General features: G+C 38.1%; 1 protein-coding gene and 2 long non-coding RNA genes across 9 annotated transcripts; 1 reads left to right on the top strand and 2 right to left on the bottom strand.

The window, feature by feature from the left end:
* Positions 1–50,556: 50,556 nt before the first annotated feature.
* SOX6 (SRY-box transcription factor 6) lies at positions 50,557–439,666 on the top strand. Of its 6 annotated transcripts, none has more exons than XM_063289410.1 (15): positions 50,557–50,640; positions 144,068–144,305; positions 180,808–181,018; positions 240,075–240,164; positions 269,549–269,721; positions 273,098–273,166; positions 331,740–331,863; positions 342,423–342,502; positions 370,585–370,734; positions 382,021–382,201; positions 384,892–385,082; positions 415,596–415,704; positions 431,525–431,758; positions 435,149–435,365; positions 438,144–439,665. In XM_063289410.1, the coding sequence occupies exons 2-15, from the start codon at positions 144,072–144,074 to the stop codon at positions 438,445–438,447; spliced, it is 2,367 nt and encodes a 788-aa protein (XP_063145480.1). In that variant the 5' UTR covers positions 50,557–50,640; positions 144,068–144,071; the 3' UTR covers positions 438,448–439,665. The 6 variants fall into 6 exon arrangements, with proteins under 6 accessions (XP_063145480.1, XP_063145478.1, XP_063145482.1 ...); XM_063289408.1 differs by lacking the exon at positions 50,557–50,640 and adding an exon at positions 99,441–99,591; XM_063289412.1 differs by lacking the exon at positions 50,557–50,640 and adding an exon at positions 99,441–99,591 and having other exon boundaries at positions 331,743–331,863.
* LOC134490131 (uncharacterized) lies at positions 343,454–348,240 on the bottom strand. The gene is made up of 3 exons (XR_010067183.1): positions 347,998–348,240; positions 345,823–345,902; positions 343,454–343,606 (listed from the first exon to the last, which is right to left on the bottom strand). It is a non-coding gene; the product is annotated as an uncharacterized LOC134490131 (long non-coding RNA).
* On the bottom strand, positions 361,008–370,615 carry LOC134487553 (uncharacterized). Of its 2 annotated transcripts, XR_010066867.1 has the most exons (3): positions 370,527–370,615; positions 363,928–364,013; positions 361,008–361,921 (listed from the first exon to the last, which is right to left on the bottom strand). It is a non-coding gene; the product is annotated as an uncharacterized LOC134487553 (long non-coding RNA). The 2 variants fall into 2 exon arrangements; XR_010066868.1 differs by lacking the exon at positions 370,527–370,615 and having other exon boundaries at positions 363,928–364,230.
* Positions 439,667–576,716: the final 137,050 nt, after the last annotated feature.

Below are 576,716 nucleotides of genomic sequence, written 5' to 3' on the forward strand. Positions count from 1 at the left end.
TGAAGGTGGCAGACATACCTAATACTCCTTCCTCCTATTTTCCCCACAACAGCAACCCTGTGAGGTGGGTTGGGCTGTGAGAGAGTGACTGGCCCAAGGTCACCCAGCCAGCTTTCAGGCCTAAGGCGGGACTAGAACTCACAGTCTCCTGGTTTCTAGCCTGGAGCCTTAACCACTAGACCAGACTGTTGTGTCATGTAGTCATTTATTCTGCAAAATAGTATTGCCTAATCATATTCAATTACAATTAAGAAGTATCTGAGTATCTGCGGTTTCCCATGCAGAAGTTGATTTTAGGCCACACCCATCTGCTCTACCCAGTGTCCAGGAATGATGGGAATTGTAATCCAATGATATTTACTGTATAAAACACAGTTTATCCCCATGCGCTAGAGAATCTGGAGAGGGAGCCAAACCTTGAAGAATTAGAATTTTAATGAGATATTCTGGAAAGGGACAGAAATTTATGAGAGATGAGGGCCAGTAAATAGGAAGGAGACAGACCTATGAATGCAACACTGGACATATTACTTTTAAAAGAACAATATCAAGGAGTCAAGTAGACTATCAGCTTTGTCTTCTTTCCAAAATAATTTTTCTCTCTCCATAAAACTGCAGCTGCATGACTGTATGGATGCCTTTTTAAATCAGGATAACTCAGCATTACCAAACATTGTAGGGTACCTTATGGTGACCCCAGTAGACCTCTTTTGCCTTTTTTTTTTTTTTTCAGATTGCACTTTTCAAACTTTTCAGTCTTCTCCAAAGACTGTTTTCGATCCTTGGGTGTTTCTGCAAAATACTTCTGCACAGAAGTCTTAGGTCTCTTTCTAAATTCATTTACATTCGCTATGGCATGAATATATCTTGCAATATTATTTACATGCTCACAAATTCATGACAATGCTAAATAAGGAATATGTTACAATTACTATTTGAGTTAATAGGAACAACATCCACATCTGTTCAGAAAATCCTCTTTGCAGCATACTATATATGAAGTTGCTTTTGAAGATGGTTGAAAACTACAGTGTATATTTTATTGACAGGATTCTGAATGGGTCAGTTTTATCATGAACTGCCTCTTTGCTTCATAGTCCAAAGTGAAATGCAGGTGCTCATGTATAAAGCTCTAAGAGTTCGGTATCTGATAAAGCACCAATTCCTGTATTAAGCCAGTAATATACTAAGATGCTGCGCTGGTTTTCTTTTCAGCCTACTTTCTGCATCTAAGTTGAGATTGATACCAGGCCTCTCTGCTTACATATCACCAGTTAGGAAATATCCTCCTGCAACTAACTTTTTAATGTTGGTCAAGAATCTTGATTGTCTGACATCGTTTACCTGTTACTTGTTAATGCTTCTGCAGGTTATATTTTTAATGATGGTATACAATCTTGGAATTACACAGGAATACAGTTTTAATTTTTTGAGGAAGCTGCCAAGGTTTAAGTGAAATGCTCTCTGAGTGACATCCTGCAAGACCAGCCCTTGCAGTAATCAAAGGTGGACTGTTTTTATATATGCAAGGGTGGATGCTAGGTAGCACTGTAAAGCTCAGTATTTCTGTATTTGGAATAGTAACAGTGGCCTTTAATTGTCTCAGTACCCCTCATAAATTATGTGTTGTTATGTTGTTGTAAATGTTTTCACATCATAAACTTTTAATGCTGATTGCAAAAATAGCCCATGTGCTTGTCACTGTTGTCCATGGATGTTATTCCATTAGGCGAGATGGGTTATGCCTGCTGCCAGCATAGACAGCATGATACCCAATTGTGGCAAGAATGTCACAGGGTAGTTGGCCAGAGTAAAATGTATGATAGCAGTGTGATGCTCAGCCTTCTCTTCATATTCTTCAGATTCATGCTGCTACTTATGAGTGATGTGACATTTGTGGGAAGAAATTGAAAGAGTAATATAACACTTTTTTTTGGCAAATCAATTCATTCATTCATTCATTCATTCATTCATTCATTAAAAGAAATTTATATGGCCACCCAACTCACATACAGTGACTCCAGGTAGCTTACAAAATTAAAAATAATTCCTGTGTAGCTCTTGCAAAATAATTAGGGGAAGATACATGGAATTGTAAAACAACTTCATACCTTCTTTTTGAACCATGTTATTACCTTCCAGTCTGTTCTTGAAGAATAACCAGCAATCAGAAGCTACCCATCAATAGGATTATATTGGCCCTTTGTCTGGAAGAACATCATGGTCTTCTAGATTAAATAAGTAAGAGTTGTTCACATGGTATGCAAAAGGAAATTAGTGTTTCCATGCTAGGATACCACCTAAATATGTCACTTCCCCAAAAATGAACATTTGAAAACTAACATGTTCAGGCATTACCATGTGGCATAAAGGCGTATTCTGAAGGAGGAAAAGCATATAGGAAGAAAACCATTTACATCAACTGTAGTAGTGCATGGCAAAGAAGTGATTAGCACTTGCAACACTTTCTCCTTGACAGGATAAGGAAATATTTTATGTAAAAGGACAAGTTTTCAACATCTCCAGTATACTTGAAATCAAATCTAGTATATTCTTGACTAGCATTTGTCCTGTCCAGTTGATCTCATTTGGGAGCTCAATAAGCCTAGAGGGTGTTGCTCCCTGTCTAGAATCCCCAAATATGTGATGGGGGTGGGTGGGTAGGTGGGTATATTTTATGTATTGGCTCTCAATAGGCTGTCTTGCTGAATCCAAATTTTTGATTTAAAAAATGTAGTGTCCACATTTAGGTGTAGAAAAGTTGCTCCTAGCAAGTGGACATGGTAATTGGCTCCACTGATATTAACTGTGTGGTTCTTCTTTTTTTGAAGAATATGAATGACTGCTGTGGAGTATTAGTTTATTTATCAGGAAAAAAACCTTTATATAGCTGTTGATCAGCCTTTTCCTCAGTCACGTCTGGCAGCAGACGCAGTGACTGCTTCATCAACGTACCCTTGTTTTCCCTCTCCAGTTCTCTTCAAGCCTTTTCAAGGAGTAGTTGGATTTCTGTTCTTTTTTTTCTTCCTAGCGTTTTTCCCACAAGTGCAGGATGCTAGGCTGTCTCCCCCCCGCCCCGTGTGTTAATGAGTGAAAGCTGGATTCCTTCTTGCGATACAGCTGCATTGTAGCTTGCATGTCTCTGTGCCCTGATTCATTCTTATTAGGTGTTCCCTCAGTATGTCATCTGGATTTTGAATAAGAACAATCCTTCAGTCGATAACATAGGGCAGTAGGTAGCCCACATTTTTTTTCTGTGGTGTTCAACAGCTTACCCAAATGGGGAATCCAGGTTTTTAAAATTGTGTTTGTCCTTTATTTCTAATGTGATACGACTGGGGGTATTCCATATTAAAAAACAACAACAAATCCCAAAACCTCACAGTGTCCTTCTCCAAAGAAATGCAGTGGCCACAGTTTGAAAACATAATTCCACAAGAAATATTGTTATTTTAAGCAATTATTTTTAAGATGCTGAATTCTTAACTCAGTAACATATTTATGCAGGTTGGCTGTGTCTTTACCACTCTTGCTGTATTTTCTTTTAAACCCATCAGTTTTCCTTGCTTTTAATCATGTATTTGTCAGCCTTTTCCATTGCCATTAGATCTTAGTGAAGTCTTTGCTTTGCACGTGCCACCATTTATAATGAACTGGGTGTTAATACAAGGGAGGGTTTTTGTCCTGGAGTGTGTCCTTCCACACAGGCATGTAGTGGGTTGACCCATTTGGTTCCCTCAAGCAGTGATCCCTAAACCCACCCACAGAATCCATCATATTGGACCTCCCCACCACTCTTTGGGAGTCTGTTTCGTCACTGCCACCATTTTCTTCTTTTAGAGATGAAATTCCTCTCTGGTGCTTGATTCAAGAGGAGGAGTGCGCTGCAGCCGGATGTGGCAAGCTAAACTTCCACTTCTGCTGACTTCAGAGATTATAAATTGTTTAGGATATAGAGTAAGATTAAGAAGCTAATTGAATGTTGAAGACAGTGGAATCCTGCAGGGTAACTCACAGCTTATTTTCCACATAGGAATACATATCCACACACCTGCACAATCCAGGTAAAACAAAATAGGACTAAGGATACATTTTAAAAAATATTTTAATTCACATGTAGTCCACATTTCTTTAGATGGCCATTTTCTTCTGATTCTCCAACTGGGCAGGGGCACTTTTCTTATTTAGCAGGGGCCAGCCTGAGGAGGTGCTGACAAAGAACAAAGGCCAAGTGGAGCTGGCCCTATTCCCTTTTTAAAAGCTTATGAGTCTGGAGAGGAAGGAAGATGACCTTGATGGAGATTTGCAGAAACTATTACCTAGGTAAAAGGGGCTGAAGCATTTTTAAAGTCCAGAATAGTGCAATAATGTTCGGAAGCAGCTCAGGCAGATGCCTCCCTAATGGTACGAAGTAAGAAAGATGACCTTGATGGAAATATGCAGGTGGAAATACAGCATAATCAGACTTGCAATTCTGTTATTATAGGCAGTCCTCATTTAGTGACCACTGGGACCAGCAAGTTGGTCGTTAAGCAAAACAGTTGCTAAGCAAAACTGCGACTGTGCTTATGATCTTACTTCAGCTTTTCTTTGCTTTACAGACCTGTGGAGGTTGTAAATGCGAGGATTGGTTGTAAAGTTACTTTTTCATCACCATCGTAACTGCAGGGCAGTCATTAAACAAGGACTACCTGTATAGGCAATCTCAATAAAAGTAATTTTGGCCTTCCTGTGGAGTTGAATTCCTGATTTGGTCTACCTGGTAGGTCTGACAATGGGGGAGAGAGGTAAAACTTTCTGCTCAGGACTGTTTGATCAGAGTTTGAGCTTCCCAGGCTTTGCTGGTCTCTGTCCATTATCTCGACTGACAGCTTTGCTTGATTCACTCTTTCAGATCTGAACCTCTTGGGATGAGTCATCCTGCTCCACCACAGCTTTCTTATTGGATGACACTCAGATTATGAAATCACTTTCAGGGAGGTTCACCTTGTTTCTCTTTTGTCTGGAAATATCCTTTACCTTCCCAGGCCTTTTGATAGTTTTTAAACTTACCCATGTACTTTTGGGGTAGTATTTGCCACTGCTGTCTTCTGGGATGTTTCAACTTCCTGCAACCTTATTATCTTCTCTCCAAATTCCAGCTTTTCAATTTCAGCCTAGGTCAGCTAGGTGCTATCTATCTTAGTTTAACTTTTACAGAGCTAGATTTGTATTGATTTTTCATGATTGTATTGATTTTGTTTTTTAAAAGTCACACATTAAAAGTAATTTCCTTGGATTGTATTTTGAACATGTTTATATTATATATTCATATGTATATTTGTTATATACATTAATTCATATCATTTACAACAAATAAGGTGTTATTTGTGCAATGGACTGGTTTAAGATTGGGAAAGGAGTACGGCAGGGCTATATACTCTCACCCTACCTATTCAACTTGTACGCAGAACACATCATGCGACATGCTGGGCTTGAGGAATCCAAGGCTGGAGTTAAAATCGCTGGAAGAAACATTAACCATCTCAGATATGCAGATGATACCACTTTGATGGCTGAAAGCAAAGAGGAACTGAGGAGCCTTATGATGAAGGTGAAAGAAGAAAGTGCAAAAGCTGGCTTGCAGCTAAACCTCAAAAAAACCAAGATTATGGCAACCAGCTTGATTGATAACTGGCAAATAGAGGGAGAAAATGTAGAAGCAGTGAAAGACTTTGTATTCCTAGGTGTGAAGATTACTGCAGATGCTGACTGCAGTCAGGAAATCAGAAGACACTTAATCCTTGGGAGAAGAGCAATGACAAATCTCGATAAAATAGTTAAGAGCAGAGACATCACACTGACAACAAAGGTCCGCATAGTTAAAGCAATGGTGTTCCCCGTAGTAACATATGGCTGTGGGAGCTGGACCATAAGGAAGGCTGAGAGAAGGAAGATCGATGCTTTTGAACTGTGGTGTTGGAGGAAAAATCTGAGAGCGCCTTGGACTGCAAGAAGATCAAACCAGTCCATACTCCAGGAAATAAAGCCAGACTGCTCACTTGAGGGAATGATATTAAAGGCAAAACTGAAATACTTTGGCCACATAATGAGAAGACAGGACACCCTGGAGAAGATGGTGATGCTAGGGAGAGTGGAAGGCAAAAGGAAGAGGGGCCGACCAAGGGCAAGGTGGATGGATGATATTCTAGAGGTGACAGACTCGTCCCTGGGGGAGCTGGGGATGTTGACGACTGACAGGAAGCTCTGGTGTGGGCTGGTCCATGAAGTCATGAAGAGTCGGAAGCGACTAAATGAATAAACAACAACAACAAAAATTATTATAAATAATATAAGCCTTTGTGATTCTTTTCTTATCACATGGTTACTTTATTCCCTGATGTGACATTAGATGCACATTTGTTTTTGAAACTTCAGAATTACAATATCTGTAGAAGTTGAAATCTAGCATATGGGGCTTGGGGTTTTTTTAAAATATATTTTTATTTCTTCTGCAAATAAAGATAATAAACAGAAATAAATCATTTTCAGTATTAAATAGTAATGAAACTATTATATTTGTATGGTTTGTGGAATGAAAAATGTATTTTAATTACATTTTATACGCTAATAGGTTTACCAATAGAAGGCTACCTGTTATAATGCTTTTGTAAATGGCATCTTTTAATAATGCCATTTTGTTACCTTTATTAGTCTTCTTCAGCTTGGTGCCTTGTTGTAATTATGTAGTTTTGGAATAAATTTATATGAGTATTAAGAAATCTTCCACCCTGACTACAAGTTTGAGGAACACTGGCATACACCTTTTCTACTTTCCTTCTGTTTGATCACATTATGTTCATTCCCCCTGTTCCAACAATGTGGTTGTACATCAGTGACATGGGCTCTAACCCATGAAAAGTAATGCTATATTAAATTTGTTACCTTTTAAAATGTTACATGATTCTTTTTTTTTTTGCTGCAATAGATTAATATGACTCTTTTGAAATGTTTTCTTTAAAATAAAACGATACCAGTTGCTTTCAGGCAGTCTTTTTAGACATTTTTTCATTAGTATGAAAAATTAGGCACCTGGAAATACCTAGCAAAAGAGATGCTAATTGGGGCAGCACTGGCTATACAGTACTTATACTCAGAGTAGACATTTAGGTATTCTGACATATTAGCTTCTGAACTCGGGCTTTATTCATGTTGTCATTAAAGTGCTGCTAAGTATTTGTATTTGATATCTTCTCAAGATATCCCACCATCTGTAGTCTTTGACCTCCTTGCTTATGATAGTTGCATGTTGGTAACTTGTGAAATCAGATTAATTGCCAATTTTTTCTTCCTTTCCTTCCACTTCTGGGTAGTAGGAATGCTGAGGTTTGTAACTTAAAGGATATAGCTGTTGTTCTTTGAAATGGTAATTAAATAGACTTGCGGTGTGAAACACTTTTCAAAAATACTGCTAGCTTCCTCTTTATTTTTCAGCATTTCTGGTGTCTCCAACTGTACTTGGTATTTGAAACTGAAAAAAACCATAATCGTATAGTCTCTGATGACGCAACCGATTCTTATCTGTGCATTTCGCAACTTATTTATTTATTTATTTATTTATTATTCCTATTGCTTTTGTTCTCTTTTGCTTGACTGGGTGCACTTGAAGGCATAAACCTCACACGGTTTCAGCACTGAGCAGCTCATTTTAGTTCTTGTCGCTGACTGAGTCACCAGCCTTTGAATTACTGACTGAAAGAGATTATGAAAAACAAGTAGTAAGCAGAGATGTGGAGAGTATTTGACTTGCAAACAACGTATTTGCTAAGTACTCAAGAGCATGCAATTATTCTAGTGTATCTAGTAGGTTTCTTGGTGAGTTGAAATCTGAGTATTAGAAGCATCGGCAAGAGGCTTTTATGTTTAATTATAGCAAAAAACCTCAGTGCTGTATTAAGAACGAAGAAAAGTGTCAGGAGACCTTAATGAACAATGCTGCATTCTGACCATACCACACCTCTCCCTTTCATTATTATAGAGGGGGAAAATACAGTATGGAGGAATTAAAGTTTCTGAATACCAACTGGTAAATTAACACATGCTTAAAATGATTTTGAGTAGGGAATCGGTAGGAAGGAATGCAAAAAAGGCAATGAAATATGTCTCCACTTCTGACAAAAGAGCATCTGTGGGATTGTTCTGTTCTTGCAGGTCATAAATAAAGCCAAATCCTTCCTTCTTCTGGGGCTTAACTTCTTGAGCTATGTTTGTTTCATCTTACCTAAATGACATGATTATTTGGGAGAGCCCTCTTTAGACAATAAATTAAGTTAAAAGAAAATTGCCTTGTTTAAGGTTTCAGATTTCCTTTATCAAATGAATTATGCTTTGACAAATCCAAATCTTTTTCATTTTTATTCTTGAGGTAGAATACATCCAGAAGGATCGTTCTTGTGTTCTCCGTCAGTTGTTACCTATTTTTTGAAGAGCACTGCCCAGCATCATAGCACTTGAGATGTAAACACCCCACTAATTGCTATCTTAGTCTTTTCTATAATACACCAATATGGAGTAAAAACCCGCTTGCTTTTGTTTACTAATGAAATTTACCAATTTCAGATAGCTCTTCACCAATGTGGTATACGCTTTGATCACCTCTTTTAGCTTTGGACCATTAAAAGTAGTGGCATTACTCAAGAGAAATTGGATTGTGGCTATCAATACCTTTTTCGAAGATGAAAGTTTAATGCAATTGGAAACTTTTCTTACAGCTGTGATTGTTTTGATTTTTTTCAACAGTACATTGTATCTGCCCATGCCTGTGACTGAAGTGATCATCTGATGAAATATAAATGGTTAATAGAGTTCAAAATGTTACACATAACTAAAACATACAGTAATTCTGGGCATGTAAGTAATCAAGGAAGATTATTAATATAAATGATCATAAATATATTTATTCAGGAGAAGATTGTATGTTAATTTTTCTGGATCAAAATGCATTATTTTTAGATGTATAATTGGACTGCTCATCCTTCCCACCACTCCCACCCTAAGCTCTAAAAGCATGATCCAATTTAATACCTTGTATCACTGCTTCAAGAGCCAGTTTGGTGTAATGGTCAAGGCCCCAGGCTAGAAACCGGGAGACTGAATTCTAGTCCCGCCTTAGGCGCAAAGCCAGCTGGGTGACCTTGGGCGAGTCACACTGTCCACTTCTAAAAAACCTTGTCAAAAAAACTGCAGGGACTTGTTCAGGCAGTCTCCGAGAATTGGACACAACTGAATGGATTGAAAAAAAATCACTGCTTCATAAACATTATTTTTTTTTAAAAAAAGACTTAATATATAAGTTACCTCTTTTTTTCCACAGAACTAGTAACACTCCAAATGTTTTGGATCCCCTGAGGCTACCTGAATACTTGTGCATTTGAAAATATTTATTAGTTAATTGGGATATGGAAGAAAATGGGATACAAGTAGTCCTTGCTTAACATCCATTTGTTCAGCGTCCATTCCTTCATTTGTTCTGTGACTGTTCAAAGTTACGATGGCACTGAATGAAGGGACTTAAGATCGGCCCTTGAAGTTCTGGCTGTTGTAGCTCCCCTGCAGTCAAATAAACAAAATTTGGGCCCAATTGGGCCCACCTGCACTTACGGCCGCCTTTTGGCCACCCACCTACCCACTGCCCTCAGCTGGTCCCAGCTGGCCCCACCACCTGGCCCTTCCCCCCATTGGCGCACCTGCTGCACTATGTGCCACTACTGTACCAGCCGGGGCCTTCTTTTGTGCCACCTTCTTTGCCACTGCCACACCATGTGCCTCTGTTTGTGCCCTGCACAGGGCCTTCTTTTCTGAAAGAAGCCTGGCATGTGAAAGAAGGCCCCAACTGTGCTGGCATGAAAGAAGGATCCTTCTAGCCAGGGCCTTCTTTCACATGCTGGGTGTGTTTCGCGAAAGAAGGCCCTGGCTGGCGCATGAACAGAGGCCCTGGCAGGGCCCAAGAGAAGCCCTGCTTGCGCTGGTGTGAAAGGAGGTGGCACCAAAGAAGGCCCCCGATGGTACAGTAGTGGCATGCAGTATAGCAGGTGCAGCAGCAGACAGGGCTGGGTGGCAGGGGCAGCTGGCGGCAGTGGGTAGGCAGGCAGCCAAAAGGGCAGAGATGGGGGGAGATAGGCAGGTGGGGGGAGTTCAAGACGAGGCAGTCCGTTACGTTACTGAGGCTTGGGTCTGAGAGGGACCAAACCGAGAATGGCTTGGATCAGGTTGGGTCCTCGCCTAATGATCGATGGGATTCGGTTAACGAATAAAACAGGGATTGCCAGGATTGCCATTGCTAATGGCCCAATTAGTTCCTATGAAAGAAATACCTGTTTATCTGAAAATACAAAGATAAACATAGAGGTTGTTTGTCTCAAGTTGGCATGGCATGGGAAATAATTGCAAAGCAATCCAGTGTTTCCTTCAGTGTGGCTGAAGGGATGTAGGAGACTTTGAATCAACTTGCTGTGAGCAAAGAGGGAAATTTATGCAAGGTCTGTGGTGGAGGAAGGCTCTGAGTGGTGCTGACCTGCATATAGTTACCTGTAAGCAGTGGGGGGTGGGGGGGCAGAAAAAGGAAGGCAGCGAGTTAGAGAAAGTTGTGAATTCCCCCAAGTTTCATTGAAACAGTGGCTTCCCATGGAACTGGTAGAGTCAATGTCTTCCCATTGTATTGCTGGTAAAGAAGCCAGTCAAAGTTCTTTCCTCACTTCCTGGCTACTTACCTGCTAAAGAGGATAAGGTAAAGGTAAAGGTTTCCCTTGACATTAAGTCCAGTCGTGTCTGACTCTAGGGGGCGGTGCTCATCTCCGTTTCAAAGCTGAAGAGCTGGCGTTAGTCCGTAGACACTTCCATAGTCATGTGGCCGGCATGACTAAACGGAACACCGTTACCTGCCCGCCGAAGCGGTACCTATTAATCTACTCACATTGGCATGTTTTCAAACTGCTAGGTTGGCAGGAGCTGGGACTAGCAAAGGAACTCACCACGTCACGTGGATTCGAACCACTGACCTTCCGATTGGCAGGCTCAGCAGCTCAGCGGTTTAACCCGCAGTGCTACCGTGTCCCTGCTAAAGGGGATAGAATCACTTAAAATATTGTATTTTGCTTTACAGAGTGAGACATGTATAGTTAAAAAAAAAGAATTGTACACAATTTTTGTAAACAATTTTTGAAAATTTTTGCGAAATTTTCTCTTCAAAATAATGTATATTCCAATAATTTTGTCAGACATATTTATTACAGTGTAATCTGCTGATTGGTATTGATTTTTTAAAAAAGAAATGTAAAATATTCTGAAATCTCATCTGTACATCAAAGCAATAAGTATGTAGAAACTAAGGATGCTCTTGATTCTTTTATTATACAGTGTTACTTAGAATGAGGAGTGTCATGTCCTTTTAGACATTTGGTTCTCCAGATGGTCCTAGTGAAAAGTGAAACCAGATTTTCTTTGGATTCAGATTTGTTCTCCTTCAGTGTGACAAAAGGAAAAAAATAAAGTAATCATATTAACATGTAATTGAGCATTAACATGTAATTTAATTGAGCATTAAACTGCATAAATTTAAATTAAATCCAGTTTGGTCTTTGTTCTTGTTATGACCACTATTTTTTCCTGATTCTGCCTGTTTTGTGGATTGTGGCCCCTGGCATACTACTCAGTAGGGAGAGTCAAAACGAAATAAGGTTAAACGTATCTAAATAATCAACATTGCAATCCTAAGCATTTTTATTGTAAACTGCCCAGAGTCCCCCATTGGGGTAGATGGGCGGTGACATAAATTTAATAAATAAATAAATAAATAAAATAAATAAGCATGCACACAAAAGAGTAAGTTCCACTGAACTAGTGGATTTAATGCTGAGTATCCTTCATGGGAGTATGTGTAAATAGCCAAAGGCCAAAGCAAATGATGCAGAGTAGATCATTCTGCTTTGGGTCCTGTGATTTTAGATCCTTTTTAACAGCCAAGACATTGCACAACAAAGCAAAAGAGTAGCTAAACAGAAGGGGGAACATAGGCCATTTCTCAGCAAGAGATGTGTAGTTACAACCAATCTTGATTTCCCAATGGCTTATATTGTCCATCTGGAATATTTCATTCATAGCTTTCATGGACTAGCTAAATTGCTAAATTGAGAAGATTTATGTGCAGTTGTTATGCTCATGCAGGTCAACATTCCTTACAGAAACTTTTCCAACATCAATTGACTGGAAGTTGTTTTTAACAGTAATCTCATCTGCTTGCCAACTGCTATTCTCTACCACCATTCCAATGACTGGAGTATTGGACATTACTCAGTGAAATGCTTCGTGTGTTTGTGTGTGTGAGAGAGCGAGACTGAAATAACATTCAGAAATAAAGAAAAATACAGAGTCAGCAAGGGAGAAGCCCATGCCAAATTCTGTTTTCACCCTCCCTTATTTACATCTCGTAATAGTCTTGAAATTCACACAATGCTTAGAATTTGAGGGTTCAACTCAAAGTTAAGTTTTGTTCTAGTGCATGCGTTTGTGGCTGTATCTATGTATGTATATGGGGATGGATAGAGAGAGAGAGAATGAGGAAGAGAAACAAAATCTTGATTTCAATATTGGGCTCTAGAGACCCTGAAGTTGATCAGTTTCCTCTGTTTTCTCGGAGGGAAAAACACGGGTATGCTAGACAATGCGCTTTGTACAAAACATTTCCAGTGCTGAATTATACTCTCCTACTTATGAGAATAAAAATATGAAATGCACCATTTTAAAAGCTCTTTGCTACTGTAGCATCTGTTAATCACGGTGCTTACTGAAGCTGCAAACCTAGACACACATACTGAAGATTCTGTCCAATTGAATTTAATGGGACTTTCATATAAACTAGCATACACAGGATTACACTCACCTAACATTTGATACACTGCATTTATAGTCAATTCTCTGCAGTTGATTGGCTGTCTTTCAAAGTAAAACAGAATACAGATCCCTTTAATAGGATAGTTAATGTTGATTTGAAGTAGTCTGAAGTCAATCAATATGATTATAATGTATTATGTAATAGTTTTAATTTACTTCAATACAGAGTTCATTATGGTGTAGTAATAAATTGAGATGCTAAAAATTAACAGGAAATTAGAATTCCATCTATTTGTACATGGAAATCTTTTTCCACCGAAGAGTTGGTTGGGATGTATGCAGTTCAGTGAGTACCCTGTTGATGCTTATTTTGTTCCCTCTGACAGCAGCCTGTATGGGATCTAATTTTTAAAAAATGCAACTTTGCATGTAAACCTATTTCTGCATACTATTAGTCCTTTCTGGAGTCATTTTTACAGATCTTCAGTAAATTTGCACAGCTGTTCTCAGCCTCATTTGTGCCTTGTGACCAGACTGGGCCCTTTTGAAACCAAGCATTTATTTTAAACATTCCTGTGAATATGGCAAATTCCAATGGATTACTACTCCAGTTGTAGTTTTGGTGGTTGTTCATAAGGACAGTATGTAAACCAGTAAGGTCAGATGCAGGCATCAGGCATCAGGTTCCAACAAGGTAATTACGATGCTTCATTGGTGAGTAACTGGTAAATCTGAGACTGGCAAGCAATGTCAGATGTTGGTAATTCTCTGGGAAATACTCTTCAGTTTAACCAAGAGAGACAACATATAACCCTCTCTTAGTCAGCCCTGGAAGCACAGCCTTTTTTCATTTATTTGCATTTTCCATAGCAAAAGGAAGAAAAAATACCTTCGTAATATCTAAAGAAATTTGAAGGTGCACAATACATGTGAATAGAGGGCCAGCATGTCTTAGATTCCATGTAAGTGTCCTAATTCTATTTTTAGAATAATATTAATAGTAACTTTTTAAAGAATATTTTTTAGGATAAAGGTTTCATTACCAGGACAGGGGCAAATGGAGATGCAAAGATACTCTGTACATGCCCATAAGCATCTTTTTCCTTATTCCAGCACTGAGTCCATGCGCTGAAAACTAACTGGGTATGAGCCACATCTGCAGTGAAACCTTGGCAGGCAGGCAAGCAGGCAGAGGTGGGATTTGCTTAATCGGGTGTGTACATTATACATGCTTTGAAAATGGATTGTGAATTTAAACTGAGACCACAAGCAGCTGCTGTAGCTTTACAGCAACCAGGCAATACAAATCACAGGCAACTAGCAAGCCAGTAATGGTCTATATTACATTCTCTGGTGATCAACATAATGAAATATTTAGACAATTAAATTGCTAGTAAAAATTGGCAGACAATGTTGTCTGGTTGTCTGGGGTATAGGAAAAAGTGCTTTGTGTTACCCCTTATCAGCATCTATATTTTTGGGAACCACTTATTACAAAAATGTCCTCATAATAACTCTGAGGGTTGGCCACTTGGCAGACTGTTCAGACATAAAAATCAGATGTGTATTGTTAGTGAGGCTGCCATGATAGCGTTCTATGGTTTCATATCGTTTTGCTACTAATGTGCTTTCATCTCAGAACTGTGGACTTTCTTTTTCTTCTTGATGAAAACCAAATTTGTTTAAATGTACACCTTGAAAGCCTTGTTGAGAGAAATGGGCTGAAATAAAAAAAGGGAGTGATTTGGAGAGGAACTCTTTAGTTATGATGGCAGAATATGGGAAAATGAGCATTGCAAGGATACAATTTGTCATATTTAAGAAAGGGAAAATTGGGGAGAGGCATGAGAGGCCCCATTTTGAAAGCAAAGAGCAGGGAGAAATAACTTGGAAATATGTCAGGATTTCTCTGGTTAATTGTTTTGTGTCTGCTTTATGAGATGCAAGCTGTGGTATGAGAAAGTCAGGAAGTGGAGGCCTTGTCAGATTTCTATATTAGTCATTGTTTGGATTCCTGAGATATATTAATTGCTGCCACACTGCTCACTGTGTTGCACAACTTTAGCTATTTCTTTCCTTGCTGGAGGAATTAAGGTAAAAATAATTGAGAGTTATCCTCATGTGCTAGATGCTATAAGGAACACTGAAATGCTTTGGAATATGCTCTGTCCCGGAGACACTTGAAAACCTGAAGTGTGGCAACTTCTGCTTTCCATAGGTGTATCACCAAGCATACATTAAGCTTGCTTTCTGTCATCCCCTAAGCTTGATTTTTTCAGCCTTCTCAGGTAGACCAGACAGGAAACACAACCAGATGAGCTAATTCTACTTTACTGTAAAGCTACATTAACAGAATCTTGCAAGTCTGAAAGTACAAATCTCTTGCCCTCTGTTTTTACAGCCTGATAAGTTAGGGACGGTCCTTTCTGAATTTCTTACGCAGCTACAGGCTCCCCCATACCCCACCGCTTATCTGATCAGTCCCTAGGCAGCATCTCTTCTCCCCATGTCCCAAGGTCATTCCCACATATCATTACAATTTTGCTGTACAATTCAGAAATGTGTTTGACTGTGTAAAGATCCGAGTATTGAGTCATACTTCCATAATTTCTCTATGTAACACAATGGAGCCTTTGACTGTGTGGATCATAACAAATTGTGGCAAGTTCTTAGTGGTATGGGGATACCAAGTCATCTTGTCTGCCTCCTGAAGAATCTGTATAACGACCAAGTAGCAACAGTAAGAACAGACCACGGAACAACAGACTGGTTTAAGATTGGGAAAGGAGTACGGCAGGGCTGTATACTCTCACCCTACCTATTCAACTTGTACGCAGAACACATCATGCGACATGCTGGGCTTGAGGAATCCAAGGCTGGAGTTAAAATCGCTGGAAGAAACATTAACCATCTCAGATATGCAGATGATACCACTTTAATGGCTGAAAGCGAAGAGGAACTGAGGAGCCTTATGATGAAGGTGAAAGAAGAAAGTGCAAAAGCTGGCTTGCAGCTAAACCTCAAAAAAACCAAGATTATGGCAACCAGCTTGATTGATAACTGGCAAATAGAGGGAGAAAACGTAGAGGCAGTGAAAGACTTTGTATTCCTAGGTGCAAAGATTACTGCAGATGCTGACTGCAGTCAGGAAATCAGAAGACGCTTAATCCTTGGGAGAAGAGCAATGACAAATCTCGATAAAATAGTTAAGAGCAGAGACATCACACTGACAACAAAGGTCCGCATAGTTAAAGCAATGGTGTTCCCCGTAGTAACATATGGCTGCGAGAGCTGGACCATAAGGAAGGCTGAGAGAAGGAAGATCGATGCTTTTGAACTGTGGTGTTGGAGGAAAATTCTGAGAGCGCCTTGGACTGCAAGAAGATCAAACCAGTCCATCCTCCAGGAAATAAAGCCAGACTGCTCACTTGAGGGAATGATATTAAAGGCAAAACTGAAATACTTTGGCCACATAATGAGAAGACAGGACACCTGTCATGAGAAGATGCTGATGCTAGGGAGAGTGGAGGGCAAAAGGAAGAGGGGCCAACCAAGGGCAAGGTGGATGGATGATATTCTAGAGGTGACGGACTTGTCCCTGGGGGAGCTGGGGGTGTTGACGACTGACAGGAAGCTCTGGCGTGGGCTGGTCCATGAAGTCACGAAGAGTCGGAAGCGACTAAATGAATAAACAACAACACAATGGAATGAGACAAGTATGAACAAAGTTGGGTACTTGAATTTAGTTCATACGCCACATAATTTCTCTTGAAAAAAGTTGCAGAAATTGTGTAAAGAAGTTGCAAAATAGGCATTAGCAAGAAACACCTGAATTTTTCCTCATCTTTTTTCTTCTCTGCAGTCATGGGGTCACAGTCCGTGGGGAAACGTTGAGAGCGTAACTGAGGACAGCCCTCGGAATCGGTCCCTTTTGCTAGAATCCGCATAGAACACGTAACTTGTGCAGTTTACACAGCTCAGACCAAGGATGTATTTTAAAGCAAGTGTGGCTCCCTGTCTCCTGCCTTTCCCTGGAAATTCATCATGAGGTCCAATCGGAACCCTGAAAAGGTCAAATGGGGTAGACTTTCTTTGCTGTGTTGAACAGATGTGCGCCAAATGCTCTTTGCTTTTTCATGAACAGTGTGCTTGATTTTAATCACCCTGTTTATCTTATGGACTGTGAGGTTATAGCTGTAGTGCTGCTTGCTCTTTTGCTGTAGGATGCACTTCATGGCCAGGGTGGGGTGGGGGAGTTTACAACCCACATTATAAGTGCAAGATGGGGGCATTTGCAGGAGAGAGGAGAAATGTTCAGCAGTCTAGGATACAGTGACCACAGTCAATGTAAGATTGTTTGTATGTTGTGGGAGACAGAACCCAGTGTAGGAAACATTTGCTGAAATATAGGTATCTTAGGATGTTGCTTGGATGAAAGTATGTTGAACACACTAAGCCTTATATATTTAGTTCCTCAGCTTCTTTGCCTGACTGCTTCCGTAATGATGCCGCCTCCAGCAGAGTCCCCGTTCTGAGGTGTTATCCGAACAACAGGGAGGCTTTAATTTGCTCAGGATCACTGGACGTGGTTCGCTCTTTTTTGTCTGCTCGCTTACTTGCATTTTGCCCTAAGCATCAAAGCTTTCAGATGCAAATCTTCCCAATGTTGTTCTTTTGATGGCCTATCCTTCCCCATTTACTTTTCAAAAATTATATGCAATAAAAATATATTTGAACATAGAGGCTGAGTTAAGTGTCTATGTGTATTTAACCTTCATGCTTAATTGTGTAGCCCATTATGAGGTGTTGATGCTTTGTTCCCAAATTCTCTACATGAAGTGGCGTATATTAAAGTGTATTTATACTTTTTTGGATTAATTAGCTGTGACCTTACGAACTGCTGTCCTTGTTTAATTGGTGTCTCCAAAGCACAGTAATGGTGTAAATCATCTGATAATGAGATTCAGAACTGGTTGCAGACTTATATAATAGCATAATTTTGATAATGGCAAAAGAGATTTGTTGATTCTATATTGAGTTATAGATGGTGTAGCTATCTCTTTTTTCTCAGACCTTCAACAGTAGCTCAGAAAGTCTTTATATGCTGCAGTTTCCTAAAATATTTCAGATTTTGTAGCAAACCAGAATTTGCTGTTGTATATAAATGTATCAATCTTTGTTTTGTTCAAGTCATATATTTACTTGAATCAGTATATTTACCTGAATATGCCAACCTGAATCAGCATATTTACCACATTTTCATGTGAGAGAAGAATATAATGCCTCTTCATGGTTCATTCACATAACATAAAACCATGGTTTGGCTATATATTAGAATGCAGGCAATATTTCAAAGTAAGGAAAGGGAAGACTAGATTTTTTCATTATAGTATGAAGCAGGGTTTCTCAGCCAGGGTTCTGTGGAACCCTTGGGTTTCAAGAGAGGTCACTAGGGGGTTCCCTGGCAGATCACGATTTATTTAAAAAATCATTTCAAGTTTGGGTAATTTCACATTAAAGATGTAAGTTTCATTCTTTATTTTTGGTTTAAGAACACTGTTAGTGGATATCTACAGGCCTACCCATGAAACAAATATAATGATTCTGTAACTTCTGGCTTATATCTGAGCCTGAATGCGCAGGGGTTCCCCGAGGCCTGAAAAATATTTCAAGGGTTCCTCCAGGGTCAAAAAGTTGAGAAAGGCTGGTATGTATTTTCATGCTGAAAGTTAGTATACAGATATATTGGAGGAAGTGATTCGTCTAAAGAACTTGATTCCTTAAAAATTAATTTATGCTTTCTCATAAATTAATGATTAAAAAATTTAGAATTTAGGCAAAAAACCCAAGCAGCTCAGTACTGGGTCACATTATTGGAACACAATAATGTTCCACAGTATTGAACTGCTTAGGTTTTTTTTTTCTTTTGCCTAAATTTAACAAATCAAAAGTACAGTGCAGCTTTTGTGTTTTTTTTTTTGTGATACAGTAGTAGAAAAGGATGTGACATAGAAGATAATAACAAATGTTAACTGTTTCTATCTGCCATTTTTTTTTGCCAAAGTTGAAAACTAAAAGTGGCTAATAATATGCCAGTGAAACCATTTTTCCCCAAATAGAGTTAGAATACAACTAAATATTTGCACAACGTTGAATTTTTTTGTCACAGACGATCCCCAACCTCATATTGTGTACTAAAATGAGTTGCGATGATACTGCTTTGTTTACAATCCTCAAAAGAATCTTTCTGAAATAATGATTTTGAATTTCAGAAAACCTTGAGGCAAGAACCTGTCACACTTGCAGTTTTATGATACGCCCCTAAACTCTAAAAATGAATACATATTTGGTTGCAATTCCATCTTTAAAATAATCACTTGTGAACAATTCAGTGGTGTAGTAAATGTTTTCCATCCAAACTATGCCTCATATTCATTTCTATTTTCAGAATAATATTACGGGTATCCATGCTCATGTCTTGGAAAGAAGCAAGGACCTTTGAACAAAGTGCTTTTTGTTGTCTCAGAAACTAAAACAGCTGCATGTAGACCAAACAATAAAAATAAACTCCTGTGAAACTACCTTCTCACACACATGGGTTCTGTAGAGAGGAAACTAGGATATTTAGAAGCATAAAGTGACTCATTGTGCAAGCAAAACAAAAAAAAAATTGATATAAGGGAAACCTGTGGCTTGGAGTTGCATCTGTTACCTTTCTAGACAGAAATAAGAGACATTTTACAAGAAAAAAATTTTTGAATGAGGTTTAATACTGACCACATTGTATTAACCTAACTTTCCACATTTAGGCCAAGACCACAATTAAACCAAAGGACTTCAAACTTGCACCTCTGACAGAATTTGTCCTATGAAAAATTACAACATTGTTTTTTATACTATTGTTATGATTTCCATTAGATTATTAATAATTATATTTAATAATTATTAATAGTAATATGAATGTGGAAGCATCTGTTTCAATTATTCGTTTGCTTGTTCAGTTTATTTGCCCACCCATCTCAAACATGTGAGTCTAACAGGAAATAAAAACAAGATAAAAACATCATAATAAGAAATATAGGAGTTGAGCTACAACCAAACCACACACTCAACCAACCACACACTCAACAACACAAGATACGGTCTCAACCACATACTCCGGGCCTGAGCAACAAACCAGGCCTTTAGGGCCTTATGAAAGCCAGTAGGGTGGCGGCAAGTCTAATTTCTGGGAGAATGATGATCCAGAAGGCAACCACCGTACAGAAAAGGCTTTCCTCCAGGGACCCGTCAGGTGACACTGCCTAATGGATGGGACCCAGAGCATTTCTCTCCTACCAGATCTCACAGGATGAGGAGATACAGCTGGGGAAAAATGGTCCTGCAAGTAATCTGGTCCCATGCCATGAAGGGCTTACAGGTCGCTACCAGCATCTTGAATTGAACCTGGAAGCATACTGGCAACTGATGCTGCTTGCGGAGCAGAGGTGTCACATGAGCTGAATGAAAGGTGTCCATAACTGCCCATGCTGCTGCCTTTTGCACCAGCTGAAGCTTCCAGATGCTCTTCAAGAGCCACCCATGTAGAGCATCTTGCAGTAGTCCAATTGGGAGGTGATCAGAGCATGAGTGACTGTGGTCAGGGCCTCCCAGTCCAAGAATAGGCCCAATTGGTGCACAACACGTAGCTGCGCAAAGGCTCTCTTAGCCATGGCTGCCACCTCCTCTTTGAACAGGAGCTGTGAGTTCAGGAGGGCCCCCAAATTGCACGCAGTTTCTGTTTGGGGTAGTACAACCCCATCCAGAATAAGAGATGGAAGGCCCCTAAAACCTGGAGGCCCTAAAACCCAGAGCCACTTGGTCTTGTTAGGGTTTAGCTGAAGTCTTTTCTTCCCCATCCAGACTCCCACAGCCTCGAGACACTGAGACAGGACTCCGTGGCATCACTTGGGCAGCCTGGGGTGGAGAAACTGGCATACTGATGATGCTTCACTCTGAACCATCGGATGATCTCACCTAGTAGCTGGGTGCAAAACCAAAATAAATGTTTAAAAATGCTTAACAGCTTTGGCATGCTTGTGTTTTTGGCATTATTCTACCAATATTTTTCAGATGGCATCTGCCCACCTAATACATGTTATACCATCTCCCATTCCTAAGAGGTCATGATCATTGAGACCAGAGAAAGGCCTTTTGCGAGCAGCTCCCTCATCCTGGAGCAGCTTGCCCCCTGAGGTGGGGTTCACCACAGCCCTGTTATAATTGAGGAAGACAGTAAAAACTGTGGTCTTCCACAGGAGAACCTGAATTAGGCAGACAGTGGTAGGAAGGCATTGTGAGGTATAAATTGTTTTTCATTTGTTCATTCAGTATTTATGATTGCAAGCTGCCTAGAATCTAGAGTCTAGGCAACATACATAGTTATAAATAAATCCCGGGCAAGGTTGCTGTATAAAAGGATAATAGTGAAATATCTGTCTTTCCTAGAACTATCTGAAAAGTACGCTGCAAATTAGTACTAGTACTTAGTACTATTATTAGAGAAATAAAGTGATTTTTAATGGGTTATGGTTTGAAAACCTATGTTACATATTAGAGAGCAACAGTGAGTGGTTTGAGTGACCTTGCATTTAAGCCTTAGCTTAACCTGGAATTGGAGCAAATAGGCTGGCAGAGGAGTGATTCTGCCCTTTCTCTGTAGAAACCAAGCAGCCTGTTAGGAAAGGGGAAACCGTTTTTCTGCCCTCGTTATTGAAATGTAGCTCTCTAGTCCACTTCTCCAAACTCCAGTGGACTAATACATCTTTTTCACAGGCTAGTAACTTTTGCAGATTTATTTAGAAAACTGATTTTTCTAACTCTTTGCTTTAACCATTCTTCCTTTTGTTTTTTCCCCCCTACTCTGCAGATAAGTTTCATGAATTCAAAAGAAATTTACAAGAAATTTACCAGTGAATTCTGGGTACCTGGATTTGTTTTCTAGTGTATTTGTAAGTACTGTTTTTTTTAAAAACTTTTTCCGTACTGGATAAAAACACATTTTTTAAAGTTATGAAAAACCCTTTATGTTTTTGGTTCTAGTGCTCAAACTGACATACATAGAATCAACCATGGTTAAAATAAGCATTATGAAACTATCATAAATGTTCTATGCATGGAGCAGGTCTCCTCAAAGCCTCTTTTTCCCTGTGATTACTCGCATTGTAGAGTATTCACTTGAAGATGGGTCCTTACTGGCTAAATTCGGACATTTTCCACTACATACAGTACTTCTCTAGGTTTTGCATGCAGTTGGACTCTGCAGCACTTTGGATTTTAAGGGAATAAAGTACTTTGGAGCGCCTAGGGACATGCATGTAATCCCCTGATGACAACTCCTTAAACCAAACACCTCTTTTCCTTGAGCTGTGCTGCTATTGCAGAGGGAAGTTGCGCAATCCCAGAAAAAGATGCAGCTGCTTTAAATGCCTCCACATGCTGTGAAGCACTTTCTCCCTTTAAAACTGAAACGCTGCATAGCTCTAGAATGCAGTACACTTTTCTGGGTGTGGAAAAAAACAGAAGAACTATCAGAACTCTTTTCTCCCAAAGAAAATCTGACAAGGATGAAATATTAGCAGTGAAACATCAATGCTATCCTTCTCCATGAAAAAGTTTCTCATAGGTTTTGGCTAGAAGAGAGAAGCAGTTGAGCAAACTCTATTCAAGTAATGGGACAAAGCCATGTTTTTTATACAGCAGTGAATAGGGAAGCATTATATGGGATGAGAATAAACTTGGTTTTGTTTAAATTCAGTTGCAAAGTCTCATTGGCTTTTACCTTTCAGTCACTTGAAATGATATCCACATAATTTACATTTAGGAGAGCAATTAGCAGTCTTCCCATAAATAATTACACTACCAATTTCACCTCCTCACTAGTAAGTGTGTCTGCTTCCTAATATAGCAATGTTCCCTGGTGCCTGCTGGAGCTGATTGGTTAAAGTCAAGAGAAAGGTACATCTCATGTCCTACACGTCCTCCTCTCCTGTGAAACTCTTAAGGGTCTAGGGATACTTAAGCAAAGCCCTAGAAGTATGTAGTACCTCATCTGGCATGGAGTGAATTTGGAGATACCAGCGTAAAGGAAAAAGATGGGGCATGAAGTGAGGTTCTGACCCATTGCCCATTTCACTAATAAGCCTTTCTTAAGGCAACTGAAATATATATGTTTTAAAATGAGAGAAAAGAGGGGGCAAATGAAAATAGAATATATTTGGAGAAGGCATATTTTAATTGAGATCTCTACCCAGATAAGCCTCATGTAAAGATACTGTACCTTGGGATTCTGGATTCTAATGATATGGGCAATATGTTTTCTTGGCAGTGTGAGATGCCATTGTCTTTGCACAGGATTGTTTTGATGACTGAATCCAGCCCAAAGCCTTAGAATTCCCAGGTAGTTTGTTAAGAAACAAAGAGGGAAGCAGATGTAAAGTACTGCCAGTTTTGAAAAGAAGGAGCACCAGTAATTGTTTGGAAACTGTGCAAATATTTTACTGTTTTACTATGTGAAAAATGATATTGACAGTTTTGGAAGGGTTTTGATAATGAAAGTGGCCTTATGCTAACATGCAGTGTCCTATACTGTATGTTAGCTTAAGCACACACACACACTCACAACTATATGTTATTGCAGTCAATGATCAGTCAGTGTGACAAACAAAAATACAGAGACACTGAACAAAACAACAGAACAAATAAAATATAAAACAAAGTATACAAGAAGGAAGGAACTCAGTGTGATTTATGGGTTGGAGGATTAGCAAGGGTAGACTATGGAAAGAAGGAAATTATGTTGTAACCTTAAATAGAGAGGATAAAATATAAATGTACTTGTAACTGCTGTTAAGACTGGATGCTGCTGCTTTATAACTTTTTCTTTTCTTTTTTTCTATTAAGTTTTGTGCACTTTTTCCCACTTACTTATTGCTTTTCTTTACTTTCCTTACTTTTTTCTTTCAAAATTCGTATTGTTTTTATTCTTTTAAAATTTTCTTTATTAAAAATTATATATAGAAGAAAGAAGGAACTCAGTGAAATATATCACCTCACTGAGGCCTGAAGTCAAATTGTTAATATTATATTAAAACAAATACAACTTTTTTGCATCTGATTTATAAAGGAATTACACAACCCCAAATATTCATTAACTATGAAACATTAACTCTGACATTGCCTTATCTTATCTATCCCTTTATTTTATTTTATTTTTTTCATAGTCAGCTCACTATTTCCCTCTTGTTTCATTTTAGTGGCAGAATCTTAAGACAAGTGTGATTCCTGCATTCAGTCCATTAAACATTCTGTAATAACTTCTGCTTAGCTATTCTTCTTTCACGTATACATATATGTGATACATATGAAGAGGGAAAGAAAGACAAAGGTATCAAATCTGCCTCCCTCACTGTTTTTGTTGACTTTGATCCTTGGAGACTGACTTTCTAAAGAGGAGACTTTCCAGATCTTCAGGGAGGGTCTAAGATTTAAAATCCAGATGTCCCAAAGTTCTAAATTCTTGAAGAGACCCTCCATAACCAGAGCAAGAGCTTTTCTCCAAATGGTTGCCTTCCATGCAGAAATGACAATGTGGATGATGAAGGGAGAAAACAGAACTTGAGAAAGCTTCTTCTCATGTAGAGCTCATGTAAAGAATGACTTAATGGGACTATAACAATACAATTACATAGAGATACTTCAAGTACTAAACAGGTCATTCACATATCAGTCGTCTTTCTCAGGTTTCAGAACTGAAGTTCAACTACAGAGTGATTGTTTATGCCAAGGAACCTACCATGGCCAAGTGTAAGAATGTTGACTTTTAAGTGAGGATGTAACTAATCGAAGGGCAGACCATAATATTCATGTTGCAGCTTTGATAGGTGCTGATCTTCTGGTTCTCTTACAGGAAGATCTTCTATGTATAATTCCAAGGCCCCATGTGGCATCATGATTCTAGCAGATAGGCTAGTGAATAGGTTTTTGAGATTTACTGTTATTGTAAAGTCCCTATGAACAGAATAGCTACATATTATTGTAGATTTCTTCATTTTGCTCCTTTTATTAGCTGTTACTAAGACAGTTCTGTGGCAGATCTGGGTTTAGGTAGAGGCACTAGATTATTTTGTGAATTGTCATCTACTACTCTATATGCCCTTCCCTCCAGATGGCCACAAGAATACTAGAATTTCTTGCCAGAATAGTTTCTCAACTATTACACTATTTTGGGCAACAGTTGTAAAGTAATGTTGGACTTTACCTATCTGCATTGATAAGATAATTTTTTGATCTTCAGAAATGCAGTTTTTTTTAAAAAACTGAGCTTGTTATATTATAAATGCCAGTCTTTACTCATATCTTTTCTTTTTAGGTAGATACACTCTTACCTAGTCACAGTGACACCAAGATTGTGATTCCTAAATTGTTTTTTATGGGGCAGCAGTCCAAGCAGCATGTATGCCAATTATTGCTACGCCTGGTCATTCATCAGCCCAAAACACAAAAAAGTAGGAATAGGCCTTAAGAAATGGAGCTGAATATTTTGCCTCATATCTCAGCTCCTAGAATGGTTAAAGACTTGGTCTTTTTTAAAACAAAAGCTGAGAGTTTGGGATTATAGCTCATTGGGCAGAAGGGGAACTCTTGCGGACACTTGTGACTGATATGCAGTATTTCTGTATTGTTTTAGAAGATATGTTGTTTGTACAAGGTAAAGGTAAGTAAAGCACTACATATCTGCCTTCTTAATCTTTGGGATGCAAATCAAAATTGTAGGGACGGACAAGTGAAGACTTTTCACTTTGTGAAAATAATTGTAGACTTGTTTTTATAGAATGATCCTGACCTTGAAGGAATTCTTAATGAATTGAATTTATTAACTAGATTTGAATCATAGATGGTTTTGTCCTTTTCTTTTTCAGTAGTGTGTGTGTGTGTGTGTGTACATATTTTAGTGCTGCACACCACCTCCAAATATCTCAAGGGGCAATTGATTCATCTGCTGGTATAAAAACAAAATCACTTAGCTCTAGCCATTCATTCATCATAGTAGATGGTGCGGTAAAAGGTTAACGGCTCAGTGGATGGATGAGATCTATAATAAATAACTGTGCTGTTTAGAAGCCTGGTGATAGAAGTTTATGGTAAGTAAAAGAGCTTTTACTCACTTAGCCCCTTGTTTGATCAAGATGATACTAGATGGACTATTTAGAAATCTGATCTGAATATATGTTGATGAAGTCTATATGTCTAATTTTCTGTATGTTGTTTCTTTTTTTAAAGTTTGGTTAAACTGACTTAAATGTAAAGGAATTAATTGCACATAATATATGAACATATGTGTAAGACTGATTGAATAGTCTATAGAAATTCATGTAGATGGTTTTTCCCTTTTTTTCCTTTTCATATCCTCCTTGCATACCTAATGTTAAAAAAATGAAAAATGAATACAAGCTAGAGTTGCAAAGCATTCAAAGGGGTGCTTCAGTGAAATGCATCGGCACAAGCACTGCAAATCTCCTCAAAGCCTTGAAATAGCCACATCTTTTGGAAGGCTTGCATTGCTGTTTGGAAGACTGTTCCTAGTTGCCTGCATAGATGTGTGCACGTATGAATGCTTCCTCTGACATGGCCAGTGAAGTGAAGCAGCTGTGCATATGTACATGTATTTGTTAAGACACCAGATCAAGTGAAGCAGCTGTGCATGCATGTATCTGTTCAGATGCTAGATCAGTGTTTCTCAACCTTGGCAACTTTAAGATGTGTGGACTTCAACTCCCAGAATTCCCCAGTCCACACATTTTAAAGTTGCCAAGGTTGAGAAACACTGCACTAGATTGAAGCAGCCACACGGACCTTTCTAGAGAAGGTGGCTGCTTTAAAGCTTCAAGGAGGGCTGTTTTGTTTGCACCATAATCCTCTGAATGCTTTGCACAGCCCTAAAAAGAAAATGCATATCTCAGTGAAACATGATGCGGCCAAAACCTGGCTCACCTAAAGCAACCAAATCACTCTGAAGATACAACGTAATTTTATTAACATGCGTATAGTATATACTGGGCTCCCAGCCAAGCTGAGCAGCCCTGAGCAAAAGCAGAACCAGAGCTTATATACTTTTGGCCCACTACATGTTTTCTCGCAAGGGCACTTTAAAGGGCAGTTTATATGTATTGGGGGGGGGGCATCTCAGAGGTGTGGTAGTGAATGCAGCTCACATGTGTATTGGGGGTGTCCCTTTTACTACCACAAACACGTACATTAGTAAGAAGTAGAAATAAATCCACAGGATTTTCTTAAAGAATTCGTAAACATTCAGGACAGATTCCAGAATTACTGCTTGTGCGTTGCTGAAGACTTAAACCTGCCTTCCCCCCAGGATAATGCAAGCCGCTTGTCGAAAGCTCCGTGCTGCTTCGTTCCTGATGTGCAGTTTCGGTGTCTCGCATTCTGCAAGATCAGAGGGTTTTCAGTTCAAGATGTGTCCGGCCCTTGTTGTTTAGGGCCCGTTATGCCAGTTTTTGCTCTGCGCCTTCTGAAGATGAAGCTCAGCTTAAGGGGAGATGCATCAGATGCAGAGGCAGTAGTAGTAAGCCACATGAGAAATCACTGCAGCCCTCCATGGCTGCATTGGGAGGATTTTCCAGGCGCCACTTCAAAAGCAAACTAGTTCTTTTAGTACCAACTTCAGTAGGTAACAGCCTACTTGATGCGACACAACATAGTGGGTTTTTTTTTATAGCTTATGTTTATTTTTTTTTCATGCATCTTACAGCTTTTTCTTCCAGCACTGGATTTCATCAGTCATCAAACTGCTCAATCAGCAGTATTAAGAACAGCTTGTGTGGTTTCCCTGTTTAATGTCTATTAAATTATGAACCTGTCCTGTACATTTGACGAGAGCATTGTTCTTTCATCGTTTTATTTGGTTGTGTCCGGATCTGTTTGCTGAGCTCCAGAAATGTTTTTCCCCCCCCTTACATCTATGGCATCATGTCTTGCTCCATGAATAAGTAAAACTAGGCAAGAAGAACTGGGAGAAGAACTTTCACAGTGGTGCTCAGCCAGAGTGATGAGTCTCCAGGAATACTTGTTTGGTACATCAATTGTTATTTTTTTGGTCTCAGGGAAAGTAGCCCTTGTAAGTTTTCTTACTTTGGACTTCCTGGGTTAAAGTTTTACTTCTTATATAGTGTGTCTCTTGCAACTGCAAAGCATATTTTAAAAGTGAATTTCATTGTGCCAGAAGCCACCATAGCAAATTTTATTTGGTTGGGGTGGGTAGGTGGGTGGATGGATGGGTGGGAACGTCTTAAATTAAATTATGCAGACTTTCCTAGTAGTACATTATGCTCAAAGCCAGATGGACACTTCGCTTTGCTATTGAAGCATGGAAAATAGTGATTAGAGCTTTTTCTTTCTTTCTGTATATTAAGGAAAAGCTCTATGTCCATTATATCAAATATATTGAATACTTACCATAACAAGAAAAATAATACCTTGAAGCAATTAGCTTGCATAGATATAAGCAGTTGCATTTTGGACAACTTATTAATGGAAATGTAGCATTTTCTTTTATAGTTAATTTATCTTTGTAAGTGAGCTATGGTGAATGTTTTATCTATTCATTACACTAGTTTCCCCCCTTTCTTCTCTTTCTCTTTAATACTAGAGGATAAATCTGATGTTAACACTTAGAGATTGGTATATCAGATTACAAGATACGACAATGACAAATTTAAACAATTTGTCTTGAACTAACCTAAACTGTATTAATTCCAGGTTAGAGAAAGATTGGAAATCACCAAAACAGTTCCAAAGTGGTAAACAGATTACAATGACTGGCAGTAGTTATTTTCATAAAGAAGGGAATTCCTTAGTTTAAACAAATTGGAACAGAAAATTAGAAATGAAATGATAGTTAAAAATAACATTCTTCTATATAACTGTCTATATAAATTAATGTATTTGGGGTGTTTGTATTTATTTTGCGTATCTTTATAATTATTCTTTGAATAATGAAATTTTGAATTTATACCTATTGTTTCAGTTTAAATAGATTTTTTAAAAAATTAATATGACAGAGAGCAGAATGTTGATACAGAAATACTATTTTTTTCTAACTGAAAAGGTTATAAAATGCCACAGAGATAAACCAAGGAATCAAAATAGTATTACTATTTATGAAGCCCATTAATATAGAGAAGATTGGATCCAGATTTCAGCTTATTTAGAATAGTCACATAGGAAATCTTGGGATAATTATTATGGGTAGCTTAAGTCACAGTGTCACATTCATTTCAATGATTCTATTCTAGACATAATTGACTTTGAATCCAACCTTCTATATGCTAAAAGGCCATTTGTTTGGTTATATTATACTATTTTTTGGGTTTCTTGGTGGATCAATGTAGCATTTTGTAATATTTTGATTTGACTAGTAAAACCATATTTGTATCAATGGCCATATTCTAAAACATAAAGCATAACTCAGTCTGAATTCAACTCAGAGATTCTCCCCTTCTCTGCCTCAACAACTTTTTTCTCTTACCAATCATTGTGATTCGGTTTATCATTCCAAACTTGCTTGAATCATTTCCAGTCTTGTTCAGATTTTGAATGAATACACATTCCACATTCTGGCTAGCTTGAATAGCCAAAGATAATATATTCAGAATTGCCAGATCCCCTAATTTACATGTATTTTTTGTTCCTAGATACCTGATTTCTTTTCAATACTTTGCATAAATAATTCTTTGCATGAAAAAGAATCACTTTATTCTTTGTCTCCCATCTCTGATATATATCAGCCATTCATGTAAGGTGCAGAGACATGCTTTTGCTAATAATTTCATTCACTGATGCTAAAACTTGTTTCTAGGATCGGATGGAACCAAAATTCTCCCTATTCTGTTAAACTTCCAAAAATATGCCAGAATAATTCTGCTACGTCTTTCATGTTTTTACAGGACTTGCATAGATAATCAATGGCAATCATCTAATTTTCCTAAATTTTTATAAACCTCCTGTAAACTGAGTAATTATTTTAAATATGTACTGTAGTCTGTGTACCTCCCTTTACCTCCTGTTTGTGGCTAATAAGTCTGGGTATTTTAGGGGGGGGTTATATGCCTCACTGTATGACTGTTCTTGCTAAATTCAATGTAGTGCCCCCCCCTCCCCTTCTGTATTCTTAGAGGAAGATGTTCCAAAAAGAAGCCATTTATAGAATCACTCGGCTGCTTCTCCAAACCATGTACAGATGTGTCATTCAGCCAGTTAATATCGGGGTTGTTGAAATCATCCATTATTATTTTTTTCTCTGGCAGATTTTGCCACTTCATTAATATCTTTCAACATACTGAGTTGCTTGGCTGCTGCTTCTTTTACATTGCTTATATCATATCATGCCATCACAGCACATTCTGCAGTTTCAAGTTAATTGCTCAATTAACAGCGGTATTCATAAAGTGCTAGGAAAATTCCACAACTAATGATTTGGACAATTTCAAAATAGGTTGGTATTTCATAGTTTTAAATGTCAGGCATGCCAGTATCTGCAGGCACAAGATTGTCTAAGCTTTGAACTCTGTAGAGCTTAAAAGGGCTAGATATTGTAAGTGGTGTATTTTAGCACCACCCCTTCCCTCTTCTAGGGAGTTGTGTTCTCATTAAAAAAAAATCTTTCTAGGAAAATAAGTTAAAAGCATGAAGTGGCTTCTCAGCTGCTAATATTTGTGTCTTGTGAGAATGCAGGAAGAAACTTCATAAAGTGGTGGTGGTTGTCAGCAGGCCTGGCCTTTCTCTGTGGTCTTAAGATCGGATGTCCTTGGATGGATGTTCTCCAGGTTGTTTGTATTTAGATTATAATTTTTGATTGTGCACAAAACAGCCAATAAGGAATATTCAGCCATGATTTCATATGTACCTGAAGAGAAAAAGTAGTGATGTAGGGTACCTAGTTTTTCCCCAGAGGCTGCTATGCTGTAGTAGCAGCAAGCTGTTGTTTTAGTGAAGTGTTTTTAGGTTTGCTTCCAGAAATCTTGTGAATTATGTGTGCTTACATGATCTTGTATATATAATATACACCCTGGCATTAGTCAGTGCTTAACTATGGTTCTGCCAGCTCATAGTGATATACCAGCTATAATCTTTCCTGGGCTGCAACTGTCTGGCATCAGTGATCAAAGCTTTGCTAACGTGTGATTGGATTACTGTAATGCTTTGTACCTGGGTCTGCCTTTGAAAGGTTACTTCATCCAAAGCAGAGCTGATCAGAACAGAGTTGATCAATATAATCATATAATGTCAGGGCTTGGTCGACCAAATCACCTCCCAGCTCTCTCCTGCCCCAATTTAAAATGGTGCTGTTGACTTTAAAAAACCTAAATGATTTAAGGCCAGACTATCTAGAGCAGCTACGCAAAGAGAGGACTCGCTGGGAAAGACTGAAGGCAAAAGGAGAAGGGGACGGCAGAGGATGAGATGGTTAGGTAGCATCACCGATGCAGTGAACATGAATCTGAGTAAACTCCTGGAGAGAGTGGAGGACAGGAAGGCCTGGCGTGCTACGGTCCATGGGGTCACAAAGAGTTGGACATGACTTAATGACTGAACAACAACATCTAGAGCAGTGTTTCTCAACCTCAGCAACTTTAAGCTGTGTGGATTTCAACTCCCAGAATTCCCTCAACAGCCATTCTAGAGAAAAGCTCCCTTTTGCATGTACTCTGCCCTGCTTATGAAATGCTCCCTGCAAGAAAGCTCAGCTTTTTGTTGTGAGGTGAAGACACCACTATTCTCCCAATGATTTTAGAACCTATTAGAGTCGCTGCTTTTATAATAGTTGTATGCTGATTATTGTATGTCTGATAATTAGATTTTATGACTTTAGAATCAAAGAACCCCTGCAAATATTCACAAAAGTTGTTATTAGTGGCATAGTCCAGGTAAATTAAACCCCAGTTTAAGTAGAGGCTAAATTCTCTGTCACTGAAATTAATAAATTGACAGCACAATCTTATATTTGTTCATTCAGAAATAAGTGCTGTTGTACTCTGCGAGATTCTTTTTCCAGCTGAATGTACATAAAAATGTAGGCTAAAATGTAACTAAAATTTATTTTATTTATGAATTTATTTTATTTGTCAAATCTGTCACCGCCCATCTCCTCCGAGCAGAGGAACTCTGGGTGGTTTACAATATAAAACAATAAATACACAATAAAATTTCAATATAAAACACATTATAAAATTACTCCCTGTTACATACTGCATGGTTAGGATTGTAAGATGCAGTGAATAGTTCAAGATTATGTTGTGTCTTTCGATCGATTGCATCCATTGCTTGTATCAGTGCTTAAAGGTGAAATATCTGTAAACAATGCTTTACTAGGAATACTGTTTACTATTTATATTCAGCAAACAGTAGTATGAAAAATACTATATTGTTTATGAAAAATAGGGTAGATTTAGAATCATCCAAAACACATTTCAGTGTGGACAGTAATTTGGGATTTTTAGATGCTGCTAATGTGTCTGAGAGCCTCGTGTGGCACAGAGTGGTAGGCGGCAGCATTGCAACCGAAACTCTCCCCATGACCTGAGTCCGATCCCAGCGGAAGCTGGATTCTCAGGTAGCCGGCTCAGGTGGACTCAGCCTTCCATCCTTCTGAGGTCGGTGAAATGAGTACCCAGCTTGCTGGGGAAGGTGATGATTGGGGAAGGCAATGGCAAACCACCCCACTATAGTCTGCCAAGAAAACGTCGCAAAAGTGGTGTCCCCTAAAAGTGTCAGACAAGACTCAGTGCTTGCACAGGGGACCTTTCACATCACATGGATTTACTGAGCACAGGGTATAGCAAAAGAAAAAGTTACTCTTTTACAATGGAAAGACTGTGCTATGCTGAACTTACTGACTTGGACTGACAATATGTGGTTGCTTGCAGAGTGGCTCTCTATTAATGTAATGGAGAGACTGATCAATAATACTCCATGTGGCCAAGGTTAATTGTGTCTAAAAACAGAGCTGTTTTCTATGTGTGATGTTTTTGCCTTTTCCACTTTTTATATTTCCCCTTTCCCCTTTTTTATTTCTATATATTATACCACACACACACACACACACACACACACACACGGAAAATCACAAGTTTATTGCAGTGATACAGAAGGTATATACTCAGCTTGCTTTGTAATCTCAGGAATACCTCAAGGACAACACAATTTTCATGTTCCAAGGAAAAAAGAATAAGAATTATACTATCCCTTTTGGCCATATAGCAGACTACTATTAACATTTTTTTCATCACTATATCTTTTAGAGATATCTAAACGGAACACTACAATGCTAACAGCTTTTTTTAAAAAGGAGATTATTACAGTATTCTCACATCTTTATAGTGCTGTAGTAAAGTTGAATTTACTACGATGCTGAAGGTAGAGGGTGGCTGATGCTAGATAGAATCAATGTTAAAATGATTCAACGGTCTTTGAAAGAGGGGACTTTCTTGATTTGAAACCTGTTACTATATGTAGCTGGAGGGTAGTTTTTTTAAGAGTTGCCAATAAAATGCATATACCAATAAGAACATCTGCTTCTGTAATGGTTTGGCATCGAATCCTGAAATGGAAGGGATGCTTTCTCTTCTCTTTAATACTCAAATAACATTAACCGCTTAATAAGAGTTTGATGGAAAATGGAAAAGTGAAAGAAGATTGGGAAAAAAACTTGATATTTGATTTTATACACTTGACCCTACAAACTGGTCTCTTAAATATTCTGGTATAAAATTATTCAAGTGCTCCTTTAATTTCAGCATACAAAATAGGAAATCTAGATTTATTTATGTATATATAATTAAATGACAAATGATGGAGAAAACAGTTCAGAGGTGCAATGGGTCCTGCTAAAAGCTTGATCCTCCTAGATACTAAGGAATTACAGCTCATTTGGTAGAAAAATGTTGTTTTTGAGAGAAGGGAGAAATCAGAGAAACTGGTGCTGAGATCAGTTGTCTGTCATCTATCTGTACAAAGCTCAGGTGGATAGGTTAAAGAGGCCGATAGTTGGAATATTTGGGAATGGCAACGCTTGTATTCACCTTACAAGAGTGAGCTTGCAACAAAATGTTGCTGTATACAGTATTTCCATTCTCTTACAGGAGCAAGCCTCAAGAAAAAGTCCCTGTTCCATATTAACTCTATTCTGAGGAATGTGAATCAGGAACTTCGTATGTTGGTTGGAGTGAAGGGAAGGTTTCAAGAGAGTATAACAAAAGGGAGACATTTTTCCTTTTTTCTAAATCCTTCCCCGGCTCCTGCTATAAAGCCTTAAAAGGATAAGCTTAAGAATGACTATCAATGTCAAACCTGAGTGCTTTATTGGTATGTAAAAAGAGGCAGGAGGCAGAGCTTTGAGTAGATAAGACAAAGATGACCTTTTATTTCTTCTGAATTCTGTCCATGTAACATGGGAAGCAAATAGTTAAAACTGTTGGTGTTTATCTGCTAATTCCTCCTTCCAGCATATGATAAACTGCTCAAGCAGGCCAAGTCTGTATTCTCCCTCCACATTTTTATTAAACTGATATCCTAAATATCTTGTCCTGGAACTCCTCAGTCTTCCTCAGTCTTTTTGGGTGATTTTGAAAAATATTTACAAATAAACTCTAGAGTTTTGCTTATTAGGATATGCAAACTCCAAAACAGAAACTATTTGTTCTACTGCGTGTTTAACAAGCAATTGTACAAACAGTTTTCCAAAGGTGTTCAAATAAAAAAAGGTTCAGATTTAAAATAGATTCATGTACAGTATCTGTAACAAACTCAGTTTCTCAAGGAGGTAGGCCTATTTTCTTTCTTGCTTTTATTTTACTACAAAACCAGTTTTGATGACTCTAACATGTATCTGCCTATGATATCACTATTCTGCCATCTAGTGGTTGTCTGGATTTTTGCGGCCCAGATGCGGCAGGGTTAGCAAGGGTGACATTTCAGATTTCTGCTATTAAACTGGCTGTTCATTTGAGTCTTAATCTGAGGAAATGGCATTTTTTAAAAATAATACAAAAACACACATATTCATGATTATTGTATTTTGCTTCCTTTAAGAGAGATAGCAGTGACTTTTCTACAGAACATCCATCTTCATAACAATATCAATATTTCTTTAGTAAGTACTGAGAAGCTAAGCAGGTATTCATTCAGTTTTTACTAGTAGCAAACTTTTCCCTGCACCGTTGCAAAGTGCCTCTACATTTCTGGTGAAAGCTGGAGAAGGTGAAGTGTCCTCTTGGAATATAAAGTGTCTTGAGAGACAGGCAAATACACTTCCTTGGGAAACTCCAGTCTTCCATTATACTAACAAGGAACTATGTAAAGGGATTTTAGAAGTGTATTTAGATGAAAAAGACAATTAGCTGTGTTTTATTTTTATGCAGTCTGTAGTGAAAAAGGTGTGGAATAATAAATAGGAGTGGTTGTGATATATTTCTAGAAAAGGAATGTTCAATTTACTTTCTCACCCCGCCTAAAAGTCTCCTATAACTTTTCAGGTCCAGTAGACAAGCTCAACTGGTTTCCTCTTCCTTGAAATGATTTAGCTCAGGAACTGACCTCCTGCCACTTTTAATCTCTCTCATTATTTGGAGTCAAGAACTTTACCCAAAGGATGAGAAGTTAATACATCAGGTCTAGTATAGATAGTAGTGTGCAAAGAATCAGGTAGACACAGACATTCAAGATATACGCACAGTCATGCTGGCCAGATTCTAGTGAAGCCATTGGTTGCTTATTCTCTCTTCCCTATTCTTGTGTCTCACACAGCCATCCGTGTTTGAAACTGATGAGTGTCAAAAGTGAATTTTGGTGTGTGATCTGATAAGAGTATTTGTGAACAATAAATGAAACTCCACTGGGTTAGCACAATCCCTCATGTGAGCTCTGATGAAAGTCACCAGGGAATTTAATTAGTGGTTGTGCCATTTGTAGTTTTATGTTCTAATGTGGGGGTTAAGTTGGTTGTTAAGATTTGTAATATGGAATCACACAACAGAAGAGAGTCCGAGCAGAAGCAAGCACTAGGTAAGGCATGCCAATAGAAGAGAATCAGAAGCATAGTCTACTGACAGTCCAGGGATCATATACCAGGGTTCCAGGCATTAGGGCTAAACCATCGGATCTGGCATGGCTAATTCATAGGCATCATTCCAGCAATGGTGTTTTGTAAATGGCAGACTTTTACAGCAGAGCTCCACCCTGATCAATGGACCAGCCAAAAGGGCTATTTGAGAACAAAATCTCCTTCTCAAGTAATCCAGTCATACTTGAATATTCTGCCCTTGTAGCCTAGCATTTCTAGATGTGGCCTTTCTCTGGTTTTCCACTCACAGGCGGCTCACCCTCTGTGTCCAAGATTGATACCACCCTCAATGACTTTCATACCTTCTTCAGAAAAACTGATTATTAGGTTATTGAGGTTCTGCCTCTTTCTTAAAAAAAAAAAGACTTCTCCAAGGGTTTCCCTTGACGTAAAGTCCAGTTGTGTCCGACTCTAGGGGGCGGTGCTCATCTCCGTTTCTAAGCCTTGGAGCCGGCGTTGTCCCTAAGGACCCGTCCGTGGTCATGTGGCCAGCATGACTCACGGAACGCCGTTACCTTCCCGCCGAAGCGGTACCAATTAATCTACTCACATTTGCATGTTTTCGAACTGCTTGGTGTGCAGGAGCTGGGACGAGCAACGGGAGCTCACCCCGCTGCGCGGTTTCGAACCGCCGACCTTCCGATCGGCAGCTCAGCGGTTTAACCCGCAGCGCCACCGCGTCTCCAAAGGAACCATAATATTTTATAGTGTCTTGTTCAGTGGGGTAGGGTCATAACACCTGCATAGCCCACTAGGTTTGTCTTTTATCAGATCAATATTTATATGTTCCTTAGTTGGATGTCTGTCCCACTATTTGTCCAGGAGCACCAGTTTGGTGTAGTGGTTAAGATACCAGACTAGAAACTAGAACCATGAGTTCTAGTTCTGGCTTATGCACAAAGCCAGCTGGGTGACCTTGGGCCAGTCACTCATTCTCAGCCCTAGGCAGAAGGCAGGGGCAAACTACTTCTGAAAATGGTGCCAAGAAAACTGCAGGGATTAGTCCAGGCAGTCCCTAGGAGTCAAGACTGACTCAAAGGCACCCCCCACCCCAAATTGTCCAGGATCACAAGGCAGGGCATAGAACATTCTCATTAATATTACTTAGGGACAGTGCAAAATGTTTAGCCAGCATTCTCTTATCTGAGTTGTTAAGGTGGCTGAAACTCAGGAGCTAGAAGGAAGGCTGAGGCAAGAATTTGTCCAATAGAAAAAGCTGCCCCCCCCCAAGATCCAGTGGTTCCAGCTAAACATGGCTTCTTCTTGCACTGCACTGAGCCAGAACTAAATTGGCTCAGCTGTTGAAGAGAGATGATTATATGGGATCATAGGGGAGCAGCAGCATAATTACGTTATGTTGAGGTGCCCACTGAGTGGCTTAGTTCAGTCACTCAATAAACTTCCATTGCTAAGGGTGGACTTGAATCTTGAATCTGGGTTTCCTTCAATCAAGTCCAACGCTTTAACTACTAAGCCACAGTGGCTGTTTTGCTCTAGCTTATTCTAGCTCTTAAGCCATTATCCAGTCTCTGTAATCTCAAATTATTCTCCTCCACATTTCAAAAATATCCCTCCCAATCCTGTTTGACCCAATCTACTTTTTAAAAAACTATTCTTTCCTATTCATGGGGTTATCCTGGGAATGAATAATATGACTAGATGATTAAGCAAGAGGGAATAGCGGAGGAGAAAGAGTCAATTCTATTTTTAAAAAGAGGGGACATTAGATTATTCTAAAACGCTACCAGCTCTGAAATTCTTAATGAACCGGTTATCAAAATATCACTTGTCAGTTTGTTAAGATAGGATTCTAGATGTACATGACCCCTCTGCTTATTCATTTTGTATATATTATCAGCTGTTGAGAATAGCTAGGTGCCATAGAGTGGTATCTGACCCCTGCATGGACAAATGCTTGCCATTTCGACTGATCTGAAGTAATAACTTGAAGCTCATTCTGGTAATCTCTTTCATCACGTTCATAGATCATCTCCCTGTTCTTTCTACTTTCTTCATCCTTGCTAAGTGGGATATATATTTTTGTCTTCTGTCTGTTTGCATCACATGCCCAAAGTACATGAGTGTCTGCTTGCTGGTGATTGGTCTTGGACTGATTGATTGGTTCTTCTTGCAGTCTGTTGTACTCTTAGTAATTGTTTCCAAATCCATTAGTTTGAAGGTACCTGTTTTGTTTTTCTCATTCCTTCTCTCTACCAGCATTCACAGCTGTACTTTACTGCTAGAAAGACTTTTGCTTTATCCATTCTGAAGGTTGTTGTCATTAAAATGTTTTTATATTTCATGATATTTTCTAAATTCTAAATTACTTTCCTCCCTAGAATTAATCTCCTCTAGGCATTTCCCATAGATGACAATGTGATTCTGCATGCAGAATGTAGAATCCAATTAATTTCTTTTCACTGGCAGTGTCCTACTACTGATTGTTCAAATCTACTCTGGAGAATTAGAAATCCTGCACATACAGAAATGATTTGGGTTTGTCTACAGGGTGGAGAAAATTGTTTAAATTGCAGGTCTTTTTCTCCTAGTTGGAATCTTCCATTGATAGAGTGAAATTAGTTTTACGTTGCCTGTAACCCACCATTCATATATTTCATATCAACATGTTAAATACAAGCATGAAAGTTGTGCATTATGATAATCACACTTTTGTGTGTCACATGAAGTATTTTACATTTATTCCGCTGCATGCTAGAAGGACAGTAGATAACAGCTGGTTCAACTGTATTTCTGAGACCAATAAGATGGTGCTTATAACTTAACTCAGAATAAAGTATTCATTCTATCCACTGCTGCCAAATTGGCACTAAAATACATTGAAGTGTGGTCACATTCTCTCTGATATCTGAACAGCATTGAGTGCTCCAGGCTCATGCACATATCAGACTCTGGCTGATACGAACATCTGGTGCTTGTTCATAGTTGGGAAAAAAACGAGTTAGCCCTTGAGGTAAGTAATACCTGTTTCTATTGTGTATTCTTGAAAAAAGTCATATATTGTGGCTGATTTTCTTGGTTAAAATGATAGCACATTTATCCTGGGTAGGCTTCCTTCATCATAATAGTCTATTCTGTAAATGGGATTTCTGTGTAATCATCATCACAGAGAAATATAGCTATACCAGTAAAATGTCTGTCATTATGGGACTGTGAAGCAATGACCTTCCTGCTCGTCTTTATTCTACTGCAGTAATGTCCCTAAATACATCACTCAGGTCTTTCCTACTGAAATGAATAGCAGCCGTATCAGATTAATGTGATGTAAATGATACAACTTATGAAGCAGGGAGTATTAACCTCTCTTAGTTAGGATCTTCAGGTTCCTGTTGCAACATCAGTCCATCCCAATGTGATGATTGGGAAGGTAGATTGCTGGTGTAAGGATAACTCAGCTGACCAATACATTTCTTGTGCAGCTGTCAGAAGATGTCTCAGTATTTTGGTGGATATAAAGTCTATGACAAGGTCCTCTTGTATTCTGAGGCAAACACGTATAGTTTGACTTCCTGGTTTTGCAATGTTAGGAAACAAAACGAAACAACAGGAATCATAGAACACACATGGAGGGAAAGTAGGTGAATAGGACCAATTACAGGTCGGAGCACATTTTTAGGTAAGCTGTATCACAAGGATGGAAACAAAGTTGATTTTTTTTCTCATTACATAATTGCATTCCAAGGTAGATATCTGGATAGCTAGGAGTCGTTTTTGATTTGTATTTCGAGAACAATTAATTGGTTCCTTAATAGTGCATTGTGAGTTATTTGAGCTAGTGACCTCAGCTTCAAAATACTTATTATCTGAAAAGTCCTACCTCTTCATTTATGTAGCCTCATTCTGAGTTCTTTCGTTTAAACCCTGCATTTTAAGACAATAATTACAACTTTTTAATTCCTTGAGCGGCACTGAGTATTTGCAGATATACATTCCCACTCTGGTTGAGGAAGCTAGCTAAATTTCAGAGGGATAACTCTTTTTTTGTATTGGATGTGTGGTATTACTGTTTTTTGTGTGCATGTGGATGCACACACACAGTATTAGAGAAATGCTTGCAGCAAATGAGTAATGGGTCTATTTTTTTTTCAGATAGGGAAAGACAGCAGGGAAGATAAGACCAGTGCTGTTCTCTCTAACCATCCTTTCAGCTTTGATCCCCAAGTTGTTAGCTGAAGCTTGCAGCCTTCTGTGATAAGCTGGGACAAACCAGACATCAGCTTTAGCAGGAAGATGAGAGCTGCTTTTCTGCAGAGAAAGTACTGGAGAAACTGGATTGAATTTGCATGGGCATATCTGACTGGAGAATAAGTATTGGTCCGCTCAATGAATAGGCTGCAACAGGAGAGCAGATATCAGTTGCTGGTGGCTCTGAAGCCGTTTTTGGAAAGACTGTACTGTAGGGAAATCACAGAAAGTTTCTGTTATGTTTGTATCTCTCCCCAATATATTGTAACTCAGTATTAAAGGGGAGCTTTGGTGAAACAATATTCTGGCTGGAAGCCAAACTGATCGGTGGTACCATACAGCTGTTATCTCTTTCCACCCCATCTGGTGGCATTATTTTATGGAGAACCTCAGTTCTGCTTACTAGAACAACTATCCTCTGAGCCAGGTTCAAAGTGTTGGAGGCAGGTGCTTCAGTCTGGAGAATAACCCCTTAAAGCAGGTCTCCGGTTCTATTTATGGCTGTGTCTAAAGTGGGTGCAGGTTCCAAACTTGAGTTCTTTGAATAGTGAAGCTGTACAAGATGACTTTAGTTTCTCATGAAACGGGCATCAGTAAAAGGTAGATTACATAAAAAAAAAGAATATGTGAATAAGTAACCATAATAATAGCCATACTGTACACATGTCCCATAAAAGTATTAAAATTCATGTTATGTTTTTCCACCTTAGATTTTTAAAAAACATAAGATTTAAAATATAACAGCCTCTTTAAAAAAAGTACAGAAATAGTGTTGTTTCCTGATAAAAGTCAACGGTGATTTCTAGGAACTTTATTACCTGCACTATCCCCACTGATTTCAGTGCAAATCTTGAGAGCGCATGATTGGAATATTGGAGATATTTAACAATAAGATACTAAATAAATGTTAATCAGAGAAATATTCCCAAACAAAGATGACATATAAATGTTGGACTTCGAAGTCCCATGTCTTCTTACTGTGCAGTCTTGAGCATTCTGGTTTTGACATCTCTCAAGACTCTGGCCAGCTTTATGATTCATGTTAAACCATGTTTTGTAGATGGCTGGGTTCATGTATTGTGTTCAGCCAAAAACAAAGAGACCATCTTATGGCTTAGAGTGATATGTGAAATCAGCCTTTATTTAGATGGCTTGTAACTTGCAGCTTCACATTCCTTCATTAATAATTGGTGTGTGTGTGTGTATGTGTATGTGTGCGTGCACAAATGTATAAATGTTCTGTATAAAAGGTTTAAGCTGATACTGATTTCTTGGTAATCACTTGATCATTAGAAATTGTCCTCATCTCTATTTGTGAAAATATGTCCTCTTTCAGGAGAGAAATTCCTATAAAGCTTTCTGAAAGAAACACTCCAATTAACAATATTTTCCATTGGCCTGTCTCCAGAATACAACTGTTGTTACAGTTCTTGATGCAGTTTTCCTTTTTTATGTTAATGGTGTCTTTCTTTCTTAACTAAATTGCTATGTAGCTGGCAAATAAATGAAAATAGTCCACTCTTAAAATAATAATTTTACTAACTGGAAAAATTTGTAGCTTTCTGTTGTTCTACTTTATTGCATGTGTTTGTTCCCAGGCAGATCTCTGGACAGTAATTTTCATGCCATCTTGTTATTAAAATAACTTGTAACTCCTGCAGGGCCTTTTTAGGTATTCAACATTGGTCTTTTTTGAAAGGGCAGTGCAGTTGAGAGATGTCATAATTGTGCTGATTAATTGAACTATTATTTTGGCTATGTTTTTTGTCTGCATTGAACACCCTCTTGCTCTCATACTATTTTTACTAATGTTTTCAGACTGAAGACCAAGAATGTTAGAGAACTATGGAGGGAAGTGTGATTAAATTGGGCTGCAGTCATAAGTTCAGTTAATAGGCAAATGCTTCCTTTTTTTTGTACATAAATGTTTTTTTCAAGTGAAACTGTGGCAATAAAACTTCATTTCATCTAATAATACTTGCTATACAAAATGGGATGACATTAGAGTGATTCATGATTTTTCTAATGCCCAGTATGCACACTTCTGTCAGATTATGACAAGTGCTAAGTTTTCACCAAAAAAAAAAAGGATTTACTTTGAGTTAGGATTCAGGAGGGCAAGGATTACACGTTTTCTCAGTATGTGCACAGATTCTTTTTATGTTCGCTCCTTCTAGCCATCAAGTACCTTACTTCGTATGAAAACAGAACTCTAGCTGGTTGTCTATTCTGGGATATGAGGTGGGATGTATGTGGAGGAGGCTAAATAGCAATATCTCCATGAAAGACCTACAGAAAATAACATGAAACTGAGTTACAAGGAAAACTGTTGCACTTTTACAACGCTATATATTTGATAAAATCCAGTACAGTCCATAAAAAAATAATAATGTAAAATGATTTGTAATAATAAAAATAGAAGTTGCTAAATTATATATCTCTAAGTTGTTAAACAATGCCTAAAACTAAACAGAAGTTCAGTATACCTTCACTCTGGCTGTCTCTGCCATTTCTGCATACAGCTTGCGGTCCATTTGCTTTCTGTTTTTTTATAAAGAGGATTCTGTTGAGAGAACCCTAACCAATAAGGACACAGGAGAACTTCATGAAATAAAATTGAAGCATGAGCAACTATGCTCATTTTGAATGGCATAATGTTTTCATCCCATTTTACAGCTCTGACCTATCAGTGAAACAGGGCTGTGAGAAATGTATTCATGTGGGATGGTATTTTTAAATGTAAGTGAATATTACTGAGAGGTTTTAGGATTGGAATATAGTAATCTGCAACAGCACCGGGCCAGTTTTTAAACTTAATGCATGGGCTGCTGCATTCTGGATTAGTTGTAATTTATGAGTAGTCTTTAAAGGAAGACCAATGTAAAGTGCATTTCAGTAGTCTTTCTGGGTGGTAACAAGGGTGTGAGTTACCATAGCCAAGTCCTCCTACATCAGGTAGGGTTGTAATTGGTGCAACAGCTGAAGCTGGGCAAAGGCTCCTTTAGTCATAGCCTTCACCTGCTGTTTAAGCAGGACTGGTGAATCCAAAACCACCCACACATCATGAAGCTCCTCCTATACAGGTAGCAGGGCCACAATTGGGGGGGGCAACTGGGGTATGTGCCCTGGGCGCCACACTGGGGGGGGGGGCGCCAAAATGAGCGCTGGGGGGGCGCCAAAATGAGTGCTGGGGGGCGCCAAAATGGGTGCGGAATCCATGTTTGCCCCGGTTGACACAGACCCTAGTTGCGGCCCTGACAGGCAGTGCCTGTCTGTACAGAGAAAATACACTGGTGTTGATGAAAAACCTTGATGTGCAAGGAGCATCTTTCTCTTGTTTGGGTTTAGCTTTAGCCTGTTTTTTTTCCCATCCAGGCCCTTCAAGAACACCAACACATTTCCCCCACAGCCTAGGGTGGTGATACATAAATATCATCAGTATAATGATGATACCACACCTCAAAGAGTTGGATGATCTCACCTGCAGTTTCATATAGATGTTAAAAACCAGAGTGGAGGGGACTGACCTCTCTGTGGCACCCTGTAAATCAGGGGCCACTGGGGTGATCTCTCTTCCTCCACTACAACAGACTAGAGTTGTCCCCTGAGGAAGGAGTGGGACCACTGTAAAACAGTGCTTCCTATCTGCATTCCCCATAGTAAGTCCAATAAGATACCATGGTTGATAGTATTAAAAGCCCCCCAGAAAGAAAGTTTGTAGACTGGCTGGTAGTTATTCAGGACTGCAGGATTCAGAGATGACCTCTTTAAAAGGGGGGACTCTTGAGCCCTCAGGGCTGCTGGCAGCTCCCTTCACACTAGGAGGCATCAACAATCTCATGGATCTGCATGGTCACTCTTCCATCCACTACTTACAACAGCCAAGATGGGTAAGTGTGCAAATAACATGTGGCAGAGGTCAGTCTAAACAGCCGCTATTCACTTCCTTGGAGGTCACAGGCCTGTAAGAGTCCCAGATAGTATGGCAAGATGGTGTCTAGTCACTACCAAAGACTCTGCTGGTGAGGAATCAAGACTTCGATGAATCTGAGGGATTTGGAGATTTGTGTGGCTCCCACCCTTATGACTTTCAGGAAATGTTTAAAGACTTGGTGGTTCTCCCAGGCCTTGGGGATAGGGTGATTGTGAAGCCCCTTTAGTTATATTTGGTTTCTAGTTGGTGTTCTGTTCTTACAATCAGTTGTGATACGTATTGTCTTCTTTTTATTTGTAAGATTATTTCTCAAAATCTGAGAAATAAATAAAAATTAACCAACTGGTGGGAGGTGGGAGAACCCTAGAGGGACTCCTAAGCAAGGCCACTGGATGACAGTGTGTCAACAATAATGAGGGAGGATAAGTGAGCCCATTTTGTTTCACTTATCACCTTGCCATAGGCTTGAACATGAGGACAGCCTCATTTGCTTTTATCTTTGGTCCACTGATACTTCACATGTCATTTCTGGCACTACCCAGAAAGAGCCTGTTCAAGGATGATTGACTCTAATGCCTGGCTTGCATCTCATTGTCAGTGGTTTACCAGCACTGAACCAGACCACTTGCCAGAGAGCTGGGATCCCTTGTTGGGTCATACCTACATGTGTATTCATTCTATTAACAAAGAAACACTAAAACAGTAAAAAGAGAGAAAAAAAAGAGAAAAAGAACAACACAAAAATTATATTGGAGCCATTTACGCACAAAAATCTTAATATGGAGAGTTATACTAAACCGTTTACTAAGATAATCCACAAGTTTTACCAAAGCAATTGTTTGAAAAGGCTATTTTGCCAGCTTTATGAAAGTGACCTGTTAAGATGAGAAAATTATAAACATAATGCCTATGTATCTATTTAACATCACAATTTAAGATTTCAGAGGTAAAGGATGTATTAGGATGTATACAATATTTTGCTTGTATAAAAACAAGGCCAAAGGAGCATTGCCAAAGTAGCTCAATATTATCTATATAATGAACGATTGTTATACATGTGAAAAGAACTTCTGTTTATTATATTAAAAACACAAAATAGTTCTCTTTTTCACTGGCATTCAAATAGGATATAATGGAACATGTAAACCGGCCAGAGAGTTTTATTGTAAACTGCCTAGAAAGCTTTGACTATTGGGCCGTTTAAAATTTTGAATGGATAAATAAATAAAGATATAAATAACGCCTTAGGCATGAAAGCTGGCTGGGGGACCTTGGGCCAGTCGCTCATTCTCAGCCCAACTCACCTCACAGGGTGGTGGTTGTGGGTAAAATAGGAGGAGGAAGGTGTATTAGGTATGTTCTCCGCCTTGAGTTATTTATTGTTAGCTACCCAGAGTCACTGGTTTGAGATGGGTGACAATATAAATTGAATGAATGAATGAATAAAAAAATAAAAAAATAAAAAAATAAAAATAAAAATAATAAAGGGATAAAAAAATCTAAAAAAATAAAAAGGAAAAATAAAAGTGAACAACCCATACATTCTAATATAGAAATTCACAAGACAGATTTATTTGAAAATGTTGTGATTCTTCAGATTTGTGATTTAGCATTTCTTACTGTAGGCCTTTGGTCTGGATAAACTCAAGGCACAGTAAGCAATGGCATTTTCTAGATATTTGAAACTTTATTTTTTTACCATTTTGTTGGGCTTTTCAGCTTCTTGGGCCTGAATTGCTATATGAAATATACTGGAGTGCTTTGTCTCCATGAACTAACAGATCGGTCCTTGCTCTGCAAAACCATAAAACCCAACTTGATTTTCTATACCGATTTGGATTATGGAAAGCTGGTCTTGAGTAAAAGAGAAAAATGGTGTCTTCAGCAAACCCAGCAAATACTTTGGGATCTTCTTGGAGCTGATAAGAGTCATTGTAAATGTGAATGTGATCTTGGCTTGCACACTAGAAAATGGCTTTGAATTTTTTATGAATGACTGAGTATCAAGCTTTCCTAATAAGCCCAAGCTGTGGTGCTTTCTGTGTTTCTTTTCTTTTTCTTTTTGACTAAAGGATGCAGCAGAGAAAGTATTGATGAGGTGTCATATAATTTTACAAGTTGCATAACTGCTTTTAACTACTAAACTCTCTCTGATTAAAATAACAATTGAGCCTATAATTTGTCTGAACAGCTGCTGCTACAGGGGGTCATTACCTTGGAGAGCTTGGAAATAATTGTACCCCTAATACATGAGTTATGGAGTCTCATGTTTTACAGCAATGCACAAAGTTTAAAGCCTATAGTAGAATGTTATTTGAAAGCTGTCAAACCATGTTAAAAAAGACTGCATCGTCAAAGGCCCCTGTGGCCAGGATTCAACATGTAGCCTTGTCTTACTCATTATAAAATACATGTTTATAAAGTTCCACAGAGCATCCAATTCCCAATTCACTTATATCAGCAAGACTTAACTTGCTCATTAATCTAAATTCTTTTGCAACTTTAATCTACATGTTTAATTAATCATAAAATGAGGCGGTAAGTAATTTCAGCAATGTGTGGCTTGTTATCAGATGCATTTAATCACTCTTCTGTGAGCTCATTTGGAAACACCTGAAGATGTCGAGAGCAGTTTGAATAAGCATAAATTATTCTTTGTCAGTGTACTTCACCCAACTAATAAGACATTAATTTTAAAAAGGCACTGTTCATCATTTTTAGATCTTCACCAATATTTTTAGCTCAGCAGGATAACTGTAATTGTACATATGGCACAATTTACAACGTAGTGCCCAACAGTAGAACAGGAAATATTATTCAATCATTTTTCCTGTTTACATATAATTACTTTGTGTAATCTTGGGCTGAATGAAGATTAGCCATAGTTATCAAATCCTAAACATTTATCTGTTCTTGGAACAAGTTACTCGTTAATTGAAATCATAAAAGCCAGATAATATAACAGTTGTATGATTAAATCTTCTGTGTTTGCTTAGTGAAAAGTTCTTTAGGTTATTTCTTTTTGTGTAGGGGTTAAAATATGTGGCTGAAACAGTGGGTTGAACATCTCAAATCATCAAAAGAAAATCTTTCTCTCTACTTTTTGAAATCTGGAAGGTTGTCTGAAGTTGATTTTGAGCAAATGGGATGATGATGGTGGATGGAGTCGGAGAACAAATGGAAGTCCTGTGAAGAATGAGCCAGAGCTTGTTCCCATAACATGGGATGGAGCCTATTGTGTGCAATCAAATTCTACTAACATAAAAAGCCAAGTTTAAAATTGCTCCTAAATTTGAGATACGAATTTATGCTGCTTTTGGGGAGGGAGCTGTACTAATTCCCTGTCTCCTACCTGGTGAATGTTTGAATTAAATAGCTGCTCAGTTCTGTGGCATTTTATAGTTCCAAACTGGACTGTGGCTATTTCAGATACTAGCAAACCAAAAACCAAAACCAAAAGCTTGGTTTTTATCATTTCTGATGTTTTAATTGTCAATAATTATAATGATGTTTAGGTATTTATTAACTGTTTTAACTTATTGTAAGCTGCCCAAAGTCACTTGTTTGTGAGATGGGCAGCTATATAAATTAAAAAACAAAAAAAATAAAAAAACAGCCCTGTAAGTTCTTCTTTATACCAGCAACAACAATAATTGGGTCAGCCTTGAGAAGCTATTGCAAAATGCACAAGAAGCTATTGTAAGACTGGAAATTGTTTCCCCATCCTGTTTTAGCTATTTGTTTGTTACACATGATCAGTGGCAATATTCTGAAAACAAGTATGACCTGTAGGACCTCAGAGTGATATTTCATAATGGTGAACTATACTTCCCAAAGTATTAAAAGTGAATGAATTAAAAATTCAGTTAAATTTTTGGAGAATGTCAGTAACTGTTCTGTTTCTCCTTTCCAAGTAAAGACATTCTATAAGAATAATTATTCATTTAGAAAGAGATATGCTGTTCTGTCATGGATCTTCTCAACACATATAGACAACGTTTATTATAGATAACTTTGATTTTCAGTTTAATTTTGATACATGCATCTTAACTCCATATTTTTAAGGTTCCATATTATTTAACTCTTTTGTTCTTCGTAAGGTTGTTATCAAAGATACTGTCTCCAAAATCTATTAAAGATGTTACGTTGATCAAACTATTAGAATAATCCCTGGAAGATGAGCTATCTCCTTTTTCCTGCTGACAGTATGACTCACTCCCTCTAAACAATTTGTAGCTTTCTTTTACCTTATACAGTAATTGCACAGGTGGTTTTTGGAAAAGAGTTTTTGCAATCTCATTCAGTATTGACTAGCAGAAGAATTCAACTGTGATCTGTGAAATGATCAGAATAAAACTATCCAAATTTCATATTAGATCAATCTGACCCTACCCCACCCACAGCAATTCAGCAAATACATGTGATTTAATTTATTTATTGCAATAAAGTCCATAGTTGATATATGGACTATTTTAGATTAAGTGCCATCTTTTTAACAAAATGTTTCTCTCTGGGAAGGGGGAGTATCTGAAATCCGACAACCAACAAGTTATAATTTCTACCATAACTTTAATTTTTTGCTGTTCTTCTCCAGCTACTTACTTTGATAACCTTGGGGATAGTATTTGTGATTTTCTGGAGTTCTTGAATGTACTAATTAGCACTATTTTATATTAGCATTTCTACATTCTGACTGTATTCTTATTCACTGATCTTGTGAAAGGTTTGGAGGGGTGGGCAGGCTATCATTTCCTGGAATTTGTTTTGCACATGAAGAAGGTAGAAAAAATCTAATATGCTGTGAACCCCAAAAATAGGATGCAAGAGAGAATGAGGGTTGTAACAATACTAATGAGGGTGGTGAGGAAGGTGATAAGAATAAGAAAATATGATGGAAACCAGTTTTAATAAATGCTTTCAACTCTGATCTTTATTTGAAATCAGCAAAAATAACTGTAATTTTTATTTATTTAAAATATATATCCACCCACTCCCATCTTATGGCTCTAGTGACCTTACAAACATGCATGTAATAAAGAAATAGCAACCAGCAGCAGGATAAAAATCTCTGGGGAAAAAACCCCTAAAAGATCTGGCTAAAAAGAAACAATTTAAGCCCCCTCCTGAATTGCAACAGGGACTCAACTCTGAAGACAAAGGATTTGCTGAACATCAACACCAAATTCTTTCTTTGGCATGGAAAAGCCTAGATGATGAAGAAAGTACTGTTAACTGTTGACATTGAGCATATTCTTGATGGGTTGTGCAAAATATGCTCCATAGAAAATCTAGGACTATGGAATAGTCTATATGGGAATAGGCAGTCCTGCAAGTAGCTTGGACCAAAACCACGCAAGGCTTTATATACCAGAGTGAGCATCTCAAATTGGGCCCCCAAACAACTTGTAACCAGAACAAGCAATAACTGATAACCATTTTTAAGATAAAGGTGATGTGACACATCTTGCAAGCACCACTCAACACACCCATTGCTGGACTGTGGGCTTGTTACAGTTTCTGAATGATCTGCAAGAACTACCCTATGAAGAACATATTGGAATAATCTAATAAATACTCCCATCCAATTCAAAGTGTGATGTCAACCTATAAAACCATGGTAGCATGGTTCCCGTTACCTTCAGATGGTCTTGTCCTGTTAGAAACAGCCCATCCTGAGAAAGGATACTTAAGGGCAGACCTTGGTGGTAGCCCCAACGTGTGCAGCAGCTCACCCTATGAGATACTTTTGGCCCCCACCCTACTGGCTTTTCAGAAAGAGTCAAATGGAACATTAGTGGTGCTGTTGGGCTGCCTTCTTTGTTTGGGGTACTATTTATATTAGTTGTGGATTTATTTTTGATATGATGGCTTTATTTGAGGACAGGCTTTTTAAATGTTACAATGTTATTTCTCTTCAAAGGTCAGATTCATACACAGTACAAATGGCCGTACAGTTATTCATATGGATTAGAAACATTTGAGTAGAATATAAGTAAAATGTGAACATTACTGCTTTTAATTACATAATCTGCATGGAGCTGACCTTTCTTAGATTAGCGTGTATACCTGTAAATGATTTCAGACTGGAATTAATAAAGTCGTTCTCAGATTTTTTTTTTAGGGGTAGGCAAAATTCCGTATTATTTTCGTGTAATCTCTAGCTGTGAAGGAGTTCATAAACATATTGCAGCTTTCCACAATGCGGTATTTTCCAGCTGTGCTGCACTTCAACTCTCATCACCCTCAAAACTATTTAGGCAAAATGGTATAGTGCAGCTTTTAAAAATAAGAAAAACACTTCAATAGTTTGTTGGGAACTGTGAAGAAGCGGTGTGCCCTTAACATACTTCTCCCCTTTCTTTTCAATAGGCCTATTAGCTGCTGTCTTGCTATTTTCGTTTCTGATGACAACTATCACGGGACACTGCTAGAGCACAGAGACAGCCTGTGACGGGGCCAGGTAACTTTTACATACTTCCCTAAAATGCTTTTCTTGCCTGCCATTCTCCATTTACTGTCTTTGCATCCCAAGCTTTTTATCTGGATGGGTGATGTTCAGGCAATACAAAATAAGTGCAAATCTATAAGCTTCATTCGTTCTTCAACTACATACATTTATGACGCTGAAAGCATCATTCTTTGACTCTGTGAAACGAATAGCCTAATTTTATTACAACAGGTTTGTCAGTAGATGGTTCCATTACATTCTGATTCCCGGTGTTTTGAAAAGATTACTGTATGTCACTGCAGAAATTAAAAATGACATTACACTACACATTAATCATTTTATCACTTTAGTAATCTCTGAAGCACTAATCAACCATAGATACAATGTTTCTGTATTTCAACAACATGATCTTAGTGATAGCCCACAAGTTTCTTATTTTATCTAGCATCATTTTTTTTTCATTTTTTAATGATAGTGGAAATCAAGATTGAAGCAATCTGGTAATAATAGGTATAAAAGTAATAGGTATAAAGTAATGTTTAAAATGTTTTTTGGTAATTGTCTGGAATGATCAATATTTTTTTAAGTGCTCAAAGAAATAATCCCATTTGTAATAACTTTTGGGGAGTGAGTGAGAGGATTGCACCAGATTTTTAAAGATTTTCAAAAATGTATTATAATATTGGAAATTTATAGATGTTATTAATACATGTTGTATGTTCTATATATGGCATACAAAAATTCTAATAAATAACAATGGCTGATTGATTCAAACACCACTTTATAATCCAATTAATAAACATATTTGTCTAAAGCACATTCAATAAATTTAAAGTCCACTTGTCAAAAGTCCATTTTTCTGCAACCAGTGAAAAACTAATTGCCAAATTCAGTTTATCAAACTGAGTATCTAATATACTGTATGTCACAGGGTTGTTTTGGAAAAAATTGGAGGAGGAAAAGTGGATATAAACCTACAAAATAGACACTTGTAGCAATTAATAATCAGATATTATCTGATGCTTGATACACTTTTATAAAACCAGATTGCACAGGATGAATTATTGAAGGCAATATATTTTCATGCCAGAGTCATAATTAAAGTTTTAGCATCTATATTTAACAATGAGATCAAATGATAACTTGCATGGTCAGCAGGATCTATAATAGCCTTCATCATAACAAAAGCACAATTAAAAGAAAAAGGAGACAATTACTAAAAATATATTATATACCTCCAACAGCATAGGAGCAAAGGATGAATGCCTTATACCAATCTGATGAAACTGGATTAAGAGCCGTATTAGTTGTTAATGACATAATGCTATCAATGAATTCTTACAGAGATAATGTGCAGCTGAATAAGTAGCTTGGCCATTAATTTGTCCAAAAACTATAATTTGTTCATATAAGACCTTTAAATCTTGGTTGTAAAGTCCAGTGTAAAATTTTAAAAATTGCTGGTTTATCAGATTCAAGTAATACACTTTACCTTGAGAATTCCTTGTAGCATTATTGATACCATTTCAGCCTAGAAGCTAATAAGTTGCCTTATTTTTCCCATGCTGCCAGTAGTCCTACTTAATTCTATAAGTATTTTTAGCAAATAGTAAAAACTGCTGGTTGTATTAGGAAACCTTCTTTCTGTGTAATGCTTTTAATTATACTTTTAAAATCCTTTTCAGTGGCCATGGACCACAGTGGGTAGAGCAATGATGTAATAATTCCATTGGGGGAGGATAGGCCTCCAATTGTTGGTCTGATCTTCTCTGTCCCATTTTTAAAAAGATGATTTGAACCTCTAGAAGCCTTTTCATGTACTTTATTTTAACTGAAATTTTATGGGAAATCATATAATCATATTCAGCAATCCTAGGGGGAGATCCTAGTGGCAATATAGTGAACCTCAGCGCTGTAGCCAGTCTTGCTGTAGATCTTGTCCATATGATTTAGAACAGGAGTGGGCAACGATTTTCAATGTCAGGGTAATAATTTAAAATTATTTTTGCTTCCAGGGACCACATAGCGTTATTCAGTGATGTAGTGATACTACTGGGTGAATAGAATTGAGGGGATTTCTTAATACATAGATGTTGACTATTATTTTAATTAAAAACAAAGTGATCTGCAGATGTTTTGGGACCTGCATGTGGTTGCTGGTTGTCTATTCTTGGTTTGTTTTGAATCTCGATTTCCCAGAATTACAAGTTTCAGGAAACATTTCATGGACAGAGGAGGCTTCCTGCCATAGAAGGTTGTGTTCTACATTTGGAGAACAAATTCTTTCTTCTCAAAAAAACTTACCACAAGGTTCTTGGTTCAGTTTTGTTAGATTTCTGAATAAGGATCTCTTCTTAGGGGATGCAGATATACTACTTAATAATGCATTATAGATCTCACTTATATTTCTGATTTCTCCAGTCAGTTCAAATGGGACAAGGAAAAGATGTATTTGTATTAAGACAATACAGATTAGAACATGTAAATGAATATACTTGTATATAGACATAAAGGAACATGGAAACTATTCATTAGGAATCGAATCAGGGCTTTAATTTCTGGTATTAAAGCAATTCATCCTAAAACTATAGTGCTTGGAAGGTATTAGCTCTGATTAAAGTGGGCTTGAAGAAGTTTATAAAATATTGTGAGAAAAGAAGACCCTCTCTAATGAAAATACTAGTTGGTTTGCTCGTATTTTATTTTCAGTTTTTTCAAATAATAATCCTTCTTATAAAATCTTTTTTATAAAGAAAGGTTTTTAATGTTATTGAGTATTATAATGATATACTTTCTGCTTGGACTATTTAAGAAAAAATGTTTATTAAAACAATATTTTAGACCTCAATTTTGAAAAAAAGCAGTGTTTATTTGTTAGATCTATATCTTATGTTTCATCTAGGAGTTTGCCTTTTCTTTTGGATGATGTTGTTCATTTCTGAATTGAATCATATTAATCTTTCAAATAAAATTTTGGTAATACTATAACTTCAGATTATTGAATAGCAGAAAAAAAATCTGCTTTGTAACTTTAATTTTACGAAGTCATTTCTTACTTTCTTTGATCAGCAGAACATAAACTATATTTTTTGTAACCCTAATTTAAAATAAAAGCCTCATTTCATTGTAGTGGCTTCAAAATATGGAATGAATTTCATAGGAAATTGGCAAAAGTTGGCTAGTGTTGGGTTGGATTCTGGTTCAGAAAGTATAGAGAGGGATTGGAGAAAGGAAATGAATGAAGTAAGAGATAGTTAGATGAGCAAAGGAGGGACAGAGGTAAACTTTTATTAAATAACTGGGCTTATTGAAAAACGATCAAAAGCACTGAGATCTGTTCACACACACACACACACACACACACACACACACACACGTCACATATACATAGGACTTTTCTATTCAACCAGTATTTATATTGATATATGTATAAAAAATACCTGTAGGAAGACTACACTCAAACAGTGGTTTGAGATGACTGTAGTTTGTAGCATTGGTTGATGAGCTAGTACTATGCCAGTAGTGGGAAAATGGGTGGTATAAAGTGCTGATATATGTGCATTGTGTAGACTTAAGCCTACAGGTCACTGTCTCCTCAAGTGATTAAAATTCTCTTTGTGGTGACTCTTAAGCAATGATCACAGAGTAAATGATCACAGCTTTAGGATCCCTGTTCTCCCTTGTCCTTTGGGATGTATGATGCCATGCTCTGTTGCATTTCCCCAGAGACAATGGAAGAATACACGTGCAGGCAAATAATAAGAAGGCGGAAGATAGCAATGCATAACATTTGCTTTGAGGATGTATGGGCCAATAGGGTCCTCCCTCAAAACTCACTGTGAGTTTGCTAGCCTGAGGGCCAGACAGAAAGCTGAAGCTGAGTATGTCTGGCAGGCTGACATACGATTGTGGTAGAGATGATGTGAGTCTTGTCACCTTGGCAGCAGGCCAAGCCCACTTTTACTCAGAAGAGTCTATGAAGACTAAGTGTTTTCACAGAACCCAAGCTTTGCCTATTGTGTCCTGTTGATTAACATTTGGCATTCATTCTATAACCCCCTACTGGGGTGTTTTGTGCATAGGATGAATTTCAATACGGTATGATACCCATCAGCTTCTGCCACCATTGTGGTAGAATGTTGACCTAAACAGTTGGAACCTGAAGCTCATCAGGAGCAAAGTATACGCCTGCCTAATAATTCTCTATTGCCACTGTCTTGTTGAAAGGGTCTGGCTATCCCATGCACATGCAATGTTAGCATGCCAAAAGTCTCTGCTAGGGTTGATGTGCTAACTCTTAACATGCATAAAACAGAGTATGTGTTAAGAGCAAGGCAAGAGAGGTTTTATATAAGCAAAATGCTTAGGAAGATAAAGACTTGGCGTATGACCAACATCCAATTTAAATCAGACTAAGCCCACAACAGGGACACTTTCCTTCTTCCTCCTTCCATCACAATTCATAGCATCCTCCAGGAAGTTTATGCTGACTTGAGTATTTGCCAAGATACCACTGGAAAAGTTTTCCTTCAAGTAAAGAGAACTGTCAAAGAAACAACTAATTAATCCCTGCCCCTTTATAGCTGCGTAATGCGATGCATAACTAAAAGTCCTCTTTAATTAATTAATGATTTCAATTATGAACTTTTCCCCAAAATGTTATGATTCATATCAGGCTGATGATGCAGTGACCTGGGAGTGTGAAATTTGAGCTGTGTGCTGAATTACCAGTTAATTGATTCACAAATTATTTAAAGTTTGTTGCACCCAAGGGAGTGTTCATATCCATGGCAGCAAAAGGTACAACTCTTGCTCCATTTCAAGACTGACAAGCTAACAAGCAAGAAACCAGAGCAGCTAACAATGAGATTGACAGTTGCAAATCTCTTGCTGTTGTGATAGTTGAAAAATTACTTCAGAAGATCATGCCTTAGCAGTGTGTATCTTTGTATATTTTTATATTATACATGACAAAGTTTAGAGGTATCAGTGAGAGGAGGTTAATGTCAACAAAAATACAGATAGTCCTTGACTTACAACCACATTTGGGACTGGAACTTCCATCGCTAAGCGATGCAATCATTATGTGAGTCACGCCTGATTTTATAACCTTTTTGCGGTGGTTGTTAAGTGAATCACATGGTTGTTAAGTGAATCCAGATTCCCCCATTGACTTTGCTTGTCAGAAGCCATCTGGGAAGGTTGCAAATGGCAGTCATGTGACCCCAGGACACTGCAATTGTCGTAAATATGTGCTGGTTGCCAAGCACCTGAATTTTGATCATGTGACTGTGGGGACACTGTGATGGTCATAAGTGTGAGGACTAGTCATAAGTCAATTTTTTCAGCACTGTTGTAACTTCGAACAGTTGTTAAACGAATGGTCGTAAGTCAAGGACTACCTGTATCACACACTTCTTTTCACAGTTCTGACTGGTTTTTTTAGACTTTCCTCCCTTCTCAATGTACTCAGTTCTAATATCTGTTTGCTTTGCAGTAAGTCATATTCATTGCTAAATAGAATGAAGGTCACTTTTATTGCAATTGCCGTAATTGAAGAATATTTCATAAAATACTGCTCTTCAGCTTTTCAATAATTATGGTAGCTTGTTTACTGAAATATAGAATGGCCAAATATTTTTTTGTCTTTATGTTTACGTGAGCATAGGATTTAAAGACTCTCTTCTTGCTACCTTCTACAACAGAGCGAGTACAAGTAGTATTGTTCCATGTCATTGCATCCAATTTTAATATTTTAATCTATAACGTGGGTAACAAAAGCTTGAAGCATACACAGCATAAAAGAGATGCAGGTATTAAAGTGTATTGGAGCACTGTTAATATTTTATGATGCTTTATTAAATTTTTATTAACACTATTAAAATGCACGTGAGTTGACTTTAATGTTGTATAATCTGACCATTAGTTGAAATCTCTGTGACTTTCATTGAAGTGGAAGGAAAACATTGTACAAACAAGTGCATGAGGCTACAGTTGTGCAATTTTTGTATATTGGGAAGAAAATAATAGAATTATAAATGCTGGAAAGCATGTCCATTGTTAGATCTGAAGTTCTGTGCCATGGTTTTAAGGTTTTAATCTATGTGTTGGGATCTTCAGAATCATGATCTAGATGTAAGAAGCAAACTATTTACCACAGAAGGACTTATTCCCATCTTTTTATTCTTGTTTTGAATGTTGCGTCATTCTCTTTCCCTGGATATTTTATTTGTCTTAGCATCTTTATGGCAAGCAGGTCCTTTTCTGTGATATCCAGGATGCATGGATCGTTCTCACCTTGATTTTTTTTAAATGGTCCAGTCTGCTTTTAAATAAACAGGTGACTGTTTTTAGTTTAGAGTACTTAGTGTTAGTATTTTGTTCCATTGTTTTAATTCTTTACACTTCATATTTATAGTTCTAAAATGTTATGATGTAAATCTCCCTTGGAGTCTTTGTCTTGAAATGCAATAAAGCTATTTTTAAAAATATCGTGAGGCAGTGCAGTTAAGAGGAGTGCCTACAAATTCTGCACTAGAGATCAGCTTTAAGAATAGGCTTCAAATTTATTTTTAAAGTAATACAAATATTTCCAGGCTTTGTCCTCTCCCTGACAGGTGCCACCCCTCAATTCTTTGGTTTGGTCTCCTGAGTTTGTCTTAAGCTCTTGACACCTGGTGACAGCATTGACCTTTAATGAGTAAAAAGCCACTGTCTTTTGCTCTGCATCTACTTAGAATAAGGAAGTCTGTACTACTGAAATGAAAACGTCTTTTCATTGCCAAAACATCTTTTTAAAAATGATACTTCTGAGATTGCTAATTGGCTCATAAGGATAATGTTACCTGAGTGTTTGTGGGACATCAGTTTTTCAGTCTTCTGCTGGTACAGCTCATCCTAAATGCTTTTTTGGTGGTTCAGCAAATCAAAGGATTGGGCTGTTGCTATTGAGGGAGAAAAAAAAGTGTGTGTCTTATGCAGAAGTTGGAGCATGACCATACAGCTATGCAAGAAAATAACATTTAAATGAGGGTCTGCTTCTAGAAAGCATACATTTTGAATACCAACTGTCTGCTACTGTTTTTCTAAAATTAAGGAGCCTATAATCTCAGCACCATTAACAAGTGCTGTCATTCAGATACACAGTGTCTGGCTGATTTAAATAAAATGAAATGAAGATAGTTGTTTCTGGTCCCTTGGCTTCACTCATTGCCATAAACATATGCTCTGCGTCCCGCTTCTTTCCATCTTATTTATGACTTTAATTTGTTGTGTGGGCTGCGCTAGAAATTAAATTTAATACAATTCTCCAAGGGACCCTGTCATATAATAACATGGTAATTTCTGTGTATCCTTTTGAAAAATGAGGAAATTAATTCTTCCTGACATGTTCTAATTATTCCAGTGTGAACGGAAAATCCGTTTTTCCCAACCCCTGAAGTGTAGGCAAATGGCTGCTGTTCAAAGCTGAGGTGCTAATGCTGACCAGCAGTGCGTTTAATTTGAAACATGAGCAGACACCTTTCAACACACCTTTGTAATGTTAGAGTACTTTACAGAAATTAATTCACTACTTATTTGGCAGCTTAGCCTGGGGGGGGGTTACGGTTTTTATTCATCAGTTCTATAGTCCTCTTAGCACAATGTTTCTCACTTCCTGTACTTATATTGGCAACATATAGATAAATAAGGGGAAAATGAAGCATCTCTGAAATGGAACAAGTAGGTATTTCAGCATTCTTGGATTCTGTTTACATATTAGGAAGAGGCAAACTGCAAGGTCTTGAATGTATAGCTAACTAAATAGCAAACAATATCTAACCATTGTAGAGAAGATTACTAGAAAATCATGCTCCTACTGCTTTTAATGAGCTTTAATAACCAGTGCAGCAGATAATTTTTGGGAAATTAAAAGCAGCTACAGTAACAAAGCACAATCAGTTCCAGTCTAATTTTTTTAAACCTTACATCAGTATTAAACTCTGAGTATGGTGATTATACTTGAGACATTTTTAAAATATATATAATAGCCCATTCAGGTACAAAATATATCTACAAGGATAAAAGTTAGCGCTTACATGAGTGCAACTATCTTGACCACAGTTTTTAAATCTTACCATCATGTAGTAGTTGAAGCTTTCCCTGAGCTTTAGTTTCTACATTCACCTGTTCCAGGTGTTTGTTAATTAATTCTTAGTTCATGACGATTTTCTTTATCTTTACATCATGTTCTTTCAATAAAAGGTAACAAATTTCTGTACCGATTCTACAGTGGAGGATGTTGGGCAAGTTTTAGTTGATGTCGTGGTATATTTCAGCTCTTCAGCAGTCTACCATGACTGCAGTCTCCAAAGCTGCTGTCAGTTTTAACAGTCTTTGAAGCTGGTCTGAAGTATTTGCCTTTCTTTACCCATTTCTAAAATGTCTTTCTTGTCATCCAAGATCGAGCTTTCCAAAGTATTTCTTTTTTTGGTTTAGAAGATTCTATTCTGCATATCTCCAAATGAAGAAACATTACGATAATTCTTCTCCTAAGAAACAGTGTAATAAATTGTCCTATGATAATTTTTCAAGTTGCTGGTAAAACCATCATTCATTTGGGCCTTTAATGAAAGAGACCATGGTCTTGGCTGTCTCTGTGAATACAGATTCATTCATATAATAGATCATATTGCAGATGCACTTGCAGGACATCTTCATGTCGTCTTAAGAGGCATTTACATATTTTATTGTGATTGACATTGTTGCATCCTTGCAGTAAAAACAAACCACTTGAATATTATTAAGCTTGCCCTTAATCAGCATGAAGTATTTTGGGTGGACTACAACTGGATGCTATGGGGTAGAGAGATGGCTTGCTCTCCTTTGATAGATCACTGTTATCTTTCTCATAAAATGTATGTCATGAATTAGCTAAGATATACAGTATTTCAAACTGAACTTGAATGGCAAAAGCCAATTTAACTTACTAATTCAGGATACATTTTGCATTTTAGGAGTGGCTGTAGATAATGGCAGCTTATTTTTACCAGTTTACCCAAGTTTGTTGAAGACTGCAGCTTTGCTGGATCAATATGAGTTAGATTTCCTTTCAGATATATTAGGGCTGTAAGCATTAAGGTTAGCATTGGTAAATAGAGGAAATGTGTTGTTGGTTGAAAATATCAAAACCATCTACATATCATTAAAAAAGATAATCAAACTGTGATGATGTCAAAACGTATGATACCATAATGCAAATGCTGCGACTTGTGTCAGATATCTTGCTGCAAATAACATGTCATCATTTGCCTGCTTCTCATGGATACCCATGGTCATTTTGGTCAAAGCTGTGCAGTAGGTACTTTTTGGTTTAATGGCATCTGCAGGAATTTTTCAGGGATGGGGCCAGAGAGCCATAAATAGGAAGTGATTATAATCTGCATGCTTTGCTACAATCACATGGTTGTGGCTTATTGCTTACTGTATCATATTCCATGACAAAAACACAGCCATTTTAAATATGGATTAGAATTTTTAGTAAAAACCAGATAACATGGTTTGTCAGAAAATCAGCTGATTTGTTAGTATCACCTGATTGTTTAGGAAAATAGCTCTGTATTTTAAAATATGAATGTGGGAAACTGCATTATTCCAAGTTGTATCAGTAGACGATTTAGCCCAGTGTTTTATACATTGCATTACTTATTTAATCTTAAGTCTTTTCCAGCCCTACATGGATATTTCAAAACTTTAATGCAGAGATCTTATATTTGAAAATGCAGAAGTTTAATTCCTGGTTCACACCCTTCCCTTCATCTTAACAAACACTGATGAACATTTGTCATGGATTCTCAGGTGACATCTTAGTAGATGAGTAGGGACAAATGAAGCATTAGGCAATGCTGGCCTGTTAGAACTGCAGGCTCATGTAGTATATAATCTAATAAAGGCCTGGCTTCCTTCAGTATATGTACTACTGCTTGGTCTAGCTTGCAGCTCAGACCGAAGTTTTGTTCTTTAGAAATTTGGGCATATTTATAATAGAGTTCTTGACAGTACCTGAGAAAATACTCAGCATCAAGGCCTATGCTGAAGAAGAGGAAGGCTTCAGACTGGGGAAACAGAAAAGGAACACGTGAAGTTCTGTGCGTACAGATAACGCAGATCCCCAGTTCTCAAAATTTCAGTCTCACCCTCCATTACAACAGCAGCAGCAACCAACCACAAAAACACCAAGAAATTGGACAACCCTTTGAATGGTCTAGTGTTTGTTTTCCAATGTCAGGTCTCCCATGTGGGCATTACAGGTCCTCTTTTTGTAACATGTATATAATAATGATGAACTTCCACCAAGAACAGTTTTTTTTATTGCTGTGGGATATCAGTGTAATTGGTAGACAAACAATGTAACAGACAGACAAACTTCATTTGCCTGGACTGGCAAACTATTTTAATAGTCAGAAGCTTTAAGAAAAGAAACACCTTTTTAAAAGATAAGAATTTGAAAATTACAGATTAATTTGTTTACTTCTTATTTTTGCTTCTGGGTAGATGCATTCCTGCTGATCACAGAGATACCTAAAACTGACTTCTGACATGTTTCTCTGGTTTCTGACATGGAGAAGCAGGCATAGGTCGCTGTTAAAATTATGGATTTTAACAGGGAGAATATGGATTGCACGTTTTATTCTGTATCTCGACTTCTGGAAGAGGTGGATCCTAGCTTGTTGTTTTTTAAAAATAATCTTCAAAACTGTGATTAACCATTACAGTAGTAATCAAAAGTGGTAGGGTTGTGGGGAAAATGCTTTAGCTACAAAAATGATGGTATAAAAGCTTGCTGCATTTAAAGACTCTTTTTAGTAGTTTTGGCCTATGTCCCGATATAGGGATTCCATTAAAATCCATGTTTTCTGTTGTTCTGGATAAAATGCTTGCATAAAATAAAAACATGAAGCTTAGCATGTACATTCTCTCTCAAATCTTCCTAGTCCATTTCTAATAACAATTGTGGAAGTGTTAAATAGTAAGACTCTTGATGGAAATCGAGTAATAGTCCCATCAGAAGTACCTCACCATTCATGGAGCTAGAGAGATATATTTATGGATCATTTACACTGCCTTTGATGAGTTTTATCTGTATTTATCTGCAAACTCCCTGGCAACATTCCTTGCACTGGTCGGGATTTTATTTATTTATTTATTTATTTAATGTATATGGGCACTCAACTCACACACAGTGACTCCGGGTGGCTTGCAAAATTAAAATCCACAATATAAAAAAAACCCATCGCCCCCCCCCCCCAACCCCCCACAGCAGCGGCAAACACAATCAAATCAGCCACTTGATCGGCTCTGTCTCAATCTGGGATCCCTAGGCCCGCTGATAGAACCACATCTTCAGGGCCTTTCGGAAAAGTACTGAGGTGGGGGCCAATCTAATCTCCAGGGGAATGATGTTCCACAGGGAGGGAGCCATTACGGAGAGGGTTGTTTTTCATGGTTGCACTACATAAACTTCCCTCAAAGAAGGGACCTGTAACACACCCTGCCTTTCTGCTCTGCAGGCTGGGTAGATGTAACTGGGGAAAGGCGGTCCTTCAAATAACCACACGATGAGTAGAAAAACAGTTGTATGAGAGACCTGAGTTACTTCTATACAATTTGTGAAGAACATTCCCTTAGAGAAAGAAAAAGAGAATAGTCAGTTGGCATTTATGTCAGAAGAAACTTTTCCAGAACTAAGTAATATGGGCAGGTTGAGATGGATTCCCCTCCCCTAGAGTTGAAACAGGGTAATGTCTTTAGTAGATAAAAGAGGAATCCTTTGACATTTCTGACTTAATTATTTTAGGTTCATTATGGTTTATTCTGTGGCAAACATTCACAGACTGAACAATCAATAAAATCCATTTTTCTTGTTCTCTTCTAGCATAGAAGTGAGATTATTGAGTGGGAGAGAGGGTCACCTTGTCCATGACCATTTTTCTGTGGTGTGTACTAAAGAATAAAAGATACCCAACAACTGCCCAATCGCCCCAAACTGCCTTGAATGATTCTTCTTTTAAAATGATCTCTGTGCATTTTTAGTTTCTTGCTTTCTATTTTGGTTAGTTTTCTATTTGCTATATTAATCTTAAAGATACTGAGCTTTTGATACTGAGATTTTACTATGAGCCAGTTATCACAAGGATGCAGCAATCTGGTTGTCATGCAGTGCTAAATATGAAAAAGCCAATGTGTAATGATTGCCTTATCCCAACAAAGTCAGTCTCACCAGAGTTTAGTGAATAAAACTGATTTATTGAAAGGATAGTATGCAAATACGAAGAAAGCTGAGAATAAGCAAAAGCGCGCCAAATACAAACTAAAAACCCTCGCCTCCAAACCGATCCCGCCCCCACCCCAACATCGCAACCACCCCCTCCCAGCATCAGCAAGCGTCACACATCTGCCTGGGAAAGTAACCTTGAAAACATGTCATAACCCAAACACACATTCCTTCAGGGTAACGCAAAGATAACAGCCTGGCAGGGCTGGAATTCCCCACCCCGCAGGTGATAGACACGGATCAGAAACATGACATGCGAAACGTTACGATGTATGCAAATCATTGGAACGATGAACATGACATACCGCCCCCCTTAAAGCAAAGAAATGACCTCATGGAGCAGGCTTAGCGGGATAAGCAGCGTGGAAATGGGTAACTAGAATAGGGAAGTGAACATCATGGGCAGCAACCCACTCAGGATGAGGGAAATGTTTCCAGCGAACCAGGTATTGTAAGACAGAACGACATCGTCGGGAATCCAGGATTTCTCGGACTTCAAAGTGTTGTTGACCATCAATCATGATAGGTGCAGGGGGTGGAGGCTGTGGATGCCAGCGGGCTGATTCGTGGAAAGGCTTAAGCAGGCTGCAATGAAAGACAGGGTGTAAACGTTTAAGATTGGCAGGCAAATCTAGTTTAAAAGTAACAGGATTAATTTGAGCAATAATAGGAAAAGGACCAAGAAACCTAGGTGCCAACTTTTTTGACGGTTGCGTAGACTTGATAAATTTGGTGGAAAGATACACCTTATCCCCCACTTGGAAAAGTGGCGAGGTGGATCGCTTGGAATCTGCATGTCGTTTGTAAGTGCCTTGAGCATCAGCAAGCGCCCGTTGTATTGTTGGCCAGGCAGCTGCCAGACGTGTAGCCCAATCAGCAGGTGAAGATGGGGGGGAGGCTGGCTGAGGCAGTTCTGGGATCGGGACAAAGTCATGGCCAAAAACGGTATGGAATGGCACCTGGCCAGTGCTTTGATGAACAGCATTGTTGTAGGCAACTTCTGCAAATGGTAGGAGGTCGACCCAATCATCTTGCTGATAATTGACAAAAGCACGCAGATATTGTTCAAGGGTAGAATTGACCGCCTCCGTATTTCCGTCAGTCTCCGGATGCGACGCAGTGGACAATGCTTGGTTAGTACCCAGCAATTTCATAAATTCCCACCAAAACTTGGACGTGAATTGTGTACCTCTGTCCGTCACCAAGCGGGCGGGGAATCCGTGAATTTTGTACACGTGTACAATGAAGAGGCGGGCCAACTGTTGTGCAGATGGGATGGAGGTACATGGGATGAAATGGGCTTGTTTAGAGAAAAAATCTTTCACCACCCAAATGACAGTTTTCCTCTGGCTAGGAGGTAAATCAACAATGAAGTCCATAGAGATCTCTTCCCACGGGCGGGAAGGATTAGCCACTGGTTGTAACAAGCCCTGGGGCTTTCCCACTTTTCGTTTAGAAGCAGCACATACTGGGCAGGAATTGACGTATTCTTTGATGTCGCGCCGGAGCGTTGGCCACCAGAATTGGCGTCTAACCAGATGAAGGGTCTTTCCAAACCCAAAATGTCCAGCCATTCTGTCATCATGGGATCGGGACAGAATGGTTTTGCGCAACGTCTCAGGTACATAGAGACAATCATGCTTCCATGCAAAAGCTTGTTTAAAAGTAACTTCGTTGAGGTTTGCTTGCAACCAAGTGTCAGTTTTCAGCTCGGAAAGAAACTTGTTGCAAGTCTGAGGGAACAGGCAACCAAGGTGAAACTGAAGCGTCTGAACGTTGCACTCGGGTTTGGCTGCGAGTCACAGCTGCCAGACTCATTTGGGGCTCTGTCCAGAGAGTTCCTACTAGATCTGGCACCGTACTGGCATCCTGAGGCTGGCGCGAAAGTGCATCAGCCAGGAAGTTGGTTTTTCCAGGTATAAATTTCAGTTTAAAGTCAAAACGACTAAAGAATTGAGCCCACCTAATTTGTTTTGGGCTCAGTTAACGAGAGGCTGTCAGTGCCTCCAGGTTTTTATGATCAGTCCAAACTTTGAATGGGTGGGTAGCCCCCTCCAATAAGTGACGCCAGCTTTCCAAAGCAGCTTTGACAGCAAAAGCCTCTTTCTCCCAAACGTGCCATCTCCTTTCCGTCTCTGAAAATTTACGGGAGAGGTAAGCACATGGCTTTAACTGTTCGAGGTTGTCCCTTTGCATTAACAGAGCTCCAATTGAGAAATCAGAAGCGTCCACCTGTACCACAAATGGTTTGTCAGGATCAGGATGCTGCAGAATGGGTTCGGACGTAAATAGCTGTTTAAGGGTCTGAAAAGCCCTCTGGCATGCGGGTGTCCATTTCAGCAGTGCTCCTGGATTTCTCACCCTCCGTGTGTCCCCCAAACCTTTAGTTTTGAGTAACTCAGTGAGGGGTAGCGCAATTTCCGCGAACCCCTGGATGAAGGGACGATAAAAATTCGCGAATCCAAGGAGACTTTGGAGCTGCTTACGCGTGCGTGGCGGCTCCCATGCCAAAATGGCTTCAATTTTAGCGGGATCCATTTCAATTCCCTTATCGGAAATCCTATAGCCCAGGTAATCAATTTGCGACTTATAAAATGCACATTTTGATAGTTTAGCATACAATTCTGCCTTTCTCAGTTTGCTCAGAACTTGTCTGACTAGATATACATGTTCCTCCATTGTTTCAGTATATATTAAAACATCATCTAAATATACCAATACCCCTTTAAATAGGTGGTCATGCAAGACCTCATTGATAAGTTGCATAAAAACCCCTGGCGCCCCCGCCAGCCCAAATGGTAGTACTTTATATTGAAAAGCACCCAAAGGACAATTAAACGCAGTTTTCCATTCATCCCCGTCCCGTATGCGAATATGGAAATATGCCTCCCTCAAGTCCAGTTTAGAGAATATTTTCCCCTTTGCCAGATGTGTTAGCATGTCCTTTATCAGGGGCAAAGGATATTTATTTAATATCGATACTGCATTGAGCCCACGGAAATCTGTACACAGTCTCAAAGTGCCATCCTTCTTTGGTCGAAACAGTACAGGTGCGCCCACTGGAGAGCTGGCCGGTTCAATGAAACCCCTAGCTAGATTTTTGTCAATGAACTCTCATAGTGTTGCCAGCTCCTTCTGGGTCATAGAATAAATTTTTGGACTAGGCAATTTTACATTAGGAACAAATTCTATGGCACAGTCAGTTTTGCGATGAGGCGGCACCCGGTCCGCCTCTTTTTCGCCAAACACATCTGCAAAATCCTGGTAATGCTCCGGCAGCCCTTCCAGCGGCTCGAGGACTTGCAGAGAAGTGGTTGCTGCCTGTCCCACCTCGTTGTCGTCTAGTTGGTCTTTCGCAGGGACTTTATAAAATCCATCTGCGAACGTCACCGTTTGATGGACCCAGTTAATGGAGGGATTTTGCTGTACAAACCAGGGCATCCCCAAGATGACCAAAGGTCCCCCTACCGGTGCCACAATAAACGGTAATTTTTCCCAATGGCTGCCCATTTGCAAAGCAACCATCCCGGTAGAGTGGGTAACTGGTTTCCCCCCTGCCATTGTCCCGTCCAACTGGGTAAAGATCATCGGCCTCTTTAAAGGGAACGTGGGTAACCCCAACGCAGTAACCACATCGGGGTGCATCAAGGACCGTGAACACCCTGAATCAATCATGGCCCACAGTTCTATGGTTCGGGTGCTGGACCCCAACTTCACTCTAACGGTCAGGGTCGGGAAATCCCCACTCACCGAAACATGGTCACGCTCATCTTCTTCTTCTTCCACCTGCCCCACGGCGCCCTTCAAAGCAGGTGGCTGGCGTTTCCCGCCGGCTCATCGGTCTCCTGTCCCCTCTCCTCTCCAAAGAAGGGGCTGCCGTCAGGTTCCGCCTCAGCCAGGGCGGCTTTCATCTTCCTTGGTAGGGATGGTGATTTCCCAGCCGGTTTAGCTGGGCGATCCTCGGCTCGTCTTTTTGGGCACGCCGCCGCCCGGTGGCCTTCCTTCCCGCAGCGCAGACATTGCCCTTTAGCAAAGCGATGCTCCCTCTCCTCTTCCCACGCACGCTGGCTGGGTCGACCCGAAGAGATCGGAGCGCGGGCGCTTTTGATGGTTTTGCCTTGCTTCACCGCCTTACGATGTGCGAAGGTTTCCAGGGTGTTTTCAGCGCTGCCCGCTAGTTGAATCCACCCATACAAAGTCTTTGGGTCATCACGCCCCAGAGCCCACCGAAGGACCCCAGTTTCCAGCCCATCTTTAAACATCTCTACTAGGGTGGACTGGGACCAATCCTCAACTTTTCCGGCCAGTGCTTTGAATTCTAACGCGTAGTCTGCCACTGAAAGCGACCCTTGGGCCAGATTCTTCAGAGCCTGTTTCGCCCTTTCTTGTGCCAGAGGGTCCTCAAAGTGTTGTTTTAGCGCCCACAGGAACTCCTCGAAGTCCTCTAGCTCTGGGGCTTCTGCTTGACACAGCTGGACGTACCAATCCGCCGCCCTCCCCTTCAGCCTATTTGCAATGGCATTGATTTTCCCCTTCTCGGAGCAGAAGCTCTGCTCCCAATCCTCCATGTAGCTATTAGCATTGGTAATGAAGAAAGACAGCTTCGTAGGATCGCCGTCAAACTTCACAGGAAAGGGGGGGGGTCTCGCTGCTCCAGCCGTTCGGCTGTTCCAGTCACGTCTAGGGTCCTCCTCCCTGTCGCTGACTGTTGGAACCAAGTCCGACCTCTTCTCCGCAGAGATGGGGGTGGTGACTCCAGGTTAGCGCTCTGATCCCTAGTGCCCTTTCGTCTTCCCTCAGCCGACCCCGACTTCCCACGGTTTTCCCTTGGCATTACCGCCAAAGACTCCAACTTCTCCTCCAAAGCCTTCATTCGCGCGGGGGTGACCGATTCTTCAGCTGCACCGGTTACCACTACCACTGTAGGTGACAACAGAGGTCCTGGTTTCCGGACCTCTTGGGCGTCCCCTACAGCAGAGTCCTCGTCCTCGGCCCCCGTTCTATATTCGGCCCCTGACGTGCCCGTTGTTTCCGACATTACCACCTGCTCGCCGGGTTGTAGCCCCAGCTGTTCTCAGTGGGCCACCCTCTCCGCGCGGGAACTCCGGGCCACCCGCACCGTCGTGGTGTCCAGTTCCTCTTCAATCCACTCGGCTTCTCATAGTAGAGACATCGCTAGCGCTCCCCGTCACAGGTAACCTGGCTAGGGGCTAGCGGGGTAGATTTCTTTGATGATTCTCAGCTTTATGTAATGATTGCCTTATCCCAACGAAGTCAATCTCACCAGAGTTTAGTGAATAAAACTGATTTATTGAAAGGATAGTATGCAAATACGAAGAAAGCTGAGAATAAGCAAAAGCGTGCCAAATATAAACTAAAAACCCTCGCCTCCAAACCGATCCCGCCCCCACCCCAACATCGCAACCACCCCCTCCCAGCATCGGCAAGCGTCACACATCTGCCTGGGAAAGTAACCTTGAAAACATGTCATAACCCAAACACACATTCCTTCAGGGTAACGCAAAGATAACAGCCTGGCAGGGCTGGAATTCCCCACCCCGCAGGTGATAGACACGGATCAGAAACATGACATGCGAAACGTTACGATGTATGCAAATCATTGGAACGATGAACATGACACAATGTGTAGAAGACACTAAAGACACTTTGTAATATGGAATGTAGCACTTGTAGACTTTTTAGGGATAACAGACTTTTCATTTTATTGATCTGTAAACTGCAAACAAAATTGTTTATGAAAATAATTTTCAGTCCTTAATCGTGAACTGGTTTAATTTTATTTATTTATTTTGGTAACATAGACAATAGAACTTGAAAACTCTGAAGGATAGATGGTGTGTCTTCAGTTTTGATTTAAGTTCCTTCAACAGGCATTTTCTTTAAACAAAGGATTCTAGACACAGTAATTCTGTAAGTATTGTGGATTGCTAATCCTCAACATCCTTTTCTTCCTAGGATTCTAGAGGGTTACCCATGGCAAAATGCTTTTTTAAAAAAATGTTATTGCATTTCTCAGACTTAGATCTTCCAGTTCATCTGCAAGAAAGTATTAATGATATGCCAATGAGCTATAGCCCAAGCACATATTTCTGATTGTGTCAGACTAAGAAACTGGTTTGTTTCTCCAGAAGCAATGGTGTGTGTGGGAGTGGGTGGGTGTATTTTGGATCAGACCTATAGTTCAGAAGGAGCAGGCTCCAGTAATGCCTTCACCAACCTATATTCAGTTCACATAATACAGTTGGTACTGTATGAATTGGTTGTATAAACATATCTTGAAAGTCCCAGCTATCTGGATATGTTTTTGTTCTATCTGTGGGGCCTCCAACAGGATAATCTTGTGCAAATGTCATTGCCCTTCTATTACCGTTATATACAATCAGCTTTTGTGAGTACATTGCAATTCATGCCCTTGCTCTAGGATCTCTTTTTCTTCTTAATGTATACTCAGAAGTTCTCCTATTCATTATTCAGATGATAAAGTTGGTTGAGAACATGGCATTGTTCTCTCAGATCAGTACAGGCATGGAGCTGTCCTATCTGTAAAAATAATAATGAAATCCTTGGGTAAAGTTTGTGTTTTACACCAGAGTTTCCAAATATGTAAGTATACAAACAGATTTCCTCACATATGCAAACAGTTCAATATCTGCTTCATTATGGAAATAGCTTTACAAAAAAAACTGTATGACTAATTATTCAGGAAAGACTGTAGAAGTATAGAAAGACTATGCATATCTAAATATGTTAAAGTAGTTCACTGCCTCCAGAAATGCCGGTGATGTCCACAACAAATCTTGTACATTATGGAATGAAAAATATTTTCAACTGTCAAAATAAATGACTATTAGGGATTGAGCTCCACTTTTTAATTTGGCAATAGATGCTTGAATTTTAGAAAACGAACACTTGTAAAACTACTGGATGGGCTACATGATTAAGAACAATAATCTGAAAACATTTCTCTTTTTGCTTAATGCAGCTTTTGTGGCATTGAATAAAGTTTTGAGGAGGTATGGCTTTTAATACACGTTCTGCCAATGGGATTGTTTTCAAAACACCTTTGAACACTGCAAGTTAACAGCATGTTAGCAACTAACTCAAACATTATTTCAGTATCATTCATAAATTACTTTAGAATCCTTTGATTTAAAAAGAGAAAATCCCTCAAATCCTACTTTTGGTTGAAGCATAAGACCATAATTAATTTGGCGTGTGCTTTTGAATTAAGAACACAATGTTCTGAGCTTTTCTTAAAAAGCCTTTTTTTTTGTTCAAAACAGTGGAGGAATACTTTTTAAGAGCATTATTAACTGGGTGGAGCTTGTAAGATTTGTTACAAATGAAGGATGTTAATTAAATATTGTTGTTCCTTGCTGTCAATCAAGAGAGGTTAAGCTTTATTTATATTCTGAAGGGAAAAACAGTAAGTGAAACAGGTAAAATATATATACAAGAGCTGCCAGGAAGAAGAGAGTTTGGCATAGTATGAATTTAGTCATTTAATTTGCAGGGAGGAAAGTACAGGTAGGAATAAATTGCTTGCAATGAGACTGCTATTTTCTGATACTTGGAGATGCTGTACTTTTAATGTCCACATGATTGACAGCATCTTCTTCAGCCCAAATTGCCGATATGTGAGGCCAATTCCCACAATTAGTTGAGGTGCTAAGTATCAAGCTCATCACTTGGTAAACTTTGCCTGGCATCATTTCCTAGGATGAGGCAATTACCGTGATTAAGTCGGCATATGCTCGGGGTCAGCAGCTGCGGATGTAGCCCATAGCAGAGAGCAAAAGGAAGGATGACAGCCAAATAAATAAGGAAACAACAGTGTTTTCAAATGGATACATGCTTCTAAATGGAGTGGTATATTCAAAGGACAGGATTTTATTGATTGTCATTCCTGTTAATTGCCATTATAGTGCATCAGCACTAGACTGATGGGGTATACATTAAACAATCAAATCAGATCTTTATTATGGTCATAGACCAGACTATACATTAAATAGATTAAATAAAAAAATCAGGTTATTGCAAGACAATTTAATTCACCGTATAAAAATATAAACAAAGATATGCCCACTTGAAAATGAAGCCAGTCAAGGTGATGTTTTTTCTACTATATCTCCCCAGCTGTATTAATCCAGGTTTGGGTTTCTTGCAGTGAGAAGTGTTATAGGAACGCTTCTAATAAGTAAAATTTAAAATATGATAGGGTCTCGTTCTGTTTTGACAAGATACCATAACCACAAGGAATTACTTGTTTGAAAGCACTCCCACTTGAAAATCCTCCTTTCAAAAATTATCAGGTTGAGGAAAATGATTAGTTTTCTTATTGATTTTTATTGCTTTAGTATACAGGAGGAAAAGAAAAGATTCAAAAAAGGAAATTTTAAAAAGGAAAAATGAGAAAAATATAATATGTATAGAACACAGTTTAAGCTTTTAAACAGAATGTTAAACTTTGACTACATAGAATAATATTGATCAGTCTTTTCATTACATCTATCAAGAGCAGTGCATAAGCAGAGAGTGAACACATGTAAGCAATCCAAGACTGTAAATCTCGGGTGATGCTGTCCCTTCGTTCATTCTTTGCTTGGTAAATCCACAGTTTTGACTTTGACTGACTTTGAAATGCAGAGACCTTCATGAGTTCACCCTCTTTTCTTTCAGCTGACCAATTGGAAAGTGGAAAAAGAATAATTCAGTCATTGTTCTGATACCTAAACTATACCATTCATAGAGTAAAAGAATACCCTCATTTCACTCCATATAAAAAGTAAACAATATAGTTAGCTTCCATCATATCCATTATTTAAAATAAATATAATCATCTTATGTGCATGTCCATTCTAATTTAAAACATTTGAATATGCTTGTTAATCCATTTATTTGATTTATACCCTGCTTTTCTACTGCAGTGAGCACTTAAGGAAGCTAACAAAATTTAAAACCAAAAACAGAATTGTAAGGCTTTAAAAATATAAAGCAAAATTAACGATATATTAAAATGATCTCACAGTAAAAAGCCTGGTGAAGGAGATAACATCTTTTCTGGTTTCCTAAACACCAAGGAAGTTGGGGCCAGGTGAAAATCTTGTGGGAGTGCATTCCATAGATTGAAAGCAATCCAGTAAAAGGCTCTTTCCAAGGATGATGTATGTATTTATGTCAAAAAAGTCATGTGACTGAAGCCCCACACCTTTTTACATGTATCACATATGTGACCCACATAAAAAGAAGTGGGTCTTTGATCTTTGGGGCGCAGCTGTCATCTTAAAGTTTTGACCCTCCCTACTGCAGATGCCCGGGCCCTGTCCCATGTACTAGAAGCCTCTGATACAAGGAGCATCTTCAAAGGGACTTCTCCTGCAGATCTTAATAACCAGACATATTTATAGCAGAAGAGGTAGCCCTCTTAGCAGAGGATTTCTCCCCCTTGGTTATCAGCCTAGCTGCTGCTTTCTGCACCAACTGCAATGTATGGATGCTCTTCAAGAGTAGCCCTATATAGACTTCATTGCAATAGTCAAGACAGGAGGTAACTTAAGGTATGGACACCATTGCCAACTACCTCAGGAAGGGATGCAGCTGATGCACTAGACATCATTAGACGTAACTGTTAAAAAACCCTTCCTGCCATACCTGCCATAGCAGAGGATCAACAGCCCCAGTCTGTAAATCTGCTCTTTCCAGGCAGGCTAAATCTCAGTCTCTGAATCCAGTTCCATACTGGATTCCATCCAGTTCCATCCAGTTCCAACAGCACTCCATGTAGATATGGAACAGTATGGGGGACAAGGACCAGTTCCAGCAGGTTTTCCAAAAGTATGGCTAGTACTACCAAAAATTGCCAAGAGTTTCAGTAGGTATAATAGACCTGCTCTAGAGCCAAGCCAGCTTCTTCTATGTGAATGTAATGGAGGCAGAGAAATCCACTGCTTATTGGACCCCAGAAGGAAGAGAGTGGTGTGGAGAAATATTTTACAAATCAGCTATGGCATTGAAAGGATCCTGGCAAATAGTATGGGTGATTTGCCAAATTCATTCAGGAAATTATCTGGATCCATCAGGCATCTGGGCTGGACCATTTTAATTGGCTATCAACCCTCGCAGAGGTTTATGCTGAGCAGAAAATGATCTGTCCATGACAGTGGAATCACACAGAACCTCTCCCTTCATCTCATTAGTGCCACTCAAATGGAAGACCAAATCCAATGTGTGCCATGCTGCATGTATGGGGTCAGATATCATCTGGGTCAAGTGGTATGAAGAACTGAGCCATTACTGTTCGGGCAACCCCAGAGTGGGCATTGATATCCCCAGCAAAAGAAATTTAGGGCAATTGAACGACATGCCTGAGATCACATCAGCTACCTCGGGAAGAGAGATTGAGGTTGGATGGTACACTAATAGTATGTCCACACTGTTCTGGCTACCCAAACACAACTGCATGCACTCAAGATTGGCAAACTGCCAAGTGGAACATCTGTCAGCAAGATGGGATTATTATACATTCATCTGTTGGCCTCCAATCTCAACCTGCTACCACAGAGTAGCAGATAAAGCAGGTAGAGGTGAATTCCCCCCTCTTCTATCAGTTCTCTGTGGTATGCACCAGATCAGTGATTCCATCAAAGATGAAATTCATAGTAAATAGATGTTTTACCCGCAACTAATTAAAATAAAATAAAATAAAGCTAATCTGGCATTAAAGAATAACACTTTCAGATTGTTGCCTTCTCGACTTCCTTGATGAGGCTGGTACCTGAACGGAAAGGAGGCCAGTCATCTGCTTGTTCTCCTTTATCACCCCTTCCAGTTACTGTTTCAAAAGTTGCTCTCAGGCCATTTGCCATTTGCCATTCTTCTTCCTTTTCCTGGTGTATGTCTTAATACCAGGCTAAAACAGACCAGCCGTCCAGATTTCTTCTGTCCCCCTTGGTGGGGGGGACAAGAGCCTGTTCCTACAGAAGATATGAAAGGGGGTGCCTCAGCCTGAAGGCATTCAGAAGAGACCAACAAAGACTACCTTAGCCACCTCAACTGCACTCCAGTTTTAAGGGTGCAGTTTGGGCTGACAGCCTCAAACTTGAAGCATAGAATCAATGATCTGATGCTACAAGGAAGCCACCAGTCAGATGGTACAGTACCCTTTTCCTTTTTTTCCACAGTCTGCCTGGGCCAAGTAGAGATCTCCTCAGCCTCTCTGGGCAGGGAAGCGTGCTTAAGCTGAACATGAAAAGAAAGCATAGGAAGAGCGTAGGAAGAACAGAGCTATGTAGGAAACACAACCAATCTTTTGTATGTGAGTGTGTTTCTCTGTGTGTGAGTGTGTGACTGAAACAGGCCTAGTATATTAATGCCCACTTAGTCTTTGTGTTGGTTTTAATTTTTATTTAATAACTGTGTGTGTGTGTGTGTGCATGCCTGCCTTCAGGTCAGTGCTGACTCCTGGCAACTGCCTGGACTAGTCCCTGCAGTTTTCTTGGCAAGGTTTTTCGGAAGTGGTTTGACATTGCCTCCTTCTTAGGGCTGAGAGAGAATGACTGGCCCAAGGTCACCAGCTGGCTTTGCGCCTAAGGCAGGCCTAGAATTCTCAGTCTCCCGGTTTCTAGCCTGGTGCTTTAACCGCTACACCAAACTGGCCCTCGATAACCATATGGTGACTTTTTAAAAACTATACTATCTGGTTGAGCTCTGGCAAACACATGCATTTTCCTTCACAATTGCTGCAAGAAGTTTAGACACAGTGCATACCACAGTGAAACTTACAGAGACTGTTCTTGGGGTGTAAAAAGAGTCAGCATGGTTGAGTGGGTTTTAAAACCATTTTTACTGTTCCTTTCTCACATTGTCACTAAAATATTCTCTTTGTTATCTGAATGGGACATCTGCTGACTGGCTGAGCTTTCTTTACCTGATTGTGTGAAAAGTCTTGGTTAAATCTGTTAGGCCTTGGAGGCCCACTAACCTGCTAAGTGCTATAGAGCCTGAAAGACACAATGTCCTTGGACTAACATCACATTTTTCTTATTTTCTTATTTGTTTATTTATTTTTTACACAAACCATTCTGGTATGTGATATTACGATAAAATGTAAGTAACGAGCTGAAGATTCTGTTTAAAAATAAAATTGGAGCTAGCGCTTAATTATGCAGTAAATTCTACTTGATCTGTAGTATGTGGCTGGTAGAGAAGAGATATTTGAAGAAGGTTATGGGTGGGAAGAAGAAAGGTGTTACAGGTTTATTATAAACTTACTTTGCTTTAAAATTTTGTAAAAATCGAAAGAATTTCAGAATAATCTTGGGCATTCTGAAAGTATTCAAATTAGATTATTCTGGGGCTGCCTTCTTCAACCTGGCACCCTCCAGAGATGATTGGATTACAACTCCTAGAATTCTCAACCAGCATGTTTTAGAATATGTACTTAAACATCCACATTCACAGCTTTTTGTATTAGTAGTACCAAGCTTTCCTGTGGCTACCTTTGGTGATAAAATAACCAGTACTGTAAAACAATAATTATTTGGAGATCCTTAATTATACACAATGAAAGGCATTGCTTATATGAAAAATCATGGCTGAGAAAATATTAAATGAATAATTGAAGCTATTCTCACTGCTCTGAGAGTTGAAGTGATTGTATTGCAGGTGAAAACTATAATGAAACCATAGCAATCTATATCACATCTCGTAATGTAAGAGCCACTGATTATTTTAATGACAGTTCAACAAGTTGCCCTTCAAAAGTTATTTTATTTTATGGAACTACAGTTACTAACTCATTATGCACTATTTTATTTTTATTTATTTATTGTTCACATTTATATGGCTGCCCATCTCACACAGGGTGACTCTGGGCGGCATACAACAATGAGATAAAAACAATGAATAAATAAGAACAATCGTTATAAAAAATAAAAATGATTATTAAAAAATTATCACCAAATTATAAAATCACTATAAAAAGTATACCAGCCCCACAGAGAGAGAAAGAATGTCAATCATAGTGGAGCCATCTAAGAATGTCTCTGTTGAAGGACATAATTACAATCATAGAATCATAGGGTTGGAGGTCTTCTAGTCCAACCCTCTGTCTAGAGCAGGAATCCTCATACCATCCCAGAAAAATGGTTTTCCAATTTCTTCTTGAAAACCTCCAGTGACTGAGCAACCGCTTCAGGAGGCAGGCTGCTTAACAGCTGTCAAAGTCAGGAAATTCCTCCTTATTTCCAATTTTGATCTCTCTCTGGATCTCTACCCACTCTATTTAGCCTAAAGAAGGTCTTGCTCAGAAGAAGCCCTGAGTTGTGAAAAAAAATGGCAGCTTTCTTTTGTGAATGATCACATTGGCTTGTTGTCATCTCACAGTTTGTACACTGATGTCATATGTGGTTTTCCCCCCTATTGCACCAGGTTCTCTGTTCAAATTGGCTTTATATGTTTTTCTTTTAGATTGGTGTAGCAGTGCAGGTAAGAGTGTGCACCTCAAATTGCAAATGAGTTGAAAGAAGGAATCTTGCTAATGCAAGAGAGCATTACTTGACAGCAGAAGCAAAGTGCATGATCAGGAAATATGCTTGGAGACCAACTTGGAGTTCCAGATATAGGCCAGTGTCATACAGAGTTATTGGCTATTAATGCTGCTGGTGCATCTTAATGCAAAATAGGGACATTTGAAAATCTGAAGTTAGCTAGAAAGGCAATTAGCTAGGCATTGTATTGAGAGCACATGAATTTTAAAGCTACATTTAAGAGGTGTCTTCTGAGTCTTCCTCCTGCTCTTTGCTTCTAGAAAGATATCTTTCTAGTCTAATCTCAGAAGATGGCAGTACCTGGCCAGTCTTGTGTTGGTTCAGACACTAAGAAGAGTTGGGCCTGTTTATACTTGGATAGGAGATTACCTAGGGAATATTAGGATTGTAGGCCAGACTGAGAAATTGAAAAATATCCCAGAAGAAGGCAATGGCAAACCCATTTCTCCCACAGAAACCGCCTGGATGTATCCATGAAGTCATAATCTTGACTTAAAGGATACTTTACTACTTTGATTTTTTTGGACAAGAGAATGGATACAAAACCTTTCATTTAAGTCCAAGAGTAGTAGTATGTATTTGCTATTCCATAATGAATTTTCCCCCAAAATTTCAGCTAAGAGTTCATTTACAGTAAGTTGTAGCAAGCGGGAACAATAGCAGACCATATGGTCTCCTTAAGTAGCCTGCAGCCTCCCCTTCTGCCACACAAAATTGCTCATGAAATGTTTAGAAGTTCGTTTTGTACAAAGGGGCATATTGGATTCAACTTTGAAAGCTCATGTAGCAGTCATAGCCTTAAGGAGAGATGCCAATGACTTGATCAGGCCATAGTGTCATAATTGGATTATTGATTAATGGATTAATCTAGATTGGATTATTTAGGACACTGTACTTGGGACTGTCTGTGAAGAGCCTCTAAAATATAGTAGTGAGAATTTTGGGAGAAGCTTACAGGCAAACTGTATTAGTAGTTCTGTTAATGATAACCAGTTAAATTCTGAATACAATTCAAAGTGTTAGTGAGGCCCTATCAAATTCTAAAGGACTTAGGTCCAGGATAATTTGGGTACAGCCTCCCATACCAGCCTGGCTGCAGCCTAGAATAGGATGAAGAGATCCCTTTCTGTGTCTCCCTTGTGGTGGGGGCACAATTTGCAGGGACAACAGAAAGGGCCTTTCTAGCATATTTCTATACCACTCCTGGCCCACTCTGCAACTTTCCTTAAAAGGAAGTGGAGGTTGGCCCACAGTCATCTTTACTGCTGCTGAATCTCAGAATACTGAGAACTGCAGAAGTCAGCTGTCCAACAGAAAGGTGCAAACAATGGTATTTGGAGGATCAAAGAAGAGGTGGAAGTAACCAGTTAGACCATTTGAGTCACTCTTGCTCAGTACAGAAACTCACATTGAAACATTTCTGATAGATTCCTGTCTAGCCTCTGCCTGAACATCACCAGTGAACAAAATCCCAATGCCTTTCTGGTAATTGGTTCCACAATTGATTGCTTTTGTGGCGGGGAAGTTTTTCCCTCAACCTTCAATTGGAATTTACCTTCCTATAACTTAAAACCATTATTTCATGCTCTTTAGGAGGAAGTTGTGAACTTCTGTGGGACCTTCTTCAGCTATTTGAACAATGCTGTCATACAGTCTTTTCTTCTCTTCCAAGTCTAAATATGGCCAGCTTCTCCAATCCCTTTACATAGGACTTAGTTCCCAGTTCCCTTATTTTCCTTCCCTGACTTTGATTCAGTTTCCCTGAAAAGTTCATAAAATGCGGTGCCCAAAACTGGACACAATGGTTGAGGTGGAGTCTGACAGAGCAGAATAAAGTAGAACAATCACTTTCTGAAAGATGGGACTATAATGTTGATGCAGCGTAAAACTTCCTTTACCTTATTTGACAACCACATCATACTGCTTACTTGTATTCAGTTTGCAATAAACTATTATTCCAGTATATACTTCCAATATATACTGGATATTCCATGTGTGTGTGTGTGTGTATGCCAGATATAACTCCTTCTATACTTGTGCATTTAATTTTTGTTTCCTAAGTAAAGAACTTTGTATTTGTCTCCATTAAACTTAATTAATTCTGTTACTTTCAGCCCATTTTACTACCCTGTCAAGATCATTCTGAATTTTCTGACTTCTAGAGTATCAGCTATTCTACGCAATTTTGTGCCACCTGTAAAAGTATTTATGCTTTAATACAGGTCATTAATAAAAACAATGGGTCATTGTTTAATACTGAATAATTGAATTCTATGATTTCATTCAATATTGAATCAAAATATTGAATCAATCAATGTAAAGATCCTTTTCAGTGGTGATTAACACACCAAAGATGAACTGTAATAGGCTCAGGCACCAAGTACAGATGAGAACATGAGATTACTCAGTTGCGGAGCTACTTCTGAAGATCATAGGTGGAAGTGTCAGCTTGTAACTCCCTGCCTCTGGATAACAGTTGTTGGTTGAGATTTTCATGGTTTCCATAACTAATGCCAATTTTACTTAATATATTATGTTTCTACTAGATAATACTTTATTGGGTAACATTTTCATTCTAACCTTTTAAAATATAAATAAATATTGGGGGGCAATGAGGGATTCACTGCTAGGAAAAAAAGGGCTAACCCAGTCTGCAGTATCCCATATGATCCTATTGTAAAACAAGCATTCTTCTGATTCTGTTAGACTTGGGAAAAGCCTGCATGGAATCCAGTGAAAGGCTTTATACAAACTGCGTTGATTCAAGGTCAGGGGAGGAGGGACTTCCTTTTGTGCAGGGGATAGCAACTGAACCTATCCTTGTACTTGTGTGTCAGTGTGTGTGACTGCAGGCAAACATACAGAGATGTATGTTTTGGTATGATAATATCAGGCATTAATGGAATAGTATCACTTATCATACTGTTATGAATACTGGTTGATTTGGCTTCAGAGCATATTTATGTGAATGAATCATTAGAAATTATTCTGTGGATCCAGCCTTCACATGCATTTAATACACTAATAGTTGCATGCATTTAATTTGCTTCTAAGTCTAAATTAGTGCTTTTCTGAAATCATGGCTTTGACATGAAGTAGTAAATCCATGATCTGCAATAAAAAAAGGTATAATTTATAAAGTTGCTGCACATTCTTCCAGTAACACAACTGTGTTAGAACAACTGTTAAAGATCTTCCCCATCAATGTTGAGTCAGGTTGCTATCTTTCATTATTTTACGGTCTGTTCCCCCCGCCCCCCAGAATTGTATTTGTATCTGTGTGTGTTTCTTTTCTGAACTTCTCACATAGTATAGGTGGCTCTTTCTTGCCTTTTATATAAGGAAGATGACACTAACGCTCAAAAGGGAAGGGAATGCAAGTGTGTTCCCTCTACAATGCCCCCTTTTTCTAAATTAATAAAAGGATCTCCTGTTTTGCTTCCAGGGGACCTGCATGTTCTAATTCACAGCTGTGGGGGTATGGATCTGCCGGGATGGCCACTAGTGAATGGTGGAGGAGAGTTAAATTCCCTTTTTAAAAAAAATTAAAATGTCAAGACTAAAGGCAAATGCTCCATTTCTCAGGCCTTCGTTTTTTTCTCCCTATCCAAAGGCTTGTCTAAAATGTCTACAGATGGAAGAATTGCACTAGAGGAAATGTTCACATTTTAAAGATCAAAAAAGCGCGTTTGATTCTGAGATAGCCTCATGAAAATAAGCATCTTATATCTTTTCAGTTAAAAGTCCAACATCTGTGTCCTTTATTTATTTATTTTGTCACAATTCTTTTCAAAGAAGTAGTAGTGCTAAGCCTTTAATTTAATTGTCATAAAATGTTGCCCTAAAGAAGAATAAAAATGGATTTTTTTTACTATTTCATACAGAAAAGCCTATAACTGTTTAATAGTGTTTTAACTATAGTTTGTATAGACCACATACATTTAAACCTTATGTAAATTTTTTCTCCTGCAGGGCAAACAACTATGCAACATAACATGCCATGCAGTGAACATTTGCCATAAATGTGATAATGGGGCTTTATGAGTTTCATATTTTATACAAAGTCTCTAAAGGGAGAAGAGGCAGAGAAGAGGCATGAACAGGGAACAAGCTGCTATCATGGCTTCGTGATTAACTGGCTGTACAATCTAAAAGGCTCTCAGGTTTCCAGGAATTTTTATAAGGTTGTTACCCGGTCAGTCATATTCTGTCCAGAAGGGGAAACAAAATAAAAATACCATGACACAAAATTCTATTCAACCACTTCTGTTGTTGTTGCTGTTGTTTATTTGGCTAAATAAATTAGGTGTAAAGTAGACAGTATATTAATGTGTGGATGCATTTAACAGATACGATGCTTTGATTTTAACTAACAGCTGCCCAAATAACAGTGTGCATAACAGAGAGAAGGAGAATTGAGACCGTGGTACATAGCCAACTTAAAAAAACAAAAACAGAACACTTTTCTTGCTATGAATCCAAGTAGAACTGAAGCTGTTGTTCAGGAAAGTATTGCTGTTTATAGCAATTCCCCCATCCCAATAAATGTCTTTATTGGAGATAAAATGCTAGTTTTGTTAGGATTAGTCTCATACAGATCATCCAGCTATTTGTTTTAATGTATTAGGTTCATTTGCATGAGACAGTAAACCAGAATTCACTCTTTAATAATTGGGAATCATAGTTTATTGTATTCTTTGCAAGTTAGAATTCATAAGCCAAGAGGAAAAAAACTTGATTTGTAGCCTTGGTTTGTCAAAAGTATTGGATGTAATGATCATAAGCTAGCTAAATTATTGCTGGTTCATTTACTGCCAACAGGAGCCAAGTTGGAGCAGAAGCTTTGTGCATAAGCACACTCTTCATTCACAGGAAGCCAGATTTTTTTGGAGCAGCTCCACTCTCTGGTTTGGCCCTTAGATAGTAAAATCACTACACCCCCATTGTAAGAGATTGTCCAAAGACTCTAAGGAGTGTTTCCAACTGGATGGAGGGTTGTGTGTTACTTGTTAGAGAAACATGGGTAGGTGGCTGGTTTAGAATGAAAAAAGCATTTGTTCAAGCTGCTTGGTAACAAAAATATTTCACTGAGTGAGGACTGACAATGAATATTGCTGTGTCAATAAGGGCCAGCCTGAAATAAACATTATGTTCAGCTTGCCTTGTTATACTGAAGATGCTCAAATGTTTATTTGCATCTAATGATGCATTGCTGCAATTAAATCTGATCAGCATGACAAAGTACATCTGTTAATCTATACTTAATTTGACAAAAGATGCAGGCTGTTTAGGTGGCCGTCATTTGAAGCTTATGTATTATGACCACCTTTGCCACAAAAATGGCTTTTCTGCCTCTCCTGTAGTGTTGTTTCTAGTTCCTGCCCAGCTGAAGGTGGAGTGCTCCAAATGGCTTGTCTGAAGATAAGACAAAAATGAAAAACACTGGCCTGAAGCTTAAGCGGTCTGGATTTGCCCAGTGCCTGAATAGTAGACAACCTACAATCACGGCCTTGAGTTCCATCACGGAAGAAAGATGGGATAAAATGTAGGAAACAAATACTAAGGATGTGAAAGAGGAAAAGAAGGTATTTTATTCTTTATTCCAGAAGGAAATTCTGAGGAAAGTATTTGCAATAAAACCATTATTGGATTCAGAGAGTATTGGCTGATCATGCTAGCTTATATTGATCAAGGTTTTTTTCTCCCCTGTTTTGGTTAGCCTCCCTTTTGCTGTCTAAAAGGAGTTGCTGAGATATCAGAACTACCATTGTTTAATACCTGACTGGAATGCTTGCTTAATAAATAAATCACTTCCAAAACTGTACTTTTGGTTTTGGAAGGCTGTTAGTATGTGGAAAAAAACATCAGTTGCCATCTGTCAGAATAGCTTTACAGAAATATAAAAGTGAGTATTATTAATCTGATTGTTTTGCTGTGTTACATTCTCATATATGGTATGGACATTGTTCTAAAATAGAAGTACTGTGTAAATATCTAGGATATGTATTCTGGCCAATTGGCTCAGTGTATTGCTAATGGGACTGATAACAATATCTGCCTGCAATTTCTTAAAATAGGTGAGTCTTTTCCTGAGACATAGAGTTTGATTCTAAGAAAAGACAAGTTTGGTTTAAGGAGCTGCAGACAGGTGATACTTGCATATCCCTGAACCTCTGAAGAACCCTTTTGCCTTTGAATCCAAGGGCAGCCTGCGTCATTAGTGCCTCTTTGGAATAGGGTATTGATTACATCATACTTAAAAGAGATTGTTTGTTTAAAGAACACACATCCTGAATTCCACGTAATTTGTAGTCAGTCCCTGGTATTCCATTTATTGGACAAGACAAATAAGCATGTATAGTATCTCGGCTGAATGTGGTTTAAGATAAGGAGGTTCATTTAGGTCCATTTCAAATTTGCTGTAGACCTAGTTATGGGAAACAGATTGTGTGGATGGCTGCTTTGTGCCAGGAACTGGACATTTGGCATATGGTTTACTGCATTTTTCTATACACTGATTGTGGTATCAGACTGAATCACTTTCTTGAGAAAGGATTTGGAGGCAGTGTTTCCAGTTCCTGATGGGAGATTTGATAATGTAGTTATATGTAACAGCCATTTAAACTCAGATTTCCATCTTACCCTCTCTGCTATTATATCTATCTATCTATCTATCTATCTATCTATCTATCTATCTATCTATCTATCTATCTATCTATCTATCTATCTGGATAAGGTTGTTTAAAGTTCAGAGTTATCAGAATATTGATCATCCCAACACTATTCTTTTATATAAAAACAAGAGTTAAGTTCTAAATCCCAGTCTACCCGATGCAGGTGATGGAGTATAATAAGGGGATTAGTCAAAAAAGAATTCAAAGAAAGATAGTCCTAATCAGTTAAGTTAATAAAAAGCAGATAATCAGAAAAGAATTTTTCTTGTGTTGAAAGGACCAACACTGTTCAAACCTCAGGCTCACAGTTTCTGGATTCTAGTGTAATTCTAAATTCAGCCTTGAATCTGGAAAGTGTAGTTTTGGTAATGGCCAGAAGTATATGTGCATAGCTAAAGCTGCTGAGCCAGTATTGTCTGTATCTGGAAATGTAAAATCTAACTATAATGTGAAACATGGTTTATTTACATTCAATTTAGACAGGTATAAAATGCTCCAAATGGGGTGCCTAGCTGGGAAAAAATCGGCTGGTTATAGAATGTTGCAGCCGGACTATTAGTTCTACTGACTCAGTTGTTACAACAGCTTCACTGGCTGAAGTGCAGTTATGACCTAGAAGGCTCTACATGAGTTTGGACCAGGCTGCTTGAAAGGCCATGTTCTCTCATGTGAATCTGCTCCACTTTAGTAACCTCCCTGTTTGTCCTTTTGCTAGAAAAACAAGAAAGGGCCTTCCTAGGTACTTTTATCATCTGGAATCCCCTGCCCAGAGACATTACATTGTCATTCTTATTATTCTGCTAGCAAGCAATGTCATCTTACTTAGAAAAGCTCTAAGTGGAAGTTGCTGCTACATGTTTTGTATTGAGGACCTATTATGTGAGTTTCACTGGATACATTTTAATGCATTCAATACACTTTTTTTTAATTTGTTAGCAATCTGGCATATTATTTTTCATGGAAAAACAATATATAAATTTAATAAATTTGAAAAGAAATGTGACAAAATAATTAATTCCACTGAATGTGTTTTAATTAAAATATTTTTATATTTTGATTATACATTTGTATCTTATTGTTGGTCAGCAACTTGGGTCAGCATTTAAAGCAGCATAAGATACACATTTAACACAAATGAAGCAAATTCCTTTTGTGTAGGGGTTGTCCAGCATTGTTCTTTCCTCTCTAGACAGAAAAGACTGTGTACATCTTTTAGCTGTATAGTAACTAATCCTGAAAGTTACACCAATTCATGTTCAAACTTGCTTTTTCTAATATGAATAACAGTAATCACAATTTATCTCATATTAATGAATTATAAGAATGGAAAAATGCATCCTTTTGACAATCTCATTATGAGTAAGTATCACATAATAACATTTAGTTAGTTAGTTTGGTTTATTTGAGATAAATTATCCTCCCAACTGTTAAAGGGAAATTTAGATTTAAAGGTGATGTTACTTTTTTGCTTCCCAGTCATCTGGGGGGCCTAAAGGAGCATAAGGATGAGCGAATGATTTGTTTTTTTAAAAAAAACTCTTATATCTCCATCTTTCCACTCAGTGTCTGATAAGTCCATATGTTAAGGCTATCTAAATTGAAATTTATTCAATCTAATTAATTGGGCGTGCAAACTTTGAAGAGTATTTTCTGACCAGGGCAGACCATCAAGTCATCCTCTATTTCAAAGGCTAAGATGTCAAAGCCTTCTCATAACTCAGAGAAATTCTACAGCAGTAGATGAAATAGTGATGGGAAAGATAGATTTCTTTACTAGCCTCCTTACCAGAATCTTGATAAGCAATCTGTTCCTGGACCAGGCTAAACATATTTCTGGAGACAGGGACACATAAGAGTGCCTTCAAAGAGCCTCTCAACTCAGTGTTCGTCTCTTACAGAGGAACTTGCTGGTCCTAAACCATGAAGTATCATAAGATGAATTCTAAATTTCATGTAACCTAGCTGACTGATAGCTGAGATATTTAACCACAGATAATGGTTTTGTCAGAAATCACCATAATTTGAGGGGAGAAATAAAGTAGTGATATACTGTAGGATAGGTGTTTAGTTAGGCATGTCATTGTCTAGCAATGATTGCAAAACCTAACTCCCCAAACAAAAACCTACCATGAATGCTGCTCTTCCACAAGAAACAAAATCAAACAAAATAAAAGGAAACAAGGCTTTTCTTCTGAAAAAATTCAAATTTCTCACTGAGGGTCAGTTGCCCAGAAGAAATAAAAAGGGAAAAGGTTGGCTGCAACCCTGCTGCCTTCTGGAAGGCCCTCAAAACTTGGATGTGCCATCAGGCTTGGGGACCCCGAGGAAGTGTGGAGCCCGTTACTTGGTTACACTGTGTATAAGTCAGACCGCACTCTCCTCAGTCTTTTTGTTATCATACTTTTTAACTATAGTTTTTAATCGTAGCTTTTCACTTTTTAAAATTGGTTTGAATAGTGGAAGGCTGTGATTGTTAGTTGTCTTTTATTTATTTATCAAATTTCTATCACTGCCCATCTCCCTCAAAAGGGTGACTCTGGACGGTTTACAATAAAATTGACAATTAAAACCATAGAACACATAAATTACAATAAAAATGACCAATATAAATAGAAAATAAATAGATATAAAATCCAAGTAGTGATAAGATCCTGTTTAGTAGGGAGGGCACCACGGCGCCAGCCACCCACAGGAAGAACTATTGCCCTTCCCATCCCAGGTGAGGTGGCAGAACCAGGTCTTCAAATTCTTCTGGAAGGCCGGGAATGAAGGGGCCTGCCTCACCTCCAGGGGCAGAATGTTCCAGAGGGCGGGCGCCACTGCAGAGAAGGCCCACCTCCTGGACCCTGCCAATGGGATCCGTAGCATGCCCTCTCTGCATGACCAGGTGGGACAGGTTGATGTTATGCGGATAAGACAGTCCCTCAGGTAGCTTGACCCCATGCCATGTAGGGCTTTAAAGATCATAACCAAAACCTTGAATTGGACCCAGAAGCAAACCGGCACCCAGTGCAGCTCGCGCAGCAGTAGTGTCACATGTGCCCATCTTGGGGCACTAATAATTGTCCGCGTGGCCACATTCTGGATCAGCTGAAGCTTCCGGATACTCTTCAAGGGTAGCCCCATGTAGAGTGCATTGCAGTAGTCTATATGGGAGATAACCAGGGCACGAGTGACCGTTCGAAGGGCCTCTCGCTCCATGAAGGGGTGTAACTGGTGCACAACACAAAGTTGCGGAAAGGCCCTTCTGGCCATGACTGCCACCTGCTCTTCGAGCAGGAGTCGTGAGTCCAGGACCCCCAGGTTCTGCACTGGGTCTGAATGAGGCAGTGCAACCCCATCCAGAACTAAAGATGACAACTTTCCGGATACAGAGGAGCTGTCAACCCACAGCCACTCCGTCTTACCAGGGTTCAGCTGAAGCCTGTTGTTCCGCATCCAGGCCCCCACAGCCCCCAGGCACTGAGAGAGGGCAGCTACTGCATAACTTACCTCACTTGGGATGGAGATATATAATTGAGTATCATTAGCATATTGATACATTTTAACTGTGTACACCGCCCAGAGTCATATGCAAGTGAGATGACGGCCGTATACATCAAATAAACAAACAAACAAACAAACATGCAAGCAAGCAAGCAAGCATGCATGCATGCATCTTGGGGGTTTTCTGGCAGGGGAGACACTAACATGGAACGGGTACTCTGATGTCAAAGCTTCTGGCACTTGGGATGCTTATCTTTCATGAGGCACAATCTTGCCTGCCACTGTATTCCTTTTCATAAGTGCTGATAATAATATTCTGCAACTTACATTTCACTCTGTCAAGCAGATGGGGGTAACTTATAATCAGCTCTTTGCAAGACATGGGGTTCAGAGGATTGGAATTCCAAATGGAGGTTCAGTTCAGGCACTGAATCAGACAGAGGGAAAGCTCTCTCTTTCAGACTACTGCAGGGTTTCTCAGCCAGGGTTCCGTGGAATCCTAGGGTTCTGCGAGAGGTCACTAGGGGTCCCTGGGCGATCACAATTTATTTTAAAAATTATTTCAAATTGGGGTAACTTCACATTAAAGAGGTAAATTTCTTTATTTTTAGTTTAAGAACACTGTTAGTGTGTACAGTATATACAGGCCTACCCATAAAACAAATGTAATAAAATATGCAGGGGCTCCAGAGGCCGGAAAAATATTTCAAGGGTTCCTCCAGGGTCAAAGGGTTGGGAAAGGCTGGAGTACTGACTAGATTTCAGAATGACTGAAGACTGAATGACTTTTAGTTTGCATACACCCCCAATTATTGCTTGATCCAGGCAGGTGATGGCAGTTAGCTGTTTATATAGTTTCCAAGTATATATGTGAATGGTGCTTATCTACATTATGCTTTACTTGTGATCAGTGCCCATTCAACAGAAACTTCAATCACTCCAGGTTTATCTGGCAGTCCAGTCCAGTCCTCCTCAATTATAATAATATCCTCATAAAGAAGATACCCAAAGAATGTAGTTCCTGTTTGTCCAGTCTGTATATGACAACACTATACTGAAGCATGCAAATCATTTGTAGCACATTGTACCAATTAGATTGCAAGTTATGGGTATAATTTGATTCTAAACATATGACAAAGTCACTCCTCTTTCAGAAACCTCAGTTTTCAAAGTTCAGCACTATGGTTCATCTGCTTTTTAAACTGTCCTAGTTCTGATGTTTTTTGGCCTGTGGTGCTGCTGATTTTAGTTGTCACTTTAAAAAGCATACTGTACTCTTTCCTCAAGCCTTTCACCTTGTCTGCTTGAATTATGTCTCCCAAGAGGAGTCTTTGAAAAGCTGCTTGCTACCCTCTCAGGTATCCTTTGTAATGATTTTTATTATTACACTCCATTGTCCCTATTTGACTAGTTACTTTTAAACAACAGACCAAATTCTTATCTGTGTTCTATAGACTATTATTTAAAGGGGGAAGGTTTTGAGTGTTCCAACAAGATTTTGCATTTCAGTTTGTTTTCTTTAAAAAAACACATGCATTTTAACTTCAGAGTGGTTTAAAAGCAACAGGTTAAAGAGCAGATTAGAACAAAAAATTAAACAGTAATGGATTAAAAGAGTGGGTGAGCAGAGGGAGAAATAAAGTACTAAGGGTGAGTAATCAGGGATTTAGCAACCTCTGAAATGACATAGCCTTTGCTTGGCACTGGATAGTTAGCAGAAGTGTGGAATGAACTACCAGGTAGGTCCAGAATCTAGTCATAGGAAAAAGAAAAAAAAATACAGTGGCAGATAATCTTTCAAGATACTTTATAAGATCTTAACCCTTAAAGCTATAAATGGCTTCATGCTAGCGCATCTGGGACTGCTTATTCTACATCAATTTGCCTGATGTTGAAGACTTCTTTTGAGAACTTTTTTAGAATTTCTCTGCTGATTATATGAAAGGTGACAGGCGCATTTTAAGACAGCCCCCATATCAAGAATGTTTATTGCATGTATCAACTCGTGCCTTTTTGGTGCCAAATAGATGTTATCTGCCTATTTTAGATCTTTACATCTTTTTCTGATGGAGGAACCTGGAGCAAGATATCTAAGAATGACTTAATCAAAGGTCCTTATTTGGTTAGTTATGGAGGTTTAGGTACATAGACATGTAGCACTGAACATATTCTTGAACTCTACCTGTGGCATTCTGGAGTATGTTAACTTCTATAACAGCAGTGTGTTGGACCTTCAATTAATAAGGTCTATAGGGTGTAGGCTTGGCACCCTGTAGACTACTGAACTTCTCTGTGTGCTATTAGCTGATCCCATAGTCTGAAGGTATGCATCTGACCACCAGCTCTCATAGAGACAGTAAATATGATCAAAACCATTTTTGAGGCTAGTCTGGCAATCAGCATGTCAAACTAACTGTGCTTGCATGAAATGTTTATCTATGGTTTAGTTAACCTTGGTTTATTCTGTTCATTTTTTTTTACATTGCCCAACACAATGAGCCATAAACTAATCATAAGGGATGGATTTATATATCATGCTGGATGCAAAGTAGTTAATGGTTTGTGGTCAGTGTGTCATGGGAAACACACTGAAATCACTGAGAAACAACATAGATTTTGTAACCGTGACTTCCCAAATTTGTGCCTCCTTTTGATTCACCTTTAGTGTCACCATAACATCACTAAGGCAATATAAAGACTTTTCTGATTACTGTTGTATTAGCAACAATGGTTGGATGATTCTATAAGGTTCTGTGAAGGTTGATCATAGTTTAGATACTTATTGTTTACGTTTCTGACCTAGGCTACTTGCATACATTAAAACTTGAACCAATAGACTCTTAAAAGAGACAACATGCTATATAATAAAGTTTATGGATGGATGGATCATAGCCGCAAGGTGAAAAAAACAGAAATAGCCCAAGATATTTCAGTCCTAGATTTGAAAGCTAAGACTAACAATTTACTACCCTTTAAGTACTTAAAACGTACTACTTGTCACATACTACCTGACATCACTGGTTCATACTTGATAAAAAAAGTCATGAGTTGCTACTCTGTGGAGAACTGAGAATCTTGTAGTTAGAAGAATTTATGATTTGTAATATGAGAAGAAGGCTTTGAAACAAGAACTGAATTTTGGCTAAATTAATCTCTTTGATTAGAGAAAAAACAATATCTACCTTTATGGCTGGACACCTCTTATAGACTTTTTGCATGAGATGGAACAAAATGCACTTATGATTTTTGATTTTGATGATTAGAAAAAAACTGGAGAATAGAAAAAAGAGAGAGCTTTCTTCGTATCATAAAGTAAGAGTTAATTTTGTAATTGTACTTACATTTGCTGCAGAAGAAATTGGAACCTTATTCTTTCTATTTCTTTTTCTCTCTTTTTGCACTTTTTCTTTCTTTTTCCTTTCTTTCTTTGTTCCTTTTATTCGTCATCAGTTTGTGTTAGTTTTTATGTTCTTTGTAAAACTTTTAGTAAAATTTATAAAAAAGAAACAAGAACTGAGTTTTCACAACACATTATGCCATCATTTGTTAATCAAGCCACAGTTATAGCAGGAAGCTATTCTCCCTGGTTCACAAATAAAATATCTAAGCTTACACATTGCACTAAACCACAAACAACCAAGCCACATTATGACTTTGTGATGTGGGAACTCACATACAGGTGTCTGGGGTGGGTGAGCAGGGGCAAAAAATAAAAGGTGTGCGATGTCACAAACCCTATGACTTTATATAAAGATGTGCCACATGTTAAAGTATTGCAACACAAGCATGAAAGGATGGGGTTTGGCTGGTGATATCACAATGCATGTTGCCTCGTTTTTTTTTTATTGTGGTCTGTACTGAATGAATATGACCCCATCATTAACCTGAATTTGATTTAAGGTTTTAGCGTTGTTCTGAAGTCACTAATAACAGCTCCCCAATTTGTGCAGATCATAATTAATTCAGCACTGCATTCATACACGCTACAAACAGAGGACTGTGTATGTTTGTGGCACAGATATTTTTTTGGGTAGTTTTTAAATTTTATCTGGGAAATACGAAAAATAGCCTTGCCACCACAGATATATTAGTTGTGTGCATGCTAGCCTATAGGAAGAAGTGTGTGCAGCTCCAGACACACATGCTGGGTTTACTATTACTTTTGCAGTTGAATTGGTCTTAGGCAGCTAGTTGCAGTGGTAATTGCATTTTTTGTATCTTATTTGTTCGGTGTGATATTGCAACCTCTTGTTAGACTAGAAAATAAACTCAGATTTCCCTCCACTAATGCCTAAATAAACCAATCAATCAAGTGATCACTTAGCTAGTGATTTCAGATCATCTTGCTGGAATAGTGAGAGCAAGCTGCTTGGTGCAACAGAGTTACTCCTGTTTAAGCGTATCATAGCAGTTCAAGTTAAACATAACCCTTTCACAAAAAGATTATTATCAAGGTATGCAGCTTGGCTTTCCCTTTTCTGTGGGTGGCACAGATAAAACACTTGCTCCTATCTTGCCTGATTTAGCAGAGACTGAGCATCCACACTGGGGCAGTAACAGGATTTTGGGGGGTAAAGTTAATCATGAAAGAATTCTGCTGTCAGTTCTACTAAAAGTAACTTATATGAAGGACAGCTGCTTTCTGAGAGTTGTAGTTGAACAACCTTGTATGAAATCCATTTCAGTTCTTGTTTCTTTTTCCACGATGAGTCCTGAATTTCTGTAACTGTTTTGCTGCTGTTTGTGCTTTGCCACGCTACTAGCTGCTGTTATGCCAGCCTGATCCTACCAGGCTGCTATGCTGAACTCTTAAATTACTGCTACTGTGCTATGTACACTAATGTAATATATGGATGTTCGATAAAAACCACAGGACACTAAGTACTATGCTTAGGCAGGAGCTCGTTGTTCTAATGCTGAATGGATACAGATATTGGCTGGAAGGCTTTTTAACCAGTGAAGGTTAAGCAACACAGTTAATTTACTATCTAAACAATGTTTAAAGCCAACGTTCATGTTGCATGTGGGAGACTGGCCCCACATTTTTCTACTTATTTGCTAAAATGACTGTGGTGTGTGTTTCAACATTTGACTTTTATTAAATCAAAATGTGCTTTTCAGATTCTAGCTTAGACTAGTGGCTATTGAATTGCACACAGAAGGCGTTCGTTCATATTACACAGTGTCCTTAAAATATTCTCTCTTATGACCCATGCTTGTCATTCTTTTAGTGCTGACCTGCCGCTAAATTCATTGAAAGGTTTATGAGTAGATGCTTTGATGATTTGGACACTATAGATTTTGTTTCTCATGAAACACTGGAAGTGTGGAATCTCAGCTTTTTTTCCACACCATAATGCAACTACCAACTAAGTAAACATACACTTTTGATTCAGAATAGATCAAAGATGGATGTTGATTTATTTGATAGTTACCCCAATGAGAGATGATCTGCATGTCTGAATGAATAAGTCCAGGTAATGTCATAGATGGAATTTGGCTGCTGCAAAACTATACTTTTAGATCTACTCTAGTTTTGGTAGACATTCAGCCACAAGTCATCACTGACTGAGCATCAAAATAAGCATACCGTATGTGAAAATTAACTTCTTACAGTGCCACATAGATCTGTTGATCCTTGAACATCCTTCATTCTGTGGAAGGTTTCTAGCCTCTGTCGTATAGTATAATTTACATCTACGTGTATCATCTTCCCAAATTGAATGCGGCACTTTCAGTGGACTTTTACTCATTCTGTTTTGTATGATACCATTAAAAATGCCTGCTATGGATAGTTGGTCTGATACATACCTCTTTTTTTTTTTTAACCATGCTTCTACTCTGTTCAGTAGCTGTTAATCAGTTCTTCTCCAGTCTAGTAGCTTTACTTCAGAAAGGGACTGTGTAATTCTCTGGATGTTGTTGAACTACAGGTCTTAGTATTCCTACCCACTGGCCTGTCAACATTTGGGCCATGTATGTCAAAGAATATTGGTATAAATTAGATGGGTCTCTAACTTTGCAAGTTTACAGGCAGCAGTGTAAGAATATAGACAAAGATACCATATCGATATCTGGCATTTTTTAAAGACTGAAGAGGGGAATTAAAGCAAGTTCTTTCTCAGTTCCATTCTGATCCTTTACATCAGAGAGAGAAAAAAATTAAGCCAGCAGGTAACTTATATTCTGCTTTATAATGGACAGCCCAACCTACCATACAGGAGAAATGGGAGGAGGGAATGCTATCTTTGTCATCTTGAGCTCCTGAACAAAAGTGGGATACAAATTAAACAGATAAACAAAAGATAAATAATCTTTTGTTTATCTGTTTAATTTATTGATGTCATTTCTTTTAAGATCTAAACTAAAAATAATGAAAGCTGGGGGAGCACATCTGAGTCAGCTTTTCTTTCTATTTCATGGTACAGCAGGTGCTTCTTTTTAAATAATCCTTTTAAAATTTTGAGAGAATCTTTCTTTTTTAAAAGAGAAAATGTCTTTAAAAATATGATTTGAGTGACTTTGCTTTATCATACTGGTCAAAAGTTATCATTTGCTTATTTTATTGGGAGGAATATGTGACACCCAGTCATGCTGAGCCAGCTTCAACACTATTTCTCAAGGAAAATAGATGCTGTATGTGCACCAGAAGTAGGCATACAGATTTCCTATGGGGTGAAGAGATACTGTTGATCAATGAATTCTACAAAAGGTCTATAAAGCCAGTGCCAAACTAAGCTTTAAATCAGTGGATTTTAGATAAGATGTTGGAGAACTGATATTCTCCAGTGTTCTCCATATTCAGATTATTGAGTCATTTTTTAAACTAGAGAAAAGTAAATAAATAGTGGTTTCAGTGCTACATTAAGGATTCCCTTTGCTTTCTTCATTGTGAAGGTGCTTTCTAAGTTCTAAAACCCATGTGTAGCATGGGAAGCATAATTTACATTGGGAAAGGATGACTTCCGGGGGGTGGTGTGTCTATCCTGGCCCTCCTGGATCACTCAACAGCTTTCAGTAGCATTGACCATGGTATCCTGCTGGACCGGCTCTGGGGGTTGAGAATGGGGAACACTATTTTGCTTCTCCTTCCTCTATCACTGGTACCAGTCAGTGTTTGTAGGGAAGAAGAGGTCCATTTCTTAATTATAATTTTAGAAGCTGTGTAACTTTAAAGATGGATTTTAATTAAAAAGTATTTTCTTTTTTGTTAGCTGTCGAGTATTCTGGGGAAGGAAAGGTGGATTACAAAGAATATATACAACCTTTTAATTTATTTGCATAGGCATGAGCCCTATTCAACTCAGCAGGTTTGACTTGAAATTTACAGAATTGTACTGCTGATTCCTTGAATGTTTTTTGGTTTCTTGTCTTATTATACAATATTAATTCTGTCATTCAGATTTGGGTTTGTTTTTTGTTACGTATTAAATCCCACTGTAATAACCCCTGAATTCACATACATATGAATATTTCTTTTTGTATAAAATGATGCAGGGGAGACCCTGGCTTGGATAATTCATTGTGTGACTTGAAAAAGCGGTTTATTACTTTGTGCAGCAGTGCGGTCACCTGGCAGTGGTCATTAGTGTTTTAGTCGTCTTTCCTTCACAACAATGCACAACATGCTAATTAGAGGGTTCTGAAAGCTAAGCAACCTGTTTTAAAATCAGACATTTTAATTTGCAGCTTTAATGGCTATATTATAATAATGGGCTTTGGAAAACTAAAAAGGGCACTTCTCATGTTCCAGTAGCGAGGCCCAATATAACAGAGGATGACAAAATTAAAAACCTCATAATATGACCTTTGCTTAGGATAAAAGGCTGTTTCATAACAATTCCCTTTTGTTCTTTGTTTAAGCCATTACTCCAAAAGGAGACTCCGATTAATCTAAGTAAATGCATCATTACAGTTCTAATCCATGTCCTTCTGTCAGTGTCTGTTTTAATTAAATAAGAAACACTATCAGAAAGATATCAAGCACAAAGCTGTGTTGGAGAGAGGTTCAGGGTAAGATTAAAGAAGGGTTTGCTATTTTGGCTATGTGTATAGTCCCAGGAGCTATACTACTGCAAATAAAGAGAGGAAAATATGGAGAACAATTCAACATGGTGCTCCTTGTTACCACTACATTTTCGGTGAAATAATTCCAGTCATCAAGTTAATTATTTAGAGAAATTAACCAGAGAAACTCTGCAACAACTTGGGTTTTATTCTTCCAGTTTTGGCCTCCCTAAATAGTGTAAAACCTTTGTTTTCTCCTGCAGAGTCAGTTTATTTTTATCTGTTTTTCTATTACTAAAACTGACATTGTTTTAAGCATTTACTTAAGTATATATCTGATAAATTATGAGTTTGAAATGTTTTTGGAAATCTTGAAACATAATTTTAAAAAAATCAATGAAGGATAATATTAATAAATCTTGTATAAAATTAATATATTAGCCTAGTTAATATTGCTCTTCCTCAAGGTAGAGTTCTAAAATCCCTCTTTGAGTTTCTTGCCACATTCAGACCAAAATATTTGATCTAATGAAAAGAGAAAGTATACAATGCTGAATTTAATTAACATGATGAAGATATGAAACCAAGCAAGGATTGCATAAATCAAAATAATCTTGTTTACAGTTTAATACTTCTTGATATTATATAATTTATTTTTCAGATTACAAAACGGTACTTGACTTTGAAGGAAATATGTAGTATGAGTCTATGACCAAGAGCCTGTGTACTATGCAAACATGTATTTCTTCTATTAAAACACCAATCTTTTAATGCTTCCCTGAAAAGGAGAAAACAGTCTAGCAGTCAAAAGTAAACTTTATTTCAAGGTAGTTCCACAATGCTGCTGACATCTGATTATTCCTATTTGTTTTCACTTGGACTTCCAACCCTTTCAAATATTTGTCTATATACATCTGTATATGTGTGTGTGTGTATCACCAATTTCTAACTATCAAAATTTGTATATGTATGGCCATAGGTTAATAAAATTATGCTTATTACTATATTGTTAGTATATATATTGCCGTGCATGATAACTATCTACTTTAAATTTTTTCAAGCTCTCAAAGAAATCTTGGTTTTGAACAACAACTGGCAATTGTTGTGGGATAGGCAATTGTTGTGGGATAGTGCTAATGAATTCCCCTGGCTTGCAAAATCCCTTGCATATAACCATTTGTTACTTTTCAGATAATCTTTCCATTTCCTTCCATTGTTACTTGTGAGCACCTTATCCCTCCCCTTTTGGGAGGTGACAGAAGCTTGGTTGGAGTTCAGTCAAGTGCTATGTAACTAGTTAGTAACTGGAGTGCAAAGAGCAAAGAGCTATAAATAAAGGTGGAAAGACCATGAAGGACTTTTTCTAATAAGTGGTGGGGCAACTTCCACTCATAAACATTTATCCACTTAGAGATCACCAACTTCCAAGGAATTGCTTAATTACAGATTATCTCAAAGCTCTCAGGCTGACTTCAAATGTTCTGAATTCAGAATCTAGAGCTATTTGCCTCCTGTGCTGTTTTTTTAAAATGTATACTTACTTATTTATACTGAATACACACCCACACATAGATACATGCGCACGCACACACAAATGCACACACACTATCTATGTGTCTGTCTGTCTGTCCATCCATCCATCCAACCATCCATTGGACAAGATCAAGAGGTTAAGAATAAAAATTTCACTTGTATATTCTGGCTGAAGCACTGCATACTGTTAAAATGCTTTTCATGAGGATTTGGCACTGCTGGCCTGTTGGAAGATAAGGCATATGAGACCTCAGCTTAGCAGAAATATTGTCTGAGCAGTGGTACATTCTCCTAATGCAATTGTCTCTCTGAGTTCCTCTTATTCCTTGTTTATAGTTAGTTCTCTGTTTTTTGTTTCTGTTATGTTTGGAGGAATACTTGCCTTTTTTGAAACAAGTTGTCATATTTTGAAACTGAAAAAAAAAGTTGATTTGTATTTTGCATTTCTTTTGATGATTAAATATTGTACCAAAAATGGTTGAATGTATGTATTGTTTATTAAAAAGAATGTTGAATTTCAAGTAATTATATGAATATTCAAGGTCGTATCTTGAATAAATCATGTTCTGTAATTCCCCAATTTCCTAATTAACTGAATGTGTCCAATAGAAATATACATTTCACTAAGGGACTAGAAAGGCTAATGAAGTGTCCTCTTTCATTACAGTAGCCAGACAAGCAATGATATCTAGTGTAATGTAGGCAGTAGTAACAGACTTCTTCAAAAAGTAGTATTCCTGTGTCTGTGGTTTTTAAAAAAGAATCTCAGGGGGTCATGAACAATCCTTGCAACCGCTTCTAAGGATTTCAATAAATAGGACTTTTTATCCAAAACAATTGCCTTTTATATTACTTTTAAACAAAACTACTAGTCCATCAAGAGTTTCAAAAGGAAAAACAATTCTGCAGAGTGCTGGTATGGCAGAGCAGACCAATCATTATGGCACCCATTCTCTAGTCCTTTATTTTTCAAGTTCGCAACAATAGGTTGTTGATTCAATGGACAAGACCAGAACAATTAAGTTCTCTGTTTAGCAGCAGTGCAGCATTTTAATGCCCTCCTCTAATAATGGTCTCATTATTGTTATTCTAAGACTGGGCCTCAGGAGGAGGAATATTTGCTGGAGGTACGTCATTATTTTGCAAATTTCGATTAGCTCATCATGTTGTCTGTACTGTGAAAATCGTAGCTAATTAGAGCAGCCAGTTAGACTACCAGCTTCTGAGCTTATGAGTTAAAAGGTAGCATACTTGATAGGCCAGTGATGTGAAAAAGGTGGTTAAAAGGAGGATTAGAGCTGTTGCCTTAGTAACTCTAACTTCCATCTGTGAGGGAACAATGGACTTGTGTTTCTCCCCACCTTGGTGTAAAAATTGGTTTGTTTTGAAAGGACAGGGCTCTTTATTTGACAATCTGGAATTCAGCCTGAGTGTAGTTTTAGTTCTTAGGAAAGACCATTGGGGATAGGCAGGGTGAAAGGTCAAGGACATGAAAGGCTGTTGTCTCATGTAACAATTGCAGATTGTTTTGTCTTATTATTTCTAGCCAACTACTAAGTCAGGTGATGGAACAAATACCTCCAGATTAGGCAGGTGAAACAGGAAAGAAAGATAATGTACCTTTTGGAGCACAAAAGATAGCTATAGTTCACTCCTATTAAACAAAGTTGCATTTATTTGTGTCCATAGTCTGGAAAAAAAAAAGATGACGCTTGTTTACCAAGCTACAGTTCCTGGGTGATTTTGTACCATACCGCCTCTGTAGGCCATCACATATATGGAAAGCACTCCAAAGTGCTAGAAAATGTTATTTAAGCTTTCTTCCCATGAAGAAAAATCCCCAGGAGTATCAGTGATGCGATACTTAACAATAAATTTAGCAGCTGTGCTTTCTCACATTATTGGCTTTTTAAAAAGCTTTGCCTTCAAACCCATCAAGAATAATATTCACTATAAATATGAAGGAGATTTGCTTCCAGAGTTTACAACATTTTGTCTGCAGCACCTCTGATGAAAACTATACAGTAAATAGGTTTAAAAGCTGCTAATACAAAGCCCCTTACTCCCAGGTAAAAGTATACATTTGCTACTTGTTTTGTGTGAAGAAGAGGTCAAGCCTCTTTGTGTGAGGTTTGATCTTGAAGAGATTTTTCTCTTTGTCTGTGGGGAACATAAAGGCACTTCAGGGCTGTTTAATAAAACAGCTCCAGCATGCTTTTTGCAGGGAAATAATTTTTGTTGAAGTGAAAAGGCTGCAATCTTCTGGATTTTGCCCAGGGCTCCCTAAAACGAACTCACTGCTTTTAAAAAAAGGGAAAAGCAAGGTTGAACTTTCCATTACTCCCTTTTCTCTAACATGACACCTTAGTTATCCAGAGCATCCTAGTTCATTTCCTTCCTCTTCAGCTGAGCCAAAGCAAGTTCATCTGGTAATTCCCAAACAAGTCCAGTTTTTAGCCTCTGAAATTCCCAGCCTGCTGGAAATCTGAAAAGAGCCAAAATATATAGGATTTCTGCTGGGTTTTCAAAGAGGTTGATCAGCCTGCCTCCTCCCTCTGTGCCAATTGGTTTGTTCCCTCTTCTGCCTGTGCCCAGCCATCTTGCTCCTTCTCAGCCCTGTCTTCTTTGCTACTTGTCCACTTGTCCACCTCTTTCCCCACTGCCAAACCCAACCCAAGATTTTGCCTTCATCTTTCTGTCCTGACCTCCCCACCCCAGTTTCCAGCTTGTTCTCCCTTCTTGCTCCATAGTCTAGGATCCAACCTTCCTCCACTGTTAATTATGATAACAGTGAGGAAGACTATGACAAGAATCATTACTTCAGAGGATGGGGCAGTGAAGGGATTGAAGGATCATAAAGAATAGAGGGAGGGTATGGATGTGTGCATACTGTGTATTTAAGTGGTGTGTATGTGAACACATTGTATTTGTGCATCAAGTTACTTTTTTGAGAATTGGCTATCAATTACGATGCTTGACAGCATAGGCAGTGGAGAAACCTTATAAGAGCTAGGTTTTCCCATTTCAATCAACTTGGCCTCATTTGAACTGTAAAAAAGTGATTCTGGATGTTTCTTATCTTTTCCTTGCTCCTGGCTGCTTTAACATTTTCTCTCTCTCTCTCTGCCAAGACAGATGGACAGCCTTGCATAAACTGATAACTGAAAATTTTGCAGCTAACTAGTCATAAGGTATAGTCAGTCACATTTACTCTATATTTGAGTCAGTAGTGGCAATTGTTGCTGTATTGGCTCCTGGGGCAAGAATCGATGAATTTGTGAGGAACTGGACAGAATCTGTTGAATAGTGTTGGTACTCATATAACTAGATTCCAAGAACAGGAAAACCTTAATTGCCTGAACTTGAAATGTTGGTTTAATGTGTAAGTATTTTCTGCACTATTTATAGCTTGGTTTGGGATCTCAAGTTTTAAGATTTTAAAACAAATCTGAGTAGTCTACTTCATTTCTGGTTTTGTTATTTTGTTATTCCTAAAGTCGTGAATGAAAATTTCTGGATTATAAAGAAAGGTAATGCAAAGGGTTAACAAAAGAGAATTGCAAATGAACTGATCTAGAAAGTTGATTATTAATCCAGCAAGAGAAAAATATCCATCCAGTAAGCAAGAATTAGTACCCACAGAGCTGACAATTTTGCTCAGCCTGTTGGTGTGGAATGGCAGAATCAGGTAAGCAAAGGTATCTTATTAGGGTGATTAAACATTTTCCTGAGTAGCTAATTTTAAACCCGATAGTACATTCTGAATCACTTTCTCTCATAAGTAAATAGAATACATTTAAAAGCTACTTTGGAAATAACTTTGCTTTATGTACTAGATTGTAAAATATCTTTTAAAGCCTAGAATTGCTTTGTGGTTAAGTACAAGGAGATTAGGGAAAAAACATCTTTAATAAGGTGTTAAACACAATAATCCTTTATAGTACAACTTCAGAAATTATGTTATTTCTGTTATATTGCAAAAGCTAGTAGAAGTGAAAAGTAAGTAAACAAAAATGATTCTGAATGTAAGGGTTTCTGCTTGATTGTAAAAACAATAGAAAATGTAGCTGTAAGAGAATGTAGTAATGTCTTTTAAAGCGCTTAATTTTCAGTAAAATGAGCTTCATAGCTTAAGCAGTAGGAGAAAAAAGGCAAAAGAAAGTGAAGTGGAGACAGGCTATGGCATGTTTATTGGAAAATGCTCAGCAGTCCGAAGCTTTTTGTTGTTGGAAAGGAATAATTATTAGCCAGATTTTCTAAAGAAGGACTTCTTCACAGAATGATTGTCAGATGCCTTGTCTTCCCAGTTATCAGTTCTGCATTTTCTGTCCTCTTCCAGTCAGTCATTAGACACAAACAAATTAATTTATCTTTTAAGCAAACAGTCTGATCCTCAGAGAACAGCATGAGTACAAGGCCTATTTCAGTCAATCCTGTTCATTCCACTGGAGCACCATTTCAGCATGAGAATCTTTGTATGCAAATGTATTATCTCTGGGCTATATGAGGGCCATGTTTAATATTAAGCATTTATTTTTATGCAGCAAAAAGATAAATTTAGGAAGGAGATGGAAAATAACTATACATGCTTATCTTTTGCATAGTACTATAGTCTGACCTGTGGAGAATATGCTTAAATTGTGATAGAGACCCAGATGTTTCATAGGAAATAAACCCTTTACTTGTTTCTGACCATTCTAACATTTTTCACTCTTCCCAAAGTATGTTTTCAAATAAAATATATGGAAATGTGTTGCTGCAGCTCTGATGCATCTGGAATACCACATATTAGGCTGTCATCTGATGAAAAGAAATCTACCTTTAATCATATACTGAGCTTTAATTGGTAATGAGTTGATATATGGTCACAGATATAACCATAGAAGAAAATACACCATTTCCTGGGATGTAGATTAGTTAGCTAGTTGTGGTGTGAGGCACAAGCCCAGAAGTGGAGCTCACTTCATGATGATAGAGATGGAAGGATGCCTTTTCTAAGATGGCATCTAAGATCTACAGTTTTCAACCATAGTTGCTTTAAAATTTTTTGTAAAGCTAAAAATGTTTTGTTGAACTATTACAGGCACCACTTTTATCTATCATTAAAAAAAATTCTATAGTGTTATCAGATGTAGCAGGCACATAATTTTCTGAATATGAATAATGATAGAAGTGCAGGCATCACAAAATAGCTCTTGCTGACCCTTCTGTATTTCATGTTGGTATTTCTCCTTGGTCTTTCAGAGCACATACATACCTGCACTGTATCTTCTCTGGGAAAAAATGCTAGTAGACTGTATAATATATGACCTATTTGTTTGTTTTTAAGAGTGATATCTCCACCTTTACTCCAGGAATGCAGGTGGCTTCCATGGGCATTTCCCTCTATTTTTATCCCTACTATAGTAAACTGGAGAGCCAGTTTGGTCTAGTGGTTAAGGCAGTGGGCTAGAAACCAGGAGTCTGTGAGTTCTAGTCCCACCTTAGGCAGGAAAGCCGGCTGGGTGACCTTGGGCCAGTTGCTCTCTCTCAGCCCAACTCACTTCACAGGGTTGCTGTTGTGGGGAAAATAGGAGGAGGAAGGAGTATTAGGTATGTTTGCCGCCTTGAGTGTCATGTTCGCCGTTCCAATGTCTTTGATGCATCGTAACGTTTCGCATGTCATTAATTGGATGCGTGTCTTTAGTTCTCTAATAAATCAGATTTCATTTAGCAGCCTCTTGTGAGTCTGAGTATTTGGGCTAGGGCAATCATTACATTGAGTTATTTATAAAAATAATAAAGATGGGATAGAAAATCAATCAATCAATCCTGTGAGGAAGGTTGGGCTGAGGGACAGTGACTTGCTAGTCACCCAGAGAGTTTCCATGGTGAATACATTTCACTTTGGATCTGGTGCTACTCTAAAACCACACTGAACTATTGTAAACTACTCCAATTTCCCACTCCTATCCCTTCCTCACAGTTAAATAGGTATAACTGTAGCCTACTTCACAAAGCTGGAGTAATACACAATCAATCAGCATAATCTTGCCCCTGTGATAAGATTAAAAAAAATCATGCCTTTGTTCATAATGCTTCATTTTAGTTTGAACAGATACAGTGCTACCCAGCCACAACCACATTTATATTCCTGGATTCCTGAATTTTTTTCTATAGTGCATTAGGCAGTACTAGAAAAAAATGTGAGGTCTTTGAAATGAATCAGGAAGATTCATTTTCCTACAACACTAGATTTGTTGATTATTATTTTGGCTTCATTCACTTGCTAAAAGCACTGAAGAGCAAGCATAGGATTGTTTATCACAAAACAAATGTGTCACACTGATCCTACACATTTCTCTTCATATTTTGAGTTCTATAAGGTTTGGAGATTTGTCTTTCAAAACAACAATAACAGTTTAAATGTTAAGCTTTTGGTTTCATTTGGAAGAGGGAACTGTCCTTTCACCTCTCCACCCCATACATGTATACTCACTTCTTTACTAACTCTCTTTGTTCTAAACCACAAACCATCCTAGGCTTCCAAGGAGAAATTTTGTTCTTTATTCATTCAGTCGCTTCCGACTCTTTGTGACTTCATGGACCAGCCCACACCAGAGCTTCCTGTCAGTCGTCGCCACCCCCAGCTCCTCCAAGGTCAAGTCCGTCACCTCTAGAATATCATCCATCCATCTTGCCCTTGGTCGGCCCCTCTTCCTTTTGCCTTCCACTCTCCCTAGCATCAGCATCTTCTCCAGAGTATCCTGTCTTCTCATTATGTGGCCAAAGTACTTCAGTTTTGCCTTTAATATCATTCCCTCAAGTGAGCAGTCTGGCTTTATTTCCTGGAGGATGGACTGGTTTGATCTTCTTGCAGTCCAAGGCACTCTCAGAATTTTCCTCCAACACCACAGTTCAAAAGCATCTATCTTCCTTTGCTTAGCCTTCCCTATAGTCCAGCTTTTGCAGCCATATGTTACTACAGGGAACACCGTTGCTTTAACTATGCGGACCTTTGTTGTCAGTGTGATGTCTCTGCTCTTAACTATTTTATTGAGATTTGTCATTGCTCTCCTCCCAAGGATTAAACGTCTTCTGATTTCCTGACTGCAGTCAGCATCTGCAGTAATCTTTGCACCTAGAAATATGAAGTCTGTCACTGCCTCTACGTTTTCTTCCTCTGTTTGCCAGTCATCAATCAAGCCGGTTGCCATAATCTTGGTTTTTTTGAGGTTTAGCTGCGAGCCAGCTTTTGCACTTTCTTCTTTCTCCTTTGTCATAAGGCTCCTCAGTTCCTCCTCACTTTCAGCCATCAAAGTGGTATCTTCTGCATATCTGAGATTGTTAATGTTTCTTCCAGCAATTTTAACTCCAGCCTTGGATTCATCAAGTCCAGCATGTTGCATGATGTGTTCTGCATACAAGTTGAATAGGTAGGGTGAGAGTATAGAACCCTGCTGTACTCCTTTCCCAATCTTAAACCAGTCCGTTGTTCCGTGGTCTGTTCTTATCATTGCTACTTGGTGCAATGAAATAAGGGCTTGATGCAGTGGACGAAGCTACAAAAAGAACTGTGGATTTCATTGATGAGTAGAGAGACACTGGGCTGATTTGTACCCAATAGTCTAGGTCATTCTGTGGTTGGCTTAGAATATTTTATGAACTCCAATCACAGTGAATACTGTGGTTAAGGAAGGGACTTCACAGTCAGAAATGAGGGTTTGGAGTTTGCTTTCCTTGACTTTCCCTAGCTCCCAGTGTTTTCTGAATGCAAAGTCTGGTTGGGTAGCTGTCTGATTGAACATGTGGGGAGCCTGGAAACTGGAGCTACTGTTTCTCATCCTCCCACTGATGACACTATCACAGTCATTTATTGTAAGATAATCGTGTGGAGAGCATAAAAGTGATGGTATTGTCTTTGCAAACTGGCACGTTGGAGAAAGGAATCTTGTCCAAAATACTGGAAGAATAGGAGTTAGCTATAGAAGGAAGGGTCAGAAAAGTTTAACGTTCTGACAGGATATCTGGAGAACTCAGAGCTTTGACACAAGATAACTTACACAGAAGGGAGCGTATATTAGTGTATATGAGAAGAGCAGTTCACCAAATCTGAATGAGAATAAAGAGAAGAAACTTCATAAATCAGGAGAAAGTATTCCTTGGATGTAAAACAGAGACTAGTTCAATGACTTTCAGCCTCAGCTCTTTCAGAATGTTGTAGCATAGATTAGCATTTAATATCAATTTTATTTGAGCCCTAGGATTTAACATTTTGCTTCTGTACTAAACTCAAAGTATTGCAGCCATAGGGCGCAACAAGTCTTATATAGGTGCTTATTAGAACATGGCCACGGTCTACTGAAATGCTTTCAATTTACATAGCAAGTGGTATGTTCCAGATCTATTAACAGTTAAGGCTTAACTAATCCACATCAAATCAAATTTTATGTAAAAAAGTGTGTTGCAAGATCAAATCAAAATTCACTTATTCTTTGCAAAACTCCTAGCAGGCAATAGTGGGTACAGTGGAAATCCATGGTCTTCTTCCTGCATTAACATTGCATTGCCATGTAACTGCTGCCTGCTGCCATGTGGAATCAGCCAAAGATGCTTTGCAATAGATGCCTCCTCAGATTAGATGACAGGATAGCTAGAAATAGCATGATACTACCGGTGACATTCATGTCTTCAAAGGAAATCGGTTAGGCCCAGGGGATTTTTTTTGAATTTAGTATTTGAGAGTTGAAAGTATCTCTCAGATTAATAATTTTTAATACTGGATTATACTATATTCATTAGTGTTCTTTATGCTGAACTGTTCTTTATGCTGTATGTTGAAAACCATACAGTAAAAAAGTATAAATAATAAATAATAACAAAAAGAATACATGTAAATTTGCATTTCTGTGACTGTGATTGTTTTCCCTTTAACTTTTTAAACAAATGATCATCATCTCTGAATAAATCTCTTGTTCCAGTGTTAATGATTTATTTGTACACTGATGAATTTGCATGTATGTATGAATGGAGGGCACCTAGCAACCCAGTGGGGTCAGAGTACAAGAAAGGGATTCAGATAAATATGAGGAAGAATTCCTGGTAGTATGAACAGACTGCTTTAGAAGGTGGCGGGTTACCATTAGTAGTTGTTTAAACTAAAATACTACCAATTTTGAATGCTATAAAGATGAATTTTGATTTCACTTGCAACTTACTGATTGGTATTATATGTTTAATTTAAATCACTAAGAAAAGTAAGTAATTTAAATTGTTGATTTGAATCATTCTCAGATCTTCTGATTCATATTTTTTGAACAAACACTGCTATGACAATTAAAACTTACCTATTTGAAACAAATAGAACAATGGAACTTTTAAATTGTGATCCGATTATTATCTTGTCCACATGCTAGAGACTGAGTAAAACAGAATGTGTGTGGAGGTAGATGGAAAAATCTATTCTGTTTGTGATTTTTCTTCAAAACTCTTGCCAGGGGATTTGTGTGTATGATCATAATGGATCCAGACTTAGTCATGCAAGGGTAGTCAGATTTGGGTTTATTTCTGAATAAATTAGGACTAAATAATCTTTTTTGCCAATGGCTCCACACTAAAATGACTAACACTGACTCTATACCTCAGAAGCAGTCTGGTAGTGCCTTTTCCAGCTAGCAAATTTTATTAAAAGGCATAAGCTTTCATGAGCTGCAGCTCAAGAAAACTTATGCCTTTAAATAAAATTCGTTATTTGGAAAAGATGCTACCAGATGACTCCTGATTTTTTGCCACCATAGACTAATGTGGCTCTCATCCTACAATGGCTCCAAACCTACGACTGAGATCACACTTCATATTAAGCCATAACACAATTATTTAGTTTTAGCTCAGCGTATTGCACTGCAGATTATTCAGTAACACATGATGAAGCACATCATGTCTTCCCCACAAAATGTCTGGATCTACTCTGTGAGTTCTACCACATGAGAATTATATGCAGCATCTGCTGCATGGCTAATGTAATCTGCAACCACAAACAAAATGAGATCTAGTCACTGGCCATCTCTGAAGAAACACCTTTTTCTTTCTTCAGCCCAGGTCTGGATGAAATGCACCTTTCATGGACAATTTGGTTTTCCAGCTTGCATTTCACAGCAAAGTCTGGGAAGAAGGTCCAAATGTGTAGAAGATGACTTGGAAGTCAAACAGTGGGTGGCATGAGACAGCTCACTGAATGTAGATTTTAATATATTTGCATTATACCAAACATTTCAAATTAAATTATTTTAGGGAATGTTTAATGCAAATATTAAAAGAATGCTTTATCCTTTCCATTTACAAGGGGTTTGAACAGGGTTGTTGATTCAGTCTACCCTTCCCCAGCTTGGTGTCTCATCTTCCAGAATTCTAAACTTTTAATTATTTTTTCTCTTGCATATGATATAATAAAATACTATTAAATCTAGACTGCTTTGCTAGTCAGAACCAGGAATCTGTTTAACATCCATGATAAATTTCAGTTTATAAGTAGATGGTCACTGCCTTTATCTTTTAGGAAAAGGAAAGTAAAAAAAAAAGTCATCTTTTGAAAATAAACTCAACCCCAAACCATAAATGTTCTAAATACCTGAGTGGTAGCAGAAAATTCAAGTTAGTGGAGATTTAAAATATTTCTGTCATATGAAAACATTGGCAGGTTTCCTCCTAGGTAGGACAGTGAAGATAATGATCTTTCATTATAGTGTTATTTTACCCATTTTAACAATTTCTAGAAATAAAATACATGGACACAACCTTAATCAAGAGTTGATTTTTTTTTTATCCATTCAACTGTCTCCGATTCTTGGAGAGTGCCTGGACAAGTCCCTGCATTCTTGGCAAGGTTTTTCAGAAGTGGTTTGCCATTGCCTGCTTCCTAGGGCTGAGAGGGAGTGACTGGCCCAAGGTCACCCAGCTGGCTTTGTGCCTAAGGCAGGACTAGAACTCACAGTCTCCCGGTTTCTAGCCTGGTGCCTTAACCACTACACCAGACTGGCTCAAGAGTTGATAAAAAGGAATAAATAAACAATGTGGTTCAGACTGAGGCCTAACCCCTGTTGGGGATGTGCAACCTTTTGGAGTGTGCCGAAGTCCATACTTTGCATCTGTCAGCAACTCTGTAAAGCAGAGGATTTTGACTGGTAGCTGCAGAAATTAAGTCAATTTTTCAATTCAGATGTTAATAGAATTGATTATGAAGTGTATACTTTTTATTACAACTATATTTTAATTAGTTTTATTCATTAAAATAGCAGTAATGGGCTACATATAAATTGCCTACAAGGATATACAGTAATAGCAAGTCAGGAATTACACATTTTCTCCTCCCGCACTCCCTCTTTGTTCTTTAGGACAGGAGATTAACAGTACCTCCTTTGACTTTTTTCATTAGTCTGCTTCTCCTTACATCTCAGCTTGGGAAACAATAGTTAAAATGGATGGTTTTCTAATTCTGTATAGTTAGGATGACTCAAATACTGAAAAAAATGGATCTGTTCTCCTAAATTGATTCAGATTTTGGTTTGAGTGTTGCAGTTGGAGGAACATTGTATAGGGAAAAGATAATACATCTTGATAAATCCTTGGTTTTTTCGAAACAACACTGATGGAGGCTAAATGGTTTGCCTACACTGCTTTTCTTTGGGCTAGCCTGCAAACAGCTATAACGAAGGCCTCTTATGAAAGCTAAAATAAGATTCCAGCAGAACATAAACCACTGGAATGTCTATCCTGTTGCTTGGGATGACCAATCCTGCCTAACCTCCCTCTGAATAATGCACAAGGAGGCATGTATGTGTAGAATGAATGTGTTGCTTTTCTGTAGGGGTTTTCTACGTGGAATGAATTAGGTGGTCATTTGGAACAGCTGTTTATTTTTAGTACTGTAGTAACTACAACGTTTTTGTTGAAGAACCTCATGATAGCATGTGAATAGTGAACTAATTTATTTACATATTAGCAGCTCCCTGGAACAGTGAGCAAACTATGTTCTTGAAACATCATCTCTCTTTCAAGCAGTAACCCATTTAAGAATACTGCCAGTGTTCAGGTACCACTACACAGGGATGGTACAGTTTGTGAAGTTTTTCTTTGAAGTAATCTCAACTTAAAGACCATTTCCTGAGACTTAATTGAAGATCAAATGTAGTAAATTAAAGGAAACAAACCTTTTCTTCATATATCTATCAGGGAGCTAGAATGCATGTGAGCGTAGGTTGAGTGTTAAACTTTCTGTCCTGTGATCTCTAAAGTGGGGCTAAGACGAGAACTCTGCAAAAGTGTGATCAGCAGGGCATATATTGTTCTAAAGTGTCCAACAACAGGAACCAACTTACTCTGGCAGAAACAGAGATTTTCTCTACACTGTTTTCTATCAGTACACAAAAACTATGGATTCAGGCCACTGCCAATATGCAAATGCCTGGCTCAGCTAAGATGTATTCAAAAGCAGGGAGGACCTTGTGCTTTCCACAGTAGCAGCTGTTCTGGAAACGGTGAGAAGCTTCCTTATCAAATGTCTTTTAGCAACGGTGAAATGTATTTGCGAGCATCTTTTCCCATCTGATGGCACGATCCATATTATTATATAGGTCTGCATCCTGTATAGAGCTACCATTGGCTACTGTGCAGTATTTGGCAATTGTTTTCACATTCTACATCGGGTGTATTGATAAAGTTGAACAACTTTGACTTTCACAGGTCTCTGCCAAGTGTTATGTTGAAAACTGTGGAAATTACTTCCTGATGTGGTCTGGAGAGCCCCTGAAAATGATAGAAGCCAAAAGAAAGACATGAGTAGTACTTTAGATGTATCTCTGTAGAATCCTAGCCAGTTCTCAGTGCCAAGCAAATTAGTTCTATTGTGATAAAACTATTACTTCAGCTGGGAAAATTTCCTCATGAAGGCACTCACTTTGAAGAACAAATTATTCTTGCTCAGACACATTGCTTTCTGTTTTTCAACTTACATAACGCTCTTGCTCTTATGTTAAATAACACTCCTCAGATTCCACATGTCAGAATTGTATGTAAGACTGTGCACAATTCTAACTCTGGGAATTGAGATTTTAGAGTAGGTGCGATTAAATGGCACATCGCTGTAATGAAAATCTGTAATGTTTCCATGTTGTTATTTGTAGAGTGGTTTTATACTGTATTGCCAACTTTCTTCTCTTCCTTTTAAGGCTATCATCACGTTACAGTTGCTGCAGGCTGAGGTAACTATTAATGGCCCTGTGACAACTGCCTGTTAAGCCTGATTAGTACTTCTGAGTACTGTAAAGGACTCGTGTCTAAATACTCAGTAAAAAGTACAGTAGTTTCATTTTTGGTTTTGTTCCCAGTGTTCAAATTAGGAAATAATCACTGGAAGACCAAAGGCAGATACCTGGTAGCTTCTCTAGCGAATCTATCTGAATATTTGTAAGACCACCATTTTAAGGACAATGAGAAGAAAATAATATTCTACTTTGATTTGGCTAGTAAGCCAAAGTATTTACTTCTTATGGTCTATAGCTTGTAGCTTGTACTAGGTTAAAGCTCCTTAGTCTGTTTGAACCATTATGAGAATATGGATTGTAATATGATACCATTTGGAATAAATAATCTGATTAGTTGACAGTAGCAATTAATGGAAAAAGTTGTATAGCAAGATCCTTTCAAGCTAATGCCTGAGCCCTTTGTAGGGGTACAAAATTTACCTGTATGCAGTCAAAACGTCTCCATTTCTTACCTCCTCTTTTTCCACTGGAGTCCTTTAGCTTCTGTACTGACAAGCAGGGCAAGGGAGCCTCATCAGCTTGTTTCTGTGAATTGAGAATCCTCTACATGGCCCTTCTGAAACCTGTTTTTTTCTCTGAATTTTATGGGGCACATCCAAACACAGGGATGCACATAAACTAATTGAAATCTGGGGACCTAGTCATGCCTCTGTGCTGAACTATGTCAGATATCTTTAGGATCCTATGAGATGTGTGAGATTTTCTGTATTTTTTTTCCTTTTCAATTCATGTAATGATAATCTTATTTTAGCCATCTATAAAGTTATTTTCTGAGATAAAGAAGCAAGGTGAGTGATTTGAAAGAACATTGGCATTAATTCTAGAACCTAACTCTAGATTTGAATGTTGTTGGCATGTTTAAAATGATGGTATCTTCAAAGTGTATCAAAGTTGCTGGTATGACGAAGTGCTTGAAGTGTTGAACTGAGTCTCCTGAAGGAGAGTTAGGTTCAAGTCCACCCACAGCCATGGATGCTCACTGAATAACTTTGGGCCAGTCACATCTTCTCAGCCCAACCTGTCTCACAGAGTTGTGGAGAAAAATTGGACGAAGAATGGTTATGTGTGAGCTTGTGAACAAAAGGTGGGAGAGAATCTAACAAATAAAATAAGATGCATACTTTGAAATTATTACACTCATTTGAAGTATCTTCATTAATAGTCTTCTCAGAACCACACAGCTTTACACATTCTGGATAGTTGTTGAGATAGACAAGGTGTTGTTTTTCTATATACATTATAGTTGCAGATTAGATACCATATTCCCTTATATATCATCCATATATTTTTTCTAGATGAAGATCTTTTCTAATTGTTCCAGAAAGTAAATCAACCCACTATGAAACATTAATTCTTTGCATTTAATTACTCATAGGATGGTCCTTTAGAAGTAAAGTATATTGAGTTTAAATGCATTTTTTTGTGGTGATCCTTCATGGTTGTCAAACATTTGAACAAAGGATAACCCCCCAAAGTATTCTGCTGTTCAGCAAGAATTGTACATGATATTCTTTATACTTTCACAGTCCTGAAACATTAAAAATAGATAATTATCCTGACAGATATTGAGCCTTCTGGAAAAATAGTAGTATCAATATGAATTATATAACAAATTTGTAATGTAATGATTAGGAGTGAAAAATAAAAACTGGGATTTTCCCTGTTCAAACTTAATAGTCACCTATAAATATCTTTAACCATAAACATTCTCTTTGGCCTAGTGCTGACATAACTGGAAAACCATGGCAACTTTCTATATGAATGAGTCTTGGGTTTGCCTTATGCCATTTTCCTGACTCTTTTTTAAATAGAAGAACAGAATATTTTACTTCCACTTGTAAATACTTGGAATATAGTTTAAATAATACAGTATAAATAATTTAAACTTACATAATTGAAAATTGTGATGGAGAAAATCTATTTATGTAGTCGCTAAGTCTACACTGACTTGATGGCCCATAATCAATCAATAATTAAAAAAATAAATAATTGAATATAATTTCAAACTCAATACAGTTTAAATAATTTAAAGACAGCTGCTCATAAACTTAGGAAGCTGTGGGGTTACATTTTGGATTTCCTTTTGTCCATTGGACAGCAGAGAATAGATCAATTTTTTTCCTGCCACTAATAGTAACAGTGAGAGTGAGGAGGGTATCCGGTAAAGATGGAAGTGAGGATTCACCTCTCACGTACTAAGAGGCCCTGCTCAAGATTGCTCAGTGGGAGTGGGATAACTGTCTTGTATGTGTGTGTGTGTTTCTGTACATCTGTGTGGGTGGGCTATCACTGATATAAAAAGAAAATATGCAGGTACTTTCTCTGATTGAGAAAGAACCAAGAAAAACATATTCTTTGAAGAGCTGACAAAATTTTATTCATCCACTCTATGGCCAGACATGAGCTCTGAAGCACGGAAGCACAGTTTATACTGTTATTTCCTGGACTTCATGTACATTCTGTAAAATTCCCTAATTTCTTCCTGAAAAAAATGTTCCCATTCCCATGTATGCCTTCTCCAGACAAGTTGTACTTTCCGCTGTGGTTCTGTCAAGAAACATACAATGTCATGGGTGAGTAGGGGGATATTTCAGCAGGGTCTTGGTTCCAGCACTTCTTTCTCTATGATATATCCTAAAAAAAAAAGTCCTTAGTTAAACCCACTCTGGAGCTAGTGTAATTGATACCCTTTCATTAGAATAAATGGGAGAGGAAAGATATGTTAAAAAGAAACAAAAATAATTGGTCAGAGTAGAATAATTTCCTATTCTTCCCAGAATAAGCTTTCAGGTTTGGCAAGTAATGGTTTCTCTATAACAGTGTTTCTCAACCTTGGCCACTTTCAGATGTGTGGATTTCAACTCCCAGAATTCCCCAGCCAGGGCTGGGGAATTCTGGGAGTTGAAGTCCACACATCTGAAAGTGGCCAAGTTGAGAAACACTGCTCTATAAGCTAAATTCCCCTGCCTCCTGTTACAGTTAGGATTGTTTTAACAAATATCAGTTGTACTATGAGAAAGAACTTTTTTTTTGGATTATCTCTTGTTTGGATCCCCAGTGTGGTGTCTAGGGAACTACTGTATTGCAGGTACATCTCTTCACCACCTTTTTACATTAAAAAGAAATCTTTTAATTGTAGAAATAGGAAGCTGTTATGCTACAAAGCCAAGTGTGGATTTTAGCCTTGTTTTTATTTTCAAGAATTATTCTCGATTCCATATGAATTGTGAAGAGTCTGGTAACATCTTTTCAAACTAACAATTTTTATTAAGAAGCATAAGGTTTCATGAAACGTAGTTCCCTTTATCAGCCATTGCGTTTATCAAGACCTTCTGAGATAGTGTGAAAACTTCTGATGCTTTTGAGTTCAACAGTCTCTCACTCTATAATGCTGGCACAGTTCCTTTGTTCCAAAACACCAACCTTGAGGTGAAAATGCTGATAGTATTTTGTCCTTGTTTTGAATCCTAATACCAAACTTGTGTCCATTAATTCCTTTGCACAATTCAGCTCTGTTTGTCTGATGCAGAATCCAGAGGGCACTGCTGGCAGATTATGCCATATATTACATTAGAGGAAGAATGCTGTATGTGAAGATACCAATAATCTTGTGTGTGAAGTTGTTGGGGCCTGAGATGGTGCTGTTGGTATAAAAGTGGGGCAAAATAGACATCTGGGTTCCTTGCAGTTTTGTAAGGAAGACCTATTAAAAGACAGACCATACAGCCCAACCAAGACCTATTAAAAGACAGACCATACAGCCCAACCAAGACCTATTAAAAGACAGACCATACAGCCCAACCAACAGAATACCACTGGTTGTCGCTTACAACTAACATCTCAAGTCACCCGAATGCATTATTAATAAGCCAAAGCCCACACTGGACTATGACACTACACTTTCTCAGGCACTGGGTGACAGGCCCATAGCTGCATACAGAGAAACACCCAACTTGAACAGATTCACCAACATTTGAATTATGTAACCTTTTTTGGAGAATAAAAATAGTGGTAGCAACCCACTGCTTTGTTTGGGAGTGTGTCAACCTATTTAGAATAAAGACAATGATATTAGAAGTGGCAGGGGTTACCCTAAAGAAAGGCTAAAAGCTATCAGGGAATGTTCTGTGTGTCAGTGGTTTGTGTCTGGTTACATCCCTATGGCAGCATTTGGTGATTTAACAACAGCTGCATCTATAACAAACTGTGACAACATCAAAATGATGATATGCGTCCTGCCGTCGTCATGCAAATGGCACAAGGATGCCATGAAGTCTGAAACAAGTATATAAATGATGCCATTTGTGTGATGTCGTGATGTCTGTGTCATCATTTTCTCTCCTTGACTCATTGCAGATACCCATGAGCAATGACAGTCTTTTTGAGAGTGCCTGCAGCTTGCTTTCAAAATTCCAAACATGCATACTAGGCTCAAAAGATTGTGGGCTCCTGATTTGGCACTTTCCTTATTGCCTTTTTTTTAAGAGTTAAAGGTTGTTTTTATTATTCAGGCATTCTTAAATCAATGCACTTTTAATCACTGACTTTCTCATTCGTGTGTTTTTTATGAGAGCGTATGTGTTATTATTAAAACAGAAACCTGTTGCTGCTGAAACATTTATGCTGCTTTTACAGTGCTATATGCGAATTTATTTGTTAATTTTAATAGTTTAAGTAGTAATCCTATAAATTGGACATAAACAAATTGAGGCCCTAAGGCTGTACGTAGGACCTGAAAATCTTACAAAACAGTTGGCATGCTCTGTGTGTCTCACTGATTAGACAATGCCACTGGATGAGACCCAGGAAGTGGGCCTTCTCTGTTGTAGCTCCTACCCTCTGGAATAACATCCTCCAGAAATTTGTACAGTCCCTGTCCTGACCTTATTTTGACAAACACTTAAGACCTTGCTCTTTTTCCCAGCCTTGGGCTAGAGAGGGTAGCAGACCCCTTGTGGGTTGTCTGCTTTGTAAGATAGTGAATGTTTCTCTGGATGTTCTTTTGTATTTGTGTAGATTGTTTTATTATAAATTTTGTATATTGTATGCTGCCTAGAGTTGTAATGGGGTTCGGTGGTTTATCAATTTAATAAAATTACTAAATAATAAATAAAATAAAAATGTAACTGTAGTATCATAGGAAGGGGAAATAACTAAATAAATTAGTGGAGAATAATCATATCTAATTTTAATTTAGTAAAATTGAAATGAACTTGCATTTAGTTTTCATCAAGGCCCAACTTGCTCTTTTTTGAAATAGGGCCTTAGACAAAGTCCGACTGATCCCAGTATGGCTTATTTCTGAGTAGATAGGGTTATTGTACTGTTGTAAGTTAAACTTATATGTAAATCCTATAAGCAAGTAAAATAATCAGTATGGCTAGAAAGGAAGCTATTTTAATTTGCTGGCAGTGTATCGTCGGGTGTGGAGCACCAATGACAAGATAGCTCTTGTAGTGTCTTATGAGCTTGTTAATGTATTTATTGAAAATCATGATTAAAAATTCAAGATTGTAATAGTCCTGAAATCAGAGCAATAGGCGTTGATTTGGTATAGTATGTATCTACTTTATTTCTAGGGGCAGAAGGTTCAAGAAAACAGATTGATATTTTGTAAGTTGAATAGTTGGAAATTAAGAATCCTATTTTTAGTTTTTTGCAATGATGTTTTTTTTAATACTTTTCCCTTTTATTCATCAAGAGGCAACAAAATAGGAGACTTTATAAAAGCACTGATCAAGTAGCAGCTTTTATTTTTATTTGAGTTTGTCATGGCTATAAGCAGGCTATTGAGCTTTAGTTGCAAAGGATTATTTTTCTCCCCATAATACCAGTACTGAACATAAATGCTCTTCAAAAGAAGTTAGGGTTAAGGTTCCACTATGTTAGCAGAATGGATTGCAAGAATCTGATTATGGGAGTGGCTGGTAAAAGTCTATGCCTGGGTTCATACAGCAACTGAGCCATGGCTTGTGCAATCGTGGTTTATTGAATAAAACACAAATGGTTGTATTTGAACAACATGCTGAGCAATCAAACACTGAATAAAAGACATATGGTTCACACAACATTTGGAAATACAAACAAGCCATTTTGGAAAAATTGGATGAACCCAGCTAGTTACTGCAAAACAAAAGATTGATTATTTATTCATCTGTCGTTCTTTTGTTAAGTAACGTTAATATAAAATGTTGCTAAGCCAATATATTTAATTGTTGTAGGGATACAATTCATGAACTAATTAACTTGGAATAACCCTCTTGATTTCAGTAAGATGACTGCTTTGTAGTAAATGTTCAGATATTAGCAGGTATTGGTAATTAAATAACCAGCAAGTGTTATCATTTCTAGTATTGATATGGGAATGTTTAACCTAATGAATAGGTGATTTCAAATGTCTTTCTTGATGTATGCTTTTATTCCTACATTTGTTCACTGGTCTTTGTTACATCTGTGGAAATCTTATATAATGCTTTATTTCAGGTGTTCTGTTATTTTGTGACTTTCTTGGGAAGACTCATAGAGCCAGGAGGAAGAGTTCCTTATACTTTCAAAACCTTTACATTGTTTTGTCCTGACTAAGCAGGGTGATCCGTTTCTTGTTTCCAACCTATTTCTCAGGCATAAACGAACTGCTGCCCACTACACTTTGAGGCCTAGGCAGACTGACAAAAAGGATCAGATCCGCCAATCGCTAGGAAAATGAATGAGACTGTCAGTAAGGAAAGTACTGAATTCTCCTCCTTTCTCTTGTGAGAATGGCCATTCTGCCTAGAGGGAGAAATGCTTTTTGCTCCTGCAAGTACTTGTCCTTAGCACAGAAAGCTCTACAGGAAAATCTTCCCAGGGTAATTTTAGAGTCATTTTGGAGACATAATGGATCTCAATATAAGAATACCAGGTAAACATTTGACTCATCACTTTAAGAGGAAGTATTTCTTATGATCGGTATGGTTTATACATTTCAGCAAAAAGAAAGTAGCACTTTTACACTGTATTTCAGGCTCATGAATGTTTACTTTATAGCTTTCTGCCTATATTATATATGTGCCAAGTTGATTCTTCATCTTCATTGTAGCCATTTACTGTATACCCAGGCTCTGATACCTTGAAAATATACCAAGAATCTAGGGCCTGTGCAAACAGATCAACTTACATGCTTTTGGTCATAGTTCTAATGTTTGTATATGATTTCTAAAGATATCTTTGTATTGGGTTATCAGGGAATAGCCTTTTTTTTTTTATAGAACTTCCTCTGCATAATCAAAGGATCAAGTATAAATGTTTGACCTTTGTTAGTCAGTTGCTATTGTTTATAGCTTCATGCACTTTGTGTAGACTATGAAATATGCCACTGTAGGTGTGGCAATCTGCTGTAAAAAAGTGCACAAAAGGAAGAATCCTGCCTAATAAATAAATAAATAAATATGGCAGAAGATCTATAAATAAAAGTAACATGTCTCTATTTTTGTGCTTTTTAAATATTTGTCAGCTTTCCCAAAGATATTCACCTTTACTGTTTGCATTAGATTTAATATGTAGGCTTAAATACAAAGGAGAAAATGATACAGTAGGAACGAGAGCAGTAGATGAGAGAAAGAAAGAGCAGCACTCCTGAATTTCACCATGAAAAGGAAATGTTGAAAAAAAAAATTGTTACAATAACTGCAGAATATTGTAAATTATAACTCATAAATGGCAATACTGTGAATGGTTATAATATGTTTATTACCAGGACTTTAAAGGTGACCAAGATCAAACAGAGTGGATGTGCTGTCTTCCCTTTTCATCTGCTAGGGGGAGGTGATTGCTTCTGAATTCTTGCCACATTGTCTCTTGTCAAGATGTATCTTTCAGAACACAACTGTGGTATCACAATTTGTATATTCCCATGATTCATCTAAATGGAGAGTGTGCATATGTTGGCGAGAATTGTCTTGTTCCTCTTAATGAAAGAAAAGATCTTCACATGCAGGAGAACTATATGCATGCATACGAACTTCCGTGTTTGCAGGAGGAAGAAAATGCAGTGTCACTATGTCCTTTCCTAAAATAAGTGAGCCATCATGGCAGTCCAGTGTTAAAAGGATAGTTACCATCAGGAGTATTCACAAACTACAAGATTCAATTTGGAGCCATATTAGGAAATCAAAAATCAACTCAGTCTCAGATTGATTTTGAAGCTGCCCAATTTGATTTAGACCCATAGTGGCATAGCATGAAAGATTGGAGATGTCAGCCTTCCTTTCCCATAAGCACCCTGGCCCACTTTTCTGCTTTGCTATAGCTACTTTGTAGTTAGCATCAAATCCACAAGTATTGGCCCCACATGGTCTTCCTTATTGTGAGCCACATGCTCATACACCACCTGTGCAAAATTCCACTTCATTTCTACCTTGTGAATCATGCAGTAGTGTGATTCTGGTCTTGATGTGTGGTAGAAATAGTTTGCCTTTTTCTGGCACATCTCAGCATACTATGTGAAAATACAGTGGGATAAAATTTGCCTCTACAGATCTAGGCCTGACTTCATAATGAGGTCAAATCATGAAGGTAATACATAGTTGCTACTATCTAGTATTGTTTATTGCTTTCAGCATATTCCATACATTGGTGACAACATACTCATATGTGAACTAGTGCTTAGCTAGCGAACTGTTCACTATTTAGATGCTTATCTTCATGTTTTACTCAATATGTATGGGCTCAGCCTGAGGGGCATCCTTTCCCTCAGACTGATGCTTCCTGTTCCTGTCCAATGTATTCTGAGGGAAAGATAGATGTACACAGTTGTGCAAGCAATATGTCCCTTCTGCCTCAAGTCAGATATCAGCTTTACCCCTAATACTCACCATTCTCTCCCAGTGAGAGGGCTCCAATAAAAACAATCCTAAAATTAGAAAGTTGATCTTTCAATAAGCTTCTTATTTCAACTTCTTTCCTCCTCTGACTCTGCCTAATCTGAAATTTTCTATATATTAAAAAAGAAAGACAAGTCATGACTTGTTGATCTGTTTACTTGTTTTTGCAGTCCATTTCTAATCCTACTGAAGTGATCCCCAAATTCTGGAAAGGCCCAGATTTTGTTCTAGTTGCTGGGGGGTGGAGGGAGAGGGAGATGATGGAAAAACTCCACTTAGCTTTGAAAAGCTAACAGACCTAGAATAGGTCAGTTATATTGAGGAGTTTTCTAAATAATAATACTACAAATAATAATTCTTCTTCTTCTTCTTCTTCTTCTTCTTCTTCTTCTTCTTCTTCTTCTTCTTCTTCTTCTTCTTCTTCTTCTTCTTCTTCTTCTTCTTCTCCTTCTCCTTCTCCTTCTCCTTCTCCTTCTCCTTCTCCTTCTCCTGCTCCTGCTCCTCCTCCTCCTCCTCCTTCTCCTTCTCCTTCTTCTTCTTCTTCTTCTTCTGTTCAAATAGTCAGGTTCCTATTATAGAGGCAGACATTGTACCAAAATTGAAGCTCAGTCTGAAATTGAGAGGTAGACATAGGTTTGTGATTTTCCAGTAGAGCTGTTGATTGGTTGTACTGCATATTGAAGCAGTGATGAGCTGTCAGGCTGAATGGCCATGGTCTATTTTATTTTTGTTCTGAGGTACTGCCAGCAGCTGTGGCTGGCATCTTCAGATGCAGAGTGAATTGGTTTGTGGTATACCTCTCAATAGCTCACAAGCAACTGAATTGGGCTGACTGGGCTCTTATATTTGAACTTGATCTCTGATTGATCCATGTCACAGAAGTCCAAGAAAGCTGGTTCCTGATTGGACTGTTTTTGAGCCAGGATACTGGCTCAAAGGTGTTCTTCTGGTGAAGCTGTTGAAGATTCTTTTAATCTTCATATGGCATAAAGCTAGGATCCATGCTTTATTGATTTTCAAACTCTCCTCCTTTCTGTTGAAGTTATTGGAATGTTTATGGATCTTGATGGCCTCTCTATGTAGTTGCACATGGTAGTTTGACATGGCTGCCTGTACCTGTGTATCTTTGAAGTGGACCTTGTGTCCAATACAAAGCAGAGCATGTTCCACTACTGACTTTTCAGGTTGTCCTAGACGGCAATGCCTCTCGTGTTCTTTTAACTGAGTATTAATACTGCATTTTGTGGTTCCAATATACACCTGTCAGAACTGCAGTGGATGAAGTAGACTCCTGATCTAATCAAAATCAGGGACCAGTTATCATTTCAGATGCTGGGTATGTTAGTGCAATCTTGCAGGTGCTGAAACATAGAAATAACAATGCAATTAATGTAATTCTGCAAGACTTTGAATTATCGTACAAAATTCCAGAAATCTCATCCTCAAGAACTTGCAATATTTTACCCATTAAAAAATTTTTTTTTTGAATTTCAAAACATGTTTATTTAATTTGGAGGTTCTGGGGATGGCATCTGGGGTGCTTTCTATTTCTTGGCACTTGTAAATGTTGTGTTGCTGAACCCTGATTTAAACTGTAAAGCACCTGTACAGTTTAAAAAGTTCTTTAGAAATTAGGATCATTATAGGCAAAATATTAGTAAGATAGTGGCTAGGAAAGTAGAACAGAAACAATTTTACTTAGTTTCCATTCTCAATCCATGTATCTTATATGTCACAGCTTGATTCCATGGTAACTCTTCATCCCCATTGTGTGTTTTGCAAGACACATCCATCATGGGCTACAGTGTTGGTAATGAATGTACATGTGAGATTTAGCTGGTCCTGCAACAGCCCTACACTGGTTACTTTCTAAATTAATCACCGTGTTAAGCAATGGAAATAAATAAATATTAGGTATACTTCTGTTTTATCTTCCCCCATTTAAAGAAACTTCACTGTAAAAGTGAAAACGTGAATGAGTTTTTTTTTTAAATTTAAATCTGGTTAGTGCGTCTCTTAATGGGCAACTTGTAAAAGTCTATAGAAAAAATTAACATATGTCTGCAGTTAGTTACAAAAAACAAACATTGACTCTTTACTGGTCTATTTGTGTAAATTGCAAAATACCTCACAAAGCCTCTTTGTGTAAGTCCATTAAAAACAGGGAAAATCCATTATGCCTCTAAAATAATAATCTGAGAGTTCCATTCAGTATTCTACTTGAGGGTACTATGCTTCTGATGGAAGGTGATTGGGAGTATGAAGAGAAAAGAAGATAGATCAGAGAAATCCAAAACAGAGCAGACTTTTCAGAGTGTGTCCATTTTCAAAGATAAACTAAGAACCACCTAACTGAACCTTCTTTTCTGTAGCTGGATGCACTTTATGCTTGTTATATAGATTATGAGAGTCAGTGTGGCTAGACTGGGAAGTCGAAAAACTTCCACCAACCTGCACTGGATCATTTCTCTCCCACAAGATCTAACTTTATTTTTCTTCCTAACAATTGAAAAAAAATGAAAAATGGTTGACTGATGAATAAAATGTTTAAGATGAAGGTTTTGCATTGAAATCCATTACTTCTCCCAAAGGACCTGTAAAGCTACAATAGGGAGGCTTTTCTACCCAGGTTCACATGCAATTCCCATGGTGAGTACACCATATTAAACTTTGAATTAGTAGACTTTCATAACCTATCTAAGTCATAATTAAATCCTTACTAATGTGATCTTTAAAAGTATTTCGATTTTTCTACACTTTCATTTTTTTCTGAGAAAAAAAAGGAGAAATTGTCTCTAATTGTTCTTTCCTTTCTCTCTATTATACTGAAGTGCTAAATTTTACCCTCCTCAAGATTTAATAAAGGTTACATTCACAAGTATCCCTTAGATAGTTACAAAAATCTCAGATAAACAAAAATCTCACAGAATATTAGTATGTCAAGAAATCAAGGAGTGGAAGGCAAGGAATAGGAGTACAAAATAAGAAAAGTTGAACTCCACATATACAGTCTCAGAACTATATTTTTAAATTGTCTGGTACAAAAGCATAATGGTATTTAAGCAAAAATCCTTGTATCCTCTGCATGTCATCCCCAATAATGATCTATATTATTATTATTAGGCCAAATATCTTCACTGCAGGACATGAAGTACTCTTCATTGAAGATTATGGACCATAGCATATTGACATGTGGTTACAGAAGTTCAATAAAGTTATAAGTTTTCATGCTGTTATCAAATCCCATTTTCCATAATCAAAACTGATATCAGATGTACTTTATGATTTTATGATTGAATCCCATATACTGTCCTGTCCCTCTTCTATTCTAGTGTGGGAGGGTCCTGATCATGGTTGCAGTGTATTTATGGCCAACACAACACTCTTACAGGCCATCTTTAGACTTTCCTGCTCAATGCAGAAAAATCTGAGAGGCTTGGGTGGCCTTGAAAACAATTCACAGATGCTTTTCAAGAATGGCTACCTCAAGCTTAGATTAGTGGTGGAAGAGAGAGAGAACATGATACTTCTAGTTCAGACAATCCAAATAAGATGTGTGTGTACAGGAAACAGCCTTAGGATCCAGGGCAGATCTGTAATCTAAATAAGATTGATTCTTAAAATTGAAGACTGAAAGTGTTAACTTGTAGATGGGCATTAAAAAAACAACAACAGAATGAATATGTTGATCACATTTATTTCAGTCAGTCAGTGGGAATGCTGTGAACTACATGTATTCCAGGAACATTTGTTTAACCTTGTACATAAAGTAATACATTACTGAAACCAAAACTTGCCGTGACTCAAATATTTCGATATACTTTTTAAAAGAAATCCTCTCAAGCAGTCCATCAAATAAACTCATTTTCACACATTCCTGTTTAAAGTGGGGCAACTTTACAATCTAGATTTGATTCTACTGAACCCTGAGCTGTGATGATTGGACCCACATGCCATTACCTGATAGTGGACATGTTACAGATTAAATGCAGTAATGGTTAAGGCACCAGGCTAGAATCCAGGAGACTGAGTTCTAGGTCTCTCTTAGGGATGAAAGTGGGCTGGGTGACTTTGGACCAGTCACTCTCTCTCAGCCCAACTCACCTCACAGGATTGTTGTTATGGGGAAAATAGGAGGAGGAAGGAGTACTAGATATGTTCACCGCCTTGTGTTATTTATAAAAATGAATAAAGGCGGGATAAAAAAAATCTAAAAAAAATACATCGGTGTGTACATCTTTGTGGCATGTCAGCCTGTTTAGACGTACAGTGCTATTGTGTTCATAAATCTCCTCCCACTTGCAGTCCCATTATTCTTGAGACAACCAATGGCAAACATATGATGTTTACATTTAACCTTGTGATAGAACAGGTTATCTTGGAGCAAGATGCTAGGTTGATAAGAATAGAATTTAATCCCATAACAGGATTTCTGCAAACTTTATGCTTCATATAGAAAGTCTCTGCAATCCAAGTGAGAAACTCACCTATCTATGATAGGTCATGAGCCAAATGCTGAGAATGTTCTTTATTAATTAACTTGAATGGAAGTTTGGGGACATTATTCACTGTTGTGTCATGTCATTTAGAAAGTTGGCAATATCATTAATAAATTGTAGTAATATGTCACAGTTACCTTTTGACAGCATAATTAGTATCATTTGAAGGTTTCCATAGTTTTTAGAATGATATCCATAAGGTACATGGTAAGGAAAAACTAAAATTCACTGTGGATTTAATAACCTTTTTAAACCCATGTTTATAAAATAAATTCTTTTCAGCATGTTCCAGAAGTGTATACATTACACACAGGATTTTGTAATAAGAGGGAACTTGTTGCAAATACTGTGACCTTCAGTAAACTGCAGAAAGATGATTCTTCTAATCAAAGGCAAAAGCCATGATCTTCTCTGTTGTAACTGGCTGTTGACTTAAGAAAGGCCAAAGAGATTGACATCAATCTCTATAGAAACCATTAACTGAAGCTGAATAAATCTACCACACTGAATCCATATGCATGCTTGCTTTTATTATTCTTGACCTATTGGCACACTTCTGTATTATGAGGGCTTTGTTTTAAAGAGCTGTTTTAAGCACAGATGTCATTTTGTGATTTCATCACTGAAATAAAGTTTTGGTTGCCTAAATAAAGAAATTGGTGGCCACTGTTGTTGTCGTCTCCTCCTCCTCGTCCTCCTCCTCTTTACCAAACATTAGTTGCTTAGGAGTGGCTTGGTTTGGCTCCAGATTAGTGCACAATGAAGTCTGTTACTTTAGCTGGGTGTAATAGAACCAAGGAGTTTTCTTCATGTTTTCCAAATGATGTACAAGTAATGTGTCATTTGAGTCTGAACTGGGCTCTGGCTGGTCTGTGTGCCCCCCCCTCCTCCTACTACTAAGAACATTAGTAATTACTGAGATAGTTGTGTTTCCCTCCTGTCTGTGTGTCTTTTAAAGCCCCACTGATTGCTGAATCTTGCACTAGTCATAACTGGAAAACAATGGCCAGCTGTGTAGAAAGAATAGGCACTCTTAATCCATAGCTACAGCGTGTCAAATACCATTTCCTTAATTTGCCCCTACAGAAATCTTATTACTCCATTCTGAAGTACAAGGAAACAAAAATGCTTTTCATTTCATTCTGAGCAGTACATTTTCCAGTTGTGGGTGACTAAAACTGGTGAGGATGTCTGTTTTTGGATTGCGGAATAAAGATACTTTGGAGAAAGTACTGTACTGTGTGCTGACATCCCAGATGTCCAAACTATAGTAGTAGCAGACTAAGTTTTGATGGGGGGTGGGGAGGGGAAGCCTTTCATGCCAATGATGATCTCATGAGGTCCAGCCTGGAGAAATAAAGACATTGTTGAAGAATTGTGTTTGAGAATAGGCTCTTTCCTTTCATATTTCTATTGAGTGATCCCCAGTGTTCTCCTCTTTTCCTGTCTCAGACCAAATTAGCTCTTTTATAATTAACAATTGTTTAGCTTTTTGGCTTGTCTTTTAGACTTTATTCTTAGAGCTCCTTTTCACCCATCTCCTTATTGTATCCTCTTAAACAGAAAAACTTGTGATATTTTCTCGTTGGCATTCCTGTCCTTCCCTTGCTGGCTGTTTTAATGTGGACTGTGGGAGATTTTACACTTGATTTGTTGAATCTGAACTGCTGTAAACTCTCACCACACAGAAGAAACTATCTTTATAAATGACAGAATGGACCTGGCTTGAATGGTGCTTTGTTTACTGTTTTCCTAAAAGGGGCCCCTCTATATTTCATCTGTCAAAGTTGCTTTTCTTTCTTTCAACAATGCTTGATTGTTTTCACAAAAATCCAGGTTCCATAGACAGGAGAATTCTGTATTATATTTTCCTGCCAAATTCCGATCTCTGTTTTCCTTCCCCTGTGCTCACAAAGGGCTCATAACTTACTGTCAACTGTGAGGCAAATCACAAAGCTCCACTGTTGCTCAGCAAATAGGCTCTATTGGATGATGGCTTGACTGGCTGTAAAGTTTGCTTAACTGTAGCAGCCGTGGCAGGAGGCATGTGGGCTACTCTGAGTCTCCCAACAGGCCCCCCAATTCCTTTCTGTCTTCCACTTGCTTTTATGTTTTTATCAACTTTAATCGCTGAGCAGAGCTGTCAGTCCTTCCTGGCCCATTCTGCACGCTGCTGATTTGCTCCTTATGGGTATCTCTGGCACCTTGAGAGTTGGAAGGAGTTGATTCTGAGTGAGCTCCTGACATTTGACAGTGGTTCCTTGGAATCTGAGAAGGTGTCAAAGGGGTGATGCCATCCACTTCTGAAGGGCTGGCCGAGCTGGTAGGAGACAGCAAGAAAGAGACGCGGAAGAACAACCCTATGGTGTGAGTGCTGTGTATGTCTGTTAGCAGTGGCTTTTATTATTTTCCCCATCACTTGTGGACTGCTTCTTACACCAGCTCAGTGACCATTCAACTGGCATGTTTTAAATTATTTGACAATTAACCTTTTTTCCCCTTCTGGGAAGGTAATTAGAATGTTGTGGGCTATGGCAGTTCTCCCTAGAGCATGCATTTTTAGCTTTGGAAAACCACTTCAGGTTTTAACTGGGATATCCTGTGAAAAGGATTGTATTAATTTAATGTGAAGAAAATATGAAGAGGAAAATAATGTCTTTTCAAATGATTTGCCCAGCATTAAGGACATAAGCAGCTTTTAGTGACTGTTTTCTGGGTAGGAGATATAGAATGTGATGCTTTACCTTTTAATGGTATCTGTCCGGTTTCTTGGTGAGTAACTGTGCCAGCAGAAATTATTCCGGCTAGGATTTTTTGGATATTCACCAAAATGCATTTAATATTATTTACAGAAAGAAGCAGAGATGAATGGTAGGGACTATTACACTGCTTTGAATTTTATACTGAAAAGATGAAACTTAATGGAATACAAAGTGTTATTTTTGTCTTGGAACTTGAAGTAGTTATTTCAAAATTGAAATCTGGTATTTTTTGTATAACTGAACCATTATATAAAGCAAAGAACCTTGCAATTCTCAGCTTATACATTGCTTTCCTAATTTTTTAAAAAAATATCTAGTTAACACAGTTTCTTTTTTTATAGAAAATTTGCATCCATAGCATTTGATTACTGAACATATATGTTTCATGTTGTATTTAACTTAATGATGGAGGTTTGTTTCAACTGATGGTGATTATTATCTGCATGTGTATCCATACTTTGCAGGAAAAATGCTGTTAAAATGCTAACAGATATTCTTGAGCATCAGCTTCTGGCTTTGGTGGTTGGTTGAAAATGGGAAAACAGCAGTCTTGAAAGGCATCTAAGAAATGCATTAAATACCTAAGTAAATAAATACGTTGTAATAGAATGAAATAATTTCATGATAACTAAGATGCAAATCCATATAGAAACTTTAATTCCTTCCTTAAAAATACTTTACAGAACTGCATGGGATAGGTTTTTTTTAAATAAAATAGATGAAATAGAAAAACGTACATTTTTAATAGATGAAAAAGGGGAAATTGGTTATTTTATCGGTTAATGTTTTAAAAAATCCTGCTTTAAAGATAGTCCATTTAATGAGGAAATGCGATTTCCTAGCCCAAAACTAGTCCAAGAATTTTTTTAAAAAAATAATTAAATAATCCGCTAATGTTTCCTCCTCACCACAACATAAGGGGCCTGTATAAGCCTATTGCTTACTCTATGATTCTTCCAAAATATAAAATCGTGAATCATAGAATAAAACCTAAAGAATATAATAAGTGATTACTTTGTAAGAGTTTGACAAAAAGTAGCCTTATAAACAGTAAGTGGAGTGAACTACCACACTTATACTAGAGGTGAAAAGCTCAGAATCTGGCCCTTCCTGGAAAGTATTTATGGTGCACAAGAGAAATACACACAACTCTTAGGCATCCATGTTCCCTGGTGACAAAGTCTTTCTGCAGATCATTTATCATTTTCTCAATCTGATCAGAAGCCTTAGTATTTTCCACTGTTCATTCTGTGTATCTTGAAATGAGCAAAAGGTGTTATGCCCTCTTTCCAAAAATTGCAGAATTTGGAAAATTTGAAAAGCATATACAATATACAGATTGGGGAGTTCATGCTGGAATATGAATATGTTTATATGTATATATATACATACACACACAGAAATTGAGCTTGTGGCTTACGTTTGTTCAAACTGATTTCCAATTTGGTCCATTAAAATAGCCTGTGTACCTAATTAGTAATATATTTAATATACCTTATGATGTAATATGGCTCCTGTCTCTCCTGTTCAGAGAATGTCCCTTAAGGACTTCTCTCTGTATGCCTTCTTTATTCAAATTAGATCTACTAGATTTATTCTAAAGGACTGCAGATATATTTAGGTATCAGTGATATAATACATATTGTTTGAAGCTATTTATCTTTTTGAAAATTTATTTCCCAAAGTAGTTTCAATTCCAGAGCAGGTTACAAAAATGTATGAAATTAAAGTCCCAATATTACAAAGTAAACAAAACATAAAACATTTTATTTAAAGCCTGTATAAAACAACAACTCTGTATTATAGACATAAGAATATAGCCTGTTTTCTGATTTTAAAAGTAATGTGGATCTGACCAAGATTATCACTTGATTTTATTTTCCTTGCTAAGAGAGAAGGAAATTTTGATATTGAATATGCCAAATGAGAACATAATCACTATCCAGATTACTTGTATTTAATAACTATATAATGGGGTCCATGTCCATGCTTCTGTTATGGCTTTGGTATACAGAGAGGCAAAGGTGGAGACTCCTCAGTTCTGGAGATCAGCAAAGTTCCATAATTTTCTCTATAGTCATCTTCAGTGGCATTTAGTCAGAGTTCTCTTACTTTATCTTAATTCAGTTTTTTTCACACTGCCCTCCTTCACACACTGCCTTGTCCACAATGGAACTCCTGTGTACATGTCTTAGATCTTTTCAAAGATTCTAGAAAATGTTCACATGGAGTCCATTGGAGTTGGGCTGCTAATAAATTCAAATAAATAAATGGATGGATGGATGGATGGATGAATGGATGGACGGACGGACGGACGGACGGACGGACGGACAGACAGACAGACAGACATCTAATGTGCTTTTACAGTATTGCTAAGTAAACATTGCAAGGGAAGGATTAGTAATGGTTTACAAATTGACTTTCAGGGCAATTACTTTGCTATTATTATTTGACTTAACAACATGTTTCAAGGTATCAGATTAAGGTATGTTGCTCTATTAACTGCTCCACTGAGACATGCAGCAATAAAAATATAGGTGCAAGAAGATGCTTCCAGACTGAACTTTATTCAATTGATTCTGCTCAATTGAATTTTATAGGAGTTTTCTTCTATTTCTTCTCTCTTTTTTTTTCTAATACAAACATCCAGTAAAGAGAGACAGACAGAATAGGTGCACAACATCTTAAATGGAGATGATAAAAGTCCTTTATCTGCAAGCATCCGATGTTTCAACAGAAGGCAGTAAAGTCCCATTCTTCTTCATTGCAGACGTCTCTTTCAAATGGACAGATGGCTTATAAATCATAAGAATCTGACCACCAAAATAATCGACAATGAACATTCTATGCTGTTTTATTTTCCTGTAATAAATTATTACCAATAAACACAAGTGGAAAAAGAGAGCAACAGAGAGCACGAAGTGAAAAACTGACAGCACTGAGGAAACTAAAGTTCTTTCAAATACAGATCATATGTTGTATCCTTAAGACATAGGAAAAATCAGGTCAGAGATGAAAACCACAACATAGAGCAATTTTATTCTCAGCTCTTATATACCACATCAGGCATTATGAAGAAATATTTCAGTTGTATTTTTTCTAATAAGAAAGAACTAAGATTAAATACTACCATGCAGAGCCTGTTAATTTGAATTAATGGAAAATTAAATGAATAAGCATTACTTTTGTATATTGAAAAATTATGTAGGCATACGTTTCATTGATTAAAACTGTACTTTAAAGCTAATTTTTGTTCTCTTGGCTTCTCTTGCTTTTTATATAGTCAAGAGAGAGAGAGATTCACAAATGTGCATTAAAATGGAAGAATGCAAGGGTGAGCATTTTTTCAAAGCACTTTCACTTTTTCTTTGACTTTTTGTTTTATAATGTATGATTTGATTTCTACAGATTTCCTAGATATCCTAATAGTTCACGTATTTTCTTAAGTGTAGTTTAGTAAACATGGTTGGTTAGTGGTGCAATTAGTCAGCCAAATATGAAGGGACTTACTGTAATGTAAAGATATGAAGGACCAGGTTGGAGGCAGGTCCCCCTGGAGAAAATCTATCTGGGTGGTCACTAAGAGTTGACACCACCTTAATGGCAGATAATTGATCATTCCAAGGTAATTCTTGAAGCCTTAATCTTTCTAATATATTAAGTACCTATATATATATATATATATATATATATATATATATATTAATGCACTTTTGAATATACATATTGTAAGTATTAAACTAGATTTTCATATGGTAGGTGCTAAAGGCAAAATTACTTTTAAAAATGGATATTTTGTTCTGTAATGACAACAGCTATAAATTGGAGGTGAAGAACCTGTTAGAGACCACTGAATTACATATTCCACCAGTATCAACTCCCAGCAACATATATTAGGAGCTGGTAGTTCAGCAGCATCTTTAAGATCATGGTTTTGTATCACTGCAATATTGTATCAATATTATATTGATTAGAATCCAATTAAATTTTCTATGGCTAATTGTCAGACTTAACACTAGGCTCAGCAATAAATCCTGACTCTCCAGACACTAAACCCAATACACAAGGACTTGCTTAAGTTCATCAAGATGACATGGCTAGATAAGTTGCTTTATTAGAGAGAAAAGTTGTATGTATGTCGTTCTGCATGAAGCAAAACACAAATCTCTCCCTCTCTCTCTCCCTCGCCCTCGCCCTCTCCCTCCATCTATCCACCCACCCAATCCATTGGTTTAAATTTTAGGTCTCTTCATCTGGCCTTTTAAAGTCAACATAACTTTGGCTGTTCTTTTTCTGGCCTTGTGACTGGAGGGCCATCTGCTTAGTGTTTACCTAACAGTTCTGTCTGGTCAGAGAACCATAGGTTCTTGCCTTGTCAGTCTTTACCTAATCTCATTTGTTTTAGTGGATTTAGGCATCCACAATTCAGTCTTTTAATAAGATATGCAAAGGACACACCAACAAATATTCTGAATGGTACACTTTTCAAATAGTATTATATTTTTTAAAATGTAATATTTGTGATGATCTTACACCTTACTGGACCTTCATTGCTTTGTGACCCAAGCTTAAATGTGAAGCATTCAAAATCAAAATGTGGAAAGACTTGCTATTCATGCCTAATAATATGTTTGATTCAGAAATACCTGTGATAGAATATGAGCCTGTACATTCATGTAAAGCTATACTTTTGGTGAATACCGGTCTATGTTTCCTTTCTTTATTATAATTTTATAGTGGCCTCCTAAAATATTTCTGAGAACCAGTTCTGGAAACAGCCATAGCTCTTTGTAGCTTCTAGCAAGTAATGCTCAGGTTGTGTTTAAGGAAAGCATCTGGGTGTAATATACTTCTCAGAAAAAGTGGTCTGCACTCTGCAACATAGCAAACATATTAAATTCATCTGCTTGAAAACAGGAGGGAAATTCTATTATCTACACATGCATAAAAAGAGGATCTTGTTGAATATTGATTTGCAATCTGTATCTAACAGAAATAAAAATATTAGATGGATCACTCTATTTTTGGTCTATATGTATTCATATGCATTTTGTGTTGGTTTTATCCGATGTCCAGATTAACCTGAAGGCTTTTTTTCACATTCAAATTTATAAATAAATATGCATTTTAGAACATATATTCTCATAAAATGTACTTTTCTTAATGTATCTTATCTCAGAACATTTATTGTATAAGCACATTTTGATATGCATTTTGGGCCAAACATTTCTCCAGAACATACAAGAGCAGGTGGATTATTATGCCTTGATTCAAGACTGCTTATAAAGTCAATTATTAATTGGAAAGATTTAATTCCTCAAAATTTTTTAGAAAACAGGACCAGTTTTTGTATTCTAACAATGAATGACTGATGAAGGAGACTGCATTTCAGATTATTTATGTTAGCTTAATTTTTTTATTATTTTATTCATTTATCATATATTTTAACTAAAGTAGAGTTTAAGGTAGCAGGAGTAATATAATAAACCTTACAATTAACCAGATAAAAGTGCATCATCTGGTTAGATTATGTCTGCTCAATATACGTGAATTAATAAAAAGATCCATTCTTTTGTCCTTGAGATGAAGGTCTGAAACTTCCCTGGTAGATTGGAGAGGAGCAAAAGGCAGCAGGTTTAACCATACTTCTTATTACCTGCTTGACTTACATTGTCCTGTTATTTGTCTGTGCTTAATTGTACACACTTACTCATATTTTGACTGTAACTGAAGAATTTCAAAAGAAAGTCAAATGCTTTTGATAGAATTCACCAAGTATTCCTTGATTAGTCTCAGATGATTCTAGAAAATTCTCCTTTGCAGCCTATTGCAAGACTTAAAACAGGGTCACAGTGAAAAACTTCCGTGCTAGCCTCCTAGACTCACTCCTTGGATTTTTTCCCCTTCTTCTCCTATTAATAGGTGGAGGAGAAAAGAATCAGAGCAGAGGAAGGTAAGGGGGCAGAATAATCCTAGCCCTTGATCTGGAAATCAGGGTTTAAACCATCATCCAAATCAGAAAGATGATTGGCTGTCTTACAGATTACTATAGTTTGGGAAGCTATAGTAATCCGTAAGACAACTGTGGTAGCTTGAGATTCCTTTATCTGTAAAGCGCATATTCAGCTGGTCCAAAGATTTAGAAAGATGGAGGTGTGATAGTTTGAAGTTGAGATATATTGGAATTATTGACTAATGATCTAAGATAGGCTTTATATTAATGGGATTTGCTGTATTACAATCCTAATTTCAGACATGATTCTAACTTTACTGTTGTTTGTTCTAAAGTTTTATTTATTATTGTTACTTGATATTTTCTGTATGGAATTTTTACTGGCTTGGTTATTTTGACTGAAATATGAGTTGTTTCAACTGGCTGATTGCAACCTTATGCATAGAAAGCTGGCATATTGATATAAAATAAAAATTCAAATGCCAAAAAAACAAAGAATGATACTACTTAAGACAATTGCTTATTTAATTCTTAACTGTAATTGCAAATAACTAGTGCTAGTGGTCCAGGGTCTCTGAAAGTTTGCTTTTCTCTTGAGAAGAATGGTCTGCAATGTCTGAAAGATACAGTGTTGTATGTTTCCCTGTGTGTGAGACATGGAGATATTTATATATTCTTTGAAGGTTGAATCCATCTGTAAATTGGAAAAAGTGCTACTAGGCTCCTTCTGATACCTTGCTGTGGGAAAACCGTGCATGTGTCTGTACTTTCTAATGTTTTTTAAAATAAATTAGGCACAGCTGACATAGGTAAAATTACTTGGCCATAGTTAATTTTTCTGATTTATACAACAGCTAGCTGTTTCAAATGTCACCTTATGACTCACGTGGTATAGGCCTTAAAAGTTGGTATCTAGCGGTCTTCCTCAAGTCTGCTCTAGCAGAGGAGAACATTACTAATTGCTGAGCACTTTATATATGTCTGTTTAATGCATTTAGCACTGCAAAGGGAAGGTGGTCAAACTGCTAACAGGAAGGGATCAGATCACCAAAGAGAATGGTTACCATATCATTCAGTTTAATCCAAATTTGGAACACAACAATATTGAATGTTGCTGAGAGGTGTTGGAACAAGATATGGAGATAAGTTCTGAAGTATGAGATCGTGTTGCCTTAGCTTTTTGCAGGCTTGCATGGTTGTGGAGGTTGTACTGAGCCAAAGAGCAGGCAAGGATCAGCCTGATTCTATGTCATAGTCTGTCAACAGCCATAGACTGGCCATTTCAAAAGACACAGGGTTTTACTGGAAGCTGCTCATAGGAGAAAGCAGCTTTTCTAATTTTTCTTTCCCCTGGGCTCCCCTCCATGCTGTCCAGAAAGCCCCCATGCAGTCCTCCAGAGAAGCATTTCAGGACACGCAGCAACTGGAGGGGAAGAACGAATAAATAAAGGGAGCCTTTCTACCCTTTTCTTCCAGCATGAGTGAAACTACTGCAAAAGCAATTATTTTCTATGGCATTAACTATGGGATGTAACTTGTAGATGATGTTATAGAAAATAACAGTAATTATTCAATAATAATAATAATAATAATAATAATAATAATAATCCTCTATGGCAGGGGTTAAGCTTTATTGTCTGTAAATTACAAGTGCAGCCTTATTTCCACAACTAGTACTGCTTCAACTATGACAATTCAACTCCAACACCCCCAGTACAAGGCACCCCTTTCTTTGCTTTCTTAGGATGAGTATTTCTTCTTATCATTGGATGTGAAAATGAGGATTGCTTGGGACAGCCAGACTGATTTGTTTATTCTTGAGATTTTTTTTCCTCTTTGTTGCTTTGTGGTAATTATGTTTGCACTTTGTTGATCACCAGTTCTGTATTATTACAATGGAAGGTGACAATTTGATTGTCATCAGTTGCAGAAACAAGTAATTTTATATTCAGCAAGGTGTCAGGTAACACTACCTTGCAGTACTGAGAGCTTCTGGCAGTGTGGTTTGGCACCTATACTTAACTGCTTTGATGCTTGTGTAACCTTTGCTGAATCAGAAGTACTGTGCCCGCTAGAAATGTTTTAGACTTGCACGATGGGGTTTAAATTAAACCAATAATCTACAACTACATTGCAGCAACTATTGTTTCATTTTAAAGCAAGGTACTAATTTGGTGGTTTACTATGAAATGATTATAGGTGAGCTTGAAATTGATACTTTATTCACTTGTCTTGAAGAAAATGTTTTGCTGAAATGTAAAGTTCAGGTTTGGAAATCAGTATCAAGTTACTGCATAAGAAAATTGTTTTGTTAGGAAAACAGTGCTGCTGCTGCTGCTACTGCCCATTATTTTGATCACTTACAAGGAATCTTCCTATGATGCAAAATGTCTTCTACTGGTCCTAGAATCAGAGACAACTCATGAAAGAATGTCATGTTTACCAGTTTAGAACAAAGATGAAGTTCAAATGCCCTTCACAGCTTCACATCATTATAGGATCGTTGTACCTTCCATTAAAAAAATAATTCTGTTTTGAAGAGTTACATTATTAAAATGTAATTAACCAAAGATCATGGGATTCCCAAAATCATTTCTGTAGAACAACTAAGACGACTAATGATTTATAATGAACCTAATTGCTAGAAAATGTTTAACTGTGACCTCTCTTTTTATTGATAATGGGTTACATTTATTTTTTACTTTATGTTCTATTAATTGGGCCAAAGCAACACGTAGAAGCAGAGCAAAACCCATGGATGAATCTGTTGCCAGTGCCAATACTATTGTTCCTGTTTATGAAAATTCTCATCCAAGGCCGCAATTTTCTTTTTTTTTTCTTTTTATGACAGTGAGAAATCAGATACGCAGAGAACATATGACAGAATCATACGACTTTCATGGCAGGCATCGCAGAGGAGCTAATGTTAAACAGAGGTAGTTTACATGATGTAACATTATCAGGAGAAACAATTCATGAGTCAAAGCATTCCAAAGCATATGAGCTGCAGTCCGAAGAACAAGCTTAAGCTATATAAATAAAGCAACAGTGATATTATCAGCCAGATATAAACTGTAGAAATTAATCTTCAGGAGTTCTAAGTTGTCTGCTCATGGATTTTTTGGTCTTCAACACATTGTGTTTTGCATCCCAGCCCCTGAATTTTCCTGTTTTCTTCATTTGTGCATACATACACATACACATACACATTCGCATATGCATACACGTAAGTTTTAGCCTGTTTCTTTTGTCAGTTCCTACTAACCAAGAAATTTCCTCCTTATTTGCTGGTCAGGAGTGGCTCTGCCTTGTAACTCAGTAAAACAGCCTTCTTTAGCCAGCATTGTGGCAGTGGAGGAGAGATATATGAAGGCCTCTGAAGTGGTGTCTGAATGGTACAGAAATACTTTCTGAAGCATCAACATTAGCAAAGTTTGTGAGCACCATTTGGTCTCCATTTGAGACAATGCCTTGCTCCAGCGCTGACATTTTTTATGAGTGCTACTGGTTAGCAATAAGAGGAACACATCATCTCTTAATAAAAATAACTAAGTAGCTTAGTTCTGAAAGCAATCCTCAAGTTGATCCCATCCTATTTTTTTGAGCTTGGATCAGTAATATAGTAGATGACCAAGATTTGCACTAGGAAGTTAGCAAACATTGACTCCATTACCTTTTTCCATTCACTATGGTCTGATTGTCCTAGATCTTCAGTTTTCAGCCTCGCTGCCTACATAGGCCTTCTGATGGCACAAACTCCCTGTCCACCCAGACTCACTGTCTTCTTACCAGGACATATGATCAATCTGTAGGTTCACTGGATATTTTCCATTGCCAAAATGCCATCTTATTTTCCTCCCAATAGCCTTGTTAATGTTATGTCCCTTATGTCCCTTCCTCTTCCTCCTCAGTTCTTAGAAAGATTGGGAATTTGTGACATCACACCAATTCAGTAGTGGTTGGGAGGAGGTTACTTACACAATTAAACAATACATCTCTAGAATCCTCTAGATCAAATGATTTTGCCATGGATAGACAACCTAGTACCTTTCAGATGTTTTGTAATATGGGTTTTATAAACCCTGCCAGCAGTCGTTATGATCACTCCCACGATTATGGGAGTTTTCATGCAAACCGTCATGGGGCTTCTATGCCTCATACCCATGTTTAGTCCCAGTTATGTCTTCCTAGCCTCTAGCTGAGCATGTGTGATTTCACTGAAACATAAATTTATATGTGAATGATTGCACATGTTATTTTGATATAGATTCAAGAAGTTATTTAACAGTCGATGTTGAGTAGTATTTTTTATGTAATTCCTGCCAGGTTCTAATATGGGATAGTTGGCCCTATATTTTCAGCATTTATTTTAATTATATAGTTTTATTTATTTAAATACATAGTATGTATGTATTGAATTAGTTTGTCTGAGGTTTATAATCCTTTTTGCCTGCTTCTACTGTGTTTTGCTGCCATTAGAGACATTACACTTTTAATTTTTTGATGTTAAATTGGTAAGATAGCCTGTATGATGGAAAGGAGAGGTAAAACCTCAAATAAATTACTAAAATATATAATTAGGAGTTAGGAACTGAATGCTGGAATGTATATAATGCTGCTTTATTATTTTCTCATGTTTTTATGTATCTTTTGTCCAGAAAGATTAAAATGAAAGTTCTAATTAATGGTTATTGGTAGTTCTTTTTATGACGCCTAATTCTTATAGGCTTCAGTGAATATATATGAGCATTTTATCATGAAGTTTTGTTTTGTTTTTAAGAAACACAGCTCAATATGGAGATGCCAGTGGGCATTGTACAAACAGCTGCACAGCACATTCTTAACTGTAGTTTTTCATTCAGGAATTCTATCACAATGCAAATCTCACTGTTGATTACTCCTGTACTGTCTCGTTCCTGTCATGTATGTCCCTTGTAATTGGATATTATGCATTATAATTTTAGGAAGTAACTGTTTGTTCTTAAATGTCAGATGGATTACAGCATTACTTCAACAATTAATTATGTGTCTGCATTATGGCTACAGAACATGTTTGGCAGGGGCATGATTCCAAATAATCTGGCACTGAGATTAAGATTCTATTTCCCCCATTCTAATTAAGTCATGTTTTCTGGAAATTGGTATTCTTCTTTAGTGCAGGTGTAGTAAATCATTTCTATGACTGATTTGTGGAGCAGTTTTTGGAGAAAAATGAGTGCTGATTCATTGAAAGAAATGAAGCTACACCCGTTGGTAATAACTGTGGCCTAAATCTATACATGGAGCAGAAGTGTAGACTACTGTATCATTCAGTCTGCAGGTGCTCAAAATACAGTTTTGAATGATGGATATCATAATCTTCCTTTTGTCGTGCAAGTAGCAAAATAACACAGTGAAGAATAGAGCTGGGTTTTAAAAAATCTCTCTCCATGGTGGTTTTGTTTTGTTTTTGCGCTGATTTTTTGTTACAGGAGAAAGGGAAGCATTAGAAAAGCGATAATCTATCTGTACCTTGAACTGTAGCATGATGGAGACTGAAGTCAGATCCAGATTCAAGATAGGTACTTTAAAGTATACATATGCCACGAGTTGTATTTATCTACATATTAGATAGATTTAAGCTGTGGTACTATTCACAATACATGCACAGGCCCCATTAACTTGGATAGGCTTTGCACTGTAAACATATAAGACTGCACTCTCAAGATATTGTAAGGTATCTTAGAAGAAAAATGTTCATAGTAGTATTGATACTCACATTCTGAGTAACTTCCATTATAAATCCCTGTTTTCAGGGGTTCAAGTGGCAGAGATTGGTTAGAATGTAAATGAGGAGCAGTAATCAAAAGATTAAGACCTGAGATCTGGACTGGAACAAGATAACCAGAGGGGAAAGCAGACTTTATCACTACTGAAGAAATATAAAATGTTCAGCAAGTCATCCAAGATATATTGTAGGGCAAAGAAATAGATAGGTTATCATTGTGTATTAGCATGCTTCCTTGGATTTGTAGAAATGGGTTGAATTAATGTATCTTCTAGCCTTTTGGGGGTGAGAACATTAGACTGCACCTTTAAAAACCCGGTTTTGAGGCCAGAAGTTGTTGCATCTGTATACTGCAGAGTGGTCCAGTTTAAAAAGAAATGAGATGTTTATAGCAAAGTACTGTTATTATCAGAACACAGTGCATCATCTATTACTTGCATTGTGAATTTTGTTTTATGTTTGGTTTCTGTTTAGCTGTAACAGGATAACTGGATCCCTGAGTGGTACATAGTTGAGTCTCTTTCTCAATAATATCAAATATCTTGGAATCCTACCCCTTGGAATCACAGGATTTCAATAAAAACTTTCTATCACCATATGCTTCTCACAAAAGGGTCAATATGCAGGCTACTTTTGGGAAGTTTGTGATTTTTGCTTGGATCAGCAGCTTTTAGCAGAAATAGTCTACGTGTAAACAGCTTGTACTGATTAATTTTGGGAACACCTAAACAGTAAATATTTACATGGAGTTTTTGTTTAGTGGCGATAGATTCACAAAATTAAAATTACCTTTTGATGTGATGATGGTGGGAACCCTTAAAGTACCATGGCATGTGTTTATATACTGTAATATTGTAACATTTTTATATATTTCAGTCCCTCTTTTAATTTTATTGAATGTGTCCCCTTCAAAAGCCACTTAATGCAGTCGTTGTGATTTCCTTATATGCCTCTGCTAAGTAATAGGATGAAATGGTTTTTTTTAAAGGAGTATCAAACAAATTGGATGCTTCTCCTTTTATGACTGTACCACTATAGACACTTGTTCTAGGGAAGTGGAATTGGATCCATTTGATTGCATTTAAATTTTTCATGCTTCAGCAGTTTGACTGGGAGCACACTAAGAAAAACCCCACAAGTGAGAAGAGTTTAGAATAATAGAACTTGATTTTGTGCATTATAGCAGCACCATTTAGGCCGCTTTAGTTAGGTTGTGTCAGCACTTCCATTATAAATCCCTGTTTTCAGGGGTTATAAGTGGCAGAGATTCTTTTATAATTTTTTTTAAAAAAACAACCCAGAAACTTCTGGAAAGTAGTGATTTGACTGTCATTATAAATGTGTTACACACAAAAATTAGGTAAATGAAGTGGTAGCATAAAGTCAAAGCAGTGTCAGAAAATGAGTGATTGGCTAAATAAATAAATAAAACTGAATTACTTCTCAGAATGTCATGAAATGCCATGGGAAGATGTAGATTGTTGTAAACTGTATTCACACTTTTTAGCAATTTCTAATCCTTTTCAAATCGTACTTAAAAATGGAATTTCTGAAACCTTTGCTGTAGTGTTTTATTATATTATAAACTGCAGCCACCAAAGTGGCAATATAAAGGATGGATATATATATATATATATATATTATATGGAATAAACAGACTAGGGTGTGATTTTCAATGTGGTACGAGACATAAGGGTTACATAATCCTACTCCTCTGATGCCAGCCCTCCTTCCTAATTGCAGTGTCAGGCTGCCCTCCAATATACACACTTCCTGGGTATAAGCCCCATTGTGCTCAGTAGGACTTAATTCCAAGTGAATGTGTTTAGGATTGTGCTTTTGTGGCTGTGCTTTGCTAAACAAGTAGCATGAATCACCTCCATAGAGTATTGGGTAACTCTTCCCAGTCTCTAATTTCTGTTTCTGTGTTTTATTAAACTTGGAGTGGGAGAAAAGTTTCTGCTGAGAGTGTGGCAAGAGGAGTAGTTATCAATTTGAGGTTGTTGTTTTTTTACACCAAATCGTAAGCAAATGCATTCTTCAAGTTAGGCATGGACACCATCATTAGAGGTCAATAATTGAGGCCATGTGAGCTTAAGAAAATCCATAGCCCCAAAGAACTGGGTTTGTTGTGCTCATTGTATTTTAAATTACAGAAGGGGCTGTTGTATCTTAAGTACAGCAGCATAACATTTTTATTGGAATTATCCCTTAAAATAAATATAGCAGCAACAGCAATATTAGATTATTATTTACCACAGTAGCAATAACTACTATTATTTTGTATCCCACCTTTCATCATTAATGTTATGTGCTTTAAAAATGAAAAAGGTAAAACAGAACACATCAAAAATAGACTTGTGCTTTTAGTAAAAAGCTAAGGTAATTATTTTTCAGATAACTTTTGTAAATATGCATGGGAATGGAGTAAAAACACAACCGCTTGTCTATCCATCACTGAATTTAGAGTCTGAATCCATCACTGAACTGGATGGAATGGGGCAGTTTTTGCTGTTTTATTTATTACATTGAAGGTTATGAGTAAAGAAACTGAAATAGTTCTATAGTGTTCAGGATCTAGTGCTTGTTTTCCTGTAAGTAAGTTTTTAAAGAGAGTGGGTATGGAAATATATTCTATAAGTATACCTGGGTAATAGCAAGCTCAGTTGCAATAAAAAAAAATTTTCTTGTTAAAGTTAAAGGAATGTCATGTTCTATAAGACATATTTATCTTGCCTTTAACACTTCTCCAGTGATATGAACATTGGGGATTCTGTATATGAACAAATTAAAAAAAGGCAGAAGGAAGGAAGGAAAGACGAATGGACAATGGCTACATCCACTGTATTGGTTTTTTGACAGAATAGCTTTTTATTCCTGGAATGGTCACTTGAGGAATTACCCGAAGCCTGTCTATGAAACTGAGGTGAAGTCTTTCCAGGGTAATTATATTCGGTATGTAATTTCTAAACTTCACTCTGAATTTTGATTTTCAATTAACATTCCCAATTTGAAGATAATTTTCTATTTAATATAATTGCAGGAAATAATTTATTGGCTGATTAGGACTGAGGGTCCGGCCTTTCTTAAGAAAACACTGCCTAACAAACCAGCCTTTAAACATCATCTCAGAGCTTTAGACAGATTTAACCTATTTTTGCAGCTGCACAGTTGCATATAATTAGGTTTGTGCGCTGTTATTCATTGGTGCAGTTTGTAGTTGGAATTATTCTTATGAGACATTTTCATTTCTGGGTTTGTGTCATGATTAATTTAGACTGAAAAAAGCAGCCAAAATGTATTCCTTCTGGAAGAAGTCAGTCCTGTTTGTAATTGGAAGATGCCTGCAAAGGCTCAAGTGAATAGACTCGTCTTCCAAAGAACTGTTTTAAAGGCACCTTTGTGTTAAACCTCTGACAATATATTCACAATTTCAGTATGCAGAATAATGCGTGGGTATAGTCTGTTCATCCATTGTCTTTGAAATAAAGTGTTATGTCTTGCACCCTGATTCTAAATATTTATTCTCACTTTCTCTGTGCAATACCTGTATTAAAATCAGACCGTGCTCTTATCTGACAACAGTTAGTGTTGTTCAGGAATCAGCTTCTTAGTTGTTTATACTGTAAGTCACTTTTAATGTAGCATCTTAGATGATACTTATACAGTATCTAATTCTCATGGTGGAGATGTCACTCTAAACATCGTTATAATTATTCATAAGGGGTTTTTTTTGTTTGCTATACATTGACACTTTTATATATTGTAGACTTATTCAGGAAATCTATAATGCCTTTATTTAGAGACAAGTAATAATATTAGCTGAATCATTATTATTATTTTTTTCACTGTAGGACACTAAATCCGAGTCTTCTCATTAATAGTGAGAAATTTAATATTAGCTGTTAATTCCTATGTGAAACTTGGTCTGCTACATTAAAGCCTACTGTTTAAATTGGAATTAACTTAATTATTATTATTTTTTTACACTTGATATTTCCTTCACTGTAATATTCATGAAAGCATGTGTCAGATTTGTAAATTTAACTGTTACTCTCAGATTTCCAGGCTCCTTAATCAGTAATTATTTGTCTATAGAAACAGTACTACTGAGTTAATGATTTGCTAATTTGGAAAATGCTCATGTGGTTTCCCTTGTTAACTGATTTGTGCATTTTAAAGGAAATTGTATGAAATCAATTATTATTAAAGAGTAATTAAGGTGGAGACCTCATTCTAGAGTTGTTGAAACAGTTTTAGCAAAAATGATATATCTTGAGATTTTAGAAAATCTAGAATCTCCATAACATTTCAATTTTTATTGAAATAATTTATATTTGATTAGTATTATACTGATTCTATTCTGGTGGAAAAGGCTTTAAAGGTTAACACCAAAAATTATATGTATAATGGCGATATTAGCAGAGCTTTTTAATATTTCTTTTCATTTAATTGTATTCCACATTTTCTGTGCTTTGTTTGAAATGTAACATAGAAAAAAAATTCTAACACCCTGTTTAATTGTGAAAAACTATTCAAGTTACAAATCAGTCAGTCCGATACACCTAGCATTATATCACTTTTCTGCATTATTCTTCCAGGGCTTTGTCAACAGGAGTACCTTACTAGAAGCTGCCATTTTTTTTTGACTCCTGAAACTATGCCCAGGATTTGGACAGACTTAACATAATTTCCAATTTTGGAGAAAGATCCAGGCCCAGAACAGGAAATTGAATACTATATCTGTTTCCAGACTCTATTTCAAAATAGATAATACAAAGGCCTCGAAGTTATCATGCCGTGAGCATGCCCTTAGTCTTGTTTAAAGCTGGTTTAAACCAACACATCTTAATGGAGTGGGTACTCTGCCAGCTATGAGAGCAGAATGGTGGTGATTAACATTATGTTCAGTGGCTTCTATGGCAAACATTAGAAATAAAACTTTTTGATATAGCAGAGAGCTGAACATAGATATTGTTAGTTCGTGGACTATTTTCCAATTTATTAGCATTTTAAATAAAATAATATACAGGGAAAACTATTTCAGGCACTTAAAGTCAATCTCATATGTGTTTTATTTTTAATGTTTTATTCCTTTTACACATTTATATATTGCTTTTTTGATCTGCTGTACACTACCATAGCAATGGTTTTGAAAGGAGGCACAGAATTACTTTTAATAAAAATAAATAAATGAACCACATTGAATTCAGTATGTCAAAATGAGTGTGGATTGTTTGGAATGATAAGTAATTATAAACAACTTTCCTTTGGCCCTATCCTTCTATTACCCATCCTTGAGTCAGGCGGAAAGTGGGTTGGTATTAAGTGTGCTTCCTGCATGACCTACCTTTACTGCATCTTGGCAATGAGGATGATTATTTTTGCTGCTTGCACACACTAATGAGGAAATGTTTTAGAACAGCTACTGGTGGAATCCCTGCTATCCTTTTCATTCCTACCTAGCAGCATTTACCAACATTTAGCAACAGGAAACCAAACTGCCAGCTCAGGGATGGCCACAGAATATGGTAAAAAACATCAAGATGACAGCCATGATGGTGCTACTGAAATTCTACTTTTTAAATGTGCAATACACATAAAAAACAGGTGAAGCTTCAATCACACTCTCATGGCCACCATCTTGACTTTTTATTTTTACCATACCCTCTGGATTGGGGACAGGCTGGGAAATACTGTATTTAGAAAAAAGAGTTTCCATGAACGGAGGTTACTGTGATGATTCTGTCATCATTTGAGGCGCAAAACCCTCTGTTTTATTTTTTCAAAATCAACGTAAGACCAATGGCAAGAATTTTTATAGCTGTCTTAATCAAATTTGGAAACCTGCTGGAATTGCTGTCTCTCTCCTTCTAGGAGCTGGAAAACACTATTGATATTCTAATGGATAAAACTTTTTTTAAAAAAAGTGATTTCCAGACCCTTGAAGAAAAGTACCACAATGAAAGTAAGCATTAAAAAAAATAGCCAGAATAGCCTGCTACAGATGCAGCAAAAGTCTGTCTGTCTATGTTCATTAGCTGACTCATATATTACAATTAATTTCCTTTTAGGTAAGAAATACTGTAGTTATTCTTACCAATAAATAGCAATATGAATGATAGGATCTTGTGTGTCCAATTTTATGCTGATTGATAGAGGCCTCTAGAGTCTTTAATCTGTGTATGGATGGGAATACTGACCACTTGGAAATCCTGAATTTGATCTTACATGAGGTCAATATTCCCATCTCTGAATTCTCCTCTCTCCCTCCCCTGAAAAAGGAAGTGGCTATGTAAGTGTGGTATCAGCACAAATGGCCATGGAGGCACAGAGCCCAGTGACCAGATGGGAGGGGGAGGTCCTGTAGTGGGCCAGTTGGAGCCCCAAATATTGCCAACTTTGAAGGCTTCTCCATGAACTGTGAATTGTCAGTTCCAGATGGGACGTCTGGTGCTACATAAGATGGAAAAATGCTATTTCCATGCCAGAGTACCTTAACCTAACTTCAGCCTCCCTCAGCAACACGTTTGCTGTAAAGTAAAGGTTTTATTGTGATGATATTCCCTCAGAAAGCTGTAACTCAGTCATCTTTGCACTGTGATAAGCAGGCTGTGATTTGCATATTTCTTTGCCTCAGTATATATTTGTTAAATTTGCAACCTTAACTTTCCATTTAATAAAAAGCATCTGTGTATTTCCTTTGCTTATTTTGTAGAAGAATGTCTTCCAAGCAGGCCACCTCTCCATTTGCATCTGATGGAGAGGGAACAACAGCCCAGGACTTAGCATCACAGGAGCAGGAAGAAGGCAACAATGAAGAGCTTGTCACTTCCCATCTGCCTCTGCACACCATATTGCACAACAAACCTCACTCTGAAGAGCTACCAGCTCTAGTCACTACAATCCAACAAGACTCAGACTGGAACAGTGTTATCTCAACTCAGCATAGGATGGTATGTCCTGAATGGATGGCACATTTTGAGGCATCGTTTAGGGCAGCTTTGCTTAACTTTTTGCTTAACTCACTACTTTTTGAGATTGTGATGTGGCTTGGCTTGGCTATTATACTAAATTATAGTAGCTTCTGTTTCTGATCCCAGTCTCTGCCAGATTCACATGGTCCTCATTTTTTTCTTGAGATGCTTTGTGGTTAACCTTGGGCAAAGTTAATGAAAGTAAGCCAGCTTCATGAACTGTTGTTTTGAATTTGGACAATGTATCAATTTACAGCTTATCTAAAATGAAAGCAAGACCTTCTGATTTCCTCCTTTCAGCAGTATCAGAATGCAATAATTCCTTAAATACTAAACCATGGCTCAGTTGTATGTTTGAATGTAATGAATAAGAAAGCAGCAAGTTCAACAGTTCTTTTCCTTGGATATAAATATATAGGTTTTCCAAATAAGGCCATGATTAGTTTCCCCTCAAAAAGGAAACATCTTTGTTAAGCATAGATGTTGCTGTTTTCTGATTTAATTTTTAACATAGTCACTGTTGATTAATTGATACAATTAACTGCTGTTTGTACAGCTAGGTATTGTACTCTGCTAACATGAAGAAAAGTAGTGCCTGTTCTTCATGTTAGCAGAGTTATCTTGCCTCCAAATTCGGGATAATGTTTGGTATGATCCTTATGATCTACTTCTTGAAGGCCTTCAGGGGTGGTCATACATTAGCATGCTATATTAACAGTGGAAAAATGTAGTACCCCTCTCTAGGTTGCTACTGTTTGAGAGCTTCTGATTTTAAGTTTGAAATTACTATGATTCCATTCCACAGCTTGTAGATAACAGTGCCAAAGCTCCTTGTCGTAGATGTAACCATTTGGTAAATGGAAAAGGAGAAATAAGAAAAGCTTTGCAAGTGGAAAAGTTCATAAAATCATAGGATAGGAAGGAATTGATTGCCATCTCCAATAGTCTCTACTTTAAATCCTGAAATGAGAACACGCCATCCCTCCCAAGATAGACTATAGAACAGTTTGTACCAGCAGAAAATGCTTCCTAACATTAGCCTAATTTTTTTTTATAATTTGAACCCATTTAAGTGATATAAAATGCAGAACACTTTAAAATATAGTCACAGCTAATCTAGATTCAACAGCAAAATATGTATTTTTGGTGAAGATGATTTTGACTTCTGAGTTAAATGTTATACTATTTAACTATTTATATGGATAACAAAATCAGTTCTAGAAGCACCACTTTGAACTATGAGACTTATGAAAATGTCCAGTGTACATAGACATTATATTGTCTGTTTTAAAGACATGTGGAAATTTACAAACTTGGTTTTGACTTCAGATTTTACTTTCCATATCCAGGCACTTATTTTATCTATTAGTATAATAACTTGCAAGTGGGAAGAACCCTCTTTTATTCTCTAAATATTTAAGGTTTTCATTTTATAAGTGTGTGGTCACAGTATTTCTATGGAGTCAATATAGACATAAAGTAAAAGACAACTCTGTGTAATCGTAGTGTGGTGGGCAGACTGAAATTTTGCTGGAAAACTTGCCAAAAATTACAATGTTAAATAACTGGATTTATTGTGCTTTTCCAGTGAAAAAATAATGTGTATATTTAAAAAAAAATTGGTAGCCACAAAGTGTATTGCTGACAGCGACCACATGTTGGATATGTTTTTTCTCTCCTCCCCTTGTTTAAAATTTAGACTCCTTTCTTTTCCCTCTCTCTGTTCTCCCTTCTAGCCATTTCTTTTTGGAGGAATTAACTTCATTACAGGGCTGCTCACTTCAAAGGCTCTCAAATGTATGAGATTGAGTGAAATCATATACCCATTTACCAGAAGTCCAGTTGAATTTAATGGGACTTAAGAGATTTAAAGGTTTTTACTGTGAATCTCACTTTTTGGTTCCTGCTTATTTTTTCTTGCTCTTCTTGAGGATAGAGTAATTATGGGGTTAGTTTTGTTGGTTTAGCACCTCATATCTATCTCTCAAGGACAGTTTAGATGTTAGCTGAGCATCTTCAGGTAGTGACCTCCAGTTGCCTGCCCGCCTGTCAAGCATTTGTAATTAGGCGTGCCTCTTCTTGCCATAGTTCTGTCTGCTGCCTGCCTGCCTGCTTTTCCATGCAGTATCTGAACACCGAAGTGACTTTCTTTCAGCTCAGTGCCTCTGAATTGATTTCTAGACTGAGGCAGCTAAATGTCTTGCTCCTTACTTGGTCCCTCGAAGCAATCTCCAGAAAGGTCTCATCTATGTCTCTGATCAGGTAACATCAGGTGATGTCAGCAAGGCAGCAGTTATTTTCTGATGTCTTGTCCTTTTCTAAGCCTCGTGTAGCACAGGGTGGTAGGTGGCATTATTGCAGCTGAAAACTCTCCCCACGACCCGAGTTCGATCCCAGCAGAAGCTGGATTCTCTCTCGGGTAGCCGGCTCAGGTCGACTCAGCCTTCCATCCTTCCAAGGTTGGTAAAATGAGTACCCAGCTTGCTGGGGAAGGTGACGACTGGGGAAGGCAGTGGCAAACCACCCCAATACAGTCTGCCAAGAAAAGTTGCGAAAGCGGCGTCCCCTCAAAGGGCCAGGCATGACCTGGTGCTTGCACAGGGGACCTTTCACCTTTCACTTTGTCCTTTTCTGCCCAGTGTCTGACTTTCTCTTATGCTAGGACTGGCATGGATACTGAAGGGTGCAAGGGTGACACATCATCTCTTTAATAAAAGATTTCTGGCTTTTGGTTAATGTGCAGACTTCCAAGAAGATGCAGATGCGATGATATTTCAGTAAAGTGTATCCCCTCTCCATAGTTGTGGAACAATTCGCGAGAGGATTCCCAATTTTGCTATGCTCCCCTAAGGCACAAACTAGTTGCTCATACTATGTAATGAGAGAAAAATGTGCCCCTGAATCCAGGTGTTAGAGGCTTATAGAGTTAATGAGATCAATCACTTATAAAGTAACTGCATTTTTATGTTCATGTAAAAGATAGAGCAAAAATCAGCTAAAGAAAACAAGCAAACTCAAAAGGAGATTGTATAAGACATGTTGATGCTTTGTTCTATGCTGCTCAAATCTTTCTTCAAATATACTATGTTTCTATGGAAAAATTAAGGTTTCTATCAACTCTCGCACCGTCAACAAGCTGAAATAAATGCAAGTCATCCCATTATCAGATTTTTGAAACTAGTGCATCAACTTTGAGAGACTAAGTTGAAAGTCATTGCTGGCCTCTGAGGGGAGATCCAGTAGGCTATACATGAATACTGAAGTAATTTCATCTAAGCCAGGACTGGCTATGACTATGTTTGATCCAATGCAGATCTGATCTTTAAAAGAAAATCATGTCATATAAAGCTGTAAATTGCAGTCAACACTCAGTACCTCATGGAAAAACATTATAGCTTAGGTATTGTTTGTTTGTTTGATTTCCATAGCTGCCCATCTCAGCGAGTGACTCTGGGCAGCTCACAACAATAAAACTGTAAAACAATTAAAACAATTACAATTAAAACAGTTAAAATATAAAATAAATACAGAATAAATATACATGGCTTCCAAGTGAGCAATGCATGGATGTTAATACAGCCAAGAGATGGGACCATCCACACGCTCGAGGCCCCAGGCCCGGGCACAAAGCCAGGTCTTTACGGCCTTACGAAAGGCCAACAGGGTCGGGGACATCCTAATTTCTGCAGGGAGGATGTTCCAGAGGGCAGGTGCTATGGAAGAGAAGGCACGCCTTCTAGTTCCCGCCAACCGACACTCCCTGGCAGACAGGACCCGCAGCATACCCAACCTACTAGATTGAATTGGATGGGCAGAAACAACTGGGAGAAGGCGGTCCCTTAGGTAACCCGGCCCCAAGCCATGAAGGGCTTTAAAGGTGACAACCAGCACCTTGAATTGCACCCGGAAGCACACCGGCAACCAATGCAGCTCACGTAGTAGTGGTGTTACATGTGTCATGTGACACCATTTACTACCCGTGCAGTTGCATTCTGCACCAGTTGAAGCTTCCGAATGCTCTTCAAGGGCAGCCCCATGTAGAGCACATTATACTAGTCCAGCTGGGAGGTCACGAGGGCATGAGTGACTGTGAGCAAAGCCTCTCGGTCTAGGAATGGGCGTAGCTGGCACACAACCTGAAGGTGTGCAAAGGCCCTCCTAGCCACGGCTGCCACCTGCTCTTTGAGCAGGAGCTGTGAGTCTATGAGGACCCCCAGATTGCGCACCAGGTCTGTCTGGGGCAGTGCAACCCCATCCAAGACCAAAGGTGGAAAAACCTTAGCACCAGGAGGCCCACAAACCCAAAGCCACTCAGTCTTGCTTGGGTTGAGTCGAAGCCCATTACACCCCATCCAGGCCCTTACAGCCTCCAGGCACTGGGTCACGACATCCACGACATCACTCAAGTGGTCTGGGGTAGAGATATAAAGCTGAGTATCATCAGCATATTGATGGTATCTTACCCCAAACTGTCGGATCACCTCCCCCAACGGTCTCATGTAGATGTTAAATAGGAGAGGGGAGAGAACTGAGCCTTGAGGCACCCCACAGAGTAGGGGATGTGGGCTGGACCTTTCCCCCCTATCAACACTGACTGGAACTGACCCCGGAGGAAGGAGGAGAACCAGCACAACACTGTGCCACCCACCCCCAACTCCCGAAGCTGGTCCAGAAGGATGCCATGATCGATGGTATCGAAGGTATCGTCATTAACTATATGAGCCAGTTTGGTCTAGTGGCTAAGGCAACGGGCTAGAAACCAGGAGACTGTGAGTTCTAGTCCTGCCTGAGACCTGAAAGCCAGCTGGGTGACCTTGGGCCACTCGCTCTCTCTCAGCCCAACTCACCTCACAGGGTTGTTGTTGTGGGGCAAATAGGAGGAAGGAATATTAGGTATGTTCACCGCCTTGAGTTATTTATAAAAATAATAAAGGCAGGATAATAAATAAATAAATAAATAAATAAATATCCCATCATGGTGCATCTGGAGCTTGTTTGAATCCAAGTTAAGTTCATGGCATTACTCTTTGCCATGAGAAGACTGAGAAGCTGAGAAAAACCCTTCAATCTTTCTTGAATTTGTGTGTGTGCGTGCCTTGATTAGGGCAAGAAGCTTTGTGTTCACTCAGATCACCCCTTGGCAGACAGGCAGTGGTGTGTACAGTGTTCTCACCTTTCTTACCAGTTCATACTCGATGGGTGGTGTTTTGGAAAAAAAACAGTTATGCTTCTGTGTTCTTATGCATTAATTCTTTGATGTTGCATGTGAGATTTTGACATGGCAGTTGGCAGAATATAACCATGAGGTATATTTCAGCCACTGCCGATAGTGACAGTGACTGATGTGGGATCAGTGTAAGCTGTGAAGCCCATACAGCTGTTTTCTCAGGCTGAATATGAATGTGTCTATAGGAGAAAAGGTTCTCAGTCATCTCTTGAGAAGGAAGTACTCTTTCTGAAATTATAGACAGTGAAAACACTATAGAATTCCATTTGAAGGTCAGTTGGCCCTTAAAGTATGTAATCTTCTTTTTGATTGGTGGTTGAAGACGTTAAATAAATAATCGGCTTTTTCCTTATGTATTTAATAATTTCCTCCATGTCTCATATTAAGATAAAGTATTGTGGCAATGGAATGGCTGTGGGAACCACACCAAAAGCTTGTGGGGAGGTGGTAATGGAGAGGTATAGAGGAGGTATACTTCAGGAGTAACTATTCCTAAAAGATCAATAAATATGCAATAACAATAACAATAAATATTGTTAGCTGCCCAGAGTCATTGGTCTGAGATGGGCGGCTATATAAATTGAATAAGTGAGTAAGTAAGTAAATAAATAAATAAAATGTCTATTTACAGCTGCAGCATAGGGTGATTTTCTCACCAAATATTCATGATACCTATCCTTTATATTATCATCTTGATAAAAATTTGCTTTCTTTCATGTGATATGATGATATGCAGGAAGGACTGCCAGTGTGAATCTGTGCTGCTAGGGATGGAAAAATATGTCACTTTCTTCATTCCTTCCGTATATTTTGCATCATTTTTTAGAAGTATTTGCACCTATTTCATACTAGTTCTCTTTATATATGTTTAACATACATTTTTGGTGTGTGTATCTATATGTATGCAATTGAATACATCATTAATTTTTTTATGGTGCTTTTTTGTATTTTTTTTTAAATCTGTAATGCTGCAGATGCATTCTTGTATATATCCTTCCCTGGTATATGGATTTTGGTATATATTTTTGGAGAATTGCATTGCATAATTTATATACCGATTTGTAAAGTGAAAATATGGTGGATTTGTATTAAAGGGCAAAGTTTCTTTTTCTTTCTAATCCCTAGTTGCTAAACTTAAGTGAGAATTGAAGTACTGAATAGTTTTTTAGGGCAATTGGATCAGAGTGTCAGGTGAGTTAATACTCTGAAAAGAAGCAAAGCTTACATTTTGTTTCTACAAAGTGGGAATGGCCTCAGTAATATGTCTGTACTTGCAGTTAACATCAATTTTATTTGGACTAAACCAAAATGCATCTTAAAAAGCCAGAAAGCATAGTCTTCTGTGAATTAGTAAAGTTCATCCTGATTTGCAAAAATTAGTGCTCAGGTGAATAATCTGGTAATATTAAGTATAATACTTGAGACACTTCAATTAATTAATTAATTAACATATTTTATCTTCCTCTCCCATGAAATTAAGAACTCATATAATATCTAAAGCATTATGCATCAATTTTAATGGGTTTAAACCATATGTAGCATCATTTAAAGGTAAGAAATCATTATCTAGTGCCAGTTCCTGAACAGATGAGGTCATTAATATTAAGAACAAGATGAGTTCTGTTGCTCAAGATTTCTCTTGATCTTGTAAAGGTTCTGTAGCTTCTGGAAATGGAGCTGTTGGACAGTTTGTGATTTGTCCTTGCTGAAGTTGTTGCTGAGTGTTAGAGATGCTACACTACTAACATGAGTAAATCATTCATGTGAATAGTTACATATTGGGGCCAATTAATGACTTATCAGTTGAAGCAACCTAATGCAGCTATGAAGGATTTAACAACAACAAGGAAAATGAAAAAAAAAGTTAATTTCCAGCATTCTGAATAGGCAGCACTACCTGACTTACAAGACAGTAGTAACATAATATATTAAATGCCCTGTATATTTTACTTATAAGTATCACTAAATCCAATGCATAGATGAAAATCGTTTTCAAACTTTCAGGAATTGTTTTTCACTGAGTACTTTGTGTGTTTTGAATGCCTGAAAGCCAAATATTCATTTTAATTCTCCCTCTATAGTATTTCCCAGCTGTGTACTTCTATGATGTAATAAAATGATTTAATAAATGGGAGGTGCATTGGGAAATTCCTTTTGCACTCACTCTTCATGCAATAGATTCATCAACATGGAACAATTGCTAAATTAGGCCTGGAATGGCTTCCCCTTGAGTATCTTATCAGCATTCTCATAGTTTTACAGTGGAAAAAGTCTTAATTGGATAAGGGGATTCCTCACTGCACTTTCAAACTGATAAGTTTTGATACTCCTGTCACTGAAAAATTTGGAGCAAAATCATTTTTTTAAAAAAAAGGTACACTTTAAGGTGTCATTAGATTTAGTTTATTTAAAAATTATGTCCCTTGTCTTCATGTAGTTGAGAACACTGTAAGGAATTAAGACAGGAAATGCTAAGTGCTTAGAAGTAGAATTAAAGAGTATGGAGCATTTATTGCAGGAAGATTAGTGGCAAAAGCAAGAACAACAGTAGAATATAATAGCAGCATGTATACATGATTCTGTTTGGATCTAGACTTAGTGATCTGGAGAAGAGTATCTTTATCTCAGATTCAGAGTCCCCTTTTTCAGTTCAGAGCCTGTGTTCAAATCTGTCTTCCTTTGACTGTCAATGAAAATCAGCAAATGACTATTTTTTTCTATGTACACAAATAGACGAAATTTTGAATAATCATACACTATAAGTACATAGTGGTAGAATTTCCTGAGGATAGGTAAAAGACCTAGGGAGTAAAAAGAGAAAGGGTTATAAGTGCTATGAGTAGGGATGGAGAGCAGGAAGGGGCCCCTGTCCAGGGGGGAAAACGCATGCGTAGTTTAGAGGCTTTGAACTATCCTTCAAAGAAACTCAGAGCAGACCTGCCTTGAGTTTTGGGGTATATCTGTCTGGGTTTCCCACGCTCCTTCAGTTTGGTAGGATTTTCTGTCTACTATAGCAGTTAATAAACACTAGAGACAATCTCTTTGTCTCAGCGTGGTCTTTTGCTTAAGTCAGGACAATAAGCTTCCTTATTTTTTGCTCAGATAGTACTAAAGTTAGAATGTAGTAGGACATTGGTAAATGATGGGAAGCAAATACTGGCAGAAGAAATAATACTTGAGTGTCCAACTTTTTCCAGCATGCATCCATTCTCTTCCTATATCCTTTTAAATATTTCTTGTTCAAGGGTTAGCATTGAACACTGACTTAATCCTGTAAAATATTACTTCAGCATCACTCTCTTAAAACAAAATGACCTAACCACCTGATGAAATCATTTATGTTTAGAACTTGCCATTCACAATATGATGGCTCCTCCTTTCCCCCTTTTCTTTCTAACCCTGAAGCTTTACTTACAGGGAAGCTTGAAGAGAAATTTATTCTTTTAAAGAACATATTGTCTAAGTCTTTGGGTCTACATGGATTCTGAATAACTAATGAAGCTGGGGAGGCTTGAAAGTCACTTTTAGACCATTTAAGTAGAGTCAGACTTCATTTGGATTCTTCCTTAATCTGTTGGGGTCAGCTCAGTTAAACTGGAGGTTAGAATTTGATCAATCTACTCTCCCAGTTCCTGTTCTTGCTGGATTATTCATCAACCTTGATGAGACTCCTACTGTTTGTCTAATAAATTATCATGGTATCATGATAAAAAACAAAACAAAACTTTAGCGTAGAAATATTGTTTAAGACAGTCTTGCACAATTTGTGTACCACCGAGCAAAATTAGTTTCCTGGGGGTGAAACAGGACACAGTCCTCCCATTTTGTGCTTTCTAACAGCCACACAAACAAGAAAATTGATAAGCATTTGAGAAGCTACAGGGCATTTGACTTGGTTGGCTTAGAAGTGGCTGTCATAGTTTTTCTCGTAAATTGTTAGCATGATAGATCATGTTCCACCTGTAGTCATTATTGTATTCTCATTCAGGAATCCATCTGGATCTTCTTCTGTTTGGCTGTGACTGAGTTTGGTTTTGGCGTAATGTGTTGTATAATTACAGCCACTGTGATATATAAACTATGTTTTATAGTTTACCTTACCTGAATCATATGAATCCAATGAATGATGGTTGAGATAACCATGGCTTAGTGGAACAAGTGAACCAGGTCAATGTTTGTCTTTTTCAAAGGGAATCATAACATTTGAAATCAGCAACACAAATGTAAATTCAATAACTCATATGTACACAAGCTGGTTCAGAAGTTGAAGTGTACTTCTAAATTTGTGCTTAAAGGTGTCAAGTCTGTTGTCAGTAATTGCTAAATACATTGCCTTTTGGTTATGCATGTTAACCAACATATAAAAACTTAAACTATAATTCAATGAGAGAGTTAATCATTGTTCTTCTATGTATGTATGTATAAGTATGTCTGTACATATACACTTGGCTACTATGAGGTTTAGGTTTAAAGGTTTAAAGTTTGTTTTTTTATAAGAATGAAAATATATACCCTACTACTACAAGTTATATTGATTAAGTGATAATTTCTAATACAGCAGAATAACATACAGTATGAAGGTGTAAGCTGATAAGATACAAGGAGTACTTCCATCTGCACAATAGGATTGCATAATGGAGACTTTTTCTGTTCTTTCTGTGTGTTAACAGATGCAGCTACCTGTGCTCAGTATAGTAAACAAAATTTCCAAATTCATGTTGTTGACAGTAGGGCAACAGTGGACCACTTCATGAATGTGACAGGTATGTGGCTTCTATATATTATTTAGTAGAACACTAAATAATATATAGAAGCCACATACCTGTTTTATTTTATTTATGTATTAGATTCATATTCCTCCTTTCACAGGAGCTCAAGGTGGCATACATACTGCTCCCTCTTCTTGTTTGTCCCCACCACAGCAATTTCATGAGGGAGGTTGGGCTGAGAGAAAGCAACTGGCTTTCCCAAAGCTCCCAGTGAGCTCCCGTGGCAGAGGGTGAACTAGAACCTGGGTCTCAGCACTCCAAGCCCAACACCTAAACCATTGCACCACCCTGAAAAAGCAGTCATCTGAAAAAGCAGTCCACCACGTATTGCTCACGTACAGAGTCTACAGAAAACAGTCTGTCTTATTTGCGAACAAATACATGTACTGACTTCAACTGCTTTTGGTTCAGAGGTTACATGGATAGGATTCTTCCGTAATGCTGCAGTCCTGTGCCAGCTTGCCTGGAATTGTTCCTTGTAGGACCCAACAGGGCTATAAGTTCTGCGGTGCAGCACTGAGCTCAGCCATACTCCAATCCATTCAATTCAAGAAGCACGTCCCTAGCACTGCAAAACCAATATACTTTTATTCCAAGTTGTCCTAATCCCTAAAGCCTTCCAAATGTTGTTATTAATTAAATTTATATGCTGCCAACTCCTACTTTAATATGCTAACTTGGCACTGGTATCCCTCTTTGAATCAGAATGCCAAGAAAAAGATGGCATATGGGAAGGGAAGGGGGGATCAATGGCTAGCCAATACAGCGTGGGGAAATGGAAAAAAAATGGTTCTCTGAGGTGCTGAAGAAGCAGTCTTTTGAAGTTGAAATACACCAGTGGTGGTTTGCTGTCACTGTCAGGTGAACATGGGGCATGTCAAGGAGTGGATGCATGATATAATTGCCATGTGGTAGGATTGTTTGACAACAGGTAATGGCTTTGAATCTCCTTTCCAAAGACATGGTTTGCCAAGTCTTAAATTGTGTTATCTTATATCATGAGCCTATGACATGTGAAGTGGGAGCACCTTGAACAGATTCAGAACGTTTTCCCCAGAATTTTCACTGGAAATCAGGTCTTGGGGAAAAAAAATACTTGCAATATGAGGCTGTTGCTTCGAGGAAGGCTGGGACACTGAGATTTGTTTCTCTTTAAAACTTAATAATTGATTATGGGCCTTCAGCTTTATCTAGGTTACAGCATACTTTTTGGCTGTTTAAGCTTCTGTGGATATCAGGCTTTCATTCCCCTTGCAGTATATTTTCAGTGTGTTTTGAAAGTAGCAGCATTTATATGCTATAAATGGTTTGGTTTCTTTCCTACTTGGGTTGAGAAGGAATCAGGTATGCATGCTGATTAACACACTCCAGTCATTAACATATGATTATGTGGGCTGCATATTGAGCACCTGCCAAAGGATGTAATCCAGTACTTTGCTACATCTGTGCAAGACTTTATACATTTTCTTTTGTACTTTGACAGCTCAGGAAGGAAAAGTGGGCTTTCTGTCTGTTTCAAAGAATAAAGCTGTGTATGTAGAGTGCTTTTGTTGAGTTAGGAAAATAAGCCATGGACATCAGTTACTGAGGTTATTAAAAAGAAAAATGCTTCATAGCCTTGAAACATGACTCTTTCAGCAAATTGTATCACGAACATAAACATACAGGTTACAACATTTTTCCATGTTTACAAAGATTATCTTTACTCAGATTTGGCAAAGGGATTCCTTATTTGTAACATTTGTATGAGATACCCTTATGTCCATAACTGTATTTTTTTTATATAATGCTTACAAATGGTTTACTAGTGTTTAGCACACAAGACACAAGGGTTATATTGCTTTCCCCTGCAAAACAGGCAGAGAAGCTATGTAAATATAAACCCTATAGAATTTCTAATATTGGGTGATAGTGATTGAACTTTTTGCTATTTACAATCAAACACTAATGGCATTTACATTGTAGTATAGTGGTATGTGAGCAAGGTTCTCTTGTCGCTCTTGCTGCACATTTATAGTGTCCTATTATCCATCCATCCATCCATCCATCCATCCATCCATCCATCCATCCATCCATCCATCCATCCATCCATCCATCTATCTATCTATCTATCTATCTATCTATCTATCTATCTATCTATCTATCTATCTATCTATCATCTCTATTTTTCTATATGTCTGTCTGTCTGTCATCTGATTTCCTTTCCTTCTCTTTGGAATGTTAGTTTCTGTCTGAAGGACAGCTTTAGAAGCTTACAGCCATTGATAACATTGGAATTTATTTCCCAGTATACAAGTTAAATATGTAGAAACACAGTCTGAGCACTCCAGAAAGACACCAAAATCCATTACCCTACATCAGAACTCCAAAGAGGGAACCTTCTCTCCAACCATTTTTAAAGAAGAATTTTATTAAGTTTAGAAAAAAGATTAAAAACTACAAAGAAACAAAAAACTACAAAAATAAAAAAACTAAAAAAGTGTGAAACACAAGAAAAAGAATTTTCGGAGATTACATAAAGAAGTGACTTCCAACTTTCAACAACAAGAATATACAACAATTTCCATAATTAATCCCTTACTCTGTATCAAACGAAGATCACATTATTTCTATAAATCTTACAATTGCTCCTACTCCTTATATTTAAAAAAAAAGAAATATATAAACCTCTAAATCAACTTCCCTCCTGCAAAAAACAATATTTATTTATTTCCTTCCCTACTCTATATATTTCTGTCCACTATAGTAAAAATCAAATTATAAAAACATGTAAGTTCTCTACTTTTATAATTAATAATACTACAATAATCTTAACCCTATTAAGCCTAAAACTAAGCAATTATTATTAGACCTTATAAATTTTAAAAATGAAACAAACCTTAAAAATAATCCAATAAATCTGAATCTGAATCATTAAGCAAAATGAAATCATACAAGCCTCAATATCAATAAACATTCTTAACTCTTTGTGAAGTGTAAGGTGAAAAGTCCCCTGTGCAAGCACTGAGTCATGTCTGACCCTTCAGGAGGGATGCTGCTTTCGCAATGTTTTCTTGGCAGACTATAGCAGGGTGGTTTGCCATTGCCTTCTCCAGTCACCTTCCCCAGCAAGCTGGGTACTCATTTCATCGACCTTGGAAAGAGGGAAGGCTGAATCGACCTGAGCCAGCTACCTGAGAATCCAGCTTCCACTGGTATCGAACTCGGATTGTGGGAAGAGTTTTGGTTGCAATACTGCCGCCTACCACTCTGTGCCACACAAGGCTCCTTAACTCTTTACCCTGCTTTAAAATATACTAGAACATTTACATATCTCCATATTACACACAAGGCTTGTTTCATAGAAAAATCAAACAGCTCAACGCCCCCCCCCAGAACCTCAGATCTCTCAACAAAGAGCCTCCCACAAAACAGAACCTCTTCTCTCCCATAACTTTCCCTCAGAAAAACAACTCCCTTTGTAATTTGCAGCTCAGACTGTCGCTTTAACCCCTTCAGCACCAGAATGTAATCTTTGCCTGGCATTGCTTCAATCTCGCTGTCAATAGAAACATCTTCATCCTTGCCAAGATCTTCATCTTCTTCCACAACATCCTCAGCTGGATGACACACTTTAGAAATAATATCTTCCCCAATATCCTGAATGTTCTGCAAAAATCTGAAAAGATTTCTTTAAAGGTCTGCTTAAACTCACTATGGAACTCTGAAAAAGTCTCCTTGAAATCCTCCATGTTTCAGGCAGTAGATTATGGCACCCCCTAGATACTTGACCCATGAAGATAGGAGTTAATAGGTTAATAAAAATTTCTGAATGAAATCGACACAAGAGAAAGTGTGCTAACAAGCTAATAAGTAACTCCCCCAAAAAAGTGAAAACAGAAAGCTGAAGATTCAAAACAGCAGGTTCAGCATGTAGGAAAATAGTATATCTTTCAAATTCAATACAAAAATAATAATAGGGAGGCAATTATTTATTCTCGGTTCTCCTTAGTATTTAAATGGGAAAAGAAGCCAAAACTTAAAAAGATTTTTTAAAAATTTAATCTGGAAATAATGATAAACACCAAGAGAGTCTGCTTCTTCTTGCTGTAGAAAGCCTCTCTTGGGGTATGTAAACTTAAAAAAAAATAAAATTGGGTGATTTAGAAATTGGGTGGCTTGACCTTGTGTCCCCTCATTGCTACAGCACGGGTTGGAAATGGTGACATCCCAGCCTCCCGGTGGCTCTTACTGGATTGTCGCAAATTCTCTGGCTACAAGATGCTGTCCCTGAGGACAAATGTGATGATTCTGAGCTTTTTGTTTATTCATGAAAAAGCTCTGGGCTTCAGGTAAAAGCCTTCCTGATCCGAAAAAAGCGCCACATTGTTAGTTCTATCCATGGAGCTTGTGGACATAGCTGTTCAGTCAGCCATGGTCCCCACCGGAAGCCCCTCCTCTCTAGCCATTAACAACTTCCGAGAGACTCCAAAGTTCAGTTGCTTGCTTTTTTTGTCAGGATATTACTCAAACATTGCAGTTTTATCCTTTGTTCCTTTTCACAAGTGTCACATTGAAAACTGGCTTTTTATGGCCTTAAGGCAGTTCCAAAATGAGAGTTCTATTCACAGAATCCTGATAGGAGACATTTACAATAATGATAGATACACATTAATTTAAAGTAAATGTAGTTTCCAACATTATATAGAAATGTCACAAAAAGCATAGTTATGTGACTAAGGACTTCTGTATTAAAGGGCACATGATATAATGGCTAGTTGTCAAAATATGTGATAGTCAAGTTGATGCAAATTTAATTTTTAGACTATCACTTGGAAGTTAAATACATTTTCTCCATTAGATAGTATTACTTTTTTATGTAACCAAATTGGAAACAATAAATGTATGTCGTTTTTCTTGTCATTCTTTGTACATGAAACAGGATAAACAGCTACAGAAAAACTGTATAGTGAAATCAACTGAACTGTTTGTCATGTTATTTTATATTGCAATTCTCTGCAGAGACCCAGTCATATTATAATGTCATTCTATTTAAGGGATTATTTTAAGTTGTTATTGAAAAAGTAGCTCAACTATTTTTATCCTTTGCAAATGTTAGGAAGAAATCCCCTTTGGCTCCCCTCTGCATTTTTTTGATTGTACTGTAGTTCACTCTGTGGTCTGGAATCACAACAGTTAGTTTAGGTGCCATCAAGACAGCCCTGACCATTGGTGACAAAGGGCCATCATCTTGACCTGTCAGGACATTCCATGTCAGGACATGATCTCCTTGACCCTGCCTATTCACTACATCTGGTGTCTTTCCATTCTTCTTTCAACCTTACCAAGCATAATATTTTTTTCTAGCCTGTCATCTGCTTGCATCACATGCCTAAAGTATGTATATTTCTGCTGGCTAATTATTGCCTGAAGGAAGAAGTCAGTCTTTACTTGGTCCAAGCTGGATTGATTGGTTCTTCTTGCAGTCTGTGGTACTCTGGATAATTATGTCCAAATCCATAATTCAGAGAGGTCTTGCTCTTGCTCCTTTCCCCTGTCCAGCTTTAGCTATTGAATGAACTATTCTGATTTCTGTTGTCATAGAAGTATCCATATCCTTCTTGATTATGTCTATGTTTATCATCGTCTGCTTCCCTAGAATTAATATCTTCTTTTACATCTCCAGCAACCACCTGTCTTTATTTTTACTCGGTCCCAAGAAAGCAAAACTACCATCTTTAACACCAATGATGAGTTCACTAAACAAGCTAAGTCATGCTACCTTTGTCATCTTAATATTTATCACTAATCTATGCTGCAAGAACAGTTGTTCAGCTCATTGGCAGAATGCACCCTGACTCCCTAACTTTGCTACTTATGAAAAATATGGACTGACTTTTCAAGAACCACAGATGTGTTTCCAACGTGGCACTGAGATTAGATATTGGCCTCTCCAGAATAGAAGTCAAAACCTGGCAAGTAGCATTATTTGGCTAAGGCTCAGTCTGGTAACCATAGAGCTGCTCCTGCTAATAGAATCAACAGGTTTAGATTCAGATGATTGGGAGGCATTATAAATAAACTACATATTTATGGGCTGCCCTCTAAGTACCTGTTAATATCTAATTTCAGCAAAGCTAAGAAGGCGACTCAGCAGTGGATTGAGGACATAGAGTTACAATGGGAAGTCAGCAAAGTTGAGTCGGTCTGTTAGGAGAAAGCCTAAAATACTACTTTTAGCCTCTTTCCACTGTTTTGTACTAGAGGAAAGCAAGCCTGAATGCTCACTGGAAGCACTGATCACAAAACAAAACTTATAATACTTTGGAGACATTATGTGGGGTGATAGAATAGATGATAATGTTGCCCAAGGTGGACAGGAGGAGGGGAGGCCAACAGTATAAGAGGTGGACCAACAAAGTGCTGGAAATGACAAGAATGCATCTGCAAGAATTGCGTAAGGGAGCTTTTGTCCATACAATTGCCAGGAGGTGGCTACAATTCAGTGGAACATAACAAAGATACTGCTGTGCAACTTATCTGAAGTTGCTTAGCTACTCTAAATACCACAGGTCTTCTCCATAGCTCAGTTTAGTGCCCTCCCTCTGGCAGTTTTAGAGGGCAGATTTCACAGTCTCTGAGCTTTTGCCCATGTGAATCTAGGGAAGTCAAAAGATTCAAACCTGAGTTCTTCAGGTGCAGTTTTATACTGATATTTGGCTAAGGCTATTAAGCCTGTAGTAGTGAAACTTTATGATCACCCAGATGAATTTTATGTCCAACATTTTTTGGCTGACAGAAACCCAAAGGTGATAAACGAAGTAGCAAATCACTGCTCCCTGGCATCTAGGATCAGTTGCAGGATGGCATTTCCAGTGGGGTTGGGCTAATGTATGCACTTATCAGAATACTATCACACATATCTTTTATGGTTGTATTTTACGTATATATCAATTCAGATCCAAAACCATAATTAAACATTGACTTGAAAAAAGAAATCCTTTTTTTACTTTCCATTTTTACCTTCATGAGAAATTACTCTAATCTTTCAGCTAACAAAGTGGTGCTCTCTGCATATGTAAAATATTAGCATTTTGACCTCCAATTTTGATTCTAGCTGTCATCTCTTCCAAGCCTGCCAATCTTATAATATATTTCCTGTGTAATTGAACAAATATGGGGATAATATGCATTTTTATCTTACAGCCTTCTCAGTTCTCCAAATTCAGCTTGGTTTCTCCAAATTCAGTTTTTCAGGAGCTTCTTGTTCATTGTAAAGGTGCCCTTAAAGAATAATCAAATGTTCTGGCATGCCCGTTAGCCTTAATATTCCTCACTCTGGCATGAGTCTACACAATCAAAGGCCTTGCCACAGCCAATAAAGGAAAGGTAAACCATCTTGAATTATTTTGCTCTCTCCATTATCCATCTTTTGTTAACATTCTAATCTCACGTCCCTCTGTTTTTTCTAAAACCTGCCTGCTCATTTGGCCTGTCTTCTCTATGTATGGCTTTATTCTTTGTAAAGATCTTAAGCAAAACTTTGCTCTCATGAGGAATTAGTGCCATGGCTCTCTCATTTCTCCCTTCTTTGGTATAGTTGTACAAGCCACATTATTATTCATTCTATTTCAAACTTGTTTAATCACAGGCCCATTAATTTCAATAGGTCTACTTTAAGCAGGAGTATAAACGTATTTATATAGTGCTTCTCTCTTCAGCAATATTTCTCTTATAGCATTTATCTTTGGAAACTGGGGAAGGGGCTGGAATTATTTGAGTGAGATAGGTAGGGGCAACTTCAAAAGAAGAGTTAGTAAGGAGGAAAGGGTTAAAACTTTCTCTGCTTTTAACAGCAAAAGGGTCATTGGACTCCTAAGTGCCAGAAACACTTGAGTTCTAGTTTTTTGTTCTTTGCCCTCTAGGGCACGCATAGGTAACCACTTTTGTACTGAGGGCCATCCTTCATCCGTCAGTTATGTAGGAGGGCTACATTAAAAAAACTACCAAAGTTAGTAAAGTGTGTGATGCAATAATAATAATAATAATGAAGAGGAGGAAGAGGAGGAGGCAGCCAAGTGAACGTTATATTTGTATAGTGTAATATACTATTTATAGTATAGAATATTATATTATTTTAATATACCATTTTAAAATCTTGTTTGAAAAGCAAGGATCATTACCTTGTCGTGGTGCTGGAGCTTGAGCACCTCAATGATGCCATGAGCTAAACTGTGAAGGGCCACCCAAGACGGGAAGGTCATGACAGAGAGGTCAGACTAAATGCGATCCCTGGGGAAGGTAATGGCAACCCACCCCAGTATTCTTGCCGTGAAATTAAAAATGGATCAGTACAACCAGAGATATGTCGGTATACCATCAGAAGATGAGACCCCCAGGTCGGAAGATGGTCAAAATGCTACTGGGGAGGAACAGAGGATGAGTTCAACTAGCCCCAGACGTGATGACACAGCTAGCTCAAAGCCGAAAGGACGGCTAGCGGCCGACGGTGCTGGTGGTGAACGGCAAATCCGATGTTCTAAGGATCAACACACCATTGGAACCTGGAATGTAAGATCTATGAGCCAGGGCAAATTGGATGTGGTTATTGGTGAGATGTCAAGATTAAAGATAGACATTTTGGGCGTCAGTGAACTGAAATGGACTGGAATGGGCCACTTCACATCAAATGACCACCAGATCTACTACTGTGGACAAGAGGACCACAGAAGAAATGGAGTAGCCTTCATAATTAATAGTAAAGTGGCTAAAGCAGTGCTTGGATACAATCCAAAAAACGATAGAATGATCTCAATTCGAATTCAGGGCAAGCCATCTAACATCACAGTGATCCAAATATACGCCCCAACCACAGATGCTGAAGAAGCTGAAGTAGAGCAGTTCTATGAGGATCTGCAGCACCTACTGGACAACACGCCTAAAAGAGATGTTATTTTCTTCACAGGAGACTGGAATGCTAAGGTGGGCAGTCAAATGACACCTGGAATTACAGGTAAGCATGGCCTGGGAGAACAAAACGAAGCAGGACATAGGCTGATAGAATTTTGCCAAGACAACTCACTCTGCATAACAAACACTCTCTTCCAACAACCTAAGAGACGGCTTTATACATGGACTTCACTAGATGGACAACACCGAAATCAGATTGACTACATCCTTTGCAGCCAAAGATGGCGGACATCTATACAGTCAGTAAAAACAAGACCTGGAGCTGACTGTAGTTCAGATCACGAACTTCTTCTTGCACAATTTAGGATCAGACTAAAGAGATTAGGGAAGACCCACAGATCAGCTAGATATGAGCTCACTAATATTCCTAAGGAATATGCAGTGGAGGTGAAGAATAGATTTAAGGGACTGGACTTAGTAGATAGGGTCCCGGAAGAACTATGGAGAGAAGTTTGCAACATTGTTCAGGAGGCGGCAACAAAATACATCCCAAAGAAAGAGAAAACCAAGAAGGCAAAATGGCTGTGTGCTGAGACACTAGAAGTAGCCCAAGAAAGAAGGAAAGCAAAAGGCAACAGTGATAGGGGGAGATATGCCCAATTAAATGCAGAATTCCAGAGGTTAGCCAGAAGAGATAAGGAATTATTTTTAAGCAAGCAATGCGCGGAAGTGGAAGAAGACAATAGAATAGGAAGGACAAGAGACCTCTTCCAGAAAATTAGAAACATCGGGGGTAAATTCCAGACAAAAATGGGTATGATCAAAAACAAAGATGGCAAGGACCTAATATCAGGGATAGCTTCAACGGTGTGGTCAGTGAGCTAGAGCCAGACATCCTGAAGAGTGAGGTTGAATGGGCCTTAAGAAGCATTGCTAATAACAAGGCAGCAGGAGATGACGGCATCCCAGCTGAACTGTTCAAAATCTTGCAAGATGATGCTGTCAAGGTAATGCATGCTATATGCCAGCAAATTTGGAAAACACAAGAATGGTCATCAGACTGGAAAAAATCAACTTATATCCCTATACCAAAAAAGGGAAACACTAAAGAATGTTCAAACTATTGAACAGTGGCACTCATCTCACATGCCAGTAAGGTAATGCTCAAGATCCTGCAAGGTAGACTTCAGCAATTCATGGAGCGAGAATTGCCAGAGGTACAAGCTGAGTTTAGAAAAGGCAGAGGAACTAGGGACCAAATTGCCAATACCCCCTGGATAATGGAAAAAGCCAGGGAGTTTCAGAAAAACATCTATTTCTGTTTTATTGACTATTCTAAAGCCTTTGACTGTGTGGACCATAACAAATTATGGCAAGTTCTTAGCGGTATGGGGATACCAAGTCATCTTGTATACCTCCTGAAGAATCTGTATAACGACCAAGTAGCAACAGTAAGAACAGACCACGGAACAACAGACTGGTTTAAGATGGGGAAAGGAGTACAGCAGGGCTGTATACTCTCACCCTACCTATTCAACTTGTACGCAGAACACACCATGCGACAAGCTGGGCTTGAGGAATCCAAGGCTGGAGTTAAAATCGCTGGAAGAAACATTAATAATCTCAGATATGCAGATGATACCACTTTGATGGCTGAAAGCGAAGAGGAACTGAGGAGCCTTATGACAAAGGAGAAAGAAGAAAGTGCAAACGCTGGCTTGCAGCTAAACCTCAAAAAAACCAAGATTATGGCAACCAGCTTGATTGATAACTGGCAAACAGAGGAAGAAAACGTAGAGGCAGTGACAGACTTTGTATTCCTAGGTGCAAAGATTACTGCAGATGCTGACTGCAGTCAGGAAATCAGAAGATGTTTAATCCTTGGGAGGAGAGCAATGACAAATCTCGATAAAATAGTTAAGAGCAGAGACATCACACTGACAACAAAGGTCCGCATAGTTAAAGCAATGGTGTTCCGTGTACTAACATATTGCTGCGAGAGCTGGACCATAAGGAAGGCTGAGAGAAGGAAGATAGATGCTTGTGAACTATGGTGTTGGAGGAAAATTCTGAGAGTGCCTTGGACTGCAAGAAGATCAAACCAGTCCATCCTCCAGGAAATAAAGCCAGACTGCTCACTTGAGGGAATGATATTAAAGGGAAAACTGAAATACTTTGGCCACATAATGAGAAGACAGGACACCCTGGAGAAGATGGTGATGCTAGGGAGAGTGGAAGGCAAAAGGAAGAGGGGCCGACCAAGGGCAAGATGGATGGATGATATTCTAGAGGTGATGGATTCGTCCCTGGGGGAGCTGGGGGTGTTGATGACTGACAGGAAGCTCTGGCGTGGGCTGGTCCATGAAGTCACGAAGAGTCGGAAGCGACTAAACAAATAACAACAACAAAACGTTCCAATATGGAATTTCTCTGCTGAATTTTGTTGGAAAATGCAGAGGGGCTTCAAGGGTTATGCAGTGCTTGTGGGGGCTTTGTCCAGTTGCAAATTATTCACTGCTTATCTAGAGATTCCATTTTTATAGAAAACCATTATTTGTACATACATTTTGTTGGAACCCCAACACACACAAAAATTAATATGATATAATGAGAACATTTTTTTCCATAAATGTTTGCTTTGTACATCAACACTATTTGAGTCAAAATGCCAACTTGCTGCCAGATCTTAGAATCAAAACCATTCTAGATATCCAACTTTCCTGTGGTGTAAGTATTTGCATGTGTCCTATTAAATGTGATGACTGATAAATACCTTTCATACCAAGGAAGACTCAACTTCATTGAAATAACAAGCAACCCATTCATGTTACTGTTTTTTTCCTGCTTTCCTGGCCATTCATCCAAATGTTTTCCTTGAACTCCTATAGAAGTAGTATTGGCCTGTGTTTGTAAGTAATTTTTTTGCGTATTTGACAGGAAGTCATTACAGGCTTTCAGTATGTGATCAAATCTTAAAGTATGTTAACATTTTAACATACTTTGTTCACTTATGTCACTTTTCTTATTTTACGGATTAATTTCCCCTGTCCTGTGATTCTCATGAAGTGTTGAAACAGAAACTGGTCTTTGAAGGATACTTTTCTGGATTTTGGCTGAACAAAATTAGTATTCTAGTGGCATACTTATCGGGCATAATATGTACAGGCCTATAATTTTAGAGATTATTTTCTTGTGGAAGAGTAGATTTTGATTTGGGAATGAACTATACTCCTTTTTGATCGTGCTCTTAAGACAGTAAAGACAATCAGCTCATTTGACCATCATTTAACAGTGCCCATGTTTATGATAGGCCTGTCCTATATGTCCCTGTGCACAGGTTGGGCACATGAACTACAGTAAATAGAAGATATAATGCTATCACCTGAATTATATAAGAGTTTGGTTCTGCACCCTGGCCTCAATGCTTGTTTTACGTATAGATTCCCCTTGGCTCCAGTATGTTTCAGCATTTCTGTCTGATAATTGTAGCTAAGTTTTGAATGAAAGCAGAAGTGTCACTGAGTTTATGTAATATGCTTGGGCAGGTTTATTTTAATGATGATTTATTTTAATGAAGAAACTACAACTGATTTATTTGGTACAGGACATGCTAAGATTTAGACTGTGGCTTATCACAGTGGCTAGATTCACACCTTATGGTTTAGCATATTACATGAATTGTAGCTAGTGAGTTTAACTGGGGTTTAAACAATAGTTTATCCTAACAGGTTTAATTTAAACTAATATTAGGGCCAGTCTTGTGTAAGAGCAAACTAGCTAGAGGATATTGAAAGAGGGGAGCTGCATACTGAAGTGGAAGATGCACAATCAATCCTATAAGCTATTCTTAGTTTTTAAACCCGGGTGTCATGTGCATAGTTCATATGCCAAGAAAGAGCAATCAGCAAAATATCCTTTATAGACAGAGTTTTTGTGTAATGAGAAAGAACACCTTTACCAAAAATAACACCTTAACTCAAGTATACTTTATTTTAGGAAAGTTTTGTGAAAAATTTTCTATCTCCGGAGACAGAACCTTCTGAGAAACTCCAAAGCATGTTGTTCTTCTTCAGGACAGAGCTAAGCCAGCCATGCAGTGGGTGGTCCGGCAATTTTCTGAAAGTAAATCCTGTGGAAGTGACAACCATATCCAGGAGACCATAAACTGTTACCTGTTCTGGAAGGTTTACATCAGAAAATTGCCAGGCCACCCCTAGAACAGCCATATTGGCATGGTCCTAAGGAAAAAGGGAACATTGAATTCCTTTTGCACATACCTAAAATGTACGAGGACAATGATAGCAGAGTGAAAAATAACCCAGGCTTTTGCAGCCAACATAAGACAATCCTTCAGGTATTGTCTAATAACAAGTTATTACTGTTTTCAGCTACCTTTCAAGCAATTAATACTGTAGATGGGTCAAATTCTCAAGGAAAATACCATGGAAAGTCCTTTCTTTTACCCCTGTTTCTGTCTTTCCAGCTTGCATCCATAGCTTTAAGTCAGATCAAATCTAGACCTTTTGATACACAGAGAATATGTTCTGTTGCTTCACTCTAATCTGTTCTGTCAGCTGTTTCCTAGTCAATCAGGTTTTAAAATACATTTAAAGTTTAACATTTAATTATTATCATTTATCATTTTACCATTTGCCTTTCTTAGATGTCTTAGATAATTTCCCTTCAAATACATGGGAACTAGTCAGTATTCCTACAACAAACAAATCTACTTGCTTCAACTTTCAATATTAATAGTATTCTCCAACTATTTGGTTGCCGTTTGCTTGCTTAATCCCTTGAATACTTTGATGATTGTGCCTGTATTACAGGCAGTCCTTGCTTAATGACCCAAAATACTTGCTTAATGTTGGCAACAGAGACGGCATTGCTTAGTGATGGAAATTCCGTTCCCAATCAGTTTGTTTATTTATTTATTTATTTATTATTCACATTTCTATCACCGCCCATCTCCCCCTAAAAGGGGGACTCTAGTTAAATGAGGACTACCTGTATGTTGAGAAATAAGTTCCACTCGCTAATATTTATTTTATTTTATTTATTTATCCAACCCCCCTTTATTATTTTTATAAATAACTTAAGGTGGGGAACATACAGTACCTAATACTCCTTCCTCCTCCTATTTTCCCCACAACAACAACCCTGTGAGGTGGGTTGGGCTGAGAGAGAGTGACTGGCCCAGGGTCACCCAGCCGGCTTTCATGCCTCAAGCGGGACTAGAACTCTCAGTCTCCTGGTCTCTAGCCTGTCGCCTTGACCGCTAGACCAAACTGGCTCTCTTTTTAACTAGACACCACTTCCTTGAAATTAAGGCTGCCGTAGATCACAAATTGTTTTTTCCAATATCAAAAGGACAGTTTCCCAATTTTCTTGTGAACTGATCTGTACTGTTTTGTTTTGACAAAGCTCCAACACAATTTGAGTTATGGCAATGTGTGTTTTAACACCCACACATACCTTCAGTATTTGAAGAACAAAGCATCAGTGTTGTTTTCCTCAAATGAAAGGAATAACTAAGATGATAAATTCCTTTTCAAAAAGCTCTACATGCATAGAGAGAATTCCTTTCCCATACTTAGGTGATCTTTGGCTCCAGAGATCACAGATATTTCAGTTGCATGCTTCTCTAAAAACATATGAATTTGGCATTGGGTAAAGAAATCTGATATATTGCACAATTTGCTTAGAGTATACTATGACAGAATTGGTGTATTTCTTGGGGAGTCTGCATCAGGATATGTATATTTGTCCTGGGTTCAAATTATATGAACATGGATAACTTCTTTATTTAATAGAAGCCTTTTAGTTCTTCTGCTGTGCTGTACTAAGATACCCACACATTTTCAGGTTTCCCCCATAACTATAATGGGCTAAATATTTGCTTTTGTTAAAACAACAGCTGAGATCCCTATGATTCTAAAGCTGTCATCAGATACTGATTTATTAGTAATCCTACCTGACATTTATTGTCCATATGTAGATCAGTGTTGGAACAAGGAGTGGAGATCTATCACTTGTATGGTACGAGTGCTGCAGGTAGGCAATCTTTGTAGGTAAAGTTGTCCCAATGAAGACTTCCAAATGATCTGGAACTCTGAATGAACTTTTGTTCCACAGAATATATATGGTATACTAAATACTATAGTTATAGGCATGAAAGTTCTCTCCTAGCAGATATTTATGGTACATACATAGTTGGTATATCAACATTTTTAGTCATTTCTACATGGGAATCAAAACTGATTCTTGTGTGAACAAGGCAACTCAAAGCACCTTTTGAGCTGTTCATTGAAGTGCTGCTGTGTTCCACTTCTAACTGGTGGAGCAGTTGCTGAGCGTCACTTCACCACTGTCAAAAGGGGTTTCTGTGCATGCACAGAAGCCACATCAGATGAAGTGAGACAAGCAGTTAGTGCACAGCAAGTGTCTTGATGCTTTTAATCAAAGCACTGAAGCACAGCATATTGCTTTCACAGACAAAATCATTCTCCACTCAATAAAGCTGTGTTTTTATAAATTGTTTAACATTTTTAAAGGATGTAAATAGAAGAGTGGATCTGATCCAAAAGGCTACTTGTGTATAAGGGGATCACGTTCATCAATTTCTTGCAGTTATCCTTATGATTACCCAAGCATGAAAATTGGCTTGGGAAAAGGAATAACCCAGGATGCAAGCCAATAAAAAGGAGGTGGGAAATTCAATTATATGTGTAGAATCCTGCTTTCAGTTCTCAGGATTTAAGCCTATGATGGCATATCTCTCAGTCTCTCTCTCTCTCTCTCTGTGCGTGTGTGTGTATGATTGGGGGGAAGAATAATTAAAAAAATGTATATGAAGAAAGGAAAGAATGAGCAATACATTATTGTAAAAAATCAAATTGACCTGAAACAGACATCCAGGAGGAATTTAAAAACAGAAATAAATATTTGATAGCCTTTATACCAAAGCTGAATTCCTTCGATTAGACATCTTACAAGAGACTGCCTGCTGAGGCTTGAAGATGCGTGGTAACTTCTCTAGTAGCATGAAGATCCGGGTATATCAATTTATTTTAATGTAACTCTAAGGTTGGATTTGCACGACACATTTAACCAGGACAGTTAAAGATCTAGCAGTTGCATTTGCACAGCATACAAAACTTGGTTAGTTTTAACCTTGCAAAGCTCTTGTTGTAGTGTGGTTTTTCAAATGTGCAAACTCAGTCCAGTTAGTTTACAGTTCAATCTATTGTGCAAAGCCAGAAAATAGCTAATAGTGTATTGCCAAACTACAGTTCGGATCTTTAGGGTTAAAACACATACAGTTAAGAATGTCCAAGTGATGCTGTTGGACTGTTTGATTTTTTTTAAGAAAAAAGCTGCGTGCACATTGTGGGGATATGTAAATGCTGTGGTTTATTTTGAAGTGGGATAAGGGTTTAAGAATATTTATCTGGATTGCTTTTAGCATTTGGCTGTTTTCATTTATCTTTAATGATTTGGATTAAGATTATTAAGATATAATAAATAATAAATGTCTGGTTTTGGGTTTAATATGATTAATATTATTGAAATTGTTGTATTATCAAGTACAATGGCAGACAATCTTTATGTTTTTTAGTTTGATCTTTATTATAGTAGACAGGAAGGTATAGAATAGTAGTAGGAAAGAAATAATAAAATAAATGTTATCTTTGGGGGGAAGTTGATTAGGAGGTGATTATATTTCACCTCCTAATCAATAGTTGTTTATATTTCTTTTAATATAAGGGGAGGGAACAACTGTATTTAGTGATTTTTATAATGTGCCAATGGAATGATTTATAGAAATAATGTGATTTTGGTTTAATATAGAGTAAGGGATTGATTGAGGAAAATTGTTGTATATCCTTGCTGTTAAAAGTTGGAAGTCACTTCCTTTTGTAATTTTGAAAAATTTTCTCTTGTGTTTCTATACTTCTTTAGTTTTTTCTTTTTTTCTTTGTAGTTTTTTTTTTTTCTGTAGCTTTTACCTTTGCTTGAAATGTAATAAAATTCTTATTAAAAAAAGAATCTCCAAGTCATTACAGTACTTTAATTTACAAACTAATCAGGAAAAATTGCAGGAGAAGTCATAGAAGGTCGTAACATGTTGAGTCCATATAAATACTCAAGATAGAAATCCAAAGGAAAAATAATAACTTTCATATAGTTGTCCAGGATCAGCTTAAACACACTGTTGAAGGTATTTGGTTCCACAGTTGAACTGCTGTAACTAATAGGAAGATTTTCTTAATATTTCTTAATATTATCCAGAATCTGTTTTTGTTGTTGTTGTTGTTGGTTGCACAGTCATAGGCACTTTGGGTGCAATTCATAGTCATAGGCACTTTGGGTGCAATTCCAAAATATCTGGAGCACCACTTGAACACCATCAGCATTGACAAAAACACCATCAGTCATTTGCAAAGGCAGCTTTACTTGGAACAGCTTACATCCTGCGGCGATACCTTTAACGCCACCAAACAACAACATCTGCCTATCCCAGGTCCTTGGGAAGGCCTTGATAGGTGGATAAAATAAATAAAATGCCAAATCCAGTCTAAAAAACATCTGGTTGACTGTGTGACCAATCATAGTAACAACAACAACAACAACAACAGATTGTGGATAATATTAAGAAAATCTGCTTCTGCTGCTGCTGCTGCCGCTGCTGCTCTGGGATGATGGAGAACAGGGCTTTGCCTTTTCAAGTACCTTCTTTTCAGGTACTTGAAAAGTGTCATTACATCCCTCTCAGTAATCTTTTATCGAGTCTAAAAATGCCCTGTTTCTTTAGTCTCTCGTTGTAAGATTTTTTTGGTCCCCTGACAAGTTTCTAATCCCCCAATCACCATGATTGTCACTTTTAGCACCTGCTCCAGTTTCTTTGAATTTTTCCTAAAATATGATGTCATGTGTATAATGAAAGGCAATATTAAAACCTTTCCCCCCCCACAAAAGCAGGACTATGATTAATGTAAAAAAGCTTCCCTATCTCCATATTTTTCCAGTATAAAACTGAAGATGGTCTGTTTATATATATTTGAGTTCCATAGATATAAAACGTCTGGGAACACAAGATGGGATGGTCAGCTTTGCAAAATATGTCCAGGCATTGAGCCTTACCATACTGGAATCCATTGGAAAAATGAACAGCCCCCAACAGACTGCAGATGTGGCCTGCTGCTGCTAACATCCCTCCATTTTCCAAACTGTTGTCTGAAGGCTAGAGAGCATGATAGGGAGTCAGGTACATTGCCAAGGATTGGGATGTGACACGCACTTGTTTTTCTGCTGGAGTATTCAGTAGGAGTCTGCAAGTCCATTGAGAGAGGTGCTTTGGAAAGTGTGAGGCTTCTTTTCAAATGGTTAAAGGAGCTGCCTAGGTTTTTGCCGAGAGCTTTAGAACCCAGGAAGATTCTGGTCTATTGCATGCAAATTTTATATTAGTAAATATTCAAACCAAGCCAGTTTGGTGTAGTGGTTAATGCATCAAGGCTAGAAAGTGGGAGACCATGAGTTCTAGTGCTACCTTAGACAGAAAGCCAGCTGGATGACCTTGGGCCAGTCACCCTCTCTCAGCCCTGGGATGGAGGCAATTTCAGAAACTGCTTCTGAAATCTTGCCAAGAAAACTGCAGGGACTGGTCCAGGCAGTTACTGGTAGTCAACACTGACTCAAGGGCACAAAAAAAAAAAAAAAATCAATCCACAGATTGAGGGAACCAAAAAAAAAAAAAAAAAATTCAAACCACAGATTGTGTTGTCTATTGGTATATATCAGGCTTAGGTAGAAATCCTCTAAAGGGAATTGTATCGATATAGTTCCTCCATTCTCTTTCCTTTAAGAATGAATAAGTTTGCAGCTTTGAGTCTGGATTGCAAGGGCACTGATTAAGGAAAAGGATTTTTTTAAAGAATCATTGCAACATTTTTAAAAATTTAATTTAGAATATTTAGAATTTAATTTAAAATAGGTTTAGGCCCTGTTATGATTCCTACTGTTCTTGCAAAAATGGCATGATTGCTTCATCACTGTCTATGAAATATAGTTTCACTTTCACTTTCTATATTTCATTTGCTGTGAAATATATTTCATTCATATCACCATCATTTTATTATCATGTCTAACTCATTACAGCTTCCAAGTTTCTTTTCTTTCTTGTTTCATTGGCAAAAATAAGTTTCTACCTATTTGGGTTACAGTCTAAATAGAATTAGAACCCCATTTCAAACTGAAGTTTGAAAGACAGTAGAAATCATAGCTTACTCTTTCAAAGGTATTGGCAAGTTATGGTTGAAGAAGAAAGATTGGGATATTAGAATATAGGGGAAAATGGGGTGGGGTGTAATTGCAAATCTGAATTCAGGTAAACAGTATTATGGTGAAACAGACACTGTGTGACATGGGTCAGATTGCATACTAAAGTATGATCCTTTTGTTAATTTTTTAGAAAGGACAAAGGGCTTTTCTAGGGCAAACTCTAGTAACTTTTTACTTCCTATCCTTTGTAGCACTCCACAAAACCATTGAGCAAAGCACAAAATATTGTGTCTAAAGGAAATGAAACACTCTTTAAGTTTCATGCAGTTAATTGCACATGTCCCATTCATTTTAATAGATCCTGAATGTATTTCTCTGGTTACTCCTTAAATGATTAAAAAACATGATCTTTCAGGAAGTGAATTATTATTATTAAGGAAATGTTGAAGGATTTGCATTGAATCATATGTATAGTTAGTGCTTTCTCTGTGATGTAAGAATGTTTTTAATGTCTCTCTTGATAAATGGAAGGCATTTTCTGCATGTTTAAAAGTATTGCCTCCTTTGTAGGTGGCAGCAACAATGCCATGTTAAGCCTATATCATACCAGTTTGTCATCAACATCATCTCTGAGGTTAGTGGCCCTTAGTAACCACAGTTGCCCATTGTTTGTTGTGCTGTGTGACACAATCACACCTTAATCTCTATGTGTTTATAGTGAGATTGCATGCCTCACAATGTTGTCAACAGGCTAACCTTATCCAACACACTTGACTGAGAGGGTTTTTTTTTAACCTGTAGGTTAAATTCATGGGGCATTCACCTGATGGTACTCATATCCAAATATGGTAATGCTGATATTTTTAACCAAACATGGTGCAGAGTAACATGCATTTGCAGTGAAACTGGGATAGTGGTATTGGAGAATCATTAGATCATTACTCCACAAGTTACAAGGATTCATTGTGCATGCTAAAATTGCAACAGCAGAAAAATTATATGTGTCTTTATAGGGAAGTGCTATAGTTGAATAGTGGGCACATCCTTTATAGAGTGAAAAATTCCATTCAATCATTGGCATCTCCTATTAGAGCTGTAAAAGACTCCTGTTTGAAACGCTGCTGCCACTCAGGGTAGACAATACTGACCTAGTGGATTCGTGTTACTCAGCTTTTTTCTTTTTGTATACATGTTTTCCTATATAAAAAAAGTAAGTAAAATTATTAGTAGCAATGTATTATCATTAATTGATAATGGGTATCATTTTAGGTGGAGAATCTTATAAACAATAACACTGTAATTTAAAAACAAAAGTCGAAAGAAAAATGCCAATGGCTTTCCCCAGAACAATTGATGACCAATGAATTACAGTTCAATTAATGTTTCCTGAAGGATAACGTCATGACTGGAAAAATACCCAAAACTTTTCTGTCTACTATATTATAAAGACTTATCTTTCCATTTGTTCCTAATGCCCTACAGCAGAAGTAGTTCAGTCTTTCAAGCTGCCTTCCACATGAAGGCCATATTACTATAAAACACAGTAGACTGCTATAATATACTGTATACTTAGGGACATATGCAGGAAAACCCAAGAATGAATGCATGTGTATAAAGGAAATCTATACTTACCCATGATTTCTTGTGACATTTTATGTATATGAAATGGAATAAATCTAAGAGTCAATTTGTCTGGTATACATTACATATATATATATATATTAAGAATATACCATGTCTAGGGTGGTTGGAGATTGAGTCTATTGGACCAGAGTAATAACTTGGAGAATTATTCAGTTGGTTTGTTTATAACCAAATGTTGTTGGCAAAATTAAGAAAAAGTTACTAAACAAAAAACATCAAACCACATTAGAATCTTAAAATTCACAAAATGTAAACTGCAGCCAAGATTATACTTGGAAGGATATTTGAAGATATTTAGCACTATAAAGTTATACAAATACGGATCATGTGCTCAATAACAATAATGTATCATATCAGATGGTCTCCATCAGTGTTTCTTTCTTTTTCAATAGTAATTTTATTAAAAATTGTAACTACAATGATAAAAAACGAATACAAACTAAAAAAAAATAAAAAATAGAAGGTGCAGAAAAGAAAAAGAAAATAGAAAAGAAAGAAAAAATAAGAATATAGTAAAGAAAAAGAAAAGAAATATATAAAGAAATGACTTCCCCTTTCATCACAATAAGTATAAACAATTTTAGTAACTTATCACCTTCTCTTAAAATACAACAAATGATCTCTTTTTCCCATATCCCATCTCTTATCTATAAACAAACCCCTAAAAACTTCATTATTCAGTCCTGGTCAGCAAGAGTCCATTAAGGCTTACCAGAGATAACAACAGATCTATTTTAACCTTCATCAAATAGACCAACTTTATATTCCTTCCTTTAATTTTTAACGATCTTGATCTTTGGTCCCTTCAAATAATGTCCCAAAACTTTATTTCTTTTCATTTTTTTTCTTTGTCCCTTCTCACAAAATTCTTCAAAGCTTTAACAACCCTCTTTTGTAAATCCAAAATAGGAAATTATCCAGGTCACTGTCTTGGTTTGTTATTTGTATATCCCTTTTAATTATTAAGACATCAGCCAGTTTCTTTTGTATGTCCAGTATAGCATCTTTTCCCATATCATTCTTGTAGTCTGTCATTTTTAAATAAACATTCAAATCAGACTCAGTCTTGTCTGGTAAAACTTGTTCCTCTTCCAGAACATCTTTGAAACCCAGTCTATCTATAGAGGCAGACACTCTTAAAATTAACTTCTGGGTCAAAAATATCCTTCAGTATGTTGAATGTTAAAGTATTTTGCTCCATTCTGTATTAGTAAGTCAAATTTAAATGTTTTTCTTCTTTAATTGCAATCTTTTGTTCCTTCTAGTTTCTTCATTAGTGTTTTGCAACCTTGACAGCCTTAAGATGTGTGGACTTCAACTGCAAGAACTTCCCAGCCAGTGTGTTGGCTGGGGAATCCTGGGAGTTGACATCTACACATCTTAAATTGCCAAAGTTGGGAAACACTGGTCTACGTGAAGGGTAGATGCTATCAGTTAGGCAAATTTATTTTTAATCAAGTTACTTTCTCAGGTTTGGATCCTCAATTTCTGCTGCAGCTACTGCAGCTTAGTGCTTATCATGTCTGTCTTACTAGGAGTTTGAAATGGGGCAGAAACAATTTTTTTAAGTCATCATTTTTCTTTCAATGAGCTACCCACTTTACTGCTTTTTTTTTTTTAACCAGTTTGCCAGTGGGCTGTTTCACCATTCTTGCTGTCAGTTGAGGTAGGAGGGTTTCACCCCAGTTCCTGAACCAAATGGATTTACCTAGGGCTGGACAACTAAGTAAGTAAGTAAATAAGATCCAGCATTTCAGTGGTCCACTGGTGGACAAGTTTTTTTTTAAGCACAGTGGAAAGGCTCCGTGGAAAAGAAAAATAACAATTATAAAAAGGTTGTTTCTACTTGGTTCTGAACACTCCTTTGCTTGTGAGGCAAATGTGATGACTGGAATCCTACTATTATAGGAATACCTGTAGTAGAGATTAGCAAGAAAAGAAGTTTATTTTAGATCTAGTTCCTCTGTGTGCATTTTGATGCTTTAATTCTGTAAGCAGCGTTCACAAATAGTAAACAAAAGCCAAGGGCTATTTTGATACCTTATAATCAACAGCATGAATAAGGGACTCTAGTCACATCACACACGTAACCAAGGTCTACCTGGTTATGTGCACTAGTTCCCTTTGGGGAAGTTAATGAAGCAGCAATTCAGAGTATTAAACCCTAGGAAGTTTCCTTCTGAGTGAGTTATTCAGTTCAGCAGCCCGAGGTAAAATGACAGCGGAGGCAGGGACAGGAAGGCAGGGAGCAGTTGGAGTAGAGGCATTTACCTATAGTTATCATCCCTCTCTCTGTCAGAAAGTGTTAGAGGCTATGTGGCTATATGGAAAAAACAGGTGGAGGTTGCCTTTGCTGAAGGCTAGTGGATTAGGGATGACATCATGCCTCCTTGCCCTCCAGAAATTTTGGGTGACTTGTCCTTGCACTTGGGCTTGTAGGAAGCATGGATCTGCTATATATATTACCAGAACAAAATGAAGAAATGATTTTGTCCAGATATAATTGGCCAGTTATTCAAGAAAGCTTTTATTTTTCAGCTGTTGACTGTCATAAAACTTCAGTATCCTGAATATTTAATTGAGATTATATCTCCACCCATGGTTGGGAAATAACTCTATAATGAAACCATCTTTATGATTCTGTTATCTGCTTTGGTGAATCAGAGAACACAAATAACAGAACCATATTGTACTGAGTTTTGCTAAAATAATCAGTTAAGTTTTGGCACATATAGATATACAGATATTTTAAATTAGGCTTTTCCTTGGTCCGATATTGGTTCAAGTGATAGAGTGGTTTGAACTGTCATAGTCAAAAGCTAAGAAATAATTTAAATTGCAATATAAAAATGTATATCTGTGCATTAGAGAGATATTACCTATCTTGAAATTTTTAAAATCTACCCTAAAGTATTAATGAAGATACATCTTTAGTAATATTAAAGGAGCTAGAACTTTAATATATATTTATACTTATGAATTAGTTTTCTGAATGAAAAAAGTGAATCTGGTTAGATAACTAATTGGATAGAATTCCATGAGCCATGGGTGAAATAAACCCCTATTAGCCTGGGATTATTCTGTCTTTCAGTATTAGATAATCTATGATCACTAGTTTGATTTTATTGCACTAGAAAGAATTCCATAAATCACCAACTGAATGAGGTTTATGTAGAATTATAAAGAACCCATCCATTGAAATATGAGTCTCATAATTTAGCATATATAAAACTAGATCTTGATGAAGAAAAAAGGTAAATATTTAGCAAAAAATTATGTCAGGGCCCCTTCACTGATTTCTATAAATCCTGCCTCGGTTTCTAAATGTGGCTGTATATTGTACATAAATATTCCCTGAAAGCAGTATCAGAAAGATGTCTAAACCTCTTTCATAAAAGACTTAGTAATTGTCAGCCCCACTGCATAGACCAGACCAGGAAATCAACTCCACAGGAAGGCTAAAATTACTTTTATTGAGATTGGCTATAACAACAGAATCTTGCAGAACTGATTGTGTTAGTCCTCCCCTCCTTCTTATAGTACCGTGAATAAGGAAAGCATCTGCCTGAGCTGCTTCTGAATGTTATCTCATTGTTCTGGACTTAAAAAATGTTTCAGGCCCTTTTGCCTAGGTGATGTTCCTTCATATCTCCATCAAGAGCATCTTCCTTACTCTCTACAGTAATCTTAACCCATTTCAGTAGATGTTCACAGTTTTTGACTGTGAGTCAAAAATCAAGGGAGTGTCACAAGCAGCAAGGGGAGAGTTGCAAGATTTGTTTTAATCCTGATCTGTCTTCTAGGCAAAGTGTGAATGCTGTTAAAAAGGATATTTTACAGACAACGTTGGGGGTGAATTTTAACAGAGTTTTGCTTTGTCTGTGCAAGACATGTAACATCAAAACTAGCTCCAAGCTTTGTTTTCCTCTTTGCCTGTGCCAGCCCTCAGTAGGCAGTTGTGGTACTGTAAAGTTTGAAAATCCCTGTGACATGCAGATTAAAATGAAATTGTTAAACCTAAGCAGTATAATTATTTCTTGCCCAACCCTAACCCCAGTGAAACCATTAGCTGCACAAATTCATTTATCATTTTAGCTGGGGGATAACATAGGGATAACATCGAATCAGGTTTAAATTTTAAATACTTTGAGACTTGGGGAGTACTATGATCATCTAGGCTGAAGTGGAAATAACTAACTCCAGTTTCAGGTGCTTATTTATCTTTCAAGGTCCATATAAGTTTGATGAAAAGTGTTATATTCTTATATTCTTTATTCTTTATTTGTTCTTAATGTCCAAGAAACTGTGATATGTTTTGAAATAAAAGCTTATTATTAGTTTTTACTAAATTTATAGAGAATTTTCATCACGGTGTTTTGAATATGTAAGAAAAATGGTGTCTGCTCTACATCAGACTCTGAAGGATGTCCTACCTACCATCTGCAGTGATGAAACCTTATTACTGAAAAATCAGTTCAATAAAAATGAGGCAGAAATGTATCTTGCTTTTATAACCTGTTTGCCATTATTTTATTTACTAGTGTTGACCACAATGTGTTGAAGTGTTACTTGGATAAACAGGTTTCAGAACAAACTTCTGTTCTATCTTCTGTCCAAAAGTTGTTTTTCCTAATTTATGCCAAAGCTATTCTTTGAAATAGAATTTAAAAAGATGCTTTGTAATTAAGGAAAAGAATTGGCAGATATTCATTTTATGTTATGAAAAACTGCGTGAAAAGATAAAAATGATTTAGCATTGTGAAAACAATCAATTGGAAAACTTTTAATATCTAACTCTGACAGAAATTCATGTACACATTGAGTTCTAGAACATACAGTGACTTAACATGCTGCTGGAATGACCTTACTGAAATATGTCATAGACCTGAGCTGAATTTTCTTAAGTATCAATTCACTTTGCACATTCGGTGCTGGATGGCCTTTCATGGGATCAGCTAAGCAAATTGCACAAAAGTGTTTTTTATCCCTTATGGTGTAACACCATCACAGCTGGAATTATGCAAAAGCTTCCAGATACTGATTTTTAAGGCTCTAGAGAATGAAACCATAGCTGAGGTAGCTGATAGACAAAGCTTGATAAATTCTGAATATTCTGAGCTTCTGACTGAGACAAGGCTTAAGCAGAATTATTATTATTGCTTTCTTCATCCGATGCCTCTGACCCATGTGAATATAAACTATATTGAAGATGGGGTCTCTGTGTATTTAGTGGGGTGTGTGTGTCACCAGTCAAGCAGGCTGTGGAAGAGTTGATAGACAGGACATAGTAGAATTCTACCTAAGTTTTAAGCTCAGGTAATCAGCTGGTCATTCAAGGTAGGTAACATCTTTGTTCTGAGCCAAGGAGACTCTCTAGTTCGAGGACTTCCCAGTTTCCCTGAATCTTAATAAATAGCTTTTGGAGCCTTTGCACTCTTCCTTTTACTGGCTAATACTCAGATAAAAAATAGATGAATTCTTGAGGGGCCAGTCAAAAGCGTACTGTGGAATTAAAGTTCTTTTTATCAACAGCAAAAATAAAACTGAAACTAAAAATTGGTTATGCTCAGCATAATATTTCAAAATATTTAGTTGCTTTTGTGTTATAACAAAAGTTCTCGGTAACAAGAAAATGTATTTAATCTTACATTATTGTCTTGTTTCTTTACAGGAGTCAGAAAGTAATAAGTTATGTTCCTTATATTCCTTCCGAAATACTTCTACCTCACCACATAAGCCTGAAGAAGGTGGTCGTGATCGCAGCGAGCTAATGGCCAGTGTTAATTTTGGAACTCCAGAACGCCGCAAAGGAAGTCTTGCCGATGTGGTGGACACCTTGAAACAGAAGAAACTAGAGGAGATGACAAGAACTGAACAGGAGGGTAAGTACTGATTAAACATATATGTTTAATTTCTGTCCTTCAATCAAATGATGAATTAAAAGTTAAGGTGAATCTATATTTGATGCCCATTTATAGTACTACTGAAATTTTGTGTATTATGTTTGTCTGAATATATTCATACTCAATGGACTTATGAAAGATTATACTGAGATATACACATATTTATACTGGGAAATTCATTAGACAAGTTTCTGATTGAGATTTGCACACAAGGGAATAAATGGTATGTTGATAGTCAGAATCTTCTTTAATGGTACAGGAATTCATCTAGTATGTTTGCTTCATTCTACAATCTGTGTTTAATACTTTGGAGAGATCTGATATATGGCCAAGGCTGACTGGATTTGGAAAGGAATGTAAGTGAAGAACAGATATTGCCTATGGGAATTTCTCATTCTCCAGTTTGGGGGATAGGTTTCTCATACACCAATGAGAACTGTTTTTAAATGGCACCATGAGCCACTGATAAGCTTCCAAAAATTCAAAATGCCCTTAAGTGAGGTCAAGGTTGTAAAGCTTTTGATATGTATGGATAAACAACCACCAGAGCATATTTTTGTACTTTAGGTAAGTAGATTGTATTAATAATCTAAGTTGCAGTTTCTGTGCTATATTTTCAGTAACTTTAGCAATTATGTGTTAAATTAATTCTTTGGTTGTTTTCCTTCATGTAACTCTATGTTGTTTTATTGGGTAGTTTGTGGTTCACTTGTGAGACTCTGGATGAAGAGAAATTTTTTTAAAACCCTATATTTTTCTGTTGTATTGGCTGAATACTGCATGGGACACATGTTTATGGTATCTTAAAAACATTGTTTGTTACAAATGGCCATGGGTAGAACATCAGCCTTGGCATCCTTCAGAAGTGTTGGATTACAGATCCAAATAAACCACAGCCAACAGAGATGACTATGATGGAGTTGGAGTCCAACACAACTAGAAATCATTAGGAATAGTCTTTTCTGATGTCTTTGGATCCAATTCTGATCACAAGCTCAGGCCCATAGATTTTAATGGCAAGGTAGAAGTGATTGAGAACTTTTACATTTTGCAGTTGAAGAAATAATGCAGCAACTTTATAAGTAAGGGTAGAATAAACTATACATGGGAGTAGATCTCAGACAGATTCTACATCTCTTTCTTGGCTTAGTTTATATGACAAACACACAGTTAAATATGTTCTATATAGGTGTCTTCACAACAGTGATAACGTCTCAGATTTTACACAGATTTTACCATCTGTCTTTAAATTTAGTTTTGAAGTTCATGTTTGCCTTTTTTCCAACTAAGTTGCTGGCTTCGTTTTTATGGCTAGACCGTAGAAAATGTTTTAAATTTATTTTTGTATTTGGACTCATCTTTTACCAAGGAACTTTTTAAATTGTTATAAATCATACTCCTAAGATTTGTTTCATTTTTGGAGTTAATACACAGATTTGCAAGATTCATGTTTCAGCTGTAAACATCATTTCATCTACCTCTTCCCCCAATATGTATTAATATCTTCCATGTTATTTCTCGTATGTGATTCTGCCGTTTGTCTTTATTAGCTTATTTGGACTTCAGATAGTTTAAGCTGCAGTGCTATACTGACCCATCTAACAGTAAGTCCCATTGACACACTGGAACTTATTTCCTAATAGACATTTCAAAAAGGCATTTATGAGAAAGTGTTTGAAACTGGAATGTATTCCTAGCAGATGATGAAAACTGATTCAGTAATCAATAAAAAAAAAACTTGCATATTTATACATATTATTCCCTATGTATTTAATGGTGTTTACTTCTTTCATTTTTGTATTCTTGAGTGAATTCTTTAAATGAGAAAATTCAAATATCTATTTTTGGAAAGAGACACTGAATTTAGAGCAAATTACAGTAGGTAATAGCAGGATTCTCATATATTATGCTCCAGATATTCAGATATTGTTAGCCTTTTTTCACTGAACAGGAAAATATTTTAATTTGGTGGGCATATTTAGTTGCTCATTAGTTTAAGACAACACAACTTTAATGCACCCAAAATAACTGACAAAATTTAAAGTGTAATTAAAGTAGAATAAACATCTTCCATTAGTTGAGTTTATAAATAACTATCCATGTCTTGCAGAGAATGGAGAATCTATATACAAACCTGCCATTTTGTATGCAACCCTTGCTTTCAGTTGATCTGTATGGGCTTAAAAGTTAATTGTTCAGCAACTAATTTCAAGATCAGCTCAAAATAGTTAAAACTATTAGTTTCAGCAAGATACCATGTTTCTGTAGAGCTGAAATGACCACGTTCTTAAGGTGTTTGGCATTTCCCATATTATATGTATGAATTCTAGCCTCAGTGATTAATGCAACAGGTAGAAGAACATACCTGATTACAACTAAATAATTTTGATTATGATATTAAGTCAGAGATGTGATAAAATGGACATTAGTTAGCCAGACAAACTTAATGGACTCACATGACTTGAGAATTAATTAAGTCTGGTCACTCAGTCAATTATTGTCAGCCCTTCAGGATAGGCCAGGTCAAGAAACAGACACAGGTGGGATTCCAGGAATAGAGTAGAATAACAGAATCTTGAAAGCCTGATAGAGTTTCTCTCTGCTCCTTCTTATATTAAGAGAATCAAGCTAGGGTTATTCTGAGTTACTTTCTCATGCTTATCTCTTTCTCAGATCTGAATAATATTTTCTGAAAATTATTCCTTAAAAATTCATTCATTCCTTCCCAATCCCAGGGCCAAGTCTATACTCCTTCACAAATAAGCATTAATTGCACATTTTAGTTTGTGAAATGGGGGAGATTACAAATATTGTCAGGACATAGTTGATTTGACTGTGCGCTTAGCAAATTATTTATATTTTTCAACTTCAGAATTACAGTATGTTCAAGAGCAAGTTTTGCATATACAAAATGGAGTTTGTATCTTCCAGATTCATGAAATGATGAAGCCAGCAACTTGTTTATTTAGGGCTGATGATCAGCTAGTTGTCCACTGCTGCAATAAACCAATGCAGCCTTCCAGTTACATTTACTTTTAATAAACTTATGATCCACCTTCTGTGGGAAAAAATGTTCATGTGCCACACTGATTGAGGAAAATTCATTTTATATATATATATGGAGAGAGAGAGAGAGAGAGAGAGAGAGAGAGAGAGAGAGAGAGAGATTTATTTATTTATATTATTTATATTTATTGAAAAAATGGTCAATGACCAATGAATTATGACATTAGTTATCTCATATTGTGGGATATGTCAACACACCCTGCCTAAGAGAATATAGTCCAGTTTGTTAAATCTATCTGTTGTAATAATTTAAATGGTCAAGTACCGCTTGTAATCTGGGTCACTCTGTCTGTGAAAGGAATAGTACTTCAGTGCATTAAAACAGTACAGCTGTTTTAATCTCCCCTTAATAATATTGCTCCTGGCAATATCATCTCATACGTATCATACCAAAAAGCAAGCTGAGTATAGCATTCCTTGCATTATGTTGGACAAAACAAAAATCAATAGAGCTTTGAAATTTCTTGCACAATGCTGCATTTATATATCCCATGTGCTAAGTGCTAAATTGTATGAGTCTCAAAATTAGAAGAGGAAAGAAGGGAGTTACACAACACATTGGGCTGAAAACCAGCCATAGTGCACTGCTTACAGCTTGCAAGAATGTGGCTTGCTGTAGTCAAGATATTGTGACACAGTTGTTAGCCCAAATGCTGACAGTAGAATCTGACCCAGCTTGTCTGCAAGACAGGCAAAAAGCTTGTTTCACTTTCTGTCATAGGCTCCATTTCCTATTAGCAAATGGGTCTAAAATTGCTTACAGCATAATTTGCAGGTGTTCTTTATGGCGACCAACTTAGGGTACAACTAATAGCCTGTACCCAAAATTATTGGCCCTTGCAACCAAATTCTTAAGTAAAGATAAAAATGAAGATAATGATTAACTCCATCAAGAAACCATAAATAAACCATTTATTTATTTAATCAATTTTTGAGATCTCTTGAATCCACAACAACTCTGGGCAACTCACAGATTAAAAAAAAATACATGGAAAAGTCACACAACCAACCAGGAGAGCAGAACACCAACCATAAACCACCCACAACAGAAGGATGCACCTACAAAATTATATATTGCCTCTTCTTGTTGTTTTGTGTTATATGACTAAACTACAGACTTTCTAGATTCTTTCAAAGGACTTGATTGGGTGCCATATTCTATCTGTTCTGACATACATTACCATCTACACATAAATAAAGCTCAGTGTCCAGTTTTGTCTGTTTCTTTCAACTATATCATTCTCCAGTTCTTTGCTATGTTTCTTGATCTCTTTCTTTTGCTCAGCTTTATCCCCAAACTGAGCAAAATATCCATATATTTCCCTTTAAGGAACTTTCTTGTCTTTTGTGGCAAAATAGAAAATGTGATAATATTCCTGCTGTACCACATGAATTTTGGGGAGTGTGGCAGTATAAAAATAACTGAATAAATAAAGCATTTTCCCCCTCAAAGGACCCCATTTTGATCCTTGCACTACTGGAATTTTGTCATTAATGAACAGTATCCAACTTGTGTACCATCAGACATGCCTGACAATGGAAAAAAGAGGGAAGAAATTTGTAGCTATTTTTGTCTTTCCACTGTGATATATTTTTTGATCGTCCTCTGTGGGCCCTTATACACCTCCAAATGTCTGGTGTCTCCTGGCAAGTGGAACTGGAAATGGATAAACAGGTCCTTGAGGGTATAATAGATTTACTATAGAAATTTATTAAATGTATATAGCTGCCCATCTCACACTCCTGAGCTAGAAGCCACTCCCTTTTGGGCAGGAGTGAAAGCTTCTGTCTCTTGTTTGGATAATGGATTGATCTGGTGTCAGGCTGCTTGCTTATGACCATGTGAGAACTTGTTCTCACACCAAATCTGTTTCAGCAGATTAGGAGGGTCCCTTTGGAAGCCTATTGGAGCCCAAGTGGTGACCATAAGGGGAAGGGACATTTCTGAAACTGGCCTTCCCTTGCTTTGATGATGGGAATCTTTTGCCAGTGAAGTGACTCCAGTTATATACAACACAGTAACCTAGGACTTCCTCATTTTAAAGTGTTCTTTGCTGCTAGTCTTTTCTTATTTTAAAAGTTGGATCTGAAAAGATCACCTGTAATGGGTACCACATCTGGAATCCTGTGTAATAGAAAATACACTGATTAGCAGCAGGATCTGGTCATTCTATAGAGAAGCAACTGCTGTTTTCATGATTTGAGATTTTTCAACCAGTCAATCCTTTGCAAAATCTTTAAACATTTGCCAATTCTGTGACCAAGGTTTTTTTTCATAAAATGGTCCTGCCGACTTCTATTTCTGATGTACTGGCCTTAGTCTGAGGAGAAAGCAAAATGTATACTGGCTTTATTTTGGATTAGGCCCCTTTTGAATGATCATCTGAAGGTTTCATGGACACTTGAGCTTTGGAGAATATATCTTTACTTCATAATATTGCAAATCTTTTGAAATACAAGGTATGGATGATCAGTCTACAACAACAACAACAATTTATTAAACCTTTATGCTGCGTGACTTTCAAGTTTTTGAAGATTTCTGCTGTTGCATAGACTTACTTTGCAGGATGATTAGAACTCATCCTGAATGGTAGCATCTTCAGAGATGAAAATCAGCCATAGTTATATAGTAAAAGTGAAGCTTGAGTTTTTGTGGGTTTTGTGAAGAATTAGGGTTCATCACCTGGTGTGCTTCAGATGTACTTTAGTCCCAACACATCTGGAAGGCATCACGTCTGGGAAGGTTGAATTGTCCTTGTTCCAAACAGGAGGAGATTTTGCTATATGATAAAGAAATCCCTATTAATTTACTTTCGTCATTAGGAAGGGTTTTTATCTGATACAGTGTGGACGTAATCTCTCTATATTTTGTACTAAGTCAGTTGTATACAGTATTTAAATTAATTTGTAGTTAATATTTTTGAAATAATTTATGTCTTGTGCCACATTCATCTTTTTTTATACTTCCTTATCTCTCTGGGCAGAAAGTCAGGGTATAAATCAAATACACAAATGATAATCTGTGGTATATGGTCACATTCATTATCATATGTCATCCGGTCTCTACAAATAATACTTAGCACCTGACTTATCTGCAGCTAGAAGGTTAGATTTCCCTTCAAAGTCTTAGTGTAACTCTAGCAATGTGGAATGCTAGGCTGGCTAGTCATCTGGTATACTGGAAACTTAGCACTTCATTTTTGCTCATTCCCAAGACCCAGCTACTCAGGGCCCATATTCACCATTCATTTTCAGCCTTCATTCTCATGAAGACTGCAATATCGTATTTCAACAAAATGTTTTATAAATAGGTCACCACTCCAGCTTCTGTGTTGGAGGCCATCTTTCAATATAACTTCATAGTCACATAATAGGAATTCTTTTCTAAAACTTAACTATTTATTAAAAGGGTGGGTGGCTCTTACAGCATAAATGTATCTGTAGGCATATCCCTCTGAGAGTTGTGATTCTGGTAGTATGGACAAATGCAGGTTTACAATATGGTATGCAGTCCATAGTAACACTGGAAGGGCATAGTAACAATGGAAGGGTAAACTCAAACAAAATGTTGTGAAAATCCTGTCATTTTTATCTGTTAGATTAGGCTGAATTTTCAGAAAGCAACACTTTCCCCCATAAATTACACTTTTAGAATATGTCTGGTTCTTATAATAACCATATAACATTTTATCCTCAACAACAACAGCAACAGCAACAACAAAAATTTGGGTAGACGTTTTGTAATGAGCTCTTACATTTATTTTTGCTGCTGCTAGACAGTTCGATACTTTGAAGCATAATACCAGCCTTATATGAAGGGCAGTACTGTTGCCGGAGATTTTATCTTTTGGATGAGACAAAGACAAATCTGACCAGCACTGACAAGCACTAAAAATGCCCTTGAACTTTCCTGAGGAAAAATATCTAGGTTTAATACCAGCTGTACTATTACATCCTGTTCATCTCCTCCACATCCCACCCACATAGTTTCCATTAAAGAAAGCACCATTCCTCTGTCTTCCTTAAATAGCTGAATATTCAAAGGCTGTGATTATCGTTTAGGTGTCTTTCTGACTAGATGTTATAAAACAATGAAAATGTGGCATGTAAATTTTATAAATGAAATAATAAATAATACATGACTAAGATAATCTTTTTATTATTCCTTACTGTTTCCTAAAACATGTAATTTAAAATCAATCCATGTTTATTTGGGTTCGGAACTAGTCCTTTTGCTAGGTTTATGATTTGGAAAGCTTTGAACATTTTTGTAAGCGGGACTACATTGGAGAGAGTGATCCATTGCAGCCAATAGCACGAGGGCCCCAGTGCCAAGCCCTGGACTTCATTGGTTTTCTGATCTGAATTGCACCCCCATCTAAGAATGCATAATATCTTTGACACTCTTCAATTGTTGTTCTAACTTCTGATCAATCACTAATCAAAAGTTATGAGGGAAGTTTGAAGAGAAAGAAAATTATGTTCTATGCTGAATTTATAAAATATATGAAACATCTTGAACTCTATGTGGTTGGCAAAGGAGAAGATGAATATTTCACTGCAATAAATTTTGACAGCATAGATAACAATGTTATGATGGGACAAACCATTCCCACTGCAGAGTAAAATATATTTGGTGGTTGAGTTTAGAATTAACAAGTAACCTTGTTGTCTCTCTCATGAATTCCAGCTTTTAATAATGAAAAACTCTTTAAGAAACTAGTCTGTGTGTGAATTAACTGCATATAAGTTGACCTTATATTTCAGGCTTCAATTTATTTTGGTGAACAACCTCTGGTTTCTTTGGAAATGAACTTTGGTTTTAGTTAGTCATATTTGTTCTGCTGTTCCTGCTGTTCTGCCATGGCACCTAAAAGCGTTTTAAGAGCCAGTGACTGTGGTAATGAATGAAAATATATTTGGAGCACTGGGAAGACTGTATTAGACTGAATAGTCACCTTACTTGTAAAAGCACTATTAGAGAGGGGCAGCTGTAAGTAAGGATAACGATTTGTGTCCAGTGCTTATTTACAGAAAATTGTAAATGTATTATTTATTGAGAGCTCTCCAGACAGTGCTTGTCAGAATAAAAATGTCAACTCCAAGCAAAATGTTACGATAATACTAAAAATGCTAGGTACACATTTTGGAGATACAGCTAATTGGATCAGCCATTCTTAAGGAAATGACATAAAAATGCTCAATGTTGTTACATATTTTAAATGCTAATATAGTCCTTATTTTCACTAGACTACTTGCTTTTGGATATCTTTCTCATTACTTTTAAAAATAATAATGTTATTACCTTTATGTTTCTGCCAAGTAAAATAAAGTGACATTTATAAAAAAATGACTACATTTGAGATCAGATCTCCTTGGTTGTTAAGGAAGGATGGAAGGGAAAGGAAAGGAGAAATATGGGAAGAAAACAGCAGCTCCTCTTAGCTCTGTTTCATCTATCTATCTATCTATCTATCTATCTATCTATCTATCTATCTATCTATCTAAATAAATAAATAAAAATTTTGATTAAGAATTTAGATTATAATAGTAAAATCTAATGCAAAATAACTTAAAGAATAGAGAGAATGAGTACAAAGAGCAAAGGAAAAAGAAAGAAAAGTAAGCTCTGTTTCAAAGCATGATTGCCTGATGACAATTCTGAAAGGGGTGCTGGCGTGGAAGCAAGGAAGCCACAGTGAAATCTTTCTCTGGAGTCAAGAGCATAAAACAATTTAGATTAACCCTCATTCTGGGATTAATTAACTCCAACTAATTATAGAAAAGGCAATTCCAATCTTATTTTTACTTTTTCTTGTAAAGAAATAAATGGAAACATTGATAGGGTAATTTACTCATTTTTTGATATGCAAAAAAAATCTGTTAATTTTAGAGGTATTATTATTATTATTATTTAGATTTAATATACAATAGCTGCCCACTCCAGATTTTGATATCAGTTAAGAACAACAGGGTGTGCCATGGTGTAAAATTTAAAGAATAACTCATTAAAAATGGTTTGGTTCATTTGTAGGTATTTCCCTTGAAATATTTTAGCATTCATTTTTCTATATTTCACCAACAATTTGTTCATGAAATTCTACCCTTTCCATTTTTTGTTGTTGTTTATTCATTTAGTCGCTTCCGACTCTTCGTGACTTCATGGACCAGCCCACGCCAGAGCTTCCTGTCGGTCATCAACACCCCCAGCTCCCCCAGGGACGAGTCCATCACCTCTAGAATATCATCTATCCATCTTGCCCTTGGTCGGCCCCTCTTCCTTTTGCCTTCCACTCTCCCTAGCATCAGCATCTTCTCCAGGGTGTCCTGTCTTCTCATTATGTGGCCAATGTATTTCAGTTTTGCCTTTAATATCATTCCCTCAAGTGAGCAGTCTGGCTTTATTTCCTGGAGGATGGACTGGTTTGATCTTCTTGCAGTCCAAGGCACTCTCAGAATTTTCCTCCAACACCACAGTTCCAAAGCATCGATCTTCCTTCTCTCAGCCTTCCTTATGGTCCAGCTCTCGCAGCCATATGTTACTACGGGGAACACCATTGCTTTAACTATGCGGACTTTTGTTGTCAGTGTGATGTCTCTGCTCTTAACTATTTTATCGAGATTGGTCGTTGCTCTTCTCCCAAGGATTAAGCGTCTTCTGATTTCCTGACTGCAGTCAGCATCTGCAGTAATCTTTGCACCTAGAAATACAAAGTCTGTCACTGCTTCTGCATTTTCTCCCTCTATTTGCCAGTTATCAATCAAGCTGGTTGCCATAATCTTGGTTTTTTTGAAGTTTAGCTGCAACCCAGCTTTTGCACTTTCTTCTTTCACCTTCATCATAAGGCTCCTCAGTTCCTCTTCGCTTTCATCCATCAAAGTGGTATCATCTGCATATCTGAGATTGTTAATGTTTCTTCCAGAGATTTTAACTCCAGCCTTGGATTCCTCAAGCCCAGCTTGTCGCATGATGTGTTCTGCGTACAAGTTGAATAGGTAGGGTGAGAGTATACAGCCCTGCCATACTCCTTTCCCAACCTTAAACCAGTCCATTGTTCTGTGGTCTGTTCTTACTGTTGCTACTTGGTCGTTATACAGATTCTTCAGGAGGTATACAAGATGACTTGGTATCCCCATACTGCTAAGAACTTACTACAATTTGTTATGGTCCACACAGTCAAAGGCTTTAGAATAGTGAATAAAACAGAAATAGATGTTTTTCTGAAACTCCCTGGCTTTTTCCATTATCCAGGGGGTATTGGCAATTTGGTCCCTAGTTCCTCTGCCTTTTCTAAACCCAGCTTGTACATCTGGCAATTCTCGCTCCATGAATTGCTGAAGTCTACCTTGCAGGATCTTGAGCATTACCTTACTGGCATGTGAGATGAGTGCCACTGTTCGATAGTTTGAACATTCTTTAGTGTTTCCCTTTTTTGGTATGGGGATATAAGTTGATTTTTTCCAATCTGATGGCCATTCTTGTGTTTTCCAAATTTGCTGGCATACAGCGTGTATTACCTTGACAGCATCATCTTGCAAGATTTTGAACAGTTCAGCTGGGATGCCGTCGTCTCCTGCTGCCTTGTTATTAGCAATGCTTCTTAAGGCCCATTCAACCTCACTCTTCAGGATGTCTGGCTCTAGCTCACTGATCACACCATCAGAGCTATCCCCGATATTGTTATCCTTCCTATACAGGTCTTCGGTATATTCTTGCCACCTTTTCTTGATCTCTTCTTCTTCTGTTATGTCCTTGCCATCTTTGTTTTTGATCATACCCATTTTTGCCTGGAATTTACCCCCGATGTTTCTAATTTTCTGGAAGAGGTCTCTTGTCCTTCCTATTCTATTGTCTTCTTCCACTTCCGCGCATTGCTTGCTTAAAAATAATTCCTTATCTCTTCTGGCTAACCTCTGGAATTGTGCATTTAATTGGGCATATCTCCCCCTATCACTGTTGCCTTTTGCTTTCCTTCTTTCTTTGGCTACTTCTAGTGTCTCAGCACACAGCCATTTTGCCTTCTTGGTTTTCCCTTTCTTTGGGATGTATTTTGTTGCCGCCTCCTGAACAATGTTGCAAACTTCTCTCCATAGTTCTTCCGGGACCCTATCTACTAAGTCCAGTCCCTTAAATCTATTCTTCACCTCCACTGCATATTCCTTAGGAATATTAGTGAGCTCATATCTAGCTGATCTGTGGGTCTTCCCTAATCTCTTTAGTCTGATCCTAAATTGTGCAAGAAGAAGTTCGTGATCTGAACTACAGTCAGCTCCAGGTCTTGTTTTTACTGACTGTATAGATGTCCGCCATCTTTGGCTGCAAAGGATGTAGTCAATCTGATTTCGGTGTTGTCCATCTGGTGAAGTCCATGTATAAAGCCATCTCTTAGGTTGTTGGAAGAGAGTGTTTGTTATGCAGAGTGAGTTGTCTTGGCAAAATTCTATCAGCCTATGTCCTGCTTCATTTTGTTCTCCCAGGCCATGCTTACCTGTAATTCCAGGTGTCATTTGACTGCCCACCTTAGCATTCCAGTCTCCTGTGATGTAAATAACGTCTCTTTTAGGCGTATTGTCCAGTAGGTGCTGCAGATCCTCATAGAACTGCTCTACTTCAGCTTCTTCAGCATCTGTGGTTGGGGCGTATATTTGGATCACTGTGATGTTAGATGGCTTGCTCTGAATTCGAATTGAGATCATTCTATCGTTTTTTGGATTGTATCCAAGCACTGCTTTAGCCACTTTACTATTAATTATGAAGGCTACTCCATTTCTTCTGTGGTCCTCTTGTCCACAGTAGTAGATCTGGTGGTCATTTGATGTGAAGTGGCCCATTCCAGTCCATTTCAGTTCACTGACGCCCAAAATGTCTATCTTTAATCTTGACATCTCACCAATAACCACATCCAATTTGCCCTGGCTCATAGATCTTACATTCCAGGTTCCAATGGTGTGTTGATCCTTAGAACATCGGATTTGCCGTTCACCACCAGCACCGTCGGCTGCTAGCCGTCCTTTCGGCTTTGAGCTAGCTGCGTCATCACATCTGGGGCTAGTTGAACTCATCCTCTGTTCCTCCCCAGCAGCATTTTGACCATCTTCTGACCTGGGGGTCTCATCTTCTGATGGTATACCGACATATCTCTGGTTGTGTCCTAACCGCCAGGAAACACGCTGAGACAAGGAACTGGTCTCTAATGTTTTATTGCTTGTACATAACAGGAATCCTAACAAACTGAAGGAGCGTGGGAAAAACCCAGCCATATAAACCCCAAAGGTTAAGGCGGTCCCAATCTGTGTCTCTTGGAATGGCTACCTAATTCCTCAGTGCTGCGCATGCGCTTAACAGTCTGGATGGGAGCCCCCTGCTCGCCATCCTTACTCATGACAGGTTGTACTGATCCATTTAGTTTTCACGGCAAGAATACTGGGGTGGGTTGCCATTACCTTCCCCAGGGATCGCATTTAGTCTGACCTCTCTGTCGTGACCTTCCCGTCTTGGGTGGTCCTTCATGGTTTAGCTCATGGCATCATTGAGGTGCTCAAGCTCCAGCACCACGACAAGGTAACGATCCTTTGCTGAAGCTTTCCATTTTAGTACTCAGTAAAGTCATTGACATAATTCTTAGCATGTTGTCTCTGAGAAAACACGTATCTGCTTTTCACTTCAGAATACAGCAGTATGTTTTCATTACATGTAAATGCTTTCTTTGTGGTTCCTGTAGTTCTTTGTTTGTAAATATGATTAAAAACTATTCAATTTTCTTCAATCCTATCAATTTCAGAGCAGGAAATGGAGTTTGAGAGGGCCCATAGCTCAGTGTTCAGATACAAGATTAGGATATGCATACCTCTAGATTCAATAATTATCCATTCAAATCCAACAGCCTCCGAAACAAGTTCTGGAAAATACATGTTGGAAGAAGAAGTGCTTGGGGCTGGATCAGTAATACGTGCTGTCTCAAGAGCACAGATCAGGAATGTGATGGAGCAGTTGTCAAGATTCATCAAGCCCAGTAATGGGTAGTTCTTGTTTAATAACGTGAGAACAAATGATACTGAAAGCAGGTATTATCACCTCAGGCCCAAAATTTAGGAAGGAAACTGAAGAATCTGGTGGCTAAGGTGTTCTCATCCATTCTTCATCCATTCTTCTGATCTAAGGAAAAGAAACAGGAAAGAGAAAAAAGAGTAATGCAAGTAAATGATCAGCTACAGAAATGGGATTGATGGAAGAGATTGAATTTCTAAGGTCCATGTTGCTGGTACAGGATGGGATTGTAACTCACAAAAAATGGGAGTTATGTATTTGGCCAAAGCATGTCGAATCAGAATGATTCAAAGTAAATCCTGTGGAAGTTGTCAGAAATCAAGAACTTATCAAAATAGAGTTTAATTAGTATAACTGAAACCTGATGGGATGATGCTCATGACTGGAATATAGCGAATGAAAGATACACCTTGTTCAAAAGAAACAGAAACAAGAGAAAAAGACAAGGGGTTGCATTAAAAATAACCATATCCATACAAAATTCCAAGGGAACATACCTGATAACAGTTTGAGAGAATCTGGCTGGAAATAGAAGAAGGAATTAAATCAGCATCTTTGTTGGTGTCTTTTACTGACCATCCAATCAAAGAGAAGATATGCGTTGTATTTCCCAAAATTAAATTGCAGATCTTCAAAAAGGCGTGAAATAATAGTGATGGGGGACTTTACCTTCATATCTTCTGGGATTCAGACTCTGCCAAGAATGGGCTTTCCAAGAAATTCCTAACCTGTATTGCTTATAACATTCTTCTTTAGAGCTAGAGGAAGGCATAAAAACTTCTATCCATTGAAAAATCCTAGGTAATTGTGAAGTGGCTGCTGACTGGAGGATGGCAAATGTTCCTATCTTCAAATAAGGAAGCCTCAGAGAACTACAGACCAGGCAGTCTGTTAATGCTACTCTAAAAGGTTCTAGAACAGATCAGAAAGCAATTGATATGTAAGCACTTTGAAAACAAAGTAATGTTTATAAGACATAAGCATGAACAAGTCTTGTCAGATTAATCTTATTTCATTTCTATTTTTTGCATCCCAGTGGAATGTTGGAAAGAAGTTGCATAGAGTTGCTCAAGACTCAAGTCTATCTGTCTGTTCATCAAGAAGATAACTTGCCCAATACAGAAGAGAATGGGACCATGTTTGACATGGTGGAAGAAGCCCACAAAAGAAAGAATGTGTTCAAAAATCAGCTAGATCCAGCTGGGGTTACAAAGGAAAAGATTCCACAAAACAAATCCCTAAGATATCTCTATGGGAGAGGAAGTTGGTGAAGCCCCCTCTCTCCTGATCACGAGACCTAGAGCAAAATGTATGCAGCTAGGCACAACATAAAGGGGAAGCAGAAAATAACACATGTACACAGAAGCAATGTATATGCACCCACCTTCATTAAATCCTCGCACACACAACACATAAATGCATACCCTGATTAGAACTGGTGTGAAAATACACACACAGAAAGACCATTATTTCATTACCCAGAAGAAAATACAGATTCCTTCTGCACTAAAGGGTTTGGAAAGAATTCCAGAAACTATGCTCTCCATCCTTTCCCTGCTTTGTTTGATCATGGACCCTCATTTGTAATTAAAGAGAGTTTTGTAACATATTTTGACTCCAGCAAAGCATTTGACTAAGTTTCATATGACATTACAATGGGCAAGTGAGGTATGGGCTGGATTGCAAGGATCAACGAGTAAGTTCCTCATCAAATTGGAGTGAGATATCCAATGGGTGCTACAAGGTTCAATCTTAGGCCTAGTACTTGCCAACACTTCCATTAATGTCTTATATAAAGAGTTGGAGAAATGTTATCAGATTTATAGATGGCACAACATTTGGTAGGACAGCTAATTCAGAAAAAAAAGTGATAGCCAGCTTCTTCTCTAGTTGCCAAATGTTTAACTCTCAACCCAACTCTCGAAAACAGTTTAACTACCCTAGCTACTTTCTTTACCACTAGTAGTCTTGAAATGTAGAGAAATCCCTCCGGTTGACCAGTAGAAGGCTGCAAAAGTGTAAACCTAGCAAGTCACTTTCCCTGTGCCATGCTCTGCTCATTTTTAAACCATAAGTGGATTGCTAGCTTGGTGCTATGGCTTTGAACCTCTGCAGAAAGTGGGCAAGCCCAGGAGGCAGGATTCTCCAGTAGTGGTGAACTGGTTGTCTAGAAGCTCCACAGAGGCTCCTGTGTTTCTACTGCAAAACTGCCTTTATTGTGACTCTTCTTGCACAGAAACATAATTAGCTTGTCACCAAACTTAAACAGCAGCACAGCATAGCATCAATCCAGACAGCATCTAGTAGCGCACAAAGACCACACGTGGAAGTATCCTTAGTAGAGACAGCTGAAATTCTTCACTTAGAAAATCAAAATCAAATGTATGGACTGGTGAATATGTGGCTTGGCACAGGTCATGTGACTAGAATCTTGGAAGTGGAACATGATTGGTAAAAAGAGAAAGCTATACATTTTAAGTATCATCAGAAAATCATCAGAAGCAATAATTCCCCTATATTCTACATTGTTCAGACCCTGCCTTGAACATTATATACAATTCTGAGCACCACAGTTTAAGAATGATTCATAGAAACTGGAACACATGCAGAAGACAAAGAGAATTATCATAAATCTTACAAGGAGATTCTGGGAGAACTAGATACGTTTATTCTTGAGAAAAGATGACTGAGGGGGACATCAGTAACTGTTGCACAGAAGGAAATCAAGACCTCTTTTGTTGCAGAGTATAAGGCACCAGATCATACACATTTTCTAGAAGATCATCTTGGCATTAAACATATTCCCATCCTATTCCATCTCTCTCCAGTCAGTCAGATAGAAACTCAGATAATGAAGAAAGAAGAAGAAACTCAAGAGAGACGAACAGGAAGAACAGACCCAGAAATGTATAGATGAGGAGAACCTGAAGGAGAGGAGAGAATAAAGAGAAATAAAAGTAATTCCAGAGAGGGAACAACAGAAAAATAAAACCAGATAGAGAAAGGGGAGAAGGGGGAAAAAGAAGGAAACCCAGGGAAAGAGAGAAAATGAGAGAGAGAGAAGAACATTTACAAACTGAGAGCAAAATATGAAAAATATGTAATGCCTTAAATTCAGAGGGGGAAAATGCAGATATGCCTATTTATTTCTCATCTCCCCCATGTTTTGTTACAATCTCTTCCCCTCCTGAAGTTTACATTTATTTCTGTCTCTCTTATTTTAACATTTTTATAAGACAGTTTTCCAACTTCTATCCTGGTCTCTCTGCTTTCTACCTGGCTATTCCAGTGCCAACCTCAGCCTAGAACTGAAAGACGAAACAGGAGAGATCATCACTTCTACCTCCTTTCTAGGCTAAACACAAGATTCCAGATGCCAATCTCTGTACAGAGGATCAAAAAGTATTTTTTTCACATCATTTCCCAACGTTGAGCTAATTTTCTATTATTTCTGAATAAGGTAGCACAAGGGAGAAAGAGAAGCGCGGAGATTTTGTGAATGTGAGGGGATGTCTTCACAGGACCCAGTGCATCAGCAGAGACTCAAGACCTCATTTGTAAGGCCTGTGAAGCATCTGATTTGCCCTGATGACAATTATTACCTGACCTGAGTATGGCCTCTGCCTTGCAAAATTGCCGTGCCCCCCCCCCCGCCCCCGCATCTGCCCAAGGCCTGGCATAGTCTTTGCTTTGAAATTTTGCTGAAACAAGATAAGGGAAAACTTGCAGCTATCAGACTGAGAAATAGTCAGGAAGAACAGAGGTCTTCTCCACAAGTCAAGCCTTAGTGTAGGGCTTCTTCAACTTCGCAATACCATAACTGCCTAGAATGATAAATGGATTTCTGTGCCTCCCCCCAATAAGATAATACTTTCACCTGGATTGGGCAACAGATTAAAATGCCACTTTTACATTTTACATTTTAACCTGAACATTTTAGGGCTTCTCATACTTTGTGGATCCACAATTGCCCTGTTGTGGGCTTCTGCAATCTAACTGATAGAGCAAGTCTGCAAGAAGTTTTGAAAGCACCTACATTTGCCTGGGAAGGTGAAGCAAATATGCTGTCAAACCTTCTCCCACGATTTCATGGGGAAAGCTGGGAGCAAAACCAAAGCATAAGTTGTGATAACACTCCCACTTTTCCTGAACATGGTTTTTTTAAAAAAATTCAGTTAGGATTTTCATAATGCACTTGCATTAAAAAATTAATTTTTAAAAGTAACCTTCTCCTTCTTCCATTTTTAACTTTCTTATATCATCCCTTATGATGCTTTTTGCCAAATACTCTTTAAGTCTTTAAATCTTCTTTTAAATTTATAATCCCCCCAAAAAATGAAAATCACAAGAGAATTACTTACAGTATCCATAGTAAAAGAAAATATCTCTCTGGTTGAAGTATAATTAAATCCAAATGTGATTAAGAAATGGGGATTGGCCGTTCTAAGGTCCAAATTGGCTGTGCCACAGCTGTGAACATAGATGGAATCCTGTGCCTCCCAGCCACTCAACTCGCAAAAGCTTCCATTTTTGCAGTTAATTCACAGGAAGCGGCTGTCTGGAGATCAGATGGGTTATTTCACACTCACTCCTTCATCTGGAGGAAGTTCAGCATCCATCAGTGACTTCCGGGCGCCAATCTCTGCTGTGGTGCCGTCTCCACTCCCCTGAAGACGACTAAACTGCCATTAATCCCCATTGGAAGCTGATTTTTTTAAAGTGAGCCCCTGTAAGCTGTTTACAACCACTGGTGTGTGTGTGTGTCCCAACACACGGTTTGGAACTCCTGTTTGAGTTTTAAATATTGTGGTGTATAGTCTCCAGAATATTATCTTTCTCTGCAATAAGTATTAATTCCACAATGAATGCTCTCAGGAGGGTTTGAACTTCCTGTGGGCCCAGTGTCAGAATCACTGACCCAGGTGTTTGACTAGATGCTGGGGCCCATCTTCTGAAGTGTTTTGGGTTGTTCCTTTTTGGCCTCTGCTGTAGTTTGCACCAAGATCTGCTGTTCTGTTATAGGAGGCAAGTATTTGTCAGCCCTTCAAGGTAGATCAGACTAGGAAACCAAAGTTATGTAGGGCAATGCTATTTTTATTGTAAAGTTATAGTAACAGAATCTTGCAAGTCTAAATGATGCACCTCCCCCCTCCCTCCCTTTACGTCTGTGTGAACTAGGGAGGGGCCTGTCTGAGATGTTTAGATACATTACTGTTCTGCCCCGGACTCAGGTTTCTTTTATCTGACCATTGCCTTGGCAGTGTCTCTTCCTTTGTCCCTCCAAGCCATTCCCTCTGCTCCCTACAGTATTGCACTAGCTGTACTACTGTGTTGGAGATAGGGCCTGATGAAAGGAAAGCTGTATTCTTGGGCCATGATCGCAACTCTTACAATTTATCCTATAAGAAATTATGTCTGTGCAGGGTTCTTAAACCTCAACTTAAAACTGGAGTATTTGTATCCCCACCCCCACCCCCGCAATGGGAATACAGAAAGGTATGTTTTGCCCGTTAGGAGAAAGAGGACTATCCGAATAACAATAGTAGCACAATATTCTAACTCAGGTTACAGCAAGGTATTCTGGGCTGGGGAAAAAGGCTACTTGCTTATGAAAATATTAAAAAGCCACTAGCTATTAGGACCTGCCTGTAGCACTAATTGGAGTATACATGTCCCTTTTAAGTAACCATTGATCCTTCACCCCAGCATACCACACTGAAATCTGAGCTCTTTCTGCAGCAGGCATAAACTAATTTAATTAGGCCTCCATAACGCCATCTCTTCTTCGTTTTAAGACTGTTAGCTAAAATGCAGACCTGCATATTCAGCGACATATTTTTCTCCATGTCCCTTTCTGGATTTTGCTTGATATTCAGGCCAGAAGAATTGTTTCAGCAAACATGAAAAGTTGCTCCCTACTTTGTGACAATTTAGTTGGTCCTAAAAAACTATTATGGTTTTTTTACTCCTGCCTACGTTTTTACTCCGAAGGAAAATACAGGATAGAGTAAAATTACATTTTATTAGGCTAGCTGGTTGTTTAATAATTTACCAAATATGCAATTATTGTGCATAGTTGTATTCTTTATTAAGAGAGAAAAGTTGCTGGCTAATCTTGAATCTTTATGATTCCCTTTAAAAAAAAAAATGGGATTCTTATTTTGAGTGTTTTACAGGTGGTCTCCCATTTAGGTTCTTGCTACATGCAGATGGTTTTACTTAATCCAATCTTTTGCTTCCTCTCCCACCCAACTTCCCAGATAAGGTAATTTATCTGATGCATTGTCTAAGCATTTTAGCAGACCACAGATCAGAATCAGCATGCTGATTTTTTTTTTTTTGGTAATAGTAAATTTGTTAATGACTACTGCCAAAGTAAAACAGCAATAACAAAAACCTGGACTATGAAGTCATTAAATATATTTAAGTTTCTTTTTTCTTTGCTTTAGTTAGATAACATGTTTGCTTAGTAAAATAAAACAAACAAATTCACAGTTTTAAAATGCTAGGTTTTTTTACATATATGTTGCATATAACCATATACAGTAAGTTTAAAATCATTAATCAGAAAGGCATAGAAAAATAAATCACTGGACTGCACAACATTATTCATTCATTTATGAAATGTATATACCGCCTCAATCAAACTATACGCAGGGCAGTATACAACATAACTAATAAAGCACAGCAGTAATATGAAATATAAATCATTTAGTTATTGGTTGATTATGTGCCATCAAGTTGGTGTCAACTCGTAGTGAACATATAGACCTCCCCAAGATGATATGTCCCCCAGCCTGGTCTTTTAGGTCTTTCAATGGTGTACCCATCTCTGCTATATTTGAGCCCATCCACATTGCTGCTGGGCATCCTCTTCTCTTTCTGTCCACCTTTCCCAGCATTATCAACTTCTCAAGGGAGCTGGGTCTTCACATAATGTGTCCAAAATATGATAATTTGAGCCTAGTCATAGGTGCCTCAGGTGAGAACTCTGGGTTGATTTGTCCTACAATTCATTTGCTTGTTTTCTTGGCTCTCCATGGTATTCCCAGGAAACTTCTCCAACAAGAAATTTCTAAGTGTCAATACTCTCAATACTTCTATCCTGCTTTTTCAAAGTCCATCGTTCACTTCCATAGAATGTCATAGGGAAAACCATTCTGCAAGATTCTGATTTTTTGTGGGTTTTGTCACATTACAGCATCTGAATATTTTTCCCAAGGCTTTCATTGCTACCCCACCAAAGCCTAGTCTGCAGCATATTTCTTGACTGCTGGTTCTTTTACTGTTGATAGTCAATAGTAAATGACGGAAGCTATCAACAATTTCAAAAATGTCATTGTCAATTCTAAGGCTGGTTACTGTCCCTGTTGCCATTAGTTTGGCTATCTATATATATCTTAGTCCCATTTTTTTCACTATGCTCCTTGACCTTCATTACTAGAGCTTCCAGTTCATTTTCATTTTTAGTTATCAGAGTAGTGTCATCAGCATAGCACAGGCTATTGATGTTTCTTCCTCCAATTTAAAACCACACTCATCTTCTTCCAATCCAGCTTCCCTTAATGTATATTCAGCATGGGTTGAATATAATAAAAGAGTATAGTGCCTTGTCACACTCCTTTGCCAATCTGTAGTCAATTTGTTTCGCCATGTTCCTGTGGATCCCTGTCCTACTTATAGATTTTACATGAGGAGAATCAGATCTGGAATTCCCATTTTCTTAAGGACATTCCACAGCTTGACATGTTTGATATAATTGAAGACCTTCCTATAATCAATGAAGTACATATTGACTTCTTTGTGGTATTATTTGGATTTCTCAATTATCTAGCAGGCCCCAGCAATAATGTCTGTTTGTCAGCCTTTTCTAAAAACAGCCTGAACATCTAGCATTTCCATTTCCATGTAGGGCTGTGATCTGCATTGGATGATTCTAAGCATTATTTTGCTAGCCTGTTAAATTAAGAATATTATACGATGATTTCCATACTATGTTAAATCTCAATCTCTCTCTCTCTCTCTCTCTCTTTTGGTATTGGTATTTAGACTGACCTGTTTTAATATGTTGGCCACAGTATCATTACTCATACTTGTCCACATAGCTTGGCTAGAACTTTCACTGATTCGGCTTCTGTTGTTTACTATATTTCTGTAGATATTTCATCAACTCCCATAGCCGTGCAACTTGGTAATGATTGGAATGCTTATCTAACTTCATCTTCCAGTACTAAGGGTTCTTGTAAATAGGAAATTCTTCTAAGATATCTTGAATGTTGATATCTCTACTGTACAGAATTTCAGTATATGCCTTCCATCTTTGATCTTCTTTGAATCAATTACTATTTGTCCTTTGGCATCCATTAGCTTACCAGTTTGAGTCTGGAACTTCCTTCTGAGTTTGGAGATCTTTTATAAGCCTTTCCTTGTTTTTCCATGTCTGTTTCGATCTTTTTTTTTTTTTTTACAGATATACTATTTCTTGTCTCTTCTAACTTCTTTGTCAAGTTCCTTCTTGAAATCTATGTCTTTCTTGGCTTTGGCTTCTTTTCTTTTGGCAATTTCTACCAATTGTTCTGACATCCAATTTGCTTTCTTCTGTTTCTTGGTCTTTGGCAGTCTCTTTTCACAATCACCCTTAACAACTGCTTTGATTTTATTCCACAGTTCCTCTGGTTCCATATCAATGAGATTCAGGATTTCAAAGCAATTCCTGATGTTGTCCTTGACAATGGTGGGTATATGCTCAAGACCGTATTGTGAAAACTGGTTGGCTTTCTTTGACTGCTTTAGCTTAACTTGGAATTTGCAGGTTAACAGTTTGTGATCTGTTTCACAGTCAGACCCTAACAACATATTTTCTGTTATAACTGAACTCTTCCACTTGTTTGTACCAATAGTACAATCAATTTTATTTCTGTGTACTCCCATTTGGTGATGTCCATATATATAGGCATTGTTTTGGTTGTTTGAAGACTGTATTAACAATGAAGAAATCATTGGCTTGGCAGAAACATTTTGGTTTCTTAGGCTATATAGTCCAACTACATTTTCAGTCCATTCCAGTCTCCAAGCACAAGCAACACATCTTGCTTTCACATTCTGCCAATTTCAGATTGAACTTAACCATAAAACTGGTCAACCTAATTTTCTTCTGCATCAGTAATTGGAGCATGAACTTAGATACTGTCATATTACAGGGTTGTTCATTAAGTCTATTATTAAGTCTATTAATATATTATTCAGGCATTGCATTGCACCCAAGTATCCTTCCTGACCATGAAAGCAATGCTGTTCCTTCTTTGTTTTTGTGCCCTGAGTAGTAAACATTATAATCTGACTGAAAGTGTCCTATTCCAGGCTATCTCGCTTTGCTGATGCCTAAGATGTTAGTGTGTGTTCAGTTCATTTCATTGTTCACCGTGCTGAGCTTTCTCATGTTTGTGCTTCTTATTTTCCATCTTCCCACTGAAATTCTGCCTTTGCAGTTTCAGATTTTCTTTTCCTGCATGGCAATCTTAGAAACAAGATGCGCCAAAGGCTTGAATCCAGCGACGTCATAAAACACCATTACCAATCTGAAAAATCCTCCATTCTTCCTCAGTAGCATTTTGAGTTCCATCCAGTCTGAAGGGCATCATGTGGCGCTATATGATAAATTATTTTATAATTTCTATCCATGTGATTTTCTTGTTAAAAAACAGAAGTGCTTTACCATTGCCTTCTGTTGTGCAGTATGAAATGATGCCTTTGCCTCTGTCACTAAACTGACCGTATACCTCCAGCATCTTCCTATATTGCTGCTTCCTGCTTGCTTTAGCAGGGCAGCTGGGATGACCTTCATGCCTTGGGTGACTATGATGGGAGTACATACTCTTGGTATACACTCCCAGCATTCTTCACTCATCCCTCCTAGAAACACTTGCTACAGTGAGGCAGGATAGCAGGATTTGAGGGGCGATAAAAATATAAAACTATAATAAAATAAAGACTTATGCTAATGGCACCAGAATCAATGCTGAAATGTCTTCTGGAAAAACCAAATCTTTACAATTTCTGGAAGTCCGTAAGTATGGGAAGCCTCCAGGTAATGTGTACATTTGGGACCCCTCTTGTTGTGCTTTCAGGTAGATGGGGATCCTAAGCAGGCATTTTATGACTGCCTGGCTCAGGTGGGCAGATTTGATCAAGGAAATACAGTTGAAAGATACTGACCAGCACATGGAATTGCCCTTGGAAACTTACTGATTGCCAATGCAGATCCTGTAGCAATTATGTAATACAGTGATATCAAGACTGAGCAGTAAACATTATGGTTGACACAGAGATTTGAAATCTATTTATGCTGTTACACATTTATGTTCAGTTGTTTTTCCTTTGGGTCAGTCATGATTCCTGCTGACTGCATGAAGTCATCCTGCGGTTTTCTTGGCAAGATTTCGGAAGGGCTGACAGAAGGGGACTGGCCCAAGGTCACCCAGCTGACTTTGTGCCCAGGGTGGGACTAGAACTCAGGGTCTTCTGGTTTCTAGCCTGGTGCCTTAACCACTACACCAATGGGCTCCCTTCAGTTGGGTTTACTTCTAGGTAACAATTTAGAGGATTGCAACTTGACTGAAAAATTATGGCAAATGGTGTATGTGTTTGTGTGTGTGAGAGACATTCCCTCTCTCTCTCTCTCTCTCTGTATGGTACATGTGTGTGTGTTCCGTAGTTTTCATTTTTTTTTAAATGCAAGCCTATTAAGAAACTAGTGAGCATGAAATGCAAAGAACCTGAAATAATGGGAAACTCGCCAAGTTGTCAAAGTTAATTTCTGACCTTGCTTGGCAAATCCTGTCATTCCTTAACCCCCTCACCATTCTGTGAATCCCTGAGGCTGTACAAACTGGCGTGACATCACTCAGTTCAGTTCTCTATCCTCTTTTAATAATGTTGAATTGATTCTGCCCAACTTTGATTCCGACAACCTGCTTGTCTTGGGGAAAAAAAATGTTCTGATTAATCAGTGGTTGTCTCTCCGGTATCGTTCTCACTGTGCAGGACTGGAGCCAAAGAATAGGGCAGTTGCCTGTCATTTCTGTTTCAGTAGGCAACGTGGCGCTCTTCAGCTGAAGAGACAGGAGTTGGAACTGCTTGTTAGGACACATGATCAAAAGCTACTTTCTGCTTCCTGCCAATCAAACCTTATGTTGCCTTGTGGGGTAGATATTAAATAGATTTCTTTTTCCTTGCTGTATGTTGTGGGCACTTTGCCAGGTTGACATGTGAACTATTACAAAAGATATCAGAGTTTCCACTGTTTGCTGGCTGTTTTTAAATATTACCAAGCCGGCTGGTGCCCAGAGTAGAATATGTTTAAATAATGCATTATGATAAATTTCCATTCGCATTATTCAGCTCCTTCATGCTTTGAGGACTTCATAGATGTTTTGGGGATGCCAAACCAGAATTTGGTTTCCTGAAGGGGAAACAAAACAAAACACCAAACAGTTGAACAACTGTATGACAAATAGATTTGAACAAGATGATTATTGTCTGAGGTTATGACTGAGTTGTCTGTTTCCAATGAAGTGTGAGAATGTGTTTGAACACCCCGTTGAATATGGTATTCACATTAGCTTTTCTAAAATAAATTCACTAGACTTTTCTAGTTGAATTTGCAACATTTTAAAAATTATTATCTTTGCAGCCAAGAAATATTAAGTTAATTGTGTAGATTGGGTGGCAGTTTGCAATTAATATATTTCTAAACGTTACAAGATATTCCTTTCTTCTGTTCCTCCTCCCATGTTCTATCTCTCTCCTCTCCTTTCCATCCCACCAGCCTTGCCTGCAACTTCTATTCTACCTCAGCCACGGTATTCATTGCGATAAAATTAGTAGGAGCTTCCTGAAGCTGGATTTGTCAATTTGTAGACAATTCCTGAGCCTAAGCAACTCATTCTCAGAGGTCTATTTTCATTTTGTCCATCTGAATACTTGTCAGCTACCCTGTGTGTTTTTTGGGGTAGTATTTGTTTTAGTGATTTTATATATATATATATATATATATATTCACACACACACACACACACACACATTTACAAATACATACGTATATTAGTATGTGTTCATGTGTGAGTGTGCACACCAAAAATGTGCCATGGCAATCTAGACAAACTCGTTTAAACAGTGAACTAACCGTAAACAGCTGCTCCCTCAATAAGCCATTCTTTATAATACCCTTATTACCTTCTAGTGTCTCAAATTCTGATTAGTCAACAGTGCTGATTAGTGTATGGCATTCCATAGCCTGCCTGCCTTGGGCTCAGCTGCTCGATATGATTACAACACAACTTATGCATTGTTTTTTCTCTCCCCCCCAACTCCCCCTGGCAGTTTCTGTTCAGGCTATAGGTCTTAAAGTAGACGAAGAAGTTTTGTTTTCAGTTTGGGAAATAGGCTGTTCCAATGTTTTTTCTATAGAGAGGTAAATATTTTAGCAAGGTTCCCCTGCTTGTGATTTTTACAATTTTGCAGCAAGAGAGGAAAATCTGTTTGATATTTGCATGGAGTAAAGCCTGTAAATCTATTTCAGTGGAGGAAGGGAAAGTGATTTAACAGGTTTACAGGGAAATGGTAAGAATTAGTATAAGAGCTGGCGTTTTAATGGGGGAAAGAATGGATTAATTTAAAAAAGCCAAACTTCCATGGCAGACAGGAAAATTTCCTTCAATGAAAGCAATGTTAGGCACGAGGTAAGTAGTGCAAAATACTTTCTTTTTCAATCTTAAAGATAAACATACACCCACATATATATGTTATAGCATACATTAAATTATTAAATGTGGTTGTAATATTTATTTATTTATGTATCTTCTATCCTGCCTTTATGCCCAACCATAGTGATTTTTGTATTTGTTAGGACCCATCCAGTGGGCCATATATGACTTCCATTTAGGGGTTCAAATGACGTTGCATTACTTGAGTAGTTTTTAGCCACAATTTTATATTTTAAATATTAAATATTCATTCTAGGTTTCTCTCTACGTTCACCCTGATTTTAATGGGATGATAGCATGGGGAAGAAAATATTAATCATCCCCTTATTCAATCCCATCACCATGTATATGCACTGAAAAGCTCATATGGAAGTATTTCTCTAAGGCTAGCTGAGGCATTGGAAATGAAAGATTTTTATCACTATCATGGTTAAACTTGGCTTCTCTATGTTGTGGGTCTGAATGAATACCAGGGATCCTTATGCCTAGGATTAAATCAGATAAATTTCCTGACATAACTGCAAGGTACATGGTTCCTAATGAGTTTTCTTACTTTTAAAAGATTAGCAGAAGGAACTCTGAATGCAAACACAAGTCTTTCTACTCCCTAAAGTACTTTTTACTGCAAATCTACCCTGAAGAGAAAGTGGATGGAGACTGCTTGGTTATACTCATTATCTATATTTCTAAGATATAAATGTCACAATATTTGGGATCAAAATGGTGCTCTTTGCTTATCAAGTGACACTAAAGTATCACTGGTTCTAACTGAATAACGCTGGGGTGAAGTAAGTAACTCAGAATTCTTTAAAGAGTTTGTGTGAGTGACAGCATTCAGGGCAAAGATCTTCCATAGTGTTCCATGCTAGCCATAGTGTGTCCAAAATGTTGCAGTTTCATAAATATTTGTAAATCTATGGGTTGGAGCCTATTCTGAAAAGAGCAAATATCAGCCTTTTTAAAATAAATTAAAATTAGTGTGAATGGGAACAGATGTTGACATGTTTTATTTTATCTACTGGGATCTTGGTTAAGGGAAAGATGGGCTACAAGGTTAAATTGCAGGAAAGAAAACAAATGTGTGGAGAAAAAGTACCTTGCTTCAAAAAGTATGTTGGTTTTTGTGTAAGTTTTTTTTTTTTAAACTGGGAGATCAGCATATAATAATTGTTACTGGAGTGTCTGGCTAATTCCACCGATAAGGTATTGAAAAGACAGCACAATGAGCAAATTAATTATTAAACATTTCTCTTAAATTATTGATTATTCAACTATATTGGAGTTTGCAAGGAAAGATGAAAGAACAGCATCTTCCAAAAAGTTGCTCAGCAACTTTTTGTATTTGGGGAATATACTGTTCTTTCAAATATGGGAATCTGAATGGAGTATGTGGCAATTTGAATCATTGTTATCATTATGATCATCATTGTGATCAATAGCAGCATCATTAAAAATGATCTGAGAAAACATTTTATGGTTTAAAACATCCTTTTCTAAACTGCTGCTTTCTAGATGTGCTGACTGAAGCATTCATAACCCCGCAAAAATGTTGGGAAAGCCCATGATGTGGAGGTCTGTAGGTGCTGCTTTCCAGTAGCACCACCTACATCATGGAATCGCCTCCTGGTAGAAATCAGATTGGCCTCTATGGTTTTAGCTATCTGGAAACTTAAAAAAAAAAAACTTATTCCATATCCATCCTATCATGTTGTGAATGATAGGATGCCTAGTAGCATTAACATTACCATGGATGTTTGAATTTTTATGTCCTTGTTTTGCTGGTTTTTGATTGCTGTAACCGCTGACCGTCTCACTGATTGTAGCAGGTATAATTGTAAACAGTCAATAAATATAATAAAGTTGCTTATTTACACATATTTTTATAAGCCAGAATTATTAATTGTAATTTGTTGAACAAGCCATAGTGGTCTGGTTTGCTTATCATGCTAAGTCATAATGCACGGCTTAATACAACCTGTTAAAAAGACGGGGGGGGGGGGATATTCAGTATTGCCTATCGTTCTGTCCAAAATATCTGTAAGGCACCCAGTTGGAGAAGACTGGTAAAAAAAATTCAACTTGTGAAATAGCTGTCATACCCTATTTACATAAGTCTTATTGAAGTTTTTACTAAGCATTTTCTTGACCTTTTTTAGAATACAGAAATAATTTATTTATCACATCTTTAATAATTTCTTCCATTCCTTTCCATGGAGATTACTTTATAATTTTCCTTAATCTGCATGAACAATAATGATCAATTTTGTCAGTATTATTCACACCTTTTATTAATTTAACATAGATGAATAAATGTGAATGTTGTGAAGAGTTGATTGGGAATAGATTTTAAATTTGACAGTTAGATTACAGGGTACCTAAGGAAAAATGGCTCTTTCTGTAGCTACTTAGTAATTTAATTCTTGTTTGAAATTATTATAATTTATTACAGTGTGTGGATTTTAATGAATATCTACTAATAAATGAAAAAGAAGGAATTGAAATTATGAAATCTTTTTAACTAATATCTTAAAAAATCTTTTAAACAATTAAATGGATATTAACATGTGGTGGCTTTCTTTGCACTTTCTGCATTGCCAGGCACAGAATCTATGTTAACTCTATATATCAACTCTATATTTAAATCCTATTTAAAAACATAAAAATATTAATATAAAGAAACCTACTCAGATCTTCAATCATCCTGATATTCTTTTATACATTCTATTATGTGAATAGGAATAATTACAAGGAGCATGGAATATAGAATTTTTACAATGGGAATTTAAACAATAGCATATGTTTTGGGAATGGGCTAGTTTTAATCCTTCAAAGCTCATTTATAACCTCTTATATATTCAAAAGCAAATTTTGTTTATATTTAACTGCAAATTGCTGTTTCTGCTTTTGCAAAAGGAGGCACACTGATTTTACCCACCTACCACAGACCTGAGTGGTTCTATGTACATTTGTATATGTGTGTGTGTTGGGTGTGGTGATGTTAGTTGCTGAGAACAGTAGTATTTTGGAAAATTTGCATAGTAAAGCTAGTCAAAAGTAAATACACTGAGTCTTTTAATTTTACTATTTGCTTAACTCTTCCATTGAAATTGGTGGGATGTAAAATGGGCTTAACTTTGTTTGAATTATGCTGTAGTTTAGAAGTGGCAATAATGAATGTCTGGAAAGTATATTGAATAAATAGAATGGACAAGTCTGCAATAATAGGTCCAGTATAAATGCTGTTTCTGTTTTACATATTGTTTAGAAAAGTAACATGATAATCATACAGTAAGTATGATGGAGTTTAATGTAATTTAGGCAGGTTTAATGAAATTTCTTAAATAGCAACGTTACATTTCTATTTTATTAAAACCAGGATACAGTTTAAAAACAAAATTAAGAGTCTGTTCCTCACTTTCATTATTTTTCTAGGCTGCTTCTGTTGCTGCAGAATAAATATAAAGTCTTAGTTAATTAACAAGCTAGTTGTAAACAATTATATTTAGTCCAGCTTTTGTCTCTGAAATGTAGATTTGAAAATATTCTGACATATTACAATGATTTCTGCTGAATTATAATAATTTAAATAATTCTAAAAAAGGTATTCCATGAATAACTAAGCTAATACAGCAGCCCTTTTTTTAAAGTTTTTTTTAATCCTGCCTTTATTATTTTTATAAATAACTCAAGGTGGTGAACATACCTAATACTGCTTCTTCCTCCTATTTTCCCCACAACAAAAACCCTGTGAGGAGAGTTGGGCTGAGAGAGACTGACTGGCCCAAGGTCACCCAGCTGGCTTTTGTGCCTAAGGCAGGACTAGAACTCTTGGTCTCCTGGATTCTAGCCCGTTGCCTTAACCACTAGACCAAACTGGCTCTCAAACTGGTTTATGGAATTCAGCCTTAGTTTATTTACTTATCAAAGAGTTTACATGGGTGCCATGTTTATGTCACTGTTAATGGGGACGGGGGTAATGAGAGCACATGTGTGATGATGTGGCATTTGTTGGATGACATTAACATGCCCATGTCACCATTTTGGTAGTTTGCTATGGATGCCGCTGCATGTTTGTGAGAGAAATGAAAATTCAGTCAGAAGTAAAGCTGCTATAGAAATATAGAAATGACAGTCAACTGTTCCAAAGAGGTTTGTAAAGTAAAGGTAAAGGTTTCCCTTGACGTAAAGTCCAGTCGTGTCCGACTCTAGGGGGCGGTGCTCATCTCCGTTTCAAAGCCTTGGAGCCGGCGTTGTCATAGACACTTCCGGGTCATGTGGCCAGCATGACTCACGGAACGCCGTTACCTTCCCGCCGAAGCGGTACCAATTAATCTACTCACATTTGCATGTTTTCGAACTGTTTGTGTGTTTATATCTGGTGCTGAGGAGCATTTAAATAATGTAGGAAATCAGCTGTTGTTCACCATTTTCTTTGTGTCATCTGTTGTTCTTGGTATTTCCCATTCTACTTTTTCATGTTAAAATTGTGATTAGCCTTTCTGATCAAAATGTAGTCTATAATGTCAACCATTATGTTGTCCCTAATGAATGTTATATAATTTGAGTAACTGTAACATGTCACTTCCGGTGCCGGTTGCTACTTTGAATTGAAAGTGACAGATGGATGCTCTGTTGGATGTTCAGTTTGGAAGTGCACTGCATGCTTGCATCCTTTCGAAGATATATCTTTTCAACATGGTTAAAATGTGTTGGGTCACATTTCACCACAGGCTTTTGATAAATTGCCAGGAAAAAAAGAAGGGGTGGGGGGAAGAGGAATGACAATACTTGATGAAAACTTTTGCAGAAAATTATATGGCCTTGTAACTTTAGTATTTTTCCAAATTATGAATAAATTATCTCTTCAACCACAGTTTGAATAGCAGTATATGTTTTTAACCTTTGTGCTAAATATAATTTAGTGTGTTGGTTAACCTTGTTGATGTGTAAAACTATAGTGACGATTTAAATTAGTACTGTACGCTCAATTCTATTACTCCTCTTCCTTGGGAATATATTGTCTTGTCGAATTACATGGTGCTAATTTCTGTGTAGGCATGGATAGGATTGTCTTGTTATTTTCTTATTTTTTTAAAAAATCACATTGCCCTTGCTTTTGTGAAGGTTGTGGAGAAACCAGTATTTTATTAAACTACTAATCCAAATAAGCCTGCTGCTAAAAGAAATGTGTTGTTTCACATTTCAGTAATACTAATTGGTAAACATTTTTGTATAATTCTTGGTAATGATTTGCAATAGCTAAATACTCTATGCTCTTTTTTTGTTGATTGCTTGATGAAGTTTAAGGAATTTTTTTTAAATTTTGTAGTTTTAAAATATTAAATATTGATGAGAACAAAATGCTCACTCAGATTTCAGTGTTTCACATACTGTGCTTCGCATAGTCATCAGTATCAGTAATGTATTTATATCATATGATTATCTTTTTGGTAAGGAAGCATAAGATATTCAGGTCCTGCATCAGTATAAGGCGTGACTGACAGGTTTGAACAATTTTAAATTTCATTTTCCTTAACATCGTTTGCTAGCTTTAATAATGTTAATTTGTTTTTTGTTCAACGGGGCATTGTGCACAAAGTAGCTTCAGTGGATGAAACGTGCTGTATTGTGTGAAGTGATGGGAGTTGATGGTTGCTGCCTTAATCAGTCACAGAGTTCTTCAGGAAAAGTTTAATTTGCTCTTTGTTTATTAACTGTACTTAGAAATGACCTTGTGGGGTATAGAAGCAGGGCACAGTGGCACTTTCCAGCTGTACACATGGTATCCGTCGGGGTACAATCATACTCAGTCCCAGCACCGCAGGCTTGGACATATGTTGAGTTTTATTTCTTTCTTCTGACATTAATCCTATTCACCAGCTGTTCTGCAAGCTGCCATTCTTCAGCTTGGAGATTACATTTTTGGGGATACCAACAAAGGTCTTACTTGACCAGCTCTCTCATACCACTTATTCGAGAAATACTTGGATTTTAGGATTAGTAAGTCTTTTTTCTGCTGATATTCTTTATTGTCTTTGGTGATCTGAGGTTTTAACTAAATTTATCCTCACTTTCAAATCACTTCTGGAAAGCCCTTAAGGGAACTATAATTTTGACTGTACCTTTTCCTACTAGAAACAGCATTTAATGCAAAAATGTAATTCATATTGCATTCAGGGCTAGGTAACACGTATTAATTATATTGTTCTGATAATTCCCTGATTTGTGTACACATATTGGAGGGTATTTCCCTGCATTTTATTATGAAGTGTTTCATTGTCTAATCTATCACTAATCAAATTTGAACTGTCTATTAAGTGTGTTATACTCATAAAGTAGACTAATAAGCTGTATGGATTTCTCCCTTTATATTCCAGATGATCGGCCTATAAGCAGGATGTTAAACAGCTGTAGTTTAAGCCCTTGGGGATTAACAGATGCATTGATGTTGGAAAGAAATGTGGCTTCAACAATAAGATTACAGAATACAGACCATGCAGTAGAGAAGCAACGTTAGTCTGATCAACATCACATTTATAGTGAAGCACATACTCAGTTCATGCACTGTTACGTAACAATGAGGCATTGATTTCTGTTTCTTCTTATACATTTTTATTCTCTACATGGACAAAATGTATTAAAAAAATTAATACTGTTACTGCAGGATTCCGTTCTGGGACTAAGCAGAACAATAATTTACATTAAGTCTGCATTCTTGGTATGACCTTGGTATGATTATGGGATCTGCATAATCAGAAAGTGGATTGTGAATTTGCTCACTTAAAGACTATGAACCAAATCAGTCCAATAATAATAATAATAATAATAATACTAATAATAATACCTGCACCAAATAGTATCCATCTGTCTTGCTGCCTTGTTTCTTTATTTTTCATTTAACAGAAACTGCAGTTAAAACGAATGGACATTACCGCCCTTACACAATTCTTTGTGCCATTGAAATGCTAATCTGTATTTGTCCTAGGCTTTGTGTACTTCATAATCCATATCCAAGGGAAAAATGTACTGGGAGATAAAGTGAGACAGCAGGACAGGATAACATTTTTGGGAGCAATATTTCTGGAGAGACCAATAACTAGTGAATCCTTCCGTACTATATATGGCCTTTCTATTTATAGCAATATTCATATTTTCATTGGTGGTCAAAGCGCTGCTTATAGGAAAACCTACAGGTGACTAATAGGAGTTGCTCACTAAGTGGAATAATGAATAGTATTAGGTGTCAATTAAATCAAGCTTCCCCGAGGTGCAGGTGCTCCACAATGTACTGACACATTTCAAGTAGCAGCACCACTTCACCCATGCATATGAACAAGCACATTTGCATATTAAAAAGCTGAAAATTATTTAACTGAAGCAAAAGTCTTTTAGAGATGATGGAGGTTATTAAAACTGTTGACAAGAAAGAAGGTAATTGCCTGAAAATGAGAGATGACATTCTGCTATACACAGGGAACGTTGTTTTTGTTGTATTGTGCAGCAGTGCCTGGGTGTATAACCTATTACGTTGAGATTGCTCCTATGCAATTAGACCCTTTTTGTCCTCACTTCAATAAGGCTATGATTATGAAGGATTGAAGAACACTTGGCATATTGAATGTCTGTTGTTTTTATAACTTCGTCAAAAATGACAAAACACGTTTTGTGTCCTGTTTTTTCTTTGTAGGCTTATTGATTCTGTGATTATAATATTCATAAAAGACAATGTGTTCATGGTTGAACACTCTGTCATTTATACAGGTTTTATTCTCTCCACCCCTCTCTTTTTCACCATGGTACTTGTTTGAATGCCAAGGTGCTACTCACAGAGGCAGATCCATGTAATGTGAGTGGGCATGTGCTGTATATGTGTGTGTTCATGTGAGCTTTTAAAAGCTTTAAAAATGACTTGCTGAGAAGTTTGCCACTAATAATTCCAAATATTTTATCTGGAATGGGAAGAAATCCCAAGAGTGGAATTGGAATAATGAACTAATGTAGGACTCCTGTTCACTTTTGCCTTTTTTTAGCTCCCTGAACCACCATTATTTTCCTTATATTGCCTTTGTGCCCTGGATCTCTGCATGAACAGTTCAGTTTTGATTTGTGCTGCAGCATGGCTACCGCACATATCTCTGATCTAACAAAAATAAGAAATTGTGTCTAAGTCATTCCCCATTTCAAGAAGCAAGCAATCAACTTAGACTGTAAAAGGTCTTGTAATAAGGAAAGAACATACTCGATTACTTTATGAATCCTATTCTGATCTTCTGTATCATGAGACACAAAGTTAGACATCAGTGGCCCCTCTTCAGAAGTGCAATTAATATCAACCAGCAGACCAGACCAGATTGTACAGGACAAGGAATTTGGATGATGAAATTATAGTGAAAAGCTATGAGTGAAATTGCTATGTGCAAGGGTACTTTTTGATTTTGGTCTGATTATCCATTCTTGAATAGTCACCAAGATCTAGGGACTGTGCAGGCTAAAGTGGTAGTGGGCATAAACTGCTTAGTTTTAATCAATTTCAGAACTCTCGAGAAAGGATAAGTAACAGGAAAATTACATTCTTTAATAGCCTAGGAATAATAATAATAATAATAATAATAATAATAATAAAAATTTGGCTGGATCCAATGTTCCCTTCCTCCAGAAAATGATTAGTTTTGTTGGGAAATGGGATTTTTTTGGATCCACTCTCTGTTTGACACAATCTAGTAGTTCTTCTAGAACTTTCTATGTTGGTGTAATATGGGTAAATTTGTGCTAAAACATTGGATGTATTTGATTGTGAGCATTTAGTAGATGCTTTGTAGGGTCTACGTCTAGTCTATTTAAATATTGGGAGGTTGGAATTTTCTTCAATTCTTATGGACCAATTCTTGCAGGTTTTACCTTTTCCTTATGGGTATCGTACTTTGGTTGTTGCATAGTGCCATATTTTTATTGCTTTTTGCTTGCAGTCATCCATTCTAGGTGGATCCTGTCTTGCCATATTGTGAAACAAATAGTACAGCTTAGCTGATTAAAAATATTTTAATATGGAAAAATTCTGCCCCCAAATTAAGTTGATTTAGAAGCTGCATATCCAAGTTATCCTATAAATAAGGGGAATTCACCCTAGTTGTTCCCCACTCCATGTCCAGTTTCGATATTATGAACTGCTGTGCAGGTTTTTTCCATTGAAATACTTGAAGACTTAGGTATTTTCCACAGACTCTTACCACAATGACATTTGGACTGCAAGCAGTACATACTGTAATATACTCTGAATTTTAATCAATCTCTTATTGGTAAAATCTAACACCAGATGCCTTGCATTGAAAATGCTACCAGGCTACTATGGAATTAATATGGTCCAATTATAGGAGACAGTGTAACCACTTGGTTTTTATATCAGAACAGACACACAGGTTAACAGTGACTGGATTGGGAAAGAGGAGAAGGAAGGAGTATTAGGTGTGTTCGCCGCCTTCAGTTATTTATAAAAATAATCAAGGCGGGATAATAAGTAAGTAAGTAAATAAATTTCACTTATCATATTAATATAATTTATCTTCTATGTCATGGTGCATGCCCTTTGGGGTGGGATCCTTCCAGAACTTCATGTTGCCCTGACTCTGCTGTCCTTTCAGTGAGTCCTGAAGACCTAGCTCTTCCCCCAGACCCTGGAATGAGTTGTTTTGGGGTGTCTTTTTATTATCAGGCTTTGGCTATTTTTGGTTTCTGTCATTTTATCTAGCCTTTTCATCTTACTGGGAGTTGTGTATTGGCTGTTTTATTGCAAGTTGCCCAGAGTTGGTTGAGTTGGGTGGCTCTATAGATTTGATAAAATAAGTAAAGAATTTGTTTCAAAAGCCACATTAGGCTAGAATGACATGCTAAGCCATAAACTATGATTTAGAGATATCATCATTACCGGGTTTCCTAAATCCAAATCAAAGGAACTACGATATGGCTTTGCCCAATACATGAACTCAGCCACTGCTCAGAATCATGTTACTGGATTTTTTAAAATTATAACTTGTCCTAATTATCACTACCTTTTAGGTTTTTTTTTTATTCCAGACATAACCAAAGCAAATCTGTAGTTACTGCTTTACCACTTTTTATGTGCCCCACTCAGTTTTCCTTACTTCATTGTGAAATAAAGAAGGCCTCTTATAATGGTTACCCACTATACCAGCTCCTGCCTGCTTTATAAGATGATGTTTGTTCTTGGATGAAGTCTGCACAAAGTGTTGTGATAATCAGATTGAATACAGCCTACCAAGTGATGTGTCATTGTCTGTTAGGTGTTTGATAATCCCTCTTTTGGCAGGCAAAAACTAAAAAAAACCCAGGATATTTATTGGCTGATGGTAATAGGTTTGGCTTGGCCAATCCGTGTTGTGCTATTGCCAACTTTATGTTGGCTCTGAAGCTCTATGAGGGCTGTTTTAGCATACTAGTATTTTCTGGAATTCATCTGGATATTGGCAAGAAGTATCTTGCATTTTTCTAGCTGGCTATTATGCACAAGCTGCCATGGAGGACATAAACAGTACTTTTACGATACATGAAAAAGAGAGGAGCAATTTTATTCAGGTTCTGGGCACCATTAAAAAAAATAAAATAAAAAGGCCAAAATTGCATGACAGCTTGGCAATTTCTATGTTCTTACTGGAAATCCTGTACAAGGGATCTCATGGGGAGGGGAGAGAGTGAGAGAGTGGTGGGGGGCAATTATGGTCCTGGGCCAGTGCAGGATCTCATGAGAGTGCGAGCATTTTAAAAAAAATTAATTTGGGGGTCCTGCCTGCAGAGGGTTCTGGTTATAATGCTCATGGATGCTAGGTTGCCAACCCATGACACAAAAGTTTGCATTGAAAAATTTATATAAAGGTGATAAAATAATCACCTGTAACCACAGCTCTAGTATGCACTGAAAATACCTTTCTGCTATACATCCTTTTTTTTCTTTTTACAAAAATAGTGAGAGATTTCAGTCTTCCTCTCCCCAACTAATCTTTCATTTACATAGTACCATAATAGAGCTATTTGAAATGTTCTCAGATTTCTTTTCAGTCAGTTTTGAGTACTTGACATGAAGGACACATTTTTGGCTCTTTAACCTCAAAATATGCCTGTTAGTATTCACTATCTGAGAGCCATTCAGTTTTAAAAATGAAAAAAGTTCTAAGAATGAAGCCTATTCTCCTTTACAAAACTGAATGTACACACACATAGAGGCATCACACTGTTCCCTTTTGGGATAAGCGATGTTATGAAAGACTCAGAAAGGGAATAAGAAATTAAGAGATGAAAAAGGAAGAAATGAATGAGTTAAGAAAAGAAAAAGAAATATAGTTAGATATAATTGACAATAGCTTCAGTCGTTATGCCCCTCCATGCAAACCATCTTATTTCTGTCGTGTACCACTTCATACATAACTAGACTATTACTGAGTATTATTACAATGAGAGGTCATATGTATGTCAGTCTGCCAGGTTGCTATCCATCTACTTGAATGGATAGACTTAAACTTAATTTCTTTTATTTTACCCTACTTCTTAAATGTGGTGCTGGAGGAAAATTCTGAGAGTGCCTTGGACTGCCAGAAGATCAAACCCGTCCATCCTCCAGGAAATAAAGCCAGACTGCTCACTTGAGGGAATGATATTAAAGGCAAATTGAAATACTTTGGCCACATAATGAGAAGACAGGACACCCTGGAGAAGATGCTGATGCTAGGGAGAGTGGAGGGCAAAAGGAAGAGGGGCCGACCAAGGGCAAGGTGGATGGATGATATTCTATAGGTGACGGACTCGTCCCTGGGGGAGCTGGGGGTGTTGATGACTGACAGGAAGCTCTGGCGTGGGCTGGTCCATGAAGTCACGAAGAGTCGGAAGCGACTGAACAAATAAACAACAACTTCTTAAATGAGTTTTTTTAAGGAAAAAATGTGCTGTAGTATCTAATAATAAGTAATCACATTTATTTATTTATTTATTTATTTCACAATTATTTACTTAGAATTAATTGTAGGCTACCTTCCTAGCAAAGCCCTTCTGCTAGCTGACATGAAAGAAATTAAATTTTATTTACACAGAGCACGGCAAAAGATATAATACCACCTTCCTTAAATGCTAAAACCTAACCTGGTATCAGCTAAAACCCAGGGAGACTAATCACAGGTATTCAGGAAAAGCTTGAGTGAATATGTATTTAGGGCTTTTTAGAAAGCTAGTAGTGATATTCAGATGATGTGGCATTCTATAACTATCGAAAAGCCCTGTTTGCTTATTTTAACAAACAGAAAAGGTCTCAAACAAGGTCAAAAAATGACCTCTGTTTTTTTTCCCCTAATGTGTGGTCAGGTTAGTACAGTTGAAGACAGCCCTTCAAGTAACTTGGCTATAGACTTTTACGCTTTAAAGGTACTTTGAATTGGGCTCAATACTATATCAATAGTTAGTGCAACTGTTTCATCACATATTCTGACAACCTTGCACCCACAAACATCATTTCAAACATAGCTATGCACAGAGCACATTATAGCAGTTGAGTTTGGGCATCAACTATATGAATAAATAAGGCAATAATCAAATATTGTGTGAGCTTATTCTCTTTCCCAACAAATCATATACGATAAATTGTTAAGTACTATTTGGGGGCAAGAAGAATTGAATCAATACAGGCTTATTCATAGTTCTGTACTGGGTTTTGTAGATAGCAAGAAGTTTTGCTTTGTTGTTCTTCTTGAAGACATAATAATCATGGGAAGGTAGAGAAAAAGGATAAGGACCATACCTACCATCCCATCCCATCCCATCCCATCCATCCCTACCATCCCATCCCATCCCATCCCATCCCATCCCATCCCATATCATACCATCTATCCAATCGATGCCATGCCATGCCATGCCATGCCATGCCATGCCATGCCATGCCATGCCATGCCATGCAATCCCATATCATACCATCCATCCCATCCATGCCATCCATGCCATGCCATGCCATGCCATCCATCCCATCCCATCCCATCCCATCCATCCTGTAGCATCCCATCCCATCCCATCCCCATGTAGCTCTCTTGGCAACAACAGAAGTGGCTTACTGTTGCCCTATTCTGGGATTTTTTTCAACTCCGCTATCTAGCCTAGAGACTTTGGTTTTTCTGGTGGTTTCCCATCTGAGTTACTAACCTGGTCTGACCTTTCATAGGGTTTTGGGATGAAGCCAAAGTAGGCTAGATGCTGCCACCTCCTATGTTGCCTCCAGTGCTGGAGAAAATGGAGCTACCACCAGCATAAACCATATTTTATCCTCTGTGTATTGGTCTCTTTTTATATTGGTTGTCATCATTGCATGTGGCAGTACAGTATTGCATATTACCCTAAATATTGTTGAAATGATGAGACTTAAATTAAAAGAAAGAATTCTTAAAACTGATAAAAGAAAAATATGAAGTCATATTGATCATCGATTAATCTCAAGGAACAGAAATCATCTTGCCTAATCATCACTACTTTGACCCCTTCCTAGATCCACATCTTATTGGTCATTTTTAAAAATCATATATTGCAGTATCTAGTTAAAAGATACCATTAATTTAAATCACAGTTCACTTTAAAGCGCTGTGCTTCTCTTATTTACTCCAACACCATTAAAACTATAGCAATGATCAGAAGTGTTATGCTAAATATATACCTGGCAGCAGCTTAATCATTGCTTGATATTAATAAGTTGCAATGTCAGCATTAAAAGGTTGAATTCTGTTTGGAGTTCATGTAGGAGATCATTCTGGGCCATTCTTGGATTTTACAAAATGTACTTGCACTCCAACAAGTAGATAGAGCAAGAAATGGGCTGGCCCAGGAAAAACAAAACAAAACAAAACTTCACTTATTACATATTTATTAAATGAGTTAATCTAATTATTCCTTGTATTTAGTGATCTGAGTGTTTTGGGGAAACCATGTACAGCCTTGGAACTCCACAAACATCTTGTCAGATATCAGTCATAAGCACTATGGCCTCCAATAACTTTGCAGCATGAATATATTATACTGTGAAGAAAATACTTGTTAGGGTTTTATTTTTGTTTTTCAGCTGATGGTTTTCATAATGCTTCTGTATGCAAAATGTAATAAATTCAGCTATGAATCATTTAAACAGAATAAATTGAGTGTTGTAATAGTGTGTAGATTTAGTGAGAATTTTGTAATGTTTGGAATTTTTAAAAAAATATAGTGAAACATTTCAGTTTGAAGTAATTCTAGAATCTCTAATAGAGATGGTATTGTTTGCGGTAGAAATACATTTTTGAAAACGTCGCTTATTTTTTTTACTGATAGGGATAGTTTTCAAGCAAAATTTTCCCACTTCTATGAAGGTCTTGAGATAAAACAGACTGGTCAGCATAACCTAAAACGACTTGCATCCTACAAGTGGACTGCAAGTGGTAATGTTGAAAGCAGTATTTCTCCTGGAAGAAAAAGGGTGGATGCTGGGGAGAAATTTAACAGATCTAGTTTATTTTCTTGCATTTGGGACATATATTTAGGATTATCCCTGTTAATATATGGCTGTAATTTTTAAAAAAATCTTCACAAAGGAATATAATTTCTCTTCTTTTGATCACCTTTCCATATATCTCTTCCAAAATTACTACATATGTCGTTCAGTGAGCTCCATGTTGAGGGAAAGACCTGGGTCTGCTTAGCACCAGCCCAACTTTAGCTACTATAAAACTTCATTTGGTCCCCATGTTATGTGTGGAGGAAGTAGTCCTGTTGCTGTAACATTTGGAACGTCTTGCCCTGGAGGTGAGGCAGGCCCCTTCACTCCTGACCTTCTGGAAGGCCCTGAAGACTTGGCTCTGCCGTCTCACCTGGGGCAGGGAAGTGGGTTACCATTCTTGGGCATGGCTCGCACCCTAGATTCTCTCCCACCAGCTTGGAATTTTATACCCCCTTGGATTTTATATTTATTTATTGAATTTTATAATAATTGTAATGTGTCTGGTTTTATGAGATTGTAACGTTTATGATCATAGTTTGATTTCATTGTAAACCTCCCAGAGTCCCTCTTTTGGGGGAGATGGGCGGTAATTAAATTTGAATAATAAATTATGTACCTTTTGACTTTAATGTACATGTGTTGATAATGGGAGTCATCAACAGGAAAGGTACATCTGCTGTACCTATTTCAGAGTCATCAGAATCTTTGATTATATGGGGCTTCTAATTATAAGTGTGTGCAACTTTATGTACATAGGCTCCTTGCAAAATTCAATCATCAATATATGGGTATTGAAGGAATGGGGAAAATTCTAGGAAATGCAGGAAGCATAGTCTCCCTGTTCATCAGGAAAGGAACTAGTTTCTTCAAAACTGTACGGCAAATATATAGAAGGACTGTTATGCATTAACAGTCTGTATCGCCTACCAAGGGCTGGTAGCCCATGAAGGAGGAAGGCTGCTTGCTTGCTTGCTTTCTTTCTTTCTTTCTTTCTTTCTTTCTTTCTTTCTTTCTTTCTTTCTTTCTTTCTTTCTTTCTTTCTTTCTTTCTTTCTTTCTCAGATTTCATCACCGCTCATCTCCTTCAGACTGCCCCTGGCAGTTATGATATTTGCTTTAAAGTTCCAATCCACTATGTCAGACTGTGAATGTACATGAATAGGTTCAGTAGAACATAATGGTCTACAGAATGAAATGTCTGTTCATTTTTCAGTTGTGTTTCTTATTGTATATGTTTAAAAAATTATACCCAGATAATTCATGACAATACCAGGCAGTATATCATTTCAAAAATTATAGTGCAAATTTGTGGCTGGAGAACTATATTTATATCTGCACTGTTCATTAATGAAACTATATGGAGATACCTTGTACCAGTGAAGACTTTATTCTTGATACACAGTGACCATCCAAATTGTCAAGTGTTTGAATCAGAAGTTGTCTTCAAATGACTTAGTTGCTTTCCTCTGAGAGCAACACTGAGGTTTGGCATGACCTTTTATTGAGAGATGTTAATTACTTCTATTTTCACCTTTTCCCACATATAGCCTTCCTTTATTTCCCTCTCCACTGCCATTGTAATTGTATAAGAAAGAACTGTTTTGTGAGCCTGTTTCTTCAACTACTACTTTCTCTAAGTAATAAATGCAATGAAATGTTCTGCCCTTTGCTGAAGCAATCAAGGGAAGTTCTGTTTGGAAAAATTAATAGTTCCATCCTTGTGAGTATTTAGGGCTACTGTTATATATAGTTCATAATTATTGAATCCACCTAAGAAATTATTATTGATGCCAGTGTAATTTTGAACACTTAGATGTTCAATAAAACTTTCTTTACCATGGAATAGCAATTTACCACATCTGTTTTTGTAAAGAAGAGCTGTTTGCCAAGTTTTCATCCTTATTGACTGTTTATAGATAATTGAAATTGCTTGTGTCATGCATGTACTCCATTGGAGCCATCTGTTACCTGAAATTTGGTTTGGCTTCATGCCATGCAGTTGATAGCATGTGTGTGGACCAGAAAGTGTTTTTATTTCCTGCTTATAACTGTATGTTATTTTCATATATATATTATGTGTATATACTATATGTGTGTGTGTGTGTGTGTATAGTATATATACACACAGTATGTGTGTGTGTGTGTGTATACACACACACACACACACACACATTAGTTTAAACATGATGTTGAATAACAGAGTTTATGTTGGATTACCACATGATAACAGATGATGGACTAATCATGTACATTCATGCCAAATGCTAAAGAATAGCTGTAAGTCAGAGAAGTAAATAGATATCTCATCTTTGCTTATGTTAATTATAGAAACAGGAATAACCTAATTTTTAAATTTAAAATTAATGCTAAATATTTGTTATCATTAAAGTGACCTTTCTAAATAATAATAATAATTTATTAAATTTTTACACTGCCCAACTCACAGTGACTTTGGGAGCATTTCTAAAAATAGACTGTCCAAAATATGTACAAAATCTATGGAGAGGATTAGCCTTTACCCACTCATTGGGACCATGTACAGCTAAGACTTTTTTGATGTGTTTAGTTTGATCATCCAAAATGAAAGAAAGTGGACTTTGGAAGAAGGCTGCACTCAAATTGTGACTGGCTTAGTTGAACTCAATGGAACATCTTTTGGGGGGAGACTTTCAGGGGCTTATACACTTGCAGATCTGCCCATCTGATACAGTATTCGGTTTATCGACAGCTGGTACTCAGTAATGCAAATGTAGTGGATGGTTTATGGGTGATTCCTTGCTGCAAACTGATGGAGCTGATATTGACCCTCGTTAAATTATTTATTTATTTAACAAATTTATATAGATGCCCATCTCACAAACGTGATTCTGGATGGCATACAATGAAACAAACAGTTAAAAACAAGTATAAACAACCACTAAAAACAACTAAGCCTAAATATAACTAAGACTGCAGGAGAATGGACAAACATCCTAAACGCAATATAACTACCTTGCAGGTTCACTGTTTCCATGGGATCCCCAGGGCTGCTGGAAAAACCATGTTTTAAGGGCTTTCTGGAAGCTAATAGGGTGAGGGCTAATCTCACCTCAGTGAGAATGATGTTCCAGAGGGTGGGGGCCATGGCAGAAAAGGCTTGCCACCTGGGTCCTGTCAGATGGACCCATAACACACTCCTCCAGGCAGACTTGATTGGATGGGTTGATGTAACTGGGGAGAGGGGGTCCACAGATAAGCTGCTCCAATGCCATGTAGGGCTTTAAAGGTCAAGACCAGCACCTTGAATTGAACCTGGAAGCAAACTGGCAACCAATGCAGCTCGCGGGGCAGAAGTGATCCCATTCTGTACAGTGTGACTTACACTCTAGTGAACAGCATTGTTGCCCAATCATGGACCCTAAAGCTATAGCTCTTTTTCATAATGATTCAAAGGTTCTGCATAGGAAATACACAGACTGATAGCTGTCCTGTCCTTGCAAAACCTTTAGGTGCATTAGTAAAACCATTGCCATGTGGTAAGTATGACAGTGTCTTTCATGTACTGTGCATTTTATGTACGAAACATAGTATGACAATCAAGGTCCTCTGTTCTGCTTTGTAAGGCATTTAACAATTTTTCCAACTAGGACAGTTCTTCATGGCAGAAGTAGCAGGAAATTTTAACCATGGGAATATGGATTTTTTTTGCATGAGGGCTGCGGCGGTGAAAGAAAATAGAGTTTTAATTCTTTTTTTAAAAAAAAACTCTGATGGGCCTATTTTTAGAATACAACTGTCTTTCCCATTCAAAATGATAGAAAACTATACCACTGATTTTTGGCAATTGAAATTTGATAGTGTACTCAAAGATGGCTCCAGGGGCTGGGGAAAAAGAGTTTTGTGGCATATTAGATGTCCTAGATTGTTCTAGGTGTTTTCATCTACAACTTCGTTGTGGTGGACTATACCACTGCACACAGTCTTGTTTGAATCATTCTGGCCTCATGTTACATATCTTGTTTACATTCTTCTTCCTTAATCAGTAGCATTGCCTTTCAGTCTTGTTCAGCTAAAAAAATCTGTAAGTTTTCTGGATGTGGACCTTTCTCTTCTGCTTAACACCTAAGACACTGCTGGTACAAAAGGAGGCTGAACAAATGTGCTCACAAATACCTCTGAACAAATTGTTCCCTGGAGAAGGGGCTATAAAAGCATGCATTCAACTTCCATTAAAGTTGGCCTAAATTGCACAGGCCTATTGATGGATGAATTACATTGCCTTGTCAGTAAAAATAGATTTTATTGCCTGGAGCTTTTTTAAAAAGATATAAACTTGCTAGTTACTGTGCAGTTGTCATACGAATGTATTTAAGTAACGTATATGAGTATATATGTAGTTGTCTACTGTGATGTCAGTTTGACTGAAAATGCAGATGAAGCATTTTTGAAGCCAAAATGAGTCAAGCTAATTTTTCCCACATAAGCCTAAGTTAGTCCTTTATTTATTAAAACCAGGGGAAAAGTTTGAAATCAGAGAGGACTTTCGAATCAGTTATCCCACCAGAATGTGAAAGTAAGAATCCTTTTCTTAAGGCTGATTTTATAGGAACCGTATGCATGACTTTCACTTTCTAGAAAGTGGTTTTCTCTTGAACACACATCAGAACCATTCATCATCCCATAATTGCAAGTTGTCAGTCAGAGCCGCACCCTTCACGCAGTGGCAGGCCGCCAGCACATCTGTCAGAAGCACTCATAAGCTTCCGTGTGTTATTGTAATCCCCTACAAAAGGAACAAGCCTGTTCAGCCAGACCACGTTTTCCAAACCGAGTAATGACTTATATAAGCATCAAGCCTGGCAAAGCGATTGCAACTTCTTCTCTGAACAATGAGTTTTGTACCAGGGGAGTTAAAGGGAAGGACAGCATACAAGTGATGGTTACCTTTGTGGGGCGGGGGGGGGGGGGGGGCGGAAGAGAAGCAGCTTCATTTATGATTGTCTTTTTGCACTGCATTCATAAAAAGCATGCTTTTAAATATATTCCAGTGTTTATTGCTCTTTGCGATGATATGCTTTCCACTGGTGAATACAAATTCTTTTTTACTCCCTTTTGTAACTATTAATAATTTGGGCTTTTTCTCTCCCCCTCTCCGCCACCTTCTTCCTGCCTTTTTCCTGTTCTGAAAGTTTTCTCTGGTCACAGTCTCCCTTATGATGGCATAGTATTATATCAAAACTACATTTAGTCCCAATAATCTTACTCAGTGTTCCAACAGTTCAGCCATTACACTCTGGATATATTTCCTTAATGTTAAAAAATAAAAATGTGTCGACACATGTATTTGGTGACATCAAAAATCTATGATTGGCCATAGCTTCTTTTTTATTGAGTGCAATTCTTCCCCCCCGCCCCCGCCCAGAAACAAGTGCCATTGTATTTGGTTGAATGTGCACCAAATCATTGCAGTTAAAACTTTAATATGTCTGTACTTAATGCAATTGGTGCGAGGAAATGGCAGGCCAAAAATATGTAATGTTTTACATAACTTATGTTACAGAAATTTACCCATGTTGTTTGTTCATGTAATGAAGAATCCTGTTTTTCTGGAATATGTCTATGCTCATATATGTTGGATTCTTATATCGAGCACATAGATGCCACCCCCATGCCATGTGTCCAAAGTATATCTATTTATTATTATTATTATTATTATTATTTATTCATTTATTAAATTTATATCACCGCCCATCTCCCCCAATGGGGGACTCTGGGCCGTTTACAATAAATAGCATTAAAAACATAGCCACATAAAAATTACATAAAAATATACATAAAAACAAATGTAAAATCCAAGTGGAGATGGAACACAATCACTAAGAGGTGCTATGGCGCCAGCCATCCCCAGGTGGAGCTATCACTCTCCCCCCTCTGTTGCAAGCAGGTTTTAAACTACTATTTTCCTATTGCACAGAAAGAGGAATGAATTATCTATTGTATGTGAGAAATAAAAAAGTTGAAACTCTACTAATGCTACTTATATACAGAGCCCTAGATCTGAAATGGGGAAATTTACAGAGAGATAGTGGCTGAGAATGATAAAATGAAGGGAGTGAGTTTTTTTTCATATTGCAATCCTTGCATTAGAGGAATGGGATTTCCAGGGACAACCAGGAATGTAGTTTTGCTCAGCAAGTCAAGTAGCATGTATGAGTGCTTACTACGACTTTGTATAATGAAAGAGTGAGTGGCTGCTGATCTCTGTTATGAAATTTCTCTTGGAGAGTAAGTTAAGGAAGCATAATTCCCAGATGGCACACAGTTGTGTCTGAATTTTCTGTTCTTTTCACAAAAGAAATATAAAGTTAATTACAGATCAACTAATATATATTACCCGTGCAATATATTTCATTTATTTTCATTTTTACAGTATGCCAGGCAGCCAGCTAAAGAAAATTTTATATTTTTGCAATATTTCTCAGCATCTTGTGTGGCTGTTTTATATTATATTTTTTATAGTAGCTAAATGGAATGCTCTCACTAAGCACTTACATTTTATGGAAGTGGTGTCTGTTTTATTGTAGCCTATGTTTTTTGAAGTTTGCTCACTCCCTTCTGTATTACCATGGAGGTGGAGATAGGGGATGTCCAAGGGCAGGCAGTTAAACAGGTGAAGAAACTAAACTTCAAGCCAAGAGAAGGAATGCTGGGCAGAGATCCACCTTGCCTTTTTCTGGCTGGCACATAGCACTGTTAGTCATCTATCAGGACTAAACAGGATCCCCCCATTTTTGAAGCAAACTGGCTTCACTGTTTGTTTGTTTTTAAACAGATGTACTGTAAAGTTCATGAGCTATCTCTAGAGGTTGATTTCTTAATACCGATCAGTTCTCAAGTGGTTTGGGCAGAATAAAAAAGCCTTAGGAAGATAAAACTTAATTCTGAGATCACAAAGAGACTGAAATGATTTGGAGAAACTTGAGACAGAAGGTCAAAATGTGTTTCCCCATTTCAGCTGTTACTGGGTTTGACTCAGAGAAGTAGTACAGACAACCCTCTTCATTTGCAGATCTGGAGCCCTCCTAGGATGTGAAGCCTTGAGGAATCAGAAGTAGAAGAGCTCGTAACTTTGCACTAGAGCAGAGAATGCGTCTAGTTTGGATTCTGGGGAATCTACTTATCACATGTATTAATAGAGTCATAACAACTTAAGGACTAACAATTCGTTCTCTCTTCATCTGGACACAGGAGTGAATCATTGTAATGATGGCTAGTGAAATATTAAAATAAATACTGAGATTGGGAAATTGTATTTGGGGGGGAAAATCATCCTTCTCAAACATCTATTCATTTTATTTGGTTTGATTTATCCATTTTATTCTCTGATTTCAGGTACCTGAAATAAAGTACAATATTTTTAGTGACATTAAATATTTCATTCTAATGAGCATTGCCTGCACAATTTAGAGTGGAAACTTCTTTAAACATCATTTAAAATGAGAAAAAATGCTACATATAATCACAACTGCTGCCTAATCTAAATAAGATAAATTATATATCATGCAAACTACTCTATTTCCTAAACTACTTTGTTGAGGCAGATAATGAAGAATAATCTTCTCTTTTGTTACAAAGATATGTCAAGCAAAACAATAATAAACATTATATCATATTGGGAAGTCTTCATGGTTTGTCTGGGGTTTATTTATTATTTAATTTAATTAATTAATTTTCTGTATTATTTTTATAAATAACTCAAGGTGGAGAACGTACCTAATATGCCTTCCTCCTCCTATTTTCCCCAACAACAACCCTGTGAGGAGAGTTGGGCTGAGAGAGAGTGACGGGCCCAAGGTCACCCAGCTGGCTTTGTGCCTAAGGCGGGTCTAGAACTCACAGCCTCCTGGTTTCTAGCCTAGCAACTTAACCACCAGACCAAACTATGGCAACAGGCAGTTGGGAAGAGAAAAATAAACTTTCTATCATATCATGTCTGATGTCTGTTTCTGAAAAACTTTTCAGAATCTGCTGTATTTTCCCACTCATTTGAAATAAGTGACATTTAATCACATATTTGAAAAATAAATATCCATTGATAAGCTTGTAGGTCATAAGAATCCCGAGTTACTTGGATGTAGATCCTGTTGAAATCAATTGGATAAATTATACAAGTGAATCACATTAATTTCATTGGGAAAGAAGTGCAAATATTTATGCCAGAATTCAGTCCGGTGAAGATAAAGTGTAAGTGATAAGACTGCAAATGAAATCTGGAATGCTAACAATAATTTAAGAGTAGAAGAAGCCTCATTTTACTAGTTCAAAATATATAGGAAAATTTTTAAATGTAGTTTAAAACAATTGTATTTCATCCTAAGGACAGTGTGAGATAAGAATATTAGATGATCTGCCACTATATTATTAATCTCAACAGAACATTTTAAACTCAAAATGTATTTCATATTTGCTGAAAAAAAGAGTATCTGCTAATGTGCTTGTTTATTCTGTTTATATCCTTTCTCCAATGGAGATGTCATTCATGATTCTGTGTGCTGCATTTTATCCTCACAATATCTCTGTGAAATAGGTCAAGTCAAGATGGCAGAGATCAGAAATTAATCCTGACCTAATTATTTCCCCAAAATGTGTCCACTAATTTTCATATATACTGTATATGATTGATAGATGATATTTATGTATTCCTCAAGTTCTTTTCAGGTATACTAGTTCTGTTTCAGAAAGCTACATACAAAACTTCCAGATTATTGAGAAAAAAAGAAAAGAAAATTGCATTCTATGAGAAAACTGCTTGTAGAAATGTATGCATTTGGCAAAAATATATACAAATATTAGTTGGACAAATACATGCAAATGCATATTTTTATGTAGAATTTATTAAAATTAAACTGATGAAAATATGGTGCAAAAATTAAGAAAATGAGCCTAACTTGGAGGCTTTGTCCATACATTATTTATTATAAAGCTGGTGATGATGGTGAATTAATTTTAGATTAAATGTATTTAAAAGGTCTGCATTAGAAAGGACTCTCATGTGCCTGAAAAGGTTTATAAAAAAGGCCCTCAGCAAAGGTTCTTCCAAAAATAGGCACCACTACCCAGGGCTGCAACTGGGGTGGGGGGCAAGCGGGCATGTTCCCTGGGCACTGCACTGGGGGGAGGGTGCCAAAATGAGTGCTGGGGGGGCACCAAAATGGGTGTGGAATCCATGTTTGCCCCGGGTGACCCAGACCCTAGTTGTGGGCCTGCCACTACCAAAGCTGTCCTCTGCCTTCATTTGCGAAGACCTCCAACAACATTAAGGCTCGGGTGGAACCATTTAAGAAAAAAATGGTCTTTCCACTCACTTTCCCCAAGCCATGTAGGATTTTAAAAGTTAAAGCAGCGTTTTAAATTCAGATTCAGGGCTGCTGACAAAGCTCCGGAATAAGTTGGGTAACTTTCCCAGTCTCTTATAATAGTTTTGCAGTCCTGTTAAGGACCAGCTGCAGTTTCTAATCTATTTTTGAAAGTAATGCCATTTACATTGTAGTATTTTATTCATTGTGACAAGTAAACCCAAAAGAACCAAATCTGAGTTTTTAAGAGCAGACCGTACTTTTCAAATTGATGTCTGTAGATTATATCTTTGGATCGGACAGCCTTCCCCCCCAGCACCCCCAGCCCGGATGGTAAGCCTTCACACTTGGAAGCATGTCTACTTTTGGGAAGAGGTGAAGGAATAATTTTGTCCTGGTAAGAGCTCCCTTTGTGAGCTGAAGAAACCTTGGGAAACCATAAACAAAGATGAGATTGTAGCAATTGTTTTCATTATTTCCTATCTTTATCTGAAGTAATTTCAAATCAAGAGCTTGTTATGTTGTCTTTTGTGTATTTTATTATAGAAAAGGCAATCCTTGGCAAGCTCTTCACTTTAGGATTTTTTTTTAAACAGAATTTTTATACATTTAAGATATTAAATGTATTGGAGGGAGGGTAGGGATTGGTATCAAGGAAGTCCTTGTTATCTGATTACAGTATGCATCTCCTGCATCTCCTGGATTTCTACTTTCACTTTTTTAGCATTCTTCAGGGGTTGATAGGCTATTGTGCTGCATGATCAAACAAAAAGATTCTGGGATCATATGAGAGAGGCTGTTGCCACAACATTATTTAGTGTTCATTCAGTAGTAACTTTTTACTACTGAAAGTATTCTTGATTGTTTGCTTTAAATTCTCTGGGTGTGTGATGTTGGAAGTATTTGACATAATGGAGAATATCTGCACTGGTCAGTGCATTTGGGTCAGGTAAAGGTAAAGGTTTCCCTTGACATTAAGTCCAGTCATGTCTGACTCTAGGGGGGCGGGTGCTCATCTCCGTTTCAAAGCCAAAGAGCTGGAGTTTGTCCGTAGACACTTCCATGGTCATGTGGCTGGCATGACTAAACAGAACGCCATTACCTGCCTGCCGAAGCGGTACCTATTAATCTACTCACATTTGCATGTTTTTGAACTGCTAGGTTGGCAGGAGCTGGGACTAGCAACGGGAGCTCACCCCGTCACGCGGATTTGAACCGCCGACCTTCTGATCGGCAAGCTCAGCAGCTCAGCGGTTTAACCCACAGCACCACCGCGTAAAATACTATTATACGGAGTACAAAAAAAACCAGATTGTTATCTTTGAGAGGTTAGGTTAGTGATGGAAAGAAAGGATGGTCAAACTTTAGTTTAAAAGTGAGAGTTCAGATTCAAATATTGTTTTTTTCCCCCTATTATTTTGGGGAAAAAAAAATAGATGCTGTTTATCTTTTGGTGGAAAAGATACATGAGGGAAAGGAGTTAAAAACCTTCTGTCTTCATGCTATGGAAGACAGACTATGTTTGCATCCATAGTTTGATTCTCTATAACAGAAAAATGTTGGGGACAGACTTCATCTGTTTATTCCATCTAAAACCAGTTGAGACCAAAGGCCAACATTTGGTTCCTATATTGGCCACCAGCATAGCTATGGGAACACCACAAATGTGATGGCAGCCTTTCCTTAATGTTAACCAAACTCCTTTTTCTAATGTTAACCAAACTGACGCACTGAGAGGTATTCAGTCTTCTTTACTGGAGTTACTGTAGAGCTACAGTGACTAGTAACAGTCTTATCCTTCCAAAATATGAGGTCCACGTCAATATTTGTCTCCAGCATGTCTTACAAATAGTTACAGAAATTAACATTATTCCTAATAATTGCATTTAAGAGTGATCATACTAACCAAAATAATATGGAAATCTGGTATTTTGGACACTATGAAATAAACTATAATTAGATGGAAGGATCTGTAGGATGCTTCCCTCTGTTGTTTGATTACATTAAACGGGTTTATGGTTACTAGATCTGGGATCTAGTTTTCTGTGTCTCTTTGCTGCCATTCAGTGGTTGCCTGGATTTTTGCAGACAGGTAGCCCTAATTTACCTAATTTGTTGGTGGTCCTACATTTTTCACCAGATTAATGCAGTACCTAAATGTGCACTATTTGCTCATGGAAGAACATAAAGTTAATGCATGGCAAACAACAGGACTGGCTTTTCTCCTCAAAATAATCCACATAGTTTCAGCAGGTGAAGAACATGACCATCATTGCATGCCCATCCTAGTTATTCAGCATGCTTAGTAAGTCTTATAATAGGAAACGTAAAACTACAATGTGGAACATTTGAATCTCTAAGATACATTAAGGAGATACAGAGACTTGCTTCTTGAATGTCAGATACTTGTTAGTCAGTTGTGGGCTTAATAATCAGCATGATAGGTAAGAGTAATTACATGTGTAGTACACCTTGAAAGTAACAATTCATATATGCATCCACATTAGAATTTAAGTAAATGTGCTCTTTTATACCTAGGAAATAAGTGACTATTTCTTTGTGAATTCTGAAGTTATCTTCCACCAGCATTTCAGGTTATTCTGGGATTTATTTATTTATTTATCAATCAAATTTGTCACTGCCCAGCTCCTCCGACCGGATTAATTGAGAGGTACATGAACGCAGGGCAAAAATGGGCTTTATGTGATATATATGAAACCGTTTTCAGCATAATGCAAATAGGAGTGAGAGGTATATAATATAGAAATTCAGTCTATAGTAGAAGGAAAAGGGAACATTGAAATGAAAATACTATTCTGACAGCTTCAAAATATAAACAGTTTTACTGATATGTTAGATAACTGTCTGTGACATAAGGAATGGATTTGGCTACTATAATGCTCATGAAATCAATACTTTCTAGAGTAAACCATGTTATTCAATGTCCAAATAGTTGTGTGACAATACAACTGCATTTTCTCAAGAACTAAATATATTCCTTTATACTAATCCTGCATCTTTTTAGTTGATCAGTCATTAGCATGTTTATAATGGTTCTAATTTAAAATGACATTTTCTGAATTTTATTCCTGAGTCATTTACAAATTGTTCATATTGGCTAAACAAAGGAAACAGATTGCATTTGATACTTAGTAATTTATCTGAAAGAAGAGAGGGTTAATTGTCTGAAAGTTTTTCTTTGTTTGGAAAGTTTCTCTCTGTCTCTGTCTCTCTCTCATTTCCCCTCTTTCTTTCTTCCAGAAGTGAGGAAGGGAGGAGTGAGGAAAATGAAAAATTAGGAGCAGGACAAGACTGACCACTCCTGGAGGGGAGTGTGGAACAGAATTTGAGCTGGCACAAGATTATCTAAAACAGTTGGTGCATTCCTGAATGATCAAGTGCCTGAGAAGCCCAGCTCTCTCTCACAGAGCATCTGTGTTGATGTTTATATCTGTGACTTGCACTATGGGAAAAGCATGCTTGCTCCTATTTCTCTGCTAAAAATAAAAAATAAAAAGAAATAGAGCCGTTTTTAGAGAACAAAAACATTTGAAAGGTGAAAGGTTTTGTTTTTTAGTAAATAAATTAAAGGAATAAAGGTCAGGGCAGAATCTTGGGTTATCCCCGTTTGTGAAGATGGAAACAAAATGAGGGAGGGCATTTAAGTAGTGTGTGGTATTTTATCCATGTGCATTGAAATGTTCATTAGAGACTTTTTTTTTTTAAGGAGACCATTCTGTTCTGGCTTGGTAGGGGCTATTTCCCTAGTCAAGCTCAGCTTAGATAACAAGCCTGGCAAAGAATTAGTATTTATAGCTGAGTGTTTAGAAAGCCCAGAGTTTCAGTCAGAGCTAGTAAAAGTTTGGGAATATGTTGGAGTTCAGAGTGGAAGGAATCTATTTTGCAGACCTAATTTTTTGAGTGGGCTTAGAAATTTTTAACTGAGTGATAAGCTGTGAATTTTAACTTAGCAAGGAAATATGTCTTACTGAAGAGGTGAAATTAACTGTTGTCGATTTGTTAAGTCTTAGTATATAATGCTTAGATGCATTATTACAATAGGCAGAGATTAAGTAGTGCATGATTGTAGATTCTTCTGCATCTATTAGTCAGTCCTTATGCCTCCCTTTTCTGATACCTTTCTAGTTCCTCAATCAAAGGAATTCCCAGGGTGATGTTGCCATTCCTACCATAGCTCTTTTAGGAGAAGTTGCCAAACTGCTAGTAAAGGAACTAAACACTTCAAGTGTTTAGCGGGGTATGCAAAATGTTAAGAAGAGGGATGGATGGATGGATGGATGGATGGATGGATGATGTGCCATCAAGTTAGTGTCAACTCTTGGCAACTACATAGATAGACCTCCAGTATGAAAAGGAGGGTGTACAAAATATCTTTTTTTGTTAACGGTTAAAGCAACCACATCTCAACTTCTTTGGAAGTTGTTCCTGGATTTCTCTACATGTGTGTGCAGATACAGTTCATTTGTTTGTGAAACATGAAAATAACTTTTTCTTCATGTGATAGCTCTGTCATCAAACCCTGAAGCATGCTGTCACTCATTGCTTGCTAGGTAAGGCAGGACTTTCACTCTTCCTAAAGGTACGTCTACACCTGGATTAAACAAACCTAAAGAAATTCCATAGAGCCATCCTTAGTTCAGTTTTAGTTCTTAATTTCTTCTTTGTCACATTCACCAACTGTTCATCCCTCATCTTTTTAGTCTTTTTAGCCATGACTGTAATTCATGTTATTTTATTGACTGATTGCGTTGACTCAATGGCATGACTTTATGGCACATAATCAATTATTTATTTATTTATTTATTTATTTGTCATATTTTTATTACTGCCCATCTCCCCCACTTGGGGGACCCTGGGCGGTTCACAATAAAACAATATAAAATTCAATAAAATCAGAATAATATCAATAAATATGCATATAAAATATAATAATCAATCAATCTACAAGGAGCATGAGAAAAAGAGCAGAAAAGAAAGAGGAATCTAGGAAAAAACAAAGATGAATAAGCTACCTTTAGCATTAATACAAATAGAAAGAGTATCCCTCATTTGATTCTTCCATCACAATTAATTGGTTGAAAGAGGATCAATTTACATGGGAAAACAATGCAAAAGAAAGTTGCTACCCTCCACTGCTACACAGAACCACATTGGGAGATATCAAGTAGGGTTCTGTTTCACATGTCAGGGCACAGATGTTAGGGTATGCTGTAATGTGGAAAATTTTGACATAGCATAATATGGACTACTATGATTTAGAAAGGTGTGCAATTTAAACCACTATAGCTTGTTCAGTGAATCATCATTTAAAAATCCACATGTTAGCATTACTTGTGAATGAAGCCAGGGTTTGGCCTTGAAACTCTTGCATGTTTTCTTTGGATCTTTTTGTCTGCAATTGCCCTCTCCCCCCTTCCCTAAAATCTGGAGCTGATTTATTCTAGATGAAATGAAATGAAAGCTAAGCTAATGAGTTGGACAGAAGAAGCTGTCCATAGAAGGCAGGCATAGTGCCAACAGTGTCGTCTGGACACCTCTTACTATGACAAGTCACTCTCAGTCTTTTGGGACAGTAAAGCTAAAAGATTATTATCTTGTTCTGTTTCATGTTCTTGTTCTATTTCATTCTTCTTCTTTTTCATCGTTCTTGTTCTATTTCATTATTATCTTGTTCCATTTCTATTTGTGTCTTCACATGATGAGAACTGCCGTTATCATTCAGGGAGGTTCTAATTAGAGTTTGCCCCTAATTTTAAATCCTAACTCTGGCCACTTATGATTTTAGTACTTGCATATGTTAAAGTGATTTTAACTGTCTTATTTTGATGATTTGTTTTTAATCGCTTTTGCTTGCCTCTCTCTGAATGTAAAGATGGGATATAAAATTGAATTAAAGAGTAAGTAAAATGGGGCATTGATATGATATAATTAAAGTGCAAAGTTGATTTTGAAAAAGAGTATATGAAAGAAGAGAAACTTCAGCAATCCCGGGGTATTTTAAAATGTAATGAGCACTCTTCATTGCTCCAGTTGTAAATATAGACTGAGCTTAATAATGTAAACAGAATTTGGTTGTTTTCTTGCAATACAAATATTATTTTCTTGGGGATGATTTTGAGAGAGTTGCTTATCCTTCAGATACTGCTAGACTCCATTTCCCTTCCATCTCATCATCATCCAGGATGTTTTTCTATTGCAATATTTTTTTTTCTTGCTAAAGCAAGAAAGGGAGAGAGGGAGACTTTATTGAGAATGGTTTTCTGCATGTGTGTAATGCCTAGACATTGCAGAGATTGTATGTAAACAAACCATGTTTGAGAAATAATATTAACAGTAATTATCAGATTACTCTATTGTAAACAATATGTTTTTAAGAAATGTATCTTAAAAAGTGAGCTTTTCAAGGCAGCAACAGTAAGACAGTTGATCACATTTTTCATTGATATGGATTGTATAACTGTGCTACTGTTTACTGTATTTTATTAAGACTCAGAATGTCGAAGGTGATTTGAAATGATAATGTCTGAGAGTCAGGCCTTTAAAAGTAGTTGTCTTTTAAAACTACAGTTCTTTGCATCTGACAGGAAGCCAGGAATACTCTACAACTGAAACTGAATTTTTTTTTCTTCTTCTTCCTCCACCTGTAAATGAGAAGGGAAAGGCAAAGTAGAGGCATTATGGAATATACTTTAGGCTTATATAGAGAATACTGAACTTTTCCAGGTTTTTCCTTCTCAGGGTTTATGGGAATTTATTAATATAATAATTGTTCAATTTTAGCACATTCCACCATTTTGTAACATTATTTCTATTTTCTAATAGTTAAGATTTTGCCTAATTATAAAGTTTTGGATATATCTTCACAAACCACAAACTCATGAAGAAAATATATCACATTAGAATAATTAAATTGTATCAGTTTCATCTATTGGTTTAAAAAAGAAAAGCTTATAGAAAAGAAATATATAGAGAAATGCACATTTGTCAATTTGTTGTTCTCTGTTGAAATTTCTTATAAATAATATAGCAGATGTGTTGAAAATCAATGCTGTCTGAATATGCCTTAATTCTCTCATATATTTTACCCTAATATCTGAATATACTACTAGTAGTGGTAACAATAATAGTGATATTGGGAGAAAGCATCCTAGCTAAAATACTTTTTGTTACTTTTTGTAAATGTCAGTTTAAAGCCAACATTATTTTTGTGGGGGTGAGGGAGCTTGAAATTTTGTCTGGGCACAAGAGAGGCATCTTTATAAACTGATAGTATCACAGACAACAAATTATAATGTTCTATTGATAATTGGTGGTTATTTGTTGATGCTTCTATTATTTGGCCAAAATTCATAAGAGTAATAAAAGCTTGTGATTGTTAAGATTAAATTGTTTTATTGTATAACAAGGATTTTAATGCTGCCTTTTACAACTTAAAGCCTCTTAATTTTGTTCTTGTTCATTCTTTTTTTCTTTCCTTTTTAAAAGGATATAATTAGTAAATTGGCTTTCCTGCTAAAATATTACTTGGTGGAAAACAAACAAGTGGCATTGTCTTTCCAAAGATGTTCCTATAGTGTTGTAGCCACAACTTGCAGAAAAGTTTTGCAGTAATCTTTTCTTCTGATAAATTGGTAATATGTATTTAGTTACAGGACTGATTCTTATTACATAGGCCGGTTGCATACAGGTGTTACAGTAAACTATGATTTAGAGTTTTAAAAAATGAGCTATAGTGAGCCTCAGGGAAAAGATTGTATTGTTTACTGTTTAGGTTATGTTTTAAATGAACTGCAATTTTTACTGCCCTGTTTATTAGGAGTACAGAAAGGCAAAAGGGTGAAAGGAGAGAGCGAGCCAGCCATAATTAGAATTGGGGCCATAATCATCATTAGTTGCAACTTTGATGGGATTGAGTCTTGGGCCCAATTTAGCATAGAACAATAGCATAGGTCCTCCTATCACCAGAAGGCGAGCAGGCAACTTAAAGTCTTATCTTGTGACTTGTGATCATTACATATGAGAATGGTTGGCTGGGAAGATAACTACCAACACCATCTGTATGGCTTTTTAATAAATTGCAGACCCCCCCCCCGATTTACCCTGCGTGTCCCCCTCTACTGCCAGTAAGATTGGTTAAAACCACTGTTCCAGCAGGCAGTAAAGCTAAGGTGCTGATTTGCAGCTGGAAAGGAAGTGACAAATATACATTTTGTCCTCCCCATCATGCATACCCACATTCTTTCTCTACACATACCTGTGCTTTGTTTTGACTGTCCTAATAGCATAGTTGAACTTTTGCCTTGTGACTTGTTGATTTAAAGCCCAGCAGAAATAGCTTTTTGAAAGCCAGTGTGGTGTAGCAATTGAGGTACTGGAGCAGGGAGATCCAGGTTAAGTTTACTTTCAGCCACAGAAGCTCACTGGGTGACTTTGGGCCAGTCACTTTCTTCAGGCCAGCCTAACAAACAGGGTGGTTGTTGTGGGGAAAAATAGGAGGAAGAAGTAACAATGTAGGCCACCTTGATCTGTATCAAAGTCAGGGTACAAATCTAATAAATAAATTAATAAATGCACAACCTTCTGTAAGACACACAAAGATATACACACAAACCAGACATAATATACATAGCAGAGGCCATTTCCTTCCTAGTGTCCTCAGTCAATGGGAGTGGAAATTAAAACTCTCCCTGCCTGACTTGGATGTTCCTAAGACCTCAGATGCTTCTGCTGTGTATTCCACTGGCAGGTTAGGATGATATAACTCTGGCATCATTCTTTATTTAGAAAGCTGAATATCTTTATATCTGTTGACTGTCTTCAAGTACATCAGCAGTCAATAGAGTGCCACTATCATAAGGGACGCGGTGGCGCTGCGGGTTAAACCGCTGAGCTGTCGATCGGAAGGTCGGCGGTTCGAAACCGCGCGGCGGGGTGAGCTCCCGTTGCTCGTCCCAGCTCCTGCACACCAAGCAGTTCGAAAACATGCAAATGTGAGTAGATTAATTGGTACCGCTTCGGCGGGAAGGTAACGGCGTTCCGTGAGTCATGCTGGCCACATGACCCGGAAGTGTCTATGACAACGCCGGCTCCAAGGCTTAGAAACGGAGATGAGCACCGCCCCCTAGAGTCGGACTCGACTGGACTTTACGTCAAGGGAAACCTTTACCTTTACCTCATCATAATACAGGAGGCATGGCATTTCCTCCAAGCCACATTGTCTGGAAAGGCTTCTCAAATAGTTTGTCTGTTGGCTTCATATTAACTTTTACTAATACTTTCCCCTTTCTTTATAGATTCATCTTGCATGGAAAAACTGCTTTCTAAAGACTGGAAGGAAAAAATGGAAAGATTAAACACAAGTGAACTCCTTGGAGAAATAAAAGGTAAAATATAATGTGGATGCAATGTTTTAATCTAGAGAAGTAGTTCTCTAAAAAGATTGATGGATGATAAATTCTCAAGAATGTTAGTACAACCTTTATATGTGGGTTGAAGCAAATGGGCATTCAGGGTTCCTCTTGAATGTTTGGTTTTCTGTCCAGATGGATTTTATTTTGTATTTAGCCAGAGTGCTGATGAACTCTGTGGGATGAGATTGAATTCTGATGCCTGTATAGGTGATCTGCTTGGTTCATCTATACAAGGCAGCTGCCTTTTATTAAGCAGGATCTTGGGAACTTACTGCCCCAATGTTTCCTTAGACTTAAGCATCCTCAGACAGTGCATTCCTAGATGGTTTATGAAAAAAAAGGCTGCATTTTTTATTGAAAACAAAAACTTGGTTTTTGGGTTCATACTTCTTTTGCATAGCCATTCCTTTCCTCTTAGAATTATTGATAGTTGCAGCCAAGACTGTGAAGCAAGAAGTAAATTAAAAAAAAAACCCTTAGATGATTAGAGAAAAGAATCTCAATTAAAAGAAACAAAGGTGTGGTCTTGTGAGGAAGGGCTGCTCTTTGTACTGACTGTTACTGGGGAGTTGTTTACTTTATCAGAAGGAAGAAGTTGTTCTTGAGGATAAATGAAGTTCATATTCTTTTGAAAAAGAGTCTTTCTGTTTCAAGGCATCTCAGTTATGGGGAAAGGCTGCCAGGAGGAAAAAAAAAAGTGTGGGGGGGAGGGAAAGTCAATCATGTCCTTTTCTGCCAGTATCACACATGTTGGAACAGTACAACATATAGAGTAAAAGGTAAATGTTGCAAAAAAGACATGCTTTTAACATTAGACTTTGTGGTATGTGTCCATTTATCTTCTTTAATAAGGCACCTTAAAAATTGCTTCCTCTCTCCATTGGCAATGGAGTCTGTTTGCAATTCTTTTATAAGAGGACCTATGCTGGATCAAGCCAAAGGCTTATTGTAAGCCCTACATTTTGTGCCCACTGTTGGCAGCCAAATGTCTGTGGGAAGCATAAAACCAGTATGTAAGTGCAAGAACACTCCCTCATGTTCCCTTGGAACTAACACCTCTGTGCTGGAGGCAATATATAACCATTGTAAGTGATAGCCATTGATATCCCCATTTTCCATAAATTAATATCCTTTTAAAGCTTTCCAAGTTGATTCTATGGCACATAGAGCTTCACCAGATAATTCTCCAGCACATCCTCCAATGTAAAGGTTGTATTGTATTTAAAACCTTCCCTCTCGTGGTCTTGTTTTATCCATGTTTATTGCTTTTAATTGTTTTTAATTGGTTTTGTAGAATGATCTAATTGGTGGTTTTATTTTATGCTGCTCAGAGTCATTTTGTGTGAGATGGGTGGCCATATAAATTTGACAAATAAATAAAATGAATAAAAACTGTTTTCTATCTTGTTTGTTTTGTTTGCATGCTTTATTTAGGCAGAAGTTCTCAGAGGATTATACCTCTGAACAGCTAAATCCTAGTAAGGTTCCTGAGAAAAAAATGTTGGTCCATTCAGGATAATGTTGTTGAGAAGGGGATCCTTCCTCTGTATATTATGATTGATAATGGACCTCTACTGTTTTCTAAAGAGCAGTTCCTAGGTGTATTTCAGAGGACAATGGATCATCTGGCTATTTAGAAGACTGGCCATCTATACAGACGATGCAGTATTCAGGGCATATGTGCCAGTGGCCAGTATAGGAGTGCCTACTGCTTCTTACAAGAAGCATGTATGGCTGTAGATGACAATTTGGAAGGTTAAGAGCTTCTTAGGAAGTTTTATAGGAAGACATTTGAGTAAGGGTGTATTCTGTCATGCAAATTTCTTGGCTTTAGCCTCTTGGCCCCTAAAAGTTCTTTCTGAAGTGCTCATTGGAATTGTTCTCAAAACCAATGCGTGATCAGAACTTTGGTTTGAAGATGAACCCTGATATCTTCCAGTCTTTTTCTTGTTTAACATCCTTCTGAAGAAACAAATATACTGCACTGTTCAATTGAGGGTTTTCCCCCTTTACTTCTTATTTCTCCTTTAAGTTCTTCTCTTCTTTCTCTTCTTTCTCCTTATTCCCCCTTTAAGTACCTCTTACATTCTCTCCTGTTGGAACCTCTTATTTCCCCCCCCCCAATTTCAAACTATCTAAATTTTCATTTCCCATTATTTAATAAAAATAATATTGTCATTCATCCCCATTACATTTTCTGTTTTACATGTTAATATAAATCTCTTATCTACCCAAGGCTTGCAAACACCATAATTATGATTCCACTGACACACCCTGTCATGTTTTTTATTTTAATCAGCGTACAAGCTCCTTTAAGATCAAATTAGAAAGTTACGGTTGTTCTAGCAGTCTAACAGAAGGAAGAATTCTGAGCACTATCTCTGAGTAAAGTGTTCTAGCATCCATTTCTGGAGGAGCTTACTACTGAAACATAAACTGTATTTATAGGCATTGTGGCTTAAATGTCACATGCGGTCTTTGTATAGCATGTTCTATTTTGGGATAGACATTGACTGATGTGAATAGCTTTGCCCACTGCAGAAAGGCATTTGCATTGTGTAGTGCTCTGACTTGCAGGCTTTTTTACATTTCTCCCTGGGTTTTAAATGACTTCACATACGGAGATATTTTCAAATAAAATCAGTGTGATGGTTGTTATGTGGATTATTTGTAATTTCAGTGGTATAGTAATAGTTAGCAAACAGAAAGGTTTATGCAGGTTACTAGACTTTAAAAGCTTGGCAGAGAAGATCAGCTCTGTAAGAGATTCCATCTACAATGTAGGCAAAGAATATTCCACAATCTGTATTGAATTTCATGCTGATAGAAATAGCACTTTCTCCTTTTAGGAGCTGGGAGAAAGACAGTCATGAAGTATAATGGCATGCATATTTTAATTGTGATGCTTTTCTGGAATAGTGTTGGGACCACCCTGGGAAAGTTGTTGTGCTATGTTGTGGTTACAAGCGCTACCTCTTGTTTTCAGAGCAGGAATAATTATGGTTGAATTAAGAATTCAAAAGTGGAAAACATGGGTAAGCTGTCAGAAGTTCGAAATCCACAATAACAGAACACATGGGATCACTGTGAATAAAAGAAAGTTACCATGTTAGTTTGCTTTGCAGTTTATTTGAGATGAGTTGAGATTATTTCTTTAACAGTGCTGAAACCCCTTTTGGCATGCCATGAGTGTATACAATAGCTTACTTTATAAATATATATCTTGCACATATATCACAGAAGCACCCATAGGTTTTTAATTATGCCACTTTGTATGGTTGTAGACATTTCAAAGCTGCCCTTTGTACTCCGTGTTATAAATGTCTTTTACTTCTTTTGAAGTCTACATGATATACATATGAGCAATTAAAAACACAGCTCAGGCTTGGAGACACTGGGTCTTCTTGATGAAGCTCAAACAAAAGCTACAAGCAAAAAACCCCTCACTTATATTAGAGTCATTGTTAACTGCTAGGCTTTAGAAAATAAATATACAGGAAAAAGATCAGTTGGTTCCAATTAGAGAAATCAGTGTAAATATTGAATACAAGGGGCCAGGGGAAACCCCTTAAAATTAATACCAGGTCCTAATTAGTAATATACTATACGGCGTAACTTTATTTTTAGTAATGAATTTATTAAAGTGATCAGATGGCCAGTATGTGTATGTATTTTAGGGTTTACTATTTCATAAAAATTGAGAGGAAAAGAAATAACGAACTCTGTCAAAGCTGCAGCCATCCAAAATTAAGTATATGTATGTTCTGTTATGTCCATGGAAAAGTTTTAAAATGTGCTTATTTTTTTTTTCCTAGAAAGAGATGGGAAATAAAGTCCTTAATTTTAAGCGTAAATGTATATTTAAGTAACATTGCTTAAATTTGGTTTAACTTACATAGTATTGCTTAAATTTGGTTTAACAATTCCAGTATGCAAGGATAATGACAATATTGCAGTGAGAGATGATAAAGCCAGAGAGTGGAACTTTAAATTTCACAATTAAACACCATTGAAGACTATATGGAGTCGGTGTTTTTTACTGTCCATTTGAAAACATCAAAGGTGAAAAGCATTTTCAAAATTGGAATGGTTTTAGAGCAATAGCCCTTTTTTGTGTTCCTGTCTACCAAAGTTGCCTAGATTTTGAGAGATAAATGCAGCTACCCCATCATGCCACCCAATGTCCCTGAATATGGAGTACCTCCGCAATTACTATTCATAGATAATGGAGCAGGGCATCACCTAGCTGGCAGGGACTGGAAGTTTGGCCTTCTCATTTTTAAAATACGTATTCTGTATGCATGTATAATGTTTATTTATTTATATTTCCAATTTCGTCACTGCCTATCTCCCTCAAAGGATAATGTTGCAAATTATACTTGTCATTTCCTATGCCTTCAGCAAAGGATCGTTACCTTGTCGTGGTGCTGGAGCTTGAGCACCTCAATGATGCCATGAGCTAAACCGTGAAGGGCCACCCAAGACGGGAAGGTCATGACAGAGAGGTCAGACTAAATGCGATCCCTGGGGAAGGTAATGGCAACCCACCTCAGTATTCTTGCCGTGAAAACTAAATGGATCAGTACAACCAGAGATATGTCGGTATACCATCGGAAGATGAGACCCCCAGGTCGGAAGATGGTCAAAATGCTACTGGGGAGGAACAGAGGATGAGCTCAACTAGCCCCAGACGTGATGACGCAGCTAGCTCAAAGCCGAAAGGACGGCTAGCGGCCGACGGTGTTGGTGGTGAACGGCGAATCCGATGTTCTAAGCATCAACACACCATCGGAACCTGGAATGTAAGATCTATGAGCCAGGGCAAATTGGATGTGGTTATTGGTGAGATGTCAAGATTAAAGATAGACATTCTGGGCGTCAGTGAACTGAAATGGACTGGAATGGGCCACTTCACATCAAATGACCACCAGATCTACTACTGCGGACAAGAGGACCACAGAAGAAATGGAGTAGCCTTCATAATTAATAGTAAAGTGGCTAAAGCAGTGCTTGGATACAACCCAAAAAACGACAGAATGATCTCAATTCGAATTCAGGGCAAGCCATCTAACATCACAGTGATCCAAATATACGCCCCAACCACAAATGCTGAAGAAGCTGAAGTAGAGCAGTTCTATGAGGATCTGCAGCACCTACTGGACAACACGCCTAAAAGAGATGTTATTTTCATCACAGGAGACTGGAATGCTAAGGTGGGCAGTCAAATGACACCTCGAATTACAGGTAAGTATGGCCTGGGAGAACAAAACGAAGCAGGACACAGGCTGATAGAATTTTGCCAAGACAATTCACTCTGCATAACAAACACTCTCTTCCAACAACCTAAGAGACGGCTTTATACATGGACTTCACCAGATGGACAACACCAAAATCAGATTGATTACATCCTTTGCAGCCAAAGGTGGCGGACATCTGTACAGTCGGTAAAAACAAGGCCTGGAGCTGACTGTAGTTCAGATCACGAACTTCTTCTTGCACAATTTAGGATCAGACTAAAGAGATTAGGGAAGACCCACAGATCAGCTAGATATGAGCTCACTAATATTCCTAAGGAATATGCAGTGGAGGTGAAGAATCGATTTAAGGGACTGGACTTAGTAGATAGGGTCCCGGAAGAACTCTGGACAGAAGTTGGCAGCATTGTTCAGGAGGCGGCAACAAAATACATCCCAAAGAAAGAGAAAACCAAGAAGGCAAAATGGCTGTCTGCTGAGACACTAGAAGTAGCCCAAGAAAGAAGGAAAGCAAAAGGCAACAGTGATAGGGGGAGATATGCCCAATTAAATGCAAAATTCCAGAGGTTAGCCAGAAGAGATAAGGAATTATTTTTAAACAAGCAATGCGCGGAAGTGGAAGAAGACAATAGAATAGGAAGGACAAGAGACCTCTTCCAGAAAATTAGAAACATTGGAGGTAAATTCCAGGCCAAAATGGGTATGATCAAAAACAAAGATGGCAAGGACCTAACAGAAGAAGAAGAGATCAAGAAAAGGTGGCAAGAATATACAGAAGACCTGTATAGGAAGGATAACAATATCGGGGATAGCTTTGACGGTGTGGTCGGTGAGCTAGAGCCAGACATCCTGAAGAGTGAGGTTGAGTGGGCCTTAAGAAGCATTGCTAATAACAAGGCAACAGGAGACGACGGCATCCCAGCTGAACTGTTCAAAATCTTGCAAGATGATGCTGTCAAGGTAATGCATGCTATATGCCAGCAAATTTGGAAAACACAAGAATGGCCATCAGACTGGAAAAAATCAACTTATATCCCCATACCAAAAAAGGGAAACACTAAAGAATGTTCAAACTATCGAACAGTGGCACTCATTTCACATGCCAGTAAGGTAATGCTCAAGATCCTGCAAGGTAGACTTCAGCAGTTCATGGAGCGAGAATTGCCAGATGTACAAGCTGGGTTTAGAAAAGGCAGAGGAACTAGAGACCAAATTGCCAATATCCGCTGGATAATGGAAAAAGCCAGGGAGTTTCAGAAAAACATCTATTTCTGTTTTATTGACTATTCTAAAGCCTTTGACTGTGTGGACCATAACAAATTGTGGCAAGTTCTTAGTGTTATGGGGATACCAAGTCATCTTGTATGCCTCCTGAAGAATCTGTAGAACGACCAAGTAGCAACAGTAAGAACAGACCACGGAACAACAGACTGGTTTAAGATTGGGAAAGGAGTACGGCAGGGCTGTATACTCTCACCCTACCTATTCAACTTGTATGCAGAACACATCATGCGACAAGTTGGCCTTGAGGAATCCAAGGCTGGAGTTAAAATCTCTGGAAGAAACATTAACAATCTCAGATATGCAGATGATACCACTTTGATGGCTGAAAGCGAAGAGGAACTGAGGAGCCTTATGATGAAGGTGAAAGAAGAAAGTGCAAAAGCTGGTTTGCAGCTAAACCTCAAAAAAACCAAGATTATGGCAACCAGCTTGATTGATAACTGGCAAATAGAGGGAGAAAATGTAGAAGCAGTGAAAGACTTTGTATTCCTAGGTGCAAAGATTACTGCAGATGCTGACTGCAGTCAGGAAATCAGAAGACGCTTAATCCTTGGGAGAAGAGCAATGACAAATCTCGATAAAATAGTTAAGAGCAGAGACATCACACTGACAACAAAGGCCCGCATAGTTAAAGCAATGGTGTTCCCTGTAGTAACATATGGCTGTGAGAGCTGGACCATAAGGAAGGCTGAGCGAAGGAAGATCGATGCTTTTGAACTGTGGTGTTGGAGGAAAATTCTGAGAGTGCCTTGGACTGCAAGAAGATCCAACCAGTCCATCCTCCAGGAAATCAAGCCAGACTGCTCACTTGAGGGAATGATATTAAAGGCAAAACTGAAATACTTTGGCCACATAATGAGAAGACAGGACACCCTGGAGAAGATGCTGATGCTAGGGAGAGTGGAGGGCAAAAGGAAGAGGGGCCGACCAAGGGCAAGATGGATAGATGATATTCTAGAGGTGACGGACCCGTACCTGGGGGAGCTGGCGGTGTTGACGACCGACAGGAAGCTCTGGCGTGGGCTGGTCCATGAAGTCACGAAGAGTCGGAAGCGACTAAACGAATAAACAACAACAACAACATTTCCTATGCAGTAGCAAGTATGGTTTTCGTATTTCCACCTAAGAGTGCTTACTGTACATAAGGAAACTTGACTCTGTTCATGGTTTTCTTGGTACCTTCATACTCTGTATTCATAAGCTGACTGATCTTGAGTATAGGTGATACTTTTTTTATTCTTTCAGTTGGGCAGGAAAAAAAGCCAGCATGAATTAGCTGTTCATTAATTAGTATGGTTTCCCATCCTCCCAGGAAGATATTGTTTCATTGGAACTCGTATTTTACAAGTGAACTTCTCCAACTCTTTTAAAAAGTTCCAATTAATAATACATATTACTGCTGAATACATATATTGAATAAAAATAAATTTTTGTTTGTTAGAACCTGGAAATGTGCGTAAGGGGAAAAGGTAGTTTTCTCTCAGCTCTAGAGTGGCAGAACTGGGCAAAACATCTTTGGAGCCAGTGAAAACTCTACTGTAGGAAGAATGATGATGATGTTAACATTCTGTCCATAATGCTATGAGCAAACGGAACAGGAGTAAGAGTTCTTCTATTATAACTGGATAGTGCTTTCACCCCATTCTAAACCCAGTGCTGATAATCCAGATCTTAATACTGTTCCAGTTCTTCAGATCTACACACTACGTTTACTGCATGAAGGAGGCTATACGTGACCATGTTTGTTTGTGACATGTACCGTAGCTAATTATACGGTTCTGTTGGACGGTGGTGAGAATTTATACAGTGTGCAAGGTGAAATGGAAGTATCATGTTATTATGTATGCAATTGTCATGAGCACTGATGGTGAGCAGGAGGGGGCCCCTATCCAGGGGGGAAAACGCATGCGTAGTAGTGAGGAGTTGAGCAGTCATTCAAAGAGACACAGAACAGACCCGCCTTGACTTTTGGGGTTTATCTGTCTGGGTTTTCTCACGCTTCTTCAATTTGTTAGGATTTTCTGTCTAACGTAGCAGTAATAAAACACTAGAGACTTATTCCTCGTCTCAGCGTGGTTCCTGACTGTTAGGACATCAATATATTATAGGCTGTCCTACTGAATACATCTGGTAGAAATGGCTGCCAGCAAATTGTATGTTTTCTTCTTGTCCCTTTGAATCGAACTTGACATGTTTATGGTTTATTTATTTATATTTCAAATTTCCATCACCTCCCATCTCCCCCAAAAAGGGGACTCTAGGCGGTTTACAATCAAAGTTAAAACACATAAATTACAATATAAATACTCTATAAAATAAAGGAAATACACAGTAGAAAATATAAAATCCAGCAGTGTAGATCTTGTTTGTTTGGGAGAAATCTATAAAAGCCACCCCCAAGATGAACTGGTGCCCCTCCCACCCCAAGCGAGGTGGCAGAACCAGGTTTTTAGGTTCTTCCAGAAGGCTGGGAGCGAATGGGCCTGTCTCAGCTCCAGGGGCAGAATGTTCCAGAGGGCGGGTGCCACTGCAGAGAAGGCCCGCCTTCTGGATCCCGCCAGGTGGAATTCCTTTATTGGCGGGGTTTGTAGCATGCCCTCTTTACATGACCGGGTGGGGCAGGTCGATGTTATAACCATCCTGATATATAGATGGGGGTCATACTATGCTAAGCCATTATTCGCTTAGCCATAGTTTATTTAATAAATCACAGTTGCCTGAGTTCATGCTAAAAGTACCCCTTACAACTATATTATGTCTTAGTGTGTTACGTGAGCTCAGCCATATTAGGTAAACGTGTTGGACATGTAATATGAATAATCTTCTAATTTGATTTATTATTGGGGCATTAATCATGTTTATTTGGCCTCCTTAATATTGTACATCGCAATTCTTTGCAAGCTTCAAAGCAAAATAATCCTGGCATTTATAAAGTTGCTTTGTAGACTGATCAGTTTGCTTGCTTATGTTTAGAACAAATTGTAATGCCTATTAAGATTTGTTTAAATAGGTTTCCATCACAACAGGTGCACAATTATTTTATGAGTAAAATATTATAAGCTTTCTAAATTAGCCAGGGCAAAATGCAAGTTGCCTGATTAAATAATCAAACCTGATGCTTAAAATGCAGCTGATTTCCACAGGAATTTTAAGATTCAAAGTTTCAGTCTATTTGGAAGGCTTTCTTCTACTCAATAGAAATTGTAGTGAGCAAGCAAATGCTTACAGTGTGTGTTTTACACAATTTGCCTTATATTGTACAAAGAGGAAAATCCACTAAAATGATGTTAATAATAAGATTTGCTGAGAGTATTAGACTCAATATTAAAAATAGGGAAATGTCTTGCATAATTATTTGAAAGTGTCCATTTATTTAGAGTAGGACTACTACAATCAGGCTGCCAAAATCTGTCTCTCCATTAGGTGGCAGCAAAGGAGATTTTTTTTTCCCCCTGCCTGCTTCTTTGCTGTTTTCTAGTGTTTTCCAGACTTTCGCTGCCCAGGTATAGTAGATCTAACCTAGAAACAAGTCTTGGACCTATTAATACAATGCTAATTCTTATTACTACAGCACCGTTTAGTACACACTTCTCACAGTGGGATGTAATAATAAATAAATCAATAAATCTTCAACTCATGCACATTTAACCAACAACAAGCAACAACTGTGTTTTTCACAGCTCATAATATTTGGATAGGTTTTTTACATTGAGGTAAGAAGGTACAGGCAAAATCATTTGAACCTAAAGTGCAGATGTGGCATTTGCACAGTTGAAGACCAATTAATTGCTGTACAGTACCACAGTTAGGAAGGACATTTCTTACAACTTGAATAAAATGTCTGCTGAGGAAAAAAGTACTGAGTGTTCTATGATTTTGAATTGTCATTTGATAGCTACTGTTGCAGCTGGCCTTATACACTGGCATAAACTGAGAATACCAGAGAAAGTATGGCACCAATTATGAAGACTGTCTTACATCTACTCTACTATGTTGAAAAGAAAATATATATTTTTCTGTGTTGGTCCTCATAGTAGCCTAGAATGTTGCCTTACATCAAGTCAAACTATTTGTCAGTCTTATCCTATCTTGTCTTATTTGACTGGCATCAGCTTTCCAAAGTCTTAGCAGTTAAGTCATCAGCTGTCTATCTACTTATCTTACTAGATAAGTCCATCGTACTACGATCTACTATCTCCTAAGATCTACTATCTTACCTAAGATTTTCTAAATGCCAAGTATTTTTCTCGATCATGAATCTACAGTTCCTTCCCCAATATTGATAACTGCAAAATACATTGATAAAATAATATTCTAGTATAAAATTAAACTATAGCCAATCAAATTATCTTAATGGATTGAATGCTGGTGTATTCACACACATATGCACATTCATACACACATACACACCCCAACAAACACATTTTTTTTCTCTCTTCAGAGTTGAAGGAAGAATCTGGAAGAATTCCAAACCACAAAAATTAAGAATGGAGCAAGGAGGCAACAAAAAATGTAAATGCTGCTTTCTGCCTCTGCATATGTTGAATTTAAATAATTGTGTTGATGCATCAGTAATAGTAATTACTCATAAAAATTAGGGTCCTTATTTTGGGCAGCAATATATTTAAGTAGAGATGAAATTAGATGCAATTTATATTAATTAAGGATAATATGAACATTATGTGAGTGGTTGACATTTCCATTATTTTGAAAGCATGCCACAGTATCTGAAGATGCAACTCTAATGTGACTTTGAAAAGCTGTAGATTGACATGTGCCCCTGGAGTGTTCTGCACTACAATAAAAGACACACAACTCTAACTCTATGGCATGAAAATTATTAATACCCAGGTTTCATTCTGTGATTCAGTTAAAGAGTTGTAGATTTATTTAATGTTTACGAGAAAACTACTTTTCTCTTGATACTAGTATGCATTCTTGAATAGAAGCAATAAAACTAAGGAAACAACTGGAGGGAGAAAACAAATTTTATTCAGGTTTTAGAATGTCAGAAAGTGATCTTAGATCAATCCCTTAGTGGTTTATCACTGAATTTAGATATCAACAAAGAGATTAAAACTGTAGTCTGAATAAAGATACATCTTGAACATAGATGACCCCTTATTTTGATGTAAATGTACATTATAAAATTAGGGATAGGCGTAACTTTGAAGTTGTCATCAATTTCAAAAGTTAAAAATGAAAATTTCAAAATAATTTCAGTATCAACATATTGCTACACTTATCAGAATGTTTCTTTGTGAAAACAAAAACCTTATGAAAAGATGCTGGTTGAAGACAGAAATGAGATAGAAGATACAGTAGAGATAGAAATGATTGGTACTGTGTAGTTAGACTGAGATCCAGATGTGTGAATTATCATTAGCTCTACACATAGAACAGGACCCCAGCAGTTTGTCCTGCAGACAAAATTTCTGAATCATTTTGTGATTCAGCTCTCAAATTTAAAAAAAAAATTCCCCAAATCTTTAAGCTCATAAAAATGCATATATTTGATAAGATGTGCATCGTATGAATACATATTGGATAAAATTTGAAGTTTGCAATCAAATGCTCTTATTTGTGCATATTTAAATATTTAGATCTAATGCTTACTGTTTTTAAATTTAAAAAAACAGAAGTGTATAAAAATTGCTTGGAAGGGACTTACAAATGAATAAATGCAACACTGGCACAAATCATCATAATAATCTGTGCATTCTACCTGAGATCTTTTGAAGTAGAGGTATTGGTATGTAAGTCTGGGATTTTCTGCATGCTCCATCATGGAGCTAAAGCCCCTTCTTAAATGTGGTACAAACATTCATATCCATGGACATAATTTCTGTGGTTTCAGGAAAGGATGCAGAACTTCTGTCTTATCTCCAAATTTTCTGGGTGGTCCTGTACATATTCTAAGCTCTGACAGAAAGGCAAGAGCAAGAAGACCTCAAGGTGCATATTTCAGGTCTTGCCAAATTCTAAATTATCTTGAGTCTTTTCACTGCTCATATTGTGTTGATGGTGGTTACCCTTGAGTTGCTGGATATATCTGTAAATAACCATGTAAACAGTAAGACACTGTGCTGAGATATTGTGGTTGGAGACCAAGATCTGTTTCATTGTGACTTCACATAAATGGCTTGATTTCTGATCAGTTAGGGAAAGAAGGGCATTAACCAAAAGGAAAAAAAATGGAAACATTGCTGCTTAGCAGCTGCTTAGAAACATCTGGTTAAACATATTTATGCCTGTGGTTGAAGATATAATTAGACCAGAACCTTGTAAGAACATGGGTGGAACTATGGTTTGGAAAATGTAGGCCAATTCTTTTATGTGCCAGCTTATCATGATTTTGGAATCTTCAGTACATGGTTGAGAAGCTTGGTCTCTTCTCTTGCAACATGACCTTCAAAGTACAAAGAGTTTGTGGTTAGTTTGGGGGTGCATTTTTTCATGCAGCTAGAACCACTTCATGTTCTTATAGAATTCAACTTTGGAGATGGCAGACAGCAGTTTAAGAGCATTTGACTATGTAACATGATGATTGCGGTTGAGGGATGGTTCACGTGCAACTTTTTGTTTTGCTTTGCCTGTCTTGGTTGAATATAAAACTCACAGAAATTTGGATGGTAAAACAGAAATGGTAATGTGAGTGCTCTCTTTTTTGGTTATTGTTATTTATTTTTATTCTAGTTAAGCTGAAAAATTCTGGCTTCCTATAACAAACTCTCTTAATATTAGAGGGAATAATACATCAGATTCAAAGGTGTTGCCTTGCAAATTTAACAGTTTCTGCCAGTGGAATAAACTCTCTTGCCATTTTCCACTTCCTGCTTATCTCCCAGATCTCTTCTGAGGAGCTTCTGGGGTATATTTGGCTTGTGTTTGTGGCTTGTATGCATGAGGGGTCGAAGAAAATGTCAGTATACAAGGAGAGGTTTGTGTAATTTTCAAGTATAGCAAATTCATTCTTGGATCCTATCTTTTTGCTCTATGAACTGAGAATGAATTGAATGGAAAACATTTTGTTTGTGAAGCTAGTAGTTGATTTTAAAGAAGCTTGCAGTTGCAAACACAATAAAGGAGTGCCATAGAAACCTCTCTGTAAAGAGTATTTCTGCAACTGGAGTGCCATTTCCAAGAACATTTATCTTCTGTAGTTAGTCAGCACACCTCAGATAGTCAGAACATCTGAAATAGATCTTCTTTCCATTTAAGATCTTAATGTTTGGTAAGATACCTATGGAACCAAGAGACCTCTCAACTGTGCTGGCTTTTAGCCCTCAAGAGCTTTAAAGATCAAAGGCAGCAATTTGAACTACATTTCAAAGGAGCCTGGAAGCCAATGCAGTGGGGACAGCACAGGTGTAAGAAGACAATTCAGTCTAGTCCAGCTAGCCTCACTCAGCAGTAACTGCAATTTGCTGCTATATGTCTCAGGCAGCTATAGGTATACACACTACATGTTATATTTTTAAACAGAATTCAGGATGTCTTAACCCACATTAATTGTGAGTTAATAATTCAGAGATCCTGAGTACATTCTTTTGATTTATGAATAAAAAAACAAATCAACGGGATATAAGGATTCAAATGAATTAAAAAAAAGATTGTACAAACCTGAAGCCAGCCTACCCTTATTTATTTCTATTTTTTATATTCATACAGTCTAGTGTATCATATCCTTTAAATGTTTGAGATGTTATTCATAATAGCTAAGTTGTTTGTTTTGCCAGTGGCACATTCAGTCTGTGCTGATAAAAAAGTCAACATAAATTGAAAATAAGGTTTGAAATAAATATATGAATTAGCTTTTATCCTGCAACATGTTAAAGTTCAGTATCAGGAATCTGTATAACCACCAAGTAGCAATGGTAAGAACAGACCACGGAACAACAGACTGGTTTAAGATTGGGAAAGGAGTACGGCAGGGTTGTATACTCTCACCCTACCTATTCAACTTGTACACAGAACACATCATGCGATATGCTGGGCTTGAGGAATCCAAGGCTGGAGTTAAAATCTCTGGAAGAAACATTAACAATCTCAGATATGCAGATGATACCACTTTGATGGCTGAAAGCGAAGAGGAACTGAGGAGCCTTATGATGAAGGTGAAAGAAGAAAGTGCAAAAGCTGGCTTGCAGCTAAACCTCAAAAAAACCAAGATTATGGCAACCAGCTTGATTAATGACTGGCAATTAGAGGGAGAAAACAGAGAGGCAGTGAAAGGCTTTGTATTTCTAGGTGCGAAGATTACTGCAGATGCTGACTGCAGTCAGGAAATCAGAAGACGCTTAATCCTTGGGAGAAGAGCAACGACCAATCTCAATAAAATAGTTAAGAGCAGAGACATCACACTGACAACAAAGGTCTGCATAGTTAAAGCAATGGTATTCCTAGTAGTAACATAGGCTGCGAGAGCTGGACCATAAGGAAGGCTGAGAGAAGGAAGATAGATGCTTTGGAACTGTGGTGTTGGAGGAAAATTCTGAGAGTGCCTTGGACTGCCAGAAGATCAAACCAGTCCATCCTCCAGGAAATAAAGCCAGACTGCTCACTTGAGGGAATGATATTAAAGGCAAATTGAAATACTTTGGCCACATAATGAGAAGACAGGACACCCTGGAGAAGATGCTGATGCTAGGGAGAGTGGAAGGCCAAAGGAAGAGGGGCCAACCAAGGGCAAGATGGATAGATGATATTCTAGAGGTGATGGACTTGTCCCTGGGGGAGCTGGGGGTGTTGATGACCGACAGGAAGCTCTGGTGTGGGCTGGTCCATGAAGTCACGAAGAGTCGGAAGCGACTGAATGAATAAACAACAAAAATCAGAAAATAATGTAAAGAACAGCAATTACTTTCCCTCCTAAAAGACTCAACACCATTTCCCATGGATTTCATTGTGAATATTCTCTGTGTATTTGATATTCCATATAAAATGTTTTCTTCTTGTCTAGAAGAAAACCATGTAATTAAATTGTTTCAGATAAATCTTAGAAAGTTTTAAAACTTCTTTTAAAAAAATCTAGATAGGTTATGCACATTTCTTTTCTTTGCAGTAAATGTTACCTCATTATTTGTAACAGAGAGACAATGAAAAAATTCTTCAGAGGCAAATATTTATTAATATTCTTATTTGTATTTGTATGACATGAAAGACACTCAAATAAATTAAAATTACAAAATTAAAAATTGTACTTAAATCACATAAAAATTGAAATATCAAATAGGACCCATATTTATAATTCTGATATTTCTAAGAGGCTAATAACTGATAATGGGTAGAGAGAGAAGTGCTTTACTTAGCAAGGAGCTTTAAAACTGTGAAAAGCAAGCTTCTTTTTTAGGAAGTTTATAGCATGAGTGGTCCAGGGAAGAAAAATGTGAGAAGCTACATCCAAAGTGCATATGGATTTCTTTTCTCTATAGAAAATAATACAACTATGTAGACTTTTTGAATCAGGCCCATGAATATATCAAATTCACATTTTGGTTAATCAGCCTCTATGGCAGACAGCTGGCAAAACAGAATAATGTGACTATTCAATAAAACATGTAGGACTTTTGATTCTTATTTTTTGAACCTTTTCATTAAGCCACTGCTGAGTTTAAAAAAAAATCTGCTGAATGTTCCAGTGGTAGTTTTATACCAAGAGTGAGGACTATATGGTGGTAGACATGCATCCCACAATAAAACAGCGATAGACTGCCAGTGCAAATGCAGTTTATTATGCGCATTTGCTGTTCACCTAAAAACAGTAACCGCCAAGTTCCAGCATGGAAAAAAGAAGGCTAAGAAAGAAACTAAATAGAACAAATACATTGCTGTGAATTATACCATACCTGGTATACTCACTTATTGAAAGACAGTGGGAGAAATGGAACCATTTCAGCAGGTGTCTTAATAAGTTAGCAAATAAGATATAGGTCAAAGGAGGCATGAATGTGTTTGATGTTAGGACTGATGTCATCAGATGGTAGGCTAACTGCAGGGAGCTTAGTTAACTATGTTAAGGTCAGTGATAGTTTTCCCATATTAACTGAAATATTGGTTGCATTTTTTAGATTCCAGAACTAGCAGGTTTAAAATAAGTATAGTTCATTGATAAACCTCCCTCAAAGTTCAGAGTATCTGTCCTATATTAATACAGATGATTTCAATTCTTAAGCATTATATACTGTATATTTGAGTAGTCCTGAGTCTTATGCTATGCAAGGACATATGAGAAAACCTAAAAGTAATGAATGATGTGAATGATCATTGCAACTAATTATAACCATTTGAGCTTAAATTTTTGGAGTGAACATGAGTATAGATACTAGGTTTCTCATACAGCTGACCTGAAATGGATAGGGTTTCATGAAAAAATTCCTTTCCTTATGAATGCACCCCCACACTTTGCAGTTGCTTTGATGGGGCTGTGAACTGGAATGGAAATACTCATAACTTATTATCCATGAGCAAAAAGTAATTATTTCACTCTGATCTGTTTTTTGGCTTCATGCAACCAAAAGAGATACAGATATTTTCAGGAAATTTATTCAGAACTAGGTCAGTACTACCACTTTCACTCTGTTTTGGCTTTATGTTTATTAAGATTTGATGTCATCTTTTGACATTGTCACATTGGTGATGTGTTGTCTAGTTGCCATTTGGATAAAGGAGAATTATGCTTTGCCAAAAGCAGATGTAGTTGCTGAAATGGCAGTGAAGACATTTGAAAAAAAAACTTTTATGGATGTTTTAGATAGACAAAGCCTTGGAAAAGTAATATGCCAAAACCTCCATGCACCAAACTGATAGTCTCATTATCAAATACTGATCTGTAACCTTAAACTGGATAGTCCATCTGGCAGATCCATGACCATACTGTGGACCAAATGATCTAAAGTAAAGATTTGAAAGTATTTCTGTGGTAGAAGAAAAATCTAGACGGCATATCCACCTTAAGTAGCCCTTTCTGATTTGGTTTCTATTGCTGCCTTTGAGTCAGTCTTGACTCCTGGTGGCTGCCTGGACAAGTCCCTGCAGTTTTCTTGGCAAGATTTCAGAAGTGGCTTGCCCTTGCCTGCTTCCTAGGGCTGAGAGAGAGTGACTGGCCCAAGGTCACCCAGCTGGTTTTGTGCCTAACATGGGACTAGAACTCACAGTCTTCTGGTTTCTAGTCTGGTGCCTTCACCACTACACCAAACTGGCACTCTCTTTTATCTCTTCTTTTGCTAATATAAGCAATGAATTATCTTCTGTTTTATGCCTACCAAGGTATCTCTGTATCTTGCAAAGAGTGATAGCAGTTTTTTTTTAACTGCTCAATATCTTATAATTTCAGAAATGGAGGGCCAACAATTATTTGCTTGTTTCTTCCTCCAAGGAAGCTTTGGAAGAGTCCTGAGTGCAGCCAGATACCTTTTCATTTGATAAGGCTCCATTTGTGTATTTGCAGATCCAACTTGTGCTTCAACTAATTGTTACCTAAAACAGACATAACTTAAACAGCAGCCTTCTCTCTCCCTCCCTCTCAGAATTTTAACCATCTCCAGATGTGTTGGGAGTAGAATTGCCCTAATCACAGCCAACATGTACACAGTAGCCTCTTGAGGAAGACTTTGTAGTGCATGCACCTTCAAATCAGTTTTGACTCCTGATGCCTTCATGGACAGGTCCACGCAGTTTTCTTGGCAACATTTTTGGAAGCTCTTTGCCACTGCCTTCTTCCTAAGGTTGAAAGAGAGTGATTGGTCCAAAATGAAGCAGATAGCTTTGTGCCTAAAGCAGGACTAGAACTGACAGTCTCCTGTATTCTAGCCAAATGTCTTTAATTACTAGGCCAAACTGATTCTCTGTGGAAGACTAGTCTTTATCTTTTGATAGAAACTGCTCAACATTTCAGAAAGGAGGATTTGGCATTCTCCTTTCACACTATTACTACCAACTACACACAGTATAACAATTTTTTCCCCCTCTTAGGGTAGTATTGATTAAAAAGCAAGATTTGAATGTGTTCAATGGAGCCAATTTGGTGTGGTGGTTAAGGCATCAGGTTAGAAACCAGGAGACTGTGAGTTCTAGTCCCACCTTAGGCACGAAGCCAGCTGGGTGACCTTGGACCATTCACTTTCTCTTAGCCCTAGGAAGGAAGCAATGGCAAACCACTTCTGAAAAATTTGCCAAGAAAACTTCAGGGACTTGTCTCCGAGAATTAACATGATTGAACAGATTTTTTTAAAAAATGTATCTTGCCCCAGACTATAAGTATGTACTTATATTAAGACTATTCCACATTTGCCTTATTAGTAGGTTTTCTATCTAATTATTTTCTTTCATCCAAAACCCAGTTTTATGTTATAGAAATTATCCTCAGAAAACTCACTTCAGTCTGCTCAGGTTAGCATCATAAAGGAAGATCAGTGTTAGGGATACAAGAAGTTAAAACCATGCAACAATAAAATTAAACAACCAATAATAAAGTCTGGATCAGTAAAAATTATTCCCAATTTACCACCACCACCCCAAAAAAACAGCAATTAAACCAGTCAACCAGCATAGCTCGTTTAATAACCCAGCCCAAATGCCCGAGGGAACAGCCAGGTTCTGAGTGCCTTACAAATCTCTGGGGTAGTGTTTCTCAGCCTTGGCAATTTTAAGATATGTGGACATCAGTTCCCAGAATTCTCCAGCCAGCATGTGTTGAAGTTGAAGTCTACATATCTTTAAGTTACCAAGGCTGAGAGACATTGCTCTGGATGGTGCTGTTCTACAGGAGAGGCACAGCAACAGAGAAGGCACAACTCCTGGGTCCAACAAGATAACATTACTTAATCAAAGGGATCCAGAGCATGTCCTTCCTGTCAGATCTGGTGGGGTAAGCAGAAAGAATCAGAGACAGGAGTGCAAAGTGCCTGGCTGCCATATGCCATGTAGGAATTTATAGGTAATAAAACTGCCCAGAGTCCCTCCTTGTGGGGGGAGATGGGCGGTGATAAAAATTTGATAAATACAAATAGATAGATAGATAGACAGACAGACAGACAGACAGCACCTTGAATCATACCTGGAAGCCGCTGGAAGCCAGTGCAGTTCATAAAGCAGCAGCTTGCATGTGCTGTATGGTGAAATGTCAAAAGCTGCCCACCCTCTTATATCCTAGACCAGCTGCAGCTTCCAAGTTCTCCTCAAGAGCAGCACCATGTAGAGCACCTTACAGTAATCCAAGCAAGAGGTAACTAAGGTGTGAGTCTATTGTATATGGTGTGTACATCCAGATCTTTGCAATGAGTTATCAGGTGTTTATGTTGCAAAATAAAGGCTTGTGGCTTGCCAACGTCTTTCTTTTCTTTTTTCTTTTTGGTGTAGTTTTCTTTTTCTTCAGGAAAAAAAAAGCCACCTATACTTGAAAAGAATCAAAAGGCAATAGTCATTTGTTGTTGTTTATTTGTTCAGTCGCTTCTGACTCTTCGTAACTTCATGGACCAGCCCACGCCAGAGCTTCCTGTCAGTAGTCAACACCCCCAGCTCCCCCAGGGACGAGTCCGTCACCTCTAGAATATCATCCATCCATCTTGCCCTTGGTCAGCCCCTCTTCTTTTTGCCCTCCACTCTCCCTAGCATCAGCATCTTCTCCAGGGTGTCCTGTCTTCTCATTATGTGGCCAAAGTATTTCAGTTTTGCCTTTAAAATAATTCCCTCACGTGAGCAGTCTGGCTTTATTCCTGGAGTATGGACTGGTTTGATCTTCTTGCAGTCCAAGGCACTCTCAGAATTTTCCTCCAACACCACAGTTCCAAAGCATCGATCTTCCTTCTCTCAGCCTTCCTTATGGTCCAGCTCTCGCAGCCATATGTTACTGCTGGGAACACCATTGCTTTAACTATGCGGACCTTTGTTGTCAGTGTGATGTCTCTGCTCTTAACTATTTTATCGAGATTTGTCATTGCTCTCCTTCCAAGGATTAAACGTCTTCTGATTTCCTGACTGCAGTCAGCATCTGCAGTAATCTTTGCACCTAGAAATACAAAGTCTTCCACTGCTTCTACATTTTCTCCCTCTATTTGCCAGTTATCAATCAAGCTGGTTGCCATAACCTTGGTTTTTTTGAGGTTTAGCTGCAAGCCAGCTTTTGCACTTTCTTCTTTCACCTTCATCATAAGGCTCCTCAGTTCCTCTTCGCTTTCAGCCATCAAAGTGGTATCATCTGCATATCTGAGATGGTTAATGTTTCTTCCAGTGATTTTAACCCCAGCTTTGGATTCCTCAAGCCCAGCATGTTGCATGATGTGTTCTGCGTACAAGTTGAATAGGTAGGGTGAGAGTATACAGCCCTGCCATACTCCTTTCCCAATCTTAAACCAGTCCGTTGTTCCGTGGTCTGTTCTTACTGTTGCTACTTGGTCGTTATACAGATTCTTCAGGAGGTATACAAGATGACTTGGTATCCCCATACCGCTAAGAACTTGCCACAATTTGTTATGGTCCACACAGTCAAAGGCTTTAGAATAGTCAATAAAACAGAAATAGATGTTTTTCTGAAACTCCCTGGCTTTTTCCATTATCCAGCGGATATTAGCAATTTGGTCCCTAGTTCCTCTGCCTTTTCTAAACCCAGCTTGTGCATCTGGCAATTCTTGCTCTGTGAATTGCTGAAGTCTACCTTGCAGGATCTTGAGCCTTCTGCTTTTCTTCTTTCTTGGGCTACTTCTAGTGTCTCAGCAGACAGCCATTTTGCCTTCTTGGTTTTCTCTTTCTTTGGGATGTATTTTGTTGCCGCCTCCTGAACAATGTTGCGAACTTCTGTCCATAGTTCTTCCGGGACCCTATCTACTAAGTCCAGTCCCTTAAATCTATTCCTCACCTCCACTGCATATTCCTTAGGAATATTAGTGAGCTCATATCTAGCTGATCTGTGGGTCTTCCCTAATCTCTTTAGCCTGATCCTAAATTGTGCAATATGAAGTTTGTGATCAGAACTACAGTCAGCTCCAGGTCTTGTTTTTACCGACTGTATAGATGTCCGCCATCTTTGGCTGCAAAGGATGTAGTGAATCTGATTTCGGTGTTGTCCATCTGGTGAAGTCCATGTATAAAGCCATCTCTTAGGTTGTTGGAAGAGAGTGTTTCTTATGCAGAGTGAGTTGTCTTGGCAAAATTCTATCAGCCTATGTCCTGCTTCGTTTTGTTCTCCCAGGCCATGCTTACCTGTAATTCCAGGTGTCTTTTGACTGCCCACCTTAGCATTCCAGTCTCCCGTGATGAAAATAACATCTCTTTTAGGTGTGTTGTCCAGTAGGTGCTGCAGATCCTCATAGAACTGCTCTACTTCAGCTTCTTCAGCATCTGTGGTTGGGGCGTATATTTGGATCACTGTGATGTTAGATGGCTTGCCCTGAATTTGAATTGAGATCATTCTATTGTTTTTTGGATTGTATCCAAGCACTGCTTTAGCCACTTTACTATTAATTATGAAGGCTACTCCATTTCTTCTGTGGTCCTCTTGTCCACAGTAGTAGATCTGGTGGTCATTTGATGTGAAGTGGCCCATTCCAGTCCATTTCAGTTCACTGACACCCAAAATGTCTATCTTCAATCTTGACATCTCACCAATAACCACATCCAATTTGCCCTGGCTCATAGTTCTTACATTCCAGGTTCCAATGGTGTGTTGATCCTTAGTACATCGGATTCACCGTTCACCACCAGCACCGTCGGCTGCTAGCCGTCCTTTCGGCTTTGAGCTAGCTGCGTCATCACGTCTGGTGCTAGTTGAACTCATCCTCTGTTCCTCCCCAGTAGCATTTTGACCATCTTCCAACCTGGGGGTCTCATCTTCCGATGGTATACCGACATATCTCTGGTTGTACTGATCCATTTAGTTTTCACGGCAAGAATACTGGGGTGGGTTGCCATTACCTTCCCCAGGGATCGCATTTAGTCTGACCTCTCTGTCATGACCTTCCCATCTTGGGTGGCCCTTCACAATTTAGCTCATGGCATCATTGACGTGCTCAAGCTCCAGCACCACGGCAAGCTAACGATCCTTTGCTGAAGAATAGTGATTGGACACATGAAAATAATGAACATGAAATAATGAACAAAACAAGCAGTGATAATCATTTGTAATCTGCCCAGTTTTCTTTTCTGATTTGGAGTTTGGAAGTGACTTAAATTAGCATATTTCTTTGACTTGGGTGGAGTCTGTGCATTCAGTGAATGAGTCATTCTGGACTGGAACATGTTTGCAAAGTATGCTATGAAAAACCACTGCAGTATTGAAATTACTTTTATTGACTAAGAACTACACAGTAGCATATGGAAGCATCGCAATTGCTAAATGATCATGGAATAAAGGAATTCCAGTTATCCAGTGTACAGGCTTTGTCTCTCTCTTTCTCAACTGAAAAACTGAAAAAGTCATTGAAAACTTAGTCATATTAGTTCAGCTGTTGTAACTGAAGACTGATAAGATAATAGAAGTCTTTTGTGGTTGAAGGCTGAAGTCTTTATCTTTATGATGCATTTGGGGGTTCTTTAGAGTGGAAGGCTTTTAAAACTGCTGTTCAAGTTAAAACTTAAATTAGATGCCTGGGTATAGAAGAAGGAGGCTTTAAGGACAAGCAAACACCACAAAGTGACTTTTATCTCGAAAGTACTTTTCTTCAATTGTTACATTCTCTTTTCTAGACCCCTCTTAGTTTATTTTTGTTTTCTTTGTTGTCCTGTTTTCTGGCATTTGAAAAGTGACCTAATAAAACAAGGTAAATGCTAAGTGGCTGCCCACAGTCTGTGAAGTAGAAATATCACCATCTATCTGATGTTTGCTGCATTCTCTTGTATAAGAGTTTAATGAAGTTATATCTTGGGGCACCTAAAATCAAATGCCCTTTCTTTTATGTCAAGCATTCTGTTTTAGTTTTTGGATACAAACGTATATTTAAACTGTAAGGACAATTAATTCAGTTTTATTTTAATATTGGAGTATTTGCCCTGATCATACAAATATGTTGTTATTTTATTAAATTATAATTTGCAAATGTAGTGATCTGCCTTTAATTCCTTTTAATATGTCAATAATGATATCTACTTATTTGATATTGTCCTATGCATAATCTTTTTTTCCATTCAGGTAATTGATTTTTTTTTGATATTGAAAAAAATGAAATTCCAGATAGATTTTATGCTTTGTTTAAAAGAACAGGTTAAAATGTTCTGTTTAAAACTATTTTGAATTGGTTGGACTTTGTTAGCCAAGGAAATAATGAGGGCTATTTGTAATAATAGATTACTTATAATGTAATAGCTTTTTTGTTTCTCTAATCTTGTAATGGTGAAATAACTATGCCAATTTTACATATCTCATGTTCCCACCCACTATATTCTTTTTATTATCTTTAACGAATTATGGAGGTCAACCCTTTATCTCTATGACCTGCTTTGTTTTATAGCATAATATACTACATTATTGAAATTAGCTTTTATCTTTAATAAAAGTATTTTCATTTTATACTAATCCTTCAGATATCTTTTAAAAAAACATTTTAGATGAAGGAATCTGTATCTTAAGAGAGCCAGTTTGGTGTAGTAGTGAAGGCCCTGGGCTAGAAACGGAGAGACTGTGAGTTCTAGTCCCGCCTTAGGCACAAAGCCAGCTGGGAGACCTTGGGCCAGTCACTTTCTCTCAGCCCAAGGGAGCAGGCAAGGGCAAACCACTTCTGAAAAACCTTGCCAAGAAAACTGCAGGGACTTGTCCAGGCAGTCTCTGAGAACTGGACACGATTGAACGGATTAAAAAAAATAAAAATGTATCTCAGTTCGATTCTTAACAATTCTTTGGCTTTTGTCCTTTATGGGGATGGGCGCACATCTCTGTTTAAACATATTTATAGCACAGTTCTGAATATACTTGTTCTTCCTCCTGCATATCCCATGTGTCCTCACAAATTGCTCTGGAGGATGGGAAAGATATGCAATAGCTTTGGGCAGGTAAGGTGTTAATGTGAAGGAAGGGGAAGGCCCATTATGTAAACAAAGCTGTTTATGTGGCAGGAGTCTGGTTTTTGTAGCGTTTCTCTTAGTTAAAGAGCTAAAATGCTATTCAGGTTTAAAAAAGAACTTGTCTCATTAGCAGTGGAAGCTATAGGGACAAAAAGGCAAATGTTCTGCTTGTATACCTTCTTGCTTAAATAAATATTTTACTTTCAGTTTGTTGATTTATATATAGTTTCCAAGCCATGGAAATATACAGCAATCATAAATTGAAGAGCCAGTGTAAGGATCTTACGTTTTTTTAAAGAATCATCATATGATGACAGCAGTTAATGCACTACTGTTGGTTTGTTAGTGGGAAGTGTCGTCTTTAAAATAAAATAAAAGGTTTCCACACATGATATTGATTTTCCCAGCGAGACATAAAGTTTTGAATATAAGTGCTAAAGGACTCAATGGATCAAATTCAGTAAATTTGAAGTCGCTAGAATAAAACGTCTCTTGAAAAAAAATATGTCAAATTTAAAGGTCCTTCCTAACTGAAGACCATTTTGCAATAGAGCCAAAGGTTAATAAAATCAGTAGTGAATGTGGCAATTTTACAGATAAGCTATTCACAACAAATGTAGTTACTTGAATAAAAAGCTAATTCAGTCCTAAAATGCCACATGCAGGAGCTGTGAATAGCTGCTTTTAGGTGCTTTCGGGAGGAGGATAAAATACAGAATTATAGCATTCTTCTTTCCCAGCGTCCCTGGCTGCCTGTAAATTGCTCTGAATGGGATTGTGGGCTGACAGGCTCTATTAAGACAAACTGCCTTTCTCATTGGAGAGATAAAATAAATCAGGTGTTTAGTCAAATTAAAATACTTCAGCTGGAGCAGGCCCTGGGGAGCACTGATCCACCTGACAAATCTGAGAGAAACTCAAGACAGATGTGATTTGGGGATATAAGGAAGACCCCACTGGAAATCTGGAGGTGGGGGAGGGTGGCATGGTTTTCACCATATCTTTAGAGTTAGCAGACTGATTCAGTTTAAAGTCAGAGAATGGTGAACGTGTCATGGGTAATGTATTGTGGAAGCTGGTATCTTTATTTGATGAGAGCCATGGTAAGGATCTTCTTCACTTCACAGCAAGTTTGGCCTGCAGATTCTTCATTATTTAAAAATAGATAAATAGAGATGTGCTTTTCAACTTAGCAGAAAAGCTTATTTGTTTGATAATTTATTAAGAGCGTCATAGCACGTGGGTAGCAAAGAGATGACGACAGCGTATGGTTAAACAATAAGAAACCAATCATTGCAGCTCATTTCTTTGTTCTTTATTTATATTTAGGCCACTGCAAATGGATTAGTGGGAATGGTGGCTGGAGAGTAAATTAATTATTTCAATCCCTGTCCCCCCCCCCCTTTCTCATTTCAGTAGGAGAATATATGGAAGCAACAGAAACCTGTATCAGTGTCCCTAAAGCCTCTTGGCTTCATATATGCCGTAGGAAAGCAGGGCTGGATTACTGCTGGCTCTGCAGCAGCATCTCTGTAAAATGCCATTGATGTGTACAGTAGAAGGCAAATGTGCAGTGGACGAAGTAAACTTTAATCCACTAATGTTAGTGGATAAAAGTAGATAAATGTTTTTTTTAAATACGTTTTATTCCTAGTGGGCTACCTGTGGTATTTCTGAGTTTGGCCACTTGAATGTGGACACGGCCACCTTGTTCAGAAGTTAAATAGCTCTTGAGATTGAGGCTTGGAGAGAAGGCAAGAAGGGAAAAACTTCTTTTCAGATAACTTTCCAACATAAATGGAAACATGGTTTGCAGCTTTGTTATCTGATGCACAGCTATCTTGCTGTAGATGGAAGTACACTTTGTCCAATGGAACAGAGTTTACACTGTGTTGCAGCTAAAATTGTCCACTTCCTATCAACATTGCCTCAGTGCACAGGCTGAAATGTTGGCCAGTGAACAAGTGGGCTGCACAAATATCCTATTCTCTCCCTGTATCTTGCTGTGTAACTAGTGCAAGTTGAGGTTATACTTAAATGATTCCTCGATATGTCTGTGTGAGTTTAAATATACCTATCCCCATGCCTTAATCTGTGGTGCTGCCACCAATTTGCATTCTGTGAAAATCATAACTCTCTCATGTACTCTCTCATGGTGTCAAACCAATTCACATTAAACCTGTTATAAAATTATTATGGATGCAAAAGACTTAACCTAGGACTTGGACATGCAAAGCCTAACTTCTACATGAGGCATGGTGTATTTTTTAGCTTGCATTGGTATAAATGTGATTTGAAGATCCCTGTGTATCTTCTGCTTGTTTACCTTCACCCATGTTTCCATTTTTCATTATTTGACAGGATAAAACCATTCTATATGCACAGTACTTTTATGAGTATGATGAGTAACGGTTTGCTCCTAACCATCTAATGAGCTCAGTGACTGAGCTGTGAACTGAACTTTGGTTTCTCAAATAGAATACCAAAACTCTAGTCACCAAAGTAGATTGGCACTCAGCTTTGTTAGTACTTTGCACCCATTTTGAGGACCACGAAAAGCTATAACACACTGCATCCTTGGAATGAATTGAATTCTGCTCATTCAGACATAGGGTAGACAGGCACTCAGGATGCATGAGTGACTGAGTTTTAGTATCCTATTAATAGAAGGAACACATTTATCAGGGAAGGAAGGATAAGGAAATACTGGAGCTGACTTAAATGTGGCTGTTAACATTATCCTGCTAGTTACTATTCAATCCTTATATTGTCTTTTTTGGGAAATGTTGTGGAATGGATATTTTATTCCTGGTGTCTAAAGCTGGACTTGAAACTATTCATGAATAAATACTTTTTTTTCTTAAAAGCTGATCAAATGTATTATTTTAACCACATTGATTGCATCCCAGTTTTTCTAACTATACAATGTGCAAAGATGAAATGAGGCATGTGTAGAATTCTGCTTTTCTGGTGCAAAGGAGGAGACTTTCCACAGAAGATATATTAGCTGACTTTGATTTTTTCCAGTTGCAATTGCTAATCCTTTCCTTTAGTACTTTATCAGTTATTCATTTTAGTTTCTGAATTCACTTTAGTTCCAAGCCTTGTAACCTGAAAGTGCAATACTACTGTTATTACTTGTGGTTGGGTGCCTTAGAGCCTTTCTGTCTTCATTTTTGTGCAGAATATATTGCGCAATTGGTTTTGCAATCTCATGGCTTTACATGCCTTGCATGCACTTATTTTGTTCTAAATTACAGAAGATATAAAGAAAGAAAATTATTTGAAACCAAGGTGTTAAACTGCTGATATTATAGAAATATGTAAATATATAAACATAATTTTTAAAAATTCTGATTTCAAGGTTAAATTTGACAGTGTGAGAATATAGCTCAATACCCACTAAAAAGTAACAATGTCCTTGAATGAAACTCCACTTCTAATGAGTGTATCCATGCAGTTTTCTTGGTATCATAATGGAAGTACTTTGGTGTTCCCTCCTCTAGGTTTTTTTTCCCCTGTATCTCAGTCTACCCAAAAGTTCTGAAATGATTATCCCTTATCCAGTACTAACTAGGACTGATTCTTCTTAGTTGTTGCTGCTTCTTGCTGGGGCCAAAACTTGCTAACTAAACGAAAAGCTGACAGGTGCTGGGCTTCATAACAACATACCATGTAGCATATAACTACCAGAGCCAATGGAAAATTATTAGAGATTTCTATGTATGTTTTGCATGAATGATTCGCCTCAGATGTATCTTCTTCCATTCTTAGTGCTTCAAAGATTTTTGTCAGTAGTTTCAATATAGGCATGGAAATTAGTCAAATGGTTTCCTGGAAGCTGCAAAAAAGCATACATATTCTGATAATTCTGTTATTAAATCACAGTTCAAAAAATAAACTATTTACAGACAGTCCTCAACAGAACAAGTGGGTTGTTAATGCAAATAATTTCCTGCTAATATATTGGTGTAGGTTTTTACAGCTGACATAAATAAAGCAGCGATGAGCTTTTGGGCTGAATCCCGTGATATAGTTTCCTTTTGCTCTGACATCAGAACAAAAGAAAACTAGACCATGGCCATTCAGCCTGTTCTGCTTGATTTTAACTTTACATTATAACTGTGCTATATGTAGTACTTTTTCAACAGATATATTTTTAAGGAATGTATAAACTAGGTTCAGTTTAGCTAGTTGGCTTCAATCCTAATGAAGGTTTATGTTAGCCAGGGTTTCTGTCATGAGTACGGATGGTGAGCAGGAGGGGCCCCCTATCCAGGGGGGGAAACGCATGCGTTTCCCCCCCTGGATAGGGGGCCCCTCCTGCTCACCATCCGTACTCATGACAGTTTCTTAGTAATAAAAATGGAACATATCTTGGGATGCTCTATTGATATATTCACTTCTTGTGAATGCTGGAAATCTTTGAAAAATTAGCCCATTTTTTTAAATAAACAGGATTTAGGGTTGTTTTACATTTTGTTTATTTAAAAGTATTTAATTGGGGGGGATGACACTATGTTAATGTTTTTTGTGAACGTAGTAATTCATTAAAGAGCCATTATACTTGAATGGAAAGGAAAGAGGAATGTGCTACTGCAAATTACTTAATTAATTCTACCTCTTGTCAGTAGGGAGAAATTATCTGTTTTCTCTTACACAGATGATAGGGAAAGATCCCTACCTTTGAAAAATGCAGTAGCAGAATTTATTAATAAATATTCTAATAAAATATTTAAGTTGCCATCTGTAAGCTAGAAGTAGTTTTATCCTTTTGGATTGTTTACTTGTCTGTTATTTATGCCCCATCTTTCTGTTTCTCCTTAGGTACACCTGAAAGCTTAGCAGAAAAGGAGAGACAGCTCTCCACCATGATTACCCAGCTCATCAGCCTACGGGAGCAGCTTCTGGCTGCCCATGACGAGCAGAAAAAGCTGGCAGCATCGCAGATTGAAAAACAACGGCAGCAAATGGATCTCGCTCGCCAACAGCAAGAACAGGTAAGTGACAAAATAGCCAACATCTAAAAACATTCATCTGAAAAAAATCTTACTAGAGCTAATTTCGCACTCAGCCCTGAATTAAAACAGAACTAATTTATACACACACAGAGAGAGATGGGTCTTGTGTATATGTTACTGTATTATTATTATTATTATTATTATTTAGATTTGTGTTAACTGTCCCACTTACAAATCATGGAGATTTACTAGAATCTCCCATAGATGTGAATGATGCGTTATCAGTGCAGAATATGCTGCTTTGACACACACACACAAATAGTTTTAAAATATGAATTATAACTACCCATGAAAGAATGTCTTAGTCGAACCTAATAGGAGTGATGGTTAATTATTTATTTAGAATTACATTTCCCCTTTCCTAAGAGTTCAGTGAATGGTCCCACAAACTTTCATTAATTTGTATCTGGTAGATTACTCCCATAGATTCCAATATTTCTAACAAATGGTTACCTTGTTATAAGACTATGTTTCCTACTGGTTCATAAGGTAATCATTAAATGCATGTTGACAAAATAATTATTTGACCATTTGAAGTTCAAAGAAAACTGAAACGCACAAGAAGCACCCACTCAACTATTAGAAATCTTGTGTAAAAAAAAACTAACAACAAGGGAGGCCATGAGTTCCTTGGGCATTCATTTTAAATTAATGTGCAGTTTTTAGGAATCTGACTTTAAACCAAAATTATCATTTCAGTTAAATATGTTTTACAGAGTATATACCACAAAGTATGCTCTGTTGATTTTAATGAGTTGTGACGTCTGGTATTTTATGTGCTTGAATATTTGCCCACATGTGAGGAATATGGACTTGTCCCTAATGGAAAATAACATAAAGGAATACTGTAAAAAATCAGAAGTTAGAATGTCATTTAGCCATCCAGAGATGACACAGTAATTAACTATTGACACTTGTGAATAAGCTAGCACAAATTAATCTTGACACATTTGCAGACGAGTGATATCTTACAGTGAACACTTTGTAATTATATTTCAAAATGAAAATTAAATGACACTTAAAACTAGGTTGTCATGCTCAATGAAGCGAGCATGTAGCTCAACCAATTCGCAAATAAAATTCAGGAGTTGAGCCACATGGTGCTCCTGTGCCATCTTTTGTGGTGTCAAGCCCTATACATTGAGACTGCACTGTGGTAATTGCTCTGTAGTGGGTTGAATTTCTTTCTTTCTCTCTTTCTTTTTAATCACAAACACCATCAATATTAGATGCTGTGGTAGTACTTCACTGGTTTCCGTAAGGGTATGAATATTCATTTGTTCAGATATTGTAGTTATAACTGCAGTGAACTGTGTACTAACATTTAAGCTCTAATAGAATCAGCCCCCAAGTTATACCAAGCTTTTGCCACAGCCTGGGTGCAAACTTTTAATATGATGCCTGCCTCTGCATGGTCATTGCTTCTTAGGCATGGATTTATTCCCTCTATTGAATTAATGTTACCATTTTTGTTTAGCCCTGTCCCACTCCATCTCAGTGAAACATTAAAGAGTGCTTGCAATAACAAGATGGGACAATAAGAGTAAGCATCTTAAAATATTAATAATATGGTAAAAATCAATACGCTAAACTGTGGCATAGAGCCCTGAAAGCAATTCTTCCTAGAAATCCCAAACAACCTGATCATGTGTAGCAATGTAAGAGGCAATCTTATAACCCTAAGGCAATTGAAGATAGTTTGAACTTCTTTTACGAAGTTTGGAAAATTATCTTAGAAGTCTATAGCTTCAGATTCTGGAGGGTGATTCCATTTCTGGGTATTTTACCATATATAAAATAGTGCCCTATACTTAGAAAAGTAACATATTGTAGGTTAGCATAGTTTTTCATATGTGGAAAGTTCTTTTTAATCAGCTGTAGGGGCAAAGAGGCAACCCCTCGGTCTGCAGAGGCCACAGAATTCTGTGCAGTCTGAATATATAAATCTTATCTAATGTTCTTCTTTCCCAATTTCCTGTGCTGCGCCTTTGTACTTTGGCAGAAGCCCAGAAATGTATACTGGAAAAGAATGGAAGATAAAGTGTATAGGGCATTATACTTGCCCATTATACATCCGTATCTTAGAATGACTTATTTGACAGGGATGTTGTTGTGGGAAAAATGTTGAAGAAGTGAGGCTATGTCTGCCATCTTGAGGTTCTGGAGGAAAGCAGGATTAAAATAAATCTAATGAATGAAATGAAATAGATTGTGTACATTGCATTGTGTAAGTAAACTATTCTATTTCTTGATTTTTTTTCCTTGTGACATTAGGATTTCTTGCATTCTCCAGCCTGAAAGTAATTTAAATTCAATAAATTGATTCTTTAAGTAGTAGTGCAACTGAAACATAGCAACATAGCTTTTTAAAAATTTATTTATTTATTTATTTCCGTTTATGTGACTCTGAACAGCAAAAAACAAACAAACACATATCTAGGATCTTATTAGAACCCATGATACAAAAGCTTAAAACATACAATACTAAACATATAATTCAAAACAAAAACAGAAGCTAAAAGTAAAAAGCAATATAACATAATAAACCATTGACCCACTAGGGCAACAATGATAACATAATGAAACCAGACAACAGCAATAATCAACACCACCCATCTCTTTGAGATGGGCAGTGATAAAATTTGAAATACATATAAATAAATATAAATAAATAATAATTAGTTATTGTGTTTATATTATATAGACAGAATGCTTTTCTATTCAAACTACAGCAAGCACAAGATAACAATAAAAATAAAAGTAATGCTAAAAATAAAGCAAACAAGGCAACTTAAATAGAAATATAACTTAGCAAAGGTAATATACAAACAAATAAATACATAGTTTTAGTTCCTAGAGAAGCTTTTTCAAACAGTGAAGTTGTACGTAAATGTTGTATAAAAGTATAAATATGTTCCAAGAAGTCTGCTTTGGATGGAGAGTTCTAACGAGTTCCTCATGGCTGAGATGCACCTACTTTGACTGCCTCACAACCCCATTTCCAAGAATTAGATGACCTGAAATGAGGCTGCCCTTGCTGAACTGGAAGAGAAGGCCCTTCGGCTAATCTACTCCTGATTAAAGTGGCCATTACTTGATGGGCAGTTTAAAAATGTAAATTAATCAATGAAATGCATGATAATTTAACCAGCTAGTCCTGATTATGTTTTAAAGATTGGGTTAATGAATAATATCTTTAAAACCGCCTTCTGGTATTTTAGTTAAGTCATGGAGTAAGATTCAATGTAGCAAAGAATAAGAATCTTAGAACTTATCAGGAGGAACTTGTTCTCCCTGAATAATACTGAATTTCAACATCTCTATTTTAATTTAATGGAAATTTTATTTCCAATAGATTGCAAGACAACAGCAGCAACTTCTGCAGCAGCAGCACAAAATCAATCTCCTGCAGCAGCAAATTCAGGTCAGTGTGTTTTATTGCTCTCTTCTGATTATTCTTAAATTCCATTTAGAGGAAGGGGAAGCTTTAAAATAAAATTGCTTTTACTCTACTAAGAAGAGCTTCCAAGAGGATGGTCTGCTATTAAAAAAAAGTGTGAAAATATTTTGGTGGAAGCTATCTTTTGTTAATAAACAGCTTTTGTTTGAAGGATATCCATTAGTTTTAAATTTGACCGTTTAACACTAAGGTAAACAGATAGTTTAACATGTGCTCCAGAGGAAAAGTAGCGACTCAGTCGTTGTTTATGGATTGCTTTATTACAATGAAGACATAACAGCTTTCCATTGATAGGGTTATTACAGAAAACCTTTATAGCTCTTGCTGGGTAGGTGTGCAGTACGTGTTGAGGGCAGCAGCATTTTGTAGGTGGCAGATGTTATTGTATATGTGCCATGAGCACCAATTCCAGTTTTAATTTGTATGCAGGAAGAAATAACATTCATTATAATCCCTTCTTGAATATATCCAAAGATAGACTATATAAAAGGTAATGCTATTTTAGTATCTGCTGTGGTTATTTTCTTTTTCTTTTATAAATGTATTATATCATGGCTATAGCAAAGTTATCGTTACCAATAAGTTATCTTTTTAAAAAATAATAATGATCATAACAACAAAAAAGCTTTCTATTGCATGTGATTATCCACTGTGGGAACATGGATTGGGGAGTTCTTTGGCCTGATTCCCCAGAATTATTTTCTTTTGTGTGTGTGTGTTAGAAAAAAGAGTTCCAGTCTAAATTTGGTATATGCTTTTGTGTGTGAGAATCCCTACTATACTCTGAAATGGTACAATCCTGGAAAGATGGTTGCGCATGCTGTTTCTGAATACCTTGTTCGGCTCTAACACCTGTTTTATTATGGGAGGATGAATGGATTCTTCTTTTTCAGACATATTTTTTATAGTCCAAAAAATTGCTGAACTGAAAGTAAAAATCTGTCTACAATTTGCATAGTTAGTTGGATACTGTTGCTGGCATCATAATATACCTTCTGGTAATCATACTAAGGCCAAGAACAATTTACGTCCAATGGCTACAAGTTTATAGAAAGTTATATTACAGGTAATTTTGCCTTCTCTTTGCCTTTTTGGTGTTGTTACTTCATAACATTAGCTGACTCCCTGTTTATTGCCTTCTATTCTGTACTTGAAGCAAAGGTTAACAGATATGTCACTAGGATCAAGTGGCAGTTCCTCTTCCTAGAAACAACTAAATTGCCTCCAATCTATCTTCTTCTGTTCTTGTCTTTTTCACTAAGTTATGGAGTTTAGCTGCTGCCAAACATTTTGTCACTTTATGCCAATCCAGTTGTTGAGGGCCTGTTTAGTGCAAGAAGCTTCTGTGGATTGCCTCTCTCTCTTGTGTGCATTGGGAAAACTCATTAAAGGATTTCAGGCAGGTTAAGCATTTCTCCTCCGCAGTATGTTTGCCAGGATTCTGGTGGCTGTTTCATCTTCTCCTGGAGCATCTTGCAAGGAATTGCTTTAGATGCTGTTGGAGCTGCTGGGTCAGTGCCATATCAGGCATGCAAAAAAGTTTAAGAGAAAGGCTACTATAACTCAGTGCGGTTAGAGTTATATTAAGAGATTTATATTTAATGTATTGCTTGAGATTCACAAGAGGCTTTAGATAAATAATGTTTAAGCAGCTCGTCACAACTGACATATATGGAGCTTTTGTCCTTATTTTTGGTTTGTTTTCTTGTAAGGAATAAGGGAAATTGAAATAACGTTAAAACTAGAAGCTCTGCCCAGCAGATTCAGTTGTTCCTGGTCCTTAACTCATGATGATTGAGTACTTCGTGCATATTAGGACTATGCTTTCAATGGAAATATACATTTTAGGATTATGCTTTACAGAGAGATAAATGTTCGTCAAAAGACAATGTTTATACTTAATGCTTGAAAATAAGTAGCAACATTGTTTTAAAGCCTAATGAACTTTGAATAGAAAGATAATCCATGATCCTATCACTCTTCTTGTCAGAGTGTTCTTGAAAAAGCACACTGAGGATGCCTATGTGTGTATGAAGCTAGTCATGCAGTTCTTTGGATCTAGGCATGTGACTACTTGTATTTCAGTACTCCTGGACTGTAACTTAAAGGTGCACCAATTTTATCAAATATTCTTGCATTACACTTCATAAGTAAATAACTGCTGCCAAAAGTTTATTTACATAGTGTAATGGTTGCCTATTCTAAAACACCATCAGACTCATGAGTAGGAATTCAAAGATATCTGATTTATTAAAGAATAGTATGCAGGATCACAGAGAAAGCTGAGAATGATGAAAGCTTGCCAAATTCAAACTAAAAACCCTCGGTGCAAATGAAATCCCTCCCTGTAGAATCTTCTCAAGTCCACAATCCCAGGTGCTCCTAACGGTTTCTGATGGTCTGCGGGAAAAGTCCTTGAACAGAGAACATAACCCAAACACATTCCATTGTACTGATTTCACATACAGAGCTTGGTACAAGGTCTCACAGCAGCTCCCTCCCAAACAGAAGCGCGCATCAGCACCATGGCATGTGAAACATTACGATGTATAAACTACATTGAATCAGTGAACATGACATACTGCCACCCCAAAATGAAGAATACATTAAGCAGCAGGCTTCAAAGGATAAGCAAGGTGGAAATGGTTAACTAAATGAGGAGCGTTAACATGGTGGGCAGACACCCATTCAGGATGAGGAAAGTGTTTCCATCGGACCAGATACTGCAGGGTGCCTCGAAGCTTGCGAGAATCAATGATATCCTTGACTTCAAAGTGTTGTTGGCCGTCAATCATAATTGGAGCAGGAGGAGGAGGTTGAGGGTGCCAATGCGGTGAGTGGTGCACAGGCTTAAGCAAGCTGCAATGGAAAACAGGGTGCAAGCGTTTCAAATTGTGAGGCAGTTCCAATTTAACAGTAACTGGATTGACAAGATGAACAACAGGAAAAGGACCAATGAATTTGGGAGCAAGTTTTTTAGAGGGTTGAGGTGATTTGATAAATTTAGTAGATAGATACACCTGATCCCCAACTTTGAAGTCGTGTTGTAAAGAACAATGCTTATCAGCTTGAGACTTGTAAGCAGCCTGGGCATCAGCCAAAGCTTGTTGAATTACTGGCCAGGAATCAAACAGTTTAACAGCCCAGTCAGACACAGAACATGTTTGGGAAGGGGGCTGTGGCAGTTCGGGGATGGGAACAAAGTTGTGACCAGAAACCACGCGAAAAGGGGTTTGTCCGGTACTTTGATGCACAGCATTGTTGTAAGCAACTTCAGCAAAAGGTAACAACTCTACCGAATCGTCCTGATGGTAGTTAATGTATGCTCTAAGAAACTGTTCAAGAGTGGAGTTTAAAATCTCAGTAGAACTGTCAGTCTGTGGATGGGACGATGTGGACAGTGCTTGTTTAGTGCCAATCAATTTTAAAAATGATTTCCAAAATTGGGAAGTAAACTGTGTGCCGCGGTCAGAAATTAAACAGGAGGGGCTACCGTGGAGGTGGTAGATGTGGTGGAGAAATAGGCGCGCTAATTGTGGGGCTGACGGGATGGATGCACATGGAATGAAATGAGCTTGTTTAGAGAAAAAATCCTTTACAACTCAAATGACAGTTTTCTTTTGACTGGGAGGTAGGTCCACAATGAAATCCATAGAAATCTCATCCCAGGGGCGGGACGGGCTGGCCACTGGCTGTAGAATCCCCTGTGGTTTCCCCCCTTTTCATTTTGACATGGCACAAACAGGACAGGAAGCAACATAGTCTTTTACATCACGTCTTAAGGTTGGCCACCAAAATTGACGGCGAACCAAATGCAAGGTTTTGACAAAACCAAAGTGTCCAGCAAGTTTATCATCATGGGAACACTGCAAAACATCAGCTCTTAAAGTTTCAGGCACATAAAGGTGGTGTTCCACCCACACCAGACCATTTTCAAAAGAAACATTGTCTCTATTAGCTAGCAACCAAGTGTCAGATTTCAGTGCCTGGAGAAAGTCCTTCTGTAACTGACAAGGAACTTGCACCTTCCACTTCCCAGACTGTGCTGGGGGCGGGGCCACCTGCGCACGGGTCTGGCTCCAAGTGACAGCAACCAAGCCCAGTTGTGGTTCAGTGAGAACAGTCCCAACCACATCTGCCACCTGGTCAAGGTCCTGAGGTAAATGTGACAAAGCATCGGCCAGAAAGTTTTTCTTTCCCAGGATAAATTTTAACTGGAAGTTAAAGTGACTGAAAAACTGAGCCCAGCGAATCTGTTTAGGGATGAGACGTCGTGGGGTGTGGAGGGCTTCCAAATTCCTGTGATCAGTCCAAACCTCAAAAGGGAATTTAGCACTTTCAAGGAGATAGTGCCAGGTTTCTAAAGCTACTTTTACAGCAAACGCCTCCTTTTCCCAAACATGCCAATGGCGTTGTTTCAGAAAATTTCCTGGATAGATAAGCGCAGGGTTTTAAGTGATTTTCTGAATCCCTTTGTAACAAAATAGCCCCAGTAGAGGAGTCAGAAGCATCAGCTTGGACCACAAAGGGGCGCTCAGGATCAGGGTGCTGTAGAATAGGCTCAGCAGTGAAAAGGGTTTTTAATTTCTCAAATGCTGCCTGGCATTCAGGCGTCCAATTCAGCACTGCCCCAGGTTACAGTAGCTTTCCCTTTATGGGGTGGGGATACTGATGGCCGGGCTCTGCGGGGTGGAGATTCATCCTGGAGCTGTCTCCGGCCCCGCTCCGCTGGCGGTCTGGATGGGAGGATGGGGGATGGTTGCGGGAAGCTGGGATCTCCTCCGCGTCTCTCCTGCCCCTCCAGTGACAAAGACAGGTTTTTCAACATGTACTCCATCGATTCTATTTTGGCCTCCACCACTCTTGGTCTCTCAGGGGTTTGAGAGTCCCCTCTCCTTCGCATGCCTGGTTTCCTCTCAGTTGACACCATAGTAGATTCTTTGTCTGGGGTTAGCGGGAACCGATACTTCCAGGACGTCCCCAACGTCCCTGGTTGGGGTTCCCCCACTTCATCCAAGGTGATCAACTCTGCGAGCAATTCGCTGGGTGCCAGTTGCTTTGGCTCTTCCCCATTGTCAGATTCCTCTGAATCAGGATTGGAATTCGATTCATCCCTTGACAAGTCTCAGGATTCTGAAGGTTCTGTGGTGAGATTCAGTTCTCTGCTCTTGACCGTCAACTCGGGCATCAAGCTAGCCATCTCCTCGAGTCCCCTGGTCATGGATTTTGACTCAGCCATCGTAACTATTTTCCCTCACAAGAGACTGATCTTGGTAGGAGCTAACTGTACAACTTTGGGGGATTCTCAGCTTTATGTAATGGTCGCCTATTCTAAAATACCATCAGACTCATGAGTAGGAATTCAAAGATATCTGATTTATTAAAGAATAGTATGCAGGATCACAGAGAAAGCTGAGAATGATGAAAGCACACCAAATTCAAACTAAAAACCCTCGGTGCAAATGAAATCCCTCCTCCCGTAGAATCTTCTCAAGTTCACAATCCCAGGTGCTCCTAACAGTTTCTGATGGTCTGTGGGAAAAGTCCTTGAGCAGAGAAAATAACCCAAACACATTCCATTGTACTGATTTCACATACAGAGCTTGGTACAAGGTCTCACAGCAGCTCCCTCCCAAATAGAAATGCGCTTCAGCGCCATGGCATGTGAAACGTTACGATGTATAAACTACATTGAATCAGTGAACATGACACATAGCACATAAATTTGTCAACTGCCAAAATATATAGGTCATTAAAAAATAATAAAAACAAATGTAAGAGGCTGTCACCAGTATTATAGCTTCAGAAGCCTTAAACATAATTTAAAGATGAAATATCAAATAGAGCATAAATGGAAGACAATAATACATGTTGTGTTCCATATGAACTTTTATTCTATAGGCAGCAACCTAAAGAAAGTCAGACATTTTATTTATTTATTTATCAAATTTGTCACCGCCCAGCTCCTCCGAACAGAGGGACTCTGGGCGGTTTACAGCATAAAACAATAACTATACAATAAAATTCCAATATAAAATATAGACTACAATTTTAAAAACCACCAAATATAATAAAATCCCGATGGCTATGGTCTCATTCAATCCTTGCATAGGAGGGGCACTTCAAGGCACTAGCCAACCCCAAGTATGATTATTCTCCTCCCTGCCCCAAGCCCGATGGCAGAGTCAGGTCTTCAATTCCCTCCAGAAGGCTAGGAGTGATGGGGCTAATCTCACCTCCTGGGGCGTATTGAAGCCACACTGAATTAATATAATTTCATAACAGCTATCCTTCTCAAGATTTTGACTATAATTCTTAATAATAATAATAATAATAATAATGATATAAAATAATATTTATTAAAAATGATAAAAGAATCAAGTTTCAACAGTATTTGCAGATACAGTACTGTTGAAAAATGCTTCTAACTAGTGAGTCTGCATGAGGACCAAACATTTGTAAAGTACTTTTGAATTAAAATTGGCCTGATGAGCATTGGTGCTGGCATAGAAAGTTGCTAAAGTTTTTCCAATGTTAACTCTTGATTTCTGCCCTGTGGTTCATACTTTTCAGGGAGCTCTGGAGATAGAGCCTGTTCTACTCATGTCAATTTTTTGGCAATGATTTAGAACCTTGCTGAGACTCAGATTGGGAGGATGAGAGGGGAGGCAGTCAATCACTGACAGAGTGCTCTTGCCACACTGCAGGCCTGTGGTTTGTGCTACCTCTCCTTTGCCTCTCCAATCCTGAAAACATTTGAAGATACACTTGGGGGAATTTCAATTTGGTCAAGGAAATTTTTATTTTGGGAGAACTCCGTGAGGTAAGGGTTCCAGTGATAGGGACACCATGCGACGCTCTGCAGGGGCGAGCTTGGGATGCTCATCAGGAGCGAGCCAATTTAACGTGCTAGTGGATCTGGGACAATATCTGCAGGAGGTGAGGTTGGAATTGGTTAGGGGACTCAGCAAAAGGTATGAGTCCTAGGTAGGTTGAGGGGAAGAGGAAAAAAGGAAGAAAAAAAATAGGTCATGTGTATCTTATTCTTCCATGATTGGTTTGTTTCTGTTGGTATTGTGATTTGTGTACAACCCTGTGCTCATGCTTGAATAAGGTCACACGGATGGGTTTATCTAAAATATTCCAACGTCATGCTGCAATTTCCACCGTGTCTGCCTTTTTCTTTGTTTTGCCTTTGCCTTTTTTTGCCTTGCAGTGTAGTGGGCCAAAGGTATACTGTAGAAGTTCTGGTTCTGCTTTTGCTCATTGCCACTCAGCAAAGTATCAAAGCTTTGCTGCGGGTCCATTATGTACTGTATTATTGCTTGCATGCATGCAAATTATGTCGTATCTTCAAAGTGATTTGGTTGCTTTAGGTGAGCCAGCTTCTGGCCACAACAACATAGAGGAACCCCATGAACTCATTCCTCCCCCTACCATCCAGATTTTCCCAAATGCATCCAAAGCAGGAGTAATATAGCTGGCAGGGATGTGATTCCATTCTCCCACTCTATGTGGCTTTAATTTCCCATCCTATATTATATTAATTGTATTAATTTTTTTAACCTGATCAATGTGATTAGTATTATAGCCTTCATGTTGAACTACCATTATGTGGAAAAAATTTGGGTGGCTTTCCATTTTAAAAAATTAAGATAGTAAGATTATATAGTCATAAAACTTAAAAAAAACCCACTATACATTAGGTTTTATCTTGTATTGTCAATCAGTGATATTTTCATATTCATATTTAGGTTTCTATTACATACATTCACTCTGAAGAGTCACCCAGATTTTAGAATTTCAGGCAGGCCCATACAGTGGAAGATATTTTTTTAAATTCTTCAATCCCAAATATGTTCAGGGTTTTAACGTTAGAATCAACATCTTAAGCTTTTTTTTTTTAGGAGAACATTCATCGCTAGTCCAAACCTTTAAAATCGGTATCAGCAGCACAATGCTTCTTCATCTACCATCTGGTCACTATTCTGGACTGGTTAAATTTTTGGTAGTGTCTTCATGGATAATGTAATGCATGAAAAATTTATAATGAATAGTTTAACCAAAACTATAAGTGTTCCAATTCTTTGTCTCTTGGCTGCAAACTCTTCAGCTCGTTTTTTTTCTTTGTATGGCAATTAGTTTTGTTTTATTCAGTGATGCTGTCTTTGCTCACTAAAACCTTTCCTTTTAAAATGCCACTAGAATTCATTTTAACAATAATGTTCTTGCTGTGTCATTTAATATCAACAAGCTTGCATGGTCTCACTTCGTTAAAATGAGTGAGCATGATGGTAAACAGAGGTGCAGCAATTTGAAAAATGACTTCTGTTTAACTGTCCTTGAGTGTGAATAAGTTTGTATTATACTTAAAACCTAAGAGGCTGAATGCAAAATTCCTGTCATGAGTGAGGATGGCGAGCAGGGGGCTCCCATCCAGGCTGTAAAGCGCATGCGTAGCACTGAGGAATTAGGTGGCCATTCAAAGAGACACAGATCGGGCCCGCCTTAGCCTTTGGGGTTTATATGTCTGGGTTTTTCCCACGCTTCTTCAGTTTGTTAGGATTCTCTGTTATGTAGCAGTAATAAAACACTAGAGGCCTACTCCTTGTCTCAGTGTGGTTCCTGGCTGTTAGGACAATTCCTTTCCTTATCTGTGATTAACTAAAAAATTTGAGGCACCTTCTGAGCTGAATAAGGACTATGTCTTTATGTGAAGTGTGTGTCTAAAGATCTGGAATGATTCTACATTAGCTATTGTGCCTTCCACAATCTGATGATGATGATGATTGCTAAAATAACAATGGTCGGAATATATTTAAAGCTACAGGTGATTATTAAATATCACACTGATCTCCTATTTAAGAGCTGAACCTTTCATCTACTGTCTTCTGGAAACTGATTGGAAATGCTTGACTCAGGTCTCTTTAAGAGGCTTTGTCTGGAGCGTGGTTCATACTATGCTGCAATTTTTCTTATTTAGGTACTTTTTTTGGTGATGGTGGGCATATCTACCTGAGAAATTTGTGCCAGTTTAAAGTCGGCTCCAGACCTGCCTGATCAAGTTGGTCCTTTTTCTTGGCTGTCTTTGCATCAGTTTATTTAAAACCAGAGCAAATCCGGTCTTTTCTTTTGCTACATTCAAGTTTGTCACTTGCTGGTTCTCCCATTGCTCTCTCTTGCCTCTTTCAGGCTCAAAGGAGCCGTTCCTTTTAAGCTAGTTGCTTATAAAAAAGAACACCAAGAATCTTGGCACTTTGCACTCAGTTCAATCCACTCTTGAAGAGAAGGGGATAAAAAACAAAAGTTTGCCAAATTTCCTCCATTTGCTTTGCCTGAGCTATTACATGCCTGGGAATAATTGCAAAGATTTGAAATCAGAATACCCCAGATCAATTCTGGCTGCAATTTAAAGTGCAGTTCCTGGAGACTGCCTGCATCTTTCAGAACTTTGTCTCCCCATATCCCACTCTCATCAGTATAGCAATAAAGAGCAACAATGATGATTGATACTGTCCTGATTACCAGGAAACACACTGAGACAATGACTTGGTCTCTAATATTTATTAGTAGTACTTAACAAGAATCCTAACAAACTGAGGAAGCGTGGGAAAACCCAGCCATATAAACCCCAAAGGTTAAGGCGGTCCCGATCTGTGTCTCTCTGAATGGCTGAACAGTTCCTCAGTGCTACGCATGCGCTTGGCAGTCTGGGTGGGAGCCCCCTGCTCGCCATCCTTACTCATGACAGATACTGTGAAAATATCTGGAAACAAAACTGTGCTTTTCTCAGTATCAATAATATCTTTTACCAGTAACAGTAACGATACCATTACTCCATCAGATACTTTTATATGCAATGCAGTGATAGTGACAAGATGAAGTGGATGTTTCCATTTTTTCAAAAAAACCCCAAACCTCCATTCTGCATATGGCTTTTCATCATAACTATATGGTTATAGTAAGAGTGGTAATTATTTCCTTTACTTCTTTTTCGGATTGGACTTCCTCCCTAACTTGAAGTAGTGCAGAAAGTGCAACACTGATTAAATAGTATTTTTGGGGTCCCCTAATGGTATGTAGGAAGGATGATCAATGGGCTTAGGGTGTTCTATGCATTTTTCCGTGTTTCAAGATAAGTAACACTGAAGACAAGAAAACTGCAGATCAGGTTGAAAACTGGAGAGATTGGAGAACAAAAATGGACTAGGATGAAATTTGTTGTAACCTGTGTTTAATGCTAACTAGCGAAAAGCAACTCTGGCACTACTGTTCTGGCAGAGAAAAATATATCCCCCCGACCTTTTTTGTTTGTTTGTTATCAGTTGTGAATCTGATCCCTTTCCAGCAAACTCAGAGCAGGACTAAATAAAGTTAGTAAAAGCTATTTGATACTTCTGTTGGCATGGGTATAAGAAGCAGAGGCTTTCCTGAAAGTAAAACAGAAAAACAAAACAAACAGGGCTTACAAACAAAGCTGAAAAGTCTAAGAATAGTCTACTACTTCAATAAGCCTTTAAAATATAATTGTATCTTCAGTCAGGAACTAGCCAGGAGAAATAAACCCATGAGCCTCTTTATACTTTTACCACCCTGTGCTGTTTTTGATTGCCCATGGCATGCTGATCTGATCTTTTTTGGATTTTTTTAAAAAATAAACAAAATGCAAATTTAATTACATCCTTTATCTAATTGAATTAACTTTGAAAGTTATGATGAATACTCTGAAAATGTGCTTTGAATGCTTAACCTGATGTTCTTGGTCAAATAAAACTGTGTTTTCTTTTTAATAGCTGAATCCATGATATTAGATGCTATTGTTTTAGTTCAGTATTTTCAACAGCAGCTTATTAATTCTATTCTATGTTAACTCAGCAGTCAAGTCCAGATATTCGTAGTCAATATCTGGACTGTGCTGTTTTTAGCGCTGTGGCCTAATGAAGCCGCTACTTGTTATCTTCACATAGTATGCTGTATTTTTCAAAATGGGAAAGGTCAGATTTCTAATATCTTAGTTAAACTATTCATAGCTACTTCTTAGGAAAGAAGATGAGGGATTTTCATATGTAATGGTTCTCATGTCCTATCGTGTATCATAATGAACTTCACCTCTTAACACCCAGTTACTACTATTTATTTTTCCATTGTTAAATGAATATATCTCATTGACTATGTTATCAAACAGCCTAATTATAAATGGAACATTTAATTATAACTATTGTATTTTCAGGAAATGAATTGGGGTAGAAAGAGAAGAAATTTCTTCAGGTTTCAGTTAAAAATACTCACCATCTTAGACCTGGTCTGTCTGCAAAATAAATTGAGAAAAGTATTGTAACAATACTATGTATAGTTTATAAAGTTGCAGACATAAAGTTGTGACCATACTTAGCCAGAATCCAAAATTAATTCTTGAGTAAATTCTCAAACTAGGGTTCAGGCTATGGGATATTACTTAACGCACTATAATTCTACAAGTTTCTTCATTTATTATAGCTATTTCTGGGAAGATGAAAACAAAAGTCAAGAAACCAATCTAAACCACAATTTGTTTCCTAATTTGGAAAGTGAAACTGTGATTGCTTTAATAATGGGTAGAACAGACCATGACATCTAGACCATCAGTATTCATGGCCAAGTTGCTCTGTGTATGTTACTACTATTACTTCACACTGTATATAGTTAATCTATGACATTTGCTGGTGTCAGATGTGATGATCCACATCAACTTAGATTATTTTGAAGGGGGACTGAACAAGTTCAGGGAGGATATGTCTATCAGTAGCTGCTCAGTCTTTCGACCTCAAAAATTAGAGGTAACATCCTTTAAATACTAGTTGCTATGTGGCAACAGTAAAGATGGCTATCACAATTCTATCCATGTTTGTGAACTTCCTGAAAGCAAGTGAGATAGAGCAGGCCTTTGCTAATTGCGGTCTAATTCAGTAGGTTGATTCTTATTTTCTTAGGAACCTAACTAAACCACTGGCTACCTGCTCTTCACCTTTTTCATGACAATCCACTAGCTACTTTTTCTGTTTTGAGGTTTTATAGGTCATTTAATTTGAATGGAAGTAACTGTTTGCACTTGGCTTTGAATCACCAGGTGTGAGGGATAGACTTGAAGCTCAGAAATAGATCCAAATAGTAGATTGGTGTTATGTCTCAATCACCTCATTATCACAGTCTAGGTTTTGTCTCCTTAGGAAACCACTAAAGACTGTCTTAAGTGGTTTGATTATGCATTTTATTTAAAATGTTCTAAATAATAGGAATAGAACTGGACAGAAATGTGGTCTTATTTCAATAAATTGCTTTGTTTCTCAAAATTTGAACAGTCTGTTTAGCTGAAAAGAAAAAAAAAGAGGCTTTCAGTATCTCTTACATATGACTCCTCTAATTATAGAGCAGTAAATGGTAGGCAAGCATATGTTAGCAACATGAGCAGCAGTCTATGAAATGAGCTACAAGTTAATAAAATCATCTTGTGGTTGTGTTGGCCAAATGTTAGCACACATATTTCAGAAAGCAATATTTCAACAAGCTTGAAGAATAGGGCTCTGGCACACTGAACTTGAACATGATCTGATGTGTGGAAAGAGATAAACCTACAGCAAACACTTAGGTTTGTGGTGGGGGAGGAAGTGGGGAATGATGGAAGAGTGTGCTTGTTTTTCTCCCTCGCTTTAATGCTGCAAGTGATGACCTGATTAACAATATTGCTCAGGCCAACCTGTGCTAGATTTCCTTGTACTCCTGATTCCTAAAAGTACACCACTGGAGTGTATCAAATGGTAAATACCCATTTTCTCCCTTCAGTTAGTGCTGTAGGACTGTTTCTTATTAGAGGACTAAACCAGAGTAATCCAGAACAATTGATAAAAGAGCTCTACCTTAGCTCCTGAGAAACCAGCCAAAACACAGTTGTATCATGCTCTTATTAGTTAGTCACAATAGACTGCAGCAAAATATAGTATGAATTATACCCCAAAAATTTTCAAGATCTGGGCAAATAATTGCAGAGAAAGTTGAAAATACAGTCAGTTCGGCATTCTATGTGGCTGGATCCTATAGGCACAGTGTTTCTCAACCCTGGCAATTTAAAGATGTGTGGACTTCAGCTCCCAGAATTCCCCGTGCTGGCTGGGGGTTTTGACCCACTGAACTCTTGTCATGCTGAATCTACAGTGACCACATATCAAACTAGCCAAGTCAGTTAGCCTGAGCAGCTGCATTTGCACAGCATGCTAAGTTTAATTGTAACCATCTGTTTTTGGCTTCATTAGTTGTGAGAATCTCTTTTTGTTTAATAATAATAATAATTACTATTTATTTAATTTATATGCTGTCTGATCCCAGTGACTCTGGGTGGCTTAGCTGATATCAGGCTTCTCTTGGCAAACACTAGAACTGGAAACAGGCACAGGTATTTTGAGGCAGGTCCAATAAATAGATTTCCTGTCCTGACTTAGAGCAAAAAACCACGCTGAGACAGGGACTTAGTCTCTAGTGTTTATTATCTGCTCTAGTAGGTAGAAATCCTACCAAACTGAAGGAGCATGGGAAATCCACACAGATATACCCTAAAACTCAAGGCAGGTCTGCTCTGAGTTTCTTTGAAGGACAGTTCAAAGCCTCTAAACTACACATGCGTTTTCCCCCCTGGATAGGGGCCCGCTCCTGCTCAACATCAGTACTCATGACATTTCCTGTAACAAAAACTAGTGTAGCCATTATTAAAGAATTCCAGTGATTGCTATGTGTTAAATACAGTCAAGGTTCAAATTCTTCTGCCTTTTTCTCTTGCCCATGCTGTGCAACAGGACAGTTCTTGTCTGTACCTTCTCAGGGTAACAGACTAGTCTAGTTTCAGGCTGTTTGCTTCTAACCTTGTTGGAACTAGCTCTCATGGCTGATTTATGATGCACTGTATTTTGTGAATACAGAGAACAGGTTAATTTAGGAGTCAAGTGATATCAACCACATCAGCATGTCCCAAAGAGCTGCTTGGCTAGTGGAGTAAGGTGTGACATGCTATGATTTCAGTGTAGACTGTTACAACTAGCAAAGCAAATTGGAATCCTGTGATCCAGTCACAATCCTTTTGCATTCAGTTCAGTTCTTCAAAAAATATTAATAAATAATCCATACTAAGACATTGAACTACAAATATATGTAGTGTATGAGATATTATTTGCAGAAATACTTCCATATTATAGTTCATTATAAATATACATTATAATGCTGTCCAACTAGCTACTTTTTTTTGTGGGAGGTGGTGGTTTGGTGTTTAGGGAAAAGAAACGTATTCCCAGAGATTAAAAAAGAAATGGAAGCTAGGGTGGTACCTTGAGGTTTTGCCTAAGGAGAAATGCTGTCATGGGTAGTCTTGCAGGGTTACATTAAGACAAATGTCTTAATAAGATTTAGGCACAACGTCTCATCTTGGGTTTGTGCTTGTTGCATGTTCTGTGTGCGTGGAACATTTCTTTGATCAGTAATCACACAGTCATTGAGCCTGAGTAGTAGTTTTCTCCTTTGCAATATGCTTTCCAGGCAGTAGTAAATAAATGGAATAGTTAAGACAATGTTAGAACAACTTGATTTATGGGGATATATGTAGACAAGCAATACTGGTTCATGTGTGCTTTAGAAAATGCAGATATTTAGTTCAGACATAAATATATTAACAAAATGCAATCCCAATTTTAAAATAATGTAAGTTAAAGCATTCTGCTTCAGCAAAGGATCGTTACCTTGTCGTGGTGCTGGAGCTTGAGCACCTCAATGATGCCATGAGCTAAACCGTGAAGGGCCACCCAAGACGGGAAGGTCATGACAGAGAGGTCAGACTAAATGCGATCCCTGGGGAAGGTAATGGCAACCCACCTCAGTATTCTTGCCGTGAAAACTAAATGGATCGGTACAACCAGAGATATGTCGGTATACCATCGGAAGATGAGACCCCCAGGTCGGAAGATGGTCAAAATGCTACTGGGGAGGAACAGAGGATGAGCTCAACTAGCCCCAGACGTGATGACGCAGCTAGCTCAAAGCCGAAAGGACGGCTAGCGGCCGACGGTGCTGGTGGTGAACGGCGAATCCGATGTTCTAAGGATCAACACACCATTGGAACCTGGAATGTAAGATCTATGAGCCAGGGCAAATTGGATGTAGTTATTGGTGAGATGTCAAGATTAAAGATAGACATTCTGGGCGTCAGTGAACTGAAATGGACTGGAATGGGCCACTTCACATCAAATGACCACCAGATCTACTACTGCGGACAAGAGGACCACAGAAGAAATGGAGTAGCCTTCATAATTAATAGTAAAGTGGCTAAAGCAGTGCTTGGATACAACCCAAAAAATGATAGAATGATCTCAATTCGAATTCAGGGCAAGCCATCTAACATCACAGTGATCCAAATATACGCCCCAACCACAAATGCTGAAGAAGCTGAAGTAGAGCAGTTCTATGAGGATCTGCAGCACCTACTGGACAACACGCCTAAAAGAGATGTTATTTTCATCACAGGAGACTGGAATGCTAAGGTGGGCAGTCAAATGACACCTCGAATTACAGGTAAGTATGGCCTGGGAGAACAAAACGAAGCAGGACACAGGCTGATAGAATTTTGCCAAGACAATTCACTCTGCATAACAAACACTCTCTTCCAACAACCTAAGAGACGGCTTTATACATGGACTTCACCAGATGGACAACACCGAAATCAGATTGATTACATCTTTGCAGCCAAAGGTGGCGGACATCTGTACAGTCGGTAAAAACAAGGCCTGGAGCTGACTGTAGTTCAGATCACGAACTTCTTCTTGCACAATTTAGGATCAGACTAAAGAGATTAGGGAAGACCCACAGATCAGCTAGATATGAGCTCACTAATATTCCTAAGGAATATGCAGTGGAGGTGAAGAATCGATTTAAGGGACTGGACTTAGTAGATAGGGTCCCGGAAGAACTCTGGACAGAAGTTGGCAGCATTGTTCAGGAGGCGGCAACAAAATACATCCCAAAGAAAGAGAAAACCAAGAAGGCAAAATGGCTGTCTGCTGAGACACTAGAAGTAGCCCAAGAAAGAAGGAAAGCAAAAGGCAACAGTGATAGGGGGAGATATGCCCAATTAAATGCAAAATTCCAGAGGTTAGCCAGAAGAGATAAGGAATTATTTTTAAACAAGCAATGCGCGGAAGTGGAAGAAGACAATAGAATAGGAAGGGCAAGAGACCTCTTCCAGAAAATTAGAAACATTGGAGGTAAATTCCAGGCAAAAATGGGTATGATCAAAAACAAAGATGGCAAGGACCTAACAGAAGAAGAAGAGATCAAGAAAAGGTGGCAAGAATATACAGAAAACCTGTATAGGAAGGATAACAATATCGGGGATAGCTTTGACAGTGTGGTCGGTGAGCTAGAGCCAGACATCCTGAAGAGTGAGGTTGAGTGGGCCTTAAGAAGCATTGCTAATAACAAGGCAACAGGAGACGACGGCATCCCAGCTGAACTGTTCAAAATCTTGCAAGATGATGCTGTCAAGGTAATGCATGCTATATGCCAGCAAATTTGGAAAACACAAGAATGGCCATCAGACTGGAAAAAATCAACTTATATCCCCATACCAAAAAAGGGAAACACTAAAGAATGTTCAAACTATCGAACAGTGGCACTCATTTCACATGCCAGTAAGGTAATGCTCAAGATCCTGCAAGGTAGACTTCAGCAGTTCATGGAGCGAGAATTGCCAGACGTACAAGCTGGGTTTAGAAAAGGCAGAGGAACTAGAGACCAAATTGCCAATATCCGCTGGATAATGGAAAAAGCCAGGGAGTTTCAGAAAAACATCTATTTCTGTTTTATTGACTATTCTAAAGCCTTTGACTGTGTGGACCATAACAAATTGTGGCAAGTTCTTAGTGGTATGGGGATACCAAGTCATCTTGTCTGCCTCCTGAAGAATCTGTATAACGACCAAGTAGCAACAGTAAGAACAGACCACGGAACAACAGACTGGTTTAAGATTGGGAAAGGAGTACGGCAGGGCTGTATACTCTCACCCTACCTATTCAACTTGTATGCAGAACACATCATGCGACAAGCTGGCCTTGAGGAATCCAAGGCTGGAGTTAAAATCTCTGGAAGAAACATTAACAATCTCAGATATGCAGATGATACCACTTTGATGGCTGAAAGCGAAGAGGAACTGAGGAGCCTTATGATGAAGGTGAAAGAAGAAAGTGCAAAAGCTGGCTTGCAGCTAAACCTCAAAAAAACCAAGATTATGGCAACCAGCTTGATTGATAACTGGCAAATAGAGGGAGAAAATGTAGAAGCAGTGAAAGACTTTGTATTCCTAGGTGCAAAGATTACTGCAGATGCTGACTGCAGTCAGGAAATCAGAAGACGCTTAATCCTTGGAAGAAGAGCAATGACAAATCTCGATAAAATAGTTAAGAGCAGAGACATCACACTGACAACAAAGGCCCGCATAGTTAAAGCAATGGTGTTCCCTGTAGTAACATATGGCTGCGAGAGCTGGACCATAAGGAAGGCTGAGCGAAGGAAGATCGATGCTTTTGAACTGTGGTGTTGGAGGAAAATTCTGAGAGTGCCTTGGACTGCAAGAAGATCCAACCAGTCCATCCTCCAGGAAATAAAGCCAGACTGCTCACTTGAGGGAATGATATTAAAGGCAAAACTGAAATACTTTGGCCACATAATGAGAAGACAGGACACCCTGGAGAAGATGCTGATGCTAGGGAGAGTGGAAGGCAAAAGGAAGAGGGGCCGACCAAGGGCAAGATGGATGGATGATATTCTAGAGGTGACGGACTCGTCCCTGGGGGAGCTGGGGGTGTTGACGACCGACAGGAAGCTCTGGCGTGGGCTGGTCCATGAAGTCACGAAGAGTCGGAAGCGACTAAACGAATAAACAACAAAAGCATTCTGAGAAAAAAATGCACTTTTTAAATTATAAAAGTAATATATTTGATTCACTGAATGGAGCAATCTGACAAGAGGATAGGAATCAAATAATTTATAATTGTACATGAATGTTTTATATTGACAAATGCTTATTGTCAATGGAAGTAAGGGAGAAGTCCACATATACTTATTGAATGAATTTTTAGAACAGCGAGAGTGCTGTATTACTGTTGTATAGGTATAAATTTGTATAGTTCCCAAATTACTCAAAAATACATTTAAAATACAGATAAATTAATGCCAAAAATAGCAGTAACTGTTTCTTTAAAACATTCAAAAAGATAAAGAAAAAGAGCCAGATGTTCCAAAGTTTAGGAGGAACATAGAAAAACCACTTTCTCACCTTCTTGGCCATTAGAACTCTATAAGAAGAGACATTTCTAAAAGAATCTCATGAAAAAGCCTTACAAATTTCTAATAAGACCAACAGTCCCACAGTCCATAATGAATCAGGATATACCTTTGCAGAAGGGTATTGCTATTAATGGAAATCAAAAGGCCTTTACCAGATGACTTAAACAGTAGAAAAGTCTCATATTACCTTGTGACTTTCTGTATGTTTTAAAAAGTGAAAATTCCATAGCTTTCTTTTTTCACTTTTTGTTGTGGCCCATGGTTCATCTCTGGTCAACTACTGTGACATTCTTCTCAACACATTAATCCATGAGTCTGGATTTGGGACAATTATTTGTCAAAAGATTAGGACCAGCATCTTCTGTAATCACAACAGACGAAGAAAAAAATGCTGAAGACCAAGAACATAACTGTAATAAAGAATTGGTGACTTAAAAGAAAGAAAGCTGTATCTGAGTTCAGGTCATACTATTTTCCATTTCTTCTATTCAAGCTTTTTAATAACAATGAAATTTTGCGGTAGATTTGGATTCTTGATGCTGTTACTCTTAAGAATTCAGCTTGTTTAAAATAAGTAAATCTTTCCTATAAATCTTGCATAGACCATCTTCCGTAAATCAAGCATTTGCACAGCTTGTATAAATTATGTCTACATTGAGATTTCAAGACATTAAACAGTGTGCATACCATACTTGAGGGATGGGAAATAAAAAGTGATATACTGTGCGACACGTGATATAACACAGCAGAATATCTTTTCAGGTCTAGAGGGATGCATTGACATCACCAAGCTAAAATCCTTATGCTTCCGCAAAATGCTTTACTGAGGATTGTAGCCTTCCAATGAGAGAAAACAAATTAAAAGAAAAGTATATAATGGTTTATTATGGAACACTCTATTTATGTCAGACAGCACAAAATATGTGAAAAATGCATTTACACTAAATGATAAAATAATTCACTGAACTGGAGAAGTATGAGATTGATCCAGTAAACACTCATTCCGAAATAGCTTTTTTAAAACATAAAGGTAATAATGTTTGTTTTATTTAATATCATTTGATGGACAAAATAAATGCATAAGTTTTCAGTTTAGCACATAGACAGGTGGACAAACTAGTAAGGATCAAGGCATAGTTCCTTAATATGTGTTTACATAGACCAAAATGATAATTATTTTTCTGACCTATTTGCTGTGTTTAATTATGATTATGTGCCATCAGATCAGTGTTGACTCTTAGCAACCTCATGGAAAGATTTTCTGAAATATTAAAAGTCCTTAATTTTGGCTGATGGATCTATGAAATTTCATAAACAAATTTATACAACCATCTTTATAGTTCTTTGAAGAAACACTGAAAATAAATTTATAAATTGTATGTAAGAGAAAAATTATATGTTGACTTTTTAAAATTATTAGCTCTGTATTGATATGTGTCTGTGTAGTGTAGTTGATTCATAGTAGAAACATTGGATTTTATTCAGTGGTATCATTCCACAGGTGAAATCTTTTAATCTTCAAGTGTACCTCCAAGTGTGGTCAAGAAGAGTTGAGTATCTGCTAGATCAGATCTAGAGCATATTGCAAGAGAGCAAGGAGAAGAAAGTAATTAAAAGCCAGTTGCATGACCAAAAGTGCATTAACTTACTATTAGATGTAGCCTCCGATTAACTATAAAGTTATAAAATTACTTTATGGACACCATTTGTAAACTTTAACTATAAGAGAATTGTTATCACTGCATGATGACTTTTTAGTCCCATAAAGCAGTAGTAAAAAAATTATCCTTGGACAGTTCGGGTTATCACTGGAAGATTATTGGCTTTGGGTGGTGATATTTCACCTCTGGTATTGTATAGAGAGAGATACTGAAAGTTGGATTCAAATTCATGTATTTCACCCCAAGCGTCTTCTCTCCTCTCCTTTCGTTTAGAAGCAGGATCTCCTGATTATTATTTTTTAAATATATTTTTCTTTGGGGAGGATTGAAGTAGGCAATAATACTTAATAAGCGGGGAAGGCCTGCTCACAATCTCCTCCTGATGCACTCCTGGGTTGACGTATTGTTTGAATTGGCCATATTTTGACTTTATCCTTAAAACAAAACTGCTTTCTCTAATTTCTGATTGTCTGGAAAATAACATTCCACCCAACACACTTTTATTGCATCTGCCAAAAGACTACTTTTGGAAGGTGAAAATGCATGAGAACATAATAATTCCTCATTCCTATCACTTCCTCTGTTATTGAATTTTGTTCATTTTGTAGGGTGTTTACACTGCTCATCAGTAAATGCTTTATCAAAAGATTTTTTTTTTAAATGTTCCATGAAATCAGGATTCCTGCTTTTAAGCAAGCTTCAAGTATGCCATCTTTTTTGGATGAAAGGATTTTTTATTGCCAAGTTGCATGAAACCATGGAAAAAGGGGCTAATAATCAAAAGGTTGTCACAACATTAATTTTAGCATTGCAAGTGATGCTAGGATTCTGGGAGGGGAAAAAAGACTTATAGCTTTGCCGAAATATTAAATTGCAGGAAATTATGACATATTGTATGTCATACATCATTGTACCAATGAAACATGTAACACATGACTCCTTTAAAAATTTCATCTTATTTGCATGGCAGAAGTGTGTCTCTCTGTGTGTGAGTGTTTTGAAAGGGAGGAGGTTGAAGAAATGCCTAGGATATTTTTACTCTTACCTGGCAAGTCATATTTGTGAATTTGAAAGCTAAGTAAAACACTTCAGTATCATGATTCCTATCAATAGAGAATTATTGTTTGATATATAGAAAAAGTTTTCAAACAAATGAGAGTATTTAAACTAAAGATTCTTTAGTATAGAACAATTGGAAATTTTATCATATAAAATGTTGATTTCTGAATTATAATTTATTGTTGTATTTTATTATTTTCTAGACAGGTGAGTTCTCAAGATTGAGCTAAGAAGAAAAGAGCCAACAAAATATAAAAAGTGACCCTTGTGATTAAAAAAAAAGATTGCTAAGTATTTTGTAGTTCAGATAGCTAGGCAAATAATTTACCTACACTTTTGCCTCTATGTTGCCTCATAGTATGACCCACTCTTAAGCAAAAATATTTTAAATGTTTTTTTTTATAATGCAGCTGTTTGAACCCCATACCTGTTGCATCTTGTTTTATTAACTAGATGGATTTTGATTACAGACCATAACTTCTGTAATTTTAAGTACCCAAAATGTGCTTTGAGTAATATTTAATTAAAACAGATGACTGAGAAAAAAAAATTATATGAGAAATATCTTTTTGGTGATCTTTAATTTGGATAGCTTTGTTCTTTGTTCTTTTCGGTTATTTAAATTTGCTGTCATTTAACATAGTTTCTATAGTCCATTCTTAAGCAGAATAAGCACTTCATATTCAATAATATAAGAGTGTATATATGCAGCTTCTTTGTTTGAAGTACAACATTCCTACAGTAAGACAAAGAACTTTAGTACTTTTATTCGAGGTTGAATCCAATCCTGTCCATGCTGATGGAAGACTGTGGGGTTACCAGCAGGGGCAACCTGAGCAAAAAAAGAGTAAAAAGTAAATTTATTCAAGACATAAGACAATGCAACTTTTTTTTTAAAAAAAAAAGTGTGCATAGAAGTAGGGATATGGGTCAAGGATGCTCAGTAGTCCTGCCTGAAATGAGTAGAAAAATAAATAGGATTTATTACAACCAGTCCTCAGAAGCAATATTTTACAGCTGTCTAAGTCTGGGGTTACCAAAGCAAGTATATATCTCTGTTACTTACTCTCCCTCAAAAGAGAACTGCTGCTGCTTCACCATCCTGAAAGGTACTGTGTTATGAGGCCACGTGAGCCTCTTGTCATACACATGGATCAGCAAGCACCACTAGAGTGTAAACTTGAACCTTTATGAAGAATGCAATTTGTTTCCTGTTAAGTGATCTGCCCACATGTCTTTCGTTGGGACTGAACTTCAGAACCTGAGGGCAATATTCCTCTCTCTGTCCCAGCAACTGGTATTCATGCTGCTTCTCATACTGTATGACTTTACTATAGTCATTTTTGAGTAGTAACCATGTTGTCTATGAATTTCTGAATTCCGTTATAACGTGTGACTATTACCTATGCCTTGTAATAATGAATTCCATAGTTAAATCTTTCACATCACTCAGACGGTGCTCAGTTCTTATACTATGAAACACAGACAAACATAAATATTCATTTCATCCTCATTATGCATAAATTTGCCAACTACATTTCAGCACCTACATAACTTTGGCTGATCTTGAAATACTAAGCAGAGTTGGACCTGCTTAGTACTTAGAAAGCAGACAAAGAAATATTGTTACTGTAAGCTAGATTGGCAAGTCAAAAAGACATCCCTGAAGGAGGCAATGGCAAATCACATCAGTGCTGTTGCCAAGAAGACTACCCAAGCATATCCATGAAATCAGTAGGAATCAAGCCCAGCTCAAAGAAAACTTCTATTAATCTCTGTCTGTACATTTCAGAATTTGTCATATTTACTTTTCTTGGCCCTTTTTAGCTCTACAATATCCTTTTTGAAGGATAATACAACAGATAGAAATATTTACAGCACTGGGAGTTCTAAACTTTTATTTTCAATTGTTTTTTTTAAATAATATGTCATTTACAATTTCCTTTTTTACAGTCATTGAGAAAGTGCTTTCACTGAATTATGCTGAGAAAGTGTTTTCGCTGAATTACTGGTAGCCTCTGCAATTTCAAAATCCCTTTCTTAGTTCCTTACTGCTGGTTCAGCTACTATGGGAAGTTAGGACTTTTGCCCCTGTGAACCCCACACTTGACCGTTATTGTCCATTCATCTACTTTGGAGACTTTTGAAGCTGTCTGCAATTGCTTTCTACTTTTTCTACCTTTAGAGACATTAACGAACTTGCCTACCCCTAATGATAGTTCTTTTATAGATAAGTTAAATAGTGTTAATCCTAAAATAGGTACTGCAAGACTCCAATCGTGAGAATGGCCCACATGCAACCTGCATGCAGCCACAGGTTGCCCACCCCTGCCAGTTTGTTCCCTATATTTTAGCCAATTATTCTTCCATAGGGTGAGTGTGAACCATCATTTCATGGCTTAGTGCTGGTGATGGAGGAGCCTGAGGCCCTGATGATTATGCAAATAGGCAGAGCTGGGCTTCTCTCCCCTACTATGTTTTTGGGAGGTGTTTTCAGGTCAGTGTGTTTATAGCTGTGTTTTATTTTAGGGCATGTTCTATAGATTTCATCTGCTGCTTCCATCAAAAACTACAGAAAACCACACCTCTGATAGTCAGTAATTATAGTCAGAGGGGATTCCAGAGGTCCAAAAAAAGGGGAAACTGAGGGTTGCATGCAGCCACAGGTTGCCCACCCCTGCCATACGAGAATTTATCCCACAACTCAGGAAAGTTGCAATTCCTAGCAGGGATTCATTAATGAACTGCACAGTCAAACTGGAGACCTCAGGACTACAACAGTGCTGTATGTTCTAATCTTCTAAAGAATTTGGATAATCCAAAAGTTTGCATGTATTTGACAATTTCTAATGGAATCTCATAAAATTACTTTCCAAAGAGAATTTCTCACAAAAACATTTTGAAAATATGAAATTTCTACCAGATCATCTTATTCACTCTCAGAAAAATTTTAGCTGATTAGTGAGATAGGACTTACCTTTCTAAAAGCCAAATTTGTTCTAGGAAGTTAATTAAAGATAATCATATTGTTCAATAATAATAATAATTGTTATGAACTCAACTCAGTGGTAAAACACATGTTCTGTAATTGAACTCTGATAATAGTAGCAATAATTTAAAAGTATCCCAAACAATCTTTCTTTTCAATAACAATAAGACAACAGGGTCACATGCCTAGGTTTGATTGCTACTATTTTCAGATTTTACTTGGAAATTAGCTAATGGTGGAGCTAATAGCAACAACAATCTAGGGTACGTGGTGATTTCCACATACTACATAAAGTAGTATTAGTAATCATTGCTAGATGAATTAAACAAATACAAAATTATTCCTCTGGACACTTAGAAAACTGACAGCATCAGTTGCAGTGAACAGAAGAAATACTTCAAGGAAAGGCTTTGGGTGTTTATTAATCAGCAGATGAAATGATTTATTAGGTTTCATACTCTGTAAGGGTAAGCATTGCTAACGGAATGAGTGGCAGCCTCCAGGAGCTGAGTAGCCTTGAGGGACTTGGTTAGTTACGTCTTGACAGGCATATGTCTCTGTTAAAATGAGAGCTTAATTTCTCTCATATGTGTGCTTTTTCCAAGCTCAGCAAAGGCAGTTAGAAGGAGAGCTACTTATAAGCCCAGGAGGAATCCTTCTTAAATTAAGGGAGATTCCAAAGGGCTAAATTTCTTTTCCTACTGCAATTTCTCTCCCCACTCCCCTGCCCCATGGAGGTTATTAATATGCAACTGCTACTTTTGTTTTACAAGAACGTGGTTTAAGTGACAGAGGGGGAAGGGGGTAAAGAGAAGAACAATATGGAGTATGTGTGGCAGTGATGGTGGGGAGACCACTGTTTTCCTTCAAATCAGCATTTTAGGAATTCTGCATATGCATTTACTTCCAGCTGTAAGCAACATGCATGGCCATTTTTCAGCTATGAAAGCCTCACCTTAATTGACTTCATTTTTTCCTCCTTCTAAATAAAAATAATGCTATATTTATTTATTAAATATAAAACTATATTTATTCAGTCAGTATAGTCTGGGTGCTGCTTTTTTTGTTGATGGAGAAAGACACATTGGCAGAAGCTTTTCCCTTTCCTAAAAACAACACAGGAGAGTAAAAGGTGAACTAGGTGTCATCTGCCCTCCCTTTGGTACAGCCCTGTTGCAAGTCTTCTTGTAAAGGGAGCTGAACTGAGCTTTGGATATGAAGAGTTTGGTAAAATAACAATAAATTAGCAATGACTATGTGACCACCCCTCATACAGTACATACTGTAGGTACAGTAAATTTATTAGGCTAGCTAAAGTTACATTAAATCATTGCGATTTTCTTAGTTTTAAGAAGTTGTCATCAGACACTTTGGTAAGGGGCAGGGGGAAGAGGAAAAAGAATGTGGCTGATCTTGGACTCATGTCTATATCAAGTTACATAGCTGGATGAAGTGATAGAAAACTTTTAGGGATGAAAATTTGGTCTTGAAGATATAGAGTACCATTAGCTTATAATAAAAGGCTCTTCCAAAGCTTACTGGGAAAGACGAGAAAGTAAATGTAGTGGTTTTGTATAAATTAAATACATTGGGGGAGATGGGCGGTGATATAAATTTAATAAATAAATAAATAAATAATAAATTTATATCAAATTTGCAATGTAATGGATTTATAATAATCAAATTCATAAATCTGTTGACATAAAGAAAAACTCTGAAACTCTAACCCTCTTTGGCAATAACCCTAAACTATTGCCCCCCCCCAATGGCCCTTGAAGCAGGTGTAATTTATTTAAACTAAACTTGTATAACCAAAAAGACTAAAAGAAAAGCTTAATTTTAGATCATTGATTTAAATAATCCAGCTTTCTTAGTCCTTTGGGCAGCACTAGTTATACTGTAAAATTCACTATATATTTCCTATGGTGTTATTACACTACATCATAAGCCAGTCTCATGATTTCTTTTATTTTCTTTTGCATGGGGGCATACAGTTACATGCTTGGAGATCGCATTAAATAATAACTGAACATTATACAGGCATTCAGACGGATAAAATGGGGGTGGGAGATGAAGGCATGCACAAAAGCCATGGCGCCAATATACTTCCCCTATCTGCTCATTCTCTGACTTTCCTGTGTTGAAAGAATGCAGGTTTTATCCATATACCAATTGTATAGATATTTGTATTGGCAATTAAGTGAATCAAACGAAGACCTATTAAGTGCTCTCATCTCTTAAGTGCAGGAAGATCAGCAACTCAGGGGCAAGATAATTTGGGGAGGGACTTGCATATGCAGCCGTATGCCAGTTCCACTTCTGAATCTCAGTTAATAGACTGTAGGTGATGGTCTATTACAAGATGAGAAACCATATACTTGTATTGCTTGCGGATTCTAGCAACCTATTTTTGATGGCATAATTTTAAATGTTTTTCTATCCCAAAATTAGGGGTGAAAATGGAAGCAGGAGGACTGTGGAATACAAAACGATGTTGAACTGTAATTTTTTGTGTTAAGAAAGGAAGAGTTGTTAAATAGATAGGAAATTATCACAATAAAGAAAGATATAAATTAATTCAAATTTAACTTTATTCAGCCCTGCCCATCTATTTGCCCTGGCACCACCTAATTCTTTGATGGTAGTCTCTGGAATGTTTATTATTTTGATTTGTAAATGTACGTATATTCCAACCTTCCTCCAAGAGCTTCATTCATTTTATCCCCACGGGAATAACCCTGTTGGATAGGCTGGGCTGATAGAGAATGGCTGTCTGAAAATCACCCAGCATCCCATTCACAGGCCAAGCTCAGCCCTCAGCCTACAAAATATTGGCTAAAGCTGATTTAAGAATGAGTTGTTGTATATGTATCCCTTCACCCTTTAAAATATGTTCACCATCACAAACAGATGCACATCTACCAATATTATTTTTCAAGAACGAAGTCTCAATTTCCAGTTTCAGATTCACACAGTAATCATTATACTTTCTTCGTATGACAAAACCTATCATGTCTGATGAAGTGCAGGTTCCAGAAACATTCAGATGGAGTTACAAAGGGGAGATACCACAGGATGAAATTTTGTTTGGATTTAAATGCAGCTTTTGATAAGGTTAAGAAGTCTTATGTCCTGCCTACCAGGGCATTTGGTACTGAAACAAAACCCAGGAAAAATGATTTAGTGTGGATTTCTTAAAGATTTTCTAATTAATCCTCCTTCTGAAGATTTGTTTCTATTCCCTAGAAGAAAATGAGCTTGTTACTTTTCTCATCATCTCATTAGGAGACAGTTCTACTTCTCACATTGGAAAGGCTAATTCATGATTATCTCCTCCTTATACTCTTGAAAAATCAAAGTTTTATCAAGGTATATTCCAAGAACTGTGAAAATATTTTTGAGTTGTGTATGAATAGTAAGACGGCAGGATGTACTGTAAAATGTCCTTTTGTGTAAGCATTCATTTCATATGATTGTAACCCATTTCTTAAGAAAACAATTAAATCAGTATCACTGAAAGATTTTTATTGGATGAAATAGAAATTAAAATGTTAGAAGAACTGATACTACCAGGGATCGTGTATCTGTAGTTTCTTGGGATTTGGAAATGCTACTAAAATTAGGGAAGCTAAGAAAAAATTGTAATGGCTGAGCAATCACAATTATAAAAATGTTCTGCGCAGAAATTATATTTTTAAAAAATAATCTTATGTGTGCAGTAAGATGTAACAGCTTGATGGTGGAGTACATGTTTTATATACCAAAGACACCAGGTTCACACTCTTTTTAATTTAGCAAGGGATGATTGTGACAATTTTGTTTTCTATAACATCACATATTTTAAAGCATAAACTCATTTTGTCCTATTTCTGCATCAGTTTTTATTATAAATAACTGTTTCCTGTAATATCTGCATTTTTGCAAGCAATTTCTTTTAGTGTTTCTCTTTGTATTTGCTGTTTTTGTAAGGTATGTATGTTTTATTTAAATTATTATTCTTTAAGTTCAGAAATCAAACATTGGTTGCTTCCACCTAATATTTTTATCATACAATTATCCTTCCTTTCTCATAGAACTTTACAGGGGTCCAAACTTTGTAATATTCTATTTCTTATCCTCCAATATTTTTCTACACTTTTCTTATGAACTACAGATACTGTTATAGTTTGGCTAAACTATCTGCAATTTTGGCTTATTTGGTCATTATAGCACAGATATTGAAACAGTAAGCAAACTGAATATCCTTCCTTCCTTCCTTCCTTCCTCCCTCCCTCCCTAAACTGGGCAGATGGAAAAAGCTGATGGAGCTAATTTTGTTCATCCAAACCAGGTTTGGAAATCTGATTTACGTAAGGGTAATTTCTTGGGCCCCATGACAAATGTATATTTCAATTTCACAGTGGAATTAAATGGGGCACATTTAGGGTATGTCTTCAATGTTTAACTACCACTTTTTCCTGTCAAATCTGGTATATCCATATTTCCATCTGCAGAAACTTTTTCTGCCATTTCTATCTTAGAAGTTTGCTTTGTTCTGCAAAGAAGAAGCGGTGGCTAGACATCAAAGATATTGTGGGTGTAGACCAAGGAATCTGCAGTTCAAAGAAATGAGGTCAATTTCTTACTAGGTGTATACAAGCTATAAGGCATGACCAAAATTAAGTGTACAGATCACTATCAGACAATCAACAGCTTTGTGAGACAAATTTAGTTTTGGACATTCAGCGTGATCAAATCTGAAAAAGGATTAGGGCCAGTTTTGGCAAGCAGTAGAGCCTATTTACATCTATGTAAAAGTTATATATGTGGCTTGGTTCACACATAGTATTTTATCGCATAATCTGGATTGTTTCCTTTTAGGTTAGTGTGACGTTTTGAATTTTGTGTCTTCTCACCCTCCTAGTAATGTACCTTTGAAGCAGAAATATGGGAAGGGGGGAATGTACAGATCTGCAGATGGATTATCATTCATTTTCTGCATAAAGTTGTGGTACATTGTGTAGTATATATGTTTCCATATAGCATGATATCTATGTAACTCTGATAAATGAATCAGGTTTTAGTTGGATGGTACAGTGTGTATGTTTAAATAGATGCATGTTTGATGTATTTTATACTAACTGAATAAAAAAAATTGGAAATAAAAACAATTGTGGAACTGGCAGCCCTTTAATAAAATTGTCTTGACTATCCATAGGGATAAAAAAAAGGCTATTCTCTATTTCAGAATTTTTTTTCCTTGTCAGCTTTCAGGTTCTTCATAGCCCAAAGCCTCAAAATGCTAAATATCTAAAAAAGAAAAGTCTCTGCAAGCATATTATTTTTATTAAACTTTTTTTTCTTTAAAACAATCTTAACTTTAAAAAAATGCATGAGATGGAAACCAAGCTTGGAAAATTTCAGACAGAACAGTAAAATATTGGCAAAGATATAAGAATGGTTATAATTTGGCTAAGATATATGTAATTTAATGCAGAGATATCAAAGCATTAAGCAAATTGAAGTCTGACTGTAATTTAAAATGAGAGGTATAACACGATAGACAAGATTTAATTACATTTACAACATTGCAGATGTCTATGGGTAAACAAGATTTTGCAAAGGAAAATATCTGAAAAAGTTTCTCTTTTCATGTTTTTACAAAATAAACTAAGCATAAAATAATATTGTGTTTTTCTATTAACACATGATTTGAAAATAGCTTTCTCTATTCTGTTTGTTATGTGACAAAATGAATTCACAAGAGCAAAATGATCATTTTCGTTTACTGGATGCTCCAAGTGTTATATTTTGAACATTTTTTGCTGTCATACATTCTATATAATTTGTGCCTATACTGTACTGTATACTGTGAAATCATACTTTCATTGAGGATAATTCATGATAAATAGATCTACATGGCATTGTTAGTATCTCAAGATAAAAAGAGTTTCATAGCATTAAGGGTTTTTTCATATCTTTAAATTCAACATTTTCAGGATGCAAGTGTGTGTGTTTGCACACACACACACAATATTTCTATTTGCACTCACACATTTAAAATCAATGGAAATAACAGGCACAATTGGGAGTTTTTAAAAATTTGCCTTTTTTTATCCCTAAAGATTTGTTTCCAATTTTTGAATTTATTTTAAAATAAAAAATAATGTTACTTTTTAAAAAATCAAGCCATGCAAGGCTTTGTTTGTAAACCATTTAAAATTCACACAGCTGTCTTGCTTGCTTCAAACATCAAAACAGTTGTTTATTATTTTCACATTCTGATATATATCCAAATATGTCTACATATCCCTGTATACATACTAGCAGGTGTTTTAATCTACTACTGTAGCTAAACCCCTAACTAAATTTAGGTGTCATAATTTATCAATATGATACATACCTATCTGAATTTTTCACCTTGAGCACAGAGATGCTTTAAGTTGGGAAAGGATGCCCTGCTCACCATGTGTCAGTCCTCCAAGGTAGGCAGGCCAAGTAACAGGCATAGCAGGATTCGGGGAATGATATTTGTTGTATTAAGGTAGAATAACAGCATTTTGAAACCCTGCCCAAGTTTTTTCCTATCCCAGCTTATACTAAGCAAAATCAAGGCAGGGTTATTTTGAGTTTCTTCCTCACGCTTTATTCTTTCTCAGGACTATGTAAATTTCCCTGCAAGTCACCCTTAAAAGGTTGTTCATTCCTTCCACCTTAATGGCCCACTCATTCTTTCCCCAGCCCCAAGATCCACTCTAAGATCCAGTCTGCGCCATGATATTTAGATGCTTCCTGTTGACGTGAGTGGCACACAATACACATTCAATATTAGATTGTAGTCACTGGTCAAACATGCTTTATCAAATGTACTTTTTCACACAGCCCATAATTGAGCTGCACAATGTATTACCGTAAGACAACAACTAATCTGGATAACTTGGAAAGCAAAATAGATACATTCTTGGAAGATAGGTGCAATCAGGTCTTGAAGGCTCAATTGTTATGTCTTTGTTGGGGGGCAGCATATTGTAGGAAGAGGGATTGGAGAGTTTTTTTTCCCCTCCATCTCCTGATTTTAAGCAACTCAGAGATATGTAGTTGGCCAGTGTAAAAGTCAAGTTGCTGGCCTGACTCAGCAGAACTCTTCTTATGCCATCTTTTATCAATAAATGACTCTCATTCACGAAGGTTTTCACTTCAAGCATTTCTAACACTCAGGTGTTAAATAATTGAGTATGAGGATTAGCAATTCATTCCTGGTTGTTTTCTCCCACCAGAAAGATGAAACTGCAAGCAAATTCTCCTCTGAAAGTTTATTTCAATATATAACTCAAAAGTTTGGATGATTTTATTTTTCAATTAGCAGTTCAGTTGAGAAGGCTACTTTATACTTTCAAGTTAAATGTACTTTCAATGTATTAGAGAAAAGATTGATGGAGTAAAGTTGGGAACATGGAGAAATATCTGCATTTGGAAGAAATCACTGTGATATAATTTGTCTTGATAAAGAAATTTTATATATCCAGGTGTGTGTGCGCATTTGTATAAAACAATTTTAATAACAGTTTATTTACCGAAATCTTTTTTCCAAGTTAATTATTAAAATATGAATAATACATTATAGAATACAGATAATAACTAAGTCAGTGGTATTTATACAATGAAAACTGGAAACTGTTAACAGTGTGATGATTTAGATAGATTAAACCTTTAAAAATGAGGAAACAAGTTTATATCAATCTTAAATATGATTTCTAAGATGTTAATGAACATAAGATTGCCTAATGTGTGTGTGTGTATAACATCTGAAGTTTCTGCATCACATTATTTCAGAACAGACAGCCAAATGTTATCTGGACATTCTTGCTCTGCATCTGATATCAGGAAGAGTAGCAAGCATACTGATGAACTGTAACTCTTTTCCCATCTCCTGGATCCTTCTCCTAGTTTTGAATGTTTTTTCTGTATAGATTGTCAAATAGATCTGTTAGGCCAGTGGACTGTGAAATAGCCAAACACTGAAGAAAGAAATAATTTCCCTAGCATACAGTATCCTGCGTTATGCATAGGGCTCAAGTGGAAAGACCGTTAGTCTTTCTTCTCCAAGGATTGCATGAATGTAAGCCTTGTTTATTTGCAATTACTTTTCTGAAGTAGTATTTTGGAATTATCTTGGTTGAAGTAAAAGGTCCAATATTTGTTCATCAATGTGCTGGAAGGAATTCTTAAATAAATTACCAGATGTGGACACTTGCCTGAAATACAGTGTTCTTCACTAGGGTCTTCCTTGAAGGGGGAGAGAGTGTGAAGCTGGGTTGTGGTGTTCTTCTAAATGGCATGAGCATGGTCATTTGAACCATACTCATGCCATTTGAAAGTCATTTGATGAGCTGAAGACAAGTTTAAAAATGATAGCTTTCTGTCGTACCATGTAAAGACATTTAGTCAAAGGAAGCTCAGCTGTGACTAATATTGTGAGTGGTCTAAATTATTAGGTGATGATTTTTAAAAGAAGTGGCCAGATGTAAATAGTGAAAGCAAAATATTACTCAGCAGCTGCAAGAACCATAAGAAAGGCTGACATGGCAAATTTAGTCATTTCTTAATCACTTTCGTTAGGCAGTATTGTCAGTTGCAAGAGGCAAATGTTTTTCCTTTATAATGAAATTGGTTGAAAACTGAAAAAGTTCCTAAAGCCATTTACTGACAAAACACCTTTTATATCTATATCATCTATATCCATATCCATATCTAACTATCACTATGGAGTAGCAGGACAAATTTTGTCAAAAGGTAAAGAGAGATGTATGCTTTGGATGCTATCAAGAGGGCATTCCCCCTCCCCTGCTTAATATAACATTAGCATTTATATAACTTCTAAAATAGTCTTAAATCATATTATTTACTGCTACACTCAAATTTATTAATTAGATCTCTTTTTGAATGAGATAAAATTGATTGTTAAAACAGAAAATAGAGGATGATATGAATTCCATTCTTCTATTGCCTTCAAATAAAAGAAGCAGTGACCCAACTCATTAGCCCTTTGATTTAATATATTGACACTTGGGTACAAATAATTCTGTTTAGTGGCTTTTGCTTCCCTGGGATCAATTTAATTAGTTATAAAATGTGACTTCTTGTCAAGAGCCAGAAGAAATGCTGACGTTAAATAAAGTCATACACAATTTAAACAATAAAGCTATCGATGCCTGGTTAAAAGTTAATGATGCACAAAAAATGACTTAATAGAGACAACCTCAGCAATGAAAGTGATGGTAAGAAAATTAAGCTAAGTGGATGAATGAGAAATGGTGATGTTGTTGGATTGTTAAAACAAATTCATGCCTAATAGGATGTCTCAGTGCTTCCTGGATCTGAAGGCAGTCCTGGATTTTTTAACTGATTGGGAACATGTTTGTAAATCTCCAAAAATGGCTCTCTTTGGATTTCAAAGAAGGAAGGAGTTTTGACGGGCATGATATCAAACTACTCAAGCTGGTGTGTTTATCTTTGCCCGGCTGGGTTGGAGTAAACAGAGGGTTGCTACTTTTAGTGGTTGAGTTTCTTTATAATTCTCTGTAAGTTAACCAAGTGTACACAAAAGCAAATGTGTGCAAAACATGTACTCTTTTAGATATAGGAAATATTTTCTGCAGACTACCCATGCATATAATATGTAGTAAAATTTAGTTCTGCAGAGCATACAGCTTTGAAAGAGGTTTCATATTGCACAATGCTAACAAGCTAAAATGGATATATAATAACCTACTTTAACATAAATAGCTGGCACATGGTTATTGGTTATGATCTTTGCATTTAGGGTTTACCTTAATACCAATGGAGCTGATCCAAAGCAGTTTACTATCACAACATAACCTTTAATCCACTAGACTGTGATCCACTTTGTCAGATGTAGGGAGCCGAACTGTAATATAACACCAACACCAACATCATTGACAATTGTAGCCTGGGGGAGGGTGGGGGGAGAAGAAAAGAAGGAAAGCTGGTGATTGCTCTCAATGCAAGACTGTCAAACGCATATAGTTCTCTGTTATTGATCACAGTGCTACTAAAATCTTCAGTAAAATGCAAGAGAACGGTAACAGGATCCCGTTTGGAAATTCATCATCTCAGAATCAATCTATAAAGCAGACTTTATTTAGTGGTTTTTGGAATTTATGAGCCCGAATTTCCCAAATCAAAAGGAGTAGATAGGGTGTGAGATAAGGATAGGAAGAATAAGACCAAAAAGGTTGGGTCATGGGTATTTTGTTAATACGTTACTTTGAGTGCAAGAAAAACCTATGCAGAAGCTCTTGCCTATGACAAAGAGGCACGCCGTGATTACTTTACAAGCATTGAGATTTGAAAATGATAGAGTAATGAATTGGGCTTTTCTATGAAGTAGATAATGACCTTTAACAACTGCACACATTCCTACTTCTTAGTAGCTTCTTATGCATCCTTGAGAATCTCAAGTGTAGTAGCAGGCAGCTGTTATTACCTGTTAAAAGCATTAACAGCAGTACAAGGAGATCTGCTTTAGAATACAACCTCTGTTTCTAAGTGATTTTCAAACTGCTCTAGAATATTGGGCTGTTACTTCTTGGGAGGAAAAAAAAAGGGACTTTAGGCAAACTGTTTTGTCTTTGCGTTGACTCTACATCAGCTGCAGCCTACACAGAGGGACTGCTAGAAAAAAGGGGGCATTAATACATTTTACTGTGTGGAAGCCAGCTAGTATTTAGTGGGGGTGGGTGGGCGTGCAGCATGTTTTCTTAGGGCTGAGATGGCAAAGTTAAGCATTCAGCCTACAGCAGAAAAAAAAAAGTGCCTTTTTTGTTTTCTGGCTGGAGAATTTGAGTATTCCCAGAGGGACACAATGAATGGTCCGTTTTGTCTGACACTGTTTCATAGACATAGAATTCTTGTTTTTTCATAATTATTCTTCCCCGTCACTGGGTGTGCACATGACATTTGAGCGTATTTTAAAGTCTTAACACACTCATGTGCCTGCAATAAAGTTACTCATAACAATCCAGGCTTTCTGCAGACAACAGAGCTGGGTCTGTTGTTTTTGCCAGTCACAGCAGCTGGGAGGCAATTGTGAAGACAACAGCTTAATCTAGCTGAAAAACACAGAAGGACATGAATATATACTACATTTCCTTCCAGATTATTGCAAACAATGTGGGATATTTTTCTTTTCTTTTTTGGTTTGGGTGGTCTGACTGAAAGAACTTGATTGCCATAAAACATCCCACTAAATTTACTTTAAGTAGTCAACAAGTTGAATTGTTTCCTTCATCCTGATGTTTCAGAGCAATTTGTGTAGAATTACATATTTATATTTATAGTTACATCTACAAACACACAACTATACATATGTATTTACACCTACACATGCAGAAACTTCAATGGTTCTATATAGCTATATATGTGTACTCACACATGCCATCCACTTGGCAATTGCTCAATCTAGTTAAACAGAAAAATTTTACATCAATGCAATGCAAATTAATGCCCAAATGTTAATTTTATTTTTTTCTCTAATGTTAAATTGTTTCTGTTATTACATTAAAAACAGTAGAGCTGTCAAAGATTAAGTCAAGTGCCATCTTTGATGTTTTTGTTTTTGTAAAATTAGTTTCATTGTGTAAATTATTTTTTTTCTGGCCTAACAGTCTTTGAGAGCTGGTTTGTACATTATGCTAAGCTGAAGTATGATATATTTTGGTGCAGCCTGTTTGAATGCAGTCATTCTGCATTTGTGTTTTATTATAAAGTGGGAAAGTAAAGTACTGTATATTGAACTTAGCACAATGTACAAATCCAACCATTGCCCTCTAAACAGAAATGTTCTATGCACCTTAAAGGATTTTGAGGTTTGTAAGAATGATATTTCAAAACCATTTGGCTGACCTTTTTTTTTAAAATCCCACTAAATATGCAAAATCTAGCCTCTGTCTGACTAACTGATTAGTTAGCCACAATTTCAAACTAAGAGCAAATCTTTAACCTTTGTGAAATCTAAGATACATTAAAAAAATAGTGAATCACAGCAGTCGTTAAGTGAATCAGGTTTCCCCCACTGACTTTGCTTGTTGGAAGCTGGGCGGGCAGGTTGCAGATGGTGATCATGTGACCCCAGAATGCTGCAACCATCATAAGTACGAGTTGGTTGCCAAGTGCCTGAATTTTGATCATGTGACCGCAGGGATGCTGCAATGGTTGTAAGTGCAAGGACCAGTTTCAAGTCACTTTTTTCAGTGCCATTGTAACTTTGAACGGTCACTAAATGAATGGTCATAAGTTGAGGACTACCTGTATTGTTATAAAAAGCCAATCAATAAAATAATATATATATATATACACACATACACACATACACATACATATACATATATGATACCAATAATTTCCTTCAAACTAATATAAATAGGCAACCAGCAAACAAATATTACCCTCAAATGCCTTTCTAACCAATTCTTTTTTCAAGCTCAGGAGCAAAGGCACCATCTGATCCCTGGTGGGAGCTATGAGTGGGTACTGTTACCAAAAAACAAGCAAACAAAATGCCTCACACTGCCTAGTGTAGTGGTTAGTTTCAGGTAAACCAGAAAGTGATCTAACTACAGCAATGGACCCACCGAAACTTCCTCGATCTGCAAATCTCAGTACAGCTGCTCCAAGATAAAAATTAAATCTAGATGTTTCTTGTCCCCTTGGTAATCTGGGCTGATCTCAGAGAGGGCAACATTGAACCAGGTTTTTGTGATATACTCCAGGTTCACTTGTATAGCCATGTGGTCTTATCACATATGGACTTGGCATTTACCAACAACAATTTGAGTCCAAGATCTAATAATAATTGTCCGTCCAGCAATCTGGTTCACCTGGACCTTGGGGTGAGGTCACTGGGATGGAAGTGGCAACTGGCAACAGATTGCAGGAAAGGCTTGCCTAGTGCCTCTCATCATATCTTTCCCTACCTGCCACCACCACAGCCTGACAGCTGTCTCCTGTATCTCCCTCAACTCCACAGCTGTTACCAGGATCAGCAGTAATCAGTTCCCCTACCCCCCTGTTCTCTCTCTCCAGAGAATCTTTATCTTCAGCCAGTCTCTCATCCCCACCTGCCCAATTTCATTTGGCAAATCCCCAGCAACCCATTTGAAGGCTTCTAATGGTGACCTAGGGCTTTTAAGCTGCCCAGGCTCCCTGACAGGACCTGTGGTTGCTTCTGGCACCTCCTGGCTGCACTGGCTGCTTTCATCAGTCACCAAGGGCTCATGCCTGGCAGACCGGCCTTCTTTGCCATCCAACTAGGGGTCAAAGTTCTTCTGCTCAACTCCTGAGCCACCTCTCCAGCCCAACTTCTGTCACACAGGTCAGCACCACATCTTTTTCTGCTCTGGCCCTGCTGGCTGCCAGCCAAAAAGATAGCAAGCTGGATGCCTGCCACAGTCCAGAAATAGGCAAACTCAGGCAGAACCTTCCGAAGCAAAGAGTCCTTTTTACCTGTAGCTAAGATGGCAACTGTAACATAGTCAAAGCCTTGGCACAGGTTGAGACCAGGAATCTAGTAAACAAGTGACATAAAGGTCACCTTTAAAGCCTGGCATGGGTCCAGGTTACCTGAGGAACTGCCCCACCCCCGTTACATCGACCTATCCCACCTGGTCAGGCAGAGAGGCCATGTTACGGACCCTGCCCATAAGAGACTGTCAGATTGGAGGGCCAGGAGGAGGGCCTTCTCTGCCGTGGCACCCGACCTCTAGAATAAGCTACCCCCGGAGGTAAGGCAGGCCCCCACTCTCCTGGCCTTCCAGAAGGGGGTTAAAACCTGGTTATGCCACCTTGCCTGGGGTGGGAGGGGGGATAGCCGATCATGGGGGTGGTTGGCTCCCTGATGGGGCCAATGATAACATCACTATTTCCCATCTTGAATTTTATATTATTTATTCTATATTACTTATTTATATAGATCGATAGATATTGATATTGATCTTGTTTAATGAATTTTTTTCTTCTATTTCTAATTGTCTGTAAACCGCCCAGAGTCGTTGTAGTACAAGTTGGGTGGGGAGAAAAATGACCATCAATCAATCAATATTCAAGGAACAAGACAAGAGACACGGTGAGGTAGAATCTAGAGTTGAAGGCATAATGAGGTAAACACAACAGAGCTGAGGCTTGAAAAGTTGTTCTCAGCATTTTCTCTTGGTGGAGAAGCCAGTAAATAAGCCAAGCTGAACAAATGCACAGCTGAGGTATCTTCCTCACTAAAGTCTACTGTCCTTCTGGCCTGCTTTTGGGCAATCCATTGACCTGTGGAGCTCTGCCCTCTGCTGTTGTATCGTTAAAGCACGCCTCTGCTTGGGACTGAGTGGATGAATTTCAGAGTCTTAGAGGCTGTCAGTGGGTGCTGACATGGAGTCCTGGGATCTTGCTGAATCTGCCTCAGCCAGAGTGAAACCATTGGCTTAAACACTGGTAGAATCACCCACTCCAGGACTATTATCCCTAGAAACTCCTGGCTCTACGCTCTCTTCTTCCTCATCAGAAGATGTCCACAGGCCCATAGCACATCTGCTCAGGTGATGAAAGACCCAGTCTCTTCTGTTTTTCCTCTTTCCATTTCCTCTACCTCATTTTCCTTTAGACTCTGCATTCACAACTTCTTCCTGCCACCTTAATTCTCCTATTCAGCCCCATTCAACCACCAGCATCAATTTCCTTCTGCCACTTGGACAGTTTGCTTACTTTTATCTGTCCTTCTACATTTTCTCTTCCTTCCTCCTCCTCTGTGTTTTAGCCCCATCCATTTGCTGAACATCAGAGTTCCAGCTCTCTTCCCTGTCTGAGTTTGACAGGCCTACCATGTTCTTCAGGAAACTATGGTAGCTGCCAACTCTCTGAGTAGACAAAGATGCCAGCAAACATCCAAGTGAGTTGCTAGATGCATCTATGTCTACTGCAATTGCATGGCAGTGTGTACAGAAGAAGGCAAAATTAATTCCACAGCTGGGTATTTTAATATACAATAAGAGAAGCCTAAGTTGAATAATACAAAGAAAAACAATTGTGTTTTTTCAGATATATTTAATCCTTTTTTCTAAAACAAAGCAAAACACTTTATGTTATTATATTTGTATATTTTACTTCTAGAAGTAAAGTAGAAGTTTCTATTTTTATCCTCATAGCAATATGAGGAGGTAGAATAGACTTAGAAGTAGTAATTAGCCCAAGTTTTTATGAGTATACACATTTATGTGTGTACTTAGTGTTACAGATAGAAGGGGGGTCCAGTAACTCACTAACCCCAGTCCTCATCAGGGCCTCTTTCTGGCCGTACCTGTAATATGGAGGATAATGTACCTTTTTAGCTAGTTGACTTTGTCTTTGCCATTCAGAAGTATTTAACAGTGTAGATTTCACAGTGAAAAAATGTATTAGTGCAAATAACATCATTATGTGGTCTTATTTTCATAACTGCTTTCACTTTCATAATTGCTGACAACGATTCTTCTACTGACTCTTTGACTGTTTTACACTTCATGTTTCCTGTTGAGATCATTAGCTGGGCCTCAGTCTTCAAGGTGGCATTAAGTTTAGGCATTTGATTTTTTTCATTTTAAAAAAGGACCAAATTATATATGTGGGCGTGCACATATGCTTTATTTTTTCCACATATTGCCATCTTTTTATTATGCCTATGGACCTCAAATATCGGAAATTTGCCTAGAAGTTTTAGAATCATTGAGAAGGCTTGGTAGAGCTGTAGTCCAGGTATAGAGACAACACTAAAAGTTGCTGGTAAGATTATATAGATGACCTGCTAATTCAATAGTACATTGTTTATTGGCATTTTCCATGGTGGTATTCTTAAAATAGGTGGTGATGTATTAACTTTCTTATGCTTGTCAAGTGTATGTACATGAAGTACTAATTTTTTGAATGCACTACAAGGCAGGTGAGTGGTGCCACCCCGGCAGAAACGGTATTTGGGCACGAGGCATTGACAGTTTTCAACAGTGTTTTTTTTCCCTCTGTGGAGAAGTCTGGTACTTAGAATTTCCACTAAAAATAATATATTATACTATATTTCCACCTCTGATTTTATAAGTATGCCTGTTCAATTACTGGCAACATTCAGAAGTAGAAATGTTCAAAGCAGCATGGATTTTTCTTTTGCTTCAGTTTTGAAGGGCCATGTCATCATGCTATTGTTAGTACTACAGTGAGAAGCTGGCATGAAGATATTGGCTTGGATCCTAAGCAGGGAGAAAGTAAATATGAGAAAAATTCCTTTGTAGATGTCTTAGCATTCATCTACCATAGGATCCAAGTTAAGCCAGAGCTAAATTTTACAAAGATATAGTTAGTGTGATTAAATTCCAGGGGATGTGATCCATGCAAACAAGCTGCAAGGATATGATTAGAAATGATCGGGGAATGTTAATAAGGTTTTAGTAAGTGTCTACTCTTCCTACTTTTTCTATCTGAAATATTGCATCTGTAGCTATAAAGATATCTGACCTGATTATTAAAAATAATTCAGTAAGGAAATATAAACAAACAAATTTGCATTGAAAATACTTAAAGGTGAAAGGGGAGAAATTATTCCCATGGGGAACTCAGAAAATCTGCTCATGAAGATTGAAAGGACAATCTGAAGCAGAATAGGAAATGATGCTAGGGTGTGGAAAATTGTTGCCCTGCCCTTTTCTTCAGGAGCCCTCTGTAAGCCTCACTTCCATCTATAAACAGAAGAAGCTCTTCTATTTAGGATTGTAAAAGAATTATTCATGGACTGTGCAGAAAAGAGATTTGTGATTTCACTGCCACGTCTTTCTAGCAGAGATGACTTTCCATTCCTATTTGTCTTTCCCTACATTTTTTTTTAAAGATCCAATTTATTTAGGAAAATGTATGACAGGGTCAAAGCTAATTATTTAAAACTAAAAATGTTTTTGCACTAGTAACAGCATCAAGTACTCTAGAAAAGCTTCTCCTTCGTGACATTTCCTGGAATGACTATATGACATGTGACGTTTGCAGCATTCCAGGAAATGGTGCGAAGAAGCAGTCTCTTCAGAGCCCCAATGTTATTGCTCTTAAAGGAAGAAAAACTAAGAACTTTGGCTGTCCTGTTCATTTTTTGAAATCAGCCCGATTTCATGTTTTCGTGTGTGTGCGCATGTGTGTGTGCACGCACGCGCATGTGTGTGTGTATACTGAGGGAAAAAAAGCCCCCAATGATTCCCAAATCTGAAAAAAGTTCAAGTTTGGGATCTGCTTCCTCTACTGACTTCACAATTACCACTCAAAGGTCTTTTACAGTAAAAAAGTATGGCTTCTGGCACTAAATTCTTGCTTGCCCTTCCTCTAAATGGACAGTCACATTTTTATAGGTTAGAAATTTACCAGGAAAAAATTGTCAGAATAGAAATATACCCTGCAAAGGCAGGCAGTAAAATGGATTGGATTTATTTTGGTCCTTACATCTCTTTGATCCACAGAAAACAATTCTAGTTTTAAAAAAACCATTATTATTATTATTATTATTATTATTATTATTATTATTATTATTATTTTACAATGCCCCTGTTAATTCTTGTTTTTTTCACGAGCTCATGAACTCAGTGAATGTTTCAGAAAGATGATCATATTGTAGGGATGTGCTCACACACTGATTCAGGAATGGAATGTTTTGGTAAACTTCTGTTTTTTCCCCGTTCCAGACCATGCTGAATATTTTCCTACACCATGTTACTCCAGGATTTGCAGGGGTTCCAGGAATAAATCCTCTGAACTGGGAGTGGTTTGAGGTGTCCCAGATACTGGATAACCAAAATTATGAGTTTTGCACATTCCTATTTTATCGTATGTATGATAGGCAGGTAAACAAGCAGATGGACAGAGATTATACAGATGGATATATCAATAGCTTTGAAAAAAGCTTCAGCAGGGACACGTGGCATACATTAAAGGAAGAAGGAAAAATCCTGAGAGAATGTGCAAGCTAAGTTGGATAGATGAAAGTTGTAACAAACCCTTCAGTAGGAGGCTAGATTAGGTCACAGAGCATCTCCACAGCTTCTTCTGATTCATGAGAGACAGAGTTCAATGTTGTATCTTCTTGCCCTTTATTGCTTGACTCCCTTGCATTCCTTCCACTAATACCTATGTTATTTAACTTTGATATTATTAATTTAACGTTGAGAACATGTTCAGTCATGCAGTTGTTTCTGACTCTTCATGACCCAACATACAACAATTCACCAGGATTCTTTGTCAGAACTTGCTTATTTGAGTTATTTTAAGTTCATGCTTATAATATCAGAGATAGTACAGTATGTAGCCATCTCTTTTCTGCCAGCCTCTTTTTCTATTGCCTTTGGGTTTTTTCTCCAACAAAATGGTCTTCTCTAAAGACTTTTGCTTCTGTTTTATGTGTCCAAAATATTCAAGCTTTAGCATTAATGCTTCTGTTAATCTGCCTGATTTTACTTCATCTAATATTTAATAATATCTTCCTCTAATATTTAATAATATGTTCCTCTTGCTGACGGTACTATCACCAATTTTCTCCAGTAACACAGGTCAAAGGCATTAATTCTTCTTCATTCAGGTTTTCACACTCATATGTTTTTATTGTGAAGATGATGGCCTTGACAATGCATACCTTTGTTGGCAGTGTGATGTCTCTCCACTTTAATATTTTATCTAGATATATCATAGCCTTTTCCCCAGGAAGCAAATGTCTCTTATTTCATGATTTTAGTTATCATCCCTCTGAATTTTTCAGACCAACAAAATGAAGTCTCTTACTACTTCTACTATTTCTTAAACTATTTGCATTGGGTTAGCACTATCAGGTGACCTTAGGGTTTATATATTTATATATAGAGAGAGAGACAGGGCAGACATTAGTCTGGCTTTTTTACTATAATTTTTACCTTCTACAAGAGATTCCTTAAGTATCCTCAGTATCTCTGAAACTGCTAATATTTCCAATACTATGAAGACAACGAAATAGATTTTTTTTAATATCACTGACCCTGGAATCTCATCATCCCTATTTAGTTTTATTCCTTTCTAGCCTAGAGAACTAAGAACTAGATCTAGAATTTATTAACTTGATAGCACAGACCACTGATTCTATCTCCACAGGTTCTCTTTTCTTATTGGAGAAGCAGAGAAGTCAGATATTCCTGCAAATTCTTTTAACTTCAAAGCTGTGATTAACATCTCAGTTTAAGTAGATTGTTAAACAAACCTGGAAAAATGGGAAAAAGTCATTAAGAGCAAATATACAGGCTAATGTGCCTTGAGGTGAACAAAACACATTTGAACTAGCTGAGCATAGCAATAAAATTTATTCTATAGTAAAATTAATAATTACCAAAATATTTGCAAGTGTTATTGTTGCATTCTTTTAGGAGATATGAGTATCTTGCTTAAAAACATGGGAAGGTGTATATCAAAACCCTTAGACTGAAACTGGTCTCCAATTTTTAATGTGAAATCTTCCCAAATATCCTTGTGCAGCAGCTTTAAATACTGCAGTATTGAAACCTGAAAGAGGGTGGAGAACAATGTATTGTTTCCAAGTAAGACAGGACGTCTACTTTTACATCAAGTCTTACTGTATTGCAGTGTTCAAAGTATTATTTGTGTTGTCTTACCACAAGGTTTAATTTATTGGGCATAATGCTTGGTTTTAGTCCTCTGTATAATAAGTTTCCAAGACAAGTGTTGATTGTTATCTAAACCACATGCTGTGTTTGAATCTATGTAATAGACATAGGGTTTGAAGCTGAACATTCAAATATATGCTGATATATCTTACATAATGATGCTGGCCACAGACATTGTTCTGAATTTGTTTATGTCTGTTATGGATTCCCTTCATTATCCATGCTATTTGAGGGATTTCCCAGGGATTCAGCCTATTTATTGCACACTTAAAAAAAGTTTATGCCAATTGCAGTGATATGAGTGGCAGCTTTTGTGTTCGCTTTCAAATCTAATGGTGAATATTATAAATAATATCATTTGCTTAAAAAAAGTAGATAAATGGACAAGGGAGGATGTAAGTCAGGACCATGGGTGATTTGGGAGAAAGCGGTTTGAGGAAGTATTCAGTTATTAGCTTGCCTTATCTTCCTTGCTTTTCCCTATTTCCTGTTTCTAAATTATGCACTGCTCTTTTAGGCATAAATTATTTGTTCGCCAAGTTATTCTTTTTCAATATTTGTTGTGCAAATACTTGGAACACACACACACACACATACTGTGTGTGTATAAATATTTATACATGTATCAGTTTTTCAGAATTCAAAGAGAAGAACTACGATTGTGTTGTAAATGCATGTACCCACAATTTCCAATAGATGGATGGAATGGGTACATCTTGTACAGAGAAAACAATGCACTGTATAGAGAATTCAAAGAGTGTTAGTAAAGCAATAATATGGACAAACCTCTGAAAACTTCATTGAGACCCTTACAGTAACTCTGATAGCAATGTGCAAAGCTGAGTCTTCCTGACAATTTTACAGCCATCAGTGTTGCCTGTATGTAATGAAGATGTATCTAGAGTTGCTTGACTATAAAATTAAATGTTTGCTAGCATGGCAGCTTCATGTGAAGTGGCTTCCCTTTGCACATAGTATATTACCATATACCAGCCGTAGTCCCTTGGGGAGAGGTTTTTTTCCCTGTAGCCTGTTAGAAAAATTGCTATGGCTGTCCCTGAAAAGCAATGCTGAGCAGGAGCAAATGGCTGAATGCATTCCAAGCTTTTTTTTTTTGCCCTCTGTTGTTGTTTATTCGTTTAGTCGCTTCCGACTCTTCGTGACTTCATGGACCAGCCCACGCGAGAGCTTCCTGTCGGTCGTCAACACCCCCAGCTCCCCCAGGGATGAGTCCGTCACCTCTAGAATATCATCCATCCACCTTGCCCTTGGTCGGCCCCTCTTCCTTTTGCCCTCCACTCTCCCTAGCATCAGCATCTTCTCCAGGGTGTCCTGTCTTCTCATTATGTGGCCGAAGTATTTCAGTTTTGCCTTTAATATCATTCCCTCAAGTGAGCAGTCTGGCTTTATTTCCTGGAGGATGGACTGGTTTGGTCTTCTTGCAGTCCAAGGCACTCTCAGAATTTTCCTCCAACACCACAGTTCCAAAGCATCGATCTTCCTTCTCTCAGCCTTCCTTATGGTCCAGCTCTCGCAGCCATATGTTACTATTTGCCCTCTGAGTCCCTTGCAAAAAAACTCTCTGCAAAGATGGCTGGCTGCAAAATTCTGGGAGTTGAAGTCCACACGTCTTAAAGTCGCTGAGGTTGAGAAACACTGAGCTAAGGGGGAAAAAGCCCACCTTGGATGCACTCAACTATCTGTTCACTTCTCTTCAGGGACACCCATAGCAAGTTTTCTAAGGTATAACATAAAAGGTGGGGCATGTCAGCTGACATTCAAAAGCCCTACCCCTCTTGATCAGGGGTTCTGCTGCCTGTTTGAAAACCCCACCCATAGAAGACATGGTAAGAGAAACTGTCCATCTTGGAAGGACTATTCATAGTCATCCTTCTCCTATCCAGGGTTAGATTCAGTCATTCTATCACATTCCACACTCACTTCCCCCCATTTCAGCCTTCATGGTTACAGCCCTGCCTGTGGCTAGAGAATGAGCTGGCACAGTTTTCACTGGCTTGTTTGAGGGAGTGAGGGTAGGAGTTGGCTTCTTAGATGCATTTTAAAAAAAACCTTTTATTTTTCTACAAACTCAGGACTCCCTTCAGGAATGTGAATGTGTTTCTCTTGTTTCTCAATAGTGCCGGTTTGGTCACCGCCCTGGCGGTACTCATCTACAGAGTTTGCCATTAGGTCGTATGATACTCTCACGCATAATAGTCAATTTGATTTATTTTAAAGCATTTCTAATGGAAAAGTATATTATTGGGAAAATTGCATTGTTCACTTCAGTACCTAAATATTTTCGGGAACATCTCCATTACAAATGCATGATAGGGAATCACAGCATCCATAAGATGTGGAATAAGGAGCTTATTAAAGAATTCTAATTAAAATGAAGGTCATTTGTTTATTTGAATAGTTTTTGATGACGCTTTAAAAAACTCTTGAACATTGCCGCTTGAAATACATTAATTTTGATGACATTTAGAGAATAGATTAGCCACCTTTTGAGACAGCTTTTAAGGAGTAAAACCCTGTTGTCACATCCTCCTAGGAGCAACAAACTGTGAAAGGAAACTGACTGTCGATGAACATGGTAGCGAAGGGTTGGATATAGCCTGATCATCTTCCTAGCAGAAACCTGTTTTACATGGTAATCTTTGCAGCAGTGAATTTGGAAATTATTTGCTGTATTCTCGGTATCCAAATCAGGATGAATGCATCTGAAGTTATGGTATATCTATTAAGATATATTTATATCTTTACAATCATGCATAAGGTGACTTCTTTCAATTGCCAGTTATGAAGAAGATGGTTAACTTTTTCTATTGACTTAACACAAATAAACCTCACAGGCTGCAAACATAAGTACCATTGAACCTTGTGCTTAAAAAAAATCTCAGTGTATATTTTCCAGGAGGGAGCATGCCGTACTATTTAACGGCAGTAGTGTAACAAGAAGTCATCTATTCTTGATTTCTTTAGACAGCTAGAGCTTTGTGCCTTGACTAGTTTCTATGTTTTAAGAGCTTGCTCTGTGTAGCAGAAATAATACAATAAATGGGTTTAACCACATTTGTCTCAGCTAGACAATCTGCTTTGTCAAAGATTGCTGGTACAACATAAACAAATTATGTGTTTGTAGTGCTATTCAGTGAAAGCCTATCTAACAGTGGAGATTGTGTTTCAGCAGCTGTAGATTTAATCTTCTACCTGTCAGTTAAAACAGGCATTTCCTGAGCAGATAAAGCCTGGCTGTAGTAGTGGAGGAACAGTCACAGCTGGACAAAAGCTCATTGTTACTGACAAATAATCCTGTATAGATGTGTCTATTTTGTCACAGAAACTACAGTCAAATACAGTTGCACTGGAATGAAAGGTTTCTTAAGATTTGGGCAAGTCAGTGTAGGAGCACAATGCTGTGCTATGATTCTGAAGTGAAGCTCTCAAAACACTCTCAGTGACCCTGAGCAATGACCTGGCAGCATAAGCCATGCTGTAGGCGTGTAGTTGAAGTCTTTACTTAAAAGCCATAAATAATTCTTGGAATATCACAGGTTCTGTTGCCACAGTCTTCCATTTCTGCAATATTATGCAGGAAAAAGTAAGACTACATGTCGCTGGACAGGTTGCATTGTTTCAACTAAGAGTGGTATGGCATGGAAAGGATTCTGCTGTCACACTATCAATCTACAGGCATATAGAGCATTCAGAATACAACTTTTTGAAACTTTAACTATGCCATACTTGGGTAGGGATTGGGGAAGATTTAGATGCAACTTCCTTCTGACCTATATTAAGCTTGTGTTGGCCTTAGTGCCATTACAGTGGAAGAGAACTGAATAATACTGAATGGATTGGCCATGAGTCATCCTATCCTATCCTAATGTACAGAACCAGCTGTAAACTTATTTCCTTGCTTGTTGGTGTTTTTCTGCTCTCTTGAAATAACTTGAATGTCTGTCCTAGAACTTAGGCTCATACAGATACATCTTCATTTCTGTTTGTACATCTACCTTTGCCATTCTGCACTGAAGTACGTGTAGTCCTTTATGTCTGTCTGTTCAGAGTTGGATTAAGGTGCATCCCATGATTTCCAGCAATCATCCAGTGTGGATTTTCTTGGGTTTAGGAAAAAAAAGTTATAATTTGGCATGAGAACACAAGACCAAATAAATATTCACAAGAAGTGTGAAAATAACTATTTATCAATATAAATATTATTACACTGTGATATGTAAATAAGACAAATTGTTTTTCTTTGAGGAATTGTGTAAAATACACTTACATACACGTACATACTTTCATCCTATTCTTAACTATATTTATTTGGCTGTAGATCACAATTGATTCCAGAAAATATTTTTTAAGTATTTAAAGTAACATAAATGGTGTCGTAGCTAGGTACTCCAGTACGGCTTGACCCCCTAAACTGTATAATAATGTTTCTCAGAAAAACTAAGTACACAGTGTGAATGACATGCTTCTTTTCTACACTAACATTCAAGGGTGCAGAAAGGAGTGCTATTGGGATAAGGTGAGGATCCATGTCTTCTGCTTAGTCTGTTTGGTTCTATTCTGTATTGTCTGTAAGACGGGAGATGCAGGTTGTACACCAGTCCAGTAACCTATGGCTGTGACTGCTTGAATATGAACTTTTTATGCAGAGAATACTTTCTTATAGTCATTTGTTATAGTTGATGTTAATTTTTTTTTGTTTAGGCTTGAAATATTGGTTCTTATCATTACAGATGTATATATTACTTATAAATGAGAATTTATTCCTGTATATTTAAAAAATAAAATCAATTTCCTTTCCCATTTCCTTCATTGCTTTGGTAGGAATTACAGCAAAGTCTTTGGAATGGCACACTGCATATAAAATTGTATATTTTAAAGTACCATGAAATATAAAGCTTTTGTTCTAAATGAAGACAAAGTAAAAATCGGTGCTTAAAGCCTAACTTAAAAACTAAGCATATCATGTGCATGAACATACCATCAGCTTTTTGGGTGGCGAATAATATCAACTGGATGTTTCAGTGCTACCCAAAGCATTATACAAATTGATGCTGTTATCTTGTAGAACTAATCTATTTGTGAGCTCATAATGGAAAATATTTTTGCTTATTTCTGAGAAAATAAGTCACAGTGGAAATAAGGAGCATATATCTTCACTAGCTTTGCAGAATATCTGAATTAATTGACTTGTTCTGTCTTCTGTGGTGGCAGAGTGACCACTAGCTGTGACAATTTGCATAATAGTCAACTCGTCACTCCTATAGTCATAAACTATTTGGATCTGATTAAAAAGTAGAACTCTAGTAGCTCTCTTGATTTTTTTTTCCAGAAGTTGTAGTAACTGAAATTTGCTGTCATCCTTTAACCAAACAAATGCACACATGGGGATAACGATATGCTGAGTTTATGCAGATTTTACAACACGAATCTGAATAAAATGCCCACTAATAGACCCACATGGAGTAATAAATACACATGAATTTTCCTTAGTTGCACTTTAAAGTGATTTTAACATACTACTAGACCTTAACAATAATATTTAATTGACAAGATTATGCATTTGTATGGATTGAGAAGGTGGTAGATCTCTAATTCCAAATGAACCATAAATTCACTTTTGCATAACATGTTTTATTAATTTTTTTTTATAGCTGAGCATTCTCTTTCCCTCCTAGTGACTGTTTCCTGAAAGCAGACTTTTTAATTTAATTAATCATGTTTTATTCTTGTGTTCCCAGGTACTACATAATTCAATATATAGATACAAATAGCACGCAAAACCAGCAAGCTATTAAAACGTGGATTTGATAATATAATTGAGGAGAGACAGATAAAGAAAGTTAGTACTTTTGAGTGAACTATGTGGTCTAAATACACAGAGACACAACCAGATAATGATAAACATGAAGGTGTTGTTCACTGTGTTCATATTTATTATAAATTAATTATGAATCAATATGAACATAGTGAACACCACCATTATATTTATTTTTATATATCCTTTCAAATTATAGTTAGAATGACTCTCAAGAAGAGCAAACATTAATGAAAGACAACCTAATTGGACTGCAGAATGAAATTAATTTATTGTTAAGTATTCATGTAGATTTACAAAATACATTGTTTTTAACAATCATTATTGATACATACATCATTTGCCATGAGTGTTTTTGACTGTATATAATTATATGCATGTATTTTCCATGCATATATAAGGTGACTCATTCACCACCCTGTTTCAAACAAATGCTAAGTTTACTAGAAGCAAATGTTTAATTTAGGGAAAATACATTATTTCTTATCTTGAATACTGCAAATATATAGTTTCTAAATAAATGTCTTCATATAATTCATTCATATTAAGTACCTAAAATAAACTTAGAAAAATTCTTAATAAACTTCCTTTGTGCAAGAGGGCACATGATGATGATCAGAGATATAATAGATAAAATAGATTTTTAAAAAATATATATAATTTGTTCTCTAGTATACGCACATTTTAAAACATATATATTAGTAAAGTAGAAGCAGTCTGGTGTAGTAGTTAAGGCATCAGGCTAGAAACCTGGAGACTGTGAATTCTAGCCCAGCCTTAAGTACCAAGCCAATTGGGTGACCTTGAGCCAGTCACTATCTCTCAGACCTAGGAAGCAGGCAATGGCAAGCCACTTCTGAAAACCTTGCCAAGAAAACTGCAGGGACTTCTTGTCCAGGCAGTCACCAGGAGTCAACTTTGACTCAAAGGCAGTGTGTGTAAAATATATGCATACAAAACAATAAAATATATATTTGTAACTTATTAGGTACCTGCATCACCTAAAAAAATCTTCAGAGGGTCTCACCAGGCCACATAGATAAAATGAGGGTATTTGGTAGTTAAAGTAGGATGGATACCATTCATGTCTTTCCAGGTGGACTTACCACCATCCTGTTACTTTTCAAGAGCTGTAAAACCATTTTATTCCTTTAATAAGTGTAGCCCCAAGGCCACCAAACATATTTGGAGCATCAGCCTTTGAGGAAGAGGAAACTGTCTATACAAATGCCTGTTTCTCTGCTTTGTAATACCTAGATGCTGCTTCTACCAGCAATGCAAACAGCTCTAATCTGACAAGGCAATAACTTGGAAACAGTTCCTGTTTACATGATGGCAAATATGGTGAACAGGCTTCTGTCTAGTCTAGTATGAATTGAAACCATTCTATTTTTGTGTCTCCCCCTTTCCTCCTACCTTTTAGCACTGCCCTAATTTGCTAATAGTTAAATGGGAATTTTTCCCAATTCCTAATGATACGATATACACATTGATATGCACACTGCCAAACTGCAGTAGTGGCCAAAATAGATTTGTACTAGGGTAGACAGTAAAGAGAGAAAGATAAAGATGAATACTGTGACAACTGCAGTACTAAGTCCTATTTCAAGTCTCTCTTTCAGTGTATTGGGATCCTATCCAAAGTTCAGAAAGGGGAAAAAATAATCCTACCACTGTTCTTATATACTCTATATATTCACATATATTCACATATATAGAACCCAATGGGACTGTGGAAGACAACATTGCAAGTTAACTCAAGACAACTTGCACAAATGGCCATCAAGTGCGGCACATACCAAGGTGATACGCACTGTCCCTGCTGCTATTCTGCATAGGCTTGAACCCCCTCAGCTGGATAATCACAAAGACTGGATATGGATATAAGTTTAAGAGTGGAACTACCATCAGCCACCTCCTCTACATGGATGACATCAAGCTTTATTCTAAGAGTGAACAAGACATCAACTCACTGATCCACCTGACATGGATCTAAAGTGAGAACATTGGGATGTCATTCAGACTAGAGAAGTGTGGCCAGGTGGTAGTAAAGAGAGGGAAGGTAGTTAAGACTGATGGGGTGGAAAAACCAGCAGGCAACATAGCAGACATACAGATCAGCTACAAGTACCTTGGTATCCCACAGTCACATGGGAACCATGATGAGGAAGCAAGGAAGACAGCAACATCCAAGTACCAACAAAGGATAAGACAGGTCCTGAAGAGCCAGCTCAATGCGAAGAACAAGATCCACGCCATCAACATGTATGCCCAGCCAGTCATCAGATATTGTCCTAACTACCACAGATATCTTCTGGTATAGTGAGCTGGCCAAAGGAGGACATAGAAGCTGCTGATGTGAAGACCCGGAAGCTCCTCACAATGTACAGAGGCTTCCACCCCAAGTCCAACACCCAGAGACTGTACACCAGGTGGAAAGAAGACGGGCGAGGTCTGGTAAGTGTCACAGCCACTGTCCTGGATGAGATCCAGAGCATCCAGGAGTACATGAGTAAGATGGCATCTAAAGATGAGCTGTTGAGAGAATGCCTGAGGCAGCAGCAGACATGGGAGCAAGATCAAGCAGAGGAAGTACTATGTCAAGAAAAGACCCTGCATGGGATGTGCCATTGACAGACAGCTGAGGTGGCTAACATTGGGAAATACCAGTGGCTGGAAAGGGCTGGACTAAAAGACAGCACTGAGGCACTGATCATAGCAGCACAAGAAGAGGCATTAAGCACCAGATCCATAGAAGCAGGAGTCTACCACACTAGACAGGACCCAAGGTGCAGACTGTGCAGAGTGGCCTCAGAGACAGCCCGACACGTAGTGGCAGGGTGTAAGATGCAGGCAGGAACAGCATACACTGAATGGCACAACCAAGTAGCTGGCACTGTATACAGGAACATCTGCACAGTGTATGGACTAGACCTTCCCAAGTCCCTATGTGAGATTCCACAGAAAGCCATGGAGAATAACAGGGCTAAGATCCTGTAGGACTTCCAAATCCAGATGGACAGGCAGGTACTGGCCAATCAACCAGATATTGTGGTAGTAGACAAGGACCAGAAGACAGCAGTGGTGATAGATGTAGTGGTGCCAAGTGACAGCAACATCAGGAAGAAAGAGTATGAGGGACTTCTGGTGGGGACATGGCCGACTGAACAGCTGTGTCCACAAGCTCCGCAGACAGAACTGACAACACGGCGGTTTTTTGGGCTCAGGCAGGCTTTTTCTGAAGCCCGGAGTGTTTTCATGGACAAAGAAAATGCTCGGAATCATCCCATCTGTCCTCTGGAACGTCGACTTGCAGCCAGAGAATCACAAACAGTATCTGCGCCAATCTGGTAAGAGCCGCCAGGAGGCTGGGAATCACCATTTCCAAGCCATGCTGTAGCCTTAAAGGGACACTCGGTTGAGCCACCCCATTTCTAAATCACCCAATTTATATATTTTTTAAAGTTATGTATCCTAAGAGAGGCTTTTTACAGCAAGGAGAAATGTTCTCTCTTGGTGCTTATCATTATTTCTGGGATTAATTTTTACAACAACAAAAAATCTTTTAAAGTTTTGGCTTGTTTCCCTTTTAAATACTAAGGAGGATTGAGAATAAATAATCACCTCCCTGCAGATCTTTTCTGACTCCTGTGAAGCTATTTTGCAAGATATTCAGGACATTGTAGAAAATATCAGCTTTAAAATGTGTCATCTGACTGGGGAAGTTGTGGAAGAAGTTGAACTCAACAACAACGATAGAAATGTTTTTACTGATAGTGAGATCATAGTTTTTGCTGATGACGATCAGATTGTGGAACTGAAGGAATTAAATGGACAGATTGAATTGCAAATTATAAATGGAATTGTCTTTCTGATGGAAAGTTATGGGGAAAAAGAGGTTTTTTTTATGGGAGGTTTTTTGCTGAGAAGTCTGATTTTTTAAGGGGGGCAGTTAGATTCTTTGATCTCTCTCTGTGAAAAATGCCTTGTGTTTATTGTGGAGATACGTGAATGCTTTGGTCTATTTCGAAGTGGGGTAAGGATTTGAGAATGTTTGTCTGGATTGTTTTTAAGGGTTGTGTCATGAGTACTGATGGTGAGCAGGAGGGGTGAAATACGCGTGCGTAGTACTGAGGAGTTGAGCATCATTCAAAGAGACACAGAGCAGGGGTATCCAGGGGTGAAAACGCGTGCGTAGTACTGAGGAGTTGAGCATCATTCAAAGAGACACAGAGCAGGGGTATCCAGGGGTGAAAACGCGTGCGTAGTACTGAGGAGTTGAGCATCATTCAAAGAGACACAGAGCAGACCCGCCTTGACTTTTGGGGTTTATCTGTCTGGGTTTTTCCCGCACTTCTTCAGTTTGTTAGGATTTTCTGTCTTATGTAGCAGTAATAAACACTAGAGACCTACTCCTCGTCTCAGCGTGGTTCCTGACAGTTGGGACAGGTTGTTTGACTTCATACTCTTTTTCAATGATTTGGATTAAGATTAATAAGGTATAAACAATAAATGCTGGTTTTAGGTTTAATAGAATTAAGATTGTTATAATTGCAGTATTATTAATTTTAAGAGTAGACAATTTATATGTCTTTTAGTTTGATTTTTATTATAGTAGACAGAAATGTATAGAAATAGTGGTAGGAAGGAAATAATTAAATAAATGTTGTGGAGGGGGAGTTGATTAAGAGGTTTATATATTTCTTTTTCTTTTAATGCAAGGGGAAGGAGCAACTGTATTTAGTGACTTTTATAATGTGCTAGTAGAATGATTTATAGAAATAATGTGATTTTGGTTTGATATAGAGTAAGGGATTGATTATGGAAATTGCTGTATATTCTTGTTGTTAAAAGTCAGAAGTCACCTCTTTTATGTAATCTTTAAAATTCTTTTTTTCTTGTGCTTTCACACTTTTTAGTTTTTTTCTTTTCTTTTTGTAGTTTTTTCTTTCTTTTTTCTAGTTTTTATCTCTGCTTTAAATCTAATAAAATTCTTATAAAAAAAGGAAGAAGGAGTATGAGAAGCTGGAGGAGTACCAGGGCCTGAAAGAGGAACTAGAGAGGATGTGGAAGGTGAAGGCCAAACTGGTCCCAGTGGTGGTAGGAGCAGTCAGGGCTGTGGCTCTAAGCTGGGCGAGTGGCTCCAGCAGATCCCAGGAACATCAGAGCTCTCTGTCCACAAGAGTGCAGTGATAGGAACAGCCAAGTTGCTGCACAGAACTCTCAAACTCCCAGGCCTCTGGTAGAAGACGTAAGGTTGAGGAAGACACATACCACCCATGGGGGTGAGAAGAGAATTTATTTTTATTATGAATAAACATAAATGATGACCTATTATTAGTGCCATTATCATATTTAAGAATATTGTCCATCTCAATCAAGTTCACAGCATTGGCCTGATTAATGTATCTATTGTTTATAATATAGTAGCAATGAAATTTCTAGCCTTGAGAGATGTTGTGTGCAAAGATTACAATTTGCTAATTCCATAGGAGTCTTGAAATGATTTATATCACAAATGCTGTTCAGACCTAAAATCTCAATAGGATGATGATCTCAATCTTCTGCTTTTATACACAACTGTTTTATATCAAATTAGACTGATAGGTAGATAGGTAAGTATATAGGGAGAGAGAGAAAGAATTAAAATAGTCATGTAATCATAACACATAACTTTGGAACTAAACCATTAATCAGGAATGAAATTAAGAACTAAGCCCAGGTCAGAATTTGACCATCAAACATGAAAAACCTGTGACTATTGCATTTGAATTTTTAATGTTTTAAATTTTTAAGTGTTGTATGCTGCCCAGAGTCATTCTCTTGTGAGATGACCATACAATTATGGTGGCCATACAATTATGATAAACAAACAAACAAAATAATGTAAATCTGTATTTTTTTTAATCTGTATTTCACGCAGAATAAATGTGGAGTTTTTATAGTTTTGTTCTTGAAATTCACTGACAGGCTTTAAAGAGTATTGTGAAGATTTTGGTACATATTTCTAATTCTATAAGCAAAAAATAGTTAAATCTTCATGAAAGAGGAAATGAGTCCCCTTGAGTGTCACTGTGTTTGCACATTAGCACACTGCAAGGTCTTTGCCAAGTTGCTCTCTGACTGACTGCTGCAGATGCTCTTTCTCAAGTATTCAGAGTCAGATCTTTAGTGCAAGTCTTCAGGGACAAACAATAGCACCTGTTCCTCACAAGATATCAGGCCAGTTAGTCCATTCATGTATCTTTAATGAAGCTCCAGGGCAGATGGCAAAAATAAAAAGGCATCAGCATCAAGTTAGCAGAGGAGACAAAAAGAAAAAGGTGTTGATGCAAGAATGCATGGCTTTTGTGAAGGAAAGAGACTCTTTGGCATCTGTTAGTACATTGATTTTCGAAAACATTCAATGAACAGGGAAGCAATTAAACTTCCTAGGAATGTATCTGATTTCATGGATCAGGCTTTACTACCTCTACAAAGTTTGCTTGAAGCCTACGCAGAAAGACTGCCACATTCCTGGTTTGAATCTCCATCTCTGCATGTTTTGTTTTTTTTAATAGAGGGTCCTTTGATTCCTGACTTGGTATCTCCACTGTTTTGGTCTGAGCAGCGGCTGTTTGGTCCCTACTACACAGCTATCTCTGGCCTTTACTATATTTTTAACCTTGATTCATTTCATACAAGCCTCTATCATTTTATGTAAGCTCTCCTTGTTGAGATTTTTTGTTCTGTTTCTGTTTTGAAAGGTGACATTTTTGTGCTGTCTTGTATTAAGCTTTTTGTTGCTTCATTCTTCTTGCCTCCCTCTCATTTCAGGGCTTCTTTCTTCCACAATGTGGGAGAAGCATTCAGAGAGCATATAATATATTTTGTGTTCCAGTAAACTTGGCCACCAGATGATGCATCACACTGGTAAGGGAGGGGAACTAATCCCTGTTGCCCCAAGGATCATGGTATCATAGTTTTGGAATGTAGAGCAGGAATAAGTAGTGTAATGCCCAAGGATACCTCTGCTTCCTGCCCTACTTTATTTTTCAGATTTTGTTAATATCGCATTCTGCAAAGCTAAACACCAATCTATAATCACACCTTAATTTTCAAGAACGTAGGCACTCTTTGGAAATATGGATTTGAATAGTAGATTCATGCTTTTATGCCTTAGTAACTTTCAGAAATTACAATGCATTGGTGTGTCTACTTTTTCATCCTTCTCCTATCTGTGGTTCTTTGCGGTTTTCCTCTGTTACTCAACAAAAGACTCTATGGATATTTTATTTTATTGTGTTGGTGCATCTGGTCACCTTGGGATGTAAGAGTAGTCCAACATCTAACTGATTCAGTACCCATTTCAGTGCTGAAAGTACTCTGGGTGATTATAAAAATGCTGTATTCCAAACTTACAAGAAGCTATGTTTTTCCTGATACAATTGGGCACTGAAACTGTTTTTGATTCTTAGTTATTCAGAGACCCATAACAAATGAACATCACACACACAAAAAAACTAGTGGTATTATTAAATGTTGGTCCTGGGCACAGGAGAATCAACTTCAATTTAACCATATTACAAGTGTTGCTGAAGTGGGGAAGCAGGCTTACCTCAGCTAAAGAAATGGCTGCTCAAAGCTACTTTCTTTCACGCCCCATTGCTGTGGCAGTAATTGCACAAAGACCTTTTTATTATAAGTTGATTTTCCTGAGAAATGGATTCTGAAAAATACTGTAAAGTGTTTATATTTTTCTTGACCTTTATTAACCTACATCTTAGGGCTTTTCCCCAGAGAAGAGTTGTTGGTAAATTAAGTCTCTTAGAAGTATACACACAGTAGCCTTTCTGGTCTGCATCAGGGATTGGGAAAGGAACATGGATATGACAAGAAAATTTGACAGTATTTAAACAGTGCCATAGGTCAGCATATGGATTTTTACCAGGGCTATTTTATTTTATTTTTTTGGAATTTAAAAAAAATGCTTGAAGTTCATTTTGACTTTTTAATGGAGTTTGATACCATTCATTTGGAACAAGACAGGGTATAGAAATTATTTTTCTGGTTATAAAACAATTTTTATACTTTCTACATTGAACCATAAGGATCATTTTGGGTTGATGTTACTGGTAATTTTAATTAAAATCATTGTATTATTTATGAATATGATTTCTCCCACACACTCTAAAAAAGAAAGAAAGAAATACATCCAGTTCCCTTGTGATAAAGACTCCCTGAATTAAGGATTCCAGGAACTAAAACCGAATTTTTGAAAGGAATACTTGCGTCCATTTTTTCTAGCTCATTGTCAAATTTTATCATTGTCTGATAAAAACAACATACCAGAACAAACTGTTTTTGCAATTTTTTACTTGAATGTGTAATTGTTGCTTCTCATTATGTCAATGAATGCCAAATGAAATTTGAAATAGTGGAACTGATTCCAAATACTGTTATTACCAGGTATTATGGTAGTGCTTACATCCATAAAATGGCTTATATGTTTCAGGGAGGTATATATGGCAAATAATATCAGTTTAATGGAAAGGCAAGTTGTTTTAATTTTAAATCCATGAACTGCAGTTTCATTTAAGGAAATACTTATAAAGAAGGGTTAGCATTTTGTAGAAGTGCATTTGAAGAGGCTCAAATGTAATACAACATGTACCTGGGAATAGGGACACATGAAACTGTGAAGTCTAAATGGAGATAAAGTTAAAATGATGAAGAGAATATTTCAGAAGATGTCCTTTCACAGGCATTCCCAAAGCAAGGAAGAGAAAGGATGGTGAATGAGACTATGGCACCTTGAACACCATGGGTTATAATGGCATTTCTCTTGTGAAATTGGTAAAGGTTATGATAAGGGAAAGATTCAGTGGGACTCTGGGAACTATTGCTGGTAGAGAGATATTTGTTAAGACAAATTGGTGCAATTTCTGATCAGATATTCTCTTCTGTTTAGCAGGTTCAGGGTCACATGCCTCCTCTCATGATCCCAATTTTTCCACATGACCAGCGGACATTGGCAGCGGCTGCAGCAGCTCAACAGGGATTCCTTTTCCCCCCAGGAATAACTTATAAGCCCGGTAAGTTGCTAAGAATATGGAGCTATTTACAAGTTAAAATGAAAACGATGACTTCTCTTGTGATCTGTTGATACACACAAAAGGATAAAATGGAGGTGGGGAATATGTGGGTTTTGCAGAATGTGTTTGCAAGTCTAGATTTCTTTTAACTAGAGACATGAGAGAATTGCCTATGCACAACCATATTTCTTTTATTTCTGTATACCGCAATCTAATTTTTTTTGAATTTATTGACCCATTTCCATGCCAATTTGCCTGTTGGAGTAACCCGCTTCTTATAGGAAAATTACGTATATCTGTCCTTTTTTTCAGCCCTTTCTCATCAGCATGTACACATCCTAGTCTTTTGTGCAAGCCTTCTTTATAATTAGAGATAAAAAGTGAAGGCAGGTATGATTTAATTTGTTTATTTCAAATGGGCAGCATTTTATACGATTTTCGTCTAAATAACAGAGGTTCAGCAGTTCAGTTGCAATCATCAATTCAAGCTTGTAACAGGTCATGCAACTTCACAGTGAGAAATGCTTGGAGATGATTTAGCAAATGGTATGATTTCTTTCTTTATTCCTTTGAGTTTACTAGGCTCCTGGGGAATTCAATTAGGGATATAATGGTTTGAAGCTACTTTCAGAGTCTCCCTGTAAACAGGCTTTAAATGTTTAAAATCACGTTACTGGAGAAATTCAGAGTTAGAAGACATTTAAGTAAATAAAAGTCAACCTTTTTTTCCATGTGTATTTTCCTTGTTAATGCAGATCTCAGCCCAGAAATAGCATCTTTATTGTCGTCATTAATCTGTCCCCTCTCAATTGAATATTAAAGAAAAAACAGTTCTAGCATTTCCTTTGGATATCAAATTATTTCTGTTTCTTCCATTCTGCTCTGCCTTGTTGATTTTATAAAAATACACTAATGGAAAATGGATTCTCGGGTTTGAGAAATGCTGTCATATTTGGAAGAATGGTTGGGATCAAGTCTTCAGTTTTGCTGCTTGTCCACTTTGCATTTTAGGATATGGGGTTTCCCTTAATCTTCTCCAGCCAATCTGTGACATGAGAGTTTTGTCATGGAACATTATTTTATGTACTAAAATATTGCAGAGTTAGTCAATAGCAAGTATTTCCAGAGTATCGATAAATAGAAGCATTCTCTGCTGTCGGGTTTTATTATTATTATTTTTTTTACATGTTTAATGTGCTACCTCTGATAGCTGTATGTGGACAAAATGCAAATCCTGACCCTTTTTCTTTGACCCTTACAGCATACTCTGACTGCTTATACTGTCTGACTGTCTTATACTGGTGATGTGAATCCCAAAAAATGACTTACGATCTCCCATTATTTTGGGGCAGATACACTCCTAATGAAACTGAAAACTGCATAGATTTGACACAATTCTAAAGCAAGGAATGACATTGATAAAATCCTGCTTAACCCACAAAAATGAAAAATCTCATCCCCACCCCACTGCAAATTTTGCAGCCCCCACCTTCTTTGCATCATTGTTCTTGCCAGTGCAGCCCCTGTCTTTCAAAGAGATTAGTGCTGTCCTTGGCCACCAAAAGGTTACTCATGCTTAATCTATGTTTAGGCTCTTGGTCAAAAACCCTCAAGGATTCCCCACACCCTGTTACCATAAGTAGTATTTTCAATTCTAAGCATTTTCATTTTTTTTCTTTTGTAGACTAGATCTCCTTGCATTGATTTTTTTCTGTAATGTATATTTTAACTCCTGATTATATTTGTTGATACTGATGTATTTATATTGGTATATTGATAATAAATTTATTGGAAACCATTTTCAGAACATTTGCAGAATGATTTTTCTGTGAAATTAAATTCATAGCAATAAGGAAACCAACATCTGAAGGAATGGGGGGGGGGCAAGTTAAAACAACAAAACATGTAAAATATGCCTGATGATGGATTAAGATAAAAAGATACTTATGACTGTTTTGGATATCTGCTCATTGTTGACAGATTTCCATCTGAGCCAGCATTTTTATGTTGGAAGGCAAATGACTTGCACCACACAACCTATCAGCAACATAGCTCATTTAAAAAAAGAGATCCTACTTGATTATTTTTCCATAAACTTTTTCTGAAATTCATACTGTAGACAAATCAGAGAGAGCCAGTTTGGTCTAGTGGTTAAGGCACCAGGCTAGAAACCAGGAGACTGAGATTTCTAGTCCCGCCTTAGGCATGAAAGCTGGCCGGATGACCTTGGGCCAGTCACTCTCTAAGCCCAACCCACCTCACAGGGTTGATAACTAAGTTCTTTATAAAAATAATAAAGGCAGGATAAAAAAATGAAAAAAAAATAATTTGCTTATTATTGTACATGTGCTTTCAAATAAGCTTCATATTACAATATGTGGCATCCTATTTAATTGTCATATAAAGCCCTTTATGATTTATACAACTGATCCTTTACATATGTATCAAGTCACAGATCCTATTGGGTATCATGGGACATCTATTACACCTTCTCTAATTCTTTGTTTGAATCTGAAGATAATTTAATATTCCTTTCCTTCAAACTACAGATCTTCATATTGTTTAATACTAAACATAATATATTCGTTTCATATACTCATTTAAAGAGTACATCAGGTAACAAAGAGAAAGAAAGAAAAATACAAAGCAAAGATATTTGACTGTGCTCTTTCCAGTCTGTTGCACGTGAACAACACTGATGTACCATTTCAAAATATACTCTTAATTATAATTTTTTAACACTATAGAGATAATTCTTCAAATTCCATGTATAACATAATGCCTTTATAATGACAAACACTTGCAGGTCTCAGTAAAACTCTATTTCTCTTTCCCACATTTAGCACATTATTTAGCAGTGCATGAATATTAAGGAAAATTGAGGCATTCTTCCTTTTGTCCAGCATTTGAGTTTCAAACTCTCACAGGAAGTATAGCAAGTTGCTTGATACTCTTTTTGGGTAAGCCTAGTATTGTCTACTACTTAGTTGTAAGCTATCATGGAAACTTGATTTAAGGGAAACATATAAAGGTTTCAAACAAACAGTACTCCAGTATTCTTCTACAAAGACTTACTCAGTTGTTTTAAATTTTTCTGCAAAAATGAAAAAGAAAAATAGCCACAAAAATGTCCTTTTTCTAGTAAACAAAATTACATTTACATGTTCATGGCATGTTGTAGAATTAAATGATTAACATTTAAACCAGTTGTCTTGGTAGTTTTAAAACTAGTATTCAGCTTTCTAAATATTTCCCTAAAAAGTTTTCCTGGTAGTATAATGCTTATTCAAATATAAAAAGGTGAGCTGTCCATTGTATAGTTGATGGTAATTGGCTATCCTTCCAGCTTTATAGGATGCATATTTTTGTGATAATAAAAGTGTGAAATATCCACTTCTACTCTCTTCCTATTATTTTCTAAACTGTTGGTATATAATTCAAAGAAGATGAGCATCTACAGAATATATATAAGGGGAATATATTAGGAGAGAACTCTAATGCAGAACTGCAAAATACTACGCCAGTTCTAAGATGGTCTATGAAAACAAGTTTCCAGTAGGCTAAATTGTCCATTCATTAATCTGAGAAACAAGATGCAGTTTACAGAACAAATTTAAATCTGCAAAGCTAAAACCTTCTTCTCTAACAATTGAAGCTTCATAAGTGAAAACTAATGGAGAAAATTTCTTTAAATACATCTCTAAATCAGCAGGCTGATATAAATATATTTTAGAAATAAATAAATAATGGATGTTAAAAATTCCCAATGGCAAACATTGATTTTATAGTATTAATTTTATGCCAGATACTTAATTTAATGAGGCCATCTATCCAAATTTGTTGTTATTTCTAATAGCAACATCTTTCAGTTCAGTTTCATCATCTGAGATGTATCATTAAGCATTAGGAGTCCAGGGCAGATTATTGCCTTCAAGCTATCCAGAGAAGTTTTGTTTTGACAACATAATAGAACACAACGCCTTGATTTAAATTTAGGCTAATTGATAATATATCTAGAAAGGGTTCCAAATTAATTAATAAAGTCAGTCAATTGGAATGGTTTAGATAACTTAGTTTTATCTGTAAATACCAACATAGCATTTACATGTTATATTCCTTATCTATATGAGTAAAGTCATTAATCCCAATACTTTGCTTACAAACAAAATGCTCCAATTACAGATCATATCAAATCTCCAGCTATGTTAGGGATACAACTTCTAGTGTTACCTTGAAGGTTGGAATTTTGGGAGTTGCAGCCCCGACCAATTTGCAAAGTTAAAAGTTGAAAAAGTTGGTTGTTTTGTTAGTCAATCAGTGCTCTATGTCTCAAAATCCACTCTACAATCCTTTATTTAAATTTAGAGATATTTGGGATCAAATGTGTCCATCCCGTCCCCTCATGTAAGTGAGAACAGATTTTGAAAACTTAGTTACCATATTTACCAGTATGATATAATATAGTTTTCAACATGAAGGTGAAAGGTGAAAGGTCCCCTGTGCAAGCACTGAGTCATGTCTGACCCTTTGGGGGGGATGCCACCTTTGTGGTGTTTTCTTACATAGTAGCTGCTAATTGAAAAATATGGGCCTCAATTTGTGTATTTACAGCATATATTGTACTAATTAAAATGTTAAGTTATTGTATAACTTAAATTACTGTTGTGTCTTTTGATCCATGTGCATTTAACAATTTTCCAAGGACTCACTGATAGAGAGGTCTTATTTAAATGAGTCCCATAAAGTAGAGCTGCTACAAAGCCAACATTGATCTGAGCAAGCTAAGCTATTGCTTATTGGATACTTTGACTCTTTTATAGCATAGTAAAAGGTATAAAGTGAGTGGTATGACCTCTTTGGTCAATGCTAATCCATGGCAGTTTACTGTTAATTTAGTCAAGTATAGGCATCATGTTATGAGTATAAAATATGAGAGCTGATCTAATTGTAAGTTACTGGTATGCTAGAAAATCCCTGATTCAAATATCAGTCAGCATAGTAATCCTAAGTGATCTTAAAAAGGAAGAGAGAGGCTAAATGACCCATGTGGTTTTCCTACCAACCTAGCCCTATTGTGATATGATATGATATTAATGTGTGATATTATACACACACACACACATATATACACACACATACAGTATGTGTATGTATAGGTATGGGTATGGGTATGTGTATGTGTGTGTGTGTGTATGTATATATATATATATATATATATACACACACACATACATACATACACATACACACACACACATATACATACTGTATATACAGTATATAGTAAATAACTCACAACACGATAATAACTTATGGTCAGATCAGTTTATTTATTTATACATACATTGATTGATTAGGTGCTATCAAATCAGTATTGACTCTTAGCAACCACTTAGATTTCTCTGTGATGATCTGTCTGTAACCTGGTCCTTCAGTTCTTCCAACAGTGCACCCATAACCACTGTAATTGAGTCCATCCACCTTGGTGCTGGTCCTCCTCCGATTCTCTTTCCTTCCACATTTCCTAGCATCAGAAAGCCAGGTGTTCACATAATATGCCCGAAGTACGATAATTTGAGAGTGATAATTTGTGCCTTGAGTGAGAGCTCTTTGTTGATTTTTTGATTGATTTTTTGATTTATTAAACAGATTTATAAGGCCGCCCAACTCAGATATGGTGACTCCCAGCAGCTGACAGAATTAAATACCATAAAAACACAATAGACACCCCCTCCATGATGATTCATTTGTTTGTTTTCTTAGCTGTTCATGGTATTCTGAGGAGTTTTCTCCAACACCAAATTTCAAAATACTCTTCCTATCCAGCTTCTTCAAAGTCCAACTTTCATTTCCATAAAGTGTCACAGGGGATACCATTACCTGCACTATTCTGATCTATATAGGTATAGATATGTCATGGTATCTGAGCATCTTTTCCAAGTGGCTCTTCCAATCACTACTTTGCCATGTGCTAATCTGTGGCATATTTCTTTGACTGTTTGTTCTTTTACTCTGGATGGTTGATCCTAAAAGGCAGAATCTTTTTGCTGAAATTCCCACCTAGAATAGTCATATAAAGACTACTTTAGGGTCCATCTACATTTGTCTTATCAATTTGTAATATGGAGAAAGTGTTATTGATTTATCTTAGACAGTTGTGAGAACTATTTTTTTTTAAAAAAAGATTAAGACTTCTTTCCAATATGACCTCATCTCTAAATTTTAAGCATCTTTGGAAGTCTCAAAAACTCTGGGAAAAAGATTTGGAATTTGAACCCAATGAATATTCATGGCAGGATTCAGGATTCCTTTTAAATCTATTTCAGTAACTCATCAAGAATTGACTGTGATGATAATCCGTAGATAACACTCCACTCCACTAAAATTACATTACATAAATTGTAACCTTACAAAATTATACTGAATGGGCTTTAAAGCAAATTACTTCATGCTACCATTTCTGATAGTAATGCCCAATTAGTCTTTCTTTTCAGCTAGAAGATTTTATTAGATCCTATTAATAAAAGGAGATGTTAAAGGAGCTGAGTTCTTTATAGTCTAAAATCAGTCTGGGTCAGATTTGTAAACTTGTGTTGCTTCCTGAAGGACTTCAGATTTGAGAAAACTGAATTTTATGTCATAATTGCAAACTACCTATAAAGCACCCAGGGTTTATTAGCCAAGGACTGCCTTTGCAGTAATGTATCTTCCTTTGCCTTAAAATGGCTTAGAAAATATTAGGGTTGTGCCCTAACAACAAGATTAAGTTGAGATTTTTAAGAGATAGTTCATAGATGATATTGCAGGTAAACTATGAAAGTATGTACTTCCTGAAATGTGTACTTGGAAGTTATGAACTGCATATGGATTTTCTACTATTTCAGACTGAGGAAGATTCATAATGTACACAACAACTTTAATGTTCAAAATAAGGAAACATTGCTTTGTTTGGAATTCAGATTTGTTGCCTACATCTTTTTAATAAGTATTGTGCATATTGACAAGTGCAACAGAAGTTGATGCATCATTTTGGATCTTAGAGTTACCAATGTGTATAAAAACAATAAAAGAGCCAATATAATCAACAGATAAGCTTAGGAGGCTAGTTTGCAAAACGAAGAATGAAGTGGGGGGTTGTCTTCCCTGAACCATTCTCCCACTAATCAAGGCTAGCATACACCTATACCCACAATGAACTTGTTCTGACTTGTTTTGTCTGCCTTTATAAAATTAAAGAAGAATAGATCCTCACGCAAGCATTCCAAATCCAAAAACAAAATTGAAAAAAAAATTGCTACAACATGTTGAGTGATAGATTGCTAAGAAAGCTACTAAGAAACTCCTTGATCCATTTTTTTGCTCAGAAAATTATAATGGAAAATATGCATCTTCTATTTTTTAACTTTTTCTCTCTCCCTTGTTGTTAGCCCCTTCCTCCAAAGAACATGTGCCTGCTTCAGTTTTACTATTCTCAGCAAAACATTCCATTGGTATGAAGTGTCCTGCTTTGTTCTCTGGATAATGCTATTATATAATGCAGTAGGATTATATTAACCATATAGTGCTTGTTTTAGAATGCTCAGATTTAATCCTAGAAAGGATAACTTTCTGATTAAAAGGTTGGGGAGGAGTGGAAGACCGACAGAGTAATGAAATTAAGCTTCCATCAGCAGAAGGGAAAACTATAGCAGGTGAGCCAAAGAACACTGTTGGCTGTGGCAGAGACCCTAATAACACACATATTCCAAGCTATTTCAAACCTTGGAAGCATGACAGCTGTGAAAAAGGAGTGTCAACAGGGAGACGTTATATACATACACACACACACAAGTTAGGAAATGCTTTAGTACGTATTAATACAAATAAAGCAACTGATATTGAACTTAAGAAAAAAGGGAGACAGTGGAGAGGGTTGTTGTATGGAATGGGAATGAATTATTCATTATATTTAAAGAAAGATTGCCTTGGAAATGTTTGGTAATGCACTCCCTGCGTATATTTAAATGCTTATTGTTTTCCCATTTAAAGCAACATTAATTCAATATTTTTGTGACAGTTCCTTTTTTTAAATGCTTATTGCCAAAGAAGCATTATTTAACTTTTGATGAGGATGCTTTATATTCAGAAAATATTGTTCAGTTTTCAAAGAAGATAAGCAGAATTATCTAACCATGAAAAGACAAGGGTTTTATACCATGAAGAAACAATTTAGTTTAGTTTAGTTTTTTTAAAACCTACTGCAGACAAAAATCAACCTCATTGAAAAGGGGGTATAAGATTAGATTTTATGAATGTTATAAACTCCATAGGACACCAGCACGATGTAGGTTAGGAAAGCCATTGTAGCAGTGCTCCATATGCAGTCAGAAGCCAATTGTTAGTGGACTGTGTACAAGCACATACTGTGCTCAATGATCTGATGAGGTATTATGGATATGATGCAGAGAGACCTTGTGGATTAGAACCTCACCATTTGTTTAAAAAGTGAAAGCAACTTAACATTTACACTGAGCTTGTCTGAAGAGTGGCTGCTCTTTGGATGGTAAGCTGAAGAGAGAGTTCTTTCTTTACTGTTTTATTGCTTTTGGGAATCTGTTGTATAGTTGAGAATTGAGCTGGGTCGAGAACTAGATGTATGTGCTCAGGGGAACTGGCCATTCCCAGGTTGCATTATCTTAAATCTTCTACACCACACCTATGTTATTATTTCTGTGTGTAATGTGCAAAACTGTATGCAAAACAAGTACATTATTATAAAACTTTAAAAAAAATGATAGAGGAATAGCTTATTAAAATATAGCCTGGAGATAGTTTGTAACGCTGACTTTAAATGAGAAAGCATTGTTAAAGCATGCTTATTGTGCAATGTATCAATCACTTAAAAAATATATATATTTCAAGTTCCACTTCTGCTTACACCCCACCCCTCTTTCTACTTCCAGCTTCAAACTAGGATGCTGAAGTGACTGCAGGATGTAGTTATAATGTGAAAGTACATTAAGTAATCCTATTCACACAGGCTGCAGTCTCCTATTCTTGACATTTCTTATTTTAGGAGCAACTCTATAATAACACTCTGAAATTACAGCAGAACTGAACACTAAAATAATTGGGGATAAATAATGATCCCTATATTTAACATACAACCAGCTTTCCAATAATGTGAGAATGGAACAATCAGCACTGTAGTTGACAACAGAAGAAAGTTGGGAAGTAGAGAACAACAGAGGATATCAATGTGAGCAAATCCGACAGTCTCATTAGAGTGCCTACATTAATAGAGTTAAGAGTTCCACTGGCCTGCAGCTATATTCTTTAATTGATATGGGGGGGCAGGATAGGTGATCCTCTCTTGGCTTGCCCCAAGGCAAAAACCAAAACAATACACTTTCCTCAAGAGAGAGTGGGGGGGGGGGGCAGAGACAGCAATTTGGCCTGCTGAAAAATGATGTTTTGTGTATTGAGAGGTGACTTGCTTCTTCCAGTTTCCAGAATAAGAGGGTTTGGCTTGTGGAAGAAAAAGAGTGACCGGTAGGAAGTAGTCAGAGGTAGGAATTGAAGAAAATCAAGGTGGGAGGTCTGTCTGAGGGAAACTGTTCACGATCATATGAGTTCTAAAATTTTACCCAAATCCCTAATAGTAATGATTCCATAATATGAAATGTGTTCCTTGTTTTCTTGAATTTCTATGTGATTACTCCAAGTTGAATATGGAGAAAATGATATCTTTACCCTATTTACAACCCAGGATTCACTATATTGTTAAATGCATCATTTCCATGTATCACTTAAATTTTAGATACTTTGCTTTTAAGCATGAACATATTTTGCCTTTAAACATGTACATCACAAAATGAATTAATAATATGTCAAGCTTGATCATGGAGGTATGCTTAAAGTAATGTTCAGCTGTGAAGCTTTATTTACAGATCTATAGATACTTTTAAAAATGACTTTTTGTGTGTGGGGGAGGAACTCTGGTACCATCACACAAAATTATGCCATAATGCCCAGCACCTGAAAAAATTGTCTACCTGTGCTACTTTGCCTCATGTGTACCAGGAAAGTGAGAGAGCTAAGTTGAAAAGATCTAAGTAATATTCCTTAGAAGAATATACTGCTGAGCATAGTAATTTATTAAAATCAGGTAACGTCCTTTAACTGATCTGTTAGTCCAAAAAAGTGCAGCCAAAGAAGTTTCAAATGGAATTGATGCTCACTATCTGCAAGGCTGGGCCTTTGTGCATTGCTTTGTGTCATGGATCATTTGAACAATTTCTAAACACGCAATTATTTTTCAGTGCTGCTGTGTGATCTTTAATAAGTGTGAGCATGCTTGGGTCTCAGCATTGCATTTTATGTTTTGCCAGTTTGCCTACTAGCAATCTGCTGATCAGAACTTCCAAGGCAGAGGTGCAAGTCTGTGCCCAGCAATCCCCTTTTGTTTTTGCAGATGTTTAGGCTTAAAGCGGTGTTGTGGAGCTCAGGCCCTGTTTGTACTTGCACGCTGCTGTTCTCTGCTCATTGTCTAAACCTGTGTGCATTGTTCTCCTTGACAGGTGATAACTATCCTGTGCAGTTCATTCCATCAACAATGGCAGCTGCTGCTGCTTCTGGACTCAGCCCTTTACAGCTCCAGGTATGTGCCAGAATGAAAATATGTGGGCTCAAAGCCAGTACTTTAGTGGAAAACTGCTAACCAGCTGTATGCTAAGTAATGGCTTGAATGTTAAGTAATTTTTTAAGCACAGCCCCAGAAGGATTAACACCTTATGTACTAAATATGCTGCAAACAGCGCAGCATGTGTCAAGCTTGATGCTGGGAAATTCAGCCAACTTTGTATTTTTATCAATTACCTTAATAATGTCCAGCACAATCCAATCTATGCTTAACCGCTTTTAAGCCCATTGATTTGGTGGGAGAATTAAGTCATCGTTTAACTCTTCTCTTTAACTGAAAGGTGTTTCAAAGGTACTTAAGTTGTGCTGGATTGTGCGCTCTGTGTGTGTGTAGAGAGGATGGGAGAAGCAAGAGCTCTTATTGGAAGCCAGGTTCAGAACATTTTATTTCTCTCAGGCTTTTTCCAGATGTAGCCTGTTTAGCTTTTGCTCCTCGTCGTGGGTGTCTGAAAGATGTCTCTTTCTCCTTCTTTTGGGCTTTGTGACGACTGTTTCCTCAGCCGCGTACTTGCAGCTTCTGTATTTATGGAATCTCAGTCTTTCCATGCGTTAAGTTGGTTGGATGCCAGCAGCCATCAGGAGTCTGAATTTGGTCCCTTGCTAGGTCATTTATTTATTTTTGTCATAGGGGGAACTAAATGTTGTGTGAAGATGATTTATATTCCAATTTATTATATAGCCTTTTAATATTCCCCAAGAAAAGGGACAATAGTGTCAAATAATGAAGTAGCAGTCAAAAGCTTATAAAGTGGGTGTGTTTAGCAATCACATTAGAGGTTTACCTCTTGGTTATTTAAATGATGTAGCTAATGCCTTTTGTAGCTGTTATCAACCAAAATTATAGTAGTATTAGTTTGGTAGTGGCGAGAATTGCTGCAGTAGAAGCAAATAGACTTACTTAATTGTCAGCTTTTTGGGGTTACAGAATACTTTATACCACAATCAAAAAGCCAGTCCTAGTGGTTTCAGAATTTTTTTTACGATCCTGACTGGTGACAAGGAGAAATTTGCTCAGCGATCATTTTTAGGGCAGAATTTCCTCATATTGTCCTTTGGATGGAATCTGGGAAACAAAAGAGAAGCAGCATTTGAAAATGTGTAATTTTCCACTTTCAGAAATGATTCTAAAATCCATATAGTAAGGAAAAATATAATCAAGAATGCAAATACCAGAGAAAATAATCACAAGAATGGATGCAGTTAAGTTCAATGTAAACATTAACTTACATGTAAGTTTCATGTAAACATCCAACCCTGCCGGAAAAGGACGTTTGAATTTAAGACTTGAGATAGGAGGAACTGAGGAAAATCAGTTTACAGGTATATTGTAATACAAGTCAGTTCTGTTCCTGATGGGATCAGGTATGGTGGTCAAACAGTTCGGGACTAGGAGAGAACAACTGAAGATTCCACCTGTTTTATGCACAACAGCTCCCTAGCTACATTTGAATGATTGATCTACCACTTTCAATTAGAAATGGTTAAGGACAGCAACAAATAATCAAATGGGTATCCTGCCTGTATGTTTTATAGGTCTATATAAAATTTCCTTGTTCAGTTCTCCCCCCACCTTCCAAAGATACTTGCATCTTTTTTCCTTTTCTTTCTGAGAAAGCTCCTCAAAAGAAGGCTGAGGTTTATAGCAGCTAAGGCAAGAGATCATGATACGTTTTCTTGGAATTCCCTCTACAAAGGGGTGGCTGCTGTTTTCAAGTGGGATAGCGCTCTCTTTTGTGATTGTGAGGGCTCTTAAAAGATGAAGAAAACCATATTTAGCTACTAATGTAAATTATGAATCATGCATTACCTTATTCCTTTTCAGAGCATAGGACTTGTGTAAGATTTAAACTTTGTCTAAGAAAAGTCTCATTTCAGTCTGGCAACTTTTGCTTATGTACGGTATCTATAATGGCTACCTGGATATCTCAGTTTGATTAGAAAATCCTTGCTCTTGAATTGTAAGAACAACCAATTTATATGCATCAAAACCTTCTAACTCTTAGCTGACCTTGTTCCTAAAACGATTCTTAATCCAGAGCTATTTCTGTGAGATATGCTATCAAAGGCTTGGTAAACTGGAACTGCTGATCAAATCTTATTTTCTTCATTTGAAGGACTCTACTTCCCTAATGGAGATTGCACAGAACATATTGTGAGGCTATGTCTAAGAACAATTGAAGCAACACACACAGGCCCAGACACAGTTGTTCTTTATGAAGAAATTGATAAGATTACTTACAGAACTCTTCCTAACAGCTAGAGCTCTTTCAAAACTTTATGAGTTACAGTGGGCCAAAAGGCATTACTAACAGGTAGCATCCCCTAGCACACATAACAATGACCTTGAGCATGGTAGACAACTTGGTACTTTCCAGATATTGTGCTTTACAACTCCCCAAAGTTTCAGTATATCCAATGGCAAGGGATGGTGAACTGTAATCCAAAAATATCTGGAGAGGCCAAGCATTTTCAGAGTCTCTAGTTAAGCAATATTTTGCCATATATCCTAAAGAAGAGAAATGTGTGGTCCACTGAGTAAGGCAGAAAGCTATTATTCCGTAAGCAGGTGCTCTGGCCATGGTGAGCTATCCTGGGAGTTGGAATTCATCAATTTCATTAACTGAGTTGTCCAGAATATTGTACGATCTAGCTCATGTTCTGGATGGCGACATACTGAATTCTATTAAGTACAATTCCTAATTAAAATAGTCACAAAGAGCTACAGGTAGTCCTCAACTTACAACCATTCATTTAGCGACCGTTCGAAGTTACAACAGCACTGGAAAAAGTGACTTATGACTGGTCCTTGCACTTATGACTGTCACAGTATCCCTGAAGTCACATGATCAAAATTTGGGTGCTTGGCAACCAGCATGTATTTATGATGGTTGCAGCATCCCAGAATCACGTGATCACCATTTGAGACCTTCCCAGCTGGCTTCCAACAAGCAAAATCCATGGGGAACCATGTGATTCACTTAATGACCACTGCAAAAATGTCGTAAAATCGGGTGCAGTCACGTGATGCCTCACTTAACGATCATACCACTTAATGATAAATTTTCTGGTGCCTGTTGTGGTTGTAAGTCGAGGACTACCTATATTGTCTAATCTGTGAGCCATTCAAGACAGCAGAAGAGTGACTCTTTTTAAAGGCTTTCTTTCATTTTGCTTCTCACAACCAACAACCGTGGAGAAAATTAGTTTGTGATTATCCATTTTAAATACATGGGATTGAAGACTGGGGAGTACCCAGAAATTTATATGAGTCCAATCTACCTGTCTTTCTCACAGTGATCCTTTTCATTATTTTATTACTCTCACAAGACCAGGACTTCCAAAAGTGCAGACATTCAAACCTTAAAAGGAAAAGGATTTGAAAAAAGAATAAACATTAAACTTGAATTAATAATAAAGGGATAAAACTCTAACAACCTTGTGACTCCTTTCAGTGTTGAGTAATCAGATGGGGGATGACAAACTCTGTTTTCCTCCCATCAGTGTTTGAATTAACTAACTAATGCCTATTAGTAGAGAGTGAGAAGGTTCAGTGCAATAATTCAATATCCCTTCATCCCCCTCTTTCTAGTAAAACTTCCTCACTTAAAATCCTCAGTTTGATAAAATTCACGTCCAGTTTAGATGAAAGTTACCTGGGATAAACGTGTTATTTTCCAACTTTTAAAGAGGATTTTAAAGAACAGTATCAGAAAAATCATTAATGCATGCAGCTAGACTTAGAAAGGCTGAGCTGTATTATATATATATATATTTTTGAGAGCTTTGTGTCATTTCTCCTTCTATCCCTCAAAGCAAAACAAAAAGGGAACAATGATGTGGGTGTGCATACATTTATATAAAACAGGGTTGCGGGAGAGGAAGAAGGAAAAGAAAAGAAAAGAAAAGAAAAGAGAAAGAGAGAAGATGCAATTATGTTAACTGGATTTGTCCTAAACAAAATGTTCTTTAGAGGTGTGCATGGAGGCAGAGGGGAGGGTGAAACAGCCAGCCAACCTATACCTTCTCCTCTTTCCCTGATGCTTCCTGAGTAATTTGTCCTTCAAAGTTTATCACGTATAACATTAATGAGCCTTGGCAACTCTTAGCTGTGGTTGCAGCTGTACACTGAAAGTTTTTATCATCAACGAAATTAAACAACAACTGCCACAAAGCCCTGGGCAGCCTGCGTCTTTATTGTCTTGCTCTTCTCTGCTCTTCGCTGTGCACAATGTAACGACCTTTTGTTATACCACAGGGTGCAGATCCAAAGTATTGCTGAAGCATTGCAGCGCCTGCCTCAGGGGTACAATATTAGCGGTATGAAGGCCAAAGAATGCTATTTTTAGTTGAACAGTTTGGCAGATGGAGGCAAGAATACTCATATATCTGAAGGTTGAGGGTTTGAACCATTAATTTTGATAATGTATTTAACCCTGGGAACAATCAGAAACTGTAACTCTAAGGTTGCAATGCTTTTGACCTTTAGAGAACAGAGGGCACTCGGTACAGTAAACAATATATTACATTTCTACTTATTCTAATTCTCTCACACATATAAATTTCAGGACAGGGTTGACATTTGCTTTCCTCAGCTATTTTCGTGCAGGCCCTTAAAGTAAGTAGAGAAGAATGTGCAGGAGAGAGGCCGCTGTAATGTGACAGTCATGTAAATATGGCCTTTAAATAGCTAAGGCATTAAATGTAGCCTTTTATGAAGAAATATTATTCTCAAGAACCAGCATCTCAGTGACTTATTTGTCCCCCCGCCCGCCCGCCCCCCCCCGTGAAAAAGTTGGTATATGAGCCATGTCTCTTTAGGCATTTCCTGTATGTTGCTGCAAGCTTAAAGCCATTTTTATTGGGGTTAATGCTATGCAATAGGCCTTTCTCTATCCTAGAGAAAATGCAGTTTGGGCTGGCTTCAGTCTTTCATTGTGTAAATAGGTTATACCTGTTTGTGGCTTTGTGAAATGGGACACACTCCACTACAGCAAATACAGCAGTTAGATATCACACAGCTTAAGTATTCCTAATTAAAGTATCTCCATGTGTCAGCATATTGGTAATGTTTTATTTTAATCCATTTATTTTGTTTATGAAACACTGACATATGTTTAGATTGTGAAATATATGAGCCTTAAAAATCACTTTATTGAAGAAAATTAATTCCTACAATGCTGTCTGGGTAATGTGTTCACTCACCCAGTCAGTCACTGGCGGGCCTGCCACTCTTAATGTTGCTTAGACACACTTTAACAGTTTTATCTGACATAACATTTCTCTGATGCAGCCAGCAATAATAATTTCCCCACACAAATGCTAAACAGGGGTTTCCTTTATTTTTATTTGTAATCCAGTCAAGAATTGGGGTTTGGGGAGAAGGTGGAAAAAGAGATGGGAAGACTGCGTAAAAGATTCAAGTAAGACCAATCAAAATTAAAACCAGCTTCCTACCTTTTCAAAGTTTGACACTGCAATTTGTTTGTCAGCAGGTAGATTTTCAGGTCAATGCTGTGAGTGACTGACTGTCAGCAGGAATTCCAACAAGACAAGTAATTTCACTTAGTGTATTAGTGACAGATTGCTCACTTCTTCGTATCACTAGAGAAAATAAACTTAATATTGTTACAGGCACAGTTTCTGTCTTCATTAGCCTTATAGAATCATTCTGCCTAGCGCTCTTATGCGCTCTCTCTCTCTCTCAAAAAAAGCCTCTAGATGAGCATATTTTTCTATTATTTTAAACCAAATACTTCTGCTTATCATATCTCTGTTAAAGTGAATATTTTTGCCAAGATTACCACTGTAAAAGACAGTCTGCTTGAATAAGTCTGTCCAAGTCAAATACAATTTCAAATAGATTTGTCTGAGAAATACACAGTATAGTTCAGAGAGAATTTGCAGAATATTTCATTTTTGAATGATAATCTCTTTGGACTCAGTCCAGTGAAACTAAGACTGGCTTAGCTGTGAGTCACAGTTTCATTTAGCTTCAGTGGGTCTATGTTTGATTTAGATCATTGACATCAGTGTCAATTAGAGGTGGACTGGTTCTTCAGGTCTGCCAGGCACAGTGTTCTTTTCCAAATGTATCTTGGAGATATTTTTTGCCCCTATACTTGTATACTCAGCAGCAAAGGAGATGATCAAGACTAAGGTAGAAGCTAATTGTGTTGGAGTAGGAGAAGGTTGAGCAAGGAGTAGTAATATGAAGCTGGAATAAGCCTGAGTTAAGGACTGAGTTTATTTGTTTCTCTTCCCTTCCCTTCCTAGCTGGAAAAAAGGCTTAATAGAATTTGATTGCATTTTCCATAAATGCAACCTTCTCAAATCAAGTCAGAAATTATGGTTTAAATTCTACTCAGTTTCTAAACAAGTCACTTTCAAATAATGGTTTAGCAGACTTGTTTGACCAAAGTTAATTTTAAATCATTATCTCTCATTTGTAGAATCAAGTCAACTCTCATAGAGAATTAGTTGAAAATATGTGTTGCTTGGGTTTGTTCAGGCTCATCCTTTGTGTGATAAATAATAATGTCAGGTTATGTGTGAAACTTATAATTTTGCTAGGTTAGTGCTTTAAGTCATCATAATTAAGATTTTCTAACTGCATGGTTTCATACCAATCCATGGGGCCTGGAGGCATACAGTAGACTGAATAACCCACATGGCTATTTTCCTGCAATAAATATGAGTACCTTGTGTGGAAAATTGCTTACTTTTTTAGGGACTGTTTCCATATTCCCACAGGAGCAATAATTCTTCAAGTGGAAATCATGAAACTGCTGTCTAGTTGTGACCTGGACAATAGTGGGATTGTGAGTGGCTGTATGTAATTCTAGATCCTGGACTGGGCTTTTCCCAGTTCAAGATTACTGAATGGAATTACTGGACTTAAAATTTAAGATCAACCCTATTCCCAAACCAAAACAAAGGTTTGATATTGAGCTGAAGTTAGAAATAAGACAAAAAGAAAGTTTACCAAGCAATGATAGAAATTTAGGATTTTAATATTTATACTGGCTTTATACAACCTGCCAATTACAAGAACCAATGCTGCAGACTCTAATTCCCTTGTATCTCAAAAGAGGGCTCACTAGATCAAACCTCTTTCAAGCCCAAAGCCATTGACAGTGTATAACATATGCTAGTTCCTTTTGAAAACTTTGAGTCTAGCAAATTTAAAGATATTTAATGTTGATCTTAGCTTTGAATCTAACAGTTGGAATTTGAGTATTTCTGTATTACAAAATAAAGCAGTTAACAAATTGCCTTCTTTTATGATGTTTAAATCATAGCAGAAAAAGATTGTAAACATCATTATGCATCAATATTATGCCAAGGATCTGATATTGCTTATGAAATAATTGTACTAATATTAATAATTGACCACAATAGTTGTAAATGAGAAGCGAGGTACATTCTGTCTGACTTTAGCGTGATTAAATGAGTAGTCCATTGTGTGTCAGTGAAGGAACCAATATTATATGAATGTCAAGGTGTTTAGAAAATTAAGAAAGAGTGAAGAGGCTCTTGACTATGTAATGCACTTAAGTGACTGTCCAGTCCTTGTCCAGTCCAGTGAGTTTTAAAACCCTGGAAGTCTTAGCTTGTACCTAGCATTCTTCCTGCCATTGAATGTCCAGATTAACTCCCTGAGGAATTCCCTTCACAGAGTTCTTTTACGTTCCTGTTCCTGATGCCTCACAGACTTTGTGAACTTATTTGCTTGTGAAGTTTTCAAAAACAACGTACCTAAAAGAGCATAAAAAAATTGATTTCTGCTGTACACGAAGCAGAATATTTAAAACTTAAGTCTGTTCATATGCACGAACATTTAGAAAGATCAGAATGTAGTTATTTGAACTTGAGTCCTTGAAGCCTGCGCCAAAAGAATAGTTTCCACATTTTAAAGATCTTAGCTAAGGATACATTTAGAGCTTGCGTGTTTCCATTGGCTTTCCCCCTCCTTTTGTTTTCAGCTGTTATACTCACATGCTACATTAGAGCTGTTCTCACAGAACATGTACATTTTGAGATAATTCTGTTGTTGTTATTGCAGTGAGTCCTGAAAGGACTGGTGTGCATGCAGAACACTCTATAAAGCCTTTTCAGTCCTAGTTGTAATCATAAAATTGAAGTTAATCCACTAAATATATAAATGCCGAATAAGTAAATAAATGCCATGAAAATTTAAACTCCAAGTAACGAATTCTGTAGACACACAAGGAAAATCTAGACTGCTTAAAATGATTCCAGGAAGAGACATCCACCTTGATAAGCTATGAAAGGGAAAAAGTGTAATTATGAGAGCCTTGGTATGTACTGTAACAATGAGGGGACCTGGTTTATACAGTAAATGAAAGAGTCAGAGGGTCTTGGTTCACTGAGATGTCTCAGCGGGACATAGAGACTGATGAAGCTGGTGTCAAAACAGCTCTTCCCAATTCATTTGTTTCCTCCAGTTTTTGAGGCAGAACCTTCTCCCAGGTAAGCCTCCCAATATGAAGATGAGTAAAGAAAGTTTTATTGAGGCAAGACAGAGATGCTCTTGTCCAGTTGAAAGATTCAGGTTGGCAGCTGTGATGTACTTAACTCAGTCTTGAATTTGGATGCCCAGGTTTTGGCAATGACTGTTTGCATAGCTCAGGCAATACGCCAATTTTATCTGTTCCTGGAGATAGTACATTTACATATTATATTTGGCCCTGGTGAGACATAGCTTAGCTGCATTCCATTGGACTACTGTAATGCACTCTGTGTAGAGCTTTTTTTAAAAAAGTGTTTGGAAAATCCAGAAGGCTCTAGCCAGACAGTTAGAAAGAACATGTGACTCCCTTGTTAGAACAACTTCAGTGGCTACCAGTTTATTTCTAGACACAATTAAAAGTGCTGGTTATGATTTATAAAGCCCTGTACAACTTGGGAACAGGCTATTTGAAAAACCGTATTTTCCCATGTGAGTCTGCCTGGGATTTAAGTTCCTTAGAAAAGAGTCTTCTCTCTGTCACACAACCATTGGAGACACATTGGATAGTGACTTGAAAGAGGGCCTTCTCAGTAACTTCTCCCAGACTGAAAATCCTTGCCAAGAGAAGTCAGATTAGCTTGGCTGTCCTTCTGCTGGCAAAGATGCATTTATTCAGTCAGGCTTTTGGTGTTTTAGCTAATTAGTTGCTGAAGTGTTTTCATTTGAGTCTGTATTTCTTACATTTTAATATTTTTATTTTGCCTTTGTTATTTTTACTGATATCTATCCTGAGTGATACTTTTGGTGGAAAGATGCAAGTAAGCTAGCTCATTAAAGAAATCCAGAATAACAGTAACTTAATAAATGGACCAAATGGAGAGCCAGTTTGGTCTAGTGGTTAAGGCAACAGGCTAGAAACCAGGAGTCTGTGAGTTCTAGTCCCGCCTTAGGCATGAAAGCCGACTGGGAGACCTTGGGCCAGTCGCTCTCCCTCAGCCCAACTCGCCTCACAGGGCTATTGTTGTGGGGAAAACAGGAGGAGGAAGGAGTATTAGGTATATTCGCCACCTTGAGGTATTTATAAAAATAATGAAGGCGGGATAGAAAATAAATAATATAAAAATAAATAAATAAATGCATAGCTATTTACAAGCTATGATAATGGTTAAAATGGAAAAATCTGGTTTTAAGTAAAAAAAAAAAATACTGATGTTGACAAATTCCAGAAAGAGAATAGTGGAAATTCATAACAAGTTCAATGTTCTTATTCTCATTAATATCCTATTGAATTAAATGACACCAAGACACAAAACTACTTGGCAGATCATAGGTGCTATTTTGTTATCCATACTTAGCTACCTATTCATTGGATGGGTAAAAGAGGCTGATCATGAAATATTTCAAAAACGGAAGGTTCTAAAAATCATAGGCTAACCTTTTGATTTTAAAGCATTATGTTTGCTTTTCCTGTTTTGATTTTGAAAAATTTCTTAACATTTTTTATATTGGAGTAAGGTTTATTGAATGTAATAGAGTAAGATTAAGACTACACTATGCATTTTCAGTAGATAAAGTCTGCTGAATGATTTGCAAGTTGTATTATTTGAAAGTTGAAATGGTGCACCATGTTTGATTGCCTAGTTTAGAAACAACGAGTGCCACATTTTCCCTTGATATTTTATTCTCCCTGTCTCACAAATGCTTCCTTTACATATAATATGTTTACCTATCAGGTGACATGGCAACCTCAGTGGGGAAAAGCTTTTTTTAATGATATGTTAATTGAATGGGATGCTAGAATGGCTCTTTTCCCCAGAAAGTGCCCCAGCTGAGTGATAAAGCTTCTCCTGATCAGTAGACCCAGCATATATTTATAATATCCCTATCTGCTGTCTTCAGTTCCTGCTAGTGAAAAATGCCACAGCAACTGCAAACTATGTTATAAATTAGAGCCAATCGCTATAGAACTAGATATAGGCATAGATAAATATATTATGAATATCAAATTTGCATCTCTGGTGCTCTCAGATTTTATGTACATTAACATATTTTCCTCTGTATTTGTCATTGAACTGATATGTTATCAGAGAATCTAATTTTATTTTCTCAGTTTACACCAGCAAGATGTTTGCATTCCAGAAAAGTAAATAAAATACAATAAAATACAATCATTTTTTTTACTCCATTGCTGTTGTAGCCACCAAGTAAAACCATAACCCTAACTCTAACCCTCAGATTTGGTCAGGGTTTGACTTGAGATTTGAATTTCTTGTAAGTGGAAATTTAGTGATCTGACCTAAATCAGTAGCAGTAAAATAATAAGAAGTACAAATTCAATGCACTGAATGCACTGCAAAGGGTGCCACATGAGGGGTGAGGGGGGATGCTGGTTGCCAATTAAAAAAAATATATTAAAAGCTGGGCGGCATGGTTATATAGGAAGAGACTGAGAGAAGGAAATGCAATATTTTGAATATTTTTTTTAAAAAAAATGTTTTTTGGGGGCATGAAGCTCCAAGTGGAATTGTGTACAAGGGCACCTGGACAGAAACCATCAGGTCTGAACATGATACAGGTATGCTTAGGTTCAGTTGTAAACAGGCTTTTTATCCCAGATATTTTATATTGTAACATGGTTTTCTTTCTCTTTTTGGTCTGTGACTAAATTCTTTAATAATAAAAAGGGGGATATTAAAATTGGGCTTAACCAGATTGAGTAACTAAAATATCTCTATCACCATATAAGACAGAATATGCCATAAGGAACTGACAGTGGGGATAATCACGGGGGAGTGGAGAGGCAGGCCAGGGAGGGTGCAGATGAGGAGGATACAGGTAAGGAAATGCAGGCTATGAACCTGCACTTATTTTAACCTTTAGAAAGATTTTGTTAAAATGTGAACAAGCAAGCACTAAGATTATAAACTTTTAACTAGATGTGAGCAATACAAATAATAATACTTTAGACTCATTTAGGATAGCAGCTCTGATCAATCACTTCTAAAGCACTATATTAGGCTTTAGCTTATCCCTTCTGCAAGACATGTAAGTATTGTCATTACTATGCCCATTTTATAAATGATTTGTGGAAATTGGCGGCTTGTCTAAGGTCACTGATTGAGCCTGTCTGAAGAATTGTTGACTTCCTATTCAGATATATTTTAGATTCTGCCTTTTCTCATGCCCCTTAACAGCTTTTTTTCTTTTCTTGCAGATGAAAGGGGAGGGGATGGTTCCTAGTAATTTTAGAGCTCTTAAGCAACTTAACTGAAAGGCACCATAAACACATAAAAGAAGCATATGGTCACTCAGTTTAATGTGTGTTGTGTACAGAAAGTGAGCCTTTCAAACCATTTATGCTATATGCGGAGTCTTTTAATCTTACCATTCCAAATCCCTCATCTGGGGTGACAAGGAATGTTAACCAACACTAACTAATAAAGCAAGTTGATTGGCATGCTGAGATACAGTAAACATTATGTGTGTGTGTGGGTTTTTTTTTATTAGAACAATGGTGGGAAGGTGACATTTCTGCATAGTTCTTCCTTTGCAAGAGGATCTCTTTTTAAAAAAAAAATAGGCAGCACATGCGATCAGCTGAAAGGTTGTTTTGCTTTTAGGAAAACAATGGGAGGACAGGAGGAGATTAGAAAGCATTCTGCATATCACTTCATAAAACCCATGTGAAATGGGGGCAATTTCCATACTTCAGTTCCACCCTATTTCTATTCCCTAGCTTGCACCTTGGTCTCGGTGTATTCAGCATGTTGAATGCCAGGAGCTGAAACAGCTGTTAGGCCATACTGGAAGGAAGCAGCATGATGCATCAGGACCTGGCTCTTCCTCTTGACATCTGGATGCTACTGGATTGTGAAGGCTGCCTTAGGCCAAGAGGCTGCAGGAGCCTTGCGGCTGTGAGTATAGGGTCTTTGCTGCTCTTTAAGTGATTAGGGCACTGAAGCAGCAATAATGCTGAATTATCGCTTGATTGCTTTCTTCCAAGGGATCTTGGGACAAAGAGATAGTCAAGGTGGAGTATTTACAGGAAAGTCATGTTCACAAAGACAAGGCTAATTGCTGTGTGTTTAAAATAAAACCTTTCAACTTGTCTGAATCCTCAGATAGTCTTGGACATCGGGGAGGGTGTGTGGGGGGGAGACAGACCCAGATCCCTTTTTTATTTCTTATTCCTAACAAAGTGCTAAACAAAATGTTGATAGAGAAAAGCTGGCTATTGTCATTAGAAAGCTTTAGGGTGAAGAAATTTCAGTCCTCAATATTGTAGTCTAGACCAAATGACTGACAGACAGAAAAATATGACAACAGGAAAATTAAGGCATATTGGTATTTGCACCAACAAGAGAGGAACTAAAAATGTAAATGTTTTAACAGCAGCAGAAAGGTATGCAAGAACATTGGGCACTGATTTGTTTTACAGGTTCACTTTATCAAATGGAAACAGGGCTGCAGTTGAAGAAAAACTATCTGCAGCAACACTTTTCTTTTTGATGAGTATTATGTAAAAACAAATCATTTGCAAAATAAAATATCATTTAAAAATGAAATGGGGAAAATTGTATTTTCCACCCTGCCACATTCTTCTATATATAAAGCATTAAGAACCATATGTAATTAAAAATGGTCTCTCTGACAGATTTTTTCCCCCCAGTTTGAATAATTGTGATTCTGTATTGAAGACCAATTTGTGGCTCTCAGTTAACCTCTACTATTCTAAGGGGGTTATATTTAATTAACACTGACTAAAGGCCTGATCTAAGAGGCAACTGAAAATGATTGAACTGCAGTTTCATAGCCAGAGTCTAGTCAGCTGGGAGCGTAGTTGGGGGAAAATTAGAAACCACCATTTACTGAAAAATTCCTTCCAACTAAGCTGTATTTCAATGGGCCATTTAATGCTCAGATGGACAAAGGTATTACTTCAGTCATTGGGTTGTATCAAACCCCTTCTCAGAGGCCCTGTTTAAAAAACTCTACAGGAAAAGCAGTATTCACAGCACAGCAACACTCAGTCTGTTGGAAAAAAGAAAAAAAAGTGAAATGAGGTGAGACGTAGCAACTAAGTAACTGTGTACTTTTGCTTCATCTTCAAGAGGGTTTCATAAGAGATCTGCAGTTCTGATTTTAGGACCATCATATTCAACAGAATGTTGCCTCAACTTCCATTCCCCCATCAACTTCCATAGCCCCTGTATGAAGCTAGGTCTCTATCCTGCATTTTCTTCAAATGCAACAGAATGGAAAAAATAGGAATTTATTTTAGACAGTAATATTTTATCTATCTATCTATCTATCTATCTATCTATCTATCTATCTATCTATCTATTTATTATCCTGCCTTTATTATTTTTATAAATAACTCAAGGCGGCAAACATTCCTAATACTCCTTCCTCCTCCTATTTTCCCCACAACAGCAACCCTGTGAGGTGAGTTGGGCTGAGAGAGAGGGACTGGCCCAAGGTCACCCAGCTGGCTTTCATGCCTAAGGCGGGACTAGAACTCACTGACTCCTGGTTTCTAGCCCAGTACCTTAACCACTAAACCAAACTGGCTAAATATTTAATAAATAAATATTATATGTATAATATAAATATATTATAAATATTATATTTATAAATATATTATAAATATTATATATATAAATAAATATATTAACTGGCTAAATAAATTTAATAAATACATAAATATTTAATTAATAAAACTGGCTAAATAAATTTAATAAATAAATAAATATTTAATTAATAAAACTGGCTAAATATTTAATAAATAAATTCCAGTAGATGAGAACAATGAATCTTTCTTTGTTGATATGTGTGATATATAATGCTTATTTGAAAATGTTCCTGTCTGAACTTTATATTGTTAGAACTCTTTCAACATATTTTCTTTGACCTTTTTTTCCCATTTGCCTGGTCCACAAAGGCTTCAGCTTAACTTGAAACAGAATATTTGGACATTTGCTCATGGTAGCCTAAGCTACTCGTCATCCTTGCTGCTTCTGGTTTTTTTAAGCTGATTTCAGAAATTCCAGTTCAGTTTGCTGTGGGTTGGCAATGGATTGGACTGGGGCTCAGTCCAGACTAGAACCAGTGCAGGACCTGATTGGTCATTCCCTGCTTCTGCCCTTCCCATCTGTGCAGGGAAATTAAGTGTTACTGAATGGCCATGGTGTGGGTGGTTCTCCCTGTACCTACCTTTTCCATTTAGGCACTGCTCCCACCTCAGTAATAGCCCGTGTTTGCTTTCTCTCATGGATGCCATCTTGCATTCTGCTGCTTTATGCAATCTCCTTATTCCTCCTTTTGTTTTGGCTTTTTATTTTTTCATTTTTTTTTAACATCATACTAATGCTGCCACACTGAGCTGAGGCATCATCATCATGTCTTCAAAGGAGTAATTAATATACTTGCTGGAGTGTCCCCTCTTTTCAACCACCTTGGAACCCTTGCAAGTAGCAGCTGTTTTTAGGAGCTTGATGCAATGTTCTTAACTAGAGGCTTTTCTTTATAACTTGTGGAACCAAGGGGAAATATTGCACACCGTGGGAGGGTGGGTAGGAGAAGAAGGGCAGCAAGCTTCATGTAGTCTAGAGAGAGATGGAAAGGAATTGCTAGGAATCATGAGCACTGAATGTTGGAGGAGCTTTTACAGACACAGGGAAATCACCATTTAGCCATCCTTAGGTCAACTACAAGATTTAAGTAAGTCCTTATTTTAAATGTTTGAAATTGTACATACATACATACATACATACATACATACATACAAACATACATATATAGGATAAACTCAGTGACCAGCCGAGTGGAGAGGGATGGCAAGACAGGCAGCCAATCACAGAGGAGCTCTTATCTAAATTGGGATGGAACTCTTGAAACAATCTTCGCTGAAGGGCTTAAGGCAGCCTGGGCAGAAAAACACTACTTTTGAATTATAGCTGGAAAACAGGGTCAGGGACTGCTTTTCCAATGGGTTAGGAGTGGGAAGAGAATGACGTCCATTCCTGAAATGGTGGGTGACCTGTACTTGTGATGGCTAGGCAGGATGTGTAGATATACCCTTTGTGACTATGTTCTTATTTATTATTTTGCATTTTCACACCACGCTTTCTTTTGAAAAAGCACAAGGTTCTGAACAACAAATAAATAGATAAGTATATGCAAACTTCAAGATTTTCAGGATATTCCAACATACCCTTCCTTTTCATAAACTCAGGATTTCTTTGCTCTTCTCTCTTCGTTTCCTCTGCATATTGCTGAAATTGTACCCAAAACAGCTTATTTGTTCCTGGTCAATGAAGGATAACTGTACTTTTTTGACAGTCCTTTACATTCAGCTCATTTACAGGAAGGTAAAGTGTCCTCTGCATTTGAATGTTCCAATTGTTTGTGCAGTGTCTACAACTGATATTCAAAGGTTAAATAGCACTTTCTAGCAAATAACTTATAGTTATTATAGATAGTATAGATAGTATATTGAAGGGTATTTAGGTACATGTAGTGTCTCAGAAAGTTCGGTAGGCATCAGGGTCACCTTCACAAACTGAGGCTTGCAGAACTGAATTAATTTCCATCCCCAAGTTCTATAAAAATACACAGTCACTCTGAGGGAATCTGGATCCAATTTTCACAGATCAACTTGCTGTTATTTCCATAATTCTGTTTCCATAATTTCCATAATTCTGTTATGGAAATAGTCCTTTGTTCATTTTAGAGTAAGTGGACAATATTTTGGCCATAAGAGTCCCAAGTAGCACAGATGGGACCACAAATGCATGTACACCTATTGCACACAAACAAAAATGCTGTTTCTTTGGCTTCTCTGATTCCTTTCTGGTGTTTCTTGCTCCTCCACCCCTTTTGTCCTCTGTCTCGGTCAAATGAATTTGTGCAGTTTTATTTTCCCTTCCTTCTGATCTTCTTTCTGTCCTTCATTGCTTTAATTTTTTGCTTCCCTTTTCCCTTATTTCTGTCCTTTCCTCATCATTCTCTCTTCCAGCCTCCTGAGTAGATTTTCTCAGCAAGGCATCTTGCTGGGGGCTGAGTTAGTAAATTGGGATTGGGGCCAAAGTAGTTGCAAACACCCATGACATGCATCAGAGGAGGCTACAGATTGCACAGCTCTACTTAGAGTATCAACTATAATGTGACTAAACCTTAGATTTTTTTAAAACTAAACATAGTCATTTCAAACAAATAGATTTCCATTTTGTAGAGTATACAGTACATTTTTGTCAATTTTAATATGTTAAAATAAATAAATGCCATCGAGGGTGCAACTTTCTAGAATTTAACAATTGTAATAAAACAATTGTTTTATTTCAGATGCAAAGTGAATTCTCTTCATGTAAAGGCAGCTGCTATGTGCCAAATTCTTGTGATAGCTGCAGTGTCTGGAAGCTATTTATGGTTTATCCAAGTGGATAAGTGTACTTTTGTGGGTGTGCTTTTGATTTTATAGTAAACTGGTTGTGAACAGGTAATTCAAGGAAGTTATATTTAAACATTATAATTGAATCTGTCCTATGTAATTTGGCTGTTCTCAGGGAGCACAATACCCTTCAATTTACTCCGTCAAAGTTGCAGTTCAGAAAAATAAGTGTCAAAGCCCTCTGTTGAAGATCATCCTGTGTACATAAGCCATAAAAAAGTGCTGCTGTCATTTATTCAGTGGCTATGGATGAAGTGGTTCTGATACTATTTTACCCACAATCCTTCCACATTCATTTCTAGGGATGCACATCCCATTGTGCAGGCGGAACTAGCTCTGGGAAAACCACTTATATATGTCAGTTGCCATGTAAAATGATGATGTTGTATAGTTAGTATCTTTGCATCTGTACAACTATGGATCAAGGCAGTATATTCTGTGATCTTTCATGTAAAGAAATAATTACAGATTTATTAGCCCAAATTAATAATAACTGTAAAGGTAGAGAGTCGCATGTTTATTACCCTCTTTTTATGATATTTCAAAAGAAAGCTGGAAGATAGCAATATCCTGAAATAGTTCTTGTCTCTTACTGTTCCATTGCAAAAGTACAAAAAGCTGTATGAAGGAGAAGTATTTGTTACCCAATGCCAATATATCTGCAAGAAGTACTGCACTGCATATTATCTGGGAAAAGAGTGACAATGTCCTAGAGTTGCTTAAGGAATTTGTTCCTGGCTAATTCTGATACATGCTGTTCTGGCCTGAAACTTCTGGGCTAGTGAATCATATTTCAACTCTCCAAGTCTGATTCAGACTGACCTGATCCAGGCTTCTCAGACTGACATGCAGATCAGAACATAGCCACCACCAGAATTTGTACATTTAATATCCTGCTGCAATTTGTAGTTAAAAGTCTAGCTGGACTGTTAATACATGTGATCCTTCCTGTATCAAAAGAGAGAGAATGAGGAAGAGAAATTCACGCATGACTGAATCTCTGCCTCATTTCTGTTATTACCTATGTGATGGAAAGGAGGTGATTGTACTTTCTTCCCGTCATTCTGAATGGAAGGACACCATGCAATAATTACATTTCTTAGTAGTACTTTGAGTAAGCTGTGCACTTATATATTTTTGTAGGTTTACAAAAAGGGCAGGACATGTTAACTGTAGAACTCAGTTCCAAAGGTGAAATAACTTACATATTTTTGCTGATATCTGTGGTACTGGAATAGATATGATACTTTCAAAACCCAGCAGGGTGTTGTGATTTAAAAAGTTTCCACCAAATAAGAGGTCATTAAAAAGGCCCTAACAAAATGGAAGATCTGATCTGTCCCCTTCAAATTCACCAATGAATCCATTTTTATAAATGAATAAGGATATTAAAAGGGGTGATTTTATTTCCTGTTTTTAGGATTTTCACATGAATAGCTAGCCCACATTTGATTCCTAGAAAAGGCTGAAATTCTTTGACATTTATGTACATATATATCATCACAGAAATGTATATATGTCAGGACTTCAAAGTCATTCCAGAAATGGTGCTGTAATTAACTTTAATTCCAGAAAAAACTGTGTTTGCACCATTTAAAGAAAATGTAGGTGCAAGTGTGATCTTTGCATTTCCTATTGTGCTAGCATTTTTACAACTGATTTGTTGTAGTTAACATTATGAATCATTACTTCTTTTTTAAATACAGAAACCACACAGTGTCAGATGAGATACTATAGCATTCAGAATGAAAATGAAGGAGACCGTTGTATATCTCTTTTAAGTTCATGGCATATTATCTGGGTCTAACTAATATTTACACTAAAGACCAGCATCACTCTCCCCTGTAGTAATACTGGAAAGTCTATTTCTTGTGAAAGATGATGCAACAAATGAACATTAACTGTAAAGTTTCTCTAATTTTGAATGCTCTTGCATGCAATTATGCTCTTTTCTGGAACCATCATCATCATCCCCAGCAGAGGTCAGGATCTTTGCACTGAGTTATTTTATGAATCCTTTGAACATCTGTCCCATGGTCTGCTGACCTCATTAGCAGTTCAGAGATCTCAGTGTGCTTAGAGCCATCCAAGCCCTTGTTCATCTTCACAGCTGTGAATCAATTCAGGCTTTCCAATAGAGGACAACCAGATGGATAATAGAAATGACTGGATAACAACAAGAAGGGGAGCCACAAGTGAAGAAACAAATGTCTTGAGTTCCAAGATAATTCAGGGGAGTTGCTTGGGGCTTCTTTTTTCTTTAACAATTACAATTGCCAGTCTGTTCTTAAGAAACAAGGAGAAATGGCATTTTTGCTCAAAAAAGGAAAGTCTATTCATATCTGTGTGGGAACCTAATCAGGCTCTTGTTTCCAGTGACGATAGCTCCCTAGTCGAACCAGGTCTGCGACAAGAATACTCCTTTTATATGCCGATTAATGTGGAAGCGATAAAATTTCCTATAAGAGACATACGTGTTTACATCTCAAGATGTGTTGTTTGACAAAAAGCTTTGTTCTCTGCATATTTCCCTTGCAGAGTTTCATGCTGAGTTGTTTTTCTGGAAAGCTTTGATTAGCTAGAATTAGTTTGCCAAAGAAAAATAGATACTTGTTTCATGAGTCCTCTTGCTGAGCTGTAAATTATAGTCAAATGTATGAGGAGTGACAGAAAGAAGTGCTGATTTGAATCTCTGGCCAATGATAGGCATAAAACTACAAGGAAAAGTAACCATTTCAAAAGAATACAGAGAAGTGTAAGTATTTTGTGATCTAGTACACACACACACACACACACAAACAAACACACCAAATTCTTATTTTACATCAGGATACTAGTGCAATATTTAAATAATGAAAACAGCTGTACCTGTTGAAAATGCTATGTTCTGTCAAGCCAGAATGAAGTGTGTGTGTGTGTGTGTGTGCACACGTGTAGTTTATGAATTGGAGTATGACTGTATGTATATATGAACTGGGGTATGACTGTAGTAGAAGCAAGGATAGTTTGCAAGGATACAAAGGTATGTATGTTTGGATTTTATATTTTATATCTATTTATTTTTTACTGATCTATTTATATTGTAACTTATATGTTTTAATTGTGATTTTATTGTGAACCGCCCAAAGTCCCCTTTTCGGGAGAGATGGGCGGTGATAGAAATTTGAGAAATAAATAAATAGATAAATGTAGAGGTACAGAAAATGGTACAGAGAATGGGGTGGAGGTACAAACTAGATCTGGATAAGTTGCCTTTTTTCCTAATCCCTCACTTTAATTTCTTCTACTTACTGTTACTTACACTTTTTGGTGCTTTGCATAACACTGCTTGCCCTGAAAGGGAGGGTAGTTATGGGTATGTATGTATGTATGTATGCTTATAATAGTTTCCACCCTGTAATTTTCAGGATGATCTGTTTTTCTCTCTAGATTAATGAGAGAGATGACTTCCATTCTGTGCATAGTTAAGATCCACTTCCAAGTAAATAGGCTAAGAAAAATGATTGACAAGATCCCCCATGTCTTTGTAAACCTTGACCTTCCAGTTAAACAATACCATAGATATAATATTTTTAAAAAGTTTTTTTTCTCCATAGACCTTGGCAGCTTCTTCAACAAGTGCTTTCCAACTTGCAGCTGCCATATTTCTACTCCCAGAAATCCTTTAGCGTACTGTGGCAAGAGAGGCTTAGCATTCCCTGTGTGCTCCACTCCCTAGCAGTCTGCGTGTACACGTGCTGTTTATGTGTGTGTACATGTGGGGTCTCCGATCTATATTGGAACTGCATGTTGCCCTTATGGCCTGCTTCTGTTCTAGAAGCTAAGGCTGGATGTTGACCTGACTGGGCTTTGAGTAAAAGGATGATCAGATAAGGAATTCAAGGCATTTTCAGTGTTATAATTTCTGACATGTTATAGAGCCTGAACAGCTGAGAGAGAGAGAGAGAGAGAGAGAGTGAAATTTACAGAGGAACAAACTTTGCATCAAAGCCCAATACAACCAAGTGGTGTGTGTGTGTGTGTGTGTGTGTGTGTTGTCTTTGTAACTGAAGCAACTTTGACCTTGAAAGGATCTATACTGCAGGAGAACAGAAAAGATTTAACTCATTTCTCCTTCTGTTCTCTCAGTATTGTTTGGGTTGTGCTATTAGCATTGTGAAGGAAATTCCTATCAATGTCAGCAGGATTTTCTTACCATTGCAGAGGTATCTGAAACAGGAGAAGGGAGAAGATTCAGATGACTATCATGTAGGCAAGGAATGCAATATCTCCCCCACCCCACCCTCATGATTCAGTTCAGTACGAAATGCATGATTCTTTTGTCTATTTGGCCATTTGTTTCCATATAATTATTCCCAAGCGGCCTTAGAAAATTTTTGTACATCAAATATCTCTTATGAACTGGGAGCAACAGGGATGCAACCCCGGCATTTTACTAGTTGTTTTTGTCAACACAGTTACTTACTTCTCAGTTGTGGCAGCCCTTGATATGGCTTCTAATGAGGAACAACAGCTGTATTTATCGAGAGCCTGGTTCATAGAAGACATTCCCTGTGAAAACACATTCCTGGATAGCATTGCACAAGAGAAAACTGATATAAACCAGCCTATGAAATTGTTAGCATGTTTAGCAGGCACTAATTACTACAGTTTTAAAATATTAGGACTACTTGCTTCCTATTAATTCCTGTTCATAGGGTTACGTTATTCAGATTCCACTTTTTACATTGCACAATTAATATTTAGCCTAAATTAAACAGAGTACCTGTAAATGACCTGCAGATTGGATTTCTGTTACATTTGTAACAGGTAACATATGTTCAAATGAGATGTTAAATGAATAAAATGTGCATGAAAAAGACCTGTTATTTCAGGTTTTCCCTCATATCAGAACAATTTATAGTAAATATGTAACTTACTTACTTACCTCAGTTACTAACTTTTAATGTTCTGCTGTCTTCAAAGATACACCCAATTGTGAGTGGGATTTATAGTTTTCTTTTTCAAAGAACCCAGATGCTGAGCAGCGAAAGTTATTTTTCTAACAAGAGCATCTGGCTCCCTTGGCAGACTCTTGCGGCAGCAACAGAGCAGCTTTGGAATTGCCTCTGAATTTGTCACATTGTTAAGTCGCTGATGAATTTTTTAGTTCTTTTTTAAATTGCCTCCATTGGTGGGGACTCTGTTTATCCCTCATGTCACCACCTTAAATTTTATGGAATTGAAAATCTTGGGGATGTGTATAATTCAGGATCTGGAGAAGTAATTTTTTTTTTAAACTCATGCCAGGCTAAATGTCTTAGGCTAGGATTGAAAGAGCTGCTCAGGGTCACTAGGAAAACTTAGTCCAGCCCTCTGGAACCTCAAGTGTTTTTTTGTTTGAAATATCCACCATATTTCACAAAGTGTTTTTGAAGTTTAGTTCAGCCTGGGATACTGATAATTAATATAACAAAACAAAAACTAAACTAAAAAGCCCCAGTATTTAATATAATTTCTGGATGGGGCATACTTAAGTCAACGTTCATGAACTCCACATCCCCCCAGCCAGTTTGGCTTATCTTCTCTAAAATTAGAAAAATTAAAAAGGTATTTAAAATAGGTATTTCTTTAAGGGTGGATGATCCCCCAACAATAAACTACTCATCACTAACTGGGTCATTGGTTCCATTTTTGAACTGCTTTGTGCAAAGAAATGTATGAAGAAATCATTAGCTTCTCTGCTTTCCATTTGTATATTTTTAAGTTTTAAGATTTTTAAAGATTTTTTCTATCCTGCTTTTATTATTTTTATAAATAACTCAAGGCGGGGAACATACCTAAATACTCCTTCCTCCGCCTATTTTCCCCACAACAACAGCTCTGTGAGGTGAGTTGGGCTGAGAGAGAGTGACTGGCCCAAAGTCCCCAGCTGGCTTTCATGCCTGAGGCGGGACTAGAACTCTCAGTCTCCTGGTTTCTAGCCTGGTGCCTTAACCACTAGACCAAACTGGCTCTTTTTCTACTTGCCATGACAAATTCAGAATATAGTCCTATATTGCAGATACCAGGAAACTCACAACAGTACAGTATGAGTAGAATTTTGCTGTGAAAGGAAATGAAAACCCATATAATAGGCAGTTTCAATTTTTAGTTGCACTGATAAAATAGTGTATATGAGCTTTTCCATGAAATCTGTCCTGGGCTGATCTTGCTCAGCATTGTAGGTAATATTTAGAAAATATAAATTATTTCTGCAGTAAAGACTGTGTAATTAGACCATTTCATTCTCAAAATACTTGTTTACTTTTAAAACTTTCATGACATCGGTTACAAGTTGTTTATCAATGATTTCTAGCTGAGCAGTTCTTATTTCATATGACTCAGTCACCATTTTTGGGGATCCACTATTTGTTATAAAGGAACAAATCTCTGATTTAAACATAAAGTTTTTATGTTTGTTTATTTGTTTATTGCATTTATATGGCCACCCATCTCACTTGCATGTGACTCTGGGCAGTGTATGCAATTAAAACACAAACTAGAAGTCACATTAAAACCAATTAAAAACAGTTAAAAACTGCAATAATGGAAAGACAGGGGAGAGTGCAGTCTAAACTTATACACAGTGCAGCTATTTAACAGGCTCCACACTTCCATGGGATCCCCATGCCCGATGGCACACCCAGGTTTTAAGGGACTTCCGGAAGGCTGGTAGGGTTGGGGCCAATCACACTTCAGCGGGGAATGATGTTTCAAAGGACAGGTGCCACGGCAGAAAAGACTCTCTTCCTGGGTCCCACCAAATGTAGTTGTTCATAAATTCAATCATTTTAAAAGTTTGTATATTATGGAAGAGAGTTTTTGAACAGTTGATGAGCTCAATTTAATTTTCTTTAGGGTCTGGACTAAATTAAGTTGAAGTTATCAACTGGTCTGCTGCCAGATCAACAAGCTGTTCTCCCTCAAGTAAGGGAGAAAACGTGGTCAATTTAGGACCCATAATTAGTCAAGTGAGAAACACCGTTGTCTAGTACTTTGGGCAGGAAAAGATTTTTGTTTGTCAAGTAAATAAAGCAGTTTTTTTAAAAAATCAGGACATTGCCATAGCAAACCTTAAATTTCTAAATCAGGAAAAACTAAATTCTCAGTCTTCTATACTTTTAGGCAATCATTCAAGTTTCTTCGGTTCTACTTAATTTCTGTTGCGTCAGTGTACTTGAAATGGGGCTGACTTTAAATAAAGTGTTCATAGAGTCAGAAGAGGTCATCAAATCCAATGCCCTCCTCAGTGCAGTAATCCAAATTAAAGCATCCCTGATTAGATAGCTGTCTAGTTTCTGTTTGACCACATCAAGTGAAGGGGAATCCACCACCTCTATCCATGTTTGATTTCACTGTGACATGGCTCTTACTGTAGGAAGTTTTTTTCCTAACCTTCACTAAGAATCTGACTTCCTGTAACTTAAATCCATTCTGTATTTTCAACATAGTAGTAGTAGGATGTATATTAGGAGTGCATACACAAATCACAGTATTACTAATGGATTGCTTCAAATTACTTTATTATATTTTATTCAATATAGATGCTGCCGGACTCCATATCAAGCCACTTTGGACACAACCCAGTTTTCCTTAGATCTTTTTGAAACTTTCTGTGTCTTCACATTATCTGTTATCCCTTTATGGCATCTTGACTGGATTGGATGAAATTTTTCCCTTTTGACTGGGTGACACCTGCCAAATTTCAGGGTGGTGGAATGGTTGAGCCCCAAATGCTGAAGGGCTTAACTGGGGTGGGACTGATGGAATGCCACGTACATGGAGCACTAGACATCATTGGATGCTTGACTATTGCTATGCATGGGCTTCCTTGAAGACCACCCAGAGGCTTCAAGTGGTCCAGAGTGCAGCAGTGTGGGTGGTAATGGGCATCCTTTGGTATGCTCATGCATCACCTCTGCTCCACAATTTGCATTTGTTGACAGTTTGTTTCTGTGTGCAATTCAAGGTGCTGGTTATGACCTACAGTATAAGGCCTGATTATTTGAGGGACTGCCTATCTCCTGTGGTGTCTGCCCAGCCAATTCAAGCCGACAGATTGGGCACACTCTGGGTTCCTTCAATCAAACAATGTTATCTGTCAGAACCCAGGGAGTGCATCTTCTCTGTTGCAGTGCCTGCCCTTTGGAACAAGGTTCCCCTAAGATCTGGATGGCTCATACACTGCTGGTGTTTCAGAGGGCCCTAAAGGCCTGCCTGGAGACCCTTTCATGGGATGTTTTGGGTTGTCTGCCAGGTTTGTCATTTGCCTTCTTGTTCCTTTTCTCATTTTTTAGCTAGTTTTGTTGTTGTTGTTGATTAGCTCTTATTATATTATTTTTAGTTTGTTTAGTATACAGGGACCTGCCCAGATTTGCTTGGAGTTGACCAGCATCAAATCAAACAACAAATAAGATCCCCACACTCAATTTCAGTATTCAGCTAAATTGCATCTACAAGTTTATTTCTTCCTTACAAAGTGACACTCCTTTAGTTAAAACCATTGACGCACACGCACACACACACACACACAGGTTCATACACAGTGTATATTCAGCGTAATAGATAATCCTCTGGGTTAGTATGCAGAGATCCTTCAGTGTCTACACAGCTTACTGTTTTAGGTTTTGCCTCACATGTAAAGCAAAAGCAGGTTTTATTTCTTTGAACTCTTCTGAAAATATTATTACACCAGCCATGATGCTATTATTTTATGAGCCAATAAACAAATAGAAGCATTTAGAATTATTAAAATTTTATAATTACTCTGAAAATGATAGCTATGACTCCTGACATTCAGAGAAGACTAATCCATATTAAAATTAATGACTTTGTAGTAGTTAGTTAAAAAAGCTACGAAGTTAACATTCCAATGGAAATTATTTCTTTTGAAGCATCAGTTGTCAATATGTGTGTATAACATTGGTCAACATTTTAATCACTGAAAATAGATTCAGTGCCAGCGGCCAATATGATCACAATTCTTAACCCCACAGCAGCATACCATGCATTATACAGAATGCTAATATGAGGGTTATTTTTAGTCAACAGAAGAATACTTCTTTACAGTCAGGTTACAAAATGCTTTAGAAATTATGGACTGCTTTACCAATTTGGTGTTTCCCTGATGCTGAAAACCAGGTCATATGGAATGAACTTCTAATGATACAGGAGACTCTGTGTGGTTCTATTTTAGCCTTGTATCTCTTCAGAGATGATTGATATGTTGCCTTGCTTTGAGAATAAATTGTCTCTGAAAAATATTGCTCTTGGACTAAGAATGACTCAGATGCCTTGCCTTGACATTCTTGAATAGATTAGCCCAAAGTATAAAAGTTCATTTGGTCATGCACTTTCTTTCCTTAATCTAAGTATGTCTCTGGACTCTCAAATTATATAACTGACACAAGTAGATCTGAGATATGCCTTGAAGAAGACAGTGTGAGAAAACTGAACTTTCAATTCAGGTACATTCTGGCCAGTTCTTAGGACAAGACATGACATCCAAATCATGGCACGGAAACCAGTTTGTTAATAAAAGTTGCAAACTAAGAAAACATTGCCTGCCCCTTCAACTTTCTGTTCCCAAGTAACGAGTGTCTGTAGATGGATCATGGCATTTGTCACAGCAATATAAACTATATAAGGAAAAGAGTATAGCTTTTTAAAGTAAACAAATAAATAGAGACACAGCTATATAAATATATGCCCTCTTACAGCATCACATTTTTCCCAGTAGTCTTCTTCTATTATGGTAATCCAATTTAGCCTGTCTAGGAAATAATGTACCCAAGAACTTTGCAATTGCTCTTGAACAATGTTACAATCTATGAAACTAATAAAGAATGATCCTAAGAATATCATACTAGTTCATGTGCTGCAAAAAGATTCCAGATTTCATGGCAGAGCATGCAATTTCTGTCTGTAAAATGGAGTGGGATCAGAGGAGCAACCATCACAGTATTCATCTAAATCTTTAATTATAGCAAATTCTTAAAGCTTGTATTCTCTCTGAGTAGGGTCTACATGACACAGCAGTGGAATTTAGAATAAATAGACTAGTCAGCCCAGTGCTGCCAGTGCTCGGTGGAATCCTTGCAGTCTGAAGTGAACTGGCCTTTCCATGGTCTAGTGGTTAGAGCACTATGATGAAACCAATAGAGTGTCAATATTTCCTCTGTAAAGACCCAGAGTACTTACATTGACCCCATACATGCATTTGTCTAGCCAGTGAGTCACTGAGTAGATATACTGTTCTGTAACTTTCATTTCTGTGGTGATTTGTTATATTTAAATAAAATTGTTCCAAAAAACCCCAACCATTATGTCATAAGCACATCTGGCTTTTGCAAATTATTCTTTATTAAGCTTTTGTTTAATTATATGTGCTGAAAGGTCTGCTTGGATTACTATAATTTTTTTTTTATTTGTCCATTTAAATGATAGTAAAGTTGGAAATTACGTACAAACCCACCTGTTTTTTCATTTGTTTTGCTAATAAAGAAAATTTTATATAGATTTATTTGTGAGAGAGGAATAGGCCCTTCTCTGTTTATAATGGTAGAATTATTGCTATTGCTACTTTAAGGTGAGGTTTTTAAGGCTGGTTGTTAAGGGAAAATTAAACCTATTTGGTTTGTTCAAGAAACGGCGCATAATGTTTTAAGAATATATGACTTAATTGTGCTTCTTTTGATAGGGTTCTGTTCTCTAAAAAGTTTAAGAAGTTAAATATAAACTCTGTAGTAATATTTTTACTAACTTTATGAGCAGGAACTTACACTTTCTTCTGTATTAACAACTAAAAGATGGTATATGCAACTTCTTATAGTTACTGACAGAAACAGCAATGATTGATTGCTTCATGTCAGTGAAAAACTGCAAGGCCTTAAAAGCAAAACAAACCACTGCCAGTATGATACCCCGACAACTCTCCAGTTTTTTCCATTTGGACCTTGATCTACAACTCTTCCCTTCCCTACCTTTAATTGTGCTAGCTAGATATGATGCCCCATCTCCAGTAACCCAAAACACAACACCTACCATGTAGGAATCTCTGCTTCAGGGCTTCTAAAAGGGAAAAGCTGTTCTTGTTTTGCAGCAACTCTATGCCGCTCAGTTGGCCAGCATGCAGGTATCGCCTGGTGCCAAGATGCCTTCCACGCCTCAGCCACCAAATACGACGGGGACGCTCTCACCAACCGGGTTGAAAAATGAAAAGAGAGGGACCAGCCCTATAACTCAAGTTAAGGTATTTATTTAGTTTGTTCTCCTGCATGCTCCAGCTATACACAGCGTCTTGATTCACTGTCCTCTAACTCTGGTTCATTTGACATAAGGATATATAAGGATGAATCTGTATTATGATACAGAAGGAGGCCATCTGGGATGAAGCAAGGACAGGTTTTAAGGGAACTGCTCTTCATTTTTTAAGGGAACTGCTACTGTTGATATTACTGAAAGATGCATTTATCCTGACAGAGTTTAAAGTAAAAATATTTTTATCAACAAGAATATTCGTTTATACTTTAATTCCACTAAACCATTGACTGGTCACTGCACATTGTTGTTATTGTTGTTGTTTAAGTTTATGTTCTGCCTTTTTGCCCATAATACACTCAGGAAGCTAAGACCTTCGTAGCACAGTGCCCAGCTATCTGATCTTCATGATCTGCCCATGTGGCTCCAATATCTTGAGAGCTGCACTGGTTACTAGTTAGCTTCCAGGTGCAATCCAAGGTGCTGATTATTGCTTAATCAATGGGACCTGGAGCACGCCCACTCTAGCTACCCTCACCAAAAGGGCTGAAACATACAAAGACATATGGTCCCTCAGATAGCTGGGCCCTATGCCATGAAGGTCTTTATAGGTGATAACCAGCACCTTGAATTGCATCCATGCAGCTCTCAAAGAAGCAGGGACACATACACATATTATGACACACCCATCACTGCATGCACCATGGCATTGTGGATCAGCTGTAGCTTTTGAGTGGTCTTCAAGGGCAGATGTATGTAGAGTACATTACAGTAATCCAGTCATGAGGTGACCAAGGCATGAGTGACTGTCTGAAGGGCTTCCTGGTCCAGGAAGGAGTGCAACTGGCACACCAGATGTCACTGTGCAAAGACCCTCTTGGCCACAGCTACCACCTGGTCTTTGAGCAGGAAATGTGAATCCAGGAGGACCCCCAGATTGCATGTCAATCTCACATGGGGAAGTGCAACCCTATTAAAGACTAAAGATGGATGTCCCCAGAACTGGGTGGTGGTGGGGGGCAAACAAAGCTACTTGGTCTTGTTAAAAATGGTTAATAATTTCATTTGTTTCAGGCACTAAGCTTCATTTGCACTATGTTATTTATAGCATTGTCTATTATAGATCTTGTATATTTAACCTTATTTACAGATATAGCGTGTGTAAGCTGCTCAGAGTTGGTATTGACTGTAACAGCATATAACCACAATAAATACATACGTATATATTTAAAATAGGTTCTAAATACTTTAAATCACTATTGTTGCTTTTTGAAAAATTTAATCCATTCAATTGTGTCCAATTCTCAGAGACTGCCTGGAAAAGTCCCTGCAGTTTTCTTGACAAGGTTTTTCAGAAGTGGTTGGCCATTGCCTCCTTAGAGCTGAGGGAGAGTGACTGGCCCAGGGTCACCCAGCTGGCTTTGTGCTCATGGTCTCCTGGTTTCTAGCCCAGTGTCTTCACCACTACATCAAACTGGCTCTCTTAAATCACTGTAAACTTGTTCAAACAATTTGAAGAGGAAGATCTTGTTTCTTTTCCTGAAAACAGGAAGAATACAGATCAAAAGCAGCTCTTGAGCAAGTCCATGCTATAGCTTGGGAACAAAGTAGGGGAAAGCTCTCACCTGTTCTTGACAACTTCAGAAAGAGGGGAATAGAGAGTGATTCTTCTGTAGAAGTTGGTGTTTGGACAAGTTTATATCCAGATAAGCAACCTCTCAGATAGTCAAGCCTTAAGTCAGGGATGGGATGTGATCAGGCTTGCCACACAGCCTCCAAACCTTCTAGAGGGCTGAAGGATGTCAGTGATCTCACTGACAGGACTGGGCTGAATTCTTGGGCCTTTCTTTGTTTTTTCCAAGTTTGGAGGAGGTTAAGGGTTGGAATAGGATTCATAGGTAAATCAGTCCCATCTCCTCCCTTAAATCCTCCCACAAACACCCTAAAGTTGCAGCAAATCAAGCTTTTGGGTGGGAGGTTGGAGATGATGGTTTTTTTATGATTAGTGATGGATTGGTTTGCCTTCTATTTATTGCTATTGGCACTCATAAAAACCCAATAAAAAGGTTAAAATGGCAATTACAGGTCTTTTCAGAAAGTGTTGAGGGATTATAAATGGGAATGGGAGTCCTCCTTCAGAATCCCTTCCCATCTTTAGTTTGAAAATGAAAAGCAAAAACTCCAGAAGAACAGACCTATGTAGAGTACATTGCAATAACCAAGACATGGATAACTGTTGCAATAACCAAGGAAGAGTTCTAACTCATGCATTCAACATGTAGTGGTTATGCAGATTATTTTGTATAAATCTCACTATACCACAATAGTTGGCGATTAAGGCACATTCCTGTCCTTTCAGCAACATAAAAATCCATCCAGAGGATACAAAATCCCAGTTTTAAAGCCCAGTCACTTAGTGACTAAGAATGCTTCCAACTTGTCTACATTTAATTTCATCTTGCCTAGCCCATTATCCAAAGTAGGCACTAGTCAAAGGAATCAGGTCAGTTTCCATAGTTGACACCTAGATTTAACTGCACTGTATGGAGAAGTGCAGAGTAGATGTTACACAAGTAGAATCCCTATTTTGTTTCAGTCTTTCAATCTTGATAACATGCACTCAGAACTGGTGCTACTGGATGTAGCATCTGACCATCAAGTGAAATCTACACTTCATTCCACTCTTCAGACATAATTTACTGCACCCTGGAGTACCCCAGTAGGTATTGCCTCAGCCTTCTTCCCTCAGCCAAGTTTCTGTGATACTTGAGGCCAGCATTTCCATTCAGAATTAAATCCAGAATCAGAGAGATTTTACCACCAACTAACTCTGGCATTAAACAGTGCCAGAACTATTTTTTTTCTTTCATTGTGACATCCTTTGCCAGGCTATAGTGAGTCTGAGATTGTGTTTGCTAAGATAACAACCTTTTTAAACTGTTTATATGCCTACATATCAGGTGTGGAAGGACAGGAACTCCCAATCTTATTAACAATGTTTGCCCCAGACAATCTTCTTTTTAATCTTGATTCTACTCTTGATTGTCTAAATACAGTATATCGTAAGTTGTTACTGGTGGTCATTTTTCTAGGATCACTGATAGTAGGTATTTATTTTCTACTTTCTTCAGTCTTTTACCAGATTCATCTTATTTTGCAATCTTGTTTCCAAAAAAGAATATATGAGGAGGTAAGAGAAGAGCCAACAGGTTTATCAGTTTGGTTCCTAAGTGTAGATAACCTGAAAAATAAACAAGACCATGACTGAGAAGCCATATGAGCCAATGGTGCAGTTGATTTATTAAACCTTGTGTTTAGTGTGCTCTACAGGACATCACAGCCACAGAATCTGTAACGTGATAATGTTATATTGAAAATGGTGTATTGTATTGCTACTGCTGTATTGAAAATCCTAGTAATCCTGCCTTTTATTTTATTTTATTATTTTTGGTGAGATGACAAGTCAAGTCAGATCCCTTCTATGCAATTTGCAGATTGGTCATTGTACTGAAAGAAAGCTCAGATAAGAATAAACATTTAAAAGAGGGTGGCTGGAGGAAAAACAAACAGTCAAAAGAAGAACAAGGGGATGAAAAAAAGGCCATCACTGATTGGGAGGTTAACAGAAGATGCTATGACTGCAGATTGATTAGACCCTTGTTGATATCTGACTGTTGCTGGTATTTGGATTGCTTCGGTTTGGTTTTGATGTATTGTCAAGAGCTCATGCATGCTAAATTGTCACTCTCTTAGTACTAGGAAGCCACAGCGTGGTACTTGGCAGTAGCATAGAACAAGCAAGCTTCTTTCTGGTGTTTTGTGGTAGCTGGAATTCATTTGCTTATTGAAGCCTATATCCCTCATCATCCTTCCTTCTTAAGAAAGATAACATTATAATTTTTAACAAATTGAAGCTGAGTTTATAATAAGCATTTGCAACTAATATAAAAACATGGTAGGATAAAATTTCATTAAATTATTGTAACCCCAAATATTAATAATCAGGTTTAATCAGCCACAGGACTTCCCCATGATTTCTTTTTCATGATCTCCAGACATGGGAGGCAACAAGGCAGCTCCTTTAATTGCTGTACAGATGTTCTTGGGTCCAATAGATAGGATGTTGGCTCAAAGATGATGGCATTCATATTGATTTGAATACTTTTCCATTTTTCTGTGATTCTTATTAGACCAAGTTTCATGGATTATGTGAACAAGGCTTTATTTTCCATCAAGCATGGTAAGACAGTTGCCACAAGTAACATATGCTGTAGGAATTTTATTTATTTTTTTATTCATCAAATTTTGCCACTTCCCATTTCCCCCCAGAGGAGGGACTCTGGGCGGTTTACAATAAAGGTAAAAGATTTAAAATACAATAAAACCATAAATAATACATAAAATATAAGTACAAGATATAAATATAAAATAAAATCCAGATGGCAATGAAAGTTCTAATTCAGTTCATGTGTATATGAGGGCCATTTTTGGATGCCAGCCATCCCCAAGAATGACTACTCCCCTTCTTGCCCCAAGCGAGATGGCAGAGCTAGGTCTTCAACTTTTTATGGAAGGTCAGGAGAGATGGGGCTTGCCTCACTTCCGGGGGAAGAATGTTCCAAAGGGCGGGAGCCACTGCAGAGAAGGCCCACATCCTGGACCCCACCAGACAAAATTCTCTTACTGATGGGGTCTGCAACATGCCCTCTCTGCATGATCAGGTGGGATGGGTTGATGTAATGAGGAAGAGGCAGTCCCTCAGGTAGCCTGGCCCCAAGCCATGTAGGGCTTTAAAGGTGATAACTAACACCTTGAATTGGACCTGGAAGCAAACTGGTACCCAATGTAGCTTGTGCAGCAAAGGTGTTACATGTACCGATCTTGGGGCACCTAGAATTGCCCGTGTGGCTGCATTCTGGACCAGCTGTAGCTTCTGGATACTCTTCAAGGGTAGCCCCATGTAGAGCGCATTGCAGTAGTCTATATGGGAGATGACCAGGGCATGAGTGACTGTTCAAAGGGCCTCCTGATCCAGGAAACGGAGTAACTGGTGCACAACATGAGGTTGAGCAAAGGCCCAAACCTTTCCTGGGTGTCTCCCCTGAACTTCCCTTCCAATAGCCATTCTCCTAGCCAATATCTTGTGGTGGTAATGCATGTTTGTCACTTCTGGAGGTCAATTAGCAGCCAGTAGAAAAGACCTGTGACCAAATAAGCAAACAGAAAATCATCCAACCTATGAGAAACACTTTAGAGGGCATCTTATATGAACAAATCTGTCAGCTGCCACAACTTTTCTAGATCTACCACATTTCTCAAAGTACACTCTCATAGCAAAACCCTGTACCTGAAACAGCTGAAACTGGGGGCCTTACTTTTAACAGCTTTGTGCTACCCTCCTGTCCTCCTTTTATTATTCCCATCTAGCGGGCTTCTTCTGGACATGCTCATGCTCAGGAGTGGAGAATTAGTCTTCCTTCTGGAAGCATATTTTTGATACTAGTAAAATTAGCTAATTACCTCCAATCACCCATTTTGAGCTGTCTGTTTCCTTTGCATCCAGCATCATAGGATTTTATTATTTCCTTGAGAAAGGACGTAAAGAGGAGCAGAGAAATTTGTGAGTGGGCTTCGTGGGTAACTTTAGTAAAGTTCTGGTGGATGCAACTTGAGGCATGAATTATGTTTTTCTTTATGGTACTTTGCTAAAGCTGTATATTATAAGCCAGTGGTCAGAAGTGGGGCAGGTAGGTAAAGAATTTTAGGTCTTTTTCAGAAACTGCTGCAAAGTTGTAAAAGCCATCAGTGCTACTTTGCATTATTTCATTTTGTTGAAGAAGGATATAATAGTACTATTTTTACCTGGAAATGAGCTTCATTGAACTCAGCTGGTATTTCAACGGGCATATTCTTGTTGCATTGTGCAAATACTAATTTATCCCAATTTTAAATATATGGAAAAAAGTGCTTCCATTGTTGGCTTTGTGGTGTGAATGTATGTGTGTGTGTAAAGAATCTGCTCTTGTGTTATTTGTGTGGTAAGCATATTGTTTAATCTTCTATAAGGGAGCTACAATCTTATTCACGCTTAGCTGCACTGAATTTGGTGAGACCCATTCTGAATAGGCATGCAGAGAATAGATTTGTTCAAGTAATTCCCTTGCTTACTTCTGCATAGACATGCAGGGAATACCAACCTTGCTTATTTCTGGGCACAGACTGATTTGAAAGTCTTGTTTGGTTGGATCTTTCCAAAGGCTATCCCTTTAGGGCCTGAGAAATGAAGTACATAGTGGGTCTATTTGTGGAAGAAAAGAGGTTGCATGTTGTGCTGCATGAGGCCCATCACTGCAATAGCTGCGTCCCTGAACTGAATTCTGAAATGTTGGTGCTTATGTGTGCATATGTCTTCTTTGTTCATGTGATATGTGCTGTCTTGCTTCAGTAAGGATGAGTAAGGATGAGTAAGGTTTCATTCAGGATGACCAAACATTAGGCAGAAAAGTAAGCAGTAAAGGTATAATCTTGGAGAACAAAACTATGTGTGCTACACAGGCTGCCCTAGATATCTCTAAGTAAGGGGAAGTCAAGACCACATTCCTTATATCCTCAGGGAACGTAATGTTTCAAGTCAGCCCTGTGTATTAGGAATTTATGTGGGTAAATGAATGCCCTTAGCTCTGTGCCAACATAATTACTACAAAGATACCAGGAATATTTTTTATTTCAAATAGTAAAGCAAAGAGGGTGTTTTATGAGGCAAGATAGTCTGTATAACGCCTGTTAAGCTAGTATTTAAAAGAGAGATGAAAATATTTGCATACAACTGAAGTGAGGACACATTTCTGGTTGGATGTTATATGAGCATAATTAGCAAAATTCAGCAAGTATTCTATGTCCCTGCCTGAATGGATTATGGAAAGTGATTTGACTAGGTGAAGTAACTGAGCCAGCCTCCCCAGTGTTAGCTACAAGGATGGTCCTGGCATTGGCAAAAAAGTTTTGCCACATCATTTTTTTTCTCCAATATGACTGGTTGATAAAAGACTATATATTTTACTACCACAAATTAAAAACACTGGAGGGTATAATTCCTATATAATAATAAAACTAAACTATAAAGATGGCTGAAAGCGAAGAGGAACTGAGGAGCCTTATGATGAAGGTGAAAGAAGAAAGTGCAAAAGCTGGCTTGCAGCTAAACCTCAAAAAAACCAAGATTATGGCAACCAGCTTGATTGATAACTGGCAAATAGAGGGAGAAAATGTAGAAGCAGTGAAAGACTTTGTATTTCTAGGTGCGAAGATTACTGCAGATGCTGACTGCAGTCAGGAAATCAGAAGACGCTTAATCCTTGGGAGAAGAGCAATGACCAATCTCGATAAAATAGTTAAGAGCAGAGACATCACACTGACAACAAAGGTCCGCATAGTTAAAGCAATGGTGTTCCCCGTAGTAACATATGGCTGGGAGAGCTGGACCATAAGGAAGGCTGAGAGAAGGAAGATCGATGCTTTTGAACTGTGGTGTTGGAGGAAAATTCTGAGAGTGCCTTGGACTGCCAGAAGATCAAACCAGTCCATCCTCCAGGAAATAAAGCCAGACTGCTCACTTGAGGGAATGATATTAAAGGCAAAACTGAAATACTTTGGCCACATAATGAGAAGGCAGGACACCTGTCATGAGAAGATGCTGATGCTAGGGAGAGTGGAGGGCAAAAGGAAGAGGGGCCGACCAAGGGCAAGGTGGATGGATGATATTCTAGAGGTGACGGACTCGTCCCTGGGGGAGCTGGGGGTGTTGACGACCGACAGGAAGCTCTGGTGTGGGCTGGTCCATGAAGTCACAAAGAGTCGGAAGCGACTAAACGAATAAACAACAACAGAAAACTATAAAGAAAGTGCAGTATTATGAAACATTGCTTAGTTTTGAATTGGTCTATTTAATAAATTTCCTGCTGCAAGATGTGCTGTGTACAATGTTGACAGCAAGAAGAATGCCAGTGATAAGATAATGGAGTGTATTATTGTATTCTTTCATATATTTCTCAGCTTTGAAGTGTTCAGTGCTGCCTGCTGAAATATAGATGATGCACCCTTCTATCCAGCATATCTCAGCTTTGGGCATATTTTAAATGAAAGAGCCATGTTGCCAGGCTCTTTTCATTTTAATTACAGAAATTCAGTATTCTGCTATCCCAAAAATGCTGTGCCTGGCTGATTGCTAACAAGTTCAGTGGAGGGTACAGGCTCTCTGATGAACAGCACAAGGTTGTGTTGTAAAGGGTAACACTAGATCAAAGGAAGAAGTTCTTTCCGTTCTTGCGTTTCTGGAAGTAGATGTGTCTTAGCACAGATTTTTGATAGGTGTTCTTCAAACTAATTTCATTTCATTTCTTCTTGATTGATTGATTGATTGATTGGATTTAAATCTTCCCTTCCTATCTATAAAAGTAACAAGAATGTAAAATATAGGCAAGTGACAGTGAAACCAAAATACAGATAAAATTCCAACATTCAATAAAACAAAATAAATGAACAATTAAATCTAACAGTTAAAAGCTTGGCAGAAGAGATGTGCTTTTCCCAATCGCCAGAATATTGGGGTATGAAGGACCAAGTCCATCTTCCTAGGGAGCACATTTTTCAGCCTGGGAATCACATAGGAAAAGGACCTTTCCGGCATACCAGATGGACTTAATTCTGGCAGTGGAGGTATCCTCAAAGTGGTTGATTTGAGTGACCAGGAAGATTCCTCATAAGCGATCCTGCACATAGAGGAATACTGAGGATGGCCTTGAAGAAAGAATTCAGTAACCTTTATGTAAACTTCAGCTTAGCCAGGATAGTTAGGAGGGAGTGAAGAAAAAATTAAAGACTGCCCAGTTTTAATTCTCTTTAATGTAAGATGGGAGAGAGAGAATCTCTCCCAGGTTTTCAAGATTCTTTTTATCCTATGACAATAAAGTAGCATTCCAGATGTCTTTTTCCTGAACTTGCCTATTTTTTTATTTTTTTATATTTCAAATTTCAGTCAAGCCTTAAAGCATTTAAGGTCTTGAAAGTCAGTGCCAATATCTTGTATGGTCTGGTAGGCAACTGGGAGCAAGTCATATCTTTCAGTACAGGACTGGTATCATCCCTATATTTACACTACTCTGGCTGCCACATTTTGTACCAGTGACAATTTCTGGATGCTTTTCAAAAATGCTCCCACATACAATACTTTACAGTAATGAAGATGGTTGATAAGCAAAGTATACATAACTGATATTAAATCTGGCTAACTCAGGTAGGATCACAGTTGGTATGCTAGTTAGAAAAGTATGCCTTGACACAGCCACCATTTGTAAATCCAGGGAGAGCTTGGGATCAAGGAGCATTTGTAAGCTGCAAAGCTCTTCTTTCTGGGAAAACACAAAGCTATCCTGAGCAAACTTTATCTCAACCCCAAGATCAGTTTTTGGTTACCAAAACACCATCAACTTCTCTGAGTTTAGTTTCAGTTTGTTTTCTCTCATTACTGAGGTTAGACAACATTCAGTTGGTACTGATTACTGCCTTGGATTAGAAGATAAGAAGATTAGAAGATCTGGGCAGGGCCGCAACTAGGGTCTGTGTCACCCGGGGCAAACATGGATTCCGCACCCATTTTGGCACCCCCCCAGCTCTCATTTTGGCGCTCCACCAGCGCAGCACCTGGGGCACATGGCCCGGTTGCCCCCCCCCAGTTGCGGCCCTGGATCTGGGTGTCATTAACATATTGATGACATCCAGTTCCAAAGCCCTTACACAAAAATGTTACACAAACTGAGCAACTATCTGTCATAATTAGACAATCAAGAACCTGATTATTTCAGTACCAAATTCAGATTGTTTTATTTTACTATGTACAGATGTACATGCATGCAGGACATTAGAAACTGACATGTTAGTGTTTCTTTTTTAAAAGTTGAGTAAAAGCATAACCTGACCTTGTAATATTTATTGAACAGCAACCATATATCTAGTTCTACACAAACTCTGTTAGGGTATATGATTCATGATACAAAATAATCCAGAGTTTTAAGTGAAACTGCAGAAATATTGATGTGAATTTTGAGAACAGAATATGGTCCATTTTCTGTCTCATGTTGAGATAGATAGATAGATACTCCACTCACAAATTGTAATTCTAGTGGCATACATCAATAAAAATAATTAAAAAACAATAAAATCAAAAATAAATACAAAACAGATCAATATAACAAATCAAAATAAACACATAAACACAGGCTAGTTTTGCTGCAAGTTTTAGTACAGTAGCATCTGAAACCTCTTCTGGAACCTCTTCCCCTCTTCCCTACTCTTTCCCTAATACTTAAGAGGGAGTGCAAGAACTCAGTGTTAAAAGCAATAGAACAAGGGAGCTTAAGTGAGCAGCATTCAAGAATTATAAAACCAAACTGTTCATCCCTTCTACTTTTTTGATTATGTACCATCAAGTCAGTGTCAACTCTGAGTGACCACACAGATAGACTTTTTCTAGGATGTTTTGTCCTATCAACAGCAACCATAGTTTACTAAATAGTAAGAGTAAGATGTTATTTTACTTCATTTGTACTAGCATCTGCTGGTGTTGGTAGGATAAAGATAACAAACATTTCATCATCAGTTTGGGATTGCACCAGTTAATAGACTGTTATAACAACATTAAGCACATTGCTACCCTTCTAGACCTTTTGAAAGAATAAAATTCTATTGAGATTATTTGAAAAGTCTTTCATAAAATAGAGTAGCAACAGTATCATAAATATATGGAGATAAACTAAAATAATTAAGTCATTTAATGTTCATCTTTTAAATTTTTACCATAATGCTGCCCCTCACTCATGCGCATACTAACAACATATATGCTATATTGTAGTTTAAGAAGTTTCCAAGTAGACACTTGCTGGTTAGATTTTTTTTTTAATCATTCTTTGTGAATGCCCTGGGTTAATTTAGATCTCAGAAAGCACATTAGGAAATTAAACAGTAATGCAAGCTAATTCAGATTTTAATTTGTCAAAAAGAACGATCTAGCCACATAGTTAATGTAAACAGAGGCACAGCACAGAGAAATTAATGAGGTTTCCCTTTCATTGAATCTTTAAGGAGTGTAGATAATTAGCTTCTTTTGTTGTTATTGCAGGAAAATGCAGTATTGTCTGGGAGGTGTAAAAGAGCTGTGGCTTCCTAAGTGATAATGGGTTTCATTTGTCTTCTTCTAATAATTATTTACATTAAACTGTTCTAGGATGATGCTGCGCAGCCACTGAATCTCTCAGCTAGACCCAAGACAGCAGAACCGGTCAAATCCCCGACATCGCCAACCCAGAGCCTCTTTCCTACAAGTAAAACCAGCCCTGTGAATGTGGCCAATAAAAGTGGAATCCCCAGTCCTATTGGTGCGACTCTGGGAAGAGGATCTTCTCTAGGTATTCAAAAAGGGACAAAGATGGGCAATTTCAAAAAGGGATGAGATGTCTCTGGTTTTCTGTGGGTCTAGCTTCATATTATGTTTTTTTGCAAAACCAGGTATATTCAAGGTTTCTTAACATTTTCAAGGTGATTGACCTTTATTGCATGAAAGCTTTATTTGTTTATATTTATTAAACCTTAAGACAATTTTCCCCAGACGTGTGGACTCTCCAAATCCTCAGCAGTGGTCATTCTGGAAGGGTTTTTTTCTTAAAAGGAAATTGAATAATTATATAGAATTTATGTAATAAAGGTAATCAATGTGATATAATCCTGTTGAAGCATTAAAAGAGAAAATAACTATTATGTACAATATACAAAAATACAGGTGTATATTTTATTGAATCCTATTAATTTTGTATTTTCACTATCAGAAAGTTTATGGATACATTTTCTGATTTGTTAGGGCAGAATGCATTTGAAACTTGCAGGACCATCCTGTCTAAGAGCTCAGGACTACTAAAGAAGATGTAAATTTAAAAATTGTTTTAGGAAAAGCCATGGAATTGGTTTGTAACTGCTTTCTTTCAGGATATTTTTGTGACTTCCCAGTCCTAATGCTAATGTGTCCCAACCCTGGTAGACAGACAAGATCAGTCAAGTAAATAATAAAGGTACTACCAAAAATGCAAACAATCTGAAAACTCTAATAATAAAAGTCAAGGAGCACAGTGAAAAAATAGGACTAAGATTAAATATAAAGAAGACTAAACTAATGACAACAGGTGAAACAACCAGTCTAACAGTTAACAGTGAAGATAATACAGTGGTGGACAGCTTCTGCCTTTTAGGATCAAACATCAACGGTAAAGGAACAGCTGTCAAATATGTTGTAGACCAGCACCTGTTACAGTAGCATGAAGGCCATGGGAAAAATATTCAGATGCCATGATGTGTCTATACCTACAAAGATCAGAATAGTGCAGGCAGTGGTATTCCCTGTGACACCCTATGCAAGTGAAAGTTGGATTTTGAAGAAGTAGGATTGAAAGAGTATTTATTCTTTTGAATGTTGGTGTTGGAGAAGATTCCTGAGAATACCATGGACAGCCAAGAAAACAAACAAATGGATCATTGAACAAATGACCAGGGTTTCACTTAAGGCACAAATGACCGCTCTCAAATTATCCTACTTCAGACCTATGATGTGAAGAGCTAGCTCTCTGGAGAAGGCTCTGATGCTGGGAAAGGTGGAAGGAAAGAGAAAAAGAGGACGACCAGCAGCAAGGTGGACAGACTCAGTTACAGTGGTGATGGGTGCACCATTGGAAGACCTGAAGGATCAGGTTAGGGACAGATCATCATGGAGAAGACCTATGTGATTGCTAAGAGCTGCCACCAATTAGATGGCCCATAATTAATTACTAATATTTCAACTGGGTCTGAAACAAACTGGATTGTAAAGTTTTAGTAAGGATGGTGCATGCTTTTGTTATGCAGCCCTTATTAGCAGGCTGCCTGCCATGTCCCATGCTAGCAGTAATTTCTGAGCACTCTGCAAAGCAGCCCTCCAGATAGTATACGGCAGTAATCCAGATGTATTGTAACTAAATCATATATTATCATGGCCAATCTAGAGCCTCAAGAAGCCTACACAGTTGGCACACCTACCTAAAATGGGCAAAAGCATGTAGTTTAAATACTCCTTACACTAAATTATTTTTATCCTTTGATCTAAACATAGACAAGTAATCTTTTATACGATTAACTCCAACTGTGGGAGTTATAAGTATTTATTTAATAACCATACAAACTTGCTTCTCAATGTCTCTGATCAGAGCTGGAATCAAAATATATTGTTTCAGTTTATATACAGCTTTGAGCTTATACTGTAGTGATAATTCACACAGATGTGCTGTTACATGCCATTTCATGGCTACAATGCCTTGAATCCAGGATTATTCAAAATATGCATTGGATTGAAAAGAACATCCTAGAAAGCTTGCATCATAGTTGTACCTCACTCTCCATTTCAAAAGTTGCTTCATTAAGTGCTGTATAGAATAAAAAAGTATTACTTTCAAGTAATGTAAAGCTTCCTCTTCCTTGCTTCTTCAGAAACAACATCTCCAATCACTGAATATTGTGGTAAAATGGAACTGGACTGAATTCTTTTTATGTTCTGTAAGCTTCATAGATGAATGTAGTTAACGTGAATGGTTTGGGTTCAACCTGGCAGCTTCATAGTGGGAAAAGAAATGAAACAGCAATTAAATCAGTTAGTACTTGGAAATATCAACCACTGTAAGAAAACATAATGTGAATTTTTCATGAATGTCAGTTAATAAAATAGATCTGCAGATACAAAGCAACATATATATGTAGATGAGCTGTTGGGCTAAGATTGAAAAATACACTGAAATTCTGACTTTAAAAGGCATCAAATGTTTTGATTAAAGCATTGATATAATAATAATTTTTGTTAATTACTTCAGGAGAATTTATCTCTGATTAAACATCACTCAGGATGGAAAACAAAATTACAGCTGTTGCCCAAATCTAAAATCAGTATCCATTTTAATATTAAAGTTACAAGATTTAATTTTTGCAGCAGCTGAAATTGTGGGTGTGGATGCAGACCTCTTGAAAAGGGGGTATTTTAATGCGCTGTTGTAAAATCCCTTTCTTGTGCTTCTCTTCTTTCTAGACATCCTTTCCAGTCTTAACTCACCTGCCCTATTTGGAGACCAGGACACTGTAATGAAAGCAATTCAGGAGGCTCGAAAGATGAGAGAGCAAATCCAGCGGGAGCAGCAGCAACAGCAGCCGCCGCCACATATTGATGGAAAACTTCCCACCCTGAATAATATGGGTCTAAACAACTGTAGGACTGAAAAGGTAACAGACACCTCTTCCACTGCTTTTGCTGCTAGATTTATTTGCAAGGGTTACCTGCTGAATGGCTACTTAATTCCAGGCAGCAGTTTTAATACAGATAGTCCTTGTTTAACAGCCACTTGTTCAGTGACCATTCAGTCACGATGGCACTGAACAAGTGGTACTTACAAGTGGTCGTCAAAGTTCCAGCCATCCCAGTACCCCTGCAGTCACGTGATCGCGATCTGGGTGCTTGGCAACCAGCTCACACTGAACAATAGTTGCAGCGTCCCATAGTCACATGATTGCCATTTGCCACCTTCCCCGCCGACTTCCCACAAGTTGGCAGGGAAGGTTGCAAGTTGTTTCGGTAAGTTGCTCGCACCCTCTCCCGCCTGGCGGCAGCCACTTACCTGTCTGCTGGCCTGCTTGCGAGTTGCCTGAGGCTTGCTTAACAACCCACGATCCTCATTTAACAATGGCAACGAGGAGTGCCAGGAGTGCTGTTACTAAGTGATGCAGTCACATGACATCATGGTTTATGACCATATCACTTAGCAATGGAAATTCCAGTTCCCATTATCATTGTTAACTGAGGACTACCTGTATTACAGTTTTTAATCATTTTTGACACTCGTAATATGTGTTACGGTGGCGCTGTGGGTTAAACCGCTGGGCTGCCGATCAGAAGGTCGGCGGTTCGAAACCGCGCGGCGGGGTGAGCTCCCGTTGCTCATCCCAGCTCCTGCTCACCTAGCAGTTCGAAAACATGCAAATGTGAATAGATCAATAGGTACCGCTTCGGCGGGAAGGTAACGGCGTTCCGTGTCGTCATGCTGGCCACATGACCTGGAAAATGTCTATGGACAACGCCGGCTCTAAAGGCTTAGAAACGGAGATGAGCACCACCCCCTAGAGTCGGACACGACTGGACTTTACGTCAAGGGAAACCTTTACTTTTACCTTAATATGTGTTATGTAGATCCTTGAGGGAGGACCCCTCTCCCCACAAAAAAATGTAGACTGGATTAATCAGAACAAGATTCTTCCATGAGGAAGGAGGTTTACAGAGGGCTCCAGTGCCACCAACAGGGAGCAATGTTTGCTGATCGTCCTCATTTTTGATAGTTCCCTCTCATTCTGCACCATATGAGGGAATCAACACAGATTGGCCTAAGTTTCATTTGGAGAATGGCGGATGGACAACACAGGTTAGGAACTAACACCCTGTCCATATCTCCCCTTAGTCATATTCTGTGGATGCTGTCCCAAAGACTTTTAGGGTTCTTATATTAGGTTCCCAAGCTACAGAAATATTATATGATAGTAGCAATATGGATTAGAAATAATCTAATAGAAGAACAGTCTTTCTTGATTGGATACTGGGCTCCATTTGTCTAGTATCCCCTTTCCAGTGATATACCTCCAATAAGCAGAGTAGGAGTGTGCCACACAATTCTTCCTACTAGTTGTCACCTATCTCCTAATTGGTATTTGATGACTTACTGCTAGGGCAAGCTAGGGTCCATGGCATTTCACTAGAGCCAAAACAGCTCAGTGGAGTTTTCATTGCCTAATTCTTCATAGTACTACTATGTCTTGTCAAATAATCTTCTCACCGTTGTTTTGGAAACTAAAAAATCCCTATAACACTATTTTTTCTTTAAAAGGAAAGTGTTTCACTCCCTTGATCATTTTATCCATTTTTTTCACCTCTAAAACTAGGGCTGCTGTCCTGACAGCTGCTGTGTCTAGCCTACAGAAATCCAGGCAACCACTAGATGGCAGGAAAGAAAACCCAGTATTTTTGCTGCACTCTACTGATGATGTGAATATTTGCACCCCAGATGTAGCAGCTCTATTTTAATCAGACTGAGTTTCTATTTTGTATAGGAAACTTTTATTTAAAGTCTTCATATAAGGGGAGAGAATGGTCATGTCATGTGGTGTTAATTCCTGGTTTAATACATTAGGAACAATTTTTTACATTCAAATTGGATCATATTTTACATTTGCTCTGACACAGTATTTACTACAGAATAAGATGGACTGTTTATGTACAACTTATTCTTCCCTGTTACATTGTTTTATTCGGTTATTCATATTTGCTATAAATGAGAGATGTAATCAGATCTGGGTGAGGCAAACAGAAGGTGTGATTTCATATATTACCACCCTTCCTTCTATGTACAAAATATCCAGAATGACTATATTGTACTGTTGTTCCAAACTGAAGCTTGCACTCTTGATGAAGGGTTCAGAAGACCCAGATGAAGACAGAAAGAACGGCATGCACAACCTTTAGCTGGAGCTCAACCTTTCTTCTGCCTTTCAGTAGCATTTCTCATGTGCCTTTTAATTGGGAATTCTGGATATTTATGGTGTTTTTAATATCACATGTAGATACTTCACAATTGTTTTAGAAGAATCCTTAGGAACAATAATCTATATAGTTTTGGAGACAGTCTTGTTTAGTTTGAAGATTACTCGGCAGACTTGGACAACTTTTTTAGCTTCACTTACAGGCTTTTAGAGAAAATAAAGTAGGTAGGTACATATTGTAGTACCTTGGTAGCAAAGTAACGGCAGCAGGCAGTCCTCTGCAGAACACACCAATGAATACAGACATAAGTATGAAATAATTTTAGAACTCGTATGTCTGTAATTTGCTTCCTGAGAGGCTTGGTAAGAGCATTTTTCAGATACCACGTATATCACTATTTCCTGTAATGGTGCCTTTATTATTATAATTCTGGGTGACTCTGTACAGAAAGTTTTGCAGCCTTTAAGCAGAAGACAAGAGTTTTGATTAGTGAGATGAAACTGGTGAAAAAGGAATAGATGATCAGTAACATGCTCTAGCAGTCACATTATCTATCTAAGTGAAATGTGAAATGAAAAGTATAGTTTGATCTTGTAGTAGTAGTAGTAGTTGTTGTAATCTTTATTACAGTTATTGATCAGAATTCAGTGAGTTTTCAACAACACACACACACAGCCTTGAGAACAGCTCAGAGGAAGATATTGAAATGTGTTAATGCTCTTCAGAGTTTAGGAAAGTTATTTGGTTTATGTGTCTTGTCAGCCTAAAAATGGGGCTTGAATACTCAGGAACATATTCCTGGGTAAGGTAGATTGATCTAACTGGGCTTCCAAATCTCTAGCCCATTACTTGAGTTCAGTAACTCCTCGATCATACCCCATCATCAGAAGGCCCTCTCTTGCTTTCGTCTTTGAATAAGTGAATAAAAGCAAGCTTAAGTGAATGTTGTACCATGCATGGAGAGATCAGTATGGGGTCCCTTGCTCTGGTCTACACAACAAAATTGATAAAGTTGTGCAGTTGATTTTTTTCTTTTTACATTTTACTTGTACTATCTTAACCCAAGTAATATTTGTCAGCAAGCCAAGAATCTCAGGCACTAGCAGCCATCTTCCAACCCATTCCCAAAGGGAGGAACATAGAGGCCTGAAGTTCATTACATAGTTGCAAGCACAACAGAAAAAGTGTCCCATAAATTGGACTCTCAGATATGTGTTTTCATTTGCATTTATGAGAGCCAGTTTGGTCTAGTAGTCTAGGTTCTGGGCTAGAAACCAGGAATCTGTAAGTTCTAGTCCCGCCTTAGGCATGAAAGCTGGCTGGGTGATCTTGGGCCAGTCACATTTTCTCAGCCCAACTTGCTGCAGTGTAGACTAGCCTCCTCGTGGTGCACCCTGGGCAACGTGACTTGTCACGGCTAAATACTCTAAACATCTGGCTGCTGGACCTCACAAGGATTTTCCAGCAAGAAAAAGCAGCATGAACACTGAACTGCTGTGCCATACAGTAAGAAAAAAAATTGCATTTGTATGTTGCCTTGTTAGATTTCTCAGAACAGCAAGGGCAAAATGGATCCATGCCTATAAAAAGGATTTACATAGCTTCTTGCCCCCAGAGGATTAACCATGGTTTGCAAAACATATTTATAATCTAATAAATATTTATCTGCACAAGATGTGATTTAAATGATAGCATTTTAAAACTCATTTAACACAGAATCCCATTGTGAAATAATTTTTGTACCAACAAGAAAAAACAATGCTGAAGGTTTGATACAAATTTCTTATTAAAGACGGCCTTGTGAGGTCAACAGGCTCTCCTGAAGACCAGATTTCAGTTTGGAAATAACCCTGACCATAGTTAGAGACTTTTATTGATTGATTTCTAAATCTGTATTTGCAAAAGCATTGAAAATGAATTGAATTGAATTCTGCTGACTTCATGCAGACACTGTATTATTGCAAGTAATTCTTGATAGTGCTAGATGAGTACTCCGTGCTAGTTCAGAAGTAGCTCTGAGCTTCTGTGACCCTCAAATATCCATTGAGCCTACTTGAGCAATCTATCTTTTTTCAACAACCTTATGAGCAGTCCTTCTTTCCTTTTCAGAGAACTCACCACTCCTGGTTTCTAGAGTTTTAGTCAACCTAGTAGGGCCTTTAAGAGGAATGGGTTTTTCTGACACTCCAGAATCTGCCCTTCTGTCATTTAAGATCATGCCTGTTGTGCCCAACTTGGGGCAGGGAGTATGTTTTCACACAATCTCTCTTTCCTCACTCATACTACAGACTGTGGGCCTTTCAGTTGCTGTGCCCTCTAGGTATCCCTTTTCCAGGTGTCCTACATTAACTGTCAATTTGTCACCCAACCCTTTATTCTGAAAACATCTTCCTATATTAACTGCTTTAACCTGTATAATAGGGTGGAACTATTACTTCCCCTGATTTGAAACTATACTTGATTCATCCTAAAACTGCAGTCATATTGCATTGCTAAATTATATTCAGCTTCCAATATACTTCAATTCCAAAATGCCTTTCATGAATGAAGCCAGATTTTCCCACATCTAATACCTGCACTATATACAGTCTCTGGAAAAGTTTTGTAGCTAATCCATATTAGCATAAATTGTAAAAATGTAAGTAAAATCATTTCAAATTCAGCCAACTACCAGCATTGTGCAGGCTTTGGGCTAATGAACCTTTTATCTTCATGTTGTGGTTAATAAAGGGTTTCTTTGTTCATTATTGTGTACCATATGAAAATTAATATACACAATTAGGTACTTTTGTCTTGGATGACAAAAACAATGAATATGCTATATCCCCCATTTCCCAGAAATACTTACGGAAAAATAAAAAATGCATTCATATATTTATATGGTCAAAGAACCACTTTACCTACTTCTATCTTTTCTTTTACTTGAAGTACAAGATCTGTTGAAATCTAGCAACCCAAAACAAGGAGTTGAAAGATATTGAAGAATGCAGACTATATAACTATTTATTTGATTCATATTTCTATCCTACCTTTCTCTAAAAAACAATATTTTTTTTAAAAAAGATAAACAATGTGTTCTAAGGAAAATTAGGGAAAGTACAGCAGAAGTCAATGATTTATTAAAAGATCTACTGGAAGAAAACTGTCTTGATGCTCATTGAAAAGTGATGGGTAACAAGGCTAGATATTATCTCTCTTGAGGGACAGTTCCAAAAGTTAGATATCAGACATTAAAAAGAATGTTAATGTGCCATAGTGGGAGCACACAGAAAAAGACTTTAGAGGACAAATTATGTACTCATGCTTATCTAAGGAGAGCTGATTCTTGATAAATTCTCATCTAAATCTCATCTAAACCTTCTGAATAGAGTAGAAACCAAGAACCAATATAACTGTTAAAGTAGTTGCGTGGTTTCTCTGTGGAGGCCTCATATAACAGGTAAAACACATTATAATTACTATAATTCTGATTGGAGGTGTTTAAATATGGTAGGAATATGGACAGGGAATAATTTTATCTCATTTAACCTTTGATAAAGGCTTAAAAATGCACATGTGAATTAGGAGACATTTATTATTTCAGTGACGTATACAAAAACGGTATTAGTCGAAATGCATTTATAAAGGAAAAATATATAATTGAAAAAGAAAATATGTTTGGAAAAATAACCATATTTGGAAGTAGTTTGTGTGTGTTTGTGTGTATGTGTGTGTGTGTGTGTATGTATGTATGTATGTATGTAGGTAAAGTCCAGTCGTGTCTGACTCTAGGGGGCGGTGCTCATCTCCGTTTCAAAGCCGAAGAGCCGGCATTTGTCCGTAGACACTTCCGTGGTCATGTGACCAGCATGACTAAACGGAATGCCGTTACCTGCCTGCCAAAGCGGTACTTATTAATCGACTCACATTTGCATGTTTTCGAACTGCTAGGTTGTCAGGAGCTGGGACTAGCAACGGGAGCTCCCCCCGTCACGTGGATTCAAACCGCCAACCTTCCAATCGGCAAGCTCAGCAGCTCAGCGGTTTAATCTGCAGCGCCACCGCATCCCTTTTTATATATATAGGAATGCACACAAAATAACTATAAATTGTAGGATACATACTGGAAAAGTGAGAAAGCAAAATAGAAAAATCTATCTGCCCTTAGCTAGCTGAATGTTCTGTGACTTATATATTGCTAGGTAGGTCTAAAACTGATACTCCATTATAAATTCAAATTATAATATAAAACTTGTATGGGGTGTTTTAAAATGTCCATTTTATTTTATTTTTTATCATTGATGATGTTATACTCTATTGGTCAAATGGTTTTGACTTGATTGTCCATAACGGTTCCTTTGGAGGAGATAAACTTTATGGTAGTGCAGCATATAGAGGGATTCTTTAATGGATAAATTGTTTATTTAGTTGAGTGTAACAACTTTGAGGAACCCATCATTCATTTGTAGCTGTTGATCATGTGTGCAAAAGTTTGAGAAAAATACTCTCAGCAAATTTTACAGCATGTGTAAATGAGGCACTCTTATTCTACCGATAAAACCTACATTTTAAGTCTTTTTTTGTGGTGGTTTTATACTGTTTAACTGTTTAACTGCTCTGTGTGTGGGGGGGGGAGGTGTGGGGGTGTCCACCCATACATACATGTACAAACACTATTCAGAGCCCTTCATTCTTACAATTTCCAATCCTTTTATATAAAGCACAGAACTACTGTATTCAGATTAAAAGAGAGAGGAAATACAAAGGGTTTTCAATGGAAATGAAAACTGTTTAGGGAGTCCAACACAGTGAATGAAATTAGAAATAAAAGTGTTGAAATGATTTGGGAGGAAATAAATATTTTAGAGTTGTATCGGAATGGGAGTGATATGTTAAATAGTGGAATTAAAAGGTATACTATAAACATTCGTATCCAAGAAAAGATGGATGAAAAGGAAGTAATAAATACTATTAAGATGTTGAAAAATTGTAAGGATGCAGGTGTAGGTGGTGTAATAGGAGAAATGTTAAAATATGGATGTTACTTGCTTATGGAGTGGTCATGCAACTTGTGTAACATATATGTAAAGACTGCCTAATAACTGGAAGAATGTCATTATTGTTTCGCTATACAAAGAGAAAGGTAGCAAGAATGAATGCCAAACTTACAGGGGGATTGGTTTGTTATGTATGCCTTGGAAAGTGTTCGGCAGAAGTTTGATTGAAAGGTACAAGAGATGATAATGAACAAAATTTGGGAAGTGCAGTAGGGCTTTATGCCAGGCAGGGTGTGTGTAGAGCTGAATTTTGTTCTTCAGCAAGTTACTGAGAAATGTATGAATATGAGAAAGTTCATTGTACATTTGTTGATTTAGAAAAAGTTATGATAAAGTAAATAGGCTTGAATAATGACATCTTTGGCATGAATATGGAACTGAAGATTGATTGCTGAATGCAAAAAGAGCAATATTTGATGGAAGTAAATCATGCATGAGAATAAATGGAATGCTTAGCATATAGGTCAGCAGTGAGTGGGATTTAAGACAAGGAGGTGAGATGTCTGTTAAATGTATCTATGGAGAAATGTATAAAAATATGTGTGGTGATGTTACAGGTGTGCTGGTTTGGGGACATGAATGTACATGTAGTTTTGTATGGAGATGATGGCATGTTGTTGGCTGAGAAACTGAATGATTTGCAATGAGTATTAGACAAACATAGATACAACAGAATATGTATCTGAAAAATAATGTATCAAAGCTAAGGCAGTTGTATTTGACAGGGAAAAATAGAGTGAATTATTGCAAGGTGTACATAAATGGCAAAAAAGCTAGAGCAGGTAAATGAATTTGTATACCTTGATAGAATGTTTACTAACGTTGGATAAATTTTAAGATGTGCAAATGTTTGTCTTAAATTGTGGATAGAATGTGCTCTGTTGCAAGGACTGAATAGCTTTTGAAAACAAAAAATAGCTGTGTAGAAGAGTGTGCTTTTACTTATTTCGTTATGTGGCAGTGCCAGGAGAAACAAAAGGAAGTTGAATGGTGTAGGAATATGTGATAAAACAGGAAGCAGTGAGGCAAGAAAAAAAACCTGGATGCTGAATGGAGGGTTGAATGTAAAAGTAAGTGACTGATATGAAAGAAATATGCTGAGGTGATTGGACTTCCAGAAAAAAATGAGCAAGGATCAAACTACAAAACGAATATATGAGGGAGGAGTGAATTGCTCTGTATAAAAGGGAAAACCAAAAACTTCTTGTTGGGTGAATTTGATAATATCCTCAAAAAGAGATGAAAAGTTTAAAGAGCAAAGGGTGCTGCATGAAGCAGTGAATGAGTATGGTGGAAGCAAGGATGGTTTGCAAAAATAGAAAGGCCTTAAGAAGTGCAGTGAATGGTATTGATATAACCTAGTTCTAGGCTCCATCCATCCATCCATCCATCCATCCATCCATCCTTCTCATGCCTTTGATTTTTGGGGGCTGACTATTTCTTTCCCCCTTTCAGTGCTGTGCATGTTTTTGCTTACCCCAAAAGACAATAATATGTACAGTATGTGTTATTCAAGAAATTAGTGTGACTCATAAATATTTAAAATATAACACAATGTAAGCAAATCACACAAGGAAACAGGAATAATATTAAAGCAGACATCAATTTTAAAAGCTTTAAAATGTCCCACAGTCATGACTGGGAAACATTCCAGAGTGACAGCACTTGCATGGAGAAGACCAGATCCCTCATGGTCTCTTGATTACATGGCAGCAAGCAGCCTATACGATAACTAAATTGTTTGGAGCTTTAAAGGCACAAACTACTAGTTGAAACAGAGCTCTGAAGCAAGGAGATTATGAACTGAAGTAAAATGCTCTGATACGCAAGTGCTGGACATGAATTCGGTGGCAGCCTTTTGTTCCACTGGAATTGCTCAGATTGATGACAAAGGCAACCACATATAGACCCTACTTCAGTTTGGGTGTACCCCAAAATAGCAATGAAACCCTTGGGTCCTTGATTCATAATCCACACTTGTAACCAAACCTTGGGAAATTTGAAACATCACTTCATCTAATATTACCCCCTTTTATTAGAAGTGAAAAATATGCCGGACATTTGAAATCATTAGAGTCACATGACTGATAGAAATATATGCTTCTGTGTACCACTAATGAAATTAGGCATAGGATTATTGGTACTGAGTCACAAGAAAGAAACCACATGGTTTAGAAGCAGTGAATAAAGCTTCATGTTAAGTTTCCTTTTATGTTATAAACAGGGAACTTTTCTTTTCACTCAAAGTTCTGGGAGAAAATATTTTCTTATGCATTTTTCTTATGCATTTAATTATCATGCTTGCTTGGACGTTTTTCCTGCATCATTCCCTAGTATAACAATAGACCATACTGTTTTTAGCTGCCTGATCAGGAATTAAATTTTCCTTTGAATAGCTAAATGATTACAATACCTCTCACACACAGTGAAACGGTGTGCTGAATCTATCTGATGCAATTAGAATCTGATCTGGTAGAAATGCAGAATGAACTATCGTATGAAAAGGTGAAACCTGTGACTTGTGCAGTATTCTTTCTAAAGAGAGATATTGTAGTCATGGAGACTTTCAACAATCAGGTTTATGTTTGTTGCTTCCAATGTTGTGATAGTAAGAAAAAAAGCCTAATTTCAGATTCTTTCATGAAAGTTACCCTTTGTGTATGAATCTAATGCAGGAGAAATTGTAATAGTCTTAGAGTGTAATTCAGGAGTTAGCAACACAATGCCTACAGATATCAATATGCTTTCAGTCTCTTTCTTTGGTGATCACCAGGCTTCCTACCTGGCTTGCTGCTTTCTTTTTTAAATATAACAACAACAGCAACAGGAATTTGGCATGCGGCAAAGCTGGGCAATAGCCTATAGTTTCATATTTACTTCCAAAAAAGTCTCACAACCCCTCAAGAATCCCACTGGGAGGGTAGAGTGTGCCTTCTAGTAAATGATTTCTTGTCATTGTGAAGATTGACAACTGTCTTGTGGTTGCATCCATCAACATTCCAAATGTGCTTCTAGGCAAAAAGGCTCCCTCCCCACACCAGAACCATATTTGCTGGGTGCTAAGAAGCTCTCTTCCCATTGTAGGTGGAAAACTAATGCTTTTTCTTTCTTTTTTTCATACCTCTCCCCTAGCAACCTCAGTTCTTGGAGAATCTGAGAGCTTCTTCGCTGCTATTGTGGGAAATATAGAGGGACCAGTCTTGGTCATGCAAAAATAGTAATAATAACAGCAGCAGCAGCAGCAGCAGCAACAAAGAGGTCACAGTTGCAAGTTTATGCTTCATGTGTCAGCCCTTCAAGGTAGTCCAGACAGGAAGCACAAACCATGAGTACTAATACTACCTTTATTGTAGTGTTACAATACTTCTCCCCTCTCTTACTTTTACTTTCCAGAAAACTAGGGAGGGTCCTTTGTGAGATGCTTCCCAAGTCCCCTTTCCTTCTGCGGGCTAAGATATCTTTTGCATAATGGTTGACTAGGCTGCGGCTCTTCCTCCTGTCTCCCTCCTGTCTCCCAAGGTCATTCTCACATTACATGTGATAAAGAAATTACTTTATGGCAATTTCAAGGGGTATTAAATGCATTTTGGAATAGCATAAATATGTTTTCGAATAGCATAAAATTACATAATATGAAAACTAGTATTTACTAAATGTTTAGTATAATCTTAATTTTGAGCAAGGAACATTCAGAGATGAATACTGAATCAAAATTATTTGCTTAGGCAATCAACTTCGTTATCATCATCACCACCACCTACACAATATAACAAACATTAGCAGCAAAGCTACTCCAGAATGATCCACTATTGTCATGCTAGAGATAAAAACAAGAATCCAAAATTTTACCTCATATTTTGAAAATCTAATATCAGCTCTCATTAAGAAATAAACAGGGTATTGTTTGCTGCCAGCAATGGCTTGGTCTCACATACAAATCTGTAAGAAAAATAAGAATGACAGTGTCCTATTTCAGATCAGAAATCTGAAAGTTAGTAGTTCTAATTAATTAGTCTGATTAATTAATCAGTGTGAATGCATGCATATATAGTTTTCTTTCTTTTATTTTATAGTATGATTCTTTGCTCTTTTTTCTTTAAAGGTCCTCCAAACCTACATACTAAGTAATTCTTAAAAATATAGTATCAGAACAATAAAAACATTTTTCTGCTGCTAGAACTGCTCATACCAAATTGGGTTTTACTCAGTAGGAATCTGAAGTGTCTATAACAATTCTAGGCGGTACTATTAAGCAGTTTTTTTTTCCAATTTAAAAAAAAATACTAGTTTTCATTTGTAAAGGATAAATGCTTTATAATGAAGTATTATTTTTTAACTTTCTGGAGGAAAAGAAGCCTTCAATGTGTCTTAACATTTCAAACTGCCAGATTGATCAATATTGTCTGCAAGATAGCATAGCTACTGCAACTTTAGAATAATGTGTTTTATTTTCTACTTTAGTAGTACTTTTGCTCAAAGTTATATATGTAGTCATATAGATGAAATAGAATACCAGTTAGGGAGAAGGCAATTTGAACCAAATAAACGATAGGTCATTCCTTCTCTGACCTCAACTATACTTCTATTTTTCAAAACTTGGTACTAATATTTTGTAACATGAAATGACTCCCTAATATTTTTTGTTAAAAGTATTAACAGTCAAAAGTACATTTCACTCTTTCCCTATTCACTAAAAAGCTCAGGAAGCCAATTGAAATATGAAATCCATTGGCTCATACATCAAAATTATGACTATGTCTATCCAAAAAAGAAGATAATCTTGAATTTAAGATGATGATCTCTCCAGGAAGATTAAAGGGATTAACACTAAAAAAAACAAAAACCCACGACTGTTCATTTTATCAGCTATAGTTGCCCAGTTCCACTGAGACCAATCCTGGCAATTTTTTCCCATGCAGCTGTATGTTTGTTAAGAAGATTGGAAGCCATTTCTTTATAACTTTTCCCTTTTCTTTCTCGTCTTTCTTTTTTGCACTTTTTGCACTTATTATTTTTCTTTACTTTCCTTACCTTTTATTCTTTTAAAATCTCTCTCTCTCTCTCTCTCTCTCTCTCTCTCATATGTATATGTATATGTATATGTATATGTATATGTATATGTATATGTATATGTATATGTATATGTATATGTATATGTATAGAGAGAGATGACTGAAAGGGGCCCAGATAATCTGCTTCCTCCTGGGCTGTTTGAAACTGCAGCACAACAGCCATCTTGACAACATTCCTTAAAAAGGAAAGGTTGGATATAGAATGAAAATTGTCCAGAACAGTGGGACTAGTGATGGCTTCTTAGGAGGGGGTGGACCACTACTTCCTTAAGTATTGCTGGAGCCACCCCCTCTCTCAAGGATGCATTTAGCAGTGACAGAGTTCACCTACAGGTCATCTCCTGAGAGGCCTGAGCCAACCAGGAGGATCTTAGTTCTATCCCACATATGGCTGGGTTCACAGCTCGGAGAACCCTATCCAGTTCCTCAGTAGTCACAGGATCAGATTCAGCCCAGATAACTATGCAAGACTGTGCTTCAGAGGACCTTCATCAAGTCCAGATATGAAAGATTCATAATGCCCAAATGTATAACTGTCTTGATTTTGTACCAAATAAATTTTATTATTTTTGCAATACAAACTGAGGTTATTTACAAGTTTATATGTTATGAGTTTACTTAACATGACTTAATATCCAAGTGTTGTTACCAATTACTTACAACCCAGAAGAACAAGTAGATGTTGAAATCTACGCTCAGCCATGGAAACTCATGATAACTTTTAGCCAATCATGATTTCTCAGCTCACCCTTCCTAATAAAATTATTATTGTGAGAAAACTCTGAAGGAAGAAGTGTTATGTAGTCTGCATTGTTCTCATGGAGGAAAATGTAGGATAAATATAAATAAATAAATGTACATCATCTTGATCTCTTGGAGAAAAAGAAAAGACATGAATCCAACAAATAAAACAATATATAATCAATATCAGTTATTTACTGGATATACAGACATGTGAAGAAAGAAGGTGGTAGTTGACCCCCTTAGCCTGTCTTGTTTGGAATATGCAAAAAGTTTGGGGGTGACTCAAAAACTTCATTAGATTCAGAAAAATATGTAAAAATTGGTTGGTACAATGTGCTCATTCACTTGCTTGCCACCCTTATATCTTCATTACTTCTTCTCTTCCACTGGGTAGAGTCCGAAACAGTTCAGGTAGAATCAGCAGCTGCTCCTTCTCTTCCTCAAGGTTGCTGGTCCTATTTCCTTCTATATAGGTGGAGCATACGAAGGCACGGGACTTTGGTGGTTGCTGTAGGCTCATCTTGCTCATGGGCCCTGGCAGCTGCTCAAGCCTAAGAAACCATCCATAACCTTATCTAGCTTCCTAATTGTTTCATTCAGGCAGGGAGACCTGAAGTGATACAGATACTGTTGGTCACATATACTATTTTCTTTTTTTAGAGAAAGAACAAAGTGAAGTGTTTGTTTTGTTAGGCATATTTCTTTATGGAAAGTTTGATGCCCTCCTTTTGACACCAGTGGTAAGTAGCATATAGTATTTTGTTTTGAGGCAGAATTAATGACAGGAAAACAGAGCAGTGTTACAGAGACAAGAGAGTGATGACATAATGATGTTAGCAGCATTGTCCCATTGTCATCAGTCCTGGATTTTTAGAAGTATCTTAATATTCCCTCTGAGAATTTCCAAGACACTAGTTTACAGATAAAGTGTTCAAATCCCGCCATATTTGTTTTAAAACAAACAAAGATGCCTACTTGGAACAGATTAAAAATGCTAACGTACTAGGCAAATAATGACCTAACAAAGCCATAACTCCTGATGTGCTGTTCAAACTGCTTGAATGATAATTGTATCTGCTTTTGAATCTCAAAGTACATGCTTTAATTGTTAATATAAATACTGTTTTATAATTGTCACCTGATTTTGTGCAATGGCATGTAGAAAAATTCCACTGAATGTTTACAATATGAGTTTGTTAAAAGGTTGACAGACAAAAAATACTGAGTATTTTATAAAAAATTTAAGACAAGGTTAATTTTTCAGATAGAATTTCTTAGCCGCGATCTATTTATCTGCTATGTTACATCTTTTAAATGTTTTCATATTACCACTTGAAATGTGAAAACATTTTAAATATATTTAAATACTTCATATTTCATATTATCATTTGACTTAGAGCCAATTTGGTATAGTGGTTAAGGCACCAGGCTAGAAACCAGGAGACTGGGAATTCTAGTCCCACCTTAGGCACAAAGCCATCTGGGTGACCTTGGGCCAATCACTCTCTCTTGGCCCTGGGAAGGAGGCAATGTCAAACCACTTCTGAAAAAGCTGCCAAGAAAACTGCAGGGACTTGTCCAGACAGTCGCCAGGAGTTCTGACTGACTCAAAGGCCCCAAATATATATACATACACACACATACACACACACAACCATTTACTGACAAAATTGATTGTACTTGCTTTTTTTTTTAATATAGTAGTTGGTTGTGAACTGTTGAATCTGAAAGAAGAAGTGTAATGGTAGCAAAACAAAACCTATTGCATTATCTGTCAATCTCCCTCTCCCTCTCTCTCTCTCAAGTTTTTGTGCCCTTCTTCTCTAATTTTCTGAAAGTGTTTAGTTGGCCACAGCCTTTTATTAATATGTATTTGTGTATCTCTCTTTCTCTTTTTTCTCTGTAGCTCCACCCATTTTCTTATTTTGGCCATACTCATTTTTTCTGCATTTAAATAGGGAAAGCTTTGTGTTTTTGTAATGAAGACAGCAAAAACATGTAAGTGTTTAGGAGTTTGCAGTATGACATACATAGAGGTTATTACAAATAAACAGTTCTTATCTGAGAAGAGAAAATCAAGAAGAAAACTTTCATTATGACCTATAAAACATGTCAATAAAGGAAGAATGAAAGTTTCTTGACTACACCGGTAATAGGCACAGTATAAAATTACATGTATGCGGGTCTCAATAGCATTTACACTGCATGGGCAGGTTCTTCTACACTTAGGACTTTACTAAATCTCCCATTAAGAACTGAGGAGAGTAAAACATCAAACTTGGCTCTTGATTGGGCAGGAGAGGCTAAAGTAATTAAGTATCTGCCCAGTTCCCATCTGGAATAAGTTTTGCAATCTCTAACGTGGGCTGGAATATGGCTGACCTCACTCTGGAACTCTTATCTTGGACCTTTTCTCTAATTATTCTTATAGCCTGAGTGTATTCCAAAATAAGCAGTTGGTCAAGTGGCAAGCCATAATGGGGAAGTTTCCCCAGAATTGCTTGTTTCCACAAAGATTGAAATCATTCTGTCAGGACTAATGGGATCAGTCCTGATTGGAAAAAGTGAACCAATAAATGAGTTGCTTTGCTTCCCTTCTGAAAATCACATTCAATACACATCTTGGCAATTGGAAAAAAGTTCACAAAAACATTATTGTAAACCACCCAGAGTCCCTCTGATGGAAGGAGACGGGTGGTGGCAAATTTGATAAATAAAACAAACAAATAAATAATTTGTATGCTCTTAAGTCATTTATAGTGAGAGAATGGTCCCAGCTGAGCACCACACAAGATTTGGACCAAGGGCGTTGCTATAAAAAGTTTAAGAGCTGCTTGTATACAGCTCTAGTTCCTAACTGAAGATTTTGAAGGCAGATTCTGATTGAGTGTTAGAGAAAATTTCCTACAAGCAGTTTGACAGTGTAACCAATTACTCAGAGATGGGGTGGGCTTCCCTTCAATGGATGTGTTCAAATGGAGGCTAGACAACCATTGCCTCATTGACTAGTGAGTTGGACATGATAATCTAAATGGCCGCTTCCAACTCTCTGATTGTATGAAAGTGCAGAGTTGCTTATTTTTGGTCAGAGATCAATTTAGCAGTTGGATTAGGCCCATATGCTCAAGATCTAGTGATATACTGTCTTCTTAGACTAGAGAACCTTCCCATGTCTTTTTAGAACCACTGAGAGAAAAAGTATGGTCTTTAATGTCAATATATTCTCTAAAGAAATCTATAATCTTCAGATGTTAGAAGAATACTAAATTTGTCCTGCATAATCCGTTATTGGACTATTTAATTCAATGGCATTGGCAGTGGCCCAGACGCTATCACACGAAGTAAATCTTCAGTCTTAAGAATTACTTCTAAGGAAAGGAAGGAAAAGAATACTTCAGGGAGGTAGTACAGTAAAGGTTTTCTGTCCTTGCAGGTGAAAAATGAAACAAGATGTAATTAAACACCAAATGTATTGATAATATAACTATAATTAGCTGATCTATTTCTAATCCAGGATTCTTTTTGGCCTCATTAGGCAATAAAATAGAAATTTCATAAACAGCCTCTTTTCCTTTCATTTGCTAAGGGGCTATTTGAGTTGGCTTCAGATCTTCATTCTCAAAATGAGTGTTGCTAATCTAAGCAGAAGGCTGCAACATATTATCCTTTGGAAGAATTAATCTGTAAACCTCTAGCTGAACTATATAAATGATTTGCATCTTCCATTGAAAGAAAGGGTTAATCTCAAACTGTTTGCATACTGACATGGATCATGCATTGGTGCATAAATAAAAAGATGGAAACCACATGAAAGCAGTAGTTGGGTTACCACACAACTGGATATGCTTAAGATTGAATGCTTCATAACTCTAACTACTGGGGAGCTACAAACTCTATAAATAACCTTGCAATTGGTTAAGACCATATTAAAACCAGATGAATGGAGACATCCATGGGGGGAGATGGGGGAGCATTGTCAATGACTGCTATACTCTATAAAAGAAATGTTATTGGAATAGGTCTATAATTTAGGAGCAGTTCCTTGTGAGGCAGTAATTCTGAATCTATGCATTGAGGAGATGGGTTTAAACAGAGATCATACACAAAGGAGAAACATATGTAATTTCTCTCCTCCTTTACTCCAAAGAGTAGTTATCTATTATCCATTCTCAGTTCCTTGGCTTTTCTTCACACCCTCAGTTTAATTCTTGGCCAAGCAAAGTAATCTTTAGGTTTAAAATGATATAACTTCTCTTCTATATGCACCTAATTCTTTACTATTGCTAAATATGGATTGGATCTAGAATGAGAGGAATGCTATTCATGGAAGTGGGGAGAATTCTACCATTTTCTTGCATTCTTGAAAATCTCTTTGGGGGAAACCTTTAGAACAGTGCGAGAGGTTGCAAGGGAAATCTATGGATATAGTATTCTAAATATCAGCTATTTTTGCACAACATGCTTATTCATGGTTAACTTAAACAAGGTCAATTCAGTTAATCCAATTTTCTGTGTTCATATTACATACTACAATTTTCTGTGTTCACATTATGTACTAAATCATAATGTAATGCGCTCTACATAGGGCTACCCTTGAAAAATATCCGGAAGCTACAGCTGGTCCAGAATGCGGCTGCACAGACAATCTTGGGTGCTCCAAGATTTGCACACATAACACCTTTGTTGCGTGAGCTCCACTGGGTCCAAGTTTGCTTCCGGGTCCAATTCAAGGTGTTGGTTATCACCTTTAAAGCCCTACATGGCATGGGACCAGGATATCTGAGGGACCATCTCATCCCTATTACATCGACCCGCCCCATCCGGTCATGCAGGGAGGGCATGTTACAGGCCCCATCTATAAAAGAATTCCATCTAGTGGGGTCTTGGAAGCATGCCTTCTCTGCTGTAGCTCCCACCCTTTGGAACATCCTTCCCCCAGAGGTGAGACAAGCCCCCTTGCTCCTGGACTTCTGTAAAAGATTAAAGACCTGGTTTTGTAGGCAGGCTTGGAATGGGAGGGCAAATAATTACACCTGGGGATGGCTAGCGCCATGAAGTGATCCGAAGGGACCTACCACACTGAAGGTCTGATTAAGATCTCTTCGCCATGTAGATTTTATTATATTTATATTTTTATTGTATTTTTAATTGTAATGGTTTTATATTTTAATCTTGTTTTATTGTAAGCTGCCCAGAGTCCCCCCGTTGGGGAGAGATGGACAGTGAATAAATTTATAAATCAATCAATCATATATTAACCACACTGGCAGGGTGTGTACAACCTGGTAGGCCATACTGTGATGCACTTGCTTGTGATTCAGTGTATCATGGGAATACAGCTATTGTTCTTGAACTTCTACAAATACAGTTCAGGGAGGTTCATGGGGGGTGTGGGACTGGAGCAGTTGCACTAGTCCTGAATCCTAAAGGCTGCATATGGTTCTGTGCACTTCTTTTCCTCCTTGGGTCTATATCAAGAATTGGGATTGAATCCCAAGCACTGTGCTACTGAACTGTGAAAGAAAGAAAGTGGAATTATGATCCACCAAAGGTAACAGTTATGGCAATTTTTGTATGTGTTTCTCCATTCTTTATTGTTCAGTGATACACTATCATTATCAACTTTCTATTGAAATTTTCCCACATTAGCATACAATCAAATATAGTGGAGTCTGTCTAGATATGTTGGATAAATAAACATGGGAATTATTCATAAGCAAAAAAAACAACAACCCTATAGAGCCAGTTTAGTGTAGTGGTTAAGGCATCAGGCTAGAAACTGGGAGACCACGAGTTTTCTAGTCCCATCTTAGGCACAAAGCCAGCTGGGTGACCTTGGGCCAGTCACTCATTCTCAGCCCTGGAAAGGAGGTAATGGCAAACCATTTCAAAGAAAATTGCAGAGACTAGTCCAGGCAGTCTCCAGGAGTCAGAAACTGACTCAAATGCATCCCCCCTAAACCACTATATTCATTTGAATCATATTTACATATAATATAGTTTAATAATATCTAAGATTAAATATTATCAATATATTCTACCAGTTGTTTACTTTAGTGCTTTGTTTTGTGAATTAATTTAAGTTCACTTCCTGATTAAAACCCCAGTTTCAACTGTCCTTTTCCTACTTCCAGCCCTGTTGAGCTCTCGCAGCGACTTTCACCAGCTGGTGCAGAATGTGCTAGGGGTGTGTGATGTTGAACGTGGCTGTCTCTAACGGAGCTTCCCAGCTTTCTGAGATGAATTATCCTTTTTTTTTTCCCCCTGGCAGAATTACTTTGGCATTTTCTGAAGTCTTTCCCCTAATCATTGACCTGACTGGAGTAGAGCAAAGAAGTATCTTAATTGCCTCCCCTGAAGGTTTCTTGCTGCTGACTCCAGACTTTTTCTGGTCAACCATCTCTGTCTAAACTGATTACATAGGTGAAGTGCTTCCAGTCCCTATTCTGCACTTGCTTAGACTGATAAGGAAGGACTCTGTAATGGTTGCCTAATCCCAAATACTCAGTCTCACAAGCTCGGGCTTAGAGATAACTGATTTATTAAAGGAATAGTATGCAAATACAGAGAAAGCTGAGAATGAGCAAAAGCGCGCCAAATACAAACTTAAAAGCCTTGCTTGTAAGCAAGTTCCGCCCCAATCCCTCGTCAGTGCGCACCCCCTCCCAGGTGCTAGGAACCGTTAGACGCGCCTGGGAAAGTAACCTTGAACAGGAGCGCAAACCCAAACACACATTCCAAGCCCTCAAAACAATGGAGGGCGGAGAAATGGAAAAACCCCTGAACGGGCGAATGAACACGGAACAGGAGTTGACATGTGAAACGTTACAATGTTAACAGAACATTGAAATGGGGAACATGACAGACTCTTACCATTGGCCAATATGTATGAGCCAATAATGTCAATAAAGTGTTATTAAGGCTTACCAGAAAATGACTTTTTAATTCTTCCATACAATTTATAACCTGACAGTATTAACTTGATCCCACAAGCCTTGACCCACTTAATAAACATAGCAATTGTACTCACAATTAGCAGGCCACCAGCAGTAAACGTTAACTTTTCTCTGTGGTGCCATATGCAATAATACCCTAATTTTATTCCCACATTAACATTCCTGTCCTATGAGGTAGAATAAACTAAGAATGGTTGAAAGTCACTGAGTCAACATCATGATCAAAGGCCAAATAAGGTCAGTACATGGTCTATTAGAAGAAAGAAGGATATAGACAGAAAGAATGAATAAATTAATCAAAATTATCTACAGCCTATGATCACCTTCCTTACTGTTACGAAATGGAATGGATTCCAGCAGAGCAAGCACAAACTGAAATTCTGATAGACCAAACTTCAAAATTTAAAAATTATTAATAATTATCATAGTAATATTTTAAATATTTTGAAATTCTCCTTTTTGCAGTCAAAGGCCACATTTTGTGTTTCTTATTATTATGGTTGATCATACAGTCAGCCAGATGATGATGATGATGATGTTTAACAACCAGTGAAAGCTGCAAGAAACATGGCCAGTTATATCTGTACTCTCTGGGATTTTTCGTTTGTTCATTTCTTTTAGGGAAAGTAAGGGGCAACATTGGTGCACTCAATCTGTTCATAGAGATTCATAAGCTTATTTTGTCCCCAAGATGAAAAATTAAGTTTGGTTGCAAAAAATGGTCAGGTTGTGTGTATGTCCCTTTGGCTGCAGTTTGCAAATTTTTGTTGGAAATTATTTGTCATATACCTTTGAGAATCACTTTCAGCCTCTTATAGGCAACTCTAAAACAAACAGATTGTAATCAGCACATGTTCAATTTGTCTCTCTGTAAGTTACATGAATAGCCATTACCCAAATGTTTTTGTTAAGATCTCTCATGTTCTCTTGACCTCTGCCCTTCCTAGCTTATTCAAGCAGCTTTCGAGGGGAAGAGGTGTTACCGCCTAATTTCAGAGAGTGGTGAACACATCTTTGCATGATAAAGTGTTGTAGGTGATCCTGAAGAAGGCATCAGCTCCTGAAGAAGCCCTCCTTGATCCATACTGCCAACTATAGTCCAGTCATAAACAACCATTTTGGGGTAAGGAAAGCAGTGTCCGGCAGCTGCAGTTATTTTTGGAGAATATTTATTATCTCAATCATTTTCACTCTGTGTTCAGGCTTGGTTTTGGAACAGAATCAGCCATGGTTGCCAGATAGTTGACTGTCAGGACCAGGCCTGCCTCTGCCTCTGCCTCTGCCTTGGATTCGGTTTCACTTTCCAAGTCAAGGAGGAATTAGAATCTTATCATGCTGGAGTTGGAGAAACGAAACTCCAGCACAACTCAGCAGAGTGGGAAGAATCCATGACGCTGATTGGGCGAGATCCGGAGGCGGATTTGAATATGCCAGTCAGCATGTGCCAGAGGTGTGCTGAAAAAGGTGTGAAGGAAAAGGCAGCCCAATTGGCTGCAGGAGACTCCAAGCGCGCCAAGGAACAGGATAAAAGGCTGCAGCGCAGACAGCGTGCTGCCAGGGACAACCGATCCTCTAGACCTGCAGCTTCAGAAGAAGAGTCCCTACTGACATCAGAAGCGGCATCTGTGATCGACGAAGAAGCAGCGCCAGACTGGAATTCTGAAGAAGGGATCCAGTGTCACCCTAGCCCAGCAGCCTGCACCTGGCCTCCAGCTTCGAGAGCTCGCGTTGCCTTCAGTGGAGCAACTGAGCCGAGGGTTCTTTGCGGCGGCGCCCATCAGCAGTTTACTACAGCCACTCTTCGCAAACCCCTGCAAATTTCAGGGAGTGTTGCTCACCTTGCTCAGGATCTGAGTTCATGGCACACACGGTGCTTCCAGCAGAACCCAGCCTAGTTCCGAGTTCCAACCCTTGCTCCAAGTCTCCTGCCAAGCAGATCCAGTCGAGTCCGGGGCTTCCAGCCGAGTCCAGCCTAGTTCCAAGTTCCAAGCCTTGTTACAGGTCTCCTGTCTAGCGAATCTAGTCCAGTCAGGATTTTCAGCCAAGTCAAGTTGAGTTCTGAGTTCCATTGCGTGCTTTGAGTCTCTTGCCCAGAAAATCCAGCCCAGTCCGGGGCTCCCCGCTGAGTCCAGCCCAGTGCCAAGTTCCAGGTCACATTCCTACTTGTCTCCTTCAGAGATCCAGCCCAGTCCAGTGATTCCAGCCGAGTCCAGCCTTGCTCTGAGTTCAAGTCCGGTGCCTGAGATTTTGTGTTCAGTTGAATGATTGTAGCCTTGCATCCTGATACATCGAGTTAGCCATTCCATGTCATGTTGTTCCATAATTATTCCAGTTCAAGATCTGTCTCCAGTCCTCGTGTTCCAGTGGGATCCAGTTCCCTCCCAGATAATACCTAGTGCTGCCTTGCTACATTGTCTAGCCTTGATTACTCCAGTCTCCTCGCTAAAGGACTTATTGATTGTAAATAGTTCTTAATAAAGAGTTTTATTGAGAATTGATCTGATGCATGGTCTGAACAGGACACTGACATTCAGTAGAAGACTGAGGGAATGAGGCTGTTGGTTCTTCTTGACCCATCAGGAGCTTTTAATGTCACTATTACATCCTTTTGGACTGTCTATGCAAATAAGGGGCATTGTGTTACAGTATTTCAGCTTCTAAAAATACTCTCAGACATTTACTTAGGTGTTTGTGCCCCTTGCACCTAAGTCACTATTTAGTCCCCAGTAATATTTAACAATTATATGAAGTTGCTAAAGACTTAATCATCAAGAGTTTGTGGGCAAAGATATAATCAGTACACTGATTATATTCTCTCTGCTTCTCCATTACTTTGTTTAGAACATGAACAATCAGAGGTTGTTCATGTTCAGCAAGCGTCTGGTTGCACTGATGGGGTGGACGAGAACCAGTAAACCTAAACTGAATTCTTGACCAGATTGTTTTCTGGGATTGCAAACTGGGGCATTTGCCTTTTTAATGAAACTGGCTGTCTCAAAAAAGAAACAAATGAATAAGCAGTAAGTAGTTTTGAGATGCTCTTAGAGTCATAACTTTTACTAAAGGGACAAGTGACCTCTGTGATTAGAAGTGTTTATTATTGGCTTCAGTTGGCATATCAGTTATACTTTTTCCCAGCAGGAATGGTTAAACTGTAATGGAATGCCATATTTTGACTCCTTTTATGAATTCTATGTGGGTCTACCTTGTGTTTGTCCTGGAACCTGCAACTAGTTCTTGACCCATTTTGCTGAGTAGAGCCGTGGCTATGCACACTCCATGTTGTTAAAGCAAATGCACTGGTTGCCAATTAACTATTGAGCAAGATTCAAGGTTAGGATCAGGATACCTGTCAGCCCCTGTATATTTGCCAGTACGTTCTTGCTATTTCATAGACATATTTTGAACTTTATAAAAACACACTGCCTCAAATCAGGCAAATCTTGGTTGATATAATCCTTCCAAGTTTCATTCTTAAAATATTGGAGTATTGTCCATCATTGGTTTGGAACTTAATTCCACAGTACTTTGAGTCTGAAGGCTGCCAAGGGCTGCCTTTTCTAGATACTCCTCTCTCTGTATGTTTTTGAACCTGACCTTTTTATGTTTGTTTGTTTATTCTCTCTGGGCTTGAACAGAAGTATAAGCAAAAAACCAAGCTTCTGATGTTTTTTTAAATGCATAGTGTAGGATAGTTTAGCTTTAATCTATTGTGTGTGCATGTGTGTCCATGGGTGTAAAGACAATGTGCTGGAATTATTGGCACGTTTTGCAACTGGAATAGTGTCCACAGAGTGTATAACATTCCCAAAGGCATTTGCTTTGTGGCTTCTGTATATGACCCGCATTATTAGGGAGTCTCAAAACTGGTTGTTTAAATAAATGTTGGTAACTACTAAGCTAGAGTCTTGAAATAAAGGGTATTATATCATTGTCCAAGTATGCCTATTTCAGCAGAATGTATTTGTTTGTAAAGATTAGGGGGAAGAAAAAAGGCCTTTCACACAGTTAATTCGCATGTATGCCATTTTCCACTTTAGCCTTTGCATATATGTCAGATGTGGAAAGAAAAAAAAACATGTTGAAATAATTTGGCAATGGTTATAGTGTGATTAGTCATGGTAATCTAAAAGGGAGAGTTGCCTGGTATATTATTACATTTCTTATATTGTTTTTCAAGAGATGGATGCAATCAGTCATCTTTCACAGGGTTTAAAACACACATACACACAGTTTTTGCTTGCTGGCAAGTAAACTGTTATTTAAGTACACAATTGACTGCATTACTGAAACAGTTTTGTTGAACTTGTCCAAGTATTCTCACATGCTTAAAGATGGTATAAATGTCATTTACGGTAGGCCATTTAGTTCAGCTACATGGCATGAATTCCTGCTCCCCTGATCTAAGTGTCCCAGTTTATTTTATGGTCTTTATGACTCCTTTTTGATGGAGCGATCAGTAAAAATTTAATGACACTATAAAATAATAAAAATGTCATTAATTTACCATGGAGCTTGGATGCAGTGGTTGTAAAGTTACGTTAATAAACAGAATACTTTTTATGTTAAAAAGCATTGTTATGTGGCAATGAATAAATAACACTTAAATTTAGGAGCAATTTTACTGCTGGTACCCATGTTATTATGGAATAACCAATAAGTGTATAAAACATAGTATAGTATGTAAATGGTAGTATATAAAATTTTATGAAAATATACTGTGCACATCAAAAATCCAGCTTTTACCTAAATGCAGAGAAAAACCATTATTGTGTGCTTACTGTTATCATTACTTTTCTTCCCCAAGATCACAATTTTATATCTGTTCTGAAGTTTCCAGCAGTTTTGCTCTCCCAACACCTCCCATGCCAGTAGATGAGCCAACACCCTCTTTTGCTTCCTTAGCTGAGTACACTAGGCTACTCCTGCTCTGTCCTAGAGGAGAACATTGATCATTCTCAGCACAGAAGTATGGACAAAGTTATTAATGGAAGGCAAATTAAAAAAATAATGTTTGAGGAGTTGACTTACTTGGTGACTGAAAATCTGGGGGATAATAATCTCATAGTCCATCTGTCATTACTGAGGTTGCTCCATCATTGATGTGATGACATGTGAATATGATGGATGGCACAGCTTTGTGGTCTGGAACATTTATCATTTATCAGTGCTTACTAAGGGGGGCTTTATCATTTAAATATCTTTCTTTAATATGCAACATCTAGCCCATATATCATAATTTCAAAGCACTTAACCAACAGTCTTGGAACACAGCAAAGCAGGCTTAATTTTTTTTCCATAAGTTTTATACTGCCTACATGTTTGTGCCTGACAATGCATAAGTAAGTGCCTAATCGGGTCACTGAATGGAAAATGAAGATTCTGTTGTTAGCAAAATAAATCCTGCCTTGATTTGCTATCAGTCCACCTTAACAATAGCAATGCCTGCTTTTCAGTATAATCCAGCATCTAATTTCTAATTTGACAGAGGTTGTAAGCCCTACCTTTAGTCTTCTTAGCTTCCAAGTAATCGTGTCTGAAGTTGAATTCAGTTCTATGAGCACTGTGTCTCTGGAAAATTCTTGAATGTTTCTGTGCACTCAAAAACATGCCCAGGGCTTTGGGAAATATTTTATTTTAGAAAGAACAGAAATAAGACCAGAGTATACACAGTAGACTGACTATGCAGGCATGAAACATGATTTCTACAAAACACATGATTTTGTCCATGGGTACATTTGGACAATCATGGACATCTTACTTTATATTTATATATTTATTTTTATGGGCCTACATACTTGTAAGTAAGAACTAATATAGAATCAGTGTGGACAACATGATGACTACCTTTTCGCTAGGATATATTTTATATGTAGATGCATAGTCTGCCAGTTGTGCTCATTTATAATAATTTGCTTAATTTAGCTCAGTTTAAAATACAGTTATTTACCTAAATTGTCTTGCCTCAGAAATTCACATATATTTGTACAGACCACCAATGATGCTATTGAAATCATTTTTCTTTTTTATTTCTTTTCTATAAAATTAATAGCTGTTGCTGTTTTTCAATAGAAAAATGAATGCAGGTATATAGAAAAATACAGATACAGAGAGAACTATTGTAGTAATACTTTCTTTAAAAAATGGCATGTTGATGATTATTAAAGAATCATAAATCCACCCAGATACTTTTAGTTATTACCATGCAAGTTTCTCTTCCTTACAGTTCTGTGCCCTATCGTGTAATTTTATCTTTTCCTTTCTGAATGTCAAAATATTGATATTCTTTCAGAAACTTTCCTTTTAACACAGAATATTTTCTGGAGAGAATCAAAGAGAATGAATGACTAGAAAGATACTTCAAATATGCATATTGATACAGAGACGGTTCTGTTGATTTCTTTTTAAAGTAGAATGTTTTCTTTTCCTTTTTTAAAAATCAAACTGAGGTTCTTTTACCAGGAAAACCTCAGGTACCCTGTTAGCACACCTTATGGAAAGATTCATGTCTTAGTAGTGCAGGTCTAAGACTGTTGGGTATAAAGTATGAGAAATAAAAATAGGGGAAGGAGGATTGCGTGGCTGTGGTATTGAGAGTGCATAGGGGATCCAAACTCTCTGAAGAACAAGCAATAAAAACAAGTTGGGGCAGCTGACCAAGCAGCCTTTGCCAGAGCTGCTTGTCAATTTCCCTGGGCTTTCTGATTAAAGAAGCTCCTGCTGCCAGATTGTCAAAGACTCCTCCATGCCAGGCTAATAAAGCCACCGAATCAGTCCACTAAGGAGTCAAACTGGAAATAATGCAAATGCAGTTCGTCCTGGACAATGCCAACATTTATGGAGAGGTAAAGCCTTTAGTATTATACTGCCCCCTTTCTAAAAACTGGAGTTTTAAAATGAGAAACTCCTGGCTGAGCTCTTGCAGAGGTATAGAAATGGGCTGAGGAAGAGAAAATAAGGCTTTTCCTAATATACAGGAATGGGAATTTATCACCCATCCACCCCCCCCCTTTTTTTGTTGTTTGAAACTGCTAAGGGATACTTTTCTTCCTTTCCTCAGAGAATATGTAAAAAAGGCTTCAGTGGTCCTGAAAGTATGCAGTGTTTCCCTGAAAAATAGAAAGACTCTCTTGAGGAGTGATGGGGGGAGAGTAGAGGTAGAACTTTAACAAACATTGTTTGTCAGCTGTTGGGTTTTAGCTTCTCCAGTCACTAGACTGATTTGTACTTTGAAATGTAATGTGCATATTGCAAGGCAGAGATGCTGCTTTGGCTGAGGGGAGCTAAGGCCATGCGATGACTGCCTGAAGAGTGTATGGAAGGACTGCACAGTTTTGCCAGGCCTGGTTAGACTGTGATTAGGTATGAGTGCTGAGGAAAAGGGCTGGGACAACCAGCATTTGCTTCTTTGGAACACGCACAGATTGAGGCAGCCCTTGTCAGGCCAAGCTGCAAGCAACCCTGCATGCAGTCTCATGCCCTGTTCTATTGCTGGGAAACCAACATTGCTGTTCCACACATACACAGGCTGCATACTTGCAGACTAGGTGCTACTGTGGCCACTGTAGGACAGGAGCGGGATGGTTAAGGCACAGATACAGTTGTATATTGTTAGATGCTAGATGGCCAGGCTGTGTCACACCTATTGTTCATTCTAATTATATTAGTTTCCACTAAATTTCCATACTAAACTAGAAGTAATGGTAGTTCCATGTTATTTGAAGGGCAACTTTATTCATACTAACCTTCCTGTACCCTTAAAATTAGCATGATGGCCATACTTGCGTGTTCACATATGAGACCAATTAAAAAGTTGTTCTTTGCTTGTATCTATTTGCTGTGATTTTGATGTGATCCAGCAAGGTCCTTCTTATATCTATTGTGTATTAGTTAGGCACAGTATTGTTTTTTTTCTTCTTCCTAAATGAGAGAAAGCAAGAGCCTCAATTTGGTGTAGTGGTGAAGGTGCTGGGCTGAAAACCAGGAGACTGTGAGTTCTAGGCTTGCCTTAGGCATGAAAGATGGCTGGGGTCTTTGGGCCAGTCACTCTCTCTCAGCCCAACAAACCTCACAGGCTGGTTTTTGTGAGGAAAATAGGAGACAAGAGGTTTAGGTATGTTTACCGCCCTGGGTTACATATAAAAAGGGTGGGATTATTGTTGTTGTTATTTAAAGATTCTCATTTACTAATCTACCAATGCAGTACAAATTGGTTACAGAGCCCTGATTAATAAACAGAATATTAAGGAAGTTGAGCAAATGACTCAGTGTTGTTCTTGGAGTTAAGTGTGTACTTGGTTTTTTAAGGGCAACAGCAAGTTGATTAGATCTTTTTTTGTGAAAACATACTGTTTTCTTTCCAGTATCTAATATGTTCAGTGCAGAATTAGTTCACCAAACAATAGAGTAAAGAGCAATCAGCACTCTTGCTGCATTATACATTAAGTTTAACAAATAGATTGTATAAACAAAACCAAAAACTGATATTTCATAGCTGTAAATTCAAGATGATGTGACATTCAAACACAATGCCATGTTCAAGTTTAAGAAGTACCCAAAGGCATAAAAGAACCCTATTATGTTTTTGTAGTAATACATTAATAATAGTCAGATACAAAAAGTAAGAAAATATTCTGCTGCCATGTTATTATAGATCTTTTGCCCTCTAGTATTTGGAAACCCTGGTTGACATCAAATTATCTCTTGATTATTGTTTAGTGATGCAGTTTTACTATATAAGTTTGCAGCACTCAAATTTTATATTTTTCAAGGAAGAAACACTATCTTTTTCTTCATAGCTTTTTTTTAAAAAATCCCATTGAGGTTTAGTTCAAATTCCTAGGCAAAATAATAGTACTATTTCTGTCATCTAGTATTCCTTTTTTGAAATACTTGTCTTTGAAATCCTCTTGCATAAAATTCACGCTTGTATTTCTCAAGGGTGCTACTGCAAATGCAGATCTCTAGGACTAGGGTGTTGATTGTGCTACTGGTTATTTTTCCCACTGAATTAGTAGCAAATTTTAATAGAAAGTCCTCTCTAAGTCCTGAATTTTAGTATTTCTGAAATACAGACATCTTTTCATCCACGGTCATTTAGGAAAGGTTGATTATTCATTGTTGCTTGGCAGTGATTTCTGAAGCTTCAATTGTAATTAATCCTGACTGAATCACAATAAAGCTTACCTATCCTGCACTCATTTGAACTGACTGTGTTGTTGAAAGCTGCACTTCATTATCTAGCAATAGTTGATTTTTTTCATTTTAGCATGCAAGAATTCAGAGGGAAGAATCCAAAGATGCAGGGGTACCTGCAGGGAGTGGGGCAAAGAAGTCAAGATGTTGAACACCAACATACAATCAAAGCCCCACGCTTTTTAGTGTGTGTCATGATCCCTCCTACAAAGATGTCTTCCAAAAGAAGAAGGCTTTTACTGCCTGCAGAAGGACTCCTAACAGTGCAAGAACCTTGCATGTGATCATTAAATTCACTTCTATCTGTTCCATATAACTCCTTATATTTGGCCTTACTATATGTTACCCAGTGCCTTTTGTTAGTTCTTGCATACTTCCATTGTCTGGTACCACATCTCTGGATTCAAGCTTTATAATTCTTTGCAGGGGTTGGAGGGGTGTGGTCAAAGTGTATCTTTGAGAGACTCAGTGAACCTAAAAATTTTTTGATTTCTAAAAATAGTTTATTCATTGCTAATGTGGGGGAGCTGCTACTTCTACATAATGTCTGTACTGAGACGACAATACCAATGGGATGTAGGAAGTTTCTTCTCACACCAACACCACCCTTCTAGTGCTGCTAGCAATGTTGAGAAGTTAAATAACTATACTCTATGTACTTACTACATGGGTTCCCCATTATCCAGTTTAGCATTACTCCAAGACCAGGGCCGCAACTGGGGGGGGCAAGTGGGGCATGTGCCCTGGGCACCACGCTGGGGGGGGTGCCAAAATGAGTGCTGGGGGGGTGTGACAAAATGGGCGCAGAATCCATGTTTGCCCCTGTCCTAGTCATCACATGAAAAAAGGAACCATGGTGCCAAGGTAACTTGTAGATTGATTTCTAAATTCAATGTACAGTTGTATATTAACAGTTCTTAATAAAGTTGTTGGAAACTTTGAATGTTTGAAAACTTTATTGCAGACTCTAAAGTGATAGCTATAGTTAAACTACTCTCTGTTTCTCTTTTGTTTTAAAGCCCCAATCTTACAATTATTACTAGTACTAACAAATGCATCAATGCCAACCATGGCATTAGACAATAAACTGGGGTACAAAATATGATTTGGCAAGATGAGTGTGGAAGCAGAGGTCAAGAAAGCACTGGATATTAAACATACATGAACACATTTTAGAAAAATTGAACACTGTCCTTTTTCTTTGGCAGGAAAGAACACGCTTTGAGAATTTAGGCCCACAGCTATCAGGGAAACCCAGTGAAGATGGAAAACTAGGTCCAGGAGTCATTGATCTTACAAGGCCAGAAGATGCAGAGGGTGAGTTACTGGAACAAATAGACTGAACTGATAAGGACTGCTTTCTTTGAGCACTTTGAGTTGAATATATTAAATGATAATGTTGCAGTTAAGTCCCTGTGCATAAGTTTCAAGCATTTTGCATGGCTTCTGGTGTCATGTACAAGTATAACATCTGGTTTCAAAATGGTGTCATACAATATGTATTTTTTGGTTATTATTTAGAGGCTATTGCAACTGTTCTTACCAAGCTATCCCAGGTTCAATTCATATGTCGCTTCTGCTGACTAATATGTACATATAATTGCTCTTGAGTAGGGTGATATAATCCTACTTACTTCCATAAGCAAGTAACATTCATGACCATATTATGAGTTCTTTTTTCCAATGGTGCTCTAGTTACAAGGCATATTGCACAAATATACAGTATTGTGACCTGGTCATTTTGTTCAAGATATGGGGAACAGTCATCTGTTACCTCCAGATGTGGTGGGAGATTCCAAGATTGTCTTCCTTTGCTGATCTACATGTGAATAAATGGAAATAAATGGAAATATTGAATCCAACTCCCTGCTTTGTGCAGAAATCCAGATTAAAGCATCCCAGATAGATCCCAACTTTTACTTCAGTACATCCAGTAAAAGGAACCAACCAGCTTTCTGCGTAATTGGTTCAACTGCTAGGTGCTCTTGCTTTACGAGGTAGGATTCATTAGTAAGTATTAGTAAGTAAGTAAGTATTTGTAAGGTCATTTGAATGGATTTTACTGTACCTTTTCACATACATTTTAATTACGGTAATGAAGAAAAAAAACTAAGGAAGTGAATTATCCAATTCATTGACTGATTGCAGAATTAATTACAATGAAGTTTTAATCTTCAGATGAAACTATAAGGAATGTTGATAACTTATTGATTAGATATATATAACTTTTTTGTAAAAATGTTACCTTCACTGGTTTATAGCCCCAATTCTGTTCAAACCAGTGGAAACCTTCCCATTGATTTCAGTAATCAAAGACTGTGCACCATAGTATATATTCAAATTAGTTACTTGATTGATCAGTTAAAAACATTGCCATTAATCAGCTAAAAGCCTTTAATTGGTTAACAGCTCTATTGGAAATACTGTTTATAAATGACTACGTCAATCATATTTTAGGATAAATTTCCATTTCAGTACAAATTATACCTTATTTTATTATTTTAAACTCTTATTTTTATCATAGTTTACAGAATAATAAAATAATGCTACAGAGAACAATACAGAAATATTCTCACCTCATCGTTTTATTTTGTTTTGATGCAGCAAAATTATCCTGGAAGACATCTTATGCACAGACACAAGTCTATTCAAAATATTAATCCTAATTGTGCTAGCAAGTACATCATGTAATATAGGAAGACTCTGTTAGGTTCTTACTAAAGAACATTTTGGAAGCACTCAGAGAATGAGGAATTCCACTGAGTCCAATGAATTCAGCTACCCACATGGCTGCCATGGAGTCAGCTGTATAAAGGTGTATTTGCTGTGTCCAATTGGATTCATCCCTGTGTCAGAATTGAGAAGATGTTTGCCCTCACAATGCCATGGGACATTTGAGGGTCTGACATGGGAGCAGGGAACTTAGGCCCTACTCTATCAAGGCTTCATTATTGTACACCTCAACCAGTTCACCGATGGGGCAGTCCGAATTATGAAAATTTCTGTCAGAGCTGTCTGGATCCTTTGGAACTGGGCTTCTGAATATTTTCTTTTACAGTGATAAATAAATAATGAAAAACTGTATGCTAAAATACAATTTTAAGATATTTGAATGGGTTTCACAAAAAATATACAGAAGATTTAAATGAATAATTTTTATTTAGTCAATATTAGGAATGCCCATTAATGCCAATGCATATTAAATGCTCTTTTATATAGGGCTTGCTTTTTTATATATGTCAGATGTCTCTTGCTAACGAACTGGACTGGAAGCAAAGAATTCAAAGGAACAAGTATATATTTGCAGAGTAGGAAAGGAGGCCAAAGTAGTAACAAAAGAATTTCGATCAATAACTTTTATTTTCCAGTGAGAATCCATATATGTCTGCTATTCAAACAGCTATAATCCTGCTTGCTTTCTCACAAAGTTAACGCCATGGAGAAGAAGCCTGCCTTTCTGGAGGGGGGCAGCTTGCACCTGAAAAATATTTGGAAAATGTTCAGTAGCTGTTTTAGCCCTGTGTGAAACAACTCTCATGCTGACTTATAAGAAAAAGATATTCATAGTTCTATTATTTGTTACTCTCCTGAAGTTTTTCTCCTCTAAATGTAATTTCTTTAAAACAGTTCCACCAATTAATAGTAATAACATCTGTTGAGGTGAAATTATTTTATATTTGAATAGCATGTTACATTCAAATACATAATACATATTTTGCATGTTCTGTGCAACCATCTTTTGCGTGAACTGTGACAACTGCAATCTTTAGCATAAATTTCATGTTTGTGTATGTGTGTGTTTCTGCCTGGGTTGTACATATATGAATTCTCCTTATGGATAAATATATGGTGAGCACTTTAGAACAATAATGCCTGAATGGTACCAGAACCTATGACCAAAGCATTGACAGATACTGGTAGCTGCTAATGTCACAGTAGAGAATGTCTTTCCAAAGAGGAACAAAGCTGCCTTTCCTTTATACATAAAGTAAGCATATATTCACAATCGTAGCCTCAGGTAACATTAAATGCGGGTATTGGCTGGCATGTCATGTGCAGGCTGTTTAAGTAGTTTTGCATTCCCCAAAGTCCAGTCTGAAGTCAGTAACAATATGCAAATCAACCAGATGAGAGGACACAGTGTTAATTTCTAATCTCAGTAACCCAGACCTCTCTTGGGGAGGCCTGAATTTTCCTGTCCGTCAAAATATAGAACCCTTGATGTGCCTGCTGTTATCCCCCCAGCCCCAGATACATCTAGAAGTCAAGCCGCATGTGATGATGGGATGAGTCAAAGCCCCTGATTTCAGTAATTTCCTAGTAACATTATTTAACTATTTAAACATCAATAGAATACCCCAAATGTCTCAGTCGATGAGAAAGGACACAGAGTGCCAAACTCTCCTATGTGTTTGCAAGATTGCAAAAGCAACAGAATATTACTAGTTCCTTGATATTGAAGATAGCTTAAACTTTAAAAATCCATGGCCTAAAGCTTATGGCATAATATATTTCTCCATCTAAAAAGTTCTCGTGATATTTTCTTGCTTTTGATGCACCAGGCTAATATGGCTATAAATCTGTATTCTGCAAAAAAGTCATGTGGTTTGTCCTTGATAAAACCAGATATATTAAGTGGTCTTATCAGACTGCCTTTGCACTTTGAACCATAGCTGAAAAAAGATGTAAAGTGAACATTAATTAGACTTTTGGGGAATCTGCTAAAAGGCAAAGTCTTCCTAGAGTCAAGCTATAGATGTATTTGCTACTGCTGTTTTCTGGGGTATTTTAAGCTTCCTGGACAAGGGTGTATTTCCTTGTGTTCTCCCATCCAAATGCTAACTAGATCAGACCTTGCTTAACTTTTCAAGAACTGCCAAAATTGACTATGTACTGTCACCTACTATTACCACTTTAAGGCAAACCAGCTTTTGTATGGAGTTTATTTGAAGACTGTTGTTTGTTTGTCAGCAAATTAAAAGATACGGTGAAATTCTTGGGTGGAGCCCCAAAAATATGTGCAGTTGTCTACAGCAAGAAGCCTAGGAATTCGTGTCATTATTTCCCCAACAGCTGGAACCCCAGTTCTAAAGACTTGCAATTCATGTGAAAGTTTTGCATACGAAAGGCTGCCTGCTGTAGATGTTGTGTTCTAAGCCTAGAGATCATCTCTTCAGTTAGGTCATCAGTGCAACACTGCTTCTCCGGTGTTGGATTGAACAAGTGACGGTAACATCTAAACAGAGATCTGAAACTCTTTGCTCATGGTTTTTCTATATAATCTTCTTTTGGCCTAAGGGGGAAATGTCAAGTAATGTTCCTTGTTGGCTTTTCATTTTCGCTATTTGTCCCACACTGTAATGTTAGAACAATTACGGGGAGTGTCCTCACTTCTGTTATAGAAATTCTGAGACCAAGAAGTTTTTTCAAAGAAGCTACTTCCAATTTCATCTACTGTATGTATTAGGAGATAAATCTGTATTATTTTCAGGAATTTATATTTTTATGGACCCTTGGCAAGACATTTTAGAAGCTCTTTTCCAGTTGCCACGCACTCATCACTATTCCCATCAGACTGCGGTGACATATTCAGAGCATTATCTAGCTTTTGCAGGTCTGCTGCCCAGCAGGGGAAAAAAATAGACATCTTACTTTCTATTTGAAAATATTAGTAACTTAAAGTGCCCTATACGTCAAAACTTTACAATGAGGAATAAAAAAGAAATGGCACATGGTGAGGCGGCCAGAAAGCCAGTATCATTTATCATTGGCTCATTGTGAGGAATGGGGAGAGAACCAGTTCAAGTTACTCCCATTTCTGGCTCAGCTTATGAGTAAGTTTGAATTTGCAGAACAATGAAAGGTGCCACACTCAAGTAACAAAAGGCACAGCTGCAGTGACAATGTGAGCAGCCTTCAACTTGGAGAACAAAAACAAAAGAAATTCCCCTTGAAAAGCAAAACAGGTTTCTGACCTATCAGAAAAAGGGAAAGAAAAAAAAAGTGTGTGAAACAGCCCCCGAGTTTTGTGCAAACTGATCAATTGTGGCAGCCTGCCAGCAGAATCCAAAACTGTGAGGTAACCTGTTTAACACCCTCCTCTGTTGAGGTGTAAACAGCAGGAAGTACATGGATGACAAAGCACCCTCTACTTCTGTGACAGTGCTTCATAAAATGCAGGGGAAAGAATGTCTCTTGTAGCCAGTATCTGTCACAGATAAATATTTAGGAGAGTTGCTATGACAGTTGAGAGAGAGAGTGAGAGAGTGAAAGAGCAAGGGAGGAGAGAGATCCTGAGACAGAAAAAGACAAAGACATTTTTTCCAGAAAGAATGCTGAGAAACCAGCCCATGGTGACTTTGTTCTTTGTTCTCCATACACTCTTCTGTCTTATCACAAAGGATTCACAATGTTAGTACAACTAGAAATATTATTTTATATATTCCTATATATATATTATAAAGTACTTTTATATAAAGTACTTTATTTATATAAAGTACTTTATATAAAAGAATACAGGGCTCCTTTACTGAGGAACATACCCAGGAACTGTTTCCTTTTGAGCTATACAACACTTCAAATGAGCGACAATTTGGAAGAAGTAACAATTGCCTCCTTTAGGATGTTGAGGCTGGCACTGGACTTTTCAAAATGTTGGCTTTGCTTCTTTTTTTGAGAACAAAATAGATTCTTGAGCCAAGCTGTAGTGCCAAAAGAAACAATACAAGACACAGCTGTATATGGAGAGAGAGATGTGATATGCCTGAGCTTTTCTGAAACAAATGCTGTTTTGGGGCGGGGGGGTTCCATTCTGTTACAAACAGGTGTACTGATATACACTGGAATGTGTTTTGTTATGTGTGTGTACCTATGAAGCAGCATGTATCATAAATATTAACTGGGAAACTTGGTTGAAACATGAACACACATGTTTCCCTACATGGGGATTATTTTTAGAGGGGAAACCGTAATATATAACTTGTTCTTAGAGAAGTTTTGTGAATTTCTATTTCTTCATCTCACTGTAAAACATAAAGTGTAATTGATTGGAATGTGGGAGAGTTTTCCTTCAACAATTGTCATTACAGATTTATATTTTTGCACTCCTTCATTTGATTAAAAACACAAGGGGGTCAGTAGCATCATTTCTTCCTCTTGCAGTGCATGCAGTAGAGATAATAACTGTAATGGGGAGCCCATACATGTGTATGGTTTCCCCAAGATTAGAAGTCAGGTTCCTTATAACCAAAAGCCATAAGGACTTGACAACCATCCTATCCCAAGGCCTGGGAGAAAAAACAAGTTTTAACCTATCTGAAGTAATTAGATGGGAGTAGTACACCCGCTTTTCCTAACCTCACCGGATAGACACAAATATACAGAGGCAAGCAGTGCCTCAAGTAGCCAGGCACTGTGCCATGAAGGACTTCATCGGTAATAATCAGCACCATGAATTGCACCTGAAAGACAACTGGTTGCCACTGCAATTCATGAAGTACTGGGGATACTTGGGCATACTGTAGCATGCCCATCACTGCTCATGTCACTGCATTCTGGACCAGTTGTTGCTTCTGGAGCAATCCTGTGTACAGAACAGTACAGAAATCCAGTCAGGTGACCAAGGCGTAGATAACTCTGAAGAGCCTCCCAGTACTGGAATGGGTGCAACTTGCGCACCAACTGAACTCATGCAAAGGCCCTCTTGGCCCCAGCTTCTATCTGAACTTTGAGTAGGAGCTGTGAATCCAAGATGACCTCCAGACTGTACATGTCTTGCATCGAGGAGTGCAACCCCATTGGGGTAAATATAGAATATCCCCAGAACCGGGAGGACCAAACAGACAGAGCCACTCAGTCTTGTTAGGATTGAGCCTGAGTCTGTTCCTCCCCAGCCAGAACCATACAATCTCTATGTGCTGGGCCAAGACTTTGTTGGCATCACTTGGTCGGCCTGGGGTCAAGATGTATAATTGGATCTCATCAACATATTGATGATACCTGACCCCAAATTGACGGATGACCTACCCTACCAGTTTCATGTAGATGTTAATCAACAGCGGAGAGAGTGTTGAGCCCTGCGGCACCCCACAAGCTGGAACTTACGCTAAATATTTACATTTACTTTTTTTTAAGTTAGGGAGAAAATTACTTTCTTTCCAAGTAAGCTAGAGAGAAATTTTTTTGCTTTCCCAAAAGCCAGGAACATGATAATTCTGTGGGGATGATGTTCACCTCTGTGTGAATGAACCTATTCTCATGAACAAGATGAAAAGAGGAAAGAGCTATATCTGACAATGTACAACAAATGTAATTCTAGGGCTGCAGTAAATGCATTGCCATTGAAAAGGAACTCTAGGAGCAGTGGAAAATATACGCTGAAATCTAAGTGGCTAAAATTTCCTTCTTTTTGCAAAGCCACGAGCCACATGCATCAGCTCACCGCAAAGTCATTAGGTCTTTTTAAGCTCAGATGAAAAACATTAACAAATACCACAAAAGGCTTTAGTATGGCCCCTTTGTTCATTCACATATGGCAATTTATAACTCCTGCGCCACTAGGGCTGGGTGTTTGTTTAAGCTGCCTCCATCAGAGCAGCCCTGAAAGAACAAAAGACATCTTGAGCGATCCTAAGCAGGAAATGGTCTAATCTAAACATGGCTTGTGACACTATAAGTAGAATAGAAAGGGGAGGGATTGATTAGTCATTAATGCACAATTGACTCCATATGGATCTGCAATAATAAGGTCTTTTTCAGTGCAGTAGCTGCGTTTATTGAATTAGAGGTTTATGTTTCCTCAGAGCTGACCTTGGGGAATTCCCTTTGATTCTTCTTGTTGATGTTTCAAGAGAATGGAGTGTGGAATAGAAAAGAGACCTGTCCTCTGTAGTGATGCTGGTTCAGAATATCACAACCAAGGGCTGCTTTTTTAAAAACAAAAATTACAATTACATGCCTCTTACATATTCTTTTGCTTGAATATAGTTTGCATATTTTGAATCTGTAAAAAAAGAATACATTTTTCTCATGCTGCTGCTGTTTTACTTATATTTATTGTGATAGTTTTACCTATTCCAATTTTTCAGTGCCCTACAAATATTGCATAGTCTAGAAACTTTAAATAAATCAATATGGCTTGCTTAATTATTAGTAATGGTTTCAAACATCAGTCATATACTTGTTGCTCTTTATCCAGAAAAAAATGATGTTGGAATCCCAGCTGAATATTACTTTATTTAAAAGAATAGGATAAAGCTGTCGTAATACCAGATATGGCAGTGTTCCCCATCCTAGTGCACTTCAGCTGTATAGGGTATACAGCTCCCAGAATTCCCTGGCTAGAATTATGGACCAGAAATGTATTATGCATCTGGATTGCAAATTTATTATCACTTGAGCTTTTGTCATCATACATGTGAACCAGAAACTGAAAAGAAATTATGCATGCACACAAACGCACACACAGAGTTCCTTCTGTATAAGTTTCATATAAATACTGTATGTCCCCCTGAAGTGGACTATGATACATGAAGGTGTATGCAGTAAAAGAAGTCATAGTCTTTAAGCTGTCACAAGATTCTTCATTTTGAATATTTAGGTAACTTTTACCCCCTTAAATTGGAGCCTATAAATATGGTATCATGATTTCCAAACACTCAGCTAAACAGAGCAAAAAATATAAAACAATGCAGAGCCACAGCTAGTACTGTCTATTCTTTTGAACTGTGAACAAGCAAATCGTACTATTTTTCTAATAGTTTCTGAACTTCAGAAGTCAAGCTTTGCTTTTGTGACTGTGTTATAAATATTATACTTACAGATGGTCTTCAGTCATAAAAAGCAAACAAGTAGTTTTTCAAATGTTGTCTTCAGCAAATGCATTTTCAGCATTGTTGTTTATTCGTTCAGTCGCTTCCAACTCTTCAAGATTTCATGGACCAGCCCACGCCAGAGCTTCCTGTCGGTCGTCAACACCCCCAGCTCCCCCAGGGACGAGTCCGTCACCTCTAGAATATCATCCATCCACCTTGCCCTTGGTCGGCCCCTCTTCCTTTTGCCTTCCACTCTCCCTAGCATCAGCATCTTCTCCAGGGTGTCCTGTCTTCTCATTATGTGGCCAAAGTACTTCAGTTTTGCCTTTAATATCATTCCCTCAAGTGAGCAGTCTGGCTTTATTTCCTGGAGGATGGACTGGTTTGATCTTCTTGCAGTCCAAGGCACTCTCAGATTTTTCCTCCAATACCACAGTTCCAAAGCATCGATCTTCCTTCTCTCAGCCTTCCTTATGGTCCAGCTCTTGCAGCCATATCTTACTACGGGGAACACCATTGCTTTAACTATGCGGACCTTTGTTGTCAGTGTGATGTCTCTGCTCTTAACTATTTATTTTCAGCATACTGTTTCGAATTTAAGTTTTAGATACCAGCTGGGAACCTCCAAGTAGCACTGGGATCCTCATAAAAATCTGTTGCTTGCTACTGAAACACCCCTCTGTATTTCTGAGCCCAAACTAAACTTTTACTTTCTCATAACTCTGCTGTTCTTTTTCTTCTGATAACAGGTCCCCATTTCTGTTCCACTATTACATTACAGATACTTTTTGCAAGCAGTCTTTTTTCTTTTTCTAGTTTTTGCAGACTTTCCCCAAATACATGCATTTTGAGTACACTTTCCCTTGATACACACATTTTGTGTGCATTTTTTGAGTTGCAAACCATATCACAAAAATCTGAGTATTTCAGGCCACAAGTACTTCACACATAATCTCAGGTGGTATAAACTAGGCAAGTTTCAGACTGGATTAATATGTATTCCATCCCAACTGACTGAAAGTTGTAAATTTGTTGAAATTCCGTAAGCTGGTATTAATGAATTTTTTTCCCCACTATTTGGCTGACGTTTAAATGCTCTAGCAATGATTTATGTTCTTAAGGGTTATAGATTTAAGATTACAAGGAGCAATAACTTTTAAACTAAGTCACTGTAGCTTTAGTGAATTAACTAAATACTTCTATATTTAGTTAATATACAGTAGTAACTATAGTAAATGTAATATAGTAACTATAGTAAATGTTATAAACAGAAGCATTCTTTGCCATTTACAATATGTTGAACATCCTCCTATAGTGGTAAGATGCTTAAGAATATGGGATATTACATGGTGGCTAATTATTTGCAGAAGCTCATGTAACACACATTCTTTTGTAGCAGCCCTTGGGCCGAAGCACAAATATTCACTCAGAGATCAAGTAGAGAAGTTCAAGGTTTTACTGGTTTCATTTCCAAATCTTTCAAGTGTAGGCTTGCTCAAGGCAGATGGAGATAGAAATTTCATGACATTCTTGGTCTGTTTGTAATTTATAACTCTGATTAAGAATTGTTTCTTAACAAATAAACACTGAAATAAAATAAATGTCAGGGGAGAGTCTTCTCCTTTTGCTTTAGTAAATGTACCTTGGGATATAATCTCTCCAAATAATTTACAGTTTATATTACAGCAAATATTTCTGTCTGTCTGATTGCTCAGAAGTGCAGAAATATATACTGGTCATTTGCTTGTATTAGATCCCCAACATTAGACCAAGATGATTGTAAGGACTTGATAACCACTTCAATGCCTTCAATATGTTTTTGATGAGGAACATTTCTAAAGAAATTGAGGCATTGCTTTTCCAATCATATGCTGTTTGTGTTTCTACTATGCTGATTCAGACTGCCTGGTAGCTACAATAGCAGACTGGGGAGTGGTATCCAGCCATAGGTATATCTGACCAAAAGTAATTCCAGCAAAATCTATTGCAAAATCAAACCTGCCCAGGTGCCAGATTTATAAACAATATTTTTGCCACTGTGACAGCAGTCTTTTGGCTCAATACCATTTTAAGAACTAGCAAGATAGTCATATAGCCTGTCCCAATTAGTATCTTAGCAACAGTATTTTTGAACTTACTAAGCTTTTGAGGGATTTAAAGGTAGTTCCACCTACAATACATTACAGTAGTTTAAACAGGTTATTAGGATGATTGAAGATGGGCTATTTCTATTCAGGAAGGATTGTATTTGTTCTAGAATTCTATGCTTGTGAAAGACACTGTATGTCACTACAGATTTCTTAGATCTTCAGTGGTCGCCTGAATCCAATAGAATCCCTAGATGCAAATGTATTGCATCAGAGAGACTATGTTCTCATTCAAAACAGAATAGATCTGTTTTAATTCAAAAAAAACTTATCTGATTTAAGCCTCCACATATAAGCTGTCATATTATCCAACTGATTGATTATATGCTATCAAATTGGTATCAACTCTTAGTGACCACATACAGTAGATAGACCTTCTCCAGGATGATCTGCCTCAAACCTGACCCTTCAGCTCTTCCAATGGTGTATTTATCACCACTGTAATGGAGTCCACCCATCTTGCTGCTGGTCAGCCCCACTAGGTAGACCAGATCAGGAAATCAATGCCACAGGAAGACTAGAACTACCTTTATTGAAATTAGCTATAATAACAGAATCTTGCAGAATCGTGACTGAGCTGTAACACCCCCCCCCACCGCCCTTTATACCCCAGTGCATCAGGAAGACATACTTCCAAATATTATCTTGTTTCAATTTCCTTTGCATATTTATGTCAGGATCATCTTTCTTACTCTCTACATCCTCTTCTTCTATTTCTTTCTTCCTTTCCCAGCATTATGGACTTCTCAAGAGAGCTCAGTCTTCACATAATGTGTCCAAAGTATGATTATTTGAGCCTGGTCACTTGTACCCCAAGTAAGAACTCTGGACAGATTTGTTCTATGTTCCATTTTGTTTTCTTGGCTATCCATGGTATTCTCGGGAGTCTTTTCCAACACCAACTTCAAAAGCATTAATACTTTTTCTATCCTGCTTTTCCAAAGTCCACATTTCATTTCCGTAGTGTGTCACAGGGAAAACCATTGCCTACGTGTATAGATATGTCATGACATCTGTGTATTTTTTCCAAGGCCCTCATTGCTACTTTGATAATCTGCAGTATATTTCTTGACTGCTTAACTGATGATTTTGGGGGGTGGGGGGGGGAAGTGGGGCTGTTTTCAAATCAGTTTTAAATCCTGGTGACTGTCTGGATAGGTCCCTGCTTGGTAACACTTTTGAAAGTGGTTTGCCATTTTCTTCCTAGGTCTGGTAGAGAAACAAACTGATGGTACCTCATCTCATGCTACAGAATGACCTCATCCAAAAGCTTCATGTAGATGTTAAGCAGGAGTGGGGATAATGTTGAGCCCTGAGAGACCTCACAAAGAATTGGCTGTGGGCTAGATCTGTCCCCGCTCCCATCAACACCAACTGAGGAAGGAAGAGAACCAGAACAATACTGTATCCCCCCCACTCCAATCCCTGAAGCCAGTCCAGATGGGTACCATGGTCAATGAGAGATCAAGGATCGTAAGGATGGATGTGTTCCCCCATCCTGCTTTCCCAGAGGTCATTTACAAATATGATCAATGCTGTTGAAATATCATGATGAAGCAAAATGATAAAATATCGAATTTCAACAGGAGCTGGAGAATATGAAGATGTTTATTGCACATTCTCATGAACCAAGGTTAGAAACATCTGAGTCTAAAATTCAAACATATGCAAAAGAATAAGAGTGATCTTATAAAAATACAAAGAGATTTAACCTTTAGGCATTTATAAATTATTGGCTTACTTGCTGATATTGAAGGTCCAAATCCTTTTTTGGAACAATACTTAAAGGATTCTCTTTTGCTTTCTTCAGATCTTGATTTAAAGAGTAAAGATGTTTATTGTATACATGCTAAAATTAATATTCCAAGGCATCTCCTATCACTTTTAAGTTTGTGAGATTGGCAGTTCTGGGCTCAATATTAAGAAAAAACAGGAAATTTCAACTGTAAAATTTAAGGAGCATAGCTTTCATACTTTCTCAAATATATATGTATATCTAAGAAAACAGTTTGATCCAGCCTTCTAATTTAGTAATAATCAGAGTGCTGGTTTCATGTCATTGTAAATAGGAAACAACTTCTAAGGTATCTTGGATGTTGACATGTCCGTTGTACAGAATTTCAGTGTACATCCATCATTGTTTGATCTTCTCTGAATCAGTTAGTATCTGTCCATTGGTGTCCTTTAACATAATTTGAGGTTGGAACTTCCTTCTGAGTTTGGAGATCTTCCTGGAGACTTTCTTGTTTTCTTTGTCTATTTCCATCTTCAGTGTCTTTAAGAACATTGTTATAAAACTGCTTCTTGGCTCTTCTACCAGTACTGTGAAATTATTTTTTATGTTCCTTCCTGAGATCTTTCTCTTTCTTGTCTTTGGCTTCTCCTCTCTTCTTGGCAACTTCTACCATCTGCTGACATCCAGTTTGGTTTCTTCTGTTTCTTGGTCTTCTAGCAGTCTTTCTTCATATTTATTATTAACAACATATTTAATTTCATTCCATAGTTCCTCTGGTTCCCTATCAGTGAGATTCAGGACTTCAAAACAATTCCTGATGTTCTCCTTGGAAATGATGGGTAGATGCTGAAGATCATATCATGGAAACTGGTTGGTTTTGTTCTTCCACTTAGCTTCACTTGGAATTCTCACATGAATGATCTTTTCCACAATAATCCCCTGGCTACATATTTGCTGTTATAACTGAGCTCTTTCACTTCCTTGTACCAATAATATAGTTAACTTGATTTCTGTGTGCTCCATCTAGTGAAGTCCATGTATATAGTTGTGTGATAGCAATGAAGAAATGTTTGGGTTGGCAGAAACTGTTAATTCATTCTCTGCTTTATTTCTGTTTCCTAAGCCCTACAGTCCAACTATATTTTCCTCCTGGCTATTTCCAAGGTTGGCGTTCCAACCTCTAGGCACAAGCAGCATATCTTGCTTGCCTGTTCTGTCTATTTTAGATTGAACATGGCCATAAAACTCATCAACCTCTTTTTCTTCTGTATCAGTGGTTGGAGCATAGACTTGGATAATTGTCATATTAAATTATTAATTCATTTGTAAAATCTGATTGATATTATCTGGTCATTGATTGCATCATATCTGAGTACTGTCTTTGCTATGTCCTTCCTGAAAATAAAAGGAATACCATTGGAATGGATTACCATTCCTTCAGTATGATCTTCTGAGTGACAAAATGCCCAGTTTGATCCATTTCAGTTCACTGACACCTAAATTGTTAATGGATAGTTGATTAATTTCACCTTTCACTGTATTGAACTTTCCCATGTTTATGCTTCTTATGTTTCATATTCTCAGTGCCTTTGCCCCTTTTCTTTTTCTGCCTGGCAACACCAGCAAAAACACATCTGGAAGGCTTTAATCTAGCAACATCAAAAACACCATTAGTAAAATATCTAAAGCTCTTTCTCAGTAGCATGTTGAGTACCATCCAACCTCAGGGGCCTACCATCATGCACTATATTTTCAGTCACTTATTATTTTCTATCCATATGGTTTTCTTGTTAAATACAACTGTGGTTTACCACTGCCTTTTATTGTACAATATGAAATGATGTCTTTGCGGTTGTCACTAAAGTGGTCATCCACCTCCAGCACCTTCCTATATTGCTGCTGCCTACTAGAGGTGCCTGCTTGATTTAGGTCAGCAGCTGGGATGACCTTCCTGCTGGGAGTATATACTCTTGATGTACACACCTGGTGTTCTTCACACGTCCCTGTTTGTAACACTCCCCTACCATGATGAGGCAGCCGTTCAGACTGGATGGTGTCATCTTATCTAATAGTGATCCTCAAATGTGCATTGAATGGGATAGTTGATTAAACCACTAAGTGGCTGGATGATTAAGGCATAAATGTTTATTCTACATGTGGAAAAAAAATAGTAGAAGTTGAAGCTCATATCTCTTTTTGTCTCACACACAGACACGCATGCAAAATTAATGACTTGTCCATTCTTAGTGCATACTTGGGAATTTAAAACTGGATGATAACAATATTGCTGTGCTTTCATATTTGAAATAACAATGAACCCTGTTACTAAAGTCCAGTTAGACTGCTAATATGAAAGGCACTCTGCATGCAGAGTTTCTACTGCAAATACACATTGAGCTTCTGCAGCAAGACTTCATTTTGGCTCAGCTGATTTCTGTTAGGTACCAAGTGTATTTCCATCTACTTGGTATGATGATAGAGAGGCTGCAGTAGTAGTTATTGCTAGCAAATGTTGAAGGCCATGGCACAGTAGTTAAACTTATGCTCCTGTTAAAATACTGCGTTTGACATTCATAGCAGAGTTGTCTTTTATCTGCATGCTGTTGTAAAACTGGGGTCAATTCTAAAGTAATGGGATTGAGGGCTTCATAAATTACTCTGGTGATCCTTAAGAGAAGACAGTGTCACATCTAAGTAAGTGTTTTGCTTCTAGGATAATGTATGTCTTCATCTGGCCCAGCAGTCAACATATGCCCTGTGTTGATGGATATTGTCAGCCTGAAGCTACACTACATTTCACTGCACAATAAACATGGCTGTCAACATCATATAAAGTGAAATCAATTTATCCTGTATGGTCAGTGCATTTTAAATGAAATTAATGTACTGTGGACATGCTGGCAAAAAGGTAGCATATTAGTTATGCATCCTCTGTTCTATGATCGTATCCATAATTGCTTGTACAGAACAATCAAAATAATTGTGTACTTAAACTACAGATAATTTTTTACAACAATTGTCAGATTTAGGTTTCTGTGTAATTGAAAAAAAAAACAGATTCAAAACTGAAGACAATATAAAACTTGTCCACGCTATAAAGTTTCGCTCCTATGATGCACTTCATGTTTATCATTACTTGCATTACTTTCTTACTGTGGAAATGTACAGTACATTCTTTCAAATGTACAGTATATCAAAATGTCTCTCACCCCAATATTTCAGTCAAGAATCACAAACTTGCTACATTCGTTGCTTAAGTGAATGATAGCCTTAGCAAGTATCCAGGAAATAGCAAAATTTATTAAATTGATAGCTGAGGGTAGAATTTATTTGGTTCATAGATCTGGAAGTAGCAAATGACCAAGACCTAAGAAGCTGTCCCTAATCCAGATGATATAATAATGTTGGCATCCATCTTGTTTCTTCCTGCCCTGACATTACAGGAAGTAAAGTAATGAATGGCTCTGCAGCTAAACTACAGCAGTATTATTGTTGGCCAACAGGAGGTGCCACTGTGGCTGAAGCTCGAGTCTACAGAGATGCCCGGGGCCGAAGCAGCAGTGAGCCACATATCAAACGACCAATGAATGCTTTCATGGTTTGGGCAAAGGATGAACGCAGGAAAATTCTTCAAGCTTTTCCTGACATGCACAACTCCAACATTAGCAAAATTCTTGGTAAGTACCAGCTGAAATGTGCAAGGTGTCTCAAGGCAATATATATTAAAATGCATTAAAGTCAATACATAATGCAAAAGGACATGTAAGATAGGATAGCGTAACCAGTGCTTATCAGCAGTGTACCAATAAGGAGCCAAAATACTAAGATGGATCTTTCATTTTGGCATGCACCTGAATTGGAACTGATACATATCTTATATCTGGGGGTAAATCTTCCACAGAATCAGTGCCACAACAGAAAAGGCCCTTTTCCTAGTTAATGCCAAGCAAATATCTGTGCATTGTAGCATAACCAGGACCTTTACTGAAGGCAACATTCCTCAGATCTACAGGATTTATGCTTTAATATATTTTAATACTCGTATAGCTTTGTCTGCTTTATAAACTAGCTCGAAGTGGAAAAATGCTCCTTGACACTGCAGTAAGTTGGACCTGTATTGATCCTTTTAGTTCTGTGAGCAATCTTGAGCTATGCCTTACTTTTTTCAGAGGAATATGCAGTCCCATCAAAAATAGGTGAATTACCAAAACCAGGGAATTCTTCACTGACAAAATATTTGGGATTTGGACTTAGTTTATCGGCCTCAGTATAGCTCGTGACGTCTTCTGAGTTAGATGGAACAAAGCAATACAGCTGGATATGAACAGCATTATGTTGTACAGGGATAACTAGCAGTATATTATTGCATCCACTTATAATAAATCATGGGAAATTAGAAACATGAGCTTTCTGCAACAGAAAATTGTCTAATAATTTGTTACACTGGGAATATGTTTAAATGAACACAAATAAAAAGCTTTTGGCAGTAATGTGATGGTCAAACTGAATAATAAGCACTTTTCCTAGCATCTAAACAATTATTACATAATTAAAATGGAACTAACAGTAAAAGACTTAAAATGGTTTAAGAATTCAAAACCCAAGTTCATTTCACTTACTTATTTTTTTCAAAGATTTTTTTTAAAATATAACCAGCATATTTGGTATCCCAGCGTCAGGCTTTATCTCACAAAAATTAACCTGTTGAATTTCTACAGAAGTAAGTTTCAAGATTTCTTTGAAGCATTAAAATGTCTCTAAGGTTGACTAGGAAGGGAAATATTTAAATAGATATTTTCCCAACAAGTCTTTGAAATTAAATACAGATTGTAAATTTTAACTAATAGACTAGCAATTATCATCCCTAATGAATTTATTTTGCATTATTACACATTTTAACAAAGCTATTTTATTACAGGCTTTTTCCTTTCTTTAAGAGGTATTCAAAAAACTCTCTAGAAATAAGTGTAACTTTGTTCTCAAAAATGTGGTGTTTTTCATAGAAGTGCTTATGCTTGTCTGCCATTTTTAGTATGTTGTATGAATAGTCCTTCAGTTTTGTATAAAACCTGCACTGTTTTCGTTTTGGCAACTATATGGAGTTCACATTATTTGTGTGCATTCTTTAAAGGAAAAAAAAAACTATTACAAGTATAGTAAGAGTATTCATTGAAATGTAAACAGTCAGTATAAATATTTCAGAAGTGCCAACAATCATGTTTTTTTAAAGAGGGTATAACTTGCCAGGCGTTGCCTTGCTACCACCAAAGAAAGAGAGAGAGAGAGAGAGAGAGAGAGAGGGAGAAAGTGTGTCAATTTACATATAATATTGGTACACATTTTCCAGGACAATGACAAAAAAAAAAGTTGGAAATATTAAAACTGACAGCAGAGCATTGCTGACTCTGGATAATATTTATACAACTTTTCCATTTGTTGATGTATAAAAGCTCATAGTAAAAGTATAGCTTCCACCCATGTTTACGACAGCTGTAATCATTTTTAACCAGCTGGAGGTTCCTTTCTTTAAAAAAAATCTTTGCTATTTAGGTAACTCTGTATAAGCAATATGCCATATTTCTCCCTTTTATGTTAGGTATTCTTTTATTAGTGTAGTTTGATTATTTTTATAGAAATTTGAAGTAGTAAAGACATTGCAAATGTATCCTCTATGGAAATTTTAAGTACAGATTATTACACTTAATCTAACCTATAATTTATATATAATATTATATATATATATATATATATATATATATATATATATATATATATATAAAATGAGGGGTCAATGAATCATTCACAAAGAAAGCTAAATCAAAGCCAAGATGATTAGAGGATCATCTCTAAAAAGTAGTTTGTTTAGTCTTAGGCTATGATATTTAATATATTTATAGGACTTTTTTTTTACTTTCAAAATATGTATCCAGAAGCTGTGGATTGAGTTCAAGATCAATGAAGTAATTAAGTCAGTATTTTCAGTATAGTGAAGGGCTTAGGTATGTTTACTGAGATTAAAAATAATATTATTTTCTTTATCCTATAGGCCTTCCATTTCAAAAAGAGTTAAATGTCATTTTGGTTTAAAATATATTTGCGATGTGGCACTGAAGAGTAATGCTGGTAGAAAACAAGCCTCAGATCCAATATGATGGATGGTATCAGTTATGCAGGGCTTTAAAAATTCCCTGGTACTATCTCTTAATAAATTAATGATTAAGTAGTAGAAGTAGCAGAGATGTTGATCTTTGTCCCAAGGATATACTGTATCAAGTACTTCCTGACAGATAGCATCCTGAAATTTTTGTCACAATTAACGTAACTATGGTGAGTTCTTTATTTCCCCTACACAGAAATTAAAGATTTCATTTCAATTATTGTAGTATATTTTTTCATGATGCCAGTTTTGTGACAAATTACATTGTTCTGTTAATAAGCCACTTTAGTATCTTTAATTGTATCGAGGAACGATCAACAATCTGGATCACCTTGAGAATGTTATGAAGGCTGTTTTATACAGGACCAGAGATTCTTAAAAACGTCTATCCACTTCACATATTCTGAAACTTAGTTATGACAATATGCCGTCCACCTCATATTTTCATTCTTATCACCTGCCTCGTGTTCAGTTCAAAGCTCTGAAGGAGAAGGTTTCTTCTGTTCACGAAGATTCCTCTAAGAGCTAAAACTTCTATATTGCAAGGGGAGCCTCTACTGCAAGAAGCTTCTGGCTCTAAAACTTTGCCCTGAGTATAAGGGCGATTAAATTGGAGAGGGAGACAGAGCTAATATCCTTAGCTGTGTTCTCACAACTTGCATGAAGTATAAGGAAGGTTTGTAACATCTGAGAGCACATAACGATTAGTTTGATCTGGCTGAACCAACTTCCATTAACTTCCATTAACCATACTGCCTTGAGCCTTCCATTAGGCTCAAGGCAGTATGGTTAATGGTCAGAGATTATGGGAATTATCATAGAGCCAGATTCCTACTTCTAGTTTAGAGGCTTATTCGCCCCCAAAATGAATCGATTGAAAAGTTCACTGATACCATTTTTTTCTATGCAGGCTCCCGCTGGAAATCCATGTCAAACCAAGAGAAACAACCTTATTACGAAGAGCAAGCACGATTAAGTAAAATCCACCTAGAAAAATACCCTAATTACAAATATAAACCCCGACCAAAACGCACTTGCATTGTTGATGGCAAGAAACTGCGCATTGGAGAATATAAACAGCTAATGAGATCTCGACGACAGGAGATGAGGCAATTTTTTACCGTAGGGTAGGTATTCGAGAATTGTTTTTCCCCAGCAGAATAATCTAAATGTGTGAATTTCATCTCTACCCAACAGGGCTTCCCACCCCCCCACCCCCTGCCTTAAGTTTGGGACTGTGTTTTAGCCCATGATTAAACATTTCCACCTCCCCCCATCTCTGTTATACTGACATTGACAGTTGATGGTAATCTGGATCCACAATGCATTAGCTGGGGGACTCATTAATATTTCATTCCTTTTAAAGTAATATCATTGCAAAATTCCCTTCCCTGTTATTATTAGATTATGGATGGGAATTAATTCATTTGATTCATATTTTAATATGAATTTATCCAGTTGAGATTTCCTGAAATCTGCAACTATCAAATTTGGTGATGCAGATTTCATCAAATCAAAAATATATAAAATCTATATATTTCAAAAAAGTCCACATACAACTGCAGTTGCTTACAGAAATGTGCATTGAAAGAACTGCATAACAAGGGAACTAGAAGAAGAAATGTGCATTAAATGCATGTGAATCTTTGTAAAGGTTCTTCAAAAAGTTAAAAGCAGATGTAGGAAAGGACAATTCATGCAGGTTATTGTCCCTATTTTAAACAACAATAATCTCTTGGGGAAAAAGTACAGAGCAATCTGCTTTAATTAAAATAACGAGTTTGGTTAAATTCTGTCAGGTTAACTTTTTTTCCCCTCACTTGGTTCTTCTTACACTGTGATATACATGATTGTGAAAAGAAGGAAGTCCGCTATAAAAACTGCTTGGTATGGAAGCTTAAGCGCAGTACACTTACATTGTTCTCCTTTCTGTTTCTACTGTTGTTGCCAGTGTATGTCTGTCTTCTCATGGATTCTTCTTACTGTAACAATAGGTTCCAGAACAAACTTCTACCTCATTCAGCACTGACTCTAGATGTTGAATGGGAAATCTCATATCAGATGTCTAGGAAAGAAACCAGGAGCAGATTCCTTATTAAGGAATCTCTTTATAGGTGCCATCTTGGCATTTTAAACATTAAAGTCAGGTATATTTCTTTCAGTCTTTTCCCAGAAATTCACAAACCATTTATTTCTTTACTGGCAACAAATATATTAATCTAAATATTTAATACAAAAGATCAAACATTGAAAAAATGAACTTTATTACAATACTGCCATCCATGGTCTTGCACTGTTTAATTTTTTTTTTAATATTTGTGATTTGTGTAAACATACTGACTTATGTCCATTTTATTTTGGACCCCAATATTTGGGATAATTGCTGTCACAGAATGTAATAGCAACTATTATGTTTATGTTACATGTTAAATGTATGGCAATTTAACAAAAAAGAGACTTTTCCCTTGCCAGCCCTTTCAAACTCACAATGCTTGTATATTCCTTTAATTACAAAAAAAAAAAAAAATGTTGGCTTTACAACCAGATAATTGACCTTGACTGGTACTGTTTATGGCTTGGAACACTGGAGATTGAATTTTTATCTAAAACTGTTTTTGATATCTGGAAATATGATTAGGATTAGAATGTAATCCTCATATAAAACAATAAGGCAATCTGAGAAAGTCAGAAATGACTGACTTTGCAGAAAGAGAATAAGGCTTGAGATATTAAAATCTGTCAGTTACACAGTCTGTTAAGGATATGGTTATCATATTAAAATTTTTAAATAATTAAAAATTATTTTTTAATTAAACCCCCATTAAACATGCAAGAACATCTTGAGGAGAGGAGAAGAGCTGTCCTCATGATCTGTTTTATTCAGATTCTGGATGACACGGAGACTAGTATTCATGAACTGTACCCAAGGTTGGTACAGTTCCCCTTCAGACTTCTTTCCTGAATGGAGGAAGGAGAGTGCCAGCATCAGGTCTACAAGCAGAGTTCCATTCTCTTTCCACTTGGATGTCCTTTGTTTGGGAAGAACCTACCATTAAGATGTTTACTGACGTCTGGTACTAGGGTAATGGACCATATGCTGTATTGGTTACATTGGTTACGGCTCAATTTCCAGAATAATTCAAGGTGCAAGTCACTATTATTAGCTTGCAGTTGGACCACTTAAAGAATTACTTTATCTTATGTGGATTTGTCAACTAATTAAGAACTTCTTATGAAGCTCCTTTGTTAAGGCACGCCAGTGGAAACATGGAAGAAGGCATTTACTGTTCTGGTGGAGTTCTTGCTCTAAGAGATTAGGATTGCCTGAGTAATATTTTACCAATTTCCAAGCCATTGTCAGAATTTTGCTAGTTAGTCTGTGATGTGTGTGTGTTTGTGTGTATATGTTTAATTCTCTCTCTCCCAGTTGGTTTTTTATCTTGTTTTACATTCTAATATTTTGGTATTACTAGATTACGCTCTGACTGATTTTAATTGTTTCCGAGCTCACACTTTCCTGGTTTCTAGCCTGGTGCCTTAACCACTACCCCAAACTGGCTCACTGGGAGACTACAAGTTCTAGTCCTGCCTTAGGCATGAAAGCCAGTCACTCTCTCTCAGCCTTATGAAGGAGGCAATGGCAAGCCACTTCTGAAAAACCCTGCCAAGAAAACTGCAGGGATTAGTCCAGGCAGTCTCCAGGAGTCAACACTGACTTGAAGGCACCATTTTTGTTTTTAAATACATAAATATTACAGGGAAGGCTGTGTCAATTAAATTATTCAATTGAAGTCCAGCAAATGTTTTAGAAATAAGAGTTAAAATACAAAATAATATTGCTGCATCACTTGTTAAAATGGGAGAGATACTTTTCCATTAGAAATCATCCCTTTGTTTCCTTGCAGGCAACAGCCTCAGATTCCGATCGCTCCCGGAACAGGAGTGGTCTACCCTGGTGCTATTACTATGGCAACTACTACCCCATCGCCTCAGATGACATCTGATTGCTCCAGCACTTCTGCTAGTCCTGAGCCCAGCATCCCTGTCATTCAGAGCACTTACAGCATGAAGACGGACAGTGGGAGCCTTGCTGGAAATGAAATGATAAATGGGGAAGACGAGATGGAAATGTATGAGGACTTTGAGGATGACCCCAAATCAGACTATAGCAGTGAAAATGAAGCCCACGAGGCTGTCGCTGCCAACTGAGGATGTTTGCTGAATTACTCTGACTTTCTTTTGTTTTGTTTTGTTTTGAACAAAAAAGTTCTTAAATGGGCCTGCATGCATGTATGGCTCCTACAGTTACACCTGCAGAATGGTCTTAAATGTTTCTTATTGTGTGACACAGATTGTTCCCTAATTTTCATGAACTTTTTAAAAAAATTTAGGTGAAGTCATTAAGTATCAGACATTGGGACTTGAAAACTGATATGAATCAATTGTTCTCTTACAAGTCTTATCTCTCTCTCTCTCTCTCTCTCTCTCTCTCTCTCTCTCTCTCTCTCTTTTTGGTCTATTATTTCCTCTTCCTGGATGCTGATAAAAAGGTTTAAGTTACTGTTTTAATGGGGGTTTTACATTCTCACTCAGGTATGCTGTGCCAGCCTACAGATTGTGAATGTGTTTTTATTGTGAATTATTTTAAAAAACAAAACAAAAAACCTGCAAATTTCCTATCATGAAACAGAACAAGTCCTCAAGCATGTACATCTATCTGTATTATTAGCTCATCCCTTTTAAAATAGGGTCTCTAAATTCCCTTTTTTTCTCCATAGATATAGCTGACCTTCTGATGTGCCAAACTTTCCTAACTTCTGAATCTTAATATTTAAAAAAAAAAGTCTTAAGGAAGACACTGTAAAGTCTTAGACAATCCTTTGGCATCTTAAAAACACTTATATATCTTAAAAGAAAAATCTACTTTTTTTTCCAGAAAATTTAAAATACTCAGGAATCTGGAGACAGGATATTCCTTAAAAAGTGAATTTGATTGCTACAATGCATTTGCTCAGTTGCTTCTGCCTCTTGATGTACCATCAGTGTGAAATATAAGTAAGCACAACAGAGTGATCACCAGCTACAGATAGACCTGTCTTAGCAACATAAGGCCACCTTCAAATCATTCTCTGTCCCTTTGCTTTGAATTCTTATATTCAGTCTTAATTACATTTGGTCTTAATGTATTCATTCCAGAATGTCAGGGGGCCATATAGTAAAAAATATTTTCAAATGTACTGTTGTAATGGCATTATCGTTTGTTTGCCTTTTATTTCTTCTAAACAGCCCTTTCCCCTAAAAGTGTGTGGTATTTTAAAAATAATGAGGCACTTAATATTGGAAAGGAATCATTTTGTCTTTCTCTCTTTCTCTCTCTCTCTCTCTCTCTCTCTCTCTCTCTCTCTCACACACACACACACACACACACACACACACACGAGGAAATATGTTTGTACATGTCAACAACACTTGGAAAAATGCTATTATTAGAATATCAGTGTCATATACAGAACAATATACAATATTCACCTACTATGCTGTTTCTTTTTAGGATAATTTGTGGGGCTTCCCCAAAGTAATTCTGTTTTCCAATCTTGAGTTATTGTATGTTGTCAGGCAACTCTTTGTATATTCCTCACCCAGTGAAAGTTGTAGCCTAACAACTACAATGCAAGGTTTAAAACTATTTCTGTTATTTATTAGGTTATCTTACCCTTTGTCTAATATGTAGACAGCATAGAAATCCAACTTAGTCTTCCTCATTCTTGAAGATGTAAAGTGCTGCCGCAGATTAGTGCCATTTCCATAGTCAACCTTTGTTAATATGTGACCTTATGATATTATAGAAATTTTAAATCTCTCAGATAAACTGTGTTGAATAATAATTCTGGAGAACTGAACAGGATGCAATGATCATCCTTATAATTTTACTTTACTCATTTAGATGTATATGCTTAGCCCATCAGAAAGTATTTGAAGCTTTTCAATACTTTATGTTATCTGCCATATAAAAAAACAAAACAAAACAAAACCACACAACACAAAATTATATCCCAAGATCAGTATTTGAGAATTATGCTGGGCCCTTTAGATCAAAACTGCTGTAGAAATTTAAATTCCTATTTATTTCAGTGCTAATATATAGTTTTATTATACATAATATTGATTTCTAAGGAGCTAAGTGCAAGGCAAAATAAAGCATTCCCAAATTAATCATCCAGCTTTTGGTGGATGGATGTTAGTATTTAACAGTGAAATTTGAAATTGATCAATTAAATGTATTCCAATGTACAAAACCTGGTTAGTGACTTATAAGTAAACTCTTGAAGAGTTTTCACCAGCTCCTAAGGTGGAAGCCATTAATATGCTTTGATTTGAAATTCTTTCTAGAGAAAAGAACATAAGTGCTTTCTTCCTTATATCTTACTATCAGTAGTTACAGCTATTTCAAAATGGTACATATACCAGAAAGAGAGCAGTTTTGTATGCCCTCCAAATAAAACCAATTTCACTTAGATACTTTATGGTATGGTGGGGTAATTTTTTCCATGCCAGTCAGATTGTCAATGTGAATGTTTAATGGTGATAAAAGAAAATATATCAGGTACTAATCCAAATGGAGCAGCTTCCTCTCAGTTGGACTTCCAAGTGTTCTGTTCCATGCCAAGCATTAATTATATGAGGGTGAATTATGTCAAAGAGTCCTGCCTTCTACAGAAATGCCATTCTTAAGACTGGAGGAAGACTCTTACTAGCTTGCTCAGGGGATAAGAGTGCCAGGATTTTCAAAAGCATTTTAGCACTTTGTGGGATGGCAAAGATAATAAACCACCAAGTAATAAATCTATGAATATGACCTAGGTTCTTCTACACTAAAGGATTGCAATCATATCTTTGTGCCTAGAGCTTCCATTACTGAGAATGGCAGATGAGGCTCCCTCTGTTTTTATCTGCAATGGGAAGTTTACATATAGAGACTTGGTCTCTAGACTGAGGCCATTGTATCTTTTCGCCTAGTTGCTTTCAGAGGGTTTTAGACTGGAGTTCTCATTAGCAAAATTAACATAGTGTCAAGCCAGATTATTGTCATGCTATCAAAAACCTTGTAGATTTAGCAGAAAAGGATAATCATAACCTAACCGTTTCCAGTAATTATCTCTAGAAGTGGAGGCAGTTCTGCAATATTAAAATACGTGATTTATTCCATACACCAGACTGAGTGTTTGTGTATGTGTGCATGCACTGTATGTGTGGATGCATACACAGACAGTCATCAAGCTTTGGCAGCCATGCTACAGTCTAGGATAGAATCATTTATCTTTACTATTTATTTGAATGAATACTCCTCTCATATCTACAGCTAACACAGTAAAACTGGTCTAGCGAAGATGTAAAGGCACTTGTTAGCATTAGCTGGTGAGAGTCCTTTTTATCTAGTTAAGGTACTGAAATAAAATCCTTCGTTGTCTTTAAGATTGCTTAGGAATTTGAATTGAACTAATAGATGTAGCTTGGATGGGAGATAACCCATTATTTCCTAAAGAATGACTATTTATTAATTTCCTATGAGTTTCTCCTGTTATAAATCTCTCTCCATTCTACATTTCTCTTTTTTTTTTTTCGTAGATAGAATGCTGTATTGCTAGCATTGTATGTTTTGTAATTATTTTTGCACAAGGGCAAACATTTAGTTTAGTGGGTTATTTTCTTTTTATAATTCTATGACCATGCCAAAATAATATTCTGCAGGCTGGCGGAGAACAAAGGACTGTTCTTTAGGACTGAAACTTGATTTTACTCATACTACAAAAACACACACTCACAGATGTTGTTTCGTAAGTGTAATAAGCACTGGATATAAATGGTATTTTTTATCACTTCTAACTAATGTGAAACTGTTGTACAAAAACAACATGAACAAAAGTCATCTGTTTCGACTCATGTGGGCCTGCCTCACAGTTGCCGGATTTGAGTCATTTTTATGTCTTGTTATTTCATTTATTTATGCAAGATTCTTATATGTATGAATACTTTGTTTGAGCTCCAGTCCTCCATCTGTGTTGATGATCTGTAACTTAAATCTGTGTTCTTGACATTGATTGGCTCTTCATGAATCAGCAGATGGTAGAATATGACTTATTGGACAGGTTTGAATTTAAAATCTGCAGAATCAGTTTGTTATATTTATTAGCCTATACTGGCTCTAAAGTATCAATAGAAATCAAGGAAGGACAATCATTGGGAAGCAAAAACATTTTTCTTTCTTTTTTAAAATTCATTATTGGAGCTTAAAACAAGGTTTTTGATTAGTCACCATCTCATTTAAGATTTTTTAAAAATATGTAAATATAACATAGATAGAATTTTATTTTTTGTTCATGGATACTTAGCTATATATAAGTTATGTATTTACTTTTGTCCTGTATCAGTGTACATTGGTCCATATTAAATGCTGACAAATCACTGTACCTCATGTAGATTTTACGCCTGCAGTGTGGGAGCAGTATTGTGGACCTGTAGCTAAGATGGCAAGATGCCTCCCTTGTGCCCTCCTTCAAATCTGAATCCCATATAATAAACACAAAATACTTCAAACATTGCACCTGCTTATAGAATAACAACCTCATATTTACTTTCAAGTAGTAGCATTATAGTTTGGGGAAATAGTAAAATATTTGTCCAAGAATTATAATTTAGCCAGTTGGTTCTCAGTATCTCTTCAGTAGCAAATAAGAGCGTAGGACATGAAGTGCATCTACACTCTTTGGGCATCCTAGCAATCTATGATTCTAGTTCAGGTGACAAAAGTGATGATTTCTTCCTCATTTAGCTCTGTAGAACAAGGCAAATTTAGATCTCATTAATTTCAATTAAACTAAAGTATCTTGATCAGGTGTATGATGTCACAATTCTTTGACACCTTTGCCAAGATAGGCTGAGTAGGAACTGCTCCTACTTAAGTACTGCCCCCCCCCCAAAGTTCTACCCTCCCACTTAATTGAGATTATATTTAAACCAACTTTAAAACTAGATTGTACAGGAGACTGATTTCTTATAATTTGCTTCCAAGCAAACTCGATGGAAATTCTTGGTTCTTTCTTTGAAAGCAACCAAAGTGACTTAGAAAATTTGTCAACAGGATGACAAAGACCTAAGAAAGGGAGTAAATAATCAAGTGTGTTTGGGGAGTTTGCCATTTAGCCAGCCTTTTAAAGAAAGTAGTACCAGTGATTAAATATAACAGATTTTTTTTAAAAAAATCTGTGTTTGGTGTGAAAGAGTATTGGCTCGTCAAAGTAGAACTGTAGCATTTATAATTCCTCATTAAAATACCCAAGGGCAGTAATAACTTTCTATTGTCCAACATAATGCTTATTTAAAATGAATGTGATGCCCTGCACTTAGGTTGTTAGACTAACTGTAATGCAAATGCAAAGTTTATAAAAGATTTCACTTTCAAGGGAAGACTTCTGACATTTTTTGTTGACAATATAATGAAAGCATTCAATTTGACATAGATAAAATAACTGAAACACAGTTTCACAGGGTTTATAAAAGGAGAGAAAGCAGCTGAAACGGAAATGTCTGTTTCTTAGAATATATGAGTTGTAGGCTTATACTGAGGCATTTAATCCACCCCCCAACACTGTAGGCAGCAGATTGCTAGAGAAAACTTTAGGCATTTCTGTTGGTATTTTTTTAAACTGAGATTCTAGGCTTTGGAGCTGGAACATGTACATTATGTCTCTGCATGCTTCAAAACTAAGAAATCTTTTGGACGCTTATAAGCTTTCTCTGTTCATGAAAGCAGCTCATCTTTTGTTATACTTCCATTCCAGCCTGAAAAAAAGATGTTGCTGCTTTAAGGAGTCCATGTATTAAAGTTAATGCAGCTCTTACAGCAGTGGATTTTTTTTTTTCAGGCTGAAATGGAAACTTGGAAAAAGCTGAGCTCTGAGGTGCTGTATTTGGCCAAGTCCAGGGATTTCTTCAGAGTCATCTTCCAAGTGTCCATAGGCAGTCCTAGTGTACATGCAGTGCATATGCTGTGCCGTTCAGTTGCAACCACTGTCTTCTGTTACATAAATGTATGCTGGTATGCCAATACATCCTTTGGGGAAAACTCCTCTATCATTCACCTATCCCAAATTAGAGTCCTTGTACTGATCAAGACGCAGTATAAGAGGGAAGGATGAGATTATGATGGGGCAAAACTCTAATACATACAACTCTGGTGTTCACTCTGTATGAATGAGTGCATGGTTATTATTTACAATAAATACAAAACCATTTTTACAGGGACAGCAGTAACTTGAAAATATGATTGTTTGAATCACTGTGTAAATGAAACAAATTATTTTATAAATGCAAGCATCACCTGATACATTGTTAAGGTCTGCTCTCTTATTGTACCTTCTCTTGCTTTTCATCTTATTTACTGTTGATTTCTTCTTTACCACAAATATTTTCCCAGTAAGAAATACCAATATCCCAGTATAGAAAAACAGTTAAAATTCAAGGGGAAGCACATGGCACTACTTCAGAGTAGATAGTGTGAAGATCACAACCTCCAGCAGCAGTTTATCTTTAAGCAATGAAGCCATTCGACTGAAGTCCAAAAGGTGTTTAAAACTGAAGGTTCAGCAGAACTGTATATGTATATCTGGACAGGACCGTCAGTGCCAACAACTGCTCAGAAAATGCAGCTGGTAGAATGTATAATAGAGTAGTACTTCATATTTTCAATTGAAAAAATAGTCTCTCAGCTCCTTGACGTTGCATGCATGTTTAAAAACTGAAGTTGGCACTTAAGCATGACCTTTTAAAAAACTAACATGTGACCTCATTTGATGTTTTTTAAAATATAAAAGCACTTACTCTTTTTCTCAGACTCACTTTACTTCACTTTCTTTTCTCTGTCCACCATTCCCATTTACTACCATCTTCGTTCTCTGAATTTTCCTTTGCTATATAGTTGGTATATTGTAATACTGTGATCCCATATTAGAAAGGAAAAAAATATACAGAAGTGTTCTTTTTAAATAGCCAGATTTCTTTGCCATTGGATTTTATACCCCCTTTTTTATAACGTCCAAATTTCATTTTTGAAAGCCGATGGAAAGTATTCAGAGGGAGCTCACTTGTGTAAAGAGAAGAGTGGATTTAGCATGAATGTGTGTAAAAAAACCTGTACCCAATTGGTATTTATGGCAATATGAAAACTATAAAGAAGTTCAGTGACCCAGCTTGCTTTATAACTTCTGCTTTCCTCAGAAACCCCAAGTGAGGTCCTGGGTGCTCTCAAAAGTTTGGGGAATGTGCAAACTATTTAACTGTTTGTATGCTGCACATTGCAGTACTGCTAGTGTGCGTTCTCTGTTTGTCTTCCTGTCATTTGTGTTTTGCTTTCTCAAAAGCACAGTTTTTTTCCCCCTCCTCATACTTTTCATTGGCCTGTAGCAAATTTTAGAATGTTTGAGTATTTCTATCCATTATTGTATTTGCCATGTACAAATGTTTTTATTACCTTAAGATGACCTTATAAGCTGTTACTTACTGTAACCCTTTTCTTTCCTGACATTGTGATGTATATTATGAAATTGTATTCTATGTTAATTTAATCAGCACAATTCACTGACATGCTGGACTGACAATGCTAGCTGCTGTTTCAAAGTGTAAAGTTTTCGTGTAGAGCTGTTCGGGGGACATCAGAGGTTCCCCTTGTCAAGGTACTATGCTTTGGTTCTTTTGGGGGTGGCTCTTTCAAAGCTCTTCTTACACCCCACTAGTCCATTTTTAAACTGGCAGTTTTTCTTGTACAAATTCTATACAAAGTACAGGTACCTACCTGAGCCCAGGGCTGGTAATGAATTGGGGATGTAAAGGAAAAATAAAAAACCCTAGTGTCTATTGCTGCTTTGAATATGTTTTAAAAGTCTGAAAATGTAAATAGTTTATCAAAAAAGAAAAAATCTTGTACAGTCCAGTGTAAAGTTTTTAAATGAACTGAAAAGGTTGCCATCACATCTCTCACACACTCTCCTCTTGAAGCAGTTTGAAAAGACAACCAAGTTTGCTAAGGATGTTGATTTTTTTAAAAATAAAAATATCTGTGCTCTAAATTTAAGAGGGGAAAAAATCATTCTTAGCTTTGCTTCATAGCATAAACAGACTTCTTGGATTTTGTTGTGCAGTATTGACGTGAGGTAAATTAAATATTAAATAATTTTTCAGTGGTACTTTTAAGAGTCTTCTCTCCTCTGCCTCAGAAATGAATAGAAAAGACAAAATTGAAAGACAATGTCTTTATGTCATATATTCTGGTGTATGCTGGCACCTTACCTACATGTTTTTGGGGATATTATTTCTTCTTTCTTCTTCTTCTTCCTCTTCCTCTTCCTCTTCTTCTTTCTCCTCCTCCCCCTCTCCCCCTCCCCCTTCTTTTGCACAAGGTGCTTTCCTGATATGTTTAACATGTCATAATTGGGTGATGCCATATACACCATGATAAGGGGATCTGACCCCTCAGGGGAGTGTCTATACAACTGCCTATTTATGCTCATTTACCTCAAGACTGTCCTCTCTGCCCTTAATCTATTCACCATCACTCCATATTTTGTACTGCTGTTGACACTTACAGATTAAAGATAAATTTTGTTTTATGATATGTGTGTGGATTTTTCTGTGCAGCCTATTCTGTTCTTTTGATAGGTAACAATCAGCATCAGATCCCAAGGAGAAAAGGCCCCATAGATCCACAACTGGCCCATTCCTTCTGATCAGGCTCCCCTCCCTCCCTTTGCCTGTCAACTTATTGAACATGTCTTCCTGTCACATAAGCGGCTTGGATTTTGTGGCTTTGTTTTTTGAACAGTTGATGTTCTTTGCCTTCATAACCTCAAGCCCCTTCATTGTTAGAGGGGCAGTGTGTTATCAGGGAATGCATGTAAAAACAGGCTAGTATAAGACAAGATTCTCTGGAATACAAATGGAAAAGAACAAAAGTGGTCTCTTAACTGCCAAACTTTAATTTCTCTTCTAAAACAATTAGACAAATGAACTGAATTTGTCAGTAGGGTAACACCGTATCACTTTTGGTCGAAAGAGTATCCCCCCCTTTAAAAAAAACAAATGTTTAACTTCTGAAAGAGCTATTCTGACTTCCTTCACAGGGGAACAAAGAACCTTTTGAATGACAGCCACATGTTTAATCTGTGATCAACAAATAAGCTGAATGTTACTTCCTGAAAAATAGCAGCAGCAGCAGCAGAGAAAGGGCGGGAACCCTACAAAAAGCTCCAGGGTCTGCATGTGGATTCTGCACTACAGATTCAGTTCCTACTGAACAAGCTATGTATGAACTTGTGTAGGGATGTGGTGAAAGGATGGTTTCAAGAACAAAAAGGTATAGAGAGATATAGTGAATGCAGCTGGTTCAATTTCCTTTCCTTCTCCTAACTCATGCCTTTAATTTCTTAGGATTTCCTATTCCCTTTCTGTGCTTGGCATAATGTTGTTTCCATGAAGGGAATAATGTGATGAGTATGTATTTAGGAACATAGGAAACACATGGGTTGGTGGGGTTCTGATTTCTAGAGCAATAGAGAACAAATTTTCTCCCCCGTCTGAGTTGATATTCCAGGTACTTGACTCTGGGTATCATATTACCTCTAAATTGTCATTCCTTCAAGCTAAACACACCCAGCCCGCTTACATCATCTTTAGTTTGTCTAAGTCCATGAGATCATCTTTAGCTTCTCTTAGTCCATGAGATCCACCGCTTATTAAACTGTCTGCTCTATACAACTTAATTGTACTAGTCTAAGATTCACAGTAGCTTTCTATTGATTATTTTCCACTTATATAATCATCACAGTCAATAGCAATGAACCAACTTACATTTTATTATAAAGTGAAAGCTTTGATTTCCAACAGGATTCTCCCTCCAAATTCATGGTCGGCTGACTTTAAGGACTTTCAGCTACTATAGCTGGGTACTATCTGTCAGGGAAAGCAAAGGATATGCTTGAGGCCTACCACGTTTCATGTCTGTAAAATGAATGGATTCACTGGATTTTAATTCTTAAAAAAATATTATGACCACTCTAGGTTGAAGTCATGGCAGTCCATAACGACTTTCTTCAGAACTTTCACTGTATAATTAGGATTTTCTGGATGACTGGCAAAATAAAAAATAATTGTCCTTGACTAATCATTACTAGCAGTTGTATGAAGAGCTATTTTGGTACATTTGAATTCACTCAGACATAACAGGCTTCCAAAACATCAAGGGTGATGTCCACATTTCCTTACACAACACCTGGCTATGGCTTATTTGGCAGTCATCTCTCAGCTTTGTCATAAGAAAACTAAAGGCAGTGGTTAGAGGTCCACAGATGTGTAAGTTCCAAACAACTGTTCAGTTGAAGACTGAATCTGGTCTGTCAGCATTGTGTGTATTATATTTTTACTGAACCATAATCAGTTATAATCTTTGATGGAAAATATTACCTACTTTCCTAAATAGTGCGCCAAATTTGGGAGGATGGAGGAGAGCACTGAGGCAACTGAGTAAGTAAGAAAATTCAGTATTTTTCTGTGGTTAAATACATTGCAGGTCAGATATCCATTCCTATAAAGGTATTTATTCTCAATTCAGCCCTATTCAAAAATCTTAATGGTTTTATTTATTTATTTATCTATCTATCTATCTAATATATCCCCGCCCATCTCCTCCCATCGGAGGCCTCTGGGTGGTAATGGTTGCTATACATCTCATTCGCAGGTTCTGCTGTGACTGTAATTTTTGCAATTAAACCTGGGTTAGGCTCTAGTCGTGTTAATACAGACTTTGACTTGCAGAGTAAGAGTGCTCATTCTCTTCTTACCCTCATGCTGTCCCCAAATTTACTGTAGGTGATTTCCCATTTCTGTAGACCACATTTTGAGGTGTACAGAGAATTGCAAAGGGATAAACATTTATTTCAGCAGTGGTTTTTGTTTTATATTTATAAATGGCTCGAGACTTTCAGTTTAATAACAATAACTTAGTTTATTTGTTGTAACTAAATATATAAACTGTTTAGTGTCCCTAATCAGCTTTTCATCTATCCAATATTATTAGAAAGCAATATATTTTCCCCTTGAAACTAGCTGGGTGAGATTTGCAACAATAGTAGCAATTCGTTACCTATCATTTATAGAATGTACATCCCACCCTTTCTTTGTGACCTCAAAGCAATGTATTTGGTGGGGGTAGGGGAGTCTTTCCTGTTTCCACTAGAATCCTGTAAGTTTAGATGGACTGATACAGATTGACTGCTCAAAAGGCACTCAATGAATTTTATGGTCAAGGAGGACTTGACCCTGAGTCTTGGAAGGGAAGGGAAGGCAAGGCAAGGGAATACATTTAATATGAGATTAGCCCTGACATATTTCAAAGAAATAGGTACAGAAGGATTTGTTCTAGGGACCAGTAGATTTTGTTTTTTGTTGTAAAGAAAACAGGCGAAATTTGTGGAAGAGTATTTTCAGTTTTGAAAGGAAGAGTCAGTGATTTGTTGATGAAGATTCTCAGTCATCCAGGTGGAATTGCCTGTAGGTTGAGTCACGGCAACTAGATTTCTTTCTTTTTGGTTGAAACATTTCACTGCTTGTCCAAGCAGCTTCTTCAGTCTGCGATTAGCTTACCATTTTCCCATCTGTGTTGCTAAGATTTTATTTTGCTTGTGAGCTTTGGAAATTTGAACAAAGATGGCATACACTATAGGTATGACCTTAGACAAGAAACACACACAATATCTGTAGAGAAAAGCATAAGATATCACATTATAATGGATTAAAAACAGTTCAAAAGCAACAGTTACAATGCTAGAGGGATAGTTAATGAATATGGAGCAAAGGGCAGCAGAGACAGGACTTGAACAGGCAGCTTTTTCCAATTAAGTATCTGAGGGGTCCACCCAAACTAGTAAAATGCACTAAATCAATGATATACAGTATTTTTGAGAAAAGGGAATCTTGGACCTCTCTGCCCCATTTTGACCAAACTCTAGAACAGGGCCTGGGCCAGAAGCAGTCTCCACTAGCCTAGTACTCTGGTCCAGATTCTGTGGTGTAGCCACCCATGTCAGGAACATCCACAGTGCTAGGCTGACAATTAGGAGAGACCATATGCCTTAAGAATAAAGATCTACTCAAGAGTAAGCCAGCAGGTCTAGATGAAGGTACAGTGAAATTAGGTTTAATGAGACCAGCTAGAATTTCTATATAAGGTTCTCTACTTGAATAGATTAATATTGGAAACAATGTCTAAGTGTATATAACAGGACATCATTGCATCTTCAATCCTGACAAACTTTTCTGGTCTGGTGATTCTTTGCTGCCAGAACCATGTCCTTTCCTCTCAACTTTACCCTAGTGGAACCTTTACTAGGACTTGAAGTGATTTGGATTTTGAACTTTGGATTGATTTACTAACTTCTTCATGGCTGTGAGTATTTCTCTTTGGAATTATATATCTGACTACAAATCTATGTTACTGCTGCTCCCTTTTGATAGGGGTGAAGGTAGATGGATGCCTGCAACCAGCCTAACCCTTTTGATAACAGGGTGATAAAGCCAGATGTTGCCTCTTCACCTCTTTTATAAATTCTCAGAAAGCCTAGGGAACTTTAGGTAATTTGGAAGATGCTGGAAGATCCTAACAGCTTAACTCTTTAATGACTTTGCTACACTGGCAAACATCACCTGATACACAGTTCAAGGAAGATATCCTATTGCAAAGTCAAAGTCCCGGATATGGAGGAACCCTTAACCCACAGCCACTCTGTCTTACCAGGGTTCAGCCGAAGCCTGTTTTTCCCCATCCAGACCCCTACAGCCCCCAGGCACTGAGAGAGGGCAGTCATAGCATCACTTACCTCACCCAGGATGGAGATATACAATTGAGTATCATCAGCATACTGATGATACCTCAGCCTGTGGTGATGGATGATCTCGCCCAGCGGTTTCATGTAGATGTTAAATAGGAGAAGAGAGAGGACCAAGCCCTGCGGCACCCCACAAAGGAGAGGTTGAGGGTCGGATCTCTCCCCTCCTATCACCACCAACTGGGACTGGCCCTGGAGGAAGTAGGTGAACCAGCGTAAGACTACGCCACCCACCACCAACTCCCTGAGCCGACCCAAAAGGATACCATGGTCAATGGTATCGAAAGACCCTGAGAGGTCAAGAAGAACGAGGATGGATGCACTACCCCCATCCCGCTCCCGCCAGAGATCATCCATAAGTGCGACCAATGCCATTTCTGTCCCATATCCTGGCCTGAAATCTGACTGAAAGGGGTCTAGATAATCCGTTTCCTCCAGAATCCTCTGGAGTTGTAACGCCACCACTTTCTCAACCACTTTCCCCAAAAAGGGGAGGTGGGAGACTGGATGAAAATTATCCAGTACAGTAGGGTCCAACAATGGTTTCTTGAGGAGGGGTTGTACCAGCGCCTCCTTAAAGGCAGCTGGAAACACCCACTCCCTCAAGGATGTATTAACCATCGCCTATTTACTATTTATTTCTATTTTACCAAAAATATTCCCCAGTAAGAAGTACCAATGCTTCAGTACAGAAAAACAGTTAGTTAAAAGGGAAGCCCTTGGCACTTCTTCAGAATAGGTAGTATGAACATCACAACCTCCAGCAGCAGCTTATTTTTAACCAATAAAGCCATTCTACTGAAGTCCAAAGGTTTTTAAGGTTAAGCAGAATTTTGTATGTATTTTCCTGGGCAGGTGGGGAGAACAGGAATAGATGAGAAAAACTTTAAAATATAATGGGATGGCAGTGATGTCTGAATAATTCATAGAAAATGAATGAAAAAATGACAATTCCATAGAAAAGGGCTAGGGTAAAAGCAACCTAAACAGGAGAAATGAATTGATGCAAAGGCAAAATAGCCAGAAGCAGAATTAAGGCAATAGGACAATAATGTTAGTGGTAAGAAGAAAGTAAGCAGTTGTGGTATTTTCCAAATTGCTACTCCAACAACACCTTTGTATTTGAAATAAAAATGGGCTTGTTGACTATTTTGTATAAGATTCAGTTACATTACTTGACCCTTCCTAGCAAAATCTGTTGGTTTCCTCACTTACTTACTTTGTTTGGGCCAGCCCTAGGAAAAGCCCAGGTTTCCCCTAAAGTCTTGGCAGTTGTTATTAATGGATCTGAAACCATGAAGCTTTTCAGCCACATACATTTTTCTGAAGCTTTTCTTAAAGCTGCCAAATAGTGACAGCTGCTATATTCTGCAAAGGTTTCAGAAATGGAAACATTAAAAATGCTTACATCCTTGAGCAAAGCTCCCAGTTACTTGCACAGGTCTGCACTTGCTTGCCCCTAAAATATGGATCTTTTGGAAATGTATCAAAGTGTTGGCTAATCAGCATGTAGTTTGGGGGAGGAGGCAGGATTCTATGAATGCTATAATTTATGAAAATGATGTAATGATTAAACAGGTGGATAGAAAGGGTGAGATAATGACATAATGTGTGAAAAGGAAGAACCTCTAGGCACGGGGCCAGTTATGACATTAGTTCTTTGCTGCTTCTTTTGAATCACCAGGAATTTAACACTTTATTCCAGGAGTTTGGAATATATTATTTGATATTTTACCCAAACACCCATATCCTGAAAGTGGAAATATAATATGCAGGACTTCATTGTCATCATGCACTTGCTAGTGAACAAGCAAAATGTAAGAATCCCAAATGAAATATATACAGCTGGATGAGCTAAATCACACAGCAGATCTGGCAGGATGAGAATGTGGCACGGTGTGGTTCTCCTAGTGTAATATCAAAATCTGCTCTGCAGGTTCATGCCATCCAACTCAGAGAGCCCTTAAATTCTGCTTAAGACAATCTTGTAATTTATCAAAAAGGACTGATAAAACCAGAGATAAGAGTCCCAGGCATAAAATCCAGAAGTTAATAATGAGGAAGCCAGTTCCCATAGAATGTATCACTAATTCAGGCTCTTTGCCAATTTATAATATCAAGCCTATCTGGCAGCAGAAAGGAAAATGGGTATCACGAAAGGTCAAGGAACTCTAATCTGGCCTGTACATTTCTAACACAAAGCAGTACTGTACTTTACTTTCCAAATGTTGCTCATTCTTACCTTTCGTAACTTTTCAGTCAGAATTTTGCCAAACACTTTACCACACATATTGAAGAAACTCAACCTCTCTATTCTAGCCTTGCATTCACAATTGCTATTTTCCCCTTTGTAGGGGACAAAAATAATGGCATTCTTTCAGCCATCAGGCACAGATGCAGCTTCACACATACGTTAACTAGTTGTATAACCACTCCAAAAGGAAACCACTTCCGTATTTTAATATTTCTCCAGTTACACCAGCTACATCTACACTCTTCCCATTTCTTAACATTTTCACATTATTTACGACTTGCTTTTCATCATTTTTTCTTGGCTGCTACCTTTTATAACATTTGTTTCAATTTCACTCTTCAACATATCACCATCATTCCCTTACAGATCTCTAAAATACTCCTCCAATACTCCTTTACTTTAATTTCATTCCAAATAATTTTGTTACTTTTATCTTTAATCCCATTCACTGTGAGGAAATTCCTTGCTTAATATCCTTCATCCATTTCTTAAAAAAAATAAAAAATAAAATTGTTCTGCATTTTCTCTACCCCTTTTAATTTTAACAGTTCTTTGCTCTCTTTGGCTATATTCTTTCCACTTATGCTTTGTTTTTATATGCATTATAGAATATTTTTTCTCATATTCACCTTTTGCAACATTCATTCTTTTATATATATTTTTGCTAATCCACAGCTTCTTTCACCTCATCATTCTACTAAGCATCTTTTTCATATTTCCCATTAGCGTAACTCCACACATTTCTATGGCACTCCATAACACAGTTCTTTTCACTCTGTTCTAAGCAGTTCCCCATCCTCTTTCCATTCATGCCACTGTGAGATTATCTTATAAATTTTTCATTCACCGTGCAAATTCCCTTGTTCCTCTCCAGACTTTTCACTCAAAAATTATGCAATGCTCCAAGCAAGCCCCATTTGTCTGCTACAATTGGTGTGATCTCAGAAGAAATACTGGAGGATTTCCAAAATATATATTACAGGACATGGTAAAGAAATTGTCAAAAAGAATTTATATTTTCTTACACACTCAATATATAATTAAAGGCTGACATAAAAGCTATTTTTTCTAACTTGTACACAGAAATAAAAATCATACCATACAGAAATCAGAAAACCAGTACAAATTTCCTAGCTAGATATATTTACCTATTTCTACAAAAAATAATAATTTATTTCTCATCACTTATTCTTGCATTTTCACCATTCACTGCAACATAACATGCTATTGTCACCAATCTATGGATTTCTACATTAATGAATACTAACAACAAGCCAGATGACATCAATTTATACTTTCTGATAAACACTTTAGCCCCTTCATTTATAATTAAACCTATATTGTTACTGTCCTGCATGTATTTATCAATTTCACTACACAAGAGGAGACTACCTTTAAGTATATTACATCACCCTCCTCTTTCTCTTAGTTTCACAAACTCACAACTTATCTGTTCTCCTTTTATTTATTTAATGTGTTAAATTATGTTCTTTATCATTTCACATTGTATGTGTATTTTTCATGAGCTTCCTTAATCCAAGGTTATTACTAGATGGACCTATAGATGTTAACTTCTGCCACCCATCATGGCTTTAATCATCTAAGGCTTTCATATATGTGTCACTTTTGAGTAGGATAGAGAAAGAATTAAGACACTACCCACTATAGAGGAATAGTTGGTGAAATTGACAGATCTTGCTGAGATGGATAAATTAACTTCTTTGATTGGAGAAAAGACACTATCTACATTTATTGGAAGAATACAAGAACTTCTGATAAGTAGTTTTCATTGAAGAAAAGTTAGGAAGTCATAATGAAGCAATTCCTTTAAATATGATTTGCAAGAGCAAATCATATTTAAAGAATTAAAATTCAACCTGTCAAATCCCTGCAACTTAGGCAAGGGGGAAGAACTGTGGCGGAGTATGCCATGGACTTCAAAGCTCTTGCAAGAAAAGTTATGGACTGGTTGGAAACCACTAAGATTGACTACTTCAAGGGGGGCTTGCAGCCAGAAATCCTAAGATGGGCACTCTGCCGTGGAGACCCCCCCACTTTAAAAGAATGGATTTGCCCAGCAGGGAAGGTAGAGAATACTCAATACCAATTCCATAAGCAACTCCAAGCACAAGCAATGGGGAAGAATACTGTAACACCAGGTCAGTTTCCCTTTACCCAGCGAAAGCTATTCTGTGACAAGGAGGACTCGAAAGACCACACAGGGAAAAGAGGCAGCTGTTTCAAATGTGGTAAGTACAACCACAGAGCAGGAGAATGCCCATGTGGGGAGTCCAATGCACCTAAAGGAGGAAACAAACTGGCTAAGACCCCGCCGACCAGATGCAAGGCGGCTGCTGCAACAGCGCCAGCATGAAAGGATCCAGATGTGAAGTCCCTGATGGACTCCGGCGAAGACTCTGAACAGGAGGAACTGGAGCCTGCAGGAAATGAATTTCACCTGTTCTAAATCGCACCCGCGAGCAGGTGGAAACTCCAGGGTGCAACATGCCTACTTCGGAGGAAGAAGACAAAGAAAACCCTTTGGTGAGTGATGATTGTCCCACCTTGCTGGTGAAAGTAGAACTAAAAAACTTAAGAACCTGACACAAAGCCAATTTGACTGCGATGTTATATTCGGGGTGCACAAAATGCTTAATACACCCTGCCCTAATTGACACACTGAGCCTCAAAACCAAAAGACTTAAGCATCCAATTATTTTCACCCAGATGGATGGTTCTATTGCCCACGGGGGTCCCGTTGAATTCCAAACTGAGACTGTAGCCATGAGGTTGGGGGTGGGGGGCATAAGGAAACCTTGCAATTCATTGTGGCCCCTATTGCCAACTATTCTATCATCCTGGGACACCCGTGGTTAAAAAGTAGAAAACCACAAATCAAGTGGGAGTTGGGGGCTTTATTGTTTAATGATGGGGCTGGCAACCTCTCTACTGTACCATGCAATGGGTGGAATGTAGGTGGCATTCTCCTCAACCAGACCCCAACAGTAAAATCTGAGGTGCAGTCCGGCATTCCACCCGAATATACTGACTTTCTTGATGTGTTTGATGAAAAAGAATGTGACCAATTGCCTCCTCACAGGAAAACTGGCTGTGCCATTGAACTTGACCCAAAGGCTAAACTACCCAAACCAAAAATGTACGCTATGACAGAAACTGAGAAAAACGTTCTCAGGGAATTCATTGACAAAAACTTAGAGGATGCATTGAGCCTGCCAATTCACCCTTAGCAGCCCCGGTACTTTTCCAGGTGAAAAAGGATGGCTCTCTTAGACTCTGCATGGATTACCATGGAATAAATGCAATCTCAATAAACAATCAATACCCTCTCCCCTTAATGAAAGACATGCTAGCACACCTATCAAAAGGAAAAGTATTCACCAAACTTGATCTCAGGGAAGCCTACTTTAGAATTCAAATTCGGGAGGGGGATGAATGGAAAACTGTTTAACTGCCTTCTGGGTTCTTATCAATACAAAGTCCTCCCATTTGGGTTGGCTGGCACCCCTTGAGTATTTATGCAATAAATTAATGAGGTCCTCCATGAGCATTTGTACAAAGGGGTTTGAGTTTATTTGGATGACATTTTAATCTATTCCAACAATCTCAAAGACCATGTTCTGCTTGTTAAAAAAGTCTTGCGAAAACTGAGAAATGCCAAACTGTATGCTAAGCTCTCTAAATGCGAGTTCCACAAGTCCCAGCTGGACTATTTGGGCTATCGTATTTCTGCAAATGGCATCGAAATGTACCCTGCCAAAGCACAAGACATAATGGGGTGGGAACCCCCTCGTACCTGAAGGCAACTTCAAAGTTTCCTAGGCTTCGCCAATTTCTACATAAATTTTATCCCCCAATTTGCGCAAATTGCTTTGCCCCTAACTGACTTATTGAAAACTATTGGGAGGGGGAAAACATGAAAAGTTACCTCCCCTGGAGCTAAACTTGCTTGGACTTCTGATTGACAATCCGCTTTCGACCATTTAAAGCTTCTTTTTACTACAGAACCCATTCTAGCCCACCCAGACCCAAATTGCCCCTTTATCATACAGGCGGATGCCTCTGACTCAGCTATCGGGGCTGTCTTGGTTCAAAAAGATGAAACCAGTTTCCCCCGCCCCTGCGCATACCTCTTGCGCAAGTTTTCAGACTCTGAGTGTAACTGGCCCATTTGGGAAAAGGAGGCTTTTGCTGTTAAGACAGCTCTCGCACATTGGAGGCATTTGCTAGAAGGGTCTGAACATCCCTTTGAAGTTTGGACTGATCACAGAAACCTCCAAGCTTTACAAACCCCCAGAAAATTGAATGGCAAACAGATTTGCTGGGCTCAATTTTTTAGTCGCTTTAATTTTACTCTGAATTTCCTCCCTGGGAAGAGGAACTTCCTTGTTGCTGCACTTTCTTGCCTCCTGCAATATCACACTGCCCAAACTGAAATTGTAGACACCGTTTTCTCTCAGAAACAGCTTGGAATGACTTGCGTAATGTGCAAACAAGTAGTAGCCGGGAAAGTGAAAGTGCAGACTGACCTAAAAGAGGAACTGCTTCAGGCGCTCCCTAACAATCCCTGGCTACAATGTAACAAAGCCCAATTGACTGAAATTGACAATGTCTGGTATTGCAACGGCAAAACCTACATGCCTGAGTCTCTTCACCAGACAATTTTATACCATTCCTATGATATCAAATCTGCAGGTCATTTTGCCTTCACAAAAACTCTCCACTTGGTGAGGCACCAGTTTTGGTGGCCCTCCCTTTGCTCTGATGTACAGTCCTACGTCACCTTATGCCATATCTGTGCCCAGGCAAAGAGGAAGGGGGGGAAACCACAAGGACTTTTACAACCCGTAACCTCCCCCAAGGCTCCATGGAAAGAAATCACCATGGATTTTATTGTGGATTTACCTGAGAGTAAAAATAAAACTGTTATTTGGACTGTGATTGATTTATTTTCCAAACAAGCTCATTTTATACATTGTGCTAAAATCCCAACTGCTCAACAATTGGCAAAGCTATTTCTCACTCACATCTATAAAATCCACGGGTGTCCCACACATGTGTTTTCAGACAGAGGCATCCAATTTACTTCCAAATTTTGGCGGGCATTTTTAAAATTGATTGGCATCCAACAGTTCCTCAGTTAGTCGAGCTATCCGCAGACGGATGGAGTGACTGAACATGCTCAGTCTACTCTAGATCAATTCTTATGCTGTTATATTAGCTTTCAACAGGATGATTGGGTGGACCTCCTCCCTTTTGCTGAAGTTGCTTATAATAATATAGTTCACCAGAGCACTGGCTTTTTCCCTTTTCACATTGTTTATGGCCAGGACTTCGTTCCCATACTGGAACTTCAATTGAACTCCTTGCCTGGCTTCTCAGTAGCTGACTGGGCTACCCAAATTACCACTAATTGGCTGGTCATCTGCCAAGCATTAGATCACACACATGAAACACAAAAAATTTGCGAACCGCCACAGATGCCCAGAATGGAAATTTAAAGTTGGTGATCTCGTCTACCTCTCCACCAAATTTTTATGCTTACAACAACCCGCAAAAAAGTTTGCCCCTAAGTTTGTTGGGCCATTCCCCATCACCAAAATCATTAATCCTGTGACTGTTCAAATACAATTACCCCCCACCCTCAAGTGACTTCACCCTGTTTTTCATTGCAGCTTGCTTAAACCTGTACTGGAATGATCTAAGTGGCATCAGCCTGCAGCAACCCCTCCACCCATCATGGTCGATAGCCATCAACACTTTGAAGTTAAAGACATTCTGGACTCTTGGTTTTTTTGCAAATCTTTACAGTATTTAATTCAATGGAACCATTTTCCAGATCCTGAGTAGGTTAATGCATGTCATGTTAATGCTCCTGTTTTAACAAGAAAGTTTCACGCGAAGTATCCTTCTAAGCCCTCACCTTACTAACCACATTTTTTTCTCTAGTTCCATTTAATATGTTATTGTTTTCTATTATTCTTCTTAATCTTTCTTGGGGGGGGGCGGTATGTCAGATCCCCTGGTCAAAGGTTTTACAAAACCCCTTATTGGAGCATCTGCCATCATTTCCTTATCAAAGGAGCAAACTCCGTGTCACCAGATGGGAGGGGGTGTGAAGTTGGAGTGTGAAGTGGTTTATTATGGCTATGGCGGACATCAAGGACATGGGGTTGAGATACACCAGGAACACCACCTGGATGGGAAGGGGGGTGACATGGTTTCATGGGAAAGGGGACTAACTAAGGGAATGTAGGTTTGAGTGGGAACTCTCCATTTGCAGCTTGCCTTCTGTACCATTCATTACACTTCAAGAAAACAGTTGAAGGAATCCCAGTCTCCTGACTGTGATTGTGTGAATGCTTGAATGATCAGGTGCTGACACAACCCTTTTATGCTTCCTTCTCCTGCCTAGCCTATGTAATGGTCTTCTCAGGCCCCTAATTAGGGAGAGGCCTAGTTTCCATACATCCATTGTTTTGGTAATGACTAAATGTGATACTAATTTGTATACTGACTCTCATAAACAACACAACTCTGATCAATTTTGGCATATTTTGGATAGCCAGAAGCACAGATAATACCTTTACCTGTATCCCACCAATTAGGAAATATATGCACTATACTGATAGACACTTGGATACACAGATTTAGCCTCTAATACTTCCTGATTTGCCAGTTAGATCCAGTACCTCATAGAGGAAGGATGTTTCTTGATTAAGCAAAGCAACAATCAACGTCCCAAAACAGTCTGGCTTTTGCTTATTCCCCAAATTCTATAATACTGAGAAGATCCTTCCCATGAGCATTCAAACTGGAGACCCAGATGATCTCCCCCAACCTCTCTGCAGTAAACTTAATACCTTTACTCAAGGAAGTAATAAATAATGAATATATGAGGTTGTCTGTATTGAATTTATCCGAAATTCTATGTGTTTCCCTCTTTATTCCTAATGATTTGTCTTCAGTGATTTTAAAATGGGATTTTTCATTAAAAACTTCCTCATGTGCAAGACTGCAAAGTTACATGATTTTGTGTTTCATGGTTGCATAAGGTTTTGAGTTCTATATTTCTGGGTGTTGGGCAGGAAGATTTAAAACCCTTCCATTTCTATTTTTTCCTACACTAGGGCAGAAATTGTCATCTTTGGAAGAATGATCACGAATTCCTCAGCTGAACAGACTGGGTTGTATTAGAAAGTTCAGCCTGATTTATATCAGTGTCATGTTCGCCGTTTCAATGTCTTTGATACATCGTAACGTTTTGCATGTCATTACCTGGATGCGTGTTTCATCTTTCACGGGAGGATGAGAGGGGTTTATCTCTTGGCTGTGCTTTTGGAATGTATTTGGGTTATCTCTTGTGTTCAAGGTTACTTTCCCAGGCTAGCAGTTCTGACGGTTGCCAGCACCTGGGATGGGTGGTGCTGCTGGCCGGGAGGCGGGGTACGTTTGCACCGAGGGGTTTAAGTTTGTATTTGGTGCGCTTTTGTTCATTCTCAGCTTTCTCTGTATTTGTCCTAAGTTCCCTAATAAATCAGATTTCATTTAGCAACCTCTTGTGAGTCTGAGTATTTGGGCTGGGCAATCATTACAATCAGTTTATTGCAATAATCTTTTACTGGGTAACCCTTGGAAGAAGGGGTCTGCTGAGGAAGTTCTAATTACCCCGTCCTCTTAGTTTGTAAGGCATGGTAAAAGGTCTGCTATTAGTTTGCGAACCGGTTCTGTGGCTTTGAAGCAAAGGCCTTCTTCTGTATCTGTGGTGAGTTGTTCATCCCTAAGCTATGTCATTAAGAGATCTACTCACTGAATAGTTTCTAACTTACTGATTTGATTAAGCCAACAATCCTAAACTTACTTACTAGAGAATAAATTGTACTAAACACAATTTAAATTGAATCAATTGATATGGCTTTCTGCCAATGAAGAAATCTAACTAATTGTAGGCCTCCAGGGACATTTATAAAATATTTCTATACATCTTAATTTAATTATAATACAATAAATGAATAAACTGTTGGTGCAATCCTTAGTACTTCATTCTTATCTAAGTCAAAAAGAACTGGATGAAAAAGGGAGAGAAAAAATCTTGTATTTTTTTTTACATTTTAATAATGTTGTGTAAATATGAAATAGAATAATAAAATATATTTTTAAAATATGTGAGACTTTAGCTCACTCTTCTACCAAGGAAAATGTACAAGTTTAAAACAAATTTAGAGTGAGGATAACACTGACTCCTATATTTAGTATTACAAATATTGGCTACTGCATGGTTCCTACCACCACCAGTGTAACACTTCCTAAGTGGAGTGCAAAGACATTTCTATGGGGAAAAATGTGGTTCCAGAGAATCTCCATTCCTCTGCATTAAATTCTGGGGACAGGGGATGACAAGTAACAGAGTTGCATCCCTATTATAGCCAAGGAAAATGCTTCTCTGGAGCAGGTGTCCTGAAACAGAAGGAACATGGTAAGAACACAATAGATCCAGGGATAGAGAATAGTGCTACAGTATGCAAATTTGCTAAGATCTGAGTTGAAGCCAAGTCAAATTTAAGATATAAATTTGAAAGGCAACAATTCAAACTGATTTGAAATTTTTCAATCATAGGCTATAATGGGAAAGCATCAAAATGCCTCCAGCTGCTTCATTTTTTGGCAGATGAGATGAAAACAGAAGGAATGATAGAAACGTTAACAGTCTCAAGTTTCAGACAGATAGCTTCAAGCATTTCACCATAATAAATTTGTGAAATATTCTCCCTGCATCTCTTTAAGGCAGACATAGCAGGGATGAGGAGAGGACAGCATAGCAACCACCAAAGGGCCTCCTGAAAAGACAGTGCAGATTAAAAAGGAAAACTTTTGGAAACATAAAAAAAAATTAAACTAAACTGTAACATTGAAAAGTCTCCCAGCCCCTGCCCACTTGTTTTTCTGGGCTGACTGACTTGTTAGTAAGGTGACAAGGTTAGCCTCTTTTGGAAGTGAGGCACTGTGTATTGCTAGCACAACATATTTTTAAAATAAAATGACTGATATGTGTATATTTGTTGTTACTATTGCACATGTGATCTAATGCAACAGTCTGCATTGCATACAATAGTGTGCTTGATTTTAAACTGTCACAATTTCAGTCAAGAATGAAGACTTAGTAGAAGATAGACAAAGAAAAGAAGAAAACTGAACTTATTTTTGTTTTATTTTGAGGAGAGTTGGGAAAATGAAAAGGGGAAGAATGAAAGAGCTGAAGGACTCCTAATGGACTGGACAGAGAGACTAACAAGGACTATTCAAAAGTCTGACGAATAGATTCAATAAGGATAAAAGGGTCAAGATTCAAGGAAAGCCAGAGGATCAAACAAGAGGAAACCAGATTTTAAAAAGAGCGGGAGAATAGATTCTTTCTTTCAGTCAATGAATCCACCTAAATTATTTTTAATGAAAGAATGAGAAACAAAAGGATTTTCCCAAGCACACTGATAGACAGCATTTGCAAAGATGAAAAAATTCCCAGGCTAGTTACTGAAGTCAGTATCAGAGTGCTTCACACCACTAAGGTCTACAGCAGTGTTTCTCAACCATGGCAACTTTAAGGTGTGTGGACTTCAACTCCCAGAATTCCCCAGCCAGCCAAGCTGAATTCTGGGAGTTGAAGTCCACACACCTTAAAGTTGCCATGGTTGAGAAACACTGGTCTACAGCATACACATGTTTAAAAATACAGTATAATCCATTGTTATCAGTGCAGCTAAATTTAGAAATGATTTTTTAGGCAAATAAGGTAGGAAGAGAAGGCTACTGTACTTCAGAAGCAGAGGTTGGCACCTTATATTATATTTTGTACTCAGGAAGCCAGTAATATGTGTGCACACTGTCCTATAATGTGCCTCTGGAAAAGTAGGCAGTATACAGATTAGTGTAATAAATAAATATAAATAAGCAGGGACTCAAAAAGTTCTCATCCCTTCTTCCTAAAATTGTAATTCATAAGCATTTTTCCAAGCGGATCAGAATACCAACTTTTCTTTCTCTTCCACTGGTAAACGTGTTGCCTAATTACTGTACATAGGGTTACTGTTTGCATATGAATATATGACCTTTGAGTATGAACAAAATCCTCTGCTGACATATACATTTTAAAAATCACCCACAAATATATATTATAATTTCACTCAGATTTAGACAATTTTCAAACAAAACAAATACAAACAACTGAACCCCGTTTCCAGCTGAAGTTCCATTTTTTCCTTTCCACAAAGAATTTCCACATTTCTGCTTTCTGACACTCCTTTGCTCTTTTAATTACAAAATGTATCTGCTGCAGATATCACTCTTGTCTTACTGATTCTTTCTTCAACTTTGTATCTTTGTAATGTTTCCTGTAATGTTGGCATGAGGCTCTAATTAGGTCTTAGGCAATAAGCCTCTCTGCAGGTTTCCGGGAGGTATCGCTCCCTCAGAGCCCATGGAGAATTGCACCATTTTCTCCATACGTGTACGGCAATCATCACCCCTCATGGTTCTGTCCAGATGTTTTTTACCCACCAACTCTCAGACACAGTGGGTATTACACGGGCCTGTTCTTTTGATTTAACTAAGCATTATGCTACTTAGGCCTTCAGAGGATCAAAGTTAGCTTACTTTTCTTTGTATCATTTTTATTACAGAACTTTTTTTACAAAGTTAAAAGATAAACACGAAAAAATATAGAAGAAAAGTAAGAAAGAAAAAGAAAAAAGTGTTGAAAACAATAGAAAGCAAAGAAAAAAAAAGATACTTAAAGAAGCAACTTCCAATCTTCTTTACGGTACTTATGAACATACCTGCTGCCATTTTTCCCCTTCAAAATTACATAATGTAGTTCCCTTCTCCTCATATACAGCCCTTTTTAATCAGGAAATCCAGAAATCACCAGTTCATTTTTATCAATTTTCAGCAGAAAGTCCATAAAGGATAAATTTTGGTTACTTTTTAAAAGGTGGTTGCCATGCAATTTGCCCGACCACTTCAAAAATCTTCACAACTGAATTCAGTGGAGTTTACTCCCAGGCGGAGAGAATCCATTTGCAGCTTTGATATGCAGTCAAATGACATGAAGTGATTCTTTTAAAAAGCTACGCTCTGTTCCTGCATCAAAAAGTACAGTAAGTTGCTTTCTCAGGACATTGGGGGAAAGCTGGAAGCAGGGCACTTATCCCATGATGGTTCCTAATGATAGATGAAAAACAGGCAGTCAAAGAGGCCTATGTACATGGAGGGTCAGTTTGGTGTAGTGGTTGAGGTGCTGGCCAAGAAACCAGGAGACTGTGAGGTCTAGTCCTGCCTTAGGCATGAAAGCTGGCTGGGGGACTTTGGGCCAGTCACCATCTCTCAGCCCAACCACCTCACAAGATCGTTGTTGCGGGGAAAATAGGAGGCAGGAGGATTACATAAGTTCATCACCTTGAGTTATAAAAGAGGAATAAAAATATAATAATAATAATGTGCCACTTCTCTGTCATTTCTTAGTACAGAACTTGATAAAAACTGTGGTGTGTTAGTGAAATCTTACTTTTGCTCTTGCTGTTAAAGAACTGAGAGAGCAAAAGCCACCATATAAAGTTCAATTTTCTTTCTTGCTTTCTTTTTGTTATGGGACACTTTTTATTGGTGCCAGCTGGAAGAAAAAGGATTCAGTTAGATTTCAAAATTATGATGTAGCTTTAAGTGCTATGTTTAGATTTACTGCCAAAATGTTAGTATAAAATGGTAGGTGTTTGCACTGTAGATAATAACTAATGTGTCGTTGGTCAAGATAGGCCACTGTTCTGTTATTATTCTATGACTCTTATGCCTAAACACTGAAGTGAGCCTGGTGGCACAACAATATTTTATTGAGCCTGGAACACCGGCTTGTCAGGATAAAACTGGAGTGCCAAACATCTAATGAACCACATGGAGATGGCAGGGGGTAGGAAAAGGTGTGGCCTGCTGTTGATATTTATTGGTTTTCTGGGGGAAAGAAGCAGCTTGTTTCAGAAAGATATCCTAAACCTTATAGTGTTTGGAATACAAGATCCTTTGACCGACAGTCCAGTGATTATACACTGAATATTGTTGAGATACACTGAATATTGGGTGGAAATAGCATAAAGGTATTATGCATTTTAAAAGGTTTAGATTAATCTAAAGGGTTTAGATTAAACTGGAGTGCTCTAAAAGCATTCCAGAAATTGAGTTGTGCTCATTCATGTGACCCAGAATGAGCTGTGTTCTTTGTTCACATCACTTGTCAATGAGTTCTGGCAATATTATAGTTGACAATATACAGCTTAGTGATATAGCTGGGTACTATCTTGTACGGTGGTGATTTGTGCTGTTAAGCACCTTGTGTAAGAGTTTATTGTACCTACTGTAATAGGAAGCATTGTAATGAATACTTTCGCAACCCCCAAAAATGTTATTAGTAAGTCATGTTCTGCAGCTTAATGCTTTCTTTTTGACCTGGACTGCAACTCTGTTTATCCTTAAATATAATTCAAAATAGATTTCTTATACATCAATGTTATGTAGCCATCTACACATGACAAGCACTGCAATGTATTTTGTGCATTAAAAGCAAGGGGTGGACAGCTCTTTGAGGCCAGATGAGGCAGTGAATGGGCAGTAAAATGTTGGTTGCAGTTGGTACACTCATCTCTCCCTTCACAAAGGACACAATTTACTTTTAGACAGCCACTCACAGAAATTATTGTTAGCAGATTGCTAGGAAAGCCTTTGGCCCAGGAGAGATCAGAAAAGTCACACACCAGGCATTTCTATAAAAATAATTTTATTTACAGAAAACAAACATATTTAAAGGCTGTTTGCTGAGAGGAGAGATTTCTCTCAGCTGCATATTCTCTGCAAGCCTACACAGAAGGGAAACTGAAACTAAAACAAGTTCAGGCAAGTTCCTCCCTTAGGCAATGCAACCATTAACATGTGAAAAGGGGACAATTAAATTCAACCTCTTCACCCAGCCAAAATGATTAGTTACCATAGTAACCTTAATCTGTAGTAGAAAACATACTGACAATTATCTTCCTGCCATCATAACCACTGTCCCATTTACCTGCCAAGTTAAAAAAAATGGCTTTCTATCAGAGAACAACTTGTGGACATGATTCTTTTCATTTGCCACCACCCTCTCTCATGACTACATCCCAGTCAACTGTTGGGCAATGTCCTTTACATGATTAACTCAGATATGGGATGCTTCCCTCCTCAAGAAAAACATGTTCTCTTCAATCCTTGAAGCAATCAAGCAACAGGTTTCTAAAATGGCAATCTGGCATGGCTGAAGCTTATAGACTTGCGTGAAGGCCATAAGCAATCCACCGGATGCTCAGATGTGCTAGGAGTACTGCTGAGAAAGTAATCCACTTTAGTGGAAGGTCAGTTTTAGGCTTCAAGTGCAAGTCTACTACACCACTTAATTCTTTTGGATTCCAGTGATAGTGTGATGGTTGCCTTATTCAGAAAAAACACAGACTCACCAGCCAGGGCTAAGGATATCTGGTTTATTAAGAATAGAATGCAGACATGGAGAAAGACAGGAATGAGCACATGGCATGCGAGGTAGCCGGTAAATACCCGCGGTGCAGACCTGATCCTTCCCCACCCCCCATTGTCCCAAAGTCCTGACCGATGGTGAACCCGGAGTCTCGATGGGCGATCAGGGGGCGATTCCGGAGTCTCGATGGTGATCAGGGGGATTAGCGCTGATTACCTCTGTCCTCTTCCTGTGTCCGGAGCAGGTGTGTCCCCCATGGTAATGCAGAGATGTCAGGGAGATAGGATGATGGCTTCCCGGGTCAGGGCAAAGGTATGGCTCCTTTGTCCTTTATCTGTATTGTCTTTCAGTGCTTATGGGATTAGCACTGATTCTTTCCTCCCCCCTCCCCTTCACCGGAAAGGCATGTTCCCCGTTGTGATGTATATATACATCACAACGGGGGACATGACATACTGCCTCCCCCAAAAAACTTCAAGGCGCCGGTTTGGAAGGATACGCTGCATGGAAGCGTGTGACTAGCCATTGCGCTGAGACATCCCGGGCATGCACCCACTCAGGGTGGGGGAAATGTCTCCAGCGGACCAGGTACTGAAGGGTGCCCCATAGCCTTCGGGAATCTAGGACCTCCTTTATTTCAAAGTGCTGCTGCCCATCGATCATGATGGGAGGAGGCGGGGGAGTTTCATTATGCCACTTTGAGGAGGTAGCCGGTTTCAGTAAGGCACAATGGAACACCGGGTGTATGCGTTTCAAGTTGTGTGGCAATTCTAACTTAAAAGTTACCGGGTTGATTATTTCCACTATTGGAAAAGGGCCAATGAACTTGGGGGCTAACTTCTTTGAGGGCTGCAGAGACTTAATGAATTTAGTGGAGAGGTAGACCTTATCTCCCATTTTGAAGTCTGGCTGTGCAGCCCTGTGGTTCTCCGCATAATGCTTGTAGGTTGCTTGGGCTTCGGAGGGAGCCAGCTGAATGATTGGCCAAACGTTGGCTAGCTGAGCAGCCCAGTCATCTGGGGAACAAGGTGGGGTAGCTGGCTGTGGCAACTCCGGGATCGGGACGAAGTCTCATCCATAGACTACCTGGAAGGGGGTGTGGCCCGTGCTCTGGTGCACTGCATTGTTGTATGCCACCTCAGCAAAGGGGAGTAAGTCTACCCAATTATCTTGCTGGTAGCTTATGAAGGAGCGCAAAAATTGCTCCAGGGTGGAGTTAAGGATTTCCATAGAGCCGTCCGTGTGGGGGTGCCAAGCAGTGGACAATGCCTGCTTGGTGCCAATCAACTTCAAAAATGCTTTCCAGAATTGTGAAGTAAATTGTGTACCCCTATCTGTGACCAAGCGGGAGGGGGTACCGTGTAATTTGTAAATGTGATTTAAAAAGAGGCGTGCCAGCTGTTGAGCGGAGGGAATGGAGGTGCATGGAATAAAATGGGCCTGTTTCGAAAAGTAGTCCTTAACCACCCAGGTGACCGTTTTCCGCTGGCTGGGTGGCAAGTCTACGATGAAATCCATCGAGATTTCCTCCCAAGGGTGGGAGGGGCTTGCCACCAGCTACAATAGTCCCTGGGGCTTACCCACTTTTCGCTTGGCCATAGCACATGTAGGGCAAGCAGCAACATAATCTTTTACATCCCTCCTAAGTGTAGGCCACCAGAATTGTCGCCTTACCAGATGTAACGTTTTTACAAAGCCAAAGTGCCCTGCCGTTTTGTCATCGTGAGAACGTCTCAGAACCTCTGCTCGCAATTGCTCCGGCATGTACAGGCTATTTTGTTTCCAGGCCAAATCATTTTCGAAAGAAACATTGTTTTTATTGGTTTGCAACCATGTATCCGTCTTTAAGGCTTGTACGAACTGCTGTTGCAATTGCGATGAAATTGACATGCGTCTCCCTCCCCTTGTGGGCGGTTGTGCCGGAGTACGCTGCGTTCCAGTTTGGCTGCGCGTGACAGCTTGGCAACCCAGCTGTGTGTCGGTCCACACAGTACCTATAATGTCTGATGCCTGACTGGCATCCTGGGGCCGCCTAGAGAGAGCGTCAGCTAAGAAGTTCTTTCTTCCTGGTATGAACTTCAGCTGAAAATTAAAGTGGCTGAAAAATTGAGCCCAGCGAACCTGCTTGGGGCTGAGGCGTTTCGGGGTACTGAGCGCTTCCAGGGTTTTGTGGTCCGTCCAGACCTCAAAGGGGCAAGTGGCCCCTTCCAGGAGGTGTCACCATGCCTCTAAGGCAGCTTTGACGGCAAAAGCCTCTTTCTCCCATGCATGCCATCTCCGTTCTGTTTTGGAGAACTTGCAGGAGAGGTACGCACAGGGCTTCAGCTGATCATTTGGATCCCACTGAAGCAAGAGTGCCCCAATTGAGAAATCGGAGGCATCTACTTGAACTACAAAGGGCTTGGTGGGGTCGGGGTGTTGTAGAACTGGTTCAGCTGTGAACAGGCTTTTGAGATGATCAAAAGCCCTTTTAGCATTCAGGTGTCCAGTTAAGTAGCGCTCCCGGGTTTCGTGCCTTGCGCATGTCTCCCAAACCCTTGGTGCGGAGTAAATTAGTTAGGGGCAAAATGATTTCTGCTAGTCCCTTGATGAACCCCCTGTAAAAATTAGAAAATCCCAGAAAACTTTGTAGTTGCCTCCTAATGCACGGGCGCTCCCATGCCAGGATGGCCTGGACTTTCCCAGGGTCCATTTTGATGCCCCTCTCAGAGATTCTGTAACCCAGATAATCTAGCTGAGATTTATGAAACTCGCACTTAGAAAGCTTGGCAAATAGCTCGGCTTTGCGGAGTTTCCTGAGCACCTGCTTAACCAAGCGTTCGTGCTCCTCTTCAGTCTCAGAATATATCAATACATTGTCTAAATACACAAGGACCCCCTTGAACAAGTGTTCGTGCAAGACCTCGTTGATCAATTGCATAAATACCCCTGGTGTCCCTGCCAAACCAAAGAGTAATACTTTATATTGGAATGATCCCAGTGGGCAATTGAAAGCCGTCTTCCACTCATCCCCCTCCCGTATGCGTATGTGGAAATAGGCTTCTCGCAAGTCCAGTTTAGAGAATATTTTCCCCTTTGCCAGATGTGCTAATGTGTCTTTGATTAGGGGCAAGGGATATTTGTTTGATATGGAAACTGAATTCAATCCACGGTAGTCTGTACAGAGTCTTAATGTCCCACCCTTTTTTTCTCTGAACAACACTGGGACTCCAACTGGCGAGTTTGCGGGCTCGATGAAGCCTCGTGCTAAGTTCTTGTCCACAAACTCCCGCAATGCTGCCAGTTCTTTCTGGGTCATTGCGTAAATTTTTGGCTTTGGCAAGGGTGTGTTGGGGACCAATTCTATCGCACAGTCAGTCTTTCTGTGGGGTGGGAGTTTGTCTGCTTCGTTCTCCCCAAACACATCTGCAAACTCAGTGTACTTGTCCAGCAAGCCTTTCAGGGCTGCTGCAGCCAGATGTGTGGTTTTACATGCCACCCTTCCCACCGCAGCATGGGGAATTCGGTCCCCTGTAGGTGCTTGGTAGAAGCCGTCTGCAAACGTGATCGTCCTGGTTTCCCGATTTATGTATGGGTTCCTTCGTACCAGCCACGGAATGCCTAAGATGATTAAAGGGTGGCCCACCAGTGCCACGACAAATTTCAGTCTCTCCTGGTGGCTGCCTAACTGCAGTGCCACTTCTCCGGTGAATTGGGTGACCGGGCCCCCTCCCGCTGCCGAACCATCCAATTGCGTGAACACTATGTGGTGCTGAAGTGGAAAGCAGGGAAGATTTAAATCGGCAACCACGTTCAGGTGCATTAGGCACCTAGAACAGCCCGAGACTATTAGGGCCCAGACTTCAACCAACTTCTCAGTGGAACCTAACTTAACTTTTACGTACAGGGTGGGACAGTTGGCACTCACCCAGACGTCGCTGCACCCATTCTCCTCCTCCACCTGCCCTCTGGCGCTTCTCAGGGCAGGTGGCTGGCGTTTCCCGCCGGTTCTTCCTGGTTGTTCTCCTCCTCTTCACTGGAGTAAGGTAGTTCTTTTGCTCCAATCTCTCCCCTGGCCACTGGCATCTTTTTGGGCCCTACGGGTGGTATGCCCGGCATTTTTCCTGGCCTGTCAACTACCTTTGTTTTCGGGCACGCCGCAGCTTTGTGGTCCTCTTTCCCACATCGAAGGCACTGCCCCTTGGCGAACTGTTGCTCCCTCTCCTCTCTCCAGGGTTGGGATGTTGGCCTCACCAGTCCTGCAGCGGTTCGGGGTCCCTTTACTGTTGCCGCTTGTTGCGCTGCCCTCTTGGCTTGTAGGAAGGTTACCGGCCAGCAGTATTCACTCGTGTAGAGTGTTTGGGTCGTCTCTGCATAATGCCCACCTCAGAACGTCCAAATTCAGGCCCTCTTTGAAATGTTCAATTAGGGTAGACTGCGACCAGTCCACTACCTTTCCAGCCAGTGCTTTAAATTCCATGGCATAATCTGCTACAGATCGTTGCCCTTGGCTGATTCCCCTTAGGGATCTCTTCACTCTCTCCTTTTCTAAGGGGTCTCTGAAGTGCAGATTTAGTGCCCAGAGGAACTCATCGAATTCATCGAGCTCTGGGGCTTCTGCCTGGCATAGCTGCACATACCAGTCAGCCACCCTTCCTTTAAGTTTGTTAGCAATGGCATTAATTTTGCCCTTTTCTGAGTGGAAATATGGCCCAAATTCTTCCATGTAGTTCTTGGCATTTGTTAGGAAGAAGGATAATGTTGCTGGGTCCCCATCGAATTTGACCCCGAAGTCTTTCACCCCCGCTCCTGGTGGGCTCCAAACCACATCTGGTCATCTGGATGTACCTCGGGCTGCTGGGGTTCTCTGGTCTCGGTGTGGGGATTCCCCAAGCTGGACTCTGGGCAGTGTTGCCTCAGTTTCGTGGTGGCTCCAGCCTCTTCCCAGCAGTCGCGTCTCCAGGGTGGGAGGGGGGAAAGATGACCTCCTGGCGGATTCCGTGAGGTGAACTCTGCCCGGCGCTGCCTCAGCCTCCTGCCATCTCCTTCCTCTCCCCGGCTGTCGTGTCTCAGGGGTGGGAGGGGGGTGATGAACTTCTGGTACCTGGTTCCACCTCACCCCTTCCTCGGGATTCCCATGCCACCGACCATCTCAGGAACAGCTGTTCAATTGACTCCAGCCTCACCTCCATTATCCTCAGCCTCTCAGCTGTCTGGGAGCCTTCCTCGGTTCGTCCGATCTGGCGCCTTCCCTCGGCTCCTGTGATCGTTGAGGACAGCAGGTCCCATGGCTTCCTAGACGCCCCGAGCGTCCCTGGCAGGGATCCCGGCATCTTGTCCAGGGTGACCCACTCACCCTGCGACTCTCTGGTGGCTTCAGGTGTCCTGCTCCTTCCGACCTCCTCCTCCTCCGAGCTTGATCTCGAACCCTCCTGGATTTTGTACCGTCTGGGAATAGTGTTCTCACCGATCGCCCGTGCCGTGGAGTCGGGTGCCCCATCACCGGTCCTCTGGTAGCCACCTCTTCGTGGGCTGAGTCTTTCCATCGCCAGCTTTGATCCCTCACAGACGAAATCTGGAATGGTGCTAGCGGAAATTTTTTTTTTGATTCCTGTCTTTATGTGATGGTTACCTTATTCAGAAAAAACACAGACTCACCAGCCAGGGCTAAGGATATCTGGTTTATTAAGAATAGAATGCAGATATGGAGAAAGACGGGAATGAGCACATGGCGTGCGAGGTAGCCGGTAAATACCCGCGGTGCGGACCTGATCCTTCCCCACCCCCCATTGTCCCAAAGTCCTGACCGACGGTGAACCCGGAGTCTCGATGGGCGATCAGGGGGCGATTCCGGAGTCTTGATGGGCGATCAGGGGGATTAGCGCTGATTACCTCTGTCCTCTTCCTGTGTCCGGAGCAGGTGTGTCCCCCGTGGTAATGCTGAGATGTCAGGGAGATAGGATGATGGCTTCCCGGGTCAGGGCAAAGGTATGGCTTCTTTGTCCTTTATCTGTATTGTCTTTCAGTGCTTATGGGATTAGCACTGATTCTTTCCTCCCCCCTCCCCTTCACCGGAAAGGCATGTTCCCCGTTGTGATGTATGTATACATCGCAACGGGGGACATGACAGATAGTCAAGTTGGTGCAGCTTTAATCAAGTATAAATGATGATCCTGGGCACCATTTTTTTTACCATTGTCAATTTTGGCCTGAATTAATATGTTAAGGAACAGCTTTAAGTATTACTGCAGTAATGACATGTTGGTAAAGGTGCATAAGAAATTATTATTATTTTGATTGGCATTTTTTCTTAACTGCCTAAGTTGCGTGCATTGACAAACCTCGTGCATTGCATATTCTCACTGTGCAGGTGAAGGCAAAGCTGCTAGTCTGTAATAAGAGAGATCAGGTAGTATATATTGTTATTTGATTAAATGTGCTGATTAAATGGTGCACTTCACTAATCAAGCTGCAAAGTTAAATAGCCAAGATGTAATACACTTTACTAATCAACATACATTCATTGTTAAGTAAACTGAATATTTTATAGGTGAGCTCTTGTGTCATTTTGTGGATGAAAGCCTGTGTTTCAACAGGAATATGATGCAGATGAGTGGATTATGGAAAGGACTAAGACAGAAAAATAGAAGATTGGGTACAGAGGAAAGGAACTTTTTCAGTTTAAGGGGATAAAAAATCTATAGGGTATTCCTAGTTGAATGTAGTTAGATTATGTCCACAGTACAAGATCTTAGCAGAATTAGCTTATAAATAAGCAAATTTAGCTTCTCATAACTCCTATTTGGAACCAGCTTGATATTTATAAACCCCTAATGATCTTTTTTTTTCCTTTGTCCCTGTTGACTATTGATGGGGTGAGACATGGAGAAATATAGAATACTGTAACATTGCAAGGTGAAGTAAGCTCTTCTAGATATTATAGTATCAGAGTAGGGAACAAGCTGCTGTTTATTTTTATAGTGGCACATGTATCTAATTTGTCTCTAATATAACTCAGTGCATATGAATTAACTGTAAAAGTCTCCCTGAAAGCAAAGATATTTGAGAAATCAGTTTTAGTGCAGAACTAAATCTTATGGTTGAGGCCACTTATATTTTCTCTCTGTTCACTCTTCTCTTTCCATTTCAAAAATTTGGTAACGGAAAACTCACAAGGCAAACAGGAGGAAAATTATTGTTTTTGTTAACAATAGTGATTCTAATAATGATGTAAAAAAGGATGAGACAGTCTTAATAGTTTCTATCAGCCTTTAAAGCTGAAATGTGCAAGACACTGTATTATTTCAAGTGATTTAATAGTATAGTTTATGTTGCTTATAGATCATAAACTGATCGTAAAAAGCCTGTGCAATGCAGGTGCATTCTAAGGTTATAAAAACTGATAGGATTAGGCTTTTTGATGTGTTCTATCACACATCTTTATTTCTTCACATTGCCAAGTGTTAAATCATTTCTCATAGATTTTAAGTAGAACGATCATCCACTAAATAACTCATGGAGAACACTTCAATGCCGATGTTAAATGGGAAGAGGGGAGGAGACAAGACCTGTACTGTAAGCTTCCAAGTCAATGTATGTTGGAGTTCCATATGACAAACACATCCAGATTTTGAAGTAACAGAAAATTCATAATCTGACATTATAAGAAAGCTGCTTATAATATCCCTTCAAGGATTTCACAAAATGTTGCCCTCTCCTACTTTTGTTCCTTCCATCCACTATGTGAGTACTCATGTATTCTTGGGAACATTGTGTTACAATCTAATAGGAAATAAGGAGTTTCATATGGTGGAGGTAGAAGATGTCAAGAACAGTGACCGAGAAGGAAAACAAACCTGAGAATTCAGATTAGAGAAGAATTTGCAGAATTTTTCAAGGAATTATACTTGAAGCACAAAATTGATAAAGTTTGAAGGTACATATTAAAGACCTAGAATTTAAAAAAAAATAATAATTGAAGAACACAGAAAAATATTAAACAAACCAATTACAATTCAGAAGACTAAAGAAGCAATTTTAAAAAAATTGGAAAGGTGCCAGGCCTAGATGGCTGAATATATATAAAAAAAAAATTAGAGGAAGAACTGGTAGAGCAATGAATGAAATTCAAGAGACAAATACAATAACATAGACATGGGAATAAGCATATATAACTTTGATTTATAAAGAAGGTAATGATCCAAAGAAACCTCAGTCATACAGACCAATTTCTTTACTGAATGCTAATTATAAGATATTTACTTCAATATTAGCTGAATGCTCAAGGAAGTGCATTTCTGTAATGGTATGTGGGAAGACCTTGGGAGATGGGGCAAAGAGATAGGAACAGTCTAGGGAATGATCAGATAAGAGATGGGATAGCCCACAGCTCCATAATGGGCAGAACAAGAGGCTCAGAAGAAACCCTCCCTAAGTTCTTGGGCTGTAAATGTGACAGCGGGAGAATTGTGCTTTCAGACTTGCAGGATTCTGTTAATGTAGCTTTACAATAAAGTAGAATTAGTTCATCTGGTCGTGTTTCCTGTCTGGTCCACCTGGTAAGGCTGACAATTTCTGAAATCATACATACAGATCAAACAGGTTCCATTCCATAGAGAAGGATGAAAGACAACAGTGGATTTATAATGAATGCATTAGAATACATTAATAGCAAGAAAAAGAAGGTGGTAGTAATATTCTTAGACACAGAGAAAGCCTTTGACATTTTGGAATAGACTTTCCTACAAGAGGTCCTTGACAAAATGATCACAGGAGAAGAATTCAAAAGTTGGATGGACAGCATACATCAACGGCCAATAACAAAGATCACAGTGAATGAAACGTGCTCTGCAACCTTTTCAACAAGTAAAGGCACAAGTCAAGAGTGTCCACTCTCTCCTTGATGATTTGTAATTGCTCTGGTGGATAAGATCTGAAAAAAAGAAACAAATAACTGGGCACAAAATTCAAGGGAAGAAATACAAAATGAAGTATTTGATGTAGTATTAATCATTATGCAACTACTAAGGTCTATGAGACAGCTGATGAAAATTATTTTTAAAAATTGGCCACTTTTTCTGAATACAAAGTCAACAAAAGAAAAACAAATATAATAACAAGGTACCAAACTTCTCAACAATATGTTTTGGCGAAAAAAAGATATTGGCTGTAACCCAACAATAAATCCAGGGAAATACTTAGGACTTTATCTGACAGGATGTAATAAAGATATATTTTTTAAAAATTACAACAGATTATGGGAAGAAATAAAACCAGATATTGAAAGTTGGAGCAACTTAAAACTTCCTTGGCTTGAGAATTATTGGAACAATAAAAGTAAGTATATTACCTAAAATGAACTTTTTGTATCCAATGGTACCAATTTCAATTTCAGATAAAAGTTTTCAGGATTGGCAAAGAACAATTAACAGATGCATATGAAATGGGGAAAAAATGAGAGTAAGATTCAAAATTTTACAAGACTCAAAAGAAAGTGGTAGACTTGCTTTCCCTTATCTTAAACTATATTGTTGAGCAAGTTGTTTATCATGGATAACAGAACAGATAAAGTCCTTGAGTAGAAGAACAACAATTTTAGAAGGAGCTGGCTCAGCCAATCAGCTTCACAGGTATTTATGATATAAAGAAACAAGAGAAGAAAAAAAATTAAAGGGACATATTATAAGACAAAAAGTTGGACCTTCTGAGAATAAGAATAAGTCTGGCAATTTCACCATTAGGATCACCATCAAATGATTTTTATTCCAAGAATAATTACAGTAAGAAAGATTTATTCACATATGCCAATATGGTATATCCAGTTCAGAAAACAGATTAAAGAGACAGCAAGAATTGCTTAATGAAGATAGGAACTTATCATGGTTAATGTACCTACAAATTATTGAAAGTATAAAAAGTGATCTCAAGAAAGAAGGAGGTACCTTGAGAAAGATAACAGAATTTGAAACACTTATACAGAATCAAGATCATCTATTGGAATGCATCTATAAATTGTTATTAAAATATGATACCAAGGCAGAACAAATTAAAAACTGCATGATAAAATGGATTCAGAACTTCAAAGAAGTAATTAACAGTGGCTTCAGCAAAGGATCGTTACCTTGTCATGGTGATGGAGCTTGAGCACCCCAATAAAGCCATGAGCTAAACCGTGAAGGGCCACCCAAGACGGGAAGGTAATGACAGAGAGGTCAGACTAAATGTGATCCCTGGGGAAGGTAAAGGCAACCCACCCCAGTATTCTTGCCGTGAAAACTAAATGGATCAGTACAACCAGAGATATGTCAGTATACCATCGGAAGATGAGACTCCCAGGTTGGAAGATGGTCAAAATGCTACTGGGGAGGAACAGAGAATGAGCTCAACTAGCCCCAGACATGATGATGCAGCTAGCTCAAAGCCGAAAGGACAGCTAGCGGCCGACGGTGCTGGTGGTGAACGGCAAATCCGATGTTCTGAGGATCAACACACCATTGGAACCTGGAATGTAAGATCTATGAGCCAGGGCAAATTGGATGTGGTTATTGGTGAGATGTCAAGATTAAAGATAGACATTTTGGGTGTCAGTGAACTGAAATGGACTGGAATGGGCCACTTCACATCAAATGACCACCAGATCTACTACTGTGGACAAGAGGACCACAGAAGAAATGGAGTAGCCTTCATAATTAATAGTAAAGTGGCTAAAGCAGTGCTTGGATGCAATCCAAAAAATTATAGAATGATCTCAGTTCGAATTCAGGGCAAGCCATCTAACATCACAGTGATCCAAATATACACCCCAACCACAGATGCTGAAGAAGCTGAAGTAGAGCAGTTCTATGAGGATCTACAGCACCTACTGGACAACACGCCTAAAAGAGATGTTATTTTCATCACAAGAGACTGGAATGCTAAGGTGGGCAGTCAAATGACACCTCGAATTACAGGTAAGCATGGCCTGGGAGAACAAAACGGATTTTGCCAAGACAACTCACTCTGCATAACAAACACTCTCTTCCAACAACCTAAGAGACGGTTTTATACATGGACTTCACCAGATGGACAACACCGAAATCAGACTGATTACATCCTTTGCAGTCAAAGGTGGCGGACATCTGTACAGTCGGTAAAAACAAGACCTGGAGCTGACTGTAGTTCAGATCACGAACTTCTTATTGCACAATTTAGGATCAGACTAAAGAGATTAGGGAAGACCTACAGATCAGCTAGATATGAGCTCACTAATATTCCTAAGGAATATGCAGTGGAGGTGAAGAATCGATTTAAGGGACTGGACTTAGTAGATAGGGTCCCGGAAGAACTATGGACAGAAGTTCGCAACATTGTTCAGGAGGCGGCAACAAAATACATCCCAAAGAAAGAGAAAACCAAGAAGGCAAAATGGCTGTCTGCTGAGACACTAGAAGTAGCCCAAGAAAGAAGGAAAGCAAAAGGCAACAGTGATAGGGGGAGATATGCCCAATTAAATGCAGAATTCCAGAGGTTAGCCAGAAGAGATAAGGAATTATTTTTAAACAAGCAATGCGTGGAAGTGGAAGAAGATAATAGAATAGGAAGGACAAGAGACCTCTTCCAGAAAATTAGAAACACTGGAGGTAAATTCCAGGCCAAAGTGGGTATGATCAAAAATAAAGATGGCAAGGACTTAATAGAAGAAGAAGAGATCAAGAAAAGGTGGCAAGAATATATGGAAGCCCTGTATAGGAAGGATAACAATGTTGGGGATAGCTTTGATGGTGTGGTTAGTGAGCTAGAGCCAGACATCCTGAAGAGTGAGATTGAATGGGCCTTAAGAAGCATTGCTAATAACAAGGCAGCAGGAGACAACGGCATCCCAGCTGAACTGTTCAAAATCTTGCAAGATGATGCTGTCAAGGTAATGCATGCTATATGCCAGCAAATTTGGAAAACACAAGAATGGCCATCAGATTGGAAAAAATCAACTTATATCCCCATACCAAAAAAGGGAAACACTAAAGAATGTTCAAACTATCGAACAGTGGCACTCATCTCACATGCCAGTAAGGTAATGCTCAAGATCCTGCAAGGTAGACTTCAGCAATTCATGGAGCGAGAATTGCCAGATGTACAAGCTGGGTTTAGAAAAGGCAGAGGAACTAGGGACCAAATTGCCAATATCTGCTGGATAATGGAAAAAGCCAGGGAGTTTCAGAAAAACATCTATTTCTGTTTTATTGACTATTCTAAAGACTTTGACTGGTGGACCATAACAAATTGTGGCAAGTTCTTAGCGGTATGGGGATACCAAGTCATCTTGTATGCCTCCTGAAGAATCTGTATAACGACCAAGTAGCAACAGTAAGAACAGACCACGGAACAACGGACTGGTTTAATATTGGGAAAGGAGTACGGCAGGGCTGTATACTCTCACTCTACCTATTCAACTTGTACGCAGAACACATCATGCGACAAGCTGGGCTTGAGAAATCCAAGGCTGGAGTTAAAATCGCTGGAAGAAACATTAACCATCTCAGATATGGAGATGATACTACTTTGATGGCTGAAAGTGAAGAGGAACTGAGGAGCCTTATGATGAAGTTGAAAGGAGAAAGTGCAAAAGCTGGCCTGCAGCTAAACCTCAAAAAACCCCAAGATTATGGCAACCAGCTTAATTGATAACTGGCAAATAGAGGGAGAAAACATAGAGGGAGTGAAAGACTTTGTATTTCTAGATGCAAAGATTACTGCAGATGCTGACTGCAGCCAGGAAATCAGAAGACGCTTAATCCTTGGGAGAAGAGCAATGACAAATCTTGATAAAATAGTTAAGAGCAGAGACATCACACTGACAACAAAGGTCCGCATAGTTAAAGCAATGGTGTTCCCTGTAGTAACATAAGGCTGCGAGAGCTGGACCATAAGGAAGGCTGAGAGAAGGAAGATCGATGCTTCTGAACTGTGATGTTGGAGGAAAATTCTGAGAGTGCCTTGGACTGCAAGAAGGTCAAACCAGTCCATCCTCCAGGAAATAAAGCCAGACTGCTCACTTGAGGGAATGATATTAAAGGCAAAACTGAAGTACTTTGGCCACATAATGAGAAGACAGGACACCCTGGAGAAGATGCTGATGCTAGGGAGAGTGGAGGGCAAAAGGAAGAGGGGCCGACCAAGGGCAAGGTGGATGGATGATATTCTAGAGGTGATGGACTCGTCCCTGGGGGAGCTGGGGGTGTTGACAACTGACAGGAAGCTCTGGAGTGGGCTGGTCCATGAAGTCACGAAGAGTCGGAAGCGACTGAACGAATAAACAACAACAAAATTAACAGTGGAACAATGGGGAAAGCTATGAAAATATATTAAAAAATTAAAACTATAATTTGAAGGAAAATGGGTACAAAATATTTTATAGATGATATATAACCCTGCCAATGATTAACAAAATGGGCAAATCACACAATAATAAATGCCATAATAAGGAAGGAACATTCCATCACATGTGGTGGTTATGTAAAAAAAACAAAACAAAAGTATTGGAAGGAAATTCAGCAAAACATTCAGAAAATTTTCAAAATAAAATTTGAATTGAAACCACAAATATTTTAATTAGGAATAATTTTAGAGAGCATAAATGAAAAGTATCATAATGTACTAAGATACATGCTGACAGTGGCAAGAACCAATTTGGCACAATGCTGGAAAAGTGAAACCCTGCCAATAAAAAAATGGGAGACCAGATGAGAGAATACACAGCAATGCTAAAACTGACAATGTTTAGAAGTTTAACTAAATTCAGTCAGGAATTTAGTTAAACTAAACTAAACTAAACTAAATTAAATAAACTAAAACTTATAGGCCTTCCAGTAGGAATATGGCAGACTGAGCAGCTGTCCCTGTGAACTCTGTAGGCAGAGCTGGCATCATGGCAGATTTTTTGGGCACAGGCTGGTTTCCCCTGTAGCCCAGAGCATTTTTTCAGATCAAGGAAAATGCTGGGAATCAACCCATTTGTCCTCTGGATGGCAAGCTGAAGCATGCGGAATTGTGGACAGCGTGTGGAATCGACAGGTAAGACTTTGCGAGGAGGCTGGGATTTCATCTTTTCTGAGCTGCACTGCAGCATCTTAAAGGGACAGTAAGTCCTGCCTTCCCATTTCTAAAGCACCCAATTTTTTAAGTTTTGTACCCTAAGAGAAGCTTTCTACAGTAAGAAGAAGTGGAACCTGTTGGTGCCTATCATTATTTCTGGATTATATTTTTAATTTTTTAAAAAGGTTTTGGCTTGTTTTCCCATTTAAAGTGTAATGAGGACTGAGAATACATAATTGCCTTCCTGTTACTATTTTTTGTACTGAATTTGAAGGATGAAATATTTTCCTACACTTTGGATTTGATGTTTTAAATCTTCAATTTTCTGTTCACTCTCTTTGGGACTCTGCAAGTCAGATGTAACAAACAGAAAAATTTGCATGGGAAAGTTAATCACCTTGCAAGTAAGATCAAGAGCTAGGACTTGCTGATATTATTTAGGTAGCTCGAAGTACTGAATATAGAAAAAGAAAGAAAAAATTCTATCAATATATTAATTACAATTAAAGATATCAGTATTACAAGGATAAAATTATTTGGCTTTTTCATCCAAAGTTAAATATAACATTAAAAAAGAACCACTGCAACTCACATCAAAGTATTGATTATTATGATAATAGTTCTTAAGCTTATTACTTAATATTAAAACTCCATTGTATTGTTACTATATACATGTCTCTCTGTGTGTGTGTGCGTTGATAAAAGGAAAAAAAATAGATGAAGCAAATTTAACAAAAGCTAAAATAGAAAGAAAGAGGAAAATAATAATAATAATAATAATAAAAAGAAAAGGACATGACTTTTTGAAGAAGAATCTCTATGGTTTCTGCAAAGGTAAGTCCTATCTTACTACTTTTAGAGTTGATGTTCATAAATAGGTTAGTACAGTGGGTGATCTTCACTTGGACTGTCAAAAGGCTTTAGACAACATCTCAGACCAAATAATAATTGGGAGAATTGGAAAAATTTTGCACTTGGGATTATTTCCCAAATAATTGGGAAAATTTAGCACTTATGGATGAGATCCTCCCTATGTATTGGCAATGATTTAAAAATAGGATCCTGATTAGAAGAAGAAAGAGGAAGAAACAGTTCTTAAAGTATCTTCAAGGATCTGTACTGGGATGTTGGTATATTGTTTTCTGCTACCGAAATTAATGTCACCATAGTAATTGAGTACTTCCTTAAGTATCGGCAAGGTGAAGAGGTTGAATTTAATTGTCCTCAATTTGGGTGTTAAAAGCTGCATTGCCTGGGGGAGCTTTCCAGCACACTCTGCCACAGGTTATGGGCCCAGTAAGAAACCCAGTGAACCCCCAGAGAGAGCAGAGAGATCAGCTCCACACCTCATGCACAATTTAAAGGCAGGTAACAAAGACCTGTGAAGATTTTCTTTGGAGCCACCTGGATATTTTCCAGCCGCTGCCAGACTGCAGGACAAAGAAGCCAGCTGAGGTGCCTTGCAAAAGAAGGAAGAAGCCATGGCTACCTCCCAGCCCTCAGCAATGCCTCTGGAGCACCTATCAGAGACCAGCTGCTTGAATTGGGCCCTGAAGATGGAAATGTATCTTCACAGAGAGAATCTTTGGCTGCCAATTGGTGAGCAAACCCCCCAAAATCCCAGTGCTGAATGGCTTAGACAGGATGAGCGGGCTAGAGCCACCATTATCCTGGGAGTTGAAGACAATCAGCTAGTGCATGTGAGAGGCATGCAGTCTGCAAAGCAGCTGTGGGACGCTTTGAGAGACTTGTATGTAAAGGCAACAGCAGGGAGTAACGTTACCCTGACAAAAAAGCTGTACAAAGCCTACCTAGCAGAAGGAGATAGCCTTCCTGAGCACCTGCATTATATTCAGCAGCTGTTTGTTCAGTTGCAGGAGAGAGGACTGGAATTTACACCTCTCACAAAATTCTATATCCTCCTGTCCTCATTGAATGAAATGTGGGACACGCTGATTTGTACCCTGGAGGTTATGCCTGAAGCAGGACTCACCCCATCATATGTTACACAGTTCTTACTCACTGAATGGGAGAAGAGAGAGAAAAGATTCCCCCCCATCTCTTCTGGAAAGCTGCAGTACCAGAAAACAAGGGAAAACAAGGGAAAGGAAGCTGAGGCCACAGCGCTAGCCAGCCAGCGATGCTTCACTTGTGGTTCAGCTGGACATTTGCAGAAAGACTGTACCTTGAGACCCAAGAGTAGAAAGACAGAGAAGGAGAACAAAAGGGCAACACAGAAGAAGGAACTTCAGACAACCCAAATTGCACAGGTTGCTGAGAAGGGTAATTCTGATGTATGGGTGTTAGATTCTGGGGCCAGTTGTCATTTATGTAATTGTAAAAGCTCTTTTGTGTCACTGTCTAAAACTGAAAGACAAAGTGTATCTTTGGCTGATGGGTCTGTGACCAAAATTATGGGACAAGGTGACTTATATTTATCCTGCTTGGGAGAAACTGTGAAAGGTGTGTTGTATGTGCCAAATCTACAGTCAAACCTTTTATCTGTGGCAGAATTGGCTGCAACAGGGTATGTCATAACATTTAAGAAAAATGGTTGTGAGATACGTAAAAATGGGAAATTGTGTGCTACTGGTATGTGAAAAGACTCCTTGTACATTGTGCAAAATGCAAGGAAGCCAAGCTGCAAGGCTGCAGTTGGAAACATGCCATATCATGACCATTGTGTACACCTGATGCACAGGAGATTTGGTCATGCTAATTTCAGGTATATAGCACAAATGCCACAGCTGTGTGCTGACCTAAAGATAAAACCCTGTGACAAATACTTAGGCTGAGTAGTTTGCAAAGAGTGCAAAACATATAAAGGTCCTGTGAGTAAGCACAGTGACAGAGTTACAACTAGACCTTTGGAAATTGTACACTCTGACATTATTGGTCCTTTTGCTCCAAGTCTTGGACAAGCAAGGTATGCAATGACCATCACTGATGATTCCTCAAGATACACATTTATCTACATCTTAAAACATAAAGATGAGGCATTTGAGAAATTCAAAAGTTTTGTGACATGGGCAAATGGAAAATTCCCTAGGCCTGTATTTGCACTCCAATGTGACAGAGGAGGAGAATACCTTTCTCACAAATTCAAAAGGTTCCTAGCGGAAAAGGGGATAGAAAAAATTCTTTCTAACCCTTACACCCCTCAGCAAAATGGTGTTGCTGAAAGAAAGGGCAGAACCTTGCAAAATGCGATGGAATGCATGCTTAAAGATTCACATTTATCTTTTAAGTGTTGGGGAGAGGCAATATCTACTGCCTGTTATGTACAGAACAGATTATATAACTCTGTGATTCAGGACACTCCATTCCATTTGTTTTATGATGTGAAACCAAAGGTAAGCCATCTTAGAGTGTTTGGTAGCACTGCTTGGGTTCGTATTCCAAAACAACAGAGAAGGAAAGGAGGCCCCACAACAAAGAAAGCCATCTTTGTTGGCTATGAACAAAGCCAGAGGAGCTAGAGGTTCATAGTGGGAGAGAAATTAATAATTAGCAAAAGTGCTTCTTTTGCTGAACAAAACTGGGGGAGATTAAATTCTAGCTCTCCAGTTGATCTAGCTACAGAACAGTAAGGACTTGCTGATAGTGATCTTTTGCCTGATGAGGACATTAAACCAGAAAAGCAAACTGAAGATCTTGTTGGCAGATGCTGGGAAAGCCTTTAGCCCAGGAGAGGTCAACAAAAGTCACACACCAAGCATTTCTATAAAAAATAATTTATTTACAGAAAGCAAAAACAAAAGCAAAACATTTAAAGGACTTAGCTCTCATTGAGAGCTACCTGGCTTGCTACATGCCGGCAGTGAGAGAAAGAGGAAGAAGTGAAGAACAAGTCCGGGCAGGTCCTCCCCCCAGGCTATTTTGCATGAAGCACGTGAGAGGAGACAATCACTTGCAACCTTTTCACCCAGCCAAATGATTAGGTATAAAAGTAGCTTAATCTATTAGTAGGAAAACCTCAACACTCCCCTTTTTACACTACAGATTAAGATGCAAACCAATCTTCTCTGACTTTATATGTCTTTCCATTCACATTACCATTATCTCCCCTTTGGTTTAACAGAAAGCTACCATTCTTCTTCCTGTGTTTTTCCAAACCTAGGTAATTGGTCACAACTCCAAGGCTTTTTAATATGAAATGGCTTTTCATGCAGGCTTCAAAATCAAGCCTTTGTTTTTCTGTTGATGTGAATAGCAGCAAATCATCAACATAAATGCACAGATACATACAGCCTTGTTTGTCCTTCTTCATATATACACAGGGATCTGCTTTTCCTTTTTTCAAAACCAAAATTCTGCAGTTTTTCATCTACTTTTTGGTTCCAGGATCTAGCAGCTTGTTTTAACCCATAGATTGACTTCTGCAGTTCACAGACTAGATTCTCCCCTTTTTCATAGCCAGGGGGTTGCTGCATGTATAATCTGTGGTCTAAATCACCATAGAGAAATGCAGTTTGAATGTCATAGTGGTTAACTGACATTCCCTTGAGTGCAGCAACTTTTAACAGTAATCTAATTGATTCACCTTTAGTAACTGGTGCAAAAGTCTTGTCAAAGTCTAAATCTTTCCTTTGAGTGAACCCTTTTGCAACCAACCTTGCTTTATATTTTTGGATTTTGCCATCAGCATCCCTTTTCAGTTTGAAAACCCACCTACAACCCAGACAGCGTTCATTGGGAGGTAGATTTACCAGTTTCCATGTTTTATTTTCTTTCAAGGATGCTAATTCCTGTTGCATGGCAGAATGCCAATTTTGTGCAATCTCAGGTGGTAAAGCATTCACTTGTTCTAAAGACTCAGGTTCTGTGAATATGTGAAAAGCCTTTACTGTTTCAGCCTGAAAACGTGATGGAGGAACGCCTTTATTACTCCTCTGAGATCTGCGAGGTAATACAGGGCTTAAATTTTGACTCCTATCACTTTCCTGAGAAGCATCTATCTCATCAGACAGATCTTCAGTTTGCTTTTCTGGTTTATTGTCCTCATCAGGCAAAAGATCACCATCAGCAAGTCCTTGCTGTTCTCTTGTGGTGGTCAGTTCAACTGGAGAGCTAGAATTTAATCTCCCCCAGTTTTGTTCAGCAAAAGAAGCGCTTTTGCTAATTATTAATTTCTCTCCCATTATGAACCTGTAGCTCCTCTGGCTTTGTTCATAGCCAACAAAGATGGCTTTCTTTGTTGTGGGGCCTCCTTTCCTTCTCTGCTGTTTTGGAATGTGAACCCATGCAGTGCTACCAAACACTCTAAGATGGCTTACCTTTGGTTTCACACCATAAAACAAATGGAATGGAGTGTCCTGAATCATAGAGTTATACAACCTGTTCTGTACATAACAAGCAGTCGATAAAGCTTCTCCCCAGAACTTAAAACATAATCGTGAATCTTTTAACATGCATTCCATCGCATTTTGCAAGGTTCTGCCCTTTCTTTCAGCAACACCATTTTGCTGAGGGGTGTACGGGTTAGAAAGAATTTGTTCTATCCCCTTTTCCACTAGGAACCTTCTGAATTTGTGAGAAAGGTATTCTCCTCCTCTGTCACATTGGAGTGCAGATACAGGCCTAGGGAATTTTCCATTTGCCCATGTCACAAAACTTTTAAATTTCTCAAATGCCTCATCTTTATGTTTTAAGATGTAGATAAATGTGTATCTTGAGAAATCATCAATGATGGTCATTGCATACCTTGCTTGTCCAAGACTTGGAGCAAAAGGACCAATAATATCAGAGTGTACAATTTCCAAAGGTCTAGTTGTAACTCTGTCACTGTGCTTACTCACAGGAGCTTTTAGTGTTTTGCATTCTTTGCAAACTACACAATCTAAGTATTTATCACAGGGTTTTATCTTTAGGTCAGCACACAGCTGTGGCATTTGTGCTATATACTTGATATTAGCATGACCAAATCTCCTGTGCATCAGGTGTACACATTGGTCATGATATGGTGTGTTGCCAACTGCAGCCTTGCAGCTTGGCTTCCTTGCATTTTGCACAATGTACAAGGAGTATTTTAACATACCAGTAGCACACAATTTCCCATTTTTACGTATCTCACAACCATTTTTCTTAAATGTTATGATATACCCTGTTGCAGCCAATTGTGCCACAGATAAAAGGTTTGATTGTAAATTTGGCACATACAACACACCTTTTACAGTTTCTCCTAAGCAGGATAAATACAAGTCACCTTGTCCCATAATTTTGGTGACAGACCCATCAGCCAAAGATACACTTTGTCTTTCAGTTTTAGACAGTGACACAAAAGAGCTTTTACAATTACATAAATGACAACTGGCCCCAGAATCTAACACCCATACATCAGAATTACCCTTCTCAGCAACCTGTGCAATTTGGGTTGTCTGAAGAGCCTTCTTCTGTGTTGCCCTTGTGTTCTTCTGCTCTGTCTTTCTACTCTTGGGTCTCATGGCACAGTCTCTTTGCAAATGTCCAGCTGAACCACAAGTGAAGCATCTCTGGCTTGCTAGAGCTGTGGCCTCAGGTTCCTTTCCCTTCTTTTCCCTCATTTTCTGGTCTTGCAGCTTTCCAGAAGAGATGGGGGGGGATCTTTCCTCTCTCTTCTCCCATTCAGCGAGTAAGCGCTGTGTAACATACGATGGGGTGAGGTCTGCTTCAGGCATAGCCTCCAGGGTACAAATCAGCGTGTCCCACGTTGCATTTAGTGAGGACAGGAGGATATAGGATTTTGTGAGAGGTGTAAATTCCATTCCTCTCTCCTGCAACTCAACAAACAGCTGCTGAATAAAATGCAGGTGCTCAGGAAGGCTATCTCCTTCTGCAAGGTAGGCTCTGTACAGCTTTTTCGTCAGAGTAACTTTACTCCCTGCTGTTGCCTTTACATATAAGTCTCTCAAAGCGTCCCAAAGTTGCTTTGCAGACTGCATGCCTCGCACGTGGACTAGCTGATTGTCCTCAACTCCCAGGATAATGGTGGCTCTAGCCCGCTCATCCTGTCTCAGCCATTCAGCATTGGGATTTTGGGGGGTTTGCTCACCAATTGGCAGCCAAAGATCCTCTCTGCGAAGATACATCTCCATCTTCAGGGCCCAATTCAAATAGTTGGTCTCTGATAGGCGCTCCAGAGGCATCGCTGAGGGCTGGGAGGTAGCCATGGCTTCTTCCTCCTTTTGCAAGTCACCTCAGCTAGCTTCTAAGTCCTGCAGACCGGCAGTTGCTGGAAAATCTCCAGGTGGCTCCAAAGAAAATCTTCACAGGTCTTTGCTACCTGCCTTTAAATTGTGCATGAGGTGTGGAGCTGACCTCTCTTTTCTCTCTGGGTTTTACTGCGTTGTTTACTGGGCCCATAACCTGTTGGCAGATGCTGGGAAAGCCTTTAGCCCAGGAGAGGTCAACAAAAGTCACACACCAAGCATTTCTATAAAAAATAATTTATTTACAGAAAGCAAAAACAAAAGCAAAACATTTAAAGGACTTAGCTCTCATTGAGAGCTACCTGGCTTGCTACATGCCGGCAGTGAGAGAAAGAGGAAGAAGTGAAGAACAAGTCCGGGCAGGTCCTCCCCCCAGGCTATTTTGCATGAAGCACGTGAGAGGAGACAATCACTTGCAACCTTTTCACCCAGCCAAATGATTAGGTATAAAAGTAGCTTAATCTATTAGTAGGAAAACCTCAACAGATCTGTCTGATGAGACAGATGCTTCTCAGGAAAGTGATAGGAGTCAAAATTTAAGCCCTGTATTACCTCGCAGATCTCAGAGGAGTAATAAAGGCATTCCTCCATCACGTTTTCAGGCTGAAACAGTAAAGGCTTTTCACATATTCACAGAACCTGAGTCTTTAGAACAAGTGAATGCTTTACCACCTGAGATTGCACAAAATTGGCATTCTGCCATGCAACAGGAGTTAGCATCCTTGAAGGAAAATAAAACATGGAAACTAGTAAATCTACCTCCCAATTAATACTGTCTAGGTTGTAGGTGGGTTTTCAAACTGAAGAGGGATGCTGATGGTAAAATCCAAAAATATAAAGCAAGGTTGGTTGCAAAAGGGTTCACTCAAAGGAAAGATTTAGACTTTGATAAGACTTTTGCACCAGTTACTAAAGGTGAATCAATTAGATTAGTTAAAAATTGCTGCACTTAAAGGAATGTCAGTTCACCACTATGACATTCAAACTGCATTTCTCTATGGTGATTTAGACCACAAATTATACATGCAGCAACCCCCTGGCTATGAAAAAGGGGAGAATCTGGTCTGTGAACTGCAGAAGTCAATCTATGGGTTAAAACAAGCTGGTAGATCCTGGAACCAAAAAGTAGATGAAAAACTGCAGAACTTTGGTTCTGTAAAAGGAAAATGCAGATCTCAGTGACAGGAAATGCACTTCTGGATTTTAATTCAATTTGCTGAGTCAAGCTTAGGCTGGCATTCTAGAAAGCAAAGAGTTAACAAAGCAAATTGGTCTGCATCTCATTCCATAGCATAAAAAGGGGAGTGTTGGTATATTGTTTTCTGCTACTGAAATTAATGTCACCATGGTAATTGAGTACTGCCTTAAGTATCGGCAGGGTGAAGAGGTCGAATTTAATTGTCCTTAATTTGGGTGTTAAAAGCCGCATTGCCTGGGGGAGGAAACTTGCCTGGACTTGTTTTAGTTTCAGTTTCCTTCTTTGTACATAGCCTCCTCCTGTCCTCTCTGAGCGTGTGAATGCACAGCTTATAAAATATGTTTTTGTGCTTTCTGTAAATAGATTTATTTTTATAGAAATGCCTGGTGTGTGTGATTTTTCTGATCTCTCAGGCCAAAAGCTTTCCAGCACACTCTGCCACATGGGACTGGGGCTATTTTTATTCTGTGCATAAATTATTTGAATTTAGGAATAGACAATGGGATGTCAAGTATGAACACTATCAAATTATACGGTGAAATTACTGTAAAAATGGACAGTGATGAGACACCAAAGTAGTATGCTTTAGTAGTAGTACTACTATCCTTTAGTAGTATCCTTTTTCATCTGATGGGTTGAGAATTAGGGATCATTGTCCAAGAAAGGGACATTGGAGGGAAATCTCATTCAAAATTCAATATAGCTTACAAATGTGGTAAAGATTGTATGAACATAACACTGTATAGTTATTTTTTGTTACTGTTTATTTCTGTTGTATGCCACTCAGAGTACATTGTTTGTAGTTGGGCAGCCCTATAAATCCATGAAATAAATGCAAATACAAATAAATACATTCCATGACAACAACAGACTCTGAGTTTTAGTTCCGCCTTAGGCATGACAGCTGACTAGGTGATCTTGGGCCAATCACTCTCTCTTTCAGCTTAACTCACCTCACAGGGTTGTTCTTGTGGGGCACATAGGAGGAGGAAGGAGCATTAGGTATGTTCCTCACTTTGAGTTATTTATAAAAATAATAAAGGTGGGATAAAAAAAATCTAAACCTCATATTTTATTTCTAGTGTATTTATTGTATTTGTAACTGCTTTTTGTAACTTGGTTTTAATTTCATTTTTACTGTAAACAGCCCAGAGTCCCTCCTTGGGAGGAAGATGAGCAGTGATAAAGTTTGATAAATAATAAATAAGTAAACCCCCCATTTATTTATTTATTTTGAAGACTTACTCTATATGTATTTTTATTGTATTTTATAATAAGTGTAATGTGTCTGGTTTTATGAGATTTTAATGTTTATGATTGGAGTTTGATTTTATTGTAAACTGCCCATAGTCCCTCTCTTGGGGGAGATGGGCAGTAATTAAATTTGCATAATAATAATAATAATAATAATATATGGCCACCCATCTTATATATAACAATCCGCAGCTGCTCGCAGCAACAACAGTCAAACATAAAAAGAAACAATAATACTAATCACAAAACTGCCCCTCACAATGCCCCTCCCCATTTGCTTGGCTCAAGTCTTATTCTAGTTTAATGCTTGAGGCAAGAGCCACTTTGAAAATAAAATGCTGGGTTGTAGGCCTCTGCGGTGATCTAATAAGACTGTGCTTAAGGTAGACAGACAGATGATAGATGATAGATAGATAGATGATAGATGATATATTTATTTATTTATTGAATTTTATCACTGTCCATCTCTCCCCAAAAGGAGGGACTCTTTAGATGTTATTTATTAGATAGATGATAGATATAGGTGATAGAGATATATGATAGATATATGATAGATGATTGATAGATCAAATAATGAAGTCACCAGACACAATCCTTCCCTTTCAGATGGCATCGACAAATGCAGCAAGGACAGAGGTAGAGATTATGGGGGTCCCCAAACTTTGTTGTTGTTTATTCGTTTAGTCGCTTCCGACTCTTCGTGACTTCATGGACCAGCCCACGCCAGAGCTTCCTGTCGGTCGTCAACATCCCCAGCTCCCCCAGGGACGAGTCCGTCACCTCTAGAATATCATCCATCCATCTTGCCCTTGGTCGGCCCCTCTTCCTTTTGCCCTCCACTCTCCCTAGCATCAGCATCTTCTCCAGGGTGTCCTGTCTTCTCATTATGTGGCCAAAGTATTTCAGTTTGGCCTTTAATATCATTCCCACAAGTGAGCAGTCTGGCTTTATTTCCTGGAGGATGGACTGGTTGGATCTTCTTGCAGTCCAAGGCACTCTCAGAATTTTCCTCCAACACCACAGTTCAAAAGCATCGATCTTCCTTCGCTCAGCCTTCCTTATGGTCCAGCTCTCGCAGCCATATGTTACTACGGGGAACACCATTGCTTTAACTATGCGGGCCTTTGTTGTCAGTGTGATGTCTCTGCTCTTAACTATTTTATCGAGATTTGTCATTGCTCTTCTCCCAAGCATTAAGCATCTTCTGATTTCCTGGCTGCAGTCAGCATCTGCAGTAATCTTTGCATCTAGAAATACAAAGTCTTTCACTCCCTCTATGTTTTCTCCCTCTATTTGCCAGTTATCAATTAAGCTGGTTGCCATAATCTTGGGGTTTTTTGAGGTTTAGCTGCAGGCCAGCTTTTGCACTTTCTCCTTTCAACTTCATCATAAGGCTCCTCAGTTCCTCTTCACTTTCAGCCATCAAAGTAGTATCATCTCCATATCTGAGATGGTTAATGTTTCTTCCAGCGATTTTAACTCCAGCCTTGGATTTCTCAAGCCCAGCTTGTCGCATGATGTGTTCTGCGTACAAGTTGAATAGGTAGAGTGAGAGTATACAGCCCTGCCGTACTCCTTTCCCAATCTTAAACCAGTCCGTTGTTCCGTGGTCTGTTCTTACTGTTGCTACTTGGTCGTTATACAGATTCTTCAGGAGGCATACAAGATGACTTGGTATCCCCATACCACTAAGAACTTGCCACAATTTGTTATGGTCCACACAGTCAAAGGCTTTAGAATAGTCAATAAAACAGAAATAGATGTTTTTCTGAAACTCCCTGGCTTTTTCCATTATCCAGCGGATATTGGCAATTTGGTCTCTAGTTCCTCTGCCTTTTCTAAACCCAGCCTGTACATCTGGCAATTCTCGCTCCATGAACTGCTGAAGTCTACCTTGCAGGATCTTGAGCATTACCTTACTGGCATGTGAAATGAGTGCCACTGTTCGATAGTTTGAACATTCTTTAGTGTTTCCCTTTTTTGGTATGGGGATATAAGTTGATTTTTTCCAATCTGATGGCCATTCTTGTGTTTTCCAAATTTGCTGGCATATAGCATGCATTACCTTGACAGCATCATCTTGCAAGATTTTGAACAGTTCAGCTGGGATGCCGTCTTCTCCTGCTGCCTTGTTATTAGCAATGCTTCTTAAGGCCCACTCAACCTCACTCTTCAGGATGTCTGGCTCTAGCTCACTGACCACACCGTCAAAGCTATCCCCGATATTGTTATCCTTCCTATACAGGTCTTCTGTATATTCTTGCCACCTTTTCTTGATCTCTTCTTCTTCTTTTAGGTCCTTGCCATCTTTGTTTTTGATCATACCCATTTTTGCCTGGAATTTACCTCCAATGTTTCTAATTTTCTGGAAGAGGTCTCTTGTCCTTCCTATTCTATTGTCTTCTTCCACTTGTGCGCATTGCTTGTTTAAAAATAATTCCTTATCTCTTCTGGCTAACCTCTGGAATTTTGCATTTAATTGGGCATATCTCACCCTATCGCTGTTGCCTTTTGCTTTCCTTCTTTCTTGGGCTACTTCTAGTGTCTCAGCAGACAGCCATTTTGCCTTCTTGGTTTTCTCTTTCTTTGGGATGTATTTTGTTGCTGCCTCCTGAACAATGCTGCCAACTTCTGTCCAGAGTTCTTCCGGGACCCTATCTACTAAGTCCAGTCCCTTAAATCTATTCTTCACCTCCACTGCATATTCCTGAGGAATATTCGTGAGCTCATATCTAGCTGATCTGTGAGTCTTCCCTAATCTCTTTAGTCTGATCCTAAATTGTGCAAGAAGTAGTTCATGGTCTGAACTACAGTCAGCTCCAGGCCTAGTTTTTACCGACTGTACAGATGTCCGCCACCTTTGGCTGCAAAGGATGTAATCAATCTGATTTCGGTGTTGTCCATCTGGTGAAGTCCATGTGTAAAGCCGTCTCTTAGGTTGTTGGAAGAGAGTGTTTGTTATGCAGAGTGAATTGTCTTGGCAAAATTCTATGAGCCTATGTCCTGCTTCGTTTTGTTCTCCCAGGCCATACTTACCTGTAATTCGAGGTGTCATTTGACTGCCCACCTTAGCATTCCAGTCTCCTGTGATGAAAATAACATCTCTTTTAGGCGTGTTGTCCAGTAGGTGCTGCAGATCCTCATAGAACTGCTCTACTTCAGCTTCTTCAGCATTTGTGGTTGGGGCGTATATTTGGATCACTGTGATGTTAGATGGCTTGCCCTGAATTCGAATTGAGATCATTCTGTCGTTTTTGGGGTTGTATCCAAGCACTGCTTTAGCCACTTTACTATTAATTATGAAGGCTACTCCATTTCTTCTGTGGTCCTCTTGTCCACAGTAGTAGATCTGGTGGTCATTTGATGTGAAGTGGCCCATTCCAGTCCATTTCAGTTCACTGACGCCCAGGATGTCTATCTTTAATCTTGACATCTCACCAATAACTACATCCAATTTGCCCTGGCTCATAGATCTTACATTCCAGGTTCCAATGGTGTGTTGATCCTTAGAACATCGGATTCGCCGTTCACCACCAGCACCGTCGGCCGCTAACCGTCCTTTCGGCTTTGAGCTAGCTGCGTCATCACGACTGGGGCTAGTTGAGCTCATCCTCTGTTCCTCCCCAGTAGCATTTTGACCATCTTCCGACCTGGGGGTCTCATCTTCCGATGGTATACCGACATATCTCTGGTTGTACTGATCCATTTAGTTTTCACGGCAAGAATACTGGGGTGGGTTGCCATTACCTTCCCCAGGGATCGCATTTAGTCTGACCTCTCTGTCATGACCTTCCCGTCTTGGGTGGCCCTTCACGGTTTAGCTCATGGCATCATTGAGGTGCTCAAGCTCCAGCACCACGACAAGGTAACGATCCTTTGCGGAGGTCCCCAAACTAGCCCTCTGGTATTACGTTATCATCAATATATTAGTACCAGAATTTCTAAGACTGTAGGGAACAAGACACAAGTTACTCCTGTTGGACATCAGAAGACAAATTTTCTTCTTTGAAACATGGTAATTTTGAGAAATGCACACAAATGTGTACACACACTTAATGGCATGGAGAGACAGATAGATCCTGACTCAGAATTTCACTGTGATGTTAAGATCTAGTTTAATAGATGTTTCTGCCAGGAGACAGGATTCTCGCCTATCTCTTACAAGCGTAATGAGGTATTATAAATAATTAAAATTAAACAGCACTTGCTGAATAAAAGAAATTGTACTGTATGATGATATCTTATCTTTTCTTTGTGCAAGTTATTGACGTGGAGTAGTATATTCTCTTATAATTAAAAGGTTCTATGCTTAAACTAATTATTTTCAAGTTTAAATAAGATAGAGATATTGTTATTCTTGGGCATGTCTGTATTTTTTCTCTAAGAGCTGAAATTAAACATTTTTTTTTCTATTTACAATACAATTTGATCCTCTGTGTGTGATTACTCTTAATTTGTTTCAACTTTGCAGAAACAACATGGCTGACTCAAATTCATCTGTGTGGTAATCTGATGCCAACTAAGTATACACATTAAAAAAAAAACTATCAATACCCCAGAGATTTGAAACTGGAATCTAATGACACTTTCATTGGTTTTCTTTTCTTAAGAATAAGAAAATTTTAAATTGCACAGAGAATCATGTTCCACTTGATTACTACTCAACATTTACATAGGATTGCTAATTAAAAGTAAAGGTCAATAAGTTATATAAGTCAGTTAATCAGGCAATTATGCAGAAGTACCATAAGAGAAACATGTTAGAAAACCCTTGGGATCGATAGGGGTGTGCAAATCAATCAGCAAAGTATATGCTCCATGAATTCAAGTACTAAAACATGTTCCATGATACAGTAACATGCTAACTGGAGTAGACTGTACCTTTTCACTACAGCTAAATATAGATGCTTTTCTTTTGTGAATCCATTTGATATCTGAATTTCAAATAACTATTTCCCTCTATTTTCATATTCAGATAATTTTGATGTTCTTAATTAATGACAAATAAGATTTGTGGCTCTTATTTTTATTTTTTTAAATTACAGATAATCTGCAAGTCTCAATAAGGCTGATTGAACTCAGTAAAGCTTGTGTGTAAGAGGATGTGTTGAGGGGGTACACTGCATGTAAAATAATTCTATAAGATAGTACTGAAGTAAAGATAAATCCAAAACATTTTTGACAATTTAGCCAAGGAGTAGAATGAATATCCTCCTTTATTCAGTTGATTATATATAAACTCTTTCTGGTACAATACCATTTTCTTAAATTGGACTTATTAAGAAAGTTCTGTCCCTTAGCTTGAAGATATACATTATTAGAAATTCCAATACAAACATGAGTTTAAATGGAATATCGTTTTTCTACAACATATGTCTCTGCCTTAGTATAAAGACATGTTTAAAGAAGCAATGGTCTGGATAGAAAGAGAGGTTTCTGTTATTTACCCACCTCTTTGCTTTATGGATTAAAGCTAATTTTTTTATTGTAATGTTTTATTAAATCACTAGGTGTCAGTGTTCTGGTATTAGCTTAGCTGTACATTAGCCACCTTTACTGACAAAACAATTAATTAATTATTATTATTATACACCACCCAAATCAAAACACTGTTTTGTAATTGAAAATTGAACTTCCCTGGCATGAAAGTTAAAACAAGTAAAAATATATGGAATAAAACCAAAAATAATACAACAAATTAAGACAAATAAAACCAGTGGTAGCACAAATATTTCTACAGTAGATCTAAAAGCACTACCCCCCCCCCCCAATACCCTTATAATTAAAAATCCCTGAGGAACACAATGATCATTGCATAATTGTGAAAAGATCATACCGCAGCTACCAGAGAAAACATTCTGGACACATTGCCAATGATAAGATTCTTTCTCTAGTTATCACTTGTTATAGGGCCCTGAAATGGAGCCCCTAAAGGTGGTCTTAACAATTTGATAGGTACATATAAGAAAAGGCAATCACTAAGATAGCCCAGACCTAGCCATTTAGAGTTCCAAAGCTTAAGACCAGCACTTGGCTCATAAAACAGGCAGAAGGCCTATTCAATCACTCCTAACGATGAGAGAGATATTAGTCTGCATTTCTTTCTTTCTTCTTGCAAATCAGTAACCTCAAACCTAGAGGTAAGAGGAAACAACTACACAAAAGTCTAACGGGAGACATTTTCAATCACTTGGACATAAATAACACGATCAAAGTCTTAAATGGATTACAGTAAAGAAAACACACCTTCAAGAGTTTTTAGTCATGAAAACTAATAATAAAGCTGTCTGTAATCACTTAAGTTGATACACAAAGCTTCTCTTATGTAAAGCTCAGCAACTCAAAACACAGCAATAGTCCTGCACTAATTTACCCCAGGTGCAGATCATGTGCTCTCCATTAATTATTAATCACTTGCTCTCACAATTAACAAGGGACTTCTGACAGCCCAAAGAACTCCAACGTGCGACTTGAAGAAAGAAATGGTGCACTGTGAATGGATGCAGCTATTGGAGGCTCTTTAAGAGAAGTACAAAATGAAAAAGAAAGAAATCCAGAGGAGGTACAGCCATCTTGAAAGGAAGCCATTTTTAGAAAGAAGTGTCTGAAAGGCCTCTCTATTTTGTCCTCATTCTGCATATAGAACATAGTTCCTTCCTGGTTTTTCTCCATGAAAGCATAAAAAAAGAGCAAGTCTGGGGTAGTGGTTAAGGCACCAGGCTAGAAACAGGGAATCTGTGAGTTCTAGTTCTGCCTTGGGCATGAAGCCAGCTGGGTGACCTTGGGCCAGTCACTCTCTCTCAGCCCTAGGAAGGAGGCAATCCACTTCCCAAAATCTTGCCAAGATAACTGCAGGGATGAGTCCAGGCAGTCACCAGGAGTCAAACCTGACTCAAAGGCCCATTGTATCCTTACTGGTTCCCCCAGAAGAAATGGGCTCCAATAGACTCCAACCTCTTGGTGCTTGCCATTTTGTTTCTGTTTTTTGTTTTCCTATAATACCTTAGATTTTCTGTGGATCCTGACCTGGCTTGATGTTGCCTTTTCTTGGGTCAACAGCATGTATGACCTAGCTGAAATGCTACCATAAATCCACCCTGATCCTGTGAAGGATAGGGACTCACTTTGTGGTAGTCCCTAAACCTGTGAAGGCCCTTCATGCTCCTAATGACATCCTCAGAAATTTAGGCAGGCCTAGAGTTAGAATCGAGTCATAAGTGAAGTAATTTGACCTCTTTATTATTTATTTAAACCATAGATATTCCAGTTATCTTCCACATAATTAATTCTAGGCAACAGCACAGAAATAATAGAACAATACTATTGTGAATTATTACTGAAATATGTGAAATTGAATATGTCTATGAACTTCCTCTCCATTTTCCTCCCCTTTCTATGTTACTCCCACCCTATGACAAAGCCTGGATTTTTAAACTCCTTAAGTGAGGGATCTGCATTTGTCTTTTCTCATTGACTTTTTCCTCTGTTCTCAACTTCAGAATAAGATTGAATTATTGTGGCTGTTAACTGCTTTTAATGCAAAGAAGTAGCAAAATTTGAATAATAAAGAAAGGAAGAAATGCTGAATTGCAAGGAAGGATATTGCAGAAGTGATACATATGAGCCACAAAAAGTAAAGGCATTAAAGCTGTCACTTGATTACATAACAAAAGAAGTGGTGATCTTGTGTTCACCATGACAGGCAGCCTTCAACACCATTTGATGCTGTCTGGCATAGTTCATGTGATGTTATGGGAACAGGAGAAATGTTAATCTGTCTCCTTCCCCAACTAAGCAGTGGGCTCCCTGGCAAAGGCACCAGGATTTCGAGCTGATAAGCACAAATACAAAAGGCCCTGGCATTTAGCACTGGAAGTAATGGCTATTGGACTGCCAAGTGGCCTTTTTTGGTGCCTGTTTCATTGTCTTTCTTGTCAGAGCTATGACCAAATGAATGCCTTGTTACTAAAGAGCATGGTGTAAAAGCAAGTCTTACCCATGCAATATTAGCAGGGCAAAGGATTATACATCAGTAGTTTTTTTTTTTAAGGACAATTTTTTTACATTAGTGTTTTGCCTGACTTGGCTTTCAAGTGTTCTTCCATTTGTATTTTATATTTTGTGCTTCAGCTTCAGTATCTGTCCTTCCAATAAGCAGTCAGAGTTGATTTCCTGTAGGATTAACTGATCTGACCTCCTTGCAGTCCAAAGGACTCTTAAGATTCTTCTCCAACACCACAGTTTGAAAGCATCAGTTCTTCAGTGCTCAGCCTTCCTTATGGTCCAACTCTCACAGCCATACATTACTACTGGGAAAACCATAGCTTTGATTATACGGACCTTTGTCGGCAAGGTGATGTCTCTGCTTTTTAATATGCTGTCTAGGTTTGCCATAGCTTTCCTCTCAAGGAGCAAGCGTCTTTTAATTTCATGGCTGCAGTCACTGTCTGTGGTGATCTTGGAGCCCAAGAAAATAAAATCTGTCACTGCTTCCATTTCTTCCCCTTCTATTTGCCAGGAAGTGATGGGACCAGATATCATGATCTTAGTTTTTTTAATGCTGAGTTTCAAGCCAGTTTACACTCTCCTCTTTCACCCTCATCAAGAGGCTCTTTAGTTCCTCTTCACTTTCTGCCATTAGGGTGGTATGGTCCGTATATCTGAGGTTGTTGATGTATCTCCTGGCAATCTTAATTCCGGCTTGTGATTCATAGATCCCGGCATTTCTCATGATGTACTCTGCGTATAAGTTAAATAAGTAGGGTGACAAGATAAGCCTTGTCATACTCCTTTCCCAATTTTGAATCAATTGGTTGTTCCATGTCCGGTTCTAACTGTTGCTTCTTGACCCGCATACAAGTTTCTCAGGAGACAGGTAAGGTGGACTCCCATCTCTTTAAGAATTTGCCACAGTTTGTTGTGATCCACACAATCAAAGGCTTTAGCATAGTCAGTGAAGCAGAAGTAGATGTTTTTCTGGAACTCTCTTGCTTTCTCCATGATCCAGTGAATGTTGGCAATTTGATCTCTAGTTCCTCTGCCTCTTCGAAACCCAGCTTGTACTTCTAGTAGTTCTCAGTTCACGTATTGCTGAAGCCTAGCTTGTAGGATTTTGAGCATAACTTTGCTAGCACGTGAAATGAGCGCAATTTTGTGGTAGTTTGAACATTCTTTGGCATTGCCCTTCTTTGGAATTAGAACATAAACTGACCTTTTCCAATCCTGTGGCCACTGTTGAGTTTTCCAAATTTGTTGGCATATTGAGTGCAGCACTTTAACAGCATCATCTTTTAAGATTTTAAATCTTAAAAGATGAATACTGTCATCTCTGCTGGCTTTGTTGTTAGTCATGCTTCCTAAGGCCCACTTGACTTCACGGTCTAGGATATCCAGCTCAAGGTCAGTGACCACACCATCGTGATTATTAGGGACATTAAGATCTTTCTTGTATAGTTCTTCTGTATATTCTTGCTACCTCTTCTTAATTTCTTCTGCTTCTGCTAGGTCCCTGCCTTTTTTGTCCTTTATCATACCCATCTTTGCCCAAAATGTTCCCTTGATATCTCCAATTTTCTTGAAGAGATCTCTAGTCTTCCCCATTCTGTTGTTTTCCTTGATTTCTTTGCATTGTTCATCTAAGAAGGCCTTCTTATCTCTCCTTGCCATTCTCTGGAAATCTGTATTCAGTTGGTTATATCTTTCCCTTTCTCCCTTGCTTTTTGCTTTCCTTCTTTCCTCAGTTATTTGAAAAGCCTCATCGGACAGACACTTTGTTTTCTTGGATTTCTTTTTCTTTGGGATGGTTTTAGTTGCTGCCTCCTGTACAATGTTATGAACCTCCGTCCACAGTTCTTCAGGTACTCTGTCTACCAGATCTAGTCCCTCAAATCTATTCATCACCTCCACTGTATATTCATAAGGGATATGATTTAGGTCATACCTGAATGGTCTCGTGGTTTTCCCTATGTTCTTCAGTTTAAGTCTAAATTTTGCAGTAAGAAGCTCATGATCTGAGCCACAGTCAGCTCCAGATCTTGTTTTTGCTGACTGTATAGAGCTTCTCCATTTTTGGCTGCAAAGTACATAATCAATCTGATTTCAGTATTGACCATCTGGTGATGTCCATGTGTAGAGTCGTCTCTTGTGTTGTTGGAAAAGAGTGTTTGCTATGACCAGTGTATTCTCTTGACAAAACTCTATTAGCTTTTGCCCTGCTTCATTTTGTACTCCAAGGCTGAACTTGCCTGTTATTCCAGTTATTTCCTGACTTCCTACTTTATTATTCCAATCCCCCATGATGAAAAGGACATCTTTTTTTGGTATTAGTTCTAGAAGGTGTTGTAGGTCTTCACAGAACCAGTCAACTTCAGCTTCTTTGGCATCAGTGGTTGGGGCACAGACTTGGATTACTGTGATGTTGAATGGTTTGCCTTGGATTCGAACTGAGATCATTCTGTCATTTCTGAGGTTGTACCCCAGTACTGCTTTTCCCACTCTTTTATTGACTATGAGGGCTACTCCATTTCTACTAAGGGATTCTTGCCCACAGTAGTAGATATAATGGTCACCTGAATTAAATTCGCCCATTCCCGTCCATTGTAGTTCTCTGATCCCCAAGATGTCGATGTTCAGTCTTGCCATCTCATGTTTGACCACATCCAGCTTACCTTGATTCATAGATCTTACATTCCAGGTTTCTATGCAATATTGTTCTTTACATACATACATATATAGGTTTAAACTTGATCTATTAAGTCACTTAGTTTCCACAGTCCTCATTCTTTGAATATCTGCAATAAAATATGCTCAGGAGAAAGCAAGGATCGGCCACAGAGCCGATATATCAATCCAGTTTTTTAGGAGAAACTATTTTGGGCTATTTTGAACTTATAGTATCATGCAGATAACATCTAAGCCCACTACTAGACCAGAAACTTAGATATCACTCAGGCTGTGAAGATGAAAAGATGCTTTTTTTATATGCATTTCTCACAATGCATATATTTTTGTACTAATTTCTCCTAATTTACACCTTTTATATGAATACAAAAATGCATAATCTAGGAGAAAAGGCATAAAAAGAATATGTTAAGAGAAAATGATACAAGAAGGTATATGCTAGGAGAAGGATCCTTGTAGATATGTTTTACAAATGTATTACAAACTGATGCAAAAGGAGGAGCACCAAACTTGTCTGGAAATCGAACAAACAAAAGGAATATATACAGGCTTGATAAGAGACTGACTTCTGAAGCTATTTTTGATTAAAAAAAATATATGAAGCGATGTATCAGTTTTTGTTTTTTTGGGAGAAGGGAGAATAATTCAGCTTGTTTTTTGCATCAGTCTGATGTGAAGTGAAGGAAAAATATCCACTCTATAGTTGCTTTTAGAAACTTGCAGGGTAAATATTTGCACTTAACTTTCTTTGCTGCCAAAATAATAACATAATATATTGATTTGTCATAGTCCATTTGAGACTGGTATAGAGATAGCTATAAAGATCTAACACAGAATTATCATGAAACTTTAACCCTACCTAGTTATGTTATTTATTTATTATTTTATTTTCTATCCCGCCTTTATTATTTTTATAAATAACTCAAGGCAGCGAACTTACCTAATACTCCTTCCTCCTCCTATTTTCCCCACAACAACCCTGGGAGGTGAGTTGGGCTGAGAGGAGAGACTGACTGGCCCAAGGTCACCCAGCCGGCTTTCAGGCCTAAGGTGGGACTAGAACTCACGCCCCCCTGGTTTCTAGCCCATTGCCTTAACCACTAGGCCAAACTGCTGTCTTATTACAAAACCTATCACTAAATTTTAACCTCACTGAATGAATGATTCAAATCACAATGACATAAAGTTCTATACTCTACTTGTGTAAACAAGAAATGAAGAAATCAAATACAGCCTCAAAATAGATCAAGCTGCACTTCTCAAGGAGAAGCAGATCCAGTTCTACAGAAAGTTTTAATACCTGTCTCTACATTTGGAGGACTAAACAGTTATGAAATGATGTTGCATAACAATTTTTTCCAGAAATGGGAGTCCAATGTTTCACAATTGTGCCACAGTTCTCCCCAAAACAAAAACATATATTATTCATTAGGTTACTATAGTCGTAATTTTTCAAAGTTATCTTTATTCTCTCTTCTCTCCCTGCCAGTCTAAATTTCTTACTGATTCTAATCTTCCTTCCTTTTATAAATTGGCTTCTGCTTTTCATTAGCAGGTGAAGGTGGCATCAATAAAGTTGATGATGCTCCTTGCCTTGATGCCTTGTGGGTCACATACAGTTTTAATTAGAGAAGGGGCTCTTTGGGGTGAGTTGAGTTTTAGGGTCAAAAATGTTCTGTTTAAAAGTTTGTATTGAGACAATGAGTAAAGCTAATATTATAATGTATGACATCTATATTGTTTAAATAGTCAAGCTCGTATTACTGGTGGCTAATCTAAACCCTAGAATGGAACAGAAGAAAGCAAATGTGTTACATTATGTGATTTACGTGTAGGGTTCCTGTTGATGAAAAGAGGAAACCGAAATGGATATTGAGCTCTTAACCCTACGGCAAACTTTGCCAGCTGTCACCTAATTCCATAAAGAATCTACAAACAGGGGTAATTCCTGGGGAGTCTTCCTGCTTGTAGTCATTGATAGCTTCTCTCCACTCTTTAATTGAGTCGACTGAAAAGAACAGAAGTGTCATGTTCTGTGTATTTTTAAAGGAAAGGAAGTTGATTTTATTATTTATTAAGCTCTTTGATTTTTGTAATTCATTATGCCAATGTATTCTAGGTTGTTTGGTCATATTAAGAATTCAGACATGCCCTAGGAACTTGAATTGGCCCCCAGAACTGATCTCATAATCTCTTAGATGGGGAAAATATGGCATAGTTAAGTACCATTAGCTTGCGTAGCTCATGATTCAGATGCTGTTAAAGAATATTATAAACCACAGTAATATAAAATATGATATCAACTCAACCCCAATATTTCTATGAAAAGCTTTAAAACATTGATCATATGAAGTGCCTTAAACTGGGATGCTGTCAGATCTGCTGGAATGTCTTTTTTCCAAGAATCAGGATTTTTTTTTAATGCAAAGAGATTCCAAGCAAATTGGGTTGAAGCTAGAACTACTAAAGAAGTATCTTGGATGTTGCCTATTGATATCTCAATGAAATAGGGATCTATTTATCTATCTATCATCTATCTATCTATCTATCTATCTATCTATCTATCTATCTATCATCCATACAAACACACACACACACACACACACACACACGGATTTATAGGCATTATTACCCTTAAAAACTGGAAAGTCATAACATAAATATTAGGAGCCTGACTTTTTCCCTTTGATTGGTCAATAGGAGTCCTTTTGTGTTTGCATTTCAATCCTTGATTTCTCCAGTCTCAGCTGAATTCCAAAGATTCTGAGTTAGACTATTTGGATATAGTTATTGCATCTGCAGACTGCTGTTCAAGTCTGCCTGCCTACCTGCCTGTTTGTTCATAATTTCCATTTATTAGGCCTCTCAGTTCAAAATTGACTCTGGACAGTGTGCAATTAAAATCTAATAAAATATTTTAAAAAGACAAACAAAATAAGCAGGGGGAAAACTCGTATAACAGTGGGAAACAAACAACAAACAAAACAAAACAAACAAAACACATGGGAACAACATCAACCTATCCCATTGCTTGGGAAAAAAGCCGAGTTTTTAAAGATTGTCGAATCTTTAAACACTTGGAAGGTTGGGGTAGACCAAATATATAGGGATGTGTTATTCTAAAGGGTAGGCACAGCAAGAGAGAAGGTACACTTCCTATATCAGATAACATTGCTCAATTGATGGGATACATAGCACACCCACTCTGTAAGATCTTATAGGGTGGGCCAAAATGATAGAAGAAAGCAGTCCCTCAGATAGCCAGGACCTATGCCATGAAAGGCTTTAGAAAATCAGCACATTTAATTGCACTCAGAAACTCACTGGTACCAGTGCAGCTTATGTGGCAGAGGTGCAATATTGGTATACCCCTAAGTGCTCCCTGTGCTTCATTCTGGACCAGCTGTAGCTTCAAGGTCTCCCCAGTATACTATGTCGCAGTAGTCCACATGTGAGGTGAACAAGTCATGAGTGATTGTGAGAAGGAACTTCTGGTCCAGGAAAGAGTGCAATCCAAGCACTGAATGAATTTGTGCGAAAGCTCTCCTGGCTACAGCTGCTATATGCTCATTGAACAGGAGCTGTGAGTCCAGGAGGACCCCACTTTGCACACCAGATCTGAACATGGAAGTGCAACCTCATTCAGAACCAAATCATCCAACCAAGGATGGAAAATCACCGGGACCAGAAGAACCATATATCCATAACCATTCTGTCTTGTCAGGGTTGGGTCTCAACCTGTTCCTCTCCATCCAGACACAGACAGTCTCCAGGCACTGGATGACCTCAACAGCATCACTTTATCAACCAAGGATCAAGATATGCAGCTGAGTATCATCAGCATACTGATACCTGAAACCATCTTGATGTCTCACCTTGCCCAGTGAGCTCATGTAGAAGTTAAACAGAAGATAGCGCAGACAGCGGGAAGATACAAGATAAAAGCTTGCATAATAGTATAAAGCAGACAGCACAGCATTTGAGTTAAAGTTTGACTCAATCTGGAGTGGCCATACAGGCAGTACAATTCCCCTCGAAACTCAGGATTAATTGCTAACCATCATTACCACTGTTCATGGCAGGAAGGTAAGCCAGCCAGCCAGCCAGCCAGCCAGAGAAATTCCCTATAGATTGGACTCAAGTGGCATTTGTTCTAAGCCTTTTGAAATGAGTAACCAGGTGAGCTGTTTCACTCATGGAAAACAATGATATCATTCTGGACATCTATCAAGATCTTATATAGAAGTTTAAAGCTGCCTTTGACGATTCAACCAGAACAGTGACTGCTAATCAGGAGATTTGTAAATTGAGTCAAGAAGGACACCCAATACATGAGTACATAGCATATTTTCAGTTTATGCCAGGGACATGTGCTGGAATGATTTTACTTTGATCAACTAGTTTTGGGAAGGCTTTCCCTGTGAACTGGGGGATGAATTAGTACAAGGCATACCAAAGACTTTGGAAGAGTTATTTCAAGATGCATAGTGATGCAGGGTGAAAGAGCTGAGGCAAAGAGGGAGATGTTTCAGAGATAACAGAGGGAAAAGTTTCATGGTTTTTGCTCACTCTTCCCCCACCACTTCCAGTTGTATCCTCAAACATCAACAGCATGGAGTCCCTGAAAATAAGGTGATGAAGCAGAGAAACAACAAAGATAAGGCTTCAGACAACAGTTCCATTATCTAATACCAGGTAGTCACATTTTATAATCCCCATTAGCCTTCATATGTCCATGGGCTCAGAAATCCCACTCTTAGCTCTTTTGGACTTGGGGGTGAGTGCTAATTTCATAGATGAGGCTAATTGTGCAGCAGTTGGACTTACACACACTACAACTGGAAAAGCCTATGCAAGTGGAGACAATCAGTTGTAGACCTCTCAAATCTGGTCCCATCCTGCAACATAGGATGGGACCTATTCCCTCCTCTGCAGCTGGGAATAAATGACCAAGAAGAATTCTTGCAACTATTATTTGACTGTTTCTTTGCATGTCCCAATTGTCTTGGGCATAGCCTGGCTACAAACACACAATCCTGATACTTACTTTTCCCTCTCAGCAATGTCAACAGCACTGGTTGCAGGCATTGGATTCTTCTCCTCTGTCCCACGATTCTGCCTGAACCTCCTTCCTTGTGAGAAAATTATGCAGATTTTGCTGATGTTTTTTGGGAAGTGGAAACTGCAATTTTGCCTTTGCTTTGGGCATCAGTGAGGAACCTGGAGCCCAGATCACAGGAAAATGATATATCACATGTCAACTCAAGAGTTAGCAGCTTTAAAGGGGTTTCTGGAAACAATGTGAAGAAAGGATTTATTTATTTCATCTGTTGCACCTGCATCACTGTTTTTTTAATAAAATAATTCTTCTTTAAGACCTGTTCATGATTATAGACTTCTATGTTCTATAAACATTAGAAATCACTATCCACTGCCTCTTATTTCAAATCATCACTCTTTCAGCATTCCATGGCAGAGTGGGAAAGACCACCTGAGTGAGGAGGTAAGTGATGGACTCTAGGAACATGTAGGAGGGACACAACTGTTACAGGAGGGATCAGGGCCTTTACAGAAAAAAAATATATTGGGTCCAAGGTAAAGGGTAAAGGTTTCCCCTGACATTAAGTCCAGTCGTGTCCGACTCTAGGGGGCGGTGCTCAGCTCCGTTTCAAAGCCGAAGAGCCAGAGTTTGTCCGTAAACACTTCCATGGTCATGTGGCCGGCATGACTAAATGGAACGCCGTTACCTGCCTGCCAAAGCGGTACCTATTAATCGACTCACATTTGCATGTTTTCAAACTGCTAGGTTGGCAGGAGCTGGGACTAGCAACGGGAGCTCACCCCGTCACGCAGATTCAAACCGACCTTCCTATTGGCAAGCTCAGCAGCTCAGCGGTTTAACCTGCAGTGCCACCGTGTCCCTATTGGGTCCAAAGGAGGGGGGAAATGTGAGGAGGAAAAAAAAACTCAGAGTAGCCTAATTATGCTAGGTTGAGCTTGTAAATTACTTTGGGAGCCCTTTAAGGTGCTGTTAAATTACCCTATTAGCAATAAAAACCTTTCCAGAAGTCCAAGAGGTTCTGGTTTCCTGAGTTTTCCTGTTGTGAAGGGTTTTACAGCATCTCTTCTGTTGTTTCATTTTCTGAAGTGCCTTGGAAAACCAAGGAGTTCCTCAGCATTGATGACCAAGGAGACGCTGCATAGGCACAATTCGGTCCAGAACCCTCATCATACACCCATTCCAGGAAGAGACTAAGGCCTTGGTGGAACCTCCAACCAAATTCACAGAGAAAACCCCAAGCTTCCTCTAAAATTCATCCAGGTCCATTACTTGGGTGGTATGGACCAATCAAACAGATTCTTCCTCCCTGCAGGTCAAAAAGCAACCAGAAAGCAATCTGACTATGACAAAGGACTGATGGTGGCCAGGAACTCCTCAGCTGTACTCCTCTGCTGCATGAGGTCAAGTTAAAACCTCCCAGAACCATTTGTTTTTGGGGACTTCAATGCCAACTTAGCAACAGAATCAAGCAGCTCAGGAAAGGATCTCCCTGTTCAGCACAGTGGCCAGTAAAGCAGCAACAAAGCCAACTGCTCCTAGAGCCCAGTCAGAGGGTATCACTTCCAAGCATCTGCAGCACTGACCCTTTGAAAGCTATTAAACTCAGCTGGATGACAACTGCTCCCCCCCCCAATTCCTAGGTTCACAGCTGGTGATCACATATGAGGGCAGCCTTATTACTCACCAACCTGGCTTATAATACAGTATTAGCAGTCAGAGACCAGAACCACTGGTGACCTGGCAACGGGTGAATTCTCGGAACTGGATTGTAAAATTAGTATCAAATATCAACTCTGCCTTCTGTATGTGCAGCCTGCTCCCACATTCCCACTGTATCTCTCTTTGTCACTACTCAGATGTTACTGCCTGCCCTAATTACTCTGTTAGTCTCCCATTCCCTCTCCCTCAAGTCCTGAAAACCATCTAACATCAAAGTCCTCATCTATCCACTCAACGACCCTCAGTCCACTGTTGAACCACATCCTGCTTTTGCTATAATGCACTCAGAAGACACAAGGTAAGCTGAGTTGTCATGAGAGCTGCCAAAACACCATACACGCCACTCATTCCTTGCATCCTTGGTAACCCCAAATCTCAATGTCACACTCCTGAGTACATACTTCACCTAACAATCCAAGCAACGTTCAACCTTCCTCTGCTCACCATCTTTGTTTGCGCTCCTTCCCTGCAGATGTAGTATCCTGGGCTACTGAAAGCCTCCAGCACATGATAAGCTTTATGTTTGTCCCCACTACAGCTAATCTTTTACATTATTCTGTCAGAAAGTGAACAAAGAATGAATGAAAGGGTAGCTCTGTCTTTAAATCGCTGTGCCTTTTAATGGGATAAAAGAGCAACAGTGAATTATTATGCACCAGTATGACTACTTCTAAAAAGTTAAACATTTGGTGATACAGATGGAAGGAGACAGACAACACATCTATAAAATGTGTTGAAGTATTTTCCTGTATGGAATTATGTTGCAGCCTATGTCATATCAGGGCTGGTTTTATTTTGGCAAAAGATAGCAGGGAGAGAAGAGAGAGCAAATTATAATTAAATACCATAAAATTCACTGTTGAAGACCCTCCCTACACCTCCCACTTAATTTGTATATTTTGATACATTTACTGATATATTTGCACACATGCACATACACGCCCACAATCACAGACTCACAGAGTAAAGCTTTTGACTGACTGAGCATGCAGCCTAAATTACACAGCCTAAGTCAGAGTGTAAGATCCAAATTAAAGCCTCCATGATAAATGGCTGTCTAGCCATTGCTCGCAAATATCTAGTAAAGGGGAGCCCACTACCTCTCTGAGTGATTGGTTCCTCTGTTGAACTGCTATTACTAAGGTTTTTCTAACCTTCACTCAGCATTGGCTTTCCTTTTTGGTCCATTGCCCTGTGATCCACACCCTGGAGTGATAGAAAATAAATTTTGGCTTTCTTCTGTGTGACATCCTTTCAGGTATTTGAAGAGTGCTATCATTTACCTCTTGGTCTCCTCTTTTCAAGGCAAAACTTGCCACACTCCTTCAGTTTCTCTTCACAGGACTTACTTTCTAATTCCTTCCTCACTGCCTTTTTCTGAACCTGTTCTTCTTCTTCTCATCCTTTTTAAAAATAAAATACATAAAAAGATGCCACATATTATAACAGGCTTTGGGGTCTGCATATCCAATGTATTTTATCTGTTAAGTTTCCCCTAGATAACTTCTGCTATGCTCAGACTCCACCTCATATTGCATCCCATTCTCCAAACACTTGGGCATATCTTGCTTGCAAATTCAGTTTGAAGCTGACTATAAAACTCATTAACCTCTTCTTCTGCATCTATGGTTGGAGATAAACTTGAATAAGTGTCATATTAAAGGGTTATCCAAGAAATCTGATTGATATTATTGATTGATTGACTATCGTACCCAAGTACTATCTTGTGCTACCTGTATATCCTTTCTATGAAACCAGTGCTGTTCCTTCTTTGTTTTTTGAGTTGTGAATAGTAAACGGATGATCTTCTGATTGAATTAAGATATCAGTGTGTAGTCAGTGATTGCATCTTTCACTTTGTTGAGCTTTCTCATGTTCATGCTTCTTATGTTCTGTGTTCCTACTGTAATTCTCCCTTTGCAGCTTCAGATTTTCTTTTCCTGCATGGCAACATAAACCATTAGATGTCCTGAAGGCTTTAATCTAGTCATATCATAAACAACATTAGTGCTCCTAAATATCCTCAGCTCTTTCTCAGTAGCATGGGACTTATCCCACCATTTCCATTATAGTTATTAAATCATATTAGCCTCCTGTGCTAAGACTTAAAGCTAATATTGCTTATTTCTTGTACTCTGAGCATTAGTATATAGGTAAAAGTTTTCCTTCTTGGGAATAAATTTCATGTACGTGGATTACTGTTGCCATTGGCTAACAGCCTAATCACACAGGATAAGCATTTGCATTAAATACAACTTATAGGTAAGCTTGGTCAAGGTATCATATTGCCTTTAGCAAGCTCCCTGCATTTCTGCCTTCCTGTTCTGCCTGTAGGTCATTGATAAGGGTTCTTCACTATGTTACTATAGCACCAATATAAGTGTGTGAGATATATGTAGTTTAAACTATTTTTAAATATTTTCAAACTACTATTCAACCTAACAATATGTTAAATCATAGATCTAAATGACAAAAAATGAGCAATAACATCACCAGGTTAATTTTTAAAAGTAACAAAACCGTTCATTTAAAAATCTGCCAAAAAATAAATCACTGAAAAAAGGGATGTACTAGGTCTTGATAGTGTCTGAAGGCAGTCAAGTTTGCTGTGAAGCAAACAGCTATGGAGAGAGAATTAGGGGATTCTATAATCAGGGTGTCGCTACCAAGAAGGATCTGTAATCATAGTCACCCAACTCACCTTTGAAGATAGGGCATAGCACATTCAGTTGAGCTTCTAACAATTTTATTTTGCAGCTTGGACAGTAAATGGTTTACATCTAGGACTGAAAATAGTGCACACTGTTATCTCCAATTTCACATGATCACCGCAGATCGTTCTTAATCACAGCTACCATTCAGATTTATGTTTTTTCTTCCAAGTAAATATGCTAGAGGTTCTGAAAAATTCTAGTTCTAAGCTTGTTCATACATTGGTCAATGTATAAAGGATACCACAAAAGTAGGCCTTAGATACATGTGCATTCCTTGGCACACCATGTTTTGTGCAATGAGAGATATATAGGTAAAAACATGCATGGATAAAGCAAATATAAAATCAAATCAATCAGGCACATTCAGTTATTATAATGACTATACACAGTTCATAGTGTGCTATCTAAGCTGAATATACTACACAGTACGGGAGTCAGCCATAAGCTATGCAAGCCTCATTCATGGGATCAATTCACTTCCACTTATGTAGCCACATCCCTCACACATTTAATGCATTTTAATCAGAACTGATTCAATTAAATTCCTATTCAAGTAAGTCCTGATCACAGTCTATCTCCTGCAAAAGAAAGGCAGGAAAATCGTATGAATGGGGCTTAGACACAACAAATAAATAAATGGTATAATGGCTGCATGGCCATAAATTGGCAGCACATTTTTGTTCTTTGTATTGTATAAAAGGTATTAGAGAGCCCAGGGAATCCTGTTTTCTGGCTATATTCTCCAATTCCTTGGGACAAAACAATGATTTCCCAAGATTTTTTGTGGAAATAAGATTGGTATGGAAAAAGACTGATGATATGAAAACATTTCTGCCCCACTTTAGTTAGCTGGTTATAAGGTAATGGTGCTGAATGGTCTCCCTACTCATAAGGCCTCAGTTCTGTGACATGCCTGCTGGTGACTGTTAAACAGTGTGCTTCGGTTCCTTTTGTGAATGACTACTGTCAGCTCCACATAATCCGGATGTCTATAATCAGGACACCTGTGTTCCTGGGATGTTGCCCAGGGAACCAATTTACCCTAATGATAGTGGAAGATACTGACGGCTGCACAGATGCCTGCTTTATCTGAACAATGGTACATTAGCAAAAAATGTTTAAAACTCCCTGAACAGTTATGCATTGGACTAGTGCCAGTAGGTTAAATAATGTTTAATCAGGTGCTAAATAGATAATAATGTAGCAATACTTTGTCCTTATGCTAATTTTCCTACCTGCTACCCCCAAGTGTTTTAAAGAAGGCTAAACCTGATTTACCAAGAAAAGATGAATGGGGTGTTATCTCCACTGTTCAGAGGAATATACATACACACACACACACACACCCCTACACACATATACATATACGTACACATATACATATACACATACACATATATACATACACACATTGAAGAAATGAAGGAACTCATCACAGATACATTGATGGCATTGAGGCAAATAGTAGGGACAAGTATTAAGAACCATATTTTATGGAATAGTTTGCAATTGGCAAAATTTGCACATGTTAAACCATGGTTTAGAGTGGTTTACAAACCACTGTAACTGGGTTTACACCGTTCACACACACCCCTTAGGCCAAAAACAAGCAAACCACAGTTTCTTTAGTGTATGTATGTATGTATGTATGTGTATATATATATATATGTGTGTGTGTGTGTGTGTATGTGTATATGTGTATGTACCATATCTTAGTACCAAGTATGAACCTAGTTGTAGATTGCAGTTCCAGAACATATGGACAATACAGTATTCATGTATTATGTATGTTCATGTGTATTTAAAATCTTGTGCAGTTTAATAGCTAATAATTGACATAATAAAATACAGAATGATCCAATATGACTTGAATAAGCCAACAATATTCACTGAGATGAAAATAGCTACAACACTGGGACTAAAATCCCTTTGAGGCTGTACAAGAAATGGGGAACAATTATCTATTACAATGGTTATTTCTGTCAAATAGTAGGTGAAAATTGTTTCTCTACTTCTCTATCTTTGCTATTCTTCAAGAATAATCATACAACCATTATATTGAGTGGCAGACTACACCATGTAAATAAATTGTCTTTTCCTGAAAAAAAATAAAGTCAGATTTAAATTCCATTACAAAGTACCCCAAATGCAATCATGATTATGCTTTGTGGGGGGAAAAAAGGTAATGGTGCCACTGTTATTAGCTCCTTGGACATATCTGTGTCCTTTTTTGGGCACTACTACAGTTGTAGCTTGCCATTAAGTTCTTCCTGGATATTCTTAAAACTTCTCAGTCTATCCTACATCCCTACAAATTTCTCATTCAAATATTAATCCTGCAAAAGTGTTGTCCCTTGAATCAAGTCTGACTTCCACATCCATGTTTTTGTCTTGGTGACAATATGAATGGGGTTTGCCATTGTCTTCTTCAATGTTTTTTTTAACTTCCCTGTCAATTTCACAGAATAAAAATCAGTAGAGATCAATGTGGGATGGGATACTGATCATCATGTGACAGTGAAATCAGGGATTCCCCAGAACCTTATCATAGGCTCCTCAGTGAAAAGATTAATTCTCAGGGAATTAAACACTTCTTGAAAATAGATTTGTTGGCCACTATGGGTCAGATTAATGTAAGACTGCAATATAACAATATGCATCCCTTGGAAAGGTCACAATCAATTCACTGCAGAATCTTTTGTAGTAGAGAAAGAATGGTATGGTTATAAGTTATATTGGAAAGAGAAGAGATGTATTTCTAAACAAATAGATTAACTATCCAAAATCTCTGGATCAAGCATCGCTCAATTTTAGCAAGCAAATCCTGTTGCAGTCCTATTAAGAGATCCACCCTCCCTCAAAGCAGTGTTTCAGGTTAATAAATATTTCCCTTTATAGCATTCAGGAATTCCCATCGTAAATAAAAATAAAATGCTACCACAATATCTTATCATAGCTACACAGTGGAAAAATGTAAGAATAAATATTACAGTAAATCCTATTATTTGCATTCTTCTGGTTGCATTATTATGAAAACTTTAACAGCTGAAAAAGGTAAGAAGAGTGTTCTGAAGTCCCATAATCTGTTTCAATAGCTTTCAAATATAAAGCACCATTTTCTTGCTCATTTATATATTTACTACCTATTGAAGTAGTAATATGTCCTACTAATATCAAATGAAAGCCAGGTTGGTGTAGTGTAAAAAACCAGAAGACCATGAGTTCTAGTCCTACTTTAGTCACAAAGCCAGCTAGGTGACCTTGGGCCAGTCAGAGGTAACAACGTATCTATTTTATCCTTGATCAAATAAACTAACTTTATATTCCTTCCATTTACTTTTAACATCTTGATCTTAGGTCCCTTGAAATAATGCCCTAGAACTTGATTTATTTTCATTTTTTCTTTGTCCTTTCTCACAAAATTCTTCAAAGCTTTAACAAGCCTCTTTTGTAAATCCAACATAGGAAATTTATTTATTTATTTGTTTATCAAATTTTATTACCACCCATCTCCCTCCCAAGGAGGGACTCTGGACGGTTTACAGTAAAATAGAATTAAAAAGCCAAAACAGTTATAAATACAATAAATACAGTAAAAGTAAGAATGTAATAGAATCAAGATGGGCAAGAGTTCTTTATCAGACCGTGAGTATAGTAGGTCCATCAGAAGTCACTCTGGGGCGCTGGCCATCCCCAAATGGTTTGTCATAGTTTTACTGATAAGGAGTAGCCAAGAGTAGAGCATAGCTTAGCTTTTCATAGGAAAAAGAAGAAGGGAGAACAGATGCTGCTCTGGCATTAGAGATGGAATCTTAAATCAAAGTTCTGAGGAACTCTAGAAAGAACAATTGAGGAGACATGGAATGGAGACAAGGCTGGTGACTATGATAGGCCTAATGATGCTAATGATGTTAGATATTAATGATGTTTGGATTTAATAAAGAACAAAGTTGAGTTTGACTGGGCAGTATTTATACTGCTGAAGACTTGTTAGTTTATGAGCAAGTCTGGAAAAATTGCTGAAGAGATTGTCCGACATCACCTAGAGAGGGTGCTGAAGACCTGAAGAAGATGCATTGTGTGACATGGTCTGCCCTGTACAAATGATCCCCCAGGGACTGAAGAGCACACAGTATCAAAGGTTTTAAGCCAGCTGCCACCCTGAGAGAAAATTGCCATCATTAAGCCATTCCTTAATTCTAAATTAGGTAGTAGACACTATAGAGTGTATACATATCCAGGCAGAAAACAGCTATGCTCCATAATGCTCAGAAGAACAGGAAACAATTCAGTCATTGTCCAGTTTAGGATCACAAGTGGCTGTGCCTAATCCTGAAATGGGGACAAGGAGGCAGGACAGCTTGGCAATTCGAGCCATAAATAACCCTGCCAGCTGTGCTAGAGGAATATAACTGGGAAATCCAAACTGAATGCTAAAGAAGTTCTTGCCTTCATGCTTGTTTAATAAATGTGGGGAAAAAAACTCAAATGGTATGTAGCACTGAGTTTACATCAGATCTTGAGAATCCATAAAAAGCCTCCTCCTGCCCTTCAGTCACATGTGTGATTATACTTTTGGAGCCATGTGTAGCTGTGTTTCTTAGTGTGTTTTTGTAAGTTGTTCATCTGACTTTAAACATTTAAGTATGGGCAATTGTGGAGGAAAATATATACAAATCCAACTGTTCTCCCTAAAATGATACAGTGGTGATTTCACTGAGGTATAAAACTGGGTAATGGCAGATAGTTTTTTCACTGCTGGGATCTGAGATTTGAAGCAGAAACTCGTACCTGTGCATCAGTGGCTTTGCAAAACACATCTTTCTTATTTAGAATTGAAAACATTTGTAATACTGGTCTCTTTTAAAAAAAATAACATTGAAATCTTGACAAGTGTCTTGATTTCAAGCTGAGCATACAATGAGCATCATGGAGCTCAGAAGCTCAGTGCAGTCAAGTGTAGCATCTTAATGCTCTCAACACTTACACTCATACAAAGATACAAGCTCTGTTTTTTTCTTAGAAAGAATTCATTAGTAAAGTAACAACAGCGCCCTCTCCCCTCAGTAATATACTGTATAATTACGTATGGCATTGTTCCCAAATGAGAATTTGTTCCCTAACTAGAGAACTATTTTTTAAATTTATTATAATAGGAGCAGATCTATAATACTTACTTGGGAGTAAATCTTATGGAATTTACAGGAACCCACTTCTGAAGATACATATAAGATTGTTTGTGCTGGTTGATGACTGCAACAAAGATTGAGACACAGGATTGTGCTCTCTCTCTGTGTGTGATTCTTCTTAAAGTGTCTGATTCCAACTTAGTGGCCTAAGTGTCCAGATGTTAAGGAAGGCTGACTTAGGGTATTAAAATAGTGATACCTAGCTTTAAAAGCTATCCTTACATCTGAAAAAAATATGAATAGAAAAGCAGACCTGAATTATCCTAATTTAATAACAAAATCCTAAAGGCAAAGGCACTTTGTTTTTCAGAAAAATACAAGCTGTACTGCAAGGCTGATAATAAAATGCTAGTAGTTTTGAACTGTTGCATACTAATGTTGACTTCCTTAATATAATGCCCTCAAGGGGCCATCTATTGGCCATCATTGCCTTGGAATTCTGGAAACTGTAGTCCTAACAGAACTGGGATAGGCTGCATTGGGGTAGAATGTTCGAAAGCCTTATCTGCTTTGGAAACTGGGATAATTTTTGTAGTTTTTTATTTTAATGGTTACTTAAGGAGAGCAAAATGCTACCTTTATTTTCCCTTCAGAATTGTGGGGTGTCCATTCAAGCAGTAATATGATAAAGCCCCTGGCACATCTGAAATAGCAGCTAACTGCTTCAAAATCCTGAGCTATTGGGGGAACAACTCCCAGTACTGATATTTGGGTTGGTAGCCTCCAGTTCATAGCGTACATCTGAGTGTGTGCATGTGAGAAAGAATGCACTTCATTCAGTAGGAACTGAAGAGAGTAAATAATGTACCTTGCCCTTGAACATCCCAGTGATTCTGGGTGGGATAGTGACAGTTCATGAATCAGGTCTAGAGTTTCTCTTGTAATAAGCTCTTGAAGCCAGGGAGGAGACAAGAGAATGGAAAAGAAGGGGGAAAATATGCCAAGTCCATTTTTTAAAAACAAAGAACATTCTTGAAAATAGTATTAATGCACTTTGGCAACTAAATAAATGCTGAGATGGAGAAACCTAACAGACACTTGATTTTGATGAAGCCCACTGACTGGCAAAGATACATCCACTGGCGGGATGTACAGTACCTAAAAGTATGAGCCTGTTCTGTTCTACAACATGGGACATACTTTTTGGTCTACGTGTCATTAAGTATTAGAAAGCCTCAATCATTGCATAAATGCTACATGGGCTAATCTGAAATCAGAGAACCTGCATGCGTCTGGAAACTTCCTCAAAGAACACTATTCCCCTAATAACGTTCTTTGTGAATGATTATATGGAAAACTTACTAACTGCAGTTGGCAGATAAAATCTAGAAGCTGTTCAAAGAAGCACAGTGCACTTCTACATAAGGAATCTGCCAGTTCCAAAACAGCTCTGGATCTCTATGATCTCATTACATTGGCTGAGTCTGGCAGCTAAGCTTGTTTATTTCGGGATCAGCTTGGCATATAAAAACCCTAAAATCTTTCCTTTCCTTTCCTTTCCTTTCCTTTCCTTTCCTTTCCTTTCCTTTCCCTTTTTGTTTTATTTTGTTTTGTTTTGTTTTGTTTTGTGGTGTGAAGCTCTGCAGATGTTGTGGGCAGTCCATTTCACCACTGGAGGGAACTCTAACTCCCTCCCTTCTGCACACCTAACATCTTCTTAATGGAATGCTGGCTTATTTTAGGAGGGGATTAAATTGGCAAAGATTCTGTCTGTTTCCCACTTCTCTTTGTCATGGGAAGAATAGGAGTGCAACAAAGCACTAGGCTGCTTGGGTTTCCAAATATCTTTTCTTTCCCTTTGATGTGGAGCAGTAGAGAGAAATGAGAGAATTTTGCTATTCTGGTGGAGTGGAAATGGTAGAGCTGCAGCAGCACTGTTGCGAAGAGTATCCCAATTCCTAAAGGTATTGGCTATTGCCTCCTCTTCCCCAGTTCAGCCATGACTGCAGGCTACAGCCTGATAAAAGGTATTGGAAAAAAAAAACACTTCACTGCAAAACTGATAAAATGTATCACACCACTTCCACAATACTCAGTAGAATGTTTAATAAAGGAGGCTTGATGGCTCAGTAGCCAAACACTTTTATCCCATTGCAAATATTCAGATTTATTTATTTATTTATTTGCAGACAACCAGATAAATGCAGGCAATGTACAGAGAAGTGTGGAAGGTGCTAGCAATTTATTTCAGTTCTCTTTATGTGTGGAGTGAGGTGAAGTGGAGGAAAGGACATTTTTAAATTGTTATTATTATTATGATTACTCCTGAACTGCTTGGCATGTGCACTGACTGAATTATTATTATTACTATTACTATTACTATTATTATTTGCAGGCTGTTATTGGTCAATTGCACGGACAGCACTGATTGGCTTTTAGTGTTCTCAGCTGGTTCTCAGTATTCCAACACTGATAGGAATGAAGGTGGCCACCAGGTCCACTTCAAAATTGTCTTGAAATGCTCTTGGTGGGGGTGAGGTGGGATGGAAATGCTTTAAAAAATAGTCATGGGGGGAAAATGGCAATGGTGTTGGCCACATTTGTTAGAACGGGATTTGCTGTTAATATTGCAGTGGAGAATTTTTTGTTAACAAGATTGACATTTCAATAAACTGATCTTAATTATCAATACTTTGAAATTCTGAGTGGTGGACTGCCTATCCCAAAACACTAGAACCCGCAGCTTTTAAAATAATTTGTTCCTTGTAGGTGATCTCTTTTTGAAACAAACCCAGACCCTCTAGTCGTAATTCATTTTTTATTTCAAAAATGATTTTTATAAGCAATTTTTGCTTTGGTTCAAGAGAATTATAAATCATTATAACAGAGCCAGACACTTCAAACATTTTGTAAGAACTTTGTGCCCAATGACATCAAAGGCAGTACTGAGATTCATCATTACAGCATGAATGTATGGCTATTCATTAATATATTACAATCAGGATTCTCTACACTAATAGAGATTTTTTGGATTTGTTGTGAGTTTCTCTCTTAGATAAAATACCTCTTGTTCCCTCTCCCCTATAAATCAAATCAAATCAAATCTTTATTATAGCCATAGACCAGCATAGCTATAAAGCAAAGAGATTGTGTCAGGGAGGGCTTATAAACTCTTGATAGCTAAAGAAGATACTAAAAATCTGCTGAGCCTCAAACTAGATATGACTTTAGCTATGTTTTTCAATTCAAAGATTGCAACATCTTTCTCTTTTTTATAATGAGCAACAATTAATTTGGGGGAGGAGGTAATCTGGATCAGGACTGAGTTGGGCTATCTAACCTACTCCCGTTTGTTCTATTTGCATCCTAAAAAAATGCCCCCCTCCAGGTACAATGTGCTGCAAAAAGGGTAACTAGAGAAATCTGTTATTTACTAGTTCTGGTATGAACTAGTCTGATCTGCCTCACTCAAACTAATGTATAAGCTATCAGTTTTTGTATTTTTCTTTTGTATTTTTCTTTTTTTTTAAATAAGAATTTTATTAAGTTTCAAACAAAGATAAAAGCTACAGAAAAACAAAAAAACTACAAAGGAAAAAAACTAAAAAAGTGTGAAAACACAAGAGAAATTTTTTTTAAAGTTACAAAAAGAAGTGACTTCTGACTTTTAACAGCAAGGATATACAAAAATTTTCCATAGTCAATCCCTCACTCTATATTAAGCCAAAATCCCATTATTTCTATAAATCATTCCATTTGCACCTTGTAAAAATCACTATACAGTTACTTCCCACACCTTATATTAAAAGAAAAAAAGAAAAAATTATATAAACCTCCTAAACAACTTCCACCCACAAAGATAACATTTACTTAATTATTTCTTTCTTACTACTATTCTATACATTTCTGCCTAGTATAATAAAAATCAAACTAAAAACATAAATTGTCTGCCTATACTTGATAATATGACAATTTTAATAATCTTAATCATATTAAACCTAAAACCATCCAAATAGACATTTATTTTTTTATTATACCTTAATAATCTTAATCCAAATCATTAAAGATAAATGAAATCAGCCAAACCTTAAAAGCAATCCAGATAAATATTCTTTAACCCTTATCCCACTTCAAAACAAACCAGAGCATTTACATATCCCCTCAATGTGCACAGAGCATTTTTCTTTAAAAAAATCAAACAGCCCAACTGCCCCGCTCAAAAACTCCAACTTCTCTTCAGGAAACCTCCCATACATAATAACCCCTTCTTTTCCATGGCACTCCATCAGAAGATTAATTTCACTTGTGGCTTGCAACTTGCTTTCTCCCTTAAATTTCTCCAATTCAACTATCCGATCTTCATCCAGCATTTCAACAGAAATCCCAATCTCATTCTTAGAAAAAAGCATTTCTATCACTGTTAAATTCCTCAGTTTCATCCATGACATTCCCAACCAGATGACACATTTTAGACCTCATATTTTCCACAATGTCCTGAATGTCTTGCATAAAAACTTGACAGGAGTCAGAAAGAATCTGTTTAAAATCTTGGTGGAAGTCAGAGAAGATCTGTTTAAAATCCTCCATGTCTCATGCAGTAGATTATGGCACCCCCTAGGAGCTTAACCAGCAAAAGTTGAAGATATGGAAGAGTTCTGGAATGTGTTTACACAAGCAAAAGTGAGATATGCAGACAGTTCTCAAGGGTAGGTAGAAGCAGAAAGCTGAAGGTTCAAATCAGCTGATTCAATGTGTAGGGAAATACCAATATCTTCATAATTGGTAGAAAAATAATAACAGGGAGACATTATTTACTCTCAATCCTCCTTAATATTTAGAGGAAAAACAAAGTCCAAAACTTAAAAAGAATTTTTAAAAACTAATCCCAAAAGTAACGATAAGCACCAAGAGAACCAGCTTCTCCTTGGTGTAGAAAGCCTCTCTTAGGGTACACAGTTAAAAGAAATATAAATTGGGTGATTTAGAAATGGGGTGGCCAGTCTTAGTGTCCCTTTAAGGCTAGAGCACGGCTTGGAAAATGGTGATGTCCCCGCCTCCCAGCTAAGCTCTTTCCAGTTGAAAGTGAAATGCTGTTTGCAATCTTCTGGCTACAAGCAGCCATCCGGAAGATAGATGGGGTGATTCCTGGTATTTTCCCTCTTCCAGAAAACACTCCTGGGCTTCAGGAAAACCTGCCTAAGCCCCAAAAAACTGCCATGTTGTCAGCTCCGCCCGCTGAGCCCACGGGAACAGCTGCTCAGTCTGCCATGTCCCCACCAGAAGCCTCTGGCATGTCCCCACTGGAAGCCAGTTTCTGTATTTTATTTATTTATTTAATTTATTTATCAAATTTTGTCACTGCCTGTCTCCCCCAAAAGAGGGACTCTGGGCAGTTTTCCAATGTTCCAATACAGTTCTTGGCTTGAAAATGCAAAAACAAACAAAAATATCAAAGATTAATTAATACAATTTTTGAATACATTTTTCAGTCAGGCATAAAGAAAAAAGGATTCATAGAATGTGCTAATGGAACATAAAAGAATAATGGGTAAACATATGTGAAAGTGACAATGGATGAGAAACAAACAGATTCTTCTGTCCCTAAAAACAGCTGTTTTAGGGGGTGGGATCATTTTAAATGGGAACAGATTGTGGCTTACATGTGAGGGTGGGAAATGATTGGTAACAGGCAGTTGCAGCAAAGGGTTTTGTGGCTGTCTGAAACTGCAGCAAAAGATATTTATTTGCCTATGATATTTTAATGCCCTATAACCAATTTTCTCTGATTAAGAAGCCAGTCTGTAAAATGGTAAACTCTCAAAGCATTTGGTAACTAATGTGCCTTTTAATCAAGGCCTATCAGAACTCCTCTAAATGAATCATTCACAAATGCAGTGGGCTGTTACTCATGTTTAATCTGAACTACCACAACCCAAGAGTTAGTTGAAGGACACTGGAAGGGAGAAGAACACTATTCCTTTTCCTTTGATCTTGTTACTCTCTTTAAATTCTTTATTCTTTATTCAGGATTATTTGTGGAGCAGAAGAATTCATAGATGGTTCTTCCTTAATTTTAATTATCAAAATCAAATGAAATGTTTATCTTTGGTAAACAATATACTCAATATTCGAATCTTGGGAAGAAACTGTTGGAAAAACTTTATTTATACTTATATTAAATATAAGTCTCAATGCTGTCAATGCTGGACTTTTAACTCTCCTGTGTTCATCTTGGTGCAAGCCCCTAAGACACACTATTCAAAGCAATTGAAGAACAACTATTCCCCCATTTCATTTATAATGCCAATCTTAAGCTTGATGGTCTCATAGAGTATAATATTTCAGATGTAATATTTATTTCCACTGCAGTAGATGGTCACTGTTCAGTGCTCTTTTCATGCTTAAATCAAAATATTTAGTCAGAATATTTGTCAGAGGCAAATATCAAAGAATGTGGTAAAAGACCACCTCCTCCCATATAAAGGTGGGTGTTACCTTTGTGGGGTAAACCAGATAGGAATGACAACCAGATAAGCTAATTTTACTTTATTGTAATGCTACATTGAAAGAATCTTGCAAGTCTGAAAGTACAATTCTTTCCACACCCCATCTCCTTTACAGCCTGAGAAACCAGGGAGAGTCTTTTCTGAGCCTCTTGCCCCACCCACTATCCAGCTGTGGGCTATGCTGTCTCTTATCTGACTGTTTCCTTGGCAGCATCTCCCAAGGTCTTTCCGACTTACCATTACATCACCCTCCCCCTCAGACTCATCCCCCCTCCTGAATTCACAGGGGAAACTGATTGTGGGCTGTGAGAATGTCACTCCCCTCTTCTGCTGGTAACTCCCCAAGATCACACAAGTCATCCTGTAACTCAGCTGCACCTGTAGAAGTGATCGCTGCCCCTCCATCGGGAATCTGTTGGTCTCCCCCCTCTGCATGTCCTGTATGCCAGATGTGGAAGGAGCTGGGTCATTTAGGGGAAGGGAACAAGAACATCCCTTGTGCCCAACTTACATCTGGATTATGCAGCTGAAGCCACTTATTCCCAAGATGATGGGCACTTGCAAGGACACAGTTACGTAGAGCATTATGAACTCTGTGTGATCTTTGATTGTCAACTGCCATGCACTACAAAATCAGCCTTGCTGTTAGTGGCTGTCCGTCAACCATCTCGACTATCACTGGGCTTTCTAGAGCTTGAGTAGGCAACTTTAGTTTCTGTACTGTTTCTATATCTATGAATTTAGTGGTTGCCCCTGAGTCTACAACAGCAGAAGTTCCACCTTCTCCCTGATATCTAAGGTAACAATAACAGGAGTAAGTAAGTATGCTTGTCTGCTGTCGGCTGTCTGAGCTCTCCTTAAATGGTAGGGCCCCCCCTTTGGAGCTCCTGGGAGAGGGGCTGGTGAAATTTCTCTGGTGTTCTGCTTTGAAGTGAGCTGGGCATTTGCTGGTTACATGCTCTGTTGATTTACAAGTTCTGCATTTCATTGCTGTGTCAGACACTGGTGCTTTTACTGGGCACGACCTGGCTATGTGTCCAGGGGCCCAGAGTAAAAGCATAGTCCCTGATCCCTTCTTCTTTGCTTCTCTCCTGATGACAAGGATCTCTTGGTTGCTCTGATCTGCATGAGCATTCCTGCACTGGATTCCGAGGAGGCCATTGGGAGGGTTGGTGTGGGGGACAACAGGCTGTAGGTTCTTTTCTCCTTACTGTTTCTTCCCTGCCTTAACTCTTCCAGTTGGGCATCTGTTATTACACAACATTGATACAGCTCTTCCAGAGTATTTGGGATACCTTGCCTCACCAGCAAATCTCTTAGGTCCATGGCCAGCCCTTCTCTGAACTGGTCAATCGGGGCTAAGTTATTCCACCCTACATCACCAGAAAGTAATTTGAAGTCCAAAATATATGACCTTACTGTGGAGTCCTTGGTGCTCTCTGAGCCTTGTTGTTTTCTTGCAGATGTTTAACTGCCAGACTAGGCAACATCCTCAGTGCAAAGAGGGAGTGGGCCTTGCTCTCAGTTTATATACTGTGGCTTGCCCTGCTTGTGTTGGTGGGGGTGTTGTTCTGTCCTTGGGAGTTCTTTGACTGGGCTGTTGTCTGCTGCTTGGTTGATTGCCTGAGTTAATAGTTCCTTGATTAGGGTGTATTGTGCTGTTTGATGGTTCATCTGGTGTTAATCCTAGTGTTGATTTTTGCATATGTGGGTGTTGATTGCTGGCAAGGGAGTGTACTGGTCTTTTGGCTTTTTTATTGTCTCTTTTGAATGGTATGTAAATGTTGTTTACCTCTATGTGTCTGTTGATGGCTGCTTTGTCTGAGTGCCAGGCTTTCAGGAATTTTCTAGCGTTTTTGGATTTGGCTTGGTTTAGGATGCTCACCATTTCTCAGTTGAAACTATGGTTGAGTCTGTCCATGTGTTGTGAGATTAAGGAGTTCTCATTGTGTCTTCTGACTGCTAGTTGGTGTTTGTGGATGCGCTCTGCTAGTCTTCTGCCTGTCTGTCCTACATAGTGGCTGTTACAGTCTTTGCACTGTATGTTGTAAATGACTCCGGTTTTTTTCTTCTTGGGCTATTGGGTCTTTTGGGTTGCTTAATATGTTTTGAAGAGTTTTAGTTGGTTTATGTGCTACAGTGATGCCATGTGGTTGTAACAGCCTGTTGGTGGTTTCTGAGATGTTTCTGATGTATGGCAGTGTTATCCTTTTCGTAGTTACCATTGGTTGGGTTGTAGTGGGTTGGGTGGTGAGGCACTTTTTGATAAAGTTGAGCAGGTATCCATTTTGTTGGAAGATGCTGTGCAGATGTTCTTTTTCTTTTTTCTGGTGTTCTGGGTTGCTGCAGTGTGTAAGTGCTCGTCTGAATTATGTTCTTACACAGCTTCTCTTGTGGGAGGTTGGATTGTTACTTTGGTAATGGAGCACTTGGTTGGTGTGGGTAGCTTTCCTGTAGACTTGTGTTTCTAACTTACCATCCTTTCCTCTACTGATGAGGATGTCCAGGAATGGTAGTGAGTTGTTTTCTTCCTCCCTTGTGAATTTTATTCCATTTAAGATGTTATTGATGGTTTTGTGGGTTTCTTCCAGTTGTTTCTTTTGTATTATGACAAAAGTGTCATCTACATACTGGATCCATACTTTGGGTTGTCTGTGTGGGAGTGCTATCCTTTCCAGATGCTGCATTACAATCTCTGCTATAAGTCCTGAAATCGGTGATCCCATGGATGTTCCTTTGATCTGTTGGTATATTTGTCCATCAAACTGAAAGTAGGTGGTGAGGCAGAGGTTGATGAGGTCCATTATCCTGGGTATTTCTATTTTGGTGTATTTGGCTAGGTCGGGTGCGTTGCGTAGAACTGCTGCCATGGATTCTTCTGCTAGTACCGGGTCTATGGATGTGAAGAGAGCTGTGACATCGAATGACATCATAATTTCGTCTTCTTTTATATTTAGGTCTTTGATTTTCTGGAGGCACTGTAGTGGGGAGTTGATATTGTTCACTCTCCTCTGTGAGGTGCCCAAGTTTCTTCGTGAGCTCTTTAGCTTTGTTGTATGCAGGAGTCCCTGGCAATGATACAATTGGCCAAAGTGGTATGCCCGGTTTGTGTATCTTGGGGCATCTGTAGAAGTGTGGGAGGACAGGTCCACTGCTTTTCAGCCACCTCTGTTCTTCTTGTGTAATTTGACCTTTCTTGGTGAGGTTGTTGAGAATTCTTTTTACCTGGTTGTCCAGTTTCTGTATGGGATTGGTGTTCACTGGGGTGTAAGTTTCTTTGTCCTCAAGTAATTCTTTGGTCTTTTGTATATATTGGGATCTGTCCATGATGATGGTGGTGCAACCTTCGTCTGCTGGGAGGAGGATGATGGTTTGGCCCATCTTTAGGTGTTTGAGGGCTGCTCTGTCCTCTGCTTTCAGCTGGTTCTGTTTCCACGTCCTTCTGATTTGTGGTATGATTGTCTGTCTTACGTCCTCTTGGGTTTCTGTAGTGAGTCCTGTAGTTTTAAATGCTGCTTCTGGAGCTGCGAAGAAATCTAATTTACTTGCATCTTCTGTGTTGTAGTTCAGGCCTCTCTGTAGGATATTGTGTTCTGCAGTGGATAGTGGGTGGCTGGACATGTTGACCACCCATTCTGGTTCTGGTGCCTCTTTGTTTCTGGAATTCAATTTAAGTAGTTTGGTTTGGAGTTTGGTTTTCCTTTTTTTGGCTTGTCTCAGTGATGTGGTCTTGATTGTAGTTGTCAGCATGTTGATGTGTTCAGGAGTCACAGTTTGTTCTAGTTGTTCTTTCAGGTTGTCTGTGGTGCGTTGATATTTGTTTAATCTGAAATGGGCGTCCATGATCATGACCCATATCATTTTTCGCCCACTTTGTTGCGCTATCTTCCATCCAGCTGTGCAGTTGATTGGAGGTTTGTATCTGACACTGGAGGGCAGGGCATTCTGTCACAGGCATTCATGCAGAAAGGACAACTGTCCTTTGGTAGAAGTTTGCCTACCTGCAGCTTTCTCCCATTTGCTTTGATTGCCAAAGACATGGAAACATTAAAACAAAGTGTAATGTCAACTTCTAAGAAAATTGAATAATATGAAAGTAGATCAAGCAATTCCAGACAAATAAGCAATTTTAGACAGATCAACTTCATTTTCTTCAAAGCTTAACTGAAAGCACAAAACCAGTTGAATTCCATGAAAAAAAAAACAAAGCCAAACCTGAACTAATGGAAAATATTGTAGTAACAGCAGAAATTGTAAAAGAACAAAATAAGAATTAAATTGTACCAGGAAAAGACAAACTTAATGGACTTTGGCTCAAACATCTTTCCGTTTTACATTCTTGTCTTGCAAATCATTTCATCAAACGTCGCAGCAAGGATTAACAGAGGACTGGATCACCACAGGCTGAAAGTTCTGATGATGGAAAACAAGACAAAAGAAAAAACACTCAACAAGGTTCAGCCAATCACTTCTCTGCCTACCACATCCAAGCTGTTAACAAGCATAATTGTCAGTAACACCAAATTCATTACATCCTGTAGAGTGAAAACAGAATTTCAAAAAATCTAGAGGTACAATAGAACAACTTTTGATTGACAAAACAATATTTTTTTTAAAAAAACCTCTAAAAGACATAAAACAAATCTTTACATGGCTTGGATTGACTCCAAACAAACAAACAAACAAAGCATTTGATTCACTACCCCATAGCTGGATTAAAACATGTTTGGAAATGTTTGGAGTTAATCAAACGGAAGTGAGGAGTATTTCTGAGATTTGTAGGGAACGGTGGTGGTATGCCAGAGAGTACAATTGGAATGAATGCTTTTTAAACCAGTTTTTAAAAAGGGATGAAAAGGAAGTCACAAATGCTGTGAGAATGTTGAAAAATAGTACAAGTGCAGCTGTAGGTGGGTTTAACAAGAGAAACATTAAAAGTGCAATGTGATTTGCTCTTGGAATGGCCATGCAACTTATTTTAGGTGTGCCTGTTCCTTGGGATTGAAGTAATGACATTACTGTTCCCCTACACATAGGGACGCGGTGGCGCTGCGGGTTAAACCGCTGAGCTGTCGATCGGAAGGTCGGCGGTTCGAAACCGCGCGGCGGGGTGAGCTCCCGTTGCTCGTCCCAGCTCCTGCTCACCTAGCAGTTCGAAAACATGCAAATGTGAGTAGATTAATTGGTACCGCTTCGGCGGGAAGGTAACGGCGTTCCGTGAGTCATGCTGGTCACATGACCCGGAAGTGTCCTATGGACAACGCCGGCTCCAAGGCTTTGAAACGGAGATGAGCACCGCCCCCTAGAGTCGGACACGACTGGACTTTACGTCAAGGGAAACCTTTACCTTTACCTTTACACAAAGGGAAAGGTAGCAAGAGTGAATGCAAATGTGCCCAGAACTCTGATAGAAAGCGTGCAGGAAATGATAATGAGCACAATTGGGAAAGTGCAGTGCAGGTTAATGTATAAGGAATACTGGCGGTGATGGCAAGGTGTGTTGGTTGGGCATGTGAATGTACATGTCCTTGCATATGCAGATGGTGCTATGTAGTTGGATGGGACCCTGAGTCATTTGAGTGAATGTTAGATAGATAGTTTGAATGCAGAAAGAAGTATGGGTCTGAAATTAATGTACCAAGGAGCAAGGGAGCTGTGTCCAACAGGAAAAAATGGAGTGAATAATTGCAAGTCTATGATGAAAAACGACAGCAAGTAAGTGAATTTATGTACCTTTGCTAAAGATGACAAAATGCATGGAGAAATTTTAAGTCACACAAAAGTGAATGACTAGTATCAGAGCTAGGTTATAGTGATTTGGTCACACAGAGAATAAGTGAGGGTCAAAATGCAAAACAGATATAAAAGGAAAAGTAAATGGGTTGAGAAGAAAGAGATAGTCGTGGTTGAACAGAGCTGAACAGATAGGCAAAATGAGGAATGGAAAACTGAAGTATAAAAGATATCGTATGAATTGGTGTAGGAACATGAAGTAAGAATGGTTGGCAGGGAGAGAATGGTATATAAAGATTAGTGTATGGTGTTGGTGTAAATTAGATTGGCCATTTCTTTCTCCTATTTCATGCTATTAATTTATTTGGCTTAGTTTTTACTGCACATCACATACTGTAGCTTATCTCAAAAGGGATCAGTGTGGTATAAATGTATGTATACAGCAGCAAAGAGAGCCAATCTGGTCTAGTGGTTAAGGCATCAGGCTGGAAACCAGGAGGCCATGAGTTCTAGTTCTGCCTTAGGCACAAAGCCAGCTGGGTGACCTTGGGCCAGTCACTCTCTCTCAGCCCTAGGAAGAAGCAGGCAATGGCAAACCGTTTCCAAAAAACCTTGCCAAGAGAAGTGTAGGGACTAATCCAGGTGGGCAGCAGTAGTCAATACTTACTCGAAAAACCCAACAAACAAAAAACCCCAAACAAACAGCAAAAAAAGCTACGGAACAAAATGTATTCCTTAGACAGCGAAAAGATAAACAGTCACAAATCTTTGGCAAGAAGAGGAATACAAAAAAGAAACGGTATATTGCAATATTCCCAATTCTGATTAAAATAGTAATGCCACCAAAGTCTGTAATTACATGTTTCAAAATTAAAATCTATTTAGTTCATATGGCTGTCAGTTTTATTAATAGATAAGCGTCCCTCACCAAAATTCTTCCTTGGTGTACAGCATAAAAGATGGCTCTGTACATATAAAATCAGTAAATCCAGGGCCACAACTGGGGGAGGGGGGAAGCGGGGCATGTGCCCCGGATGCCACGCTGGGGTGTGTGTGTGCCAAAATAAGTGCTGGGGGGGCACCAAAATGAGTGCTGAGGGGGCATCAAAATGGGTGTGGAATCCACATTCGCCCTGGGTGACACAGACCCTAGCTGCCAGCCTGAGTAAATCAGTACACCAGACTCTCTCAGGTTGCTGCTTAATTATGCATGCACCAATTCAGTTAATTCAAACCACAAACTCCTATTCATTGCAGTGAAATATATGAACAAATCACCAACTAAATAACCGTTTGTTGATATCTGTCCTCTCAACCTGGCCAGTTCCCTCTTTTGATTTTTGCAAATATTTAAGGTAATGGTTGTCCTCCATTCATGCCTCCAATGCTCTCTTATTCCAAGGGTGTTTGCTTTAGAAAGAGAAGAGGAAGAGGCTCTTCAATTAAGCCTGGTGCTGAGAAATACCAAAGGAAATGCACAAAAAGCAGCAATGTGCATGCAAAAACACTCTGTTAGGAGAAACAAATACTCATGATATACTCATAGTACCTCACAGAATACCAAACCAATGTGAGAGGAATTCACATATCACTGAGAAGTCCTGGAGTTCACATTGCCCAGTAGCAATTGCTGATTAGGTCACCGTTATGAACAACTGCATATGTGTCAACTTTGAGTTACTCTAAAACAGCAGAAATCTTCATAGGTTAGCGGGGGTCTTTCTCTATAGATAGCCTGAATATGTCCAAGATAAAAGTTCTGGACATGCAATAAGTGATCATTTTATCTTACTTCAGCCAGACTTGAACATGCAACTGTCAATTCATGAACATTCACACAACCAAAGGAATTACTATATCCAGCTATTATGCCTAAAACAGTTGAATAACTAATTCACATTTCCTTTTGCCTTGTTACTTAGGGGGAAAAAAAGAGTTCTATTTTGGAGTTACCATAGATATTGTGTATGTTGGCATTATACTACGTTATAGGGAAAATCCTACAAGCCTTCTTAAGAAGCTTAATCTCTCTTTGGCAGTGAGTTCTTGGCTTTGCTAAGACATATTCTGCAGACTACATAAGGTTTTCTATTTCTACATGTCAGAGAAAGAAACTCATAGAGACCCAGAGATCTTTGTAGCTTGTTCATCTGTTATATTCAGATCTTAAGGTATCAAACTTCCTCAAGAGAAGGCTGAGAAAGAATGCCCCTGAAAAGAAAGATTGTGTGAATTGTCACCTTCTTTATATTTAGATTAATTTCATAGATTATCAGTAGGAATAAAGTTGTGGCAATTTTTATTGCTATGCCAATATGGTTCCACATTAATTAACACACTATTCATGAGTAAGACACGCATTACAAATTTCAGTGGGTTTGCTTTACATACGAGGAAGTTTGGATCCCATACAAAGTCTGCAACTTTCCTCCAGATGATGACAGAGGATCATATAATTAATTACCACAGTTAATAATGCAGACAGCCTTAATAGAGCAGGTGTTTGCTTCCTGAAATTGCTTGGATCTACCCTAACCATGTTGGTGGAAGCAGCATATATTCCCTGAGTAGTATGGAAGCAACCAGAGAGCTCTAGTAACTAGGCTGTTAATAAATATGAATCAGGTCTTACACTTTCACCAAATTCTCATAATTATTGAACATTGGAGATGAGGCCCTGGCCCTACTTAGCAGAACGGAAAGAAAGGATTCAAAAATGGTTGGCTGACCACCTTCTGAATTATTTTTTTAAAGACTGTCTAAACAGGGGGCATCTGTAAGTCTGTAGTCCAAAATCAGTCACCTGCAGCATTGCCTCTGCAGCACTGTGTGTCTTACTGTAGTAGTCCTTGAGAAGACTATTGCTAGAGCATGTCAGGATGACAGGAAAAGAGGAAAGGGGAGACAAATCTTCCACGTCCCTTTTCTACCATCTTTCCTACCTCTTATGTGAATAGAAAGAGGAGTATACCTAGCACTAGGGCAGGAGAGGGATGGTTTAGGGAAGAGGGTATACTCAGTGGGTATTTTTGAGCTTTAACTATTAGCCACGCTGGCTGGTTTTATAAGCATTGTAGCCTAAAATATTTGGAAGGCATCAGGTTATCTATGCTGGGTAGAAGCAAAAATGGCAACAAAGACAGTAGGCCAGTCTGAACAATTTAGACTGGTTCAAGACATTTTTGCAGATGATTCACTCAGATCTACTTTTCAGCAAGGGACAGGATCATGAGAGGAGTAACAGGGCCCAGAAAGCATAGGAAGGATTCCTCAACTGCACTCCCACTCCTGACTCTGACTGCTTATGCGTTCTGGAACTCTGTGGAACTCTTAAATGTCTGCTTCTCCCTGTTATATTTCTTTCCCCTCATATCCTCCTGACTTGCTATTAGCTGCTCCCTTACCAGATTGGACATCTGTATGACATCTGTATGACTCTGACTGGACATGTGTATGTGAGTTCCTAGTTAAACTGGGCCAGGTCACTTGTATATGCATGAAAACCTCAGGGCCTGAATTCTGATCTTCCCGGTTGTGGGGCAGAATGATGACCTTCACAGTTTACCATGACTATGACTATTATGATAATGACGGGCAAAGTGTCTTCCATGATTTCATAGAATCAGAGGGTTGGAGGTCTTCTGGTCCAACACTCTGCCCAGGACAGGAATCCTTATAACATCCCAGATGGATGACTGTCCAACCTTTGTTTGAAAACCTCTGGTGATAGAACATCCACAACTTCAGGAGGCCCAATCTCAGGAGTTTTACAATTCAAAACATCCACTATCATGGACATTTTTAGAGAAATATGAAAGATGGATAATAATGTCAACAACAGGAAAGTGTTTTATTAATATTTCAATATACAGTTTCTTTTTAACCCATTCTCACTGAACCTCTTTTCTCTTTGCATCCCCATTACCCTCTGCTTTTCTGCATTAACCTCCTTTTCTGTTACCAGCTGACAGAGTACAGTGTGTACAGAGAGTAGTGTGCACTTTCTTAGCACTACCCCTGTTACCACACTTGAACCATCAGACATATCTAAACACTAGTTCCTCACATTAATTTTTCAACCATCTTCTCTTTTACCTATCCCTCTCTTTTTGTGTTCTCCACTTGGAGATTTCCATATTGTCATGATTTGTAGCTAATGTTATTTTTCTTTTCACCTTCTTGCACTCTCTGTTTCTCAGTACTGCTTGAATGCTTTTAGGTTCATCCTTTCCTGGTTTACAACATGAATATGGCTGGTTTACAATGGTTGCTTGTTTGCTTGTAGCTCACTTTATAGCCATGTGCATCTTTTCTCAATTCTAACTGCATTATGAATGGGAAAATTTCCCTGCAGCTTCTTTTCTGTTTGATAGAGGTTCCCGTCCCAGTTCTGGGGTTTTTTGAAGATGATGATAGCTGTGATCCAGGCTCAAAATGTATAAAATCAAAGGAGCAAACAGACACAGTTTATGTACTTTTATGTATTTTTACTACCCCACTGCTAATTTCTACTGGAAACTTATTCAAAAGATGGGTACTATCATGAAGAATGCCCTATATTCCACCCCCTGCAAGTGGATATCAACAGGCTTTTGTACAGTCAGAAAGACATACTCACCAAAAGGTGAGGATTAGAAGGCTATTCAGAAGAAGGTGATTCTTGAGATAATATGGTCCTGAATTGTTTAAGGCCTTATAAACCAACATCCTAATAAAATAACCTGACAAATATCTTGGAAGTTAATTGGCAGGCAGGACATTCAGTACATGTGTTAAGTAGGTGTAATAAAGAATTCACTGAGTTATCTAGGTGACATTCTATAATGATTGCATTCTTCAGACCATTGCTGGGCACACAGAGTACGTTACAATAATCCAGCATAGAAGTTACCAGTCCACGGGTTCTTGTGGCAGCAATGTTCCTGTCCAGGAAGGATTATATCTGTCATGCAATCAGACTCATAGTAGGTATTCTTGGCCACCAAACCCACAGAGATAAATATACACACATCTTTGGATTATATATATATTTCCTGAATGGAGAGTGCAATCCATCCAGAACAAGTAAACTACTTCATTCTTGAACTTAAGAGCCACCTACTTCAAAATCTCAGTCCTATTGCCAGCCCACCATTCTCTCCAGCCAATTACTGACTGGTTTGGATATAACCTAGAACAAGAGTGACATATCATCAGCACATGGGTGACATTTTACTCCAAGTCCCCTAATGGCCGTTCACAGCAGTCTCATATAGATGTTAAATAGCAGTGGGGATAAAATGATGCCCTGTGGTACCTCACAGGGGGCAGATTCACAGTCTCTCAATGCCATTTTCTGAAACTGACCCTGCATGTCGGAGCAGACAAACTACATCCTCTCATGGAACAGTTACAAGAGGACACCATGGTTGATGAACTGCTTAGAGGTCAAGGTGACAGAACCATATTCCCCCCACTGTGCCTGAATAATTTATGCAGACATTAGACACACTTGACACTACATGTCAGAGGACTTCTGGCAACTTCATTAGTTAAGAGATCTACAGTATTGCGGAAAGAAGAAAATGCTAGGAAATGCATAAGGAAAAAGAGGGCATAAGTGGGCTGTGGATGCATCTCTAGGTAAGAAGAGAAAGAGGGGAAGCTGACAGATGGTGATGAAGAGAGATTTGTGAGTTGGGCCATCAAAGACCTATGGAATTTATGGATTTCCATTCCTAAAAAGATGACAGGCTGCCTTTGCGTTTTCCAGCTCTGAAGACATTTGATTGCTCTTCTTTGTTTAGACCAATGATTAAGCTGATTATTTTTAACTATTACATCTTTCCTTTATTTTAAAACTGTTCAGGGAGTTAATAACTGGAACTCTTACTGTCTTGTTATTTTCAATTTCTTGGATGTAACTCATTTTGAGACAACTTACTATCACTGAAGAATGACATAAACTCCCTTACATAAAATAAATACAGGTGGGTACAGCAAAAAGATATGATGAGGTTTAAAAATAAAGAGGAAGTGGTTGCAAGACAATGTTACAGGATGGAAGCCTATATCAAACTGTAGTGGGTTGTATTCAAAAGTGTCCATCCGTCAGCAGAATGGGCACCTTGTGTCCCCCAAATCTACAGTAAAGGATTAGGGTATTGGGCAAATATTTTGCAAGACTGTAAGAGAAAAAAGGACATAGAAGGCTACTCTCTTAATGATGAATACAGTCCAATATCACCCAAAACAAACTAAAACTTTTTATTTAGTTTTGTATTTGCTTTCAAACCAGTTGTGCGCAATATTGGTTTTTGAATTCAAAGGCAAAAAGAAATAAAATGCATCTGCAAATTTTTAAGGCTATCACAGAGAACCCAAATAATTCCTTTCTCATTCAGAAGCAGAATCTATTTAATGATTGATATCATAAAACTTCACAAGGTCTAGATCTTACTGTTCATGAACACATGGAAAATATATTAGGAAACAAGACATTTCTGTTTTTCTTCTGCTGTAAAGATTTATATGAGTATCTGTGACCAAGTCTCTTAAGCAGCTTAGAACAGGTCAAAGTGCAAGAATATTTTGTTATTCAATAGACCTTTATTATTTCATTATACTTTTTATGATTCATATATAAGATTCAGTGCTTAATTTTTCTGAGTAAAAGTTTTGATGAACTGATGCTGCTGCTAGCTGAAAAAGGGGTCAGCCATGCAAATTTTTGATTACAGTGTGAGGGCCAAATACAGTAATTACTTAGGCTGACCAACTATGTTCATATCCTAACCTGATCAAGTCTGGAAATGGAAATTGCAAGAAAATGGGAAGTAGCTGCTACTGATCTGACCATGAAACAATACTCTATTCAAAGTCAGTATCTGTTCTAAATATAAGGAGACAGAAGAGTGTTATGCATATGTAGAGCTGATCTAATTTTCCCCCCATAAGCAAAAAAAAAAATCATTCCCTTTCAAATCTGTCTATATGCTTTGGAAGAGATGAGCAAGCAAATTTTATGAGTCGGAGAAAATGTTATCCACCATGGAAGATCATCAGTTAAAAAATACTGCAAACACACAGTTGCCCTAAATCTTTTTCACCATCCTATTCTTACAATCAGCAACTGGTCAGAATACTGTAAAGTTAGCATAGGGTCCTTGGTGCCAGTAAGGCTGCAAATCAAAATGCACTTTTCTGCTAAGCAAACAAGATAGGACTGCATCTGATACTGCTATATGAGAGACATTGGGGCCTTACTCAGGAGCAAGCCTCACTGAAATTAGTAGGATTTATTTCTGAATAAACCTGCAGCAGACCCAGATGCATGTTTCTCAGACTATTTAACTCAAACAGTTAAAAATAAAACAGAGAAATCTACTGCTTCAGGTAAAATATTGCTTCCTGAAACAAACCATAGCCAAGTCAACTGTTAAAACATTTAGAAAGTTTCTAAATGATTTCCACGTTAAAAAAAAATATTTAGTCTATTCAGTTACTTTCCTGGAAATATTACAAAACAGCTTTTCTAGGCTGACATTGACACAAATGTTCCCCGCCTCAACTTTTCTGTATCATTGGAAAGTTGACTCTTCTGTCTCCTGATATTTAGAACAGATACTGACTTTGAATAGAGTATTGTTTCATGGCCAGATCAGTAGCAGCTACTTCCCATTTTCTTGCAATTTCCATTTCCAGACTTGATCAGTTTGAGCAATGGTTGGCATATGCACATTGTATTTTGCTTTGCAATGTTCATTATCCAGCACCATCAGATATTCTCTTTTTTCCTACACGGAATTGCTATTGGTTGATATCTCAGCCTCTATCCTTTATTTTTAATGAGAATGCCAGCAACAAATCCCTTCTGATCACTTTCATTTCTTACTGGGAGTAAATAAGGATATTCCCAGGGGTGTGTTAATCTCAGTTGGCACTGTTTTAATCAACTGATCGCAAAGAGGATGTGAACTCACATGCAGCCTACCACCCACTTGGGTTTTTTCCTAACTAATAGGGTTGACTATGTTACATGGAATGTCTGCTGCTTGTACTGTAATTTAAGCCAAGTTACTTTGGCCTTCATGCTCTCATTACTGGCACACTGAAACGTGTCTTTTTGTTTTGTTTCATAGCATCAAGGCTGAAGAACCAGCAGTTTCAGGACCAAGGATTTTACAAATGCCTTTGGTACCCATTTCAAAATGCAAAATAAATTAATAGATTTGCTCCTCCCAACTCCCTGCACAAACACATTTGGACTTGGGGGGTGGGGGGACTTTCTTACTTTCTCACAGATTTTGAAATCTGTGTTTATACTGCCAGAGCAAATGAGGAAACAATGACAGGATGTTGGCTTACAACAAATTTGGATTTGCCAGATACATTTATCTTTTCTTATTGTGGCAAAGCTAATATGGTAAAACTTAATCCAAACGGTTAAAATAAAATGCAGACTAAGCTCCTTACTAGCAACTTTCTTTTGCACTGGGTTTATTGGAGGCGTTTTCATATATCCCTCTTTTATCACTGATTTGAATTTGCTGAGAGGTCTCCTGCTTCAGGCTTAGTACCTTTAAAAAGTAATCAATAGTGTTCATTAAGTAATAAGGAAAAATTATGATTGCTGACAGGTAAAGTGTAATTATAGGGGATCTAAAAAGGAAAAAAAAGAAGTGACAAAGCCATTTCAGCAATCAGTACTTTGTGTGTATGAGTGCATGAGGTACTGTCACTCAAAGTTTCACACAAGTCTGGAAAAGTCGTTGCTGTAAATTTATGTAATGAAAGCGGTAGTTATTTGCACTAACTTTTGACTGCTACATACAAACTAAAACTTTCAGCATGATGCATATCACAATGAAATTGAAGTACCTGGCTTTAAGCCAAAGTAGTCCTATTGATAACTTGGTTTAAATTTTAGGATTTCATCTTAACTGGATTTGGTTTCCTAGCCTATAAATTAGCAGCAGCCTCAGGACTGTTCATAAAAAGCATTACATACTTTTAAAGGTCGTTTTGGTAAAAAAAAAAAAACGCTGCACAAATGCAAACAAGTATATATATGCCCCTCTTCATTCCATGCCAACACTCTTTTATTAAAACTTCCTTACTTCCCATGTGGAGTGTTCCTATATGCCAACACACTCTTGTGTGTTTAAACGTGAGTTCACTTGATGATAAATACTAAGGAGTTAAATCAAAGGATCACAAAAGAGGTAGCTTCTATAAAAGATGTCAAGAAAATCACGTATAGCAAGTGTAGGCAACTTCGTCCCCTACAGATATAATCAACTTGCAAACATGAACGAAGCAAGTGCGTTCTGTTTTGTTCAACAGTGTTAAATGCAGCATATGGGGAGTGGCAAAGGAGTTGCAAACAAAACATTTCAGAGTTTGTTCAGAGAGAGGGGAATACATTGGCCACAGCTTTATTGGTTGCAGCTAATGTGAGGTTTTGGTGTAGCCCAGGGCATGAATTTAAATAATTGTGATTGCCAGCTTCTTTGGTGGCTGTGCAATGCTTCAAGTCTGATTCCAAAAAGATGCTTCACAGGGCACCCCTGTTTTCAACTATATAAAGCAGCTGCACCTTTTCCTGGGATTATGTGGCATTCCAAAAAGGTACTTGGGAATGCTGTTGGCAAAATAAAGCCAATTCCCATGCGTTGGGTTTAGGAACCCGCTTTTTAAAACTGCTGCACTCTTAAGAGGTAAAAAGTTCTTGCTAACATTCTGGTATTATTTCTGGGAGAATCAAGAAATATTATTTCTAGCTACCAGAGATTTATACAGTAAGTGTTGAATGTATTTTTCATTTTAAATCAGGCTAGATAGATACAGATACAGATACAGATAATTTAAATGCATTTACTAGAGATTAGGATGCAGCATATGATCAGCATGAAATACATTGGGGGTATGTGGGTTGTTATTTATATATTTATTTATATCAATTTATATGGCTGCCCATCTCACCAATGCAACCCTGGAAGACTAACAAGAATTAAAATACAATACAATTACACGGCTAGATAAATAAATACAATATTACATTTTATAGATAAAAATACAATTCTTACTAACACAAAGTGGCTCCTGAAAACACCATTCGTGTGGGCTGTGTTACTCTCCTGGCCCCTGTGCCTGGGAAAACAGCCAGGACTTTGAGGCCTTCCTACTGCAAGGCGAGCAGAGTCAGGGCCCACCAAACCTTGGGGGGAGGGTGTTCCAGAGGGCAGGTGCAGCTACAGGAAAGGAACCCTTCCTGAATCCCACTAGATGACAATCCCTAGTAGACATGACCTGATGCATGTCCCTCCTACCTGACCTAATGGGATGGGTAGAAACAGTGAGAGACAGACTTAAATACCCTGGCCTCATGCCATGTAGGGGTTTATTGTAGTAACCAGCACCTTGATCTGCTCACAGAAGCAAATTGGAAGCCAGTGCAGTTTGTGGAGCAAAAGTGTAACATGGGGATGACAAGACACACCCATAATTGCCTGCAGTGCTGCAGTCTGGACCAATTGAAGCTTCTGAACGTTCTTCAAAGATGCATTGCAGTAATCCATCTGAGAGGTGACCAAAGCATGAGTGACTGTGCACAGTGCTTTCTGATCCAGGAGTATAAGGCTCCCCTGGTAATAGCTGCCATCTGCTCTTTGAACAGGAGCTATGAGTACAACCCCATCCAGAACTAAAGATGGAAAATCATCAGATCCAGGAGGCCCTACCATCTTGGTAGAGTTGAGCTGAAACCTGTTCATTCCAATCTAGACCCCCACAGCCTCCACTTGACTGGTCAGAGGCAGTGATATACAGCTGGCTATCATGAGCATATTTATGATACCTCACACCACATTGTCAAATGACTTCACCCAGCGGCTTCATGTAGATATTAAACAGGAGTGGGGAGTCTCAGGCACACCACATAAGATGTGTTCCAGAAGAAGGAAGAGAACCAGCATAATACTGTGTCCCCAACTCCCAACCCCTGGAGCCTGTCCAGAAGGATACCATGGTTGATAGTTTCAAAGGTCACTGAGAGATCAAGGAGAGCACGGATGGATGTACTACATTCATCCTGCTCCTTCCACAGACATCCACATGTGTGACAAATTCCATTTCAGTCCCATACCCTGGCCTGCAACCCAACTGGAAAAGGGCCAGATAACCTGCTTCATCCAGGGCCTCTGATGCTGCAAGCCAACCACCTTCTCCCTAAAATGGGCAGGTTGGAGACGGGGCAAAAATTGTCTAAAATGGTCAAGTCTAGGAATGGCTTCTTGAGGAGGCATGGACCAATGCCACTTTAAGGGATGGTGGAACTAACACACACTCTCTCAAGGATGCTTTCACCACCACCCAGATACTACCACATGTAATCTCCCAGGCAGCCTTGTATCCAACACTGAAGTGATGAACCTATAGCTCAGAGAACCCTGTTTACTTCCTTGAGACTAACAGAGTTAACCTCAAGCCACATAACTGAGTTAGGAAGTGCTTCAGTCAACTCCATAGGGTTTGCACCGAGGCCAGAGTCCATCTTGGAGTGAATCTGAGCAACTGTATTTGCAAGATGCCTAGCATATTTCTCCCCATGGCCCTTTAAGGGGATCTCTGACCCTGACTTCCCCAAAAGGGATTAGGTCACCTGAAACAGGGCTACTGCATGATCATAGCAGATGCAATAAAGGCAGAAAAGTAATGACACTTTGCTGCCCTTATCACCACAAGGTAGGCCTCAATAGAGGCTCTAGATCATGTTTCATCATATTTGATCCATGTTGCCCCTCAGCAGCACTCTAGGTGTCTCTTCCTTTGCTTCATCTCACTAAGCCTCTTCATAAACCAAAGGGACACCTGAGGTCCACAGGAGGGAAGAGACTATATAGGCATGATTCAATCCAAAGCTCCAGTCATCCTCTCATTCCAAACAGCAACTAAAGTTTTGGCCATACCTTCAGGAATAACCTCAAGTTCCCTCAGGAACCCCTTTGGATACATCAGGTGTTTGGGATGGACTGCTCAAATAGGCCCCACTTTGTGTTGCAGGAAGCAGCCCCAGAACACTCTAAGACAATCAGAAAGTGATCTGACCATGACAAGGGAGTGATGGAAATCTCCCTCAACTTCAAATCATGTTGCCACTGCCTTGACAGGAAGACCATATTCAACATGTGACCACCACTATATGTTGGGCCCTCAATTACCTGGGTCAGGTTCATGGCAGCTATGGTGTCCATGAACTCCTGAACTGCTTCTGACTTCAGCCCAGAGAAGACAGATTAAAATTCCCCGATACTATAAGCCTAGGGAGCTCCACTGGCAACCTGGCCATGAAATCCAGGAGGTCAGGCAGGGAGGCTGCCATACAGCAGGGTGGCTGATACAAAACAACAATCCCATCTGATTCTTAAAGCTCAACTTAATAAGCCCTACTCCTTATTATAGGCACCAGTATGGGATCTCTTCTCACTGGAAGCCAATAAAATACATGGACTGCACAATCAAACCAGATCCCGACAAGCCCAGTCAACACAGATGGGAAAGACTGATATTTCTTCTTAAATTCTTAATCCATTCATTGTCTGCTCATCTTCTAAGGCTGGTTTTCACTCCAGTAATTATCTTTTGGTTGCTTTTTTCTCATGGGAGGAGTAAGGCAAAAAAATCACAACAACCTATCCCAGTATGAAGGAATGCCTGCTTCAACATCTACAGCAAGAGTGGCCAAACTTTTCTCTGTCAAGGATTGGTGGGAGGAAGGTAGGCCAAACTGCCCCATGCTAAAATTGGTAGGTCTTTGTTATCTTTCTTATTGGTTCTACTCCTCATTCTCTGTCAGGTTACATACAAGAATTGAGCTGTTTTTGTCAGAATCAAATGTCTTTTGAAATTAGGCATAATTCTTCCTGAAATTAGGCCAAGGATCACATATGGCCTACGGCACGAGATTGCCTGCTGATCTACAGGATGTACAGAGAAACAGATAAAAACATATTAATTTAGAATGAGTTTGTGTGTCTGTGTATATATTTGAACAGCTTTCTCCAGTTTGGGTGCCCTCCAGATGTATGCACTTCAGCTCCCAGAATTCCCCAGTCAGTATGTCTGAGAATTGAAGTCAATATTCCTGAGAATTCTGGGAACTGGAGTCCACATATCCGAAATAGATTACATAAATAATCAAATAGGTGTGTTCCTGGTGAAAAATGAATTGTATTAATATGTTCATTTTTACTGACCTGTACAGAAAAATTTCAAGTTAACTTCTGGATTTGGAAAAGAGTCACAATATTCTGTTTTATATAGTGAAACCTGAAATACTTTTATTTACTCATTCTTAATTGCAAGAAGCACTAATTAAGTAGTGACCTTGGCATGCATGTTTCTCAAATCCCTAGACTGCTAGAGGCTGCAAGTGTAATGGAATAATAACTATACAATTAAGCCTTATTAGGACTGTAATTAATGCAATATCCTACATTAGGAGCACAACTAAAATCAAGAGGCCGTGAAATCAAATGCCACTAAACTCAAAGATACCACATCCATTGCCTTTATTATTTTAGGTGAATTCACTATAATCTGCACAGGATTAAAGAATTAACTTTGGACACATTGATTAGATTCAATATATAGCCCAGATTTGTTGGGCTATATACATATTTCAGAAAGTAACAAAACACTAATAGGAAAACCTTCACTGACTGAAAACTTTTCATACAACCTGATCTATCCTTATCCAGGTAGAAGTCTTGCTGAGTGCCACATATCAAATGTTTGCAGCATGGGTAGCCTCTATACATGTTCTTCATGGCATCAACATTCTAATCTGCGTGAAAACCTTCCTCTGTGGACATTTTATATATGAAGATATATAATACCTTATATTACATATATTATTGGCCAGAACTAAAGATTATATGGAAAAATGGAGGTTTCTCCCTGAGGCCAAGGATATTTGCTGCAAATGTGGCAATATTCACACAACTACCCATCTTTTACAGTGCCCTTTGGGACCGACATGCACACAGAGAGACTTATTGAACGGAAACACCTCTGCCATCAATGTGGCCTGGCACTGGGCTAGAGTTATATAAATTTATTAGATGTTTTTAACTTTTTAACTTTTAATTAATACTTTCCCCCTTTCTATTTCCTGCATTTCTGACACAAAATGAGATATATTATATCTTACAGAAGATATATTCTTAATTTTATAATTAAGAATGATGGACAGAGGGGCAGAACCAATACGCCTGACTGCTATTCCTCTCTCACATGTTAGGGCTAAAGACTGAAGATGATCTCTGCTATGATCTGTCTACAGTGGAATCTCTTGTTTTCTTATCCTAGTGAAAATCTCTTGATACATGTGCAATCTCTCTCTCTCTCTCTCCACACACACACACACACAGTGTGTGTGTGTGTGTGTGTGTGTGTATCTTAGATCTTTCCAATTTCCTACTCCGTTACTTAGAAGTTAGAACAGAATTTATCCAGTTTCCCAAATGATATGAAGCACAAGAAAATAAGTAGGGAACTCATGGAGAATAGGGCTTCTGGAATTTTTTCCCAACTCCTTTACCAGCAGTGGTCTTATGTTCACATTATATGTACAGTGGAAGCACAAGACAGGCCGCATGTGTTCCCTTTTGGGTCATGTGACCACAAGGAGAACTTAGAACGGATCAGGCACTCTGCATTGCTGCCCACCTGCTTCTGTCTCCCATAGGGCTCAATGCATTGAGGGAATTAATTAATTAACAGAATATGCCTAAAATATTAAGTTCTGGTCTCTCTTTACCTTGGCCTGTGCTGCCATATTGAGTGAAGTGAGATGACCAGAGATTTAGAAAGCTATGAGGCATGTTTGGACAAACCCGATCAATTAACAATTCTAGATCGTCACCAGTGGGAACAACAGCTTGCTCTGTGGTTTGCCTTTGAGACAGGTAAAGGTTCCTCATGTACTGCCTTGGATATTGCTTTGCTAATTTCCCTACCTGACTTTCTCATACTCAGCTGTCATTGGGTTTTTTTTTTTGCTATGGACAGTGGTCCTTGTGGAGGCATCTTGCCCCCTGCATAATTAATCTCCTTTTAGTCCATAGCTATATCATATTTACTAATATTATTCCCAAAATAGCATTTGGTTTAAGCACTGAAAGAATTGGACCAGATCCATTTCCAAGGGTGAGTGTGGAGTGTTGTGCTCCAGACACTAAATAAGGAAAACTCATAAGTAACCTTTAAAATGCCAAACCATTTCAGAAGCTGGCAAGTTGGTCTCATGCCCAGGGAACAGCCGGGGTTCTAAATAATTTGTGCATGGTGACATGAGGTGAAGATTAAAGATGCTTTGGATCCAGTATGGATCTAGCTCTTTAAAGGTGCTGCTGACAGATGCAGCAAGGTTCCCACACCAGATCCAAAGCATGTTTGCCCACTTTAAACAGAATTCTGCACACCTCTATACTCTCTATGCTTTGAGTTGAAGTGGAGAATTAGCTAGCAACTGTTTGCCTATGACTAGATCTTTACCCTGTGCCAATTCATTTTACCAAATCTATATAGATTTGGAGCTGCAGTCTTCTTCAGCCACTTCTTGGTTCAAACAGTCTATCTTCTCAACATCACAACATCCTTCTTCCTCCAATATGCAGCCCTGGTTTTATTTTCTAAAGTTTTCAGTCCTAAATGCTTAAACACTAATATACACACAGAAAGCCATTTTGGCTTAGTGGTGAAGGCACTGGGCTAGAAACTGAGAGACCGTGAGTTCTAGTCCCACCTTAGGCACAAAGCCAGCTGGGTGACCTTGGGCCAGTCACTCCCTCTCAGCCCTAGGAAGGAGGCAAGGGCAAACCACTTCTGAAAAACCTTGCCAAGAAAACTGCAGGGACGTGTCCAGGCAGTCTCTGAGAACTGGACACAATTGAATGGATTAAACACACACACACGTTATACCAAGTATCTTAAATTCAAAGTTATCACAAGGGGTACATCAGGTGGGTAGCCTGGGAGCTGTAACACTGAATTTTTTATATTTTTTAAAATCAAGTTTGTTTGTTTTTAAATAAAAAAACCCCTCTATAAGTATGAGTAATCACTACTGTAAAAAGATGGGATAGAAATTGAATACACACATGATATGATTGTCCCACCTATGGTTTGTCTTCATGTGAGATGCTCTCTGATCTCATGACAAATAGGCATGACTTCGCTATCTTTTCCATCTTTTTGGATGGCGAGATGGATGGGGCAAACCATGTTTGGTGACACTGAAAATATATTTATTAGCCAGAATCTTTTTAGAACTGGTTGTGCTTATGCCAAGGCAATTAAAAGAAGAACAGTACTAATAGAATATGTGTGATGAAGGGCACTTGCCCATACATTTGTCCTCCAATGAAAGCAATTTTCAAAGTCTATTTACTACCTGACCTTTCCCTAGAGGAAATGTACATTATTACAGATGCATTTTATTAGCACATTTTCTCTATATTCACAGAGAAGAATGTTCAGTAGAAGTGACTGATGCCCTTGCATCCTAGAACCGTTTGATCAGATTTCCAGTACTTAAGTCATGAATACATATTTGGAGGATGCAGGTCTAGTACAAAAAATATTGTATGCAGATTAGCTGCCTTTTCAAGTTTTAGCTTTTGGGTATAGCAATAAAAGCTTCAGAAAGCTCCATCTGATGTGAAAAAGGGGGAAGGGACATGTCTCAGTGTGATACGGCTAAAGAATAATAGACTAAAACTCCTTCTGTTCAATCAACGGCCATGTAAAGATTTTAAACATTCTTGCTAAATATAAAGTATATGTGAAATGGCCTTAACTAGTTAATGGTTACAAGAGAGTTCTATATTAATGCAAACAGGTCAACTTTTTAAAACGGTTCTGTCATTTAAATGCGGTGTGAAGGTTTCAACACAAATCACTTGAAGGTACATTTCTTTTTCTTTTTTAAGAGCAGGCTAATGCAGTATTATGTTTTATGATGCAATAAAATTATGTGCTAAAATTATGCCCATAAATGTAGGCAAATGTAAACCAATCTATTAGTTATGTTTTCTCAGATAAAAGTGATTAGCATAACTATCAAACTCTTCTCCCATTTGAATAACAGAATTATGCCTGAAATCTAATGCTTGTTTGCCAAGCTGATACTTTACAAGAACAAATGAAAATCGAGCCATCAGTTCTGCATTTAAAAATAAATGCCGTGGTCTAGCCTCCTTCTGATCATATACAGTACTAGTTACTGCTATTGAAAAGAAAGGGCTGTGACCAAAACAGTGTCAAAAAAGAAAGCCACTTTGGATGGGATTTCAGATATTATTGGTAACAACTTGACATGTACTATTATTTTTCATGAAATATTTTCCATGGGCTTTAGAGAGGAAAGCTGCTGAGGGATTATCAAATATCTCCTGAACTTTTCAGCCCAAACCGATATACGGAGGCCTGAGTTTCCATGTGTAGCTTATCTTGTCAGATACCTCACCTCTTTTAAATGTAGGGGAAATTGTTGAGTGCTGGTTACATGCAAAGACAACCTATGAATTATTTATGAAATTGACAGTCACCTTCCCTCCCCCCGCCCCCAGCAAATTCATTTGTATTTGACAGCAATTGCTATGGTGGCATCCTATCCAGGAGACCCAAGGTATATAATTTAAATCTGAACAGAACAAATTAATGCTGATTACTTTATAAACAATTCCAAAGCTGGACTTGTGTTGCCTGTCTGGGCAGATCAAAACAGATATTTCAGGGAGAGAGAAATGTATATTCTCCATCCAGTCTAATAGCTATCATAATAAGCAGAGTTCAGAATCACAGCTTCATTTTTATTGACATGATGCAATAAAGCACAAGAACATCTGTAGGCATCCTTCCCCACAAAAAACAAAAATCCCTATCCCCTCTCCCTGTTTGCATGAAGTTTTCCTAATTTAATAAGTTTTCTTAAGACCGTTAGTAGAGGGAGCACAATTACAATCAGGGAGATGAATCAAACCTTAATCTGAGCTCAAAATACTAGTTCAGGGCAGAAGGTGGGGGGCACAAGAACATTATGAGTAAACTGGAGTTGAACCTGAATTTACAATCTTTCATTTCAAATATGAACAAGAATAGAACAGAAAAAAAGTAGCTAGTAATTAATATAAAAATGGGAAACCAATTCAAACCGTCATTCAAAAAACTTACAAGCAGCTATTGGCAAACTGTCTTATCTCCAGAGCTGTGATGGCTAGAAGGTTGGGAGAAATGTGGTGGTGGAGATGACTAGAGCCAGCAGCAGTGGGTGGGACCTGTACACAGCCTGGATTGGCATCACTTTGCTCATTTCTATGCACAAATCTTGCATGCTCCCATGACAATCACACCTAGCCTTTCCCCCTTCATTTATATATACCCAGTCACACGCAACCTCACACATTCGCAGTTTGATAGGAGGACAGATATATGGGGAGCTTCAGTCCCCCCCCCCCACCTTTCTGCACATTGAATGGATGGCTCTTTGTCAAAAGAAGGTAAACTAGTTTGTGACCTAGGCCTTGATGTGGTAAAGTCCTGAGCAGGTGAGACGCTGAATTCATCCCTTGTGTTGCTCAGGCAGAGGGATGAAAGCTAGGTATAGCACTGGTGGTTGGAAAGTAAATAAGAGATTTTAAAACATATACAGGCACTGCTAGGTCATATTCTGAGAAAGAGTTCAGGAGCAGATACTTCCTCTGAACAGGAAGATTAGTACTGTTAGTTTCGTCATTTTAAATTTTGGACAATGAACGTGATGTAGGATTAGCACATGGAACCTTTGGACTCAAGAGACTTGAGTATAACATTCAGCAGCTCCAGCTATAGCTCTAGCTCATTATGAGGAGTGATGGAAGTTATACTCCATTATCTGAAAGGCCCACCCTTGTCCTGGAGAGGCCCTTAGGTCAGGCTTCTCTGGCAGCCCATTGGTTCCATATCCTTTTCTAGGGCACTGTAAGCACTTTAAAGGGTAGGGATAAGGGCAGCGCTCTTGGAGCACAGTAATTTCAGTGGACAATAAACTCACCAGGAACTACTTGACAAGACAGTCTGTGAGTGGGGTCTTCAGTCTTTGATCTGGTCTTGTAGGCATTCTGTTTTCAGAGCCAAAGAAAGGAAGGCTAGTTTTAGGGCTGTGCAAAGACTTTGAAACAGTGGTTCTCAACCTTAGCAACTTTAAGATGTGTGGACTTCAACTCCCAGAATTCCTCAGCCAGCCATGCTGGCTGGGGAATTCTGGGAGCTGAAGTCCACACATCTTAAAGTTGCCAAGGTTGAGAAACAGTGGCTTAGGATCTGGAGTCTGAAGAACTGTGCATCTCATGTTGTCTCTGCCTCCCTAAGTTCCAAGTCCCATCGATTAAGCCACTTTATCTTGTGGGACCCAAGAAGCATGCCTCCTCTGTTGCATACCTGCCCTCTGGAATGATGTCCCCCCAGAGATTCATGTGGCTCCCACCCTTATGTTGTTTAGGGAATTGTTGAAGACCTGGCTTTTCTCCCAGCCTTGGAAACAGGGTGATTGTGGAGCCTTCTCTGCTGTGGGTGGTTTATAGTTGGTATTCTGTTCTTCTGACTGAGTGTGGGTTTTTTAAAAATATATGTTTTGTTTTTATTTGGAAGCTTCCCAAAGTCATCAAGGAGATGGGCAGCCTTGAAATGTAATAAAACAAATAATAAATGCAGGAGCACATCTAAAGCACTTTTTTTCAAATCACTGAAGCAGCCATGCTGCAAATGCCTTGCAACAATGCAACTTCTTTAACCTTTCATAAAGAGATTCTTCATATGTGCTCCTGAGCGTTGTGAAGTACCTCTTTTGAAGGCTCTTCACAGTCCTCCTAACTCCATGAATTTGCTCTAAGTCCCTAGCAAAGAATGTTCTTTATGTTGGTTGACATTCATTCCATTTTTCACCAGTGTCCCTGGGTCCCCTCTAAAATACTTATGAGTATCTGTGAGGGAAAAAAAAAATTGTCTTTCTCATAGTGAGTTAATGATCAGCATGAGTGATGATGTTTGCTTTTCCAAATATATATAGTACTTAACAGTGAAATGTCTCATCTAAACTGTACTCTGCAGTCTGAGGGTTCTGAAGGGAAAAAGAAAAGAAACACTGAATTCCTTTGATGATTAACAATCCTACAACAGTCTGAACGTCTAGAGAGAGAACCCACTCATTTCCCCCACACTTTTCTCCTTAATAAAACGGTAACAAATAGATGGAAATTCTGAGAACATTCAATTCTTGCCAACATGAGGTTGGGCTCACACTGATAGTTAAATCACTAAGCCCTACGAGAGCCAGTTTGGTCTAGTGGTTAAGGCACCACGCTAGAAACCAGGAGTCTGTGAGTTCTGGTCCCGCCTGAGGCATGAAAGCTGGCTGGGTGACCTTGGGCCGGTCGCTCTCTCTCAGCCCAGTTCAGTGCGATGTAGACTAGCTTCCTTGTGGTGCACCCCGGGTAATGTGACTTGTCACGGCTAAATAGTCTACACATCTGGCTGCTGGACCTCACAAGGATTTCCCAGCAAGAAAAAAAGCAGCATGAACACCAAACTGCTATGCCATATGATTAAAAACAAAAAAACAGAAAACCTAAGCCCTACCACTTTTACATGCCAAGACTATTTCCTCTTTTACTGCATGATAACACAGCATCTTTTTTTCCCCCTTTTTCATGGAACACCTCTAAAATGCTTAACGTGTTTGGGATCCATAGATCCTCTTGGAGGCATACAAGAGCTTTTCAGGCTTGGAAACCAAAATGCCAACATTGGTTAAAAATAGGCCTCCTGGTAATTTTAATTGCCTCATAAGACACTTGTAGGGTCAGTTCTTTGGGCCTTTGCTGACTAGGCCAATAATGAAAGAATTGACTGACTTATGGATAGCATCGTGCTAAATTCTGCAGCAGCCATGCTTGTATGTCAATAGGGACTCCAAAACAGGCCCTTGAAGCTAGGCTACTATCCTAAAAGCTCCTCTTTCTATAAAGAAAGATCCCAGAAAAGAAGCTTTTAGCTATGGAGCCACAAAATAACCCCTTGCATGGGTGGTTACTGCATTGGCAGCTGGTTAAAGAGTCAGGTCAGGTGGGTAATGAATTACTCCATAGGGGTTCAGTCCATTCCCAAATGCAATCTTTAAGTTCTAAAACTATTGCAGAAGAAACCTAGCCATTCCTGCTGGCACAACTGGTTAGACAATTAGACCCTGCTACAGTTAGATCCTAACAAATTGAAATCATCTGGATGCGTTGGCAGTAATAAAAGAAGCTGACTTTTATGTTACTTATGCTTCCAACTGCACAACCAAACTGCCACAGTGGCCTTTGCGAGTGGCCTCACCCAGCACTACAGAAGAGACTGTGGAGAGGGAAGGTGCTAAGAAGTTGCCTAATGATGATTTTACTGTCATCAACTCAGTAACAGCTGGATAACGGTAGGTAGGAGGGGAAACCAAACAGTGTGGGAGGTACAGGAGGGACGATACATTGGTCTGAAAGACATCTTTGCAAGAAGATGTGAAAAGCCAATGGGGAACGATGGTGATGATGATGATGAAATGTAAATATTTAATATCCATGCATTACAAATCCCTAGTCTTTACAATAATAACATACCATATTTTAATATGAAAATGCTAAGCCTTTGTGCAGAGATGTATAATGAAGTAAAATCAGTCCTAGAAGTAATAAGTATTACTTAGGTAAATAATATAGCATTAAATTTATAAATGGCATTCTCCATCTACCAAGGGCTTCAGGTATTTTGAGAAAGCTAAAATGAAAAGTGAGGGCAAGGAACGGTCTTCTCAAATAAGTCCCTCTGAAGTAAGTGGTTCTTACTTGCAGGTAAACAGCTTTGGAATGCAGCTTTAACCTAATCAAATTCCCATCACCAAAAGGTTTTCTCTGCACGTCATAAGCACCAAAGAGACATGTACTCTATGTTCTTGTGTTCAGCAGAATATCAGAATTTGTCTTAGGACCACCTCTGTCTCTGGTAATTATATGCTTCAAAAACCCCAATCACATTAAAAAGAGACTTTTTCAACAAATAAAGCAGTACTTCTTATAAGATAATATCCTGTAGAACATTTTATCTGACTTTAATTTGAAATGGTACCTTTGCCACTGATAGCAACTCTTTCTGGACAAATTCCAAAGTATGATGCGTTGATTACACAGCAGAAGCACATTGCAGTGTCTGTCGTTGGCACACACCATGCAGACATTATGGCAAATGCACGGAGGCAACAGGACTTGTAAAACATGAGCCTGGTTCCCCATATATGCATTTGTATAATTCTTTATACTGGTTAGAAGAGCAAATGCAGCTCAGACCATGTATAGTGAGCACAAAATCCTGAGTGCTACAATGATGAGTTGAATACCTCCTTGCACCAGCTATATTAATGTTAAGCATCCCCTGTCAGGAGTGGAGGGTGGCTGAGATCCAGTATTGCTCCTTGAAGAAGATGGGCTGCTGATCAAACTGATACTTTGTGAGCAACCACTGGCTTCTTAAGCATAAAGTTTTGTGTAGCGATGCCCATACTGCTGAGAATAGCGATAGCAGGGGATTGCAATTTCTCCTTATAGAATACCTTATCAATGTACTAGCAGAGATCATTCAAGATGCAGATGTAAAATATCCACTTTGATATTGCCAGTGGAAGAGCTGACATGTTTTGCTTAATATAGTGTGTTTAATAAACGGTGCTCCTTTTCTTTGTATCAGAATCCATCGGAGTTGGGCAGCTATAACAAATTTGAATGAATGAATGAATGAATGAATGAATGAGTAGATAAATAAATAAATGCCTATTCTTAATCAGTTTCCTATTCCTTTGAATCGATTAAACCAAGTTTGCCAATTCTCAGTTCCTAGGATTCAGTCTGCTTATTTAGGCAGTCTTCTAACAACACTGGTTGAGATACAAGGACAGTACAATGCTCACACCCCTGGCAGAATCCTGCATTTCCACAGAAAGGTCCCAGTGAGATCCTTGGATCCAGCCGGGAAAAAGTGTTGCATTTTCACTGTGCTGCCGGCTGCATTAAGAGCCCCAGCAAAAAAGAAATGAATCCTAAATCAGTCATACTGGCTTCTTATAGCTATTAGCATCCATGCTGCTTGGAGCCAGCTTTTTCAATCAGCGGCATTGTTTTACCTTGGCTAACCACAAGCTTGCCATTTGCCTGCCCTGGATCTCATGAGAATATAGCAACACTCATCTCACACATTTTTTTTCTTTTAAATTGTGCTGCCACTAGCAACATGAAAGTGGGGAGAGAATGAACTCAGTGTGCCAGCAAAAAACACAGCAGTTTACACATGGCCTCAAGTGTACATTGGCTGAAAGGGAGAGCTGGCTAAAAATGAAATTGTCAGCCCTGCTAAGAGAATAAAATCTAATTTGCCCCAGGAGAGGAAAGAAGCTTCCCTGCCTGGTTCTCTAGTAGCAGCCTAAATTCCTGATCAGAGCGCAGCCAAGACATTTGCCGAGAAATGAAGTGTTCGAGCCTTCCTAATTGTATTTAGATGTTTCAAGTGGGGGAAGTTCCCCCTTCAGAACAACTTGTATAAACAAGAAGTGCACATGTTCAGCTGCACTATGTCCCTTGGCTCTTTTCTGCTCTTGTTCAGTCTTTCTATAACCCTTTCCCTCCTTACCACTCCTGTACTATGGAAATGTAAGTACTAAACTTCTCCCCAGCTTTTAGCTTTGTCTTTCCCAAGGGTGGTTACAGAAACATTACTTTTAATAAGGTATGTCTCCATGGATATTTTAATTTCCTCTATAGAATGTAATATGCCACATGGGAATTAGTGGCAATTTTGGACTGCCTTTTTTTGTTGTTGTTCCTTTGAGTCAGTTTCGACTCCTGGCAACTGTCTGGACCAGTCCCTGCAGTTTTCTTGGCAAGGTCTTTTAGAAGTGGTTCACCATTGCCTCCTTCCTAGGGCTAAGAGAAAGTGACTGGCCCAAGGTTTCCCAGCTGGCTTCGTGCCTAAGGCAGGACTAGGACTGCTTAACTATCCATTAATGGCTCTTATCACTGCCTAAATGGTGACCTGTCAGTGGTGCATGTGAAGGGCTTGTATGGAAGCCTGAATTCATAAATCATAGTCTTCTGAAGCAGCCTTAGGCAAAGCAATGTGTTCTCATCCTTAGGAGGCCAAAGTGTCCTGCCATCCTGCCCCACCTTTTATTCTCTAATCAGCAATTGTCAGGGCTTAATTTCTAAAAGGAAAGATAAGAGGACTCAAATTTGTCTGGAAACAATGCACTCTGATCCAGAAGACATTGTTCCCTGATTCCAGAAGTGGGACCACTCATGGTTAAAGTTTTTTTCTTCTTCTGACCTTTTGTAAGTCAGAAAAATGCATCACGGCATCTGAGTAACTTTTTCAAAGCCTTCATGGCTGCTTAACCAAGTGCTAGTCTGTGGCGTATTTCTTGACTGCTTGTTCCTTTACTGTTGATGGCTGATCCTAAAAGGCAGAATCTATCCATCCTTTTGGTATTTCTTTATCCAGGCCTTCCTGGTATGTATATGGGAGGAATGGATCTTTAACTGAATGTTGTGTTTTTGTCAATGAATACATTATTGTGTATTTTATTTCTGGTTCATTGATAAACCACTTTGAGAAGCTTCAGAATATGAAGCAGCAGACAAATATACTAAATAAATGCTGGGGCAGATTTTCGAAAGAAAAGGAATGAAAAATATTATTTTTCCTCTCAATCTGAGCTGAGGGAAATTAGGTAGAAGAACATGGATTTTTTACCCTGGCTTATATGCATGGCAACAGATATGCAAAAAAGTGACAGGACACTCTACATTACTTCTTTTCACATACTTATCCAGCCATCTTTCTCCATGGAAATCAACTTGTATTTCACCTTGCCATGAGATAAGAGGAAGGGTTGGATGGGTTTATGGAAGGTGTATGCAAAGATGTTTCTTCTAACTGCCTGTCCTGAATCCCCATCTAAATGTATGCTCTAGCAGTTACAGTATGAATAGATAGTACTGTAACCATTATAGTCATCATTTAGTTGACTGCACCATTTTTCTACAACTCTTTATGAAATATTTACCTGTACTGATTCTGATTCTACACTCCTATAATTTTATCATGTTGGTTCCATTACCTTGTTATCAAATCTACTAACTTCTGGAAGAATAATTATAGTTAAATTCTATCTTTGCATGAATTTGTATTTGCATGAATTCCAGTATGACCTATTTAACATTGTTTTTATATGACCTTTCTGCTAAAAAGCCATCAAGGCATTGTACAACAAATAAAAAAATATAAAGCAACAAAATCATGAAAGCCAGCAATGAAGCATGAAATATTGTTTTAAATCAGTAAAGCACAGAGAATTTAAAAACTGCATCTTAACTTTTCCTTTAAAAAGATAGTAAAGCCAAAATGAATGTATTCTGCACTTTAGAAGTGATACTCTGAGGAAATTCTTCCTCAGAGAGCCCAAAAGTAAGCCTCAGTGAGAGCACTATCCTTAAAAGGGCCCGGCTTATACTTTTTAAAGACTAGACATGTTCCAAACAAAATGGGCCTTACCTTACCTAAAGAAGGAATTGCAAGTAGTCCTTTCAGTAATACCATAACACAATCTTAATACCATGTACTAGTTAGCAGCTCAGTTGCTGCATTTTGCACCAACTGTAATAGTCCAATCATGACAAAACCATGCTGTAGATAACGAGTGCCAAATCAAAGTGTATCAACCCCAGAAAGGTCATAACTGGCACATTAAACTTAGTCATGTGTCTTCAGATGCTATAGATTATCAGGGTTTCTCAACCGGGGTTCCGTGGCACCCTTGGGTTCCACAAGAGGTCACCAGGGGTTCCCTGGGAGATCACAATTTATTTTAAAAATTATTTCAAATTCAGGCAACTTCACATTAAAGAGGTAAGTTTCATTCTTTATATACACTATTAATGCATATATACAGGCCTAGCCATGAAACAAATATAATACTTTTGTAACTTCTGGCCTATATTTGAGCCTGAGTGTACAGGGGTTCCCTGAGCCTGGAAAAATATTTCAAGGGTCCCTCCAGGGTCAAAAAGTTGAGAAAGGCTGCTATAATTATAATTGTAATTCCTACAAGTCCTTGATAGTGTGGCCAGTGGTAAAATGTTCTGGGAATGGTAAATATCTACCTATGACACTGGATCAGGAAGAATTCCCAATTATAAATCAACCTTTTGAGGGAAACACAACTCTTTTAAAGAGAGAACCCCAATCTGATTTTCTGCTAATAGCCCTTCATCCAGCCAATTTTTGAAATTAGCGAATATTCAAGAGTGTTGGCTGCTTCCTTGCCATCAGATAGGCTGAGAGCTATGTATTGCATGAGCAAGGCTGAGTATTTTCCTTATTAAATTCAAAACATACACTTCTAAATCCAGATTGCTGAAGGGCTATGGGTATATGATGTTCTGGGCTGGTCTAGACATGCAATGGGGCAAGGAAAGCTCCAAATGAGGAATTTGGTCTGATAGCATCTAACACTGGACTGCAGGTTTTGAATCCTGATGAACCCCACTTTCCATGCACCGCCTAAAGGGATGGGATCGCAGTGTGGAGCCTGGCAGTCTTGCCTATTATTTCTATCTTCGTTGAAGGGCTTAGTTGCTTTTGCTTGTAGTAGTTGTCGTTTTGAAGTTAATTATCGTTATAATGCATAACTATAATTATATATGTTAAAAAGAGAGGAAGATTTGTTTGGTTTTTTTAAGTTAACCTGGCGCTCTCCAGTATGAAAACACATAGAAATTAAAGTGAACAGAATCAAAAGCAAATTGAATGTGGGCAGTCCATATGTCGTACAGCATGTGTTTTATTGCCGAGAGGTTTCAGGTTTCCCAGCACTATGGCAGTGCTGGGAAAAGCTAGGGGGAAAAAAGCTTGCCAAAAATTCTGGACAGCGACCATAGACAGTACAGCATAGAGCTAGGTGGATTAGGTAACCGCCTGGTTTGGTATAAGGTAGTTTGCTATGTACATATGTGCATCCATATCCCACTTTGCAACTCCATTCAAAAGGAGAACATTTGCTTTAGGATGTACAGTAATTGTCAGCCATCAAAAAGAACTTGAAAGAAATGCATTCATACAGTGAATGATTAACACCTGGCCGAAAGCTGCAAGAGACAGCAACAGAAGCTATAACCATCAGCACTTTAATATACATTTCAGAAGCTTCTGAAGGAAAAAGCATTAGGCTGTACAAGTATAAGAAATATTTAAGCTCAGAATCCAACAGAGTCTGAATATGACAGTACGGTTTGTTACGACGTTAGGAAATCATACATCCTCACTATCTATTTTACACGTATGTATTGTATGCATGCAATTTGTTGGTGGCAAGCTATCATATAGATGTGTGTGGAGGCATTGCTAAAAGAAAAGCTACTCAGTAAGTAAGTTGATCATTTTTGTCCTCTGCTTAAAAGGATATTTTGGCACTATCCCATCTAATAGCAAAAGAACTCATTCTAAAGCTAAACTTTTAACAACATGAATATTGATGTATTTCCTGTTGAGTGTGTTCCCAACTGAAGACATTGCTGAATTACATACATCATATTTTAGTTAATTTGAAATAAATTGGCACTTATTTGCTTTGATCTGAGCATGGCACACCCATCACAGCTTTTCTATATGCACTTTACTTTGGGCTTAGTATAATTAAAATATCTGCTTTCAACCTGCTGCTTTCTAGGTGTGTAAGAGCTGCAACTTCCAGCATTCCCAGCAGGAGCATCACTAATCATGCTGGATAAGGACAATGGATGTTGTAGTGTAGTATACCTCCAGGAAACTAAGCTAGGGAAAGCTAAGATATATCCCGTACTTCAACTTCTTCAAAAGAAATGTGTTCAAGACCAAATACACACTCACCTAATTTGGAAAGGGAAATATTTACTTTTGAAGAAGAAAGGAAAAAAGAGGGTGTTTTATTTTGTTTTGCTCATGCTAGTTAATTCCATCAACTTTAGGCCAGTTTCTATGTAAGAGTGACAATATAGTTATTATCATACCAAGTACAATGAACATTTCATTAATGTTTATGCAATGTTTATGCAACCCACTTTATAGAAACATTAAAAGTGTAACATATAGAAAATGCCTGGGTAAATAAATATATCTTAAGGCACCTCCTAAACTTTAGATGGAGGCAGCCTACCTCAACTCCAACAGCAGTTAAAGACTTTGCCATGACATTGTCCATTGAGAAAATTACTATTATTCAAATATTATTGTTGACATTATCATGGCCAATGAAATCACATGTAAAATGCTAGTCATGATGATCCATCATTTATTTTATTCAAAACATTGGTTTTCTTCCATCCCACTTCACCTTTATAAAAACGGAGACCATACTGGACTAGTTGTGTCATTCTTCTGTGTATTCCATGATAAAATCAGTATACAAAATATACAGATCAGTATACAAAGGCCTTGTTCCCATAAATTTTGGCAAAGAAAACCTAAATAAATGGCAGATCAGAAAAGCACTATTCACCAGTCATACTCTATCTGACATAAACACATGCATCAAGAAAGCATAATCTGGACGGATCTGGATATTACATGGTCTATCCATTGCTTGCAAGATAGGAACACTATTTCACCATTTCATGGTGAATTTTTCTACTCACATTACCAATATTTCTTGCATGTCATGACATGTCGTCTCATGTTGTGGGCTTTCCTGGTTATATCACAATCCTTGTTCATGTAGCACAGGGAACATCACTGAACCATGATGACTTTTCAAGTGGTTACATAGGTGCAGTATCATGGGAATAAAATTTGCCACAGAGGGACTGAGTCAGGGGGCTTCTAGTAATCTTTCCCATGCAACTCGGAGAAGTGACATTTCATCAAAGCATGGGGAAGAGGCTACATATTTGTTCTAATGTGCACTGAAATGACAGTTATTTAAGTAGGGTTGTTCCTGGTTTATTCTGGAAGAGGAGACCACCAGGTTGACTGAAAAATAGTCTTTCTGGGAGAAGGCAAACCTTTTCAACATTATTCTCAAGCATACAGTATGGATGTCCATGTAGTGCTCAAGAACTGAGTTCATCTTAAAAGAAACTATTTTCTTTTTCTGCCAGTGGATCATCAGTAATAATAGATTTCTAGCGCTGTTATGATAAACCAGAGGCTGATAGTAACACTTCATTAGGGATAAACAGTACGTAAAAGCATAATTGGAGTCATATTTGGGCTATTTCCATGTGTTCCTTTAAGCTTCAGTGTGGAATAAAATTCTGGTGAATTGCATGACCTCATAGGCTATATGTCATGGTTCTAATTGAAATGTGGTTAAAATTGTTTTGTATTTAAACAATTCCAAACATTTCAACAGTGAAAAAAGATCAGCTTAAAAGAAGGTCTATATTTTTGTTTCCTCTGGGTGTATTCATAAAATGCAACCTACACAAAACATTCATCATTAATTAATACTAGCATTATAACCTATATAAAACAATTAAAGCATTGAGAGATCTTAAAGGAGCCATTATTGCTGCCTTGACCCTTTCAATATATACTCCCCAAAGGACAAAAAGTGATCCATTAATATGTATGTATCATTACTTTTCAGGGAAGGCAGTATAAGTATAAGACTGCTGATGTATGTGAATTTGGAAGCATTTGTAGGTTATAGACGATCTGTTGTTGACTTGCATTTTTAAGTGCAATATCTTCTAAAGGCTGAAAAGCATAATTAATTCCTTTCTACATATGGTATGGTAAATGATATTTTATATCTATAAACACACACACACACACACACACACACTTTCTTGGGCATTATTTGTGTGGTTCTTATGAAATTTTAGACAATCCTGCCAAGAGGCAACCAAAAGGACTTTTAAGAAGATTTTTTTCTTCTTTTAAAAATACAGCAATTCTGGTATGATAAATTTTGGCTGCACTGGGTAAGTGGAACAGAGAGAGTAATCCCACCAATATTGCTCCTGTGTCACCTTCTTTCATTTCAGCGAATTTTGTGAAGCAATCTTTCTCAAAAAATGGATGCAACGTTAAAAAAATCTGACTAATATGATGGGTTTTTTTGTCTTTGTTTTTAGTTTATCCTGCTTTAAGACTTCTACTGAGAAATCTTACATTCTAATGCTTTAATGAGGCTGATATAAAAAGATGTGGTGCGCAGGTCTGGAACCACAAGGAAATGACTGGCTCCTTTAGAAATGTATTAAGTGTAGTCAGTTTGCTTTCTGTAAATGAAATAAAAGAAGTACTTAAAAAATTTCCATTCTTCTCCATGATCAGTCTATTGTCACATCCATTTGGCATTCATTATACGCTAGCCCCAGGCGCCTCCAGTCTTGTACTCAGGCCAGCAGTAATTTGGTTTATAGAGATCATATGGCAAGGAAACAGACCTTGAAAGACAGAACTCTAAGAAGCATATTTGATGAATTTCCTATGATTTGAGCCTGGGTTTATTCTTTCCTGTTGTGGAACAGACACTCTACAGCACACCGCTGAGGCCCGATGCGCCTGAATGAGGGCCAATTAGATGACAATGTGTGCACTGTTTTTCGCACATCTCGGGTTGCATTTCCTATCAGGGAGAAGTAGGACGATGGGGTGGGGGAGAAAAGAGCCTTGTATGGGTTCCAAACCTGGGCAGGAAACCACACAGAGTGAAGGTTGCCTTTGTCATTAACAATTAATGTAACCACGAAAGCTGGAAAAATACTTGTCTTATACGAATAGGAGAAATACAGCTGGAACTGTTGGTCTCCTATCTTCCTTTGCTCATACAAGACAAGGGCTCAGGCAATAACACGTCCACGGCCCTTGCAAATAGGCATTCCAGAAACTCCCGATCCTTCTAACAGTTTTAATAGGGATGGTTAAGCAAAGGCTTGCTTGGCTTTAAGTTAGCAAAGTTTCAAAGAATCTTTTGTTTGGCATTTCATAAATCATGAAATATAACTTTCTAGTTCTCATGAACCACAGTCCCAAGAAATGTGATAATAATATTTCATACGCAATGGGACATGCTCTAATGGCAAACTTTTTTTCTCTTCAACAGCAGAGTTTTATTAAGCAGCTTCATACCTAATATATGGAAGAGGCAATAAAATATGGATGTCCTCCTGAAATTATATAAGCCGTTAAACAAGCACTTGCCCAAATAGCACATTGGAAAGTGGCTCGTATAGAAAATAGAGGGGCCAGCACTCAAACCTGGTTACTAGTCACCCTAATTGGGTGGTGGTATTTTGCTTATGCCACGGATGCTTCTGGATGTCAATACTAAATTTCAAAACCACAGTGGGAGTATAAAAATGGCATGTTTTCATTGGCTGATGTATCAGCAGTAAATGAGTGTGTCCAATAAAACATGAAAAGGAATTTGAGAGTAGCACCCAAGGATTTAAAGCCATCCCATGCACACTTTGTATGTGCTTATGTATGTGTGAAACCATATATCAACAATGCACTCCTGCATTTGTCTAATTAGAATTAAACCCCATTGAGTTCAATGTGATTTCATTTTGAGCAAATGTGCTGAATGGTTGATTCTGGAGAAGCTGAGCTCGATTCATGAATCCGTCAGGGAAAGTACTTGATATGTGATCATGTCATTATTACCTGGTCTTGTATTTTGGTACTTCAGGTGTTTCATGTCTAAATTGCAGAACTGAAAGCAAGTTCCATCTCTGAATCTTGACTCCATTCAGCCCTAGTGATGATCTAAATTTGTAGCATCCTTTTAAATACTTTAAAATTTACAATATATACCTATTTTACCATTTCTTTTTCATCAATTCTTAATACAAATGGGTGACCAATGAGAACTGATGATTTGCCAGAATTTCTCTATTGAGTCTTTTGGCAGATCTAAGGTTAGGTTTTTTGATCCAATTTTCTCTTTCCCAGCCTAGAAATGGACGTTTTAAACCAAATGAATAATCAAGTGCATTATGTAAAAGGTACATAAAGACCAGTTATTCTACTTTAAAGTCTTTAGAGGCACAAACTTCGTGGAAAATATTTGTTTTGCATGTGCACTGCTTGGATGTCAAAAAGAAATCAGCTTTTGTACTTTCACAGCAAGACTTATCTTTCTGGTAGCTGAGGATTTACCTGTATAATGCTACCTTATATTGGCTCTGACCTCCTTATGTTGGTTCTGACTAGATACTTAAGAGTTTGGGACTCCCGAATGCAAAGCATGTCCAATGCCCAAAGCTATAATCTCTCCCCTAATTTTAGTGGGAGCCAGATCAGGCTTGAACAGGTGTGGGTTTATCTAATCCCACCCCTGTTTGAATCTGCAATGCTCAGAGTATGCAGATTGAACATTACGACAAAGTTGCAGGGCAGTTCAAGTTGCTTTAAACAAGAGACAGAGAGAGAGAGAGATCTGCATTCCTGATCCATCTCTCTCACATATACACATCTGTATATATTGCCACATGTACATACTTCTCTTTATTACTTCTTATATAACGTAGAAATGCCACTTTTCATTAATGTGACCAAAATGTCATCAAGTAGTTTAATACTCTTTAATGTCCTTGTATCATTTACATTTTTTGAACAGTGTGGAAATGAATCCCATCTGTGGGCTCCCTAACATCAAAAAACTTTGACAGGCTATTTAGAGGTGCTCCTTCACATTCCATTAGTGTGTACAATGTCAGGTTGGCAGGAGTCAAAGTTAGGCTACCCCAAGTGCTCTGTCTTTGCTCCTGCCACCGCCTAATGCAAAATATCACTCACCTCCAAAAATCAAAGTCAATCATGGCTTATCTTGGCCTGGACAGGAGCCTGAAGGCTCCAGAAGAAGTGTGAAGCCTAAATAAAAATTGAGAAATGAGCTGGTGGAAGAAAGAGGGGGGGAAAAAATCCAAATATTTTCCCATTTCATAGGACAAACCTCCACAACCGCTTTCTTCATCACATGGCTAAGCAGATTTGCTGGCAAGCCATCTGAGCCCTACATCAGTAGTTATACTATACAAGTACACCCATGCATCTAGGGCTCAAGGATGCTTTGAAATTTGTAGCATACAAACTATGACTAGTAAACATTTGCTCTATATGATGCATATGGTCTTACCTCTCTTTCATCAAGTAGTGCTGTTCTTAATATCAAAATGAGTTGGCTATCTCAGCCTTTAACAACCTGGTACAACTCCATACGTGCAGGACTACAGTTCTTATGTCCAGAATTCTGCAGCAATTTGTCTACCACTATTTATTTATTTATTTAAATTTATTATAGCTGCCCACTCCAATAGACTCTGGGTGGCTTACAAAATAGGTTACTAGTTTAAAACAATTAAAGACATAGACAAAACAAAACAAGATAGCTTGGACTAAAACAACTGCTAAAACAAAGCATGACAGCCCCCCACCACAACACATTAGCTGGAACCAAAGCTAGGTTTTAAGGCTTTTTGGAACCCCAGGACAGAGGACACCATCTGTATTTTCCAAATCCCTTGCCATAGAAAGGGAATTGTTAGGGTTACTTCCTCAAAAGCATAGGCTAACACTGTTGGGTTTCACCATTAACTTATTTTCTCACAGAAAGATCAAAAGTAATGACCAACCTCATTCATTCACTCATTCATTCATTCACTTAATTTTATGCCACCAATTCTTTACAGACTCATGGTGGCTTACAACAGAATTAAAACTTTGATTATAGAACATAAATATATAAATAATAAAGCATGTACAGTAGATTTAAAACAATAACATTAACACCACAACATTAAAATGTCCACAGTAAGAACAAACAACACCAACCTCATAATATCAAAACAAATTAACTTATAAAATATCATTTTACCCTTCATACATAATAGTATAAAAGAAAACAGTACAATTAAAAATCACCAACACCAGCAAGACATCAACCACTAAAGGCCCTCCCAAATAATTCAATTTTAATATTTTCCAGAAGGCTACTACATTGGGGGCAAATCTGACATTCAAAGGAAGGCTGTTTCATAATCTTGGAGACATTACAGAAAAACATGATCCTCTGGCTTCACCCTCCAAACTCATGAAAAAGTAGGATCCCCAAGGGCTTCTCCCACAGTGAACATATCAGACAAGACCATTCTATCTGGAGGTGGTGGTCCTGTAGGTAATTTGGCACCAAGCCAGAATGGGCTTTATAGGCTCAAAGCAGCACTCTGAATACTTGGAACCTACTTGTAATCATTATAGGGCTTTAAGCACAGATGTGATGTGCTCCAGGCAGTTAATACCTGCCATTACAATAGCCACTGCTTTGTGTACCAATGGGAGCTTCTGGGTGATCCTCAAAGGTAGTCCCATGCAGAGCACATAGTAATAGTCTAATTGTGTGGTGATGGTGGCATGTGAAGTTTATCTGAAGCCATGAATGCTATTGCTGGTCTTTTAAAGTTTGCCAGAAACCAAACAGAAAAGGCTGCCTATGGCCCGAGGACTAATTTAAAAATCCCTCTGTAAGAGGATAGTTCAGACTGCTGGTAAGAGTATCTACCCATTCCCAGCTTGTTTCAGGGCCAGCTGCTATGCAGCCTGAATATTTTATCCCTCAGCAAATATGATACTGAACAATAACAAAAAACAAGATAGGGAAAGCCTGCACAGCAGTGTTCCTGGATTTTTTTCCCCATCCCTTAATAATACTCCTACTCTGGGCCAGGTAAATGGGAGCAAGGAGGGATGCTTGGAACAGTCAGCAATGTTCTGAGCTGATACTCCCATAGAGGTACACTGGGGAAAATTTTCAGGATTTTTTTTTTCCTCTGTAGCCCCTCACCTGATTAAGCCCATTTTGAAACTCTGTCTTTCTTTTGTTGGCTTCTCCCTGCACACCAAATTTGGTCCCATTCTGTTCATTTTTTGGAGAGTTATTATGTTGACCAATAGAAAGATAGAGTCCTGACCCTCTACATCAGCCTTTCTCAACCCTTTGACCCTGGAGGAACCCTTGAAATATTTTTCAGGCCTCAGGGAACCCTGCACATTCAGGCTCAAATATAGGCCGGAAGTTACCAAATTATTATATTTGTTTCATGTGTAGGCCAGTATATATGCGTTAACAGTGTTCTCAAACTATAAATAATGAAACCCAAATTTGAAATAATTTGAAATATTTTTAAAAATAAATTGTGATCTCCCAGGGAATCCCTAGTGATCTCTCGTGGAACCCTAGGGTTCCATGGAACCCTGGTTGAGCAACCCTGCTCTACATAATCTCTTTCTGAATTCCATTGGATTGAAAAGAAGTCAACAGGTGAGGGCCTGCATTGGAATAACCCTGATAATAAAAATGCTGAACGTATAGCTTTCAGCATCTACACTCATCAAAGTCAAGATGCCACAATACAGTGTGGTGGATTTCAGCGCTGCCGGCAGCTCTCAGGAAGGAGGGAGAGCATTCCAGGGAGATAAAGGAACTCCCAGTAGTCTGGGGGCTGCTGGTGGGAAAGCGAAAAGGCTCAAGGTGACCCTGCCCTAGAGTCTCTCAGGTTATTCTGCTTGGGTTAGTTAGAGTAGCTTTAATCTGGCCAGATTCTGTCTATATGATGAGAACAATGAAGAACTAGAGTTGGAAGACACTGACTCAGCCTGGTTCTTGGCCTGGTTCTGGCGTACAGTAAGTCTTACTTCTCTCCTGATCCAAAAACATGGGCTTAGAAATTAGCACCATTTTGTTTCATCAGCTTGGAAAGTAAAAATAGAGTGAGCATGCGTGGGCATTTATATACCTGGCTATACCCTCACAATGTACGGTTCTATAAAATCCGGTTTAGCTCTTTTTTACTGTCCACACGAGTACAGCAGTATTCTTATCTGGTGAATTGCTATGGATTTGAAACCATTTATGTTCCAGTTCTTCTAGCATACATTAAAATAACTTTTCATGCGACTTTCCATAATATACATAATTGATAATGTAAATTGCCCCAGACTCTTTTTTGTAATTATAAAGTACTTTTGTTCTTTAATACATAAATTACTTATCCTGGGGAAATGTGACTATCAATATGTGTACATAATTTTCAGTAGCATATCATTATTTCATACACAGTTTTTTTTCGGTGGGGATGTTGACCAATGTTAGTGCCTTTGTATCTATGGAACACTCAAGGCAGTTTACAGAAATAAAACAGCATGGAAGCAATATATTTAAAATCAGGGCAGCATTAAAATCAATATCATTCTATGGTAGCATGTGTGCTGTTGGATGGGAACGAAGATTCATGTGTGCTCTTGGTATAATCTATGAAGGAATTGCATAGCATCCTTACCAGCCACAGAAAAGACTGTTACAACAAGCAGTGCTGGTGAATTGTGGGCTGCTCAGGTGGGCTGAGATGTTGACATCAGCAGGCCCTTTGCCCCTCCTCTGTCTTCTGCCATGTTTTAGGCAATGTTTGAGATGGGATGGTTGCCCTAGATTTTGGCCTTTAGGATGAAAACTAGTGTCACCTACTTTCTAGATATTATAAAATATGAAAAATAGCCAAGATATTTTTTGGAGTACACTAATAGGGTTTTTCTTGCAATTTGATTTTAATTATAGTATGAGAAAAGCAGATGGCAATCTCTTCTCATGGATGGATGACTCAGCCGGTTTTAGTCTGTGACAATTATGTATGGCTCATTTATAAGTCTGTTCAAAAAGAATATTCCACAGGAAAACATATAGGTAAATACGTTTCTGAATGTAGGCATTGAACACATTTTTATTTACCTGAGATTTAGTAACTGAGGTTGGTCTAATTTTACTACTCATGACCAGTATTTTATGTAGGCTAATCATATTATTCTAGTTGCTTTTTTGTACTTTAAGTGATACAAAACATAAGGCAATGTTGCACACCATCAGCAAATAATAAAATAAAGATTTTGAAATGTACTTTTCTAAAAGCATACAGTATATCTCGATGCTTGTTTTATTTTATTTATTTATTTTTACATATAGAACAGAAGACTGCAAAATCTACAGAAATTTCAAATCTCAAGGACAACAGTGTTGTTGTACATTTTGCCTTTGGGGTGCAAATCAGCTTAGTTCAGTTTGAAATATGAACTGAGGAGAGTTAGAGAGCATTCTTCCTTATGCATGATTTTCATGTATTCAAATATTGTGAGAAATATTCATAAAACAACAACCACAACAGCTGACCTCAACATATAGGAACACTGTAGTGATTGCCTATTCTGACATACTCAGCCTCACAAGCAGGTTCTTAATGAAAACTGATTTATTGAGAGAATAGTGTGCAAATACAAAGAAAGCTGAGAATGACCAAAAGCACGCCAAATACAAACTAAAAACCCTCGCTTCACTCCCGATCCCGCCCCTCGCCCCAGCATAGCAACCACCCCCTCCCAGGTGTTGGTAATCGTTACACATCGGCCTGGGAAAGTAACCTTGAACACATGCAATAACCCAAACATACATTCCCCGGTAACAATAAGGAGATTATAGCCCGGCAGGGCTGAAATTCTCCTCCCCGCAAATGACAGACACGGATCAGGAAAATTGACATGCGAAACGTTACGATGGACCCAGACCATTGGAACGATGAACATGACATACCGCCCCCTTTAACAAACTAAACTAAGGAGCAGGCTTAGCAGGATAGGCAGCATGAAAACGGGTAATTAAAACAGGGGAGTGAACATCGCGGGCAGAAACCCACTCAGGATGAGGGAAATGTTTCCAACGGACAAGGTACTGCAGGGTAGAACGAAGTCATCGAGAATCAAGAATCCCCTTCACTTCAAAGTGCTGCTGACCATCAATCATAATGGGTGCAGGGGGTGAAGGTTGTGGGTGCCAGCGATCCGATTGGTGGAAAGGCTTGAGCAGGCTGCAATGAAAAACGGGGTGCAAACGTTTAAGATTATGAGGTAAATCCAACTTAAATGTAACAGGATTAATTTGGCCCACAATAGGAAAAGGGCCCATGAACTTGGGTGCCAACTTCTTAGAGGGTTGAGGGGATTTGATAAACTTGGTGGAGAGATAGACTTTATCCCCGACTTTGAAAGCTGGCTGTGGCGCCCGCTTGGTGTCAGCGTGGCATTTGTAAGCAGCCTGGGCATCTGTAAGAGCCTGTTGAATTTTTGGCCAGGAGTCCCCCAGATGTGTTGCCCAATCCGTAGGGGACGAGGGGGGAGATGTTGGTTGAGGCAGCTCAGGAATGGGAACAAAATCCCGGCCAAAGACGGTACGGAAAGGGATTTGCCCGGTGCTTTGATGCACTGCGTTGTTGTAGGCGACCTCAGCAAAGGGAAGGAGATCGACCCAATTGTCCTGCTGATAATTCACAAAAGCACGCAGATACTGCTCCAGTGTGGAATTAAGTGCCTCTGTAGATCCGTCAGTCTCAGGATGCGATGCAGTGGATAGTGCCTGTTTAGTGCCGACCAATTTCATAAAAGCCCGCCAAAACTGGGAAGTAAATTGTGTGCCTCTGTCAGTCACCAAACGGGTGGGGCTCCCGTGGAGCCTGTACATGTGTACAAGGAAGAGGCAGGCGAGCTGTTGAGCAGAGGGAATAGAAGTGCATGGAATGAAATGGGCTTGTTTCGAGAAATAGTCTTTTACAACCCAAATCACAGTTTTCCTCTGGCTCGGAGGTAAATCCACGATAAAATCCATGGAAATTTCCTCCCAGGGTTGAGAGGGACTGGCCACTGGTTGCAATAACCCTTGGGGCTTGCCAACTTTCCTTTTGGACCCTGTGCACACTGGGCAGGAGGCAACGCAGCTTTTGACATCACGCCTCAGCGTGGGCCACCAGAACTGGCGCCGAACCAAGTGGAGAGTTTTTACAAAGCCAAAGTGACCAGCCACCTTATCAACATGGGAACGGAGCAAAATGTCTTTGCGCAAATCGTCAGGGACATAGAGACGGTCGTGCTTCCAAGCAAAGCCCCGGTCCCAAGTAACATTGTTCATATTCACTTGCAACCAAGTGTCAGATTTCAATTTGGAGAGAAACTGTTGTTGCAAGTCAGAGGGAATTGGCAACCTTCCTGCATGGGGTGAAAGTGAAATGTCGGGCTGCTGTGCACGAGTCTGGCTGCGAGTCACAGCTGCCATGCCCAATTGGGGTTCAGTCCACAATGTACCCACCAGGTCAGGAACAGAGCTGGAATCCTGGGGCAAGCGGGAAAGGGCATCTGCTAGAAAGTTTTTCTTTCCCGGAATAAACTTTAACTTGAAATCAAAACGGCTGAAGAATTGAGCCCATCTGATTTGCTTTGGGCTGAGCTTCCGAGGCGCACTGAGCGCTTCAAGGTTCTTGTGATCAGTCCAAACCTCGAAAGGGTAGGTAGCCCCCTCCAGTAAGTGCCGCTAAGTGTCTAAAGCAGCTTTAACTGCAAAAGCCTCTTTTTCCCAAACGTGCCACCACCTTTCTGTCTCAGAAAATTTATGGGATAGGTAAGCGCAGGGCTTCAGACACCCTGACCCATCTGCCTGCAGCAGGAGTGCTCCAATGGAAAAGTCAGAGGCATCCACTTGAACCACAAAAGGTTTGGTTGGATTGGGATGTTGCAGAATGGGTTCAGCAGTGAATAGCTGTTTAAGTTTGTCAAAAGCCACCTGGCATGTAGGCGTCCATTTAAGTAACACCCCAGGGTTCTTTACCCTTCGGGTATCCCCCAACCCTTTTGTTTTGAGTAACTCAGTGACGGGCAACGCTATCTCAGCGAACCCCTGGATGAACTGCCGATAATAGTTAGCGAACCCCAGGAAACTCTGGAGCTGCCTACGTGTACGTGGCCACTCCCATTCCAGGATGGCTTGAATCTTAGCTGGATCCATCTCAATACCCTTGTCTGAAATTCTGTAGCCCAGATAGTCAATTTGAGATTTATGAAATGCACATTTAGACAGTTTAGCATGCAGTTCAGCCTTTCTCAGTTTGCTGAACACTTGCCTCACCAGTTTTTCATGTTCCTCCATTGTTTCAGTATAAATCAACACATCATCCAAATACACCAAGACCCCTTTGAATAAATGGTCATGCAAGACCTCATTGATCAATTGCATAAAGACCCCAGGCGCTCCCACCAACCCAAAAGGTAACACGTTATACTGGAAAGAGCCCAGAGGGCAATTGAAAGCATTTTTCCATTCATCCCCCTCCCGTATGCGAATGCGGAAATATGCCTCCTGCAGATCTAACTTGGAGAATATTTTCCCCTTCATCAGATGTGTTAGCATGTCTTTGATTAACGGTATGTGATATTTATTTAATATTGAGACTGCATTCAATCCCCGGAAATCTGTACATAGTCGCAAAGTTCCATCTTTCTTTGGTCTGAAGAGAACAGGAGCACCTACCGGGGAATTGGCAGGTTCAATAAAACCCCTAGCCAGATTTTTGTCGATAAACTCTCGTAGCGTTGCCAGTTCCTTCTGGGTCATAGCATAAATTTTTGGCTTAGGCAATTGTGCATTAGGGATAAACTCTATGGCACAGTCAGTTTTGCGATGCGGCGGCAGCTGATCCGCCTCCTTTTCGCCAAACACATCTGCAAAGTCTTGATATTGTTCCGGCAGCCCGTCTAGCGGACCGGTGAGGAAATGCGGAGTTGCTGCTGCCGCCCTCCCCACAGCGCCGTTGTCCACGTCATCCCCCTCAGGGGCTTTGTAGAACCCATCCGCAAAAGTCACAGTCCTGTGCACCCAATTTATCTGTGGGTTCTGTTGGACGAACCAAGGCATCCCCAAAATGACAAACGGACCCCCCACAGGTGCCACTACGAAAGGCAGTTTCTCCCAGTGGCTGCCCATTTGCAATGCCACTAACCCTGTGGAATGAGTCACCGGTTTCCCCCCCGCTGTAGATCCATCCAATTGGGTGAAGATCATGGGCCGTTTCAACGGGAACGTGGGTAGCTCTAACGCAGTCACCACGTCAGGGTGCATTAGACACCGCGAGCACCCCGAATTGACCATTGCCCATACTTCAACAGTTCGTGTATGGGACCGCAATTTCACCTTCACTGTCAGGGTAGGGAAGTTTCCACTCACCGAAGCGTGGTCGCACCCTTCCTCTACCACCTGCCCAGCGGCACCTCTTAGAGCAGGTGGCTGGTGTTTTCCGCCAGCTGAGACAGCTCGGGCCCCCCTTCGTCCCCATAGAAAGGGGCATTCTCAGCCTCGGTTTCAGCCATTGCTGCCTTCATCTTCCTGGGCACGGAGGGGGATTTCCCTGACGGCTTTGCCTGACGCTCCTTGATCTTCCTCTGCAGGCACGCTGCTGCTCGGTGCCCCTCCTTCCCACATCGGAGGCATTGGCCTTTCACAAAACGGCTCTCCTTCTCCTCCTGCCAGGCCATACGTCCCGCTCTGCCAGTGGTGCCCGGTGGCTTGCCCGTCCTTGTCATGGCCATTTGCTTGGGACCCTTCCTGGTTTGTGCGAACTTAGCCTGGGCTTGCTCGACATTCCCCGCTAGTTGAATCCAGTCATATAGGGTGATCGGATCTGCTCTTCCTAACGCCCATCTCAGTAACTCGGGTCTCAGTCCGTCTTTGAACATCTCTATTAGGGTAGTTGGCGACCAATCATCAACCTTTGCCGCTAGGGCTTGGAATTCTAGGGCATAATCGGCCATGGACTTTGATCCTTGGATCAGTTCCCTCAGAGTCACCTTGGCTTTCTCCTTTGCTAACGGGTCAGCAAAATGCATTTTTAGCGCCCACAGAAAGTCTCTGAAATCATCCAACTCCATGGCGTCCATCTCGGTTAATTGGACAAACCAATCAGCTGCCCTCCCCTCCAGTTGAGTAGCTACCGCATTTATCTTTGCCCTTTCCGAAGGAAACAGCCTCCCAAACTCCTCCATACAGCTTTTTGCATTAGTCAGGAAGAATGACAGCTTCGTGGGATCCCCATCAAACTTGACAGTGAAATCCCTATACCTGACTCTTTGTGGGCTGCTCTTCCTCTCCTTCCGCCCAGCCCTCCTCCTGGGCTCTGGAGACCTTTCCTCTCGAGGGGGGGGAATTTGCAACCCCAACTTTGGGACTTCTCTTCCGATCTCTGCTTTGTCCCCTCCCTCCGTCCTCAGCCCGCCGCGGGGGTGATGGAGACGCCTGCCGGGGACTGTGTGGTGGCGATCCCCCCCAGTACCTCCTCCGGTTTTTCCTCCTCACACTCGGTGGGGGGGGAGGGAGAAACAGATGGGGACGACCGTCTGTAATGATGTTCCCTTCTTCCTCTGTCCTGGCTGCCCCTCGCAAATGACATCCTCGCCATCATGTCTTCTAAAGACTTTACCCTGGCTTCCAACCTCTGTGACTTCTCAGTGGCCTCGGAGACGTCCGACCCACTCTTCTCCATTATGGCCACACTTGGGGAATGATGAACATGACAAACACAGGCAACTCATTGTACCTTTGGCCTTGCTGGCCCTTGCCAATTCTGAATGGCAAAGTTCACTCCTCTCATCCACAAAACTAGCTCCATAAAATTGTCTTTAAGCCATTTGTTTTTTGAAGCCATAAGAATCTGTTCTTGTAAAGGCAGCAGGCAGACTTTCAAGGACTACAAGATTATTCTTTCAAAACAACTGAGCAGCAGAATGGACAAGCTGGAGATTGTCTGGGGAGGTTGATGGTCACACAAAGTGGTTAGGTTGGGGTTTGCAGGATGTCCATTCTCAAGATAGATTACAAGTAAATGAAAGCTTACATGCTGTTTTTCTTTTGTAGAAATACTGTCAACATTTCTGAGAAATTGTCATCTCATTTTTTGATGGGTTGAAATTCAGTGGGACAATTTCTGGGGAACTCTTGAATATTGCAAAAATGGATTTAAGGAGCACCCTTGCAAACCACAGAACTTCTAACTCATTTTAGTAGGAACAGATTTTTGTTAAGCAAATTTCTTATTTTATTGGCAGGAAAAAAACATGAAACATGATACCTTTTTTCTCAATATGTAGATGAACAACTTTATTGAAAGATTGTAAATAATAGTATTTTTCATCTGTGATAACTGTCAATCATTATTTAATTATTCGTTATATTTTGTCAACATATTTAAATTGCAATTTTGCTCCATTTTTCTTACATTTAGTAATGCATTAAATGTCTTAGAGACTTGCAAAATATACACTGATTAATCAGATTATATCAATCAAATCATTACTGAATCAGTTATAATACTTCCGTTTCCAAACAGAGGTGCCAATTGCTTTTATCCTATTCATATTCAGACAATATGATAAAATGTCACTGCTGTATTTCTTGGCTGGTTGGGAGGGCTGGGGGACATAGGTGTTTTTTTTTTTCCACCAGACACAGAGCACCAGTGCTAGCCCAAGATTTATGATGGCTGAAGGGGATGATTTATGATGGCTGAAGGGCTTCATCTCTCTTGTTAGGGCAATCTTTGCCATACCATTCTGCCATTGTTTATCTGCAGAGCCCTGCTGGAGCACAAGGTGGTTCTATCATTAGGCAGAATGAAGAAGCTACCTCAGGAAGCAGATGCTGGCAGTGAAAGGTGAAGAGTATGAAGACAAGAGTGGTGTGTTTCACACAGCTTGTCCTATGTCACCTAAACTAACCTGCTGCATTTAGGTTGGTGCTAAGAAATTGTAATTCAACTTCCAGTCAAACTGATGGTATAAAAGAAGGAGTAGGGGATTCCTATCTTGTTCTCCACAGGCAGCAAATCATATTGCACCAGGCCTATTAAAGGCAATAATTTCACCTGCTTCATGGCCCAATGGGCTCTGATGTCTAGAATCCTTCTCACACCAATTCTTATTATTAAGCAAAGCTGCTATAGATTTCTGATAGATGTTATAAGTCCCCCCATCTCCTAAAGGATGGGAAGCAGCTACTTAGGTCCTGATTATCTATGCTAAAATTCCCATTGCATCCTTCTTGTTCCCAGGACCACTGGAATTTTACTTTCTTGTATCAGCAAATTTTACCAAATGCAAGTTGTGTCTTCATTGTAACTCACTGATGATAGTAAGAGCACACAGTATAATAACCTCAAGTGTATAGTGTATTTGGCAGGCAACATGTCATGAGAAGTGGAGGGTAAGAAAGGTAACAAGTGTCTTGGGTATGCAGATGAAAACATGGAAAGGCTTGGTGGCACTTCAGCTATACATTATCAGCTAGCGTGGTCTTTCTTCCAAGCATCCACAGTTATGAAACTGCTCTTTTTTGAAGAGCAGTGAGTTGGTACCACATTGGTTTTACAGGTGAAGGCAACATTTTTTGCCTTTAATATGTTTCTAAGATACACTCTTACTTCAGATAATTATAATGTCAGATGTAGAACTGATGGTCGCAGGAAGCAGTTCTTTAACTCTATCCCTGCACTGATAACATTTCTCACCCAAGGCTTGTATAACATTGCAGAACTTCAGATATGGTTTATGTAGCTCCAGAATGCAGAAGGAAAAAGAAGCCACAAGAATGACATTTAAGCAGTGGCCAACCTACTCTATATATCCCAAGAACTAGTAAGCACTCAGTCCTATTGTTTCATCTGAGAGCTTATACCATCTATGATATCGTTGGATGCTTTTAACCCCTCCATGAATTAATTGCATGGAGAAGGTTTCATGAAAATAAGGAGAAGTGCCTGATGAGTTATAGCCTTAAGTCCGAGGATTCATAGCACATCATATGAGAACTTCTAGGTTGTCACTCTCCAAATGCGATCTTTTAGGTTGTCAGTCCTTCCATGTAGGCCAGTCAAGAAACAGGCATGATAGGGATTCCAGGCATGGTCTTTATTGTAGTAAGGTGGAATAACAGAATTTTGAAAGCCTGTCCAACTTTCTTTCTGTCCTATCTTATGCTATACAAAATCAAGGTGGGATTATTATGACATTCTTTCTCATGCTTTCTTCTTTCTTAAGACTGTGTAATATTTCTGCAAATCATCCCTTAAACGAATCCCTCATTCCTTCCCTGTCCCCAAGGATAGCTTTAAAATGCTTTATATGTAATCCACTTACACTACTACTGATATCTAAGATGAAGTGCTGGAAAGTGCACAGCATCAGCAGGAAGAATTTATTTATTTTTCCGAATTTATGTGCCCATTTGACATATGACTCTGGGCAGCAAACAACAATTAAAATTAGCAATAATAACATGAACAAACAAACAAACAAACCCAGAATACATCATGCTTGGCACAGCACAGATATTCACCTCCACACTCCCATAAAAAAGGTGACTCACAACTTCCTGATCCAATGCCTGGGGGGGGGGGGCAGAGGGGAATAATTCCTTACTGAAGACCATCAGGGTTGAGGCTATCTGAATTTCAGGGGAAGGGAGGTTATGATGTTTCCACAGGGCAGGTGCAGTGACAGGGAAGGTATGCTTCCTAGGTCCCATCAGACTGCTCTGTTTTATTAAGGGGATCTGGAGCAGGCCCACCCTGTTGGACCTCGTTCTGCAGATAACTTGGCCCTGTGTCATGAAGGGCTTTACAGGTGACAACCAGAACCTTGAAATACATCCAGAAATCTTGTGAAAGCCAGTGTAGCTTGTGGAGTAATGATGTGACATTACTGAGGTGTGCCCATAACTATCTGCACCACCATATTCTGGATTAGTTGCAGTTTCTGAGTAGTCTTCAGGGTTGTACCCCATGTACAACATATGGCAATAATCCAAACTGGAGGTGACCAAGTTTGAGTGACCATGACCAGAGTATCCCATCCAGGAATGGGTGCAGTTGATACACAAGGTATTATGTACCGTGTTGCATGCCTGTTCTGTCTGGGGCTGTAAAACCACATTCAGAACCAAAGATGGAAAATTCTGAAATCTAGGGAGCTCTAAATCCAACAGTAATTTAGTATTGCTAGGGTCAAACTTAAGCTTCTTTTTCTCCAGCCAGACCCCCACAGCTTCAGACACTGAGAAAGAATCTTGATGGCATCACTTGCTTGGCCAGGGGTCGAGACATGCAGCTGACTATCATCAGCGTTCAGATATCTGAACTCTGTACCACTGGATGACCTCACCCAGTTGGTTCATCTAGAAGTTAAGCAGGAGTGGGGAGAAGATAGAGTTCTGTGGGGATCTGCAAATCGGAGGCTTAGGGCTAGATCTCTCCCTCCATAGGAAAATGCAGTGTAATGGGAAAGTATCTTCTTCACTGAATGAAATAGGTCTTCATATAAGGTCTTCATATAATGTATGTCTGAAGGTAGTACTGTTTCAGTCACTAAAGAATTTTTAGGTACTTCAACTTTTTGCTTCCTCTATATTTTCTATGTCTGTCTGTCTGTCTGTCTATCAATCTATCTACACACACATACACACACACACAAAGCAATAATACAATGGAGATCTTAATGTTAATTAATTAGTTTCAGACCAAAAGTATTGTCACATAACTACTACTTTGATATGAAATGCAGTGGTTCTTTTTTATGTTATACACAATTTTTGATGAAAATTAAATAATTTTATGCTTGCAATATTGACATCCTAAAATGCTATTAATATTGATAAAAATTTTCCCCTTTTTTCTTATTTTCAATACTTTAAGCTTTCTAAATAACTGAAAGTTCATAATTTTTAATCTTACTACTGTACATAAATATTGCATTGAAATCTGCATTGAGATAATACAATGTATCAAGAATTTTAACATCACAATAATAGGGGAGAAAAAGAATGCTTCTTTAGATTTAATCATGCTAGTTGCTTCGTCAAGCCCACACCTGAGCAAAATCAAGGAAGCAAGAAATATACAGATTTCAGTAAAGTATCTTTAACGCTAGTCTGGGGTAAATACAGGAGAGGAATTTCCCACCACATTTAGAGTGAGGTGGTTAAAAGGAGTCTCTTGGAATGATTTGAAATACTTCTCAGATTTCTTTCCACCTGAGCTAAGTTGCTATATATGAGAAAAGCTGTCAACTGCCTCACCCACCATTTTTTTTTGTCTCCTCTTTCTTCCATTCATTTCCTAGCTTCCTCACAATTTTTCACCCACTTGTGCATCTTCAGAATCACGCTGCACATCATACCATCTGGGACCACTTATGATAGGATCCCATTTTTTAAAAAAAAAACGAACATGCATCTCAGAGATTTCTGTATGGCACCTAGGTGGAGATTAAGCAAAGTTTTAAGCAAACAACTGAGTATTACAAGAATAATTAAATGTAGTATTTATAGGTAAAGGTAAAGGTTTCCCTTGACGTAAAGTCCAGTCGTGTCCGACTCTAGGGGGCGGTGCTCATCTCCGTTTCTAAGCCTTAGAGCCGGCGTTGTCCGTAGACACTTCCGGGTCATGTGGCCAGCATGACGACATGGAACGCCGTTACCTTCCCACCGAAGCGGTACCTATTGATCTACTCACATTTGCATGTTTTCGAACTGCTAGGTGAGCAGTAGTATTTATACATACTTTAAAAGCAGTAGTATTTATACATACTTTAAAAAAAAAGAAGCAAGTTCCTCAGATACGTTGTTATGAACTCACACCATAACATTACTGGACAATGAAGCACTACTCATAGTCACTAATATCAGTACAGAATAACAATTTCATCTAGCTTTAGTTATTTATAGCAAAACAGTGGCATGTAGAGTCCACTGTGGTACATACTGATGGAAACTTTCTATCCACTTCCTTCAGAGATGTGATTCACAGAAAGACACACAGTATGGTTCCTAAAAAAACAGCAAGGACCATTCATAACAGATCCCCTTGTGTTCCCTGTTGGAAGCCAGCTACCCAATCTGCATAGCCTGCACTGGCCCAGTCATCAAACATGGGGAATAAAGATTGTTGATGTTTGTTAAAAGCCTGAACATCTGAACTGTATGGATTTAAAGTTCTGAAACAGCACACTGTTAAACTGGATATTTAATACTTAAACTGGAACTGTCAGGATGTGCCTGGTATGAAACCATGCATAGTTTCATTCCTGTTTTTCAAACCCAGTTGTCCTGGGCAACTGTGTGGTTAGTGAAAAACTGGACACATAACAAATATACAATGACTGGAGTTAACTCTTTCACTGAAAGAGACACTTTTAAAAATATAGTGTCTGAAGGCATCCTTGAGGGGAATTTATGTTGGCAATGAATGAAAGTTTTAAAACCTTTAAAACATAGGAGGCTTCTAAAATTGTGTGTGTTAATAAAGCTATCACATTTCTGGCCCCTAACTCACCAGTATTTTAAGAAATGCTGAGAACTTAATAGAGTTAATATTGGACTGGAACCTTTTCCAGCTGTAGTAGGATTAATACAGAATGAACCTCAAGAATAGAACCTCCCATTCCTATTTGGAGATGTCTTAAAAAAGGGACAAGTTACCTCTTTGTTAAATGGTGCAAAAACTCATATGATCT

Source organism: Candoia aspera, chromosome 1 (assembly GCF_035149785.1).
Source record: "Candoia aspera isolate rCanAsp1 chromosome 1, rCanAsp1.hap2, whole genome shotgun sequence".
NCBI classification, from domain to species: Eukaryota; Metazoa; Chordata; class Lepidosauria; order Squamata; family Boidae; genus Candoia; species Candoia aspera.

Coding starts and splice junctions, on each gene's coding strand:
- SOX6 (XM_063289410.1), top strand. CDS start 144,072: ATGTCTTCCAAGCAGGCCACCTCTCCATTTGCATCTGATGGAGAGGGA. Junction 273,167..331,739: donor TCCTGCAGCAGCAAATTCAG/GTCAGTGTGTTT, acceptor TCTTCTGTTTAG/CAGGTTCAGGGTCACATGCC. Junction 385,083..415,595: donor ACAACTGTAGGACTGAAAAG/GTAACAGACACC, acceptor TTTCTTTGGCAG/GAAAGAACACGCTTTGAGAA.